We start from the raw sequence: 576,716 nt of genomic DNA, 5'->3' as shown, positions 1-576,716 counted from the left end.
TGGGATAACTTTCCCAAAGACACTGGCAGAGGCCTCTTGGAGTGGCTCCCAGGCCCACTGACATCCTTCTTTTCTGGGATGTCTGCAGGATAGGGTGAAGCCCCCAGGGCCATGTCTGGGCTGTCATCCTATCCTGGTGGGTTCCTCCTGAATTAGACCTCAGAGACAGCTATTAATAGTTTTCTCTCCTGGTCTCAAACTGAGCTTATCAGTCTGTTTCTCAAGAATTTCACATTTGAAACAGGGACTCAGAGGCTGAAGCCTTCTTGAGGTCTAGTCCATAAAGGGCAGCACAGTGGGAAGGCTGTCCATGTTCTCCTGATCTGATGCTGAGAGCTACTCCTGTGCCTTCTCTTCACGTGTCTTGGTTGTCTGATTCTTTCTTTGACTTTGTGAGATACCCCCATGTCCTCCCAGTGAATACTTCCTAAAAAACAAAAGATCATTTAGAGTTGGTTTCTGTTGCTGGCTGCCCAAAAACCCTTAACTAAAAAGCAAAGAATTAGTAAATGGCAATATTGGACCTAGAATCCAGGTCTCGGGATTTCCAATGTAATGTTCCTTCCTGCACAGCATCCTGTCACTCAGAAAAATCTATAAATCTTCTATATAGCTCATGTTTTGAGTGATGCACTAATTATTAGATAATGGAAGTTCTAGGGAGAAAAAGCAATCTTTTTGGAATCTTTATTAAGAGCTCTTTGTCAAAGTATGAGTTAGAGAAAACAAAAATCACGCATATACCTAAATACTCTATTATACGAAACTAGAATAATGAATTCAGTTTACTTTTAAAATGAGATATTATTATTATAACACAATCTCTAGAGTCAATTTACCAAAGCATTAATATACAAAACAGAAAGACAGTCTCTGAGTTTTGAAATCTCTTTCACTGGTGTGTTTAATAATGCCACTTGGTTTTCTATGCACTCCTAGAGGGATGCAAATGAATATGCTTCTACAGACAAATGAATATGCTCCTTTTCAAGGTTGGGAGGGGAAAAATAAGAACTTTCTATTTTACTACTGTTCCTATTTATCAATAGAGAAACCGAGGCAATGAGGCTCATTTAACTGCTTGAGTCCACTGGGAGAAGGAAGTGGGGGTGAAGGGGTGAAGCAGAATTAACACCCATGTGTCTTCTCTTCTGAGTTGGGCTTAGCTTCCAAAGTGTACTTCATATGAAAGGAGAATGCTGGCTTAGTCTGTGTATTACGTATCTTTACAACTGCCCAATGCCTAGCACATACATAGGCACCCCATAAATCCTGAAGGACAGAAGAATGGAGGGAGGGAGGGGGAAGAGGAAGGAGAAGGAAGAAAAGAAGGACATAGGGAGGGAAGAAAGACAAAGCTACTGAACTAGAGAGCGTTAAAGGTGAGCTTGTTTGAAACTGTTCTTTGAAGTCCTTGGGACACATGTCCAGGTTAATTTACGAGGCAGACAAGTTGGGAAACCCGTAGCCATCCTGGCTGGAATGGAGATTACTCCATGGGGGAAGGGAAAGGCGAAGAGCAGGAGAGGTGAGGAGGAAAGAGAAGAAATCAAAACCAAGCAAAGGTGCAGAGGTTGAGGTCGACCCTCGAGGAGTCACAGCACGGCGTGTGCTGAGATGGCAGCCCTGCCACCACGGGGCTCTCTCCACCTGGTTATCACCCCTCCTGTTCAGGGTGCCCCCGCCTCTCCTGTTCTAGACCAGAAGCAGCCTCCAGGAAGCGGAGATATTTTCACAGCTGAATAAAACACTGACCTCTTTAAAAAGTGTTAACAAGACATTTGTGTTGTAGCGGATTTAAACCTTGGGCTGCATGACTGATTTTATAATGATGCAATGTGGATCACCAGCTGGGGGCCTGCCAAATTTTGCTTGGTGCCCTGAAATGAATCTCACCGGATGACTCTCCCTGGTCAAGTCCTGCTTCTTCCCAAAACACTCCTCTTCCTACTTCCTAATTCAACCGCCCTCCAGACAACTGGGCATGACTGGCCTTCCATCTGCTCAGTTTCTTCCATGCCAGCCGATGGAGGACCAGAAAGCCTAGCATTAGGAGTTCTAGTCCCAAGCACACACCCGGGGAAGGAACTGTGTGTGCCATTCGAAAGGGCGTGTGCTATTCCTGCAGAATGTGAGGTGTTCCTTCTCTCAAAGCCAACTGGGCCTGCCCTTGGGATACAGGGGTTGTGCTCTGGGCCCAGGGTGTTGTGTCCCCACTCATTGAGATGTCATTAGTGCTCAGCAGAGTCACAGGTGACTCAAGCCATGGCAGGAATGTTTGGGTTAAAAGGGTTAAGGAGAGAAATATGGGCATGGATTACGACAGATGGGTATAAGAAGAAAGACAAATTGATGGGATGAAAATGGGATGAAGTTGGGTCTCTATGACCACAGTGCTTAGATGCGGCTCTCTGAGATGTTCCTAGAGGGCTCCTGTCTTGGTGATCTGGGAGCAGGGCTCTCTGGACCCAGTGGGAGTGGTTGAATTCCACAGAGTGGGATGAGTGGAAGGCTTTAATGGCAAGCAGTGCAGTGTAAAGGTATGAATAAACTGCGTGCGTATATGCATGTGTGTGCGTGTGTGTGTGTGTATGTCTGTGTGTTTCCCAAATTGTTGGGAGACTAGCAATTGAGACTTTGTTGAAATGACCACTATATCAAGAAACTGTGATATTTTAATAAATCCAGACCAGCTTCTGTTCCAACTATGCCAAATGCTCCTGTATGTGTCTGAAATCAGACCCTTTAATGGTACATTGGACCAATACCTTCCTCTCTTGGTGCCTCAGTTTCCCTTTCACATGAGCATTTCATTGTTGTAACATCCTCAAGTTTTATTTGACCTTATCAACCAGGCGGCATAAACAATTTAAATTCATGACTCAATAAAATTGCAAATTACTTTGGGTGATGGACCTCCTGGGTCAAAGTAACAAATGCTAAACCTGTAAATGCCGCAGTTCTATCTACGAATGAAACTGGGCTCCAGAGTGACCCCTGGGTTGATGGGGTTCCCACTCAACTCGGATCCACTTAAAGCTCTGAGCTCCTCTGTTTTGTGATGAAGGGAATGCAGTTCTTTACTGAGATGGGAATCTCTTCGAGAGTTCTCCTTTCTTAAGTTAAGGCTCCGGGGTGCACCACTGAGGCTGTTGAACCAGCTGCTATGGGTTTCTGTCCTCCCAGGACAGTGGAGTGCAGCTGTGGTCTGAGCCTTGGTGGGGTTTTGGGTGAGATGCTGGTGTTGGGATCTTAGCAGAAGAGGAAGCAGACGGGAGGAGCCCAGCACGGATGCTTGCGAGCCGCAAGAGGCAATAGCGTCTGCCAAGTTGATGGAGAGGAATGCCTCAGATCTCGAAATTGCTGAAAGTGCAGAGGGAGGGGGCGGCTGAGAGGGGAGGGAGCACAATGTCCCACCAGGGAAGCCGCAGTGCTTCCTTTCTGGTTTGATTCCCGTTATGCATGTCAGACAGAATCATTCAGAGAAAGAAAGGGGTGGAGGGCAGAAGAAAATCAATTGTTTTTCATATTTATTGATCTCCTCCTATGAATCGCTGTGGTAATGGAGTGGGAGGGGACAGAGGGTGATGACTAGCCATCTCCTGTGGCACTGGGGATGCCAGGACCCTACTGAGGTCACCCGGCAGAAACCTGCCACTGTGTCCCCAAGAGAACATGGGCAGGGACAAAGCACAAGTCTGTCCAAGGTTGGGGGAAGGGTCTGAAGACTCTTGTTTAAATATTTTGGGTTGGTATCTCATTCAGATGGATTAGATTTTTTTCACTGCTTTTAGAAAATAATACACATCTAATTGCAGAAAAGATGGCTGTGGAAAAGAGTAATACAGTAGAAGGTATATAATTTCATCAGAGTGTTGCAACCATTCCAATATTTTCTCTGTGATCGTTTATGTCATTATGGTAGAACTTACATGTATGATGTCATATCTTGCTTTTTTTGGCTTATCAATAAAGTGCATTTTCCATATTGTTAAAAGCACTTTAGAGCAGTCTTTATACAAGACTTTTTTTGCATAAAATAACAAATGTCCATTATAGAAAATTTTGCAAAATACAAAAAGCATAAAAAAGAAAGTAGAAATACTCAAAATTTCACCATCCAGAAATGACTCCTGTTAATATGTTAATATATTTCATTCTAAGCTTTTTTTCTATGCATATGCACAAAGGATATTTACTGCCATGAAATTTTGAACATGAAGTATATGTAGTTTTTTTGCATTCTGCTTTTTCATTTATATGATTAAATAATTTTAAAAACATGATTTTTAATGTTTGTGTAATATTCCATCATATGTGCACACCAGTCTTTGTTTGATCGATCCACTATTATTTCCAATGTTTGGGTTGTTATAAACAATGCAGTGATGGCTTTCTTTACATCTAGCTTTAATCTTTCCTCTTGATACCTGGAAAAGATTATTTTTTTGGAGGTGGATCTGAGTTTTCACCTCAGCTTCAGGTAAAAACTCTGCTTCTCACGGCCCACTGAAGCTCTGCCCATACAAAGTCCCTGAACTTGGCTCAGAACCTGCTGAACACCTCCCGTGGTGTTTGACCCCCATCTGGCGACCCTCAGTGTTTTTTCAGTTTAGTTCAGTGTTTTTCTAGAGCTCTGCTAGAAGCACATTAATGCATTAGCCACCAGCTCTGCATGACTCTATAATTCAAATCAACTCAAATTAGAAACACAGTTTCTTGGCCACACTAGCTACCTTTCAAGTGCTCCAGAGACACGTGTGGCTTACAGCTACCATACTGGACTGTGAAGACACGGAATGTTTCCAGTGTTGCAGGAAGTTCTATGGGACAGCACTCAGTAAAGATTCCCCCAGACACTTCTGATTGACTTGTCCTGGGACTCCCTGAGCTTTTGGGGCTTTCTGTTTCCACTTATAATCCTCTCACACTGTATTCTTGGGAAGACCCATATTTCAGTCTTCTCTTAGTCTGATTAATAACTAATTTTTGCATCCAAAGGTGGAGCTTAGAGCAGGTTCTTTTTCTCTCTAGATGAGTGGGAATTTACCCAAAGACCTGAAGGACAGAAACACAAGCAAACTTTTCTAGTGCTACATCTTGGGACTCAGTGCGGAAGAAAATGGCTATTCCCAGACAAAGAGGAAGTTAATGGAGGTGGTGTCTCCCCTCTCCAGGCTGGGATGGCCCAGCTGACAGAAGGAAGGAGAATTGTTCCTACAACACTCTTTAAAGAGCTGGATCCTTTCTCCTCAGCACAGGTAGAACTTCCATCACAGTACCCCAGGCAGGTTTCACAGCAGCAGCTGAGGCAGAGTGAAGCCATCAGTCACCACTTCCCCTTGACACAGGACTAGCGAGGTGTGGTCAGTCTCTGACAGCAAGTGGCAGGCAAGCAGGGACCCAGGCAGGTGCATGGGGCAGGTGCCAGATGTTCAGAGGTGAGCTGTGTAAACACACCAGGATATCAAGGACAGTGGGGCCTGGGATGAAAGCCACACACCAAAGCTCATGAAAACATTCACGTCGACATTTCAACCATGGCGCCAGCGTCCTAATTCAAGCTGCTGCATTTGAACAGATGGCATCAGCCAGCTGTATACAAAGGCTTATGGACTGTAATCACATGGGGGAACAGTCTGATGGCCAAGGAAAGTGTCATTACAAAGTGATATTTGTTTGGGAGGCAGATTCTAGACCCCAGAGGAGATCGTGTTAAAGACTCCTCCTGCCTTACCCACTGCCTCTTCCCAGCAGACATTGCACAGTTGGGGGAGAAATGGAGACCTCTCTCCAGGAGAAAGCTAATGGAGGGGGCATCTCACCTCTCCAGGGCCCAGGTTAGCCCTAAACTCTCAGTTCTGCAAGAGCAAGAGCAAGGACCAAGTCTGTCCTGCTCAGTGATCAGTCCTCAGGGCAGGCACAGGGTAGCACTCCCTAATTTTTGTTGAATGAATGAATAACAATGATTTTACAACTCTAATTCATCTGGCCTTAATCAGCCTTAATGTGCCCCACAGGGCAAATGTATTTTAGTGAGGATAATGAGATTTGGTACTAGAGATGGTTTTCCCTCATATTCTTTCTTAATATTTTTATTTTCATTATATAATAATACATACAAAATTATGTATCATGTGTACAGTCTGTAGAATGAAGTAATAAATAAAGCATGCTAATGAAATAACATACTGGTGAAGTCACCACCCAAATCTAAGAACCAGAGTTTCACCAATAAAGTAGATGCTACCTGCATTCTCCCCCCCCACCCATTCCACAGCCCAGCTGTCCTATAAAAATAACCACTATTTTGAATTTTATGTTTATCATTCCCTGAACTTTAAAAATACAGTTTCACCTCATCCGTGTGAATCATTAAACAATATGTTGTCTCATTCCGCTTGCTTTTGAGTTTAAAAAAGACACATTGATTATAGTTCTTTGAGATATGCTTTTTATTCTTTTTAAATTTTTTTATTTTTATTTTACTTTTTATTTGTATATATTCATGGGGTACAAGTGCAATTTTGCTACATTGATATATTGCACTGTGGTGAAGTCAGAGCCTTCAATGCATCCATCACTGGAGCAACACACATTGTACCCACCGAGCACCCTTTCATAATCTGCTTCCGTGTGTACACATCATTTATTAATAGTTCCCACTTCTAAGTGGAAACGTGTGGTATTTGTTCTTCTGTATCTGAGTTGGTTCACTTAAGATAATGGCCTTCAGTTCTATCCATGTGGCTGCAAAAGACATGATTTCATTCCTTTTTATGGTTGTATAGTATTCCATTATGTATACCCAACACATTTTCTTTTTCTTTTTATTTTTATTTTTATTTTTTTTTTATTTCATCTTGTTATGGGGGATACAGAATTGCAGGTTACATACGTTGCTCCTGTACCGCCTTTCCCCCCAAGTCAGAGCTCCAGGCGCCAACACATTTTCTTTATCCAATCCTCTATTGGTAGATATTTAAGTTGATTCCATATCTTTGCCATTGTTAATAGTTTTGTAATAACCATACAAGTGCAGGTGTCTTTTTTATATGATGATTTTTTTCCCTTTGGGTAGATACCCAGTAATGGGATTGCTAGATCTTACGGTAGTTCTATTTTTAGTTCCTTGAGAAATCTTCATACTGTTTTCCATAGAGTTTGCATTAGTTTACACTCCTAATAACAGTGTCTAGGAGTTCCCTTTTCTCCACATCCTCACTAACATCTATTATTTTTTGTCTTTTTAATAATGGCCATTCTGATTGGTGTAAGATGGTATCTCATTGTGGTTTTAATATGCTTTCTTCTGATGATTAGTGATGTTAACATTTTTTCATATCTTCTTGGCCATTTGTTTGTCTTCTTTTGAAAAATATCTATTCATGTCCCTAGTCCACTTTTTAAAGGGGCTATTTGGTTTTGTTGCTGTTGAGTTCCTTGTAAATTTTGGATATTAGTTTCCTGTTGGATGTATAGTTTGCAAATATTTTCTCCCATTCTGCAGATTGTCTGTTCACTCCATTGGTATTTCTTTTGCTGTTCAGAAACTTTGTGGTTTAATTAAGTCCCATTTTTCTGTTTTTGTTTTTGTTGCCTATGTTTTTAAGATCTTAGTCATAAACTTTTTTGCCTGGACCAATGTCCAGAAGAGTTTTCGCTAGGTTTTCTTCTAGTGTTTTTATAGATTCTAGTCTTACATTCAGTCTTTAATCCATCTTGAGTTGATTTTTTTATATAGTGAGAGACAGGGGTCCAGTTTCATTCTTCTGCATGTGGCAATCCAATTTTCCCAGGACCATTTATTGAAAAGAGTATCTTCTCCCCAGTGTATGTTCTTGTTGACTTTGTCAAAGATCAGTTGGCTATAAGCATGTAGCTTTATTTCTGGATTCTCTATTCTGTTCCATTGATCTATGTGCCTACTTTTATACCAGTAACATGCTGATTTGGTTACTATAGCCTTGTAGTATAATTTGAAGTCAGGCAATGTGATGCCTCCAGCCTGCTTGCTTGCTTGCTTGCTTTTCTTTCTTTCTATTTTGCTCAAGATTCCTTTGGCTACTTGGGCTCTTTTTTGGTTCCGTATGAACTTTAGAAGTGTTTCTAATTCTGTGAAAAATGATACTGGTATTTTGATAGGGGTTGCATTGACCCATTATAGATTGCTTTGGGCAGTATGGTCATTTTAAATATATTAATTCTTCTAATCCATGAGTATGGGATGTTTTTTCCATTTGTTTGTGTCATCTACAGTTTCTTTCATTAGTGTTTTATAGTTTTTCTTGTAGAGATCTTTCACCTCCTTGGTTAAACATATTCCTAGGTATTTTTTTTGTAAGACTTGCTTTTTATTCAACAGTATGTTTCTAAGATTATCCTTGTGGCTGTATCTGTACTACATTAATTTTTAACTTCTATCCAATATTCCATTGTGTGAATGTGCCAGAATTTATGTATTCACTCTCCTACTGATGGGCATCTGGTTGTTTCAGACTTTTGATTAGAACATTATGGTTGTGGACATCTTGCATATGTCTCTCAGTACACATGTATAAGAAGTTCTCTAGGATGTATATTTGGAGTAGAATCACTCATCCTATGGTAGGTGCAGTTTTAACTTTCAAAATGTTTCCATATTTTTTTGGAAAATTACTGAATTAATTTATATTGAAAGAGTTCCCATTACTCCATATCTTCACCACTACTTGTTATCCTTAAGTTTTTTAATTTTTGCAAATCTGGTGAGTATTATATTGTGCTTCTTATTTATATTCTCCTGATTCTAATGAGGTTGATCATCTTTTCATATATGTTTTGTTTTTCAGATTTCTTCTTTAGTGACATTTCTATTCATATCCTCTGCTCTTTTTCTATTGGGCTTTATCTTTTTGTAAATTGACTTGCAAGAATTATTTGGGTGTCCTAGATACTAATCGTTTGCTGATTAAATATCTTTCCAGTGTTTTCTCCCAGTTGCTATTTATTTACTTAATGGTATCTTTTGAAAACTCAAAATTCTTCTTTCTTTTTGAACAGAAGTTCTTGATTTTAGAGTAGTCAACATTTCTCAACCTTTTCTTTTTGTGTTTTAAGAATATTTTTCTTATTTTGAGTTTATAAAAATACTTTCTTATATTATCTTCTAAATGTTTTAAAGTTTTGCCTTTAAGTCCACCTGGAATTGATTTTTATGTGAGATAAGAGTAGGAATTCACCCATTTCCCTCCTTCTTCCCTTCCTTGTCATGGACAGTCAATTGTCTAGGCACCATTTATTGTAAATTCACCCTTTTCCCAGTGACCTTGTAACTTCTGTAACAAAGATATGGGGGTCTTTGAAATAAGTAAATCTTGAAATCTGGTAAGGAAAGTCCCCTACTTCATTATTCTTTTTGAGGAGTATCTTTTTTTCATTCTTAATCTGGAGGAGAGAGAGTGGTATCAGTGCCCTAGTGTTAGGTTGGGACAAGGAGGAAGGGAACAGATGCTTTGTCTAGGCGGTTTCCATTGAGAAACAGATGGCACTAGGAGATGCTTTGTCTACTAGGAGGAACATATTGACCAGAGGGGGCTTCCAAAAAGGAACAGATGACATGTCAAGGGGGCCTCCAAGGACTAAACAGATGTTTGGTCTATATAGGGGGTCTTCAAGGACTGACCAATTAAGAAGAGGTAGAAAGGCCACAAAGTGGAGATATGATCAAAGCCACTAAGGAGGCTCTTTCGAGCACGCGTACAAGGTAACAATGCCCTTAAGTGAACTACCCCCATTAACATAGTAAAAATCACACCCACCAGCGCCATGACAGTTTACAAATACCATGGCAGCCCCCAGAAATTGCCTTATAAGGAGAGAAAAGGGGAAGATTCACCATTTCAGGAATAGGAATTCTCCACCTTTTCCAAGAAAAACCATGAATATTCCACCCCTCCTCCTACTTAGCATAGAATTAGGGGATCAGCATAAAGGGGATAAATCTTGTTAAACTCCACTCATGGGGTTGACCCATTCCTTCTCCAGAACGTTCTATGCTTTAATAAACTTTGGCACTTTGCTTGCATCTGCTTGGTCTGCTCATTTGCTCCGTCGACTCGGTACCAGTAACCGGTCTTCAGTACTGGGAACCAAGAACCAGGGAACACAGACCTGACATCTGGTCCCCACACCTGACACCAGGCCATAAATACCAGGGACTTGGAAGTCTGACAATTTGTGTGTGATGCTTGTTTATGAGGGGTGCACCAGATAGACTATGCCGGAAACATCTGTCTGTGATGCTGAAGTCCTCGACTCAATGTAGGAAATTCTGAATCTCTTTTAGCCTTGGGCTACACTTTCAGTATCCTTCTAAGCTCTGAATTCCTAAAACAGAGAAACCATCTGACAGGCATGTTAGTGTTTACCCAAGGACAAGAATAATATCAGCGTTTGGCTTGTAAACCAGATGCAGTGGCTGTGACGGTCCCGGGAGGGAGGCAGCATGGTCTCAGGATGGCTTGCAGACCGTGGTGCTGTGCTGTCACACATTAGGAGAAGAAAATGAAGCAGAAGAACTCCCCCCACAACCCCTGAGATACTCTCAGCAAAGTGCTTTTTCATCAAAGCCTCCGCTTCTTGACAAACACACTCTGAGATGCATCTAGGGAATGCCTCTGATGTAGAAAAATCCAAGGTCAGAGACACATCGGGTGTGGGAAGAATCCATTCATGCATCCATACAATGGCTATTTAGTGAGCACCTACTATGTGCCAGGTACTGACCTAGGGATTTGGGATACAGCCCTGGACAAGACAGACAAGGTGCTGACATTTGAATGCAGAGAGACAGACACTAAACAGCTAAACAAATGAGCCAAATCTTCTTAGCTACGAATAATGCTTATCTAGAAATGAAAACTGTGTGATGCTCAGGGCAGGGAAGGTCTCTCTGAGGAAGTGTGCGTGGCAGGCAGGGGCAGCCATGGGGATAGCTGCCGTTTAACTTAGTCCTTCAACAAGGGCCCGTCAGTAGAGCAGCAGGGCCCAGCTGTCGCACCTCTGCTCCCCTCTCCTACGGAGGCCTGGAGCTTCCGTCCATGCTCTTGCAGGTGGTCCTTCACTCACACCCTGTCCCCCATCCAGTCCCTCCTGTGGACTGTGGTGGCCTCCTGAGGGAGGTGCTGCCCAGCCCTCCCTCTTCAGAGCTGCCACTGTGTCCTTCCAGACCAGCCCCAGCTGCATGAGCTGCGGGACCGCATGCTCTCGGCCGCCCCCGCCAGCCTGGCCTACCCTGTTTTGCTGTCATACACCAAGCTGTCCGTGGTTCAGGGCTCCACTGCTGGGGCTACTCTTGACCCGTCTGTGGTGCAAAAAGCCCAGGACCGGAAGCCAGGAGACCTAGGTTCTCATTCCAGATTTCCATGTGACCTTAGTTAAGCCTGTCTGGAGTTGCACTTGTGAAATCAAAGGATGGCACCAGTGATTCTCAAACTGTTCTGTAGGACCCAGGTCTTTTCTCTGTGTAGAAGTGCTTTGAATTTTATTCAAAACTATTTTTATGGTTGTAACAGGAAAACAAAACTCCAATGGGTTATATGCCAAATATCAACATATTAAACCCAATATGTTAATTTGTTTTTTGAGGCAAACTCATTTTTTGCACAGACCTTAGAATAAAGCTCTTTCTGCCATCTGTGTGTGTGTGTGTGTGTGTGTGTGTACAGATATAAACTAATAAAATGTCACTGATTTGAAGGTCGTAACTCTGCTCTTACTTGGCACGTCTGCACCCAGTGACCAGCGGGAGCAGGTGCATTACTGTAGCACCCACCCTCCGTGAACAGCTCTCCACCAGCCCAGGCTCTGACGTGTGTGCTCTTGGCTTGTTCTCAGTATGTTCTTGTCATATACAATCATCAGTTTCACAGGGCCGAGTGAACATTGTAATACAGACAGAGACTGCCTTTTTTAGATACATGTTTTAATTGGAAATAACTTTAGATTTGCAGAAAAGTTGCCAAGATAATACAGAGTTCCCATATATTCTTCCCCTGTCTTCCCTTAACATTAACCTCTTGCACGTCCCTCAACCACTGTCAGGGCAGGGAAATTAAAACTGGACACCTCTGCTACCCAAATCACAGACCTTATTCAGATGGCACCAGCTCTTCTACTGCCGTTCTGGGATCCCATCCGGGGTCCCACATGGCATGAGTTGTCACGTCTGCTTAGTCTCCTGCAGTCTGGGATGGTTTATCATGACCTTGACACTTTAGAAGAGTACCGGACATGTATTTGGTAGACTCTCCCTCAATTTGGGTCTGTCTGATGTTTTCTCGTGGTTAGACCGGAGTTATGGGATTTGGGGACACAGTCCACGTGGACCAACCATTTTAATGCACAGAGATCTTGCCCTCTAGCAGCTGGGCCCAGCTGGCATTCAGGAATATGACCCAATCAGATTAGTATTTCCTGCTCTTGAGCAGCATTGAGGAGGAACGAGAACAGGGGCCCAAACCTTGAACGCTTCTGCTTTAATTCCTCAAAAAGGTAGGGAGAGGACTGGGTGGAGGGGCCTCTCGTCAGGAATACTGGGGGTGCTGAGCAGTGTCACTGTGGCGGGAGGGAAGGTGAGGAAAGCTTGGGCAACGGCTGGGTCCCCGTGGGGAATGGCCAACTCTTCTGTCTTATGTCACTGGAAAATTGATGAGAGTTAGAGAAGGGGAAGGATCTGTGAGTCATTCGTCTCAAAAATTAGGAATTATTTGATACTGTTGCAAACGGAAAGCAAATCTGTGATCAGAAAGACAGTTGTGGCATGTGTGAGAGTGTGTATGTATGTGTATGACAGTGAGTGTGAGGGTGCACCTGAGTGTATGTGCAAGTGTATGCATGTGTGTGTATGTGAGTGTATGTGTGAATGACACAGTGTGTGTATGTGAGTGTACCTGTGAGCATGTGAGAGCGTGTCTGTGTGAGTGTGCTTGTGGGTGTATGTCTGAGTGTATGTATGTGAGCGTGTGAGTAGGTGTGCGTGCTTAACACTGTGTGTACAAATGTATGACAGTGTGTGTGCTTGTGAGCATATACGTATGTGTGTGTTTATGTGAATGTATGAGTGTGGAAGTGTGTGTGAGTGTGTACCTGAGTGTACATGTGAGTGTGAATGTATGCATGAGTGTATGCGTGAGTGACACAGTGTGAGTGTGCATGTGAAGCTATGTATGAATGTGTATGAGTGTATGACTGTGTATTTGTGAATGTATGTGTGTGTATGTGAGTCTATGTATGAGTGTGTAAGAGTGTGTATAGCACTGTGTGAGTGTGCTTGTATGTATGTGTGTGAGTATATGTATGAGTGTGTGAGAGTGTGTATGAGTGTATGACAGTGTGTGTGTTTGTGAATGTGTGAGTGTGTATGTGAGTCTATATATGAATGTATAAGAGTGTGTATAACACTGTGTGAGTGTGCTTGTATGTGTGTGTGGGTGTATGTGTGAGGTGTCTATGTGTGTGTGTGACACCATGCGAGTGTGTGCGAGTGCATGGCAGTGTGTGTGTGGGTATATGTGTGAGTGTGTGAGGTGTGTATGTGTGTGTGTGACACCGTGCGAGCGTGTGCGAGTGCATGGCAGTGTGTGTGTGGGTATATGTGTGAGTGTGTGAGGTGTGTATGTGTGTGTGACACTGTGCGAGCGTGTGTGAGTGCATGGCAGTGTGTGTGTGGGTGTATGTGTGAGTGTGTGAGGTGTGTATGTGTGTGTGTGACACTGTGCAAGCGTGTGCGAGAGTAGGGCAGTGTGTGTGTGAGCGTCTGCACAAGTGAGTGTGTGTGAGTCTGTGGGACAGGCAGTGGGCTGGGAACCAGGCCGTAGTTCCAGCCCAGTTCCACATATTCCACACTCTGCATCTCAGTTTCCTCTGGGCACAAGGTGAGCCCCTGGCAGCCCCACAGTCACTGCCAGGAGGAAATAAGCAAAACCACGCTTGGGGAAATGTGAAGTGATACGCACATGCAGGGAGCTGCTACCACCAAGGAGAGTGAAAAAATAGGAGCTGGCAATTATTGGTCAGAGAGGTGAGCAAGAGAACAGGACTGAGAAGGGAGTGAGGCTCTAGGTGCATAGGCTTGAGTAGAAACCCACGTCTAAATTTTGTGCTTCAGTGTGTCGAATTCCAAGGTCAGACAAGCCTTCTGTGCAGAGCTGAGGGCATGGACTCTGCATTCCTACTGCCTGTCTTCCCAGTTGCAAGCCTGATTTCCATGTCTAATCCCAGCACTGGCTGTGGCGGTACAGTATATTATAGGCTAATTAGGGCTGTTAATGATAACGGCAACCCAGTAAGTAATCTACGGCATTATCCTGATCCATGTCTGTTACTGCTTTTCATCTGGCCGTTAAGGTGACAAGCTTCATAGAACACAGTAATCTGTCAGCTCTGTCGGCTCCTTGGTGTTTTTCTCCCTGGAAGAGCTATGAACCCTCTGGGAGTGAGTCATAGCAGGATAGAGCTGAAGGGCCAGACTAACCAAGCTCCTCCTGCAACCAGAGTTTGTTCCGCTCTTAAGACCTGGGCACATGGGAAGTCTCCTTTTTATTCCCTCCGTGTTAATAACTGAATATTTTTGTCCCTTGGCCTGAATTCATATGCTGAAGCCCTAACCTCCAATGTGATGGTATTTGGAGGTGGGGCCTTTGGGATGTGATTAGGTTTAGATGAGGTCATGTGGGTGTGGGCCCCATGATGATATTCTTGTCCTTGTAAGAAGAGGAAGAGAGACCAGAGCTCTCTCTGCCATGTGAGAACATAGTGAGAAGGTGGCCGTCTGCAAGCCAGGAAGAGGGCCCTCACCAGGAACCAAATCTACTGATTCCTTGCTCTTGGCCTTCCCAGACTCTAGAATGTGAGAAATCAATGTGTCTGCTGTTTAGGCTGCTCTGTGGTATTTTGTTATAGCAGCCCAAACTTCCCAAGATACTCCCCTAGTATTACAGAGACTGGGACCATGAGATGAGGGCAAAGGAAGCGGCAGCCTAAGACCTGGTACCTGGTCATGGTGCAGGTCCTTAATGGGCACACTTAGCAACAGATGGGTCACCTTGGGGCCATGCTCAGCTCTACAATCTAAGCCACACATACTGAGAAGGCATTCCAGTACTTCCTGGCCCGGTGGCATTGGGTATGGTCCTAACACAACAGGAAACATCTAGTGGTCTTCCCAGTACCCTCAGGCTCTCAGCTGCTATGCCCACCTCTCCTTACCTGTGCCTCAGGTGGGTGCACAGGGTTGGCAGCTGCTTTAGGAAGTGAGAGAGGGAGGGAGGTGGGCTTTGGGATTTTTATAAGAAGAGGAGACTCAGAACAAACCCTCACCAAATTCTGAAACTGGGAGCCAGCAGGGAACTCATCATCGAAGGCCCACGTATAAGCACTTTCTCCATTTCTTAGACATTGAGTCATCGTCTTTAATTTTGGAAAGGACATGCATATTGTATATTCTTTCCAACCACAAATCAACTGCCATCTTTTTCTTCATCATCTTCCTCTTTAAGACCATCGTGAAAGAATGATAGTGGCTAGGGACCATCCGTTTCCCTGGCACTGATTCTGAAAGGGGCCTGGGGTAACAAATGTCCTATTAGAGAAAAGTAGTGTTCTCCACTGAATTGAGATGTGTTTTTGGTCATCCAGCCCCTTTGGTGGGGAAGACACTGGGGAGAAGCTACAGGTCAGGAGGGGCATGAGGCCCCTGGGAACACAGGCTGCACAGGGCTCTCATCTCGGCCCAGACCACGGCCACAACTGGGGTCTGTGTCTGTGCTAGGGAGGCTTGAACAAGGCGGAGGGGGTGTTTCCTGGTTATGATAGTAATAGTGAACGTTTCTTGAGTGCTGACCATTTATCAAGTTTTAAGCTTGCCTTATGAGCTAAGCCGAAATGCCTTGCAATCACCCCATGGAAAGCATTGCTCCTGTCTCTACCATGAGGGGAGGTTAAGTCACTTGCCAGGGAGACAAAGTCATAGAGGTGGGGTTTGAACCAAGATTTGCTTGACTCCAGAGCCCTCTGCTCTCCTGGTCCTCTGGACCACTGCTTTTCAAACACTGTTGGCTGCAACCCAAGTGATGAAAACATTTTACCTTATGACCTGCTATCCACACATACAGTCGAAATTAACATTTTCACAAAATAATACTTACCTTTATTAGTGTCTGATGGATTCTGATTTTTAGAAAGATTCCATTCTTATTTTTAAAGGCTAGTTGGGTCCACTAAATCAATTTCACAACTCACCAGTGGACTGTGGACCGTCAGCTTGTAGACTTCTCCCTTTGGGCCTGAGAGAGTCATTTTAACCACAATGAGCAATTCTAATAAGAGCGCATTTCTCTGACCCTGAGACTGGGCTGGCATAACTAGGTGAAGAGAAGTTCCTCAGCTGGTTTATGCTGCATTTGGATTTGGGGCAGACTCCAGAGGCCACTTTTGGGGGGAAGGAGGTCAACCAGCCAATCTGGCAGCCAGAATTAAGACACCCTTGGCGTGTCTAGCATGTGTTAGGCACCATGGGGTCCGGACTTGTATGTTAGGGTTCCTGCTGTCATGATCTTTCTCAAAGAGCACCCCCACATGAAACAACAGAGGAACAATACCAGACGGACAGAAGCCTGAAGGGACCTGGAGGAATATGGGGGACCTTCATTCACCATTATTTGTCTGCACACAAGCCTTTCCAAAAACGGAGCCACAGTCCTGAATGAGCTGCCCTTGCACTTGAAACATCTTTCTTCTCCCTTCTCCTCCTCGCCTTGCCCTCCCCCTCCTCATTAATAGACACTATATTTGCAAGATACAAGACTTAAAAGATTCCAGAGGGCAGACCATGGAAACTCTCCCTCCACGCCTGTCCCCAGCCACCTAATGCCCAAATGCCCACCTCTGAAGGTGACCAGCTCGTCCAGTTTCTTGTATATCCTCCCAGAAATAGTCTAGCACATACAAACAAGTGTAAATTAATTTTTCTTTCTTTTTTGTTTTTAACACAAATTATATTGTATCATACTCACTGTTTTGTATTTAGCACTTAATATATCTCAGAGATCACAGCATATCAATAAAGAGTTCTACGTTCTTTTTTTTTTGGAACTTTCTAGAAATTCTTGTTTGAGTGGACCATAGTTTATTTAACCAGTCCTTTATTGATGAAATATTTAGATTATTTGAAATCTTTTGCTATTATAAAAAATGAAGCAACAGATGACCTTCCTTCACTCTGCGCTGTGTCTAAACATGGCCTGCGGTGCCCCCCCAGGCCTCTGCCTGCATCTCCACCCTGTGGTCCGCCATGCCCACCCTCCCTCGCCCTCAGCTTCGAGTCTGGCTGCCCCTCATCAGTTTCTCTGTCCTCCCTCTGCACGTCTGTGTGTGCTGTTCCTTCTCCTCAGAATACCCCTGCCCTGGCTGATTCCTGACTCACCTTCTGGTCTCAGCTTGAGAAATCCTTTCTGGAGGCAGCTCTGTTCGTCCTTGCGGCATTCTACAGACCTGTAATCCATCACTTAGTACTACACAGGGTGGCCCTAAAGTCCTTATGCAGTTGGGAATTTTAATAAATTTACTTCTATGATATAAACAATCTGTAAGATGGAAAAGAGAAGGAAGTTAATCATAATTTACCAAATTTAATTACAGAAATGTTGGCTTTTGACATACCCAACATCATTTTAGATACATTTGGATATAACCATTCCATCTAGCGAAGGGTTTATTACCTAGAAAATTAAAGAAAGAAATTAGAATAAATGAATCATTAAAAGTTTCATTGAAATCTTGAGTAAATTTGTTCTCTGTTGCATTTTGCAAATTATTTATATACATTATATAGAAGTGAATTTATTAAAAACTCAGACTGCACAAGAACTACATGGATATTCTAATTTCATTTCTTTTATTGTACTTCCCCTAACACGTACACACTTTTCTTCACATTTAACATTTCTGAAAGTGGGGTGCATCTTCCTGTCAATGCTGTTCTATGACGGCGTGGGCCTGGCAGCTGTTGTGACTGCCGTCTTCCCTGTCTGAGCCAGCACACACTTGGCCATGGCTGTCCACATCGTCATCCCTTCAACTGAGTTAGGTACATGATTGGCAGTGCATGTTTGAGGTTTAATTTATATTTAAAATACCTTCAAAATGATGTCACTCTGATTTAGTACTGAAACAAAAAGTTTACGTAGAAAGAAAGTAGGAGAGCAGGATGTCAATTTGATGTTAGCAAGCAAGACAAATTTTTATTATTTGAGAGATAATATTAGTTCAATGTTTTCTTGCACAGTAACAACACATGCTTCATAGGACTGTTAGAGACTGAATTGTGTCACCCACCCCACCTCCTGGTCAATTCATATGTTGAAGCCCTAACCCCCAAAGTGACTGTATTCGGAGACAGGGCCTTTGGGGAGGTGATTAAGGTTAAAGGAGGTCATATGGATGGGGCCCTAATCCAACATGATCAGTGTCCTTAGAAGAAGACACCAGGGATGTGTGTGCACACAGAGGAAAGGCCAGATGAGGACACAGCAAGAAGGGGGCCATCCGCCAGCCAAGGACATAGGCCTCAGGAGACACCAAACTACCTGCACCTTGATCTTGGACTTCCAGTCTCTAGAATTTTGAGATAACAAAATTCTGTTGTTTAAGCCACCCAGTCTGTGGTATTTTGTTATGGCAGCCCGAGGGAACTTGGACATGAAAAAGAAAGACTCTCACAGGGAGACGAAGCCACGTTACAGTTTGCTGCTGACATGCGTGTGAAAGAATTGTATATCACAGGCCGGCATGACAGCACCAACATATGTTTTGCATGATGGGTGTCAGGACTTGGAAGAAAGTCTTGGAGACAATAGTGGAACACACTTTTGAGAAACGCCGCCTCATTCGTCCTCCGTCCATGGTGCCATTTTCAAGTCTGAGTTGTAAAGAGATTCGGAAGAGTTGGACTCTGAATAAGAAGTTTTTAGAATATTGTAATTAATTTATTTTGCTTTTATTTCCCTTTTTGCCTGCATAAGAGCAACAAAAAAAATCTAAATGATTCTAAAAGAGTCTTTCAAAAAGTTCTAAGTGATAAGAAATATTATGTCTAACTGGCAGTCTCTCTCTCTCTCTCTCTCTCTGTCTTTTTTAGTGGACACAGAATAATGGTGTGTCACAAGTCAGTGGTGTCCTGGATTTGATGGAATATGGTATATTAGTCAGCTTAGGCTGCCATAACAAAATACTGCAGGATGGGTTACTTAGAAAACATTTATTTTCTCACACTTTGGGAAGCTATATGTCCATGATAAAGGTGCCAGCAAATTTCTGGTGAGGCTCTTCCTGGCTTGCAGATGGCCACCTTCTGTTTGTGTCTTCACATGATGCCTTCTCTTTGCACATGCAGAGAGCGAGCTCTGGTCTTTCTTCCCCTTTTTATAATAACACCAACTGTGTCAGATTAGGGCCCCACCCACGTGGCCTCATTTAACCTTAATTACTTCCCCAAAGGCTTTATCTCCAAATACAGTCACATTGGGGATTAGGGCTTCAACACAGGAATTTTGTGGGGACACAATCTAGTCCATAACCTATGGTGATATGTATTTAGTGTAAGTCTCTCCTACCAATTGAAAGATTCCAAGAGACCATAACTGCTCTGATTCAATGATGACCGTTTCTTCCCTGGTCACCATGGACCCCAGCAGCTGGCATGTGGTCTGGCACACAGGAGGTGCTCTGTGAATGTCTGTTGGCTCAATATCTTTTCATGATCCTCCCTGAGAACTGAGCACAGTTTCTGCTTTGGAAAGAATGCCAGAGGACTCCCTTGTATGCTGCAGACACTGATGTCAAGGCCAAATCCTGTCTTGGTTGTCATTACTACTCATGAATGACAGTGCAATGCTGGAACACAGGAGCTCGCCATCCTGAGAAATCCAGCCAGATCTTCTCAACGTACAGGGTAGGAAGGCAGACAAAGTCCTCACCCAAAGTTAGAGGCAGGGGTGGGCTGGACACGGGTCTCCTCTGCAAGGCCCTTTCTACCCATGAGGCTGATCAGTTGGCTGAAAATTTACGAATGTCACAGGGAACTGGGTGCCCTGGCCATAAGACTTTTGCAATTTGTGTGTAGAAGCCAAGAAATTTGTCATTGGGGAAATTTGAGTGCATTTTGTTTTCTAGCTAGAGATGAAAATTTTAATATTATTTTGGCGAAGATTAGTTCTCAGTTCTGCAGGACCCCCTGAAAGGCCCCTTTGGTTCTGTGGGGCAGCAGCCACCCGTGCTGGGGAACCAAGGAGGGCAGTGTTGACTTGACGGAGAGGTAATGCCTGGAACATGTTGGTCATGGGGGCTGGTTCTTAGGGGGGACTTCTGGGGGTGAGGGAGAAATTGAATGGCAAACATCGTATTTTACTTTGCCTGAATTCTTGCTGCTTCTTACACAAGCAATGATATTGGTATATATGTGGTCATGGTGGTAAGGAGGTTGGGGAGGTTGGCAGTTGTTTTCAGGAAAATGGAAGCAAAGGAGAAGACACAAGAGCATGAGGTTTGATCTTCCCCTTGGTCCAGAAGTGGAAACTGAGGCACAGGCCAGCCTGCTATAGAAAATTAGCACAAACGGCCTAAGGATCAGCAGAATTGTCACTGCCCATTCAGAAAAGGGAAGCCCTGGATCCTGGGTGCCCAGGATTTGGAGGATGGGTCAGAATTGAATCGCAAACAGAGGTGCTATTCTGATTTCACTGACCTGGGATATGGTCTGGGGTCCCCAGGCTTGGCACCACATAGACTGCACTCAGCTCATCCTCAGTGGTGAGCTTTGACGAGGACCCAGGTGCAGCAAGGTCACTGCTCTGGGACACCAACCCCATAAAGCACGATGTGAGGGGTGCCCACTGGAACCGGGAAGTACAGGAAACCTGCGTGCAATTCCTGAGCACTTCAGGAATATCTAGAGACTTGGAAAGGATGAGATGTCCTGTAGTTAAACAGGCTGGGGCTCAGAGTCACTGCTATTTGTACACTGAATGTCAATGAGCATTTGTCCCCGTGGGCTAAGACATCCCAGTTAGACACACACCAGAGCACCTCTTACTCCTTCTTAGCTCAAAATGCTTCCCTACTGCCATTCTTCTCTTTTCTTTTTTCTTTCATGTGATCAGGGTAAAACGGGTAAAAGAGAGCAGAGCTGTGATGGCCCAGTAACCATGGGTACTAATGCCTGGCATTTTCTTTTGTAGGAGTTTTACCCAGATCGTCTCATTTTGTCTCACAACTGTCCCAGGTTGAGACTGGCCACCAGGAGGGTTGACGTTCTCAGGACATCTTGGGGCAGGCAGGGAGGGGCAGGGCTTCCTGTCTCAGTTGGGATTGGTTCAGGGTCTGGGAAGGGGGGTGGAGCACTCACTCCATCAGAGATAGGAAGGCAGAGGCAGGGGAGATGCAGGAAGGCCTATAACGCTTCTGGCTTTGGGAAGTTCTTCCCTTACTTCTGGCTATTTGCTTGTTTGTTCATTTGCTGCTAGAGTAACTGCAACACAGGGGAGAAACTGAGGTATAGGACAGGCTGACGCTGAGGCTGCTCAGGGTTTCTCCCAGATGGACAAGCCTGGCTTCTGTTTGTCGGCCTTCCAGGATCTTCTTAGGCAGGAGCAGGGGTGAGGGGCAGCTGGCGGCAAGTCTGGGGGCATCTTTCCTAATTTTTTACTCCCAGCGGAAGGGCACTTTCAGTGACTAAGAACACCATGTGGCCTTCCGCTTGTGCAGGGTGTGGAAAATTGCATTCTCATGTGCTCATGGTGACCAGGGAGACCAGGAGCCCTGCTCAGGTCTCTCTGTCAATTCCTTCGTGACAGCTGCAGATTCAGAGACCACACTTCAATTACGCGCCCAGCAGGTGAGGGGGTGCTTGGACAGGGCCGTCACGTGGAGATCAAGGAGGTAATTTATCCTTTTTACAGCCATAGAACCGAGAGCTGGGATGGGGATGGAGGTTTGGGGGTGGGGGGAGAGAGAGGTGAGGGAGAGCTGAGAGGATGATCAAAAGGCTCTTTGGGAATGGACGTGTAGAACCATCCATCTCTGCATTCTCTCTCACTCATCCCTGTCATGCCAGGCATTTCTACAAAGCACTATTTCTGCATCAAACAATACCAAGAAGGCTGGAGGCAATCGCTTCCTGGGAGGGAGGACATGCGTGCGTGCTGGGGGTGCCAGATGGAGCAGAATTCTTCCCACCTTCCCACCTCCTGCACCCTGTGCATTCAGCTAGCTGTGGTCTCTGCAACCTTATTCAAATACTGAAGGCAAGGGCTGGCTTGGGTGTTCCCAAGGGAGACCCGAATGATTCAATGCCTGAGGCCAGTTGCATTCTGGGAAGAGAATGAATCTCAGGGAGCTGCTAGACTGAAAAGTCCTTTCTCTGCTCAAAAATGGCCGCCTCATTGGGGTGCAGTGGGGAAAGCATGTGGGGTGGCATCACGTCAGATCTGACCCTCTAAAGCTTTAACTGAGTCTGGAAGGACAGCAGCTGGAGCAGGGTTTTGGCAGGTGACTTGCTGCTGCTCCCTGCGCCTTGTGTGGCCTCACTTTGAAGCCCAGCTGCATCAGGGCATTTGGGCATTTGCACAGCAACAGTGAGGTGGAGGTGAGGGTGTGGGACAACAGCCGATCTATCACCCCTGGGGTGCGATTCCTTGGTGTGGCCTCTGTAGCTCACACATTCCTGGGAAACCCATCCGCCAGAAGCCCCACATCTAGAACCTCAGACTCTAAGGGGGCTCCCAACCATGTGGCTTGGCATCAGGCTGCCACTCCTCAGCTACCCTCCCTGACTTCTCTCCTCTGCCCCAGCCTGGTTTCTCATGGTTCCCAATACCCAGCACCCCCCAAACTCTCAGAAGCCTCTCTGCTCACAGCTGTAGGAGAACCTTCCTGAAGAGCTCCCCAGCTTTCTGGCTAAGGGGCCTTCAGATTGCTTAGAGTTCTAGTGCAGAGCTGAGCTGACCTGGGTCTTAGATCTGAGGCTTTGAGCTAGAAGAATTTATTGCCTTCATTTCTCATCCTTATTGCATGATATGAACATTTTTCCTCATGCCTCCATCTGCACATCTGAGCTCTTTCCAGGGGATGCCAACTCCTGAAGCTCTCCACCCTCAAAGGGGCTTCTCCTAAGAGAACCTTGTAGCCACCTCCTCCTTCCCTGGGCCTTGTGGCAGACCCATCTCATCCTCGCTGCCTGCAGATACATACATGCCATTCATTTACCTATTTCAAGTTCAATAACCCGGCCCTCAGAAAAGTCCTATGCTATTAAATGTAAGCATGGAACTTTCTGATGTCGTTGCTGTTGTGCGGTTTCACATCCTCCTGAGCTGGTTGAGGATGTGAGGCCAGCCCGACAGAGGCGCGGGGCAAGGCTCAGGCCAGTGGAGTCAGAAAGAGCCAGTCCTGGGGGCTGAGGAATTATCTAGGCATGTCTTCCTCCTCAGTCCTCCAGGAAACCTCTTAGCAATGTCAATTTACATTGTTTTCTTCTTTTTATAATTGCTGGGAGCATACTAAGCTATATGTTCTAGCTCTTGGTTATCTGGAATCTAATAATAGTCTAATAACGCTTAATACCTGTAGGTGTATCATTTTTCCAGCTAATTTATGAGCTCCTAAGGATGGGGGAGGGGGATGGGAGCCATGTCTCATCCGGCTCTCTCCAAGTATACTGTTCAAAAAACCTATTTGAAGTTCCTACTCTGTGCCATGTGCTGTGCTGGTACTGAGAATGCAAAGATAAGGATGATGTGACCTTCATCCCCAAGGGGGAAGCAAGGAAACCTGATTTCAGCATAGCGCAGTGCCTGCCATGATGAGGCATGCACACACATTCTAGTGTGAGGTGGGTGGCCAGGGGAGAATCTCAGGGTGGTGGTTTGAGAAGCTGAGACCTCAGCAAGGTCTGAAAAGGTGAATAGGGAGGAGGTGGAAAAGGGGAGGGCAATATTTACAGAGCAAAGGCCCAGAGGCACCTGTCTGGCAATCTAGGGAGTGGTCTATGTTCTTGGAGTGTTGAGTTTAAGGCAGGGAGTGGTGTAGGGTGGACTAGCATGATTTTCTGTATGTGTTTGTGCATGTGTCTGTTGGGGCAGTGTTGCTGTGTGTGCCTGCATGTTAGGGCTGTGTGTGTGTGTGTGTGTGTGTGTACGCACATGTATATGTGAGATGGGGTTGCCATGCATGCGGCACTGGAGGGCTCCAGCTTGATTCTGTCAGTGATGAGTGAGGAGACATTGGAACATGGAGGTGAATCACATGGAATGCCATGGTCAGGTTTGCATTTCGGAAAGCGTAGTCCGGAGGAAGATGGATGGGCTGTGGGGACCCAGGGCAAAGCTATTTCAGTGGTCCACCAAAGAGATGATGAGGATTGGAGTCAGGGCAGCAGCTCAGGGAAAACTGTGAAAAATAATTAGAAGAAAGAACAGCCAGGACCAGAGCCTCACCTTTAACTCTGCAGTTACCGAATGAATCCTTGTTGATGGCGGTAGAACTAAGGAAGAGTGAGAGCATCGAGCCCCACTGCTTTCGCAATCACCTTGAGCAAATTGTGTTTGTCCGCCTCTGTCTTGGGCAATTTTAGATCCCTGCTCTGTGCAGCCCACTCAGAACACTGGCTTCATTGATTTGGTTTCTCTCTCCCCATCTCCTTGCCACCTGCCCCCACATTCTGCCTGCTCTCTGCCCAGGAATGTTTCGAGTTGGAGGAAGCATGGGAAGTCCGGAGGGTGCCTTGGAGAGGGGCGGATGCAGGCTTTCTCTCTTGTAGTGTTCCCAGGATTGAAGCTGAGGGTCTGTCTCCCCAAACTACCCCTCCAAGTGGCCTAGAGACTCGGCTCTGGTCCTGAAAACACAGACATCAGGCGAGCTGCTCTGTGGCTCCAAACGCTTTGAAAGGACCAGAGTAGGTCCCAGGTAGTTTCTACTGGTCTTCTGCAAAATGGGGAAAATAAGAGGGCTGTACCATTTTTCATAAGTCTAAATTTATTCTGTTAAAGTTTCTGCTTTTATCCTGAGATTATCTTCTTCCCATCTTGTGGTGTTAACAAGTCATTAAAAAAAAAGAAACGATGGTGATAATAGGATTTATTTTTAATGTGCTTGTTTGGCAAAATATAAACTTGGCAATTTTGTGTTGATCTGCCCTCCCCCAAATTATTTTGAAATTTTCTTGGCACGTGAAATCTTAGAGTCTGGGAGCTGTTGAGATAGATGCTACATTGCTACTCCAGGAGGTAGATGATGGGTAAGATCCTGACTCTGCAACCAGGCACAGTCTAGGTCCACACTCGACTCCAGAATTTACCAGCCATGTGACTTCCAGGCTTGAGGATAATACAGCACCTACCTTATAGGAGTGTGGGGATCGGATGAGTTAATGTGTCTTCTCTATTTTTGTTACTTCTAAAGATTTCCATTACGGATATCATTTCCTTGTCTACCATGAGCTGAAACTCCAGAAATTCTAGCCAAGAAATTTGTAATGTCTATGCCCACTGATTAACCCAATCTCTCTCATATTTCTTTGGCATTTGGGGTTTTGATGAAATAAGGGGCAGAAAGAAAAAATGGGGATTGAAAGGAGAAAAAGGTGGGAGAATGCTCTAGAGCTATTTGCATGTACTGCAATTTTGGGGCCAACACAGAAGACCAAGAATGGAGAACTAAACAGACTCTCAAATAGCTGCCTTTGCTCCTTGTTTAGCACCATTTCTTTTGTGCCATTAGATCTGGCTCTTAGCTATGTTGGAAAGTTGAAAAAGTCTGTGTTAACCCCAGTAGAAATGTCTCCCCCTTAGTGGCCTCTAACCTGTCACTCCTAGAAGACAAGCAGCTGTTTTTGTATCTGTTCACTCTGGGTTCGTAACAATTTCCTGTGGCACCGTCCCAGGGCCCTTTGCCCAGGGAAAGAACAGTGATTCAGAGGAAGGGTTTCTGAGTCCACTGGGAGATTGCTGTTAGGTTATCTCCCAGTGAAGCATCTGTCCATGCCCCTTGGTGTAAGACCAGCCCTTCTTTTAAGTATGGAGCTTCTAGTACTGGTTTGGACATGCAGCATACATAGATTTAATCTTCCCAGGAGCAATGAAGAGGGGTGAGTGAGGAGCAGATATGAACATTGGGGGGTGGGAGAAGGTTCAATGGAGTTGTATGTCAGGGTGAAGGCATTTCGATGACAAGTCTCATCCAGGGACACAGCTACCCTGGGATCTCAGGGCAACAGATCAGATGTGAGAGCATTTGGCAAAGCTCCCAGCCCGGGGTCCCATCTGGAGCATACACTCACCAGACAACGTGTTCAGTCCTTCCTCTGGAACTTGGCTTAGCTAAATGGTCTACCTGACCTGCCATATCCCCCTACTCCCCATCAAATAATGCCCTTCCTTCAAGATTATTCAGTTCAGTTCATTCATCAAGCACTTGTTAAGTCTTTCCTAAGAGCCAGATATTGTGCTCAGTTTTAGGGGCACAATAAGACAGAGGCACCTTGAGATTAAGGGCTGGATGTCTTAAATCGAGGTATGTGTCTCATGGGTACACAGAGCAATGAGATAAACCTCACCAGTCTTTCAAAGTATCAATTTTACTTGAAGATTGAGGAAAGCAAAGCAATTTTAACACTAAGTAATTTAAAATAATATTCTTATATTAAAACAAACAGATCTATTATGGAATAGGGGCAAAATTTGCATATATTTAAAAAATAAAACTTGAGACTGCAAAGAAATTTTATGCGAGTGGTTGACTCTTTTGGATTCCATCCCAGAAATTTGGAAATACACATGTTAGTTCTCTTCTGCCACTGTGGGTGCATTGGTTAAAAAGTTTGAAAGTTCTTTCTTTGTGTCACGGGGAGAAATGGAAAGGTTTCAGTGAGGGAAGAGTCATAATAAAGGCTGCAGTTTAGAAATGTCACTCTCGAATCCCAGGTAAACTTCCAGATCAAACACTTGCATTTATTTCTATTCCCTCCCATAACTCCACTGAAATGGCTATAAAGAGTTTTGTTTTTTTGTTTGTTTGTTTGTTTTTTTTTTTTTTTTAAGGCAAACAATGTCCACAAAATTATGGAAGCTGGAAAAGCAATGGGCACATGACAAATGACTTAGTAGTATAGAGAAAACTCAAACTGTGTTGGGGAGAAACCAAGAAGCAGCAAATTGAATTGCAGAAAGAACCAGAAATCAGTGGTAATGGCTTCCTCTGAAGTCTTTTGTTATAGTCTGTGTGCAGTGGGCTGAATTGTCTTTCCCAAGCCATATGTTGATGCCCTATCCCCAAAGTGACTGTATTCAAAGATAGGGCCTTTAGGAGATCAAGTTAAATAAGGTCATACAGGTGTGGTCCTAATCTGATAGGATTAGTTTCCCTCTAACTGGGGACATCAGAGAACTCTCTGCACAGAACATGCACAGAAGAAAGGCCACGTGCAGACATAGCGAGAAGGCAGCCAACTGCAAGCCAAGAAAAGAGCCCTCACCAGAAACCAAATCAGTCAGAACCTTGATCATAGACTTCCAGCCTCCAGAGCTGTGAGGAAATATGTTTCTGTAGTTTAAACCACCCAGTCTATGGTATTGTGCTACAGCAGCCCAAGCTAAGACACAGTGGCTGGTCACAGGAGAGATGGTTGAAAGTCTTTATAAGGCACAGTTAGATCCATGGTTTTAAATCCTCAGTGTGCATCAGTTACATTGGGAAGAGTTGAAAATAGACAGGTCAGTACTGCACCCCCAGAGACTCAGATTGAATTGGTTCAGGAGAGGATCTAGGCATCAGTTTTTAAAAACTTTCCCAGGTGATGCTAATGTGCACTCAGCATTGGAATAACATCTAAGGTCTACTAGATGCCCTTTCCAAGTCTGCGCTCCCGGGTTTCTGTCTACGACTTTGGTACAGGAACGAAGCTGTGCTCTCTGGAGAAGTTGTACCAGAGTGTCTCTAGACTTCGTGTCTCTAAGTAAAATTGGTGGTGGGGTTGCATTCAAATCAATGTACTGAGACCTCTCTTCCCTGTTCCCCCATTCAGCTTCCTAGAATGCTGGTAGCCAGGTTGATTTGCCTGAGGCAGGAGGAGCCCAAGTATTCTCTGAGTACAGAAATGCACACAAGAGGCGGGTTGAAGGGGCAAATGATGCGTCTTCACGTGCTGGAAGGGAGGGAGGGCCAAAGGACACAGCTGGTTCCCGGACCCTTTTTATAAGGGCACGAATCCCATTCATGAGGGTGGAACCCTCACAACCTAATCACCTCCGACAGACCCCACCTCTTAAAGCTATCACATTGGGTCTTAATTCCAACATGTGAATTTGGGTGGAGGGGCATATACATTCAAACCAGAGCATTGAGGGCTACCAAAAAACTAAGCAAATAAGACCACCAGGCAAAACAAACAAACAAAACTGTACAGGAAAAGAAATATGATCATAGTATACAACATAGCTCAACTGTGAATATTATAGCATTAAAACAATAAAAACAATTAAAATTGTGATATAACAATCTCAGGATAATGAAGATAGGAGAAGTGTGTGTGTGTTTGCTTGTAAAAGATCTAAATCCTCATCTTCCATAGTAGGAAGTCAACAGATATCTAAAACTAAAAAGCATCCACAAACATAAGCATAAGCATGTTATTTAGAAATGTGAAAATAAATGCCAGAAGGGATGATATGGGTGGAGAAATGAAGGCCATTCTTCATTTTAAGCCTTGAGTTATACTTGATTTCATGAATTCTGTAGTACTTCAATAAAAGTAAAGGTTAAAATAAACAAATTAGAAATGCCATTATTGCAGCTGTTCAGAGTTGGGCCTGGAGAAGGGTTGCGCAGAGGTGGAGCAGGTGGTCAGGAGCCATCGCATGTCCTGGACACCCCTGGCTGGATTCCAGCGTGCAGGCTGTTTATTAAGGAGGACCCTTGGGGCCAGCACCTGTGAAAGGGAGTGGGCAGAGGCGCATGCTGTGCTGTGACAGAGGCGTCCCAGCTGTCTCAGATGACCCCACGGGAAGCTCTGCAGCTAGAATAGCCCTTCAGAGTTGTCCTGGGTTTGGCTGAGATGCCTGTGCCTTGGACAGGACAGTTTTCTGCAGCTGAAGCAATCCCCGAAGGGGCTGACCGCTGAAGGCTGGGCGCCAGCACACTGCCAGAGCTCAGGCAACACGTCCTTCCTTGAAGGGGACTCTGGGCTGTGCATGACAGTGTCCACTACAGTAGGTACGAAGTGACGATGGCTTGAACTAGGTTGTGGCAGTGGGAACATGGAGGAGGGAACAGATTTCAGAGACATCTGGGAGGTAAAATCCATGTGACATGCTGATTGGTGGTGGTGAGTGAGGCGAAGGAGTGAATTAGGATCATCTGGTATAACCACCCCCCTCCCCCCAACCCCGAGGGTTTCTTGCTTATAGGCTGGGTGGAGGGTGGTGGTGACTGGCTTCATAGGGACAGGGCATGCGAGAGGAAAAGTGATGAATTCAGCTTGGGCTGAGCTGAATAGAGAGGCCTGTAGGGGAGAAGAGCTGCTTGAAGCTTCTACTGCAGCTCACCAAGATCTTTTCTCTTAACCAATGATGACTTTTATTTTCTGAACTCCACAATAAAACCTTGAAATATATTTCCTACTGGAATCTAACCTCCATTAAAGCAGGAATTTTTGTTTTTGTTGGTCTTTGCTGTATCCCAGTACCTAGAGCAGACCCTGGTGTTAAGTATGTAGCAAACGTGGGCATTCGTCGTTTGTCCAGTGTCCTGTTGCCAGCATCTTCTCTTCGTATTTGACCTCTTCAATGGAAGTGCAAGCCTTTTGCTGCTGCTATTACAAATTATTTTATTTCTTTACATCCCACAGCACCCAGCACGGAGCTGAGCACCAAGTATGCACATGCCAAGTGCTTGTGGATTCACCGATTGGTGAATGGCCAGGGGAGCCTGGGCCCCCACACACCCCACTCTGCCTCCCAAACTGGCCTCTGTGATGTTCTCTCTGGTGCTCAATGTGACAGAGGCTCTGCAGGGTGTGTGTGAATGGTGTGAAAAGACGGTGCCCAGAGGGAGGGGAAACTCCACTTAAAATATTGTAGAATTAGCCAGTTTTGTTGAAGATGAGCTCAGATTATGTACATTATTAGCAGGGCAGGGAGGTAGTTGAATTTTAGGGCCACAAAAGTCAGAGAGGCGGAGTTAGGGATCCCCTGACTGCTGTAACTCTGCTCCTGCAAGCTCCAGCGTTGTTCCGGGCTGGAGGGTCTTTGATCATGCGATAGTGTAGCCCGCGAGTGACTCAGCACTCCCCACCGCTCCTGGGCTTAAGTTATTGGCCTGCGCCCCATCAGGAAGTTCAGGTTCTTTCAAAGATGAAAAAAGTAAGTAGAGGAGAAATATGAAGAATGAAGAGGGAAAAACCTTGAAGGCCAAATACATTGCTTTATTGTTAAGGCTCAGTTTCCTGTGGGTGAAAACGCACTCACGGCACTGGCCATTTGTGGGGAAAAAGCTATTTTATCTACTTTATACAAGGAGAATAAATTGGGCAATCTTGAAATAGAAGAAAGGCTGGTGACTTGGGCTGTTTGTTCTCTTACAGGGCTCTGTACTCATGCTTCCTGCTCATGCTTGAGGACTGACTCAGAGGTAGGTGAACTTTTGAGGCTTTATGGTAAAGTTGATTCTAAGAGTGGTGGACAGGTTGTAGGGAGCCTAAATAGATCGACCTTTGCAGACTTTGCTGGTGGGACTGGTGTTTAATCTTTAAATTGCTAGACACGCAATCAGCAACCTGTGAGTTACATGGACCAAGTTCATGCCTTATACCAGGACCCAGGAATTGCAGTTTCCAGATTCATGCTTCCTTTTCCAAGATTGAGTAGCTTTCAGATGTGACTTCACCTGTGAAGCAGGACTTTGGTTTTGAGTCAGTTTCTAGGTCATGAGGATGAGTTTGCACAGATCTGCCCATGCTCTCTGTCCCCTGCAGTGACCTCTGGTATAAACATTTGGACTATTTGGCATGGGGTCTGTGATCTGTGCTCATGGAGCCAGGATCACCTTTGTCAGTGTTAAGAGGCAGAGCTGGCAGACATGTGAGCTAACCCACCAGGCATGTGCTTATGGCCAGGGGCTGGAGTCCATACATGTTTTGCATATTGCTATGATCTTAATGAACATTATGCCACTGTCACTACTGGTGCTACCGTTATCATGAGAGCATCAGAGGATCTCAGCGGTGAAACAGCATTGGTACTTGGACCCTGAAAATGTTCCAGGCCTGCAACTGCCTTGGACTAGCTGTGCAGCCTTGATCATGCTACCTAACCTCTCTGAAATCCTGTTTCTATTAAAGGATGATGATCTTTGTCTTGATTGCATCACAGTGGGTTCTGAGGATTGAACGAGACAGTATAAGGGAAAGAAAGTGCTGTGTGTGTAAACTGTACTGTGTGGCCAATATGCTCATTGCAATATAAAGACTTAGCTCCCTTATTCTTGCATTCCCTGGATATTTAGTGCCTGACGTGTGTTGGATGCTAAGCCAGGTACCAGGAGTACAATAGGCAAAACAACTAAACAGCATGTCTTTATTGTCCAATGTTAAGATTTCCACATTCAGATCTGTTGACCTGCCACCTTTGGGCGAAGAGCTGCAAACACTGGAGATTGCTTCTTGCTAGACCTTTGGATGGGCCTCCTGGAAGGGCCTTTGGAAAGGCGTTTTTCCCACTGTGCTCTGTAGAGCCCAAAGGTCCCAGAGGAAACTCACACGGGCGAGGGGAGAGCAAACAGGAGGGCCTCTGGGCCTTCCTCCCTGCCTCAGCCAGGCTTGCTTCCCTTTGTCTGCTTTATTCGATTGTTTGATAACTGCTGCTTTGGGGAAGGAGCTGGACAGCCTGGCTCCTTGATCTTTTCAAACTTTTGCATTTGACTCATGGGTGACCCTCCCCCCCCAAAAAAAAGTCCCTTTCCTCCTCTCCTTTCCTAGTGGCAGCCGGAGGCATAGGCTTCTCGTTGCCATTTTTGAAAGTAACCATGGTATGAAGATGTAAATCCCAGTTCTTATATACAACAGGGACGGGGCTGGATGGGCCTCCTGGAGGGGTGGGTTGGTGTCCTTTCATAGCCATAGGACAATAGCCTGTGCAAAGAGCTTTGACAGCCACCTGTCTATGCAGCTGTGTTTCATGAGAAATGCCGGGCATAACTGTACCTAAGGCAATTTCTCCCCTCCACAGAAAGTTAACCTCCACAGGTAACCTGGTTACCATGTGGTAGCTTCACCCCTGGCCCTGAGCTTGTGGGCAGCATTCTAATAGCAAATGACATTTTGGATAGTTTTTGACCTTGGATGAAACAATTCTGCAGCATCTAGACTCTCTGCAGTAATTGACCCTGACGGCTGTCAGAACATTTCCAAGGGAATAGAGTCCCCCAAGCCTGAAGCACTGACCCCCAACTGGAGTCACCCAGGAAGTGGTCCTTCTCAGGCCACAGCACGGACCAGAAAAGGGATGAAAGGCCTTTCTTAGCCAAACTGTGAAACATTCAGAGGTTTTTTGTTTGTTTCTTTACTTTTTCTTTTTTTGTTTGTTTGTTTTGTTTTGCCTTCTGATAGTTCCTAAGTATTTAGACAATTTCTAAGGAGGAGTATTCTGTCCTAGCGGATATACCTAAATGCCCAGGACTGTTCCTTGATTAATTTTGCAATGTTTTTTATAGCACCCACAACCATTTTAATGAGTTAATCCTCACTACAATGCTGATGGCTGCTGTAATAAATAAACCCCCAAATGCTCGAACATGATAGAAGTTTGTTTCTTGTTCACATTAAATCCCAAACAGGTGTTCTGGATTGGCAAATATCTCTTTTCTAAGTGGTTATTCAAGGACCAGGCATCTTTCCTCTGTATTTCTACCATCTCCAACGTGTGGCTTCTAGGCTCATCATGCTGATTTGCACCAGGCAGGTGGGGAGGGAAGGAGAGCATGGGAGATCACATGTGGAAGGTGTTCACAGGCCAGCCCTGGAAAGGGGTGCACATCACTCCACTTACATTTCCATGGCTAGAGCCCAGTAACAAGGCTCAACCCAACTGCAAAGAAGTCTGGGAAATGTAGTCTAGCTGCATGCCCAAGGAGAAGAGAGTACCGTCTTCTTAGGTTATCTCCCCATTTATTGGGGGGTGGTAGGAGGCAAGAAATACAGTAGAGTGAGGAAAACTGTCTTAAATAGCTGCAATGCAGTTGACCTTTTACATTCAGAAAACTACAGTACAAAATAAAACAACAGTGGGAAACTGTTTTTACTCATCTGATTTGTAATTGTTTTGAAGTTTGGTAGTGATGGCAAAGGTTTAGGGAAACTGGTTCTCTCCTACCTTGTTTGTGGGCAAGTAAATTGGTGCAGCCACTTTGGAATGCTATTTGTCAGTGTTTATGAAAATTTTAAGTGTTCATGTCCTTTGACCCAGCAATTCTATTTTCTCACTATGTCTCCTAGAGTAACACTTAAGATGCTTGTTGCAACAATGTAAATAAACCAAAAGATTAAAAGCCCCCTAAATGTCCAGCAGTAATAATAATGCTTACTTAAATACTTAAAAATAATACCTACTTTTTTAGGTTGGTATACTATGGTTCACTTGTATGATAGAATACCATGGAATGGTGCTATGGACTGAATGTTTGTGTCCCCCCAAAATTCATATGTGGAAGCCCCAATCCCCAATGTGATGGTGTCTGGAGGTGGGGCCTTTGGGAAGTAGTGCTCTCATGAATGGAATTCATGCCCTTGTAAGAAAAGACATGAGCGAAATGATCTCTCTCTACCATGTAAGGATATAGCAAAAGGGAGGCCACCTGCACACCAGCGAGCGGGCCCTCCCCAGAAACTAAACCAGCCAGTGCCTTGACCTTGGCCTTCCAGCCTCCAGAACTGTGAGAAATAAATGTCTGCTGTTTAAGACACCCAGCTGATGGGATTCTGTGAGAGCAGCCTGGACTGACTAAGACCAATGGTTAAAAATATAAGGTACATTTAGATGAGCAGACGTGGAAAGGGCTTTACGTCATATTCCAAATTCCAAAAGTAGTAGCAGAGCAAAAGGTACCATTTTATACCATTTGTAGAAATAAGAACAAGACAAAACTATACGTTCTCTAGGTCCATACACATTTATGTAAGTAAAAGCATAAGGAAAGGTCTGGAAGGACACAAACCAAGGAAAAATTGTTACCTTTGGAGGATAGGATTGGGTTTGAGCGAGTAATAAAGGGACTTTAGTTTTCCTTGTTTATATTTTAATAATCCTAAAGCACCATCAATGTATCACTCATGTAATTAAAAAATAAATGAATAATAACAAAGAAATTGAGGAAATAAAATAAAAAGCAAACAAAGACCTAAGTATGTTGGACTTTGCAGATATATATAACAATGTTATTGATTATGTTTTATTATTATCTTAATGTTTTGAGATCTTCAAAAAAGAAACACAAACTAAACCAAATCTCAGAAATCTTACTCAGAAGCAGGCTACTTATCCAAGGTCACCCTGGAAATCACAGGAGCGGGTGGAATTATCACCTTATGCATGCTGAGTGTGTCATTCCCCCTTTCAAGACCAATAGGTGACAAAGTGGCCTTGTAGCCTCAAACATGCTTAGCATTAACAAAGAGCTTATCAAGAAGAAGCGATGAGGAATGTTTTTGTTGCCCAGTAGTTCTCAAATTATGCTCCAGTAACCCAACAACTGCAATGAGGTTCCATCTCTAGAATCAGATAGTTGGTCACACATATTTGTTTAGTTTCTAGAATATACCAGACACTCTGCTAGGAACTGAAACAGAGCGATGGATCAGTCATTGCCACTTTGCTTGCGGAGCCTGCAGTCTAGAGATATTTTCCTAATTGACAGAAAAAATTTAGTTAATTCATAGAATTCAGTTTTTCTCACATAAACTTTTCCTTTGACTTTTGAGATTGCATACATCTCAGTAAGCACAGACAACAGCAATAAACTTGGTCAACCTGTAGCAAATGAGTACTAATACGAAAATTCAGAAATAGTTTTTTATGTTTAATTTGACAACTAATCTTTTTGGACAGATATGCATGGTTATGAAGTTCTATTTCATACATATGATGTAATCATATTGTCCCCAACTAAAATTGTTGATTTGTAAATGGAATTATAATTATCTCATGGGGCAATAGAGAGAAGTCATGATTTACCGGCTTGATACCACCTGGAAAAGTTTGAGAACCACAGACGTGTACTTTGACCCTTTGTATAGTTGTTTATTTTTCTTAAGGATTCAAAAAAGGCAGAAATCTTTGTTAAGAAGGTTTTTTTTGGATTTACACTTCGCTGACATTTTCCCAGTGTTCTGAGTCATTTCCTTCTGAGCCACAGCTTGTGTAGCTACCAGGCAGTGTCTGGGTCATAGAAATGTGGTCTAATGAATTTTAAAATTTTCCAAATAATTCCTGTCCTCTCCTTGCATTTTTTTAATGCCATGATGTCTGTAGTGATACTTCTTTTTTTTAATTTTAATTTTAATTTTTTTTTGAGATAGGGTCTCGCTCTGTTGCCCAGCTATAGTACTGTGGTGTCAGCCTAGCTCACAGCAACCTCAAACTCCTGGGCTCAGGCAATCCTCCTGCCTCAACCTCCCGAGTAGCTGGGACTACAGGCATGCGCCATGACACCTGGCTAGTTTTTTCTATTTTTAGTAGAGACAGGGGTCTCGCTCTTAGTCAGGCTGGTCTCATTCCTGACCTCAAGCAATCCTCCTGCCTTGGCCTCCCAGAGTGCTAGGATTACAGATGTGAGCCACCGCGCCCGGCCTGTAGTGATACTTCTTAAATCCACTTTTCTTTCCTATCCACTCCTCTCTCTCAGCCCAGTTACTCAAAAGTGTCTTTCAGTGTTAACTCTCTCCTACTTTTCTCTCTCCTCCTCCTGGCCTCATGCTCGTGTGTCACAGAATCTCAAAGCACCGGTCTGGCCAGAATAAGGCTGGCCACGAAGGGGAGGGAAAGACGGAGAGGCGGGCACAGTTGGGCAGAACTAGAGGGAAGTGGGAGAACGGCAAAGAACAGCCATGGGTTAATAATGATTATCCCTTCACGTAATCATTTGTGAAAGGATTCATGTAGTCAGCACATATTTATTAAGCACCTGTAAAGTGCCAGGCTTGGGGATAGCATAGTGAACAGAATGAACACAGCCGCTGCCTTCGAGAAGCTTCCCCCAGAGGGATGTAGAGCAGGCATTCATGGTGCAGCATCAGAGTGCTGTGGACCAGCGGTGTAGGGGAACGAGCTTCCTGAAGAAGGCCACGTAGCACACCAGGAAGCCAGACGCTGCTAGTTGTCCACTAATATCCCTTTTCCTCTTCTTCCTGTAATAATAGCACACCCAAAAGTTAGCTGGCCAATGGCTGCCCAGCTAGAAACTATATTTCCCAGGCTTCCTCACGGCCAAGTTTGGCCTCATGACTAAATTCTGGTCAATGAGGCCTGAGCAGAAGGGATGTGTGCAACTTCTGGTTTACATCCATAAGGTGAAGCACATGCCTTCCTTCCCCCTATTCCTATCATTTGGAAAGTGCGCCTGCAGGTGGGAACTGGGGCAGCCATCTTAAACTATGAGATGGAAGCCCAATGGTAAAGGTGGCAGAGGAGAAAGATAGAATGATCCAGAAACAATATTGTGCAGCAGAGTTGCCCTACCAGCCCAAGACCTGCAGACAACTATGTGAGAAAGAAAAAAATTCTATCTGATGTAAGCTACTGTCATTTAGTTTCTGTTCAGGTAGCTGGACCGATGTATTAAGTCATATATCATTTTAAAAAGAGAATTCCAAACTTCTAATCTCCTCTTCTTATCCACCTGGGATCCCATGGTATAATTCAGTCGCAGTCCTTGGATCAACCAATCTGGGAGGCAGTTGGGCAATGGGCTGTCAGTGTTTTAGATTCCATAGAGAGGCTGCCTCTGTGATCTAAGTACTGTTCCAACTTAATTCCCCTGAACATTTTGAAAAGGCAGAGATCACTGCTTTAGTTGCTGAAAGAATAGCCTTGAAAGGAAAGGATTTATGTATTTGGCCTGAAATCAAACTTCTTTCCATTAGGAAGATGTAGCACATGCAGAAAGTGGGAATACAGCATCATTTTTCACTCTCGGGCTTGGAGCTCTTCAGCCCAGTGTTCTAGGATGGCCTTTGGGTTACAGTGAAAACCACCCATCAGTCCCTGGGGCAAGTCCACCCAGATGGCGCCTTCCTGGTCTCTAGGTTTGGGCTTCAGACTCTGGGCCATTTCTTATGTCTTGAGCCCATCCCTCACCCTGCTCCCCGCTCTTCCTCCATGGTGCTGTGACTTACTGTCACTACCAAGGAGCACCCTCTGGGCATGAGAGCTAGGAGAGACCAGGCCCCAGAGAACAAAACCATGCCCGTGATGGCACCTGGGTTCCTCACAACTAGGACCAGTCAAGAGAAGCTAGGTTGTGCTGCAGTAATGAAAACTTTCAAACCTCAGATCCAATGTGGCTTGCAATGCCTGCTCATTCAGCCACTCAAGGGAACCCAGATGACCGTCTTATGGCACCAAACCCAATGTGATTCAGGCTTTGCTGTGGTGAGAAGAGAGAGGGCATGGGGAGTTCTTGATGCTCCTAACCAGAAGTGACCATTTGCTGGACAGATCAAGTCATGCAGCCACTCCTAACTTCAAGGAGAGCAGCAGTAACAGAGATGACCTGTGAAAGGGTCATGAGCAAACACAGCGAGTCTTCAAAGCAGGTGTGTGTCCCAGGAGGTGCACGAGATGATCCACTGGGTGCAAAAAGAACATAATGGAACATCTAGTTATATTTACCCTTTATCTTCTCCTTTTACAATTTCTATTTTTGAGTATGTCTTGTATATCCATTATAATGAGTATGTCTATTTATAATGTACATAATGTTGGACATGTACGTGATTATCATTTATAAACAAATAAATACATATACATTGGGGGTGGATGCTCAAAAAAGTTTTATGGACAGCGTAAGCAATCAAAAATGTTCGGAGACCACTGCGCTGGAGAATGGGATCCAGGGACCCTCAGGTTGTGAGTGCTGAGGGCTCTTTGAAAACAAGGCTCTTGCCACCCTTGACCCCACAGTGACTCAGTTTCTTTGGCTATGAAATTACCATCATGATTCCCTTTCAGAAACCTCTAGGATCAGTACCCAGAAGGTCCTTAGAGAACAGAGGCTGAGATAGGGTAGGCAGGTAGGGTAGAAAGATTAGGTTGAATACTTTTTCTCCTCTCTTGCTGTAGCCAGCGCGTGCAGAAGCACTGCAGCGCCTTGCAGAGCAGTGCTAGAGGTGACGCGCTTTCATAACCACGTGTGGTGCGTGGAGTGGGGATGTGGAGTGGAGTGGCCTTCCCAGGGTCAGGTAGAGAATGCTGCCGCAGTCTGCAGAGCCAGGGGAAAACATAATCAGGGAGCCTAGGTTATCTGCTCTTGCTTTTCCTGGAGTGGCTGAAAATCTTTGTAAGATTCACTCCAAGGGAAGAGTGTTGCTATATAAGTCTGGCTGATGGAGCTGGGGTGAGGAAGAGAGAGGGAGGGAGGAAGAGGAAGAATGGGGGAGAGAGAGAGGGAGGAAGGGAGAAAGAAAGAAAGGGAGGGAGGAAAGGAGAGAGGGAGAGAGAGGGAATGGGAGAGGGAGGAAGATGTCTTTTATCTGTCAAATAGCTTATTAGATTCCCCTGAAGGAAGCGGATAGAGGGGGGGAGGGGGGAGAGAGAGAGAGAAATGAATGCATGTGCATGTGTGTGTGCATGTGTGTGTGCCTGTGTGTGGATGTGTGTGTATACCCCACATTGCTAGAAGCCGATGTGGACAGAGTCTGTTAGTTTTTCTTCCTCTGGTTCAAATGGGGTCTCCCAGCTTCGGGACCTGAAAAGAGTCACTTCCCTGCCATTCCAATGGCCTGCTGAAGGGAAGGAAGGCCAGGGAAGGGAGGAGGTGCTGGGAACAGGGGCCGGTGCCCTTGGCAGCAGTGTGGAGAGACAGTGTCGGAATGCAGATCCGCAAGTAAACAGCAGAAAGCACTATTTGTTGCATCCAAAACCATCAGCTGACCAGGAGATGGAATCCTGTAACCTTGGGCCTGGGGCCTTGGGGCCTGTGCTGTGGACGGCCGGTGCCAGGAGCATCTCCGTGTCTCCACGGGCTGCAGTGTGCCCTGGGTCACGGCCGGGCAGAGGGCAAGTGTCCAGTGTCCGGCAGCAACAGCCTCCTTTTCCCTCCTTTTCCTGCTTTCTTGCCCGCCCTCCCCTCCCTGTGGAGGACACCACCAGTGTCCAGCCACTCAGGCGCAAAGCCTCAGCCATCTCCAGGACCTCCCCGACCCCATTCCATCAGTTGTCAGGAGGGGTAAACACGTGTGTCTTAAATCCCTGTGCTAAGGAGTATTTCTTAGGAGTTTCTAAATCTTTAGTTTTATGGGATAGAAGCCAGTGTTCTAAAAGAGGGGGGCAGAGAGAGAGAGAGACAGACAAGAGGAGAGGAAGGAGAGAAAGAGATTTTAGTTTGAGTAAGGAACAGCTCAAGGAGCCCCAGGGCAGGATTTCAGGGGAGGTTCAGAAGGGTCTGGAAGGTAGAACTTGGAGGCCGGGGTCACAGGTGACCTGCTGGTAGCCACCCATCCATCTCGGCCTCTCTGCACACCTGCTTCCTTGTCCTTTCTCTGCAGCTTGCTTTCCATGCTGCCAATTCCCTGGTGGGAGATGCTTCCTGTACCTCTCTGCTATTTACATCCCCTCCATTTGAGAAACCTGCATAAACACAGCTAGTCCCAGATCTCTTGGAAATTTCTCATTAGCCAAATTGGGCCAGGTGACTCTGTCTCCTCAGCCACGGCCAGGAAGTCAGATCATCACATATAGCTGTGGGTGCTGGGAGCCCCATCTATGACCAGGCTGGCCGCTGCGCCCTCCCTGTGGGTCTTGCATTTATAAGCCTCTGTTCCTTACAATGCTCCCTATATCCTCTGTGCCTCCTCACCTTTGAGCTTTGTTCCCGGTGACTTACATTATGAAAACAGGGTTACATATGTTTGCTCCAGTTTCACCCTTTGTCTGCCATATTCTGTTGTCTTCCCAGGGTGGGCCAGCCCAAGCCCACCCCACCTAAGTGGACTACACCTGCCAAATACCATGGCCTCTGGCCACACCTGGCTCCCGAGCACTTAAATTGTGGCTGGTCTGAACTGATATGTGCAGGAAGTGTCAATTACACACTGTAGTTTTAGAACTTGAAAAAACAAGTGTAAAATATGTCACTAATAGTTTATATTGTTGATATGTTGCCATGATATTTTGGATATCCAAAATATTGCATATTAATAGTGGGTTAAATCAAATATAATATTAAAGCTAATTTATCCTGTTTCTTTTTACTTTTTTAATGTGGCTACTAGAATATGTGACTCACATTACATTTTTGCCAGACAGCACTGGGCTAAACCACATTGTCAGCAAAGGCCCAGGCTTTCTCACTTATTGGTTTTATTCAAGCTGTTCCTCCCTCCAGAAGGTCTTTCCATCTTCCACCTATCCAACTCCTACTCATCCTGCAAAACCTCCCTCTAATGCTGCTCTTCAAAGCTCCATGCCCACAGGCAGAAGTAACCTATCCACCTTCAGAACTGTCACACTGCTTTTTATTTTTCATGTATTTTAAAATATACTTTTAGTGTACTTTAGATTTATTATAATTATTAAAATGCATGTGTTTGTCTTCTGTATTATATTGTAGGTCCTTGTGGCCATATTTTGTTTGTTTTTCTACTCTAGGTATAGATACCCAACAAGTGCCTATAACTGACTGAGAAATATTAAGTCTGTGAAAGGACATCACACTTGTTACTGGTTGGTTATTGTGAGCTCAGGCGAGGCCCCTGTCCTGGTGTGTGTTCCAGTTCTCTCCATCAGCCCCTTGCCCATGCCACACAACACACACCACGTACGCCCTCTCTCATCCCCATTACCATAGTCATTTAGTCATCAAATGCTCAATACAAATACTTTACTGTGCCAGGTGCTGGTGGACACAGGTGGATACAGGTAGATACAGGTGAACACAGGTGAATAAAGAGACTTAGCCCCTGCCTTACCACAAGTCACAGTCCCATGGGGAGAGTGGTAACTAAAAACTGAACAGATCAATCTGTACTTAAGAACTGTGATATGGAAGATTCAGAAGGGGAATCAGTGGAGATTCGTGGTCAGTTTGAGGCAATGACCTCTAAGTAGAGATGGGTAGGATGAGGAGTCAGCTACGTACAGAGCAGAGAGGAGGCCCCGGCAGAAGGATCTGATGTGGGAAGATCCTGAGATGAGAGAGCACAAGGTGTGCTGGAGCCCAGGGCGGGAGGGGGAGAGTTGCGTGAAGCTCAAGGTCATTTTCTCCGCAGTCCAACCTCTGATGTGTGAGAGGAATCACTGGTAGGTCAGTTTCCTCTCTGTCTTCCGAGTTTACCCTTTGGAACTTCAGGACCATCATAGAATACGCTTGACTCTTAACATCTCTCAACGTGCTTTTGAACAAAGGGTATGAATTAAATCTATTTTTTTCTCATAGTGTTACGTCTAGGTGACCAGTTATAATATAGTGTATATATTAAAACTGAGTCACCTTGGGGTCAAGGGTTGCAAGAGCTTTGTTTTCAAAGAGCCCTCAGCACTCACATATTTTATATATATATATTCTTTCCTAGGAATATTATGTCTGCAATCTGATTTTAATGCCCTTTTGATATAAATCAGTGGTTCTCCCCCAGGGGTGATTTTGTCCCCTTGGGACATCAGGCAATGCCTAGAGACAGTTTTGGTTGTCCCAGCTGCTGGGGGGGTGGTGCTGCTACTGGCACCCGGAGGTAGTGGTCAGGATGCTGCAGAACATCTTGTGATACACAAGACAGCGCCCCCTCGACCACCACAATAAAGAATTCTCTGGCCCAAAATGTCAATAGGGCCAAGGTTGAGAAAGAGTCAGGATGAACATGTCCTTTTGATAGATGGAAAGCTGAGTCTGTGACAGCCTGCCAGGTGCCACCCCATAGCCATTGCTCGCCCATCCGTAGTAGAAGAAGCCCAATGTTTTCAAGGTTGCGATGCACCCAGCTAAAGGTGCTGTTTTCCCGTGTTCCCTGCAGTTAGATTTGCCACATGACTGGCCAGGGAGCTGGAAGCAGAAACGTGCCATCCTTTGGGGAAGCTGCTAAAACGGACCTGACTTGACTTGCAGTGATGTCCAGGGGACATTTTGCTCTTATTTTCTTCTTTTCTACTCCCTAGAAGGTGGTGTGATAGTAGGAGCTCAAAACAGCCTTCTTGGCATACTGGTGACCTTGAGGATGGAAGCCATGAAGTGGCCTTGAGGTGACCTTGAAGATGACAGAGCACAAAGTCAGGAGCAGCCTTGGTCTCCAAAGGCATCATGCAGGCCCTGGACTTCCTCCCTCCCTCCAAACTTCTTTTACATGAAAGAGCACGCTCTGTGTGTTAAAACTTCTGTTGCTTTAGTAGCTGACAATATGCAGCTGAATCTATTTTTAGCCGAGCATGTCACTGAGGAGGTTGGAGGTCCAGGGCCTTTGCTACCGCCTCCTCCCTCCTCTCAGGGGCTCCCTTCTCACTACAGGTGTGTGCACTTCTTCTTTGGTCCTGGTCTCCCTTGCATGCTAAATTGTCAGCCTCAGATGTCCTTTTCACAATTTTTCAAGTTCTAAGCCAGACGCTACCTATGGAGAGATTTGTGTGTACCCATCTTCCACGACCGCACCCTGGGCTGTTTAATGAACTCCCCACCTTTGGGTGCACATTACGGTGTGGGCACAGTGCAGCAGCCTCCTTGCCCTCTGATCCCTCACAGAGACACTCAGAAGCTATAAAGGACTTGAGCACTGAGGAATGTGCACAGGGCCGGCCCCGCCACTGTCACTTTTGAAGTCTGAGGTTCTGTGTCGGAGCTTGGATTTGGAAGTGTTAAGATGTGTTTGCCAAAGGCTGGAGTTTTGATGTGGAGTGGAGAAAGAGCTGTTACTTTGAGGGGGAGAAAAACACCTTCCATTTCTTTAGGGGAAGATAAGTAATGCAACTTTGCGGTTTCTCACTTCTGATCTTCTGGAGAGCAGATGTTCCTTAAGGAATGGCGGGTCCAGCGGCGACATATTTAAGTTCGCAAACACCACACATTTAGATGTTAGACATTTCGGTGTTGCTAAAGAAAACCATCAAATGAAACAGCCAACTTTCCCTCTTAGTTTGTCAAAGAGAGACTCCTTAAAATTAACTTGGCTGCTGGCAGAGGGGCTGGCTCATTTGCCAGTCTCAGAGATGAGGGAATGGTGGCTGCGTGGCTGGGATGGGGGAGACCGGTGACTGGTGCAGCAGTACCTGGGTGCACAGAGAAGCCCCTCCCTGGTGGGCACAGGCAGGGAACTGCTCCGCGGGCCATGCACCCTGTGGCTCACCCACCTCACAAGCAGGGACCCTCCTTTGAGAGGCAGTATTATCATGCTGGGGGGAGGTCCACCCCTGCGCCATAGGGGCAGTTATCCCCTAAAAGATGCACCCTCCGGGGAGGCGGAAACTGGTAGAAGAGGAGCCTTAGGTAAATGAATGGAAAGTGTTCCTTCGGATAAGAATGAATGACGCGGAGTGGGGTGGGGGTTTAAATGATGTGCTTTGGGTTGGCTAAATAGCTCCCCGTAGGCGTATGACCCTGTTATCACGTATGCATGATTTATTTTTTAAAACCTCGTGGGGGCTGAATGTTGGGGAGGGTGCTGCAGAGAGCAGGGAGGTGGAGCTTCAACAGCTGCATCCTGGCTGTGGTCTGAATAAGGCGAAATTCAGCCTTTGATTTTTAGCAGGGGTGAGGGAAGCAGGGAGAACCTTCAAGAAGGGTTTGAAGAGCTTCTTTTGGAGGATGAGGAGGTGAAGGTTAGGGATGGCCCCTCCAAACACCTGTCCGAGGAGCCACAGCAGGAGCTGCCCCACCGCACAGATGGCACAGTCCCACTTCCTAGTCTCGGGGACTCCCACCGTCAGTGCTCGGGTGCAGAAACTGAGGCCCAGAGAGTTGTAGTGACTGGTTTCCCATCCCCCAGAAATTCCCTGGGAGGAGCAGGGCCAGCCCGGGGCTCCTGGCATCTCATTTAAGGGTTTTGTCTGCATGATTGCTTTGCCCTCATAATATCACTCTCTGCTCTGGTTCTTGGAAGCATTCCATAAATGCCCTGCTATGTGAAGCTCTTTCTTAAAATAGGAAGAGGATAAACTCATCTGAAGGAATGGAAGGACCTTGTGAAGAGAACTGGGCATAATTACAACTCACCCTGGTTTCACTGGTTCAAGCAGGCAGATGGTGGATAGAACTGAAGCCAGATAATTTGCACTTACCAAATTAGCACCCGTCTGTTAGAGTCTGCAGAAACGGGAAAAAAATGGGCACCTCTCTTTTCACCATATAAGGTAAATAAAAGCCACTGCTCACAGAGTGTTGGCCCTAGAGGATGCAGAGGCTGTGCTGGCCAAGCCACCACTCTGCAGGCTGTGTGTTCCCCCTCTCCCTGCCAGTGGGAGGCAGCCCAGAGTGGTGGGAGGATCTCAGACGTGGGAGTCAGTCACAGGTTCAAATCCCAGCTCTGGGACTCACTAGGTGTACTGTCTTGGGCAGCTGAACCCCAGAGAGGCTGTTTATTCACCTGTAAAGTGAGGATAAAAATATCTATTAATCTAATGAAGTAAATAAAGTAAATGAGCAGCATGTAGTGGGCTTCTACAGTGACAGCTCGTTAGTAATGGCACTGACCCCAATCCAGCTTTCACCTACCTATGACAATGGCTATGAGAGGAGTGGCAGAGGGGACAGGGGTGTGGCTGGCCCAGGGCAAGCGGCCCCTCACCCCAGGACAGTTCCCACAGGCCGCCGCTCTTGGAGTCAGCGTATGTGAAGGAAGGACAGGAAGTTATTCTGCAGGACTCACAGTCATGTGACACAGCAGCTCACACTCTTCCAGGGGCGCCATGGGAACATTTGGAAACAAACGCGTTTGTCATCGGCCATTCCTGCCACCACCTGTTACTGAGTCGCCCTATTCTATGTCAGCCACTGACCTGCCACTGGCGCTGCCCCCAAGGAATTTGAAGTCTAGGAGGGAAAATAGAGTTTCAAATAAATAATGATGACAAAACTTTTAAAGTGCTATAATCAAGGTGCGAAGAATCCCACTTGGAATGGGAAGGAGGAGACCGTGGGTGTCACTCATGTGGACACTGAGCTGAGCCATAGGGATGGGGGGATCGCGGCAGGCAGTGAAGGGGGGGAGGGACAACAGTGCGCAAGGCCTGGGGCGTGGCGGTGCCTGCTCTGCCCGGGAGCACAGCAGGGTACAAGTGTCAGGAGAGTTTTTATATGGCGAAGTGAGTGACTCCTGCAGATTTGTATTCTGGTTAGATCCACCTGCTGTAGCCAGGTGAATGGACCGTGAGAGGTGAGAGGGGAGGTGAGGAGACTGGGTTTAAGGCTATTGCAAGATCTGGGAGCGGGGAGCCAAATCAAAGCAGTGGCAGAGGCGACGGATTTAAGTCTCAGTGAGAGGAGAGGCCAGGCAACCTTGGTGATGAATTGGACACAGGGGACGAGTGTCAGCAGGCCGAGGGGGAATCTTCGACCAACTTTCTTAGGGCACTGACGCTGTGATGCTTGCGGTGTATTTCTCCCCTGCCATTAGACTGGGTGTTCCTCAGGTTCTGGGACTACGTCTTACTCATTCCACCCGCACCGCTCCTGCTAATATAGAATAGGGGCCCAGTAACCATAGGATTAATACACTGATAAGTGAACGGATGGGTGAATGGACGAACTGTTTGTTCTGCCTTGCACTGCACACTCCTGGGGGAGAGTGTGTGTCCGGCTGGCATGTTACAGCTCCCAGCATGGGATCTTGTGGGTGCCTGCCGAACCCCATGGGATGATGATGATGGTGATGATGGTGATGATGGCGACGCTGTGATGGTAATGATAATGGTGATGGTGATGATGGGAAGCTGCTCACCTTTCTCTTTCCAGAAAATAATGCTTCTGAGCTTCCCTGGGGGATGCAAGAGGTCTAATTAATTAATGCGAGTAAAGTGCTCTGATTGGAACGTCTAGGCTGCAAGAAGCCCTGGGCTCCGGGAACATTCCCATTACACAGTGATCATCGCTCTCACAGCTCGTGAGGGGCCCTGTTAAGGCTCTTCTATCAAAGGTAGATAAAACTCCAATCCCCTTAGCCTGGTTATTACATTTCAGAACTATCCATCTCTCCATCTATAAAATTTTCCCTGATTCCTCATCTGCTCGGTGCAGATTTGCAGCTGCTATTCTGTAGTGCTCTCCCTGCTCTGGCTAGGTGGGAAGCCCTGTCTGCCCTCAGGGAAGCAGGAAGAGATGGGGGGTGGGAGATGGGAGAGGAGGGGGAGGGGAGAAGGGAGAATTTGAACCATGCTGGCAGTTTCTCCAGAATTTTAAGCTGTGATACATTTCATATGCTCAGAAGGCATGCCTCCCAGGGGGCTGTGCAGACCGGCCTTTGGGAACCGGAATGTTCCAGGCGCGGGTTTTCTGGCTAACTATGGATTATTGAAAAATCCTTGTTTTGGTTAATCTCGTTAAACTTTTCAAAGGCTTCAGTTTATTTTTCTTCTTCAGCTATTTGAACGTTGAACACTGTTTACTCTAGATTTGGTGATTTAGAAAGCACTCAGTTTCGGGATTTAGAAACCCCGTTCCAAATGCCACTTTTAATTACATGTGACCATAGGTGTGGAAGGCTCAGGGGCCGGGGGAATCTCATTCCAGGATACGTTCTTGAACTTACGTGGCGAAATTCCAGATATCAGCTTTGCTTCTACTGAAGTGGGAGGCAGAGAATTCTAACTATATGAGGGCTGGAGTTGCTTCCTGATTAATGAAAGTTTCACCACGTGTCAGGTGCTCCCTCTTCCCTGAGTTTCTCAGGCTAAAAGCCAGGGATGGCCTCGCAGGTCAGCAGAGTTTTGTGTAAACTGCTCCCAGCACTCTTGCTAACTCCCCATGTGAGTTTGGAGGTTCAGCCATCTCTGCTAGAATGCGTGTTTTGGAAACACAAATCTATTCCAACACAATTGATGGATTTGAGCACAACATGGATTTCACATTTACTTACATTCCACTCAGCCCGTGAGACATGCTAGGTGAAGACAGCAAACTGCACACGGCTGAAGGGAGTGGCATGAGAATACAGAGCACGCACATGTGCACGTGTACATATGTGTCCAAGCCACAGCCGACAGGGGTGTTACAACCCCTGTCTGATTTCGGACGACCCTCCTTCGCTACCTCACAGTAACTTACCAACTGCAACCTTTCCCGTACCCATTTCCACAAGCAAACTTTGAGACTTTTTCATGGGAAAGTGTATTACATATGGTGGAAGTTATGGCTTTCTTAACCATTGTGCATGTGTAAAATTGTGCTACCATTTTACTTAGTTTCCTCTTCTTTTTTTTTTTTTTAACATGTCATTGATGAAGATTTTGAGTGTTGTGCCCTTAACTCCATTTCCCCATAAGCTCTGTGGTTTTTATTGTGTGATTTTGCACATCGTGGTGATTTTTAGAAGCACATATGTTGCCTTATAGCAAAACTGTAACTGGGGGGCTCTGAGTCTCATACTAACCAGCTGGGGAAGGAAGATAGTATTCATCTCGGAGAGAAGGGACTGTCCTAGGTGTGCAAGTAACATTTGATATCCTTGTAACAGGCAAGTTTGATTACTCACCAAACATACATAACTAATAAAGAACATTTCCAAAAGGCTGAATATATCTTCCAGTTTAAAGAAATGGAAAACTGAACAATGTTTTAGAATAGTTATATAAGGTGATATCACTTCAACTTATATGGTATCCAAAGCACAGAACACCTGTCCTCTCACTTTCTTTGTGAAATATCAGAAATGTTCAGGGCCACACAAGGCGAGTATTAAGTCCTTACTATGCACCAGGTGCGCGATACACACCATCTCGTTTAATCTTCATGTCCCGGTGCTCCCACATCCTCCAAGTGTTTATTGAGCCCTGCCGGGCCTCGATCGGGTGCTGATCTGGGCCTGGAGTGGCACCTGGAGCAGAACTCATGGCTGCCCTCCAGGACCTGAACTTCCGGTGGGGCGAAACAGACGCAGGCAGACAAAGCACATGCTCTCTGCCGTGGGGTAGTGAGTGCTGCAGAGAAACAGTGCAGGAAGGAGCATGGAGGGCAGAGAGAACCGAAGGGACAGTTGAGGGGGCGCCGAGGGGACAGGCAGCATTGCCATCTCCATTTCTATAGGTGAAGAAAGAAAGAAGGGCAGAGTTGCTCAGAGCCTTCAGTAGGCCAGTCAGAAAGTGGCAGGAGGGGAGGGAGGGGGAGGATCTGTTCCCTGGTCTGTTGGGAAAGGTCGACAGTACAGAGAGGACTGGGCTGAATCCAACGTTCCTTCAGAGTTCGTTTTCTTGCTATGCCTCCGTGCAGTTTCCACCATCTAAGCTTGAACTTCCTAAAGCATCGCTTCCCTCTCGTTACCCTGACCTGCTAAGGACTCAGGGGGTTTCTCTAACGATGACTGTGTTAGTTTTCTAGGGCTCACATAACAAAGTACCACAAACTGGGTGGCTTAAAACAACAGAAATTTATGTCTCACAGCTCTGGAGGCCAGGAGTCTGAAATCAAGGTGCCGGTGGGGCCAGGTTCCATCTGAGACTCTGGGTGGAGTCCTTCCTTTTGCCGCTTCCTGCTTCTGGAGGCAGCTGGCAGTCCTTGGTGTTGCTCAGCTTGTGTCTGCCCTGCTCTGATCTCAGCCTCTGTCTTCACATGGTGCTCTTCCTGTGCGTCTCTCTGTTTATGTCCACATTTCCCTCTTTGTATAAGGACATCAGTCATATTGGGTTAGGACCCATCATAATCCAGTTTGACCTCATCTCAACTGGACTACACCTGCAAAGACCTTATTTTCAAATAAGTTTACATTCATAAGTACTAGAGGTTAGGACTTCAACATATCTTTTTTAGGGGGAGGCATGACTAAATTCAACCTATTAACAATAACCAAAACAGTTCCAACTCTCTGCCTGGCCTCCTGTGTCTACAAAACTGGCCCAAATCTACCAACGTCACCTGCCTACTTCCTAAGAAGCTTTCCATGCATGGTCATCCCTTCAGGCCTTTGACCTTTCCACCATTTATCATGCCACCTGCCTGTTCTCCGGGGCCAAAGTCCAGTTCTGCCTTGTTCCCAGATCCTCTCTGATGACTCCATCACTGGAGCCTTTCTCTGAATTCTTACAGCCATTGTTTAGTCATAGCCTCATCTGTACCGTAAATAAAATCAAAGCCTACTCTGAAGGGTCTAGCCTGGTTGGACTAAGAGGCAAAGTGCATGGCTTTGGCATGGCACAGCATGGATTTGGATCTCAGCTCTGCCATTTCCTAACTGTGTGACCTTAAATAAATGACTTATCGTCTCTGTGCTTCATCTTCTTCATCAATAAAATGAGGATAAGAACAGTGCCAATCTCACAAGTTGTGAGAATTAAAAGAGATGGTGCCTGCAGAGTGCTTGACATGGGCCTGCACATGTGCTATTTCTATTCTGAGTACCAAGCACACTTGCCTTTTGGAAGTGCCCCTTTCTAGCATGGTGCTGAGGCTGGGCTGTGCACTGCCAGGACTGGAGTCTGCAAGGTGAGGGCCATCACGGGCTGACACAGCAGGAAGGTGCAGGAGCACCGGGGCTGTGGCCAGGGGCAGAGTCTGCTGCAAGCAGTCATATCCAAGGGACAGGGCCAAGGGGTGTCACCATCTGCACATGGAAATAGAGGTATGTTGGGGCACCTGCCCAAATGCAGAGAAGCGGCTTATCAGATGAACCGATTGTTGAAAGATGATAAATGGAGTCTCAGTAGTTGTGGAAGGAGAGGGAAAGCTCCCAGTAAGTAACTGCATCAGGGCAGGGGGGAAGGGCGGGGCGGGGTGGGGGGAGAAACTTCTCATCCCTTGGCCAATTCTCTCATTTTACATAAGTCGCTGTTCACTGCTTATTGAGTGATGACTGTTTACCAGATTATTCAGAATCATTTCTATGGCACTTACAAGAACCAGCATAAGCTAATTTTAAAAGAAAGGGAAAATTACTATGAGGATGCAGGGGTGTGAATTTCATGGAACTGGAGGGCAGAGGTGAGTTGGAAGCAGGGGTGTTATCTACACTCCGTCTCTTGCTCCTCTCTGGCTATCTGTGTTCCTCTGCTCTGTCTTCATTTGAAGACTTGCTTCTCCTGCTGCTCCAAGCTGCTTGGCAGAGCATAGGGTCTCTGTCAGCTCCTGAGCTAATGGGAGTTCACAGTCCACTCTCCAGAGGGAGACTGATCTCACTCAGCACCCACCCAGTGCTGAACCTGGGGGGAAGGTGCTCACATTGGCCTGGTTTGCGTTAGATGTCCCCCTGGGCCACAGAGTGGTAGTGGAGTCAGCTACTGCGGCACCCACCCCTGCAACCATGCAGACTGGAGACACAGGGGAGACGTCTCAGAAGAGTGTGGTGGGCCATGGTGGACACTGCTTGGTACATAATCCAATTGGATAGTCTTCTATGCAGGTTAGATACGTTATTTTTTAAATCCTCACCATAACCTTGCAAAACATGCATTAACATTCCCAGTGTGCTGGTGTAGAAACTGAGGCTTAGAGTGATCATGGTATCTGCTCAAAGTCACCAAGGATAGGTGGGTACAGGGTTTTCATTTAGATCGTTTGAAACTGAGCCCATCCACCCCCAAATTAAGTGATGTGTCCAAGGCTGTAATATTGGTAGCTAAATATGGACTAATCAATGTGATATATTTTTTAAAATACAAAAACACACCCAAGGAAGACATACAAATACACACCAACCTCCTAGGAGTCTAGTAGATTAAAGTCAGCTACCCTATCCCCCAAGTCCTAAGGCAGACCCTGCCCTCCTGCATGCTCTATGAGCCGGCCCCTGGGGTGTGGGGACCCTTTCCTATAGCAGAATCTGTACTATCAGTGGCTTCTCTACCCAGTATGTTTACCGGTGAGACTGAATCCTGGCCCACAGGAGGTCAAAAGAGCTGGTGTATATCAGGGATGGACTTGCCCACTTCTTCCTGCAGCCAAAGCTGGTACCAGAATCCTCTTAGGGGAGGTCAGTGAAGCTTTTGCTTAGAGACCAGACACAATCACTGTCTGGATTATCTATAACTCAGGGCTGCGGAGTAGCTGGGCAGAAGTGATTTACGGAGGAATAGCTCCCGACAAGGGATTCTGGTGACCTTATAAACCAAGAGACTGAAGCAGCTCGACTCCTCTCTTCCCAGGGTGGAATTAATTCTACCTAACTCTCTGCAGTCCATTTGATATTTTTTTTTCAATAAAGAGAATACAGATCCCAGCAGTCTATGCTGTTTCTCAGAGACATTTAAACTACCAATGTCATTAGTGTGGGAGCTACTTCAAGGAAAATTGAAATCAGCAAACTGGCTATGAGAAGAATAGAAACATGGCATGGAAAGGGAGGAAAATTGGGAACATATTTTTAACACTTTTATTTCCAGGCTAACAGCTCTTTTCTGGGTCCTTTTGAGATTTCTTTCTTTTTTTTTTTTTTTTTTAAATAGATTGATCAATCATTGATTATAAGTGGTTGATAAGCATATGTATTGGGAATTTTCGGTTATGGTAGGGGAGAGATTCTCTTTCTTTCTCCATGTTTCTTCTGGTTCATAGAATTGTACCAACATTTCCTGATAGAATCAGGAAGAACTTTCTACCTCTCGCTGACTCTTCCACAGGCAGAGGAGGATTCCACTGGTAGGTGAGATGGTGAGGGTCTGACATCCCTTTGTCTGTATCTCTCCCCAGTGCAGGATCTGCATCGAAGGCAGATTCTCATGTCTCTGGTCCCTCCTGCACTCTCTTCCCTGGCTAAGATGGGAGGCAGGCCCTTGCTGTCTCTGGTACCTATCCTGGTGGCTGGGTGGCCTGAATGTTCTGCAGACCCAAACATCCCCTGTGTGTGATGACCAGAGTTGAGGCTTTGGAAGAGAGAGTAGGAAGCTTGTTTTGGTCTTGAGTCTAAGCTTGTCTCCTAGTTGAAAAAGCCAATGTTTTTATTTCTATTTAACTTCTGTGTAACTGTACACCACAGGTGATTTTGAAGTTGATTTTCAGAGGGACACTCTGAGAGGCCCCTGGGAACAGACAGGAAACCATAGGGACATAAAGCAGCTGGCAGAGAGACAGGGCAACCTGGCCTTTTGATTATACAGGGTGTAGAGCATGCAGATGTCACCCGGGAAGCTTGGTCTGGGTGGAGATCGTGAAGCAGTGGAGTGGCCCTCGGAGAGTCAGGCTCCTTAACCGCAAAGGGTAGACAAGGTTCTCGTATTTTTATTCAATTGTCTTCAACCTTCTTGGAAAGAACTGGGAGCCTCATCACCTAGCTGGCTAGAGAGTCAGACTTGAGAAAAATCACACCCGAGTCTGAAAAATTGAGGTTTACTTGGACTTGGCTTAGACAATCATCAGGGCTGAAAATGATCAGGAGTTTACAGGAGAAAACCTAGATTCTTGTATAGTGAGAAACTTTGGGACCAGCTGTCTTCTCACTGATTTCATTCAGAAGAGGCAAATTTGTCCAAAAACTTGAGATCTGAGTAAGAACGAGAGGCACGTCTGAGTCTGAGCTCCCGTGTTGCTTTTCCCCTGTGTGAAATGGGGGTTTTAACATCAGCTTCTATTGGTCTTTGTCGGATGACGAAGGACGTCTTTCAGGAAGGATCAGCATGTCCCCCTTGCATCAGTTACTAATTGAATTCTATTCGAATCAGTTGATAGGCTCGGCTACATATGACAAAAGCCTCCTCCCCATCCTCCTGCCACAAAAAAATACCCCAAATGGTGTCTTAAACAGGACAGGAGGTCCTTCATAAAAAAGTACAATACCAATCACCTGGGGCTTCCGTGAGACCTTCCTGGCTCAAGAAACTCAGGCACTTTGACTTGTTCCTCTGTCATGTGGGGCTTTATCCCCAAGGTCATCTCCTGATCCATCGTAAGTACTGGAACCCCAACCATGATACACAGATCCCAGAAGGCAAGACAAAGCAAAGGAAGAAAGATGTGTCTCTTCTCTTTACACTTTCCCACATTGTACCCACCATTTCAACTAGGAAAATCACTTGGTCTTTATACCATATTGCATGTGGTTGTGCTAAAATGAGGGGTTCTGTCACCAGGGAAGAAGAAAACAGTGGGGAAGCCCTAGTGGTTTCTGCCACACTATCAGAAATGTCTGTCTGAGTTTTTTTGGCTTATTGTTTACTTTTGACTCAGAAGGCTCAATTAGATTATCTCTGGAGTATATTAATATTTCTTTATAGTAAATATTCCTTCAGTAAATATTCTCTCAATATTTACTGAGTCCTCCCATGTGCTAAGTGTGTAGTGGGCGCTTTGAGGACTATGAAGATGGGTAAGACATATTATCTGATCTCAAGGTGTTTAAAATTCATTTATTCAGTAAATATTTGATAAAAAGCTTCTATGTGCTAAGTATGTGCTAAGCTCTGGAAATATTAAGTCAAAAAATAAATATGGAGTTAAATAAAAGAAATAAGAATAAATGAAATAATAAATACAAGGGCAGAAATCAATAAATTGAGAACAAAAGAAAAATAATAGAAAAGATTAACAAAACCAAAAGCTAATTTTATTGATATTGTTAGTAAAATAAGTAGGCCTCTGAAAAGACTAATCAAGAAAAAAGAGAGAAGATACAAAATAAAACAAAATATGGAATGAAAAAAATAACTGTAGATGAAGCAGGAATTAAAATAATAAGAATATTGTTATATCTATAGGTTAGATAAAATAGATGCATTGGTATAAGAAAAACTTGGTACAAGAAAAAAAAGTAAAGAACATAATTAGACCAATAAATATTAAAGAAATTGAAATGATAACCAAAGACCTCTTATTCCCCCCAAATCTAGGCTCAGATCATTTTAAGGTTCATTCTATCAAACTTGAAAGGAACAGTGAATTCCTATCTCATATATATTCTTTTCTAGGAAGGAGAAAAATAATAAAAGCTGTCCAGCCTGGTTCCTGAGGTTAGTGTAACCTTTATTTCAAAATGATATAAGGACAATGTAAATAAAGAAAATTATAGGTACATTTCACTTATAAATGTATGTACACAAATTCTAACTAAAATATTAGCTAATCAAATTAAATAATATATTAAAATATGTCATTATCAAGTAGGATTTATTCCAGATGAGCAAGGATGGTTCAACACTAGAAAAATCTATCAATGTAACTTACCATATTAATAAACTGAAGGAGAAAATTCATACAATTGTCTCAATTGATACAGAAAAAGTATGTGATAATGTTCAACAGCTGTTTATGATAAAACTCTTAGCAAACTAGGAATAGAATGGAAATAACTTAAATTGGTAAAAGTTATATACCAAAAAAAAAATAGTAAACATTATCTTTATTGGGAAAACTTTGGATGTATTTCCTTTAAGACTGAGACTATAATAGAATAAGAGGGTCATTATCACTGCTACCGGTAGACAATATAGCAGGGTTTAACTATAAAAAATGAAAAGGAAATTAGAGGTCTGGGGCTGGAAGGGAGGAGATAAAAATGTTATTGTTGGTAGATTATATATCATTTACCTAGAAAAATAGAAGATAAACTATTAGAATAAATAAAAGATTTCTGGGTATCAGATCTACCTAAAATGAAATAGCATATTTCTAGAACAATAACAATAATTTATTATTTTAAATAAATAGTATTTAAAAGTAGGATATTATTCTCATTAGGAATAAAAATTAACCAGGAATTAACTTAATAATACCCTGAGGTCTTGTCAGAGACAAAGTTAATACCAGAACAAAGTACACAGAAGTTGATCTGAGTAAATGGAGACAAACGCAGTGCTTAGGTGTGGAATTTCAATATTTTAAAGATGTCAATTAATCTCCAATTAACAAAAAAATTTATTGCAACTTTGAATCAAAATTCCAATTGATTTAAGGAACTCAATACATCTACTCTAAAATGTATATGAAAAGATAAAGACCCACCAACAAAGCAAGATCAATTTTGGAAAGAAGGACTAAGTAGGGCTACCTGCATTATCAGACGTGAAGACATGTTAGAAAGACATGCTAACGGAGGTGGGCTGCACTGTGTCGGGAAGGACACGCCTGTGGCCCTGGCTTGAGCGAGGCAAATGCATTTCATGTAACCAAAATGTTTGTACCCCCATAATATCCTGAATTAAAAAAAGTAAAAAAAAAAAAAAAAAAGGAAAGACGTAGCAGTAAAAACAGCAGCATGGTTGGGTAAGAATGGACAAAAAAATCAATGGAGCAGAATGGATAGGTCAGAGAGAATCCAGTGTCAATATGGGAACCAAATATACAGTTAAGGTGGATCACAAATCAGGGGGGAAAAAATAGGTTATTTAATTAATAGATTTGAGTAAATCTGCTTACCAGACAGGAAACATTAAACTAGTTTCCTACCTAATACCACAAATCAAAGTGAACTAGAGATGGATTAAAGACCTAAATAGAAAAGATTAAACTATAAGGTTCATAGAAGATTACCTATGAGACCTAGGATAAGGAGGAACTAACTCCTAAAGAAAATTTAAAAAACATAAAATATAAGGAAAAAAGTATTATATTTAACCATATTCATATCAAAATTCAGAATTTCTATTGATGGATACCATGGATGGTTAATAAGCAGATGACAATTGGGAGAAGATATTTTGTTTTGTCTAAAATTGACAAAGAACTATTATCTAGAATTCATAGGAAACTCTTGCAAATCAACAAGCAAAAGATGAAAACTCCAAATGAAATATATACAAAGGTTATGAACAATAAACTTACAGAAGATAAAACTTGAACAGCTAACATGTATATGTAGAAATAAGCCAATCTCCTTTTAAAATGTGAATTAAAATACCACTTTAACCTATTAGACTGATAGAAATTTGAAAGTTAGATAATGTTCATTGGGGTTGCAAGATTGTGGAAAATCTTACGTCCTGCCAGTAAGAATGTATATTTTGAGACATTCTGAAGGGCAACATAGCACAACTTAGTTATAAATATTTGTTAACCTTATGACCCAGAAATATATACCCTGGGTATATATTCCACAGGTCCCTAAGGAGGGTTAGAAGCAGCCTAGGTGCCTATCAATGGGGAATAGAAAATGTAAAATGTGGCAAAAGCACACTATGGAGTGCTACAGAGTAGCTAAAAGTTACAGATTGGATATGTATGTCACAACATGGATGGATCTTCAAAACGTAATACTGAGTGAAAATGTACACGCATTTTGTAAGAATGTGTAGAAACAAAAAGAACCTCAGTGACCTCATGAGAATGGTAGTCAACGATCAAAGTAACAGGATTGGCAGAGGGGAATAAAAGGCAATAAATAAACACATGACTGAATGAATGAAAGGAGAGAGACCATGCATGATTGTATGTGCCATGAATTAGATGTACAGTTGACTCAATTCTCTGGCCTAAGGAATAGAAAAGAAAAAAGAGATGATCAAATATGGCCACTGAGGCGTACAACTTAGAGGAGGTAGACATATTTCATTTTAAATGTGGAATAGAGTGATTTAGATATTTTGGAACAATTCTGCTCCTCATACATAAAACAGTGACACAAATGATGGGGTAGTAACTTCTACCTGGGTGGGGCCATGTAGAGGAGACAACAGCACACTAGGGGGAGAGATGGGCATAAATAATATCATTTAAAGAATGGGGAAAATTAAAAGTGAATTATAAAAATAAATCTAGTGCGAGTGCAGAGGAAGGAAATGGTAATCCTGCATGGGGAATTGAGGAAGGCATATTGACCCCGAGCTGAGCCCACAACACTGGACAGGTGACTCGGCCAGGCAGCCACACCCGGGTCACATCCAAGTTGAGAAGTGGATGCTTACCTTGGCAGACTGTGTGCAGAAGCCCAGGTTAAAGCTCTGCACAATCATACGCCAAACATAGTTAGTGTAACCTGAGAACGAATCCATGCGTAATAACATATGAACTTTTGTTCTGCTTCCTCAGCGAGGAGAATCCCTTTAAATCCAGGTCCCAATGCTGTTTTTGTTTTTGTTTTTTTTTCCAGAACCATGGCATTTAGATTCTACCTCCAAGTTTGTAGATGTAATGAGATGATTTATCATAGAAAATTACTGCATGATCACCAAAAAATAATGAAAGTTGTCACAGCCTCCCTTCTTAATGGTATTTTTCTTTGACCTCCTTCCCCTTATCCTGAAAATGAGCTCTAAGACTCAAGTATGGAGCCAACCCAGGGGTCCGATGTTATTTAATTCACTCAAGCAGTCAAGCATAAACACATTTTTCAGAAGTAAAGACAACTTCTGTAACTTTTTAATTAAGGCATAAAAGCCCCTAATTAAAGAGACATAAATCACCAAGAAACCTTTAAATCTTCGAATCCTTGTATGTTTCCAGCTGCATTCACTCCAACCTCAAAGGCAACAGGGTCTAGAGGGGGACAGCACTGCTTTGCAATGTCCTGGAGCAGTGGCTCCGAGGGACCAGGCATTTGTTTGGTGGCTGTGTCGTGGTGGAGTTGCTGGTGCGGAGCCTGTGCTACGTGGAGCAAGAGGCCCAGAGGACCTTGAAATGGGAACACTCAGCCCTGTTTCTCTCTTAACCTCAGTCCACACTCAAGGGTTTTTGGTAGGTCAAGATGGTAGCCACCTCCACAGGAGAGGGGAAAAGCCGAACAACACCAGGAGGAAACAATCAGACAAGTCAAGAATATAAAACATCTCACAAGCCCATCAGCCCCGGTTTCTCAAAAAGTCAGTGTCATGAAAGAGATAAGTTGGAAGACTATACTGGGTTAAAGGAGACTCAAGGGGCTCTACAATGTGTGAATTTTGATTGGATCTTAGTTATTAAAAACAACTATAAAATTATTGCTTGGAATGATGGAAACATTGAATATGGACTTGATGTTAGAGGATATTATGGAATTATTATTAATTTTATTATGCATAATATGGTATTGCAGGTATGTAGGGTAATGTTTTATTCTCAAGAGAGGTTTGCCGAAGTGTTTAAAAGTGCAATTTCATGATGTCCACATATGTGACAAAATGATAACAATTATTGAGTATAGGTGGAGGACATCCACATGTTCATTGTATTAATTTTAGACTGTTTATGTATGTATGAAGCAATTTTGTAGCATCTTGGGGAAAAAAAGAATGGCAGCTTCTTTTTCTTTGTCTCTTGGAGATCTTGCTCTATATGTGATTCACCAATCTACTAATGTAGTGCCAGAATCAAGTTGGGCAAGAATATCTGGACAAATTTTCCTTGCTTAATATCTGGATGTCACGAATGCACCCCTTTCCAGGTTTTAAAATGATAGGAGCTTTAAGAACAAAGTAGCTATTTGTGTCTTCCCTCTGTAGCACTCATGTATCCACGTGTCTGAGGATTCAAACCTGATGAACACAGTAGTCCTTTTTCTCTTGGAGCTCCCAGCCTAGTACAGGAGACAGACGAGGAACCAGTCAATCAGTCCCACAGGGCGCTCATCCCACGTGGAGGCTCTGACACATATGTAATGAAGTCTCCCATGATGCCTGGTACTCCCCAAATATTTGTGATATCATGATCCTTCTTCCTCTGTTTAAAGATGGTCATCAAGGACATCATGGACATCTCAAAGTACTGTTCCGTGAGGCATTGCACATCGCCACTGGATGCTGGGGGTTGCTGCAGGAAGGCAAGGAGAGGTAGGTCACAGAGCCTTTCAACTGGCTGGATCCACTGTGGAACTTGAGATGATGACTAGGATCTGGAAAGGGACCAAGTCTCCAAGATCCAAGTCCACCAGCAAAGACGTATATATCTATATGCGTGCGTGTGTGTGTGTGTGTGTGTGTGTGTGGAAATCTAGATAAATTTTCTGGACTAGACCAAGAAATCTCCAAACTTTCTAGCTCCTGGGTGCAGTCGCCCCCTCCCACGGCTCTGTGCATGAGGAAGCAGAGTGGAATTGTGTGGGATGGAGGCCTGCATGGGGCCAGTCAAGACACTGGCCTGTGCACACAGCTAGAGAAGGAAATGCCCCTGGTACAGCCTTCCCTCCACGTAAGTTTTGAACAGCTCTTTGTTAAAATTGAAAAAGACTTTAATTTAGAGAGTTAGAGCTGTAGGGACTTTGAAGATCACTGGGTCCCATGGCTTTCAAAAGGTGCAGTTGTAGGACTTCGAGAAAGTTCAAATTCAAGTCAAGACTCAGTTTGAAAGCCACAAATCTAGACCAACCCACTGACCTTGCAGAAGATGGGTAAGTGTGTTAGTTTCCTAAGGCTGCCGTAACAAAGTACCGCAAACTGAGCAGCTTAACAGGAATTTACCTTCTCACAGTTCGGGAGGCTGGAAGTCCAAGATCAAGATGTCGGCAGGGTTCTGCTCCCTCTGAAGGCACTAGGGAAGGATCTGTTTCAAGCCTCTCTCTTAGCGTCTGTTAATTCCTTGCCTTGTGGCAGAATAACTACAATTATGAGAGATGCAGCATTCTCCTAGTGTGCCTGTCTATGTCTAAATGTCCTCTTTTTATAAAGACATAGTCATATTTGATTAGGGGCCCACCCTACTCCAGGATGACCTCATTTTAACCAATTGTATCTACAATGACCGTATTTGCAACAAAACCGCATTCTGAGGTACTGGTGGTTAGGACTTTAGCATATGAATTTGGCGGGGAGGGACACCATTTAACCCATAACAATGAGCTAAAGGGACATGGACTTGGCTGGCCATGGTCCCCAAGCCTGGGTCTGGGTGTCCTCGTTCATCATCTAGAACTCTCTTCATTATGGCAAGCCACCTCCCAGCTGATGCTCAGACTAGACAAGGGATTCCCGCGCATGCTTCTCTTAGCCCCAGCATAGGAGTCATTCGTCGGTTTTGGGGTGCTCCTCAACCTCTTTTTCTGAGCACCTAATCTCCCTTTTGGGGAATCCCTACTGTGTGGCACTTGTTCCCCCTTCTCCAGTGGGCTGGGGTGGGCACTGCCTTAGACTCAGCCAGTTGGACCCACTCTCCTGGACTTTGTACTCTGAGTGAGTGACGGACAACTTGGAGGCCACATTTGGGCTGCAGTGTGGCAGCAGCGCCTGCACCAGCCTGTCCTGTAGGGTGGCCTCACAGGGCCTCCTCCTGGGTCATCCTCCAGACCTCTCTGGCTTCCTACTTTTGTGAGCCCCTGATGTTCTTTTAGTAACTTTCATTTTTGCTTACAAGAGGCAGACGGAATCCATTTCTGTTACTTAAACAAGCTCTGATGGATACACCCAGAGTGTCACTGGTTCCCTGGGGAGGTGTCACTAAATACATTTTAATTTTAGGATGAGCCAGGACACATCATGAGACCCAAAAGATGACAAACTACCATTATGTAGATTTTGTTTTTCCTGAGTGAGACCTCAGACCTGTTCTTTGAGGGCGTGACTGACCCGGCCAGGGGCGAGTGGGGAGAGGAGCTGACCTGTATTCCACAGCAGCCCGCATTGCGCGTCGGTTGTGCAGGTCAACAACTTTACCCCTGGCACGTCACAGGGCCCCATGATTTGATCTTGTTAAACTTGAGCCTAAACAAAACAGATAAGCGCTGTATCATCTCCACGAATTAATCCACGTATGTTTATCTTCTGAAAGGTTTGCTGCGGCGTCATTGTGTCACTGTAAACAGGCTGGGTAGGTCACTCTTAAGTAATTTAATTTGCTTTCAGATATATATGTGTGTCGGGGGCGGACCTCCCCTACACCAAATTATTTGGAAAAACAGCATTAAGGCAAGTGAAGTAATATACGCGGCAAATCAAGGTCTTGGGTTTTCTGTTTTTTTTTTTTTTTTTCCTTCAGGAATAAAAAAGACATGTAGGGGGTTTATTTTTGATTAAACGCCTTAGCCTTGCTTTGGTATTTATCTTCCTGTGGCAGCCCCTGATCTAGTCACAATGTGTAATTCCATTAGCATTATCTCTCAATTCATTTGAGAGGGGCTCCAGCCTGGACAGCCGAGGTATAAAAGGCTACAGTGTTCTAGAGGCGTATTTCTTATTTCTTCAGCAAGTTTATTCCTTTATCGGCAGCTCATTTAAAGGGAGCTAAAGGGGAGCCAGTCAAATCGTTAAGAGAGAATTTAACGCAGGTTTTTAAAGGCAAACCCAAAAGCTTTTCAGAAAAATAAAAAGGTTAAATTAAATAAATGAACGCTGGCCCACAGCAAGCATAACTGATGACAGAGGATAATATGTAAGGGCCTCAGATTTATGAAGGAGGTTTTATCTTTGTGCTTTTAATGAGAAAAGTGATTTTGATCGGGCGTCAGGACTCCTGGGTGTTTCTAGCTGAGCCCCTCAGGGGCCCCGTGACACTTTCTCTCCCTGCAGCCCACTCCCATCTTTGACTCCTGCCCACCCCAGAGGTGACGCTGGGAGGAAGAAGGAGGTGATCTTTCTAAAGAGCCCGGAATGCCTGCACAGAAAGACGAGGGCAGATGGGAGGCAGAGGTGGGCAATTCTCACGTGCCCATGCTTATGGGAGGCAGGTGCCCAGGGGGAAAGGGACTGCATAGGTAAATGACCGGACCTGTTTTGACCCTCCCCTCCCAGAGGGGCCTGTTCACCTCATGGTCACCGTCCTGGCTGGCTTTGCTGTCCCCTTCCTCCTTGCCCTTGTTCACCCCTTCATGGAAGTGTCCACCAGCCAAGAGACATTCAGAAGATGGACAGCAGGTGGACAGAGGAAAAGATACTGAGGTCTGGGAAGCTCCGTGATGATGGCTCCCAGGAGCTGTGAGTACAGGGAAGCATCTGTAATCCTGTGTCCTGGGAGAGGGATTTGAGGTGTCAAAGGAGAACACGATATGCATCATTTTGAGAGTGAAGTTGGGCGGGAAGGTGATGGACGCCTGCCCTTGCCCTTCAAAATTGCAACACTAATACATCTGAAAGGGAGGCCAGGACAGCCTTTTCTGAGGGCCCAATATGCCCCCAGTCCCGTGCTAACTACTTTATATGCATTATGTTCTTTAAAAAGCACTACCAAGCTTAAAGAAAAAAACCTAGACCCTCATCAGTAAATTTTGTGAGCACTCCCAACATACGCACATGTATTTATTTACAAGTTATATATACGCTATTGTAGCAATGCACGATTTATACTATAATATATGCCCAACTGTATATATTTTAAAAGGATGAGAAAAATAAATAGAAACAGAAGTTACAATACTTTCTCCCCGCATCCCCATGGAGTTGTGGGCAGACGCTAGATGCTCACAGTCCACTCTGGCAATTTCCACTCCTCACGACCTGCTTGAGAGGTGGGTGCTGTCACTTCTGTTGTGTGGATGGAGAACTGTGGTGGAGATTGTCTTAGTGATTTTCTCCGAGCTGGGATTGTGACCCCTGCCTTCCTTCTCCCCTCCTACCCCTCCACACGGGCCCTGTGTCCCCCTGCCCACATTCCCTCCTCCTTCTGTTCCAAGGGGCCCCATGTTGATTGCATCTGCAGGCGTGGCTCTCTGAATCTCGTTTAGTTCAAATCAAAGTTAATGATCCCATTCCTCTCTTCCGAACACTCTCTCCCCAGCCTCCCTTGCAGCTTGGAGCCACCAGTTCTGGCCAGTCTGACACGCAGGAGTGCTCTAAGCGGTTTCACTCGCTGTTCCCCGCACCAACGCTGTGCTCTCTTAATGTTTTAAATATGGATGTGGAGGGCTATGGTCCCCAACCCCTGGGCCGCAGACCAGTACCAGTCTGTGGCCTGTTAGGAACTGGTCACACAGCAGGAGATGAGCAGCTGACCAATGAGCAAAGCTTCATCTGTATTTACAGCTGTTCCCCATCACTCGCGTCACCACATAAGCTCCGCCTCCTGTCAGATCAGGGGCAGCATTAGATTCTTATAGGAGCGTGAACCCTACTGTAAACTGCACAGGCGAGGGATCTAGGTTGGTGCTCCTTATGAGAATCTAATGCCTGATGATCTGAGGTGAAGCTGAGGCAGTGATGTTAGTGCTGGGAGTGGTTGCAAATACAGATTATCATTAACAGAGAGGTTTGACTACACAATAATGTAATGTGCTCGAATCATCCCAAAGCCATCCCTCCCACCTTCGTCCATGGAAAAATTGTCTTCCATGAAACTGGTCCTTGGTGCCAAAAAGGTTGGGGACTGCTGGTGGAGGGGATGCTTGGAGCTGAGGCCAGCCCTCCTGTGGCCACAGGAAATAAGTCTAAGGGCAAAAAGACAACTTGGTAGGGGCAAGACTCAGAAAGAGCAGGGAGAGACTGGGTCCTTGGTAAGCTCGTTGAGTCTCCACCCTAACCCAGGAACCACCTACCCGCAGGCAACTCACCGGAGATATTAACAAATGTCTTGCTGCTTCAGCAGCTGGATGGACATTTTGCTACTTGCGGACAAAAGCCTTCCTAACAGACACAGTCTCTGTTTCCAATCAGCACCTTCCATCCTCAGTTCATTGCCTCAGCTTCCTTCTGTGCCTAAGTTCTCAGTCTTCATATTAACTTTCATGGAACCAGACTTGGTCCATGTGGCATAGGAAGTCATAGGACCCAAAGATCTTTTTGGAGCTATTATGGTTGATTTTCCTAACTCTTTACTGTTTTCTCTTTCCCAGTTGTGTTACTATACGTGTGTCGTGTATTTACAATGGCTTACTTCATTTCTTCCCCATGTGTAGTCCTGCCTACCCTTTCAGAGTTTCCCAAACGTGGCGTCTTTGGAACCGAGTGTTTTTCCTCTATGCATTCCTCTGTCCACTATTCTCTCACCTGGCTGGCTCCTTCTTCACTTTCAAGTCTCAGCCCAGATGCTACCACCCCAGGGAAGTTGTTTCTAACCTGTGTACCTCCACTGTTCACAACACTGTTTTCATTTTCTTCATAGAAATTATCACTACCAGAAATTATCTTGTTAGTTCATTTAATATGTTAATTCTCACCTCCATGCAGAATGTACGTTGCACAAGAGCAGGGACCTTGTCTGTTTTGAGCTCTACTTTACCCACAGCACCTAGAACAGGCTTGGCACATAGTAGGAACTCAGAATATATTTATAGAACAAATGAATAAGAGAAAGAAAGAATGGATGTGAGGTACTTGCTCATCTGAGTCCTTGGTTTTGTTCCCCAAGGGGATATTTCAGTATTTACAAAAGGTGAAGCAATCAGAGCTTCCTATGCAAGGTGCTAAAGAATGTACTATCATCAAATTTCTATAATTTAAAATCCTAACTTAGAAGAACATATTTTAACATTGTTATTTCTTATTGAGATGAGCCTGATTTTTTAAATATTGTAACAGAAGAGATACTATTAATAAACAAAAAAATAGTTATAATTTGAATGTGGTGATATGATCGGAATCAAGAAGAATCGCATTCTGAATCAACACTCTCTTCTTTATGATTCCACACTGCGGGGCGAATTCTTAAATCTTAGCATCAACAACATACTACTGCACTTATTTGTTTACTGTTTTGTCTCCCACTCACCTGCAAACCCCCAAGGGTAGTGACTGTGGCTGAAACAGCTTTGATGTGCAGTGCAGTGACATATGGTAGGCATTCCATAAATGTTTTTTTGAATGGGTGATTCTAAACATGTTATGAATTACACAAAATATCCCATTGACATATTTTGCTCTACAATTACAATGAAACTAAAAACAACACATAAAAAAAATCCCACAAAAAACCTTTATATTCCCATGACAATCTGTAATAGCTGTTTTGGTATTTGGAAGATACTTTTATCATTGTCATCATCCATCCCTTCCTTTCTTCTTCCCTTTTTTTTTTTCTTTCTTTCCCATTCAAGATATGTTCTTTCTTCCTGTAGTTTTTATGCCTGAATAAGCATGAAGAATCAGGAAAGAAATTATGACCATGCCTGAAAGATGTTGATAAAGTCACTGGGGAGGAAAAGATGGGATGCTTTAGTTTTATTTGCAGGAGAAGAAAATGACTAAGGTGTTGATAATACTGATCGCCGTAGGGGAGGAAGCATAATTAAGAATGGCAAAGGGACACTTAGACTGAAAATTTGGAACTCCTGCAGAAGAAGTGAATACACATTCTTTCACAGAGAGTTGCATTTGATGATGGAATAATTTCCCCCAGGGAAGAAATGAGAATGCCATTGTTCAGGGGAGGAAAGAGCAGTCATTACGTGTAGTTTGTTGAATGTCCACAGTGTAGTTAGGCATGGGGCAAAGTCATGTCCAGCCCCCAGGTTTTAGTCCATGGATTGAGATGACACAACCTGACATCAAGCCCATTTCCTAAGACTTCTCTGTGATATTAAGATCTTTGGCCTAGATTTCAGGACCCTATTAGCTGTAGAAAACTTCTGAGGCTAAAAGTAGAAATGCAGGAATGGAAAGTGAGAGACCACCTAGTGAAAAAGCAGACAAAAGGAATTCAGACACCCAACCAAGAAAGATGGGGGACTCTCGGGAATGTGAAATGGAAGAAAGGTTTGAAAACTAAGGAGAAACAATGAAAATTCAGAACCCTGGATTATACGAGCATCCTAGCAGGCAAATGGTAAATGGCAAATGGCTCCACACAGGCCAGCATGGGTTGGAGCATGGTGTATTTGATGGATAGATGTGCAGTACAGAGTGAAGAAGCAGGGTTTAATTTAGCTCTGCCTACGCATTCTCTTCATCGCACTTCTGACCCTGTGTTCCGACTTCATCCTTGGCTGCCCTCCTTAGTGATGGTCTCGGGTGGTGCTATGGTTCAAATATGGTTTGTTTGGCCTCACCAAGTCTCATGTTGAAATCTGATCCCCAATGTCAGAGGTGGGACCTGGTAGGAGGTGTACAGGTCATGGGGGCAGATCTTTCATGAACGGCTTGGAGCTGTCCTTGCTCTGTGAGTTCCCATGAAGACTGGTTGTTCAAAAGAGACTGGCACCTCCTCCTCTCTCTTGCTTCCCCTCTCACCCTGTGGTCTGCACATACTGGCTCCCTTCATTTTCCTCCATGAGTGGAAGCAGCCTGAGTCCCTCGCCAGAAGCAGATGGTGGCACCATGCTTCTTGTACAGCCTACAGAACCGTGAGCCAAACAAATCTCTTTTCTTTATAAATTACCCAGCCTCAGGTATTCCTTTACAGAAACACAAATAGACTAAGACAGGCAGGATATTGGTTACCTTCCCTAGATATCACCTCAAAACGTTCCCATTCAACTCAATAAACATCTGCTGAGGCAATGCAAAGCCCATGGCACTATGGGGCTACAACCATAAACACAAATCTCAGACCCTTAGAGATGTCAGAGGTCATTTAATCGCATTCTAGTCTTCACTGGAACATCATCCAGTTCCTGCCTGAACACATGAAGTGATGAAGAGCTCACTGCCACCCAAGGAAATCTATTCTTTAGAGAGCACTATTAGAAAGATATTCCTCATATGGAGACAAAATATCTCTACATAAGATGAATTTCGTTCATTGTTCCCACTTTTGTCTTGAAGTTATATAGAACTAATGCAGCAACCCTTCCCCTTGACAGACCTGCAAACATTTGAAGGGGTCATGTTGCCTTGAGTCTTACTTTCTAGAAGCTGAACATCATCAGTTCCTTTGGTTGTTTCAAATATAACAGGATTTTAATTCATTCCCTTTTGGGCTTGGCCACTCTCCCCTGAATGTGCTCAAATTTATCTTACAGTGTGGTGCCTTGAACTATACACAATTATCCAGGTATGGTCTACCTATCTCAGAGCACAGTGGGGCCATCATTGCCTCCTTTGGGACACCATTCTCTGTTAATAGAACTTAGGAGTCCATTGACTTTGGCATCTCACTGTTGACATTCATATTGAGCTTATTGTCAACTTGGCGTGTGCTTTTTTTTTTAAGCATGGTTACATCTCTTTGATACTGTATTTGAAAAGTTGTTTTCTATACCCAGATATAGGACCTTGGTTGTATCCATATAATACTTCATTTTCTTAAAATTTTGCCATAGTTTCAGTATGCAAAATTACCATTGAATACAGATATTAGGTCATTAAGTATGAAATGTCCGATTTCCTTAAGTACTAAGTTTGACAGTTGATATCTCTGACATTTTCACTTTGACACTTCTTGTTTTATTTTTGTCCTGAAGGTACATCCTTAGTCTTTCAAAAGCATGGTTTTTGGCTTGTGATTATCTTTCAAAAATTTTTTAGAGCAATTTTTGTGGAACCATAGATAAGTCAAAAATTCAGGTTATTTTTGAATATGCGTTCCATGGTGGAACCAATGCTGTGCAGATAGCTTAAAATATCAGCAAAGTGGTTGGGCAGGATGTCACTAATGAACACATAGTACGTCAATGGTTCCAGAAGTTCTGTTCTGTTGATTTTAATCTTGAAAATGAGCCACGTGGACCACTTGACACCAAGGTGGATAATGATGAGCTGAAAGCTGTAGTGGAAGCAAATCCATCTCAACCCCTGCATGAATTAGCAGCAAGGTTTGATGTTACTATTCCAACAACATTGGACCATTCAAAACAAATCAACAAGGTAAAGAAGCTGGATAGATGGGTTCTGCATGAATTAAATGAGCGTCAGAAGGGAAATCATCTCGAAGCTTGCCTTTCTTTGCTGTTACGACATAAAGGTGAACCATTTCTATACTGTATTGTTACATGTGATGAAAAATGGATTCTTTTTGACAATTGCAAGTGTTTGGAATAATGGTTGGATAAAGATGAAGTGCTGAAACATAGTCCAAAACTGAACAGTCATCCAAAAAAGCTAATGGTGTCTGTGGTGGTCTAGCGCTGGTTTTATCCACTACAGCTTCATGAAACCTGATCAGTCGATTACAGTGATGTCTACTGCAACCAACTGGATGAAATGATGAGGGTGCTTGCGATTAAGCAGCTGAGATTGGTTAATAGAGACAGGTCAATATTCTTGTAAGACAGCACTTGACCTCATGTTGCACAAACAATGCGACTCAAACTACAGAGGCTGGCCTTGGAAACTCTCTGTCATCCACCATATTCACCAGACCTTGCACCAACTGACTAGCACTTTTTCCAGGCTTTGGACCACTTCTTGTAAGGAAAAATATTCCATTCTTAACAAGCTGTGGAAAATGCCTTTCACGATTTCATCACCACTGGCTCTCCAGGCTTCTCTGTTGGCATAAACAAGCTACTGTTAAGATGGCAAAACTGTGTCAATAGTTTAAATGCATGCTTTGATTGTACTGCTTCTTGTTTGAGATATAATAAACTACACTTTTGATTAGGAATCAGACATTTCATATTTAATGACCTAATAGTATATTCTATGTTGTTAGCTTTGATCATACACTTGTAGCCTGAATAAAACAGAGTCTTCTTGCTGCTGCCATAAGATCCACCACAACTTGATGATGCAACCAAAAGAAACACAAAATTAACCTCTTCAAAGCCTTGAAAAATTATGAGGTTCTTTACAGATGGTCTCTTAAAGAGGCACCAAAAGGAGGAATTACGTCATACACCCTGGAAGACTTCTTAAAACCCCTCTTCTCGTGACTGCTGCTCAGTCTCCTGCCTGTCCTCTCCTGGGCAGCTCTCATTCTTCCCCTCTGGCTGCTGCTCCACACTTCTCCACATTACCAAATCCTTCTTTCTGGACAGCTCCACATATTTTCAAATGTAGATCCATTAAGCTTTCTCATCTTTTTCACCCCTCAGCATGGTGCCCACGTCAAAGCCAAAATGCCCTATTAACACCAAAATGCCTAATATTAGGCAAAGGTTTTTTTGTCCTTAGGAGGGAGCAGGATTGCTAATACCTATATTTAACATTTTTCTTCTATTGCAGGCATGGACAAATCTGATGACCATGTCTCCTCTATCTTTATCCAAGTCATTAGTAAATGTATTGAATAGGATTAGTTTTGAGAACAGAGCTTTGACACATACCCTAAGAAAACCTTCCTTCATGTTGGCTTTGATGCATTAATGAACATCTTTGGGGTTTAACTGTTGAGTCAATTAATTCATCAGCTCACATTGCCCATGTTCTACAAGGATTTTATTAAAGAGTCTATTAAATGCCTTGATGCAATTCAGATGTTCTCGCTTACATTTCCTTGATCTAAAATCCTCACTGCTTTGTTGAGTTAGGGAACAAGACCAAGCTAACGAACTTTGTTCTTCATGACTGCTGTGGACTGAACATTTGTATCACCACCACCCCTGCCCAAATTCATATGTGGAAACCCTAACCCCCAAGGTGGGGCCTTTGAGTGGTAGTTAGGTTTAGATGAGGTCATGAGAGTGGAGCTCCCACCCATGTTGGATTAATGTCCTTCTAAAAAAAGGAAGAGGTACTTGAGATCTCTCTCTGCTTGTAGGAACCAAAGAAAATCCATGTGAGAGCACATCCAGGTAGAGGACCTTCACCAGGAACCCACCCATGCTGGCACCTTGATCCATAAGAAATGTCCAGAACCACAGAAATAAACATTTGTTGTTTAAGCCACTCAGTGTGCTATTTCATTATAGCAGCCCAAAACAATTAGACAGTGGTTCCAGGCTTAGTCCTGGATCAACCAAATTGCTTTCTAAATAATCATACACCTACTTTTTACTGACCCAGTGCTCAATTTCTGGGTCATGCTCATTCGTTTGTATTTTTCAGAACTTACATTATTTTTCTTGTTTGCAAAACTGGAATGACATTTGTCTGTCTCTAGTCTTTCTTTATCTCTCCCTACACAGTTCCTGATACAATTAACAACAATATGGTGCTTTCGCCCATTAGTGTCTAAACGTTTCCTGGCATCATCATGCTTTTGCTCTGGACCATCTCTGGGTGTCAGTTTCCATGAGTTTCCTGACCCCGGTGTAGGAGAATATTTCCTTTGACTTGATCTAAAGTTGCTTGCTTTAAGATGAAAAGGATGTTCTGGATCATTCCTGGAATCTCCCTCTAATCAATTTAGTGCCAAGCAAGTCCTCAGGCCAAGTAGGATGCTGGCTGGTCTTTAGGAAATGAGAGATGAGGACTCATTCTCTGGGATGCTTACCCCACCACTCCTGGGCAGACAGGCTGCTGTGTGACCTCCACGGCAGCCCACAAAGGAGGAGCAACGTGGTGCGCAGAGTAGGAAACTAGAACAAAGGCACGCTCGAATACAATACAGATGGGGTGGAGGAGTGGTTGGCTGGATTTGAGAGGAGAGAGAGCAGGGGACTGAGGTGTGATAAAGATGCTTTTAGCAGCAGTATTTTTTTGTTGTTGTTCATTTTTAACTAGCTTTTTAAAAAATGGCGAATGTAGTGCTTGCACATGGTAAAATGTCAAGAAGAACGAAGGATATACACTCAAACAAGAAATACACATCACCTTGTCTCTTACTCTGAGGTTTCTGCCATTAAGTTTTTTCATGCAACCTTCCAAAATGTTCTATGTATATACAAGCCTGTATAAATATGAACACACTATTCTCTATATTAAAAAATATGCAAATATATATACATGAATACACTGCTCTGCACTTTGTTGTTGCTTTTCAGAGCAGTATACGTGGATTTACTTCACTTTGTTTAACATCTGCACCGTGTTCTATTGCAGGGGTGTACCATATTTTAACAGTAGTGCTTTGAGGGAATGGAAACAGAATTGTTGCCAAACCCAGGGTATTAGTCCTAAGTTTGAAGTGGAGGGAGTAAACCACAGGTGTGAGCAGACTTACATTTCGAGCTTCCTGTGTAACCTGAGATGGGTCACATCAACATCCCTTGCCTCAGTTTGCCTAGCAGGAAAAGAAAACACTTTCCCTTTTGATTTTCATCTCAAAAAATATGTGTCAAGGTTCTTACATACAGGGTTGGGAAAAACAGCAAATAGAAAGAGTATATATTAAGTTTTTTTATAACCTAGGTGTGGGCAGAAGGGAACTCTCACTCTGGCTATAGCCACACTGAGTGGGGCTGATGCTGTTGGCGTGTCTGACGGGTCCCCATGAACAGTCGGCCGAGTAGCTGGGCAGGCAGCGCTGACCCACCTTATCCGGGCCCACTGTCAGCCTTGGCCCCAGGGTGGTGCTGGTAGGTGTTTAGCAACCAGCTCTCCATAAGAAAATCAAAGTCCTGATTTGTAGTGTGCACTGATTCCCATGGTGTAAATACTTCCACAGTGGCTGGTTTCCAGCTACCAGCATGGCATGGCCGAATGCAGAGCTGGGGGGAAGATGGCACGATTGGCTCTGCCCAACCCTCATGTGCTACTGCACACCACTGTAGCCTTCGACAGAGGGGTACCCGCTCCCTCTGGACTCCACAAGGGCCACTTCCAGGGGTGCTTTAGGGGAAACCCTTTAAAAGCAGAGGAAGGTGAATGGGTCTAGGCCACAGGGTCCTAGAGGGAGAGTTAAAGTGTGAAGGGGTTGCCTTGGGCCCAGGCACAGTCCTGTCCCTGGAATCCCTGCAGCAATGGTCTGCTCTACCTGCCCTAGTCCAGGCACCTGCCTCTGTTGCTGCTTCTCCTTCTGCTTGGCTCCCTCCCCCCTCCTCCTCTGTCCTCACCCTGGTGTCACCCTGTTGACAACCTGTGGGCTCCACTTTGCTCTCCCAGAGCTGCTGAGGGCTGAGGAGAGAGGCGGATGCAGCAAGTCGTCGTGGGGAGCGGCATGGAGGAAGAGCTTCCAGTCCCTTCCTGGTCCTGGCCTCTCTTTACTGCACTTTCTAGCAACAAGATGTGTCCTTGGACCTCTGTCCTGCCCTGTGGTGCAGTGCATGTTGGAATCAGGAGTAGGGAACATTTTTAGCACCATGGGTCCTGTTGCTCTGCAGGTGTAAGTCCTCACACTTGAGTCCCACTCACCTAGACCTCTGAAAGGCTTTGTCACAGGCAGGTGCCAGATAGCTCCTGAAAATGGACAGGACCCAGCACCACTTTCTGCTTCCCTATTGGATGTCTCTGATCACTGACACTCTGGAACTGACGACAGCCCACTTCCAGGGAGTGCTGGACGTCAGCATTCTGCGTGCTGATGCCTCCCAGCCCCTCAGCTGGGTTTTCTCATTTCCGTGTGACACATTGAGATGTGCTAAGAGGCTGAACTCAGGAGCTCCTTAGGGGGTTCCTGGCAGGACGTGTACTGGTGCCCTGTCCTGCCCAGCATGGGAATTTCATGCATCAAGCATGTTTTTCTTTTTCCTTCTTATTCTAAAGCCCAGTGGGCTCAAACAATAAGAGCAAGAGATTAATGAGGCCAAGGTCAGGGGAATGATTTACTCTGTGTGAATTACTATTTAATATATTCGTTACCCATTGCTGCAGAACGAGTCATCTCCAAATCACTGGCACAAATAGTATCTTCTCTCTGCTCCATGATGTCCAGGGCCTCAGCTGGACCATTCTGAAGGCTGGAATCGCCTGAACACCTGGCTGCGGCTGCGGGATCTACTTCCAAGGCGGCCTACTCATGCGGCTGCTGAGTGGGGGCCGGCTTGCTGGTGTGTGGCCTCAGTTCCTTGCCATGTGGCCACTCTAAGGAATCCAGGAGACTAGGTTGGAAGCTGAAATGTCTTTTTTGACCTAACCTAGGACTCACTGTCACTTCTGTAGTAATTTCTTGGTCACTGGAGGCAGCTCTGATTCAGGGTGGGAGGGGACTGCATGAAGGCACGAATACCCGTGGGTGAGGCTCACTGGGGACCATGTGGGGGCTGGCACCACAGCTGCTTAGGGCAGGTTGTGCTCAGACACCTGGCAACCAGCTCGTAAATGTGTTACCAGGCAAGAGCCTTCAACCCATCAGCATAAATCCATTTTCAATACAAGGGAAACAACTTGAGGCCTGTTTGCTATTTGTACCGCAGACAGAGGGGCCAAGAGACTCAAGCTACTTGGCCAGTGAACTAGGCAGTGCCAAGAGGGAGGCCTCCTTGGGAGCTGTGAACTGCGTCCCGTCCTCGGAACTCAGGCGTGCTTTGGGGCTGTGTGCCTCCTGGGATTGAACCCCAAGAAGGATCACACTGAAGTGTTTTTACTTTCTTATTGTAGCAATACTGGGATCTGGCCAGATTTGGGACTTGGCTGTTTCTGGACAATGGAGTTAGGTCACACCCCCTCCCTCCCCTGTCTTCCCTCACCACACTGCATCCTCTAATTCCTGGTTCTGCAGTTGAAAAGACAAGTTTTTGTTTTGTTTTTTTTTAGCCGGAAGAGGAGGAAGAATTCTGGAGAGGGGGTAGTGGATTAGAGGGTCTGGGGAGGAAGGAGAGGAAGACTTTGGCCACCACTGACAACCGCCTCCCTGTCACCTCCCATTAGTCAGAGCCCCCCACTGGTGGTTGCGTCTAGGAACAGGTCTGATCATGGCATTCTCCATGAGTGTCCTCATAGAATGCTACTGCCCACAAGCCACTTGGTGGAAGGACAGCTGTGTATCACCCGCACTGTGGAACCTGCCCTAAGGACACCTCCCCTGCTGACAATGTGTCACCCACTCCACCCCTAGCCTGCTGGACATGGCAAGCTCTGCTGCTGTGCTGTGGCTTCCCAGGCTACACCGGGGGTTGATGTCAAGGTGGGGAGGACCCCCCCCCACACACACACACACTGTAGATCTTGGTCCTCGAGGCCCTATAACATCTCCCCTGCTACCCATGGCCCAAGTCCTCTCTGAACAGAAGAGGCTGGGAGTTGAGATTCAGATGTTAATAACTCTAGGGAAGAATGGGCCAGTCTGAATCTACTAGGAATACCCAGCCACAGTTCAAGCTACAATTAGGCAGCATGGTGACATGGGGACGTTCCTCCCCCCACCCTCCTCTAAGGGCAGTCACATCTCTATTTTATTGTTCTATGGCCCAGAGTCTCAAAGATAGAGCCTGTAGGTTACAGGCCTACTTAACCCCTTAGGAAGAGGAAAGAGTAAGTTTGAATGCACCCAGAATCTCAAGTGCTGCTGTTGATCCTTTGAAATGGCAGATTTCGAGAAGGATGCAGATTAAAGGCTTCTGGAATGCATGGTGGACATAATCTGGTGACACATCCAGAAAGCAAGGGCCAGAGGGGAGTTGGGATCTGCAGCCCTGGCCTCACCTCTGTCGCTGGGAAAGCCTCCTCTGCCCTCCTGTTCTCTGCTGAGCTTTGGGATAATGTTGATATTTCTGCTCTCCTGCAGGTGGCGCCACAACGTAGGTTTTTAAGCTGCTGACTGACTGTGGTTTCTATCCAGTGCATTGTACAGGATCCAGCCATGGGGGCAGCTCTTGGGGGAAAGAACATTTCTCTATAGCACCACCAGGCTCTGGTGATTTATTTAACGAGCAAATCTGGCTTTTATCAACTTAAATAGCAGCTCTGTTCCTAGGCTAATAAAATGGTGGCAGCTAAGTAAAGGAAAACTTAAGGATTTCTTCTCCTCTTTCCTATTAAATCTGGCCCTTTTATTCAGCCATGAGAGATGAGCCAATACTTTTCTTCCCCAACCCTGTAATAAACCACAACCCAAATCCCACAAACAGCCTCTTTAGAAAAGAGAACTCTATGGAGCAATATGCCTTGGAGCTTCTCCCTCTTGTGGCCATGGGTCCAGGTGATGACCTCCCCACCTTCAGCGCCAGGCTAGGGGTAGAGTGGATGACACATTGCCAGCAGGGGACAGCTCTCTGGCCCCTCACCAGGTGGCAGGAGGTGGGGGAAGCATGAGAGCCAGAAGGACTTGTACTTAATGCAGAAACATGTTTTGAACCATTATATGATGTTGCCTTTGCCAGAGTGTTTATTCACAGAGAGCAGGCAAGACCTACCCTCATTGTATTGTTCCATTTGAAAAAAGATACGCCTGTCTTGAAAGCAATACTAATTCCTTATGCATGTATTGCACTTACCTTAGAGTTTCAAAATGCATTAATAGATGGTGTCTCCTTTGAATGTCATTGCAATTCTAAGGAGTAAATGTGGCAGGTGAGAGATGGAATCTCATTGAGAGGACATGACCTGCTCCAAATTATAAAGCTGGTCAGTGGCAGAACCAGGAGTGGGACACAGGTCTTCTAACTTGCAGTGTGGGGTTCTGTTCATCCCACCAATCCCGTTATCCAGACACAAGGAAGTCAGTCCGATGGGTCACCATCACAAAAAGAAAACCAAGTCCCACACTGTCATTAGTTTGATCCTTCCTGCTCTTCCTTACGATGATATTATAACCGCCCCCTTCAGTATGCCTTTCACATTGTTATTTGATGGGAGGAAAGCGTGGACAAGGCAGTTTGAGATATGGCCTCATTAACAACAGGAGAACTGGCCGGGCCCTCACGTCCCCACGGTTGGTCCAGCTTTTCGCTGTCCTTCTTCCCTATCATTCAGCTCTGTTATTACTCTTCAGGCACCACATGGCATTCATTTCTCTGAATGAAAATAAATGACACCACACACTAGGCAGGAGATAAAGAATAATAAACACATTTTATTTGCCACCTCTGAAAAAAAAAAGGTCTTTGACTTCCTGTCCATCCATCAGGAAATGGGCTTGGAACTCACAGCCATAGTCTCTCTCTCTCTCTCTCTCTCTCTCTCACACACACACACACACACACACACACGCAACAATGGGGAAAGAAGACAATCAGATTGTATTAAAAATACATGCTAGAACGACTGGCTGAGAATGGAGACAGAGATGTTTTCTCACCTCCCCCCTCTGTTTCAGCATTTTTACAGCATACCCTGAAAGCTGAGTGGCAAACATACATTTGAAAGGATTCTCCCCCTGCTTTTATTGAACCATATTCCTTAAGTAACCCATTAGGGGTTTTCATGGGGCTATGTGGGCTGTCACCTCTGGGAATTGCCTGTGGTGGTCCTGTGTAGCAATTTTAGAGTAGACACCTAGAAGCAGTGCCAGGACCAGGTGAGGCCAGCCTTCTGCAGACCTGAGGGTGAGGCAGCCTTCGATTTTGCGTCCTGGGTACATGGTTGTCCTCATGCTTGTCCTGGTCCTGCAGACAAAGACATTTGGCCCTGGGCTTCCTCCGTCATAGAAGGATGTCCAAAACGCAGTGGCTTTGAGTGATTTTGTTATGTATTTCTCTGGACTTCTGAAACTAACCTGATATTGTGTGCTTTATCTAGAGTCTGGGATTCAGGGTTTCTGAGAAGAGGAGCCAGATCGATGTATTAACATAGGCTTAATAAGATAACTCTGTGCTGCTTTCTGGGCCATGCAACACTCAGCAGAGACCCAGAGACTAACAGGGCTCCAGGCTGTCTCCTGGAATATCCTTTAACCAAGGAATCAAACGTCTGCTTTCCTCCTTGCTCTGGCTTGGTCTGTCTCCTTCTCATCGGTCAGAGCATGGTTTCAGCAGGGTCCTCTCTGGGTGAGCTCAGCCTCACCTGCACGTGCTGTCCACCTTGGGTCCTGTATAAGCTGTCGTCTCAGCTTGTTTCAAAGTCTCCCCAGTTTACAACTTTGATTTCTCTGAAAATATAACCTCCATCGGAAGGTACAGGAATTTATGCTGTTGTCAATCATTTCTACCCAATAAGGTGTTTGGATGGGAGATATTTGGGTGAGAGTGACAGTAACCAGCAGGAAGTTGCTGGGTGGGGGACAGGGAAAGTTGAAGAAGGGACATGAGGGAGAACTCAGAGAACCATGGGCTCCTTTAGAGAGTCATCCCTGATAGTTGTCCATCAGGGAGGAGCTTAGCGGACACTGCCGCTGGGGCCACTTCCCTGGGACTGCGGTGGGAGTGGGGATGCAGGAGGTCTGCACAGAGCTGAGTAAGTGTGGGAACCCCCTGGGTTTCTCTTGGTGGGTGGGAACATCCCCTGGGGATGTGTACAGAGGTCTCAGAGGTGGTGCTGCCCACTTCCCATCTCCACGCATTTCCTCCTTGCAGGATGGCTGTAAACCAGAGCGCATCATGGTTTCTTTCTTTGGACTTCAGACACCACCCTGATGTTGGCATCGTCTGTTTTGGATGTAGTCTAGGATCTAGGGTTTCAGAGAAGAGAGCAGCCGGGTCAGCCTCTTAATATAAACATGACTGGATAAGTCAGGTTACCAAGCCCGCTCTGGGGCACTCGGCCATTCATGCTCTCTCGCCCAGGCCTCTGTCCTAGGTGTCCTCGGCCTTCTCTCGTGCCCCGTGGGGGTGCCTTGATGGGGTGCTGGGGCGGGGTTCTGATTGGGAATGGGTGTTTGCTTTGGCAACAGTGTGCACTTGTGTCACCTCTGAACACCCCAGGGTCCCTCCGACCATTAGCGCCCACATCTGTATCTTCCTAGGCGTCTGAGTGTGCCTCACTCCGAGTGCGCGCCATGCACCCGGGTCACCACGTACGCGCCCCTCTCTGCCCGGCATCACCACTGCCAGGGTGACTCCATATGGGCCGAGAGGACCAAGGGGGTAGTTGGCAAAAGTCCGTGCTGGGGAGAGCCAGCGAGCCGGGCGGCGGCGAGTGCGAGCGTGTGGGGAGGTGCCCCCTGCCCCCTCTGCCGGCCGCTCTCCCTCGGTCTAGATGTCAGCCGCGAGCTCCGAGCCAGCCTGAGCGAGCCAGAGAGGGAGCGGCGGCGGGCGGCGGGGAGGGGAGGAGGCGAGGCGAGGGAGGGAGGAAGGGAAGCAGGGAGGGCGGGAGGGAGGAGAGGAGGACCCAGAGAGCGCCAGGCAGCTGGAGTTTTTGCAGCGCTTGGCCGGGCTTCAATGCACAGCAGCAGCGAGCCGCGGCGGCAGCAGGCAGCCCGGGAGCTCCGGCGGCGGCCGAGCCAGCGGCGGCCCCGCTCCCTGCCCCCTGCAAACTTTGCTAGCAGCCTGCCCGGGGGGCCGGGGGCGCGTCCGGGAGGCCCGGCTCGGCCCGCGGCCGCGCTCTCCGCCGACGCAGCGCCAGCCACCGCCGCCACCACCGCCGCAGCCCCGCGCCTCCCCGGGGAGCAGCCCGCGGTTCTCGCGGCCCCCCAGCCCCGGTCCCTGGGCACTGCCCGGCGAGTCCCCCAGCAGGGGCGGAGGCACCAGCGGCGCGGCTGGCCGCGGGCTGCCGGGGGGCGGCCGCCGCTGCCCAGTGAGGCGCGTAGAGGCGCGGAGAGCGCTCCCCGGCGGGTCCCCCGCGCACTCGCCGCGCCCGGGCAGCGGCCCGACCCGGCGAGCATGGGCGGCGCGGAGTGACGCCGCCGTGCCCGCTTGGCATCAAGGACATTCAGCCCGCGGGGGTGGGGACGAAGGGGGGCAGCCCCGCGTCGCCACCGCAGCCCCCGAGAGCCGCTGCTGCTGCTCGGGCTCCGGGGCTGGCTGGAGGAAAGGGGTGCTTGGGATCGATCCACATTTTCCGACCTTTTTGTTGGACATTACGCCCACCTTGGACGCTGCAAGAGGAGCTGTCAAGCCCCGCAGGCTCTGAGCGGGCCCCCTCCGCTTTCCTTTGCTGCTCCCGGCTTCCCTGTGCCTCCGTGGAGTATTTGCGTTCGGGGCTGGGGCTGGAGGAGGCAGCCACACGCGCGCACACGCACACGTTCAGAGGAGGGCTAGAGGCAGCGGCACAGGCACCATCTGCAGTGTCAATGCGGCGCTCCCGCTGAAGGAGGGAAACGCGGCGCATCCAGGTAAAGAGCCGGCCGGCCGGGGCGCGGGGCCGGGCGGGCGGTGAGGGCAGCGCGGGCGGAGATGCCCGGGCCGGGCCGGGAGTCCTCGGCTGCCCCGGAGCCAGCCCGCTGCACACATACACGCACACACACAAATACAATCGGGCACACACGGCGTTCGCGCACCTGCCCACGTCCCACCTGGACACCCGCGTAGGTGCAGCGGCCGGAGCAGGGATTTCCCGGGGTTCTTTCTTCTCTCACGCTCCGAGACTCAGACTCCTCTTCCCCAGGACTTTCGGGGGGGCGGGTGGGATTCTGTGTATTCTTGGCTCTCCCTCCCGCCGGGGTAGGCTGAGGGAGCGATTTTTCAGTTCTCAGCCCCTGTCATCCCTTGCTGGTTTTTAAAACAGGGAGAAGTCATGGGAGGTCTCCGGAGACCCGCCCAGTGTAATCGCTGCTCCGTGGCCTTTGGACACCCTGGGATTTTAATACGAGACAGACCGACAGATATTCGGACAGATATTTGGAGAGCGTGGTGGCCGAGCGCGGGGGAGGAGGCCACATAGGCGGATGGGGCTGCAGTTCTGTAGGGCGGTGCATGTGGAACAGACACTGCGTTTCCCCAGTAAGAGGCAGCACAGACGCCTTTCTGGAGCGTGGCACTGGTTGCCCGGGAATGCGCCGGGATTTCAGGCAGGAAGGGGTTTAAGCATCGCCGCGTGTGTGTTGCTTGTCTGGGGCGGGGGCATGAGGGTCAGATCCTCCTTAAAAAAGATGACCTTATTGGCATCCCTGGTCTCTGCTTAACAGCAAGCAGACAGCGCTTGGAGACACAGGACTTGGGTCTTGCTCTCACCTTCCCACCTGCCCTCCACACGTGGGGCTGTTTCCCCCTGTGCCTCGCGGGCCAACACCTGTCATATGCCTTCAGAGGTGTGTGTTGAGAAAAAGAACTAGGGGAGGGAAGAGCGAGAGGGTTGTAGTCCTCCAAAAGAGGAAGGTCCCCTCTCTCATGACCACGCAGGCAGTGGCCCACCCTGTGAGGCGGCAAGGCATTCTTGGGTCTGCCAGGGTTCCCCAGAGCCCAGCTGCCCCCGAGTGTAGAGTCGCTCTCCGGAAGCCCATGGTTCAAGGTGCTATTCCCCTAAAGCTCTTCCTTTCCTTTTCTCCCTGGCTGGAGTTTCACAGGCTGCCCATGTTCAAACTTTTTCTGGAGGAATTAGGAGTGGTTGGGGTTCCAAAAGGGCTTTTTCATAGTTCCTGTCTTTGAGTCTAAGAGCTACTCATTTGGGGCCTCAGTTGTTGTAGGGAGAAGAATGTGAGATCCAAATCAAACATGATTTTGGAATTGACGTACATGTATAGCAAGCTCCTATATTGCTATAGCTGTCCCCTTGAGGTAGCTTTTTGGGCAAGCTGATTAAAAATGGAATAATCTTTTACCCTCTATACAAGATCATGTGTTCAGAGTGTCCCACAAACCCACCAGTGGAAAACATATTTTGGGAGTCTTCAGAACATGAGGGGAGAGGAGCAAACATTCTTCTGAACAAGGAGGCCTGAGTGCCGGGCACAGTATTTGGGGTTTTTTGGTAAATACTGAAGATGGGTGCTGAAATAAAGGGCCTTTCAGCACCCTCGCCTCTGCTATTTTCAAACTTTTTTCAGCTCCTGCAAAGGTCTCTGACTAGGCTGGGGAGAAGAGCAGACGCCCCGGGAGGGAGATTGTGTTCCGGCTGTGTGCTGTGCGAGCTGCCCTTTGATTGATTGAAAGGGGTAGACGGAATAAAGCAAATCTCTCACAATGGGGAGAACCCAGTAGGGGGAAGAAACATTATTTTCTTTTTAAGAATGGTGGGTGCGTGTACACACTTACCCATATATGAGCATGTGTGCACACACACACTAAAACACACACGTGTGTGCACATTCTTAGAGCCTGGCTAAATGTGGTCAGCTTGTCCAACCGTGTGTGACAATGGGGTCCGCCTCAGTCTTCTGGGCGGGCAGAACTGGAACATTTCCACACTCATGCCCTTCGAGGGCATGGACAGGGAGGTTCCGCCTATGCATCCTGCAGCACATGGTTTGCAACAGAAATAGTGAGTGCCTCCCAGGTAAACATTCTCTCATGGGACCTTAAAGAGGCAAAAGGTTGGGGTACAGATCTTCCTGAAATGCCTGCATTTTTCCGGTGTACCTCTGCTCCTTTCTAAGCTTCCCTCCCTCCTCTCTTTCCTTTCTCATGCATTTGCAGACTCAGGGTCCGTCATTTTAATGCAAAGCTAACAGTCGTTATGCCGGTTATCAGCTAAACGTCCCTGCACTTTCTGCATTTAGCATTAGCTACCAATTTGGTTTCTAGAACAAGGCGGGCATTAATTAACATCTGCGTAAAGCTGAGTGTACATCATCTGTTTTCCTGGCTCCCTTGCCCAGCCCTGGAGCATGCCATGCTGTCATTCTCCCTCTATGCTCTTCTGTGGCTTTCCTGGTGTCTTCCTCGCTGGGAAGGGATTCACACTAGAAAACCCCCAGCCATGAATGCTTTTCTTCGCCAGCCCCTCACTGCCTGCTAGACTGTGCTCCAGGCAGCTCTCCAGTGAGCACTAGGCGTGGGTCGCCACACACTGTTCCTTCTTGCCCAATCATGTACTTCCCGGGCTCTCTCCGGTCCTTCCAGGACTTCATCCTGGATGTCCACTGAGGCTCTGCAAACATTTCCGGAGGAATCTGAGGTAGTAACTTGTTTCCTTTCTGCTTCTCCGTGCCTCTCCCTCGCCTGTGCTGCTGCTCAATGCAGACAGGGAGATCTGCAGAGCGGAGTCTGCCTACACTTGGCCTCTGGATCCTTTTCATCACAATGAGGGCTGCTGGGAATTCCGCGGGGGCTTTCCGGGCGGCAGCAGTCCTGAAGAGCTAAGGGGGGTGGGTCTTTAACTGCTTTTGGCTTACTGCTATCGCCAAGCTTTGATGCAAAGAAATCACAGCAAATCTCTCTCCTCCTAGCCAGCTAGGGGGCATTTCTTAGCTGCGTCTCTCTGTCCTCACCTAGAGAAGGCATACGCACACAATGCACATCGGAGACCTGTTGGAATGGCTCTGTGATGGGCCTTGATGGGGCGGCAGCAGTGATCTTGGCTGTGATTAGTCTGTGCAACAGATGTGCCAGCCTCTCCTCTTTTCTTATTTGTGTCCGGTGCTACCTAACGTGAAACTGGTTCGGACCCTGGGCTGTTGAACGGGTTCATTTCCGTCCTTTGACACCCCCCCCCTCCTCTTTCTCCACCCCTTCCCCCCTCCCCCACTTGCTAATCTACCTCTTGGCTTTGTACGCACATCCGCTAGCCCATTTGCCCTCAAATCTGCGGCACTCCAAGAAATCAATATAACATGAATTTAACGACAGCTGGATGATTAAGTGTTATTTATATTTAAGAGCGGCATTTTAAAAAGACATCGTGCTAATAAATCAAACGGCTGTTTGGGAGATGCACATGATTAGGGTAATTGCCCGAAAGGCTCTATTGAGCCATGCTGGGTCCACACAGAGCTGCGGACACTGTCTCTTTAAAAGCTGCCAGCCCCCTCCGCCCCACCCTGAACTCCTGATCCCCTCTCACTGTCCCGACTTTCTCTTCCTTCTGCAGTCTGTCCCTGGCGCCCAGGCTGTAGCATTCAAGTTGTGGCAAGAAGGTGGAGCCAGCAGAGAGACTGAAGTGGGCTCTGCTGCTAAGTGGTAGGAGATAGATCTTAAAAGGAAAGGCAGGCGGGGGTCCTAATTCCCAGAGCCCAGCCTCGTTCCAGAAGGAGGAGGCTGCTTCCCTGCTTGGTAGAAAGCAGCTGAGAAGAAAAGCTTCCTGAGTCCCTGTGTGACTCTGTCCTATGGGCATGTGGCACCGGCCCCCCAAAGGAAGAGGCTGTGAGGACATTAGTATTGGTTTCAGTCCTTGTGAAACAATGGAACGGAAGATAGTAAGAAGGAGTGATGACGATGGTGGCCAATATTTGTTGAGTACTCACTTGGGTTAGGCACCATTTACGCAGTTTGCCCAGGTTGGCCCATTTACTCCTCATAACAAGCGAGAGAGACAGTTGCTATTCCTATCCTGGACTCCTCCTTGAGGACACCGAGAAGCAGGAGGTTAAGGACCGTGTCCCAGATCCCACAGCCGCTAAGTGACGGAGCCAAGTCTCAGCCCGAGCAATCTGACTCACTCCTGTCGCTGCGCTGCTTGCTCCGTAGAATACACGCACTCCGCATGCTGCTGGCCCCTTGGGAGGTTTAGACTGTCTGGCCCTGGTCTCTCCCTCGGACTACCTCTGTGACTCCAGGCAAACTTATTTATTCATTGAGCCTTGACGTTCCCATTCATCAAGTCTTATCCTTGGCTGTTGGTGTGGATCATTCTAGCAGAGTGCTCAGTTCCTTAGGGTGACTGTTACCACCTTTGGCAACTCCAATTTTTTCCTGGGAAAAACTAAGGAGGAATGAATGAGTGAATGAGTGATTACGTGATGTCCCCATCTCTGCTTTTGATTCTGTGAGGCTCCAAGTCTGGTAGGAGTCTAATTCTCCCCCTGGTGACTGCTGCAAATGGCTGGTATTGCAAAAACAACACTTTCTTGTTTAATCCTTAGAGTATCTGTGCAAGGCAGGTGTCGTTTATTCCCATCTTGCTGGTGTAGAAACTAAGGCTGAGGAGAGAGTTTAAGTGAGATGTCCAAGGCTCCAGGTTGCTAAGTGATGGATCCTCTTGGGCAAGGATTCTTACTATCACACTGCTTACAGTAGGAGCCTCATACTTGTTCACTCATTCATTTATTGGCCCCAGAGTTCCACATTTGGGATCCAGAGGCAGGGGAGAACTCTTTGCCTGTGGATGTCATGCCATGCTGGGTGGACCCTCTGGTGGTTGGAGCAGAAACTCACTGGAAGCTGGTGCCAATGGACCGTGTGGAGGGATAGTTGTCCTGTAGCACTTAGTAGAACAATGGTAGGTCCCCGAGGAAATAATTGGTACTTGAGAAGGCATAGGGTGAGGTGAGGTGTCAGGAATTACATCCCAGTGCTGAGAGGTGTGGGTGTGAAGGCCTGAGGGAGCCCGTGGAGCTGGTCCGGGTGCTGTTCCACCCCAAAGCAGAGGCTGAGCTGTTAGACTCGGTCACTCTGGTCTCAACGGTTTAGGGAATAGCCACAAACAAGGCTCTTTGCTTAGTTGTTTTTTGCATGCTTTTATTTCCTCCAAAAGGCAAACGTTTATTCCATGTGTTGTTTATTTGTGAGGTGAGTGAAGTTTTCTGCCAAACTTGAGATGGTAGAAGGGGTGCACGTGGGATTCGCCACCTCCCCTCTGGGGCAACGGTAGCAGTGGCTGCTGCAGTGGGAGGTAGAGTCCTGTGCGGACTTAGCCAACAGGTGTTTGCGAGGGCTGGGCGTCCTCTCTGTGCCTTCTGAGCTTGGCTCTCCCCCTCCCCCTCCACGGTACCTTCTCCATGACTCGGGATTCGCAACAGCAAATTGGATTTTGGGATGTTTTGTCACTCCAACACAAAACAGATCACTAGCTAAGAGGATATAGTCCCCGCAGTCAATGCGCTGAACGCATTCAGCCTAGCTGAATCAATTCCCGAGGTCTTACAGGGAAGAGTATTTTCATTATGAAGTGTGAGGAGAGAAGCAATTGAGGAAGAGGTCACTGGAAATTTAGGAAAGAAAAACCACAGCAGTTCAAAGGCTTGCCTGGTCTTCACTCAAGATCAGTTTCTTATCTGACGTACTCTGAACTCCTCTCATACGAGCCCAGCTGGAGTCCCCTTTCGGTAGCATGGAGTCTAGAACTAGAAGACGAACCAGTCATTCCTTGGCTTTGGCCCAGAGGTCAAGAGGAGAGACAGTAAGCAGAGCATGGTTGGCAGATCATTCCTCTTCTTGTGGAGGGAGTAGAGAGTGAGAGGAGGACACGTCAGGGCAGCAGACATCGGGGTGTACAGTTGAACCAGCCCGCGTGGAATGTCAACTAATGTGGCAGAAACAGTTGGAGTTCATTTTTTTCCTCCCCATCTCAGACCTGCTTCCTGAAGGTAATACCTAAAACAGAGCAGAATTTCCCAAAGTGTATTCTGTGGGGGAGTGAATATGTATTACACACAAAAGTTTCCATCATCAAGTAAGTTTGCAAACCCCTGGGTGTAAAGCAAAGCTAAAGATGTTTCTTGCTGTAGGACTTCTCAGAGCCTTTGTACACCAACATGGATTGTGAAACCACAGACGTAGATATACTATGCAGTGGATCTGGAATCCACTTAGAAACACTGTACTAGACAATCACTTTCCTACATCTACTGTCAACTGTGAATAAAGGCGTGGATTCTACAATGAAAATTTCAGGCCGGGCGTGGTGGCTCACGCCTGTAATCCTAGCACTCTGGGAGGCCGAGGTGGGCGGATCGTTTGCACTCAGGAGTTCGAGACCAGCCTGAGCAAGAGCGAGACCCCATCTCTACTAAAAATAGAAAGAAATTATATGGACAGCTAAAAATATATATAGAAAAAATTAGCCGGGCATGGTGGTGCATGCCTGTAGTCCCAGCTACTCGGGAGGCTGAGGCAGGAGGATCCCTTGAGCTCAGGAGTTTGAGGTTGCTGTGAGCTAGGCTGACGCCACGGCACTCACTCTAGCCTGGGCAACAGAGTGAGACTCTGTCTCAAAAAAAAAAAAGAAAATTTCACATTATACAAACAAAGTACTGGGTTCTGGTGATTGTGTAAGCACTAGGTCCTCCAGCAGAACTGTGCCAGGTGGGCAGACAGTCCATCCCCTGCCTCAACATTTGCTCTGCCATCTCTGCAACCTATCCCGACCTTTGTCCTTCCAAGGCAGGGGAGAGTTTCTCAGGCATGTGTGCATTTTCTTATGTTCCTACAGGGTTCCAATATGTTCCCTTGCTTAAGATCCACCGGTGTTGTGGATAAAGCCCAGCTTTGGCTACAGATAGACGCAGATAATTCCAGCTCTGTCACTTACCAGCTCAGGGGCTTAGGAAAGATCATCTTATGTTTAGTATTACCACTTATGAAATCAGGAGTTTGGTCTTGGTCAGCGATTTAAAAATATTTTAATATGTCTGCAATGAAAGTCTTTATTCAAATGAAATTGTACACGGAATTCCAATGCACAGAAGAGATGTAAGCAGACTGTTCTGGTGGAAGCCGTGGAGGAGCCTGGGCCTTGCGCCCCTGGCCTGTCCCTCAACCCTGATCATAGCCGGGGCTGCCCAGCAAGTGGACCCCGAGGCGGAAGCTGTGTGTTAGCACTTTGTTGAGGGGTGGGATCCCAGGGAAGCTCGAATGAAGGAAAGGGGAAGGAGCAGTGGGGAAGGAAGGGAAACCAATAGTGGATTACCAAGCTGGCCACTGCTTCCCAAGCCACACAGCTGGTGGCTCAGTGACTCAGGATATATCCAGAGAAGACTGATAGGAACACAGTGTCTCAGAATAGTCTGTGGAGACTAGGCACAGACAGCGGTTTATCTGCTGCGTCCTTCCTGTCTGCTGTAGCCCACTGGCCACAGGCTTCCGTGGCCCCCTGACAGTGGGCCTGGTAGTGTTACCCCTGCAGGAGCCCGGCCTTTGCCCTTGAAGGAGGAAGGGCAGCGAGAGCATTAGGAGCAGAGGAATTGCCTGGGGTGACTCTGGGGCCCCTCAGGCTGGAAGCAGGGCAGACGGCCGCAGCTCAGAATTGGGGTGGGCTGGGAGAGGTCAGGGCCAACCAAGCAGAGCTGGGCAGGTACATCAACTGAGAGTCTGCAATGACGGTTTCCATGCAAGGGACACGAGGCTCTTCAGAACAGAGTCAGACCGAGACAGGGCAGCATGCTGCAGTAAGAAGCCCCCACAACTCATGAGTCCATGGCAGCACTGGCCACCCACACTGTGGGCCGCCCAATGTGAACCCCAGATAGAAACCACACTAAGAATGGGCGCCTGTCAGATTTCGAAAGGCTTTCCTAACTTGCCAGGGCTCCTTCCACTAGTGGCGTGTGACTATCTCGGCTGCTCCTGTTTGTGGAGCTGAGGAAGGGATGTAAATGACCTCACCACTCTCCTGGTTCTCAGAAATGTAAGCATTGGAATGTAAAGCCACAGGAGACGTTTCTGCATAAAATATTTTCCATAGGTCATTGCCTCTAGCCAATCCAGCCCTCCCCTTTATTTTTTTACAACTCTTGTGCTTCGAAGAGTTGTAAAATATAGGGTCAGGCTGGGTAATGGACTGACAGTCACACTGTGCTTGTGACCTCTTTCCCAGCTCTGGTGTCCATTAGATACCGACACCTGTCTTCCTCCCTAAATGCACTTGCCCTTAACTGCTGATGACGTTAGCAGCTTCCCGACATAGAGACACGGGTCTGTGTTAGGGTGTCTGCCTGGGAGTTCTGGCTCCCAGAGGGCAGGGCCAGCCCCTGCGTGGGGCAGTCTCTTGTGCAATCAAGAACTCAATTCATACTTTTTAACAATGGTAAGAAGCTGCTGCTGGCAGTGGCAATGATGACAGCTGGAATTATGTATTTCCTTTTGTCTCAGACCGAGAGGGACCATTTCTTACTTCTCCTTGTATACTCAGTGCCCAACCCAGGTCCTATCCTACCAGAAGCAATTGATAACTATTTGCTGAATTCATAGAATGAATAAACAGAACAGGATAAAGTGAAGAAGAATGACCTAAAAAGGGCAACACTAGGGAAGTGGGAACCACACTGATGTGATGGGGTCCTGTTCCGCAGCAGGGGCAGAGGGGGGACCACATCAGGGCAGGCCACAGCCGACTGGCTATTTCAGAGTATTACGATGCACCAAGACTAGTGCAGCTGAGCCCATCAGTCACCTGCAGCATCCTGGGTGATGGTGGGTAGGGGCAGGTAGCTTACAGGTAGGTGCGTCTTTTCACATTGACGCACATGGGATTGAAGTCTTGCTCGCCATGTAAAACTCACTGTGGGTGCAGGTACCAATAGATTGGGAGGGATGACCAAGCTGCATTTACCAAAGCATTGCAAAAACTGGTCCACAAGATCCTCCATGGAAAAAGCATTCTGTGGCCAAGTAAATTTTGCAAACACCCTATCTTGTGTCTTCCTCTTGGAGATTCAAGGTGCACATCAGCCTATTAAAAGCGAAGGAGACCTGCTACTGAGAAACCTGTTTATTCGTAGCCAACTGCTTTTTAGTTCATTGGACCGTGGGATCCCTTTGTGTTTGTGTATTTAAGCCTGTTGGCATCTCCTGGAAAGAATGTTCAACAGAGAGGTATTTGGGGAGATGGTGCCTTCAACTGGAAGCTTTTTAAGTTTCAGTTGAGTTCAGAGTTGAAAAAAACAGGAGAATGACTTGTAACCCCAACTTTTAGAGGTACCGCCTGCCTCTTGGCCTTGTCATTTGCTTTTGAAGATCCTAGAAATGACTGTGAATTCTCGCAAAACTTTTGCGACTGTGGCCACATGATCTGCCTTCAGGTGTGTATTTCATAAAGGAACCATTTCAAGAGGTGTGAATGCAGCGCTGACAGATGTGTGGACACGTTTCCAACAAGTAGCACTTTTTGGTTGCACGTAATAGATCAAGATGGGTGTTTGCAAAATATGTGAGTAATGACATTCACTTTCTCAATTTTTTTTTCTAGCTACATTTATTGAGTAAGATGCTTCACTCTAACTGACAAAGACAAATGGTCTTGGTCAAATTAACAAAGGAGGCTTGAGTTATTAAGACACATCTCCCTAAATTTTGGATGGTTAAAACAAATTTTCTTTTGGGAAAAAAACTTTGTCACCCTAGAGAGGGCTGAAGGTTTCTAATTAGACTATAAATGCATCATTGGGTTAGAGACCTGGTTTCCATCATTGGGTTAGAGATCTGGAGAGTGAAGTTATGCATTTCTCATGGGAAGCATTTTCATTGCCTGGCATGCATCTCACACGAGTAATGGTGTGTGTGTGTGTGTGTGTGCGCGCGTGTGTGTGTTCGGGTGAATGGGATACACCTCAGTGCTGTCTGGGTTTGGGTCATCACCCTGAGGACACCAGGTGGTAACACAAGTGCCCAATTTTAGGGCCTCCGCCATGCTTTGCCGAGCACCGCACTCCTTTGCAGAGTGAATAACAGTTGCTAACACACACTTACTAACCAAATTCCCCTGGCGCCCATTCATAAAGCATTGCACTGGTGATTCTATCAGCATTAAACTGTTTGGTGACTGAGTTTAGAATTATAGGAATCGGAGAAATGAATTAGCAGTAAATCAAGTCCCAGCTGAGTTCGAACCCAACTGCAGCGAGTTCTAAATTAAAAATACCTTGCCATGATGAAGCAGTTGTAAGTCAAGCACTGGAGCTCTGTCGCTCTTGAGTTTGGAGAAGTGTGACAGCCACCCTTTGAAAGGAAAACCCTGACAACAGCTTGTATTGATTCCCAGCCATCCTGGGAAATTGCCACTTCATTTCTTCTTCATAAACGGTTGGCTTTCATTTTTTTTTTTTTTTTAGAAAAGGAATCCTATTTGCAGGGCTGCAGCAGGGCTTTGGGAAGAAGGCAGGTGGGAGTTGCATCTCCCTGGTCCTCCTCGGGAAGAGTCACGCGGAAGAGGAATCCAGGCCTGTGGGTGTCGTGTGGTTTGTTTTCCTGCTCGGACCGTATTTGATTCTTCATTCTGGGGGATCTGTGCAGAAAAACAACAAAGAGAACACTTCAAGGAAGCTGCAAGACTGTCATGTTGCAGTGACAATTGCGGTGTAATAGGAAATCATTTATGTAAGTTACTGTGCCCTCTGAATGGAGCTTGTCGGAAATGTGGCTACGGCTTCTCCAGGCCTATTTTTTTTTCCTCCTGTAAAATAATCCTGAGGTTTTCATTTTCAGAGCAACTGAAGAAGTATTATGTGCTGGCCAGGGAATAGAGAGACCTAGCTTCTAATCCTGGGTCTGCTGACTATCTTTTAGCCAGTTCCCTCTCTGGGCCAGGCCTCAATTTCTCTTCTATAAAGCCAGGAATAAGCCCTTGCTGTCCCCACCTGCAGCCCAGGAGGTGAGGATGAATGTGGCCATGCATATTAAAGGGCTGGGTAAGCATCAGAAGAAAGATTCTATTTACACACGAGGTCAGAAAAAATCAAGAAAAAGAGAATGAAAACTGAGCTTTGGCCTCCTGTCATCACACCTTTGCCGGCTCCCATGTGTTTGCTGATCTGGTGAGGAGCTGTAAGTGATAAAAGCCACTTGTAGAGGGTCAGAGAGGGGAATGCAGTTGGGAGGGCGGGAGACAGTGGGAGCTGGTGGTTAGTGCAAGAGTCCAGAGGCCTTGGTCCCAGGGGAGCCCGTATCCAGGCAGCAGTGGGTTAAGTCGTGGACTGCAGGGAGAAAAGGGATTGTAACTTCCCTCAATGCCTACCTTCCACCACGCTCCAAATACAACATGTTTACATGTTTTAGATGGAGAGGTAGATGTGATGTTATGGAATACTTTGCCAATGAACCCATCCATCAATTAGCGGACTCACCCAATATTTATTGAGTGCCCTATGCAAGAGTTTGGTTGTGCAGAGATGAAAGATCTAGTTTCTGCCACTGGGGAGCTCACAGCTTCATGTGGCCACAGCACACATGTGAATAGAGAATTTAAATGCAATGCGGCAAGAAGTGAGGTCGGGGCATGGGCAGGGTGCCCCGGGGATAGAGAGAGGGGGAGATAGGAGGAGCAGGACATGGAGAAGGCCTCCTGGGGGAGGGTGTCAAACTGAGTTTTGAAGGGTGTTTGAAAGGGTCAGTCAGATTGGCTTTGTGAATGCACGAGGGGAGGTTCTGGTGCAGGAAGCAGCAAGGCCAAGCATGGAGAGGTGAGCGCAGCCCTTGGGGGCCTGCCGAGTTCAAGGCAGACCTGGGAGTGGGGCGAGGTGCAAACCTGGGCGGGGGCTGGGCCAGGACCGGTGTCGGTGTCCAGCTGAGGGGTTTATCTGGCAGGCAGTGGTCAGGCCTTGGGGATTTCCAGCGAAGAGAATCAAAGCCAGGTTGGCATTGTAGAGAGGTTGCGACGTGGAGAACAACGGCAAGTGAGGCTATTGTAGTAAATCGGGGGGTCCTAAGGGGGGCTGACCAAAAGCGGCGGTGAAGGAGAGAAAGGGGCTGATGTGAGAGGTGCATGGGAGCTGGAGTTGAGGATGGTGGATATGGGGGTGCAGGTGGTGGGAGCAAAGTGTGTGCATTGGCCGTCTTACAGGTGTCCTGCTGGGCTGCTGGTGGGAGGTGATGCCATTCACAGAGCTGGGCATTTCTAGACTGAGACTGGGTTGTGGGGGGAGTGGCGGGGGAGCAGTGATGCATTCTTCCCTGGAATTGAGGTACATATGAGATTTGCTGGGAGAGGTGGCCTGGAGGCCAGCAGATGCAGGGCCCTTGTGTTCCTGGCAGTTTCTTCTCTGTGTTTACTTCTGCTGTTTACTTCCCGTCCCAGCTGGAGACTTAGGAGCTCACTTTGGGATCTGGCAGAAGCTTGATAAAGAAGCAACAAGACCCAGATTCTTAATTTTTCAAGTGGTTCATGATTTGGCTTAAACATACTATCTTGAAGTATTTGCTTGTGATTGTTCTGAAAGCATCCCAGGCATTCAGCTTGCCTTAGGAGAGCCCACTACTTCCCAGTGAAGAAAGACTGGCCCCAGGAGGTTGAGGAGCACCCAGCCTGTAGAGCAGGCTGGATGGAGAACGGCCGGGCCTTTGTCCTGGGCATTATTAGCTTGTTCCCTGTCTTGGTGCGTGCCCTCGTTTTCAGTGAACACACATTCTAAAAACCATGGTCTCGTGAAATGAGCTCCACAGTGAGCTAAGAGACGGTGATTAAAGTGTTGACCTTGTCTTTTAGGAATAATGTCTTATCTAATCCTACCTCCTGGGCGGTAGGAGCCAGTCTGCACAATCAAGGCCTGCAGCTGGGATCTGGCCCCTAGGTAGGTTTGGCTTGGCCTAAGGAGTGTTAAAGGAAAAGTTTTTATTATTTGAATGCTTTTAGGTGGGACAGTCCCTCTCCAGGGGGACACAGGAGCAACAGATTCTACTCCCTGTTGTCCTGTACCTTTGCTTCACACATCTATGGTGAAGATGTTTGAATTAAAATACCAAACACAGCCTATTACCTGGTCGATACTCAAGCCGTGTGTATTCCCTTTCCAATATGTGGGAAAAAACTAAATGAGTTAACATGTTAGTCTCAATCGCTTTGCATTTTGCAGGAAGCTTTGTAATCTAGTGGTCCCCATTCCTTGCGGGAGGTGTAGCTGTGGCTGGTGGCAACTCTTTTAGGTTCTCTGTGCTCTATTAGAGCTGTAGGAAACAGGCGATTTGGTTTGAGCGGGGTTCTGAAGAGAGAGATACCCAACTCCTTCAAGTCCACCTGGATCCTTTCCACCCTCTGTGCTGCTGTGGAAAGGGATCAGGCTTGGGGGTCGGGGAGGCCTCAGACAGTGCTGGGCGTCCACCTGACACAGGCACATTGAGACCAGTCCTCCAGACTGAGGGACTCTGGGAGTTCAGCCCCGACGAGTGTCTTTAGCTGCAGAATTGCAGTACAATTTCAAATGAAACGATGGATCTCTTCTCTGGATTGCTTCTGGGCATCTCAGAGTTGCTAATAAAAGTGGCTTGTACTGTGGGCTCTCTGCTGGAGAGAAACGGGGCTCTAACCTTTCGGGAGCCCCACAGAGTTGGCAGGATTTCTGTTTGTCCCTCCTCACGCCTCTTTACCCAGCCCTTGTACATTTTATCAGCTGCTCTCAGTACATGATATATATATGTAGCTGCACTTTTGGTCCCAGGGAACTCAGCAGTTTTTGCAAGTTTATCTGGTGGCACATTGTTTCCCTACCAGGAAGCAGAGGGCAGGGCCTGGGACCCTAAGAAGGAAATAGTCTAATCACAGTGCTCTATGGTCGGGACTGGAATAGAGTAGTCACCGCCACCCTGGGGCGTCCTTGTTGCATCCTTGTATATGCCTCTGCCCGCTACACGAGGGGGCTCTGGAATTGCTCAGCTGAGTCCTCTCAAAGGCTGTCTCAGAGCCTGCAACAGAGGTAGGGTGTCCCCACTGTCTCCCCCTTTTCTTGCACGGCCTTCTTCTGTTTCCTTTTGAAGACTGCCCACTGGCCAGTGGGTTATCAGATGTCCTCAGAGGGGCTACTAGTTTTATGCTCAGATGAGAAGATCCAAAAAGGAGACAGATGCCTGAGATGCAGAATACTGACCATGTGCACAGTGTCACATCAGACAGAGGGCCTTGGCTGTGGGTGGGCCCCGGGCTGGGTGTCAGGGCAGTAGAAGAGACCAAGCTTTGCTAAACTCAGGCCTAATTGCATAAAGAAGTTGCTACGACCCATCTCACTCTCCTTCATTCCTTCTTCCATGACTTAGTATTAGCAAGACCGAACCCATCTTGGCAAACACTTAAAAATAAACTAATTAAATAATTTTTATGAACTGTATTTATACTTCTGGCAATCATTATTGAGTGAAATGGTATTTTATTTGCATCTAGGATTTGCAGCAATGTAATAGAAGTTCTCTCATTCTAATTTGTTGATGTGCCTTTTTGGAATGTTCAAGAGCACCCGTGTAAAAAGCTTAAGGAATATCACTTGGCCAAATATAGAAAATTAACTTCGAGAAAACATCAAATTACATTTCCCCAGCACATATTGTTTTGAAAGAATGGCATTTTCACCTAAAACTTATATTTGAAAACTTAAAAATACTGCTAGGCATGGGAGTATTTTTAACCAACTAACAAATTTTGCAAGCAGCCTTATTCACATCCCAGGTGTTAGCCAGGTCCGGACATTTTTGTGTGAAGACAGTGTACTTAGAGACTCTTCGAAAATTCAGGCTGCCAAGAACTTCCTGGAAATGTATGATTTATTGACTTGTATATTTAGTATTTACGTCTCATATTCCCACTTAATTGCAAGCTTCTTGAAAGCAGGGATTGTCTTAGACACATATGCAGTTCCCTTTGGACCCAACATAAGGTTGTTTGATTTTCTCTGTCTCTCTTTCCACTTTAAACTTGATTTTCTGAGCTTGCAAAGAGGAGTATTTGAGTGGTAGGACAGCAGAGGGCATCACACATCCTGAAACAACTGAGTCGACAGGAAGTGGGAAGTAGCTTCACGAGGAAGTCTGCACGCAGTGATGGCTGTGTCTTGGTGTTTGTTCTTCCCTAGAATTGCCCTGGCTCCCCACTGATGGTGAATAGAGCGCCTAACGAGCTGGGCTCTTAGCCACAGACTTACCATCTTGCCTGGTGGGCACGGAGGAGCTGCCAGTACTTCCTTTCCAAAATGAAAACTCCATTCAACTTGGCTGATTTCCGGTTGTGTTTGGCCAAAAGGTTCTGAGGTTTTGCAAAGGTGAAAAAATAAAAAGATGACATCAAAGTGAAATTCAAGGAAATGAAGTGATTTTTATATAAGGGCCCAAATTGTTGCCCCTTGGTGGCTGATGGCTTACATTTATGTCCTCCCTCCCCCATTTCTTCCATCTTATGTGAAGAAAATCTTAAATTTCAGGCTTCTATCAACTCTCCTTTTACTTCTTTCCTCTGAGCCAAACATCCTGGCTGTGCCGGCAAGTTGGGAGCCTTTGCAGGGGACAGGGACAACCCAACTTTGATAGCACATGACTGAGCGGTCTTTCTCTTTTAATTACTTTCTGCACTGACTGAGAGCTCATTGCTGCCTGTGGTGCAGTTGGCCCCGACTCTGCATCTGACTCTGTGGCTGCTCACAGGAGCAGGTTACAGTCTGTAGGAGGTGGGGACGGCAATGCCCGATGTCAGAATTCGTCTGTGTGTCAGGGTTGTTGGTCAGAGGCTTCTTTCCTTAAGAGCTCAGAGTAGCCCCATCCCACTGCTGGCTCAGAACCAGGGGTCCCTAAACTTCTCCCACCCTCATTTTGTGCATGTTTTACAGACACTTCTGCTGTCTGGTACTTTATCCATTAATATTTTTTCGAAGCCTAAATTTTGAACTTATGTTTACCACATTAAATTTATTTTTCTGAGGTCCAGTTTTGACCCTGTTCTGGGCTGCTAAGATAATTTAAAACTTCGTGTCATCACCATCAATGGATTGAGCCATAATACCAAATGATTTCTCTCATATTATCTCACTTGACCTTCACAAGTCCTGGAATTTTTCATTTGCAAATTTGATAAATGTGACTCTCAGTCTTCATTCAAATTACTGATGAAAATATGAAACAGCATAGCACCAAGGACAGAACCCTTGACATGGCATTTCCCGGAGAGCTTCCCGTCTGGGTTTGACAAATAGCCATTGATTCACCTTCTCTGGGCCCAAGAAGCAGTGGAACACCCGGGACCCAGCATGGACTTTTGGAGGCAGACAGACCTGGCAGTGCAACCCAGCCTAGGCCAACTTGGTCATGCCCAGTGGTCAGATTATGAGGACTCAGTTTCCAATGATTATAGGAAGGTGAGAGCTATAGTCCTCCTCCTCCACAACCCTCCAAGGAAAGCAAGTTGCAGACTCAATTCTACCCCACGTATCAATCTTTGTTGGTGACCAGGCACAAAAACAGCCACAGAACCTGTTTTTGAAGCTCAGTGAGGGCCCTGCTCTCTGTCCTAGCTAGTATGCCAGGGAACAGTTTGAAGACTTGCTGAGATAGCGAATCCCCTAAACTCTGTGGGAGGACAGGAAGAAGGCACGTGGGCATGCAGCAGGCAGAGGCCCCTCTCTGGTCCCAGGGTGTAGTAAAAATATTCTCATTTTCTGCATGTGCCAGGAAGTGAGAAAGTTCCGGAAGCACTGACTTAGTGGCTGTGACAAGTTTATTTGAAGGAAGGTTTATTTGAGGCAGATATAGCAATACTTTGATTGCAGGTTTCAGCTTACCTTCTAGTGGGATCAGAGGACAGAATCCTTTGAGAGAGAAAACACAAAGCCCTAATGGGGCTCCAGGCCAAGAGTGGAGCCACAAAGGGCTCTGGACTTGCCAGGTTCTTGTGCCCATGGGGCAGAGATGCCTGGATGGTATTTTTAACTAATCTTCTAACTTTGACACCACTTAATTTCCCACTGACAAATTATTAATACTTCTAACATCTCCTATGCTGTTTAACAAACCCAGTAGTGCCTCTCGGGACAGTATAGTTGAAATACTCAGAGTAGACTCTGATATGAGGCTTTCAAAAGCTAACTTACCAACCCTGGAGTATGCATTTTTGTTAACTAACCATCCTTTAGTGTAGATTAGAACTAACTTACACAATTATACCACTCTGTGTAAGCTGAATTATTGTAAAGTAATTTAAAGATGTCATCAAACCCTGGCTTCTTAGCTGTGTGGCCTTGGTCATGTTACCTACCTTCTCTGATGTTCAGTTTCCTTAACATTAGAAGAGTACAGTAATACATGAGGGACTACTGTGACAATTAAGTGACATAATACCTGGGAAATAGTTTGCACACTGCTTGGCACATACCAAGTGCTCAATAAATGATGGCATATTATTATTGAAAATTATTGCCTGCGCTTTAGATATGTAAAACTTGTTAGTTTCACTTCTTGCCACCCTGTGTTGGATGAATACATTTCAGTTTTCTTGGTTTATAAATAGTCACAACTGTTTCAACAAGCCTACTGTCTTGAGGTTGTATAAGCCAATAAGAAGAGGGGAAGAGCAGGTGGCTGGTCCCCTTGCATTAATTCTGGCTCTCCCTCTGAGTATGACCGCTTAAAACAGATTTAAAAATATTTGTAGGGATTCCTTTATTTTGGAAGACCTAGAATTTTCCCAGAGTCTACATTTAACAGCCACATTTATATATCCAATCTGTGCTCAATTTGGCCATCCATTTTGCCCATTCACACATGTAAACATACATTATTTTTATAGGACCTGCAGTGCTGTCTTAGATAATAATGTGTTTTTCTTGCCAGGCCATGGTGATGGTTGCTGGATTTTTTTCAGGTTTACCACCCAAGACTTCTAAATTTGGTTTAGAGAGGAGCAGATAGGAAACTCTTGGCTCAAAGCAGTGGCTAACCATTAGTGGCTAATTATTGCCTGGAGCCTACCTGATAATTATGCCAAGCATTGCGGGATGGGGCATCTGCTAATGTTTGCCTGCAACAAAGTCATAAAGTTGAAGTGGTCCACTGGAGATCAGAGGGGTGTGTTCAGTGTGCACAGCATTTACATATTTGGATATGTTCACCTGCATCCAACAGGGGCTATTTATGAAAGCAGCCCATCTCAGCTGTCTTCAGCCCCAGGCCCTGATTTCCTGGCAAGGTAGCCTTAAACTAGGGACATTCCTGTGAGGTTTTCACTGCACATAGCCAGCTATCCAATCAGAAGCCTCTGTCCCGAGGCACCCTAGTTGTCAGAGCATGCTCGGTGCTTCTAGGCACCTTAGCATTGAAACCAGTGAAATCACCACATGAGGACAAACTATTAAGCTTGAAACGTTGCATTATTCCCAGCAGCACTCCGGCTGAGAGAGGAAGGAACCACGGGTTGACCGTGGGGAAAGGTGATTAGCCACTGTGCAGAGGAAACAAAAGCTTGGAGACTCCGGACACTTTGAGTGTGTCAATGCATTTGGAAGATGATGGGGCCCCTGTGAACAGAGAGTTCGGGCCAGCTCTGAATGAGAGGTTCTTTCCACTGCAGAGCATACCATGGGGACAGTTGTCATGTCTTCTCTGTCCCTCAAAGGAAAGACGGTACCTCACTGGCACACTGTTTCCCCAGGATCCTTGTCACAGACCATCTAGAGTGACCACAGGCCCTGTATTCACTAGAATAGCTTGTTTCTCAGATATTCTATGCCATTGCTGGAGCACCGTGTCCTGATATTTTGGGTTTGATAGTAGTCACTTTATATTTATATATAAATTGTATCTATCTTTCTATCAATCATCTCCAAATGAGGGTCCTTGGACAAAATTTGGAAATAATTAAATATTTCCCCAAGTACTTCATTAGATGTCTCCTTTCTTCCTCGCTTTTTCTCTCTTTAGACAGGGTCTTTGGTACTATATGCTGTAGTCTGTGTACCTGTGACCCAGGGGTGACTAAGAGCTGACATTCTGCCTGTGTTTCCTTGGCCCAGGCTTGCTCAGGAAAGGGCTGCCTTTTTCTTTCACCAAGATGCCTTCTGGCCACCAAGCTCTGGCCAACCAGAGAGGACAGCATCCTCTAATTCTCACTAAGTGGCCACGCAGACCAGTGGGGACCTGCTGTGTGCACCCTCTCCACTCTCTTCCATTTAGGGCTCTCCTCAGGGTCCCTAGGGCCACAGGGAGACAGAGGTGATGCAGAAGGTCACTAAGGTGTAGTTCGTTGAGAGAGCAAGCATGATCTTGATCCACAGAAACAGTGTCCCAGTGGTGGCCTTTCAGCATTGCGGCGGAGGGGATGAGATGTGCCTTGGTGCAGGGGGACTTTGCTAGGACCTCCCCAGCCAAGCAGGGAGGCCCTATGTGACCCTGCTGCTCTATGTGCCTGTGTTTTATTAATAGACTGGGCTTGGGGACCGCTGTCTCTGGCCCCTCCTTCTGCATTTCATTTTCACGGGCCCTGTCGGGAAGCTCTGCTCCTGAGCTGACGGCCATCACCCCTGGGCTTTTCTGGTGGGTCCAGGGAGGTCTGGGGCACCTGGAGATCTTTCCGGGCAGCAGCATTATGAGCCTCCTGGGGAAAAGTGCCATTAGCACTGATGTGGGAAATAGCTCAAGGGCTGCTGAGAGCTGCCTCCCCCATGCCCCACATTTCCTTTATTGTGTGTCCTCACTATCTTTCCGGGAAACCCTGACCTCAGGGTGAGCAGGTCACAGGCCAAGCCTGGGGCTGGCAGAAACAGACCTCAGGACGCATCTGCTGAGGCTTCTAGATCACCGTGTGGATGCGGGTGCCAGAGATGGGCGTTCAGAGCAGCAGGCTTTCTGCCTGTGAGGTCCACCCAGAGAGACTGGCTTCTCCAGGAGCAGAATTAGGAGGTTTTCATGGCATGGAGGCCCCATAGCACCCCAGAATCCTGGGCTGAGCTCTCTCATGAGGGCTAAGGAGCCAATCCTATGCCTCCTGGCAGAACCACCTCTAAGAGGGCCCAGTGCTGGGCCTAAGGCAAGATTTCTGTTTTGAGTCTCTTTCATTCTAACACAACTTCCACTTCAGCTAGTATCATTTAGCCAGCTTTGCGGGAGGGGCTCAGGCACCTCATTGATTTTTGTACAGAAGGGTGTTCCTCCTGATATTAATCTCCAGGGAAATGAAAGCCCAGGTTTCTTCTGTTCGGCGTTTTGGGGCCCAGGGGCTGTGTCTCCAGATGGAGGAAATGGAGTGTCAGTGCTAACCTTAGGTCCAGCAAGCAGGGTCGCAGGTGATCAGATCACCACTTCAGCTGGAAACCTCATACCTGCAAAGGAATTTCCTCTTCTCACCTTCCAGGGCCTCCCAGCTTTGAGGTGTGCTACAGGAAATTGGGTGCTGATGAAGGACTGGCCACCACGTCCCCACCCCCAGGACTGCCTGTAGCAGGTCCAGGCCCTTCTGCTCCTAATGCCCTGCATCTTGGGGCAAAGGAACTTCCAGCTACTCCTTGTGAACCAGGATTTTTGAAGTGGAGTAAGACAAACAAAGAGCTCCAAACCAATAACTCCCATCGTGGCTTCTTTTCCAGAGCCACTGTTTGCTGAGAACTAAATCAACTCTCCTAAGCATGTTATTTTTCAGTATCTTAAATCAAGGTCTAGGAGTCAGATCTCCCGCACTGAGGTGCTGGGTAACTCTGCCAGCTGTGATCTTGGCCACCATCTCCCAATGGCTTTTCCAGCCCCAATTAATGTCTTCCTTGCTAGTCACATTAACTCTCACCAGGAGCTTTCTTGTCAAAGGGAGGGAGGTGACATGAGCACTTAGCTTGCCACATACTGTCAACTTGGGCTGCATCTCGGCTGCATGTGGGGCATTGATTTCACGTGTCTGTCCACAGCAAACCTGCTAATACGATTCTTTCCCCTCTTCTCCTTCCCCCACCCCTTTCAACCTGGCCCCGACTCCTGGTCAGACCTTGATTACATGTCTCATTGATTCCATTCAGCTATTTATTAATACACTAATTAGTATGTTCATTTAAAGGAGAGTGACATTGCTTTTTAAAAATAAATGTACAGAGGTGCAGGTTAATGGAAATCTCTGTTTATTTAACATTGATGTCTGGTGTGAAGAGGATTAGTTTTGGATGTTAAAAGGACACAGGGGTTTTTCTGGGGCTTAAATTACTTTAGCTGACAGTCACTAACACCCCTTGAAAGGTGACACCTAGAATCATATTTCATTTTCCTTCAGTGATCATTGACACTCCACTATTCGGGTGGGGAAAACTAGAGAGTGGCCACAAGGGTGCAGGGTGGCTGTCATCTTCCGTACACAGCTCTGATTGGGTGTGGGGACTGGCTGGCTCTGGGGCGGCGATCAGTGAGGCATACTCACTGCTCCGGTTATCAGACTGGCTGGCATTTTGTAATGAAAGTCTTGGGAATGGATAAGCATTGTTTTTCTATTACAGGCTTGTTTTATTTGTTCTTGAGTTGCTCAGTAGTAATCACGGCAGGCTAATTCTGTGACAAACCACCACCAAATGTCAGTAGGTTAATACACCACAGTCCAATATGGGTTATATATGGAGGAATTCTGCTCCATGCAGTCATTCAGGAACCCAGGTTCCTTCCGTCTTGTGGCTCCACAGGTCCTAGGACTTCTTCATTCCCCACTGGCATGTCTGCATCTGGTCAGGGGATGGGGGAAGAGAAAGTGTGTGAAGGAAGCTACTGAGCTGGCATGGGGACCTGGATGTGCATCCAGGCTCCTGGTCTCTGAGCCCAGCAGTCTGAGCTGGGACTGCACGCTGAGTATCAGGGAGCTGGTCAAGAAGCTGCTACTGCAGTCCAGGGCGGAGGTGGTGAGGGCTGGGGTTGAGGGGCTCATGGGAGGAGAGGGAGAGGTGGTCCAGAATTGGGCCTGGGTGGTGACTCAATGAGGCAGCTGAGGGGCATGAAGGACTGAGTGGGTGGCTGTGCTCCAACAAAGGAGGGACGCAAGAGCAGGAGCAGGTGTGGAAGAACCCACAGGGCCTGCTGTGAGAGCTGAGTTTGAGGTGCCTGAGGGATGCCGAGTGGAGACCTACAGGGCTGGTTGTGCGAGGGGCCAGCAGATCACAGGGAGAAGGACAGAAGTCAGGGCTGTGGCTGGGAGGAGGGGCTGGAGGCCTACTGGGGTGGGTGATTGGGGCCCTGGGCTGAGGTGGGTTACTGGGGCCACTGGCAGGCAGGGGAGCTGTTTGTCCCTTTCCTCCTACCAGCTATTCTCTCAGACAGAAACCCTGTGAGGGAGGGGGGGGGAGGTAATTGTGTATAGCAGACCTCAATACAAAATAAAGTCGTGTTTTGGTTAAAACTCAAATTGTGATGATTTTTTTAACCAGCTGAGCTGCACTCAGATCCCCTTTAGGTGTCCATTAATTGCCTCCTGCAGCTCAAGAAGTGCTGCCCCCACCCACCACTGTTCTCCCTACTAATCCAAGCCTGGGAGAGGCCTTCCCCCGTCCCTTCCAACACAAGACGTCAGGCTGCAAGTTTGAACAAAACTTTCCCAAAGGGTCATGGATGTTAAAGGGAACACAGAGAGTGACTTGCATTCTTCAAAGTGTGGCCATCATTGCATCCCCAGGCTCAGGCCCGTCCTCGAGGGTGGTCCCTTGCTTATGGAGCCCTACTCCTGGGCACCCCACTCCTAGAGGAAGGCAGGCTCGCCATCATGCTGTGAGGTGGGGGACTCTGAGCGGCAGTGGAAGACCCACATTCCAGCCGTCATTTGCTTCCTGGGGAATGTCCACTGCCTTTGGGGGAAACCTCACCCTCGGGTACAGGGTAGAGTGTCGCCTTGAGGCACCAAGAGGGTGACAACAGCAGAACAAGGTTGTCCAACATGGTCCAAAGTCTGGGCAGTGCCCCAGGCTGCACCCGGATCCTGGGCTCAGCCTCCCCTTCCTTGGAAAGGGAGGGCCCCACCCTCGTGTTCCGCCTTCTCCTGCTCCTCTGCTCTCTAGCGCTCCACCTGTAACTCACATGCCCTTCCACGAAATGAGGGGAGCATTCTAAAGTCATTTTAAGAAAAAAAAAATCCTAATCCCCATGCTGTTTCCCAAAGAACAAACAAATCCCATGGGAATTGCAGATGTAGCTGTAACTTAACCCAAATACTGACTTACATGCTGCTGGGAATCCTCTTGGTGTTCCATGCACTGCACCATTTTCCAGAGCACCAGAGGAGGTCCTCCCAGAGTCAAGGACGTCTACTCGCAGGGTATTCTAGTGTCCACTCACTCTTAAGGTTTTTCCAGCATCTGTGGTTCCAGGTTTCAAAGATCTCAGGAGGGACCCAATGTGTGAGAGTTGCCAGGGTTGGGGCCACAGCTGCCCAGGTTCCCTGGGGATTCTCACATGCAGCCAAGTTCACAGCCAGTCCCAGTGTCTGCCCTAAGCACTGCAGTTCCTATTGAGGCACCTGCAAGGGTGGGTAGTTAACAAATATCTGGGGCATGAGGAAATTAGGTTCCCTGGGATTCCAGTTTTACAGGGTGGGGTGATGATGGGGGTGCATTTTACTCATGCAAATTAGGAAAGAACAGATAAAGGTTTTGCTTCCCACTTCTAGCTTTCCAGAAATCTATGTTGGTCATTTATGGGAAAGTACAATAGAATTCTTGGTCTTGGTCTCCGGCAAGGACGTGCCCAACTTTGTGTCAGACCACGTTTCTTTGGTAGGGGGTGGTAGGAACAGAGAACTCAGCTGCCTTCCTCATTGTGGTCAGTGTTGTCTGCTTCCATGTCTGTGTCCTCCCAGCCTCTTCCCAAAAAGCAAAACCCCTGAATGCATACAAAATGGTAGGACATTTTAAAAAATCAAAACAAATAAGGAAGAACCTCACTTGCACTTGAAATTGCCCTAGGCTCATCTGCTTATTGTAAAAATCCTTTCTCAGCCATCTTGCAATTAGAATTAAATTCCACTCTGAATTAATTTTGCATTAGGATTTAATTTTGATTTGAGGTGAGGGCTAGGCAAGTCTAAAACTCCACTTGCTACTAGGACAACTAAGTGCTGTTCAGCAACCAGCACTCTCAAACCCCACTGGATTTGGGACGTGGCATTCCTAGAAACTCTTTTGAGACTTTCCAAAGCGAGGCTTTGTCTCTCTTCGCTCTCTCCCCACTCGGGGTCCTGGAGTGAAGCCACCAATTCAAAGGGCTCTGTGTGGCTGGGTGTTTTCTTGGGTTTCACGTTTTGTTTGACAGCATTAGATCTGCTCACGCTCAGACTCCCAGGGGCCCGTGTGTGCGTCAGTGAAGACTTTCTCTCTTAATTTGGTCATAGTGATCTTGGGATCTATAGTTGTGGCTACAAAGAGAGGTGCTCTCTCCTTTCTTGTCGTCCCCAGGGCTCTTTAGCTAGCTGCTGCCTAGGCTGAAATGCAGAGCCTTCCAAAGAATACAAATCTAGGCCACCAACAAACTCCTCACTGCTTCCACGGCCCCTGATTTGATTCTCCTGGTGGGTATGTTTGTGGGGTCCTGATGGCTTTACCCTTTCCCTGTCTCCTCTGTGGTTTTGGTTTGCCTGGCTGTTGGAACATTTGTGTCCCCCAGTTCTTCTGCACGGGAGACAAGAGTCAGAATCCCTGGGACAGTTCCACCCTCATCAGGATATCCCTGTACGACAGCTCCCAGCCTTTCCTCTGACTTCTGCCACCCGCTGCATCCTTGGCCGTGCCTGCTGCATTCAGGAGCACCTGGGCAAAGGGACTGAAGCAACTATGTTGGCACGAAGGGGATATTTGATAAGTGACTTCAAAGACCTAGAGACTTAAGCAGAGATGTAGGTGTGGGAAGGTTTAAGAAAGCAACATACTGTGGGCTTAAAGGGGAAGGCTCCAGAGCCAGATTTAGATTCAATTCATGTCCGGCCACTTCCTAGCTTGGGCAAGTTACTTACACCTCCCTGAAGCTACTTTTTCATCTGCAAAATGGGGGCGACCATACCTTCCTTGTAGGTGACGTGAGCTGATGTAGCAAAGTGGTGAGCACCAATACTTGGCCCAGAGTGAGCATAGCATGGCTCAGTGTATTTCCTTTTGAAACGGATTTTTAACATTCAATTCTCTCTGTGAACTGGAAGCAGGGAAAATATCACCATGGAGCTAGCTTGCTGTAATTCAGTTTACTATTTCAAGAGAGGAAGTATTTAAAGAATAGATGTATTTTTCAGGCCACTTGTAACAAGTTAGCATCCTTTTGGGCTCCCTTTCTTTGAATAGTGAGACCAGATGGGGCCGTTTGGCATTTGACTTGCGTATTTTCATTTTGTGAATCTCATGGGTTGGACCAATGATTTCCAAGCTCTGCTTATCCTAGGATTCACCTGGAGAACTTTAGAAAAATTATAGATTCCCTTCCCTCATCCCAGCCCCGCTGAATCAAAATCTCCAAGGGTGTTGGTATTAGGGGGTGGGCATGGAGAACCTTCTCGAAAGGGGTTTAAGGTGGATCTGATGCCCAGCCAGTTTCAGACTGCTGGCAAGATCGCTGTTCACTGGTGGGGAGTTTGTTTCAATCCTGTCTCTTACTGGTGTTTCTCCTCCCCTCTGCTCTCCCGTGTTTCATTAAAAAAAGCTCAAGGGATTGTCAGCATCTGCCCCCTTCTGCTCCTGAATCCAAATGAGTGTCTGGCTGTGAGTTAACAGTGGCCTTTATTGGCCACACTGATCCTACATTTTGGACATATTCTTACACATGGCTTCCACCAGAATCCTACTTTCTCTGGACTTTTAAAATTTGACCTGTGCATTGGTTTTTTTTTTTTTTTTTTTCTGTCTCTGTTCCCACGTCCCAGCAGTGAAGCATGCAGAACCCACTAGGACTGGCCAAGGGGGAGGGAAGATCAAGAGCCCATGAAGGGGATCTCTATAATATTTGTCCCTTCTTGGATGCTGTACTTTTTGTGGTTCTGGAAGGAACTATTTCTACACATCCACATTCCAGCCTTCGCTCTGCAGTGCCGCCATGGCTCGTCATTCTGAAGATTAGCTCTGGGAGTAGGGGAGGTACCATTCCTGGAGCTGTAGCTAGAACAAAGGACCCCAAGTCCTTGGTGGTGGCCAGAACATCACAGAGGGAAACTGGACATAGATCTGGGGAGCCAGGTGTACCCTCTGGAGCTCCCTGTCCATCCAGGGTTGGTGTTAACGCCAGTCCCCTGTTGGACTAGCTAGTGATGACTGTAGTTATCAAAGGTGACTGGCCACTCAACACTAGTCAACTTCCAGGGTTTGCCGGTTACCCCTGGTCCCCTTCTCTTGTCCCAGCCTTAGCCTTGAATGTGCCAAGTTATCCCATCAGTCAGCAGGAATACACCCAGCCATCTCCCCCAGGGTCCACAGGTGCCCAATGGCTTCTTTTGGTGGATGGTGTCAACCAGTCAGCCAAACCCTTCCCTACCTCAGCAACACTCCGACCCGCCTTGGCCCTCTACCCTGTTATGTTTCTTAACACCTTAATCCCAATTTATCCTAGTCTTACTTTCTTCCTTTCCTGCAAAAAACAAATGAAAGTCACGAAGCCCTTCCTTTCTCGGTAGTATGGAAATCTGCTTGCTGTTTCGCTTTCTTGTGGATTGAAGGCTTTGAGAGGCACAAAGTCAGAGTTTACAGGGACAGCCCTCCTTGGGGCTGTGGATGGGAAGAAACACTTTGGGGCAACCCATTGCTCTGCTCTCAGGTGGCAAATGTTTAAGGATTATTTGGTGAGACAAGGATGTCTGGCTTGTTTTCCCCATGCCAGCTCTCTCAGCTTAACAATTCAACAAGCATTTCTTGAGTGTCTCCCTCTGAGCCGGGTACTGTGCCAGGGGCCGGGGCTTCAGTGGTCAGTGGCAGACATGGCCCTACCCACAGGGAGCTGACAGTCTATCCCTGGGACACTGCTGCTCCAGTCTCACTCTGCCTTGACAGTTTCCCAGCCCTCTACTCACACCTAATCCTAACTCCTGTTGGGTTAAATTAAGGCCGCCCACAGGAGCATAGGAAGTGACTGCAGGGTCCCTTTGAGAGAATTAGTAGGAATTTTGGGGGACAGACAATATGAGCCCAGGTGATATTGGAAGAGGGGTTGCCATCCTCTTAAATTCCCGGTCTGAAGAGGGAGAGGAGTCCTGGGATAGAATAGGAAGAGGAAAGTACATTTTATTTTTGCAGGTCTTATTGATTTGGTACAGACGATTAATTAAAAAGGCAGAAGCAGACAGGATGTGTGGTGAGTTCTGCCCGGTGTGGCTGTGCCAGCCTCCTCTGTCTGTAGCACAGGTTCAGCTCAGGTCGATGTCAAGCTCAGTCATTTATTTATTAAATTATATAGCCCTTCCTCAAGTAACATTTTACTTTTATTTTATTTCATCTCCCAGATCCCCACAGTGAAAGCAAAAGTTATTTTCTTACAGGTAGCTACCTTTTGACACTCATTCGTATAAATGGAAGAAAGGATGGGGAGAAATATCTGTAGTACGTGGTGGACGTCTCGGCCAAGAAAGGCATGATTATCGTTTAAAGGGTTACATCGCCATTGAATTCAGACTCTACCTGGAAACCTGGGACGTTAACTGTTTTGTCACTCCATGGAACCAGTAAGGACAATCCTAGGAGCCCCCAAGGATCACTTATCACATAATGAGGGGATGTACCCCCCTCCCCTGTGCACGTTTAAGTCTATTTCTTTGTGCTCCTTATTGCTATGGAACCTTCTAGCTTGTGTTTTGATGCCCCAGGATCTCTGCTTATTAACAAGGGACCTGAGAAATTTCTCCTTGCTCCCAAAAAGAATTGTCCTGTCAGCCAATTTCACTTGGAGAATCTCTAACATCACAAAATAAGGTGGCCTCACTCTCTCCAAGAGGTTGTCCCACCTTCCTGATTGTAGTGACATGGTGTCTGGATGTATTCCGGTGGCAGGTTCTTTATTCTTACATGAAATCGTCTCTCTTCTGGGAGTTTTTGGGTTGGAGAGTGGCCACTGTCACTCACTTCAAACTGCGATCTTTTCTGGGAGCTGTCTCATGACTGAAAGGAGGCTAGGTGAGATGTGGCTTAGACTTTGTAATCTCTTTCCCCTGCCTTTGAGCTACCCATGTTCACAACCTCAGTGTTATCTTTGACTCTTTCTTCTCTTTCAATCAACCCCACTCTCAGCTGATTGGCAAATCATATCGTTCCACTTTTCTCCTCAAGTCCTTCATTTGATTTTCTCTCCATATTCTAGTTCCTGCCTCAGTCTCCCAGTTGGTGAACCCCACTCACATAGGAACCCTGGACTTCCCATCTACCCGTGTCTTCCTAGCCTTGCCACCACAACCTAGCTCAGATAGGTTTATCTCTTCTCTATAAATTTGATAAAACCTGTTCACTCTCCTTTCTGATTTTGGTCTCATTCCCCTTCAATTAGTTTGGCACCCAAGTGCCCACCCAATTCATCTTCCTCAAGTATCCCTCGTAGGGATAACTCCTCTGCTCGAGAATCTTCAGTGGCTTCCCATAGCTTATGGACTATCTTTCCTGTTTAGCCTAGCATCCATGTTCTAGAATCAGCCTATAGTTTGGCTTTATCTTTTATTTCATCCCTAAGGTGAATCCAATGTTCCAGTCAAATCATGTACTGATTGGCAAATTTTGCTTCCAGTAATGGCAGACTAGATAATTCAGACTGATTTGCCTACTGACAAAAATTCAGAAAGTGGGAAAAATATTTTCAAAAGTGTGCTCGAAGACGTATAAAAGCTAGCCAGGTGGTGAATATTTATAGGGTCAAATTTTAGAAGAAGATGGAAATCAAGACGTAAATAATCAAATGAATGAGACTTTTGCTGGTTTCTAAAGAGGCAGCGGAGGGTCTAAGCATTGCATTTGAAAATATCAGGGAAGCAAAAGCTGTAGTCCAGGGCCTATCAAGCATGGGAACATTTTGAGTTGGGACTATATATGAACCGGCTTTTGTAGGTCTTGAATTCAGGCTTCAAATCACTTGAGTGGCTGAGAAAATATCAATTCCTGAAATGGGATTATGTTGTATTGTACTCAAAGTGAGTTATCTGGCAGAAGCAAACAGAATACTATCTGGGGGAAGATACATTATCCTTGTCATCAAGTTATTTCTACAAAGAAATCTTTGAATACAATGTCCAGTATACAATCAAAGATAAGTTGGCACACAAGGAAATAAGTCAACATAAACAAGAGCCAGCAAAAACGACAGACTCACAGGTTTTCTGGATAATTTCCAATGCAATTATCAGGCACTGGATTTAAAATAACCGTGCTTACTATTTTCAAGTAGAAATAAGTCAAGATTACAAATTTTGGCAGCAAACTATAAACTATAAAAATGATATAGTAGATTTAAAACAAGAACCAAACAGAAATCTAAGGACTGAAAAAATACAGCAATTGAAATTAAGAATTGAAGCTCTGACTCGGCGGGGGTAGAGGGGCAGCAAGGGCAATATATGTAACCTAAACTTTTGTACCCCCATAATATGCTGAAATACAAATAAGGAATTGAATAGATGGATTTTAAAAGAATTTAGAAACACCTGAAGAGATAATTAATGAAGTAGGGTATAGGGCAAAAGAAGTAATCCAAAATGAAGTATAATAAATACAGAAAAGGAGATAAGAGATATAGAGGATATAGTGAGAAGGTCTTACTTATTTAATTGGATTTCTAATATACAAAGAAAGAGAGAGAATGAAGAAGTATTATATGAAGAGTCAATGGCTATGAATTTTTTGAAACTAAGGGAAAATATAAATACACAGATTCAAGAAAGCCTACAAACTCCAAGCAAATAAGTCCCTTGTAAATAAAAAGAAATCTACATCTAGACACATCATAATACAAACCTAGCAAATTGACATGTTGCACTATTTGTTATTTCCTGAGCAAGTTGTCAATTTTCTTGCATCTGTACCTTGGCATATATTACACTGTTCCCCCACCCTGATCTTCATCTGTCTAAGTGTTCGCCATTATTTACCAAGCTTCATCTGATAATCCTCCTGTTTTTAACCCCAACTAGATTTATTAAGCAAATTATTAATAACTTAAGGTCAACAATATTAATCCTACTACCTTGACTACTACTATGGTTATCGTGTACTTATCTAGTTCCAGGCATTGTCCTTGGCACCAGGACAATGGCACCACGACGGACAGCCATGTCTCTTCCATCTAGCTTTGTTCTGAACTTATATGGCATTTTACGTATAACATTTTCCCTAGAACTATTACAATTTGTATGCAAAGCCCATCTCATCTAGGGGAAGTGCCTAGCGCCCAGCTTTACTTGTGCGTTAGTGTGCTCATGCTCATTAATTTATTGGGTGAGTCTTGCACGTGTTTACCTGGCTTGGCTCTGAGACGCCTTAAGTGCCTGTGGATATGTTGAAAGTCTGAGCAGATGCACCAGTGGAAACTGTGAGCCCATCTGCACACCTTATCATCTCTGCCTGCCTTAGCAGCACCCGTTCACACGTTAAATTGAAAGCAGTGACCGATGCTCTATTTAAAGTGTCCTCGAAAATGGTACTCAAGTGTGTAACGCAGCTATTTCACTGACGTAGGCCAGGTATTTATGGAGAGGTTGTTTTTCCTTTGGATGGGGGCTTTACAACCAGAAGCTATTATATGACACTTGTGTGGACGTCAAAAGGAAAACAACCAAAAAAAAAAAAAAAACTCTACTAGTTACTTCCGTCTCTATCAAGACATAATCTCTCTGGTTATTTTCTACATCAAGCCGTATCTCTTCTGTCAGCATCCAAAGATCACAAAATATGACCTGGGGCCAGTGAAGTCGAAGCAGGAATTGTCGAGAGCAGGAAGAATAATTGCGGTTTTCACCATTAGCATTCTGGCACTGGCTCTCTCTGGGTTTGTTCACCACCTCAGCCTGACAGCTTAATGGTTTGTGGGGCAAGGAACATTTTAGCAAGTCAGTTGCTACTCTTGCGGGGAGGGGGAAGACTGGTGAAAGCACTAGGTAGAAGTCTCTAGAGAAATGGGGCTGTGTGTAGGAAAAGAGGTGTTAAGTTAGGGGAAATGGCCAACTTCATCAGAGCCAGACTGTCAGAGCTGCAGGAAAACCGGTGATTTGTGCAAGCTTTTGTGTGCTGCTGTGTTTTTTTCCCCTCTGGCTTTCTGTCTGGCACTTTTTCCTTGGGCACCCTTTGAAATAAATCTCTATTGATTCTACTGATTAACTCCACTCCTTGCATTTTTGACAGCCAGGATTTTTTAACTTTCTGAACAGTACCAGTACTCTATTCTGGTTCCCACCTCCCTCTCCTTCTGTGAGTAAAAACAATAAAAAGCACAAAGTTTTTGAGACAGGTCCACACTACACCCTCTACTCTCTTGGTCTAATGTCCATTTCCTGTGTGAGCTTTGGAGAATTTGGGGAATCCCTGCTACCTCCGTGTTGGAAAATGCTTGCCTGGGCCCGTGGGGCAGGACAGCTGGCACGGGTTTGGGAGGGGGCGATTGGAGCTAGGGCAAGTGAGGCCATTGCATGTTAAAGCGAGACAACAAAATGTCTAGAGTGAAAGCCAGCCCCCACAACATTCAAAGTAGGAGAGCTCTGGGGACTTCAGCAATAAACATGTCCCATGAGACTTCCAGTCCTTCACTGCAATTGTTGTGACTTGTGTGATGGATTCTCCAGGCAACCTCTGACATGGTGCTCTGCTCTGTGTCTCTCTGAAACTCTGGGATGGTCAACATTTCTCTATAGAAGTTGGCATTGTGGGTGGGATAGTTCTTCATGATGCAGAGCCGTCTTGCGCAATGCAAGAGGAGCATCCCTGAATCTCCAGGTCCCAAAAGCCAGGAGCACTCAGTCAACCACAAAGCCTCTATACATTTCTAGATGTCCATGGAAAAGGGAAATGGCACCAGATTGAGAACTTTGGCAAGTCGAGAGGAGGAGGAGCATGATTGACACCTTGCCTGCATTTAACATCTATGCCTATTCCTGCAGAGATGGGATATCTTTGACAGTCAAGTGACCTTGAACAATTCTTTTCAAAAACTCTCTAAGCCTTCGCTGAGCTCCTTGGTGGTTAAATGGTGATAGTAGGACCCATCTCTTAGGTTTGTTAGGAAGATTAATATTAGCAAATAGTCACATGTGCTTATAATATGCTAAGCACATTATATGCATGATCTCATCTATCTCTGTAACCAGTCACTCAGGGAAGTAGGTTCTATCATTATTCCCATTTTAGAGATGAAACTTTTTATTCCCACCTTACAGATGGAAAGACTTAAGTGTATTACTCCAGGGTATGCAGCTAGCTGGACTATAACTTAGGTTCTCAAGCTGCAGTATGCTTCAGAGTTTCCTGGAGGGCTCGTAAGAATCACAGACTGCTGGAAACGGGCCGCAGAGTTTCTGGCTCAGTAGGTCTGGGGTGGGCCTGAGGATTTGCGTTTCTGACAAGTTGCCAGGTGCTGCCACTCGGGGGACCGATTACACATCAGAACCACTGACTTGAGTCTTCTGATCATAATTCCTAATAATTTGCGATGTAGTGTAAGCTCAGGGAAGGTGGGTAGCGAGTATGTCCCTCTCCCCATTACACAAACCATGCACACACCCAAGGACTTTGACCGTATGTGGCCTTGGACAGGGCACAGTAGCTGTGGCAGGGAAAGAGTCTCGGGTTGAACTTTACTGTCAATCTACTGAGACTCCCTGTGTCCCTCTGCCCTTGGATGGAGAGGCAGGGTCCTAAGCAGGCACTAAAGAGTCCTTGAGCCTTGTGGTAGGAGAGAGGAGGGCAAGGTGGGTGACGGGGTGGCAGGGCCACAGGGAGACAGGCAGGGCCTGGGAGGTTGGGAAGTCATGGTAGCTGTGAGTTAGTACAGGATCAGAGCCCTGCATTCAGGAAATTTAATTATTCATCGTTGTCAATTGCTTCCTATGAGTAGGGGCTTAAGCCGGGCACCTGGTAACAGTTGTGGGGGATGGGTCATGGGTCGGATTTTCCAAATTCATTCCATAGATAAAGAAAGTAAGTTCAAGAAATTCAGAAATGTGCTGCGCTTCACACAATATGCAAGTGAGAGAGCCAGGGCTGGAGCCCAGGGCAGCCGTGGGTAAAGCCCTTGCCCTTAATGCTTTCATAGTGACGCTCGCTTACAATCCTGGTGCTTGCTTTGTGTGGATCAGGGAAAACTCTTTGCATACTGTGGGGACACTTTAGTTCCATTCACCTTGCTGAGAAGCAGGTCAGGTATTCCCTAAACCTTGTGAAGCTGGTGATGTCCCAGGCTTCAGACTGGCTCTGCCTGAGACCTTGCCCGTGAACCTGAGCTGGTCATATAACCTCATGAGGCCTGAGGATCTCCCCTTGGGGAGCACCAGGACCCCTTTCCTCTCTTGCTGGGCCACCTTGTGGACACTGACTTGTCTCCGGGATCATGGGAGGGGAAGGCAGTGCCTTCTCCAGCCCCAGTACGCTGGTGCAGGGGCTCCCAAAGGCAGGCAAGGGCTCCACTGTCACCCGGTGTCTGCAAGCCTGGCGCACATCCCTCCTCCTCTGGAAGCAAGCGAGGTCAGGGATTGTCTGATGTCTTTCCTTGCAGGAATTGACATGCTAGCAGGTGCAGGGGCAGGGCAGGGGCAGTGATGCTCTGCATCCTGCAGAGGAGTTGCTCTGTGCTGGGGATTTTCCCCTCTGCTGGTTTGACAAATGACCCCAGGCGGGGTGTCCAGGCCAAGCATGTGGGTCGTGGTACACTCCGCCCCCACCCCCCCGCCCCGCACTTCCCCGTGAAACTGACAACAGAAACTCATGGCTTGAAGAAGGGCTTGATCCAGATAAAGACTTTAAAAAAATTTTCCTGGTTCCTATTCATACCTGAGGTTTTCCTGTCATTGTGGATCTGACACCTCTCTCTTAGAGGGCCTTTAGCCTCCACTTTGCTCTTCCTCCCTGGACTTTCCCCCCTTCATTTCTGCCCAGCGCAAGCTTTAGAGGATGCTGAGTGAATGCCTCCAGCCCTCCGCTGGGTGTGGGTGGGGCTCTGATCAGGCTCACGTTCCTCGGTCCTGAGACACCCACAGTCCTGCTTCTGGACACTTGTCCCAGACTAGGGAATCCAAGCTAATGCCCTTACAAAAGGTCTTAACTTTTTGAAGTAGTACTTTGGATGCTGAAAATGACCCTTCAGGACAATGAATGGACTCAAAGGATTAAGGCTCCTTTCCGAAAGGCTACTTTCATTGTTTCTGGCCAAAAAAGAGCCACCAAATCTTATCATCAGATTACTAATTCCTCAAAAAGCTCTCATATGTTGAGGACTTGGTAGGTGCCAGAGGCCACTAAGTGCTCGTTTTAGGTATCACCTGGCCCAGCCTCCTTCCCTAGGAGGGAATCTTGGGCACAGCCTCCTTGCCAAGTGATTTGGCAGCCGCCTGGGTACGTCTGGGGCAGGCTGACCCATGGCTGGGCTGGCCCAGTGGCCTGCGAGTTCTCAGAGTGGATCAAGATCTCTGCCTTCTCACCCCCACGCACAGACCCTGTTTCTGCTCTCCCAGAAGTCCAGAAAGTTCACGTTCCCCTCCTGGTGGCAGCCCCCAGAGCAGTTTAAACATACCCGGTCCCTTCAAGACTTCCTGGACATCTCCAGTGGCTTGTTTCCTTGTCATCTTTTTAACCAGCCTAATGCCCCTGAGAGTAAGGTCAGCTTAGCAACCCTCCTTGGCAAGAAGCGGCGTCTGGCACATGGAATGGGGGGCCCAGCTGTTCATTCCCCCAAAACCTGCTTTTCTGCAGAAATGCTCCCCATATACCTTCCTGCCCTGACTTTTTGGAGCTAGGACCTTCAACTTGGCAAAGTCAGCCATCCCTTTAAGGCATACAGGTTGCTGCTGTGCCGTAGCTGCTGGGCGAGGTGACTCCTTGGATGGGCTCTGGGATTACAGCCAGCCTCTCCCCACAGCTCCCCGTGGCTGGGTCCTCGGGGCTGATTTGCCCAAGGACTAGCACCTAATTAGTCTCCAAGTGCCTGGAGCCCCAGTAGAGCAGCCTATATCTGACAGGTTTGCTCAGAGGAGAAGCATGTGGAGGCCTTGCGGGGGCTGAAGGGAGCCTTGTCCAGAGGGTCTTTTCTCCTTCCTTCTGCTCCATTCACATCTTGGTCCCGTTTGCTGGGACCTGGATGTACCAGTGGGGTGTGTGCTGAGCTGGAGGCAGGAGTGGGGTGGGGGGGGCGGTCAGCGTTACTCTTTCCTCTCTATAATGTACAGCTTCTCCTTAGGTCTGGTGCAAGGGTCAAGACAGGGATAAAAGTATAAAGATAGTCACTCACAGGGAACAACAAGAAAAATAACCTGAGCTTACTGGGGAGGGCAATGTACCACAGCCAGGAGGACAGTAATAACTGCAGACACTAGTACAGCAGCTCCTACGTGTGCAGCACGGTTTGAAACATTTCCACTTATTAGCTCCTTTAATCCTCCCAATAGCCATGTGCAGGACATGCTATTCTAACCCCATTTTACACACGAGGAGCCTGAGGTTCAGAGGGGACCTTGTTCAAGGTCACGAGAAGGAGGTAAGTTTTTCTCCAAGCGTTGCACTCCTAATTGCTGTGAGAAGCAGAAGAGGTAGGAGCAGAGATTCTGGAGCCTGGGTTTGAGCCTGGGCTGTGAACCCAGGTTCTTCCTGTCTAATGGTAACAATGAAGCCTGTCTCGTGGGGTGGTGGCGAGGGTTAACCGAGGTGATGGGGTCAGGGGTCCAGCCCAGTGCCCGGCACATGGCAGGTTCTTGGTAATTAGCTCCTGCTGTGAAGGGGAAGATGCCTTGATTTTCAATCACAGGGAAAATGTCCTGTCTGTGGGGCCCGAGGAGAGGACCTCAGCCAAGGAATAAAGCAGGAGTCTGGGAACAGAGGAACCTGGGTCCTCATTCTCTCAGTGTCACACTCTCCCTTGGCTCCCTCAGATGAATGGGTGGCACTGTGGGGTGTGGGGTATGGGGTGGCTGCCATTGAGGTGAATGAGGTGAAGGAAGTGCCTGAATACCAAAGAACCTCTGCAGCCCTAACCCCGCAGCTGCTGCGAGGAGGCAGGTAGGACGTGAGTCAGGTGGACGGTCTCCACCACAAAGGGCCATCCCCAGGAACAGGACGATTCATGAGTGTGACCCCCTCTTGCTATTCTTTCCTGGATCCCACCGCCCGGGTCACAGTCCCTCCTCTGCCCCTGCAGGCCAGTACAAGCCTCGGCACCGTGGAAAGCGGCGTAGGGTCTGCGATGTTTTCGGCACGTGTCTTCGTCCACTGTGCAACGTCTTAAAGTCAGGCAGCGCTCACGGGAGGCTCAGCACCAATCACGGTGAACAGAAATCCAGATGTCAAAATGGTCTTCCTAATAATTTTGATTTTTTTTTCTTGGAGAGGGTGGTGATTTCTGGTCTGATTAGTTGATCTTGTGGCCCGTAATGTGGATGAGAAAGAGCTTGTACTAGGAATTGAAGGATCACTTCATTTCCTTACTGATTACTGGTGCCTGCATTATTTATTTTTTTTCTATCCACACTCTCCTTATAGAAATCTCTTAAAGCCACTTGTCCATTTTAAAAACTACAGGATTGTTTAAATGAAATAATGCAATAAATCACAAATCCCCTTAATTGGCACAGATATACTGCAAAGGCTTGCAAAACGCTGATGGCAGACTAAGGACTGAGGGCCGTGTGCCGGCCCCTTGGCATCCTGGTGTCCTCTGCCCTCAAGGCACCTGCAGGACACACCAAACCTGTGAGGGTGACATGCTGTGCATTGAATATTAGTAGAGCCATTATCTTTCACTCTTTTGAGACATAAATATATTTAAATAGAAGTTCCAGTATTTTCTTTCCATATCTCTTACTTTGGAGACCACTAAGTTAAAAGACTTCAGGGGCCAGCGCAGTGCCCGTCGATTTGCGCCAGCTCCTGGCGGCTCTGTCTGGAGACTCTGTCCTCACCCGCTGGCACCACCGCGGTCTCGGTGCACATGCACACACTCCTGGGTAAGTCTCCACGGATATGTCCTTTGGAGCCAGGCTCTTAACCGCTGCACTAGGTGTAGACACCAGGGTAGGGAAGGCTGGGGCGGGAGGAACCCCAGGTCCCCCTTCTCTCGCTTGGAAGTCGCTCCTCTTTTACAGGGGCTGCCACAGAGAGGAGTGAGTGTGATGGCGGGGGTAGGAGGGGTGGTGGCCCTGTGGCGGGTTCGCTGGGGGGCTCTGGCTCAGGGTCAGGGAGGACCTGGAACTGCTGCTGGATTTCTCACCAGGTATCCCTGTTCCAGCCAAGAAGTGTTTTATCCCCTCTTCATTTATGCTGGGCAGTTGTCCATTTCAGTATGGGTTCCTGCTCCCCCCTCCTCTTCACCCCTACACACATGTCAGGCCGTGGCTTCCTCTCTGCTGGCCTTTTCGTCTAAGTAGGGTTGGCCCAGGGAGTTGTCACAAAGCAGCCATTTTATTTCCCAGCCTCCCTTTCTTCAGCTCCCAGCCCCTGGAGGACTGTCTCTCAATCTCTGTTGTCTAGTGAGTTGCTAAAAAACAAAATAAATGCTTATTCTGTCCTACACAGCAGCCCCACAGGGGGCTGGTTCTGTGGGAAGCGGGCCCTACCCAGAGTTCTTGGGTCCCAGGATGAGGGGATGAGGTGGCCTGGCTCAAGGAGCCGGGGTGGTGCGGGGCGACAGCTCCAAGGCAGGCGGGGAGCAGAGGAAGGGTAGACGCTGGCCTTCCCCAGCAGGTGGGGAAGGGAGCGTGGGGCATTCTGGGCCTGCCCCGGGTCAGAACTCCCCGAGGTGGGCAGGGCAGCTGCAGCTTCATAGACTCGCAGAGCAGGAGAACAGAGGCCCAGAGCATCAACTAGAGAAAAATGGTTTTCTTGTAGAGCCAAGGTTTTTTGTTTTAAGTAAGCACAAGGGACTCTTGATGTGGAAGGGAATCTTTGAATTATTGGAAGATGCTTTGGGATGGGAAACTGTGCTGAGGCCGGCCTCTGTGGATTTGGGGGAACCCTTTGCACGGGGGGTGTCTGGAGACAAGTGAACTCCTTTCATGTTGGGGGCTTTGCACCCATCCGGAATTTACGTCCAAGGGTGTGGCTGCCTACGGAGGGGGTGGGGGGCTCAGAGAGCTGTAAGGGCTGCTCTCGGATGCAGCTGAAGGTCGCACAATCCTGATCATTTGTTCTTCCGACTCCGAGTGGGTGCTTACTCAGGAATGAGTACTGTGCATGACACGACAAGTAAGAGGCATGTCCTCTCCTCAGTAGGGCCGATTTGGCAGCAGAGGGAATACAGGTGTAAACATTAAGGCAAAAGCAAAGTAGAAAGTGATAAAGACCCATCCTTGTACACAGTATGTTGTTTTAGAAATTAAGGGAAGGAGAGAAATCCCTTTGGCTTGGAAGTTAGAATGTGTTTGTGGTGGTGGTGACCAGTTCTGTAGATTGCCCTGTTTATTCCTTACCACCTAGAAGGCAGATCTGACTGTCTCCCCATTTTATGGCTGAAGAAACTGAGGCCTGGAGGGAATAAATAATTTGTCCAAGGTCAAATTTATAAGTGTAGAGCTAGGGAAGAAAGGAGGAGGAGAGGGAGAGGGAGCAGCTGGTGAAGGCATGAAAGCAGGACAGCACAGGGTGCATATGGACAGTGGAGATAGTTTTGTTGGAGTGGAAATCATGACAGTCAGGCGATGGAGGTCTTAGATTGGAGGTTAAGTCTGTAGGCAATAGGGAGCCATTGAAGATTCTTGAGTAGGAGGGTGTCACAATGGTTTGGAAAGAGGAGAATCTGGAGATGTATAGAACATTGAGAGGTGACTGTAACAGGACATGTGATAGACAATGTAGTATGCACAGAGGACAATATGACATCATATTATTTTGAACAATGCAGGAAAGAAAATTTCCTTTCACTTTGATAAGAGGTAACTGATTTCACAAGAATGAAGAAAAAGTGGCCCATATACTAGTTCCTCCCCACTCTACCCACACGTTTGTACCCATCATCCTGACCCCTGGACTGGGCTCTAGTCATCACCATTCCATCCCTTTTCCATCTTTTTACCAGATTTCTTGGGCGGAAATGTGTTATTTTTTCAGATCACTCCACTGCCAGTTCGTTGGAATGTGCAAAAATGTCTTTTATGCCTTCAGACATTTCTCGGCTTTGAGGGAGGTGCCACGAAGTTGGCACATGGAAACATCGCGATCCCTGGGGGGAGGGGTTTATTCTGCAGTGGGAAGGGCAGTGGACTCAGGCCCTAGGCCCAGCGGGTAACTCCTTCTGTGGTTCTAGCATTCGTGACCTCTGATTTTGAGTTTCGGCATGTGTAAAATGGACATAATAATGAGATTCTGCATGTCAGTGGTTTTCAAAGTGTGGTCCCCGGGCCAGCAGTGTCACCTGGGAGCTCGTGAGGAATGCGAATTACTGAGCCCTGCCCGAGCCCTGCCTCATCAGCCCACTCACGGTGGGCTCCAGGTGCAAACCACTCAGGTGGTTCCAACGCACAGTCAGATTGGGGAACCACTGCTGCTTGTCTCGGCACTGAAAGTTCAGGCCCTCATCTGAACTCCGTCTTGGCTCTGTCACGGCGGAATGTGCTTCACAGTCCCCTGGTGGCCTTGGCTAAACACAGGGTTCACAAGTCTGGGGTGGGGTCTAAGAATTTACATTTCTAGCAAGTTCCCAGGTGAGAAACATTGCTCTGTTAGGTACTAGTTTTGTGGCCTTACACAGGTTTCTTCTCTCTTGACTCAGTTTCCTCATCTGTAAAATAAGGCTCTAATATTATAGTAGCTTCCTTGTAGACTGTTATGAGAAATAAAGTAATTCATGTAGAGTGCTTAGCACATTCTACCCTCACGAACATTCTCCTTGTTATTAATGAATCTGTAACATGCTTACAAATACAGAGGGTTATTGTGAAAGTCGGATGGCAGAGAACTACAGTGTGTCTAATTTAAAAAATTTTTTATGTGTTAAAATATAAAAAAAATTTGCCACTTTAAGTGTACAATGCCGTGGCATTAATTACATTCACGGTGCTGTACAAGCATCACTGCCAGCCATCTCCAGGACTTTGTGGGCTTCCCCAACTGAAACTTTGTAGCCGTTAATAAAAACTCCCCAATCTCTCCTCCTCCCAGCTCCTGGTAACCGCTGATCCACTTTCTATGCCTGAATTTGCCTATTCTAGATATTTCAGATAAGTGGAATCATACAATGTTTGTCCTTTTATGTCTGGCTTATTTCACTTTGCATAATGTTCTTAAGATTCATCCGTGTTGTAGCATGTACCAAAACGTTATTCCTTTTTATGGCAGAATAATTTTCCATTGTAAGGATAGCCACCTTTTTTCTGTTCATTCATCTGTTGATGGACACTTGGGTTATTTCTGCCTTGTGGCTCCTAAACGTTGGCTGCAATGAACACTGGTGTATGAATATCTGAGTTCCTGTTTTAAATCTTTAAATCTTGGTCATGTGATTATTCTTTGTTTAGCTTTTCAAGAAACTGACGAATAGTTTTCCACAATGGCTGAACCACTTTACATTCTCATGAGCAATAATCAAGGGTCCCAGTTTCTCCACATCTTCTCTAATACTTGTTATTTTCTTTTTCTAGACTACAGCCATTTGAGTGGATGTTAAATGGCATCTCATTGTGTTTTGATTTGCGTTTCCCCCATGGCTAATCATGGTGAGCATCTTTTCATGTGGGTATTGGCCATTTATATCTCTTCTTTGGAGAAATGTCTGTTCACATCAATTGCTCATTTTTAAATTGGGTTGTTTGAGGTTTTGGTTTTTGTTGAGTTGTAGAAATTCTTTATATATTTTGGATATTATACTCGTATCAGATATTTACTTTGCAGATATGTTTTCCCATTCTGTTGGTTCTTTTAAGGTCTACTTTTAAAATAAAGTTTTATCTGGATATAATTGATATACCATAAACTGCATATTTAAAGTATACAATTTAATGAGTTTTGACATGTGTATACACCTGAAAAACCATAATTATAATCCAGGTAATGAACATATCCATCACCCCTACAAGTTTCCTCATGGCCCTTTGTAATTCCTTCCTCTTGCCCTCCCTCTGTCTGTCTGTCAGTAATGATGCCCCAAATAGCCTGCAGTTGGCACTGAGGCATGATGGGAAGACATCTAGACTGGGACTCAGGAGACCAGGCCCCTGGTGCTCTGGCTCTGTTGCCGGCAGATATGGGACTTTGAACAGTCTCCTCACTTCCCCGCGCTGCTTCCCCGGCTGCACGTGCCGGGACTCGGCTTTCAGGGGTTCTCATCCACTCTGGTTGCATATCAGAATATCCATTTGGGAAGATTTTAAAAAATGCTGATGTCTACCCTGGACCCTTTATACCCGAGCCAGGGGCAGGGTCCTGATGTCTGAGTTTTATAAAAAGCTCTCCTGGGGATTCTTACACACAGGAAGTTGAGATGATTTCCAATACAGCCTTCATATCTCAAACTCTGTGATTTATATGTCACTTTCTATTTTTCATATTGATTTAATTTCATTCTCTCAAAAACATCATGAGGTAGGTAAGAAAGGTATAGCCCATGTGAAGACAAGGAAACAGAGCAGAGAGGTGATTGAGAAGGCGTGAGGTGGCGTGGGCATGGGAAGGGACCATGTGTTTTCTGATATTCCCTTCGACTGCCATCCCACAAGATGACACTAAAGGGCAATGGGAGGCCATCAATGGCTGCCAGGTAGGGCCTCCCAGGGTGGGGTTATCATGGACCAGGGCTGGCTTCACCCCTGTACCCAGAGATGCACAGGGTCTCAGGACTAGCTCACTCTGGTCCCTGGGAGGGTGATATTTAAGGTAAAATCGTATTCACTGTTGGGGTCTGCTCTTACCCAGTGAGTGACACATGGAGGCTGGTCTCCTAGACGCCGCTCATGGTGTTCATGGTGGGCATCTGGCCAGCACGTCTGTAGCTATACTGGGTGAGTCAGTGAGATGCTTTCAGCTGCTGGTAGGACCCGATGACAGTGTGATCTGTAAGTGAGTGGTGGTCTCACACAAGAGGACCCTGGGCTGGGTGGCTGCAGGACTGGCGCAGGACATGCTCCTGGCCCTGTCCTCCTCTCTGCTCAGTTACTGTGGGCACATCAGCGATGTCTCCCTCATGGGCACAAGAAGTCTGCCACAGCTCCAGGCACTGTGAGCGGGTGGACAGGAAAGGAAGGGGATGCTTCTCACATGTGCCTCTTTTAGAGAATAGCAAAAGTATTTTCCTGAAGTCCCCAGCAGGCTTCCCCTTCAGTGCCATTGGCTGGGTTTGGGTGGCCTGGCTGCTCCTAAACGCCAGCAGAGGAAGGAGACCACCAAGACTGGCTTAGCCCACTCACAATTGTGGGTTGAGGCTTCTTCTAATCACAGCTGTCCCCCTTCTGAGGTGTTCTGAGGTGTGGCCGTGTACAGAGGGCCAACTCCTGCATACAGCTGGGAATATTCCAGCAAGAAGCTGCCCTGGGGAGTTGGCTGCCTCACGGGGGGGACCAGGAGGCTGGATGTCCCTGAGAACAAGGTTGTCCACCCGCTGTCCTTCCTCCAAGTTCAGTGCCCTGGTGAGCACAACACCGCAGCTCTCTCCCTGGTGGGCAGGAGATTCAAAACCAAGCCCTTCTTGCTGTTTGCTCTGTTCTCCAGGTTGACTACCCAGAGCTGGCTGACACCTTTATTGAGACTGTTTAGATTACAGCCTTCTTAAGTTATGTTCTCATCTGGAGAAAGAAACCTTGTCACCCTGATTGGGCTGCTCTTCCAGTGGGGATTCGGGAACACCTTGCCCTTGTAAGGTGGTTTCTGCAGATATCTGGTGCTTCCACACGGACGTCTTGATTGTTGCTAAATTAACTTTCAGAAGGTCACCTTATCTCCTTGTTCCAGGGGCTCCTTTCTCAAGCCTCTGTGTGCAGGCTCTGTCAGCTACCTCTTAGGGCTGTTTGAAGATGCTGCTCAGATTGGATCAGGTGGAGGTTGAGTCTGGTACCCGGACATTATGCTGGCAAGTGGGATGGGGAGTGGGTTTGGGCAAATATAAATATGATTATAATGTGGTGGGGTGTCCATTCAGGTGGGAATACAGGTCATTGGTCGGTTGCCTCATTGATTTTCACAGGCTGAGCATTTGCCTCATTGATTTTTCACTGCGGACTGAAGCTTGTTCATCGTTCACTGGAGATGGCTTCATTTCTCTCCTATTTATTTATTTATTTATTTATTTTTGCAGCTGTTTGACACCTTGCCACACTGTCCTTCCCTTACTCACTGTAGATTCCTGGGAAAATCTCTGTGACCTTGGGAAAGGCATTTAACTTCTCTGAGCCTCAGTTGCCTCATCTGCTCAATGGAGGTGGCAATTCCTGCCTGAAGTGTCTAGCAACTGGGGAGGCTGTCGTGTAGCTGGTAGGGTAGCTTCTGAGAGGGGGCTGGCAAGGCTTGCTCAGTAGGGAATTATTGCCTTGCTGAGTAGAATAAAACTCAGACCCTAGGCTTGGTGATGGAGCAAGAACTTCCACTTGAGGAGGGGTGCTGTGATCCTGCACCTCAGCTCTTGTCTAAAGATTTCAGTGTCTCCTGCCAATAACTGAAGCTTTGGCCACGTTGGCTCCAAAAAATGGGATGCAGCTTCCTGATAATCCTCATCCTAAATTTGGATTTACAACTATCCATTAATTTCTAATAGCACAGTTGAGACTAGGCTGGACATTTAACAGGACTTTACCAAGGGCCTGTGGGTAAAAAAAGGAAAATAAACAGAGACAGTGACTATAACAGGTCAATGGGATTTCCAAGGTATGGTTTATTTCACTTCATCAGTGTCACCCTTGAAGAGGCCCCTATTTACCAACCATTGTGCTACCATGACCAATGTCCACCTTGGACTCCTAGCCAATCCTCAAGACCCCTAAAGTTTAGGCATAAAGACTGTGGCCCAGGGAGGGATGGGGGTTCCCTCTGCTCCCTGTGAAGGTGTGCCGTCCGTCCTCGTGACCTGCTTGGGGAGCCACCTCTTACCGGGATGACTGACGCCATGAGTGTTCACCCATGCCCAACCCTCACAAGCACGGCCTCGCCCCACAGGCCAGGACAGAAGAATCTTTATCCCCAGAAAACAGCAGCCCCAACACGGGCGCCAGAAACACCCGCACGACAGGCAGCGAGGACGCGAGACGTCAGTCAGGGCCCTTCAGAGTGGAATCGGCTCTTTGGGCGTGAGGATTGACAGGGCCTTCGAGTCTGAGAGTGAACTAGGATCGGCTGAAACAGAAACCTATGCTTTGTCCAGATAGACTCACTTTATCCTTCTTCCTTTCTCTACGTTTATTTTGTTTCCCTGTCTGACTTCTCACGATCAGCTATGCTAAGAGGACCAGAAGGGGCCGTCCCAGCAGGCAGGCGTCTGCGGGGAGCTTGGGGGGGAAGCTGTGTGTCCATGGTGGCCGTGGCGATGGTGGGCTCAGCGTGTGACATGAATGAGCCTACAGCAGAAAGGGACAATCAAGGACAGAATCTACCCCACTGTTACAGTTGCTTCTCCTCACCTAGAGATTTTCTTTCCAGACCTAAATCTTCAAAGCTTTGGTTTTTGTTTCACTGAGTGAAACAAATTACCTTAAATGTCTCAATCTGCTTGACGGGATTTTTTTATAGAAGAAAGTGAGGAAATAGATGTCAAAGTGCTTTGAAGAGTGGAAAAAAAACAAAACAAAGAAAAAAAAAAACATACCAGTGTTTCCCAAAGTGTGTACTGTGGAATAGTGCTCCTGGACATAATAATAGATGTTAAGGCATAAAAGGGTTCCTCAGTCAAACAAGTTTGAGAAACCCTGGGTTACAAACCTCGAGTGGGTTTCCTTATCAAAGCTCCTCTCAGGACTTCTGACAAGCTAATGTGCATCACGGCTCCCCGGGAGGGTGATGCAGTTTTCCCTAAACTTGCTTGATAGGGTCCGCTTTCAAGGGCAGAGCATGGGGAGGGACCTATGTCCTTCTCAGCACTATATTATTATAACTGTGAGTATGGAGGTGCAGACGGGTGAAAGGGACATGTTTTCACTCAATAAGCTTTGACAGGCATTTATCCACACATTTTCTCTAGTTCTTCGCATTCTCACCTGTACTGACGAAATGACAACTGTGAGCAGGAGTTACTTAAAATTCGGAAGGTTTTAGACACCCCACCCCAGAATGGGTGTTTATTAAAACCCCCCTTGCCCACATGTGACCGGGTGAATGAACCTGGAGGGCATTGTGCCTAGCGAAATAAACCAGGAATAAGGGGATAGATGCCGCGCGAGTCCACTCGTGTGTGGTTCCTAGACCAGTTTGATCCCTAGACGTGGAAAGTGGAGAGCGGTGGCCGGGGCTGGAGGGCTGGGGGGTCGGCGTTTGCTGGGCACGGGGTTCTGCAGTCTGAGAAGATGCACAGAGCCCTGGAGGCGGAGGGCGGTGATGGCCGCACAGCAGCGTGCATGTACTCAATACCGCTCAACTGTGCACTTAAAGATAGTTAGAATGGTGAGTTTTATGGTATATATATTTTACCAAAATTCTTTAAAGTTTAAATATAAAAAAAAAAGTCTTGCCCTTAGTCTGAGTCCTTCGATTTCAGTCTAATTTCCTTCAGACTGGCCTTGGGCCTTCACGAGTTCACATAACAGGGTGCCGAGGATGCTGTCTGTGGCTTCAGTGAAGAGCGGGGTCCTCACTAAGAAGTCTGTGACCAAAGCTGTTTACTCCTTGCCCTTTTCACCGCTATAATATGATTAATTTTGGTTGGAAATTTATGAAGTTTACAAATTGCCCTATGCTTTATAAGCATTTGCCATTTCCCTTTAGTAAAATGGAAGTTTTGCTGTGATAGTCCTTCTTTCACAAAAAGTAAGCACATACAATTCTAGGTTCCCAAGTAATGTATTTTAATTGGTGTCATCTTCTTCCAGCTAAGGGCTCTCCGTGCAAACCCGGCATCTACTGAGGGCCAATCCCAGTGAGGGGGCTCTCATCACCGAGGGGCCTTCCTCACTTCGTATTAGTCACTGAGAATCAGCTCCTCCTCCAGAAAACGAGGACGATGTTAGCATCCCCTTGGGAGCATTTAAATGAGATGCCTTATGTAGAGCACACAGCTTAGTTCTCTGTAAGCCTGCTGGTTTCCGTCCTCTCTTTCCACCGCTGTCACCTGCACCAGGTCACCGCCTCCCTTCACTGATCTCCCTCAGGTCTCCTGTTCCCCCCAAACCCTTCTCCACACAGCAGCCAGGCTGAGCTTGCGGCGCTGAGCCTGACCATGGCATGCCCTTGCTTAAAGCCTTTCATGGCCTCCCCTGCCAGTTGAGATGTGTCCTTTGGCAAGCGCCCCTTCCCTCTCCGAGGCCACCGCCCACACTGCCACGCTCACTGCATGTGCCCAGCCCCTCAGCCCTCTGCCTCTTCCTTTCCGTGTCTGCTCTGTCCTCAGGGACTTTGCACGGCTTCTCCTTTGGCCTAGAATGCTCTCTTCCCCGATCTTTGTGTGACTGGCTCCCCTGGCTGTTCTGTCCCCCTGCAAGCATCATCTCAGAGGTACCTCTGCTGGCTGCTCCCGCTCCAGAACCCACTGCCTACAACAGTTACTCTGTAGCAAACGGCCTTTCTTTTTTTTCATTTTCTTAGCACTATCTGAAAATAGTTATTTTTCTTATTTGTTGTCTTTTTCCTCCCTGTTAAATACAAGCTCCATGAGATCAAAAAGCTTGCTGTCCCTCTTCATTGCCGCACTCCCAGAATGCAGGTTCTAGATGACGTGGCACCTGGGAAGCCTAATGAGTGCTGTTGAACAGACATGCACATGTATGTGGGCCACCTTCCCTGCCTCTGCTTGGCCTTCTCATCCCATCCCGTGGCCACCCAGAACCTACCCAGTTGTGCCACCTCCTTGAGCTCCATCATGTGCAAACTCTCAAGGCCCCTCACGCTGACGCCAGTCCGGAATAGTTTTTATACGCTAACAGGCTAGAGGGCCTTCCTCTCCTCCCAGTGAACCACTGTGCACTTGGCATGCAGCCTTCTAGACCGTTCTCTCCTTCCACTTTTGATGTACACTCTCCAGTGATGACTCTGCTGGGAGGCCTTGGAGTTTAGAGGGAAGTACTGGGTTAACAGCAGACCGAAGCAGGCAGGGGAAGAGCGTGACTTTGAGCAAGGTAATGAAATCCTCTGAGCCTCAGTGTGTCCATCTGGACAATAATCCTAACGGGCTGAGTAGGGACGGTTGTACATGTTTGGAGTCGTGAGTGGCTTGTTGCATAGGAAGGAGTTTATAGAAGGCAAAGAGTTCCAGTCGGAGGTGGAGGGGTCGTTGTGTGGTGGAGCTTTGGGCTGCGTGAGAGCAGGAGGGCAGCAGCGGCTGGCAGCACCTTCCTCTCTGCTTGGAGCATGCTCTGTCCACGGAGCCAACACACAGAGTGGGCTTAATGGCCTCCTGGGTCTCACAGTGGATTTGCGCCTCTACTGCACCTCGGTCCCCCTCCTGGCCTCTCCTGCCCCAGGACACAGCTTCTGAGCAGGTCCCGAAAGGGGTGTCAGCAGCATCCAGCTTTAATCCCTCCTAGGCCTGGCCTGTCCTGGGCCCTCCACCAACATGCTTCCATCTGTCTTCTTGTCACCTGGGAAAGGAAGAGGGCACAGCTGATTCACAGGGGTGCCATGAGGGGGAACCAGTCATGTCAGGAGTGCTGGCAAGAGGGTGTGGCATTGATTTGGGGGCAGAGTCTGACTTGAGGACGCATCTGCTGCTGCTTTGTGGTGATGGGCACCCGGGAGAATGGGCTCCAAGGGGCTTCACACTTCTGTGCCTTCGTGAGATGGTGGCAGGATGGGGACAAGACTCCCTGCTCCTTGCCTCATGTGTTGCTGGCATAAATACAGAAATGGGGGAGGTCTCGTCACAGTGGGATACGCAGGGGAAAGAAGTTGGGAGATGGGGATGTTAGTTAATTTGGAATCATTGTCAGAAACCGCACTTGTCTTTGCGGCCTTTTCACTCACAGCATGTGCCCAGCACGTGGCAGAGGCGGGATGACTTGGTGGCTGGGGACCCAAACCCTTAGGGCACATGTCAGTTCTTGGGAGTAAGGAGGGTTGGGCCGACATAGTATGCTGGCGTGACTTGATTAATACTAAATATTTTTAAAAGCTAGTGTTGTCCTGGTAATGGAGATTATTTCCAAACCTTAAGATATAAAATCCCCAATTCTGCTACACCCTTGTGTATTTCCAGGTAGTAGCGTCTGCCCCTAAAACTTTGTTGCAGTCATTGTGAATTTTTTTTTTTAAGGAGCAAATATAGCTCTGTTTGGCTTCCGGCTGCAGCGGAGATTTCTGCCAAGATTTGCAGCACACAGCTGAAATACGTTTTGTATTTTATGAGCTTTGGCTCATCATGGAATTAAATAGCACTAATTGCATGAATATAGACCAGCAAGGGAGACAACTGTTCACTTCCTGATTTTCCCTGGAATTGGAAAAGAAAGGGAGGGAGTAGCAGGGCGAGGGGGCCCTGGGGTGAGAGCGCTCCCATGGGCGTCGGACGGGGCAGAAGTGCTGTCACTCGGCGGAGTGGGCCCTGAGGAGCCACTGTTTGGTGGGATCACAGGCTTCCTTGGGGGAAGGCTCCGTGGGGCTGGAAGGCTGGTGGCCGGGCTGGAGAGCAGGTCTGGGCCGCTGGGGGCAGCGTTGGCAGGGGCGTGGGGGGCAGCCATGCCTGTCGGGTGTGGTAACTAAAGAGATGCCAAGGCCCAAGGACCTGACAGCTGGACTTTCAGCTTGGTTTTCCCCAAACCCCGCATTTACTATCGTTTCCAAAGCGACTGACTTTTTTTTCAGTTGGAAAAGTCTAGTTGGAGATCTCACCAGCAGTCTGAGGAAGGGAGTTTCCGTGGCTTTTTTTTTCCTTGCTAAGGATAGGGAATGAAGTGGGTCCGATCACACTGGCAGAATCAACTTGTTGAGGGGTGTAAATGAACCCCTAGGGCAGGTGGGGGTGTTTCTCCTGCTGACCCTGCAGCCAGCTGTCCTGCTAGAGTTCCCTAGAGGACACAAGGAGTGAAGGCCCCTTCTCTGTGACCCAAATGTCTACCCAGGTCTTGGGGCAGCAAAAGTGACAGCAAAGGTATCCCTTCATTTCTGCAAACCCAGAGGCCAGTGGGGGTCCTTTGAAGCCTGGGAGCCAGCGCCCTGGACAGACCATGGACAGGGCGTTCCTCATGGGCTGGGGTGGGAGATGACGGCCACCTTGATGCCACACTGTGCCATTTTGCAGAGCAGGTCTCAATGCCAGCTCCAGCTGGGGCATCTGACCCCAAACTCCTGGCCAGCCTGTTTCTTTAAATGAGACTCTGGAAAGAAGTTTAGGACTCTGTTCTCCCTATCCCAGGCTTCTATTGAGAGTGTTGTGTTTTTAAAGCCTCCCAGCCAGGCTTGGAGTAAAGAGAGTCATTGCCTAGCGACTCCCCCGCTCAGAGGCGCAGTGCCTGGAATATCAAGGCTGCCTCCGGGCAATAATAAAGAGTTTCATCTTGGGCTGCCTGGGCTTCAGCTGAAGCTCCTGCTCCGCTCTGCTGGGAGTGCCAGACTTGGCCCGGGAAAGGTAGTCCTGCACCCTGGGAGAGCGCCCTCCAGGGCAGGGACGGGAGGCCTGGGGAAGGGGCAGGAGGGAGGGCGTGGAAACCGTAGATAGGGGCTTCAGAGGTCCAGCTGGGACCTAATCTCTGAATGGAGTGGCTCACAGACTCACCCTCCTGCCAGGCTTCTCCCAGGCCCGGTCCAAAGGCTCTGTCCATGGTAATCGCTTTTCCGCATCCCCTTTAATAAACCGGGAAGTGAGGATTAAGGAAGCCCCATGTAGCTGAGCTTGGTGCTGAATTTCCCTGGGACCGGGGCTGGTTGCCTGGAGGCACCGGGACTCTAAGTCCATTCCTGGCTCCCCAGTGCCCCCCTCCTCCCTGTCCTTTCCACCCTCCTCCGGCCCTTCCCTCACCCCCAATTTCATGCTTCCCATTGTTCAGAAGAAGAGAAGCATGAGTGAGGGAGGCGGCTGGACCGTGGCACCCAGACGCAGGCTGGACTCCGGTTGAGCTGACCCTGCTCAGGCCCCACATGCACCTGTGACTGCCCAGAGCCACTGCGGTGACCTTCTCTTGGGAAGACAGTCGCTTTGACTTGATTTTTCCCCCTAGTGGTAGTGATAGGTTGCGCTGGGACAGCCGTACTCTCTGGCTGTTTTCTTTTCATGAATGTGGCACTCATTTCTGGGACAGCGACACAGGGGAGGGGTGGCAGTGAAGGCCAGGACGTGGCTGGAATGAGGTGGACAAGCACACGGGGATGGCCATCACAGGCACCGGAATGCAGCCAGATGCATCATTGGACCATAGATGTAGCATGTAAATATAATCTCCCAGAAAAAGACATAAAATAACAATTCCTGGCTCCCACTTCTAGAGACCAAGAGTTTAAAAATCAAAAATGCAGACAGGAAAAAATGCCAATTACTTACTGAAGGTGTTATTCTGAATGCATAGATTACAGATTGGAGTAGAAACCTAAAAAAGGCCTGTGTCCATTTTGCTAATTTGGATCAACGAGTGTTTCTTGGCTAAAGTAGTATAAGAAGGCCTGGAGTTGTCCCCAAATCCCCTCACTGCCCTCAGCTGCACACACACTGCCTCCCTGGCCGCTGAGAACCGTGGAAGTTTCTTCTATCCCATAAACGTTAGCGTGGTTGTCTCCTCTCTCTCAGGGCTTGGTGATCTGCAATCCGGCTTTGGGAAAGAGTGGGCCTGGCTGCTGACATCTAGCAAGGGCCTTCCCGGGGGTCAGAAGCCCAATACACTGCAAAGAACAGAGACCTCGAGGCTCAGCCTGAGGTTTGAATCCCAGCTCTGAGATGCAGTGTGCTCACTGTGTACCTGCCTGTCAGGTAGGGTGATGCCACTGGTAACACACACATTGGCAGCTTCAGAGCTTCATCACAGTGATGTTTTCTTTCTGGTCCTATGTGGATATTCCTGGCTGGTGGGTGGATCCTTCTATCCCAAGGCTCCACCATCCCATAGGGCCTCAGAGTCCTTGTTATCCAGCTGGGTGGCGAAAGGAAGAGAAGACACACTTATTTCTTCCCCACTTTGGCACGGAAAGGTCGCCATGACACTCTCACCATCCACATGGTCACACTGGATACCAGGCAGAAATGCAGAGGCTGGGAAATGTCGTCCGTAGCTGGTGGCCACCTCTCACCAACAACCTCACTCCAATAGCCTCATGCATGGGGAAGCAATTATTTTTGATGGAGAGTTAACTGCCTGCCCCCTGACTTACCTGCCCGATAGAGATGAAGGTACCTATTGCACAACATTGCAGGAAGGACTAAGGGAGATGATGAAGTTACTGTTTCTGGTAGGGTGTGGGAGGTGGTTCTGCAGAGCTTGCTGGTGGGACAGCTAGAGGGTCCTCTGGAGCCCCTCAGCCACTGGAGAGCAAGGACACTGTTTTCTGCTTTGGAGCATCTGCACCCTTTGCACCCAGCTCAGAGCGCCTCACGTGGTGTGTGCTCAGTCTGCAGTGGCTGGTTGAATGAACTTGCAAGCTGACTTCCAGCAACTCGTGTCTCCCGCGTCATCTAAGTTTTCCTTCCCGCAATGTTGTTTTCAGGCTCAGCTCCTTCTGCTCAGCAGGGTCCACGTGGATTGACTTTGCTGAGTGGAGCTGTGAGTCCCCAAGGCCAATTGCAGACACAGGTGACTTGCTATGATATTCCAGTGGGCAGACCCACCGGCCTCACTGTAAATCATGTATGAAAGATGCAGTTTCTCTGATGCATTTAAACTCATGTTTTATAAGGATAAAATTGAGTATGTTAAGTATTTATAAGCCCTGGATTAGAACAGGGCAAAACCAGCTTTTTTAGCGTGGTTCCTGCTTGAGCTGGTTGGCTCAGCACCAAGATTGACTCTGTACTGCAGCCAGGAGCGATCCCAGCTGCCATCTCATGCCCTTTGCTGTGGGGTGCTCATTCATTCACTCCTTCATTCGTGTGCTCCCAAACATCTCCTACATACCCAGTGTGTGCCAGGCTCTGGGCTTGCAACTGGAGAGCAGAGTGGTGAAACGTGATCCTGGTCCTCAAGGAGCTTGTATTCTTAAGGGAGGCAGCAAAAAGGGACAATTATAACAGAGTTTGTAAAATGTGAGACTAGGTGGCACTGGTTCCTCCTCTGAAGAGTGGGTCTAACTCAGACACAGGCATAAACAGGTGGAGGCTACCCAAGAGGCCGACGCAGCTCTCACGGCAAATGCTGGGCAGATAGGGGAGCACTGTATTTGATCATGAAAGTCGGCGCACACGCGTGCACACACGTGCACACCCCCAAACCCCAGCTGGGAGAATGCCTCACTGTTTGTAAAAGCATAGTTCATCTCTGTGGGCAGCAGGGCACAGAAATCTCTTTAACTTCCCACTTCATCCCACGGAAGAATAGTCTATTAGACAGAATGTGGTGAGAAACACTATTGTACTTTGTTTTTAAAAAAATTATCTCAGAATATTACGGGGGTACAAACGTTTTGGTTACATAAATTGCTTTTGTACCATTTGAGTCAAAGTTATAAGTGTGCGCATCCCCGAGATACACGTGCATCGTCCCCGTTAAGTGTGAATTTACCCGTCCCTTCCCCACCGCTATGGTGCTCTTGGATTTTTCTGTGTATGGTTAGGAATCTCTCATTAACAAGTGCCAGAAAACTAAACCCAAACTGGTTTCCACAAAAGGGGAAATTCTTTTGGCTCTTGTACCTGGAAAGTAAAGGCATAGAGCTGGCTTCAATGCATATGCTTCAGACATTTATATGATGTCACCTGGACCTGGGACCCAGGACCCTCCACCCTTTGGCTTAGTTCTGGTCTCTGCAGTGCTTTGGCTTCGTTCTCCCAGGCTCCTCTCTCCACCTCCCACCCCTGTGGTTACGAGGTGGCACCAGCACTTCTCAGCCCTGTGCCTCTCCAACATCACATCTGGGGGAAGAGCTAGAACTTTCTCCCCCGGCATTCCCGTCCAAAGCCTGCTGCTTCTCTGAGATCTGATTCAACCCGTTACTTGTCCCTGAACCAATTGCAGTGATCTCCCACCCCGGCTCTGTGTGGCTTGATGAAGGCCCGGGTGTTTGAACCAGAGGTGGAGCCAATTCCACTGGAAGGTTTTGGGTTGAGAGGGGGGAAGTGGGAGATCCCCAGAGGATAAATGAACAATAGCAAATACAGCAGATGTGCACTACCTTTAATAGTGTCTTTCAAAAGTTTTTGACCATTAGTGTATTAGCCAGGGTTCTTCAGAGAAAACAGAACCAATAGGGCATACATATATATATATATAAATATGTGTGTGTGTGTGTGTGTGTGTGTGTGTGTGTATGGAGGGAGGGAGAGAGAGAGAGAAAGATTTAAGGAATTGGCTCACATGATTATGGAGGTGCCAAGTCCAAAATCTGTAGGGTAGGCTAGTAGACGGGGAACTCGGAGAAGCGCCAGTGTTGCAGTCCAAGTCTGGAGGCCGTCTGCTAGGGCACTGCCCTCTTGCTCAGGGGAGGTCCATCTTTTGTCCTATCCAGGCCTTCAACTGATTGGACGAGGCCCACCCACATTGTGGAGGGCACTCTGCTTTCCTCAAAGTCCAGTGATTTCATTGTTAACCTTATCCAAAAACACCCTCACAGAAACATCCAGAATAATGTTTGACCACATATCTGGGCATTGTGGCCCAGCCAAGTTGACAAATAAAAACCGTCCCAGTGACCAACAGTAAAGAATGCATTTACATCACTCTCAATACATATATATATCAATATATTGGATGAAACAAAAGTCTCACTAAACTGTGCTTATTTTTTCTACCTGACACACTAATTTTTAAAATATTTTATTTCATTAAAAAAAGCATGTGTGACTCACCTAATTCATGATGGGTTGTGACTTGAATTCTGAAACACCATGCTAGAATACATTTTTTTTGAAAATCGTATTACCCTATACCAAAAGGTCTGAGGACCAGTACTCTGTCCAGAGGGTTAGGAGCCATACTGTGAATAACTAAATGAGACCTGAAGAGCTCTCCAAGTCCCAGTGTGACTGGGTGTGACCTCAGCCAAGACCCATACCCACTCGTGCCTCAGTTTCCCTAGCTGTAAAGGGAGTATACTTACAAACACCTCATCTGCCTAATAGAATTGTTATGAGCAATAAAATCAGAACAAGCTAATATCTGTGAAAATACTTTGTAAACTCTAAAGTAATTTGTGAGGTAATTGCTATTTTAAAATATTCTGTAATAACTTTCTTCTCTACCACTCAGGAATCTAAGAGGATGGTGCTATTTCATGGAAATTAGTTTGAGCTCTTTAAAACTTGCTGCGTAAAACAAAGGCAGCCCCAATTTCTTTAATCAAAATGATGATCAGCTTCTAAAAATGAGTCCCACCTCTCCTGAGAGGACTCGGAATTAAAATCTGATTTCAAAGAAGGAAAAACTGCAGTGTGTTTGGGTTTGGTTCAGGGCCTTTCTGTTCTCCTGCCTTTTGTCCACCCTACAGTGAATCCTTCAGGGTGATCTTGGGGGTGACTTGGTCCCATTCCTTGCCTTTAAGAGTTAGAATTGGGCGGATAGTTACCTCTAGAACTTTATTTTGAAACCAGCTAAATGGTGACTTGAGAGTGAAATGGTTGGTAGGGTCTGCAATTGGGGTGGGGTTTCCTAGGTTGGGGTTCCTGCTTACAAGGGTTGATGTCTTGGGAGGAAAACCCCACGAAGCTCCAGCTTTGGCAGATTGGAGCAGCCTTAGGCAGCCCTGGGCATGGGGGACAGGGGACTGGCAGCTCTGCCTACCTGGGGTCCCAAGCTAGGGGGGAGGGTGGCCACTGGGTCACCCTTGGGGTGGTGCCTGGTGGGGTCTTTGGTGAGGCCAGCTGGAGCCCACACCCTTGTTTTCCCCCTTTTTCTCCCATTTCTCTCTTATTTGTTTTCTAATCAGTCCCTCTCGTGGTGCATAAATGAGAGGCAGGTTATTCCCATCACACGTTATTGTTTCTGTGGGTCCCCGTCCTCTCTGGGCGCAGTAATTTCACCGTCCCCACATGAGGATGATGAGTGTTTGAGATGCATAACTGTGTCTCATTTCAGTGCCTAACAGAAGATGGAGAATGAGCCATGGCACCTTCCTGCTCAGTAAATTCATAATTACAGGCTTCCTCGTCTCCCCTCTTGCAGGCTGAGGCACTGCTGGCTGGCTGTGGGTCTGGCATGTGCACAGGAAGGCGGGCCGTGGGGTAGGCACACTTCCCCAGCGCGTGGCAGGCTCCGACACAGGGACTGCAGACAGTTCCCTCCAGAAGGGTTGGTGGCGGAGCCCCGACCCGCACCTGCCTGTCTGGAATGGGGATTACCAGCCCTGCTGGAATTTGGTTGTTGGCAGAGACATTTCCAGAGCCATGTTAGCCAGCAGAGCATATGGTGCCCAGAGAGCAAACCCTCTCAGACAAAGGCTGCGGACAGATGCTGGTGACTTCAGACAAAGTCAGAACAGAGGCCGGGGTGGTGGAAAGAGTGCGGGCCAGGGAGCAAGAGACCCCAGCGTACCGTCATCGTGTCTTTAATTCACTGTGTGACCTCCTACAATTGCATTCCACCTCTCTGGATTTCAAGTTCCTTGTCTCTAAAATCAGGGATTGGGAATCATTGAGCTGGATTATCTCTTTCAGATCAAAAACTTCCAGATTCTTCTCTGATATTTGGATTTGCACAGGCAATTGCAGATGAACCATCCTGACTTCTCATCACTCCTGTTGACACATACCACTAGGTCCCACCTCATTATCATAATCCGAGTCCTATTTCAATCTTGCCAACAAGGACACCACCGCCAACTATCATTAACAGGCACTTCCTCTGGGCCAGGCAGAGCCCTCGTGCCAGGCACCTTTAGTCATTAACACTTTTAGAGGTAAGTAATAGTACCCACCTGGCAGGTGTTATCTGCCCGCTTATGCCCTGTGGCTGAGAGGGGCTTTGGTTTCCTCCTGATACTGGGAGGTGATGTCTTGAGATTTGTGTGTTTGGGTGAATTCAAAAGGGCTTCCAAGTGTTCTATATTCTGGGCTCTGGAATTTCTGGCTTTGCACAGAGACAAACCTGGGTTTCAATCCCAATTCTGCCACATATTAGCCAGTGTCCTTGAATAGCTGAAGTTTCTTTACCTGAAAACTGGGTGAGACAGTCCTGACTCCAGAGGACAGCTGTGATAGTTGCGTGCGGCAATCTACGTGAAAGTGTTTGCATGGGACCCGGGGTGTAGTAAACGGTCCACAAATATTGCTCTTCACTTCCAGCCCCTCTCTGCCAGTCAGGAAATAGCTGTGGCGCCTCCACTGTATGCTGGGCAGAGTCCTGGCGTGGTGGATGCACAAGAGCAAGACAGACCTGCCCTGCCCTCAAGGAGCTCTCAGACCCCCGCTCCATGCTCCCCTTCGGCAGAGGCGGAGGCTGAGTAGGAAGAAAGCTGGGGGCTCCTCTCTGGGGTCTTTGCACATTTCTTCCCTCAACACGGTGCGTTTTGGTCTCAGCCTCCCAGTGACGTCCTGACGAGCCTCCGCCTCTCTCTTTCCAGTCTTATCTTCCACTGATTCCTTCACGGACTGTGTTCCCAGACACACTCTTCCTGCTTCGATATGCCCGTGCTTTTGCCGTGCGGACCCTCTCCAGGAAGGCCTTTCCCTTCCAGTGGTGCCTGTCCTCTCCAAGTTGACTGCCCAGCCCCAAACCCCCTCCGCACAGCCTCCTGAAGCCTGCTCCTTGCTTCCTTACCGCAAGTCAGACGTCTCTGTTCCTCTATTGTACGGCACCCGACTTTCCACTGTGTGCAATGACTTGGGTTCTGGTGGGATCCACCTGACACTACAAGTTCTTTGAGGACTCAGTCCCTGGGTCCTGCAGCGCCTTGAATGTTTTGTGTGTGTTCTGAGCAAACATTTGTCACAGAGGTGAGTGACTGAAGGCTGTTGGCTTCTAGGACTGCTGTTGGTGGTGAGGTGCTCCATCTGCCACCCTTCCTCTTCTGATATTTATTCCACAAGACCTGTGTTTTTCATCAGGATTTTGGCTGACAATGTAAAGTCTTTATTTTGTTTTCTTCCTTCTGCTCTTGGCTTCTGTCTAACCTAGTAATCTCTCCCTGCTGGGGAGATTTCTATGGCTTTGTGGCCTACCTTTGCTTAGTCCTCATTTCTGAGGGGTTTGGGAGTGAAGGAGAGAGACTCCCCAGAGTGGAGATGCCCCCAAATAAGATGTTGGCAATTCCTACCCCGATTTCTCCCAAACTGGAAAAACTACGAAGCTGTCCACTGGAGGCACACACAGAAAGCATCTTGAATGGAAACCAAGGAGACCCTTAGGACGGGAAGCAATTTTGCACTGGAGGGAGTTATTTATATATTTATTTGCTTGACCATTTTGTAAAGCATTTTTTCTCTCCCCTTAATGAAAATCTCTCAGAGGAGGTCCCACCCACTATGGGAGACAGCCAACATCTGCCTCATTAAAATGACATTAGGGCTCAGAGCCGGGCAGTGTACCCAGGGGACCTGTTTGCTGCCTCAGTGTGAAGGGGTTGAGGACATGGGTTTTTAATTTGGCCTCACCACACCGTCCAGCAGAGGAAAAGCCTCCCCCACAAGAGGAACAGACAGAGGTGGCAGCTGTAATGGCCGGGGGTTCAGCTTTCACTCTTGTGCTGCGTGCAGCAGGAACCAAGGTACGGCCCCATCGCACAAGGCCGGGGGAGATGGAAATGGGTCAGCAGTTAAGGAGGAAACTTATACCTGTCGGGTTTGAAGCCACCTCTACCTCTTTTAGGTGTGCAAGTTACGTATAATAACTTCCCTAAGCCCTCGTTCCTTAGCTGTAAAATGACGATAAAAAATAGTATGTACTTTCAAGGTCTGTGAGTCAGGGTCCTAGCGGGCAATGGGTAGCATACACAAATTTGGTGCATTGAGCAAAGGTTAGTAAAGGGATTCTTCAAAAATGTGTGGTTCCTTAAGAGGCAGTGCAGTTTGGGGGGGCATAACAGCGCGGCCCTGGCTACCACCTCTAGGGCCAGATGGGGGCTGGCAGGAGGTGGTTCACAGGTCCTGGAGCCAGAGAGGCTGTGCGCAGAGGCCTGCTGGAGAGAACTTCGGAGGGAGTCACCCCGCCTCCTGTCCTCCCGCCCTCTCCGCCTCCCTCCAGTCTTCAGCTCCTGCTACCTGCTGGTGGCACCTGACCAGGCTGATGTACGGTCCGTACAGGTCAGCCTCGCAGGCACAGGGAAGGGCGGGTAGGAGTCTGGTGGGCAGGTGAAAGAAGCCCAGCACTGAAAGCTTGGCTAAGAGAACAGGAGATGGTCTCCGGAAGGTGTTGGACAGTGTCGGACACAAATTCAGGCACTCGGACAGTGGCTGTTGATCCTCATTACTATTATTATTAACATTATCATTATTATCATCACTACTATTACTGTTGACATGTCACTCCTGGGGTGGCTGCCTCCCCAGCTCTGACTGTGTCACAAGCCATGGTGAGGGTGGGCTCAGCCGGCCGCCAGCGCCTCCCAGTGTCCCCCGTGCCCCGCCCCCCCAGTGCAGCTCTGTTCAGTGTGTGCAGAGCTCTTTGAGAGTCCAGCCAGACAAGCAGTGGGGCGAAATGGAGACGCTGCCCTTGTTACCCAGTGTCAGTCACAGTCTTTCCTTTCTCCTGCAGGGGAGACCGCACTCCTGAGTCCTGGCCCTCCGAGGGGACAGCCGTGCCCGAGTGCTGCTCTGCCGCCAGGACCCATCTCTGCAATGAAAGCCATGCCTTGGAACTGGACCTGCCTGCTGTCCCACCTCCTCATGGTGGGGATGGGCTCCTCCACGCTGCTGTCCCGGCAGCCGTCCCCACAGTCCCAGAAGCGGTCTTTCGTCACTTTCCGAGGGGAGCCTACCGAGGGCTTCAATCACCTGGTGGTGGACGAGAGGACAGGACACATTTACTTGGGGGCCGTCAACCGGATTTACAAGCTCTCCAGTGACCTGAAGGTCTTGGTGACCCACCAGACAGGGCCAGATGAGGACAACCCCAAGTGTTACCCGCCCCGCCTTGTCCAGACCTGCAGTGAGCCCCTGACCACCACCAATAACGTCAACAAGATGCTCCTCATAGACTACAAGGAGAACAGGCTGATTGCGTGCGGGAGCCTGTACCAGGGCATCTGCAAGCTGCTGCGGCTAGAAGACCTCTTTAAGCTGGGGGAGCCCTTCCACAAGAAGGAGCACTACCTGTCGGGCGTCAATGAGAGCGGCTCAGTCTTTGGAGTGATCGTTTCCTACAGCAACCTGGATGACAAGCTCTTCATTGCCACGGCGGTGGACGGGAAGCCCGAGTACTTTCCTACCATCTCCAGCCGGAAGCTGACCAAGAACTCGGAGGCGGATGGCATGTTCGCTTATGTCTTCCATGACGAGTTTGTGGCCTCGATGATTAAGATCCCTTCGGACACCTTCACCGTCATCCCTGACTTTGATATCTATTACGTCTATGGTTTCAGCAGTGGTAACTTTGTCTACTTTCTAACCCTTCAGCCTGAGATGGTGTCTCCCCCAGGCTCCACCACCAAGGAGCAGGTCTACACGTCCAAGCTCGTGAGGCTGTGCAAAGAGGACACGGCCTTCAATTCCTACGTGGAGGTGCCCATTGGCTGTGAGCGCAGCGGGGTGGAGTACCGCCTGCTGCAGGCCGCCTACCTGTCCAAAGCTGGGGCCGTGCTCGGCCGGACCCTCGGGGTCCGTCCAGACGATGACCTGCTCTTTACTGTCTTCTCCAAGGGCCAGAAGCGTAAGATGAAATCCCTGGACGAGTCGGCCCTGTGCATCTTCATCTTGAAGCAGATCAATGACCGCATTAAGGAGCGGCTGCAGTCCTGCTACCGGGGTGAGGGCACGCTGGACCTAGCCTGGCTCAAGGTCAAGGACATCCCCTGCAGCAGTGCGGTGAGTGGAGGGGGCTGGCGGGCTGGGGTGGTGGGGTGTGGAGGAGGAGGACCCGAGCCTTGCAGCCTCTGTAGAGTGTGTGTCACCCATGCCCTTTTGTACACGAGATGAGTATATCCCACGTCTGAGTCTCATTGCACTCAGAGCACCACAGCTCAGTCTGTGACTGTGACACTGAGCATATAAGAGTCAGAGCTGGAGCTAAAACAGATTCCCTGTTGGACACATTTCTGTATTCTGTCCTGGCTCACTGGTTATGAGAGGCCGTTTTGGGAATAGGCAGGAATTGTGTCGAGCAGATGTCGTGTGCACTGGGCATGGCTGGATGCTAGATTACAATGTGCCACAGTACAAGGTGTGCACCCGTCCCTCTTACCCACCAAGCCTGCGAATCACTTTCCTGGGAGCTTAGAAAAAACCCCAGGGGCAGAGGGGAGAGGAGAGCATGAGGAGTCACTCTACATTTGGGATAGATATGGAGTCTCAGAGAGGTGTGCTTTTAGCCCTTTGGTGTCTTTAGGAAGCGGTAAGTTGAGGTCAGATAAGGTACAGTAAGAGTCCAGTGGACATATAGGGAAGGCAGAACTTGCTTAGAAAAGGGACAGGAGGGGACAAACCATATTTATTGAGCATCTTCTGTACACACAGTGCCATGAAGAGACACATCACAGTCAGGAAGGAGCCAGAGAGCAGCACCGGACGACAGGAGGGCTGTCGGAGCCAGGCAGGGCAGAATGAAGGGTGGGCTTAGGGGGCTGCCCATGGCCTGTGGGGCCAGAAGGTAGGCAGACGTAAGGCTGTGGCCTTGCTGGGGGACCACAGGTGGAACAGGGGACAGGGCTCCTGTCTCTCCCAACCTAACTCGCTTGTGACCATCATGAAAAGCATCTTTTTGTGGCTTGACTTTTGCTCCTTTTTAAAATAACTTTGACTCAAGCAGGGCAAAAGCAATCCATGCAACCAAAACATTTGTACCCCTGTATTGAAATAAAAAAATGAAGTAAAAATAAAATATGAACAAAAACAACAGCAAAAAAAAAATGGCACCTTTTTTCACAATCATTCTTCAGGTGACTTGGAAGGCTCAGCTGTTGGCATCTTCTGGGTTAATCCCTTTTCCTTTCTTTTTAATGGTCCATTTTAAAAAAAATATGAACTTAGTTTGAGAAAAATCTATCTTGTAATCCTAATTGGGCAGAAGAAAGGAAAATTTACCCATCAGATAGAAGTATGCATCTGTACTGATGTGACTCTTGACTCTTGAAATGTTGGTGCAATCAAAATGTATTTTGATTGATTTAAAAAGCGTAAGTTTCCCTTCACAAAGTATAACTGTATGCCATACAGATCTCAGAGAGGACGGGCACCCTCTCCAGCCAGCGTGTGGTGGGGCCATTCCTCCAGTCCCTGGGATTTGGGTGGAGGCAGGGAGAGGGAGGAGGAAGATAGAACTCAGCAGTTTGCCTTTGGTGCCCTGACATTTAGGCTCAGGCTGTTCTCTCATGGCAAGTTTTCTAGGTACTTGGGCTGAAACTAAAACATGTCATCTCTTCTTGGAGGCCCTAAAAAGCCAAGAGACCCCTCATATCACAAAGGCAATTGGAGAGGTGCTAGGGACTGAGCAAGACTGCAACAAATGGACAAATCAGAGCCAGACGGACAAGGGAGGGCATTCAACGGTACCAACTGAGCCCTCCTCACAGGTGACTTAACCTTAGGGAATGCCTCCTGGAGCCTTTTGTTTGGGACAGTAGCTGATCCACTCAAGAAAGTCCATGAGACAGAGTTATGAACTTGGGGGGCCATGGACTGCTCCGAAATGAAGGCAGCCAGTGACAGGCCAGCAGCTGTGCTGTGTGCCAATGTGTGTTCCACACTCAGACATGGGTCCATGGGGAGACTCGTTAGAGTGTGTGTGTTGAGAAGGCACTTAGAGAGCCCCTGGTCTATACCTGCATTTCGTACTCGAGCACCTTAAGGCCCAGCAAGGGGAATGAACTGGCCAAGGTCACAACCCTTGAGTGGCAGAGCCAGCACCTGAGGAGAGTCCCCCGTGCCTGCAGGACATGCACACATGCAATAACTACCCCTGCCCCCCAGCCTACATTAGAAAATAGAAAGTTTATGCCGTGTGCTTACTAAACAACAACTAGTTCTTTTGAGCTCAGAGGGGTTGACAATCTCTGACATTTCTCTATAGAAAACTTGCTCCAAACCCTGTCTTTCTGGGTGGCACTTTTGGGAGCAAAATTGGCAGCAGGGATTGCCTGGCTGCCCGTGGGCAGGTGTCTGTCCTGCCCTTGCTCCTGGCCACAACACAAAGAGCCAAGTTCATCATGGAAGTCTGCAGAGCTGCAGGTCCTAACACGGTGTGGTGGCCTTGGAGAGAACAGAGAGAAAACAGCTTTGCAAAGCAGGCTAATGCCAGGACTGGGAGTAATGGAGCCAGATAACAAGCTTTTGATTTTTCTTTGGCTTTAATTAGCCCTTTCAAGTTAGAGGCAAGTTCAGGGCCGAGAGTAGAAAGGAGGAGGCCAGAAACTGCGCAGGGCTGGGGCTGTCTCCCCAGCCAGTCTCAAAAAGGCCAGGCTGGCTTTTAACGCACAGTATCAGTTTCCTTTGTCTTGGCAGCTCCCGCGTTCCTTTGCTCTGGCCCTCCTGTTGCAATTCATCTGGACTCGGCTCAGACCACATGTGTTTCCCCCACCAGCAGCCAGGCCAGGCTCCTGGGCTGCCCTGGGGCCGCTGCCGGCGGCACCGTTGGCAAACCTAGCTTTCCCTCGCAAGGCTGTTGGGTTGATTTGCTTTTCCCTTCCTGCCCAGAGGCAGAGGGTGGACCAGATGAACTCTGGAGTTCTCTTTCGTCCCTGAGTCTCAGACTCCCCTTAAGGCCTGTGAATTGGGGACGGAGTCCCAGATGGCCTCTGTCCTGTGGGGTGTCTGCTGCGGGAGAACAGCGAGCAGAGGGCGAGGCCCAGGCGCTGACTGCCAGGACTTGTGCTGTGTAGGATGGGGGCGCCCTGTGGGTTTTAGTGTAGTTCTGACTCAAAGAGCTTGACACGGGGATGTGACTGGCATCGATCTTGACTGCTCTCCCCGTGGCACTGACTGTCTAGGTTAGAACGCTCATCCGGGGGCTCTTCAGGCTTTCCTGGCCCCTTCCATTTCCTGAGCCCCACACTCCTTGCCCCGCACTCATGCCTCCTGAGCTCTAGGCAGGCAGCAGCCGTGTAATCCCCGGGCCCCCCGCTTGCCCCCTGGGATCTAGCGTCCCCTGCAGCCATGTCCAGCGGGGGGCTGGGGAGGGGTGGGGAGGAGAATCCCTGTGTGGCTTGGCCACTGGTGCCATGGACACCCATGGAGTCACTTGGAGGGCCGGAGCCTGATGAGCAGGTGGAGAGAGAAGTCTTGGGCCGTGAGGCTGGTGCCTGCTGACTTGCAGGCCCCAGGAAGGCGGCTGCACACACGTCACAGGTAAGGGCTGGCTGGCCGGGAGTGGCTTTTTCCTGGCAGTGTGTTGCCGCGAATGTAAATGCATGTTGCAAACGCAGGTCCCTAGGTGGGTGTTGGGTGCAGAGGCTGGGGGAGCAGCCAGGTGTTTTCTGGTGTTTGTGGGGACAGGGGCAGCTCCGCCTTTCCTTCTGAGCCATTTTTTACCACGTCCCGGTTTTCTCCAACCTGGGTGGAGAGAGGTATCCAAGAACAAATGGGCTGCTGTCTGAAAACTGCTCTAAGGAGCTCATGAAGACATGGACAAAAGGAGGGTTCTAGAGAGTTCTATCAGGGCTTTAGTTTGCCTTGGGACTCAGGGGACCAGAGGCCAACCCAAGGCTGATGTGCTAAGAAGTGCTCGTGTGGGTGAATGACTATTGAATTCTGTTTTTGTCGCTCAGCGCTGGGGTGTCTCTGTCTCTGGTCCCCTTTGAAGGCTGCTCCCCAGGCTCCCTGAAGCCCCCTGTCTGCAGCACACGTGACAGACAGTACAGCCTGTGGCTTCTGTCACAGGCCAAGGTGCTGAGCAGGAGAAGATGACAGCTCCCTGCTCTTCTCCAGGGGAAACGTGGCGTCGGAGTCAGGCGTCCCCAGGTGCGGGCTGACGAGGCTGCATGGAGAAGGTGGCAGGAGAGGGGGCCAAAATCAGCTTCTCCATCTCCCCTCAAGCCTTGACTTCAGAATGACCTTGCAGTAGAAAGTTTGGGTCCTTGGGGCAGAAACCAGGATCGCCACCTCCTACCCGCCAAGCCCCAGTAGTGGGAGCAGAGTGGTGGCCCCCGAGCTGTCTGATGATAGCACGTAGGACCTCCTGTGGTACCTGATGGCTTATGAAGGGCTTTGTCACCCCCCATCCTTCTCTCAACATTGTCCCAGGATAATGGAAGGGCAGATGTCCTCTGCAGTTGAGGGAATGGAGGAGCAGAAAAGTCAAGTGCCACACTGAAGGTCATGTAATTAGCAGACTGAAACCTACTCTGTATCCTAAACTCTCTGCCTGGGCCTTTTCCTGCAGGGTTTTGGCATCTGGGGTGCCAGGGCTGTCTGAGTGTCACAGGGCATTTGCAATCCTGGGCCCTAGAGCACTAAATGCCAGTGGGACTTCCCACCCTGCGAGACGAGAAATCCTCTTGTGTTTCCAGAAGCCCCTGGCTCAGAACCGTGGCTACAGCGAGCTCCATTCTGACCCTAGGGTCTACCCTCCAGCTCCATCCAGTCCCACAGGGCCACCAAGGCACAGGGGACTGAGCTTCTCCTTTAACCAAAGCCTTATTTCCTGCCCCACCGTGTGTATCGCCGGCTGGTAAAGGCACACCTCGTTCATGGCATGTGTGCTGTTTCTTTGACCTTCTGGTTTCCTGGGCATGACAGTCCTGGGGAGGAGACAGGGTCACTCCCTCGGACTCAGGCTGGCCCCGTGGCCTGGCCTGGACGGTCACTCAGGTTTGTCTGGCGCCTGAGATCCGGAAACACCACGAAAGGGAGCATCCGGAATGGCCAGGCAAGCATCCCAGGCTCTGGGGCCCGGTTTCTGCCGATCTTCCAGGGGTGTTTTCTTTTCCCTGTCAGCAGGAAGTGCGGCTCTGACTAGATGGGGTTGTATCCTGTTGTTTGTGGCATTAGACAAGCCTTGCTCTTTGTGCTGGGCTCCTGTCCCTCTCAGACTGGGGACTCCTCCTCTTCCCTGCCTTTCCCTCCTTTCTCATCTCTCCACTGCCTCTGCCACTCACGCTGCAGCCTGCTACATGTGCACGCCGTGTGCCACGCTCACGTCCACGCAGGTGCATGAATGGAAAATCTCCCTGCACGTCAGTCCAAGCGCCCGTCCCTCATGGCTTGCTGGCCCTGCCCCAGATTTCTTATTTAGCGCTGGGTGCCTGCCTTGTCACAGCCCCAGTCTTTCTAGGACCAAGTCTTCCCATTCTCTCCTGGAGATGGCTCCTGTCCCAGGTGCTCAGGTGAAGAGCCGTCCACCGCCCTCATTTTAGCCAGCAGGGTTTGCACGGAAAGTCCCCTCCCAGGAGAGTGCGAGTGGTGCTTTGGGTGATGTGCTGGATCTGCGAGAGCAAAGGGTTTGGGGTTGGCCTCCTGGGCTGGACCTATTCTCCCCGGATGCCCGCCCTGGAGGCCATCAGGTCCGCAGGGAGAGAGGCAGGACCCAGGAATCACACAGACTGAATCCAGCACAGACGGCTGCCAGGGAGCACAGCACAGAGCTCCCCGGGCCAGGAATGAGGGTGTGGGGCCTTGCGGTGCTAAGACACCAACTGCACTTCATGAGCCCCGGCACCTTGGTGTGCACACCTGTAACACACCCACGTGAGCACACACACTTGATCTGTTCCTGACATCCGTCCCCCTCGTTGGCAACTGTCCGCTGCTCTCTCCGCTTTTCCCTCTTGCTGGCTCACTCACGCTCTCTGTGCGGGATCCCCTGTTTCTGTGACTTGTCCTCTCTCTCTCCACTCTCTACACTCAAGAGTTACTATGGCGAGTTTTCTCTCTCATGTGTACACGCCTGCAGGCTGCTACAGCCCGCCCAAATGCGAAGCCCGGCCTCTAGTTCAATCAGCACATAGATCAGCCGTACCAACAATCCACATCTGGATTTCTGGCCCTTTCCTCCAATTCCTGTCACCCTCACAGGGTGGCATCTTGGCTGGGACACTGGCCTGCGAGTCTGGAGATTCTGGTCTCAGCCAGTCCAGGCTTGTGAGATATCACTGGTGGGTAACAGTGTCCCTTTTGCTTTGAAGTATACATTTTATCTTCAAGGAGGTGATAAAATAGTATCCCTTTAATAAAGCGTGTTGAGGCTCGTAAGAGAAGAGAAATACACACACATTAATATTTAGGTTATTAAGTATGAAATGTCCAATTCCCTTCCGTACTAAGTTTGACAGTTGCTATCTCTGACATTTCACTTTGACACTTCTTGTTTTATTTTTACCAAGAAGATACATCCTCACTCTTTCAAACACACATTTTGGCTTGTGATTATCTTTCAAATCTTTTTTAGAGCAATTTTTGGGAAACCATGGGTAAGTCAAAAATTCATGTTATTTTCAACTATGCATTTCGTCGTGGAACCAATGCAGCACAGACAGCTTGAAATATTAACGATGTGTTTGGGAAGGATGTGGCTAATAATGAATGCACAGTACATTGATGGTTTGAGAAGTTCCATTCTGGTGATTTTAATCTTGAAAATGAGCCACGTGGGTGACCTGAGACCACGGTGGGTATTGATGAACTGAAAGCTGTAGTGGAAGCGAATCCATCTCAACCTATGTGTGAATTAGCAGCAAGGTTTGACATTACTATTCCAACAATATCGGACCATTTGAAACAAAAGGGCAAGTAAAGAAGCTGGATAGATGGGTAGCACATGAATTAAATGACCAGAAGAGAAATCATCTGGACCTTGCCTTTCTTTGCTATCACGACATAAAGGCAAACCATTTCTACACCGTATTGTTACATGCAATGAAAAATGGATTCTTTTTGACAATTGCCAAGTGTTTGGCACAATGGTTGGATAAAGATGAAGTGCTGAAACATAGTCCAAAACCAAATACTCATCAAAAAAAAACTAATGGTGGTGCAGTGCTGGTATTATCCACTACAGCTTCATGAAACCCGGCCAGTCGATTACAGTGGATGTCTACTGCAACCAAATGGATGAAATGATGAGGATGCTGGTGATTAAGCAGCCGAGATTGGTCAACAGAGACAGGCCAATCCTCTTGCAAGACAACACTGGACCACATGTTGCACAAACAATGCTGCTCAAACTACAGAGGCTGGACTTGGAAACTCTCTGTCATCCACTGTATTCAGCAGACATTGCATTAACTGACTAGCACTTCTTCCAGGCTGTGGATCACTTCTTGCAAGGAAAAATATTCCATTCTTAACAAGCTGTGGAAAACACCTTTTGCGATTTCATCGCTGCTGGCTCTCCAGGCTTCTTCTCTGCTGGCGTAAACAATCTACTGTTAAGATGGCAAAGCTGTGTCGATAGTTTAGGCACATGCTTTGGTTAATTATACTGCTTCTTGTTTGAAATGTAACAAGCCACACTTTGGATTTGAAATTGGACATTTTTTATTTAATGACCTGCAACTAATGATAGACACAGAGCGCCTTATGTTTGCAGGACACCCAGACATTTTCATGGCACCATCTTGGAAATCCTCCTCCGGTTATAACAACCACCAGATGTGACAGAAAGGACTTAACAATATTGCTGTGATTTCATACTTACATTTCTTTTTTATCCACCAATACCTACTTTTGAGAGATTTGGGCTGTGCCTAACCCAGATGTGATGTTCAATATCTCTGCCCCTGGGCCGTGTTCCTTTCGCCTTCCTGTCTGCCTGGCACCTGCTGTGAATGCTAAGTGAACACGTTTGAAGGAGAGGATATGTTTTGAGCCAGACCCTTCCTGCTGCTACCTTCAGGTGTACCTTGGTTTTTGCGAGGCGGAAGGGAATGACTGCACATCAGCACACTGCGCTTGTTTCTTTTCATCCGCCAAGTTAGTGGAGAGCAGGAAAAAGAGACCAGGAAGAGAGCTCGTCTCCACTCGGCCTCTCAATTTACATTTTTTCCCCCTGGTGGATCTAGCCCCTCTGCCGTCCACGTACGTGAAATGTGATCAGCGGGAGAAAAGAAAGGCCTGTCGTTCCCTGGTCCCGGTGTCATTACTGTGACTCTGTCAGTGTTCCAAAATATAATGGGATTTGTTTGGCTGATTTATCCGGCATGCAAGGCGGCATTACCCAGCCTAACACACACGGGCCTGAGGAGCAAGAGAGGAGGACACGTGGCAACAAGAGTGGGGCCAATAAAATTTATTCCCACTAACAAGGGAATGACCTACCCTCTAATTCAGCCTGGCGAGCGGGGCTGCCGTTTCCCAGTGCCCTCCAGAAACACACAAACTTAATCATTGTGGCGTTCCTCGCTTCAGTTGCAGTTCTGGTGGTGGCCGAGGTTGCCTGCCGTAGACTCTGGGAGGAGAGTGGGAACTTGGGACTGATGGGCTGGCGGCGTGGGATTTACCTGCCCCTGACAGGTGGCCACTGGGGTTCCTTGGAGCTAAGGTATCAAAGGAGAGAGGCAGCGTCCCAGTGGGTTTCAGTTGGTGCCATCACAATGCTGAGAAGCTTCCCTGGGGTCTCCCCCCATCCAGTTTTGGCTACTGGACTCGCCCCCAGTGTGGTTGCCTTCTGCAGAGCCCTGATTCTCTCGCTGGGCTGGTCCATAGCTCTGGCCTATCTGGACTGTCCCTGGGTCATTGTGCATTCTCAGAGGGGGGAACATGCAGCTCCCAGCAGCTCGGCTAATGAGGAGATGGTTGTGAGTCCAGCCCTGGGGTCCTGAGTTGGAGCTGCTCTTTGCCTTCTGTGCCCTGCAACCCTGTAGGAGGGGTACATTGCCACAGCCTGGCCTGCAGAAAGTGTGGTCGGTTCAATGCCTCTCTCCTGGGAAACAGCTCGACTTAGTGACATTAGTTCCTTCCTAGAAGGATAGCCTGTTACCATGATGAGGAAAGGCTACTTAGATATCTGGTGGGATTGAGCCACAGATGGTCCCAAAGCACACACAGAAACTTCCAAATAGTATTAAAAGAAGCATTGCTTTTAGCAAATGGCTTTCATTGTTCCACAGGTAGTTAAGTGCATTAATTCAGTGAATATTTGCATCAGAAGCCACCCCTCAGGCCTCCTAAAGCACAATGACTATCTTGTTTTTTGGTCTACTCCCCTCATTTCTGAGATGCTTTTAGCAAAGCTCTTCACTCTTGGGAACCTGGGCTGTATGGTAGCCCCCCTTATCCTCAGGGGATACATTCCAAGACCCCCACTGGATGCCTGAGACCATGAATAGTACCGAACCCTATATATACTGTGGTTTTTCCTATACATACGAACCTATGATGAAGTTTATACATTAGACACAGTAAGAGGTTCACAACTAATAATAAAATAGAACAATTATGACAATATGCAGTAATAAAAGCCATGTAAATGTTCTCTCTCTCAAAATATCATATTGTACTATACTCATCTATTTTCAGACCGTGGTTGACTTGAAACTGAGACCACAGAGTGCAAAACCAAGGATGGGGGGACTAGTGGGCAGCTTTTCCAACCCTGAGATGCTTTTCCCTAAGCCCCTTTAATGACATGCTTGTCCAGCTAGCTTATTGTGGCTGTGTGGCTTGTTGGTGGTCCCTCTCTTTCTCTATGTGCGTTCATTTTTCCCACCATCTCATTGAAAAAGACACAATAAAGAATCACTGGGATGATGCATTAGGAACTAGGTGGATGGACCTCGTTCCCCCCATTTCTGTCGCCTGTGCTCACAGCTGGGGTGCTGGGGCCAACCTTCTGTCACTGGACTTCTCCGGCTGCTCTCGAGAGAGTTCAGCCTCCTAGGGTCAGCGTGGGCCATGGCAGACGTTCAGGGGAGGGTTAAAAGTCATAAAAGAGAAAGGAAAGTTTATGTAGGAGAGTAAAGCCATGCGGATTAAGTCGTCAGGTTTTTTTGATTTCTTTCTTTGTTACAGAAATGATCACTCAAGCACATGGAAATATCTTGTAGAATAATAGACTTTCTTATTAGCTAAACCGAAGCTTACTAGAGCCTCCCAGAGATGTTTCTACCCCCCTGAGGACCTCTCTGCCTACCTCTGGCCCTGAGGAGGTATCGTGGGGAGCACACTCAGTCACCTCAAGGGCTAGGTGCATTTTGCACATCAGACCCTGGTGTATTTATGAACAACTTAGGGGTCCGCAGTCATGTTTGAGATATGGTTCCCAATAAGTGTGTGATCATTATCTCCCTGTACTGCAAAGCTTTACGACTGGGGTCTGTATGTAGACATGAGCTATTACAGCTTATCTGATCAATATCTCCCGTTACAAAGAAATGCCACACGCATAATTCACCGATTCCCCATTTCCATCGGAGGTCTGCTATGGTCAGCTCCTGGTGTGTGTGTGTGTCTGTGTGTGTGTATGTGTGTGTGTGTGTGTGTGTGTGTGTAAGTGTAATTAATGGGAAGAAATTTAGGGCTGCTGAGCACGGAGAATCTAAAGACTTTGCTTTTCCACATCAGCAAGCAGCTCACAGGCTTTCCTCCTCTTTTTCTCCTAACTTGTATTTCTTTTCAAAACTTTAGCTCTCACTTTCCTGTGGGACAGACAGGCCCCGGGAAGGAGGAAGCCCAGCTTGGATGATCAGCCGCGGGCCTCCTTGAGAGGCAAGAGTGGGTTGCTTGCAGGTTTCTGGGAAGGGCAGAAGGGCAGGGTGCTCCTGCTGGACGGTGGGGACAGGAGTGAGATGGGGGCTCTTCCTTGAGCAGGCTCCTGCTGCCCTCTGACCCGGAAAGAGTTTCCCTTTGAGGTCACCCTCAAGGAACCCCAGAGGAAGCTTCTGCTTAAGATCAGTATTTTTCCTCCAGACTGGGAATTTGGGGTTTGGTACCTATTTTCCCAGCGACTTGATGGGTAACTAGGGGAGGCACTTTACTCTCCCGGCCTCAATGTCCTCTTCTGTAAAATGGGGCTGTCGGATTTCATGACGATGAGTTATTTCCCTCATCTGAAATATGACATGTGAAAGAGGGTGGCACACTGTTCCATAAGACAGAGAACTCAAGCCTTGCCTCTTCCTCAAAGACGCGCCTGCTCTCCCCCAGCCCCGCACAGTCAGTGGCCCGGCCACCTTACTCCCCAGGTACATAACTGAAGCAGGTGTGCATGGCCTTGTCTAGTCATGGCCTGGGGCTGTCCCCCCACCAGGAGAGGGGCAATTCATTGGGACAGAAACTGAGACTTTTTCATCTTTATATTCTTAGGGCCTCACTTAGTGCTTGGTGCTTAGGAACTGGTCCTTCCTAAATGTCCTTAAGCAAATTAATAAGTGAGCAAAAGCAAATAGCATTGTCTTCATTTAGTGCTTCGGTTTCCCCTGCTGAAAGCAAGGCGTTCCAATGGCCCTAAGGAATCAAAAGTTTGATGGAAAAAGGCCAGTCTAAAGGTCTAGTTGACCCCACAATGAGTGAGCTCGGGCAGACCTCTGATGTCTTCTTATCCCATATCATGGACGGGAGGGTGACTTCCCAGCTGTGGAAGAACATGAGGCTGGGTGACAGTTTTCCATTCAGGAGGGCAGGAGAGCTGGTTTGCCCCTGGAGGTGAAAACTCTTCTCCTTGCTGGACCGCAGGCGTTTCCCACAGATCTGACCTTGTCTTCCATCCTGGGGCTCAGAGACGGCTGCTTCCGGCCCAGAGCAGCCGGCAGGTGCATCCACGGTTGGAGGAGTTGGCTGCGCCTGCCCGACTGCACTGGCTTGCTGGGTCTGCCTCTTTGGGGTCAGTTTGGGATATTTGTAAACAGTGGCTGCCCGGGGTAAGAGGGCAGCCTGTGGCTGTGGAAGAGGCTGTGTCCCAGAGCTGGCTAATTGGCCCACCGGGGGCAGGACCTGCCGGCCTTTGCCTCATTAGCACTGCATTTGGGCCACTGAGCTCTGGCTTAGCTCTGACCTTTCCGTAATAAGGACTCAACGTGGGGTGTCTGCAGAGGTGGGGCAGCCGAGGGCTGAGGCTGAAACAGCTTCTCTTGGCAGGGGACGTGCGAATCAGGAATCAGTCCCGGGGCTGCGCCGGCTGGGGTCGGGAGTGATTTCAGGGTCAGGTAGCTCCTACCCCACCTCACCACCTGCGGCCTTCAAGACGGATGGGCACCTGTGTCAGGGTGATAGCTGGTTCCTGAAGAGTCTGTCATCAGTGCCTGGGGTTGGGGGCGATGCCGAGGGGCTCCAGGGGAGACCCCCGACTGTCTCCTAGGTCTGCCCTCCTCTGGCCCTTCCCGGGGGTCCTTGGGTGTCTGCTTTGCAGCTCTGGCCGGAGCAAGGGGACGCCGCTGGAGGAGGGATGCTGGCAGCAGTTAAGATCCCCTTTCCGTGGAGATGATAGAGCTTTTCAGAGTGCCAGTCTTTCTGCAGAGTGGGAGCAATTTCCCTGTAATTGGTAAAGTAACCGTAACTGCTCTGTCATTTGTATGTAGCGACACGTAATTGCACGGTAACCTTTGCCGCTGTGCGCTAGGGAAGCGGTAAGCGATTAGAGTGTAATTCGGAGTGTCAGCTCCGGCTCCCCATGCCACCGCCACCACCGCTGCTCGGCAGGCTCTGGGAGGACGCCACGGGGCCTCTCTGCATCCAGGTCCACTCCAGGGTCCTACTCCAGAGTGGGGACACTTGTCCCGTGCCATCCTCTATAGAGGCCTCCGCTAGGAAGGGTCCTCCGTGGCGCGCTAGGCCAGTGCTTCTCAAACCTCAGCGAGAGTGGCTCAGTCGCCCGGAGGGGTGTGCAGGTGCAGACACGCGAGCCCACCCCACACTTTCTGAGCCAGTAGCTCTGGGGTCGGGGCTCCACAATTTGCATTTCTAATGAACAGCGCTCGATCTTCTGCCCCTTCATTCAGCCTCCTTGGCCAAATGTCTCTGGTTCTGAAGGATCTTTAAGAAGTGCCACCTTTGCTATTTTTTTTTTTTTTTGAGACAGAGTCTCGCTCTGTTGCCCGGGCTAGAGTGAGTGCCGTGGCGTCAGCCTAGCTCACAGCAACCTCAAACTCCTGGGCTCAAGCGATCCTACTGCCTCAGCCTCCCGAGTAGCTGGGACTACAGGCATGCACCACCATGCCCGGCTAATTTTTTCTATATATATTTTTAGTTGGCCAGATAATTTCTTTCTATTTTTAGTAGAGATGGGGTCTCGCTCTTGCTCAGGCTGATCTCGAACTCCTGAGCTCAAGCGATCCGCCCACCTCGGCCTCCCAGAGTGCTAGGATTACAGGCGTGAGCCACCGCGCCCGGCCCACCTTTGCTATTTCATCTTGAAAACGTTAGCCCTTTTAATCTTGATAACACCTCTGGGTAGATACCGTGAATTTCCTCAAAGATGCTAAGATTCACCAATTGTCTGAATTGATAACGATGACAAACAATCGTAAGAGCTGCCATTCCCATAGCATTTACTAAGTGCCAGGTGTTGTTCCATGTGTGTTAAATCACGTAGTCCTCACCACAGCGCTATACAGTAGGTACTGTTGTTATACTCCCCACCCTGCAGGAGACAAACTAAGGCACAGAGAGGTTAAATGAGTTGCCCAAGGTCACACAGCATTATGTGGCAGAGCTGGGATTCAAACCTAGGCATTCTGGCTCTAGTTCAATGCTGTTAGCCACTGTGAAACCCAGGCTTTTAGTTACTCATCCATCCATCCATTTAACGTATATATATATTAACCCGCTGTGCCAGGAACTAAGCTAAGGGTACAGAGATGCATAAAACATGGTCCCCGTCCTTGAGCTCATAGTCTCTGGAATGCAGTGGATCACTCGTTTTAATTCACACCCATGGGTTCTGTGAGGATGTTAGAGGCAGCAGCAAGAGCACGTAGTATCCTCCTGATAGGGGCCCCATCGAGGCTTCTGGGTCTGTGGACAGCGTTGCTGCATGGGCAGCCTCATTCCCTTCCCTCACTCCTCTCCCTTGTAAGAGTGGAGTTGCTCTCTAATAAACAAGCATTGTAATGGTGGCCACAACTCACTCATGGCTATTTGTAGAGTGACGGGAGGCCAGCCCTGGGCCTCGGGCACGGCTGGGCTCCTGATTACAGCACAGTCCGGTCCTGGCTCCTCTGGCTGTGGCTCTAATCTCACTGTTAATGGGGCCTCGGGGGAGGTGCATCTAGAGCCAGAGCAGAAACCGTCCTCCCCCACCGCCCAGGGTGCTCAGGCCTCCACACAACCCTCACCTGTCGAAGGTTTTGCCAATTAGCCTTCCCTTCCAGGGCCCGGAAGCCCTGGCGTCTGCTCCCTGTGCCTCCACCTCCCGGGTCTGCGGGCCCTGGGGACCCTCCCTCCTCCTGCTTCAGGTACCATAATGACCACGTGGCTGCAGCTCAGACCCAGCAATGCACGCTGAACCTGAGTGCCATGCTCTCGTCAGCGGGCACGCTGGGGCCACGCCCTGCAGCCCTTCTGCCCCTCTTCCTGGCAGGATTTCCACTAAAAAAATTCTACATGGATGATCTTCCGCTGGTGAAGTGCTTCCCAGTTCTGCTCACCCCTGCTACCTTTCCCACTCTACAGCCGAGGGATGTCGGGTTCAGAAAACAGCAGGAGCAAGTTGTGCCGCTGGGAAGCAGCTGAGCTGCCATTGGGACCCATGTCTGTGATTTTTTCCCACTGCCCTGACGGTAAGAATGCCTCCCCCAGCTTTGGGGAGACACAGAGTAAGGCCACCTCCTGCCGTGGCTGGGGGATCTCGGCGTCCTCGCACACCTGGGCTGTGCTTGGCAAAGGCCTCAATCTCACCTTCATCACCTGGGGCCCATTCAGAGGGAGAAACAGAGTCTCAGGGAGACTTGGGGAAAGCTGTCATCGTCCCAAATCTCACCTAGGCCTCTTGCTGTGTGAGGTGCCACAGAGGAAGGGACTCACAGGTCCCTGACTTTCTGGTAACTTAATGATGTGGTTGACCAAATCCACACTCTCTTTTCGTAGGTGGCTGTTGATTTGCTTGTGTTTTGCCCAGCCAAGGGAAGGCTCGTGGTCAGTAACCCTGATCGCTCAGAAACGCAGTTCTGGGAGCTAAGAGGCCTGAGGTCTCCCCAGGTTAATGGGGAATGTGTTGGTGGCAGCAGTGGGGGCTGGGAAACCTGGACTGCCTCGCTCCCTGCCTCAGTTTCCTATTGTGCAGTATGGAAGATCATTCAGCCTCATTGACTTGGAAAATGGGTCATAATGGGCAAAATACAAAGTTTGCTGATGGCAGAGGTCCCTGACCACAGCTCAGGACTGAGAATGTCAGGGATGCCTGCTCCTTGTGAGCCAGAAGCAGGACATGCGGGGCCGTGCGGATTCCCAGCACCCCGGGCTGCCCCGGAAGGCCTGGCCAGTTGCCACAGTTACGTCCAGCAGGAAAGGGCATCATCTTCCCTCTGCCTGGATTTTTCCTTCCTCTCTTCTGCCCTCTCACCTGTCTCCTTTTCCTCATTGTAGGGAAGAATGATAAAGATCAGACTGGATCTTAAAAACTCCCTCCGAAATTTGACTCCTATGGTTTTTCTAGGGGGAGGGGAAAGAGCTGTGTTTGGTCTGGGCTGTTGGACCAGACCACGCAGGAGGGGCCTGAGGCTATCAAAGGCGTGGAGGGGACATCTGCTCTGCACGTGGCCTGCTGGGGCTGCCCACGCTCTGCCCCTCTCCACCCCGACTGCTGCCACCCTGGCAGGAAGGCGGGGAGAGGTCAGCGAGGGGATCTGGGTGCTCAGCATGCTGTCTCGCTGGATGGACCTGGGAGGAGCCCCCGAGACCCGGGGGGCTCAGAGCTGGCTGGTTTCGCACGGCCCTGCTGACGAGGGCCTGCCCGCTGTTCTCCAGATGCCTTTTCCTTTGGCTGGTTCCAAGCCTTTAAAAAAATGACACCTTGTATTTTATTTCACTCCCTTCTCTGAAAAGTCCAGTGATGTTTATGGGTGTGAGCTCAACAGGCTTTATGGTAGCCCACAAAAAGCAGGGATTGTTTCGCTTGTCTTTATAGAGTGGAAAGTAAAAGCACAGGAAAATGGCGTACCTCTTCTGAGGCCACGTGGTTCCTCCCAGAAACTAAAAATCCGGTGTAAGTTCCCGGCACCGCGGAGAGGTCGGTGCAAGACCAAAGCTACTTGTGGAGAGGTTGGAGGACTCCTCACTGGCCACTGGCCGCCATCAGGGCTTCACCACTCCCCAGGGCCACAGAACCCGGCTGAGACCCTCTGTCACAGGGGGAATCTGGGGGTCTAGTGCGAAAAAGGGAGAGATTCAGCCAGAAATACAGTGGGGAAAACGGGCCCCAGGGCTTTTCCTACTGGTTTCCGACTCTTGGAACTGTACTCCCTGGAGTCAGGAGCAAGAGCTGGGGCGGAGTGTCTCACAGGCTTCCTAGAGAATATTCTCTTTACGGAATGCTAGTAGCCATCCCCGTCCAAAGTGGCTTAGGGAATAACATGTTTGGGAAAGGCTGGGATAAAATTACACGTATTTCTTCATAAAAAGACTTTGTAGAGCTTTCATGGAACTAATCATCATGACCCTCTTAGATGGTGTTAGCATGTTTCCCAGAACCTTGCCTGAGGAGCCCTTTTGTGTAGAGCATCTCAGGGGGCTGGGGTTCCACAGACGACACTTTGGGAAAGGCTGGTGTAGGCATGACAAGGCCAGAGCTGCCCCTGCTTGCTGTGTTCTAAAAGAAATAGGGAGCCTGAGGTGGGGGTGGTGAAGCCCACCTCGGGGTTCAATCCTGAACCTCCCATTCCTCCTCCCCTACCGATTGTCTGTACACACCCCTGCGTGATAGTGCTATTCATGTGTGAATGCTTCTAGTTCTCCGTTCTACACTTTCCAGTCCTTGTCTGTGTGTCTGCACAACTGTATGTGTGTAGATGTGGAGACCACATCCCTCGCCTGTCTGAGCAACGCTGTCCGGAGCCCCCACCCCGGTGGCAGTGAGGGGCCATCCCAGCTACCAAGATGGCGCCTGGCGGGCTTGGGGCAGGGGCAGGGAGCCAGGAGTGCGGTGAGAAGGGACGGGGGATCCGTGTTTCTGCTGTGGTCCTGCAGCTGCCTGCCCAGATGACTATTTACAGGATACCTAGTCTCCCTGGCGCTGAGTTTTTCACACGATCAAGGAGGGATTTGTACCAGCTGTTCCCTCTCTAAGGATTTTTCTAGTTCTATAGTTCCTGGACTTAATATCTCTACCAATCGCCCTGATGCTCCCTTCTAATTTTTCTGTTTTTACTTTTTCAGCTCTTGACCATTGATGATAATTTCTGTGGCCTCGACATGAACGCCCCCCTGGGAGTGTCCGACATGGTGCGTGGCATTCCCGTCTTCACCGAAGACAGGGACCGCATGACTTCTGTCATTGCCTATGTCTACAAGAATCACTCTCTGGCCTTCGTGGGCACCAAAAGTGGCAAGCTGAAGAAGGTAGGAATGAGTCGCTGTCCTTTTGGTTATCGTGAAGACAGTCTGTCCCCACTGGGATGGATACTATTTCATGCTTTATTCTGACTGTGGGCCTATGGGCCGGTGATCCAGGTTTGAGCTAAGGAGGTATGCAGCTGTTGAGGTCATGATGATCGCCTTGTCCTTTCTCTGCCTCTATGCAGAGGTTTTGGGTGAGAGGATTTGCTTTCTTCCCTAGAGCTGGTGTGCACACGAAAGGTGTCAGCCCAGCCTGCTAGGTTGTTGGAAATGGCTGAGTGGGTTGTTGGAAATAGCTGAATTGGGCTTGTGCCCTAAGGCCAAGGCTTTGTTAGGTCTTGGTGGTCCAGTGGTCCGGGAAGGGGGGCAGAGGGAAGGGGCGTGCCTGTCCCCATTGCTCCAGCCCTTCTGGCTGCTGCGTCATCTGGAATCCATTCGGGGAACAGATGGAGGACAGCACAGGCCTGGTAGAGTCGCTAATGGGGCTTAGAGCCAAGCTGCGGGGTGAGGACACCACGGGGCGGTGGGAGCATAGAACTGCTCACAGTGGGGCAGAGCGCCATGTGCTGGGGACCTGACCCTTCCTCCATACACTGGCTGGCTTTGGGGGCACGGAGTGATCTTGGCTCTGTCTTAGGAGCATTCATCCATCCTGGAGTGTTCTATTCTTGGGTTTCTCATCTCCCTGAGTTGGAGCTGGCCCTAGAGCATGCCCTCCTTGATTGGGTTAAAAGCTTTTCTAAGACAATAGGCAAGAGGTCCTGTTTCCTGCTGGCCAATAATTGCACTTCAGTCCCTTTCCAGGAAACACTGGTGATCCCACGTGGAGCTCCTGTTTGCCCTTAGGCCTCTCCTGGAGTTCTCTGGACCTTGTGTGATTCAGACTGAGTGTGGGGGCACTGTCTGATCCACACCGAGCCTTCCTCCCTCCTTTCCCCTTGGCTGTAGTTCTGGGTGTTAGCTCTGGACGGTCAAGAGGAAATGTTCTGTGCATATTTAGAGGACTGTGCCTATTCCGTCATCCTGCTGTGTAAGGGCCCAGCACGTCATTTCTTTCTGCGATCCGACATCTCCGTGGAGCAGGTTGTGGGTCTGGAATGTGAGGGTGTGGACAGCAAGAGGGGGGAGCACAGCGTGTGTGAGTGGGGGGCGTGTGCGTAGAGCAGTTGTGTGGGTCATGTCTGGGACTGGAGAGCAGGGGCACTGGCGAGACGCCGTGGCACTCTGCAAGGAGGATGCCTGCAACCTGCTGTGTGCCGGGCACTGCCCAGCAAGGGGCAACCGCCTAATTTGAGTGTTCTGCCTTCAGTGTCACAGCTAAAAAATAATTTAACCATCGTATACACATCTTTAAGAATTGTATTTCCTAGTTTCCTGCCTTTCTGTGAAGCACATAGTAAATGTAACGGAACCTTTCCTTGCTGCCTTGACTCTCTGTTGCGATGTTTGCTCACATGCCGAACTGAGCTTGGTGGGCGCCCAGAGAAGACACTGTGAGGTGTGGGCGTGTTGTCCCCACACAGCTGCTGCGTCTGGTCTGCACAGCCTTCCTGGTTCTTCCTCTGTGTACTTGGTCACTCTGAGGAGAGACGTGCGTGCACTTTCGGGCAGGGACCTTGTGGACATTCCGTTGGTTCCTCACATGACACAGTTCTTCACTGGGATTCGATGAGTTTGCTTTGCTGGAACAGTGAATTCTAAATACCAAAGGCCTGGCTGTGTACAAGTCATACAGCGCGACATCTGTGACCTGCTTTACCTGCTCCAGTGGGTGAATGGGCGCTACTGAGGGCGCATAACCACGGCAGTGCGGGCGGCTTTTGCTCTCCGCCAGTGGGCCCAGTCTCAGTGCGATGGAGAAGTAACTTCCTCCACTGCCCTAAAAGACTCCCACGCACGGAATTTCCTGCCAGCTGCCAGGAGATCCTTTACTTGGGGGCAAGACAGCATAGACCCTGGGTGGGGTTCTTTTTTCCCTGTTATTGTCTGAGCTGGTTGGACAGTGAATGATGTCAGCAAAATGAACATTGGGAGTTCAGTGCACGTAACAGAACCGTTATTTTCTCTTGGGAAAAAAAAAGACATGTTTCTTGGCCACAGCTGCATCATAAACCGAGACAGTCAACTTGCAGATGTATGCCGTTGGTCCGAGGGTGGGTTGAGGCAGACGGTGGCTGGCACTCTGTCACCTGTGGAAGGCTGTCCCCAGGGAGGCCAGGTGTGGCACATCTCCACAAGTGTAGGATGAGGACAGCCCAGCAGCCTGGGCACGCAAAGTGCTCAGATGCTCAGAGACAACCCTCCTGGGGCAGAGCCCAGAAGTCAGCCCGGCGGCAGCAACAGGCAACACCCAAGCAGGAGGCCGGGGCCTCATAAATCACTGGCCGGCATTTCCCGTCTTTGCCTTTGGTGCATTTATATATATAAGAACAGTTCTGTTTCAGCCTCCTGGGACAGACCATCTAATTTCCAGAGCAGCGGTGGGGCCAGTGAGGCATAAGCATTTGAAAGGTAAGGGTGGAGGAGCCACGTGGGGCGGAATGAGCCACCTCAGTCCCCCTGGGGAAAGCCAGGCCACTGGGACGGCCAAACTTTCTGCTCCACGGGCTCAGAGTGGCAGCCTTTTAATAGTGTTGCTCCGGCCCAGCCCCCCCGCCTGCAGACTCAGCACAGCCAGCCCAGGGGGACCGTCTGCGTTGGGAAAGGAAGGCTGGGCTGCCCAGTCTGTTGTTTGAAATAATAAAAAGCAAAAGTGGCCTGTTTATTTATTTTTTCTCAACAATAGAATTCCTGAGCATCCCTTGCTCATGAAGCACCACGCCCCTTTCCTTGTAATAACTCTGACTTGCTGTTCCCAGAGGTTATCAGGACCATAGTCACCTTTTGGGCAGAAGCCCGGCCATGACAAGCTGTGGAGCTGCAGGAGGACCGAAAGATTGGGCTGGAAGTTTTGTGAGTGCCCGAGGCCGGGGTGTGAGAATAATGGAAATCATACTGTAGCTGTAATTACAGAGTTGGCTTCTCTGAGCCCTGTAATAATCTCCTGTGTGTATCCAGGACCTTTCAGAGTTCTTTGCAATATGACAAGAGACTTGACGTTGGGGTGAGGGTGGGTGGGAGGGGGCTTGGTGTTTTGCTGAGAGTAAGGGGGTTTGCTGTAGGTTTCAGGGGCCCAGGAGCTAGACTGAGCCACCTGGAGGCTACCCTCAAAATTACTTTCTTTTCGTTTTGTTTGAAAGTTGTGGGTGCCAATCATTTGCAACCTTGCCTTTGATGACCATAATTTCACTCCTTTAGTGCACACATGACATGAGGCAGGGGGAAAGGAGGTGATGAAAGTGCCAATTTGGTTGTCTTTTATGTTTTCTGATGTGTGTGCATTATGGATGGTATTGGCAGCATTTTCCGATGTGAGTGTTAAAGGCGTGTGTGGTTACGAAGCGTGGCATATAAATTCCACAGTCATCAGGAGGTGTATAGGAACTTAGAAATAAAACGTGTAGACTGTTAAAATTTTAACTGTAAGTAAAAATCTTAAGGGAAATACAATCTTGACTTGCTTTAGGGTCAAGCAAGCCTAAAACCTTTGACCCAAGTTGGGGTCACCGGGTCCGTGTTTTCTCAAAAGGACACGATTTCTTTGCTTAAATATTTCTGCTGGGATCCTTTTTCTCGCTCTGTCTGTCTCTGCCTCTTGCTTACCTTTTACTAAATGATCGTTTTTATGGCTGCTTTTCCACAGTGAATTACTGCCTGACATTAGCAGGAGAGACTAATGTTCATTGTGAACCAACACATCATAAACTTCTGCTTGAGATGTGATTGCTTCTTTTGTTTTATGATTGCATCTTTCCTGGGTGTTTTGCTCCTAAGGGGTGGAGCACTCTGCGGATGTTGGTTAAGCAGAACTCTCAGCTATTAGCCTGTTGCAGGACATGCACTCAGGTGTATGTGCACATACCAATCCACACCAGCCTCTCTGCATAGGTATTTGGTATGTGTCTGCCTGGAAAGTTAATAGGAGTAGATAACACAAAAATCCTTCTTATTGGGAATTGTTGTGCAGATTAATTTAATCTTCACAATTTTTTTTCTTGAGCCTGCTTTAAAATTAATTTCCTTGTGTTCCCTAGGCCCTCTGCATGGATCCACAAGGTGTGGTGGGAGACCACTAAGTGCCGTTCTGAGCATTGCTTCTCAGAAAGGGATGCTGCATGTGTGTGTGTGTGTGTGTGTGTGTGTGTCTGCAGTGCTGGAATTGCAAAGCAATATCAGATCAGAGAGTCCAGCCCCTGCTTTGCTACTTCCTAAATGTATCTGGGAATTCTTTCTAAAATTCCTCTGGACATTTGAATCCACTTTAACTAAAAATACATTCATGCCCCATAAAGCTGTCCTGATGTGTGGAAGTATCGGGAAATGGAACAGAGATAACAGTGCTGGAACCCCAAATTGGCTAGGAACCTGTGATGAAGGGAGAGGGTGAGTGTATTTGAGACAGGGTTTGGTCGGGTAGCTCTGTTGTGCTAGTCGTTTTTCAAACCTTAGCTGCCACAGGTTCCCATGTGGTTAAACACAAGCAGAAAGGAACAGAAACGTGGCAGGATCATTGCTGACCAATTTCCATGATAGGAAAAGGCCATCAAAGCATTTTTGTTTCACTGTTTTTGCTGCATTGTTTCTGCATTTTCCACCTCTGGTTTTGCAAATATTGAGTCTGCCTAGATCGCAACCTGTGGGTTACAGGAAGGGGAGGCTGGGGTTGAAGGAGCTCCGGGCAGAAGAGCCACAGATGTACCAGTGGGGCCACCCGCCCTCCCCTGACTTCACGTCTGACCAGGGACAGGGACATGGTGTTCTGTCTTTAGTCCTTGCAGTCTTCAGGCCACTTTTGCCTGGTGCCAACCTGTGCACTTCTCATGGGCCTTCCGTCCACGTCCTCTCAATCTCTTCTGCTGTGTTGAAGCTTTTTTCCCCATGTTGTACCCAGTAGATAAAGAAAGCAACTATGCTAGTCAATGTCCTTTTGGACATATTTTATATTCCGGAACACTATTAAGCCCTTGCCCAACCATCTTTTGACTTAAGTGTGTCCTTGCTGGCTCTATTTTCATACCCCTTCCTATTTCTCACTACTCTGCCGTCGGGCCCGCCCACCTTCCCTGCATGTCCCTGGGGGGATCTCAAGTGGTCACTCAGAGCTGACCTGAACAAGCACGGGGGTGTTATCGCTGAAGTTCCTGCTGCAGCCAACAGCTGGCACTGACACTTTCTCCTCCTGAAACACACATTGAGAGCCCAGCAAATGGCACCTCAAGAACACTTGTCATTCTATTTTCCAAATGATCATTGCTCGTGCACATGATTTAGGGGGATTGTTTTAAATGAGCTTTGCCAATTCAAGATTTATTGATACATGTGCCACTTTTTTGAATCATATGTGTGTGTGTATATATATTATATATATACATTTGTGTAGAAAGATCCTGATCATAAATTAAAATGCAAAGACATTAAAATTGAAGAAAGTGCTGCAGAAACACCCCAAATCATAGAGCGCATTCAGTCAGCTGATACCAAATGTCAGACACACTGGAGGAATTTATCCGGTGACACATGCAATTGAAGTAAAATATTGTGCTTTACGAGAACATATCATTAAAATGAAAACTAGCAGCATATCAGGAGTCTGGCCATGTAACCAAGACAACAAAGATGGCAAAGGAGGAAAGACATGAAGTACAGAGAAGAGGGCGGAGGCAGACACAGAAAAGGAAGTGGCCCCCAGCTGCACACGGTCCCCTTGCTGCTGGGCTCGCACCTGCCGGTCTCTGGATGGGAGGAGAATAGAGTCTCGATGTGAGGACGGAGCCAGGCAAGGTCTTCGTTGCTGCGATTGCTGAGACTTCCTTAGCCGCGCCGATGGGAAGGTCACGGCAGTCGGACTGACTTCTGATTGGGAGTCTGCTTTAGAGTCCCTGCTTGTTCTTAGGGCACTTCCTGTGGATGCGGACACCGGGCTTGCCTCTTGGTGATGTCATGGTGCCTTCTCCAGCAGCTTTGGCTTCTCATAAAAGCCTCCCTGGTGACTTTTAAAAAGAGCTCTGTCAAGTGTTCCACATTCACTCCATACCTTCTGTCCTGGCCCGGAGGACACAGGCGTACTAGTGACCAACTGCTACATAACAAACTCTCCCAAACATAGAGGCGTAGAACGTTTGTTATCATATGGTTTCCGTGGGTCAGGAATCTGGGCATGGCTGAGCTGGGTCCTCTGGCTTAGGATGCTTGCAGGCCACCGTGAAGGTGTGGGCCAGGGCTGCAGTCCTCCCCAGCCTCAGGCCAGAATGTGGCATCCACCTCCAGGGGTCCTCCCCCGGCTGTGGGCAAGCCTCGGTCCTCAGTGGCAGAATCAGCTCTCTGCCACGTGGGCCCCTCCGTGAGGGCCACTGCCACAACAGTACAGCATGGTAGCTGGGTTCTCCGAGAGCTGAGGGGGGAGAGAGACAAGAGGGGGTGAGCAAGATGGAAGCCATCGTCTTTTGGAACCCAATTTCAGAAGTGACGCCCACCCCTTTGCTGTGTTCTGTGTGTTAGGAGGCAGCACTCGGTCCAGCTCTCACTCCGGGGAGGGCTCCACAAGGGCATGAATGCCAGAGCGGGGGGACCTTTGGAGGCCTGTAGAGGCCGCTGGCCACACGAGGGCTTTGTTTCTGGGCCATCGAACCAGGGCTTTTCAACTTCAAGTTCACTTTTAGTGGTGTGGAGAAGGGCACCGCCTTGGTGGGGAACAGCGGCCTAGCACAGTGTCCTGTCTCGGCTTCTGAGGCTCCGACTGTGCATACACGTTAGAGAATCCAGGGGGAGGGGAAGCAGCCGCCACACCCCAGCACCAGGGGGCGGAGCCTTCCTCACCTGGGGGCTGGGAGTCAGGCTGCTTCCTGGAGGTGGAGGGTGGTGCTTGACGTGGTCGAGACAGACTCAGGTGAGGAATCCGTCACCGCTGAGAAGTCTGCAGGGAGAACCTGCGCCTCCTGACTTCGGCCTCTGCGGGAGGCACCTACGGCCTTGGGAAGGGGTCGTTTTCCTAGTGATTGGGGCTGGCAGAAGAGGGGATGTTTTGAACACTTTGTAGAACCAGGCATTGTTCTGGGTGTCGCAGGCACATTATGACGTACACTGATTACCATATGTAATGCTCAACATTTCCTTCTGGGTAAACATTACAGCCTCCATTCCACCGCTGAGGAAGGAGTCGACTCCCCAGAGGTCGCACGACCTAATCTAAGGCTGACTCCTTTACAGTCACATCATGGACTCTACCAGAGGCCTTGCTCTCGGGCTGTGCAGTAAGTCACCTCCACGACTGTGGGAGGAGGTGGCCACCTGGCCTCTGGTGCCTCGCCAGGTGCCTGTGGGCCAGAACCTTCCTTCATCCCCTCTGTCCCCACCCTGGCTCGGGGCCTTGAGGTTCGTGCTGGGGTGGTTGTAACAGATCGTCCTGTCTCTAGTGCTCCCCTCTTTAATGCATCCTATACAGTATGACAGATTCCTCTTCCTAAAGCAGCTCCAATCCGCTCAGCCTTGTAGTCAAGAAAAACAAAACTGAACTTGTCTCACCCACCCTTCCAAGGCCCCATGCCTGCAGCCCTGCCACGTGTTAGTGGCCGCGACACACTGAGGACACGGGTCCCAGCTCAGCCTTTCAGCCCCCCACGCTGCGGCCGTGGCCTTCCGGCCTTCATGTTTGAGTCCTCAAGGGCCCCGGCTAAATTTAAATGCCAAGGAAGAGGCTCCCACCTGAGAAACAATGGGACTCCCACCTCCGCGGCTGCTCGCGCATCACCAGCCTCCCCCAACGGGCAATTTTCCTCTCAAGGAGCAATTATGCCGAGCTCGGATCGCAGCAGAGTGGGAGGTGGCCGTGGGGAGGGCGGAGGTTTTCCACTTACCAGTGACCTGCCACCTAGGACAGGCTGGGGCCTTTCTTTGTCTTTTGGTTTCTCACTAGAATTCTCTCTCCCAGCAGCCTGGGCTCTGGATTATTTTTCATGGTGCAGGTCACCTGGGTCCCTGTCTTTTCTCGTGGGAAGGTGGCTGCTTCCACTCCGTGAGAGGCCACAACTGTGCTGCAGGCCCTCTGGGGCAGAGGCCTAATCCTGCCACCTCCTCCTGACTCCGGTGCTCCCAGCCTTCCTTTTCTCTCTAAATGCCGAACCCTTGGACCCCACGTTCCAGCTCTTCTCTGGATCCTTTACCTATTTTCTTCACTTTTACCCTCTCAGCTCTGGCTCTTCCCTTCCTGCATTGTGCTTTTAACTTCCCACCGTGCTGCTAGGATGACTGTGGGGTCAGGAAGGCCTGGGGCAGCGCTGGCCCCATGGTTTCTTTATAGGTCTGGGGACTTGAGGGAACAGTGTGATTGGATGGGAGGTTAAGGAGACTGCGCGTCAGAGGTGTGCTTGCATAGTCCCTTAGATAGTCAAATGTCCTTTTAAAAGAATCTGGAAGAACTGTAAAGAGCAACACAGTCCCCCCACCAGGCCACCCCTAGATGCCTAGTGCCATGTCCTGTTGCTCAATGTGAGCCTGAGGCTTGCTGAGGCGAAGGGTGGAAGACCACGTTCCTCACAGTCTGTGTACGGCATAGCTGGGTGGGGACCCAGGGCTGTTTTGCCGACCTGCTCTGTCCTGTTGGTGCCTGTATGAGTCGGCTTAGGAAGGACTCGCCAAGGACTGGGTCTATGAGAAGTGTGTTTCCCCCGCCCCCTAGGCTGCCCTCTGGCTACTGAAACTTCTAGCATCCCCAGTGCCTGCCCTGGTCCCAGTTTTTCTGCTGGGACTTCTTTTGAGTCCCTTTCAAGAAGATTCGTCCTCTCCTGCCGAAGGCTCCTGAGGCTTCGGAGGCAAGGAGGTTGGAAGGGAAAGGGATGGGTTGTCTTTCTGCCTAACCACTCACATCTCCCCACCCAGATGTGAGCATGCGGGTGCTGGAGGTGCCCTCGGACAGATGGACTTCAGAGTCCAGAATGATGCTGAAGCCACCTGATGACTCACTTTCATCACTGCATCCAAAACTTAAACCAAATCCTACTGTGTCCCAGGTATTCCCCAAGGGAGTCTTAGATGCAAATTGCTTTCTCAGCCTCCTGGCAGGATTATACCTAAAAATCATATAGGCATCATATGCACATTGTGGTTTTCGATGACAATAAAGATAGCTAGATATCTTCAGTCCACTCTGTAAGTCAATGAATTGTTGGCCTTGGTCTTTCTGCTAACTTACCAGCATTTCCTCCCGTGATAATTCAGCTCTGTTCCTTGAGTTCTTTCTTCCCCTACACAGCGTAGGATTTATTCATGATTTTCTGCCAGAAACAGGATCCTTGTACTACATGTTTTTCTCATGATGGGTAAACAGATTTTTTTGAAAAGTTGTATGTAATTATATAGCCAAAGTTTAAGCGTATCAGTTTAGCATGCATAGAATATTTAGTATTTGTGGGGGATTGGCTGCTTCCCTGCCCCAGCTGGGCTGTGGTTCTCAGTCTAATGAAGGATCATGGGCTTTGAGGTAGGAAATGTGGATTCATTGGAGGAAGCCAATGGATCTTTTTCTAAAATGAAAAATCCTTTTCTCTTAATAAAATTAGTAGCCTCATAATGTATCCATTTTATCAATTTGAGTTTTATTTGGTCACATCTTGATTACCCAGAAATCATAGGCAATAGAAGGTTTCAACATTGTAGTTGGGATCTTTTTCTGAAATGAATTTGTTCATTTTCTTCCCGGAGAAAATACTGTTTATTAATATAGCTGGATCTTTTTTCCCCAGCGTGTCTAAACCTTTTCCCAATTAAACGTCAGGTGCCCCACAGTACTGCCCTGAAGGTAACAAGTGCTTAATAAAAAATGTATTTGAAGAATTGACCACTGGGTTTAGGGTCTTATAGTGCCTGTATGGGTGCGTGTGTTTGTTTGTATGTGTATCAGCTATCTTAGGCTAAGTTAGGTTGCCGTAACAAATAGCCCCAAGTTTAAGTGGCTTGCAACAACAAAGGTTATTTCCAGTCCATGTTCATGTGCACCCTGGGTCAACAGCAGCTCTGCTCCTCATCTGGGTTAATCTGGGTCAGAGGCTGGGACATGCCCCTCTCATGGCTGAAGGAAAAGAGACATGGCAGAGCTGTGTCGTGGCTGTGAGCCCTGTGGCTTGGTGATGGCACATGGTACTGCCACTCCCATTTCACTGGCCCAGCCAGAGTGAATGGTGTGGGAAGTGCAGCCCCACCTGTGAGTGTGTGGTGGGGGGGAAGTGGGAGAGAAGGGAAAGGAATATTTTTCCATAATTTGTCAATACAGTTTTCCATAAGGATGATTATTGTGAACATCAGCATCCCGTCAAGAAACATGTTCCCAGTCATCTGTAATGTGCTAGGTGTTCTAGGTGTTTCTTGACTTAAGAGCTCATGGTCTCTTCTTGTTTAATGTTAGGGAAAATGTGCAAAAAAGATAGGATGTGGCTGATTTTATATCATCAACCTTAGACACAATGTTGGAGATTATTTTTTTAAACTAAATCCTCTCTCAGAGGTTTTTCTTTTTTTTTTTTTCTTTTGTGATTTACATTTTTCTCCTAAAACTGAAATCGGAGTTGTTCATTATCTTCCATTAGTCAGGCTCTGGGTGTTTTGTATCTCCCTGAATTTAGTTTTCCTTAAGAGTGAGGGCACTTTCCTACTAAATGCAATGATTAGATTGTGCTCAGCAGATGTCTCTTGGATAATTTAATTATCCAAATTTATTGAATCATTTCTTTTACCTACAATTAAATAGAGCTTTCCAAACTAATTTTCCTTAAGCAATTTAACCTCCAAAGATTCCCCCACTTTTCCTCTGAACCCACTATGCTGACCATGAGTTCCAAAAGTTCACTCTGGACACGGGCAGAACATCGCCCTTTGAACTCCATTCCTCTGGGCAAGGAACCCCAGGCTGGCTGCTGACTCAAGCCTAGCTCCAGACCTCCTCACTGGGTTCCCAGCTAGCCTGCTCCCCTCTAGAAAAGGCAAGAAAATGGCAGAGTTAGAATCCTCTGTGGAGGAAGCCATCCTGCAGATCGGTTTGAAGAAAAATTGATTTTTAGCTCTCAAAGTCATTTTGTAGATGGCCAAGTTTTTGGCCAACATGTCTTAAACTTGTGTGGCATCGATGGTGCGTGAGGAAACATCAATCATCCATAACTGGGCAACATGATGCGTATTTTCATGGCTGAGCTAGCGGCAGTGATTGGGAGGGCCTTGGCAGTCACAGAAAGCTGGTAAGGAGTTGCCTGGTTGCAGTTATGCTAGGAGGGCTCTTTGGTCTTCTCCAAGCTCTTCACCTTCTATTTTCAGGTAGATAAGGCATATACCCATGCGTGCATGGCTGTGTGCTCCCTCCCCACACACATTCGTAGTCATAAACATGCACACGTACCTGATTCACACACATACCTAGGCATGTGCCTGGGTTTTCACCCAGGCATGGTGACGTGCACCCATATGTGCTCACTTAGGGGCCAGCACACCCTTCTCTGTGCTCTAAGCCCAGAGCTGGTCACCCTCTTGGTTGGAGAATCTGCCTCCCTCATGTTCTATCTGGGAAATTAGCAGCACACCCTCTAATCAGTTTACCTCTGACTCGCCCACTTTGGCTTCCAGATGATGACAGAGTGGAGCTATTTAGCTGTCAAATGCTCTGCCTAACGCCCAGATGGACAGGGCCTCAGCCACCAGAGTGGTTTCCTTCTCCTCCGGCTGTGGGGGTAATGAGTCTCCCAGTTGCTTTTTTAAGTGCTTCTTGCATCTGCCTTTAATTTTAATTTTAATGCCTCTTGCTTGGTGACCTCGCTTCCTGGCAGCCAGCCTGAGTGTGATTCCCATAATTAGCTTAGTGATAATTTAATCTCTCTGCTTTAAATTTGATTCTTTTTGAGGGACTTGGGTCTGAGGACAGTGGAAAGGGGACCTTTGCTCCTTCCTCGACCTTTGCTTTTGTCTGGATTCTTGGTCTGTCCAGGGGTAGGAGCAGAAGGAAGCAGTGGGGTTGGGGGCTGGGGGTCAGGGAGGACACAGTGATAGAGCGGCCCTCCCGTGACAGGAAACTGAAATGAAGTTCACTTCTCTCTCTGACATTCCTTCTCCTCTAGTGGGTCCCCTTCCTTTGTCCTCATTTCCCCCAAAGGGATGAAGGCATTTAAATGTGGGTATACAAAGAGCTTTCAGATGCTCAGGGGAGGAGCAGCTTGAAAGTGGGAACACAATATGCTTCCTCCAGTGGTCATGGCAACCATCTCACAAGCCCAGGGAAGGCGAGGAGGAGCCAGGGGAGTCACTGAGTGCCACCCTGCTGCCTCCCACGTCTGCTCGTGGCACCCTGGCCATCTTCATGCCCAAGTGTCTGCCTGGGACTGTGTCTCTACCTGGGGCTGTCCAGGCCTCTCAGCTGTTAAGAGCCAGACATGGGTGTTGCCTAAAATGTTGGCACCGACAGCAGGGAAACCTCAGCCTTGTTGATGGCTGCACTCCTGACTTTGGACAAAGTGTTTATCCACAAGTATCCACCCACTGAGCGATGAATGTATTAACGTAGGCACCCTCCACCTCTCTTAGGAATGAGCCGAAGGCAATAGGATTTCACATCTGTAGAGCATTCTTTGAGACACCGGGAGGAAAAAAACTATTAAAAATTAAGAAGATGGTGAGGATCTGTATGACTTTCTGTGTTTACTAAACTTCTAAAAAGAACCATCAGACTTCATGGGTGTGAATAGCTGTGTGAACCCAGGCAGGGTAAAATACAGAGGGTAGAGAGTCCCCAGGGGGGGGGTCTCCAGGGGAAGCATCAGATGCTCCTAATAGATGCACTAACCAGTCCTAGTGGGATTTAATTGTGTGTGCGCGCGCACATGTGTGTGCGTGTGCACTCAAGATCTCTTTGGAAGAACTTCAGGGAGCCCAGTGAAGATGGTGAGATATAATTCATCAGAGCCTCCCTCGGCCGCTCACTGAGCCCCTGCTGCGTGTGAGGCGCTGTAACTGGGGTGAGCCACCTGGGTGAGGGAAGCGGGACAGGCAGGGCACACTCAGCTCTGCAAAGCTCAGGTTCCCTCCTACCACCTCCTGCAGCCTGGAAACAAGGTCTTTGATTTATGAGCTCACTTTTAATTAAAAGAACAGCAGAAAAAAAAAATCATGTTGTCTCTGCAGGATAAATGGTTCACAATCTGAACTAATTTTGTTTCTTCCCAAAATGCCCCAGTGCTGCAGGTGGTGTGTGTGCACACGTGTGTGTGATCTGACCTTGGCCCAGGCCTGTGGGCCCGACCCCTGTACGGATTCCTCACTCCCACAGATAACCCTGCCTCTACCCTTTGGGCCCTGCTGTGCAGCCCTAATGCCCGCTTCTAGGTGTCCATCCTGTCCTGTCTCTTGCCATTTCTCCTTGCAGCTCTCTCTAAAGTCTTCACTTGAAGAGATGCTGTCAGTTCTGCTCTAAGTTGTTTGCAGAACTTTCCTTTCTTTAAATATAATAATGTTCGTGCTGTCTTTGGAGGGACAGATTTTATTTTGGTGGTCACCCCAAATTCTCAGTACATTTTGATTTCTCTGACAGTCTCTCATTATGCTTCCTTGACACTTCCCAGTACGGAATTTATCAGCCTCCCAGCCTTTGTTCTCGGGGAGCAGATCTTCTCTAATATGACTGAAACTGACATGGGGGTGGCCGGGTGTGCTTGGATATAAACCTGGCCTTTTTTATATGACAGCATTTATTCACCGTCACCATCCATCAACTTTAGCAATGTGATACGGACCACTGTCTTCTGTGGGTCCTGCCTGCTGGAAGTACCTATGTTTATTTGACATTTAGAAGTGTATTTCTTTCTTCTCGAGAGGAGTCAAGTTCATTTTTCTTAGTTATTTTCATGCCTTCCTCGGTCAGGAAGGCTCGTGGGGCACTGTCCATTGGCTACAGAAACAGGAGGGTGGGGTCTTCACCCAGTGGAGGACCCGCCCACCACCGCCCTCCTGGGACTGCTTTTGGGCAGCATTGGAAGAGCCCTCGTGGCCTCTGTGCTCCAGGAGCATGAGAGGGAATCTGACCAGGAAACACACTGAAAGCCCTCAGGGGAACTGCCCAGCAAAAGTCTCCAGCTAAGAAAGCCAGAAAACCAAGGTCAGAGCCTCGGAGAGACAGCTTGAGCGAGTGGCGAGATAGGGGGTGTGTGCTCGGTGACGAGTTCTCATCCTTTCCTGCCACCAATTCACTGCCAGGAAGGAGGGACCCTGACTCCCCTTTGTAGGGCCTCGGTCTTATTGGAAGTCAACAGCGGAGGGAATGCGCCGCCTCCCTCCCCCCCTTCTGCCTGCTGCTGCATTTGTAGATACTCTGTCATGTCATGTCCTGATGTGGGCATGGGGGGGGATTCACAGGGACAGAAGCCACAGCTCCACCGTGAGAATGCCTGGTGTGGCTGGCCGTTCATCTCAAACTAGGCATGTCGGGATCTGTAGACCTGCCTTGAAGCTTCAGCTGTCTGTGGCCTGGGGTCTTGGGGACCCTGGGGAAAGCCATCTGGCAATGCCCCTGACCTGGCCATCACCTGCACCTGCACCTCATGGTCCTGGGGCTCCTCTTTGGTGCGCTGAAGGAGGGTCCCCTGTGCCTTCCACCTACGTTATGGGGCCAACTGGTCACAGTGAGTGATGTTTCCCTGAGCCCTGGGGCTGTTCTGCAAGATGAGATCACCGGTGCTAAATATGTCTCTGCTGACAGCCCAGAACTGGGCTCCAGGGCCCCCGCAGGCTGGGGAGGGAGCGAGCTGGGCACGTGTCCGGTGTGCTGCCCTCGCCCCGGCTGCTGTCTGTGGAGGGGCCCCCTCCTTCCTCCCGCAGTTCTCGCCTCTCTCCTTTCGGCCCCCAGGTTCCCTGTTCTGAAGATTGGCTTTTGTGCCCCAAGACAGAGTTAGGATGATCGTGATCAGTGCGGCAGTCGTGGGGGAGCTGGCAAATGCGATGGTTCGACCAGGGCACACCGGGAGACAAGCAAGATCCGGCAACGGAAACATTTCTGAGCAGGGCAAGGTCTGGATTTGCTGCCGAAAGACCTGTCCAGGCCCCGAGAAAAATACACAAGGATATGGAAAAAAGTGTCAGAGCAAAACTTTTTATTTTCATAATCAAAAAGCAGCATGCAGGAAAATGCAGTGAACTTGAAGAGGAAGAAAGGGCAGGGTGGCCTCAGATGTCTCAGCCTCTGACACTTATAGAAGGTGATGGAGCAATGTGTCCACAGTATTTTCTGCCGAACCCAAGTTCCAAGAAATTCTCTATCAGAAGAGTGTCCAGAGGTTCATCCCTTTCTGGAGGTTCTAGGGGAGAATCTATTTCCTGTCCTTTCCAGCTTTTAGAGCCCACCCCTATTTCATGACTATGGTTCTCTTCCTCCATCTTCAAAGCTAGCAACATTGCATCTCTCAGACCTTTCTGCCGGAGTCACGTCTCCCTCTGACCACAGCTGGAAAAGAGCCTCTGCTTTTAAGGATTCATGTGATGAGAGTGGGCCCCTCTGGGTAATCTGGGATTCTCTCCCCATCTCCAGGTTCTTAACTCACGACACCTGCTAAGTCCCTTTTGCCATGTTAGGTAATATATTCCTAGGTTCTGAGGATGAGGGCAGGGACAGCTTGGAGCGGGGCATGATTCTGCCTGCCACAAACAGAGGTTCCTCTAAAACATCTGCAGAATTGCTGGGGGTTAGAATTTCGGGGGTAGGTGGCATTTTAGGACCAGATAGAGCCAATGGGAGGTCCACATCCAAAGAGAAAATGAGGAAGTTTTACAAAGGCTAGAAATCCCACCACACTTTGCCATGTTCCCAACTGGAGTTTTTCAGGTCTTTCAATCCAAGCCAGGCGGGATGAGGACAGTCCCCCATATGGCTGAGCCCAGTGGGCTGCGCTGGTCAAGATAATGTTAGTTCTCCTTCTTGGACATTGATGGATAGGGGCCCCTCTGTAAACTTCTCAGTGTCCTTGACCACATTTGGAGTTTCATTATATACAGGGCTGGCTGCTTTCCCTTGGTTTTGGAAGAGCTTTTGATATAAAAACTTTTGGAAAGTTCATCTGTGTCTTAATTTGACAAGGCCAAAAGTCTTGGTAGCTCTGGCCTGTGGAACAACTACTGAAACCCAGTGAGAAGATCTGGGCAGAACCCGGCAGCACACAGGGCCAGGTGTGACGGCTGTAAACGATGTCCCCTCCCCTAATGGGAGTCACCACTGACCTTGGTTATTTACTGGTCAAGGGAAACCGTGATTGGCCAGGCTCGTGTTTGTGTGTATTGTTTTCTTCCTGTGATTTCCTGACACCACTGCCATCCTCTCTTAACATGTACCGTGGAGCAAGATATGATTTTAGGCATGTGAGATGACCAAATGACGGAAAAAAGGGTCTTTCTATTCTTGGAGATTTTAGGTAGAAAAAGCAAGTTAGAATGGACTAACATGTTGAGAAACCACCCAAGGTGTGTTGGAACGAGGACCACATCTGGTCGGAAATCACTTTTAACTGGTCAGGGCCAGGAGGGGAAGAAAATGGACGGAAAATAAGGAAGCAGTGAGCAACTGCTCCATGCTGAGCATGGTGCTGCCGGTACCTTACACGGGCACAGTCCAGGGCCCGCACAGCAACCCTGCAAGGAGGGTCTTTTTGCTCTAATTTTACCCATAAATGACTTAGATCCTGCGAGGCAAGGCACGTCTCCACGCACAGACTTCAAAACCTGAGTCCTTGCGTTACATTGTGCTGCCGCTCCCTTTATGGACCTAAAATAGTTTCTATGTTTTTTGGGTTTTTTTGGGTTTTTTTGGTCTGTGTGCATTTCAGAGCTTAATTTGGTTTTCCCATGAAATATGCAATTCTGCAGGGGTTATAGTGTGGGGCGTATGTGGAGATTGAGGCTCCAGAGAGGAGGTACTTGGTACTCACATCTTGGCTAGGCCCCCAAGCTGGAAGCTTCTAAGTGTTGCCCGGCCCATGCTCCCAGCTTCAGAGGGAGGGGGCCTTTCCCCCCGTCCTGCTGACGTCCTTGGACTCTCACCCTGGGCTTCTGTACTCACAGGACTGATCTCCACTTCAGCTGGGCCTGCGAAAATGAACAGCTGAGGTGTTACATAATCCTTTTCTCTTCAGATGTGTGTGTAGCAGCATGTGCATAAATATTGTGTGCATGTGCGTGTGTAGGGGCTGTGCCTGGGAAAGCTGAGGAGGACCTGTGTGCTGTGTTTGGTGACTTACTCCAAAGCATTGATCTCTTTTCTTCTCATCTCATCCTACTCCCGTTTCTGCAGGAGCAGGGAGAGAAGTCACAGAGCCACAGAGCCATAGTCTGGAAAGGGACATTAGAAGCGTTGCTTGCACTTTTGCCTTTTTCACTGTAAGGCCAAGACTTCCCCCTTTGACCTCAGCTCTTAGGATTGCTGAGATGATGTTTTTTCCTTCAGAGCTGACTGGGATTGAGTGTGTAAGCTAATAACACTATTAGGAAAAATTATTTGTGTAGTATATGTGTGGCATACGTATAAACATCAATTACAAAATGATAAATGGAGACAATTTCTAAATTATGTATTCTAAATATGAATTATATTTTTTCAATAATACTTGTGTGTGTGTGTGTGTGTGTGTGTGTATGCATGTGTCTCAGTCACTTAAAGCCTTGACAGTTTGAACATAAACATTTTTCTATCACTGTTGTAATTAGTTGAGGCTTATCTTAGGCCTGGTGGATACAGACTGCCGAGTTTTGTGCCACTTTTTCCAGAGACATAAGGACCAGGAGGGCCTCTTCTTACTCAGCCACACGGGACTGGCCGGGGAGCGCACCCGTTGGAGCTGTGTGCGCATGTGTGTACGAGTGTGTTGAGCGATGTGCTCTTACCTCTGATGGTGTCGGAAGGGACAGTTGTTTCATCAAATTTGAGAGATTTGGAGCACGTTGGCATTCCAAAGAGAGCCAGCCAGGATCAAGAAGCTGGATTTCTCAGCAGTGCTGTCACCCAGGGATGGCATATTCCTCCACTTGGACGTCGCCGTCCTGAGTGGTGAGGTTGTTTGAAGTACTGGAGCGACTCTGAAACAACTTACTCCCACACGACCAATGGGAATGTTCTCTTGGGCCATGATGGGAATGGGTGGGGGGGTTGGGTCCCTGGGTTCACCATTTTTGACTTTTGTGATCTTGGGCAGTGACTTTGCGCTGTCTGTGTGCCAATTTCCCCACTGTATACAGGAGACCAGAAAAGCAAACTTTCCAGGAAGTCCGTGGCGAGTGCACTAGTTTTTGGAGCCTAGGCTGGGTGGGCCAAGTTGTCTGAAACAGGATAGTAACAAGGCCAGGGTCTTTCACATGTCCCCTGTAGGGGGACAGCAAATACCTCTGGCCCGTGGCCTCAGGCAGATCCCTGAGCTCTTGCCTATGGTCACCTCGAGGACAAGAGTCCCTGACTGATTCAGCTCTGAAAAATCAAGGCAACCCCATGCCCTCCCCGGTATTGGTCAATAACCCTTACTCCTCTTGTGGCCTCACGACCAGCTGCTCTGCAGAGCAGTGGGGTGACCCCAGGGCGGTGGGCCAAGGAGCTCCTTCTCTTGTTTTAGGACGTGATGTATCAGGAGACAGCAGCACCAGGGCACATGGCTCTCGGTCCCCTTCCTGCCCATGGAGTCTCAGGCTGTCCTGTGACTTTTCCACAGGGGTGATTTCCCTGACAGGGGCGTTTAGGGAGCGGCCAATGATCACAAGGGCAAGAGGTGGTGACATTGGGAGTGTCTCCAGGAGGCTAGAAAACATTCCAGACAAGTGACTTCCCCAACAGGAGTCTCCTGCTGCCTCCCCCCCACCCCCAGGAAGCCCAGGCACCTGTGAACAGGCAACTGTGTTTATGGGCATGCATTATTTAGGCTTCCTGATAAATGGTTCTATAAATTTAAAAGAGCACAGAGGGAGAACCTAGAAAATGTTTAAAGAACTTAAAAAGGAGGAAAATGGAGAGATAAGAGAAAGGAAAAGATGAAGAGATGGAAGTGGAGAGGATGCCCCAGGGAGGGGGTTACATACAGAGAAGGTGCTGTTCACATACATCCCTGTGCCACTGTGGGAGCTCCACCCGCCCACCCCATGCCGCTCCCCTGCTAGCAGGGCTGACCCTGGCGGGGCTCACGCTGGGTGGATTCATCCAGGACTGCTCCAGCCAACGCTTACTGCTTGCTGAGTGTGGGTGCTGCTCTGGGGGGTTTGCACCTATTAATTCACTCCATCCTCAGAACGGCCCTACAAAGTAGACACGCTTACTATTGCTAAGGACGCTTAGGAAACCCAGGTCCAGAGAGTGAAACAGCTAATCCAAAGCCACATGATTAAGGCTGTAGAGGCGGGACTTGAATGCAGGGTCTGGCTCCAGAGCGCCTGCTTGTCCCCATCGAGCCCTGCTGGACTCTGGCTGAGCAGAGTGTAGTCACCCATGACGCCTGCCCGAGACCCGCAGCCTTCCAGAAACGTCAGGCATTACCTCCCTTTCATATTCGTCCCTTTGACTGAAGCTGGCCCACTCTCTTGCTCTCTTTTTGCCCTAAGGTATTTTGTCGCCAAGCAATGATGGAGGACCCCTCCCTGCCTGGCTGGTTGGTGGCTTCCAGCTTCTCCTTCTCCAGGGTGGAGAAGCTGAGCCGAGTGGTTCCAACTTGCTGGCCTCCTGATGTTTGCCCGAGCTGAGACCAGGCCCCTGACCCACATGGGCACCTGGCACAGTGGCTGTGGTTGCCCATGTGCTTTCTAATCCTTTAAAGCCGGTGCTCTCTGGCTCTAAGCTGGCATCTCTGTTTCCCTAGCCTCCTCTTATTCCAAAAATGTGCATTTCAGAAGAAGCAGATGGGTCTCTGTGTGCTCTTCCAGTCCCTCTCTCCTTCAGCTCTGCGGGAAGACTTGTCTGCTCTGGGTCTTTCTGCTTTCTTTCCTCCTCACGAAACCTTCTGCCTACCTCCCCTTCCAAGTCTGCGATAACACATTGCTCATTTGTACTCAGCTGGCCCTGAAAATCCTGGGCCCCGTGATCCTGGGACCACAGCACATGGGAGGGGAAGAAGGGATTTTTCTATGAACCAGGAAATTCCTTGTACTCAGGTGTGATGGCCACATGCCCAGAGACATTCTGGGTGGTGTTAAGGTTGGACTACATTTCCCAATAAGAAAAAAACACGGTCATCACTTGGCTGGGTTATGAGGCCCTTAAGTGACTTTGCTTCAGTCTAGGGACCAAGGTCCTCTTTCCTAAGACCTCAGTCATGATTCTTACAAACCTCAAGAACAAAGATTGTGAAACTTTTCAGAGAGAGAACTTTTTCTTCATATAAAACTTCACATGGAAGCCAAACATTAAACTGATAAAAATCATTTCAGGTTGGGGGGTGTGCAGGGGTTTCAGAGCTTTCCTCTCTGTCTTCTCAGTGTCCCCCCAAGACTCCTAGGACACCTCCTGGCCCTCGGGGGCCCTATGCAACACAACAGGAAGTCCCACCCTGTGCACTTGCCTTGTGGGTGGTCTACACTGAATCATGAAACCATCCTGTATGCGGGCTGTGTGTGTCTGTGTTGTTGGGGTGAGGCCTAGGGAATGGGGGGATGCGTGTGTGTAAGGGAAGGAAAGGAGGAAGGGGGACCTGCCAGCGAGTTGCCATTACAGCCTTGCTGTGGTTGGCATCTGGATTTTCTGGGGCTGGGTCGGGCTTTGAATCATGGCTGTTAGAGAGAAGCCAGGAAATTTCTTAAATGTGATGGAGCATCCTGTCTCCTACCCGAATGAATATCTCAGAGGTTCGAGGAAAACAGGCTTCTGGCCAGGCCACCTTTAGCCTTAGGAAGAGCCATTTCCATCTGAGGAACATCCTTGAAGACAGGTGCTGGCCCTTGAAGATAGATCCCCTGAGCTTGCACCGTAGAATACCTGGGCTATTTGTGGCCCTTTAATCCCGCTGAGGGTGGGGCTAGCTCATGGCTTTTTTGATTTAGAGATCCATAACGGTTGTGCTGACAAATGCCACCTGCATCACTACTGCCACCAGATACTTAGAGACCTGCTCTCACATCTGAATCACAGGTGACAGTCTGCAAAGCCCTTTCACATATTGCTGAGTTTCAGTGACATGCCCACCTGGTGCTGTGAGTCTCACTTTACAGGTGAGGAGTTCAGCTGAGAGAGGTTACCTGGCTCAAGCAAGGTCACAGAACTAGTTAGTGCCAGGGTGGGAACTCAATCAACTAAGATAAGATAATGAAAGGCCCTTAACTTCCAGGAGGCCCCCTGCAGACCCCGCCTAATGTCTCCTCGCATGCCGGCTCAACCCGCCATCCCTCCCAGGTAGGACGGAGCAGGACTCTTCCAGAGCAGGTTCCCATTGTTATTTTCCACATCTCAGCACCACGTGTATTGCTATTTTTATCCTGTACTAGAAACTATTAAGTGGGGAGAAATGTTAATTGGTATTATTACAGCAAACTGTGTCCTAGTAACATTGCAATTCAGAGGTAAGCTCCCCACTCCGCTCCCCACCTTTTAGGCAAAGAGAGGGAGTTTATTCATTTCACTGACAGCCGGCGCAGGTTTCTTTGCCCGGCCCCGGGCCTGTGGGGAGAAGCATTCAAGACTCCGACACACATCGGACAGGCTACGGGGCCTCCGCTCCGCAGTTGGTTTATGAGGGAGGGCAGCGGGGGTGGGCGGTTCTGTTTTATCCGCTGACGCTGGGTGGCAGGCAGGGGTGCCTGCTCGGGAAGCGCCGTGGGGTGCGGCTTACAGGGTCTTTGTGAAAGAATCTGGGCCACATGTGCTCCCGGCCAGCTGAAAGCAAGAGATAGCAGCCCTCATGGTGTGTCCCCCTAAGCCAGAGCAGAGGATGAACAGATTAAAATATAATGGCGATGAAGGCTAAAATGTTCTGTCCAACTTGCAGAAGGAAGAGAAGAAAGGGGACATACTATGCAAGGACTCAGCCTACGGGCTGTCTACAGACGGCCTGGGTTCAAACTCCGGCAGCTCTCCTCCCCAGCTGTGTGACCTCGAGCGAGTCTCCCGAGCTCTCTGGCCTCAGTTTCCTCATCTGTAAAATGGGGCTAGGAATACCCCTCTGGGTTGTTGCGAGGGCAAAGGACATTGCACACAGCACAGAGTGAGGACTCTGGAAATGAATGTTTCATAGTGATTTTTTTCTCGTGTGCTCTGAGAAGCCCGAGGGCCAAGAGGGTGCTGAAAGCATTGGGACATAGAAAGTCCAGGTTCCAATCCAGCGCTGTCCAGGGACTGCCTGAACCCGACCCGCAGCGGGTGACACCTTCCAGATCCCCTCCCGCCCTCCTCTACCATGGGAAGAATCGTCAGCTTATCTCATGGTACCCTACAACTTTCGTTTTTTATAATATTGATTGCTTTTAAAAAATTATTTTAGCAATATATACTGTTTGTGAGAAATGTAGAAAAAGAATAAACAAGAAAAAAATCACTTGAAAACCTGCTATCTTTAGAAAATTATTATTGATACTTGACTGTATGCCTGTGTCTTTTTTCCTATAAACATATATCGTAAATATATACAAAGTTGAGATTATATATAAATGTACATGTCATGCTTTTGTCCCCACTTTTCATTGTGAACATTTCCCCGTGTGATTAAATATACTTCAAATGGATGGTTTTTAACGGCAGTGTAATGTTTCACGGTGCAATCCTTGCTCTTCTCTGCTTTGCCTATAAGCTTTCTGCTTTTCTTTTTGGTGTATTTATGTCCTATTTCCTTTTGAGCCCCTATTAATTTTTGCTGTATGGATTGGATTTTCTCTCCTTTCCCTCCTCCTGGTGATTTGGAAAGTATTCATCCTATTTTAACATAATAATGGTTACCCTTAAGTTTTTGAAATCATATTTAAACTCATATTACCTAAGCATCAAAATTAAGAATTAAACAGTCTGCTTTTATGTCCTTCTCCTCCTCCTCCTTTCCAATTTTTGTTAATGTGTTCTAGATTTTAAGACCTATATCAATATTTTTACATTATGATAATTTCCATATTCATTGATCCCTTTCAAACATTGTTTTTGACATTTCTACCATTTTATAATCAAAATTATTCTAAGTATTTAGACAATTCTACCAGCTTATCATAGCTCACAGAGCTGTAACATCGCAAATTCCCCACCTGTAGGGGAATTTTGATTTGTCTCCTGGTAGATCAGCCTTCACTGAGACTTTTTTTTTTTTCCTGTGCAGAGAATACTGCTAATGTAATATTTAAGCCCTTGGATATCTGAGACTGTCATTCTGTTGACCTTAAATGTAAATGAAAACTTGGCTGACTATTTTTCTTTCCTCAAAGTTGTTGAAATGACTCCATTGTCTCTGAGCAGTGAATATGGGAGAGGAGCCCGAGGCCACTTGGATTTGGATTCCTTTGTAGGTAATCTTTCCCTTTTCTCTGTTTGAAGGTTTATAGAATTTTCTCTAGCTATCAGATACATTTATCAGGATATGTGTGTGTGTTGACTTAATTTCTTTTGCCTTGCCTTTAAATACGTTCTTTCAATCTGCAGCCTCAAGTTTTCAATACAGGAAAGCTTTTTATTATGACGATTATTATCATTCTCATCATTATTTCCGTGCCATGCTGTTCTCTCCTTGGAGGATTCGTTGTATGTACACACGGGCTGGCCCGGTTTTGTGGTCCAGGTCTCATATTTTTTTTCCCTCACTATCATCTGATAGCTGAGGAAGCTTTTCGAGTGTGTCTGTGACTTTATTTTTTGCAGTGTACTTTCTACTACTTGGCAGTTTTCGGTGAGGTTGTCACTCCAGCCATGCGTGTGACCTTACCTGACTGCAGTCCTTCCCTGGGGATCGGATGTGGCTGTCGAATCGTACCGTTACTGCTCTGGGGAGGCTTGTCCCGAAAGAGACCAGGGGCCCCCACAGTCAGTAATATTTCCTAGCTGGCCTTTCAGGGGGAAGTTGGCTGACCCCTGCTCTAGAGGCTATTTGCTTTGATTTTTCAGACAAAAGTCCTCTTGAATCTCACTGAAGAATAAATAAGAAAGTTTCACAAGCATTCTCTCTCTCTTGTTTTCCTTGTAGTCAATTTACCTTGTAGAAGAGTATTTCTTGTGGTACGCCTTGTCTTTTTTATTTTTGGGGACCTGTGATATCTTTCTACTTATTTGGTAGCTTTGTTCTGTTTGCTCAGCCTTACAGAGAGAGGTGGTACGGAGAGCTACCATGGGCCTAGGAGAGAATGGTGCGGGTTACTTCCTGAAATGGTTAGATCTCTCTCTCTCTCTCTCCCCCAAGCCCCCATTTATTTTACCGAAAAACCAAACTCACCTTTGTAATGAGTGACATGTGAGATCAGCAGAGGTAGGGTTCCTTCTCTCCATGTTATTCAGTGAAGGAAGGAGAGGGAGAAACTGAGGCACAGAGTGCCTGTGACAACAGACACACCACTTTGAGTTCCAACACAGCCTGCTTGTTTTGAGGCCCCCACGGACACTTCTCAGCTGGCAGCCCCACCTCCAGTGGTCCTGACTCGATTTGGTTTCCTGCTAGTGACACCTCACCTGGGTCCTTTGGCGCCTGAAACTCTGGCGATGCTGTGACTCTGTCACTCGAGAGGTGGACTCCATAGAGCCCCAGGAGGGAAGGGGGGAAATGCAGGTAATTTTTTCCATGCAGCTATTTTTGAAAATATTTGGAGAAATTACGATTTTAATTATTTTTCTGTTGTACCTGAACCATACACGGCCATACATATTCCTGCTATTGGTTGCCGTCATGTAATTCCCACATCTGGACAAAATAGTGCATGAAAATGGGACCCCTTCACAAATGTGCATCATTACTGGCTAGGAGGGTGACTATATCGCGTGCTGGCGTGTAAGCTGATTGTAGGAGGGGGACCAGGGGAAGGGAAGGGGCAGGGGGTGGACACACTTCTTTGTATAAATGTGAATTCGAAAATCAGCTACTTTTGCAATTTAGTCAACACCAATTATACGTACTTCTTTAATGATATAGATCATTAAAACCAGCAGATGATTTAAAAATTATGTCCACATTGTTTTAGGGTACTTTATATTAAATGCGGAGGAGCCATTTCACTTTGGATCAGGCCCCCCACCCCCTGTTAGATTTCCCGTCTGGTCTGTGCTTACTTGGGCTGGCATTAAAACGAGTCCAGATTTGCTGACACTCTTCCCACCAGCCTGAGTGTTCGGGGAAGCAGGACCAGGAGCTGAAAATGGCCATGGGGAATAAACCCCACCCAAACCCTCAGGACTAGACCCCGCCCATCCTGTTCCAGGGGCTTCCCTAACCCCCAAAGCGCTTCACTTGGAAAGAAACTACAAAAATCAAACTGACTCGAGCGCGAGCCCGCTTGCTGCTCTCTGGTCCTTCCTGGGTATTCCTCTCGTACTGCCAAGGAAATAGGATTGTTCCAGTTCACATTTGCTGCCTTTCAGTTTGTATCCAGCCTCTCTTGAATGATAGATGAAAAAGCAAGGAGGTTGAATTTCAAATAAGAAAAGGAGTGGCAGATCTTTTCCCCAAACCTAAAATCTTGTTGGTGTTAAAAACTTCAACAGCAATAACATGTACTACTTAAGTTCTTCCCTTATGCTGCTTCATGCAACTCTTAAATTAGAGGCTGTGTCGCAGAAAACGGCCTGCTCAGGGGATTTCACCCCCAGAGTGAGTGCCTTTGTTCCGACGGCAGCCCAGAGGGTCAGAAGGTCCCTGGCTGGGCGGCAGGAGGCAGCATGTGGGCTGTGCCGACTCTGGCTTGGTCGCGCCGTGTAAATGCCCGTGCTGCACCTAGGCCCATGTAGATGTATGTATTTATGCCTCCTAAGCCGCATACTTCAGGGCTGTAATTGTATCCTGTGTCCCCACAATATTACAGACGTGAAGGGAAAATGAGGGCTTTGCACGTTCCCGGAGATGTAATTATGGTAATAGGCAGACCTTGTTTGCAGTGCTTGTCCCGCTAGGCACGTCGCCCAGCTCCCACCGCACACGGCTCGGCAGTGTATGGGCTAGGCTAGGGACTGCTTCCAAACTTGGATTTCTTGGGTAACTTTTTATTGCACTATCATATTCATACAGGAAAGCACATATATCCTAAGCCTTGGTGAGTTTTCATAGGCTAAACTCCTCCATGCCACCTGTACCCAAAGCAAGAAATAGAATATTCCCATTCCCCGGAAGTCCCCTCTGACCCCTTCCCTCCCAGGGGCAGCCACCTGAAGCCATCCTGACTTCTCCCAGCACAGATTTGCCCCCTCTGCCTTGTGCTCGATGTGCTGAGCTTCTGTGGTGCACGCTCTCTGTGTCACCTGTCTTTAGCACTGCCTTGTGTTTGTAAGCATGACCCATATTGTCACATGCAGTTGTCGTTCATTCTTTCTTTTTGTGGAGCATTCTGTTGTGTGTCTATACCAACGTTTATTTTTCCATGTTATCGTTGATGAGCATTTGAATGGTTTTCAATTTTGCCTTATACGAGCAGTGCTGCCCTTGGTCCTCTCGTGCAGGTCTTCTGGGGACCATATATATTCCTATTTCTACTGGAAATAGACCTAGGAATGAAATTGTTGGGTCATTGCATGTACTCAGCTTTAGTAGATCCTGCCAAGTATAGACTAGGTATTTTCTAAAGTTTATTATTTTTTAAAATGTGTTTGTTTTAGATTAGATATTTTTAAAGGGTTTTTTAGTTTTGGGAGCCTAGTGAATTAACATCCTCGCCAGAAAATAGCATAAAGGGGGTGCCTTGTTATTCTTAGACTGCGTGGTGTGGTGGGTTTTGGAGGGAGGTAGACCTGGGTGTGTTAGTTCAACCAGTGTTTATGGGGTGCCCACCGTTCTACATGGTAGGACATGTTGGTTTCCCAAGGCTGCTGCAACAAAGGACCACAAACTTGGTGGCTTCAAACAACACTAATCTATTCTGTTACAGCTCTGGAGGCCCAGGGGTTCTGCTTCTGCCTGTGATTCCCATTGCGTCATGGGAGAAGGTTGCTGGATGGGACGGGGAAGTGTGCTCAAAGGACAGATACCTTGGGATTTGTTTCACAACTATAATTGACTTTCAGCAGCAACCAAGACTCTAGACAGATAGAAAGAAAAAGATCAAAATACAAGACAGTGTCAGTGCCATGTGAGATGTTGGATTGGATCCTGGAACAGCAAATGGATATTAGTGGAAAACTAGTGAAATCCACACATAAGCCTATAGTTTAGTTAACAGTATAATGTTGATTTTGTTTTAATAATTGTACCATGGGTATATAAGATGTTAACATAAGGGGAAAGGAGGTGTACTTATACAGGAACTCTCTGTACTATCTTTGCAAGTCTTCCATAAATAGGAAATTATTTCAAAATATAATAGAATATTAAAAATAATACAAAGTATCCACTTAGGCATCAGAGAAAAACTCCGCATTCCGTATGTGTATGTGACATGGAGACAGGGTCTGGCATTGGCAAAACGGGTTTGGGAGATCTGAAAGGTGATGATGAGGTTTAGAAAAGAACCATTAAGGCATAAATGGAGATTGGGGTTGTGATACGAACAAGATGATGTTTGTTGTCGTGACAGGGATGTTTGAGTCACCACCAGGGCCTCCCAGGGCCTCCGGGTGGTCTCTGGCAGCCTCTCCGCCTGGTCTGTCAGCCTCCTGCCCCCGCCTCCCTCCTGGCCTTCCCCGGGCTCGGTCTGCCAAGGCTCCCTGGTGGTCTGCCTGCTCACAGCTCAGTCGTTATCTTCTGTCACACACTTATCTGGGCACGGTTAGAGCTCTGTAATAAAATTTGTCACCGACTTTAATCCCATCACTGTCCAGACCCGGTTGATTAGTCCCTCTGGTGGCTGTGACTTAGTTCCTCACCTCGAGCCTCTTCAGAGGAAATCGGTCCAGATAGGAGTTCAGGGAGCGCTCCTGGCCTTATGAAAAGAGAACAGAGAAGATGTAAACCAGGACCTCCAAACACTCCCACCATAATAATCCAAATGGCATCGTCTCCTCTTGCCCTCCTGGCAGCCCCGCATCCAGCCCCTCAGGGCCAGGGGCGGGGAGGCGGCATCTTCTCCCTTCCTGGCCATGAGCTGCAGGAGCTGGCCTCGCCTCCACTCTCCCAGCGACTTCGCCAGCCCTGCATTTCCAGAGGGGTCCTGAGATGGGCAGAGGGGACGCTGGACAGGTCTGGGCAGGGGGCCTGAGGGACGGAGGCTGTGGACCATGTGGGCCACAGTCCCTTTCCCTCCGCCAGGCAACACGGATGTCCTGGCAGGCGTCTCTGGTTGTGTAAGTCTTCACGGCTGCATGCTTGCTGCACACTTTCAAAGCCCAGAAAGAGAGAGTGTATGTGTGGAGAATGCAAAGGGTGGATTCTCCAGGGAGTATCTGCACTCAGCAAACATACTATGGGGGCTCCCGACAGGCATGAAGACTGTGATTGTTTGTGTCACCCAGGGTGTGCATGCAGGTGTGTCTCCAAGTGTAAGTGGGAGCAGCCCTCAGTGTGTGTGTGTGAGTGAGAGAGAGACATGCTCGGGAACACCTCCACGTGGGCTGGCCCCGCCACCCTTCTCTTCCTGTTCCGCTCTGCTACACACCTGCCGCCTGTCTCCTTCCCTCCGCAGCCTCTGAGAGCCAGACGCCCCTCCCAGCCCTGAAGGTAAACCTGTTCTCTGTAAATACACGTTTTGTCTCGGCTCTGCAGTTCTCCTTCCTCCAGGCCGTCAGGGAGGGCTTCACACTCTCTCTGCACCTGCCAGCAAGGGGGCAAACACCCGAACAGTCAGAGCACCGGCTGTGGCTACCTGCGGGGCCTACCTGTGCAGGCAGAGCCCAGGTGAGGCTGCAGGCAGACGGCGGGGACTGCCTCTCAGAGCTGCCGGTCTCCCTGCAGTGTCGCCACCTCTGCGGGCAGGGCAGCACCCCTGCAGCCTCTGGCCCCACCTGGGGCAGGGATGCACGGCACCTGGCGTGGGCCCCCTTGAGGGTGCTGCAGGAGCTGTGGGAGGTGGATAGCCCACAGTGGGGCAGGAAGAGGTCTGTGCTAGTTTGCTAGGGCTGCCATAGCAAAACACCACAGACTGAGTGGCTTAAACCGCAGACATTTATTCCCTCACTGTTCAGGAGGCTGGAAGTCCAAGATCAAGGTGTGGGCAGGGTGGGTTTCTCCAAAGGCCTCTCTCCTTGGCTTATCAATGGCTGTCTTCCCCCCGTGTCTTCACAGGGTGCTCCCTGTGTACCTGTGTGTATCCTAATCTCCTCTTCTTGTACGGATAACAGTCATATTGGATTAGGGTCCACCTAGTGCTCTAATGATCTCATTTTAACTTAATTACCTCTTAGAGACCCATCTCCAAACACAGTGGTATTCTGAGGGTTAGGACTTTAACATGTGAATTTTCGGGGTTGGGGCACTATTCGGTTTATAACAAAGTCCTTCCTGTGCGTCTCTTCTGCCTCCTTTCTGGGGGCCGTCTCCCAGCCGGCTTCCGCCTGCAGCCAGGCATGCCCCTCCCAGAACCTCACTTCCTCTCCTGCACGGGTGAGGCAGCTTTTTGCAAATTAACCACAAAGACAATGGATAGTTTTGTGGTTGCTGTTGTTCTGATATTTATAGGATAAGGAGAAGGCAATGCGACATAGCAGCAAGAACAAGAACTTTGGGATGAGACTTAACAGTCATGTGGCCTTAATAAATGTCTTCACCTGTCTGAACATGTTTTCTGTCTATACTGTGGGGCTGCTGGGAGGACAGAGTGAGCTAACGTGCATGCGATGCCTTGACAGTGCCCAGCACGTAGTAGGTGCTCAAAACTGACTTGCTTCCCTTATTCCCAGTGACAGTGCTGATGCTGCTGCCTCCCTGCACGGGAACGTGTGGCGACGGCAAATGCACTGAACCCGAGGGGCTCCTGGGACAGATCTGCGTCCACTCCCGGCTCTGGACCGGGGGTGTGCTCGGCACTGGGTGAGAACCTAATTCTGCTGTTTCAAAATAAACCTGCTCAGATGCCATCTGTGCTGACAGTGGGTCAAAGACAACCTCTCTGGATACAAATGCTTATATGTGCATTGAAAGTGGGCCAAGTCTCAAAGGGGAACTTTGACAGAAAGTTTGAAAACACTCATTGTGGGCAAAGGATGACATGGGAAGCGACTCCCTCTTCCCTACAGGGATTTTTCTCAAACTTGAATGTGAATGGGAATCACCTCAGGGTCTTGTTATAACACACCTTGCTGGGCCTGGGCCCAGAGTTTCTGATTCAGTAGAGCTAGGGTGGGACCAGAAAAGCTGCATTTCCAGTAAGTTCTGAGTGTCGCTGCCACTGCTGACCCAGGGGCCACAGCTGGATCAGCACTGTCCCACGGTCTGAGACCCTGGGTGGGGTTCACGTCTCCTCTTCCTCCAGCCTGTCCTGACTTCGCCGCTGTATTGCCTGCCCGACCTGACGTCTTGCGGGAAGAGCAGCTTTGTTGAACCGTCTTGTCTTCCTGGTTTACATAGGATTTGCATCTGTTCGTGGGCACCTGTTTCCTTGGCTCTTATCCTTATCTCTTCTTTTTTCTCCTTATTTTCTCTTGTCATTTTTGGGCCTCCACATATTTCACCATGACCAAAAAGTAGAACTCAGTGCAAAATTCCCTGACTGTTGCCTGCGGCGACCCCAGTTAGAAAATGGCAGATGCAAAAGGAGCATCTCTCTCGTTGCCATCCTCATCTTCCGAACCCCTGTGTGCCTCTACCCCAACACATATCAATTCCTGGGTCCCAATTCCCTGATCACTTTGCTAGAGTAAATAATTGCTGGTGTGTGGTGACCCTAGGTCACAGCCAATGGAGGAATGTAATTAGGACCTTCATTTCCGCCCATCTTGGGAGCTGTCTTGCAGCTGATACTTGTTTCTCTGGCCCCTTGTGGGGCGCTCACATCTTACCCCTGAGACCAGGGGGCTTGGGGTGGAGTGCAGGTGCCCATGCCCGGATGCCCAGGTGGCCTTTCTTTGCATCTTTCCCCACGGCAGCAAGAGGGCAGAGCACCATCCTGCAGGGAGTGGCAGCGTGGCCCTCACACCCTTCCTGCCATACCTGGAGGTGTGGATGTGCTCAGTGGTGGCCACACTGGGGAGAGATCTGAGACTAAGAACTCACCCCGTGCCATGTCTTTGTGAACTCCCTAACCCCTCATGGCCACCATTGCTTCTCCTGTGTTAGGCTGTCTTACTCTCCTTCCTCCTGGCCTTGGACCCTGCTAACACGTACTTGGTAGAGATGGGCCTGCCACAAGCTCCCCTGGGCTGAGAAGGCCTGAAGCGACTTGGAACGTGTCCTAGTGGGCAGGACATGAATGTGGGAGGCAGAAGCCTGGCCTTTTGCTCCTACCTTTTCCATCTCTCCCTGCTGGACTGATTTCTCTATTGAATGCCTGGTGCTGAATGCCTTGCTGGGGGAGATGACGGCAGATAAATCCTTCCGAGTTCTTTTGGAAAAATCCCCCCATTCAAAGCAGGGGAGGAAAACCTCTTCTTGCTTTCACTCCAACCCCCGTGGCTAAGCCAGACTTGAGACAAAAATAAAACCAAGAGAAAAGGCCAAGAACCTCTTGTGTGTCCCCTTTGGAGCAGGAGGGGACTGTCAGGAAAGGAAAAGGGCAGTGGGTGTGATGTAATATTTGGGTGTCTGATACCTTGAGCCTCCTTTGGGGAAGAAAGCCTGAAGAAAGCAGAAGTTGTACAGATTTAAGAAGGGAGGAGTCATTGGCTGTCATCCCTAGGAAGGTCCTTCCTACCAACAGACTTGCACTGCCCACATCCCCCAGTGCCGGCGTCATTGGCCCCATCAGTTCTGGGCCACTGAGGCAGCTTAGGCCTCTGAGCCTGGTATCTCTCAGAGGGCCTGGCACTGCCTTCTCCTCTTGGGATCCCACTGGGTTCACAGACCAAGCTCTTGCCTCCTTCTTCTCCCAGATAGACTCCAGGGCAGAGATGTTTCCTGGACTGCTCACCCCTCTGTCCTTTCCCCATGGGGCCCACCAGGCACAGCCAACAGCAAAACACTAGAGACTCCACAAAAGAACAATCCTTTTCTTGCTGGACATAAGCACAAGAGAGCCCTTTCTAAAATTTCGACTTGGAGCCAGGCTTCTGCCTATTGCTATATATTGGTATATTTCCCCAACTTCCTGAGGACCAGATCTGTCTGCCATTCCAACTTCTCCCCCCCCCCCCCAATTTCTGGTGGTAACCTTGAGAAGGCCTAGGGCAGGGATGCAGCGAGGAGGACACCGGATGCTAGGACCTCAGCCAGGAGGACTTGGAGGAAGAATCCGGCTGACCCCGCCATGCCATCCAGTGAGGACGTCTGGGCCTGTGCAGATGGGGCCTTGAGGCCCTTGTCATCTGGGTTTACTGCACCTGGTCTCACTTGCCTTCCTTAGACATGGTCTCCTGTGAGCTGTTAAAAGTCAAGCATCGTTTTTAAAAAAGTGGGTGGAGATTGGTGAGTAGCTAGGACCTTTGGGTTTGTGTGACCCATACCTTGAGGGTGTGGCTACAGAAAAGAGTGTAACCTGGGATTTTCCTCAGGCTCGAATCATCTTCTTTCTAGGCTCCTAAGCCTTGGGTGGTTGAGCTTTCAAAGATTCAGCCCCTCCCTAGGATCCTGAGCCATGAAGCTAGGGGTTTAGGAACTGACTTGCCCACCTGGGCCTCTCTGGGCCACCAGCTTGCCCCGGGGGCTCCAGGCCACAGTGGAACGGAGCCCTCACTCAGGAACATGTAGGGGTTACTCTGGGGTCTCGGGGAGAGGGCTGCAGACGCCCACCACGGGGGTTAAGAGTCTCTGGGGACACTCCGGCTGCCTCCTTGGCCACTGGCTCTCGGCAGGTGGAACATGTTCCTCTGTTCCGGGGGTGCTGGAGTGCTGCTGCCCTTGGCTTTATTGGAGGGCAGAGTCCTGGTCTTTCTGGCCTCCCCACCCCTCTTTCCTCCACAGCCGAGTGACCCAGAAGTTGTGGGGGAGGCGTGATGTGACCGTGAGCACTTGCTGCTGATAGAACTGTAATGAAATTAATGAGCCCTTCAAGCTCCCTCATTAACAGCGTGTGGGGGTATCAGAGGCATGTGTGACGTTGGTCCTCTAGACGTCAGCCCAGACAGACTCAGCTGCACGCTTGTCCTGCTACCCCTGCGGGGAGACCACCCTACTTTCCAGGAGGAGCACCCCCTTCCCTTTTGGAACTTTTGGTGTGAACTCTTAGGTGAGGAGAAGGAGAGGGCAGGGCTTTGGTGTGGTTGTTCTGAGATCTATGAACACAGCACAATCTGGCCATATTACGGCCCAGAAAGAGCCACAGCCTCCTGGACCATAACTTACTGTGTGAGCACCTTAGCCTCTGTGAGCCTCACTTTGCTCATCTGTATGTGGGGGGTCCCCTGGAACAGTCATCTTCCTTCTTGGAGGAGAGAGGGGATTCGAGAGGTACAAAACAGGAGCTGTGTCCAGGAAGGACACGGACACTGTGACAGAGAGACATTGCATCATACATCCTTACTCCACCGGCCCAGGGCTCTCGGCTGGGCTTTTGGAGTCTCTGAACTGTGTAAAGTTGTTAAACAATGGGTGAGTGAGCATTTTCAAAAATCTTTGACAATATTCTCAGAGAGTTCTTGGTCCTCCCAGGGCTAACATCCACTGGCAACTTTGGATGGAAGTAACTCGGACTTCAGCCAGCTGGGGAGGATGGGCCTCTCCTTGGAGGCAGGACCCCTGTCACCAATGTGGCCTCCTGTGCGGGGCACGGAAGGAGCCTTGCTTCTGGTGCTGGGGAAGCTGTTAGGCGAGAGAGAAGCATGATAAATGGAGGTGGCCACATGTGACAGAGGATCCCAGAGAAGGACAGGGTCCCAATGAGGTGGATCCGCCTCCTCACCCCTTTGTGGGAGCAGAGCTGGTGCTGTAAGACCAGGATTTCCTGAAGTGGATTCTCTGCCGTGGGAAGCACTGATCATGGTGGCGGTTTTGAGGGGACGGTTCCTCCTGGCTTCTGAGCCCTCTGACTGTGGACACAGTGACACCTGCCTCATTGTCTTGACCTGACTGGACCTTGGATTTTCCTTATTATGGGCTGTTTCAAAGTGCGCAGTTGAACATTGTCAGGGGCCAGATTGCCAGCTTACTAAGAACAAAAGTCCCAAACCACATGGGTCTGAACAAGAGGCCAGGAGCCCAGGACACCGAGAAGAAGGAAGCCAGTCAACTGGGCAAATGGGAATGAGTCGAGCCATGGGTTAGATCAGTCATAAGGTCAAACTCAGCCTAACCCAGTGTCCAGCAGTGTCTAGCCAGCCAGCCAGCTGGTGGTTACCTCTTAGAAAAGGGATTTGAAAAGGCTTCACCTCTGATAATAAGCCAGTGGTTTGCCACCAATTCAATCCAATTCAATTAATAAACCAAACATTTATTAATTACCTGTTGTAACTTCAGTACCTTACCAGGCATTACCAGGGATATGTAAGAAATAAAAGGCACAGTTTCATCAGTTAGCTGTGGAGAACAAACATCTGTACGAGAAACAGCTAGAGGGAACCAGGGCTGGGCCACGTATAAATATGCATGTAAAATTCTGTCTGTGGTCAAGAACTCTTTGCTGGTTCCTCTCTCTTCAATTCATAGTTTCTGAGAAATGACAGGGTTCAAAGTTCTATCTGTCCCTTCAGTTTTCCCCATTTTAGGTCTGAGAACACAAAACAATAATTGTTTTCCTCAAGGAAGAAATAACATGTAGATGCAGAGGGAAAGAGGTTGTACCTGGTTAGGAGAGAAGGAGAGTGATTACTAGATTAGAGTTTGCTCCTTCCACGATACTGAAGAATAGGGATTCCCTGGCTTGCCTCCATCTCCCCCACCTTTCTTTGCCCTCCACCTCTACCTATACTGACCATATGACTGGGCACACTCTCTACTAAACCTTTGGCTCTATGGGAAAAAAAATAAGCCCTGATTTATAGCATATGCCAATTTCTGTGGTGTAAACACTTCTACCATGGTGAGCTCAAGCTACCAATGATTTAACAACCAAATCACAAAATTCCTAAACATTTAACAATCAGCTATTCTGAGTTGGCAATGGCTATTCCCTACCCGTTGAGCTGGTCATCACTGACCACTTCACAGGGCACCAGGCCTAGCCCTTACTGACAAAGGGGTAGCTTCCGTAAAAGACCAACTCAGGCACCCACTGGTTAGCATCCACTGGGAAAGGGAGGTTCAGGGAGGAAAATGTAGCTCTTTCTGGCACCCCAGTACTCCAATATACCTATCAGAGACAGAAGCTACAAGTTGAGAGAAAAGGTATATGTGTTTAGGTTCTTAAGCTTAGGAGAGAAGTTCATCTTCCTGAGATGTACTGTGTGGCGTGGACAGAAGACTGACATCAGTGACCTCTGGGGATAATTAAGTCCCCTTTTAGAAAATTTATAGTTCTATGATTCCTTCTGATGGCTTAAGAGATTAGGGTCCTCTAAACAGAGGTAGCCTACCCCTCCCACAACACGGTGTCCTGGTCACCTTGCTTCCCTTATTGCTGAGCCCATCTCATCTTCCTTATACCTTCAAACCGTTTTGCTCCAGGGTAACGCCTTTCCCTATCCCCAGGAAGTCAAATTACTCCAGGTGTGGTCGAAAACATCAGTACTTAGGAGGTCAGAACTCACCTGATCTCACCTGCCAGGGCCTCCATTTCCTACAGTTTTCCCCTCTTCCCGTCCCTGTCGAGAGCCTGGTAGGACTGAGGAGGATGTGTCCATCCATTGGATAATGGGGACAGAGTCTAGGGGGCACTGAGTCTTGACACCTGAGAGCAGGGAAGGAGGGACGAGGTCCAGTTCAGCACATCCAGGTGAGGTGCTATTCCATTCTGGGCTCTAGCGAGAGCCTCGAGAGCCAGCGGAAGTCTCCAAGGGGAAATCAACCAGCAGTGTCAGTCAGGCAGTAGAGCGGGGCCCGAAAAATCAATGCTGACTTCTAGATGCCAGGAGGGCAGGAAGGGGAGAGGAGGATGAAACGAGAGCATTTGTTTGCAATTCGAATATAACAAATCAACAGATCACTGTGCAAAGACACCCAATGAAACTGTGCATTCTGGATGTGGTGGGTGGGGAAGAAGGGAGGGTGGAAAGTACAGTCAGGGCCTGCTGAGAAAGGCAGAGGTGTTTGTGTCCGCTGAGGCCCCCTGCAGAGGCCAATGGTGCCGAGGCCAGCTAGCCTTGGGTCAGAATCCCAAATCTGCCACTTACTAGTCGTGTGGCCTTGGACCAGTCACCTCACCTGGTTGACCCTCTGTTTCCTCTTCTGTAAAATGGAGCCATTAGGAACACAGATAGGGTAGAGTTTGTGTGAGGATGCAGTGAGGTGTCATTGGCACCTGGGTAGTAGATGCTTGGTACATGGAAACAGCTATTATTTTCTTATTCAAAATACATACCATAGTGTCTGGTGCATTAAGTTAGTTTCCTTTCCCTTCCCTTCTAGAGGGCAGTTCAGAGGCTAATGGAGGTAGAGAATTAAAACTCGGATTTCATGCACTATCTGGGTGGCTGGGCCATTTACTAGGTTTCCTCACTGGGCCCCTGAGGTGGAATCCTCAAGTTCCACCCTTTTCTAATTCTCCTTTCAGCTCTTCTTCTAGCGGTGAGACTTGGCCACATGTTTAATGGCACAGGGGCTGGATTTCCTCCTGTGTAATGGGATGGTGACGGGGCTTCGCTTATTGGGCTTGTGAGGTTGCAGTGAGAGGTATACTGGGGATGTACATTCCTGTTGCTCTGTCATTACCCAACCTTTACCGATGTGTGTGAAGTGCAGCCTCTGGTCTGAGTGTGCTACATGCAGTATCTCACTTGACCATCAACAAGGAAAGAATATTAACGAAGGCTGAAATTTAGCAAGATACGGTTCTTCAGTTCATCTACATGTACTCACCCTGGCTCAGTTTGTAAGCAGGGCACTTGGGGAGAAAGAACAAAGTAAGTGATCCCACAGAGTTCACCAAGAGGGGGTGCATCCTGGCTGGTGCCCGTTTTAGTATGTCGAACAATACCTAAGGAGCAGAACGAGTCCCTGGCCCTCCTCTCCTCATTGATGGGATCCGTCTATTATTGTGCTTCTTGGAATGGAAGCACACATCTTTGAAAAGAAGCTATGCCAGAAATGTTTTAATTTGAGAGAAGTACCAATTTAGAAAATGAAGGGGAACCCTGGAGATGCCACATGTTGGTCTTTGGAAATTTTCTCTGCTGAATCCTTCAATGACAATATTTTCCCTTCTATGTAATAAAGAAAGGATGCAGACATGAGGTTAATTAAGAGGGATGTATCTAAAGGAAGGCCGAGTCCAGAGCAACCCAGAGAGAACACAGTCACAACCACCGGCAGAATCTCCGCCATCGTCCTCCTTTCATATCGACTGAGCACACGCAGGGAGACAGAACACAGGCCCACTGGCAGCTGGAAATCGACTCCAGAAACATCCAAGAGGAGGGGGCGTAGAGATCACAGTCATGACATCATCAGTGTCTTGTATGTGCTGAGCAAAGGACGAACATACAGAGTGTTGGCAGAATTGGGATTTGGGAAGAAAATTGCCCAGTGGATTTAAACTTCAGGTGGCATGCCCGCTGTCTCTGAAGGCTTGGGACTTTAGAACCCAATCTCGAGCAGCCCAGAAGACATCAGGACTCCCCGAAAGATAATGGGGTATTAACAAAGATGGTACTTCTCATTGGATTAGCTGTTGCTGTAGGAACATGGCTGCAAAGGAAGCTCGGAGCATCAGCAAAGGAGAATCGTTCAGGTTGGGCAAAACTTGTACCTCCAGGAAGTTGAGGGAGCTGGGTCCCAGGAGACACCAGAAGCGCGAAAGGCAGTGTGGAGGCCTAGCCATGCACAGGCCCCAGTTGCTTGGTCTCCTTCGTGTTAAAGCCAGGAGTGGCACTCAGATGGACGCTGGTGCAGCATAGTCCAGGCTGGCAGATCCAAACTGCTTGTCAACAGCTGATAGGGCCATACTGATGATAGGGCCCTGCTGGCCAGTCCTGGGGACAGCGCAGGGGTTTGACCTCACAGGCCCTGCCAGTCCCAACAACCTAGAACTTTAAGTCTGTTAGATGAAGGCAAAATAAAGCCCAGGGACTTCAAGAAGAAGCCACACAGAAAATCAGGGGGCAGAGGTGTTGCTGACGGGGGCAGCGCAGCGTGCTTTCTTGTTTAATGCCTGTCTTTCATCCTAGATTGTGAGCTGGGGGGGCCTGGGACTGCTTTTGTCTTGGTGACTGTTCCACATCTGGTGCTTAGCCCAGGGCCTGGGGCACAAAGCACTTAATAATTACTTACTAAATGCCTGAGCAGGGGGGACTTCTCTGAGTGACAGCATTTGGGAGGACAGAGGTCAGCCTCTAAAACAAAAAAGAAAATAGAAAAAGAACAGGAAGAATCCCATGGAGAAGCAGCAGATTGCGCTCCAGAGAGAAGACGTAGGTGGCGGGGAAAGTTGCCCATGCGAGGAAAGTAAGATCTTGAGGCATTCCCAAGAAGCAAGGGGGTGGAAGGACATCTGTTAAAACTTCTGAAGACGGGCTGGGGGCTGGGGGGTGCTGCATGGCCACCTTCCCAGGCTTCCCCCTTTCTGTCCTGTTTCTCTGCTTGCTGACACTGTGGCTTGTACATGTCCTTCGGGCTCACCCCAGCTGCTGTCATCAGGGACCGCCAAGGACCCAGCACTAAACTCCAGGCTGGTGACACTAAGCATGTTCCTATAATCTCCAACTCCTTGCTCCTTTCCTGACGGAGACCTTTTTCTCTGCCCCTTCAGGCTGGGGTTTGTCCTCTCTTTTTGTCTCTGGAGCCCCAGGCAGCCCTGAAGGCCAAGTGTGATCATTACAGGATTGGGGCTCCCCGCAGATAGGATGTGCGGGTGCCCCCCCAGCCTCAGAAGAGCTGAGCCCTCATCTCACCTCTGACTCTGATGTGAGGTTGGAAGTGTCACTCTTGCATGCAGTTTCCACCGAGACCGTTGGTGACGTGCCACTTCACGAAGCACTGACACTCCTCACCCTGAAGGGCCTCTCCAAAGCGAAGCCCAGACAGACCTCTGGCCTCATTAAGTGGGGTCTACCTTTGGGACCATCCTTCTCTAATATTTAGCCTTTGCTGGCCTTGGGCAAATCATTCTTTGAGAGACCTTCGTTTCCCTGACTGGCAGCCAAGCAAGAGGATTATTATATGACTGAATAGATTTTTAAAAATGTGGTAGAGTCAGAATTTTTTGTAATATATAAATATAATATGAAATGTGAAAAGGCATGAAATAAACTCCAAAAGCAGAGCTTAAAAAAGAATTCCATTCATGACTACCTAAAAAAGCTGAGCCTAGTGGAATGAGCGCATGTAAATGCTATGTTCTATGGCCTTGGGATCCGTGGGCAATATCCTGTGTCCCCGAGCACAGTGTGTGCCTAGCTAGGGGTTGTCAGTGGGAGTTTAGAGAAATTTGTTGTTGTTCTCAATTCAAGGAGCGTTTATGGAGGACATGTTATAGTCCAGGCACTGCTGGGCACTGCCAACCCAGAAAGAACTAACCACTATCTGAGGAGCCCCCAGACCCCCTTACAGATCAGTCTTTCAAAATACTAAAAAGAGAAGCATCTTGTCCAGGATCTTGTAGCAAGTTTTGTGACAAAGGCAAGTTCAGAAATCACCTATTGAATTTGCCTTGTGTTGCAACACAGGTGAAATATAGTCACTTAGGGCAAAAGCTAGCTGGTAGGGGCTGAGAGTTAGGAGACTTAGATTTTCCCTCTGTCCCTGATGGGAAGTCACCATAAAGCTGTGATTTGCCACTGGAAGGAACTCAGGGTCCACTATTCCCATGTCATGTTTGAGAAGGCTGAGTCTTCAATATATCAAGCCCCGTCCTCTTTCATATGTAAAATAGAAATAATAATGGAATACTTACCCTAATTATATTGCATGCATTTTAGCAAATAAACTGTGAGAATAGCTGTCAGAATATTTTGGAAAAATAAGTGCACAGCAATCTTGACTCTGCTTCTAGAAGCAAGTGCCGTGTTTATCATCCTTCTTTGCTTGGTTCACTTCTCTACCAGGTGTCCAGGCGAAGCCCTGTAGATCCCAGAAGGACTGCTGCAAAGAGAGTCAGATCCAGTTTTTAAAAACATTTTACTTACGGGCAAAAGTCCTATCGCAGCAGCTATGCTCTGATTCCCATCTGATTGGCTCTTTTCACAAATAAGTGCTTGATAACCACCCTTCATGGGGAAATATTTGATTTATTCTATGGTGGTTCTTTGGAAAGCCTTTAAAAAAAAAAACCATGTAAAAACATTTGCTAGCAGCTTTGGGGACAGGGAGGAATGAGCAGAAAGAATTACGACCACACACTCTTGGAATCGTTATCATATTAAACCTGTGTTCCTTGAGTGTACGGATTTTCTGATGCAGTTGGGTCTCTTGGCTCTGGACAGTGAAATTGCTATCCTCTGCCACAGAATAAATTACCTGTCAGGCTCTTTTAAGCAGTTTCAGGATGGTTAGTTTGAAGACAGCAGCCCACGCAGGAGAAGGCAGACTGGGCTCGGGGTGGGGAGAGTGCACTTTCAAAAGTTGCCGGGTGCGTGTCATAGTGTTATTTGCTGTGTCGTGTTGATCTGGGGCGATTTGACAGCTGCATGTGAGAGGCAGCAGCTCAAAGGATTGAGAACCACCTTCCAGGTGTTTGTCTGTGCAAGGCAGTGGGACAGGTAAACCAAGGCTCTGTTTCTAAGCACAAGGATCCTGGCATTTTCCTGCAGGTTGAAGCTCAATGTTGTTGTTTTTTTGCTGCCTCACTTGTGGGAAAATGGGAGGATGTAACTGACCCCATTATGAAGATAAATTTGTGTTCTATGGCAGCATGGCGCATGCCCACACAGACACACACACACAGTAAGGTTTTCCAATTAGCCAGCCCGAAGCATTTATCTAATCCCATAAAGCTTCAGAAAGTGCCACACTGCTCATTCGCCTTTAGGACATTTTCTGGGGTCAGGAACCAGATGCGTCTCACCCTGGTAATGCCCTAGTCATCAGCAGGATATAGAGGTCCCATGGGTAAAAAAGAAATAGTGTAAAAATATGTACTAGGAGCTTCAGGGAAAGGGAGGAGAGAACGGAAAGAATTAGGACCACAAACTTTGGTTGGTCACCTAATCCATGAACCTCTGAGTTCAGGGCTTACCCTTAACCAGTGGTTTGCAAATCTTTTGGTTCCAGAAGCTGTTTGAGTGGCAGAAAATGCCCCTCCTTCCCCTACAAAGAGCCCTGTTAAATGTGTCACCTAAGGTGAAAGGAAGGGAGCCATGCACAGACATACACATGTGTGCGGGTGTGTATGTATAATATGCATGTGTACATGTGCATGTGCATGTATGTATATGTGTATACATGTATAGCTCTGTGTTTATATATATATCTCATATGAATAACCAAGTAAATTGCTTCTTCATGTATTCTAAAGTGTGGATGGTCACACATTCTGAGAGACAGATTGAGGTAACCTGGAGGATCTTCAGGGGCCCCTGGGTGACTTCTTTGGCCAGGGCTGGCCTCTGTGACTGTGGAGCCCCAGCGAGGTGGGCCTGCCACACCTGTGGGCCACGTGTCGTGTCTGAAGCTCCAGCACCTGCCAGCTGAGCTGCGAGTGTCAGGGCAGCTGGATCCGGCTGAGATTATTTCTGCTTCTCAAATCCCCCTGGGCCAAAGATAAAATGAGAACTGCAGTTCATGAATGATACCAGGGATGCTGAATGAACCGGGGACAGGTAGCGCTCTTGCTGATAGCAAGGCACGTTACACACGGCAATAATTGCAGGTGTACTTGCTGCCTGGGCTAAAGAGTTTAAAAGGGACGTAATAGTTCCTCTCAGTGCTGGTTGAAGAATTAATATGTCCACATGTTTCATATAAACCTGAAGTCCATCAGTGACTTACTGTGTAGTTGAGCCAAGTCGATTTGGAACAAATCTTTTTATTTTGATTTGCTGACAATCAGTTATAAGGACTGTTGAAAAGAACCCATTAGACCAAGAGCAGAATTGTCAATAGTAAGCACATCTAAAACTCTCCAGAACTGTAAACTCTCCAGAACTGTAATTTTTGAGAATATATATTGAGGTGTTAGTATGTGCTGGGCATTGGACTAAGCCAGTCTAATTGCTAGCAAGTGGCAAAAATAGGATACTACTTGTCTAATATCAGAGCCCTTGTTTTAGCATTATACTATCTGATATTTTAAACTATATGTTGGAATAATATTGAGATTGTCTGCTAGAATTATCATCCTATGCTGATATTCAGTGTGTGGTTGAGAAGTTAGCAGTTCCATGGTTAGCTGTGTAGATGATGTTACATATCTACCCCTGCCTCACTTTTGCTATGTCATTTTAGACGTCGGATGAGGGGTGCTGGAAAATAATAATAAAACAAATGAATATTTCTTGAGCACTTTCTACATTCCAGGCACCGTGCCCAGTGCCTTCCCATGGACTATGTCGTAAAAGCAACGCTGTGACAGTCGCTTAATGTTATCTACATCTCATAGGTGAAGAAACTGAAGCTCCAAGTGGTCACGTGGTCTGTGGTCCTAACTATCCTTTAACCCCAGTTTACAAACATATGCTTTTGGCATGTTGTGTGCAAAGCAACACATGCACTTGTACTCCTGTAAGTTGGGCTGAGATTTTCCTGCGTAGGGTGTACCAAAGACACGCTTCTCAAAAGCCGTGGCCAGGTTCCCTCACCGAGGGCCCTCAGGTCAGGATCAGCATCTTCAGGCCTGAGCTCCAGCATCCTGGAACCACGACCCCACGCTGGACATGCTCCCGCCCTGCCCTGTGGCTTTCCTCCCAGCCCTGCCGCCCCGGAGCCCTGGGGTAATCTTGGCTCTTGTTCATTCCACCTTCACTCCTGTCTCCTCACCTCCCTTCCTCAGTGGGGACAGCGGTTTCCACCTAATGTGTGGTGACCCACCTGGGCTGGTCAGGCTGCCCTCTCCGATGGCACGGCCCTCCCGCTGCCGCCAGTCTGCACGGAGCAGCTCCAACTGTGGGTGTGCCCATGTCGCTGTGGTCGCCACCTCTGGGCTTTTCTGGGGAGGGAGAAACGAGAGAGCTCTATTGAACACGGGAGAAGTTGAAGAGACCAGTTAGGGCACAACAGGCGAAGGATCTCTTGGCGTGGAGATACAGAGCCGGTGGCTTTATTTTTTTTTCTGCCTCAGATGCAGCTCTCCTTCCATTTGTGATCCTGAGCCTCACTCACGTTGTCACGTGCACACCCCCGCTCTCACACGTACACCCACACATCACCAGCTACTGCAGTTTCATTTGTGAGAACATGTGTGTCTGTGCACGTGCACGTGTGCTTGCGAGTGCCCACACACACACACACACACACACACGGTGTGGTCACATCCCACACTCCCTGCTAGATCTCTCAGGTGCTTTAATGAGTTGAGCTCAGGACCATGAGGAGGAGAGGCAGCAGGCACAGATATGACTTTCTGAGCTCCATGTCCTGACTGTCGCACTCTGGAGAGTCTCCCTAAAGAGCAAAATAGATGCCCCGTGTCACTTGGTGGATCACCTGGGTTGGATCTCTCCTCCACAGGGTCAGCTCGTAGCCATTTTCATCTAAGGACTGGGGGGCAAAGGAAAGGAGACTTGGAAGGATGCTCCCTGGGCATGCTCTTCCCCATCCATGTTGTCGGTTTCAAGGTCAAGGTGGGCATTATCCCTGAGCAAGTCGTGCTTGTGTGGAGATGGGGCACCTGTGGGGCATTGCAGCCAGGGAGCCCTGTGACACCCAAGTCAGAGGGCTGCACACAGCTCCAAGTGTCCTCAGCCCTGAAATAGTCTACATCGGGCAGGTGGCTGCATCCCAGCTAGAGAGAAGGGCTGGGAAATTTCATAGGTCATTCCTAGCTTGTGGCAAACATCTTTCAGCCTCTCCCTTCCCCTCTCCCATCCACTGACCTTTTCACTGTTTCTGTCCTATGCTGATTCTAGGTCTTTCTTGTCTCTTGGCTCATCAGCCATCAACTGAAATTCAGAGCCCTAATTCTCCATGTAGCAACTTGGAGGAGGGGTTTGCATGGGGCTTTTCTGTGGGTTTCTCTGAGGGTTGGAAATTGAGGGAAAAGTCACCTTGCTTTGATGGGGACCTTCCACCCCTTGGCTCCTTCTGCTGTGTTTCCAGCAGTGGCAGTGACACTTGCAGCTAAGGTGCAGGTGGAGGAAGGGAATTCCTAAGTTGACTGGCTCTGTCCCATTGCTCACAATCTATGGGGCAAGCCTTCCCCGTGCTGCACCGCCCGGCTCCAGCGTGGCTGGGCAGAGTAATTATCCTGGACAGCTGCACGGTGTTTGCTGCTGTGGCCTTACCTCATCACCCACCCCTGCCCCCCGTTTTTTACTCTAGCTGCTTAAAATATAAACCAGACCCCTTGTCTCCATAGACGGACTCCCTTTGGAGCGGGACATAGTGTGACGTGTCATATGTCATCTGATTAGCAGCATGTCTGGGCGACTGCCACATGAGCACAGGAGGAAGGAGAGGGTAGCTCTGAGCTTGCAGGGAAAAGGGGGTTTGTTTTTCTAGGGACAGAGTCTCCAGGCTGACACCCGACCCAGCAGGTGACTTTGACAAGTTATTGCCTCTGAGCCCCATCTGTGGATTGGAGGAAAACCGTTAAGTCACCCATCATTTTCTGGGAACTTGAGAAGTCTGCAGGGCGAGTCCCTAAGCCACAAACACTCCACCTTGGCAGCGACTCTAGACAATATTAGTGCAATTGTTCTCTCCATCCCGAAGATGAGCTGAGAAATGGTTGGAAGCTGCCGGGACCTATTTCTTGCTGGACGCTCATCCTGGCCTTTGCCTCACAGGGTGGTCCTTGCACTTCTGCTCAGAGCTCTGCGGGAGAGGAGGGAGGAGAAGAGGTGTGTGCTCCAGGGTGGAGGAGGGGGAAGGGAGACAGGGTTAGGGGACTTGGCCACACTCACACAGCAGCCCACAGACTGTTACGAGTCATGTGGGTGCTCAGGGGCTCACCAGCACAAAGACAAGTGTCCCCAGATACAGGTGCTCCCTGCAGACAACACAGGCAACTCCTCTAATGCCAGACTGTGCCCCTTACTCCTTCCTTTCACTTTCCACTTTCTTCAACTCTCCTTTCCTTCCTTGCCCCTCCCCAACAACACCTCCCCCTATCTAAACTCAGACCCCTTCTGTACACTGTCTTCTCTTCAGGGAGACTGGGGCGACTGGAGGGTGGCCGTGGGGGCGATCAGAGGGTGGAAGTGGTCCTCCAGGCTGCTCGGGGCCCCGGGGGGAGGCCGTCGCTGGGTCTGGCTGAAGGCTCCGTCCACAGGGCTGATTAGAACAGGCTGCGGTTTGAGCAACTGTAATAAGGCGTGGTTGTCATGGAAACAGGCTCTTGATGTTGTCCAGATTTTAGAATCCCTCCCTTCTCCCCATCTTAGTTATTTTCCTTCCTTCCCTGTTTTTTCCCCTGGGGCTATGGGTACATGTTCAGCAGGGGTTTGTGGACCGGCAGCCGAGAGCGAGGGCTGCAGATCTCAGCCGGCCTCCGCAACACGGCCGCCCTTCTAAATGAGGACGTGGGGCTGGGCAGCCAGGAAGCCTGCGGCAAGGCACGCATTCTTCCTGCTCGGGTCCCAAAGATACGGGCTGCTGCGTCCAGGTGCTAGAAGCGCCGACTAACACCTGACGAGTGCCCGTTGTGCATGGAGAAGGACTTGGAGACGCAGAGTCTGGGGAACTCTTCCCAGGGGTGACCCCAGAGCCGTGGGTGGGAGGAGGACGTTGGTGCCTCTGGACTTGGGTTCCTCATCCTGGGGGAAGATCAGTAATCACCACCCACAAGGCCGGTGCTTCGTGCGCACAAGAGATTAATCCCCCAACCCCTCACAGCTGCACCCAGGCAAGGCCATGCCAGCCCACGCAGCAGCCAAGGGTGGCCGGAGCAAACCAGAGCTTGTCACTCTGCTCTCAGGACAGCATCATTCAGGGGCCATCTGCCTCAGTGTCCCCAACTGTGGCAAAATGGGGATCATGTGCCTTGATCTGACTGCATCCATCCCAAGAAGTTGAGAGGCTAAAAGGAGATGGCAGATGGCAAGCTCTTTGGGAAGAAGCTAGTGTCATACAAAGGAAAGAAGTAACTGTCAGGGACTACTTCAAGACAGACACAGACATGGAACAGCATCACTTGCGACGAGCTGCAAACTGATTTGTCTCAGAGAATCTGAACTTCTAAGTTTGCATGTTGCTAAATTTCAGGGAGAGAAACTGTGTAGTGCCTGCAGTGCCTACAACGTGTTCACCCATCTCTCCTTCCTCCTTGTCTCCCACCAGGGGCGGCTGGGACAGGCATTCAGAGATGCCAACTGGGCTGGCTGATGTGGGCTGGGCCCCAGGGACAGCGATGCAGGCACTGAAGTGGCCAGGAAACTATGAAACTGGGGAATGGGTGAAAACTGTGGCCACAAAAGAGAGCGTTGAAGGCCAATCCTGGGAGTGCCCAGTCTGATGCCAGTGAGGGGGCTGGGGCGAGGGAATGGGAGACAAAGGCACAATGCCTGGAACTAAGGAAATACAGGAACAGAAGGGGAGAAGCCACAGGTGGAAAGTGCCCTGGAGTCTGGCAAGGCCGTGGGGGTGGGCAGGCCAGCCTGGATTCAAGCCCAGGTTGGAGCAGTTACACTGGAGTTGCACCTAGTAGGTGCACTTATTGGTTGATGCTGGCTGTCAATGCTGGGTCACCAGCTTTTCCTTCTGTGTATCCTTAGCCTGGTGTCTTAGTTCATTTTGCTTTGCTATAAAGGAATACTCGAGACTGGGTAATTTTTAGAGAAAAGAGGTTTATTTGGCTCACAGTTCTACAGGCTATACAAGAACCATGACACCAACATCTGCTTCTAGTGAGGGCCTTAGGAAGCTTTTACCTGTGGCAGAAGGCAGAGGGGAGCAGGTGTGTCACATGGCAGGAGAGGGAGCGAGAGGGGTGGGTGCCAGGCTCTTTTAAACAACCAGTTCTTGCAGGTACTAATAGAGTGAGAACTCGCTCGTCACCTCATCACCAAGGGGAGGGCAGCAAGCCATTGTGGGGGATCTGCCCCCATGACCCAAACACCACCCATCAGACCCCACCTCCAACACCGGGGATCAGTTTCAACATGCGATTTTGTGGGGACAAGCATCCAAACTGTATTACCTGGGTTTTAGCATGTTGGGCATTTTTGTTTCCAATTTTCCTCCTCTGCCTACTCAACTGAGTAGAATTAGGGTGCGAGGGAATTTCCCAGGATGGTGGTTCTTTCTAGAACTCTGGGAGGTGAGGTGTCAGGAAGTCAGAGCTGGCCGGGGTCCTTTCCTTTCATGGCTCAGGAGGCTGGGGTATCACAGGCCAGGTCTTCTGTTTGGGGGCCTCTACCTCGTAAGTGTTAACATGTGCATCTAAGTGAGATGAGAAAAGATAAGGCGATACGATAAGATGTCCAGCTGATCTCTGCTCCGAGCACACAGAGGAGGCTTCAGACACAAGCCAGCCGCTCTCTTCTTTCAGCGCTGTTTGCACTGTCTCCAAAGGGAAATGAACACTGGGCATAAAACTCAGAAAAACATCCTATTTTAGAACCGTTCTGCCTGTGGTCACATGTTTTCCCTTTCAGTTGTGTTTTATTTGTTGTCCATTTACCTCCAGCTGCCTGTGTTTAGCACTAACCAGCTGGCCGGGCACCGAAGCCCCTGCTGGGCACTGTGGACGGAAGCCTTCACGTGCCTTGTCCATGCTGGGGACCCCAAAGGCATGCTTTTTTGCTATCACTTTTGTTGCTATGACAAAAGGGTGACATCAAACCAGTTCCTGTAGTAACAGGTAACATCACAGAATTGTCAAAAGTGGTGAATGATTTCACAGTCCAAAAGACTGATTTTTTTTTTTTCCAAAATTTTTACTCTAGTAAAGGAACCTTCATAGAATTTGGGAAATTAAATACAGCTCCTCAGTTCTTCAACCCCGTCAAGTGCTTTAATCTAGTCATTTTTGTTGTCCTCGTGGGACGTGTGTGTGGGTGGCGACCAGAACGAGGGAGAAGAGTCACCGTGTGAGAGCAACGATAGTGCATCGTGTGAGCACAGTGGGAACCTTTGCAGCGGTGGGAATGCAGACGGGAGCCGTGACAACTGCAACAGTGTATTGTCGTTCTTTGCCAAGCTGCCTTGGGGAAAATATACTGGAAGGGACTCCCAAGGCCCAGGTTGGAGTTTAGGCAATGCCATTTCTATCTGTGTGACTTTGGGCAAGTCATTTACTTTTATGGGCTTTATCTGAAAGGTAAATGAAATGAACCCACTTCAGATGGATGTTGTGAAAATTAACTGAGAGAACAGAGGTGAAAGCGTAAACCAGACGCTAATTGCTGTCAACAATACTCTCTTCTTGTGAGACGTTCCCGCGGCTCCCTTCTCCCGATTCCCTCAGTTTCTCCGTCTCTGAAATACCCTTCCCCACCCCCACCAACACACAGACCTTCTCTCCCTCTCTCCGCCACGTAAGTGGGGAAAGAATAATAGATGCGAAAAGCTTTGAGTTCCTTGAAACCAAGGAGTGGGATAAATACCCTATATTGATTATGATGATTATGTCTGGGAGTAGAAAAATATGATTGCCTGGTTGCCAATAGCAACCAGATGGAAATGCAAGGGTAGGAAGTTGTGCTGTGTTGTGTGGAGATCTTCGCTGGGAGCAGAAACACGTTTCTTTTCTTCTTCTTCTTTTGTTTTTTCCAAATCTCCATTCCTGCTCCCTTGGTCTGGCTTAATTGCTCGTAGGAGACTGGTCACTTGTAAAGTCATTTGAAGGGAGTTGCAAAGAGGACGACCCAGGCGTCTTTGGGACTGCCGTGAGCAGCTGGTTTGTTCCATGCCTCCTCCAGATTCAGGGATGGGCTGTCCGGCTGATTGGATGAGGCGTGAACTGTAGTTGGACCAGGGAAGAGAAGAGACAACTTTTGTGGATAAACACAGAACCCCCCAGGAGGACAGGAGAGCCATCTGGGAGTGGGTGGGGGAGATCCCAGCTTGGAGGCCATGGGCAGGGAGAGTCTGAGGCAGGTGTTGCTCCTGAGAGGTGAGGAGGCCCCGCCCTTATCTCAGACGGTGGGCAGAACCTCAGTCACGTCTCTGAATTCCAGATTCCTCTGTCTCTGCTCCAGAGTTCCAGACACTGGGCTACATACAGTCTGTGCGAACACACATTATCTCATGTATCTCGTTTAGCAGTTGTTCTTGTTTTCATTGTCACATGGCCAGAGAGCAGCGAGGCCAGGACCGGAGCTCGTGGCTGGCTGCATCCGAAGCCTGTGCTCTTTGTGCCGGGATGCTGACGGTGTCCCCAGCAGGCAGAGGCCCAATGAGCACCCCATCACCAAATCTTGAGCGTGAGGGTTCCCGAAAGAGAGGCTTTGGGTATTAGCCCCCTGGACCTCCCTGTAGGACACAGGCCTTGGCTTGAGTCCCTTTGCCACACTCCTGTGTTCCAGGAAAGAAAGCATTCAGCCTGCGGGCCAAGCCTTCCCCTCTCATCCCTCCCTCTCACAGTGTCAGGGCTGCGAGTTTTCTACAGAGCATGTTGATGTTCCCAGCAAAGGCCCCAGGTGGAACTGTACATTTCCGGTTGCTGGCTGCCCCCAGCTGACTGGGGAGTGACTGGGAGGGTGTACGGCAGCTTCCTGAGGATGTGGAGAAGGCCCCGCCACCCCGGAGAGGGAGGGCTGGCAGGGAGGTGGGTGGGGACTGTCTGCTGCTGAAGCTGCCCTTCCATCTCGCTGCCCCAAACAAGCTGCTCCAGCCCAAACAGGACTCCTGGCAAACGGGCGGAATTTGAGCAGTGATGACAAGTGTCTGCTGAGCACTTGCTCTGTGCCAGGCAGTCCAGTGAGCACCGCCCGTGTATAACCTCATCTGAACGTCACAAGGACCCTGCGAGACGATGACTCCATTTCATTGCCCCCATTTTCCAGATGGGGAAACAGGCCCGGAGAGGATGGACCATTCACAGCGAGCAAGTGCGGGAGCTGGGCTCCAGCCCAGCGCATCTGAGTCCAGGGTCTGTGTTCACAACCAATGATCACTTTACAAGCCGCACTTCATCCCAGCGCTCTCAGCCACTCTTGTGCTCCACCCCGTGGTGTGGCCCAACCTGCCTGCCTGTCCTGGTTTAGGGTTTCTTTAAAGGGCTTCTTCGCCTCTTCCAGTCCTAGGTACTCTTGCCGCCAGCTCGACTTTCCTAATCTCATTGCATCCAACCGCCTCTGTTCAGAAGACTCAACACCTCCGACTGCCCACAGAGGTGTGAGCTCCTTTGCTGGCCCTCGGTGATGTAGACGCAGCTCCTCTCTGGGCTCCCCGCACGCACAGGGGCATTCCTCATGCTGCATCCCAACTCAGCAAGCTGAACTGTCTGCATCCCGGTGGGCTCCGACATGCTGCTCTTTCCTTCCAGCTGGAATTTTCCTCTTCTCACCTCATGTGCCCCAGCTGGACATGCCCAGATCCCACTTGTCCTTCCAGGCTTAGCTCAACAGCCCGCACTGTCCCGGACCTTTCTTGGCTTCCTCTGCCGGGCACTAATTCTCCTTCCTCCCAGCTTGCATGGGGTGTGATCTGTCTTATGCTACCGGCCATGTCCATCTGGCACACACATTCGTTTGCTCATTCATTCAACATGTCCCGAGCCTCTTCCACGTGTCCACGCAGTGCCAAGTGCTGGGGATGGAAGAGGGATAATAGGTTCCCGCTGTCAAGGTGCTAACTGCAGGGAGACTTGGTATCAGTGTGTGTCTGATGTCCTGTGCCTGATTTTCATCTGGTGTGGTGTCACAGAAGGCATTCAGCTCAACACATTGGTTTTGAATGAATGAAGCTGCTCGATACTTTCTGTTGCTGAAAGGACAGGCAGTGGGGGAAGACAGTGGTAAGCTGGGTTGTGCTGCGGGGATGTCAGTTCCTTATTACCTTATATGCCAGAGAGACCCTCTACCTAGACAAGGGCAAGTTGGAACACAATCTCTCTTCCATTCTCCTCTGGGGAGGGGCCACTTGCCCAGCTGGAGGAAGCTGTCATCCAGCTTCCCAGCCTGCCCCTGGAGGCTAGGTGCTTGCAGACGGCAGGGATGTCTTGAGCAAACCTTGTAGGGTGAGTTCCGGAGGGCTGATGTGGCTGGTATAGCCTGGATTCACATGCCAGTGTGACCTAGCAAAGGGTGCCATCGAGACTCCTTCCAAATGCCACGCTGGGTTCGTGGAGTCAAGCAATGGTTAAACTCTGGGTGGGGAATAATCAGAGAAACACAGAGCCCTCTAGCATCATGCTAGAGCAGGGATCAGCAGACTCCAACCCAGGGGCCGGACCGCGTGTGCCACCTGTGTATAGAGCCCACAAGTGAAGAATGGTTTTCATGTTTCTAAATGGTTGCAACAAAATCAAAACAGGAATGATATTTCATGACATGTGAAAATGATATGAGATTCAAATTTCAGTGTCCACAAATGAAGTTTTGCTAGGACACAGCCATGCTCATTTGCTTACATACCGTGGCTGCTTTCATGCTATCATGACAAAGCTGAGTTGTTGCGACAGAGATTGGATGGCCCCCAGCACCTAAACTATTTAGTATCTGGCCTTTTATAGGAAAAGTTTGCCAACCCTTGTGCTAGAGGACGAAGTTCTTCCTAGATCGTCTGTTTGGCTCAAGAAGAAAGACCCTCCCAGTTGTCCCAGGGGTGGGACCAGGCAGTGGCCGGCCTGGGCATGGAAGGCAGGTGTCAAGGAGCCTGCAGGTGGACCCAGCCTGGGGTGTGCAGTCTTGAGTTCTGTGAGGTTTGGGGCGAGACCTTTTCTCTTTCGGTCTTTATTCCTCATCTTAAGAATGAAGCTGCGTGATCTCTAAGGCCCTTTCTTTGCTGCAGGTGGACACGGTTCTCTAGCCTATGGCCCGTCCCACAGGGCGATCTGCATCACATGCGGATCTCTAAGTCACCCTCTGAGGCCCCCACCTCGGCCACTGCGTAGATGCAAGAGCTCCTTCGTCCTGCCCACGTCCCACCAGGGTCCCAGCTCTTGCACCCCCAATGCTCCCGGGGAATGCCATCTTTTCTTCACAGTGGTCCCTGTTTGGACTCAGTTCAGCCTCTTTATTTGAAGCGCCTGATATCTAGGCGGACTGTAATTATGTAATTCTTCCTTGTTTTCTCTTCTAATTGTTCTCAGAGCTGTTTCCTAAACTGATTGGGAACAATTACAGACAGGGAATGGAGTGGGAGGTAGGCGAGGACCTGGTGGCAGGGCTAGAGTCAGCCTGTCTGCTGGAGGCAGCGTCTCCGCCGGGTGGGCACAGGGGTGGGGACAGAGGGGACCACCTGGATCCAGGCCGCCCTGCACAGTTCCTTGTGTCTGAGCAGCAGGGGTGGCAGGAAGGAAACACTCACGGAGGTGTTGGGAGCTTCGGTTTAATCATTCTGAAATAATAAATCTCCCTCCTGCTCCCAGGCCCCAGAGACATGGCTGTTTTCCCTTTCTCTGCTGCCTCCGTGACGTCGGCAGAGCCGCCAGGGGACTCTGCCAGGGGCCAGCAGGGAGCAAGGCCCTTCCCTCTTGGCATCGAATTGTTTGTGATTTCTTGACAGAACAAAAATTGCAACTCTTGAGCCATCCGTCACCCCCAGAAGGCCAGGGAGGGCCAGTGGAGGGAGAGCATGGGGACCTCCCATTGAGTTAAGCTGGAGTGGGTGAGGCGGGGTCCCTGCTAGGACATCCTTGGGAGAGCAGCAAAGGTGCTGCCGCCGTTGGGGCAGAACTCTAGGAAAGGGACCCAAATCAGTGCTCCCTGGCACGTCCCTGCTTAGGAACATGTGCCCTGGCTGCAGGGCTCTGTGTCCTCCCAGGGGCCAGGCAGAGTGCAGCTCTTGCAGGGCACTCGGGGGGCACGCGGGGTCTGCATGTCACCTGGAGACCTGCAGTGCCCCTCAGTTTCTCTGTGACGATGTCCTCCCCTCTCCCATGACTCTTCTCACCTACTTTGCAGAAACAAGCAGCTTCCTAGCAAGGGGAGATGAGGTGGGCAGGGGCTGGGGGTGGACCCACCTTGTCTGTTGCACATGAGGTTCCCTCCCTGCGTGTCACCTGCACCAGCCCTTTTAACGTCCACAGCAACCCTCTGAGGCAGGCGAGATTATCATTCCCACCTTCCTTTTGAGAAAACATTTGAGAAGGGAGGCTAGCATTCCATTCCACAAACACGTATGAAGCATCCAGTGTGTGACGGGCCCTAGAGAAGGCACTGAGCACCGAAACGGAGCAGGACAGAGCCCCTCCCTGCCGGCCTCGACTGTCCAAGCTCACGGGGACGGCCACACTGTGAGGAGCCGGTGTGCACAGCCAAGCGTGTCCCACCACAAGGCTCTTTCACCAGACCCCGACGCTGCCTGTTGAGGCTGAGACGTGGCAGGTGGAAGCTGCACCGCTGGCTTGGAGGAGCTGGCCTAGTCTCAGTTGTTTTGGGGGCAAGGGTGGGGCCCAAGGAATTGTCACCCATGAGTGTGTGACAGGGCGGGGTAGGGGAGTTCTGTCCGCTCTGCTGTGTAGCTGTTTCTCCTCCCTCTTTCTCTGCCTCTGGAGCCAGAGAGGCGAGAAGAGCAGAAGAGTGTGAGGGGTGCCAGTGGGCGCTGGGGACCCTAAGGTCACCCCTGCCTAGTCCTCCTCACGCAGCACCCAAGCTCTCCTGGCTGCTTTTAAGGCCGTGAATCTTCCCAGCCCCACACTCTGCTCCTGACTCAGCAGGCCGCCTGGAGCATGAACATCTGGAATCCCATTTCCCTTAGGGCTTAAAGTCTGGGGTGAGGGGTAGGAAGAGGCCTCTGGGGTCTTTTGTGTTCTGGAAGATCTTTCCTCTGACCCGGCAGAGCAGACAGCATTGCGGCCTCTCACCCAGCTGCCCTGATAGGTCGCTTGACTCTCCCACCACTCGCAAAGCTCGAGAGTGGCTTCGGTAGCCCACCTAGGGGTCGCTGACTGGTTTGGGGCAGAGCCCGTCCTGTGTCCATTGCTCGTCCAGTCCGCTGGGGTCGGTCCCAAGGACGGACGTGTGAGGGGATCCCGCCCTGGCCTGTGTGGCGATGGAGGGGAACCTCGGGGGCCACTGCCCCAGGCCAGCACGTCTCAATTTGTTTTCATTATCACCCTTGCCCCCTTGGAGAAACATTAAATTAAATTTAAATTCTTTCTAATGAGAGGATATGTGAATTTTGGGGGTAGTGTTGAGCTTTGGAGGACCATAAACCATTATATCAAAAGATCTTTTTGTTGCCCTCCAGTTTTCTCCCTCTTGGGGACGCTGTCACCCCCGTTGAGAAGGTAATGTCTTCAAAACATGTTTTGAAACTGTGTAATTTCTCAAGATCTCCCTTAACATATAGAAACGAGAGACTTAATGAGTGAGGAGTGTGGTTTACAGCATGGTCCGTCGCACGGATCTGGTACTCAATCTGCTACTGGAGCAACTTTGCTTCCTGTCTCTGGGCCTCAGTCTTTCCCTTTGTAAAACTCAAGCCTGCTTTTGCTCCTTCAGCCACCGGGGAGGTCACACCTAGGGTCAAGCAAGCTCACTGGTGGCCACACTTGCGAGCCTCACGGTGGGGCCGGTGGGGAGAGACGACAGTCCTGTATGGTTCCTCCCTTAGCTTCCACCGGGCAACCCGGCCCGAGGAGAGGAGTCCTAGGGGAAGGGAGCCCCGCCCGCAGCCTCGGTGGCTCTCATGGGGCCACTGAGGGCTGTGAAGCATGGCGGGGGCTGCAGGATGACCGGACCCTGTGCAGTCACTCAGCATCTTCTCCCCCTTGGCCCCCCTTCGTAACACACCCCCAGGTGTCACTGGCTTCCCTCTAGGGGGGAGGCCTTCTGGCCCCCTTCCCCAGGCAGGAATAAGTCCCCAGCAGTGGGGAGGAACCAGAGACTGCACCCCTCCTAAATGACGCCCCCAGAGCCTGCTCTGCACTTTATGAAGTGTTTCCTCAGTTTCAGGGCCAGGGACTTCGGGCCGCGGAGCAGGGCGGAGGGCCTGAGCGGGAAGCCCGAGGGCTGCAGAAGCCCCCGTCTGCCTCCGCGGAACCCTCTGAAGAGTCACCACGTTCCAGAGCAGACCAGGGCCCCACCCCTGTCACCCTGAAGTGGAGTTTAATGGGAAGCGCAAATGAGAAACAGGCTTCTGAAACTCGGCTTTGGCTCCTTTCTTGCAGTTTCCTCACATTTCTTTCTTCTCTGCTTCTCCTTCTCCTCTCTCTTTGTTCTCTGCCCTTTTCTTCCTCCTCGAATGCTTGTCTGGCCTGTGTGTCCCCCTCCTCTGGTGAGGCAGGTGCCCTGACCTGGGCAGGACCAGAGATGGGGACAGGGGAAGGTGGAGAGGGGCCGAGGTTCCTGTACACAGACATTAACCCTTCCCTGGCCCACGGAGGTCACCCGGCCATCCCCTCCCCTTCCCACCAAGGCCATAAAATCCGTTTCTAACTTTTATCAATTCCCCTGGTAGTGCCAGAAACACACAATTAGCTTTAAAAGTGTCTCCAAGCTCTGGCCAGTTAGAAATTTATGACTTTTTTTTTTTTAAAAAAGCTTTCCTTTAAAGTGGCTAATTAGGTGTATTTCTCCAATGGTAATTTAAAAAATGCTAATTGGTCTGTACTCTGGAAGGAGGAGAAAAAACTTTGTCCTCTTATTATCTTGGCACCAGGGAGATGCAGAAGAGATTGACAGGGCCTGAGCAGTCAGTGCAGCCTCCGAGGAGAGGGCCGGGCGCCTGCCCTGTTATGGACTCGGCAGCGAGAGCGCGAGGGGACGGCTCTCTGTGTTCCAGACAGTGGCCTCGGGAAGGGGACACTGTGCAGCGTGTCTGCAGAGGACGGGTGGGCCTGGGGGGTGGGGTGGCAAGGAGTCCACCCGCTGAGTGCCGTGGTGCCCAGACACTCAGCCCGGGGGTGGCCTTCCGAGGAGGACGGGTGAGGGGGGGACACGTGGGGCACACCCCCGTCAAGACTCAGCCCCAGCGCAAATCTGACAGCTGCCAAACGACATGCTAGCAGAACATGCCATTTTTTCCTCTTTTATTTATTTATTAAAAATTGGTTTCTTACTGATATATAATAGCTGTGTGTATTTGGGGGGTGCATGTGATGTTTCAGTACATGTATATGATGTGTAATGATCAAATCAGGGTAATGGGAATATCTCTGACCTCAGACATTTATGTTAGAACGTGCCATTTGGGGGGCTGTTTATGCCGTGGACAATCACAAGTTGGACCCGCAGGGGCAGAGTCCACAGTGTGTGGCGGCTGCTCTCATGCCGGGGGACGGGCATGGCACAGGGAGACCTGAGGCAGGAACGACGCGGGGAGAGCAGCTCGGGCCTGGGGGCCTCCACCCACCTCCTGACTTGCCAGTGAGGTGGGGGCTCCATCAGGACTTTGGTCCCCGTGGAGGGATGGAGAAGACCTCGGCTTGACGGGCTGTCCTAGGGGTGGCGCTTTCTCAGCTCTCCCCTAGATGGGCCCTGGCCTGCTGGGCTCCCTGTCAGCCCCTCCACCTGCAGTGTGTCTGGGACTTGGCTTGCCTTCTTGGAGCTGCCTCTTTTCCCAAAGTCACTCAGAGATGGAGCAAAACCGGGGCCAAGGAGCCAGCACAGCCCAGTGGCACCCACATGTGACTCCACAGCCCCTGCATTTGCAAGGCGTGGGGCTGATGCTGGGTAGGGGCCTCGCCGTTCCCCCTCGTGGAGCTGGGGAGTCCACTGAGGCACTGCACAGGGGAGGCGTGGGCTTGCTGCTCTCGGTTGAGCGAGGGGAGGGCAGCCCTGGGGCATTGCCCTCAGTGCCGCGCCCCCTGGGGCAGGGCTGGGGCTGGTGCAGCAGCCCTGGGGCATTGCCCTCAGTGCCGCGCCCCCTGGGGCAGGGCTGGGGCTGGTGCACAGTGGTGTGTTCTCCTGGAGAGCTGTCACATCTGCCTTTTGGCCCCAATGTTGGAGGCACTGGTCCTCCCCTCCCATGCGTTGCCATGTAAGTAACACAGTGATGAAGACATGGCACAGGGACAGAGAGAAAACATTCCCCAGGGAGCTGGGGGAGGATTGTCACAATCAGCTGTGTTGTCATCCAGTCGTTTCAGGAAGGAGTAGGATTCCAGAGAGGGGGCTCAGGTCAGTCGGGACCCCGTGCTGCGTAGACCGCAGGAGCGATGAATAATTAACAGAGTCCTCAGTCTGTGCACATTCGCTTTTATGGAGGCCCTCACCTCCTCTCTTTGGCTGCATTCCCTGCTCGAGGAAGGCCATGTGGAGGTGTCGCTGGGATTCCAGCCCGGGGTCTCTGCAGGCAGCTGCAGCAGCTCCCCTGCTCTGCTCGCAGACCCCGTTTATCCCTCAGCAACAACGGGAAGAGGGAAGCGCCACATTCTCTGCTGGCGTGGCAGTTCTTTGGAGGCCTGAGGGAGCACAGAGCAGGGCCTGGATCCCGGCCCCACACTTGCCAGCTGGGGGAGCTTGGGACAGTCACTTCACCTCGGGGGCTTTGGTCTGTTGGGAAAAATGAAATGAAATATTAAATAATACACAAATTGTGCAAAAAATAAATATTGACTCAATAGGATTGTTGTGAAAATGAAAGGAGATGGCCAATGTGAAGTGTCTAGCACAGTGCTTGGAACGTGGGACACTCCACAGAGCAGACTTCATCTTATCACAGTCCTCTCTTGGCCAATTCCAACGCTGTCCATGAAGAAGGAGGCCAGAGAGGATGAACACAGCTCAGGAGTCAGGTCACAGATTCGGAGCCACCCCAGGAGGCTAAAGGGGGAGGGATGATAAATGTTCTCAATCAGAACCCACCGCAAGGTCCATTCTACTCTCCCCACCGCTCTGCGTCTGCTGAGGTGGGAAGCCTGTCTCCCTGCGGGGTGGCAGGGCGTGCCTGGCAAGTGTCACCTTCAGAGCTTTCCCGAGGTGCTGGGCCAGCTTGTGTGTCCATCTTCTGGGGTATCCAGAGTTACTTAATCTTTATGATCCTCTGTCCAATGGGGTAATAATACCCACTTTACAGGGCTATTATGAGGATTAAGAGAGATTATGTATGGCCAGGAGCTCCTGGAACAGGGCCTGGGTCTTGGAAAGTGCTCAATGAATGTAACTTCCCTTCCCTCTGTGAGCCTAATAGCCAGTAAACCGCCAACGGGACGTCTGACTAAGCACATCGCTAATTAGCGTGAGTCATAGAGGAGACAGAATGGAACGAGAGCCAGGCCATTAGATATGACCGACGTGAATCTGTCTCTGGATGATTACTGAGGGACCATTAGGGCGGGTCCCTATTAGAATGGCTTCTTGGAGGAGTAGGAAGTTCATAGATTTGGGAGGTAGCCAAACCTGCCTGGGATCTCAGCTTTAATGATATACCGGCTGTATGACTTTGGGTGACACACATGTCCTGTGCTTCTTTATATGTGGCCTGGCATGGGGAGGACTAAATGTCATTGTGGGTGTGGGTGTAGAAAACCTGGTGTCACACAGTAGATCCCCAATAGCTGTCAGTGCTGTCCCTCCTGCCCTCTGAGGCGGGCCATCAGTGTGGTCTGCGTGAGGCGCCCACTGTGCTGCAGTACGTCGGGGTCTTTGGATCCCCACACGCAGGGCCATACCTGGCAGTGGGCACCACAGCTCACAAGCTCATTCTTTTTTCCCAGCCCCTGGGATGGGGCTTGGCATATGGCACAGACTCAAAGCCCTCGGCGACCAACCAAGTGAATCATTCTCAAACTATTAGCATTTGTCTGTGACCGCAGGTGTATATTTGACAATGACTTCCCCGCAAAAGGCTCAGGGCACTTTGAAGACATTACCTCATTGTTGGGAGGATTTTAGAGGCATCATTTGATCTACTTCACAGACAAGGAGGGCGAGAGATAGAGAAAGACACCGGCTTGCCCAGGGTTACGGGGAGGCAGTGATGTGTTTGACATCTGAGTTCCAAGCAGGGCTCCAACTGCAGCACTTTTGGTCGTAACTCAATTGGTGTCCCAAGAAATAGGTTCTGGGATTCTCTTGGAGACCTCTGGGGTTCATTTGGGATACTAGGACCAGACTGTAACCCTGGAAAACATTATGAATTGGGCTAACAATAATAATTACCATTTCAGCATTGATTTCAAAGCTTGATGTAAGATATTTTGCATGTTTCATCTCATTTCAATTTTACAATCATTCTGTGTAACATATAGATATTTCCACTTTATAGATGAAGCTCTGGTAAAAAAAACTTTAGGTAATAAAGTGGAGAAGCAGCTAATATTTAAATTCTAGGACATTGGCCCTAAATAAAGCCTGCTTTCTCTCCTTGAGACCACACTAGATAAGAGGGAGACAGTGAGCAGGACCGGGGAATGTTCTGGGGCAGAGTGACCAGGAGGAGATGGAGTGGAATCCAACCTCAGTATCGCTGGGGAGATTGAGGCGAGTTTTTCTTGAATCTTGTCCTATGTCAAAACTGGGAAAGGCACACTCATGCTCTTACTTTCTAGGAAAATTGGGGACCCACCTTTAAAAGGGAGTGCTCTTTTATTTAGCCTTAAAAAGAAGGAAATTCTGACACATGCTACAACATAGATGAACCTTGAAAATGTTATGCTAAGTGAAATAAATCAGACAAAAAAGGATACATACTGTATGATTCCACTTATATAAAGTACCTAGAGTAGTCCAATTCATAGAGACAGAAAGTAGAATGCTGGTTGCCAGAGGCTGGGGGGAGAGGGAATGGGGCCTTAGTGTTTAGTGGGTACAGTTTTAGTTTGGAAGGATGGAAAAGTTCTGGAGATGGATGGTGGTGATGGTTGCACAACAATGGAATGTTCTTAACGCCACTGAACTGCACACTTAAAAATGGTTAAAATGGTAAACTTTCTGCTATGTATATTTTATCACAATTTTTTAAAAAATGAATGTTCTCCTTTCTATTCAAGTGCTTGAAGGGGAAGAGCTTTTTGTTGTGCTCTGGCACCTGTGGGCCATCTGTGGGCCCTGTGGCTTTAGGTTAGATGAGGTGGTGGAGGCTGGAACCTGCCACTAGGTACTAAAGAGCAGCCCAGGATGTACTCGGGGTATTATAGATTCCATACACGGGCCAAGAAAAGTCTTGGAAAGGGCAAAGGCTCTCCCACCTTCTCCAGACCAGCAGCGTCAGGAGTCTACTGGATCACAGTCTCAAGAAGAAGACAAGAAATCAAGGAGATATTTCAAGGCAGCATGAGAAACCTGTGACACAAGAAAGCATGTTCTCACAGAGGACACAGTTTTCCAAGGGAACAGAGACCACTGATTAAAGATGTTAGAAGTCACACTCTAATACAGAGGCACAAGATCAGCGTGGACTTGCCCTTGACTTACGGGCAGCTGTGCCAGAGGCTGTCAGGGCTCCCTGTGCTCCCACCTATTTGCAGATGCTGGAAGCCTTGAAGAGAAGGACTGGCGACACACCACAGCATTGGCTGATATTGTGTGGTCTAGGGTTGACAAACTATAGCCCACAGGCCAAATCCACCTGGTCCCTGGTTTTGCACAGCCCACGAGCTAAGAATGGCTTTTATATTATTTATCAATTTAAAAAAATCAAAAGAAAAGACTATTTCATTACACATGAAAATGATAAGAAATTTGAATTTTAGTGTACCTAAGTAAAGTTTTGTTGAAACACAGCCACACTCATTTGTTTATGTATCGTATGTGGCTGCTTTTGCGCTACAATGACAATGTTGAGTGGTTATGACAGAGACCATATGGCCTGCAGAGCTGAAAATAGTTCTTATCTGACCTTTACGGAAAAGTTTGCTGACCCCTGGTGTAGTCTAGTATTTTTTCAAACTGTGGGTCACAACAGATGGTCATGAATCAACTTAGTGGAACATGACCAGCATTAAAAAAAGAAAAATGGAAGAATGGACAAAAAACATCAGTGTATCACTTGTTGTAAGGCTATTTTTGTCCTTAAACATTTTCTTCTTTCCTTTAACTTTTATTTCAATCAAATATGCATGGGTATACTCAGCCATGATGTGAATCGTTTTTCTTACTTGTGAGTCTTGGTCAAAAAAGTTGGAAAGCTACTTGTCTAGGTGAACATAGGAAATGTCCTGTTGTTCACCAGGTGACTTGGGTGAAATTTGGATGCATGCTGCTCAGCTACCTGTGCTCAGGGGGGGCGGTTCTCTGTTCCTGCAGCCCAGGCCTGAGCTAAGCTGACAGACACAGGACCCTCTGCTACATTTCTCTCCCCCAGAGCATGGTGGCCAACTCTGCCCATGACACAGTGCCTGGCCCCAGGGAAAGTTTCCATTTTCCCAGTGGGGATGAATGAGGACTGTTCCACCTTAGCAGAAAGAGAAAAGAAGTCCCAGGACCAAGGACACAGAGCTGCCTTCCCGACCGTTCGATTGACAGCTGATAGGCAGGGACGAGAGCTGTCACCAAGCAAGGTGACAAGAAGGGAGATCTGAGAAGGCTTTGTGTTGACAAACATATTGTCAAAAGTGTCACGGATATAATTGAAAAACATCAATAGCAATCAATGGGAACAAATTGCTGGCCCCAGCCATTAAAGAAGAAAATAAATCCAGGCCTGGAGGAGGTGAAGGGGAAGGATCTTCAGAAGATGGAAACATGTTCACACTCGGGTCCTTCTCTTCCCTGCCCCCTACTCCGTGTCCCTCTGCCTGTCTCCCCTGCTCTGTCTCCCACGTCTCACTGCCAGCTTCCCTTTGTGCCATGGAAGGAAAACCAGTGATTCGTACAAGAGTCTTTGCCTTGGCCTTACGGGCGAATGTGTACAGGGCTTCCTGCTCTCTTCTCCCTTTCTCAGGCTGTGTCCAGGGTGTCCGCTGAATTTCCAACAGCGAGTTAGCGAGCACGTACTTCGCCAAGCTTCACGTTCCCGCAGACGCTCACCACAGGCATCCCCCACAAAGATTGTCTCCATGCAGTGTGCTTTGAGCAGGCTGTTCTAGGACTTGACGCTAAGCTGGGTTGGGTCCATCTTGGTTCAGGAGCTTTTAGAAAGCACAGGAGCTGCGTTTGGCAGGAGGCTTTTGACCTTCAAGTTATGGTGGAGGACAGAGTGTGCCGTCCCGTAAATCAGGAGCGATCAACAGATACGACTCCGAGAGTATGAGGGGAATGTGCCTCTGGGGTCTGAGGGATGGTGTAGACATCACGGTTGAAGAAACTGTGGAGCAGGAGGAGGGAACCTCAATGAACAGGAAGGAGAACCTTTCCTGGTTCAGGTCACTTTAGAGCCGGGGGAAAAAGGTGTGATCATTCTTTTAAAAAATAAAATAAAACCTGCAGCAGCAGCAAGGTCCAGGGCGAGAGCTGTCTAGGAGCTTGGCTATAGGTGACCACTAAAGACTCTTCCAGCACCCAGAACCTCTATTCTAAATCAGCTCAGAAACCTTAGATGTGAACAATGGATTGGGGGAATTTTGTCCAAATAATCCAAAGTGACCCAGGAGGAAAGACGTTAGAGAAAGATCATCAGGTGGTTCACAGAGAAAGCAGTTTCACTACAAAACTGCAGGAGATAGACATGGGACCCAGCTAGAACAAGAACAGGGACCCAAGGACCAGGAAGTAAGCCAGTGTCCTGGGATAAAACAACACACAAACACACACACACACACACACACACTCATTCTTATTCATTCGTCTATCGTATTGATTGTGTCTTCGATGCTAGGCAATTTTCTGCATATTGAGAATTCAGATTTAAAAGATACAGAAATAAAATCTCTGCCCTCAAGGAATTTGTGAACTAAATTACTACCTCATCTCTTGTCTACTGGATGAAGTCTACATTCTGAGATTTTTAATTTTATCTCAAAACAATTGCCTCATTGAAATGGCTAAACATGTAGTTTGAGGGAACACCGTGGAGCAGGAGTCTGAGGAGAGGGAGAGGAGGCAGCCCCCATCCCGAGTGCAGGCTCTCTGTGGCAGGGAGCGGACCTGGCTCTTTGCACCTTCCAGGTGGGCAATGCCCAGGAGCCTTCAGACAAGGGGCACCTTCTGCCATTTCATCTCAGGCTGTCAGAGCCTTCCCGGCAGCCTGGTTGGTAAGTAAGTGAGATGTCAGAAGGATGGATTGGGCTCTCGCAATGAAGTTGGTGATGATCTTTGAGGCCAGAAGGGAAGTGGGGGCCCTTGTAGAAGAGGTGAGAACTTAGCCTAAGAGAGTGCCTGTGGATTTCTAAGGCAGACAAGAAGGCATCCCGCGACATTCCTTTGCAGGACTTAAACCCCTTCTTTGTCCTGGGATCACCAGTAGGATACAGTCACTTTTTTCCTACTGGGGTCTGAAATACAGTTGAATTTGTTCTACATATTGAAATGTTTTTCCTCTCCAGTAGCTTGTGGAGAAGCAATTGTATGTGATTAACGGGGCAGGGGGCAGAGAATAGGGCACCAGTCCATTAAGTGGTTAGGGGACTCTTAGGTGAGTACCATCCATCTATCCATCCTTCCAACCATCTATCCGTCCATCTCTCCATCCATCCATCCATTGATTTACCTGAGAAGTACTTACTGACTGCTGCCAGTATGCCCTCATCCGTATTCCAGGGACAGAGGGGGAAGCGGGTCCTACGTGGCTGCTTTCCAAATGCTAGGAGAGCCATTTATCCTTCCCGTCACTGCTGTTTTGCAAATGCCCAACTTCTCATTCTCAGACAAGCCTGTGCCATTGTGAGAAAGGAAGAAGCTGCAATAGGGCTAATGACAATTATTGCTCCCTAGCAAAGCTTACCTGTTAGGAGTTGTAGTGTGAAGTCATGATGAAAATCACCTCTGGGTACTCTGATATTTTCTGTACATATCTCAAGAGGGATCCAGAGTGGGGATGATGGGGAGAACCCAGAGTGACAGACTGGGTGGAATGGGAAGAGCCTTGGACTTAGCTGACCATATGACCTGGGCAAGTGGCCTTTGCAGTGGTCACTGGCCTCATTGTCATGGGAAGGGGTTGAACACCCTTCTCCCTTCTGTGACATTGAGAGCAGTCTCACTTGTTAATGACACCCACCCGTTAATCTGTGTCTTGCTGCCCTCTGTTCTCTTATTTCCTCCTCATCCTTTTCTTGTCCTTTCTAGATCTGAGCAGCTCACATGTTAGTGCAATCCGCCCTCCTGCTGGTTCTCCCGAAGAGCATTTCCATTTGCAGCATCCAGCCTTGTCCTCTGCCAGTGCTGCCCAGAGGAGCTGTCAGCGATGATGGCGACACTCACATCATCATTAGCACTGCTCATTTTTGTAGCGGCCAGCTGTGTGTGACTACTGAGCACCTGAAATGTGGCCACTGTGACTGAGGAACCGGATTTTAAATTTTACCTACTTTTCAATTAACTTTAAAGAACCACATGTAGTTAGCATCTACTTTATTGGACAGCACAGCTCTAATCCATTCTTTTCCCAATGCTCTTTGTTCAATATTGAATTTATCTGTTTATTTCTTCTTAAGTCGTTGGTTAAGAGTTTGGGAGCTGTAGTCAAACTTCCTTGGCTCCAGTTCTCCTTTGAGCACTTACTAGCTGTGGAACCTTGGACAATTTACCTAAGCTGTCCAAGCCTCAGTTTCCAGTCCTTAACATGGGGGTACTAATAGTCCTATAATCCTACCTTCTAGGATTGTTGCATTGACTAAGATGATGAATAGAGAGCATTTAGCATTGTCCCCAGCACTTTGTGTTTATGAATGTTAGCTGAGAGCGAGGAGGAGGAGGAGGAGGAAAAGGAGGAGAAGGAGAAGGGGGGGGAAAGGGGAAGAAGAAGAAGAATGGGGGGGGGATATATTTTCAGCTTCTTTCTTTTTCTTTTTTTTTAAGAGATGGTGTTTTGCTCTGTCACCCAGGCTAGAGTGCAGTAGCCCATAGCTCACTGCAGCTTCAAACTCCTGGGTTCAAGTGATCCTCCTGCCTCAGCCTCCCAAGTACCTGGGACTACAGGTGTATGCCACCATGCCTGGCTTCTTTCTTCTATTGGAGTTAAGTCTTGAGGACTAAGACTATCTAACCTGTAGTATTACTTACTATTCGTAGCACACGGAGATAATACAGTGTCTCCTAGCGCTCTCAGGGGTATCTTTTTCATTTGCGCCTGTTCTCTTTGCTCAGCTCTCCTGATACCACTGTGCCCTGAAGCAGGGCAGATAACAGTCTCTTAGCAGCTCCCTTCGTGAGCTGAGAGGCCACAACCCCACGCTCGCACACATATACGTGTGCACATACATACTTCCTGCAAAGCAGACGGCCCTGTGATTTCATTCCTTCAGACGCATCTGTGTCTTCTGGCTATGGCTCCTCCTTTGGATGACAGGGGCAGGGTGATGACCCCATTAATTCCAGGCAGGCCCCTGTTGCTCTGCAGGTCTCCAGCTCCCTTCGGACCCTCCCTCTGGCCAACTTGATCTCCCAAGTGACATCTCTCAATCCTACCCCAGGAATCAGATGTCTAAATAGCAAATGAAAGATTAATGCCAGTGGCCAAGATTGGGGTGTGAATAATTTAAAGGGTAGAATAAGAGCCAGCTCAGCTTACCAGCAGGGCTGCCTGGGCAGAGGTCAGGGAGAGGGTAGGGGCCAATGTAGGGCCAAGGATAGGAGGTGGTGGACTCGAATGAATTGATCGCTAGAGGATTTGTTGTCACTGGTGTTGGGAAGCATTTGTAGTTACAACCAGAAGATGGGTTCTTAGGCATTCTTGTTAATACCAAGATGGTGGGTTTCATGAGGCATGTGGGTAGTTTTCCACATGGGCACCATGATTCCATGGACATCGTGGTGCACCTTGTGCCTCTTGTGATGAGGACACCCCTCACCAGTGTCTCTGTTCTAGTTGCCACTGTGAACCTGTAGGGCCATCGGGGTCCACATGACTAGGGAGTGGGGGCAATTATCCACCCCCCATAATTGGTGGAATGCTTCCTGGGGATACGGGATTTGAGGTGAAGAGGGAACAGTGGCCTGATATTTGTGAAAGGAGCAGATATTTTACAGAGAGTATGGCTCTCGTCCAGGCAGAAAACCTCTGTGTGAACATTTCCATCTCCTCTCCCTACCGTCTTGGTCACCTTCCTGCCACCCCAGCCTCCTGTTAGGTTTACCGCAGGCTCTCCTCTGATGGTTTGGGGTTTGATAAATATTTTCCCCTTCGGAAGTCTTTAGCAGTGCAGCAGAAAGGTTACATGATGGATTCTCCCCATCACTTAATTGAAGCCATAAAAAATGAAAAGAGAGTTTCCAATAAACCAAACCATTACTCACTGGTGGATACAGAGGGGATCCCAGAACTGGGCCCTGGGAGGCACAGCTGGGAAGCCCTCCAGCAGACTGTCTGTGATGACTATTAATCACAACAGCAACAGGGTTCATCTGCACCGAGCTTCTTAATGAACTTGGACTCACGTCCTTACAAGGTTGTAGCCATTATAGCAACCAAGGCCTCTCCATTTAAAAATCCCTGAAGGCTTAGTTGACTGGGATGGATGTCCAAGTGGGTGTGTATATGCCAGTGCACCCCCAAATTGTGAGATATGTATAGTCTTCTCTAGGCCTGAACAGTGGCAAAGGGAAAGCTATACCTGTTGTGACGGGGAGGTTTGGGCAGTGATTAGAGGTGAAGGGGCATGGCTGATGGCTCGGTGCATACCTTTTGTGTGAGGGCAGATGAATGGTTTCATGTTCTGCATGGGGCAGAGAGAGCTTTGTTTGCTGGGTGGTTGATATGAGAGTAGGTATATAATAGTGGTGGGTGTATGCACTCTAAAAGAGCATCATCTCTGTGGAGATTCCGTAACATTAGGGTTTCCAGGTGCATTATAAGTAGGAAGAGCCTAGAGTGTATTGTCCAAACTGGAAGAATTTTAAAAGTAAAGAAGAACATTATTAATATTTTGCTTGGGCCATGCACATAAACCAGCACTGTTCCTGGCAGTCGGGAACAGGGGGTAACTCCATTTATAAGGCACCACTGAACAGCTTAGGTGTGTTTTCCAATGTGTTTTTCCCTGAGTTGAGTTGAAGTTGAGGGTGAGTCTCTTGGGGTTGGTGCTTAGAGGAGTGGGCAGGGGGTTGCCTCTTTGGTGGGCAAGGTACTCACAGCATCTGCACATAGTGAGAAAAGCAGCCTCATGGAACGTTCCCCAGGCTCATAGCTAGCTCCAGGGTCAGAAATGTCCTGGTTGTATGCTCATGTCTTGATCCTGGGGGACTTTGGTGACCACTCCGGCAACGCTGAGCTCCTAAAGATGGGAAGCCCAGTGAGCGAGCTGGAGGGAGGAGCTGACCCTGTCCAGGGAATCTTCAGGGTCACTCTAGGAGGCTTTGCTGTGTGTGCCCTGGGGCCACAGATCAGTGAATTGGAAGCTCGACTCTGCCCTAGTGTGGTTGGGTCTGTCTCTGACTTGCCCCGGGGCTCAGTTTACCTGTGTGTGAAACTGAGGGAGGAATATTATCTACTAATAAGAGTGTTAACACAAGAGACGGCACTGGGCTGAGCTGTAGGAGAGAATTGTGCCTTCTCTTTCTGTTTCCTCCCTCCTTCTCTCCCCACCCTTACCCCTGCAATCTTTTCATTTATTTATCAAGTGACTTTGCTTCTAAAGTCCTTTCCAGCCTTTGTTTCCTGGTGTCACCATTTCCTCCGCATCAGGAATAGCTTACCTACCTGAGGCATCCCTGAGGTTTGGGAGGGAAGAAGAGGGGACCCTGGCCCAAGGCTCGGCCAGTGTTTCCTGCATGGAGGCCCCTCCCTAGGCCCCCAGGCCCTGGGGTCAAGGTCAGCAGGCAGTGGGCCCCCTGGGATACCACCTACAAGAATTCTGCAGGGGCTGCTTGCTCCAGAGGTCCTCTCTGCCACCTTCTGAGAACCAAGAACTCCCCCATGCTGCCAGCAACCGACTGTAAACAGAAATTAATCTATCTGCGAGAAAACCTCAACATGTCACCTGATCCTTATCACTGCCTCAAGATCGCCTCCAAGGAAGATCTTATTATATTAAAAAGCAATTGCTCCCTATGCCGGTAACACTAATAGATTTTTGTGTGATATTTATACAGGGTTCCGTGGTCGGCTCATGAGATGCTGTTCCCTTTGTCTTGCCTCTTTCCAAGCCCCTCTGTCTTTGCGAGAGGCTGCTACGGTGTCAGTTTCTCGCAGGCCCCATCTGCAAGGTGATCAGCTCCATGAGGGCGATGCATCTGTCTGGTTGAATGCGGCATCACCAGTACAGGAGGGGTGCCCTGCTCGGCAGGATGCGATTTCATCCATCCGTTCTATTCATTCATTCATTTACTCCTTCAACAGATGGAGGTCTAAAGGGGAGACAGACCAAAAATACCCAAATAAAACAATAAAGAGTTATCAGGGCTTTGAATGAAACAAATAGTGTGTTGAAATAGAGGATACTATTAGAACAAAAGGCAAGAATGTTCACCCTGAGGCCTGAAGGACGGCAGGGAGCCCAGGTGGAGGGTAGAGCATTCTAAGGTGAAGGCAGAGCCCTTCCTGGAGGGCGTGAGGTGGGGAACAAGCTCAGCCCCTCCGAGGGCCTGGGAGAGGCTCCCATGGATAAGTCTTGGAGAAGGAAGGCAAAAGGACATTGGTTGGGTTCAGAGAGGTCGCAGGGGCTAGACCATTTCAGAAATGTCAGGGGAGGTCAGAGCATTCAGGGATGAGAGCATGTGATCAGGGGTAGAGTTTGGGGTCCCTCTCTCTCCAAGCATAAAGGTTCACCTGATCCAGAGACAAAGCCCCCGGGAAGTGTGTGGCGTGGAAATGCAAGGTGAAGGTGTGGGCGCGATTTGAACCAGGGATGCCAGAATTTCTGGGTCTCCTCTTCTGGTCGGACTTTGACACTCATTTCCTCCTGTCTTTACTCCTCTAACTCTGTCTATAGAGGTGATATAAACAGGGCATTTGGATTCAGGCGACTCCTGCTCAGATGGGGACAGAAATTGAAGGCAGGGCCTACCTGAAGCCTTGTGATAAGTTGAAAAGACTCAAGTTTTAAGAACAACCACAAATGTTAAAATCGCCATAACAGCCCGGTCTTGCCTCCTGGGCCCTTTGGTGGCAGTAAATTGAAAGCACTTTCAATTGAAGACAGATTTGGTGGCGAGAGCCAAGCCCATAACGTGTCCTTTGTTGCTGTGGTCTTGTCAATTATGCGTCAGAAGTGGCTGCTACTGAGGGATTCCGGGCCCAGGCACGGCAGGGTGGAGAGGTGCTAGAGCACGACCCGACTGTTGGGAGTTGCCCCATCAGAGACTGGGGAAAATGTCACCTGCGTGGAGAATCCCCCAGCTCTAGGAGAACTGGGGCCTTCCTCTGTAGTGAGAAGAGAGAAGGGAGAGTTGTTTGGACAAACGAGCAACTCATTAAGTAGAAGTTAAATGTTCCCCTTTGTCTGCCAGCTCTGAATGTATTAAAGTAGAAACATACGAGATCAAGTGCGTTCCTTGCATTCTCTGTTTCTAAATATTTCCTTGCATTAAAATCCCCGTGTTTCTTTATTCCATGACAGCCAGATCATGTCATAGGCAAACATAATTGGGACAATGACCAAAGCACCAGAACTTTTGCTAAAAGACACCTCTGAGGACCAGGGCTTGCATCATGGAGGGTGTTATCTCCTGGGGCTCAGGCCTGAAGTTCTGGCTTTTGGTGGGGTCCCCACCTAGCAAGGCTTCTGGCCTGCAGTGGGGGAAGGACAGGTGTGTGGATGGATGGTCATAAGGGGAGTGACCTCGTGTGCAGGCAGGTCTCAGCATTTTCTGCCACTTCCTGATGGAGATCAGTAAAGGCATAAACCATGGTGGCCTTGCCCACCAGGGCCTCAGGGAGGGGAGTGAGTGCCTGCCCGTTTCTGGCGAAGTTCTTGGAGAAAGACAGCCCTTCATAACCTCCTTCCTCCATGACACCAGCCTCTCTGGGTGTCGGCTCACCCACTGGTCTCCCACTTGCAGAGAACACAATGTAATCCTGTCAAAGCTCCCTGCTCCCAACTGGAACGGAGGCGGCCATCCTAATGATTATCCCTATGGGGGGCAGGGAGGCTGGGCTGGGTCCCTTCCCAGCTGTGCATCTCTGCGCTTTGTTCTCCTCTTGGACAAATCCAGGGAAAGTGTCTCTGCTTCCTCTACCTTCTGAAGATACCATTTGGGAAATGTGGTTACTGCTCAGAGGTGCTCTGAGAGCTCAGAAGAGCGGCACTGTGCTGTTTCTGGGATGCCATGGTGCCGACTCAGAAGGATTTCAACTCGGTCTGTAAAGATGAAATGTGAACGCTGCAAATAACACAGGGGCAGGGGTGTTGGGATTGTCACCTGCCACCCCCTCTCCCACCTGTTTGACATCCCCGGCCTTCACCCCACCAAGCAGTAGAGGCAGCTTGAGAATCCAAACCTAAACTTGTCCTTATCGAACTTACACCACCCCGGTGATCCTACATCCCATTTCCCCTCAAGGATCTGCAGGCAGCTTCTCCCAGCCCAACAGACTGGGTTCAGGAAGAGGAACAGGCAGAGCTGAGATTCAAAACACTTAACCTTCAAGGGCATAAAACCTAATGCTGGGCAAAGCTCCTGGAGGGCCCCTGCCGGCCCAGGCAGTAACCCTTTAGGTGGTGCATCTTAGGGGGCTCTTTAGGGGATCTCCTAGAGGGAGAGCCAGGGCCGCGGGGCTATGAGCCGGTCTCAGAAGGCAGCAGCCATTTACCAACCAGTGCGGAAATGTTTCAGTATTTTATCTTCCATCCATCCTGGTGCATGCTGGCTGAACATTGGGTCTAAGAGCAAGTTGTATTTTCTCTGCACTTTGGGAAAGATGGCCAAGGGCCAGAGGAGAGCTACAGTCCCATGTAATTATCAGATTGCGGAATTCCACCATGAAAGAATGAAAGATCCACTTTAACCTCTCATCCAGGGTGGGAAGCCAGTTCAGTGTGTGGACTCTCATTTCCCTGTTCCTGTGAACTGTTCACCTGCTCTGGAATTATCAAGGGAGGGACAGACTTCAAGGGGTGACAGACAGTCTCACTGGGGAAATGAGACTTAAAAACATGAGACAATCAGACAATTATATGAGGAGCTCCATGCTCAGAACAAAAATTCCCGTGGAGTTTGGTCAAGGTGAGATGTGTGGGGGCTACAGCTGCCGGGGGGGTGTTGTAGGACATGGGATCTGCCCTGCTGTCCCAGCGCAGGTCACCAAGCCTTCTAGCCCAGCGCCCTGAAAAATCAGCTCCACTCGGGACGTGTGGATGAAGACAGAGAGCTGAGCCCCCACGTCCCACAGTCGCAAGTCCTGGCTTTACGAGGCAGCTGCCAGCAGCCCCCTTCTTAATCTGGATGTTTGGCTCCAGATGTCCAAACTGAAGGACATCAAGTCAGCATGTTTCTCCGCTGACTGTAAAAGAACAGCTGCATCTTCTAGAAGACCGTCCAAGTCCACCGCTTGTTAGGATGATTATAGTATTTTACTCGTACGATGGTGACGCCTCTTGGACCCCTTTTGGAGATCCTATTCTCAAACACAGGGGGATATTTGGAGACATAGAATGTCGGGCAGAGTGGGTTTTAGAGATCGTGTGATCCAATACGTTCATTATAGAGACAGGGAGGCTGGAGGGGTGTGGGCGGGGCTGGGGAGGGAGGCAGGCAGAAAGGTCGCAAAACCTCCCTGAGGTCACCTGCAGAGGTGGTGGCAGACATGTGACTGGGCCTTCACCTAAATAATGCGTTTTTTTGTTCAAAGTTAAAAAATTAAATACATTTTTTAAAAAGTACTTATTTATTTGAAAAATGTGGAAATGCATAAGAAAAAGAAAATGTACACCCATCCCACAATTTTTGTTAATATTTCCTTTCCATTTTTTATGTTAATTATTTTCCATAGATAAGATTATAACTATGACTTTTTTTCCTACCTATTCAGTGAACTTTGTAACTCATCTAATTTCCCCACTTGTTGTAAACTCTTCATAAACATAATTTTAAACATCTGCTTAATATTCTATTATGTGAATGTATCATAGTTTACTTACCCACCCCCTACTGTTTTATATTTAAGTTACTTCTCATTTTCAAATTATAAATAAGGTAATGTGAGAATTATTGTGCATAAAGATTTTTTTTTTCTTTAAGCCCCATATTTCAGACTATTTCCTTTGGCTAGCGTCCCAGAAGTGGTATTTCTAGGCCAGAGGCTATAAGCACATTAAAGATAGGCTATCTATTACTAAATTGTTTTCCAAAAGTATTGTTCCAATTTATGTTCCCACTAGAAAGCGATGGAATTTTATTAAATCTTTGCTAATGTGGTAGACATTCCTCATTTCCGACGCGCAAACTCTGGGTGTTCTAAGTTCAAATGTGGCTGTGATGTAGCAGAGATTGTGATATCAATAAGAAGCTTCATTTAACATTCTTGGAAATCTAACAAAGCCCTGGATCCACCCTAGAAACCAAAGAATTGGCCCACTTAGCCCAACTGACTAGGACTGATCCCCCAAACTGACACCTGCAGGACAGATGTATTGACATAGCCTTGGGAATAAAAATAAAACAAAGTGGATTGGTTCTCAGGGGGCGTGCTGGGATGTAGACCTCAACAGTCCATGTGCATGTGCACAGGCCTGTGTTGTATGTGTGTGCATGAGTGTGAGTGTGTGTATGCACATGTGAAGCGTCTCCGTCCCTGGAAGAAGTCCAGAGTGCTGGGTCGATGGACTCATAAACACAGCTGTCACACTGGAAAGTGGGCTTGAGGCTCCACTCTGTGAAAATCACCATGGTGGCTCATTTGACTGCTCTGACCATCCATGTCCGCCCATCTCAGCCCTGCTGCTCAGAGCACCTCCCAGCCCCCCGAGGGGGTGGTGTCCTAGCAAGGGTGGGGCCATTTCAGCCTGGCTTAGGGAGAAGGCCAGCAGAGATAATGAGCTCCTGCTCATTGCAGGGAGGTCTGGCAGGCAGGGACCTTATGGGACAAAGGAGAGTGTCAATATCTGTCTTTGCAGATGCATCATGCAGGGCCATCAGTGCAGCTATTTCTAAAGTCCCCCTCTCCCCCAACCTCCGTGAGATAGATGAAGACATCTGGGATGAATGAAAGTGGAAATCCCACTGGGGCTTGTTTTCCTTATCTTTAGGAAAGGGGGAAATGAGGTCTAGATGGTTGATTTTCCCATCAAAATCATCACCTCCCCCATGTTGATTCTCGTGGTACCCACTCAACCTTCCCTGTAAGCAGAGAGTTGGGTAAACTCAAGGGTGCTGGAGACTTGGCCTTTCTTACTTTCATTTATGGAGAGTCTTGGGGGACACTGGTGCCTGGGAGACAGGTCACCCGAATTCTAGCCCTCATTCCAACAATCTGTGTGACTCCAGGTGAGTTGCAAACTTCCCTGGGTCATGTTCTTCTAACCTGTGAAGGTTGGATTAGGTGAACTCTGGGCTTTTTTGTTTTGTTTTGTTTTTAGTTTTATGAATTTACAATATGTTAAAAATCAAGCTTGCCTAAATAAGTGATATTTTGGTCCAAAGGGAGAAAATGCTCTGAAATCAAGAAGAAAAGCAAACATCTTCCTCTAGCTCAAGTGGTCGGGAGGCTCCTGGGTCTCCGTAGCATCCAGGCTGAGATAAGAGTTCAAGGTGAATCTTGAGTGAGTTAGAAAGGGCTTTAGTTTGCTGAACTCCTAAAAATGTCAGAAGTGAGGAAGAAAACCTCTAGCGGAGTAGCTGAGTGACTCCAATTTTGAAGAAGTTCTTAGAGTACGTTGAGTGACTTATCTAAAGTCAGCTTCCTTCGTGTGCCACAGAGAAAACACTCAGACCCTTGAGTGGCAGGAAGGTTGTGCTGTCCCTTCCAAATGAGCCAGCTTATGTCTGTGCTGAGAATTAGTCCTTGGAGGGTACAGAAGTTGTTCTCTGTGATCTGGGGATCTGGAAGGTCCTTGGAAACTTTCAGTTACGCCTGGGGACATTCAGTCTCTGCCCTTGTTGGGCAGTCTGTCTGTCCCTCTGCAGAATGGGGTCTCTGCCTGCATGGAGGCCACCCAGGGTCCTTGTCACTGCCCTGCCTCTCAAGCAGGGCTTTTCAGATCAGTGGCCACAACCTCTTAGTGTGTCATCAAGTCGATTTACTGGCCTGTGACCAGTATTTAAAAAAAATGGAATAAGAAAGGAAAATGTCAGAATGCATTGCAGGCAACGAGGGTAAGACATGCTTTACTGAACTATTTTGCTTTCTCCTGAGTTGCAATATTAGATCTCCTGGGTAGGTCTCAGTCACAACAGTGTTAAAAACTGCTCTGAAGGGTGGGGAACCTGAGGCCTAAGGAATTCAGAGGCTCTCTACAGCTGCACAGTGTGCATTTTGTTCCGCATGGGGATGTGTCATGAAAACTAGCAATACCTCCTGGGCTGTGCTCGTGGTGGGCTTTGGGGCCTGCAGAGTGTCCCCTCAGCCACCTGTCCCTGGCCGTGAGGCCTGAGTTGCTGACCCAGCTGACCTGCTGAGCCAATGCCTCCTCCCCTGGGAGGACCAATAGCTGTCACCAATCTTCCCAAGGCTGGAACTAACTGGGACTCTCCATTCCCCCTTGTCTCTGTTCCTCTGGCTGGTTTTTTTGTTTGTTTTTGTTTTTGTTTTTGTACCAATGAAGCTGAGTCAAGGAAGGGTGAAATCAGGGAGAAAAAGGAGTGACCTGCTCAGCATCTCCCGGTGAGTCCAACGTGGCAGGCAAGGAACCACAGCTCCTAGATTTCCTAGGTAGGAGGAGCTGTAGGAACATCCTAGTCCCTCCCTATCAACTTGAAACTCCGTGTCACTGTGGCCACTTTACAACCCAGGCTTTTAATCACCGAAGCCCAGGCCTACCGCCCTACTGCTGTCAGCCCAGCCTGGAGCACCACGTTTCAGCAAACGGCGTCTGCGGGCCGTGGGGTGACAACATACATCCCTTGGAGGGGAAGTGTACAGCACACACACGCGTGCGCACACGCACACACCTGCACCCTCAGCTGCCGTCTCTTATCTCTCCTGGAATGACTGGTCCCCCTGGTGTCCTCACAGTGTCAGAGTCAGGTGCCCTCGCATCCAGCAGGACCAGCCCTGGGGAAGCCGGGGGGACAGTGTGGGGGACAGGACGTGCACTGGCACCCTTCCCTCTGCACTGCTCCTCACGGGCAGCCCCTGCAGCGCCGTGCCTCCTGGTCCCCTCTGCCACCAGAGTAGTCACAATAACAATAATAATAATAGCAGTAGGAATCTGAATGGTAACCACTGTCTTAGCAGGCTGGGCCCTGCTCTAAGGACTTTACACGAATCATCTCAGTCTCTATACCCCTACGAGACAGTGCTGCTACCACCACCCCCTTTAACAGGGGATACAGCGAGGCGCGGGAAAGTTACCTCATTATCACACTGCTCGTTGGGGTGCCAATTAAGCAGTTGGACTTGGAGCCCCATTCTTAACCAGCGTCCCATAGCGCGTGGCCTCCGTGCAGCCGAGTTTGTTGCCAGGTCCGTGTAACAGGGGCACTGTGACACCAGCAAGCCGCGTTGGCCATGTGGCTGTCCTAATTCTGCCATTCAGTGGGATGACGCCCCCCGCTGCCTCCCTGGCTCTGGGCCTGTAAGGGCAGGTTTGTGACAAATGGTGGAGGCTGCAGGTCCTGCTGCTTTGCTCCCAGCCTCCGCCCGGCGAAGGCCAAGGGGGCAAGCACCTGGGCCTGGCTGGGGTTCAAGTGAGGAAGTCACTGGGCTTAGTCTCCCATAGCTCTAGGAAGAGGAGTCTTTGCAAGGCCTGTAGGGTGTGTTTCCTGAAGTTGTACCAGATGGGACCCATTAGAGATGGTGGCGTCACGTGCAGCCTCATGTCCGCCTCCTGGAGGGTTGGGTGAGGTGCAGCCTTCTCACGGAGCTTTCTAGGGTCAGGCCACCAGGCTCATTCTCCGAGGGGATCTGACCCATACTGTGCCGTGGAGGCTCTTGGGGGCCCGTGGAAACAAAAGAAGTGAAAGAAGCCCTTGTCTCCCAGCCGCCCATGGAGCCTGGGCGAATCCCTGCTCCTCAGAATGACCGCGCCAACACAGACCCCTCATCTCACTGAGCTGCCCAAGCTCAGCCCCTCGGGAAATGGAGCACCTCTGGTGCCAACTCTCTTGGCCACCCTGGGAGCCCAGGACGGGCTTGCCTGGAAGGGGGACTGAACACGGGAAGTCTGTGTGGGTCCCAGTGGCCACTTTCTCCATCCTGGTCACCTCTTCTCCCCCGCCCCCGCCAAGTGAAGCCACAAACCTGCATTTTGGAGTTTGCAGGCAGATTCCTCTGTCATCACTCTCAGTGGCGTGGGAGGGGGTCGGCGAGAGAGGAGGGAAAGCCAGGCGGGAACAGAAGTCCCCATTTAAACCCTGGCCAGTTCAGAATTCGGCTGACACAGCAAGAAAACAGATCGGGAAGAAGTGAGAGGGAGATGATTTATGTTTTGTGCCTGAGGATGCACGGAAGACTTTCAGGTGTCACCGGGCCGCCCCGTGATCTTTAGCAGCAATTAGGGCCCCTCCCCTTGCCTGCCTGCCTGGTTTGAGGCTAATGCTTCCGTCTCCTCCCATGAGAATGGGAATTCTTAAAAGCCTCTCTTCCCTGCCCAAATTCTCTTTCCCAACTTTCATATTTGGATGAAAATAGGACACTGGCATCACTAAGAGAGGACGTTATTGGGTGCTGGGCTCCTGAGGGGACAGTGGGCCAGACAGCAGGACACTTGGATTTGGAGCCTCTGTCCTCCCCCTGGCCACCCTTGGTGGGGGCGGTGGACTGTGCACAGCAGGCGTCCAGGCCTCTGAGTCTGGGCCAGGGACCTGGGCGCTGTGTAGCAGGAGCGGCCAGTCTCCTCTTGTCTTTGTTCTCAGCACTGCCCCCTGGGGTGCTGGCAGGGAGGGGACTGCCCACCCTGCCCTCTCTGGCCTTGAACCACACAGAAAGCCAAGGCCATGCAGCTGTCCAGGAGGAGATGCGGAGGGTCAGCTGCGGGGGAAGCGAGTTCCATTTATCACACATTTGCATGGTGGCCTCAGGTCTGCTGAGCATTTTGTGTTTTGTTAATGAGCTCTTCGACACCCGCTCCCGGATGGTGGGTCAACGAGTGGGAGTGTTCAGCACCAGAAATGAAGCAACTGGGTCAAGGACACACGGTGTCTGACCACGCTGGAGGTGGCGTTCACAGCCAGGCCCATCGCATACAAAGCCATGGTGCCGCAGTAATAACGTGGGAGGGGCTTCTCCTGGCCTTTGGATGCTTTCCTGATAAGCCTGATTGAGCCACTAGACCGAGCAGTTGGAGAGCAGCCTGCCCTTTGCTCCGCATACCCTGGGATGGCAGTGGCCAGTGCTATGAGGAGAGAAAACAGGCTCTGAGAGAGGCGCCGTGTTTCTGGCAGAGGGCACTCCCTGGAATCGGATGGCTAGCCAGCTGCCCTCCCCGTGGCAGCCTGCAGCAGGACACTGCTCTCACCACTGTGCGTACACTGGGCGATTTAATAACAGGCGCAAGGAAAACGCAAGGAGAGACTCTGCTCTTAGAACTTGGACTTGAGCATCTTAGAGCTCTCTCTCCACCTTTACAAGGGAGCCCCTCAGTCTTGCTAGGGTGGCTTCCTTGTGTCAGATGAGTGCCCCGAGTTACTTTTTATAGATTTCTGTCTACCCGCTATCCCCCACCATTGAAGTGTCTGTCACTTGTCACTTGTCACTGTTATCAGTGATCCTGTCTGGTGCAGCTCTCCTGCTGCCATTTAATTTGTTCTTTTTAATTTTCTATGGGTTTGGAAACAGATACGCAAGCTTATTAGACTTGTGTATAAAATAAGAATAAAAAGACATTGAGCGATTCCTCAAGGGACCCACTGAGTCAAGTGCATAAGCTTTGGTATGTGGGCGCCGAGATTTCTGTTTGAGCTGGGTTCTCAGCTGGGGAATCTAAGGTCAGCTGAAAGACAGATAGGCGAGGGAAAGGGTCATGACGGGAACTGCTTACTTTTTATACCCGTCGATACTATATTCTGAGGCCTCTCCAAGTTCTCTACGTTTTGGTTACCTGAGAGGTGCCAAGTGTCTTCTGGGGAATAGGCTTTTTGCTGACAGTTGCTCTTGGCAGTTTGCAAGGACCTAAAGCTGGTTCATGCGGTTGAGGGACCCACCTGTCTAAGCACAGTGCTAGAGCCAGTTTATCATTGGAAGTTTTATCTACCCTCATTCCTCGACTGTCTCCAAGTTCTCCTTGTCCCCAGGAGAGCCACACCACCTCCAAGCCCCTTTTTACTGGCCTTCGGTGCCCCTTTCTCCTCCCCATCTGAATTCTCCACCTCCGCCCAGTCCCACTTCCACCATGAAGCCCTCCCTTATACTACATCTCGCCCTTTCTGTGCTTCCTCCAACCTTATGTATCTGTTCAGTGGTTCATTGATTTATTCAACAGGTATCAACTATGCCCACGGTGCTGAAGCACATGCTGTTTCCTGATTTCACGTGTTTGTCTTACTTTGTCTGCCTCTATGAGCGGCACATTAGCTATTAAATCTCTGATACTGAGGTTGCCCCCTAGATCTGTTAAATAAGATTCTGGCAGCATACTTTTTAACTTTATATTTTGAAATAATTGTGGATGTGCGTGTGATTGCAGTCAATTGTACAGAGAGGTCCCTTGTGCCCTTCTCTCAGTTCCCCGCCCCCAGTTCCCAACATTTTGCCTAACTCTAGTGCGATACCACAAGCACAAAATTGACATTGGTCCAACCCACCAAACTTATCCATTCAGATTTCACCAGCTTTTGCACTGGTGGGTGTTTGCGTTTAGTTCTATGCAATTTTATCACATGTGTAGATTTGTGCCACCCAAAGGTGTCTCCCTGTATCACAGGCCTAATACCTGAGTTGGGATGGGATCGCGCATGCCGGGTTGCTGGAGTCCTCCTCTGGCCTGCTTGCACGGATAGCTATTTGCAGGGCTGGGGAATGAAATTGAAAATAGACCAAACAATGTGACAGTTTTCTGCTGCTATTTTTTCTTCCATGAACAGAATGTTCAGCATTATTTTTTTTTCTCTTTGTGCAATACTGCAAGTGAGAAATAATCTGATTGGAATGCTGGCTTATGCTGTTTATAAGCCTGCAGTCTCCAGCAAGCTGTGCGAAGGGAGCTTTCCCGAGGAGGATGTCCAGGGACTTGGAGGGTGGAAGGGTTGGCAGTTAGCTACAGCCACGCCCACGTGCTGCTTCGGCTGGGAAGTAAATGCATCGTGTGCATATATGGCTGGCGCTCCTGGAAGCTTCTTTTCCCTGGAAGTCTTCTAATGCTTTTTGCCTAAAAGCTGTCAAGGAGTGGCCTGGCCCATTAGCACAGGGTCTGGGGAGGAAGGTTGAGGATGTCTGAGGCTGGGGCACAGTTTGTCTCAGATTTTGTCTGCTAAACAGCTTCGGGGAGAGATGGGCACCTTGGGCCACCTGCTTGCTTTTGTCAAACCCCTGGACTTTGAGGCCTGAGATGGAATCGCTGTAGGAAATACGACAGAGCTTGGGTTTGGGGTGGGCGGCCGGATGGATCCTTTCGCGTCCTACTGAGGTCTCCTTTCTAATCTCAAGAGAGGGGACATGAAGGCTTCATGAGTGGCAGTGTCACATGGGAGCTTAGAGAAAGTGGAGTCCTTTACTTCCTGGGAGACTCTAATCTGAGGATATTAATTCTTCCCTTTACTTAGGAAACATATATGGATCATACACTCTGTGCCTGGTATGGAGTTTGGTTCCGGGGACAGAAAGATGAGTAACACAAAAACTGACCAGGCATTTGTCTTTCTAGATGTGGCTTAATTTTATTTTATCTTTTCTCCCCGGTGGGAGGTGGATTTGGGTTGGACAACGGAGGAAGTTGATCATTTTGGTTTATTCCAACTTACAAATGCCCAGAAAATGTAGATATAAAACAATCAGATTTTAAAGGTCACATTCCTTATTCTTCATGCCCTATGGAAGTATTCTAGATCTTGATTGGGGTGTTACACAGGTGAATACATTTGTCAAAAACTCATCAAAGTGTACACTTAAGATCTGTACATTTCACTGTGTGTAAGTTTTTTATCTTTGAAAAAAAAAATCACATAGCAAGCAGAAATGGAAAAGAAGTAGTGAAGACCCAGTTAAGAGGAGACCACTTTAGTCAGAGATAAAACCCTGATTTTCAATGTTTATCCTAACAACAATTTCAGATACTGGCATCCACCGAACTGAATACACCTGTGGCCCAAAACCGCCGGCCTCCCAAGCGTAGACGTGTGTCCTTTAGCACATTTGCTCCAGCCCTGGCCTGGGTATGCCTGCTCCTATTCCTATTTCTAGAACATTCTTCCCACACTCCACTAGGACCAGTGAGGTCCTGCCTCCACAGCGAAGCCTTTCATGATATCACCAGTCTATCGAAGCAATCTTTTCCTTTTCTTCTTCACCTGTGTTGACTGCTTTGACCGTTTATTATTCAGGGTCTTTCAATTGTATTTACTAAACAAGCTCATGCATGTGCAGAGCTTAGGACAGTGGATGGCACAAAATAAGTGCTCAGCAAATGATCACTATTGCTTTTGTTGCTGCTGTATTTTATGCTCATGATCAGTCTCCCTGTGGCCTATGTCCTTGACTGGCATAAAGTCCAGCAGGGGCTGTGTTGTGTCCCTTTGGTGCCCAGCATCATACATCATGCTGGGCACTTGTGCTCATTTCAGTCCACTGAAATCTGCACGGCTGTGTGCAAACTCCAGGCAAACTCAAAGCCCATGATGTGGGGAGTCTGACCACGCCAGAGACATGACTGAGGGAAATTCTAGCACAGACCTCTGCACTTAGATGCAGCACCAAGCGGGTGGCATGGGACAGGAGGGTGTGCCCAGGATTCTAAAACCCTTCTCCAGCCATGCCGCTGAGAAGCCTTGAGTAAAGTCTGGTCCCCAACGCAGCCGAGGAGCGGAGGTTGCAGCTTCAGAGCACATGATCTTTGTGGATGGTCTTTTGAGTCTCCTGTTGGCATCCTGGGGTGGGGTAATAAGATGTCACTCGAACTCGATGACAACAGCCTTGCCTTTCAAAGTGACACTTGGCAAAGGGCCTTTGTGACCATGACACCTGCTCATCATCCCTGCCCACCTCGAGCGGGCAAGGGCTGGGCCACCCTGCTCATTAGGTCGGCATCTGTCCCCACCAGCCTGCCAGCAGCTGATGCTCATAAATCCTGGTGCCCCGAGCCTGCTGGGCTGAAAGGGGCTGAGCTTTTAGAGCCATTTATGGCAACGGGCTCGGCAAGAGCTGCTAGATTGATTTATAATTGGGATGAGGGGGCCTCCCTGCGTCCCTGGAGCCCAGGTTGCTAAACTGGGCCAGCACGGGAGGGTGGTTCTGGCTCACTGGTTTCATGAAAAGGACAAATGCAGAGATGGGGTTCCCACCAGACCAGCACGGGTGGCTTTCCACAGAGCTGACTCCAGCACACCCGGGGCATCCTAGCTTGGCCACCTTGGACAATGTGGTTCCTTGTTTGGGAGAACAAGTAGAACTTGTGCCTTCAGGAGGACAGGACACTCAGCAGGGTCTTCTAGGCCAACTCTGTGTTTATGAGTCCAACTTTTCCTCTAAAATCCCAACAGTTTCACAGGAGAATAATAATAATGAAAGTGGCAGATAATATTCATTGTCTGCCTAATATCTACTTGGCATTGAGCTAAAGATGTCAAATGGATCATCTCATTCAACAAGGTGTAAGAACTATTGTCAGGCCTATTTGGCAGATGAGGAAACTGAGGCTCAGAGGGTAAAATAGCCTGCTCAGGGACACATGTTAGCAGAGGCAGAGCTTGGCTTTGGACTAGATGGCTTGGCTTGGGGTTTTGGTGCCTTTGCTTTCTACTGCTTCAGGCACAGGACTTGGCATTACCAGCCTGAGCAATGGGGCTGATGGGTCATCAGAGATGCTGGGAGCCTCCACAGTAAGATGGCAAAGCCTGGGATGATGGAAGACCAGGTGTCTGGGAATCAAGAAACAGGGCTTCCAATGTCATTGCAGCCACGAAGCACCTGTGTGACTTTAGGTCTGTCACCTCCCTGCTCTGTGCCCTCTGTCAAATGGGCACACTGTCCTTAATTGTTATTGTTGGTTTTTAAATAAAGATATCCGCTTGCAATAAATGTGAAAACACAGAGAAAAAAATTAATAATGATGGCAGTAACTGCCTTGTCCCAGTAGGAAGGCCCCACCATAGGGAACCCCGACTTGGATGAGAGCATCACAGTTCAGGTGGTGGAGAGGTGGGCATTTCACAGGCCAGGTGCTGTTTCATCTCTCCCTTCCTCCTCCCACCGTGCACTTGGACTCCCTGGACTTCAGGGAAGCCGGCGTCTGCTCACCTTCTCTTAGAGTCTTTTCTTCCCCCCAGCGTGGGGCTTTCCCTGGTGTGCTTGGTAAATACAGTGGCTAGTCCCACTCCCGTGTCTCCAATCCTTCCCGCCAGCTCCTCTCTGCTCCCCTTGCCTCGCGTTCTCTCTTTCTGCTGGTTCTCTATCATCAAAGGCGAATCTCAGAATCCAAACTGCGAACCCAACTGTCTCCACCGCTGCAGGTTTCAGATCAGCCCGCATGGCGGTGGCGCTTTTTACGGCAGCAGAAGCTGCTGCTGCATAATTCAACAAACAATCCAGAATTGCATCAGAATCCAAATTACTCACATCAGAAGGATCTTGATGTTAAACACTGTCTCTTAAAAACCCACTTCATTCATGCCGATTTCTTTTCTTTTATGTTCCAGCATTTGTAAAATGTTCGGGAAGGCCGTGCTACGGAGAAGAGTTTTAGCCTTTTCCTGGATGGTTGGGTATCCCTGCAGAGAATGTGGGTGGTGTGAGGCCCCCACCCCTCACCCGTGGGCCAGCTGTTGGGGTGGCAGGTGGCTGGGGCTGGGTCTTGGGGCTGAGCTCCCCTAGGCCCCAGGCAGGCATGGGGCAGGGCCAGCCTTGGCAGCCGCAGTTCCCCGACCATGGCAGGGTCCTTCCCTAAAGAGGTCAGCATCCTAGTCCACCCTGGACAGGCTTGCTGCTTAGTGGTTAAGAGCACACAGGCTTTGGGAGGAGCCTCCTGAGGTTCCAAGACTGGCCCTGCCAACTCACTAATTAGGTGTTTGACCTTGGTCATGGTACTTAACCTCTCTGTGCCTTAGTTTCCTCATCTCTCAAGTGTGGATGAAAACAGTGCTTATCTTACAGTGCTGTTGTAAAAATTAGAGTTAATAGATGTGAGTGCTACATAAGTGTTGGCTATTACTACTCAAGAAACTTCCATGGATATCTAGGGAACCCCTGGATCTCTCCATTCCCTTCATGGGCTCCCCAATTTTCAAAGCATGAGACTGCCATGGTGCCTCTTCAGTATCTGGTTTGAGTCTCTGAAGTCCTCTGCTGCCCATCTGTGGAGGGGACATCCTGGGAGGCAGGCTGAAGGTCCTCTCTTGATGGGATCACTCGGCCACCTGGCTTTGCATTTCTAGGACGCAGCTGACCTAAGCCTACCCTGGTTCAGCTGTGTGTCCCAGGAAGCCCCAGACAGCGTCGCTGTCTGTCTCTAGGAAGGCTCAAAGGATCAGAAATTTATATCCCGTCAAGCTATGGCAGCTCTTGGGATACTAGTATCCCATAATTTGGAAGAAAACAAAACAAAACATCCCCAGATAATCTTTCTGTGCCTTGAACTTGTGTGCAGGCAGAGGGTGCAATGGAAGAAACTCTTAACTTGGAATTGGGCTGCTAACTGGCTTCACCATTTATCCTCTGGCCATTGGAGACCTTCCATTTACTGCGTCCTTCCTTCTGGGCCAAGTGGTTGTGGGTTGCACTTGCACCTGGGCTTCCTGCTTTCTCTGGGAGACACAGAACCAAGTGACATTCCCTCTCCTCACAAGAGGCTCATTGAGACCCCCAGTGTGCAGGCTGTGTCCATCGGAGGCCCCCCGTGCAGTCTGCGTGGGCGCCAGGGCTCAACTGGTGGATGCTGCTTCCCCCGCTCCACCCAGCAGCACCCCGGGGGCCGCGTGACCAGACACAAGGTCCACGATGGGACGAGCTGGGCTGCCAGCAATAGCAGGAACAGGGCTCTGAGACCCCAGCTCAGTGCTGTGTCACCAAACGTGTCTGGCTGGCACCCTTCATCAGCAGGAGTCTCTCTGGGGTCCCTCCCAAGGTTTTTGTTTCTTTCTTCTTCTCATAGGGCCTCAGAGTCTAAAGAAACTTCTTATCCATCTTCTGTCTGCTCTCCATCTTCTTTTCTACCTGAATGGCCACTGGCCAGCCCCGTGTCCTCAGCCATGCCACCTGGCCCCTGTAAAGCCCCCAGGGTCCTGTCACCCTGCAGCAGATGCAAATCTGAGTGTTTTCTAGGAGGCTGGAGGGCTGGCTGTGGCCTCCACTCAAGTCCAGGCCTGAATGCCTAGTGGGTGTTTCCCCCGCTGTTTTCAGGAGTGAAAGTTGGTTATCCGATCAGCGGCCCTGCCGACAGCGTCTCAGCCACTGTGGTTGTCGCGCACTTGCTGTGGGGCTGCAGGCAGAGGCAGCCTCGCGCTGCTGGAGTGTGCAGCCCACCCCATCCCCTCTGAAAGGCAGGGCTACATGTGCACATGACAAGGACCCAAGTCCCTGAAGGCTGAGAATTCCCAGAGCTGGTCCCAGAGCCACACGTGGCCACAGAGCATTGCGGCTAAGCAGAGGGAGGTTGGAAGTGCGGAGGGAGGGAGGAAGCTCAGGACAGGATTGAAAACACAGTGGGTGGGCCAGCGGCTTCCGGCTGGAATCCCAGGGCAGGAACAGTGGGAGAAAGTGGGGAAAAGTGCTCCACGGGTTCTCATGATCTCTTCCTGGGCTCAGCTGTGGCCCTGGCTTCACACTCACTCAGTTTTACTCTCATGTCATGTGCAATGTGACTGCTAAAAGACGGCTGACTGACTTTAGCAGAGAGAGATGAGGGATTTACCCAATATTACACGGTAGGGTAATGGTGGGGTAGAAATGAAGACCTAGTTCTCTTTCCTTCCAAAGCACTGTATGCACTTCTGACAGCTACAGTCAGACTCAGATGCCTGGACCCCCCAGGCTCAGAGAGGTGAAGCAACTTGCCCCAAGTCACACAGCCCATGAGTGGCAGAGTTGGGACTAGAACCTAACTCTTAATCTAGTGTTTGTTCCACTTCCCACCCTGATCATATTCGCTAGTCCCTTCGGCTGCTCCCCTCATTAGCTAGGGAGGCAGGACCCTCCTAGGGACTGGCATCTGCTGATGCCATCTGCACCAAATCGGCCTGGGCGTCTCCAGGGGGTAGGACAGAGGCAGCCCCGCCGGCTGGGCACCACTTCAGAGGAAAATCAGCCGCATCCCGGCCCAGCAGCTGAATGCAAGAGCAGGCTTTGCATAAGCACAAACTGCTCCCTTCCCCGCTCCTGCCCCCTCCCATGTGTCCTGGGTCTTGGCCAGGGCTTGGGAAAAACAATCTGGATGGCTGCTAGCCAGGCAGACCCCCAGGTTGTCAGAGGATTGGGGAGGGTCAGGGAGGGATGCCAGTTAGCATGAAAAAAAAGAGGGTGGGGTGTAAATTAGCGGCCTGCGTCTCAACAGCACTGCGCCTGGAATCTGTAATGGGTCTCATCAGAAACTGGCCGGGGCCTCTGGATTGTTACACGGCCCTCCCCTGAGTCAGGCCTGGGCTTTACTGCCATGCCTGGAAGATGGCTGTGTCCTGGTCCCACCTCACTCTCCAGTTTCATCCAGACTGAACTTCAGACCTCTAAATGTCCAGGCTCTCTCTGCTCCTGCATGGAGCCAGGCGCCTCTGTCTGTGGGTTCCCACCGCCCTCTCCGCTTCCCCTGCCATGACCATTCGCTCTTGGTCTCTCCTCCTGGTCTAGAGGTTTCTAGAGAGCTGGGACTGCCTCTGGCTGCACTCTGTATTTTCAGTGCTTAGCACAGTGACGTATGTAGTAGGTGCTCAGTAAATATTTCTTGGATGAATGAATGAATGAATAATGGCTAACAAAATTAGGACCTGAGAAATGAGTTTGCCAGGGCTCCTAGCGATCATGAACCCTGCCCCAGCCTAGCTGCTGTGTGGTGCTGTGCGCTCTCCACTCCGGGCTTTGACACCCGCATTAGAGCCATTCACCACCTCCGGTCTGCAGGCCCTCAAGGCTAAGTGTCATTCACTGTCATAGGTGCCAGCAGACAATCAGATGACAGAGACAGTCTCCCTGACACCAAGTCCTCACCATCTGGTGGGGGAGCCTAGAGTGGGGAATGGGGTGGGCAGGTGGGCTGGGGGGGCACTGGGGGCAGGGGCACTGACGGTAGGGTGTGCGGGCACTGTGCGGGGGGATAGTGGGCCTTTCCCATGACAAGGGTGGGGAAGAGTGAGGAACAGCATGAGAAACTCGGAGGAGGAATTGACATTACAGGTGTGGGGAACTGCAGGGGTCTCGTTTGGCTGGGGTGGGGGGCGAGGCCTAGCTGGAGAGGGGGCTGTGAGTCCCCTCATACCATCCCGAGCAGAGCACTTTCTGTGGGTCCCGACCACGGGCCTGAGTGCGCAGACACAGAGAGCCGCACGTCCTAGGGCTGCGGGGTTTTTGTGAGTGATCACGTCGGTTTAATCTGCAGGCTCAGCGGGTCTCTCGGGTCTGTGTCCATTCCTTGGTTTGAGGTGCCTGGACCTGCACAGTGACCAGGAAGGCTATGGTTTGCCGGATCTTCCACAGTGGGGCCCCCGGGACAGTCTAGGGGAGGCTGGCTGTTGCCACAGTAACTGCCGAGCGGTCTTCCCACCACAGCACTGAGGCCACACAGCAACTGCCAGGGCCTTGCGTCACCCGGCTGCCTGTCCAGAGGCTCGCCCCCAGGTGAGCCTCCTGCCAGCGTGGAGGACGCAGAGGACAGGCTGGGAGAAACGCTGCCTCTCCTCAGGGGTGACTCTGGAAGACAGGCGGCCGCCTGCGATGGCCAGGTTCACATTTACACACCGTGTGAGCACTGTTAGCTCTGTCCCCTCCCTCGATGCCGCTCCGTTCCTTCCTTCGAGCACACGTGCACTTGTTCATGGAATAAATATTTACCGAGTGTCCGCTGGGCCCCAGGCACAAGGACCCTGCCCTCAAGCACTGTGCGGTCTAGAGGGACAGCGATGTAGATAAGCAAGTCCCAGGTGCCTTTTGTTTGTGCCCAGACCGCCCACCCCCCCCCACCCCCCCCCCCCGCCATCCCTCGCTGGGCAGCTGCCTCCGTGGGCTCCCTGCCTCTGGCCGCCGCTGAGCTGGGCCATGAGGAGCCTTGCGGGAGACTGAGGGGGGGAAAGGAGGGAGGTGGGGGGTTTATTTCCCCAGTTCCTCTCCGTTAACCCCCACTTCCTCCCTGGGTGGCCATGGGCTGGCTGCATGCTTTCCCTGAGGTCACTTCCTCAGGTGGCCTGTCCTCCGGGCCGCCTTCTCCTTTCACCTCCCCACGGCCACCCTCCTCCTTCTCCTTCGGGTCAGAGGGTTGCGAGGGTCCTTCACTCTCACTGGCCCCGGGACCTACGCTCCCCTCGAGGTTTCCCTGTAGTTCCCTCAGGGGAGCCAGCGAAGTGACTGGAATCCATCAGCACGAATCATCCCCCCCACAGAAGACAGACGCGGGCAGGCCCCACTGTCCCGTTCCACGGGGGCTGCTGGTCTCCACCCTCCTCCGTACCAGGAAGGGAACACGCGTGGGCAGCTCAGGTGAGAGAAGCGAAGGGGACCCCCAGTCCCCCGTCTCTGCCCTGGTCCTGATGCTGGACATTACCCCTCTCATTTCCACATGTCATCCACACCCCCCCCACACACACACATGCACACACACACGGACACCACACCCTGCTCCTGCCCGCCTGTGTTCCTCCTGCAGGGCACAGAATCACCTTCCCCAGGATGCTAACTGGTTTTTGGAGGGGCGCAGACAAGATTCCGTCATCCCTCTGCTTTGTTCGGCAGGACAAGGAAGGGGTGAAGGGAGACGGCACTGTGTGGGGATTGGGGAGAGGCCTGAGCTCACCCTCACGCTCCCTCTGACTCCATGGTCTTATCTGCGCCCTGGCCTTTGAGTCACCAGCAAAGAATTTCCTTTCTTATTACAGACATCGTCTTCCAAGATTAAAAGCACAAAAGGAGAAAAGAAAAGCCTTTGCCCAGCTCATGCCTGAACAGGGGGAGGAAATACAAGCTAAACTGAACTTTCAAGGAGCCCAAGTGCACGCCAGAATGCTGGGTGTGACAGGCGTCCCTCAGGAAACACCGCGGGCGGGGGCACTGTTGGGGAGAGGGGCTGAGTCCCACAGGGGCGGGCGTGTGTGAGGCTCGCTTGGTCAGCGATAGCTGTATTTGCGGCTGGGCCTTTTCTTTGGAGAATGTTGTCACTTCCAGCCAGAGCTCTGAGCTGCTTATCACTGCTTGTGTGATTCAGGCTCCCCTCATATGTTACAGGACTTGACGGAAAGAAGCCCCACTTTGCAGCATAGAATAATGAAGGCTGATGCACCCTAGACAATCCCAGAATTGAGAGGGAGGACCGACGTCATGAGGGGTCCTGGGCCTCAGGCTTGATCTGGTCCCATCCTGAATCCCACAACCCCAAGGTCAAAGTGGTTCCCATCTTAGCCTCCCTTGAGCCAATGCAGCCCCAATGGGGGGGACAGGCCTCTTGGGACTCCTCAGAGAAGTAGCTGGGCAAGGCTCTTCATACACACCTGTTCTCCAGAGAGGTGGATGGCTGGCCCCCTTAGGTGGATAGGTAGCAATGCATGGTCAGGACCAGAGTAACTATGTTAACAAATGGACCATTTTTTCTGAATCAAAATTGAGAGTTGGGGTGGACTATTATGATATAATACTGACTACAGAAATTGTCACTGTGATGGACTATCTGGTGACTGGGATGAATATGAGCGATTGACTCACAAATCATCATTTTTCACGTGTTAATCTCAGGTGGGGACACACACCAGCTGGGTGACTTTGTGCAAAACACTTAACCACTCAGGACCTCAGTTTTGAGGGCCTCTCCTGCTCCATGACTTGGTGATTTTAGGTGGGAAAGGAGAGCAGGGCAGTCGGACTGAGGTGAGAGTTATGGTGCAGATGTGGGCGCCCAGGACGGGGAACCCAGAAACGGCTGTACACACTCCGCACCCAGAGACAGGAGTCTCTCATGAACCTGGCACAGTCCTGTGACTCCCTTCGGCCAGACTACTGGGGCTGTGCCTTCTCTCCCCGGCCATGTGCAGGTTGAATGTTTTAATTAAGATCTGGGCTCCCCATCAGTGGGAATTGATCGAAGCAGGTCTGCAGCCCCGGCAGAAGCAGAGACACACTGGAGGAGGGCGTTGCAGAAAGAGGCCCCCGGGAGCGTCCAGCCTCTCTGGCTCTGTGCTGGAGACAGAGCAGGGCGCAGGGAGCCCTTAATGGCCGAGCAGATTAGGAACATGGTTCCAGCTGAGGGCACAGAGCCCTGGTGCATGATAATCAAACTTGCAGCCAGTCAACCAGCTAAGCAGACAAGATCTAAATAAACACGCTGCTGTCTCCAGCCGGGCCGGCCCCGCTCTCTGCTACAGAATCAAGTTGCTCCGGCGCCCTGACCTTGGACTGCCCGCTTCACCCTGGGGCAGTGCCCATTTCCCAATATCAGATTCATAAACGTCCCCCACCCTTGGTGTTCACGCTTCTGGGCTCATTTCAGATCTGGCAAGCAAGTGCTGTCATTCTCTGGTGGCTTCTGAACCGTAGAGTTATCTGGCCACAGATGGACTGTCCCGTCCTCTCAGCTCCGCTCCTTCACTCGTGCCAGTTACCCAACTCCCGTAAAGCATTTCAGCCTGAAGACTGCCAATTTTTCCACCCATCTCCCACTCTCCAACGTAGTCCAGATCTTTCAATGTTAAGTATCTCCTTTACTCAAAGACATTGTGAGGGTTGGATGTGAAGAAAACATTTGTAACCTATTAGCTGGGGAGCCTGGTCTATTCCAGCACATCTCAGACTTGCACAGGCAAATATCACCTGGGGATTTTAGGCAAATGTGTGCTCTGATTCAAGAGGTCTGGGTGGGGCTTGAGATTCTGAGATTTCTAACGCGCTACCAGGTGATGCCGATACTCTTGGTCCCCGGACAACACATTGGGTTGCAAAAGTCTAGACCAGTGCTCTTGAAAATGTAGTCTGTGAACTCTTTGTTAGTGGTTTGTGCTGAGATAGGTACAGGCACTGAGAGTGAGCATTTAGAAATTTATATATCAATTTAATATGGATGCCACCTCCCAGAGCGTGGTCAGTGGGTTTGTATTTTGTGGTTTTAGCCAGGTCCTTAGCATATCCTCATCTCACCTATTTTCCAGCTTCAGCTCAGTGTTTTCTTTCCAAGGCAGAGCTCTGGGTGTTTCAGACAAAGGTTGAACGTATCAGGGGGATATGCCAGGAAATGCCAGCTAATGAGAGAGAGGCAGCCGGAGCGCGTCTGAGCACACAGCCTCGCAGGCGCCCGCACCAAGGCTGGGAAGCACACTCCCTTCATCCCTAAGCAGGATTTTACTCCACTGTGGCAACCACCTGCCCCACTCCTGAGGAAGAAAAAGCCAGGCTAAAACGCAGACCGGGGAGGAGGCTTCCTGCCCCGCGTGCACGCAGGGGAGGGCTGGGTGTTAATGAACCCAAGTGCAGTCATAACAGGAATGAGACCAGCTGGGGCCGCCCATGTTTGACCAGCGGTCATTTGGCAGGGCCCAGACTGCTGGGGGAGTGGTCAGAGATGAAATCACAGCCCTGTTTTCTCCCTGCAAAGGCTGTCTTTGTTGTTCTTGGACCACTGTGGGCTGCCATGCGTGCCGGCCAGGACTGGCGGGGGTGACCCTGGGGACGCAGGGCTGGCAGGGCTCCTTTCACATTCATCCTCTTTTTCCCACCCCCCACCCTTGGTACCTGCTCCCGTGCAGGGCAGCTTGTGGGCCCCTGCATCAATGCCTTTGCACTGATTGGTTTTAGGTGCCCCCCTCTTCTGAGCCGGAGGTAATCCCTCAAATATATCTGCTCTATGGAACATCTTGCCATCTTTACTAAATGCTCATTAAGTTTAAAAATCACAGAGAAAAGAGATTGATATTGAATAACTATGTGTTGAATGGTCTTCTTATATCCTTTGGAAATCAGCCACTCCAGTGTTCAAAAAGGCTGTGATTTTAGGTAACCTCAGATGTAAAGGAGTGGTTAGATTTTGATTTGTGCTTATGATTTATTTTGGGTGACCCTAAGCGGCTTGATCTTCTAATTTGTTCAATTCGTTAGCGAGGTGCCAGGTTGGTCACAGGACTTGTCATTGAGACTGTATGTGTGTGTGTACACTCACCTCTGTATAAAAGGGGATACTTGCAGAGGCTTTTAAGTTGTTCTTTCAGGGCTGCAGATGAGTCATCCTACCCTGGTTGTTCCGCCTTGCTGCCTAAGACACATGCCACCACACAGCTTACTGAGACTGGTGTCTGGGGCTGGGTGTGATGTCCGTGGCCAGCGAACAAAAGCAAAGCTGTTTGGTTGATCCAGGATTTCAAGCTCTGGCTGTGGCCTCAGTAGTCCTGTCCCATAGCCCTTGAACCTCTTAATACATTTTGTGTAACTGAACTTTAATATACATATTTACTGAAAATGGAAAGGATAAGGGGAAGAATGGGTTGGTGGCCACATCTCGTGTGCCATGGTCCAAGTCTGTTAAGGCACTCAGAGGCTTCACCTGGTTCAGATGCCTGGTCCCAGCCTCTGCCCCACCCTTCAGCTACAGATGGGCCCCCAGATTCCCAGAGTAACAGAGTAGCAGTTACTCTGGAAGGCCTGTTCTCCAGCTGTTCAGCAAACAGAAAAACTCCAGAGCTGTGTGCACTTATTTAGCGTGCTGTTAGCCTTGGATATTGGAAGATGGAAACAGATGAGCCAGCATCCTCCTCGGTGTGACCCTGGCCATACATCATGGCTCATACCCTGCCACCCCAAGTCCTTAGGGAGAAAAGACTTCTGAGAATGTCTCTCTGCTTAGCTTGGTTAGGTAGCTGGTCTCTTTTCCCTGCCCCAGCTACCCCATGGGTACTCTTATACATTAGAGTGTAGGGATATTAAACTCTTGTGGTGTTATCACTTGTATACTTCAGCAAAACTGACTGACTGCCCCATCGGAATACAGTTGTCTCTTGGACCTGGTTTATTTCTTTCCTGATTGATGATGGTATAATGTTATGCTCATTTGTCCATTTCTGCAGCCAAGTCAACGGGATACTGTGTGTGTGTATGTATGTATGTGTGCTCACCTTTGTATAAAGGTGTGTCTGTGTGTGCACAGGACAAAGAGGGTGGAACCCACCTTACCGTTGCATTATTAACTCACTGCTCAGAACCATCCCAGCCCCTGCAGGAAAAAGGAAAGGGAGCCGGAAGTGCATGCTGAGCTGATCATACATACAAAAGCTCTGTTGGCATCTGGTGCAGGAAAGCACCAAAAAAAAGTTAGTCAGCGTTGTCCAGTCTCCTTCCTTTAAGGCTATGGTTACAACCAGGCATGAGCTGTGTCTCCTGCATGGCCAGTATGCAGCACGATTCCATAATTCTCCACAGGACAAGTGGAGGAGGAGGAGGTGAGTGGCAAAGGAAGTGAGAGCACTTGGTGTCATGTGCTCCCATAATTTCTACTAGCTCACTGGGAAATAAAGTGTAGTAAAGAATGCATGAAGGCAAAATGTCAAACTAGAGACTGATGCACTAATCTGATTATTTGGATACAAGTGAAAGTGCTGCAGATTTAGTCTATTAAGAACCACCATACTAACCCCCAGATAGTTCCTGTGAGATGCACAGCATTCTAATTCTTGTTAGGGTGTTCCGTAGGTTCCTGGCCTGTGGGAGGCGATGGACCAGGAAGGTTCTTAAGAGCCTGCCTGGGTGGGTGCTCTAGAAATGAGTTCCAAAGCTGGATGTTTAGTGAGAGTGGGCACCTCCTGTGTCTGACTGTCCGTATTCTGGAGGTGGAGGTTCCTAACAGGCCGTCTGCACCTGCGCAGGTAAGGCAGGACTTTGAAGAGCTGAAAAGCATTATAAACAGTTGTTCAGAAAAGAGTCCCAGGAGTGTGATGTGCAACTGGCTGTTTGCATTGAAGCACGGCTGTTGGGAATTCTAACTAGTACAACACTCTTGGAAAACAATGTGTAAATATTTAGCAAGAAACTTGAAAATCGTCAAATCCTTTGGATTAGTATTAATTTTTATACGAATCAATACCAAATTTTTAAAGAGGGCTAATCACCGAGATACATATTTCAGCATTATTTAGCAAATGAAAAACTGGAATTGATCTATATACCCATTGATAGGAGAATGGTTAGGAAGATTTGGTATGTTACTGCAGCTACTGAAAATGTAGTTTATAAAGGCGATCTTATAACCAATCCTTGTAATAATATTCCGTGAAAAAGCATGATACAATTAAAACTTTTTACAATGCATAAAATGAAAACTAGAAAGAAATCCACCAAAATGCTAAAAGTTATTGTGCTTGGAAAATGGGACAAAATGGTTTTTTTTCCTATTTATCTAGATTTTTCTAAATTTTCTTTAATGAGCATTTATTACTTTTATAATAGAAAAAATAAAATATAAAAAACCAGAAAGAATCCCAGAGAATGTTTTAGTTAGCATTTAAGTCTGAGAGCAAAGATGCTTTAAAAATATCAATGTTCAACCCCAGGATGTGCAGCCAGCCAGCTAATTAACTCAGGAGCGAGGGGGGCTTTTCTGAGTGGGTTGTTGGGTTTGCTCCATGGCTTGGCCATCACACAACACATGCCAGGAGTGGGCCTCAGAGAGATGGAGCATGGATGCGGGGATCAGCATGGGCCCTCCCCCACTGCTGGGATAAATCCGACTGCCAACAAGAATTTATTAAGGCTTCCTATAAAGGATATACCCTGTTTTGAAGTAAGGATGATACAGAAATGCAAAGGAAAATCATTGCCCATAAGAACTTGCATTCCTATTTAGAAATAAGATACTAAGACATATATACCCCAAAAAGTTCATGAACATGATAGTATATAACTACCTTTGTGTGTGCATATATAATATTAAGATATGTTTATGTATGTATACATAAATACAAACATATGCACACACACAGATACGTGCACTCAGACACACACATACCACAAATGCTCTGTCAAATATATTGGTAGCTTGGACAATATATGATAATTGTGCAATGGAAAATAAGCACTTATTATACTATGTTAGTAGCATTGTCTTTGAACACAAAGGACAGCATATCATTTTGATAGTGATAACAATGATTGCAGACCGTTCCCAATACCCTCTGTTATTAATGAGCTAACGCTGTAGCAATCTCCATTTGCAAAGTGCCATACATAGCAATTTTAAAATCTTGATCCTTTTGCCAAAATTGACTACGCATGATTAGGGTGAAAGGCTCATGGAGGCTTGGGGGCTCCTGCCATAGGGACCTCGTGTTTGGCTCCCACCTGGTTCTCCTCCAGGTGAGTTTGAACAGCCGTCCTCATTTTACAGAGGAAAGAAACTGAGCCTAGAGTGAGTTGCATGACAGACTAAAGCCAGCAGCAGCTAGAGCTGTGATTCTTGTGACTACACTGGACTCCTCAGCTGGTCAAATATTACCCAGGCAGGCAAAGCAAACAACCATAAGAAGCTCATGTTTGAGCTTTGGGCGTTATTCTGACCCCCCGTGCTCTTAACTCTCTTCCCACCTCCTCTTCTGGGGGCTTCAGGGAAAGAAGGAGAGCTCCTGAGCCTGTTTGCTTTGTCCAAGAGGACAAGTGCAGGTGACCTATCAGAAAGCGTGTCTGGTGGTCTACCATTGCACCCAGCTCAACGAGTCCTCTGGCTTCCTCTTCTCCCCATCCCTTGTATCTTATCATCCCCTGTGACTTTTTCTCTCAAAACAAGCAAAGAGATAGAAGTGTGAATAATTGATTGAGGGAAACTGGAATGAGTAACAGTTCTGTTTGGAATCGTCTCTCATGTCAGGGAGCCTGGGGAGGTGAGTGGATGACAGCCAGGCCCCTCCGACTACCATCCCGGAGGGGTTGTAGGCTGCAGGGGCCCCCTCGAGCCCAGTGACACCTGGCCATGTCCCGGCCCTGCACAGGGCTCCTGGCACACTCCGCTAAAGCCTCCGCACTGGGCAAATGGTGCAGGATCTTGAAAGGTTCTTGTCTGTTCCAATTCAATTTGAATCACACCAGACATGGGTTTCATGTTTACCCCAAATGTGTGAGCGTGTGTGAAGCAGAACACGGGCTGGTGGCGTAAATCCTGTGCCTTATCAACATCCATGCCAGATGTTACCGGATTGCATTCCTCACAACTGTAATGTGGCTGGAAATTTAAATAATTGGTTTTGAATAAAGATTCTCTGGTCAAATTTGGGAAATGCTGCATGTCCTCCTCTTGGATATTCACCGTACTCTCGAGTATATTAAAACTCCTGTGATATCTAGCAAATTCTTTATTTGCGTTTGTTTTCTAACTTACTTGACCGTGAGACCACATTTTGGATCACCCCTTTTTCTTTTTTTTTTTTTTTTACATCTTATAGGGTCACTCTCCCAAGTATACAATTTAGGAAAATAGTGGTATGTGCAGCTCTGCCCCCCACCTCACATCTCAAAGAGACACGATGAGGGTAGAGATGTGGGTTCGAGTCCTGCCTCTGCCTCATGCCAGCTGTGAGATCTTGCAGGAATCTCTGAGCCTCAGTTTCCTCATCTATAATAAAGTTAAAACCAAGCAAACCAACCCTCGATTTGTACGTGCTATGTAACAGTGCCCAGCATGTTGCTTGGAATACAGGAGATGCCCTGTCTTGTATTAAAACTGATTAGAAATATAATTCCTGGTAGATGAAACTAACTTGTAGCTACACAGAACTGGTTCAGATCCATTTCAGAAACATGAGTCAGATTTCTGCAGCTGTCCTCAGTAACCTGATCTCGTGCCTCATCCTTAACCTTGGCAGTGGGAAGTTCTTCCTGGTGTCTTCCTAGTTCACTGCAGTTGGAATCAATGCCATCTCCCCCTGAGGCATGGTCGGCCAGCAGCATGAGCATCGCCTGGGAACTTGGTTGACATGCACATCCCTGACCTAGACTGACTGAAGCAAGTGCTCTGGAACTGGGGACCAGCCGTCAGTGTTTGAGCAAGTTCTCCGGCCACACTGATATTTGCGAAGGTCTGGAAGCCACTGCTCCAAAGCATTGTCTGTGTTGACTTTGCCAGGCACAGTCAGAGCTCACTCCCACCAGGCCCCTCTCCTGATACTTCACGTCTGTCCTGTTTCTTTTTCATCCTCCCCATGGAGAACTGCTGTCCATTTTCTGAGTTCTGGGAATGTTGGTAGGTTTCTTGAAATCAGGGTTATGAGATTGTTTAGGGCTGGCAGCCCTCCCTGCGTAAGCAAGAGCCCAGGAGATCAAGGGCCGTACCGTATCGTCTGCCCCTCCCATGCCTCGGTCCTCATCCCTGGGCAGGTTCTCAGATCCCACCCATCTGCTTCCAGAGCCACATTCTTGCCAGCGGCCAGGCAGGTTGAGCCAAGAGGGCCACGGGATTGCAGAGGAGAAAAAGCACGCCTCTCGGGGGAGAGGTGTTGGCTAAATGTGCTCCTTGTTATCACCACTGGGGCCTGGTGCTGCCCTGTACACATGACCACACACTGCAGATTCCACAGGCTGCTCTCTGCAGGGAGTTGGGCAATGGATAACAACTGTCGGGAAGGTTATTGCTTTGGTATTTTGGTTCATTAAAAAGTTATCTGTAGTTCCCAGAAGCCCCAAAGGGAGGGGCTGCTTCTACTCCTGGAATTCCTTATGGAGCAGTCTCAGCAACTCTCAACCAGTCCTCAAGCCACAAGTAAGGCAACACCATTGCAGTATGTGGCGCGCCCCACCTTCCTTGTTGTGCCACTATTATATTATGGGGTGTAGGGCAGGGAGAGATGTTGGTGGTGGCTGGACCCAAGAACATGTCTTAGACTAGGAAAGGTAGGGCAAGAATTAAATAACTGGCCCCTACCCCAAAGGCCTTGAAATCTAGAGATAGTGCATAGACTAAGAAGGGTGATCGTTTGGATGTTATCTTTCATTGTCTGTGAAATTTGAAGAGTTACTGTGAGGAGCTAAGTCTGAGGATTCTGGAAGCCTGGGTTCTAAGACTGGCTTTGCCACTGGTGGTTTGCATCCTTGGGCAAGCTTGTATCTTCATCACTCTTTTATTCTTCCCTTCAACATCTGACTGATGCCAATTGTGCTCTCGGCACTACGCTGGCTGCTGGGAGTGCATCAAAGGGCAGAAGCCCAGCCGCTGCTCTTCAGTAGCCCACAGTCTCAGGAGGGAGGTATTTGTGAGTGGATCACAGTACCGAGAGGGGGCTTCCGGGGAAGTATGCATAAAGTCCACCGGGACGCACAAGACGGAGCCACGGATGCTTTGGAGAAAGGAGCGCTTCTCAGACAAGGCTTTGAGCTTCTGCCTTCATTTCTCCCTCCCCTCCAGGGGTTTTGTAAAAGCCAGGTCCTATCATCCTGGTTCTAGTTCTCTCACATGCATCACAGGCTCCCACAATAAGAAGGTCATAAAATGCTGCCTGGTTTCATCACCCCCTGGGGGCTTACGTCCCCCTCCCACAATACACACCCAGCCTTGCCCTTGCACAGTAACCCAGCCGAGTTTCTGTCCAGCCTACACTTGAACATGGGGAATGGGGAACTTTTGCACCAAGTGTTACGGGCATCTGTTATAAATAAAAGAACTAATGCCCATTTCAGGATTGTGTTGGCTGCCATTGGTATACATTAGACTAAACCTCCACTAGCAGAATATCCTGATATCCTTGAGTGGAATTTCAAATTTCAGTGGCTTGAAGGATATCAAAGGTGGAAGGGACTTTTCAATAATCTAAATCATTCTCATTCTCTTTCCTTAAACCCCACTTTGCACAGGAGAGATCTGAGACCCAGATGAAGTGGCTGGCCCAAGTTGGTAATCTGCCTTGGCTGCTACCCTTGGAACTTCTTAGAATGTCTAGTAGTTTTTCAGGGAATGGGGAGCTTGGAAGAGCACTGCTCATGTAGTCAGGGATGGGCACAGTCCTCAGAAATATGACATGCTAGGCGACTGGGGACAGCATGCCTCGTGCCTCCTCCCCAAGCCTCTCTCATCTCTAGGGCTGTTGCATGCTCGAGAGGTTTGGCATCAACCAGTAACTCAAGGAATAATCACCCAGAGCCCACCGCGTACCAGCCGTGTGCCAGCAATGGTAAGAAGCTGGAGCTCCGAGTTAAATACTCCTACTCCTTGCTCTCAAGCACAGCTCCAGGGCTAAATGGGAAGAATAACTATTTGCATGACTTGAGAACACCAGACCTCTGGCACACGGGAGAAAAGTCACTTCTGCAATGTGAGACACCAAGCCAAAATAGTACCCACTTCCAGCCACCGTCACGACTCTGGAGAATAACCTAGGTGTTTCTGATAGAAACAAGCTGATTGGGGAACAGCACAGGTGGTTTCACCTGGAGTGTGTGACCACAGCGGTGGAGATGGAGCCTCCCAGTGTGCAGGGGACAGCACGGTGTCAGCAGAAGTTGATAGATTGCTCCAAAAGGCCCCAGGCATCGCCTCTCTCACACCACAGTGCCTGGGTGTGGTTTCCCATTCTTTTCTCTGGTGCAAGGCTGTGCTGGGAGAAACAGAGCACGGCCCCACCATCCACCTCGGCTCTGTCCCCTATCTAGCCCCAGGTCTCAGCGTGCCCACCATTACCGCCAGCCACATCTTCCTGCTCACAGACGTCTCCGGGAAAGCAAAGTGGCTTGCAAGTAGCAGGCAGAACCTCCTCCGCTGAGTGTGTGCTGGTGCTGCTGAGTGTGTGCTGGTGCCACTAGTGTGTGCTGGTGCCACTGAGACCAACGAGGAGATCAGGTGGTCTCTCTAAGCAGCGGGCACGGAGGTGGGGAGGGGCTGCTCCTGCTCCTATGGACACCTTGAGGCGCATGGCAGGGGCAAGCAGGGACCCCAGGCAGAAAGCTTTGGCGCCCTGTCCTCTGTGCCGCCAATCAGGTATGTAGGTACCCCAGAGACGGGGAGGATGCCGCATCGCGCACTTCAGTTTTCCTACTTGTGCAGAAGAAGTGATCATTCCAGCTCTCACTTTGCTTTTTCTTCTGAGCTGTTAGAAAGCTGCATGTGGAAAAGCTCTGGGCTTATCGGAGAAACACATTCTGTACGTGCCATCCTAGGGGAGGCTGTGAGAAGGAGGCAAAGGGCATCTGGCTTGGAAAAATGAGCTTTAGGATTGAAATGGTTGGAAACAGTTTGGTAGGAAGAGGAGAAAACTTATTTATTTGGGGATCTGGTTTTGTTCCAACTAGGTCTCAGTAAACAAAGCTACCAGGCTGCTATTTTATGACATAAACATCTCATATGCACTAGCTTTTCCTAAGTAGCCTTTCCCAGCAGAGAGGGAGGGAGAGAGAGAGAGAGAGGGAGAGAGAGGGGCTGACTCTCCAATCATCTCATAGACAACACTTGGAGAATCTAGTATAGGATTTTTTTTTTTTTCTGTGTTTTGTTTTTTACACAATTCATGAGGCTGGGAGAGGAGTATTTGCTGGCATTCATGTTTGATAAAGAGAGAGCAATACAGGAAGATAAGTTTCTTCCATAAGCAAACATTGCTGAAGACGGGATTCGTTGCTTCCCCCCAAAGCAGAGAGGTGATTAACCCTGCCGGGAATGGAGGGTTGACCCAGGAGACAGAGAGGCTCAAGGGAGCCAGGTGGGGCGGGGCAGGAGTGATGGTCAGCATGTGCCTTTTCTAGTACAGTCACAGGACAATTTCTTCTGATTCCAAATCCAGCCCGAAGTCTCTGGCGGAGCCTGCTGGGTGGAATTAAAGGTGATGAGGGCTGCGGCCCCCGCAGGATGGAGAGATTAGGAGGCCTGGGGGGGACTCTCCTGCCTTAACTGTGATGATCAGGGCTCCTGAGAAATGGTTATCACTGAGAAAAGCACTTCCTGGGAGTAGGGATTTAACAGCAGCAATTTCATTTCCTTATGGCCGTTTCTTGCTGGAAGTGCCTTGCCTAACATCACTGTTTATAGTTGCAGAGTTTGAAGAGCCTTTAGAGAAAAAATTTAAAGGGAGGTATTTGGGAGGGCTGAGTCAAGCGTAAATGAGGAGAAGCGGCCACTTACCTGGGCTGCAGGGGCACAGGGACTGCAGCATGGTGCTCCGGCGCGGGCGGCAGAGACACGAATGTCTTCCTCCCTGCCCCGCGTCCTTGGCTGTTGCGCTCTGCCTCGTGGAGCAATGGACAGGTTCCCCTTAGCATGTAAACTCCCAGGACTTCTGGCAAATCTGTGGGGTCCCTGGGTTAGTGCTGGCTGACCTGGTGGTGATTGGTGAGGCCTCTTCACACCTCCGTGCCTCTCAGTCTTCAAAGCAGCGATGCTTTTAGAATATCACCTAGCCAAGGTTCTCACCGCAACCCAGTCGGGCGGGCACTGCAGGTGTGGCTGTGCCTGTTCTGCAGATGAGGACACCGGGGCTCCCGAGGTTAAGGCATTTGTCTGAGGTCACGCTGACGGAATTAGGACTCGAACCCTACTCTCTGCTCTCTGCTATCACAGAGGGGCCGCTGGACTAGAAGGAGCTACTGCTCCCTGCTGCCCTGCGTTCCTCTCTCAGCTCCACGTAAGGGCGCCCTCACTCCGTCCTTACCCTCCAGCTATTCTAACCTGCATTTCCCGCCCCCGTCACCGAACACATGTTGCTTTCTCTGTCTACAGCCTCCTCTCCACGCATTTGACGGTTCTAGGATCCCCTTTCCAGCTCAGATGTCACTTCCTTGGGACGCCCTCTCTGACCTGTCCTTCCCTTCCTCCTCACCCCCAAGCTGATGGAATCACCCCTTTTCCTACACTGCTGCTGGGCCTCCGATATATGCATGTGGGCATAGATCACGCTGTGTGGTGATTTCATCAACTGTCTGCTTTGCTTCCTGGGTTCTGCATGAGACCCTTCAGGGCAAGGACACGGATGTACACATTTGCCTTTGGGTCCCCAGTGCCACACACTGAACTTGTGCATAGTATCTGCTTTGGATGAATGGAATTGGACTGAGAAGCCCAGTCCACCTGGCATCGTGTCTGAACCTCCAGACACTTTTCCACCTCTTGAGGGACAACCAGACTTTGGGACCCTAGGGAAGATTTCTCTGTGAGTTTAATGATGTCCTAAATCTCCTGAGGCTGGGTCAGGATGGAGTTAGGGGGTGGTTGAAGTCTCTGGAGAATTCTCAAAGGCAGGGACCAAGATGACGTGGAAGATGAGTAAGTACTGGTCACAGGGCCCTGAGAAGCCCCACCAGTGTCTGTCTGACCAGCCACCTTTCCTACTGTGGCCCTACTCAGCCCTCTACTAGAACTTGAAATCCCAGCTAAAGTATCTGCTTTGGGTCAAGGCACACGGATGGGTGAGGGCGTGACCTTCGGAGCCTTGCTAATGGGAGCTTGTGATATCCAGCCCTGGAACAGGGAGGGCGGAGACAGCCTTGCCTTTGTCTGTCTTCCCCCATGCACCCCTTAGCACGTTGTCTATCGGAACCTCTCTCTGACACCTTGAAAAGGACAAAAGGCTTGTCCCAGGGCAGGCAGGACAGCTGTGACTGACTCTGGGTGGCTTACCTCCTCCCGTGCTCTTTCCCCACAGAAAGCTGGAACATTTTTGTAGATGTAAGAGTGTGTCTGTTTGAGCTGATAATAAAACTGCTGGATACAAATTATATGCTCTCTGCTGGTGTGAGCGTGTCACACAGATTTGTTTTGCTAGTCATGGTGTTTCCATTTGTCCGGGGGGCAAAGTTGGCAAAACAGGAGTTTGGTATATCTAGAAACGATGGTTAGGATTCCATGGTTTAACAAGCGGTGGTCCTTTGGCAATGGTGGAAGAAGAGCCCAGAACCAACACCAACTCCCGTAACCCACGAAGACTGGGTGTGCTGGTCTCTGCAGATCGCTGACGGATGCATTCTGATACCCACCAGTAGCTTCTAATTACGAGCTGCTCACCCTCAGCCTCCCTCCAGCCTTGACTGGCTCTAGCCTGGCGTCCCCCAGCAGCTAGCCTTTGACATCTTGCTTGTTTTGTGAAGGAGCCTGTCGTGTGGCATTAAGGAACAGTGGATCAGCCCCTCAGAACTGAGAGTGAGACCCCTGGATAGAATTGCATGTGACAGGGGAGATGAATTCATCAAAATCAGCAGGTCCTAATGAACACAATTGCCCGGTGCTAATGGGAACCGTAAGGAGTTAGGCACGGATTAAAGCCACGGAGGCTTTCAAATGCAGATGCCTGTAACCATCACACATTGTAACTCATCCCTCACTCCTCGTGTCCACTTCTAATAGAGACCAGGAAGACCTTCTTTCTCCAGGCAGGAAGGAACAGGAGCTAAGCTGCCATCTTCATTTGGCCCCGGTCAGCATCAAATGGCTCGTGATTGTTCTCCGATGTGCGGCGGCTCCGCAATCAATCCCAGCTGCTGGGCGGGAGGGTGGGGAGCCCCCGCCACCTGAGCCTCAGGTTGGAATCCTCTCTTACATCCCCGTTAAAAGCGGGGCCCCTACCATGTGGGAGAGTTTAAAGGGAAAATGCAATTTTATTAAGGCCAGGGGACCTCCCTGGCAGAACAGAAAGGCTAATGAGAGCAGGAAGGGTTGCTTATCTTGCAGGAAAGTTTCCCATTTTCCCAGATTCCGCCCTTTCGTTGCCACTGTATCCCCCTCCTCCACCCTCCACTTCCATGGGTGCCTCATTATTTAAAACCGCTGCCAAGAAGCCAAAAAGCAGGAGTAGCCGAACCACCTGACAGCTGCCTTCCCCCCTCCTGAAGCCCAGTGGTTTTAAAGTTTGAGCACAGCGACTTCAGAGGGCTCCTGAGCTTCCGTGCAGTAACATGGTCAGGATTTCCCATGGAAAATAAGACAAGCCAGAAAAATGTGTGTGTCTGTGTCTCTCGCTCCAGAGGTGCTGATGGCCACACGCACCAAATGCAGCCCCTCTGGGTGGTCTCAGGACTTGTTCCATGCACAGCTTGAGCTCAGAGGCCTGGCAGCCTCTTCCTTGCCTTCCCTTCCTCTTGAGTCCTACAGACCGTGGAGAGAACATTCTAAGCCCGGGTCCTGTGGAGAAGGCTTTACTGGAGTCCCCGGTTGCCGGGGCTGAGAATAAACTCAGCACCAAAGCTCAGCTAGAGACTTGGGGGCAGCTGGGGCTTGTCCCCCCTGCTCTACCCACTTTCTCCTTCCTTCTACTACCAGGCCTCATCATGTACTGGCCACTTTCAAACCTTGAAATTGTCACCCATGCAAAATGAGGCTAATGATGTTTACTGACCACATCATATTTTGAAGATTAAAAGGGATAATGAAGGCTAAGCCCTTAGAAAAGTGCCCGGCACATTGTGAGAACTCAATGTTTAGTATTATATAATCGGCATTGCATTAAAGACTTTTATGGTTTTGTTCATAGAGGCTTAAGAAGCGCAGTTTCTGTAGCGCTTCCCTGCTCTCCACGCCAGCCCTCTGCTGAGCCCACAGTCAAAGGTTACCCTCTTTAAGACTCCCGACTTGCCCTGTGTCCAGATGAGAAAGTTGAGACTTCCAGATGTTACACAAGATCCTACCACTGGTGAGAGACAGAACCAGAATATCATCATCAGATGTTTGTCCAGTGCCTCCCGTGTGTCGGGCACTGCTAGGTGCTGGGGATTGGAATCTTTGTGGGTTTGATTCTAAGGCCTTCAGCTTTCCAGCTCATCGTGCTGGTTTCCAGTGTGTGGGATATGGGGGAGAGTGAGCACCGTCTCCTGGCCTGAGGGGTATTTAAAGACAGAGAAGACACACTGGTTGGCGTGGGAGCTTCCATGCCTGCCGGGGGCCTGGGGCACAGCTGATGCTGTCAGGAGGTGGGACCTGCAGTGGGTCCATGTCCCCTCTTTCAGGACCATTACCCACAAGTCCTAAGGGAAAAGGAGCCACTCAGGTGTGGAGAGACACCATCAATAGCGGAAACTGCTGGAGTAAACAGGGCACAGACCACACCATGTGTGTGATCCATGTGATATCCGATGCTACGCAGTTTGTTCTGGGGAAATTTAAAAATCAAAACATCAGAGCCAGTCAAGGTTATCACCTCTGACTTGGCTCCAGCCATTCCTTTCTGCTTCTTTTGCACTGGAAAATTTCAGCGCGTTGCTGGCAGAGACTGTGTCTTTGCTGCACACCTCGCCCTGCAGCCCTGACACGGCGCGGCGTGGCGTGGCAAGAATGTCTTTCCCAGAGCGTCCCATGTGCCCGGTGGCAGTCAGCGTGTGGATGGCGAGCGGGAGCATGGGCGATGAGTTGATTGATGGGAGATAAGTCAGGCTGGGACAGAAATAATACAGGTGTCAATCTAGAGGCGATGGTCACCTACATTAATCAGAGTAGTGACACAGATAATCAAAAGATCGTGTCTTTTTGGCTTTGGAATGCACCATGGCAGCTTTTCACAGCAGGCTAAACTCACCTTCGCAATCGGGTTTTCCAGGGTCCTTTCTCAGTGTGCTTCTATGAACTGGAGCACTCTTCAATGGCAGGTTGTGTCCCAGACTGTGCGTGTGTGTGCGCGCGCGAGCGAGAGAGAGAGAGAGAGAGAGAGAGAGAGGGAGAGGGAGGGAGAGACAGGAAGGGGATGCATCAGAGGAGCCCCAAGCAGAGACTGTGATAAGGGAGTTACTGTCTCTGGTGACTTTTCTTTAATTTCTCCCTTCCAAGAACCCCAGTTAAGGCTCCTTTTGGCATGGACGGCACCCTCACAGGCTCACTGCAACCTTGGTCTTAGCCATCAGGGCCCTCAGTGCCTCAGTTTTATGAATTCCTAGGAGGAGAACTAAGTCTCCCCCCCAGGCTTCACGCACAGACCTGTGTCCAGAAGTGTGCTTCCATGTCGGAAAGGCGCTGGGGTCATTGGCAAGGAACTCTCCCAAGAAGTGGTTTAAGATTTGGGAGATACAGGAAGGGCTGTGAGACCCTAAAGGTTGGAGAAGAGGTAGCTGAAGAGGGTGGGCCCCTTTCTTTGGGGGTCCCAGGCCATCCCAGGGACAGTCTTTGTGAGCTTCTTTCCCACCCACTCAAATGGCCCTTGCCCTAACTTCCCCCGTGCTTTCTTTCCGTCTCTGTGTCTTCCATAGACACAGCTCGGAGCCAAAGGACCTGAGAGCTGTTCGTCATCACTCCCACCTTGCTCCTGCTCCTCCCCTACCCCACGTCTCCCACTCCAGCTGCATGAGCTTCTATCCTGGGGTTTCCTTTACCCTTCTAGTCCCCTCCCTGCCCCTGCCCCTCAGTGTGGCCATCCACGTGTGGTCAGCACTCATTCAGGTGCCCGAACAAACCAGGCACCAGCCCTCGCTGTCTGCCAAGGGCAGAGTGTATCCTCCCGAGGACCCCTGGGGCAACAGTGGGTTGTCAACTCCTGGGACCTGGTGTGCCCTGCCGAGAATCCGGTTCAGCCTGAAGGCAGGGAGTGGCCCGGTTCAGCCATACCCATCACCGTCCATGGGCTGGAGCAGGGCGGGAGGAAGGGTGGTAAGAATGAGCCAACATCCCAAGAAAAGAATCTGCTCGCTGCTCCCCGAGTGAGTCCGTCACACACAGGCATTTACTAGTGATCTGAGAGGAGCAGAAATGGGTGAAACACACACAGAGTCCGGGAGAGTTGGCACCACTAAGTGTAGGCAGAGTAAGGCAAGGTTTATTAACAAATACAGATTTTCTTTAACTAATGTATGATTTTATAAAAGTTATTTGCAAGGGTTAAGAATTCTAAATAAGGCCAGGGGAGTATCACGGAAGGCCTTAGATGTGCTTTGCCATGTCCCAGCTAAGAGCCCACGGAGCCCCTGGCTTTGGAGGCCGGTGGGTTACCCAGCAGTCCCATCCCCAGCTGGCTGCCTTCAGCTGCCCTCGAGCCTCGTGCCAGGCCAGCATCTGTGATAACATCGTCACGTCCGATCTCCCTGAATCCACCCACCAGAACAGCACTTTGGGAGGAACGTGCTTGGATTTTCTACTCTCGAGTTCCCACACGGAGTTAAGGCTGGGAAGGACGGACCCTCAAGTTGATTCTTGTCTCTTCGGCATTAAACGCTTGGGTTCCCCTGCAAGGGAACGGGGCCTCAAACCTGTGTTCCGGGGCCCCACTGCACACCACCTCTTTGTGCCTGCTTCCCAGGGGGCTGTAATGGACAGATTAGGTATCAAAATCATTCCTCTGCAGAGTGTCTGCAAAAATTCCGTCTTTGATGAGCTCGCTGTTCAAAGTGATGGTTTCAGGGCAGACATGAAGTGCTGCTTTTGGCTGAGGCTGCGGAGGATGTTTTTCTCCACCAACACCGTTGGTAGGCGCCCTCTCTTTGGCATATGCTACTCGCACGGGGGGCTCTTCCATTCTTCCCACACAGCCCTCTGGCTTCTCCCGTTAGCGGAGCCTGTGCCATCATTAGCCTGCCCCCCTTGGAAGACTCCTTGGGGTGGTGGCAGAGAAACAGGAGCCATCGACTGGCACCCCCTCTGTTCTCACCAGGCCCGGGGAGCTCTCCGCTCACCTCCTCTCTGGGAAGCCACGTCCTATCAGTTGTGCTGAGAAGGGAAAAAATGCTTATGATATCAGCAAGGGGGCTGGCGATGCGTCTTAGCAGGTTGCTGGCGCCTGGGTGACTCTGGGGGCCTGGGAATCAAAGGAGGGGCTTAGGCCACTTGGCTTAGCGCTGTCTTTGCAGCTGCTTTTGCCCGAGGGGAAGACAGGAGTTGAAAGGAGCTATCTTGGTCAAATGGCAGAGGCGCTAGGGACACGCTCATCTCCTGCAAAAGGGCTGGGGGAGGCTCTGGGCTCCCAGCAGAGCAGCCAGGCTCATCCCACCAGGCAGAGCCGAGCGGGAAAACCCAGATGAGGAGCTGGATGTGTCTGGATGAGGAAGCGGAATGATTTGAACTTGGGTGGGGGATGGAAACTAGGACTGCAGGGCAGCCCCCTCAGGTGGCAGGAACATGGCAAAGGTTTTCAGAGCGCTATGTGAGGCGAATGCAGACACCCACTACAGATGGCGTGTACAGGTTCCCAAGGTCAGCGCTTGAAACCCAAGGTCACCGCGTGGCTTGCTGCTGGCGACTGCAAATTTCACTCTGGCAGCCTTGCTGTTGGAGGGGGGCTGCCTTCCTTCCACAGGGGCTGGGCCTTGCTCCTGAGCAGAGGAGGATGCGTGTCAATCTCCTCAGCCCCAGCCTCGCCTGCAACTGTTGACTGAGACAGCACGGTGCCCAGAGCAGGCTCAGGCGTCCTGGAGCCAGGCACAATGGGCCACACCTGTGCACCGGGTGCTCTGGGCCCACTGTGCCGGCTGCTGGGGGCCCCACCCTGTACCCTGCACATGTCGGTGGGAGCCGGTGACAGGAGAGACCAGGGCCCTGCCTCCTCTTCCAGGCCCCGGGTCAGCGGGCAGACTGCCAGCTGGGCTTGGGCTCCGTCCGACAGCTGCTCCTCTGGACGCCTGGCAGGCCCAGGAGCTGCTGGCAGGAAGGAGAGTGACAGGGAGCCAGGGACTGTGTGGATGCAGCCGCTCCCCTCCTCCCCCCACTCCACGCCGTCTTCCCCACCACGTTGTGTCCGCTTGGTGCGTTTCTTTCTCTCACACCTTAATAGTCGGTCAAATAATTCTTGCATGTTAACTTAAAAAAAATTAACCAGGATACTGAAATATGGCCCTGCTCCACTCCATTCTAGATAGTTCCCTTGGTTCTCTCTCCTTATCCAGGCAACACACTCCCTCCTCCCCCTTGATCATGTCACACTCTGCTGATAGCCCACTTCCAAGGAATCCCCCTCTCTTGCCCTCTCCTCTCGTAGAGCACGGGTGTGCTCTACGCCATCACAGAGGACTCCTTGCTACACCCCTCGTCACCTCTGCCCTCCGTCGGGCCTGGAGCATTAAGAGAAAAGTGTCGCAGTAGGAAGAAAGAGGGCTTTGACGGGCAGGAACCACAGTCCCACTGATCACACCTGGGGGAACATGGGCCACTCTTTGGCCTTCCTGGTCCTCAGCTCTCACGTGTGACATGTTCCTGCTCCCCGTGTCCGTTGTGAGCGCTCAGCTCAAGTTGGTTCAGTAACAGGCCTGGCTCCCGGTGGGCCGTCCATCCTCGCTGGTGCCCATGCTTGCTCCTTCCTTCTCTCTCCCTGTTGGACCTCGTGGACATTCTCCAGGGACACGCCGCCTCCACCATGTGTCGTCTGTCTCGGCCAGAGGTGTCCTTCCTCTGGACCACATCATCTCCGACGTCCCCTGCACCAGAGGGGGGCTTCTTACTGCTTTTATTCTGCACTTGGTATTCTTCCCTGTTTCTCCATCTTCTCATTTGTTCCCTTCATCCCCCCCAAGCCCCACTGCCTCCCCCCCCACCCCGCAGGCTCCACACCTCACCTGTCCACCCACTGCCCTTTCCTCCTGAGACCTCCGCCGCTCTTTCTTCTTCCGGACCCCAGGCCCCGGTCCTGCCTCCGCCTCCTGCCCCGCCGTCTTGCCCACATGTGTGTTTCTTTCTTGAGGGTGGCACGGCTCCCGCTTGCTGTCACACCTGAAGCAGTCAATATGTGGGGGTCTTTCAGAAATATCCCTTTGATCACTGTCCCTGGCCAAGCTGCCAGCCCGCTGTCCTTAGCAGTGTCTGGTCCCACAGCCCAGCCCAAGGCCACTCATCCCACCAACCCACCAACCATTTGCATTCCTTAAACGTAATAGCAACACATTTAATGATTTGCAACATCCCCATTGCTCTATATCCTCATGTATGGTCCCATATTTAGCATGGGTTTCATTGCTAGATTATTGTAAATGTCTCTTTCTTGGCTTATTTAAAGCTCTCATCATCATCTCCCCATCAGCAGATGTCAATTATTCTTCCAATTGATTTTGCCAAGGTGAATTACAAATGGCCCTTTGCTGGAATTTCTTTTCTGGAACATCAGCCACTCCTCTTCTTCCCGATCGTTGCCCTTGATCTCTTGGAGAGCCCCTACCTTTGAGGTAGACCAGAGAAAGAAATATTTCTTATTTAATTTTCCCTCTTTTTCTTAAGGCAGAAAAACCAAGAGCTGAAAGGCACAGTGTCTATTACCCTAAAAGACAGGTCTTCTTGGCCCTGGAAGTAGGGACAGAACTGAGGCCTCTTTTCTGGATCCTGAACCCTGCCTTTCAGAGCTCTGAGCATGAGTGTGCTTAAGAGGGTCATTTGCCATCGTCACCGGCTTAGTTATTGGATTACAGATTTCTTTCAGTTTTGCTCAATGTGGAGCTCCCTGTGACCAGTGTGTTGCGATGGGTTCATGACTTCTAACTCATCTCACTGTTTCTCTGTAGGAGTCCCCAAGGTCCTGAGAGGCAGGGACACCCGGGGGACTACCAGGGTGAAGGAATCCCAACTCACAAGGTCAGAAACATGAGAGGAGAGGCAGGGCCACCCAGCTGTCCCCTTTGCAATGTGCTTTTGAAGTTCTCAAGGGAATTGAGTTTTAACAATTTCTTAGGGATGTGGGCTTCTGTCTGAGGGGACTTGGCAGTGGGAATATTTCTTTGCTGATGCTGCTTCTCTCTGAATGTCCTTCTCCTCTGTGGCCTGGGTATCAAGAGTCTTGGGTTTGGGCTCCACTTTTACCCTCTGCCTTGTATTGAATAGCCTTTCTTTCCTTTCCTGGTGTTCCTATCCATCAGCCAGAGTTCCAGAATTGTAGATCCATTGAACTACAGGGCATTCTAGAACTGGATCTGTGCAACCTTTTATTTAAGAGATGAGGAATGGAGCCCCCAAAGTGGGAGTGACTTCCTTATGACAGAAGTGAGCCTGGGATCCAGTTTTCTGACTTCCAGCCCAACCCCACTCACCATCACCCCCGTCCCCAAGGGCCACTGGAAAGACCAGGGGAGCAGGGCAAGGAGACTCCTGGAGAGAAACTTCCCCAGGCTCCTCGAGGGACCATTATTCGCTCATGCTTTTTATTGACTCACCCTGAGCTCTCTCAGCTTATTGATGGAACAGTTAAATGAACCAGATATAGACTTCAGTGAGATGAAGCTTCTAGTCTGTTTCCTAAATCCTCACACTTGGCAAGAAGCCATTGCCATCCAAGACATGCCCAATCCAGCTCTCAGGAGCACCGGCAGGAAGAGCATCCACGAGGGTGGACATCCATCAACGAGGCTTTTGGTGCAACCTTCCCCGAGGAGGACACCATCATGGGTGGACAATAACCCCAGCAGCTCACCTTGAGCGCTTATGCACCAGCCACCATATATCAATGCTTGAGACACGGCAGGCATTCTTGCTTATCTCCAGTTAACAGATGAAGAACATGAAGATTAAGCAATGTAGTGATTGTAGTAACTTTCCTCAATTTACAGACTAGCAAATGTCAGCCCTGCGGGTCAAACCTAGTTTGTCTGATCCAAGAGCCCACTGGCTTAACCACAGCATTAAACTATGAAGATGGTGAGCAAAGGGAACTGTCATTCCCCACCCCAGAGCCCTACCCGCCGGCCCCCGAGCAAGGCCACGGAATGGGAATTTTTGGTAGTAAGGAAAATTCCTGCTGGTTTGGGATCGTGTTGCTAAGTGTCCACTCTAGGCAGGAAAGTGAGCTACGTGACCCTAGTGGGCCCTTTTAAGTCCAGCAACTTCTAAACAATTTTACAGAGAAAGAAAAAGCCTGTCAAGCGGGTGCCACTCCCAGATGCCAGTAGGGCCGTGGGCTGGGATGCATCCAGGCGGCTCAGCCTCCTAACAGCTGTAAGCTGGCATTAAACCCCTGCCCCATCACAGAGAGGACAAGGACTCTGAAGCTTTGTACTCTGGCAGGCCAGCTCTGATCTCGCCAGCTGCCAGGCCTTTGTGGAACAAAGAATGGCAGTGCGTTTCTTTCTTTTTAGCCCATTATTGGAAAGCTGAGTCTATCAGAATATCCTGTCATTTGCTCCACATGGCGAGGTCCAGGCATAAATGTATCATAACCCAAATGCTGGTGGCTTCCTCCCACCGTGACTGCCCATCCCTCTCCACCTTTCCTTCCCCCGCCTTCCACAAACGGGTCTCGCATCTGAGCCATCCCCTGGCCAAGGACAACATTGCTGCTGATGAGTAAGAATGTTCTTTCCTCCTAGAGCAGTGGTCCCCATCCTTTTTGACACCAGGGACTGGTTTCATGGAAGGCAATCTTTCCACAGACCAGGGTGGCGGGGAGATGAGTTCAGGATGATTCAAGTGCATTCCATTTATTGTGCAGCCAAACTTCTCTGCGAATGATACTCTGTATTTGCAGCCACTCCCCAGTGCTAGCATCACCACCTCAGCTCCACTTCAGATCAGGCACTAGATTCTCAGGCATTAGATTCTCATAAGGAGCATGCAACCTAGATCCCTCGCATGCACAGTTTACAGCAGGGTTCACACTCCTATGAAAATCTAATGCCACTGCTGATCTGATAGGAGGCAGAGCTTATGCGGTGATGTGAGCAGTGGGGAGCAGCTATAAATACAGACGAAGCTTTGCTAGCTTGCCCGCCCCGCCGCTCACCTCCTGCTGTGTGGCCCAGTTCCTAACAGGCCATGGATGGGTACTGGTCTGCTGCCCTGGGGGATTGAGGGCTGCAGCCCTAGAGCTCTGGTTCTGGCCCAGGGACCACATGCTGTCCATGCACCAGGTGAGTGGCACAGCAGATGGGCTCAAGCTGTTGCTCCTCCATCCTAGTGTGGCCTGCCCTGTCCAGCCTGGGTGGCAGTAAGGGAGGGGAATGTGCTGCATGAAACAAACTCTGACTATATGCCAGGCCCAGGTCATACCTGGCTGACTTCAACTTGAGTTTCTTCAACCTTTATATCTTTGTGATCCTTTAACTTCTCCATGAAGTATTCCAAACAGGCATTATTAATTGAAATTTAAAAGGAGATGGTGGTGGTATGGTGGTTCTTCAAAAAATTAAACATAGAATTACTATATGATCCAGTAATTCCACTTCTGCATAATACCCAAAATACTTGAAAGCAGGATCTTGAACAGGTATTTGTAGATTCATGTTCATAGCAGCACTATTCACAATAGCCAAAAATATGAGCACCCCAAGTGCCCACTGATAAATGAATGGATAAAAAAATGTGATATATTCTTACAGTAGAATATTATTCAGCCCTAAAAAGGGAAGAAAATTCTGACACATGGAAGACATATGCTAAGTGAAATAAGGCAGTCGCCAAAGGACAAGTACTGTAGGATTCCACTCATATGAGGTACCTAGAATAGTCAAACTCATAGAGACAGGAAGTAGAAAGATGGTTGCCAGGGACTGGGGGAGAGAAGAATGGGGAATTGTTTAATGGGTACGAGTTGCAGTTTGGGAAGGTAAGCATTCCGGAAGTAGATGAAGGTGATGGGTACACAGCAGTGTGGATGTACTTAATGACACTGAACTCTACACTTAACAATGGCTAAAATGGTAAATTTTATGTATATTTTACTGCAATAGAAAAGAGATAGCATACATACATGTTTCACAAATTGCAAAATCCATATACATTTATCAATTTTCCTGTCATCATTATTTCTAATATAGGGCACTTCAGAAAGGTTTTTGTGTCTTTCCTAAGGTCATGGAGCATGGTCTTTTCACTCCAAGTCCAGTGTTCTTTTAAATGTACCAGGGATGGCATATCCATAGCACGTGGTACCAGCGTTTTCTTCTACCCCTGTGGCACACATCAGTTAATTGGTCACTATACTTTCTAACTAAATGCAAACTCAACTCAGAATCATTCTTAACACAGGACTGTAGGCAGTCACTATCAATTAGTCAGAGTTAGCATGCGAGTTGCAGCTCACTCCCATCTCTGCACTCCTAGCACTTGCATCAGTGTATTAGTCCAGAGCCCCCTGATTTGTCTCTGCTTCCTTGGGAAGTTTTGAAGATGCATGACATTGGTGTAGAAAGGATGTGATCTTCTCTGGAGAGCAATGGGGGGCTGGTTACATCAGTTCGCAACCCAGAAATGAGTTGAGTGCTTGTGACCTTGTCTCATTTGAATACTGCTGCCTTGAGCTGCCTCTTCTAGCTTGGGGTAGCCCTACCTCACTGGGGGTGCTCCTCCCTGCAGGTGGCTGCACAGCAAACCCATTTAAGATGGAACCATGAGCTGTAGGCCTCCTGATCTCACTCCTTTCACCTTGGTCCAATTTGACCATGTACCAAGGCCTCTAAGTTGTCTCATGCCTTAAGTTGGGTCCAGGGGAGCAGAGACGACCTATGATTGAGAGAGGATCTTTGGTGACCCTAGTGGCCTTGTAAACCACCTCTTCTTACATGCTGCTGGTTTTTATTTGTGAACAGCCTTGGCTTAATAGCTGTTCATACCTTCCTTCAGATCCAGTTGAGTTATTAATGCAAGTGAAGGAAAGAAAAGGAACAAGAATGGTGTCAATTTCTCTTCTTTTCTTTTTAAAATTTTTTTTCTTTTCTTTGAAAGATCAAAGGAGGGACAAATAGAACTTTCTTTCTCTCTCTCTCTCTCTCTCACACACACACATGCAACACACACACACACCACACACCAACCCCCATAATAGAACACAGGAGGCAAAATTCCAGCAAACGAAATTGTTCTCAGACATCTTTTTATTTTTCCTTTCAGTGGCTTTGATTTAAGTCCCATGGCTTTAATCAAAGTGCTCAAGGAGGCACAGAAATGATTCAGTTAAACAAATTCCTGGCCACATTCACTTTTCCTGCTCCAACCCTTCCTCCTTCCTCCCTGCTCTCCACATTTTTTATTATTTTTTTTTATTAATATGGGTTGGAAAAAAGATTCCCCCAGCAGAGGAGAAAGTGAGGACTGGAGAGAAATTTTATTTTCTGAGCTAATAACTGGATGCTGGCTCAGCCTCTCTGCAGCTGACAGACCGTTCTCCAAACTCAATTGTCCCTTCCCTCCTTCCCTCTTTACTAAATTCATCCATCACTCTGAGTGCAATAAATAAAAGCCCCAATAAACAAATCAATCAATCCATCATCTTCTATGAACTTGAGAGGCACCTACCACTCGACACAGGTGGGTTCTGTTCTCAGAGCAGTGAGTACCCACACCAGGCATCAGGGGGCCTGCAGGGGCCTTTCAAGGTGCTGGCCCTGTCACTGGACTGGCACAGGGGGTGGCCCCCATGACTGTCATCTCTGCTATATGCCCGCCTGGGACACTTATTCTCTCCCAGCCCCTCCCAATTTTCCCTGGAAGGTACCCCATGAGTTCACATCTGGAGGGTAACAGCAACCCACCCCCTGGGGCTCATTATGGCTATGTCCCTGGGGAAGGGGATGGCATGGAGAACCATCCATATTAAGGCCAGTGTCTTGAAACAGACTGCCAGGCAGCTTTGATAATATTAATACAATAGATTGTACCCATCTCTTTGCTCCATTTACCACACATTCGGCAAACAATTAGTGAGCTCCTATGCAGGGTTGAGAACAGGGCCAGCCACAAGGGGTAGAAGATGTATACAGCAGGTGTGACTTCTATCTTCAAGCTGGATGCATTCAGTAGACTTGCATAGGAACAGGAGCTAGATGAGGGTGGTGTACAGGACTGTCATCCTCTGAGCTCCAGTGTGGACAGAGGCATTGCAATGACACTATGAAGGGTTTGGGACATCTTCTTCCAAATCTGCCTTTTTTTTTTTTTTTTTTTTTTTTTTTTTGGTTAAGAGAAGCATCGTTCAACTCTGAGGTCATTGCAAGGACTGTCCTGGGTCCCTTACTTTTTGGTAACTGCATACTCTCAAAGAGGAACCAAGTCTCTTCAGTCTATATTTTTTGGTGAGCCCACCTATGTGCTGACCCTCACAGTCTCCTGTCTTGGTGCTACGGGATATGCAGAGATGACACCTGGGACCTGGGAGGGGGGTGTGAATCACTGATGGAGCATATTCTCCCAAGCTTTCCTAGAGTTCATTAGACAGGCCTGAGGGACAGCAGAGGCTCTCATGGCAGCTGTATATGCATTAGGGTCAGGCCTACCTGAAGGTCCTGACCTCACTGTCCCTGCCATACTCTAAGACCACAGCTCTGAGCGCTGCCCTGGCAGAAAGACAAGCTTAGGAAGAGAAAGTGCCTGTACTTCTAGGATATGTAGCAGTGGTCCTGAGAGCTGTGTAATTTGGTAGGATGAGAAAAGGGATGTTGTGTCTTTAACATCAGGTCCCTAAAGGGAATATATTTGTTAAACATTATAATTACCCTTCAGCGGCTGAACTCCATGGCAAATGAGAACTCAATAGCAATTGAGAACTATATAGCAATTGAAACCACACTGAGGCCCATTACTGTTTCTCAAATGATGCTTTCATTTAGATAAGGCAGGCAATTATACATCTTGATTAGGTCACCGCTCCCAAGGGGATAAGGTATTTCTCAGGATTGCCCCCCTCCCCGTAAATAATACCCTAGAACTGCAGCCGTCCCTCAAATCTCATTTTTCTCCTTTCTCTCTAGATATAGATAATGAGATAAATATATAGACACAGACATACACATACATAAACATATAAACACAGACATAGCTGCATTTGTATCTGTCTTGTCCTAACACTTAGGGACATTGAGATGTGTGAGTTTATGTGGCCAGAGTAGAAGAGATCAGAAATAATAATAATAATAATTTAAAACCATAATTTTATATTTTCTTTTATCTTACAAAATACATTTACACGAATTATTTCTTTTGATCACTGCCACAGTCAAATGAAGTAGACACAACAGGTATTAGAAGCCTTGATTTTTTTTCTTCCTGAAATAGGAAGGAAATGGAATTTTTTTAAAAAAAAAAAAAACCTCTCAGGTGCCTTCCAGACCTAAATTTGAGTCTATTTGTATTACCCTTTCACAGAAAACTGAGATGGGGAGGCCAAATGGCTTTCCCAGGCCACTTGACTGGTCAGGCCCTTGAGCTGGGTCTAGACCCCTTCTTTTTTTTTTTTTTTGAGACAGAGTCTCACTCTGTTGCCCAGGCTAGAATGAGTGTCGTGGCGTCAGCCTAGCTCACAGCAACCTCAAACTCCTGGGCTCAAGGGATCCTCCTGTCTCAGCCTCCCGAGTAGCTGGGACTACAGGCATGTGCCACCATGCCCGGCTAATTTTTTCTATATATATTTTTAGCTATCTATATAATTTCTTTCTATTTTTAGTAGAGATGGGGTCTCGCTCTTGCTCAGGCTGGTCTCGAACTCCTGAGCTCAAACGATCCGCCCACCTCGGCCTCCCAGAGTGCTAGGATTACAGGCGTGAGCCACCGCGCCCGGCCTAGACTCCTTCTGATTAGGTTTTTTCCTCTCTATGATTCTAAACCCTTCAGTGGATTCTTCTCGAATTCATGCTAAAATCAAATCCCCTTATGTGGCCTAAGAAACCCTGATTTTTTCCAGGCCCTGTCTTTCTTCAACCTTTATGTGTCAGCTGCCCTGCTCCGTCCCGAGGAAGCCCACCCCAGCCCTGCCCGTGAGGACGCACCCCCAATATTTGGTCATAACTCCTTTTACTGTTTCTTCACAGAACTTGCCACAGTTGTAATTAAATACTCACTTGGAAAAGTTAAAAAAAAAAAAAAAAAAAAAAGCTTGTTTTTAATCTCTTTATTCCTAGCACCTACCAGAGTTCCTGTCGTATAGTAGGCATCAAATTAATATTTGTTGAATGAACGCATGCATTAAGGAATTAACTGTGAGTAAATAATGGCCTGGAACCTCAACATTGCCGTACCTGAAGATCCTGCATGGCTAATTATTTCCAGAAATTTAATAAAACCCAGTCATATCCTCATTCTGTTTTCCTCTTCACCAACACTCTCCTCCAGATTATTTGGCCAATTGCTACTATATTTAGAGAGCCTGCTGCTATCTAGTTACACTGGCAATACATATTCTTAAAATTTTGCTCTTCCCAAATAGCATGGATACATGGCTTCAGAATCACTTGTTAATAGAAAGAGCATCCTTCAGAGACAGCTGACACCACCCTCTGCCCCTGGTTTTCAGAAGAGAAACCTGAGTCACACTCACTCCAGATGACAAACATCTGGTTTGAATTGGAAGTGGAGAACAAAAAGGATTTGTATACTTCAAAATATCTGGATAATTAAATAAGCTTCTCAATTCCCCTCCAGATGGTCGATGCCCCATAGATGCAGCCATAAAAAGACTTTGTTTTGGACTCTAAAAAACAAGTTAGTGGTGACAGTGGAATTTGAATCTTGTTCACAAATCCTCATCTCCATTGAGACGTGCTGGCTGGGAAAAAATATATATGCACTGTTGTCCTTGCCCCTGAATGGAGTGCTCTATGTCCAGCGACCTCCTGCTTTCCGGCATGGGTTTCTCTGTCATTCCTTTCTCTGACTTTGGCCTAACAAAATCCTCTACTTTAACTCAGGCTCAGCGCAGCACTGTTATTTATTTACTAGAGTGGCCTGCAGAGTTCTAAGACCACCGGGCGTACGCATAAATCTATACAAACACACAATGTAATTTCCAAACACTGCAGTAAACTCCCCCTGAAGAGTCCGCTGTCATCGGGGATGTTACACTGAAAAGGTTTGTGTTGGTGGCAAAGAGAAGGCTGGATGGCTTTCTACAGATTGAAGGAGGAGGAAAAGGGACAGTTCTTAATCCTTCCTGGGAGAAGTTCTGAGCACCCCGCCCCGTGCCCCCTCCTCCCCCGCATGCCTGAGATGGAACGTCAGAGGCACCAGCCATCAGTCTCTGTGGCAACCTGGTGGAGGGACAGCACACAGAAGTGCAGGTATTTGGGGATCTTGGTGTCTTAGGATTCCAAACTGGACGTGGATTCAGGGCCAACCTATTGCACAACTTCCGGCGCACTATTTATAAAGAGCTATGAATTGATACTCCCATTTGGCTAGGATCCTGGACAAGAGCAGTTTTCTTTGCTTCATGTACTCGTGAACACCAGAAGAAGGCAAAAGAAGCCCTTAGCTGAGGCAAATTAGAAAGGTGAGAAGGATGTGACAAAGCGGGGGTGGGGGGGTAGGGAAATGCAGGGCACAGAGGCCGCACTCAGCGTAGTAGGGATGGGTCAGGGGCATGGGCAGTGCTCTCAGCAGAGCGGGCGCGCTCTCCAGCAGCCTCTGTTTACCCCACGTGCTCCACAGAGATGACATTTCCTACGGCTGCCATGAAAACGGCGGGAAAGTTCTGCTGTTTGGAGATGGAGGTGGCGTTTGTGGACTTGTACAAGTACATTCTCACTGGCTCATGACAGGTTCTCTGACCTTTAAAAATCCCCTTTGTTTTCCTCTGGACTTCTCAGAACTTGCTTAAAATATGGAACCAATATTGCCTGGGCCAGAGTAATTATCCAACCATATCCTTGTTCCAGGGTGATTATGTCTATAAAGCCCCTGCCCTGGGCTTACTTCTGTTATGGTGGCCAACAGGGGTGGCCATAGATCTGTCCTTGGGCAATGACCAAAGCGGTGAGAGCGGCATGGGACTAAGCCCTTTCAAGGGTTTGTCCTCATGTGGTGCTTTTCGTTCAGAGCAGGAGTGAGAATATGGGAATCTTCCAAACCTAAACCCTCTGCTTTTGTTTCTTAACAACCACATTGACCAAGTGCAGGAAGTCCATCTTTAACATCACTGCTTGTAAACTGCTGGGTGATGTTTACCATGGTTATAATTGGTGTCATTAAGCTTAGGTGACATTATTAATGCTGCTGATTAAATTGCTATAAACCTAACTTCACCGTTTGCACAAACAGCCGTGTCTAAGTTTCTGGCTTTCATGTTTGGATGCCTGGGTAGAAAGACAGGCCCTTTGGGAGGCACAATTGGGAAGGAAAGTGGAACCCCAGTTTCTCTCCTGTCTGTTACATAGAGCTAAGATCTGGCTCAAAATATCTTCACCCACTGTTAGTAAAGTGTTTTCGCTTTCTAAAGCGGTTCTTTTGAACAGTGGCATCCCAAATCCATTAGCATACATTGAAAAGGAGCATCAAATATCTCTCCCCTCGCTTTCCTATCCCGGAATCTCTCCACCCTCTTCCCTTGAAAGCCTGCATCGACTGTCTGCTGCTGTGGCCATCTCTCAGTCCTCGTGCTACTCTATGAATCTGCTCTCTGCCACTTAATAAAATGGTACCTTCCACCTGCTCGTCTACTTAACAAAATGATGACTCCCTCCTTCTCTCTTGGCCTCAGGCGATCTCCATTTCTCTCTCTCCTCTCTCTCTCCCTCTCCTTCCACTCTCCTCTCATCCCCTCCTTCTCCGCCTAGGTGTGGGCACAGGTGTTTACATGCCTATTTGTAATTTCTTGTGACCCCACCACCAGGATACAAGCTACATGAGAACAGGGATTTTCTCTTTTTCGTGGCTGTACCCCTTGTATCTAGGACAGTACCAGGCATATGGTGAGTACTAGACAAGTATTAACTGAATGAATGAAAGAGTCTGCCAAACACTCGGTGGTCTCGTTTGTCCGGACATTTGATGGAAGTGGGGATTGCTATGAATGCCTTCCCTGCTCACAGCCAGTAGGTTCACCCCTTGTAGATAATGAAATCTGATGTCAGCTGTCTTGGGGATTTATCAGTTAGAATGTTTCAATTGCAACTAACCGAGACTGACTCTGGTTATCTTAATCAAAAAGAAAATTTACGAGGAAGGCTATCGGATCCTCCCAGAATTGATGTGTCGCTGGAGAAACAGACTTGGGTGAGGTATTGGCAGCTGGCAGGGCGATAGCCATCTTGCAGCAGGACGTCCTGTCCCTGTGGCGACTCACCACTGATGTCCTGAACGGTTTCTAACCCTCCTTCCTGCGAGTCACCTACTGGAGATCCAACGTCTTAGGGCAAGACTACATGGACCAACCCCAAAAGTAGTCCACGAGAGGGAGGCCTGATCTTTTACCCACCATGTTTCAAGGCCACTCGAAGACTCATTTATGCGGGCGCTGAAGAGCGGCTTGGGCACCTTCCCCACGTCCTCCTGGGGCTGTCAGCAAGTTGCCTCCCAGAGGGCCCTCATGGAACTTCCCACCGCTTCTCTAATTCTCTGTCTTCACTGCGCCTGTATGTGCTGGTTGCTAAGCAGAGGGAGGAGCTAGAACATCTTCCTTTTTGAAGACAGAGAATCCCTCTCCAAGAGCTTTCCCTGCCCTGATTAATTAGAGCCATCTGCAGAGCAGGGTACATTAGGACACACACACATGTATAGACCAGCACATCCGTGGAGACACTCACCAAGCAGCCTGCCCTGACTTCAGTAACCTACACATGTTAGTGCTAAACAGCACTGATGCTAATGATGCTGTGTTGTGATAAGAAGTTATTTTTATTAAAGGCTCCAGCCTACCACCCTCTGCCATCGGAATAGTCTATTCCCTGACAGGGAAGGAAGAGCTGGAGTGGAATAGCAGTAGAACTGTGAACATAAAGCGCTTCGACTCCAGATAGCCGGGCCCTAAAAAGATTTTAGACCCAGTGGATTTCAAATAACAACTCCCCCTGGCTAAATTGTGATTATCACAAGTTCACAAGGATACATGTTTGTGGATTCAAGCTCATTCTTGATTTAAACCCTCTAATATGCACATACTCAATGCGTGCACAGACACACACACACACACACACACACACACATTCTCTCTCTCTCACTCTGCCGGAGCCCCAGGCTCACAGGCATGCACAATTCTGGCTGTAACGATTCAGATGCCATTAATCCAAACCCACCAGGACAGTTGCTCCTTTGATGTCCCCTTGGGGTAGCATTCCAGGAGGTCCCACTCCTACTGATGTGGAACTCTCTGGGGGTCAGTGAGCCATGAGGACATGTGTTGGGGGTGGGAGAGAGGAAAAAAACCCTGGGCTCAGGCTTCATGAGGAAAACAGATCTGACATGAAAAGAACACAGATTTTTCAGGCGTTGCAAAGCCTTCAAGATGCCCAATAGACTTGGTTAATATGAAACTAAGAGGGCCTTCCATACAGAATACGGGACGACTGGTACCTCATTGCTAGGCAAGATACTCCCTGTCCTTCTGCCTTGGTGTCTCACCTTGAAAAATGGGGAGAATACATTCTTTCTGTGCCCCTCAACAATAGAACCAAGTCATTCACAGACTTAGCGGGTAAAATAAGAACAGTAGAGGAAGCTACAAATTGCAGGGATGAGATCATGCTTGTCTGTTTTTCTTCGTTTTGTAAATAAGGTTTCCCTCTAGTTTCAGGAAATTCAATATCCTAAATAAGTCGAACTTGCCAAACAGATATTTTAAGTTGTGATAATATGTACTGGGGGAAAAACTTCCTATTGGATACATAAGGAGGTTCAGTTTGTAAATATTAGCTTTACAAGCAACGTTTCCTACATGCATCCATTGCACAGAACCAAGTATGCAAACCTGTGATTAAGTAATGATGATAAGATTATAGCAATTGGCACCAAACTGATGCTAAGTTTATACCATAACAATTAGCCCTCAAATGTGATTTAATAAAGGCATAAGCACATATTTAAGAATGGATCTAAGAACAACTTATAAAGTAGTCACAAAAAGTGTTCTGGGATGGAGCCATAAAGACTGGGCCAATAAATCTCAGCCAGCCAACCAACCATTCTGTTATTTGATAAAACTAATAATGCAAAACTTATTGCTATAGCAGAAACGTCATAAAAATGTAGTAAAAATAAACAAGCACATGGCTCTGGCAGAAGAGCTAAAAACAAGTGTGGAAACTGAAGACATCAAAGTATAGCCAAGAAGCATCTTGGCAAGTGGGAACAGGCGATGTTCACATATATTACTGGAAAATCTTAAGGAATTTGGGATTTTTTTTTTCCTGTTTGAACAATATTTTGGGAAGTGATATTTCATACATGCTTGTCTCTGTACCAAGATATTTCTCTTCCCAAGATTATTTTGTAACGTACTTAACTGGTGAGGTCTGTTAGTCTTAAGACGCCTTTTGGTAGAAATATTTGAAATCTTTAAAGCGAGGGAAAGGAGAGAAGGCAGTGAATGTTATTAAGCTTCATACCCCTTTACCTGTATTATCCCAATTAATTCTCAAAACAATCCCGAGTAGAAGGAAACATATTCCCATTTTGCATAAGAGGAAAGTGCAGCTCGGAGGACTTGCTCTCATGGCCGGCGTGTGGCAGAGCTGGGATTCAGACCGGGTCTGTCTGCCTCCAGAAGCCTTGGGCAAGGCATTGCGCTGACTGCCTCCTGTGCCTCCACTGCTCCAGAGACGTGCCCAGGACAAAGTAAGGTGATTCACATAGACCCCCAGGTGTCTGGAACCTGCCACCAGCCCTGTAAACACCAGCTTCCCCATGATGTGTGAGCCCTTTCCCACATTCCTTCGCTGTTCAGACTCTACCACCTGCCGCTGAGGGTCGTTCAAGGGTTGACCAGGCAGGGGATGGGAGGACCACAAAAAACCCCAGCACCTCCCACTGCCAGCCAGCCTGGCATCCACAGCTACCTGGAGTCGGGAGTGGCAAGGCCAGCCACACTCCCCGGGGCTCTACTCACAGCATCTGAAGTCTGCTGCCCTGCCTCAGTGGCACCCCCAGCTCCGTGCCTCCTGCAGCTATGGAGAACCGGAGAACCAGAGAACCGGAAGCTGTCCAGGCCATCATGGGCACGTGCAGATGAGAGAGGGGCCTGCTTCGGCCTCCGGGCACTTACCAGAGGAGGAGGAGGAGGAAGACAGCTGTGTTTTGGGTGTGAATGGGTTACAGGGCCTCCTCGGCCCCTGGGATGGCGGCCAGCAGGGGAAGTGGGGAAGCTGTGAGGAGAATGGCAAGTTTCTCCTCGCAGGGGCCGTATTCCAGCTGAATGCAGCCTCCTCGCCCTTAAATCCAATTAAAGGCCAATATTATGTCAGTGGAAATGTATGCCAATCCTAATATAGTCTAATAAGCCTTAAAATAGCACTCTGTAAGTGGAAAGCCCTGTGGTTTAATTTGATTCGCAGCCTAATAACAGGCTTAATAAGAGGGAATTGGCCCCCTTTTATTTTCCAACTGGTCTCTGCATGCTCTTTTCTTCCCTTCCGTCTTTGCCTCCTCGTTCTCTTTCTCTGGAGCTCTGAGGAGTGACCGAGAGAGGCGGGAGGGAGCGGGAGGTGGGCACTTCCTGCTGAGAGGCTCGGCACCTGCCACCTGAAGGAATGTGGCTCTGGCACACGGCAGCGACTCCAGGTCCTTGGCTCTGTCCTACACTTGGCTCGTGTCGTGTCTGGACAAGGGGCTTCATTTTGGCTTTGCTGCCTTGCGTGGAAATGGGGATGACGGATGCAAGATACCTCGAGGCATATATCTTGGATACGGACCTTTGGATGAGAGGGACCTCACCACTTCTTTGTTCATGGGACTTGGTCCCCACTCCCGGGGTAGTGGAACCAATGGCCATGCTCCCATGCTGCCCACTAGAAATGGCAGGATGGCCAAGCCTGGGCAAGTATTAAGAACACGGTCCGGAAACTGATTCAAGGACCTGCTTTAAGCAACTTCGTCCAATTTTGGGGAGGGCAAAAGATTCCCAAACATTTAAAAAGCAGAGTTTTGGGATTGAATGTACTCTTTCAAAAAGCAAGTTTAATGAAATATAATTCACATTCCATGTAATTCAGCCATTTAAAAGAGTACACGTCAATGGCTTTTACAATTCAATAGTTTTTAGTATATTTACCAAGTTGTGTAATCATCACCATAATCTTAGAACATTTTTATTGTCCAAAAAGAAACCCCACACCCCTTAGCCCTCATGCCCCCCAGCCCTAGGCAGCCACTAATCTACTTTCTCTATGTATAGATGTCCGTATTCCTGACATTACATATAAATGGAATCATATAACATGTAGCTGTTTTTGTCTGGCTTCTTTTCCACTCAGCATAATTTTTTCACGGTTCATGCATGTCATATCAATGTTTCATTTCTTTTTATTGCCAAACGATATTCCACTGTATAGATATACCACATTTTATTTTTCCATTCCTCATTTGATGGACTTTTGGGTTGTTTCCACTTTGGGGCTATTATGAATACTGCTGCTATCAATGTCTGTGTGCAAGTTTTTCCCTGGACATATGTTTTCATTTCTCTTGCCTATATTTCTAGGAATGGAATTATTTCAGGATCATGTTAAATCTATGTCTAACCATTTGGAGGAAGTGCCAGACTGTTTTTCAAAGCGGCTCCTTCGTTTACATTCCCACCCACAATGCGTGAGGGTTCCGATTGCTCCACCCTTGCCAACACTTGTTGTTGCCTGTCTTTTATTCTAGCCATCCCAGTGGGTGGGGAATGGTATCCCCTGCTCATTGGGGCTCTGATTTGCATTTCCCTGAAGGGAGTTAATGCACTCTTGATTTAAACTGGCCTGTGAGTTAATCAACAGTGAGACCTGAATTCAAACCTCAGCTATGGTGATTCTTAACTAGATCATCTTGAACCTGTTACTGAATTTCTCGGAATCTCCATTTCCAGACCTGTGAATTTGAGGCTGAGGTTGTGACGATTTACTGAGAGAGTGTTAGGGAAGCAGTAGCTTAGGCGACACAACGTCTGTTCATCTTCTTCCCTTCACCCGATGCCCAGGCTTATGACCGCACTCTCATGATGGGACAGTGGGAATGATATTTATGTGTGCCCCATCAATTTTACAACAGGGCAGAAGAAAGAATATCATTTTAAAAAGAAAAGGAGGGTGATGATGGATTGAGTCGGGACAAAAGAAAAGGGCGTTTGATGCCAAGATAAAGGAATGAGAGTTGCTTTGTTATTAACAAGGAGAAGCAAAGGGTGAAGAGTGACATAATGACCATCCTCCATGGAAGAGGGGTTATTATGGGGAGGATGGTGACCAGCTGTTCCCCATCTCCACTAAGGACATCAGAAGGAAAAATGCATTTACACTGTGGGAAGCCGCCGTAGCTTAGTTATTAGGAAGAGCTCCTTTGCTGTCAGGGTCATGAAATATTGGAATGGGAATTTATCAAGTTTCCTGTCCCTGAAGGCCTTTCCAAATGTGATAAACTGCATCCAGGAGTGTGAATGAGATGCCCCGAGGCAGCCCCTTCCGTCACAAAAATGCTGCGATGCCCGGCGGTGCCATCCTAGGTAGCCCTCCCTGTGCAAACCCTCCCCTGCCAGCCACCCCCCCCCGTCCCCCCACCCCACGCCCTGTTTCGGCTGGATCCAGTTGCTCTGTCTCCTCTCCCTAAACGGTGTGGGGGAGTTGCCGCTTTTCTCTATTTCAGGAGTGAGTGATGTGGTTTCTATACATAGCCGCGGCTTATAACTTCTTTGGCAGCTCCTGGGTTGAAAGGTGCTGTTAAGAGAAAGGCAGGGGAAAAAAGAGCTAAATAACCCTTTTATTTATTTATTTTTAAAGGCTTTTAAGAAAAGTTCAAACGTCTGGTCCTTTAATTCAATGGCTCACTGCGGCCATTATGGTCCTTGGCAGATCTTCCGGGACTGGGAGCTTGGCGGGCCGCTGCGGCTTCACAGATGGGCAAACCCAAGAGCCTGTGGGGAAAGCGTGTCATGGGGGTCGCAGAGGGAAAGGCTCAGACTTGGGACACTGCCCCGTGGGGAATTTTGTCCCTGTCCATTCGGTTTGTGGATGGGGACAGTGGTGGCTTCCTTAACAAAAAGTCATGCCACCTTTCTCCCAAAATATGGGAACTGGGACATTTCAGAGCACCTCTGCCCCAGGACCAGGGTGGGCTCCCCTTGGCCTGAGCTACCCAGGGTAACTCTACCCACCTTGTCTCCAGGGTTTGGTCCAGATAATCCTAAAGCAGTTAGTATCCAGAATTCCCCAGCCCCAGCGACGAGGACCTTCCCCACCCTGTTTTTGGAAAATACTTGCTTTGCCTTCTCTTGGTTACAGTGCACCTAAATATTGATGCCCATAGCCCCGGGTGCCACCAGCAGGGGCCATTTGCCTGCAGCTGTGAACAGCTTCCCCAGTTTACCTTGGCGTGTTGCACAAATATTATCTTTCTGTGTGTGTCATGATGCAGAAAAGGCTGGGAAACACAGAGCCCAAGAGAACAGGTTTGGAGTGAGAAGGATAGACCAAACCTCCTTCCTTTATTTACTTGTGTACTGTTGGATTTGTCAGCTGCGTCCTCAGACTGGGCTTCTCTTAAAGGTGCAGGAGAAGTGCTAGTGACATCTTAGGTCTACGAGTCCCTCCCAAGGCAAGCCCTAGGAGGTATGTAGCATGATGGGCCCCGTATTGAAGGTAAGGAAACTGAGGCAAAGAAGTTAAGGGCTCTGGGCAAGGATATGCAGGTAGTGAGCAGTAGGGCCGGAGTTTTAACCCAGAACATCTGTTTCTGTCACCCTAATTTTTCCAACTGAGTGATAGGCAGATGGGGAGAAGGGCAGGCTGATGTCTGACCCCTCCTACCCCATAAGCCACTCCTCCAGCACCAACCTAAGGAACAGCTGGGAGGCAAAAGAAACATCTCCCTCCCTCCCTTCCATCCTTTCTCCCACAGCTGTCCCAGGAGAGCCACCCCTGGGAAGGCACCCAAATCATAGTGCCCATGCTTCTCTGTAGGGAAAATCTGGTTACAGTGAACAAACCGCTGGCATCAAAGTGCCTCAGAAGAGCAAATGCTGCTGGAAAGACTGTGCAAAAGGGGAGAAAGAGCAAGTGAAGCCAATTGAAGAAACAGAGATAGCCCTGGACTGAGTTAGAAAGCGTGGGATTACTCTGGACTCGCCACTACCTGTGATCGTGGGCAACTGCCTTCCCTCCCCAGACCTCCAATGTGGTTTGCAGGCTCTGCTAGGAGCACATACCCCCTTGTCCCCACGGGTGACCCACTCAGCCCTAGACTCTCAGGCTGCCTCTCCTTCTGTGACCCCCTAACATTTCTGGCCTGGCCATCTTGGATGGCTCTTTGGGCAGCAAAGACTCTTTTCTAGAAACCTCTTCACTGAGCTGCCATTGATTTGGTCAGTTTCGTCTCTGCCAGATTCTTTTGCTCACCTTCTCCCATCCCACGTCAGCCGCAACGTGCACCTGCGTTCAGAGGGGCTCATGCTTTCTCGAATCCAAACTTCCCGACAGATACACCCTCCTTTCAGTCTTGCTTAGTTTCCAGGTGATGAAACCGGCCTTGGGCCTGGGTGGTTGTCATGGAGACGCATCCCAGCTTCCCGTCTCACATCGGCCCTTGAGCATTTCCCGGCAAACTCTCTGGGCTAGAAAAGGAAGAAAGGTCTGGCTTTGCCCTCTGTGTCTCCTTTTTGGGGGGGAAGGGATTCAGCCAAGTGTGCTTTGATGCTATTTAATCCAAGTTATTCCAGCGGGGTGTGGGGGATAGGCTGGTAAAAAAAATACAGGCGGTTTTCTATTTGCCTTGTTGTATTAGCTAATTATCTCAAGTGGTAATCAGAGAAAAAAGAAAAAATGGAATCAGAATAACATTCATGTTATTTATATTTTATCATCTTGCCAAGCTCAGCAAAGGGATGTAGTTTTATTTCTTTCTCTGACCCTTCATTTAATGCCATCTTCTTACTATTGATCAAATCTCACTGCCTGTTGATATCACCTTTTCATTCAAGGCCCTGAATAGACAGCTCATCAATAACATCCACCTGAACCTCTGCACCTGCACTTTTTCTAGGTCCTTAGATGCATCTGAATTTCCAGTAAAGTGTGTGTGTGTATAAATTATCCAAAACTGATTTCTAAGCATCTCAAAAGACTTTAGACAGTACCTTCCATAATCCTGACCATTTTCAGTAGGAGGGGGCCTCCTGCTCCTGCTGCAGTGGGCAGAGGAGGGGAAACTGAGGCACTAAGTCTAAATGGAGGATGAAATGTTATTTTGTAGCATCCAAGAAATTCAACTAGTGGCCAAAAAGGGAAAACAATCTAGGGTTCCAGATTGCTCTGTGGCCTTTCCAGCATGTTTGGAAAGCAGAGTTACCACAAAAATCATAGCCAAAGATTTGCTTCATAAGGAGAAGGGTACAATCAGCAGCAGATAAGGAACCTGCTAAGCTGAGTTTTATTCCTGCCTTCTCCATTCCTGGCTTGGGTAAGTCACTTGATATTTTATTTCCTAAAAAACTGAGTTAGAAGATTTACCTACCTCTCTCAACGTGAGCCAATAATGTGAAGATCCTTTGTAACCTGAAAGGCATGCTAGAAATGCTAAGTTTAATTAAAACTACGAGATATTTCATTTCGTCTTTGTACCCATCCTCTGATGTTAGCATTATCTTATGAGGCTCAGAGACATCAGACAACTTGCCCAAAGTCACACAGGAACCAAGTCGTAGTATCTGGACCAGGATCTGCTGACTTTAACTTGGGTACTTCTCATTAGCCCACAGCTGTCTGTGGGAACAAGGTTAAACCAGTGCTGAGAAAGACCCTATGAGAAGGTCATTTCAAGGTCATCCCAACAAACAGCCTGCTGTACCAGCTCTGGAATGATATGCAGTTCTGGTGACCAGGAATTATAGGAGCCTTATAGCTCATGCGGCAGATGGGAAAGGAGAGAAAGGGGTAGCGGGGGAGAGGACAGAAAGTGGAGGAGAAAGCAAAGCCATGTGAACGGCCATGCTGGCCCGGCGGAGGGGAGGGTGATGTGCCATGCTGAGGTCCTTTGAGCCCAGAGAAAATGCGTGTCTTTATCTTTGTCTGTACAATTTATGGTCCAGCTGGGCTCTTTCGTGAGGCTGGGGCTGTTCTGGCACTGCCAGAAGAGTCACTCTTGGGGGTGAGACATTGGAACTTTGGGGCCCTGCCAGGAGCATAATGTAGCCATGGTTATTGGAGGGAAGTTCCCAACTGGCAGTGGCTGGCACAGCCCAGAGGTTTAAGGGGCAGAACTCTGTGATGTTCCCAGAGCAACTGAGTGACCTGAGCTTGTGTGTGTTAGGGCCATGGATTGTATCATTTCCTTCCCCACTGGTTCTGACAGATCCTCTTCTTGACTCACTCATTCGTTCATTCATTCATTCAAGAGAGATTCGCCAAACAATAACGTAGCAGCTAGGTAGTTGTCATAATTGTAGGTAAGATATAACATGTCCTTCTGCAGGAGAGATCAACATACCAGGTAAATTCGAGCTTTCTTGCACTTAAAAAATAAGCAGGAACAAAGTGTTAATGTTTAATGCATATATAACAAGCACCCATGGATGTGCAAATTATTATAGTTCACCATTACCCAGATCATTTGTTGGAGTTATTCATTTCCTGAGATTAATGATTTTGGAGTATAGATTTAACAGAGAAGTTTGTTTACCAATGCTGAATAGTTGTGTGTGCTTTGGAGGTTCTAATATTAGCCAAAGTAGTCAGTCTTAATGTGTTAAGAGTCTGGACTTTAATGCCTGTATTTTATTGGTTACTAAACACTCTGCTCATTAATGGGATTTCCCACTTTCACACCTACGCCCATCCCCAAAAGGAACTATTTTAAAGATGTAGGACCTAGGCACGTGTATGTATGCATTCATTCATTCATTCATCCATTTCACTAACATCTACAAATTGCTGGCACCTATTCTGTTGGGGGAAATATTTATTATCTGCAAATTCCCAGTGAGGAAGCTGAGGTCAGATGCTTCAAAGGGCACAGCTGTCCTGGCGTCTCTTACTCCAGGAGGGGGTCTCCCAGCTAAGACATGGATTGCTGCAGGGTTGGACACAGGATGCCTTGGAGATATTGTTAGACCCCAGGCCCACTGAGAAGCAAGAGCTTCTCAACTCATCTCTTCCATGACACGTAATTAAACTGCAGTACAGAGAAGCGACATGGCAACACTTCGAGGACAGAAGTAGAAATAGATGTTTTGATGAACAGCTGTTGGGAATCTGCATCAAACCACTCATATAGGTAATGGAACAACTTAAGAAAAGGGAGAGGGGACAGCTAAAGACTGCCACTGAGAGGAGGCGGTGGGATCTGCACGCTGGCCTTCAGTGGAGAGGGCCGTGTTGGCTGTTTCTGGGTGCGGAGGTGGGTGAGGTGCATCCGAATGCTCTGGGAGACGCGGTGTTTGCTCTACAGCGGTCGAGACCCTAGGGCAGCCCTTCATTGCCCTGGTCCCCCCTTGCCTCCAGAGAGCTCATAGTTCTTCTGAAATTTCTGTCCTGTGGAAAGGGAAGACCCATCCTTCAACAGTCCTTTCTTACATCAAGACACATGCAGAAAATGAAAATATCTGGGGGGTATGCAAGGCTGCATGCAGTGGCAGGCAGCTGCTTCCCCACGGGCTGGGGGGTGGGTAGAAATTCATGTCTTGACACACCTGTGGTGCACGCATGACATCCCTTCTGTGCTGTGGACCTAGCTGGGATGTGCACATTTAAGGTAACTTGTCGCTCCTGGGAAAGAACAGGTGTTTTCAAGAAAGCGTTTAACCTGTTCTCTTACCAGCAGGCAACCATTGCACTTGCATCATTCTGGTAACACACAGTATTAAGTCGGGCGCAGTGGCTCATGCCTACAGTCCCAGCATTTGGGAGGCCAAGGTGGGAGGATCGCTTGAGCATAGGAGTTCAAGACCAGCCTGGGCAACATAGCAAGACCCCTGTCTACAAAAAATTTAAAAAAAAAAAATTAGCCGGGCATGGTGGCTCCTGCCTGTCGTCCAAGCTACTCAGGAGACTGAAGTGGGAGGAACACTTGAGCCCAGGAGTTCAAGGCAGCAGTGAGCTATGATGGACAGAGTGAGACCCTGTCTAAAGAAAGACACAGTATTCAAGTTGACTTGAGTGTGAGTGTTATGGGTGGGGGTGAATGTGGGTGGCAACTGTCTATCTAAACCGAGTGTTTGTTATCAGGGAGATAGCACCTGTTTGTGTACTTAACCTTTTAACATTGTGTGTTCTGAGGCAAGCCATGTCCTACTCTCTTCCAAGCCTCAGTTTCCTACTTGTTCCTCTTACCAGTGACTCTCTAAGCCTGAGGACTCTGGAAGGATGGGTCTTCCCTTTTCAAAGGACAAAAGTTTCAGAAGGCTTCCTGAAAGGACAGTGAAATACTGATTGTGAAATGGTTGACTTAAAAAGGATTTTCCAGACAGAAAGTAGAATAATGTTTGCCATGGGCTGGGGTGGGGGGGAGTGGGAAACAGTTGTTTAATAGGTATAGAGTTTCAGTAATGCAAGATGAAAGGAGTCCTGTGGATGGACGGTGGTGATAGTTGCACAACAATGTGGATACTTAATGCTACTGAACTTTACACGTCAAAATGGTTTAGATGGTAAATTTCATGCTATGAATATTTTACCACAATTAAAAATTGCTAAAAGACTTTCCATTGAAAACCTTTCCCCATCTAATCTTTATCCCTTCAAAGTAGCTTCCCTTCTTCCTTTTGTAGTGTCTTTTCCTAACCTTAAGAAAAATATCTAATTCTGCTGAATCAATCCTCAATACCAGAACTTCACTGGTCTCCTTACTTCTCCCAGGGCTTGGTCTTTGACAAGGACTCCTGCTGGCATCCCTCAATCCTCTCATAAACATCTTCTGAGGGCAAACAGTACCTGTCCAGGGAGTTCAGGCAGCTGCCTTCTCCTTCAGCCAGCTTGCAAAGGCCAGAGGTCCGCTGCACTCCAGCCCTCTGGGGTGACCAGCAGGGTGGCCGGCCCTCTCGCCTGTCCCCAGGAACATCTCCGAGCTAGAGAAACAGGCAGCACTCTTGCTTTGGGGTGTGCTTTCAAGTTTATTAAAACACACTTGTCTACAGCATGATATTTTAAAGTCCAGCTTAATTTATACCAACAACAACAACAATCACAGAAGCTTCTTATTTTACAGCCAAGATGACTCTGTTTGGAACTCATTACATTCACAGAACCTTTATTAGACAAAGGATATTACTGTGGCTCCAGAATTCTCCTGTTATCAGCATTGTTATTCATGCTCTTATCCAACGTTATTATTTTTATCTAGTTGCCTTTTTCTTTAGTTTCAGTAATGTCTTAAAAGCTGTGTTTTATTTATAACATAAATTCCCTAACAGCAGGAATAATTTTTCTGATGTTACGAGGAGAAGGAATGGTAAGAGACAGAGTCGGACCAGACGATCTCAAAGCCATGTGGCTGCCCAAGGAAAATCCACGATGGATTAGTTTAGGCGTGTCACTCCCTGCCTGGCCTGATGCCCGTGCTTAGGCCACTAAGATCCATTTTAAATGGTTAAAAATGCAGTGATGGTGTCACCTAGATGTATGTTTGGAGCCCATTTCGATGAAGTATTATAATACACTTAGTCAGTGGCTGGTATGAATTTGCCACAGTTACTATCTCTATCTTATTTTCCTTACTAGATTACAATGGCACCCACTACATACATACAAATGAAACGTATGCAGTGTACACTTACGTTATCTGGCACCTTGTACACACTCAACAAATGTTAACTATTGTTGTTTCATCTTTCTCAAGGAACTTATAATCTAGAGAAAGAACTAAACCCTGAAATGCCCAGAACTATGCTGTAAGGGAGAGGTAAGAGCCATGATGACAATGACAAAACTCTGACAACTGCCCAGGCAGGAAGGCGGGCTGGGCCCAAGCTTCTGCCTTCCTCAGCCCAGGCCCAGAATCGAGAAGTTGTGAGCGTGTTGATGGAGGAGAATCAGGTCTGGCTGGAGCACTGGTCCGTGCAGGGAGGCAGGCTATGAGGCTGGACATGTTGATCGGGGCCATTCTGGGAAGGGCTTGGATGCCATGGTAAGGGAATTAGATTTTACTATATATTAGCAATCCTAAAACACACATTTTTCCTCACAATCTAGCATCTCTGAAACTGAATGCTTTTTACAATCAATGCATTGTCATAGTTAATTGCCAGCATTTTTTTTCTTTCTTAGTAGTACATAAAATTATAGAGTACCATACAATTGGTGCCTTAGATTAGATGAAATATGGTGTGCTAAAGCCTGCAAGACCCAAGGGCTGGAGACAGCTTCATGTCGCTATTGTTTCCTTGCGATTCCAGGAACTTGTTCAGTGCAAGTAAATAAATGCCCCGTTGTCTTCAGCTGTAACTCAGTTCTGACAGAGGATGTGAGTCTCCCTAACTTAACAGTCATTGTCTCCGTGGAGGGGCCATGACTAGGGTTGAGTCCTCACCCTCAGGCCCCTTGAAATGTCCTGCTGCTTCCTCCAAAGCTGGTTCTCACTGTCTGTGCGTAGCCGCTGTGGGTTCCGCTGAATGAGTTGAGAACCTAGGCAGAAAACTGGGCTTGAGGGAGGATGCTGCAGAGAGATCTTTTACTGTATTCAATTTCCTGATTCTCTTGTGTTCTCTTCCATCTCCCTTTCCCATCTCTTCTGTCCCCTCCCCGGGGCACCCTCCTGTATGCCCCTCTTTTCTGCTTCTCTCCGTGAGCAAAGCTGTCGGAGTACACTAAATCCATGCTGTCTGTTGTGGGGACAGGGATGGGGAGGCAGAAGGTACAGGAGAACCTGAATGTTCCACCAGTTGATGCTCAGAAATACCTGGGTCTCTGCATCCGGGCGACACAGAAGCCCCGCCCTCCTTGGTGGACACCCCCCCGCCTGGTTGCCTAGCAACAGTGCCCTCTGCTCTTTCCACACGTCCTCTTCAGCATCTTCTTTATCTTGTTTCCCTTCAGAACAGTCCATGAAATTGATTTTTATTCAGTTTTAAACTTGAATAAATAATACAGTGAGGAGGGTTGGCAGAAGTGTTTAGGGTGGTTTTTCCTTGGACCCTCAACCCTTTAAGTTCAACCAGGCCACGAAGGACTCGGGATAAAATCCACTGAGTTCTTGGTCTCAGCTGTGCCCCAGATGCACATGGGACTGGTCAGAAGCAGAGAGCGTGGACAACACCCAGAGAGGAAGGAAGCCATGTGAGATCTGTGGGGCCAGCACTGCCGCCATATTAATACAACGATTTCCTGCCGTGGCAAGCCAGGGAAGCCGAGCGAATGTTTTCAGTCTTGCTCTGTGTTATTTATCTCAAATGATGTGTGTGTATGTTACAGTGTCTTTGGTTTAAAAGCAAAAGTTTCCATTATTTGGTTCAGCTTCTGTGCTAGGTCCTTTTAGATAAGAACCATTGGAGGTGCTTTGTCATACTTTCAAAGAAGCTTCCAGTTAAAATCCAGTCTTCTGTAATATAGTCACGATAAGTCCTGGCTGCAGAAAGGGTAGGTCATTCAGCATCTAAACCAAGTGTTGGGGGGATGCTTGAGTATTCCATCCTACCGTAAAAAGATGGAAGACTCAGGTCTAAACATTTACAATTGTTGTTGGGTGGGATGGACAAAAGAAGAGATTATGTTAAGGTTTATTTCTTATATGTGAGAAAATACATTCATAATTGCTACTCTTCACAAAATGGGAACACTTTTTCCTTTTATATTGATGCCTTGCTTATGATATGTACACAATAAATATTTGTGAAAGGGAGAATGGAAGGAATCTCTAATTCAATGGTTTTATTAAAACAAATCTTTTCATGTGATAAAATATGGAGTATATGACTTAGAACTGGTATGAAATTTAAGTCGAAAGATTTATTTCCTGCAATAAACTTTGACATGGTCTTTGCTGACATGGTATGGTAGGAAACATTAGATTGGTGATTGGGCAATACAGGTCACATCTCTGGCATCACAATTTTCACTTAACAAAGTGTGGGCTGAGTAGAAGATCGCTACTGTGTAGGGCAGCGCTAACAGTCTGTGACTCCAGTTGTGAATCATTTTCTTTCATCGGGTCTCGGTTTGTCTGGTCTGTAAAATGGCAAGAATGCCACTTACCCTCTATTTACTAGCTGAATAATCATCTGAGCCAGGATAGAGACCGTGTGGGGGGCTTCTCTTTCCTGGGCTTCTCAACATTCTGGAAGAAGCTGTGTCTCATCCTGGAAGTGTCGGTGGGCTTCCATTTCTCCCCATCAGCAGTGACAGTTCCCTGAGAGGAACCGGCATGGAAGACAGTGATGAGTGGTCTAGGTCATCCTCTTAGCTGAGATGTGGGCCATCCTTCCTCCCTGGCGTGGCAGGTAGAGAGAGCCCAACATCCAAGTGTCTCTTTAGGAAGCTGCTGGAGCCCAGAAATTTGTCTTCTTGAAGAAGAAAAGGACAGTTTTCCTGTTCAGGGGATGGGAGCTAGGTGCCCGATGAGGGGAGCGGTGGTTGGGGCCATTAGTTTCCCCAGTTATTATTTGAGGCCAGGTCCCACGTCTTGTTCAGTGTTGTTGTGGCCCTAGAGCCAGATCACCTTCCACCCCCTGATATTTGCAATGTGGTCTCTACATAATCATTTATTGAATGTTGAGCATTGTGGCTCTCTTACAAGACATTCCAGGCTAGAGTAGTAGGAGATCTGCTTAGCTATAGAACATCCTCATATGATTTGGAGGGTGAGAATGTTAATCACTGTGTAAATATCTGAGTAATTACTGCACTGGCAGCATTCTAAAGACAATTTGTCCTGAAAGCGTGGAGCAACTCATTCTTACCGACACTACATTTCATCCAGACTTAATAGTTGGCTGGCTTTGACCACATCAGAGGTACTCTTTCTGTGTGTGCTTGTTTTCCACAAAAGCAAGATTGGAATTTGCTTTTCATCAGTGGGTTTCAAAACATCTTGGAGTCACAGGGTTTGGAGGGGGTCTCACTGACCCACAAAAGTGTCACTGTCTCATTTAGAGGCCAGGAGGAATTTGTGTCTGTTCACAGCTCCTGTGCCCGTGGCAGAACTGACATGGACCCAGCTCTTCTGACTCTTGATCCAGTGCTCTTTACAAAGCACACCAGCCACAGCCTTCCATCCTGCAGTCCTTTCAGGAATGGGAAATTTTAAGAGCATACCCTCACCACAGTATGCAGCTGGGAATATGAGATTCATGGAGGGTGAAAGTCGTAGTGAATTTCAGAGAAGACTTCGCCCAATTTGAGAAGACCTTGCCCAATTAAATAACACGTTTCTACAACATATACATGGAGAGTGTGATGAACACCTGCTTTCCCCTACCACAAGAGGAAATGGACTTAAATTGCACTAGGAAGAACTTAGGGCAGACAGTCAGAAGAATATCCTTGCTCTTTGGGCTGGGCAGTTATGGGATGGGCAAAGGCAGATCCTATCAGCCTGAGACTGACTTAGGTACTGGGAGTGGTTTTCTGTCCTCATACAGCAGTTTCCTTCCTAAGTGCAAGAGAAGGCCCACTAGTGAGCAAGACATGATTTATCCAGCCTAGAAATATGAGGAGAGCCTCATACCCTCTCAAGCTCATTGTTCCTGCTTTATTTTTTTTCCTTTTGAATATCAGTTGGTTGTATCATTTTGGATAAAGCTAAGCCTGCCAAAAACATTGAAGCTACCTTGGCTCTCTTTTCTTAGCAGTAGGTTAGGAAGAGAATGTTCCAACATTTAACATCCAGGTTTTAAACATTGTGACTCAGAAATGGGCTTAACTTGCTACAACAGAGATGTAGTTGATTGCAGAATTCCAGGAGGTCGTTACTGGTGGCATTTATATGAAAGAAAATAAAACACATCCTTCTTCATAGGACTGCCCATTTACACACCTGTGTCAAGCAAGTATGAGAGTGTGCAACACAGGCAAATGTGCACTGTTTCAGACATCTATTTCTGTACATGCATCTGAGTATTCGTGTCTGCAATTTTATATGCTTCCATGCCAGGGGACATGTTTGGACACGCAGCGTGTGTATGAACATGCACGTGCGTGTGACCCTTGCCCAGTTTATTTACACATCACCCATTGCTGCACGTATGTACAGGTATCTGCAGCGCATTTGCAAGTGTCCATTCGGATTTTGCTCATGCTATCCTCCCTGCCTTTACGGGGGAGAAATTGTTAAATGTTGGCAATGCAATAAAGAGAAACTGGTTTCAATGGAATGTTCCTTTGCCCTGCAGACACATTGCCACCGCTTTTATGCGGCACATTACACCGTGGTGAAATTTAGTTAATTTTATGGTTTGTTATTACAACAGCAGAGTGGATTGAGAGACGCAGCTTTCGTTGGCTCCAAGTTCCAGATTTCCTGGGTGTGATGGGAGTGAGTAAGAGCAGGAAGCCAGCAGTGGCAGGAAACAAAGTCCACGCGGAAGCAAGATGGCTGTTCAAATTGGCTTCTAACTTTTTAACTATAGGAATCAGTTAATTAGTCAGCAGAGGCTTGGCTGCTACCCTCATGAAGTGTATATTTTGGTCAGGGAAATGAGAGGAACATTCAAAGGACAATGAGAGAACAACAAGGTACTCAGCTGTTTTTGCTGAAAAGTGACATGTTTTGGTGAAGAGAGCTTTGCAGTCTGAATGTTCCGTGTTCAAATCCTGGATTTTCCAGCAATTAGTGCCTTTATCTCCGACCTTAGTTTCTTCATCTGTAGAGTGGGAGGTGGTCCTGTCCACCCTCTGAGGTTCCTGGGAGACAAGTACCTGGCACACAGTAGGTGCTTAGTAAGTCTCCTGTGTCGTTTCTCTTCTTGCCTAGGAAATCTCTTCTATTCCAGGATATTTCTGGAGGTAGGAGAGAACCAGGGCAGCTGGGGTTCTGGGATCAGGCTGAGTACCAAATGGGAAGAGGTTATGGGTACACAGGTGCTGGTGACCATAATTCCTGAACCCCCAAATCAGGACATACAATATGAGAACTTTGGAAAGACTCTTCTGGAAAACCCAGGACAAAAATGTGTGCTGCCTGGATCAGATGCTCACCACCTTGACTCTGAACATGACTAAGCCCCATTAGCTCATTGGGAGTTATGCCATCCGTCACTCTGAATGAAGCAAAGCTATTAACATTCTTATTTATACTACTAATGAAGCTAATTAAATCTTCAATCCAGAAACAGAGTTGGTGTGGACTAGAACACTTAGAGAGCAGAAGCTATTTCCCCAAGAACATGGCTTTCCTTGTTATTCTTCTCAGCTGGGTCCTTGGATCCTGCCATCAATGGTAGGGCAGGCAGATGACAAAGAATATGTCAACCCCACTCTCATTCCCCCAAGGTCTGGCAACTTCTTCCCCAGGCTGGGGGCTGTTTATCTCTCTACTGGTGCTTCCTTCACTCTGAGCAGACAGCAGCACAGCAACTCTGTTGGTCTTGCCAAATGGCAGGCGCTGGCTGGGGCAGACCACCAGCAGGCGCCACTTCACTCCTAGAACAGGAAAAATGTGTTGAGAGAAGGTGGCAAAGCAGACAGATTACAGACCTACAAACCCAGGCACTTGGGTCAGCGCTATTCCTTCACTGGCTCTCATCTTTGGAAACTTGTTTTCTGGAAGTCTCTGCCCTCTCCTGTCTTAGAGCTCTGGGAGCATTGAGATGCCATAAATTTGTGTTTGCTGATGGTTTGAATCAGAGAAGAACAATGATATCTTTGTTTCCTGAGTTGAAATGCATCATTTCATGGATAATGTCAGAACTCATCAATTTAATATAGAATGACCTTGAGCTCTAAAGCTAAAAAAAAAAAAAAAAAAAAGTTTCTATTTTGGCCCAGGGAGCCCCAGAATGAAAGTACTTGAAAACCACTAAACGAGGCTGACTCATTGAAGGGGAATTAACTCTTGTGATTTGGGGCACTGGGGAGAGGAGGGTAGGAATTAGGAGTGAACAACCCCTGGCGGAGAACACAGGCCTCTGAGTCACAGTGTCATAGAATAGTTAGATTTAGCGATCACTAAGCCAACCCCTTATTATAGGGAAGGGACACTGTTGATTCAGTGCCCTCCCTCCATACTCACAATATTCATAGTGTTCATCATCCCGCTGGTCCTGACTTCTGAAATAGCTCGTGGGCGCCCTGGAGGCTGCCGCGTGGAACTGCTCAGCTATGAAGACCGTCCTTATGCAATAACGTGTTGTGAGTCACTGAACAATAGATTGGGGGGTATACTTTCTGCAAGGGCGATGAACTGGTAAAAGGTTAAAAAGCAACAAGTGTGTCTTTACAATACTATTATGCCAAATATAAATAAAATTATTTGGAAGCAGTAAGTATTTTCACAGTGCATAGAGTGATCATCCCAAACATTAACCTGCCAATGTGGATGTGCAGACATTCTGGTTAATAGAAAGATCTGGTAAATAGAACCACAAAAACAGCTTACAGTACTGCATTTTTCATTAAAGTGTTTTGTAATCTTATCTGAAAATTAGACCCTGTAGAGCACCCGCTGTTACAGTGCCATTCGGTACTGGTGTTCCAGGCCCTGGGCAGGCGTGCCTGAGGGTGGGTCTGAAGAACCAGCAGGGAGAGTGTTTCTGCTCTACCAACCGCCTACACATAAGTGGGAGAAGGGCTTTAGGGTCTCTCCATTCCCCGTTTTTGTTTAACCCACAAAACCCAGTCCTGATGCTCCTCTTACTCTCACGTTCGGGGCCCTGAATTTTGACTTACTCATTGTTTGCAATCAGGCCACGGAATCGGAGGTGTCTTTTTCTAGAATAAGCAAAACATCTCATAAAGCCCCAGGGGACAATTCTTAGCAAAAGGTCTACCTCTTTTTGAATATAATCATGAGACTTTCTCTGTGCAAAAATATAGCCATTTTCCCCTCCCTGACACTTCAGTATTTTGCAGTGGGTCACAGAATTCCAGTAAGGAGATAATATGGAGTATAAAAAAAGTTGCAGATGTTATAAAATCATCACAATTATTAAATGCATTTAATGAGCATAACAAGAATAGCTAAATATGTGTACAAAACACTGCTTTGTTCAAAGGACCTAATAAACAGGGAGAATTAGGTCTTACAGGACCCTAGAGAGGGAGGTAAGTTCTCTCTGCATAGAAAGAAGAGAGAGAGAAATCAGAGGGGCTGTCGGCTGTGATGAGTCCTGCACTGTGCCAGGGGCAGCCCTCACCCCCCAGAGTGCTGCTGGCAGCGCTTTGTAAGATGAGGCTGTGGCGAAGTCTTGGACAGGACCCTGGGAAGGGGGACCCAGAGTTGATTCTCCCACTGAGGGGAAGATGCCTCTTCCTCGGGACTTCTTCCCAGGGCACCCCCCAACAAAACCTTAACTTTCATGTTTTGGCAGCCCCTCACTCAGGGAGAGGCACCCTCCACACCCTGACACCTCCTTGAAGACACCCCACAGTGGCCACGTCCCTCTGGCAGCTGAGGATCAGACACAATTAGGCAGCCACTGCTGCTCCCCGACACACCTGCTCCCCCTGGGGCTGTTACCGCAGAAGCCGGCAAGGAGTGGGGCTGAGAGGCCCAGATGCCTCCCCTTTGCATCTCCCCTGGTGCTCGGGTTACCCCACGGTTGCTTGGTGCTTGGTGCTTGTTGCTACCTTCCCACCACCCGCTTCCCTCTTCTTCCTCCGTGCTGAAGGTCCGGGGAGCTCCCGCTCAGGGCAGGGAGCAGGTGCAGCGCGGTGAGGAGCTGGGGAGAGCCCATTATCACTCCGCACACACGTGGGCAAATTGGCTTCTGGCAGGGATCCCCTAACAAGCCTGGATTCTGGAGACCCCTTCTCACGAACCCCACCAGCCACACCCAGGGAAGGCTGCTGCAGGGCAACAAGTGACGGGAAAGGTCAGAGATCTGCCATCTGGTTTCCAGCCACAACACTGGAAACCGGAATGTCCTTTTGAGATGGTCTCATGCAATCACTTTTAAATTGTGGAATGAGAACCATTAATGTGCTATGAAAGCAATGTAGTGGGTTGTAACCAGCATTTTATTTAAAGAAAGAGAGAGGGAGAGAGAGAGAGAGGAAAATATCAGGATGCATGTCACATAGAAGTGGAACTTTTACCTCCATGTGCAGAAGCATGGATGTCCTGGGTGGCAATGTGCTTGTGACTATAAGTATCAAACAAAAGGCTGGAGAAAGGCTATGGTGGTACAGCCTCAGGCCGTCAGCTCAGACTCCCCTAGAAGCTCCCTGCGCCCAGGAGAACCACCGCTCTGAACGGACTCCAGGAGGAGGAAATGCCTCGCCCTGCTGACCAACCTGTCCTCGTTCCATGAACATTCCTCCCACCAGTGAGAGCTTCTCGCCCGTCTCAGTCTGAGTACAAGCCGACTCCATTTTTCTTACTGGGTTATAGAAACCCAACCACTCTTCATGGAATAATTCTTGATTCAATTCTCCCAGCTCCTCGGATAAGAGCTCGGCAGACGTTCCAAGGATGGTCCCCTTGCCACAGGCGTCCCTTGCTCACGTCATTGCAGCCAGCCTGGAGGAGACTCGGAGCGCACACGACCTCCATGGAGCTGTTCTTGCTTCCAAACACAGCCTTGAAGAAGCCTCCTGGTTCCAGGGATGTAAGGGGAGTAGGAAAAGTCTGTGACCCCAACAGTGCATCACCCAGAATTTCAACTGAAATGACAAGAAGGCCCGTCCCTGGCCTGCACGGCTCAGTTACTACGTGCAAATGTCGTGTTCTTTCCACCCCCAAGCTGGACGCAGTGGGTTCCTCCCACTCCCTTCACAGGTGCAGGAAGGCAGAGGGAAGAGTCAGGACTCCAGAGGACTTTGGAATGTTCCCTTAATTAACAATGACCTTACTGCTAATAAAATGTGAGTGCTTGAAGGGAATTTGGAAATCCTCCACCCGGAGCCCTGCATTTTCCAGGGAAGATGTACATATGACCCGTGGAAGTTCATGCCTTGTCCAAGGTGGCCCAGAGTCCTGTGGCTGAACAGGGTCGAGAACCCAGACCTCAAGCCCCACATGCCCCTTCTACTCTCTCACGGAACCTGGGATGTCCCTAGCCACTGCTGTGGCACTGCTCCTCCTCCTGTAGGATGGGGAGGGCAGGACCACAGGTCCCCATCCCTTGGAACCCTCCCTGCAGCTCACGCAACACGCCTGATTCTGCCCATCACCTCTTCTGACCATGCTGCTTGAGGCAGGTGCTTTGGGCCCTCGGAAGGGGTGGCCTGGAAGGAAAGCCCGAGAGCAACAGCCACCGTTATGATTATGGGAGAAATGCTGTCAAGTTGAGGTTATTAGATGTAATGGCCAAGTGAGCCATTCGCCTGGGCCTAATAGACAATTGCTCCTGACAACTCGCCATAACCACAGGATCTGAGGAGGGCAATGGAGAGAAATGCTCTCACTTCGCCAGGGGAGTGGAGAGGGACAAGTGTAAGACTCAGACCCAATAGCCAAGAGCTGGGCATCTTGCAGCTTCCTGGGCCCCAGCCTGAGCGGGAGGAGCGAGGCCAGGGCGCAGGACAGGCTGCAGGCCCCGATTACCCTTGGCAGAGGCAAGCCCCCATCCTTGGCAAAGGTGAGGCCGTGTGCAGCTGGCAAGGTTCAGGGGCCAGGGCCGGGAGAGGCTCCCATATCCATCTTCTTTCTGCTCTCAGCTGAGCCCATTAGGAATGTATCTCTGCCTCCCAATTGCTCTTCTGTGCTATTAATTTGTGGTTGTATTAATTCCCGCTGTTATTATACAGCTAGGTGATGCAGAACAAAGCTTCTCACGAACATGGCCAGGGAGTTGTTGCCAGGGTTGATCTGCCCCTCCCCGCTGTCCCCTCCTAGCCTCAGTCTCCACTCAGACGTAACATGAATGAAGCTTTGAACCTTGGACAGTGACTGGTGGACCCTGAGACCCAGGCAGCAATTTGGAAGTCAGAGGTGACGGGGGTTTGCAGCAAATGGAGCAGCTTTGCTCTGCCAGTGCCCTTGGTTGGCCTTCCCTTTTATTTAGAAAAACACATGTATCAATATTATGCTCCTCAGCACCAATGGAAGCCCCTGATGCCAGGTGTCTTGGGCTGCTTTTGTGATGTGGGGACAGACACGTGGTCACCGGGTGCCTGCCATGGTTAGTGGTGCTGTCTGCGACCTCGGGCACACCCATCCTGTAAGCCCAGTCGACTCACCACCCAGACCAAACCCACAGCCCAGCTCGGGCACTCGGCCATTCCCCTAAGCGTTTCCCAGTGGTCCGCTGCCTCCTCACGGCCAGACACGGGCACAGTTTGGAGCTGGGAAGGGTCCCCAGTGGACTCTCTGGCTTAGCCAACTTCTTTACATGTTTACGTTTTAAAGGTGATGTAAAGACTTGGGGAATGGGCGGTACATGGGCAATATATATAACCTGAACTTTTGTACCCCCATAATAAGCTGAAATTAAAAAAAAAAAAAAGAAATATTCAGGATTCCTACAGGGCAGAAGAAGCCCTGAGGACCCTTTCTGCCCTTTCTCTGTTCCTGTCCTCTCTGGATCACACACTGGTGAGTGGGTTACATCTCCCTCTGCGTGGTGATTACTGGACAGGCTGGAAAGCTTCATTCTGATGGTTACTCTGCCACTGCAAGCCATGGATTAAGTCACTGCTGGTGTCCCCAAGGGCCCCTGATGGGAGGTGGCCCACACTGTGGAGGGCTCTCCCTTCCCCGCTAAGCTCCCAAAGTGTCCTCGGCTGCAGCCACACTGAACACCTCGCTGCCCCCCGAATGCCTCGGTCCTTCCCACCTCTGGCTCTGCACATGCTATTCCTTAAACTAGACTGTTCTCTCTTCCATCTGCAGAATCCCGTTCATTCCCTGAGAACCAGCTCAGAGAAATCTGCTCTGTGATCCCTCCCCTCGCCTCCCCATGTGTGCACAGCACTTTTTGGATTTCGGTTAGCCCTCAGCACACAATGCAAAGCACCCCTGAAGGGAGTTAGGTTCATATGCTTTGTACCCGGTGTCCAGCCTAGCACCACGCTTCCTCTGAGCTCAGAAATACCTCCTTGAACGGTGGCATCCTCCTTATTTTGTAAACAGAGGGCTCAGAATGATTGGGCCAAGGCCACCGGATAAGGACTAGAACCTGGGAGCAGCAGAGGCAGCAGGGCTAGAACTTGGGAGCCCAGGTTCCTGGGTGGGGCCCCACCGGCCCATCAGTGTCACTGTATTTCCAGAGGGCAGCCAGAGGCCAGAAGTCAACTCATTTTTTTCTCCTTGTCCTTCGATCCCTTGGATCTCTTGAGAATGGCTGATGCAAAGGACTGTGAATTATTATTATTTTGGTAATTAAAAACAATCTGATGGAACTGGAGGCTCGTGATGCAAACAAGGAAAAGCAGCTGGAATTGGCTCCCGGCTCCCGGGCAGTGCTGCCACAGTTAAGGCTTGTGCTTAATCAATTCTCTCTGGTCTCTGTGAAGGCAGTGTGTGACAACGCTGGGTCCCTGGGCGGGGGGCAACAGCAGGGTCCAGGCAGGCTCAGGACTGAGTACCTTGGGCAGAGTCCTGTGGGACACAAACAGGAGGCGCACACCCTCTTCTTGTAAAAAGGAGAACATACACACACATACACACACACACACACACACACACACACAACGATACCAAGAGTCAAAGTGAGGCAGGGAGCAAGGAAGTGATGACAGTGCTATTCCAAAGGTCACGGGGAGGCTGCAGAATGGGTTGGGTGAGTGACAGACGGTAAGGTTGGAGCTGATTTAAGAGACAGAGTCCACCTTCAGGAAGGGGCCAAGTGAGGCATTTAGACTTTGCTTAGAGGTTTCCTGTATGACTGGCAAAAAGGTATCCTTTGAGCAGCGGTCCCCAACTTGAGTGTGTGCACATCACCTGGAAAGCAGCTTAAATCACAGACTGTGGGCTCCACCTCCAGAGTTTCTGATTCAGGAGGTCTGGAGTGGCCAGAGAATTTGCATTTTGAACAAATCAAGTGACGCTGTTGCGTCTCGCCCCATGCCCACACTTCGAGAACCACTGCCTTGGAGCATCCGAACCCAGCTTGCCCCAGAGACCTGACCATGTGGGTCTGAGCCCAGACGAAGCATCCTCAGTAGCTGAATCTGGAAAAAAGACCACCTCTCCTCATCTACAGTGGTCTTTCCCCCTCAGAGCTGCCATGAGTGTGGCATGAAATGTTTGCGGAGCGCCTGACCATGCCTGACGCCTAGTTAGTGATCCGTAAAAGTCGGTGGATTTGGTCTTTAGCATCACTGCCATCTGTGTCAGCCTTCACAGCTGGTTTGAGACGGTCAGGTGCAGTTCTAAATGCAGGCTCCTCTCCCCGCCTCGAGCCAACCGTCTCATGAGAAGGGACAGTTGGTGGCCCAGCAGAGAATGTGAGTGTCTCTAAGCAGCGCGTCCGCGGGGGGGACTAAGCCTGGAGGACAGCAGCACCCTCTCCTTGAAATGCCCGTTCCCACGGGGACTGTGCCATCCACAGGTGGTCTCCAGATAACAGGATTCCCCCCACCTCAGCAGGATACAAGGTGAAGGGGGTGATTCCTCAGAAAGTGGGAGCACGCCCACCCCTGTCCCACAGTGGCTCCTCCGTTCATCTCATGCGTCAGGTGGTCTTCTGGGCGCACGCTCAGGCTGATGCCCAGTGACACACCCTGTGGTGCAGACATCAACTGTCATGTTTTAGTGCCTGCTCTGTGCACCCCCATGCATGGCTCCTTGGCCCCAGCGCCCCCACCCAGCCCAGCCTCAGGGGCTCCACTCTCGCCCCCAGCTTGCCCACAGCATGCATGGAGTGGAGTGTGAGGTGCCTCTAAGGGGCCTGCTGGTTCGTGCTGGGGGACTGCAGAGGCTCGGCCTGGGGTGTATGACCAGGGTGAGTCTGTGGGAAACGGGCTTGTGAGGCAGGCGTGGCAGATCCCAGGGGACGTAAAGACCATCTCCTAGAGGCTGGGGTTTCCCCACAGTGCCTCCCCTCAGGCCAAAGGTGGGGAGTGCTTTTCTGGAGGTGCTCTTCCAGCTAGGGTGGCGCTGGGGACCCCTGGACTGTGCACCGGTCTCTCTGGACACCGCCTGGCTCTCCCCAGTCCTGGAATGTGCCGGACAGCTCCCGGGTGAGAACACACCCACCCTCTCTGAGGAATGACTGCCCCGATGTCCTGCGAGGCCAGGTCCTGTGGAACCTCCTGGCTCTGGCGAGAATCGCACCCTCTGGTCCTCGCGTCCTGGCCCACTGGACCAGAGGTGGGGCGGGGAGGGGCAGGTGGCCACCCCATCCTGCGGGCCTCTGGCATCCTGCACAAAATGCTCCCTTTGTCCAGCCCGCCCCCAGACCCTCAAGCCTCAGTGATGTCATGACGAAGACTTGGTGGGAGGAAAACTGGGTGGGGGAGGGGACAGGCCAAGAGGCTCAGAGACGCAGCTGAGAAGGTGGCTCAAAATAGCTCATGGAGAACAGGCTTCTGCTTGACAGGCTGACAGGGCTGTGCCTGGAGCCAGCGCTCCTCTTTGAATGCTCTGTCCCTCCTCACTGTGGATCTGTCAGGAGGAAGAGAAGCCAGCCCCGCCCGACCCGGTGACCCTTCACTCAGCGTGGAAACCGGGAAGCGGAGCTCGGCCCCCGTGAGCGGGTCAGACACCTGAAGAAAAACAGGCTGCCAGAGCCCGAATTGGGAAGACAATTCCAAGGCGCCCCTGTGTCCATCTGCCCACCCCGCCCTTCCCAGGGACTAGACATTCTCTCTGCCCCGTTGCCGGCTTCCTTCCCGATGGATCACAGAGTTCACCTGTGTCCCCAAGCAGGGCAGATCTCCCTGTTCTCGGGACACAACAGGAAGAGCTGGCACCTCCTCCTCACCCAGCGGTGGGGGAGGGGGCTGGTAGAGGGAGGACTTGCCGGAAATTTCTGTGCCAGCAGGGACTGGCTTCTTGTCTCTTCTTCATACACAGGGAAAAGGGGACCACGTGATTTGATCTTTTTAAAAGACTTTTTAACCTATATGTGAAAATTTCTATAAAAGGATTTAAATTTAGTAGAATTTGATGAATAAATCATACAGGATTCAAATTTTACCTTCCTCCCAGACAGCGCTCACTCCTGTGCCCAAGGACCTGGAGCACGGCAGAGCCTGAGGCACATTTGGGACTCGTGGGCACTGTCGCTGCTGTGGAGGTTATAACACCCGCCCAGAGAGGGCCTCACTGAGGGCACAGGACGGAAGGCAAGAGGGGTTGAGACGCGCAGGGGTGGGTGGGGCTGGCCAGGTGGAGGTGAGCAGAGCCTCAGCCGTGGGAGCCCCTGGGGCCCGTCACTGGGGGTCATCTGACTCTATGTGGATTCATCAGGGTTCTACTAAGGAGCAGAAACAATAGGATATAAAAATACGTTCTGTTTCTTTACGTGTATTACAAAGAGCTGTATTATAAGGAATTGGCTTACACAACTAAGGAGCCAGAGAAGTCCCCAGGTCTGCAGTTGGCGAGCTGGGGAACCAAGGAAGCCACTGGTGTGAGTTCCAGGCTGAGTCCAAGTTCAAGGGCAGAGGAAGCCTGCGTCCCTGCTCAAAGACAGGCAGAGAGAGGGATTCTCCCTTCCTCTACCTCTTTGTCCTCAGGCCCTCAGTGGACTGGCCGAGGCCCACCCTCCCCGGGCAGGGCCCTCTGCTGGACTCAGTCCAGCCATTCAAATGCCAGTCTCTTCCAGAAACACCTTCACAGGCACACCCCGGCAGTGTTGAACCAAACAGCTGGGCACCCTGTGACCCAGTCATGTTGACACATAAAATTAACCGTCACACAAGGTGATTGAGTTCAAGGTCAGTAGGAGAGAAGAGAGACTAGGCAGTGGTAGGAAGGGCTGCTGTGTCCTCCCCGGCCGGGGGCTCTGCTGGGCCCATGTCCACCCCGCCTTTCACACAGCCATCCTTAGCCCCCAAGGACGATCTCCCGGCTTACTTGTGTTTGTTCCCTGGGGCTGCTGTGACAGAGTACCATGAACTGGGTGGCCAGAAACAGTAGGAATTGATTTCTCCCACAGCTCTGGAAGCAAGAAGTCTAAAATCAAGGGGTCGGCATGGCCAGCCTCCCTCTGAGCCTCTGGCTGGAGACTCCCCCCGCTCTCCCTAGCCTCTGCTGGTGGCTGGCTGTCCTCGGCGTTCCTGGGCTTGTAGCTGCATCACGCCAGTCTCTGCCTCCACCTTCACGTGGTGTTTCCTCTTCTTGTAAGGACACCAGGATACTAGATCGGCCCACCCTAATAACCTCGTCTTATCTTCGTTCCGTCTGCAAAGATTCTATTTCCAAATAAAGCCATATTCACAGGTACTGGGGTTAGGCCTTCAGTATATCTATTTGGGGGGCACAATTCAGCCCGTAACGCTTGTCTTCCTGAGATTGCCTTGGATGGTAGAGATACGTTCGGAGGGGCCCTTACAATGGCAAGAATTCCACGGCTGTCTTTGGTTATCAACAAACCCGCTAACTGGAGATGGCCAGGCACTGAGACGCTTCTCCCAAGCTCCAAAGCATCCTTGTTCACACCCCAGATCTAGGGGGAGTTTTAGGCCCCCTGGAAGCCACTCTGAGCAGTTGGGTGGCTGAATTTGAGCCACAGAAGTGAGGGTTTCTTCCTTCTCCTGAGCAGAGCTAAAAGTTGCCCAGAAGAATGAACCAGTTTGAGGAGCCCTAGACATGAAGGCAGGTGGCGGCAGACGTGCGACCAGCGGGGGGGAGTGTTGTGGCAGTTTGCCGGGCAGAGAACCCCCCGAAACTCCAGCCGGGGGAGAGGAGGCTGCTGTCCTCTGTTTTGTGCTCTACTGGGGCGCACACGTGTGTGTGTGTGTGTGTGTGTGTGTGTGTGTTTTCTCGGTTCTAATCTTTGTGGATTTTGCTTCCTGTAAACCGTCACCCAACACTCAGACACCTTCTCAGAAACCTGCAATGTTTATACTGCATTTTGGCAAAATTCAGTTCTCCTTCCTTTTCTGATGTCCCTACCACCCTGCAGCAGCCAGAGAACCCTTCCAGAATAAACTCTGGCTTCAAGCATTTCTCCCACTCACCCTGGGGAAAGGTCGTTTAATCTGCAAAATTACTTTAAACTTATCTGAAGGGGCTCTCCAATTCTCAGCGTTTTTAATAGCTAACTCTCATTCCTTTCCCCATGCAAAACAAAGGGAGATTTATTCTGGCCAGTTTATCCCAAGTAAATCTTGCATATCTCAGTTTTAGATTTTAACGAGAAACAAGCACTTTATAATAACTGCTCAGATTAAACTCCAACATACTCTCAAACCATTAACCTGAAGGAATTGTAACGATAAATTAAACATATTAATGAAGCTGTACTACAAGCTCAAAATTTGTTAAGTAAATTGTAGCATTATTAACAACCAACTTGACTTATCACAATCTATCATTGGGGGGAAATGAACTAAAACAGTGATTATGTGACATGCAAACCCTGCCAGAATAAATAAAAACAGAAATGATTATTACCAGGAAATGCAAATGTTCTGGGACATTTTCATGTGAGTGTCAAACCCGGCAGTTCTTTTACATTTTTCTTTTTTTTTCTTTCCATTCTCCCTTCACTCCTTTCTTCTTTCTCCCTCTCCTCTCTTCCCATCTGTTCCCTCCACTCTTTTCCTGGAAGGATCTTAGCATCCGGTTTGGAGTTTACTGGTTGACATCCTTGTCTGTAGTTCTCCACTAACTTTTTAGGTAGATCCTAATTTTTCTACACAGTGTGACTGTCTCCAGGGCCCTCCTCACCCCTTGTTTGCTGGCTCCGATTATCCCTGCGGGCTCTGCATGGTCCAGCTCCCGCTCCTTCCTTTGGGTGCGCATATTGAGATGATTGGCAGGGGAATCAGTTTGCACCTCCTGTAGAATCGCATAGTCTGTGCTTGGAGGAGCCACAGAGACATGAGGCCCTCACTGCCATGAGAGGAAGCTGAGGCACAGAGGGTGGTGTGTCTTTCACACAGCCACCCAGATATCGAAGTGGCAAGAAAAAAACACAAAACTTGCAAGTCTTCCCAACATGACAGATCTGTACCACATATTACAGATTTCCCAGTCTCGTGTTCGGATCTTTTTGTAGAACTTGGAAGCGTGATCACAGCCTAAGAATGGTCCATGCTGTGGTGGCCTGGCAGGGGCACAGCCACCTATGGCCCAGGAGCATCATGCCAGAGGAGCCCCGGTGCAGGGACAGCCTGCACAGCAGAGCCCCTGAACAGCAGGAGGACGTGGCAGGCCTGTTTTGGAGGGAGACTGCCTAGAATTATACTGAAAGATTCCAGGTGTCCCCAAGTCAGGCCCTGGGCTGGCGATTTAGTGTGGAAGGCTGTGCCTTACTGCTTCCTCCTAGGCCTTGGAGGTGATGACGCCTAACTCCTCAGATCATTGTAAGGATGAGATGCGATGATACAAGTACAGCCCACTTTGTAAAACTAAAATCTAATGGACCATATAGTACCATGGTGGTTGTTACTAGCGCATCAGCACACCCACATCTTTACATTTTCTGAAAAAAAACTAAGTAAAAATTAGTTATTTCTACTATCCAGCCCTCCCCGCTCTCCTCCACAATAGACAAAGGCAGGCAAATCCCCAATATAGAGGCAGGGTGGTAAGATAGGAGAAAACACTAGGACGGCAGAAAGAAGAAGAGATGAGAGGTCTGGCTGGGGGAGGAAAGCAACTGTGAGAGGGAGACACTGGATTGCTTTCTTCTGGAGTAGGGGTCTTAGCATTTGTGGTTGGCCCATTTCCCCCAGCTGGCAGGAGCAGGGAAAGCCAAGGGTTAGAGAAGACAGTCCCTAGGTTCCTGGGGGCAAACCAGCACCACAGAGGCACGCTAAGACGCTACGGGCTCGGAGCCCTGGAATCTCTCCTCTTCATCCTCCTCAACCGCTCGGTTTCCTGTGCCCACCAGGGCATCTGTCTGTTGGGGTCCATGAATCATCTGCTGGCTCCTGGCCGTGCACACGGGCAGGTGATTTAAGGCCAGGTTGCAGGTGCAGGGAGGGCAGGAGGGAAGACAGGCCAGACAAGGTGAACTCGAGGGGATCACAGCTCAGTGGTCACCTGAGTTATGCATCTCTCCTCCCACAGATCTCTTCCCTCCATGAATTTCCATTATGTCACCCCGTGTATTTCATCCGTGCCAAAGGAGAACATACTGATATAGTTGTGCCCCCTTCCCGACCCTTGCAATTTTGATCTTATGGCCTCTCTGGCTTACATTGTCTGGAAGGGACCCCAGACAGATAGTACATCAGCTGTCCTGTTTACAGCCTGAATAGGTCTCTAAGTCACAGGAAACTGAACCCTAGGACAGTGGTGTCCAGACCTGGTTTTGTGACACCCCTTTCTTCCTGAGCATCTCTGATTGTTTCAGAGAGTGACCCAATGTTCTAAATTTCCAAAGCAAAATAAGTCACAATGGTTTAAAAGTACATATGGCATATAAGGTGCTAAAAAAGGGACGAGTGTTTCCAACTAAATGAGCAACAGTGACAGAGTGACTCACCTCCGTATGGCCAGCCACTGTTTGGAGTTGGAGCTGCAGAGTGGCCCCGAGAGGTTGGGATTGCATCCGGGCACTCAGCCGTGCTACCCTCTTGCTGTGTGATGGAGAGAATGGGGGCCACAGCTGCTGGCATGCTGATGTCACATCTAGGAGAGTGGAGATGGAAAGGCAGTCCTGCTAGTGAGGTTGAATTCAAGCCTTTGTCTGTCTGGTTTCCAGATTCAATGCAAATTGTGTCTCAGACGGGAGTGCCTGAATGAAAGATTTCCAGATTTCTCTGGCACGTTCCTTCTGCAAACCCTTTTCCGCATCATATTCGTCCTGATTGTATTTTTTTTCTCACTACTATCCTACAATAATTGTGTCTAGAAAAAGGCATGGAGACTGGGTGGTAACGTGCCCACATCCTCTGCTTGTTGCCACCTTCTTCAGGGGGTGGAGTTCTAGGTTTTCCTATGCCTCTTCCTCCCCACATGGGCTTACCCGCCTCTCCCACACCTTGCACAGGCTGGGCAGTCTCTCCAAGGACTTGGGACTGTCCCGGGAGGTCGGCCACCTGTACACAGGCCTCCCCCAGTACTTGCACTTCAGCTCCTCCCCACCCCCAACCGCAGAAATATCTCTGAAATCTGCCTTGAACATCCCAGCCTCTACCACATGTCCCCCAGGGCTCCCTCCTGCCTTTCTGTATGCGTCCTGCAGGTCTGTCTGCTCGTGCGTACCGACTCAGCGAACACACGGTGCACCAGCATCTCAGCTCCGCTCGCTCTGAGCAAGCCCTTCCAGGGGATGAGAACTGTGGAGAGCAGATGTCAGAGGTGACCCACCGTCTGCTGTTTATGGGAGTTGCTCATTCCCCAGGTCAGGGAACGTGTATGGAGATGGTCACGGCCAGCATGATGAGCATCCAAGAGGCTGTCACTGGCAAATCCCTGGGAATTAGACCATGATTTAAAAAAAAAGCTTGCCTGGAACACAGACACGCTAGGGTGGCTGTAGATCTTACGTTCACGCACACCCTGAGCTTGACATCCTTGCCTTCAGCAGCTTGGCACATCGAAAAATAACAGTTTGTTTTGTGTGTGATCAGAGTTAACTTAACCAACCCCTGCCAAGCGCTTCTCTTTGTCAAGAGAAAGAGTCAGAGGGAGGTAAGGGCATTGCAAGTAAGCGTGTGGGCGGCAGGAGAGCCAGGTGAGGAGAGGTGGCTGGTGAACGTGGGGTAGGGTGACGCGCTGGCATCCAGCGGCCCCAGGGAGGGCCTTGGGGAGGGCTGCTGGCAGGGAGTTGCTGCTGGGAACGGATGGGTGGAAGGGCAGGGAGATTTTTGGCAACAAGTGATACAGTCAGTTTCTGGCACTTGCTGGGGACACGTTTGTGTCCCTTGCTGCTGGGACAGTCATTCTCAAACTTTAGAACGCACGTGGTCACCTGGAAAGCTTATTAAATACAGATTGCTGGCTTTGCCCATGATTCTGATTCAGTAGGTCTGAGTAAGGCTGGAGAATTTGCATTTCCAACAAGCTCTTAGACGCTGCTGGTCAGACGCCCACACCCTGGAACTGCAGCACCAGGGAAGCCCAAAGCTGACTTGTTCTGGACTCTTGTAATCCAGGAAGCCGCGAGGGGCTACATACAAACTGGGCTTTCATACCGTGTCCACCAAGAGAAATGATTTCATTCCTGTCAAAGGTAGGTCAGTGCTTGGGGAGGCTGAGACGCCGCTGTCCCTCCCCAATCAGAAGGCATGAAGTGAGTGGAGCATCTTTGGTTTATGGCTGTTGCGGGTTGAATTACATTCCCCAAAAAGAAATGTGCAAGTCCTAACCTCTGTGCCTGTATACATGACTTTATTTGGAAACAGGGTCTTTGAAAATGTAATCAAGTTGGGATGAAGTCATGCTGGCAGAGGGTGGGCCTTAATCCAGTGACTGGTGTCCCCATAAGAGAAAGGAAATTAGCCAGAGAGACACAGGCCATGTGAAGGAGAGTTATGCTCAGCCACAAGCCAAGGAACACCAAGGGCGGCCAGCAACCACGAGCACCAGGAAGAGGCAATGAAGGGTTCTTCCCTGGCACCCTCAGAGAGAATACGGCCCGGCCAACACCCTGGTCTCAGACTTCTAGCTTCCAGAACTGTGAGAGAGTAAATTCATGTTGTTTAAAGGCACAAAACTTGTGGCCATCTGTGATGGCAGCCCTAGCAAACAAATACACAGGGTCTGAAGGGTTTGATTGTGTTGTCGCCCCAGAAGCATGCAGTATGACCGCTTTAGGTGTTCTTATGTCATGCTGGCTTTCAAAGGAGATGCCCTGTCCTGCAAGCATGTCTGTGGGTGCAGCTTAAGTGGCTTGACTGTGGAGCCTTTCACAGGGCAGTCTGATTCAGGCGGCTGGGAAGGCCGGGGCGGAGAGTGTGGGACAGGCACGGAAGTGTCGTGTCAGCCTGCGCAACCCCAGCAGAGCCCCTCAGCCAGGAAGGCAGGGGGAGGCTCCAGGCATTTCAAGAGCCAACACTGAATGAAAGAAAGGTTAGGATGACAGCTAGGCAGTGTGAAGAAACCTGCTTACAAGGCAGGAAGTCCGATGACCTCAGAACACCAGGAAATCAGCACAAGGAAAAGTTAAAGTGGTCCCTTAAGAATGCAGAGCTTAAAACTTCCTGGCAGAAGAGTAGCAGTGGTGATGTGTTTGAATGAGGAAATAGGTGGAGAGAATTATAGATTGAACAAGGCCTAAGAATAAATCTAGGAGGATGCCCTCCTCACAGTACCTGGGATATGCTAGTGTTCTATTTCTCAGTTGGGGTTCCCTGGCACTGCTTATGCAAAATACAAGTTCCTGGGCCCGACCTCAGCCATGCTGACCAGGAGTCTGAGTGGACCAGGAGTCTGAGTGGACCAGGCCTGAGAAACTACATTTTCACAAACTCTGCGGGTAGCTTTTATGCCCACCTGAAAACCATACTGCAGGTGCTTCGTAAATATTAGTAGGCTTTACCCTTTCTAGAGAAAATTAGGGGGAATAGACGGGAATGGAAGAGAGATGGAGAGGAGGAGAGGGGGTTTCAGAAGAGTTTTGGGATAGCTCTCTTCCAGATGGTCCTGCCTGGAGCCTGCGTGTGGGCCACCTGGGATGCGTGTGGACACACCTTCCCTCCCACAGGTGGACCAGTCCTGGCAGGTGCTGCCGGGCCAGCACCGCCGGACTGGAGTCACCGGCTGTTGCAGCTCTGCCACCTACTGGCTGGAAGAGGAGATGCAGAATTCAACGTAGCGTCCACACATGCTAAAGAACAGCGTCAGAAAACACACACACACACACACACACACACGCATCCATACACACACCCACCACTGACCAGGGCCCCGGGGAGCCCACAGCAGCTTCAGTGATTACCTGTGTAACAAGTGCAGATGTCTTAAATTTCTCCCTTCAGGGACAGATGACATTGGAGTGGGTAAGGAGAAAAAAAGCCAAGTGCGTGATGATCACCAGAGGCTCTGAAAAGATTTCCTCTTCCCTCCTTCCTTCCTGTTTTCCGGTAAAGAACACAGGAGGTAAAGATGTTAGTGCAGTCATGGAAAGGCTGGCTCTGCAGGAAGTAGGGAGGGGAAGGCAGGCAGCTGAGGGTTCCCTGGCTCCCAGCCCCAGGCGAGGAGGAGGCAGGAAGGAGGCAGGGGGCAGAGGCTGCAGCTCCGACCCCCTCAGCTTGGCTCTCCCCGTGTTCAGAGCAACTGACACAGACCAACATCACCCCTTCCCCTGAGGCTCTGGTTTCCGGGCAGTACTGATCCCTTTTCTGCCTTAATTTCCCCCTTAGTGAGCATATGGGGCTGCCAGAAGTGTGACCTCTGGTGTTCAGAAGGGTGGGAATGTCACCGGTCTCTCCTCTGGCTAGGAAGGGCTGGGACCCCCAGGTCTGCTGAGAAGGGTGCTGCCCGCTCCCTGACCTCCAGCCCGCCTGCCTGCAGGACCACTCGTGTGTGGGAGGCACTGCTGAGATTGCCTTCTCTCCACTCTGCATAGAGTTTCATAGACCGGGTTACCTCAGGTCTTTGGGGAGAACGGACCACAGCCTTCCCTGGGACTCAGATTCCTGTGCTCTGAGAATGCTCTCTGGCCTGCAAACTGTGCCCGCTGGCCTCCCTTTGTTCTGCTTGGCTCTTTCTTGCTCTCCCCTCCCTGCTCTTGGATTTCTTCCCTACCCTGTTCTGGAGCTGCCTGGCCAGGTGTAACCTGAGTCAGCTGAGGGAGGACACAGGCTGGGAGACTCCCCAAAACTGGGATTCTGGCAATGTGGTGCTGTCCTATGGTTTGGAGCACCATGAACATTTGCTTGTGGTGCCCCACTTTGCTCTTGCTGCATGCAACTTGGTCACTATGCAACCACATTGGCTCAGCAAGAACAAGTCAACAGACACAGAAAGCCACAAAGTGAAAGCAAACAGGGAAGACTGCTGCTCCAGCTCTTCTGAATCACAGACCAGTAAATCCAACCCATCCAACCCAACCCAATCCAACACAACATAATCCAATCCAACCCAACCCAATCCAATTCAATACAACACAACCCAAACCAACCCAATACCAACACAACATAACCCAATCCAATCCAACCCAATCCAATTCAACACAACCACAACACAATTCAATCCAATCCAGTCCACAATCCATCCAACCCAATCCAATCCAACACAACACAACCCACTCAAATCCACTCCAACCCAACCCAATCCAATTCAATATAGCACAACCCAAACTAATCCAATTTAACACAGCACAGCCCAATCCAATCCAATCCAATCCAATTCAATACAGCACAACACAACCCAATTCAATCTGGCCCAACCTAATCCAACCCAATCCAACACAACCCAACACAATCCAATCCAATCTAACACAACACAACCCAATTCAATCTGACCCAACATTTGATCCAACACAACAAAACCCAATCCAATCCAACCCAACCCAACCCAAACCAACCCAATCCAACCCAACACAATCCAATTCAATACAACACAACCTAACCCAACTCAACCCAAATCAACCCAACTTAACACAACACAACCCAATCCATTCCAATCCAACCCAACTAAACCCAACCCAACCCAACCCAATCCAACACAACACATCTAAACTCAAGCCACAGGTAGTTTTATAGCACCCTATTTACTCATTCCACTCTTCATTGATGGAACTAGGGAGGTGGAGAACTAAGTAGTGTACTTTCCTGATCAGGCACAAACCCCTTACATACAGGGCTGTTAAAAGGAACTAAATGCCAAGGCCATGTGGTAAGGACAACAAGCTTAGGGGCAAGGAGACCTGATGGAGTTACTGTGGTGTCATGAACTTGACGAGTCATTTCACATCCAGGCTTTGTTCTTCATCTGCTAGAGAGCTGGGACAAGGACACTTCCCAAACCTGGCCTACCACACTGTTGGGAGGACACACTGAAATAATGTACATTAAAATACCTTCCAAAGTTTGAAGCACTAAGCTATTGTTAAATAAGTAAATGCTATATAGACAAGTGGCATATCTGTATTTTAAAATCTTGTCCTGGAAGCTTGTGAGAGTTGAGGTTCTCTACCCCATAGTGACTCAATCAGGAAAGTGCTACAGTGAAATGCTGTTGCTAAGTCCACCATTTTCCATGAGTCTAAATTGGTTGATTGAGTTAATATTAAGAACGTCAATGTTTCCCAAATTTCCAGTTAGAGAGCTTGCTGCAAAGAGATGTGTTGTTCCCTTAAGCCAAGCACAAAAAGCTGACTACAAAAGAACTGAGAGAACATAGACAATTTAATATAATTCATCTCCCAACACAAAGCAGGGAGGCTCATGGTGGTACAGTAGTATTTTGTATTTTAGTTGTTTGAGACAATAACTGGGTGCTCACCTTTGTTAAAGGAATGAAAATGTTCTTCTTCAAGGGTCTCATGGCAAGGTCTCCAAGTTGGAAAATCAGGGTAAGGATTGCTTATATCCCCATTTTACAAGTCAGATCATATCAGTTCTCACCTCCAAAACATACAGCACTTCCTACATATTAAAGCCGAGGGCTTTGAAGAACATCCAGGCGTCTCTTGTACATGAATCCAACCTACTATCCTGGGCTTCCCCCTCACTGTGTCCCTCTAAGTCACATGCCCTGACCACAGCAGACCACCCTCTCCTGCACACATATGGCACTTCCCATCTCCGCCTGTGCTCATGCCAGCCCACTCCAGGGCATGTTCTTCCTCACAGCTCCTGCCATTTGAGTCATAATCCTAAAAGGCAGCTCAACTTGCCACTCTTCTGTGAAGTGCCCTCCTCACAATTAACCATTGCTTCCTTTTTGTGGTCACACATAGTCTGTTGTTTGAATGTGCTTCACTTAGGGGGAGCTTGGGGTGTAGGGCAGGGTATGTTGGGTTTCCACGAGAAGACCTGGTTGAAAATTCTGAATCCACTGCTTGTAGCTATATCTGACTTTGGGCACGTTATTTAGCCTCTCTGAGTCTTAGTTTATGTACATATACATATGTATATAAAATATGAATAAAAATAACTGTCCTCCTTATCTCACTGAAATTGTGGCTCATTTATTAATTCAACAAATGTTTATTGTGTACCTACTATGTGTGGTATGAATTAAATTAGAAAATAAATATGAAACTGCTTTCTGAGTTGTGCTATGAATCTTAATTCTCTTACCAAAGAGCCATGGAGGGTGGGAACCAGCCCAACTCTCTTTGGCTCTCCTGCATCTCTGAGTGGGATTTTACCCCGCAGATGATCGGTTAGTGCTCAGTGATGGAATGCACTGGAGAAAACGAGACTCCCAGAGGTCACACACAGCAGACCAGCGTGGGAGTCCCTCTGGTCCTCAGTGTCCCAGATCTCAGTGGCAGAAATGTCTCCCCTGCTCCAAGATCCTCCCCTTGGCTCACTTAGGTGCCGGATGGAAAAGTGGAGGAAGAGAATGCTTGGGGGGAGAGCACAGTGCTCTACTGGATAAACAACTTGCTTAGGAGGGTGGAGGATAAGATTATCCTTAATTATCTGACACCTTTATTTATGGAGTGTCTGTAACAAAAACTCTCCAAAGTACTTGCAGTCCATTGGAGGATGAGAAAATAATTACCTGCTTAGAAATCCGAGAAGTTAAGTGACGCAAGACGATTTTGTTGCTGGCTTCTTTTTTCTCTGCTTTTTTAATTTATTTATTTATTATTTTTTGCAGCATGGCAAGCCGGCATGATCCAAGTTCTGCTGGGCTGGGGAGGAACAGAGAAGTGTTTCCATCATGCCTTTCCTGGCCCACCTTGAGGGCTGGGAAATAGAGGGGCTGGAGATCCCGGGTGCAGACACAGGGAGCTTCTGGTGCAGGACCCAGGGTCTGGTGATGCAGAGGCTCTGTGGGGACCCGTTTTGGAGCCCAAGAGTAACAACCTATAAAATCTGTTTTTCTTGAGGTTCCTCAACACTCAGCTCCCCACCTCCCTTCCCTGTTCTCGTCATCTCCCCTTCCCCTCCCTCCTGACTCAGAGGAACCTCAGAAGGCCCCAGGAAGCCAAAGGGAGCCAGCGACCCCCGGCAGTGGGCATTGGCACGAGGCTGACCAAAAGCTCTGACCCAATGCCAAGGTCTCTGGGGAGAAAAGGCCAAACCACACTTAACCATGAGTGTGATCCATGTTGTTTTAAGTCTTAGGTCAGGGTGGGAAATAAACCTTGAGATTTTTTTTTTTTGTAATGGTAGCTATTTTTGGATTTTGAAATCAGCACAGACTTTGGAAAAAAGACCCTGAACCAGCCCTAAGCAAAATTGTGAAAATTGTGGTGCAAAATGAGACTTTTCTTTAATTCCTTGAAAATGTTTAACCCAAAGAAAGATTTCTCAAATATTGAAGTTCAAGGATGATGGTGAAGGTATAGAGAAGGCAGTTGACTAGGTGTGTCTTTCCTGTGCTCCCCAAAGTGGCTGCCTGGTTATCTGTAAGTTCATGTAGGTTAAGGCACGGACCTATTTAGGCTGCTGGGATGGGAAATGGAAGAATGTTCTGTCTCGCAACTGAGTGAGCCCCTTGTTGTTGTCTGGGGCAACATGAAGGGAAGTGGGAAAATGTGACTTTGTGTTCTTCCCTTTTACCGGCACCTGCCAATGTGTGTTCTGTAATCTGTGAAATGTGTCCAGCATGACCTTCAGGGAGAGGGTTGGAGGGGCAGCCCAGCATTGCGGTGGTCTCAATTCTGGCTCTTGGAAGTGTCTTTGTGTCATAATTTCACAGTCCACCTCTAGAATAGCAGTGACAAAATTGTCCTAAGCAATGACCTTCTATCCAAGCACCAGTCCTGAATTTCCAAAGGTGACCAGACAGTCGATTGGCCACCACCACTGACACTCCACAGGTCTCAGACTCACTTCTTCTTCCCACTCACACCAGTTTTCCCTTCCACCCTGCTCCTTGGGCCCCCCATTCCCTTGGTCATGCAGGTCTGACGATCCAGAGCTGTCCCTGGTTCTTCGCACTTCATGGCCTTTTCCGTCCATTCTTCTGCTCTGTCCCCACTGCCTTCTGGCTGGACCAACGCGAGCATCAGTCCCTTCTATCACCCTGTTTCCCCTCCACACCGTGCGGCTGAAGAGACTGTGCCCAGGAGCATGCAACTTCCTATAGCAAAAAGGTTTATGGAGGGGAATTATTTCCATGAAGTTCCAGACTCCTACCATTCAGTACATTTTAACCCTTAATGTGTCCTCAAAAACACATAAAATCATACTTTAAATGCATTTTATAAATAAGACTTTGTGTAAGTTTTATTAGCTTAATATTGACTGTAAGCTTGAGGAGAAATGGTGGGGCACTGGGACGTGTCCCTTGAGGTGCAGTGTGGCGGGCAGAGAAGGGGGCTGAGGCACACTCAAGGGACCGGCTGCAAGAGAGGTCCAAGTCCAGCTCCTGCCTCAAGACCATCAGGAAAGAATGAAGTGTCCCTCAGATCTCAGTGTGGGGATGCCCAGGAGCTCGAGCCTTCCCTCTCCGGCTTGCCAATGATGTAGCTGTGCAACGTGCGGTATAGACGGCGTGTCCCCGGTCAGTGAGTAGCCACGGACCCCTGTGATAATAACCACTGACTTAGGCTTAGCTCTGATCATGTGAGAGTGGTGTGCTAGATGCTTTTCATCTGCTAACTCATTAAATCTTCACGTCAGCTGAATGTGGTAGGTACAGCTATGATTTGCATTTTTTGAGAGAGGAAAGCAGGGGTTAGAGAAGTTGACTCACTTCCCAAGGTCATGCAGCTAGTTTCTGGCAAAGCTGGGTTTGCAGCCCTTGTTAATGCCCTCTGGAACCCCTGCTTTTAGTCACTGCACTATTTGATCTGGGGGGCAAGCCTAGAAACTAACACTGAGACAGAGTAAGTGCTGGCCAAACGGACAAATGCACATATTACTATAATATGTTAATATACCATTAGCATATCACATTAACATAGTGATTATGAATATTAATATCCCAACCACTGACTCTCCTGTCCTTGGTGACTTCCTGCCTGGGCTCAGTTTCCTCACCTGAAGCATGGGGAGAGACAACTCCCAAAGGACAAGGACCAGTGGCTGTGGGTTTCGCCTCACAGCTGGGAGATCAATAGTTTAATTGCTGTGAAACACACGAGCCTTGGTGATGCCGCATAAATAATTGTAATAACTGTAGCCAGTGACGGAGAGGAAGGTTTTCCAATATCTTATTTTAAAATGCATTTCTCTACAATTAACTCCACAGGCTCTGGCAGAATAAGTATCCCACACAGGCACTCATTATTATTGTGTTTTCCTTCAAGGCACTTGGGCTCTGGAGCCTCCCTCACTGGGATCAGAGGTCACCATCTCATTTGAGGAGGGTGTCTTTAGACCCCTCAAGTGGAGGCGGGGGAGACTTAAAGCCGGGGCTCTGTGGTTTTCCCGGGACGAAGGGTGGTCAAAAGACCCTTTGTGATCTCACAGCCATGCTCCCTCCTGGCCCCCGGGGCCCCCAGCCCTCCGCATCTGTGCATTCCAGCTCCGTCTGGTGATGTCATCCCCAGACAGGGACGCCCTTCTCAGCTACAGTATTCTAAGCCTGGGGAAGGCTGTCCCCCACCGTGTCTTTGGGAGCAGATTTTCTGACTGCAAACCATTCACATGCTTCACCCCAGGCCTCGTGAATTCCTGGGTGCTCATTTGTGATAGCTGCAAGTGTTTCTTTCCCAGAGTGGCTGCTGTTGAAAAAGTCAGATGCAGGCGATGGCTGTGCCGGGGAGCTGCGCGGGGACAGGGAGGTGAAGGACTCGGGGAGGCATGGTAATCTGTGTGATAGCCCCGGCTCCGGCTTGCTCTTCAAAGAATTTTTCGCAGTCATTGTTTTCCTGGATGACACTGAACATTATCACGATGGCCAGCGACAATGCGGGCTTTTATGTGAATTGTTGCTGAATCCAGATTTGGAGCTAGAAAACGTAGACTCCAGTCTGGGGCTCCACTTCCTGGCTCGTGAGCTTGGGTCAGAGAAATAGGAGTGGCCCCTGCACTCCGGAAGCACGCAGGCCAGCGGAAGGGACGGGGGAGCACTGAGGACCCCGTGCCTCGATGCACAAGTGCCCTAATGAGGTGTGCACAATGTGTCACCGGAGCCCCCGGGAGACTGCAGGGAGAGCTCTGAGACTCTCAGTGCTGCCTGAGCTGGGTCTTGGGTAACAAACGTCACATGCATCTCACACTTCCTCCTCACTTTGTTTTGACCACACACACAAAATTATCCTAGGAAGCCCAGGAGCTGGCTACTTTCAAATCCTGGTATCCATCCCAGCTAAGCAAAACTTGAATCCCTGCTTGTTTCAGGGCTTGGCAAGTCCACTGACATTTCAGAGCAACCTCCGCCATTCAGCCAGAGGCCGGGGGCGCCACCCTGACCGGTGCGCTTCTGTTGCTGAGCGAGGGTGGGTGTGTCCGAGGCGTCCACAAGGATGAGGAGTGGATGGGGGCGACCCCAGCCTCTGTGGAGAAGTTGTGTTCTCCGCCTTCTGGGAAACTGCACCTTGGTCCTTTGCGCGAGGTGAGGCAAACGTGGGCTGTTCTTAGCCTCAGAAAGACACACGCAGCTGTCTTCGGATGGCAGCCTGGGGCCTTTGACAAGGCTGACCCCCCAGCCACTATATGAGGCTGCAAGGAATGATCCTAGAGCCCAGCTCGTCAGAGAGAGCAGATTGTTGAGGTTATACGCACTTGTCTAACACTCCCTGGGTTATTTGTCAAGGAAATTGCAGAACAGCCTTGGGGCTGGGAAGGGACCCATGAGGAACCAGCCAGGGCTGGCTGCTGCCGACGCCTCAGCATGGTTGGTCCTCTAAAAAGAGGACATCAAAGAGTTGTAAGCTTGGGACAGAGTCTCTGAGGATGCTGGGACCCTTTGGATCCTTCTCCATTGTTAATGGGACTCATGTGTTCATCCATTAATTTACTAAGCATCTATTAAGCAACTGGTGTTTATAGAGCTGTCCTGGGAGAGCTGTGCTCTGCTACGTTATCCTCATCATCATAGCATCTCATGTTCTTCTTCGTCCTAACTGACCGTACCTACTTATTAACTAGCTGTGACTCACAGGCACATGCGTGCAGCACTAGGATGTGCCAGGCAGGCGACCAAGAGTGTTTCATCACCCACCTGATGATATTCTCACAGCAACTCCGAGCTTGAAAATCTGAGCCCCATATTTCAGCCACGGATACCAACAACTCTGAAAAGTCCTGCCCGAGGTTGCACACGTTGGTAACAGGCAGATTCAGGAGTTAAGCTTAGACAGCCTCGGGTCTAAGCTCTCTGCCCAGACCTGCCCGCAAGACGTTGAGTCTCTCCTGGCTGAACAAAACACGCAGGAAGCGCATGAGGAGAAAGAACAATAGGCTTCCAAGAGAGCACAAGCAGGTGGCAGTTCTGAGGGACTGCACGGGCAGGTGTTATGGAGAAAGACTTTGGAGGAGGGGCCTGGGCCAGATCAGGGGGACTGGTGGGCATGGACTGGTTGAAAGGAAGCAGCGAGGAAATGGGAGGAAAGAGGGGAGGGAAATGGCATGGGCAGGATGGAGAGTGAGGACCAGAGCTGAGTCCTGGGGAAACAGGAAAGCACCTGGCGTGTCAAAGAAGGGTGAGACCATGCGCAGGGATGACCAGGGGCTGTGCCTGCAGGTCCCTGGGTGGTCAGGGGCTGCAGCTGTTGGGCTAATGAGGAGGAAGGCGAGGGGCCGGGAGGAGGCCTTGGCTTATGGGGGAGCCGCTGTAGGGTGGTGGTGATAACGGGTAAAATCTGAGGTGTGAAACGGGGTGGGGGGAGGCGAAGCTGCTCTGAGCCTGGGAGGAAGGCCCGCTCTCTAGGAACAGGTCATCCTCCCTCATTCATTCAACACTTAATCATTGCGCTTCTTCTCTGCACCAAGCTCTGTGCTGAAGCTGCCCCCTTCTGGTTAGGACCTGCTGTCTCTGACTCCCGAAGGTGCTGTAGCAGCTCACACCGAGGTCTGCGTGTTTCCAGGCTCCTCCCTACCTCTGTTTCCCTCAGGCCTCCAGCTGGACAGTGGTTTCTCCTCGTTCTGGTCCAGCTGCGTCAGGCACCTGCGGGATCCCACTCCAGGGGAGGCCCGATTCCAGCAGAAGAGAACTGCTGCCTGCGTGGCAGCCCCATGCATCTTTGCTCACCTCAGTTCCAGGTGCCCAGAGTGTCTTCAGGCATTAACCCCTTCGTGCCTGCAGCCGTTGGTGGAGCAGGGAGGAGAGGAGATAGGCTCCCATGCGTGGGAGGGCAGGAGCAAGAGTGGCCTATCTAAGTTGTAGGGTGACGTGACAGGGGTGTGTGGATGGGGAATGGGCTCCTGCCTGTCGCTCAGGTCCCCGTGCCTGGCACCATGTGGAGCCACTGCCTCCACTTTAGGAAGCTGGGCCTGCTTCCCCTCAGCATGCTGCCAGCCCTGCCTTTGCTCTCGGCCCTCGCTGGGTCCTCAGGGACGCTGCGCTCTCGGTGAAGCCGGGCCGTGGCGCTCCACTGCCCCACCTGCGGCTGGGTCAAGCCGAAGGCACAGAGCTGCTCTTATCTTCCTCCGAGAAGTTGCCGGCTTTCTGAGTCACTTGTGACTTACACCAGACTTGAAGTTTCCTGGACAATTCCCGCAGCTTCAGGGCAGCTGTGAAACGTTCTGGTGGTGGAATGCCAATCTGCACAGTCCATGCACGGCCCAGACTCTTCTGTGCCTGCTCCCCTGCCCTCTGTCTGCTTCCGACAGCCCGGAGCTGGGCTGCGGGTCTTCTCCTTTCTCTCCAGCCCTCAGGTGACCTCAGCGGGCACTGGGAGCCCCGTGTGTGGGCCACATCATCTAACCTCTCCTCCTGTAACACACGGGGTTGTGTTCCCAGTGGGCATGGATGAGAATTGCAGAGATCCATTGCTTTGGGTAGTCATAGTTGCTGATATTTATTGAACCTTAACTATTGCCCTCTCAGCTAAGTATTTGGACACACTTTGGACGTTCTCATATTCACACAATAACAATGAAGTATTGTCATTATTATTTCTGGTTTTTGTGTGAGGAAAGTGACTCTCAGACAAGTTTAGTGGATCATCTTAGGCCACGCAGTTCCTGAGGGTCAGAGTTGGGATTCATGCTGTTTGCCCGTGGGCTTAGCTGCTTGCTCGCTGCCCACGCCCCAGCTCAGGACTCTGGTATGTGTAACGCGGAGGAGCGGGGTCCATCTGCCAGGCATCAGGAGCAGCTGATGCGTGTAAAGTCCATGGCATGGTCCCTGGCGCATGGCAGGTGGTGAATTAACTATCTCTTCATGGGAACCTGCTTTTTTCTAGGAGTGGGAGCAGTCTGCCCTTTCTGCCAATGGACACAGGAAATGGCCAACTGAGGTTTGGGGGTGCAAGCTATTCAAATAAATAGTGACTCTGGGGGCACAAGGTGGCTGACCTACCGAGATTTCAAACCTGGAATTTCAGCACACCATGCTCTCTGATGAATCTCTTAGAAAGGTGCAACAAAAGTTGTTTTAAAATATTCTGCATTTGAAATATGCTGGTTTGGACCTTTTTCTGGCACTTCCTTTATATCAACCACATTGGCCTTCCTTTTTATTTCTTCAGCATCTTTTTCTTCTAGAGTTATAGCTTGTTCTTTGTGTCACCACCTATGGGGGCGGGGGGGGCGGTATTCAGAGGCCATTGTCCCTGACACCTTTGGTTTGGACATGGCAGGGCAAGAAGTCCTAATGGCAGCCTAGAAATCATTATTTGGCTTTGTGAACGTGTGTAATGGGCGGCCCAAAAGGGCCGATTGTCCCGGCGGTGTTTGGTAACACTGCGCAGGATTCGTACACACACAGTGCCTAATTAATTACTGTTTATACTCCTACAGCTCCCTCTGCATCCTCCTTCTCCTGGCTGGAGTCAGGAAACCACAGCAAAGTCCTTCACTGTGCTATTCTGGGGCAGCTTAAGCAGCGTGAACACAGAAGTAGGATCCATGCTCACCATCCACGCCCGGGAACTCGAAGCAGGGAGGCGTGGATATGACGTGGCCTGAAGTAGAGTCCACCGTGCTGGTGGGACAGGGCACCGCGGGCCACTTGGTCCCTACCCCTGCCGCCGGGTCTCCCGGTTAGAACATCCCCAACTGTTTGCCCCTCGCTGTAAGATATGGAAGTTCTACATCCTGAGCACAAACAAAGAGGAAACGAGAATTGTGGGTGTTCTCGGTCACTTTCATTCATTCTTTTATTCAAGAAAGATTTATCAAGTACATATTCTGTGGCCTGATTCCAGGGTTTGGGATGCATCCTTTGATAAAGATTTCTGCTCTTATGGAGTTTATGTTCTTTTTTTTTTATTTCAGAATATTAATGGGGTACAACTGTTTTTGTTCCACGGATCACTTTTGTAATGCTTGCGTCACAGCTATAAGTGTGCCCATCACCCGAATAGTGTTCATTGTACCCATTAAGTAGGTTTTTGTTCTAGCAAGAGGGGCAAACAATAGCCATAACAAATGGATACCTGACATAGCATGTGAGAGGGTGACAAGTGCTACGGAAACGCACAAAGGTGGAGCAGGGAAAGGGGATTGGAAGTCCAGGGGAGATGGAGTGGAATGAGTTTAAAAACACAAGGCCCAGGGACAATGCAAGTCGCCATTATGAGTGAAGTTTTATTTGTGGATTCTTTGGTTTGGGGCTGCAGGAATGTTGGCAGGAAGTGAGAGATGGACCTGCAGCCCCTCAGAGACTGATGGGAACTTAGAGGTCGTCCAGGGCACCACGGACAGATGAGGCAGCTCCCTATAGGGTTGTGGACAAGGAAGGACCCCCTTTCTCAAGACCTTTAACCCACAGCCAGCAGGTTGCCAAGACAATCAGGCCTCATGCCGTGATTGTGTCTATCTTCCTGCCAGCTTGCCACACCCTTCCCAGTTCCTATTGTCCCAGCCGGGGTTGAATTGCCTGCACTCCCTCACTTTCCGTAGAATTAGAAAGGGAAAGTCCTAGAGACTGTGTTTGGCCCCATCTTCAGGGCCAGAGAGAGAGCATGTGGATACACGTGTGTGTGCATGTGTCTGTGAGTGTACATATGTGTCTCATGGCTCCAACTAGGGCGACTGGGACCCAGAGTTAGGTTCTCAGATCATTCATTCATTCATCAAACGTGCACCTACTATGTGCCTGACTGGCACTCTGTGGCATACTAATTCTTCCTTTCACCTGCTTCTTCAGCCTGTGTGGCAAGATGCTGAGTGACAGTGACCAGAACTCCATTATTTAGAGCCTTTGGGGGCCAACTGAATAGACGGCTCACCTTGGATCCCAAGGCCAGGACAGAGAACAGAACAGCTAGGAGAACTGACGTCACATGCTCGAAGCTTCTGACAGGAGGCAAGCCTGGATCCCTGGCCTCCCTCTGGGGTCACATCAACTGTCCCCACCTGCCCCTACAAGGTCTCCATTTCACAAATGGGCCCCCTTCAGATCCTGGACACTTAAAGGCCCGTCTCCAGCTCTGGCACAGCTCGAATGTGGGGTGGGGTGGTCTCTCCACAAGCCCCAGCATCCCCAGCCCCGTGCGGGAGGCCTGACCATATTCCCATCCCGGCCACCAGCTGGTTTGCCACATGCCACTGTACTTGAGGTCTGAGAGCCCAGGTGGAGAATTCAGAGTGGCCCTGGGACATTTGCCTCCAGATTTAATCTGCTCCCCCCTCCATCTCCAGCTCCTTTTCCCCGCCTGCCAGATCAGACACCAGCCCCACCTCCTTATACCTGGGCCCAGCCCAGAGAAGTCTCACAAGAGTAGACCTTGACCCGGAAGTTTGAGGAGGATGTGGAGGGAGAGGGAGGGCGGAGTGCGGGGTGGCCTGCATCTTCAGAGATGAATAGCACTGTTTGCTCATTAGGGAGATTAGTCCAAGCAAGACGGCAGCCAGAACGCTCTAGTGCAAGCATCTGCCTGCTACTGGGAGACGATATTTATTGTTCAATCCTTCAATGGATGTAAATAAACAGCCCGGCCCAGATAATGTTCCAATAAACAAACAAGCAGCTGCCAGGAGCTCCCCGGATGGCTGACCTTTGCGGAGGCCACGCTGCTGATGTTTTAATAGCAGTCTGCCTGGCAGTGCAGAGACTCACCGTGCCAGGGATGGAGACAGGAGGCAGTGCTCACTGGTGGACGGGCAGGGGCTGGGGGCTGCAGGAAGGGGGCCTGCTGCCTCGAGAGATCCCAAGCTGGACGCTAAGTGGCTGGGGACAGCAGGCAGGTAGGGACACCTGGACACCCAGGGTAGTGGCAGGCCACATGTGGGCAGTAGTCAGCGCACACTGCTGCCTTAATGGAGGTTCCTGCGCGGCACAGGCAGGGATGCCGCTAGGTCCTTAAGTCCTCCTGGGGCCTCGCCACTTGTTAATATTGAAATGCATCCCAGTGATTGGTACTTAGCTGCCACCCCCAGCCCCCGAGTGCCCACCCCCATCTAGCTGCTGCCCCCCCCCCCACTGCTTTCTCCCCTAGCAGTATTACCTGGCACAGGTGGGAGCCTCCAAGAACCTGCTCCCATAGCAACTATTCTGACTGGTTGGTCCCCCGCTGCGAGCAGTTGTTGAATATTTTGACCGTCGCCCAGGGTACCCCAGGGTACCGGGGTCCTGCTGTGTAGGAGGGGAGCCCAGAGTGTGGAAGGACAAGACATAGGTACATCACATGAGCCTGCCGAGCGCTAGCCTGGCTCAGAGCCAGCCCGTGCCACCGAGCATCCTGACTCGGTTGGGCTGAGGAGGACCAGGCAATGGTCGGAGCTTATAGCCTTTGACCTCCAAAACCGTGAGGCTGATGGGCACACTGCACCGTGCTGTAGGCTGAAGGTGCCTGGGGGACACGATTGTGCTGTGGCAGGGGAGGGACGTGGGAAAAATCTCAACTGAGGGTGCCCCAGGAGGATAGTCACCAAGCCAAATTATTAGCAAGGTTGCTTGGTAATGCAGCATTGAAACACTGGGGAGAGAATAGTCTAGAACTGGGCCACATACCAGCTCCTGAAATGCGGCTGGTCCAAATTGAGATGTGCTGCACGTATAAAATACACTGCGGGGTTCAAAGATTTAGGATGAGAGAAAAAATGTAAAATAGCTCATTAATAATTTTTATATTTGTGTACATGTTAACGTGATCATATTTCAGGCATGTTGGGTTAGATAAAATACATTATGAAAATTAATTTTACCTGTCTTTTTTCTAATGTGGTCACTATTAGAAGATTTTAAATGACATACGTGGCCCATACTTGTGGCTTGCATTCTATTTCTTTTGTCTGGGGCTGTTCTAGAAAATTCCACTGGGCCAAGGTGAGGCCTGCAGAACACATTGGCACTCTGGTCTGCTCTGTTCACTCCTGTCTCCGCAGGACCCAGCGTTTCCCCTCGGACACCCTTCTTCCTATTTTTACCTTACCCTCCTGTCAGTGTGTTACGTCTTTACGAAATCCGTTAGCACTGCTAATGTTGCTACTTCAGACCAGTCATTATACTGCCCTAAGGGATTTTGTCTCCTAAGGTGGCTTTTGGGCGGACCTGATGTTACCCGCTATGTGTTTTTTTAGTCAAACTTTTGTGGTCAGGGGCGCCATGTTGAAAGCCCTTTGTTGTGAGGCTGATCAGCCTTTCCTGGGCTGGGCTGGTCGTCCTGGTTAGGCCCCAGTGAGCCAGACCTCTTGGGAAGGACAAATAGAGGCCTTTGAACACCCCTCTGCTCTGGCATTGCCAGTTGGCCTTAGTTGTGTGAAATCTGAGCCCTTCAGGAGACGGGCCTCCTGGAAGGCAGGGCTGCCACTGACCACCTTCTCTCCAGAAGCCAGCTCTGAGCCCGGGAACAAGGGGACATAAACAAATGCACGGCGGTTGCTGGGCGGTGTGTGGTGTGTCACTCCATTAAGGGACACATGGGGTTGGGATGTGGCTTCCTTCTTGGTGTCAGCCTCAGAGATGAACATCTTTCAAACACCCAAGTTTCCATTCATGACCCACCATTGGTCTCTTTCCATTTTCTACCTTAAAAAAAAAATCAATTCCTGTTTTCATCCTTTCTCGCTGCTTAGGTGATTTACACGTATTGTCTACATTGCGTAAAATAAAAATCTTATTTGTTTAGGCTGTCACCTCACAAGTTTTGGGGTGGCCTCTGCATTGGTGACTGAGCCATAGCCACAGGTCAGCGTGTCTCCTTGCATCTCCACTATTTCTTGGTGGCCTGGAGTGTCTTTTCTAGAACGTTCTCGAGTTGCAGGCATGTGGGTTATGTTTCCACCTTATGAGGGGTGGACTAAATGTGACATTCTATGTTCAAGTGAACTCAGCCAGGCTGATGGCTTCTGTTTGCCTGTCTTTCCCTGGAATCCCATTTGAATGCTGCCTGATATTTTGTTGACCTTTGCGGCTGCCTTACATATTGGGAGAACCAAATGGTGGTGCTGAGACCCCTCCTGATGCTGCCTGTTACCTTGATAATATCTAGCAGCTCAGACATGGCAGACTGGGGGTGCTTTTCATTTATTTGTGACTGACTTACTGAGCACCAGCCACGTGTGGGGTGTTGTATGAACATGACAGGCATGACCTGGCCCCAAGACACTCACTGTCTCAGGGCCATGTGCCCGTGTGGCAACTTGTTCTGCACTCTCAGCCCCTGCAAAAGGCTGACTGTCTTTTTGTAGTTCACGTTCATGGTCGGGCTTCCTGCTGTCCCATAGAGCTCAGAATCATCTGCACATTCTCCTGCTCCCTCTGCCAGACTATTTATAAAAAATATTAAATAAGACTAGTCATAACACTAGTGTTCAGGGAGTCCCCCGTTCCACGTCTCCACACAGAAATGTGCCTTTTCCCGCCTCTAAGTCAGTTCTCTCCTCATGGTCAGACTGCCCAAAGTCCCATGGAGACTCATTATTTTTAAATACCTTTTCATGTGGAGCCTTGTCAAAGGTTTCTGGAAAATTTAAATAGTTAAGAGACAAGCGCTGAGCTGGGAACCGGGAGACCTGGGTTCCAGTCCTACCTGTCACTGGTTTGTCATTGAACTCTGGAAAAGGCAGAGAAGAGCCCCAATCTGAACTGCTTCGTCAGTAAGATGAGAATGATTATGCTGGCAGTCAACACCATAAAAAATTCACAGCCAGCAGATGAGACAGTGTTATTTAAGAATGCTTTGCAAGATACAAAACAAAAATATAAGGGATCATTATTTAGAAAATTTACAACAGCATCTTCATTCATATGCATGGTTTTCTCCCAAAAGAACTGCAGTAGGTAAAACCATGTTTCCTCCCACCCCACGGTGATTTTTGTTTAAAATCAACTCCTTTGACTCCTGGAAGGGATGTGAGTTTACACAACCTATAGATCCTGGTTCAATGTGAGCATTTGGTGCAACGTGGATGCCGGAATCAATCAGACCTTGGTGTGTGTCCAGTCTGTGCCCTCCTTGAACACATTATATAACCTTTCTTGTGCCTCCTCTGCAAATGGGGACACTATTAATGCTTCCTTTACTGAGTTATGAGATTTAAATGAGAAAATAAATATATGTAAAATGCCTAGCGTTGTGCCTGACACATAGTGGCTGCTCCATAAATAGCAGCGCTTGTTGCCGTTTGTCTGTGTACAGGCCCAAGAGCCAGCAGCTGGTCCATCCTACCTCAATTTTAGGATTGTCCATCAGACATTCAGCAAATTCCATCATGAGCTCCTTTATTCATGTCTTGTGTGAGACACTTTCAGCAGATGGATAAATGAATGTTTTCCTTTCTCTTTCCTGAGAAGTTGCAGGAGGGCGTGGGTGGGGAGGAGACGAGGATGCCTCTCCTGTCACTTACCTCCACCTGGCTAAGTGCAGAGGGTAGGGGACCTAACTCCATCCAGCCTCCCTGCAGAAGGCCAGGCCTGTGACAACTTGCCCAATTGGTGCTTCCTGCTCGGTGCCTTGTCCACGCCTCTGTCCCTGCCCCAGGCCAGCTGGTGTCCTCTGATGTCCACCTGTGTCTAGCACACCCCTTGTCCTGAGGAGCAGGGAAGTTGGGGCCTGATGATAAAGAAGACCACTCAGGCACTGAATCCAATTTCCTGTGGGGATCAGACCAAGGGACTCTGGATGGGACTTAGTTCCGCCAGCATTCCCTACGGGAGCCTGCTCTGGCCGACAGCGGCCCGAGAGGGCTGGAGACCAGCCAGGGCGCTCGGTGTCACTCTCTGCTCCCACTCCAGGGGCGCTCCCAGGTGGGGATGAAGCCCGGCTGGGCCGGGGGCCAAGGCCATCACTACACTGTCAGACTTGGGTGGTAATCCCAATTGGTTTTGCATGAACTCCTGTTTCATTCGGATTAAGAAGAGACCTGGCTGGCATGGACATCTGGTGGCTTGGGGATGGGCAACAGAAGGAGGGCTCCGGGAATCTGAGTCATTTTGAGTTTCGGCGCTAACCATGTCTCTTTAATTCCTTTAACTGTTGTTGTTGTTGTTTTCGTGAGCTTAATGGGAAATCAGCAAAGAGGAGTCTCAACTTCATTCATTTATTTCTTCATTTTTAAAATGAATATTTGTCCAGCTCAAGTGCTTTAGCATGAAACTCAGGCATGACTAGAGAAAGTCTCTGGAATTGTAGAGACCAGAGCCAGATCCTGACCTCAGCCCCCGGCCTTTAGGTAGCCCCCACCAGGAAATGAACGTGAAACCCCTCTAGGAAAAAGGTCTCTCATGTGCTGGGTGGTGGGAAAAGCACGGACTTCGGAGTCAGACTGGATTCTAATTTCTGTCCCCAGATTTCATAGCTCAGGCCAGTTGTTCAATGCACCTGGGTCTCATATTCCTCATCTATTATCAATATTATATCAGTTAGAACTTTTGATGTTGCCGAAAAATCTTTGTATTGCTTTGACAAAAAGGAAATATCTTGAGTAACTGGGAAGCTCCAACATCAGGCAGACTTTAGGGTTACTTTGATTCGGTGGCTCAGTGATGTCACCAAAGACCAATTTTTTCCCATCTCTGTGGTTGACCTGCCCTGGTTCCAGTTCCCCTCCTTATTACAAGAGGGCTGCCAATAGATCTTTGAGCTGCATGTCTCTTTGACCCTATTATGGGTGAGGAGATGTCATCTCGTTCCTCGTCATTAGCACCTGCTTTGCTCTGATGGGACACGTTGGTTGGCTTGACTCTTCTCTCTCCATCACTGTGGCAAGACAGTGAGATTAAGCTGATTTGTTTATGTTCATCAGGGACTTCCCCAGGAAGCAGGGAGTGGGTTCAACCCACCCAAAGGTTGAGAGAGGGTGGGATGGACGCTGGGGGGCCTGTGAGCCATGACAAGTGAGCACTAAACGCACAGGATTGAGAGGATTGTACCAGTAAGAATTATGCCCCAAACCATCTCCCAGTACCTGATGTCTAGAAAGCTTAAAAATAATGCTTAAAAGGAAAAAAAATCAGAATCTGGAACAAACCTAAACTCAAACACATAAACCGCAAAATAACCTGATGTCAGAGTTCTGTGAACTCCAGAGAAATGAGAGGCAGCAGATTTCCTGGTAACCGGATGTGACCAGTGTACATTTGTGTGGTGGCCCTTCTGTAATTTAGTTCCTCGGAATAACTCTTTTATTCCCTTTGCTCTCATGAGAGGTTAACCATTACATATTACAAATTAACAATAAGAGTCCATAATGGGAATATTTGGAATATGATTTTTTTCATCAGTTTTGTTATTGAAATCTCTAGAATGACACTGTGTGTACCTTACAGAGTCTTGCACTGATGGCATCTAATCAAGTGCGGTGACGCTTAGCTCTCGCTGACCACATCCCCAGTCATATCTGGTCCCGACTCCAGTGAGTGGTGGTGCTAGCTCGGGGCAGCGCCCGTGTTGGATCGCTGCACTCAGACTCGTGAGGATTCTAGAGACCTGAGCCAACACCCAGGGGCCAGACAAGCATCTGTAGGGCTGGAAAGCCATGTGTGTTATAGGTTTGTTCTCAGCCATGAGGCACGTAGGCTAAAGTCTTCTTCCGGCTATCTCCACGTTGTCCCAGCATTTCTAGGAAGGACTCGTGGATGGCCAAGAGGACCTACGCTGCTAAGTGTTCTGGGAAGACTGAGGATGACTCACACCTGAAGCACATTTCCTGTCATGCCCACACCCCCTTCTCTGGGGACACGAACAGAGCTTCCAAGAGGTTCCAGGACCCAGTGACATAACCACCAGCCACTGGCTTCAGTGGCCAAAAAGAGACCACTTAGTGTGAAACCTCTGGGGTTGGTCCCCTGCCTGGTTCCCCTTGAAGGTACAGCAATGATATCTACGTAGCAGTTTCAAATAATTCTCCCCCATCCTCATAGCAAAATTCTCTCTGCTAATACATGTGGCAGATAATGTTGCCTTCCCAATGTTAGACGACACTCGGATGTGAGGCAGCCTCAATTATCCGCTGTTCCCCATCCCCACAGCCCTACCCTCTTCTCCGGGGACCAGCAAGGCCTCAGATGCTCGCGCCTGAGGCGCAGGGAACAAGACTGGATTCCCGGTGAAGCCGGCCGCGGCCTCTCCCCACCATCTCTCTGCCGTTCCCGTCACGAGGCCTGTGGCGGGCCTGTGTCACTTGGCCCCATGGTCCCAGCCTCTGAGCAGTGCAGGGACAGAGCTCGCTTACTCTCCCGCGGCTGCCAGGAGGGTCTCTGGGCTGAAGTTCTGCTGTGGGCAGTGCAGGATCTGACCTCTCATCCTGCCTCTCCTCTTCCTCCCTCCACAGATCCGGGTGGACGGGCCCAGGGGCAGCGCCCTCCAGTACGAGACCGTGCAGGTGGTGGACCCCGGCCCCGTGCTCCGGGATATGGCCTTCTCCAAGGACCACGAGCAGCTCTACATCATGTCGGAAAGGCAGGTAAGGTTCTCTGGGCTCTGCCAGACATTTGTTTTGCAGCTAAATACTAGCCTGTGGCTCAGTAGAAGCCTGGAGGAGGCCGGCTGCAGAGAGCTGATTTGATTTTTTCAGCTCAGTGTGTCTTTTCACTTACGCTGCCTGGGCACTGAGGTGCAGGGTGCTGAAACAGGGAGTGGACCATTTATTATAAAATGTCAAAGTATCAGTGAGTCTAGAACAAATCCCCTGTCTTCAAAATCATGGTGCGTATAAGTTCAGGACCAACATTTTCTCTCTTTTGAAGAAATGTGGTATAGATGCCCAAGTTTTGGGTCCAGATTTCCCTACACAAAGTATAATCTCCTACCAAAGTCATGTTCCTGTATCTGAGAGGCTGGTGGTAGGCAAGGGTTTGTTACTGAAAGAGCCTAGCTAAGGGAGCATCATGGGAAAGCCAGACAGGTGAAGGTTTAGAAAAGACAGTCTGTGTGGTGAGATGAGATGAGAGAGCGCGTGCCCAGAGCCTTCCTGTGTACCTACAACTCTGTGGAACCTCCAGAAAATTCCATGCAGTCAACCCAGGAAGGACAGATATGTTGTTAGCTGATACCGAGTAGGAAGCCACCAAGTTGGGCTTGGTTCTGGAACTCAGTGGAGAACTGAGTAAGTTCTTCAGGGTTCCCTGAGCTCAGACCAGGAGTCCTATGTCTGTGGCAGGCAAAGGAGCAGGTTTCACCTTGGACATTCCATATATTTAAGGGCATTTCCTGGAGTCCCTAATTCCACCCCACAATACTCAGCCCACCCCAAGTGCTGCTATACCTCTGTCCCGCCACCTCTGTGGGAAGCTCACTCCTGGGAGCCGTCCTTCCGGCCCGCGGATGTGTGTGTTAGCTCTGAGTGGCAGCGGCCTTGGGCGGCTGATCTCCCCTCTCGTTCGACTTCATTAGTATGGACTGAACTCTCTGGAGGACCTTGCTGACAGTGTCCGGATTGTTCCGCCTGTCCCCTCTCCACATAGTGGGGGAGATGAATACCACATTATGCCACCCACAGGGCTTGTGCATTGTGCCTTGGCAGCCCACAACAGCTCCATCCTCCCCACGGGCTCGATGACATCTTCTCATGGTGTGGGACTCCCCGTTTTTGGGCTTCAGCCACACTGGGATGAATTGCGGTGCCCTTGCTGAGGCTGCCGTGGCTTGGAAATGGCCGGGTGTGAGGCTGAGGGTGGAGTGTTTTTCCCTGGGCGTGTGGACTCCTGAGATGGAGGCAGCAGCTGGGCGTGAGGCTTCCCCCCGTCTACACTCCTTACTTTTGTACAGGGGTCCCCACACTTCACTCCCTGCCCACCTCCCAGGCCCTGGAAGCTGAGGGGAAGCAGTTTTCCTGGGTGGAATGAATCATTTGGAGAAGATCTGCACGAGGCATAGAGTATTCCTTGCCTGACCCATAAGCCAGAATTTCTGACCCTGGGACTTAAAACACCAAAGGGCTTTCAAAGATGGGAAATATAAGTTGATAATCTATCATCCCCCTCTGAAAACTGAGTCAGAATTCTGAGCATCTGAATCCTTGCCTGCCCCTGTGTCCCCAGCTGGTTCCCGTTTCCTGGTGGCGCAGTCCTTACCCATGGACCGTGGTGGGGAGGCGGACTGGGAGCTCTGGATCATGGGCACGATGGAAAGGAGCGTGGGTAGAGTCAGGGTGTTCATCCACTCTGGGGCTGCGCCTCAGAGGTGGGATGGCCTGCCACACAAGTCACAATCCCAAGGGCCCCGACACCTGGGCTAACACCAGTATCCACTGGGTTTGTGGATTCTTTGCGGGAAGTGTTGGTCTTGCACATTGGTTACGTGTGCTGGCCTTGGCGTCAGAATATCTGTGCGTGAATCTTGGCTCTGCCATTTACCAAGTGTGCTCTCAGGTACATTCCTCGCCTCTTTAAGAGCCAGCATTCTCTACTGTCATCTGGAGGCAATGATAATATCGGGGGCTGGTGTTTCAAGAATTGAATGAGATAACGTACATGGGGAGCTTAGAGCCAAGGCTGGCGCAGAGTAAGTGCTTGATAAATGGAGGGGCTCTGCAACAGGAGTTTCCCAACACTGGCCGTGTCCAGAGTCAGGCAGGGACGGCCACCAGGATTCCAGAGGAGCCATCTGGTTGCAGCACAAGAGTCCAGGCCAAGGCCCAGACGGGCAGGGGGCAGAGACTCAGTCCCAGGAGAGAGCACACCAAGAACCCCCAGCCTGCTGTACCTACTGGGCATGCAGAGTAGAGCTCAGGGCCAGAGCAGTGTGGCGAATACACCTGGAAGCCCACCAGCCCCAGGGCATGGGGACCAGTTCCCTGTGCCAGCCGGCGGGCCTGCCTTCCCATGCTGTGTCTCAACACTTTGCGGCACTCAGACTGCAGGCTGAGGGTGTGTGCTGGGCAGTGGGGTCAGCTCTGCCTGGAGAGCACTTTCCTTTCTCAGTTGGCAAATTTTTCCTTGTCCTTTGAAACTTAGCTCGGCTGTCACACTCTTCAGTGGGCTGTTCCTGACCTGTAGTTAAACGCCCCATGGCAGCTCTTCTCAGACCCAGCTGTGATGACGACTTCCTCATCTCTCTCCCCCGGCAGCAGCAAGGGGCAGCCCTTCGTCTCGTCTGCCTAAGCCTCACTTAATAGGCCCGTGGTAATTTTTCAATGAATGAATCCTCCATGTCTTCATTGAACCAGAATTGAAAAAGAGAGGGACTAACACAAATTATCTATTGCTTATGTTAATTATTAGTTGAATGAGTGAATGAATTAATGTATGAATGAACTAATCTGGGTTCAAGAGGGCTGTGGTTTCAATTCTGCTGCTCTGGCTGCTCCTATAAGTAAAGACTAAAATCCACCATAAAACACATCTGCAACTGTATTTCCAAATCTCCATGGAAGGGCAGTCTCTCCAATCCTAAACACAGCACAGAGGCAATCTTAATTATAACCCAAGAGACCTATGTTGATTGAAGGACACATTTCCCAACAGGGAGTGTTGTATAAGAGAACTGGTGGTAGAAAATGCTCTTCCAAGCTCAGATTACACACTCTCTCCTCTTTGATCTTTTGGGAGCTGCAGCAGGGCAGTGTAGCCTAAAGGACCTTTAGGTCCTGGTGCATCTAATGGGGAACCCAAGGAGAAACAATACAATGACAAGTGGAGAGAGAGACGGAATGAGCAACAGAATCCGGTGGTTCCCAAGCAAACAGAGTGGGTCTGCACGGACCCCTGCTACCATCAGTGGCTTCTCATCACTCCCTTTCGGCTTGAGACCCAAGCTCCTGGCAGGGCCCCTCAGCCCCGTGCTGTGATTCCTCCCCTCCTTTGCAAGTTTATTTTGTAGCCCTGTCCCCTGGCTCCTGGGACACCTGCACACAGGCCTCTATTCTGTCCCTGAACTTGCTAAGCTCCTTCCTGCCACAGAACCTTTGCACTTACTGTTTCCTCTGCTGGGCAGACTCTCCCCAGCTCTTTCCATGGCTGGTTCCTTCTCATGCCTATGGTTTTTGCTCAATTATCATGTCCTGGGAGAGGCACCCTCTGACCACCCTGTGTAAAGTGTCCCCTACAGTGACATCTTGGTTCCTTCCTCTGACATCTTTCTGTTTATTCTCTTCTGCTACCCACCACAGTATGAAAGTTACCTGTTTATTTCCCATGTTTGTGCTCTAGCATCTGAGTTTCTGGAGGGCAGGGATCTTGTCTATCTTAGTCATTACCTTGTGTCCAGCACCTAGAAGATGACCTTGCCCAGAGGAGGGGCTCGATATTTTCTTGTGGGGTTAATGAGAGGGAAAGAGCTTTGGACCTCACCTGCTGGTGATGAAGGGCAGCCCTTCCCTGAGAGCCTTCTGATTCCCAATCAGGCTGAGATGACGCCCGAAGACTTTGAAAAGAATGCATGACTCTGAGTTTTGTTAGGAACCAGGTAACTTGGATTTACTCAGCATCTCTGCAGGCTCCAGGCTCTGGATCTGAGGCCTGTTTCTCTTCACCATTTTCTGGGCAGGCAGGGAAAGCAAGGGCTGCTCTCTCTCCTAAAGCTCATCTGTCCCTGCTTACTCCCAGGTGCTTTATGAGTGGTGGTACTGTCTCTGCCACCCCCACCCTCCCTCCATTCACCTGATTCCACACTGGAGGACACCAAGTGCAGGAAGGAGATGTGGACGGCCAGGGAAATAAATTGCATCATAGTTGAGTACTTGTGAAGTAGTTAATGAATCCATAGTTAAAGAAGATTCTAGAGAGATCAACTGACTTTGTCTCCCTACGTCTGTTTGAAAGTTCTCTTGGGTTTCAGCGTTCCTTATTCCATCCACTGGAACAGGCCAGGGCTCAGCATGAGGAAAGATGGGTGGGTGGTGGAGAGGAAGGGGTCGGATGATTGTCTGACTAATAGAGGTAGAGAATAGAGTGTGTGTGTGTGTGTGTGTGTGTGTACACATGTGCATGTCTATGCACACAAATGCTGTATATCTTTTGGCTCTGTGATCCCAGATAAGGTATAGACTCCCTCAACACCTCATTCATTCAATACTCCACAAATATTTACTGAGCGCTTGCTCTGAGGCATCCTTCTAGGTACTTGGGATTCCATGGGGACCGGAGAGACAACATCCCTGTCCTCACACACAGAGCTTACGTTCTGGGAAGAGAAACAGGCAATGAATGGAGAACGAGTGAATGAGTGAGTGACTCATGTTGGATCGTGGCAAATGCAATGAGAGATTGAGCCAACTCAGGAGGAATAAAGCAATGGCCATGAAAGTGGTGGGGAATGCTCTTTTCAGGATGCTTGTCCTCCCAAGAGGGGAACTTTTGAGCAAAGAGCAGAATAGAGTGAAGTGGTGGGGGACAGTGGTCTAGGCAGGAGGCACAGCAAGCACAGAGGCTGAGATGGACACATGATGCAGAGTGTCTGAGGACACCGAAGGGCTGCCATGGAAGGAGAAAGGGGGAAGGGGTGGGAGAGGCAGTGGAGACAGAGGCCAGCTCAGATGGCCCCGGCCCCGTGTGCACCTGTGAAACAGGGCCACAGTAAGCAGTATGGACGGTCTGCAGTGGCGGTGAGGATTCAGTGGGACGCCGCACATGAAAAGTGCTTAGCTCAGTGTCTGGTAGTGAGAAAACATTCAGCAAATGTTACCTATTAGCTCGATTATTTGCAAATTACATAATTCTATGGCTGGGACATCGTTTCTATTATTAAGATGTGTGAGTCCCTCTCTGAGCCCACTCAGCAAGCGCTGCATCCCATGCCCACTTCTTGGGGCGTGTGAGTGTGCACCGCCAGGTGTCAACATCATTTTGTCATGACACACCTGTCTCTTTCAGTACCGTGCTTTTCTCTCTCTTCTGCAGAATTCTGGATATCTCTCTGGTGCGCGTGTACATGTGTGTAGGAGTGTGTACACATGCACATGTGTACACATCTCCCCCCTTGTCCCTGTCTGTCTTTGTTAGCCTCCTTCTTGCTTTGTGCATGTGTGCGTGTACACGTGAGGCGTGTATTTACTAAACTCTAGACCCCCAAGGGAATGTCTATACACACTGAAACCAGTGTGATAAAAACCTGTCATGCTGACGGGAGGGAAGTGAGAGGAGACGTCAGCGACGCAGATAAATGAGGAGATGAGGTGGCAGTGCCGGGGCTGCAGCTGGGTGCCCTGGAACACCCTCCGTAGGGAGAGAAGCAGTTGTCCCCCAGACAAGGCGAGTCTCTTCTTCGGTAGGCCCCAGAGAAAGTGGCAGATTTCTTAGTATATTTCAACATCTCTGCTGTCCCATACACCAGCCCTTCCCTGCCTGAAAGCCACGGGCCTCAAACACATGTTTCTGCTTTGGCGACATGGTCTTAGTGTCTGGGCCAAAGCCATCTTTCATGGCAGCCTTTGTTTTACTGACTCTTGATGGTGGGTCTGCCTCCAGGTGCCTGGGGACACTTACAGCCTGTCCCCCTCACGAGCTGCTGGCACTCAAGTCCCAGATCTGGGACACAGAGGCCTGTGAGGGCTGAGGAGGTGGGCCTAGAGGTGGATCACCTGCAGTCAGAGTTACCTGGGAAGGCAGCTCTGCCTGGCTCCTTCCAGTAGGGAAGCAGCGAGGGCCCCCTTGCTTTATAACGTATTATGGGGACCGATTCATTCATTCATTCATTCATTCAAGAAACTCCCTAAGCTCCCTTCTACTGTGGGCCAACACCTGGAAGGCATTGGGAATGCAACAGGGAAGAATCAGACAGATATCCCACAATTTTAGCAAGAGAATGCAGCAAAGAAAGAAGCAACACAAGAAATAAATCAGAGAGCAGGTTAGCAGGTGCTAAGTGCTGCGGAAAAAGGAAATCAGGCAGGTTACATGGAATCGGGTGACAGGGTTGCATTTTGAATAGAGCGGTGGGTGGGGGCCCGGAGGGGCAAAGGCATGCGAGAGGTGGAGACGGGACCTGTGGATGTTCTCCAATCTCTTTCCCTCTTCTCTGTATTTCCTTTCACGTTCTTTCCTTGGGGCTGAGAAATTGAGAGATGGTTAAGCCTGCCCCTTGGGAGGGAGGAGGGGAGAGGACGCTTTCATGATTGTGATTTTGACCACGCCGAGAGTGTCAGAGGGAAGCACAGTTCAAGGGGAAGATGGTATTTTGGTCCAAGAAAAGCTTGTGCCACTAGGGGCTCAGGATCCCTAAGTGGATGGTGCCCCTGGCGGGAGTTCCCGTGTGATTAGGCGGCAATTACCTTCCTTGTGCCTCGGCGTCCCTCCCAGGGTGTTCTGAGGGCAGCTGGAGTGCGTCTGGCAAGCTGGGGGTCTGCAGACACTGGTTTCACGCAAGTTGCTGTTACGGAGACGGTGTCTGTAGCCAAAGCTGATGGGCGTCTGCTGGAACGATTCCCACCACCTCGGCCCTGGGTCCCCAGGCACGTCTCACGAGAGGTGCGTTTGGTGGTGACACGGCCGTCCCTCTCCGCGTCCTTTCTGCCCCTGCGGGGGACCGAGCTGTACATTCCAGTTTGTGTTTGGATGGTTGACACTGTGACAAGCCCATGTGGACGTTCACTTCTGGCGCCCAGGCTGGGCTGTGTCTGAGAGCTCCTGGGAGGGCGAGCTTGAAGCGCAGGCCTGAGAAGTGAGTGACAGGACACGGAGCCACCTCAGGCATTCGCAAAAAGGGAAAGGCTGTTGCAGCGTCTCACCCAGTTTCACTCAGGGGGAAGCTTCCCGTCTGTCCGGAGTGGACCCCAAAGGCTCCAGCCCATCGTTACTGAGATGTTCTCGCTTCTCACCTCCTTCTCGGTCAAGACGGAACATCTCCACTTTACCATCGCAGAACCGCAGGGACCCAGAAAGGGGAGATGCTTCCCTCCCTCGTCTCCTGCAGTCGATGCTGACAGCCTGGATTCCCTGTTGCATCCTAAAACCTGAGGCCCGGAAAGCCCTCCAGGCTTACCGGGTGCAACACTCTCCTCCTGCCCTCCCCCTCCTAAGACTGGCATGCAGGCTGAAGCCCAGAGAAGCGCTCAGTTTGCCCAGAGTCACACAGCAAGTTGGGAACAGGCTCAGCTCCTTCTGCAATGCCTTCTTCAGCCCCCTCTTGTAATAGGGAACGTGAGGTTCTCTGTGGGAGCAAGAGATGCTATCCATCTTTTTGTCTTCACAGCGGGAAAATTATGCACCCTACTCTCAGACTCTGCAGCAGCCTTAGGAGGCAGAGGCTTCCCTGGAGAGGAACGGAACAGTGCAGGTGTGGTCCAAACTCAGAACTCCCCTCGGCCCCGGGAAGGAGGTCCTTTGGTTTATTCCTCCTTGGGTCCAGCCTGATGCAAGCTAGGACAAGAGCCCCTTACAATATCTAGGGCATCTCGGGGCACACAGAGCCCCAGGCAGCACCAGTCCTGCCTCACAGAGGCAGTAGGCAGGGAAGAAGCCACCACTCCTCGTCCTTTCCCAACCGATGTGCTTCTGCATGGTGACTCCTGTAGGCAGAAAAGCCTCTGACATCGGAATGTGATCGTTATAGCAGCCTGACATCTCTCAGACAGACCGTGGGGCCGACTAGAGGCAGAAGGGTGTGCAGGATGGAGACCAAGGGGTGGGCATGAACAGACCACGAACTTGGCTTTTCATCCTGGCCCTCGGTACTAACTAGCTCTGCCACCCGGAGCAACTCATGCAAGTAGCTTGTGCTTCAGTTTCTTCATGTATAAAATGCAAATGATAATAACTACCTTTCAGAGCTTTTAAAATTAAAGTTAATATATGTAAAGTGCCTGGCATGTAGTAGGCTCTTAGTGAGCTGTGGATGGTGTCATCACCATCATTATCATTACTCTTATTACTACTAGAAAATGTATTGTTGCTTGGGGCAGGGGTGCCTGGACAAACCATTGCTTGGTGGCTAACAGCCAATTCAGCTCCAGGCACCGAGTACACGGGACTCCCTGCCTACCCCGTCTGCCCTCGGAAAATACTAAGGCAGAGACTCCCTTCACACTGATGAGCCCTGCCTTCCAAGGTGGGAGGGGCCAGGGCCCGTGCTCTGCCACCCGATCAAAGAGAGCTGTGTCACCTTGATGGGGCTCCGTGGGTTTTCTTTGTAACTCCACTTCGGCTCTGGGGAAGGAACTTGAATTGAGTCTAGCCCCGTCGGATACGTGAAGTTATCAGAGACTGAACAGCTGAAAAAGCTTCTGGCACCTCATGTTTCAGGACTTCTAGGGCAGAGAGGGAAATGACAATGGAGTGTTCCCTTCTCTCAGCCCCAGAAGGAGAAGAGCCAGTACTCGAAGGCAGAGCAGGGGTGGGCGAGGGAGGGGCTGGAGCGGGAGCAAAGACGGAAATCCAAGGGCAGCTGAGTAGGGAAAGCTTTGGCTGTGCTCTAATCTGTCTCCAGCAACGGCCCGACAGTCACACTGGCTTCTCTTATCTTCGCACCAGTGTTCTGGTACTTTCGTGGCTCTAAGTGCCATTTTTAAAGACAACCACCTGTAATATTCCACTTAGCAGCACAGGAGGAGACGCCACAGGGTGGACAGACAGGGCCAGGGGCTGCTCCTCTGTCCCCTTTCAGCTCCTTCCTGCCCATGCCATGTCTATTTATTAAGTGCCCACTGTATGCCCAGCACAGGGCTAGGCATTGTACAGATTAAGAGAAGGGCAGAAGGAAGGCCCTGTTCTGGAAGCTCTGTAGAGGTAAAGGTAGAGCAAACTCTAGCTTGATGGGCATTGAAGTGAGTGTGGTCCTACTGTGGGAATTACTCCGGAAACTCTTCTTACGGAGTTAGGGCTCAGGGAAGAAAAAGATGTCAGCTCGAAAGACACATTCTCCCCATGCCTCTGGGAGGGTTATTACAAGGACTCTGGGCTGGAGGCTGGAGCTTTTGGGATGCTCCCCAAGACTACCACTGATCCTCAGTTCTGGGGGGCCTTTGGCTGCCTCACCCCTCTCACACAGGGCAGGTGTTGGTGGAGGCTGACTCTCAAACCCAGCCCTCTCTCCTGTCCTCTCAGGATGGCATCTGAAAGGAAGTTGTTAAATTCCATGAGGACTGCTTGACTTGCACTTGAGTTCTGTAGAAAAGAGATTGGAAATATCAATACTTAAGTAAATTGTGTACTCAGTTTGAATGTTAATGGAACTTTTCAAAAGTAAATAGATGCACATTAATGTATGCCATTGTTCAAGATGACTCGTTGGCATCAGTGATGTCACATGACTTTCCCAAATGCAATATAAGTATAAAAGGAGAAATTACAAATGGCATTTATTTATCCCTCTCGTAGGAGTCAAATGCATTTCAAATGTTACACGAAGACAATGGAGACAGGAATTTGAAACTGGCTCAGAGATGTACACCATGGTTTCAGGGGACGCGTAATGGTAGAGGGAGACTGTCTGGACACTTATTTGGGGAAGGTTCAGCAAAACAGTGGAGGGTGAAGAAACAGGTACAAGGTATGGAGTGCATCCTCCTCCAGAAGGATTCAGGCTGGTGCTGGAGGCTACCCAGTTACTGCTGGATGGCCTGGAGATGGGTCAGAGCTGGAACCACGGGTCCTGCTTTCTGGTTCTGGCTCTGCCACTTGCCCTTGGGCAAGTTATTCAACCTCTGGGTACTTCAGTTTCCTCACTGGCAAAATGGGGATGTGCTAATGCCCATTGGCTGAGTGGTGACAATGAATAAATGAAAAAACATATATAGAATTCTCAATACAGCGCCTGGCACATGAGGACCCAGTGAGTCTTAGCTTTCATCTCTAGTATTTTCTGTATGCTCATGGCTATTATAAGGGCATCTATATTTTATTGAAAAAAAAACCACCCGCAATATTTTTCTTCCATCATTCATAAACTCACGCCCATAGCCTCTGGGGCATATTAGGCCACTGGTGTTTTCATTCCAAGAGTGAGAAAGAGCAGACCAGGTGGCCTCCGTCAGCTACACAGGTACTGAGGCCCCTCGGGTGCTCCTGTGGACTCACGATGTCTTCACTTCCTGGAGACACCGCCCTTCCCAAATTTTATTTCTCAGAGCCAAAGTTCTGCAAGATATCAAATTTTTCAAAAGCCTCCTTTGGCCAAACACAGTTGAGGAAATTTGAGTTGAGTAGATACCTTGCCCAGCATTCCACAGAGCATTTAGTATGCTAATGGATGTTTTGAATCTCCAAGCTACAGGTGGGGTGACAAATTTAGGAGCAAGTGTCTCCTAAACTCATTTGGCCAAAGACCATGCTTTACCAGGAGGACCTGGAGCAATTGGTGGATTGTGGAGCCTTCGTTGGGAAAGCCTTGATTCTCTTTTCTCAGCTCTTCTGGTTTCCACTCCCTTTCCACTGGCTGGCTCCCTGGCTGCAGGCCTGGCTCTGGTCACTCTCCTTCTGTGCTGTCTGTCTGTGAGGACAGGCTGAGTCCGAGATCTTCACTCTTGTGATCTCAGAAAAGGATTTCAGTGAGATCCTCAGGCTGCCCCTCGAGGTCGGGGCAGCTGGCGTCTTTCTGGCTTGCTGACGTCTGGCTCTCGCACACGCACTCACACTCCCAGGACCAGATCTCTGTCCTGGGGAGCCCTCTTCAGCTCTGAGCGTAGCCCCCAACCTTAACCTATGCTTCACTGTTCTTCTCTCAAAGCCAACACATTTTATTAAAATTATTAAGATTCTACCTCTTCACTATTGTCGTCATTCAGAGTGACACAGGTCTCACCTGGAATTAATGCACTATATCACTCTGCATCTTCTCAGATGGTTCTTAATTTAGGGCCATTGTTTATTCTCAAATACTGATTCTTCTGTCTTCAACGATTAAAGTTGGATGCTAATAACCTAATATCCTCAAATTCACAATGATCTAGAGGAGGCATTTATTTACTGTTTTGCTCTAGAATAGCAGACTGAACCCTAAAACTCTGAGCCCCCTTTCTGATTCCCCGGTGTTACACACTTTGATGCCAACTGGTGCTATTTAAAACAAGAAATTTGGCTTTACTCATATTTCATGTACAGTTGATACTGGCTACTGTGTCCCGTCCGCCGGCTATGTGTCTGCTGTCCCAAGCATCAGCAGGGCATGTAGGTACACAGGGTCCACATCTCAGAGGCTTGACGCTGACATTCTTACTGGCTGATTCAGTTTCAGTGTACTACAACAGATTTGCAATTTATGTGTGACAGTTATTATCAATTTGTAAAAACAATCTTTTAAATAGAATCTGTATGATACTTTGCAATGATATGGAAGTGACCACGAAAATCTTTTGTACAATACAGAGGTTTGCTGCTTACGGAAACGTAATTAAACATTTTTCTTTTAAAACACCTCAAATGTTCCACATTTGCTGACCTTTTCAGTTCTGACAAGCGGCTGTCAGAGTATGCCACTTTGCTGATAACTCTAAAAAAATAAACACTTGATCTTTCCCTTCACTATAAAGGGAATATATTCACAATGGGTAAGAAAGTAAGTACTTTCAGAAAGGATTTATGGCATGGAGCGATCATTTTGGAGGAAAAAGGATGTTTGGAAATATTTCCATCATTATGTGATTTTGTTGCTGATAATGAGTGTGACACTTAAAATTATATCTAAAAACTTTTAAAACTTAGAATCTTCTACCTGCTTAAAAATCTTCCAAATGAAGTGTTTCAGAGAATTTTGACCCATTTGTTAAAAGATATAAAAATTCAGCACCTTCCGATTAGTTGCAAGAGCTGATTGACATCAGAGAAGATGGAAATCTACTAGCTGAATTTCAACAACAGTCTTCGCATAATTGGTGCATGAGACTGAAAAAAAAAAGCTATCCTGATTTATTCAGCATAGCCAACAATGCACTTTTTTGCATCTTTCTCTCTCTGTGGGGTGTCCTTTTCAGTATGACAGCCATTAATGCAAAGTACTGAAATAAATTGAACTTAGACCTTAGAACCTTGTATCACTAAGTGCTAAATAAATATTTTAAAAAATAATGAAGCCAATTCTAACTCATCACTCTTACTGTTATAATTTTCTTGGTGATTGTAAAATGTTTTGTATCACTCATTATTAAAACAAAAATTAAGATGCTATTTTATCTTTATTTCACTTCTTTATTTCCTAATTTTCTGTATGTTTGATAATGCAATGATGCTAAGAAGAAGAAGGTGTATATTATTTATAAATAAATATATGTGCATTGTAGGTGCATGCTTAAAAGAATTTTTTCTATGAGGTGTATAATCAAAACTGGTTAGAAACCTCTGGCTATTGGAGTATGTAGCTTGCAGCTTCTCTATAAATTAATTTTATCTCAATCTCTGATTTTCACTTCTCTGTTACCTTCTAAAAATGTCTCCTTTGCACTAAGAGTTTGTTGTTTAGACTCAGCTCAGAAGTCCATACAGTCCACCATACACTGGGGTGGATGGAGCTAGTGTGGTCAGTTTTATTCCTGGGTAATTTGCCCAGTGCCTTCTAGGTCTCAGATCTTTGAGGAACAGTTGGAAGATTCTCTCTCAGAGTAGCCACAGGAATTTGAGATGGTGCTGACAGATAAGAAATCCCCAGACCAGCAGACGTTATCGTGGCTATGGCCGTAACACTGGCAGGGGAGATTCTTGTACAAATACAGCCAGAATGTCTTTAGAGCCTGAGAGCAGTTTTCGTAGATGTAAATCTGTCAGCCCAGGATTCATCTTTTCTTGTTATGTCTCCATTTCCCATTCATTTCTCTTTTCTTCTGATTTCATTCCCATTCTTTCCTTTACCCATTCTTTTTTTCTTCTTCTTCTTTTTGGTATTCTTCCCACCTTCCTCCTTATTTTTATCTCAATCTCTCCTCTCACCCTTTTCTGCATTCACTTTCCACTCTCCCAGTCTTCGAGGAGGGAAGGGGAGCTGAAATAGGGTCAGGCCAGTGTTTTTCAAACTGCCGGTCATGACACATTAGTGGGTCGAGAAATCAATTTAGTGGGTCACAAAATCAATTTAAAGGGTCGCGACCAGAATTTTTTTTAAATGGAATAGAATAAAATCGAATAGAATGGTGTCCATCAAACACAGTAAGGATAAGTACTATTTGTGAGACTACATATGTGCATCTGTGTGTGCCCTGGGTTGCAATGTAAAACATATTCCTTGCCATGAGTTGTGGTCACAATGAAAGCTACCAGTCTAGGGAAGAATGCCATGCGTACACCGGCAATACATTGACTTCTGCTTTGGGCATCCAACTCACATTTCAAGCTGTGCTAATGTCATCATTTGCCCCTCTGCAGTTTTTATTTAAGTGATTTCTCAGTTTCAACAATTTGGCTTCAACAGTTATTTGAAGTTCTTGACTTGTGAGATTTTGACTTCTGAGTCTCAGTTTTCTCATTGTGGACCAGATCAACACTTTCCAACTTGTCACTCTGTTAAGGCATACGTGGAAAATGAATGTATTTGTGCAGCTCACTGGGGCAATGGAGGGCCGAGGGGACCAAGCTCTGGGGGTGCTGTCTTCTCCAGGCATTTTCTAGCTGCCCAGTGGCTGAAAGGATCACTCTCGTAGCACATTGATGTCCCATCACAGCGTGGCACCCCTTACCAGGTGGGAAGTACAGTTCTGATGACCACAATGTACTCTGTAGGCCTAGGAATCTTTGTTCCTGTATCTCTGTGCATAGGACCCTGTGCATGGGCCATATGCAAAGATGCACAAGACAAGCTCTGTGCCCTCTAGGAGTTTGCTATCCAGAGGTTGTGATCACTACGTGCAGTTTGTAAGAGACACTGTGTGGCGAGGGCCAGCTGAGTCATGATCAACCTTCCTTTGCAGTGGCCTCTCCTTGCCTGAAGCTCTGACACTTGAAAGTTTCTTTTCTCTCTGTGGGAGAGGAACATGACCCCTGAACTGCCTTGCAATCTTGATATTTCTTAGTTACAGACCTAAACCTGAGGCAAGTCAAGATGAGAGGGACAAACTCCAGTGGTTCCCCAAATGCCAAATTCTGCTTCATTCACTGTGTGCACCCAAGGGAAAAAAACTAATTACTACCTTTCTAAAGAGCTGAGCATGGGTGGATATGCCCTTGATGGTGGCCAGCAGAAATGCTTCTTGCAAACCATTTTCCCCAGGCAGCTGCAGGCCAGTGCGTCTCTCCTAGAGCCATTGCTGCCCCGAGGACCCCTGCCTCGGGCCATTAGCAAAGAGGCTGGTCATTATTAACTAGTTGGCATTGACTGATGACACAAAGGGGTTTTTTTGGCCATGCATGGGCTGATGGAAGGCACTTAGTTGACCTCTGGAATTTGAAGTTTATTCTGCCATGAAAACAAAGAAATAAATGAACAGAAGCCCCCCATGGTTAGACGCACTGGTTAGAGGCAGCTCAATAGCCCACCCCTCTACCCCAGGCTGCCCCCACCAGAAGAATCCCACCTCCCAGTGCCTTGGTTATGTCTCCCAGACTCTGGCACAATTCATTCCCAGGCCTGTGAAATGAGAAGAGGGATCCCTTCCTTTTACTTCCCCCTTAAGCCTGTGCACCGTCTTGCATACTGCAGAACACTCCGAAATTCTGGTTGTGTGCAAGGGAGCCATTCCTCAAAATGTGTTCATATAACACAGTGTATGTTATGTGTACCACAGGAATCTTTCTGCATAGAAAATAACTCTTTTAACATGTTCTGCATTTATTTACTTTCTCAGGTCATATCTGGTATTTTTTAGAAGTGAGATACACTTGTTATTAAGTGATAGCCTTTCAACTCAGCAAGCACTTCTTGCTCACCTGTTAGAAGTGATTGGCAATTTACAATATAAATCTGATCGGCCACCTGCTTTTGGAAATACAGTTTTGCTGAAAGCCGCTGATGCCCACTCTCTTATGTACGGTCCCTGGCTGCTTTTACCACAACGGCAGAGTGGTGTGGTTGAGACAGAGACCGTTTGGCCTCTGCAGAGTCTGAAATATAACCTACGTGGCCTTTTGCAGAAAACAGTGTGGTTCCTCCTGACATGCTGTGTGTTAAACTCCAAGGCCAGGGAGGAAAAGGGTAGGAACAAAGCAAGTCTACGGCAGGGTTCTTGTCCTCAGAGAGGTTACAAATTTACTGGGGAAAAGGATCTTAAATGCAAGGCATAAACTGCCAAGAGTTTCCCATTTTTTAGGGAGCCACGTGCTGTGTGTCCTCCCTCCTGAGCCTCTGCTTTTGTCCTGCCGTCTGTCCAGGACGCCCTGTGCCTCATCTCCCCAGGGAAATCCCACATGGGGTTCAAAGCCTGAGTTCTGTGCGGAGTCACCTCACAGGCCTCCCCCAGACGGGGCACCCTCCTGCAGGGTGGAGGACCCACAGGTCTCCTGTTGGTCTCGTAGCTCCTATGGGACCTGAATGGAGATTTGCACTCAATAAACATTTGGTGCATTTAAATGAATCTTCACCCTGATTTGAGCGAGACGGGAGGAATTTATATGAAATGATGTTCTCTTCACTAGGTTAAAAAAAAAATTCCAAACAGAGCCTGGGTCAAACTCATGAGATTAAACTTCCTCCATCTCCCCTCGGTCAAGACCTTGGCTTTGGCTTTGAGCCAAAGTGCCAAGGATCTCCCAAATAATTAAACCATCCTGGTAATTGAGTTCTAAGCGCATCACCATTTCTGGAAAATATCTATACAAAAGTGTTTTCCTTAGAGGAAAAAGGGGTCAAGTGACTCCTTCTCTCCTGCTTTCTCACTAAAATCTCCTAAATCCCGCCAGCACACAAAAGACAATTTTTAAAAAATCAAAATGAGAGCAATAATTTTATGTGACAGGAGTATTTATATGGCTGTTGTCCCCGTGATGAATCCATCCATGGCTCAGCACCTCCCCCACGTGCCAATCCATAAATCAGAAAACGCTATTACCCACCGGCCATAAAGGCAGAGCCCACCCCCCGCACAGAGGGCGCGTTCTGTGGCAGCGGCCCCATTTCCAAGGCAGAAATGAGTTCAGAAAATCCACCTGGCTGTCTAGAGAGAGGAGAAATGCCTCTTCCTTGATAAATAATCAGTCTTTTCTTTCTCGCAATCCCTTTTCCCCTGGAAATATGAGGAATTCTGGGCACAGATATACGCCGTTCCACAGAAATAATCATAACAGGGCCAACTAGATAGAAGCGCAGCAGAGGGCAGGATGATTTCCTGGGAAACCTTTCCTATTAGCTGAAAGGCAGTTGGATAAACAGCTTAGAGACAATTTAGGGAGAGTCCTCCTTTCTGGGCATTCCTCCTGCAAGCACCCACTAGGACAGGCAGGGAGCCAAGGGAAAGGGTGGGGAAGGAGGGACTGATCGCAGAAAGGCTGGGGAGAGTGGGAGGGAGTCGCTGGATTTGCTTGTGATGCCGCCAATGCCCTTGCATCCTTCATTTTTCATCTCAACGGATGTGTGTTGGAATGGGGAGGGGACAGAGAGAGATGAGAGAGAAGAAAGGAGGAGAGAGAATGAGAAGGAAGATGGCAGGAAAGCTCTTCTGGGGGTATGGTCAGTTTTAGAAATTGTCCACTGATATCCACTGGTCAGATAACAGGGACACAGCAGTGGGCAAAGCAGGCTTTGTGCTCTCATTTTAGGTAGCTTACTTTCTGGAGGGGACCCAGGGTAGGCAATAAACACGTCAGGGAATGAATGACCAAGACCAAGACCAAGATAGCTCCTCCTAGTGATAAGTGCTGCAATGGAAATAAAACAGAGTCACATGAGAGAGAGAAAGTGGAGCTAAGGGTTGGGGGGAGGAGCAGGTGGAGACTGGATGGCCCCGGAAGCCTTTTCTGAACAGATAACATGTGAGCTGACCACCTGATATCTGAGAGGAGAACATTCTAGACAGAGGGAACTGCAACTGCAAAGACCTGGAAGCAGGATGCACTTGGTGTCCTCAAATAACAGAACAACAGTCACTACCGAGAGGGAAAACAGGAGCAACAGGCAGCCCACACTGGTGTGCAGGATACCACTTGGGCATCACTCCAGTAGAGCAAGAGGAGAGCTAGGCCTGCTCTTGGGGACTCATTTTCAGTCTATCCATCCAGGACAGCAACAGTCAGGGAGTCACACAGAAGGAGGGGCCCTTTGCCCACTCTGTGTATTTCCTGGACTGGCCCTTCCCGAGCACCTGAACTCACTAGCACCCCTAATACAGGGGACAGATGCTCCATGATAAATTGGCAACACTAATGAGAACTAACAGCTACATAGTGCTTAATTTTATCCTGACAGAGTTTGGGTGGTTTTCGTTTTTTGCCAGCTTTATTGAAATATCATTTGCATACAATCACCAATTTTAAGTATATGATTCTGTGGTGGTGACTGAATAGTCCTTCTGTATCTTGACTGCAGTGACGATCTCATGAATCTGTGCATGTGATAAAATGACATAGAACTAAACCCACACTTCACATCAATGTCAATTTCTTGGTTTGCTAATATACTGTACTCTTGTAAGACATAACCATTGCGGGAAGCTGGGTATGAAGTACACAGAACATCTCTGTGCTATCCTTGTAACTTCCTGTGGCTCTGTAATCATTTCAAAATAAAAATATTTTTTAAAAGTTAAAAGATAAAATGTAGAAAAGGAAATTTAAAAATGACCCCACAATAATAATTGCAGAGAAGATGCATCACTGGATACAAAAAATTAGTGGGAAACACTTAAAGAGAAACAGTATATTTGCAAAGCCTCACTGTATTTAGCCAGGATATTTAAGTACAAAGGGAAAAATAATAACTTGATAGTGGAGAAACCTGGTGGAAACGTTAGCCAAGTGACCAAGGTTATCCTCATCGGTAACAAGACCTATCAATAACACTCTTGATAGGATGCACTAAGAAGGACACAGTATCACTTTGTTGGGATTTTTGCTGAAAATATATAACCTCAGTTCTAATCATGTGAAAATCTCAGACAAATGCAAATTGACGGACATTCTATAAAATAACTGATGAGTAATTATCAAAAACCTCAAAGTCATGACCTAGTAAAAATTAGAGGTGATGAAGGAGGTGTAACAACTAAATGGAATGTGGGAAAGAATAGGAAATTAAGTAGAAGAACTGGTGAAATTAGAATAAGGCCTAGAGTTTAGTTAATGGTATTGTACCAATGCTAATTTCCTGGTTGTGATCATAGAACGTGGTTATGTACACTCTTAACATTAGTGAAAACTGGGTGAAGGGAATATGTATATTATTCATGCAACTTTTTCGTAAGTCCAAAATTGGCTCAAAATAAATTGGTCTTAAAATTGAAAAAATAATGTCTATAATAGTGCAATTATGATAAAAATCTTTCCATCACTCCAAAAAGCTCTTTCATGCCCCTTGCAGTCGGTCTTCTCCCCTTATCTCCCGCCCCTGGAAATCATTGACCTGCATTCTGTCACCATGGTTTTGCCTTTTCTAGAATTTCATGGAGATGGAATCATGCAATGCATAGTCTGTTGTGTTTGGCTTCTTTTATTCAACACAGTGCTTTTCAGAGACATAATGTTGCTCCTTTTGAATGCTGATATGATACGGACCTACCTCTGTTCACCCCTTCACCAGCTAAATGATATTTGGGCTGGTTCCACTTTGGACAATTGTAAATACACCTCCTATAAACACTCTCACGTGAGTTTTTCCATGAGCATAAATTTCCATTTCCTCAGGTGGGACTTCTGGACTCTAATTGCTGCTTTAAGTCTCTTCTGTCCTTTAAGATCTGGAGCCTGTCTCTTCCCATTTTGGATCTTTGTGGGTAGGTGAGAGCTGGAGTTACAGAGCTCTCCCATTTTACAGATGGGGAAGGCAAGCCAGAGTCTCGCAGCAGGTCCTGGCTATGGAGAGGAAACACATCCAGGAGGTCGTAGGTTCTCAGTGGGCACCACAGCCACCAGCTTCCCTGATCACACCTTCTCTCTCCTGTTTGCCTCTAAGCCTGAATTTCCATGCAGCGTGGAACTACCCCAACAGATAACTAAGTATTACCCATCAATACAGCTTTCTTTATACCCTAGAACCGAGGTAAGAAGAAAAATTCAGAAGTGCATATTTGAATTAAGTTAGCAAAGCTGAGTGCAATTCTCAAGGCTGAAATAGCCTCTAATGTTATGATCCTGGAGACACAGTGGCAAGAGGGGTGTGTGTGTGTGTGTGTGTGTGTGAATATGTGTATTCAAAACCAATGAGGCATTAAGTGAAGAGTTTCAGCTGTGAGCTTAGTGTACTATATTTTCCCCTAATTTTAGGTTCCAATGCTTCCCCTTTCAACAATTCCAGAAACACAGACATCACTTAGAGCAGATAACATCTGCCCCATGAAGGTGTAGACTGTGAAGGGTTGATCTTACTCCCTTCTGCCCTTTACACAGCTTCATTATCACTTCATGTGGAAAAATGCATTCATTCAGTCATTCATTTACCAAACATTTGATGAGTACCTACCAAGTACTAGATACTACCCTTGGCAAGAGAGTTACAGAATTCAATAAAACACAGCTCATCCTTCAAAGCATTCATGATTATTAAAATACAGCATGTAAAGACATAAATGACAATATAATGAATTGAGTGTGACAGCAGAAGTGAATACATTATGGAGATGTAACACAGAGAAGTGATGAAGATAGTTCTGAAGGAAGCCACATATGAGCTGGGTTTCAAGGATGAATAGGAGTTTGCTGAGGGAACCAGGAAGAAAAAAGGCCTTCCAGGCAGAAGGAACAGCATTGCAAAGTCATGGAAGACTTTGAAACATTACGATGACTTAAGGGAAGCTATTAAGGAGTTGAATGTTGCTGGATATAAATTAAGATGGGAGACTGGTGAAGGCTGAAGAGTTGGGCAAGGCTTGTGTCATGCTGTGTCCTAAGCACCATTCTAAAAAAACAAACCCTGGACTTTACTCCACAGACAATGAGATCTGTGGACTTATTAAAGCAAGGGTGAATCAGTGAAAGACTTGAGTGTCCAACAGATCCTTCTGGTGGCAATAGAGTGAACAGATATTAATAAAAATGGGAAACCCAGAGCTAGGGAGACCAAGCAAGAAGTTTTTGTGATCACTGCACCAGGGACTTATTTGGTCTTCACAACAGTGCTAAAAAGTAGTGATTTTTATTTCCATTTTACAGGTGAGAAACTGAGAGGTTTGTAATTCACCTGAGGTCACCCAGCTGGTAAAGGAAGAAGCTGTGGTTTTGATAGCTCCATCGGGGGAGACAGAAAGAAGTAAAGGAGTTCAAGGTGATTCCTGGAGTTCTTGGCCGTTAGAATTAGTTGTATGATGATGACGCTGACTCAAATATGAAATGTAGAAGGAAAGCCTTTCTAAATCCTCAGGTGTTCCCCCTGTTTATAACAAGTATCTTTCACCCACACCCCAAATCCTACCTACCCCCTTCCAAGAGACAAGGCATTTCTGTTCATGTTTTTTAAATCTTCTATTTCTCTCTGTCATGTGGTTTTCTCATCTCCGTCTTCAATCACATTCAATTTTTATTTTTCTCTTAAACTACAGCCCTGTTTCTTCCATTTGCCACCAAATACTTTGAGTCTGTGGTTTAGACTTTCTACTTTCATTTCTTCACCTCTAACTTTTCCCTCAACCCTCTGCAATCTGGTTTCTCCAGTGAAACTACTCTCTTAGAAAGGTAACTTGTGACCTCCTCTTGACCAAATTCCATGGTCTGTGTTCACTTCTCATCCTCTTTGGCCTCTGCTTGATGGTTGCTTCCATCATTTCGTGGCAGTGATGTTGACCTTGGCTTCTTCATACATAGAACTCTGATTATCAGAAATTCAACATGGAATCTTTGACCATTGTAAATGGGAGTACAAAAATAGATGTCTATAGGCACTTCAGTCTCTGGAAACATTTCTTTCCTAGCTTTCCCGAGTAAACTAATGAACAAGTCATCACTGCAAGCAACATTGTCAAATATGTTTCTTTTTTTTTTTCCAAGTGACTAAAATTTCCTTGTTCCCTATATATTTATTTGATGTCTTTGGCAGAAGCACAAGGTTTTAATGTGATGGTCTTGTTTCTTAGATATCAAAATGATAAACCTAGTATATCAATTAAGATGGGGCAGTATAGAATAGGATAAGCTTCAAAATTTCAGGAACTTTAACACATAATATTTTATTTCTCATTCATTCACATTTTACTATAGGTTCAGCAGATCTTCAGGGAGGATCCTTTCCAAGTGGGAACTTGGGGATTTAGGCTGACTCCCTTTTGTGCCTCTGTTATCTCGAACAGGGGAAAGAGAAAGCTACGTAGTCACACACTGACTCTCAAGTCCTTTGGCTCAGCAGTTATACATATCACTTCTGCTCACATTCCATTGGCCAGACTAGTAATATGGCTTCACATAACTGCAAAGTGGTGGGAAGGTTCAGTTTCTACATGCCTAGGAAGAATAGAAGAACTAGATATGAGTGAGCACTACTCATCTCTGCTGCATTGAAAAGGTTCACAAAACATTTTTCTATTATTCCCTAGTGATGGGACAAGAACCCTTTCAGCTTTACATTGGCCACAGATGGTTGAGCAGTGACTCTACTTAAAGCCAGGAGAAAACATTAGTTCATACTGTGGAGGCATTATAAATGATAAAACTCTTTGGTTCTGTATTTCAGCACCAGAACTTGAGGACAGCTCCCCCACATTGTAAACACTTCTGCCTGGACATCAGGTTTATTAGCAGTACTGATTTCCTGAATTTTCATGCAGGTATAGACATATATACAGTATCAAATATTACAATTAAAATGCTTCTTACTCCCATTTATCTATCCCACAGATTTGAGCAACTTCTTTCACAGGCAGGCACAAAATGTCAAAATGCCATCCTCTCTAGGTATTTGGTTGACAAGTCCATCTAAATTTTAAGCAACAACCTCTACTTTCTGCACTCATGAGACTACACTGCCTTTCGCCCTAATGAAACTAGGGATTTGGAATCACAGGAGAAAGTCTGGCTCTTGCTAACCTCAATCGGTCCATAATTTTTAGACTTTTTAAGCTATCATCTGCCAATCTGTCCCTCTCGCCAGGTCCTCATTTGGAAACCATTCCCATGGCATATATAACTTAGGGAGTCACAGGCACAGAAATTACTGATAAAAAGAAATTCACATGTGGCAGCTCCTTTCATGTGTTTTATGGAAATTAATAAGCATTTATTTTTGTGTCAAGGTAAAATAAAACTGTAGGTAGGGATATGGTTTTGTTTCTCTGTGTATACAGATCTCTTTACCTGTAGTGTTTTCTCTCCAAATAAGCATTTAGGAAGATGAGTTCGGCTCTCAGAACCCTGAGGGTGAACAGAATGGATTCTGAGCATGCTGGTATTCTCGATTATTCCTGCCAACCCCTCAAGCACGTTTCTTTGTGACTTCCCATGAACAGTGGGGGCCCAGCACTGACTCTCCATAATGTGCTAAAGACAGCTCCCCCCACCCTCTGCGGGACTCCCCATTTGCCTCCTTCCTTTCTCTCCTCTCCGGCAATAGAAATATCAGGCATCCCAGCAGTGTATCCCTGCTCACACAAACCTGGCAGCCTCTCAGGGAAAAGAACAACAAAATACAGCCACTCTCTTAGGAAAAAAAAAATAAACTAAAACCGCATGTTTTTGGAAGGGCAACAGTTGGCAGAGAAAAAATGTCATTTTCTGGCAGAAAAAAATAAATGTGTCAGAGCTACATCACTGGGTCAGCTTTTTGTTATTTCTACAGTAGAACTGCATCTGCACCTTCAGATCTTACTGGCTCTTTCAGACACGCGTAACCTGTCATCAAAACACTCCCCACTTCTGAAGCGGAGCTGATGTGGCGTTTCATTCTGCTCGAGGCATGATGAGCGGAATCCTTCAACTCTCTTCTGAGCTGTAGTGTTTGCTCACCAGCACCAGTCAGCACATCTGGACACATTTCAAAAATTAAGAACACAAGCTAATAGAATAATGATACCTAGTATTTATATAGCCCCTTCCTTGGAGGTGCTCCAAGTGCTTGACCGACAGAGACTCCCACCAGCCCTAAATGAAGGGCTACCCCCCGCCCCTTGCTATAAGCAGGACAGCTGAGACATCAATAAAATGGCTTCAGGAAAGGTAACACGATATTCCTTTCCCCTTGACTACACAGTCACTGGGAAGAGCAGCAGTGGACATGCCAAAAGCACGGCTCAGTTGACTGAGGAAGCAACAGATGACATCCAAAGGAAGAGGGCTGGAGACCTGTCCTCCGTGGAGCCTGTCATCCTGCCTCCTTCTGAGGCACTGGCTGTCTGAGATCTCGAGTGGGAGTGGACTGCTCCGTAGGCACCTGTGTTGTGCATTGGGGACCAAAGCATGAGACATTTAGCTCTTTCTCTTAGCAGCCATTAGGTGATTCCCTCAGCCCCTAAGTCAGCCCCATGTCCCTCCCACAAGCCACACTTCAACTAGCCTTGCTTTAAGTAATTTTTCATAAGTATTTCATGATCAGATCAGTGATCCAAGCATAGTTTCAAACTCATGATGAAGGTGGGTGAGGATAAAGGATGACAGAGAGTCGGCTGGGAGCCCACGTCATATTTGGGACTGAGGGAGGTGAGGCAGAGGGGGAAACACATGGTGGGTCCGTGGTGCTGTATGTTTCTCCTCCCAGTACTTTACCTAGCAGCTAGGGGCAAGCATAAAGTAGCTTCACCTGCAAAGAGAGACCACCCCATGTATTTCCCTGCATAATAAATTCCCTTCCCAAGAGACCAAAGCAATCATGACAGGTTAGGGAGCCCCATGCCAGCTTCATTGTATCTCAAGGTCTCAAGGTCCTGCAAGCCATGGAGTGGCACTAGAGGCTGGCAAGTTCATAAATTATCCACCCAGTCGATTGCATTTTTAATCAGGGTGTGCACTATGATCACTAACGGCACTTCCTTACAGGACAAAGCCCCAGTATTTATCTTGTTTTAATTATATTACAAAGCAGTGATATTCAATTAACCAACTAATCAAGCAAGCCAGTCAATACTGGTCCTGGCAGGATCCTCCATTGCCTGGTTCTTGTTCTGGGTGGCAGTCTGCACGTCAGAGTCAGACGGAGTTAACTCTCGATGGCGAGGCCACTGTCAGGAGTGAGCAGGAGCAGAGAAGCTGGAATTCAGCTTTCAGCCCTGGGCAGAAGCCTCCCAAGTTCTTTCCTTTGCCTTATGACGGTGAAGATTTGTAGCAGCCTCCTTTTGGGTTAAGGTGTTATTTATTCGACAACGTATATTTGTTTTCCGCATATGTGTAAAGAGCCATTTTCTGCATTCTGAGGACTGGAGAGCTGAGATCCCATATCATATAACAAGGCAATGGCAGAGCTCTAAATATCGAGCAGACCTGACCATGAGATGATGGCATGATGTTCCCAAGGACTGTCAGGTGGTTCCTAGCTCCAGCAAGTAGCTTAATAAAAGGCAGACCGTCAGGAAAGCCTCTACCGGGAACATTTGGGACATGTGTGTCTAGGCTTGTAAACAGCTGGGACACAAACTGAATCCACAGCTGCCCTTGGACTGAGAGCTCCGTGAGCCAGGCACACCCCTCACCCCATTCACATGTGTCCAGGGACACCTGCCTTTGAGACTGTGTTGTTGGTTGCCCAAGGTGAGGAGTGGTTGGCGGCCAGAGAGGAAAGCGTTCCCCTTGGACTATGCTCACTATCCCCTCGTCTTCATCAGGCTCCTCCCACAGACACCCCAGGACATAAACACTCACGTAGCAACCCCGTTTCCCAAGGCGAACTGATGACTGAAATTTACTCAGGGTTGCCCAGTTATCCGGTTATTTTTCCTGACTCGTGAGGCAAGAGCCAGCGTGGAATTTGCTCCGGGGTCCTCCTTGCTTGGGTAGTTCCATTATTCACCAGACCCCAAGCCCTGTGATGCTTTCAGAAATTTCCACCCTTCACAAAGCTGAAGATCTCAACTGGAACCTCTGTAGATGGTCTTCTCCTAGATGAGGATGGCATTGGAAAGGAGAAAATATCCAGAAAAGATGAGATTCCAGGAAGCCAACCCCCTTAGCTCACAATTGCCCAGTAGGCAGCATGGCCCCTGTGCCAGTTTAATCCTCCTGAAGCCCGGTCAGGTTGTTCCAAAGGGGAAGTGAGTCTATTTGGTGACCACCAACTGCACCTGAGTAATGTCTTTTCAAATGCATCAAAGATCTCCAGGCATCCCTGGAAGGAAAGTAGAAATCACTTGGTTGATGCTTATGCAGAAGGACGGCACCTGGCTGGTTGGAGGAACCACAAGTTCTCCGGTCCTTACCCCTCTGTGGGCAGCGGACTCTCTGCTACTTCAGATGGGCTGAGAATCAAAGCCTCATTCCTGAAGTGTCACCATCTGCCCCCAAGCGACTATATGGAAAAGTGAGACATTTCACACAGAGATAGATGAAAAGGAAAAGGATAGTAAGACTGCTATCGTTTCCAAACGTTTGATGAGTTTCAATTCATTAAGAGTTTTGTAGGCTTGTTAACTTAATAAGAGCGAATGGGACTCTAATGTCAGACAACAATCAGTAATGTGAAGGGGGCAAAAAAGAATAAGAAGTAAAACAGTCATTACCTGGCACAACGTTTAATCAAAAGACACCAGAAACCTTCAACCTCATGGTACTGTTTTAAAAGGTTAGAGATTTCAAATGTACACAGTCTTTGACTCTGGCTGGCAGGCTGGAAAAATGGACATAGTCATGATAATTGATTGTGATGGATTTTAAAAGTCTAACTCCTCACCACCCCCACCCACAACACACACACAGAACAGACACACACAGAGACACACACGCATGCACAGACACACACATACACATACACGTACTCACTCCAAACCTTCTCTCTTTCCCTATAGCTGGACTCAGCTTGGGTCCAGCCCAGTGCATGCAGGAAAGCAAAGCTTTCTCATGGCATCTGATGTCTGCTGAGCCCCACATTGACATTGAGCCATATGAGACCTCCTCTTTTCTAATAATTGTTCCTTATTCTCACCTCATCTCCTTTCACGTTACAGTTAGAGCCTTTGTGTAGCTCCATTTATCCTGCTCTGCAGCACTGTCTGGGTTTCTCAAGCCCTTTGGGTCCCCAGTCCTGCTCTGGCTGCTGCTTCTAGATGACTACCCGGTGTGTCAGTGCCCAGGTGTGGGCTGGCAGGGGCAGGGTGCACAGCACCTGCAACTGTGCCCTGTCCTTGTTTTGCAGGGACCACTCAGGCTCACATTTCTACATGCCAGTGCTGTGTACATTTGCCTCTGCTACAAAGGATGTTCAGGTTGGGAGTCAAAGACCTACAAATGCCTGGGAAGAACCCCACTGATCTCATCCTCTCTATTCCTGGCTCAGATCTTTGCCCAGGACTGAACTTGACCCCAATCCTGGTTTCTTGTTCTTCTCCTGCCACCTGATCCTTCCTACATAACACCCTGCACACTGCTACCCAAGTTTTAATTGTTCGATTCATGATGCCAATTGGCCATTTAAGAATAGATAATGGTTCCAAAGGCCTCTCTTGGACTTTTAAGCTGCTCTGTTTCCTGACCTGACCAATATAGCACAGTACTTGGCCTAGGAAAGGCACCCAACAAATGCTTGACAACTGATAAGCAAAACATTATTTTTTAAAAGCGTGGAATCAGCCTGTTGGTGTTGATCCAGATGCTTTAGAATGGTTTTGAACCTTGGACAGTCAGGCCAGAATGAATCAGGCAGTACCCAGCTGACCCAAGGCACAATTCAGAGTCAATATCCAGAGCTTCCTGAAGTGAGGAACCTGGTATATGGTGTGGCTGGGACTCAAATCCAAGTCTCTCCAGAGCTCGTTCCACTCTACCCAGCTGCCCCATTGCTGCCTGCCATTGCTTATTGCAATTGTGGTGGTTTAAAAGCTTGATGTTTTATCTCCTTCTAGGATCTAGTTGCTCTTTTGGCATAAAAAAAAAAAAAAAAGGCAGCCAGGTATTTTTTATAGCCAAATGGTGCCCAAAAGCAGGTGGGGTAGCTCAGGGACATGAGGACCCCAGCATGGCCTGTGGTTTAGGTGGTGTTACAAACCCAGCCTCCTTTTGCATAGCAGAAGTAGTGGAGGGGCCACAAAAACAAGTGCTGACTATTTTAAGAGTCCCTGAGAACCAGCCCTAGCAGAGGGTATACGTCGCCTCCTTGGCAGAAGGGATGAGTGAGGTCCAAGTCAGGAAAGTTCAAGGACAAAGGCAGGTTTGCACTGAATTGTTTGCTACTGCTACCCGAGCCCCACACCAGCCAGTCACCCTGCTATATAACCTTTGGGCTCTGCAGACTGCATCTCCCTAAAGATAAAAGTATTTTAGTACCTGCCGCAGAGAAGGAACAGGGAGAAAACTCCAGGGGAGAGGGCTCTGATGGGATATGGATTCCTTAATAACAGTTACCACAAGCACCAGAGCTTTCAATTTAATTAAACCAATTCTTCAGCTTTGAGATCTATCTCTGCACTTAGTTGCTTTTTCTTCTTTCTTTTCATTCTTTCTTTTTTGTAATGTTCTTGCTTCCTCAGTCTTGTATCTCAGTATAGCAGGATATCTGAAATGATGACGAGTAGATGAAAAAAAAAAAGAAAAATGATTTCTCCTCTTGTGACTTAATGGAAGGTAGAGAAAGAACTGAATCAGGCAGCTAATAGTTGCTATCATTTATGCTCCCTAGAAAGCTTGATACAGGTGGACCCTAAATTATCGTTGCTAATGGGACAGTGGGAGCAAATGAAATGGTGCCGAGGATCTGTTTAGCACTTGCTATTTCCCAAGTGATTTTCCACACAATATCTCATTGAAGCTGCCCAGCAACTCCTTGAAGTTGGCACCGTTATCGTATGTGACAGATGAGAAAGGTTAAATGACTTCTCAAAAGTCACACCGCTGATACGTGGCGGTCAGCTCTCAAATCCAGGTCTTTGATTTGGAGTCCAGTGCCTCTGCAATGATTCCATCAACAGCCCTAAATTCATTCTCATTTGAGGTGCTACTTTTAATCTCCCCTCCCACAAAATCAATGCGCATGGATCGGGGGCCAATTTGGGGGGCTTTGAGTGTTACTTCCTTCCCATCTTCTAGCGAGTGGTGAAGTTTCCCAAACCAGACCTACTGTGTGAAATACTCTCATTACAGCCAAAATAGGGATTCCCATCCCCATTTTATAGGGAAGAGGCTGAGGCTTGGCCATGCTAAGGAACTCGCCCCGGCCCATCTCTAGTAAATAGTAGGTGGAGCTGCCCCCGCCTGCGCTGACGGGGTGCCCTGAGGCTGCCAGCCTGGCCAGTTGACAATGCTGAACATGCCAGCTTCCTAGAAACCCTGTGCCAAGGGGGCAGTGAATTTAGATGACCAGAACACATTTGGCATGGCCACTTCTGCAGTCCTATTACAAAAACCACTGGTGGGCCCTGCTCCGCTGATGGTGGGGGAGCTACACGCTTCTGCAGAAGCTTCCCTGTTTTGCATGTCTGCCAAGTGGACTGATGTGAGGAGAGAACAGGAAAGCTCGGGGCACCCAAGGGAGAAGCTCAGCCTCCCTCTCCCATCTGACTTGTGCTTTCATCAGTGGTCCTGTGCAGACTGCAGGGACGTAAGTCTCAGGGGTCCAGGCTCAACTGAAGACACTGGGGCCTTGCAGTGAGCCACACGCCATGAAGGAAGTGAGGCTCCGGTGCCACTGGTGAAAGGCCTGGGTTCCACTGAGCACCACTGTTTGTTGCCTGCCTTCCGCTTCTCCATCTGAGCCTCAGGTTGCAGTGCCATGCAGCGTTGTGTGAACTCCAACCCTTGACCCTAGTCACCGAGTCATGAATGACAAGTGGCCTCTAGGGTCCAGCAGCCCCCTGATGCTTCCAACCCTTGGACGCAGCAGCACCTCTGCCTCCTTCTCCAGCTACATCACCGAGCTCAAGCGGGCAGAGGGTCTCTCCCTTGCCCCCAAATAGCCATCTCAAGCAGATGGTGCCTCTCTCCTTAGTGCACATAAGGAATAACCCTAACAACAATATTAATTGATCAGTTAATTAATTTAAAAGACTCATTGCCATGGAAACCTGAAATGTACACAGTACTGTGCTGTCTCCTGCTATGCGGCCTGGGAAAGGCGGCTCTTCCCATTCATTTGTGCCACTGGCTCTTTCAGACCTGCAGCCATGGAACCACCTGGAAAGCAGTCCCATTCCCCTGTTAGGCACCCACCATGGAATGGGGGGAAAAGCCCATCAGGGTCTCTGGTCACGGGCACGCTGGAATGAAGTTGTAAGCAGCATGATGTGTTTCAGAGCATCTGGGCTCCTATCCGTCAGTCAGCCTGGAGCATCATTAATAATCCATAGCCTAATGACAGAGACGAATATTGGAGCAGGGAGCAGGGAGGTGGCAGCCCCCGAGCAGTGAGGCGGAGGGAGCAAGTGACTTATTAGCTCTGCTCCAGGTGTAACTTTCTCCCCACAACCAACTCAGGCCAGAATGATTTATTGATACAGTAAACAGATTTTTATAATTAAAATTGATTTTTGGTTTTAGCCTGGTGTGGAAGGGCTGGGTCAAGTTCAAGAGGGGAAAGTGGGGGAAGTCCATGGGAAGGAGGGGAAAGACACTCTCAATTTCCCATATATCTTAGATTGTTAGAGCAGGAAGCAGCCTCTCATTTTACAGGTGAGAAAACAGCAGCCCCAAGAGGTTGACCCATTTGGCTGGTCTCAGATGGTGAGGTAAGGCAGAGCTGGGGTTGGATTTGAGTCTCCTGGATCCCTGAGATATACTCATTTCCCTGGGACAGAGTGTGCAGGTACTCACAGAGCCTCAGTATACTGTTGTGTAGGTTGCTCACTGCACAAGGACTCCTCACCAAGGGGAATAATAGGGGCTGGGATCCAGCCATGGATTGTGTGCTAGGGCAGGGCTGCTACTACCCAGGGGATGTGTTCAGAGGCACTAGCTGAGACTGTTTCTTTTAGGGGCCAGCTCTTGGCTGGCTGGTAGCTTCCGGGGTCCTGAGGGGCTGTGCACATCTGACCTTTAGCCCACAATCCAGTGCCTGGAGGCTATGCTGGAGCTATTTATTGACAGTCCCTGGCGGGCTGTGCTGCAGACAGTGGAGATACACTGTGTCCAGCCCAGTGGAATTCATGGGGCAGGGAATTGGTGACACTGGCAGTGGCAGACACTAATTTCTACATGGTGCAAGTGTGTCTGCATGTTCTTGAGCACACGAGCCTGGGCACGTCTAGATCAGACTGGTGGTGTTGGCATCACCACAGGTGCACACACTGTTCTTGCTCACTCCCTCCAGGGCAGACCCAGCTGATGGAGAGAAGCGGAGTTCATGTCCATTGCCGAAGTTCACTGAGCAGCCTCCTTCTGTTCCAGCCCATCCCAGGCTTCAAAGCCACAAGACCCTGCGTCCTGCCATGGCTCTCCACACCACGCCCCGCAGCCCGGGCAGCTGCCCGTGTCCCTTGGGCGTATGATATTTGGTTATATAAGAGAGCAAGGAAGGATACAGGAATGTGGGCATATTCATTAAAGAAATGAAAGAGGAGTAGTACTATATACATATCGCCTCTTTTCCTAATCTACTACTTTTTAATAGACCATTTTTTAGAGCAGTTTTAGGTTCACAGCAAATTTGAGCAGAAAAAATTCCCATAGACCCCCTACCTCCCCACCTTCCACACTCAGAGCCTCCCCTACTATCAACATCCCCCACCAGAGTGGTACCTTTGTTACGATCGATGAACCTACATCGACACATTGTCATCACCCAGAGTCCATAGTTTACATTAGGGTTCACGCTGGGATTGAGCATCCTGTGGGTTTGGACAAATGTGTAATGATGTATATCCACCATTATACTGTCAAACAGAGTGTTCCACTGCCCTAAAGTCCTCTGCCTGTTCGTCCCTCCCTCCCCCAACCCCTGGCAACCACTGATCTTTTTACTGTCTCCACAGTTTTGCTTTTTCCAGGATGTCATATGCTGGAATCTTATAGGATGTAGCCTTTTGAGATTGGCTTCTTTCACTTAGTAATATGCATTTAAGTTTCCTCCATGTCTTTTCACAGCTTAATAGCTCATTTCTTTCTAGTGCTGAATAATATTCCATTGTCTGCATGTACCACAGTTTAGTGATGCAACTACTAAAGGGCGTCTTGGTTGCTTCTAAGTGTTGACAATTATGAATCAAGCTGTGTAAACATGTGTGCAGGTCTAGTTTGGTGGGTATTAGTCCAAACTTGGGAGAAGACCCAAGACACACAAAGGCTTTAGTGAGTCTAGACTGGCTGAAAGGCCTTGGAGTGCACACCTTATCCTGCAAGTGACCAGCCCATGTCCTGAAACCCTAGAGGAATCAATGTCTGACTTCTAGCTCTTTAGAGGCTAAGTAGCCAAGAGACGTAGAAAATTCTCCCAATTCTTTGTGCAATAATGAGTAGATTACCATAGTACATGAGCAATAAATTAGGGCAACAGTACAGATAAACAGTTAATGCTCATCAAACTCTTTCGTAAGTCATATCTGATTACATTTAATGATGTTATTCATATTGTTTTCTTGCAAATTGGGTGTAGCTGGCAAACACATTGCATAAATGGCTTCAGTGAGCAGTCATATCCTATAAAAGGTTGGCTGAGGGGGCCCCGAGTTCCCATCCAACTGTGGGATACTTTGGTCCTAGGCTTAGGCTTGCTGTACCCAGCCATGCTTTCGTGGTTATTTTTCTCTTCCTCTCGTGTGTTTTATTGGATCTGTGGTCTGGATGGGTGTGAGTAGTTTTTCCAAGCGTCACAAAAGGCCGAAGTGTCAGCACATGCAGAGTCATGTCTGTGAGGGTTGCCAGGAGGCCAGTCACAGGGGACAGGGCAAAGGACATGGAAGAAAGGAGAAAAGGCCAGCTCCAAAGGCAGAGACTGTGTTCAGGCAGGGTCCCCTGCTCCTGGGGTCGTGGGAGCACAGGACTTTCACTCTTGCCTCCCGACACTCTGCTCCCAAAAATGAGCCTTCCAGCAGCTGCCAGCAGCACTTCTTGCTGAAGTACGGCTGAGTGAGAGCCACCAGGCATGTCCTGGAAGAGAGTGAAAGCAGGAAGAAGAGGGAAAACCAAATGGGGGTGCCGAGGCGGGGGGAGCTTGCCTTCCTATGCTGTGGTGTCACCAGCGCCACCCTTGGCCCAGCCCAGTCCTCCTTTCAGTGACAACGGCAGCCGTTTGGTGGCAGCGCTTTCATATTCCCTCCACTCCCCGAAGGGGCAGTGGCCAGAGAGCCTGTGGGCTGGGGCGACCTCTCCAGGCCCTGCTGAGTCGCAGCGAACTGACGACGAACTGACGTGAGCACAGCCCGCTCTGCCCTCCAGGCCAGGCTCCTGCAGAGACGAGATGGGACCTCCATGGTGGAACTTTCTCACTCACTTTGCTGCCTTAAATGCCCCCTTTTCCAACTGCACCCTCCACCCCAAAGAGCTGGTTTGATTGCGGCCTCTGCTGGCTAAAGATGCCTTTGGGTGTCAGTGGCTTTGCTGGGTTCTCCCTAAGTTTAGGAAGCTGAGTTGGCAGGGCCAAGGTGAACGGCACGGAAAGCTGGACGGACCCGCACAATTCCTCTATCCACAGAGTCTGCAGGACCAGACCCAGTCCTCAGCACAGCTGGAAAGATCTCTCGGAGTACGTGGCCCACAAAAACCAGCCCACGGTTTTCCCTTCAAATCTTTAGGACCACAGCTGAACGACTGAGATGGCCTCTGTATCAGAACTAACTGGCCACTCAGTTCTATCACGCTGGTGTGAAGTTCAGGTTGTCCTGAAGAGCTGGCTGCTCTGTGTCCCCAGACCATACCCCTGACCCCAGAAAAGGAAGTGGATTTGCTACTGAGCTCCGGGGTAGCAGCTGCCGCAGGACGTAGGCCAGCTCTGAATTCTGCAGCCCCTGGAGCCAGGGAAACAATCCCATAATTGGTAAAGTCTCACAAAGTCAGAGACACCAGCCCCTCCTGGCTTTTGCCAGGGTGACATCGTACCACACTGAGCGATTGCCTAGAATCCTGCCTAGCCCCAGAAATAGAGGGCCTTATTTGGAGAAGTGTCATGTGTATGGAGACAGACCTTGCCAGGGAATCACACTGCCCAAAGAGTGATTAAAAGATATATTTGAATGGGAACTTTCCAACCCAAACTCTGTCTCCATCAACGTCCATAATGTTTGGAGGGACTTGCGTCCACACGCAATTCAGGCAGCTGCCACTCAGGGGAGTGATGGCACTTGGCCCCTGCAGGAGAGGGGACCGGGGTGGAGAAGAGAGTTTTCACCATGCCCTGGAGCGATCATTGGTCATGGACACAGATGCTCTGGGTTAGAGTCCTGGCTTTGCCACTCCCTGGCTGCATGACCTTGAGCAAGTCACTTAACCTCTCCCAACCTGCATCCTCGTCTGCAAAATGGAGGCTGTCACCCCTGCCCTGACTGCCTCGCCAGGTTGTGGTGGGGTCACATGCAATCATGGCTGTGAAACTGCTTTATGGATTGGGAAGCCACGTACAGCCATCGGTGTTGTCGCTGTGCCCACCCCCGCCCTGTCTCTGCACTCCAGCAGCTTTCTGCACTGTGTCTCTCAGGCTCCAGGGCCAAGAGACATCCTCCTGAGACCTGTAGTTCCCCTGCTCCCTACGGCCAAGGTCCCAAACTCAGCCCATCATAGGGCTATGGGCGGGGGGCGAGGGGAGGAATATAGCTCTAGGGAAACGCTGATGTCCAGCTCCTGGGAATTCCGATGTTGCTGTCATTGCTTGGCCCGGGCATCAGCATTTTACCAGCTCTACAGTTGCTTCTGATGCTCACTTGAGTTTGGAGCCTACTGGCCTACACCCCAAACCCCTGCCTTTCCTTCCTCCTAGCACCTGAGAAATGCCTGATGCTGCCCTTGAATGTGGGGCTCCCGGAGGAGTGGCCCATTACACAGCAAGCAGTGGCACGGTGAGCTCGCCAGGGGAGTCGCACAACCAAAACCACCCCCCGGGCGCCCAACTCTGGTCCAGGGCCAGCTATCTTCCCGGCATCATCCCGAGCAGGCCTAATGGAGGAGAAAAGTGTTTGACATGAACGCCACTGGTGGCATGCTACCTGCTCGAAATTGTCACATTCGCTTCCTTGCTGCTGCCTCAGCCCTGCATCCTGCAGGTTTGTTTGCAAACTCAGCAAACACCCTGTGTTTAATCGTGTCTGGAGGCTGCATTCTCATGTCCCTGTCACAGCAGGGCTTGCTGGACTCTGTGCCAGCACCACCACGCTGGGCCTCGCTGCCTGACCCGGCCTGCCAGACGTGCTGTGCCAACTCGAGTCCCCACATGCCGGCACGCAGCACGGGCCCTTGTGCTTGGCCGGGAGCCAGCACGATTGCCTGTCCCAGAGCCGCAGCCTGCTTTTGGTTATGGCCGTTCACAGAGGCCGGGGGACCCTGAGTACAGGAAGAGTGCAGGTATCCCGGCCTTGTTTCATCCAAGAGCCAGAACTGCTCCCCATCTCTGCCTAACTTTCCCAGGTGCTATGGGCAGTGCAATGAACTCACCCGGCTTCCCTTTTCTTCCTGTACTAGGAAACCCAAAAGCAGAGGAAAGACTCTCAGAAAGGTGGAGGAGGGGAGAGAAAGAGACAGGGGACTGGTTGGAAAGTTCTAGGGCTGGCTGTGCCGCAAACGCCCTATTTATAGGGAGGCGTCTTCAGGCCTCAGAACTGCAGGGCGTCACTCAGTGGTGGTGGGTGGGTCAGGAACATGATCGTGAGGTCCCGTCACAGCTCTCTCTAGTTCTAAGTCCTTTTCCAGCACTTACTTACCAGGTACCCCACGGGCAGAAGTATTCGGCTATCACAGGGACACATCTGGAAACCTTCAAAGTTGAACTTTGCATTTAGGGGAACATCGTCTGTCCCAGGAAAAGCAAATCAGAAAGATGAGTTAGCCATAGTTCTAATGACTGAGGAGGCAGCTGCCGTGTACTCGGTGTGGCTGCTCTAGGAACTCTCTCGAGTCTTTTACATGTATTATATGATTTAATCTGCATAACCTGTTGGAGGCTTGAGAGTATTAAATGTCTGACCAAGCTATCGGGTGTCAGAGGCAGGATCTGAGCACCAACCCCTCAGATTATGACAGCCCAAGTCCCAACAGCTGCACTTGCCTGGCTCCCCCGTGCCCCAAGGACTCCTGCCCAACATGTGGTTCCTGAGAGCTGCACCTGCCCACACCCCGTGGGCTTTACATTTCTAGAACCTTCTCCCGGGTTCTACATCCACTGAGCTCGTCCATCACAGGCAACAACGTGTTGATATTGAGGGTTGTTTGTTGCTATAACAGGGGCCCGAGTGGACACAGAGAGGGTGGCCAAGGCTCCAGGCCTTCTCTCAGGGCCAGCCCACACATGTCCCCTGAGAATGGGCCCGTGTTAGCCAGGATGAAGTGCCTCGTCCCTACCCACCCCCACCCAGGGCTAGCAATTATTTCTGACCTCACTGGATCCCTATTCTAAATATAGCTCCAGTAGCCACTTCTCATTTCAGAAGAGGGAATCTATTCCAAGCTTTAGTCTGATGTAGATCACATTTCCCAGCTGCACAAAATGTGACATAGATGCGTTACCCCACCCCCACCCCCCTCTTACCCCTTAGACATGAACCTCCTGGTGGAAAGTAACTGCCCCACGGCTACAGCCCAGTGGGGCCAGCTCCCGGCAGACGGAAGGGGAAGCTCCGCCTCATCCCTAGAAAACACGAAGGCTGGCACAGCACAGTTGGGTCCCCTGCCTGTACGCCCTGTCCCACTCAGAGAAAGGCAAGGATGGACATTGTTGAGCACTTACAATGGGATGAAATTGTCACCTAATAGGGGGGTGTCTTCACTACTCCCACGGCGCACACAAGGAGGCTCAGGCTCAAGGTTATTAGCCCAAAGACACGCTTTAGACCAGTGGCTGAGCCAGGATTTGAACTTGAGAGTGGGTTCCAAGGCTGTGCTGCCTTAATCTCTCAGGCTGGGCTCCGAGGAGCCCTCCGTGCTATGCGCACAGACCCCTTCCTCACCCACACAACTGTTTATATTAGTGACAGACAGAAATGGTAACAGTTAACACTGGTGGTTTCGTAGTTGACCACCACAAGTTGTAGTAATTTCCTGTCTTAGAATCCAAAGTATATTTCAGTTGCTATCATCCTGCTTTTTCAGGATGGCAAGAACTAGAGAAGGGACAGAGCTGAAGGCCCCCGTTATACACACAGCTTGTGTTACCAAGGTGGAAATAGGTGGGGAGATCCTAGAGTGAGACTCCTGGAAGCTTTTCTAGCCTTAACATAGCGAATTATGATGGAATCTTCCAGCTAGAAAGGACAATAGAGATCAATGTATGTCTGAAAACTGAGAGCCTGAGAGGTGGGGACACCTGTCCAAGGTCCTGCAACAAGTGAGGGACTGGTCCAGAACTGGGGCCCAGGTCTCAGGACCCCCAGCCTGGAGATGTTCCAGCTCACCAGACTCCTCTGCACAGAAACCAAACCGTCCCCAACGTAAGTGCAGGAGGGAGTCTGTACAGGTGGGAGGCGTAGGCAGAGGCGCCCTGCTCCTTGCCCAGTAACCCCCGTAGAGAGATGGGGTCCTCTCTATGCTGGGTGGAGCGACTGGTTTTCCTGTGGGAGGCTTCTGGGTGGGCAGGTAAGCTCACTTACAAATCACATTGTCAAACAATAAGCCCCCCTCCCCATATGGGCTAGTTAATTTTGCAAAGAGAAAACCTTCCTATGGCCCAGGGCATACTTCCATAGGTGGACCAAGAAAGAGAGACCAGCAATGTTCTAGAATGTTAGAAATTGTATAAGTATAAATAAAAACTGAAGCTCTGACTTTAAAATAAATTGTGGGCTGCCTAGTTAATTCATGTGGCTTAAAAGGCTAAAGGTTAAAGCATCTTTTAAAATTATTTTAATTTCCCACATCAAATTTTTTTAAATTATATCCTGTCTGAAAAAATCAAACTCCCCAGCATTAACCACTGTTAGCAGTTTTATTCCATCTCCACAAGTTATTCTTTGCACAAAAATGTCTGTGTATATGTGAATACATAGCTACACAGTTGTCCTTTAACAATAAAAATTGAGTCTTAATGAATGTTTTCTGAAACTTGCTTTTTTTAACTCAAAGATGGATCATGGGCATTCATTTATGTCCATATATGCCAAATGTATTATCTTAAGAGTAAGGGCATGCCACAATTTATTTAGCCAGCTCCCTATGGATGGATATTTAGGTTGTTTCCAAATAGTCATTACCACATACAAAGCCACAGTGAATATCCATAGCCTTGCATCTGTGCCCAGGTGCTAGCATTTCTGCAGGAAAGATTCCAAGAGGAAGACATGCTGGGTCATTTTAGGTTGTAGTAATAACCGCCAAATTACTCCTCAAAAAGGCTGTGCCAATCTAAACCCCCACCGACAGTGTATGAGGCATAAAAACCTCTTACAATGCTGTCATTTTAACTATTGTCCTTTCATATTTGAAGAATTACTGGAAAATGCCCTCAAAGCAGCATCTCTTAAGAAGATACATCTTGCCTGTGTGGGCAGAGATGACCCGTGTCAAAGATGACCCAGACACTAGAGGGCCCCACTCATCTTCCCCCAGCAGCAGTCTGGGTCCCGATCCCACAGCAGGAGCTCAAGTAGGGTTAGGAGAGTTAGGTGGGTACCCTGAGGTAGGGGATGAGGGGAGACAAAGAGGATGGAAGCTTTTTCAGATCATTCGTGGTCTCCTTGCCTCCTTCATAAGCCAATAGCATCTGGTTTCCTGAGGATGGGGCCTATGTTGAACCTAGAAGGCTCCCACTGAGGGACATCACTTTCCATTCATTTGGACACCATGACTTTTCCCAGAGTCAAACTCCTTTTTGAAGGAAGACGTTTGTCTGCTATCCAAAGGAGCCACATATCCAGACAGGGGTGTCTACAAGGAAAGATGTGTTTATTTGCAACATGTTCCTCTGGCCCAGAGCTCCTCTGCCCATAGTGCATGCAAATGCCACTCCTGCGACCAGACACGCATGTCTGGGCACACCCCCTGGGGCCACTGTGCACTCATTCACATGGATGTGCCATTTGCATACATTATTCTTTGGTTTGGACAGCAGAGCATTGCTGGGGACACTGGCCAGCAGTGCCCTTGATAGAAGGAAGTCAGAGATTGGGGGCTGGGTGGAGAAGGGTGTGCCCACCTGGCCTGCCCAGCCACTTCCCACAAAGAGCCAATGCCCGCAGCCAGGGGCTGTCCACATGTCTCCAGCTTGCTCTGATGCTGGAGGCTGGAGTTGGGTGTCACCGTGCCAGCCCCTCCCCCTCCCTCTTCTTCCTGCAACAAAGGCTCCCGTTGAGCAGGCTGAGCTTGGAAAACTCACAACAGCAGGTCCTCAGTCCCAGCTCAGAGGGGGCCCTAGTCTTTGTCAGTGTCATTGCTGAAAGATGGCTGGAACAGGAGCAGCACTTTGATCCCCGGGACAAAGGCTCCTTCCCACCTGCTGGGCTTGGGGGTGGGGAGGGAGGCTCACATCCCCCACTGTGGATGGGGCCCCGGAGGCTCTGCCTGTGCCTTCAGCCCTGACCTTAAGACTGGGTCAAGAACCGGCATCTTGGCCAGGAGTTGGTATCTAGGCACTGGGTGGTAAAAGAATAGTGTTGGTAGCCATGTGGCCTTGGACAAATCCCTGCAGCACCTGCGCTTCACCTGAAAAATGAGGAGATTGGCAACTGGATTGTTTCCAAGGTCCCGCTGAGCTTGTTAACTCTGTAAATGCCAGAACACTCCTCCCATTCTGGCTTCCTGTTCCTCTGCATGTCGGCAGGGCTGCTCTTGGGGCAGGATGTGAGTGAATCTCCTCAGTCAGAGGCATCAGATGAGCCTACCTAGGAACACGCCCACCTTACAACCCTGCAGCCCGGGAGGTCAGGCCTCCTGGGCCTGTGTGAATGTGAGCATGACAACCCAGAGAGGGGAGAGGACTTGACCTTTGCACTAAGAGGGGACCTTGTGCCAACGATCTAGAAATGATACGCTTTAGGGGGGAACCAAGATTGCCAAATCAGTTATCTCCAAAGAATTCGTGGAATATGTAGGAGCTTAGCAGGGGCCAAATTCATTCATGCATGCACGTGAGCAAACGTTCACTCACTCGCCTGCTAGTTCTCATTTAGTGTGCGTGATCTGAGTACTGGGTGTGGTGGGGTGAAGACAGGTGACCTCACACCACCCATCTCGGGGTCGTGTTACCTGAGGAAGATGTGGGACAACATATAAAGAATTTATTGGCAATGCACTAACACATTCATCTGTGTCATCCCAATTAATCCTCAGAACAAGCCCTCAGTGTGTTCAGATGAGACAAAGGAGGCTCAATGAAGTTAAGTAAGTTGTCCACATCACACAGAAGCGGCAGATGCAGGATTCAAACCCAGGTCTATTTTCCCCCAAAATCTCTGCTTCTCACTTCTCACTTGTCATAAAGCTACTGCAAACTCCATTTTTCTCCCCAGCCACATTTGAAAGTGTCAGGAAGTCTCCCTAGAGGAGGAGGGCTGCACGGAGACCGACTATCAGTGTCTCTTTTGGGCTCTGCTTGGTGATTTGCCCACAGCAGGGGCCCCTGAACTCAGCCAAACCTTCCTGGTTTTACAGTAAATAGCCTGCAATGCTGTGAAATTTTCAACCCAAGAACGTGGGTTCATGGGTGGGACCACAGGTTTCTCAATCCCCTGGGCTGCAGGTAGGGAGCCAGTGGTGTCTGGCAGGCCCGACAGTGGCCTCCAGCCTCGGCTGCATTTCAATTTCCACCTTTGCCACCACCCTGCTGTGTGACCTTGGACAAGCTGCTCAGCCTCTCTGGGCTGTGGCTTTTCCATCTGTGCAGCAAGGAAGGGGATTACTTTTTCACTTGGTGAGGGGTCTGGCTAATAAAGTGCATGTGCTACTGCAGCGCAGCCCACACCGGGCAGCCCGAGGATGGGGTGATTTCTCGAGGCTCTGCAGAAAGTGCGCTGAGAGCTCTTGCCCAGCTTCCCAGCTACTGCCGCTTGCTAATGAGGAGCAGCATATGTTGATGATTCCGGCGTCGGCACTCGCTCCTTGGCTGTCCGAGTTCCCGGAGCAAACTGGCTTCCTATTAGGCATTTATACTTATTAATAGCAGCAAATTGCAGCCCTCCGCAACATCTGCTACTTTTCATTTGCAAAAAGCTTCCCAGACCATTTGTATAGTGGTAGTTTGTCACCAATTCTCTAAGGCAGAACAGGACTGGGTCCCCCCCCCTCTGAAAATGAATCAACTGAGGCATAATGAGGGGGAGGGGTTTGTTCAAGGTCACCCAGACACACAGAATAAATTAGAGCTCGGGACCTCAGCTCCCCAAGCCTCACGCTCTGGGGCTCTTGTCCTTGCTGTTCTAAATCTCAATGACCTTGACCTCAGAACCCCTGCCTAAAAGCAGATGGGGACTGTGGGGGCAGCCAGGGCTGCTGCTCTTGGACGTGCACATGAGTCTGCTCTGAAGTGAGGCCCTGCTGGGTTAGCCCCATGGCCCAGCACAGGCAGGAGGAATTGCAAAGCTCCAGGCAGACCATTCCCAAGGAGCTTTATTGCTGTCAAGTAGAAAAAATCACTTCCCGACACTGGGGCAGCGAGGAGGTCAGTACAGAGGGTCCTGTGGGCATCTGAGAGCTGCATTCTCTCTCTGGGGTCTTTTCTGGTATTATGCTTTGCTCAGGGGCTGGGCCTTCCTGAGATCTATGGATCTATAGTCCTAGAATGAAGAGAGCATGGCCGGCACGGAAGGTACAGGGAAGGTTCATTTGTCACGTTAGATCCAGCTTTTGATAATCTCTGAATACACACCAGGTACATATGACCTCGGTGTTAGTATGACCTACTTGGTGCTCGGGGTGGACGGAAGTGACCACATTGCCACCGTCCTCTCTGTTTGACTTCCTCCCTTCTACCTCTCGCAGGGCCTTTGCACCCTAGTGTGACTTTCTGCCCACCACCTGGGTATCAGCTAGCTATTGCCACCACAGAGCTGTGTACCAAGCCAATCCCCAAGCGCAGCAGCATACAATAGACATGAATGCTCATACCCATGGCTCTGCAGAGGACTTGCAGATCCAGCTGCCTCAAGCTGCTGCACCAGCTGGGCCTGTCTGCTGGCCGGGGGTTGGGCTCGGGCAGGTCTTCCTCCATGTGGGTTCATTTGGGGCCCGGGTGGATGGGGAGGCAGCTACCTGGGGAAGCTCTTTCCGTGGCAATGACAGAAGCCAGAGGCCAAAGGCAAGCACATAAGTACATCTCAAGCATGTGTGTGCCCTGTGCTTGTTGCCATCCCATTGGACAATCAAGTCCTAAGTCCACACCCAAAGTCAAGGGTAGGGAGGGGCACCCCACCTCTCCCTTCACCACGAGGCCATAGAGGCCACAGTAGGGGATAGAAAGGTCTTCTTTCTGGGAGTGAAGTCTTGGGATTCATAGTACAACCTGCCACAGCCTGGGGCCAGCCCCTGGGCCTCCACCCCTCTCACCAGTCGGCCAAGTTCAGAAGTACTTGCCAGCCCTGAGAAAAGACAATGTGAGTGACAGGGTTCTAGGCACCTGGAGTGACTTGAAAGAAGCACAGCTTCCCGAGCCACTGCTCAGCCTTCAGTCCCAGCCCAGGCAGTGGGGGCCATCAGGCCGTCACAGGGAGACAAGGGACTCTACAGGACCCTTGCATGGCACCCAGTCAGCAGAATCGAAGCCTGAGAGGGCAGCCAGTGGCCCCCAAAGGAAAGAAAGGCCCATGGAGAGGCTCTGAGGGACCCCCCACGACCGTGCCACTGAGACCCGTGTGTATCACAGACTTAATAATTTCCTAGAGAAGGACTAACTTTTCCCGACTCCACTTCCCTCAGTCGGGGACAGGCGCTGGGAAGGACGGCAGTGAGGGACAGAGCCAAGTGCGGCGTCCATACAGCCTGGCAGTTCCCCCGCAGCCTCTTGGAGTTTCCTAATGGGTCGTCTTGCCTCTTTTTTTCTTCTTTCTTTTTTGACAACTTTGAAGGAAATTAGATACTTAAGAAGCCTTTTGGACATTTAAATTAACTCCAGCCATCAGGCTCTGTGTAGCCACTGCAGCATTAGCATCCAATTATAAGAGTAGAGATGGAGTAATAACTCACATTTCGACCAGAATGTCAACTGCTTAAACAAATTAGAGATACACACGGAGCCTGGGTGTTGTGTCTCTGGAACATTTCTGGACGCCATCAGCAGAGCAGCAGGCACCCTCCGCAACGTGAACAGCAACGGGCGGAGTGGGACCCAACTGCCAGAGGACGGCATCTTTCAGAATATCGGGGAATCAGGCAGGGGCTGGGCAGTGGGGGCTGGGACTCATGAGATCTGCTAAACTTCGTCCAGCTGCCACGAGTACCTGTAGGATCCCAGGCCCTCCAGACGGTGGGCTCAGCTCATCAGGTGCAGAAGCTTGCCAAGACCAAGGCCACGACTTAAAATCCTGTGTGGGCCCCTTTACTCTATTCTCAGCTGCTCATTGTCTGCCTACGGTAGGCCAATGTTTTGTAAATTCTGGCCTTTGGTCCTGGGGCTGGACAGGTTAGGAAGAGGATGATGATGATGATGATGATGATGATTCTTTTTGTAACAGTTTAAAACCAGACCAAACGACACTATGTTATTTAAGGAAATTTGCCTTGGTGGCAAAAAAATCAAAGCAAGGTGACTCCCAGAGAGACAGTCTAGGGGGAATGAGAAGGGGGGCTTGCGGAAGGGCACACAGGTGCTTCCTGGTCATGGCAGAATGGAAAACCCCAGAGCAGACAGAGACTAAGCAATCACAGGAGAATTTTCTAAAATTGGGGGTCTTTGACCTCACATCAATTATCTGAATTCCACGCCCCTCCTGTGTGCCTCTTGGAGCGGGTGGGAGGTAAGGAAAAGTTCTAGGTGGAACAAGGCTGTGGCGTTATTTTTCCAAACCAGGAAACGGGTATGTAGAGCTTGAGAATGACAGAGCCAGTTACATAATGACACATGATAGGGGACATTCATCCCAAACCCTGTGTCCATTTGAGATTAAATTGAAAAGAGTAGCGATGCCTATCTTTTCACTGAAGGAGCTCAGAATATTTCACAAACATGAATTTATTAGTCTATCGGCAGAAGGCTGCACCGTTTGACCCAGGGAGCCGAGCAGAGAGAACAGGTGTTTTTGTGTCCATACTGCCACACTGAAGATGAAATCATTTGCTGCAGGTGCAGAGGGACTTTTTTTATTGTGGTAAAATATACATAACATAAAATTTGCCATTCTAACCTTTTCTAAGTGTTCAGTGGCATTAAGTACATTCCCGTTGTGGTACAACCATCACCACCCTCCAGCTGCTCAACTTTCTCTGCCCAACGGGAACTCTGTCCCCATTAAACAATAACTCCCCATTCCTTCCTCCCTCCAGCCCTTGGCAAGCACCACCCTCTTTCTGGCTCTATGAATTTGACCTTGTACCTAGTACAGGTGAAATGATACAGTATTTGTCCTTTGGTGTCATACTTATTTCGTTTAGCATCACATCCTCAGGGTTACCCATGTTGTAGCATGTGCCAGAATTTCCTTCCCTCCTAAGGCTGAATAATATTCCGTTGTGTGGTGTGGCTAAGACCACAGTTTGTTTATCCATTCATCTGTTGATAGACATTTGGGTTGCTTCTACCTTTTGGCTATCGTGAGTAATTCTACTATGAGCATGGATGTGCAAATACCTCTTTGGAACCCTGCTTTAAGTTCTTTTGAGTATGTACCAGAAGTGAAGGTGCTGGGTCATATGGAAATTATGGCTATGTTTAGCTTTTGAGGAACTGCCCTACCGCTCAATAGGTTTTTGCACAAAAGCCAGGACAATGTGCCAAGACCCCACCCCGAACCCTGCGCCCAAGGAGCCTCATTCTCCCTGAGCACAGTGTTGGCACAAGCAGAGGTCCTGAGAGGTAGGGGGGCTCCCTTCTCTAGAAGCAGCGAAGGTGATATGACAACCACGTCACTCAACACCTCTCCAGGAGTCCAGTGGCCAGGGGACAGACCTCAATATTTTGTGGTCTCTGAGACCATCTATCATTATGATAGCTTAGGTCACGTCAACATCTGATCTGTTTTTCAAACAGAAGTCCCTCCCAGCTTTCCCAACCTATGACTTTCTTTCTTCACCTCTTCCTGTGGTCTGAATTCCCTCACTCAGTTAATTAGCATGCCTGGCACTGTAGCCCAAGACTTTAATCAGCGTGGGGTGGTTTTAATTAATCGTGTGGCTCTGCATCTGGAGTGGTTTGTGTTCCAGGGTCAGGAGAGGAGCTGGAGCTGGGGGATGGGAGGGGCGGCTTTGTCTGGTGTAAGGTGAGAGTCTGGCCATTTGAGGAGAGAGTGTCTCAGGGGCAGGCGGCTGAGAGGCCATCTGGCCACCTGTGCAATGCACTAGCAAGGCGTGCAAGGTAACCAGGGACATTAGAGTACACATTTGTACTGAGATAAATGGTTGGCTTAAGTCCAGTTTTCAAAAGTGATTGAAAGTGTCAGGGAACCTTCTGATACTTTCCGGAATTACCTGGGGGGTGGGGAGAGAGGCGAAGTGACGGTATAGACTGGGAGATGTGGGGCCAGTCTGGGAGGCCATGGAGGTGCTGGAGAGTGTTGCCTGGTAGTGGGACTCGGGAGACCTCCCTGGTCCTGGCCTTCCTGGAGAAGGCCCTGGAAAGGTCAGGAAGGTGGTAATGTTTCTACCTGGACTGTCAGAGTCCCACTGACTCCCCAGGTTGAGCATCCACACATTACAAAGAGCAGAGGAAACCTAGATCAAGTTCAGAGGAAGTAATAAAAATGATTAAAGACATAGAAGGATTCTGTAAGACAAGTGTAAAGACAGGTGGGTTGTTTGCCTTCGAGAAGAGAAAGCTCTAGATGCCTGGATGATTGTCCTCAAGAGTATGTTTCCTTGAAGGTGGCTGATGCCATTTTTTAACCTGTCCACAAAAACCAAACAACTGGGATGGGGTAGACATGGGGAAATTTCATCTGGGCATTAACAAGGAGCCTAGAATATTAGAACGGAAAGGAAGTTTGAAACTAACCTGCCCAGTCCCTCCTTTTACAGTTGCTCAGGGAGAGGCCAAGAGAGACTAACCCAAGGTCACCCTGGAACCCGGGTCTCATAACAACTGCCCAGGACTTGTGCTGTGTCTCACATGGGCCCACCTAGAGGAAGAGCAAAGAAAAACAGATAGCTGTTCCAGGAGCTAGAAAAGGTACTAAGTCCAGGAAGCTGGGGTAACTCCAGGTTTCATCCGAAGGGTGAAGCAATGGAAGGTTTAGAGGCAGATGTCATAGTTCAGGGAGGAAATAACATGACCAAGGTACTAAAGTTCTCCCAGGTTTATTGAACTCCCAGTGGAGTCCATGAGGCCCAGGAAGTCTGTCAGGGCAGTTTTCTGGGATGTAGGAAAGAGGTAAGTGACGGTGCAAGGAGGAATGGGATATTAATGACAAGGATAGCAGTGATCATAGCCATCACTTGTGAGGTGCCAGACTATTTACAAAACTATCGAGTCATCCATGCTTTGAGAAACTGTGAATTGAGGGAGGATTTTTATCTCCATGCTAAGCCAGAATTTGAACCTATCTCTGTGGGCCCTTACATACACTCTTTCCAACCAAACAAAAAGTGACTCATGTTTAAAATTTAGAGGAAGGACTTTACCATACCAGGATATTGACATTATTAAATACCAGTTACAAGGTAATTTTAGGGATTTGAATGCAAAGGTTTTTGGGAACCTCAGATACACTAAGCAGCTGTCTCTGGAAGCCCCGGGCACATGCCACCCCAGGCAGATGATAGAACATGTCAATGAGAGAAAGTAGAGAGAATGTTAATTAAGTTTAGACCAAGAAAATGCTTTTGATTGAACAAGCCATGATTTTCTCTTTAAGCCCATGCAAAATATGGAGTGCTAGACAAGCAGCTGGAACATATGAAAACATTATTATGTACTTATGGTTCCCAACTTTCACCATTTATGGCCCCTTTTATTATTTTTTTCCTCTGTGCATTATGTTTTGAAAGATTCTGTCTACTAAACAAACTGCATTTATTAAGTAATAATATATTTCCTATTTTTAATATGGAACATACATCATTGAGTATGCATAAAAACATAAAACGGCAACAATCCAATTTCCATTAGGCTTTTGGAAATATTGAAAATAGCTTATGGACCTCATTAGCACTCATGAATTCCTAGGAGTCCGGGTACTTTGGGTTGGGAACCATTATTTGAATGCTTACATGACTAGCATGTCTATGCTCACTTAAGGAGTGGGGAGAGAAATTAAAAATGCAACAGGAATAGGGTAAATTCCTGGCTGTGTGTGGAGCCAGTGGGGTAATTTGTGAGAAACTGATTGTCAAGGTTAATTAGGAAAACAGGAAAGTCATCTGTAGGCAGAGATCAGGCATGGCCCATGCAGATTATATAAGCAGTGGAAAAAAAAAAAAAAAAAGAATTCCAAATGTACAAAAAGACATCTGAGAAAGTGGACAAAGAGTCACCAAAGCCAAGGGCAAAACTGTAACAATGGGAGCGTCTCACTCCCATTGTTACAGTTTTGCCCTTGGCTCTAAAAGGTCACTTGAGAGAAGTAAAACTCGGTGTGGTCATTAATAACGCTCAATGTGTACATTGGAGAATAAAAAGATATATAAAGGGAATGAGAAAGTGAAGGGGAAAGAGATCATGTGGGATTTGGAATTAATTATTAATTAATTCCAAAGGAGAGTTTGGAGACTAATTGAGCAGGCCGTGGTGCCAGGCTGCCTGGGTGTGAGTTACAAGTAGCCCCTGCCAGGTGGACACCATTTGACGGAGGCAGATGCCCATAAAACAGCAGGGAAGATGCAGCCTCTGCACTGGCTCGGGAGGCAGAGAGGGCTCGGCCAGGTCAGCTGGTTTATCGTTTTCTGTGCCTGTCGCGTGATGGCCAGAAATTAAAAAGGACGACCACGTCAAATTCTCTTAGCTCAAGCTGAAAGATTCGGTAGGAAGATCTCCATTGAGATAAAAGAGTATCCCAAATGGAAAAGGATGATTAAAAAAAAAAACCAACTTTTGTAAAGAAGAAACTGGCAAGATGGAGAATAAAGACCAAGCCTCTAATGAGAAAATAAAAACTCCATTTGATCCAGTGTATCATTATTAAGTACCTAGAATGTAGCAGGTCCTGGGAAGTTGCATAAAGAGACATCAAGACAAAGCTACATCGAAGAACAAAGAAATTCGAAAGATATTTAAGAGCACACAGGAAATGGGAGCATTTGGGCTAAGCAAAAATGTCATGTGGAACATTTTACATTAACAAGCGGCTGGTGAGAGCTAATATAAAGTTTTGGGTTGTAGAGGAAGCCTCCAGTCATGAAAAGAGTGTGAGTAGGAGGAGAAATAGCAACAGCTGCTCTTTGAAAGCACCATAGTGAAAGCTTTTAGAGCCAGTTGGCCAACATTACGGGAAAGAAAGCGCCGGCAAGAAACAGCTACAAAGTGAGCTTATGATATCTCGGTAAAAGGCCAGGGGAAGGAGAAAGAGTAGGGGCTGGGTCTGGGGTTAAGGCTCTCTGGCCCCCCGAGGGAGGACTGGAAAGGAGGTAAAACGCTCTATGGCAAAAAAGAAACGCATGGGAGTAAGAATGAGTGTTTGTGTTTATTGCATTGCTGGGAAACAACTACATGACACACTGGCTATTTGTGGAGATATTTTGGGGTTTTGGAGGTGGGAAATTTTAAATGTATGCTATATAAAATTTTTTTTCTAACAATTTGGTATGAGCTCTATGGGGTCTGCATTCCTGGAGACTTCTAGGAAAATCATATGGATGCTTGTCTTCCCTGCATGCTTGTGTGGTCACCTGCTCCAACATGATCACTCAAGGTCCCTGTCCCTGCGGGGCTCTCAGCTGCTTAGTGCTCCTGCAGTGTTTCAGGGGATACATGTGATACCGAGAACAGCATCTCTTCTGCCAGACTGCTGGGTGTTCTGCAAAATCTTGACCACTTTCTCCCTGTCCTGCTGTCCTAGCTCACCAGAGTCCCTGTGGAGTCCTGTGGTCAGTATCGGAGCTGTGGCGAGTGCCTTGGCTCAGGCGACCCGCACTGTGGCTGGTGTGTGCTCCACAACACGTGAGTACCGCGGGCAGCATCCTCCTGCCTCCCACCTTCTCCCAGCCATTCCCTTCCTCATCTTCCCCGTCATGGCTCTCCTTCCCTCTGCTCTCTTCTCTCCTTGTCTTTTCTTACTCCGCCTTCCTTGCATCCTCTACAAACGTTATCTCCCTTCCTTTGTTCTTTCTGACTTCACTTTAAATTGCCAAATTTCCATAAGAAATGTATGGAAATGGCAGCCTGGGAATGATGACAGGTCCAGATATAGTTGTCACAGTGGGTAATTAAGCACCGGAGGGCTGGAGGAAGAGGGTCCTGGACTTTCCTGACTGTGACTTGGCTGTAGACTGACTTTGCAGGCCTGAACACCAGGAAAAGGGCATTGGGCTTTTTGCGCAAGGTGCACGTGGGCCAATCATGTGCAAGACACGTGCTGTCCATTTAGTGATTCAGCATCCGCTTAACATCCCCACAGACCTTTCTGGTTTGGGTTTTGGGTCTGCAGTTCAAATGTGTGGCACCTGAGGACCCTCCTGCTGCTGTCATAGCACCCACCAACTGGCTGTCAGTGCACCTGGGCTGGAGTCCCAGGGCCAGCAAAGCCAGGCCTACGTGCCAGGCACTCACCCCACATGCCTCCTTGTGCCCTGGCTCCATTTTATTCTCTAGAGTGGGAAGAAGGCAATGGCATTGTTTATAGTGGAGGCAAATGATAGTCTGACAAATGAACTGAGTGTGGGGACATAGGGCACAGACAACCAGCCCAGATGTGTAGGGAGAGCTGAAGGCCTTTCCTTGGGTATCTGAAGACCTTTGGCATCGATACCTGGAGAAGCCAACGATAGCTGGACCCCACTCTAACAGAATTTGATCCCAGTCCAGCAATTGTTGCTTCTGGTCAACACCAGAAACTTGACACTCTTGTGAGTTGGACATAAACATTATAAATTAAGGAGAAGGACTTTAGTCTTCCTACTACGAACCTGAACTGTGTGTGACCAATGACATTTACCAGTAATTTTCAACTGTAAGAAAGTGGGGTTAGGATCTTGTCTCTCCCCCCACTCACCACCCTCAGGAAGTGCCTCTGAAGTTAGGAACACACTCTTAAATTCTAATACATCCTTGCTAAGGGAACAGGCACTGTCCCCATCTCTGGGTGACAGTCCCAGGCATAATGAGACCTTGAGTTTCAGAAGGAAAGGTCTGAGATCTCGCTGGTATGTTATGGAGGAAAAAAATGAAGAACCACTGAATCACCCTGAAATATGTGTAACTCGGGGACAGATGAGAAAGTGTGCGCTCACCTGTACACAAAGGTTGTGTTGTAACAGAGCAGCGGGGCCTAACAGTGGCCAGGAAGAAAAGAGGATGGAAGAGATTGCATTCAGAATGCAGATCGGCTGTGGTCGACCCAGAGCGATCCCTAGGTGATACTTTGCAAGGCAGAGGGGGGACGTTTGCTTTGTCCCACACAATCAGGCCTCTCAGAAAGGTACTGTGTTCCAGATGCACTGCCTTGCTTGGGGGCCTTGAGGCCACCTGGGTGTCTGCATGGCTGAGAGTGGCCCAGCTGATCCTGGTGTGGGCCTCTCCCACCTGGCATCACTCAAGGGCCATCAGAAAAGCTGGCCCCTGACACTCCGTGCCTGCGGGACCCATGTCAGTTTCCATCTCTGCCCGCAGTGCCGCCCCAGCCCCACAGAACTATCCCTGTGAGCAATAGGGCTCTCAGGCTCACTGAAGACTGAGGAGGGGCTGCCAACACTCCGCCTCCCGCCCCAGGGCTAGGTATGCAGCAATGAGAGGAGGAGTTGCTGGACACTACTTCCTGTGTGGCCTCAGTTTCCCCTTCTGTAACATAATACCTGCCTCCTGTCAAGTGGCAGAAGCCAGGGCTAGACCAAGGCCAAGGTGAAGTCTGAGTGGGTCCTGAAGGAGGCTGTGACCCTGCGTGGGAAAGCCGGCAGTGCCAGTCTCAGTGTGGCACAGAGAGAACAGCCCTGGACATGAGCTTTGGGCATCTGCCACCCTGTCCAAATTCCACATTCCCCCAGCATCCCAGTTCCGCATCTGTGACTCAGACGTGGTGGCGCCCGTCTGCCCACCTCCCCGAGTCACTGGAGAGTCGAATGAGTCCATGTGGATGCCAGTTCCTGTGACTGTGGCGCTGGGGCATGTAAAGTGCAGGGAGGGGCAGGAATCTTGACCAGGTTGGGGAAAGACTGAGAGCTCGTGGGTGCCCTGCCTCTTGTGACTTTGGGTGACTCCCAGTGACATTCCAGGTGGCTCTGCTTTAATTTCATGCTTCTCTTCCTGCGGGCATCCTGGCCTCAAAGTGCCGCCGTCTAACTGGTGGAGGCTGCTGCTGTGTTCCCCTCACCGCCGTTAGCCTGGAGTCTGTCCTGTTCTGAGTCTGCCTGTCAGTGCCAGCCCCCAGTAAGCACAGGCTCGCGGAAGGCAGGGCGGTGCAGGTGTGGTTCTGTGTGGCTGCTGCTGCCCCTGCGGGCCCCTTTGTGTCCCCTCCATGTCCCCTCCGTGCCCAAGGAGCCACAGTGGAGCCAGTGTGTGGAAGCAATGGGGGACGCTGGAAGGATTCCTGGGGTGGAAACCAGTGGAGTCTAGTTCTCGTGCCTTGCAAACTCATCGTGGGGCTTTAAGCAAGTATTCTCATTATGCAAGGTAGTTATGTTCTATAAAGTCACTGAAACACTGAATTAGCGAATACCAAACCACTGCTCCTAGGAGAAATACAGGGTCAGGTTCCTGGGAGCCTCTGGTCACCATGTTTTCACGAACGAATCATTCCACAGCCTTGTTATATGTGTATTTAATGGCACCTTACTTAATATATATTGTTGATTCATTAACCTTGAACTCATGTCCAACAGCAGTGTAACTCAAACCTGTACAAAGCTCACCTAACACACACATTTTCTCTGTAAGGCACACCACGGCCTCCTGTGCTCAGGAGCACTAGACAGGATTTCAGCATTACACTGGGGAACTATTTTAAACAGAGAAATCGCCAAGAAAAAGCACCAAATGTGAAAAATGTGGCCCTCAATAGACCTCGAAAAGGATACTTGTGTATAGTGTGAGCGCTAAGACAAGAAGGCAGAGCGACGCCTGTTCAGCCTCAGCTGGGAACGTGTGTGTCAGGTGACCCAAATCCTTGGCTGCTCTGTGCATGTCCATGAGTACCAATCTGGGGGCCACAAATACGAGTTAGGGACTAGCTGACTTCACAAATATGGACTCCACACATAACGAGGACCCACTGTAACTCGGTATGTCAGAGACTTGGCATCCTCATTTTTAAAGAGGGAGCGCAATGACTTTGCAGGGTGGTGCATAAGGGTACAACGAGGTGACAAAGGATGTTATAAAAGTGCAAAGTGCTCTGCCAGGTCAAGGCATTGTTGTCTGTAACCTTGAGCCTCCTGGGTATGTGAATCACCTGAGGAAGGCAGACATCAGCATACGGGCTGTGCCCATGCAGCTGATGAAGCCCAGACCCCCCAGGAGGACAAAGTTCAAGGGCACCCATAGCCAAGGCCATCTGCTCACCGTGACCCCCCTCCAAATCCATGCTCCCTCCCTCCCAGGGCTAATGACCAAGGAAATCCCCCTGACACACATGGGCAGGTGAAGGAGAATAGGTTCCTGAATTGCTCAGATGTTTCTTAATAAAGATATAATTTTAAATTTATATAGAATGAGATGCACAGGTCCTAAGTGTACAGTTTGAAAGGCTTTGACAAGTGCAAACACTTAGGTAATCCTAACACCTATCAAGATATAGAATACTTCCTTCATCTTCCTCCTTCTCAGGGGTAACCAGTGGGCTGTGCTTCTCCTGATATGACCTCCCTGTCATTTTCGGTGGGTGCCAACTGGATCTCCATGGCTTGGAGAGACACGTGAGGAGAGGGCCAAGCAGGAGAGGAGGTAGAAGGCTGGGGGCCAGCAGCTTCAGTGAAGGGGTGTGGATGGCCAGAGAGCCCGCAGAGGCTTGCCCCGGGGCGCCTCTGTGTGCTAGGAGGGAGTCAGGTAGCAGGTGTGGGAGGTTGACTTGCTTCCGGGAAGTGCTACGTCCACAAACTTGTCCTGAGATCTCCCAGACCTGCCCTGCTCCCTTCACGCCAGGGGCTGTGCTGGGCTCAAGGTTACCAAGGTAACTACGTCAAGTCCTCTCTGCCCTAAAGCTTCCTGGGTACCAGGCCTCTGACCCAGGGTAGGGGGTTGCAGTCTGTACTGGAATCAATTCACTTGTTAGCCCTCACCCTGGGCAAGACCCTGTGCTAAGGTGCTCTGTGGGTTGCTAAGTGACCCCAGGAAGCCTGACCCTCAGGAAGACCAGGGCAGCAGGAAATGTGTTCCTTGAGGTGTCAAGAAAAGTCTGTTTTCTCAGTCACTTTTGCCAACTTTGCCCAGGGTTGTAGGGAGGAAGGTGGTGGTAGCATTGTGGGAGAGAAGGACACAGGTGTGTGTGGGGGCCGGGGGGGAACACAGAGAGAGAGAGAGACTGAACAAGCAAGAGAGGAAGAGAAAGAAGGAGAGGAAGAGAGAAAGAGGGAAGGAGGATGAGTGAGCAGTTCAAGGTCAGGGCCTCTGTAAACAGGTGGCTCATGTGGCTGAATGGGCTGTTTGTACCAGCAAGGTCACAGGTGGGTTGCAGACAACATGCTTAAGAAATGTTCATGTAATTTAAATCCTCCTTCCTGCTACTCTCAATTGTCACGAAGCACTTACCTGCCAACCCAGGAGCACAGAGGGTCGCCCTGTTGCTGTCCTTTGTAGCCCCTGGCCCCGGCCCCCGGGCCTGCCCATTTCTCATGGCAACGGCAGCTTCAACAACGCTGGGCATTGATTTGACCATGAGTTTTGAGCCTTGTGCTCAAAAACAGGGCCTCACCTTACACCTGGGCTGACCTGTTTCTGACTTGGGTGAAGATAAAGGGAAGCTGCAAGCCCAGTCTGCCTCTGCCCGACAGCTGTCTCCTGTCCTGGTCATGTTGCCTCTGACGACCAGGCTTGGCAGGTCCCCAGCCTCTCTGTGCCCAGGACCACCCCGCTCCCAGGACCCACAAAGGCTCCGTGCCCGGGCAAAGGAGCCTGTCTCGTCCTCAGCAGGTAACAGGATCCCGCCCGGCAGACTGAGCCACATCGATTGGCCCAGACTTTACCTTTCTTGAGAAAAGTCATCAGCGTCACTCCTGGGAGGCGCATGTAACCCAAGACATCACAGGGGAAGGATAAGATCAGCTTTATGAAGTGTCCCTCTTGTCCCTGACAACCCTGCCTCTTTCCAGATTTCTCCCATTGGAAGAACGCCCTCCTCTGGGTGGGAGGCACGGGTTACTTGTCAGGGTTCACTGCTGGCCTTCAGTGCGTAGGATCTGCCGAGATGGCGGGAGGAAAAAGCAAGGTCCTGCTTCCCTGAGCAGGACGGGCTGCGACTGAGAACCTGCATGGCCAGACCAGTCACAGCTCTGAATGAAAACAAAAAGAGTCACCTACAGCCACGCTGTGAGAATTGAAGGAGGAGATGTGCGAGCCCCTTGCTGGGCCTGGAACGGGACAGGTGCTCGTGCCGGAAGCAGCCCAGAGGACCGTGACTGTGGGAGCAGACACTGGGGTTGGACCCCAGGGCCTCCTCTGGGCTTCCCACCCCTTCGGTTCCTCTCCTTCCTGGGACTGCAGGGCTGTGGCTGGGAGGCTGGGACGAGCCCCCTGTTGGGAAGTCTGCCTCCCCTTGCACGGCTTCAACCAGTGTCCTCTTAACGACGTGCAGATTCTAAAGTGCAAGTCCTCCCTGTGTCTCCTTAGCATACCCCGTAGCCTTGTTTTACTTCTTTTTAGCCTATATCCAAGGGCTGCTTAATACTAACCTGATAAGTCAATGATCTCTCCCAGGGCTGCTTGCACAAGGTGTACAGTCATGAGGAATTGCTATGTCCACTTCTGCCGGCAAACTCTCTGTGGTCTACACTGTGGTCATCCTTGACTCTTTGCCAAAATGTCACCAGCCTCTTGTCCAAAGGGAAGAGTCACAGACCAGACACTAGTATATCTGAATCTTTCTCTCCGTGGCCCAGCAGATACACAGTATGACTTAAGGGACCTTCCTTCTCTCTCAGCCCCTGCCTCGCTCGTCCCCGAACACACACACATATAACACCTGCTTCATAACCGAAGGATGTAAGCCAAAGTGCCATCTTCCCATACGAATTAGAAAAGCCCTGTGGCCCACACAGGCTCTCAGCACCCCTCCCAGTCTGATGACTTGGCTCCCTGGGGACACCCCGAGGAGCCAGGCTCCCTCTGAGGCTTCAGTCCAGATGTACACACCCATATTCTAGCAGTCACAAATTTCATCTGATCCTTCCATGCTGCTCCACATGGCTTGGAGTGACCCAGCTTGCACAGAGCAAAGTGCTTCCCTGCACCAGGCCTGCTGGACCTGGTGACATTAACAGACATGAAAACACCGGGTTGTTGGATAAAGTGTAGTATGACATAGATCAGGAACGATTGGGATGATTGTTGGAATGTGTCTCAGTTAATAAGCAGCATCCTCCTTGTCACCGCCTAGATAGAGAATGGAGTAGCCTGCCGAGATGCGCCTTTGCTCTTTCCTCCTCTCTTCCCATCTCCTCCTGCCATCCTCTCCCTCCCTCTGCCTCCACTCCTGCTCTGCTCCACTCCCCTCTTTCCTAGCCTTTCCTCAACCTTAGCAGAAATAAATGGGTCCAAACAGTGCTACCTACCGATGCAGACAGGAGAGACACGAGTCCACTTCACCGTCTCTTTTGGCAACTGCTAAATGTAATTTGGTTTCTTGGAAAAAAGGAACCTCTCTAGGTCCCTTTTCCCTACCACCTCTAAGGTTTGTGTTCAAGAGACTGTTCATTCACAGTGTGGCTGAAAGGAAGGTAAGGCAAGAATCCAACCTGCAACCCAGGTTGGCTTCTCAGTGCAGACAGCAGCCCAGTGTGTGAGCCAGTCATGGTGGGACAGGACCCCTCATTGCTGCACAAGCCCAGAAAGTTCCTGGGCCTCCACTAGAGCCCTGCACCTGCTGGGTCCTGCTAAGTCCTGTCCCCTCCTCTTGCAGGAGGCATGGATGAATCCAATACCAGGTGCTGCTCAGGTTGACCTTGGATCTTTCAGGATGATAAAGGGGGGTGGTGTGTTCAGTTGCAGCAGCTGGTGGCAGAGGGAAACTCATACTATAACCTCAGGCTTCCTATCTTGGGATTTATCGTAACCATTTAGCTAGAGCAACCTAAACACTTAGACTTCCGTGAGACCAGAATGTCAGTCCCTGGCTCCTAGAATCATGACATTGAAGGGACTCACCTGGTCTATCTTTTCCTGAAAGAAACCTCTTACACACCCACCTGCCTAGAAGGGTTCCCTGTGCTATCTAGTTCACCTTCCTCCCAGCCACACATGCATCTGCCCATTTCTGTGGTCATTCCCAAGGAGGGCAAGGATAACGAATTAGGAAATCCAGTGTCTTCGCTTTTTGGGGACACCAGATGTGACAACAATGACCGAAGAGTCGGCATGATCTCCTAGTGGAGCGGGCACCCTAAATTCTCCTAACTTTTCTATCAGGCATATTTGAAAAGGCCCCCACCCCCCTTCCTTTTCAGTCTCCTCACGTTCTAAATGTGGATTCCCCGAATAGGCGTGCACTCCAAGCACAGCCACGGCCAGTGTGAAATGTGAAGGGTTGGGGGGAAGTAAGAAGTAAGTTCTGACATCCGAGCCTGCCGCTCACTTGCCGGAGGGCCTGGGGAGACAGACCAGCGATGACCTCTGCAGCTGGGAGGCTCGTCCAGGCCAGACTCCCGGCCCTGTTTCCAAATTGAAATCTGTTTTCCCGGCCAGCAGCACTGGGAGTTAATTTTTCTATCACTGTATTTAGGAATTAATTTCTAGAGAACTTAATCACCACCCCTCTCCCTTCTCCCTCTCCCTCTCCCTCTCCCCCTTCCTTTCTCCATTCCTTTCCCTTCTAATTTTCCACTTGGCTGGGAATTCTCCAGCAGTGAAAGTTCAGGCTTAGGGGAGGGCAGAGGTAGCTGCTTCATTAGAGAGGATAATCTCATTGGAACCACTGACTTGAATAATAACCCTTTGCAGGGGCCCAGGGCCTTTCTCCCGAAGGACTTTTAGCACCTCTGATCTGGGGCTGGAGGAGCCAAACTGCAGGGGAAGTGGGATGAGGGGAGGTATGAGGACGTTAGCAGGGCAGACTCCAGCCCTGGGGTCGGGTGTGTCTTCGTGGGGCCTGCTTCCTGCTGGCCGTCTGCAGGTCTATGTTTGGGGCAGGGGTGACAATGGTGGTGGCGAAGACAAATGTCTGAAAACTCAAAGTCACATAGCAGGCACTTTCGGAATCCATATATGCTCCAGTTTTCCTACCTGGGAAATGGATGAAACAAGAACTTCCTGCCACTTCAAGGGCACCCCTAGAGTTGAGGGACATCCTTTAGGAAGTACTGGGATCCCCTTGGAAGGAAACATGTAAGCCCCCTTCCCCCCTCACCCCCCGCCCCCAGAAGCCAGGAAGGAACCCTGTGCACAGTTCCCAGCTCTCGCCTGGGCTGCCGGGAAATCGCAGTCCTAGAAAAGCAGGAGGCCAGTCCCTGGACAGCCCCCGTAGGAAATCAGAAAGAATTCATTCTTCCCCTTCCATTATCCTATCACATTTAAGGTCAATTGTCTGTGCTTTTGGACATTTGCAGCCTCCACCCTCACAGACCCTGAAGGATAGTAGAAATGTCAGAACATCTCTGGCTCTGACCTTAAACTTGACTTTCCACTAAGATAACTGAGTTCTCAATACCCTTTGACAGCTGTTAAGAAAACAGAGCTACAGCCCGGACCACCCTCTCCCTCTTGTCTCCCTCCTGGCCTCGGGGCTGTCCTTGTTCATTAAGAGGAAAACTGCTGCAGCCGTGCCTTTCTTTTATCTTTGATTTGTCCCGTGGACCAATCCGGGAAAAGATCTGTATTTCTACATCAGCTCCTGTTTCGAGGGGTCGAATGAGGATGTCAGAGAAGGGGTGACAATACTAGCTAACATTTATTGAGGGCTTACCATGAGCTATGCCCTGTTCTAAATGCTTTACTGACATCATCTCCTTTAAGCCTCATAACCCTATTAGATAGGTGCTATTTTGTACCCATATTACAGATAAGAAAACTGAGGCACCAAAAGGGGTTAGGTAATCTGCCCAAGATTATACAGTTAGACAGGATGTTTAAAATTGTAAACTATAGGTGGCTTCCCTTTGAGACCTAACTTTGGGAGAAGGAGATGAGCAGTTACTTTGCAGCTCCCGGGAGCAGTGGTGAGATGCAGCCACATGAACTTTGGAAGCAGCAAACAATACAGGTAGAACGTGTTGTGCATTGATCCCTCAACCAAACACCTTGTATCGGCCCCTTCCCCAGAAGAGAGAGAGAGTTCTCTCTTTGCTATCTGAATCTCTATTTGGTAACCCCAGGTGATGTTTAGCCTGGAAACAGCTCCATTTTTCCCCCTCTTTTCATAATTTAATCAAAGACATTTTTCAGACCCACTGATTGCTCTTGGAAATAGGAACTTCAAAGTTTGGGCGCCAGTGAATAATTTAAGCCTGTACTAGCTCTCTGGATCTGCTGTTAATGGGAGTAATAACACTATTAATAGCGATGTCAGTGCAGACACTCTGGAAAAGTCCATAACATTAGCTTAATGGCTGAAGGTAATGGAGTCCTCGCAGAGAATCTGGCCTGGTAAATTAACTTCCAAGTCTTTTAGGCAGACGCTCCTGTAGCCATCGGTCAGCTAGGGCAGCCAGGGAGTGCCACGGGAGTGACCAGACTCGTGTCCAACCCTTCACTCCTGGGACGGGGTTTCCTAGAAACACTCTAGAGAATTCATCTTTGTCCAACAAGTCACAATATCATTCAAAGTGCTTCCTAGTGGAAAGCAGAAATAGTGGTAGCCTAGAGGAAAAGATGGAGGGGAAATGTTTAAGTTGTCCAAAAGACACAGAGGGGGCATCAGGAAGGCAAGAAAAAGGGATTTAGTCCTGCATTTAGGCCCAGCACTGACTCTCTCTGGCTAGCTGGTGACGTCAGGTGACTGACCTACTCATCCTCTTCTGCAGTTTCCTGACCTGTAAGGCGGGGCTTGTCAGGGCATCGTTGTGAGATTTAAGTGACGTGAAATCTGAACCCCATATCACAGTGTCTGCCAAGCACTTGTGACTCATAGCCGTGGTTGCATTGCTCAGGACTGCGTTTCGCTTTCACATTGCACATACTCTCTACTCAGAGGTCCCCCGCTTTGTCCCCTTGTGTCCCCTCGTCCTTGGAGGGGCAGCTTTAGTCTGTGGCCTTCAGTGATTTCTCCTTCTTTGCTGAATTCTTGTCTCAGACTCTCAGACTACCCCTCCTGCTGTGACTGAGCACGTGAGGAAAGACACCCACAGCTTTCTCCCAAGCCTGAGAGTGACCCCAAGAGCAGCTCAGGGTGTCCAAGTGCCTCCCTTCCCTCATGTCCTTGCCCCACGCCACACCTGTCTGCTTCCTGAGACAGATGTTCCCTCCCCACATCTCCCTCCCCAGGTGGAGTCCACATCCCTGCTTCCTACTAAAGTGCAGCAGCTCCTGGCATCTTCCTTCCTCTGCAACATCTTTTCTCTTCAACCCAAAGAGATCAGCAACTGAGGACAGGTGTCACTGCATTTTAGCTTGTCCCTCCCAGGACCCAGATTGCCCCCACCCCACAGCAGAACCAGCCACCCAGAGTTTCCGAATCAGGGCTACTCCGTGAAGCTCTGTGGTCACAAGGTTCATCTGATTTAGATTAAGTACTGTTCCCCGAAACTCAGGTACACCCCTGCAGTGACCTCACGTGATGTGTGCTTCTGGGTGAGGTCCACGTTCTTTATGTGCAACTTTCACAAGCCCTTCTCCACGAAGACTGCACGATCCCAGGTCACACTGGATGTGGTCCACCTGTGACACGGACACTCTGTACAGCACAGGACATTAAACAATAACAGCAAACCTCAGATAGCAGTTGCACTGTGCCAGAGAGCAGGGATTCTGATCCAGAGTGTGCTTTTAACCTCTGCACTCTGCTCCTCTGATCCTTCCTTCCCTCCCTCCCGCCCGCCTGCCTGAGGGATTCCAAAATAAATCAGCTGCTGCTTTTGAGAAGCTTACACTTAGAAGGAGAGGGCTGTACTTAGCCCGATAAATGTCATACAATCTAAGAAGTTCCAGACTGTAGGAAACTCCAGAGTGCAATGGGCCATGCTTTGCCCGGGGTGGGCAGGAGGGACTACAGGTGCCTGGTGGCAGAGCATGTCTGGAAGGGAAGGTAGGACAGGTGGAGAAGTGGGGGAGGGGAGTCCAGGGAGAAGAACCAGCCTGTTTGAGGGCCAGGAAGTCTGAAATAGTGTGTTCTATATGGATGGAGAGAACGCGTCTCAGGCGGCCTAAGCGCAGAGGAGCGGCGGGGAGGAATAGGCAGGACTGTGCGATGTGGGATTCCGGGGGCGAGGGGAGTTAGGATGCCTCCTGAGTTTCCGTGTTTGGCAAGAGGTGGTTGGAGCTGTTGTACCATCTTTCCAAGCGTGGCCAGGATGGAGAGGAGCAGGCTTGAGGAAGGAAACCAAAAGGCCAGCTCTGGGCACGCTGAGTTTGGCCGTGCCCTGTGAGCTGCCGGAAATGCCTGACTTCAGTGTCGGCCCCGCCCTGGACCACATGGCCATCCCCTGGGTAACCCCCGCTGTGTCCTTCCCAGGTGCACACGGAAGGAACGCTGCGAGCGGTCCAGGGAGCCCCGCAGGTTTGCCTCGGAGATGAAGCAGTGTGTGCGGCTGACGGTCCACCCCAGCAACATCTCCGTCTCTCAGTACAACGTGCTGGTAAGGGGCAGGGGATGGGCAGGGTTGCAGGGAGCGCTCTCTCCTCACCAGAAGGCACCTGAGCCCCAGGTGAGGGCCAGGTGAGCCTGGCCTGCAAGAGCAGCTCTAGAGCAGGGCAGGGTGTTAAACAGTAAGCATCCCTGGGGATGCAAGCAGGGGACAGGGACAGGGACAGGAATACTGGGGAAGAGGCTCTACTCATAATGAGTAGAAAGACAGGGAACACTGTCACCTACAATGATCAAAAATGTAAAACGCGTGTTGGGAACAGCATCGTGGTCTATGAAATGAGAAAGACGTATGTGCAGAGGGAGAGAAGGGCAAGGATGGCGCCCAAGTCCTGGCACCGGGCACTTGGTGGTGGGTGTTGCCACTTTTCTGGAACCGGGGATAATGGAAGAGGAACTCGGCCAGGAAGACCTGAGCCCTGCCCGTGTTCTCTCACCACAGAAACCCCCTAAACGTTCCTGCTTCCTGGGGCCAAACGTGCTCAGATTCTAATGCGGTGGCCTTTACATCTCACCCGACCTCTGCAGGCTCCTGTGATAAACGGGGCCTCTTCTCCGCGCTAATGCTACCTCGTGCTTGTCTGTCTCTTCTTTCCCTGTGATCTCTCTTGCTCTCCCTCTTTCTCTCTGTACTCTGCACCCTTCCTTTCCCCGTTCACCCTCCTCCTCCTCTCCCCCTGCCCTGCTGTTCCCAGCTGGTCCTGGAGACATACAATGTCCCGGAACTGTCGGCTGGCGTCAACTGCACCTTTGAGGACCTGTCAGAGATGGATGGTCTGGTGGTGGGCAATCAGATCCAGTGCTACTCCCCCGCAGCCACGGAGATGCCCCGGATCCTCACAGAGAACGGTGAGCGGGCCCAGCAGGCAAAGCGGGGTGGCACGTCCTTCCCCTGCCTGAATGAGAATTCAGGACAGACGCAGGGGATAGAGGGGGCCTAAGGACAGGGGGTGCCGAGGAAGGTGTGTGGGTTGCTGGGTGTGTTACAGGAGAAGGGGGTGCGTTCTCCCTCCACTGCCCTTGGAACTGACCGTCGCAGCCTGTCACAGCCTCAGGCCGGCATCCAAGACTCCACCTCCTCCTGGGTGAGAAGCAGCTGCAGAGAGGGTGGGATGGGGCAGGCCAGGCCAGCGGCAGAGCACACAGTCAAGTTCAGCCCACTGGGGTTGGCCTTGCAGGCAGTGGAGGAGGGAGGTTCATCAGGACAGGGAGACCACACAGCCGGGTCTCTGACGGACCCCTGTCTCCCCCACCCCACGCTCACCTGTCTCCCCGGAGCTGCCTGTTGTTGGTGGCCATCTGCACTGGGGAGGACGGGAGTGGACAGAGGCTTGACACTGGCCAGGGACAGCCCGGCCTGGGCAGATTGATCACATGTTGTCCCTCCCATGTGGGCTTGTCACATTTGTTCAGAGCTGATTGATTAATGAGGCTCTCAGGGATGGCAGAGAACAAGGCTGGAAGTGGGGGCCTGGGGTCAGCGCTGTGAATTAAACATGGGCTCCAGCTCCTCCCTGGCGCCAGCTGGGGGTCCCAGGGTCTCCTGCCTCAGTGGAGCCCTGAGCCCCCGGAGGAGCAGTGGCAGAACAGGGTCTGCCTTTACAGAAAGGGGGAATGAGCTCCTATGTACACACACATACATATACACGCAAAACCGCGTGCGTAGTTTGTGGCAGCATTACTAAGCGTCTACATATCTGTGTCTCCCTGGTTGTGAACCAGTGTGTGTGTGTGAGTCTGCGAGTCTGGCAAGGACATTAAGTTATGAATGCACATTTGAGTACCTGTCAGAATGAGCGTGTGTGTGTGCATGTGTGTGTGCGCCTATGCATGCGTGGGGGAGATGAGCAATTGGGGGTGACAAGTGATACAGTGTGGTGGGGGAGAGGCTAGAACCGCCCTCTGCAGCTGCTCTCGGAGTTGTCCTGGGACGGGGCCCAGCTGTATCAGAGCCCTGGTGCGGCCGAGAGCCTCCCGGGAGCGGGCTCCCTTTCCCAGGTGCATCACTGTCGAGGGCCCCCTGGCACGGGCCGGGGCCTCCCCCGACCTCTCGCCGCCTCTGCCTTGCAGGCGATCACCACGTCGTGCAGCTGCAGCTCAAATCCAAGGAGACGGGCATGACCTTCGCCAGCACCAGCTTTGTATTCTACAACTGCAGCGTTCACAATTCGTAAGTGTCCCGGCCTCGCTCGGCTCCCTGCTCCTGGGGTCTGGGTTCGTCCAGAGATAAGACCCCACTGCTGTCCCCAAGAGCCACCATGTAGAGGAAGGACACAGGCCCTCTCCTCTGGTGCCCCCCAGTTAACGGAAAGAGAATAGAAAGAACAGAGAAGAGAACCCAGGTGGTGGGTGCTGCGCGTCCCTAGCCCCTTCCTCCTCTCTGGGATACACATTCCTAACCTGAATCCATTTCCGCTCTCTGTCGGAGGTGGCACATCTCACCTGAAGAGCAGAGCGGCCAGCACCATGGTCAGAGGAGAAGAGTGGTCTGAGTGGGGAGAGAAGCCCCCAAGTGTGTCCAGGGGAGGGCGGGTGGTCTGACAACGCCCCCGGTGCTCTGCTCTTCACAGCCGCAGGCTGGGCCAGGACGCAGGCTGGTGGGGCCACGGGAGGCAGAAGGGTGCCGGGTGGGCGGGCTCTGGCCGGGGGTCAGGAACCTGGCTCCAGCTCCAGCTTCGTGTGACCCAAGCATCCACCTTCCAACGGCAGCCGTGGAGGGCAGAGGCTCAGGCTCTGGAGTCAGGCTAGCCGGGAACCTTGTCCGTCCTGCGCCCAGCGTCCTCTGTCAGCAGGGAAACGGTGGCGCTTCTTCCAAGGCTGTCACACAAATGTTCAACAGCTGGCGTGGCAGGAGCAGTCACTGGCTGGGACACTGTGCTGGCTGCCAGCCCTGAATATCATCAGCTCTGCCCACTGCCCAGGATGGCCATGAGGGTTAAAAGGGCCGTTCTGAGGACGGCAGCATTCAGAGCCGCGTCTGGCCTGTTGCCTCGGCACTGCTGTGACCTCATCTCCGAAGCCCGCTTGCTTTAGCACGCAGCTCTGCTCTCCTGTCGTGCAGGATGGGTAGCTCATGTGACCACAGACATGTTGGGGCTCTGGGTTGGTGAAATTTTAGGGTTCGTAGATCTGGCGATGGCAGCTGTGAGTCCAGAGCTTAGCTCTCTTTGGGCCCCGAGTAAGGAGCCATCCCGCCCTCCCAGCCAAAAATAAGTGGCTTCAACAGCAGGATTGTCTTCCTGCCTCTGGCCACGCAGCGGCCCCTGGCTCTGCCACGTGGTGACCTAACCTCTCCCTCCCCGCCTGCCCCTCTGAGGAGGCAGAGTAGGTAGGTGAAATCATGCGTGAAGCATCCATTCAATCCATAAAATGACTTTAAGCATCCGCTGTGTGCAAGGCAGTGTGTTACTCATAGATGCGGAGGAGTCAAACGTGAATACAACTCAGAGACTCCATCCCCGCCCCCAGGGGTTTACGGCCCAGTGGAGGGGCCGGACAGTTAGTAATGAGGTTAATGCCACAAGGCCAGTGCTGTCCCAGAGCCATCAGCAAGAGATGCGTGGGAGAAGGGCCAGGGTGCGCAGCTCTGCCTTGGTCAGGGAGGTGGCAGGTGGAGGAAGGGAGGAGTCGTGCTCCAGGTGGAGGGACAGTGTGTGGGAGAGCGTGGCCTGTTCATGGCCAAAGCACCAAACCCATGTGGGAACAGTGGACCTGGACACCCTGAAGGGCTTAACCTGTGTAGAGAGACATTTGAATTTTGGGGAAAAGGGAACCAAGCTGGGTTGCTAAGCAATGCGGAGCTCTTATAAAGGAGCCTTTGTTTCCTGGGGGTCAAGGGCAGTGGCGGGGTTGCCCGCTGTGGAGGAGCCCATTGTCCTGAGAGCGCAGCCTCAGTGCCTTCCTCTGCCAGGTGGGTCCACATGGGCCCGTGACAGCTGAGACCCAGAGTCAATTTGAATTAAAACCTGATTTTTTGTTTGCCCCAATGCTAGCGGGCTCTCCAGCAAGCCCCTCTATTTCAGACCTTATCGTCCCCCCTTCAGCAAGGAGGATGTCATCCTGTGGCGGTGGGGAGGGGCTCGCTAGGCCCTGGAGGACCAGAGTTGTCCGCTACATATGGGGAAGGGAGGTGGCCAGAGACTCTCAGCTTCCTGAGAACTTGGGAGTATAGGGATGGATTTGTATAAGATCTGCTCTTCCTGAGCATTTGAGGTGGTTTCTCTGAATGTTAAAAATGTTTTGCTAGACCCTAGAGGCTTAGATCCTCCACTTTGAGCTCACCCAGGTTCCTCCCCTGTGCCCAGGTGCCTGTCCTGCGTGGAGAGCCCATACCGCTGCCACTGGTGTAAATACAGGCACGTCTGCACCCACGACCCCAAGACCTGCTCCTTCCAGGAGGGCCGAGTGAAGCTGCCTGAGGTAGGTCCCCGGCAGCCAGTGGTGAGTGCCACTTACTGTGGGCATGGGGTGTACACAGGAGGCCTTTCCTTAGGAGGAGAAACCAAAGGAAAACCCTGTAGAACCACACCCTTCCTCCCCAGCCCTGGCTCTTAAGGGACCACTCATGAAAGCAGCAAACAAGCCAAGCTCTGTGCTGGGACCAGGGGTTCAGGTCAGCCCCGGAAGTTCAGTTACAGACACAGATGTATGTCAGGTCCCTCCAGCCCAGGAGGATCCTGCACACGCCAGCTGAGTTCTGGAATAATTCCAGAGAGTGGGTGTGTTGGTGTGTCCTGGAAATAACTGTGAGTGCCCAGCAGGACTGCGTGCCGGCTCCTCAGCTCTTCCTCAAGCACTGTTTACAGAGAAGGTCTGGGACCAAGGAGGGGAAACTGAGTAAAAGAGAGAGAGAGAAATAGAGTGAAAGGATGGTCAACTTAGGAACCAGAGTAGTGGTTCTCAAAGCGTAGTTCCCAGGCCAGCAGCGTCCGCATCAGCTGAGAACTTGCTAGAAAGGCAGTCTTCTGCTCCACCCAAGACCAATTGGATGGGAAACTCTGCGGGTGGGCCCAGCAGTTTGGGCTTTAACAAGCCTTCCAGACGATTCTGAGGCTTGGTCCAGTTTGGTAAATCACTGAGATAGAGTTTGGCTCCAAGGTTAAGATGTCTTTCTATTCCTTCCTAATTTTTATTCTTCTTCTTGAAAACTCTTTATCACCGTAGTAAAAATACGTTCTGCCATTGCTGTGACCGCTCCTAGCATGCAAGGTTGTACGTGAGGTTATCTTCAAAGATAACAGGCATGAAAACACTTCGGGAAAAGTCTGCTGTTGTCCAAACATCAGTGTTTCTTGCACTCTCAGGCAACGTTGAACACAAGAGGCTCCAGCACCTCCCCCCGGCTCCAGGCCTGGGTGTACCTTCCAGCCCCCTTCACACACCCACACGGGTCCTGTGACCCTGTGGCAAGCCCCACAGCTGTGAGAGCAGGGGCTGTGCAGGTGCAGGAAGCAAGGGGCATGGAGATACAGACAGGCCCATCCAGGGCCTTCACTCCCTCCCCACCCTCGTCCCCCACTAGGAAGCCTACCCCTGGCCAAACCCTCACGGCAGGAGGGACGCTGCCTAATACCTGAGGCTGAAAGGGAAGATGGGTGCACACCCCATGCTGACCCCTGCTGCACTGGGCTCCTCCGGCGCAGGGGGAGATGACGGCTCTGTACTTAGCCATCAGAAAACCCAGCCCCAGATCCCATTTAGCCCGGGCCTGGATGGCTGGGCAGGAGTTCCATAGGTGGAGAGTAAGTGGGCAGAGCAATTCAGCTTAGAGGTGAAGGCCAGGAGTGGGGAAGTCGTCAGGGGAGAGAACAATCCGGCTTGAGTGGAGGGCCAGGGAGCGAACAGGAAAGCAGAAATGGGAACGCACCCCTCAGGCTGAGGAAGTGGTTGGGGACCTTTGAAATACTTCAGATAGTGCAACTGTTTGGATTTCATTTTATTCTGGGGACTCTCCACACTTAAACATTTGCCACACATACTAGTCGGGAAAGCCGGAGAAAGGCCAAAGACCTGTCTCGACTCCCATCGAGTTCCCTGCCGGAAACGGGAAGAGCCTGAGAAAGCCTCAGACGTGGACCCTCTCCCTCTACAGCAGGGTCTGCCCTGGCTGGAAATGGCTACTCTAGATTCACAGCCAGGAAAAGAGACCCAGCCCTAGACTGTCCCTTTATAGGGAAAGGGGGAGAGGGGTTCCATCTTGGTTTTCAAGTAGGAGTGTGAATCTCATGTTTATGAATCAAAGACAACATGGACCTAAAGGTAATAAGAGAGATGTGAGTCAGACAGCTGAGGGCACCCCCTTGGCATGCAAATGCTGATAAAGCCCACACCATCTCATCAACCCAGCCAGGACTTTGTCTTGGGCAGGTTGACCCACCAGGTCCGGGAGCCAGGGTTCCAGGAAGAATCCTCTTCTTGTTTTGGTCTGAAACCTGCAAATAACTTGCTGGGAGTTCAGACAAATGGTTTTCAGCTTCTCTCCAGCTCTCCAGACTGATGTATCTGGCAGAGATTTTATGTGCAGAGAGGCCCGAGAATAAAATGAAAGCAAACACAATTGAGCTATCTGGTGGATTTCAAAGGCCTCTAATCATTTAATCACCTTGAAGGAGGTTTTTAAATTTCTACTTTTTCTTTCTTATTTGCTCCTCTTGTACTAAATTTCTTTTAAATATACAAAAGGAGCTTGCATCTTCTGCTCAGGAGGGAAAGAAGAGCTAGGGGAGAATACAATAGGAGCCCACCCTGGTTCCCAGGGCAATGCAGGGACCCCTGTGGAAGAACGATGCCTTCAGGTACCCAGACTGCAAGCCAGGCACAGCACCCCGCTGTACCTGACCCTGGCTAAGGCTGCGGGGGAGTCGCAGCATCTCAGGGCCCCCATGAAAGGAACTGGCCTAGAAAATCGTGGCCCATGGAGGGGCACAGAGCTGGACTAACCCACTGCCTCTGCCCTTTAATCCTTTGCATCGTGTGTGGGCCGTGCTGTGTGAGCCTGGCCGGCTGTGGCCATGACAGACTCCAGTAACGTGGAACCGCCCAAGCCTTCCTATCACACTGTCACATGGCATACACTTCAGCTCCTCTGCACCTGGGGCGTTTGTCTATTCTGAGTGAAGGAAGCTCTCAGGCTGTGCTTCTGGTGCAGGAGTGGAGGTCGAGTTCTACCCGGCTCCATACCGGGGCCACTTTGAATGTGAGCGTGGAGGAGAAGCTGGAATTGACCACTCATGGGGGTGGTTAGTGAAGGTGGCAGAGAGGAAATAAGTGAATAAATACTTGTGGACTGTGGACTGACTTAGCCATTTTGAGTAGAGGGAGGTCATTGTCCTCAGAACTCAAAACATAGTCCCCAGCTGCTAATGGAAGTATGATTTTTTTAATGTTGTTGTTTTGTCTTTTATATTTTTACGTTATATGTGTACATATATTTTAGTGTTATACAGTCATGTGTTGCTCAACAACAGGGATATGTTCTTTGAAATGCATCGTTAGACAATTTTGTCTTGCAAACATCATAGACTGTATATACACAAACCTACACGGCACAGCCTACCACACACCTAGGCCATACAGTGTAGCCTATTGCTCCTGGGCTACACACCTGTACAGCATGTTGCTGTACTGAATACTGTGGACAGCCGTAACACATGGTAAGTATTTGTGTATCTAAACATATTAATAGAACAGGTAGGGTAAAAATATGGTATTATAATCTTATGGGACCACCATCATATATACAACCCGTCGTTGACCCAAACATCGTTATGTGGAGCAAGATTGTATATATCTCTAGGAAGAGATAGCAGCAGGATTAAGGGGTGAAAAAGAAAACTACACAATTGGGAGGTGATTTTGTGGAAGCCCTTAGTCACTGCTGTCCTCTCGCCACTCCAGGAGAAGGGCTTATTCACAGCACGACACTCTGAAGTTTGGCTGTGATGTAGCTGTTCATTCTTCACTCCCCGAGCATTGCCCATGCTCAAGGCATTGTGAGAGGTTTAAAGGTGAACAAGATCTCTGCAGATCTGCAGTTAGAGGTTTGTAAAATGGAGCCGTTGGTCTACATGCTTGCTAAAGTTCTGTAATTGTAAGTAGAAACAAGCTGGAAAGCACCTAGGAGCAATCCACGCCCAAGAAATGTCCTTACAGGGTCAGTGTCAAGGCTTGGGTCTACTGGTTACACCTAACAGGGTGACCCATACCCTCCAGGCCTGCAGCTCCCCTGGACAGCCAGGCCAAGACCCACCCTCTTGCAATGAAGGTATGGCAGGCCCCAGAGATTCTTCTGGAAGTGGCTGGAGTTTCATTTCCTTTCTCCCTTTGAGTGGGGGGATACAGACAATGTCCTTTTATTAGCTACGCGTGAGGCTGCCAGGTGGCTTTCATCTGTGCAGCACCATCTTCCATGCCCAGGAATGCTTTCATCTGGGCGTCTTCCATTTCAGCACTGGCTTTGTTGGCTGCTGCCGGGGATGTTGAATGACCTCCTTTTTTTTCCTGAACAAAGAGGGTGTTCAGGTGAGGTTATTGGTCTGGAACAGAGAACTGGTCGATCGTTGTTATTATTATATTAATGGCAATTATTCCAGCATAATTACAATTATTAGAAATAGAATTCCAATAACATATGTCGTTTATAGTAACTATATTCCAGTTACAAGGACTGATTTTGTTTCAGTTGATGATGGCATTGTGGTAAGAGCCCTGGGTCTTCAGATCAGCTACCAGAGCCTGGGTACCAGTTAGAAGAGGGGGACGAGAGGGGAGGTGAGACTGAAACAGGGTGACAGTGTCTCCCTGCCCTCGGTCCCACTCTCCCAGTATCATTTGAGGCTGCTGCTTGCTCCCCACCAGAGTGGCCTTTCACTGGGGCAGCCATGAACAGCCACGCCCACATCTCTGCCCAGCTGGAGAAGCCACTGGTCCTCAAGTGGCTTTGGAATCCCCTGCTCCTCCGCAGACTGACCTGAACTCTCCATGAGGCCCATCCACTTAATAACAGTGATTCTTGGGGAACAAAGACGCACTTCTATGGAAAAGAAAATCCATTGGCAAAAATGTGTCCTCAATGGACTATTTTGCTTTTTGTCTAAACTGAAAAACAAAGTAGAAGCTGCTGTATTCTGTTCTCTAGGCACCAGACTGGACGGGCTTTGCTAGGAAGGCGAAGCACATCTGGCCCACAGGTGTACAGGCTCGCAGAGACTCCCAGCAATGCCTCTCCTCTTGAAGTTCAACCAGCGAGCTTACTCCAGAGCATAGTTGTAAGATCAGAGGGAGGCAAAATGAATTCTATTTGATTTACAAAGCTGTGTTTGAAAGCTTCTCCCAACATTTTCTCCTACCCCAAGTCCCCTGAAAAGAAATCTGGAGCCAGGACTCCTATCATGAAATCTGCTGTCCTAAGGGTCAAGTCCTCTCCAGGGCTGAAGCCCTGGCAAGGCTGGGAAAGTCCTAGCTCCTGGACCACAGCTTGTCCCTGGCGCTGAAATAAGCCCTGTGCTGGGAAACAGGGGCAGACCACGGGCATTTGTCCCCAGCTGGACTCCGGAGGGAAATCGCCAGCCTGCCCGCTCAGCGATGCCACGTCCCTTCTTGCAGGGGAGGCATTCCTGGGATCCCACCTAAGGGAACAAAACCACCCTGCCATGCCTTTCACCCTCCTGTGGGAAAACAAAGCCAGATCCAGCTAAAGAGCTTGCTTCCCACCCATGCACCACTCCCCACTCCAGGTATTCAATTACTGGGCTGCCATTTCTCCAGACAACCGCACTTTCCATCAATCTCGTCTGCCCCTCCCCCCCTTAAGGTTATGGGCATTTCCTTTTTGTATTATTACTTTGCTCTCTATAAACCAGCCCATCGTAGATCATGCTAATGGCATTATAAACTTGAGAAACAGCAAGAAAATATATGGCGCGTTACATTTTCGTATTGGGCACCGTGGTTCTGAGCAGGGGAGTGTAAATTTTGAGGGTGGTTGGGGCTAGGGCTGGCTTGTCTTTGGAATTGATGAGGGCTGAGGTGACTTAGGGGGGGAGGGGTGACCTGTAAATCACTTCTTCCTTAGCTGCCCCCAGGTCCTGCTCTCCCCTGGAGCTCCAGTTCCCCCAATCTTGCTGTAGCAATAGGAGAATTAGAGCCCTCATCTTGTAAGCACACTGGGGACGGTAAATTCATGGGCCTTGCACCCCCTTCCCCAGGCAGCACCAGCCCCAAAGGCAGCCTTTTCTCTCTCAGCTATGCCACATTCTTTATGTCCTTGTTCAATTATTTAAATATGCAATGAAACCTCTGTATAAAGCAGTCACTGACATCCTAGACATGCTGGATAGAAAGGCATCTTTCTCACGCCCATACTTCGGCGTTGTGTTCCTGCTCTCTGCAATTAGCAGTGCGATCTTTATTTTGTGTGCATGTAAGTGGAGACCAAACGTGTGCTGGTCAGTTGACCTGGAGTGCGCTGGAGCCACCTCCTGAGTGACAAGCCACCACCACTGCTAATCCAGACCCCCAGTCCATCCTCACAGCTGCAGAATGCAGCCCCAGGCAAAACAGCCTCCAGGGGAGCCCAGTTTTTATGATACACGTTTGTCTCCAAATAATCTTGTTAAATACAGGTGTTTCCATTGTCCACGAGCTGGTCCCTTCAAATGAGAGTTCAGAGAAACAGCCTTCTTGAAAAGAACAGGGCAGTACTACTGGAGGAGCTTTGCATGGAGGCTAGATAATCATTCATGGAGAAAAGTCAGGAAGATGATTGGGCGAAATATGTGCTCATCTTTACTGTGGGTACCGAGTGAGGTCTCTGATGTCCTTAGTTCCTCCATCTGGAACATATACACGTGTGGTGCTATGAAACAACATAGCACAAGGGAAAATACATGTAAGGTGACGGAGGTGGTGGGATGTGCCCTGGATTGAATCCCTGTACGGAGTTACCCGTGTTAACTAGAACCATAATCCCATGCTGCCTCCCAGAGCTATGCCCAAACGGATGTCCATACCAGGTTGCACCAATCGGTTGTACTGATCATTAAAATATTAAAATATGTCCCTACTGGCAGGTAAATAGCCACATCCAGGAGGCCCACCTCCCCCATGAAACCCCCACTCCCCTAACCCCTCAGTTGGTTGGTGTTTTAAATGCCACCTTTTGGACTACTTGGACAGCTATTGTTATCCCCATTTGACAGATGGGAAAACTGAGCTTCAAAAAGATTATATAATGGTGTATCCCAGGTTATCACTTGGGTTGATAATGGAGCTGGGACTAAAAGAAAACAAACTGTTCTTCCCTATACTTTATACTTACAACACCACGTGTGTGGGCTTTTCCACATGGAGCGATTTCCAATCCTTTGCAGACCCCACCTGGGTAGCCTACAGTGCAATTCAATTCTGATGCTTTCTCTCCGTGGAGTTAGCATCGGATCCCACAAGTTAAAGGGCTCAGACCCCCAAGGCTGCCCCCACTTCAGACACTAATCTCCACTCTGGGGTTGTCATTTGCACTTCTGACCAACCAGCTATAAATTTACTCACATTTACTGGTTTATTACAAAGGAGGCAGATGAACAGGGAGAGAAAGGGGTGCTCGGGGCCAGGTTTGGTGGAGGAGCACAGAGCTCCCATGCCCTCTCCAGGCAGGACACCAACCTGGGAGCTCTCATCCCCCTTCATTTAGGGTTTTATGGAGGTTCCTTTGAGTGATTAAATCATTGGCCATTGGTGGTTTAACTCAATCTCCAGCCCCTCTCCCTTGGCGGGGTGAGGGGCTGCTGAAGTGCCAGCCCTCCAATCACAGGGTGGTTCCTCTGGCAACACGCGCTCCTTTTCCAAGAGTCACCTCATCAGCATAAACTGGTGTGGTTGGAATGGGCTTATTATGAATAACAAAAGGTGCTCTTCTCACCTCAATTACTCAGAAAATTCCATGGGTTTTAGAAGCATTGTGCCAGCTGCCAGGGACAAAGACCAAATGTATATTTCTTACATCACACTAGTCACACTATCCCAGGGACCATAAAAGTCATCTAGTCTAAACCAGCCGCATCATTTCATGGGTGCAGAGGGTTCCAGGTGCTTGCCCAAGTCCACGTGGTTGGCTGGTGGATCTGTCTCCCAGCATACAGCTTGGGGATGGACACATAGCTTCAGGATGTGTGAACTAAAATAAAATCTTAAGCCCCCCAGGTGACTGAATGGATCCCCTCTTGGCCAAGGGGATCCCAGAAATACCCTAAAGCTGAGATGCTGGCCATGAGGAGGGAGGTCGGACACTTCACATCATGCTCCCTTCCCTTCTTGGAGATGTCCCCTGTAACTCCTTAACAGGCCTAGGGCTGCACAGGGCAGGGCTTGAACCACACTGCAGTTTACTTAACAGATCACTTGAATCTGGGTATGTGTCCAGTGTTGTCTCTGATTAGCAGACTTCCTGATCTTAACTTAAAACATTCCAAGCCTTTAAACAAAGCCTCATTTCTTTACCCAATTATACATCAAAGAATCTTTAAACCCGCCTATAACCCATAATGCTACCTTTTGAGATGTCCTGCCTTTTTGGGCCAAACCAATGTACACCTTTCATGTATTGATTTATGACTTTACATGTAATTTATTCTCCCTAAAATGTGCAAAACCAAACTGTAACCCAACCTCGGTGAATCCACTTGCTCAAGGCTTCTCGGGCATGGTTCTGGGCCATGGTCCTCATACTTGGAATAAACCTCTTTGTTTTATGGAGTTTGGGTTCTTTCCCGTTGGCAGATGTCACCTCCCAGAAGAGGAGGCTGCCATTACGGGAGCAGTGGCCGGAACTGGGACCTCTCTTCCCTTCCTGTGCCCCCTGTGTTTGGGGCACGTGGAGCTGTTGAGGTTAGGCAGGCTCGACGCAGGATGTGGAAGAGGCTGGACGGTGGGAAAGCAGGAACTGCTGCGTGTTTACGGAAAAGCGCACGAAAGGGCTGAGGGAGATGGGTCCTTTGCAAATGGGGTGGGAAAGGGGGCCGATGAGGGCGATGCAGTCTGGACTGGGGGGAAGATGAGGGGAAAACGTCTGTTGAACGCGCGCTCACTCTGTCCCGATGCTTCACATATGTTAGTTCATGGAATTGCCCAAAATGGACATTCGCGGGGAGTTTTTAATTCCCGTGCGTAGTTAAGCCAAGCGATGGTTTCAAGACTCTGAAGCGAGCAGGATGCCAGACTTGCCCTCGGTCACACGGCGCCTCAGCCGGACTCTGTTGTCCAGACAGGTCTGGGTGACCTGGACGGTGGACAGGACCCAGGCTCCAGGCGGGAAGGAGTGTGGGAGTGTCTCTAAAGTGTCCCACCAGTGTCAGATCTGTAGGCAATTTTGCATCTGGAATCTCAGCAAGGAGCAGGTCAGAGTCCAGGGCGCTGGAGCCAGGAAGGGGCAGGGTGGTGGAATGATCTCTCTAAGCCTTGTTGCCTGGGGAAAAATTGCCATTTTACATTTCAATTAGGAGGGACTCTGGGGTCAGTCAACAGCCACTAGAGGAAAATGTGCCCAGCCCAGCCCTGGGTCTCTCCAATTATTATTAATGAACTTACTCTCGGTGCTGCCAACCTTTTTATATGCAAACTAGGCCTTTATGGGGCCACCGGTAATCAGGACTCATTAGAGAGCTCAGCACAAGCCTCAGTGAGAATCGTGCAGGGGACAGAGAGGCTTTCGCTTCTGCCCATGTCCTGGACGGAGCAGTCCAGCCCCCAGGCAGGGTCCCAGCCCAGCAACCGAGTCCCGATGGACTCAGGAGATCCTTGCCAACCCACCAACCTGTCCGGCGGCATCCTGCCCACGTGGGAGCTCATCCAGGCAGGAAGCGTGGCCACCCAGGTAGCTGGCATCTGGGTTCTTCAGCTCATCTGCTGATACTGAGCCATTGTTTTCCTCTCCCTGCCTCAGTTTCTCCTTTGCAAAGTAGATGGAGTCCCTCAGGTTGGTCAGAGGACCCTGGGATTCCTGGCACCCTTGGCATACCATCGGTTGGCAGCAATGTGTTGATATGGGAACAGGAGACAAAAGGCACCAGTGCTGCCTGGCTGTCAGGCCCAGTGCGACCACAGACCTGGGTCCCTGCTGGGATGTGTCCGGAGGGCAGGGCAGGCTTGTTCCTGCTTCTGAGGAAGGAAAGGCGCCGGGGCTCAAGCAGAGGCAGGCAGAGTCAGGGCTCTTCCAGGGTCTGCTCTCCTCCACCTCCGACTCCCGGCTTCAGCCCTTTCCCAAAGTCACTCTCTCATCCTCAGGTCCCACATTCCCGTCTTGCCATAGCAGGGGTGTGAGGTCACAGCTGAGGCTGGGCCACAGGTGGTGCTGCTGGGACTCTTCCTGTGTGGCTATCTGAGGTCTCCAGAGACCCACACACCTGAGAGCCTCAGGGCCACGTTGCATGGTCAAGGCCCGGCCCCTCACAACACCACTCTGCTTCCAGTCTCTGAACTTGGCTACCCTAGGGACCCCCTGAGAGTGGAATCCCACTGTGTTGCCCTCCTTGTGACGGGCTCGTTTCATTTAGCATGGTCCCCAGGTCCATCCGTGTTGTAGCAAGCGTCAGAGTTGCCTTCCTTTTTAGAGCTGGGTGATACTCCACCGCACGCGGAGACTAGAGCTGGGTGACACGCCACCGTGCACGGAGACTGGAGCTGGGTGACACTCCACTGCATTTTGTTTATCCATTGATGGATCCATGGACGCTTGGGTGGCTCCGGCTTTTGGCTACCGTGGTCAATGCCGCTGTGGACATGGGTGTACCGGCATCTGTCTGAGTCTCTGCCTCAGTTCTTTTGGGCATATACCCAGGAGTGGAATTGCTGGGTCGCTGCCCCTTCTAGCTGCCCTCCAGGACAAAGGTGTCAGTACCTGCAGCAGGCAGGTGGAGGGACTGCTCTGATGGGCCCCGGCCCCACCGCTGGCCCATCTGAGGGCCAGTCCTGTGGCTCCCTCTCTTTCTCCTCGCTTCCCCTACAGCCTCCTCTGTCCCTCTCTCCTTTTCCCACTTCCATCCCCCCTGCCTCGCTCTCCCTCCTCTGCTCCTGTTGGGTGATCAGAGGAGACGACCACCCCAAATCACGGAATCATGACTGATGAAGATGGACAGGGCCTTGGAGTCCACCCAATCTCCAGATAAGGAAGTTGAGTCCCAGATGGGGAGGTGATGTGCTCAGAATTCCATAGCTTGTCAGAAGCTCAGCCGGCTCTAGAGCTGGCTCAGGTCTTCTCTCTCCAGGCCTCAGCCTTGTGATGGCACAGCTTTCAGTGACAGAGCAAGCTATTGGACTCAGTTTGCTTTGGGACTGGGGAGGGACAGCTGCCAGTGGCCTGGTTGCCTGGGACCCCTCCCCTCGGCCATTCCCCCCTGGCTTCCTTTCTGCCTTACTCTGCTGGGGACGAGAGCTGGGGCAGGGGGAGAGCAGCCCCTGCCAGTCACTGGCAGAGCACCCCGCTGCTTTCCTCTGGCCCCATTCCCCCCTCCCCCCCCCCCCCGCTCCAGCCCTCCCTGGACAGAGCAGATAGCCCTCAGAGAAAGGCCAGTGATTCACTGTCTCCATCCCCAAAGGCGTCTGGGCCCCTGAGGCTCCAGGGCTAAGCGCGCCGTTGCTAGCGTCCAGAGGAGCTCAGCGTGTGTCTGATGTGAGAGACATTTCTCTGGGTCAGAACATCCCCAGAGCTCAATCAGAAGCTTCAGGATTTAAACTGTCTCTAGGACCCATTCCAGAGCATTCCCAAATGCCAGACTCAGCCCACATATGGAAACGCCTCTATACGCCCTCGCCCCTGCCCCGCTGTGGTCCAGACTTGCATTCCTGAGGCAGAGCGAGGCCCATGGCTTTGCCTCACCATGGAGCTCCTTGGAGGCCTGTCTGTCCCAACTCTTGGCAGCCTGGAACTTGGCAGGCAAAGCGGCATCGGTCCACAGTGGGACAGGACACCAGCCACCAGCTGGCAGCGCTGGTCTCTGCTGGGTAGTAGAGTGCCAGAGGAGACCAGCAGTGTCAGGCCCTGGCGTGCACAGGGAAGGCATGAAAATGGAAGTGGAAGAGGGAAGGGATGGCCCTGCAAGGAGTGGCCTCAAGACGGGACACCAGGACCTGGGACTTCTCAGTCCCATTCCTTCCCACCAGGGCTGGGGGGCGGGGCGGGGGGTGAGAGCCTGGGGGCCTCCTGTGGGCGTGTCTGAGGAGAGTGGCTCTGGGGGAACATCCGGGTTACGTCTGCAGGGCCCTTCTTGCCCCTTTGGCTTCCGGGCTGCCCAACCTGAGCCTGCCCTCTGTCCCCAGGACTGCCCCCAGCTGCTGCGAGTGGATAAGATCCTGGTGCCCGTGGAGGTGATCAAGCCCATCACTCTGAAGGCCAAGAATCTCCCCCAGCCGCAGTCCGGGCAGCGCGGCTACGAGTGCGTCCTGAACATCCAGGGCAGCGAGGAGAGGGTGCCGGCCCTGCGCTTCAACAGCTCCAGCGTGCAGTGCCAGAACACCTCTGTGAGTGGCCGCCCCACCCTGTCACTTTCACTGCCCTCGCCTAGGAGTCCCCCTCCACTCTGCAGGGGCTTCCCCCAACTCCCGCTGGCCCCACCACGCCCCTTAGCACCTACCCCAGCAACACGCCGGGGTCTGAGCCACCGTGTCTGGCCCCACATGTAGCCATGGTAAACGAGGGTCCTCTGCCCAAGACGGAGTAAAAGGGACTCCTGGACCAGCCAGGGGGCTGCCGAGCCCTGTTTGTGGGCAGATGTTGGGTGCCAGGAACATTCGTGTCCATCCACTTCCCTGAGAGAAGCTCTGGAAGCCCTAGGTCCTGCCTCCCCCCAGGTCTGACCTGAGTACCCCATTTGGGCCTACAAGGCCCCCACTGCCTTCACCCCTACACGGAGGCTGCTTCGCAGCTGAGCAGGCTTCCAAGACAGACTGAGCACCTACCAAAGGGAACTGTCGGATGGGAGGGGGCCGGCCGGGAGCGTGCTGCCCACAGAACCCACCCAGTTCAGAGATCCACATTCAACCCCAGCGCGGCCCCCCAGACTGCCGGCAGCTGTTCCCCACGAGAGCCCTACCGGCCATCACCCTTCCTGCCACCTCCCTCCTCTCCGGCCTTGTCGCCTTTCCAGCCACCGCTCTGGTCTCTCATTCTCTTTCTGGGCTCCTTTCTTTGTACCCAGAGGCTCAGAGACAAATATTAGACTTACAGACTTATAATATTTTCAAGCTTTAAGACACTTTAAAGATCTTCATTGTACAAAAGAGAAAACAGAGGCCCAGAAGCAGGGGCAGATCTAGGTGTGTGGGGCTGGACTTACACAGTGGGGGACCTTCTTTAAGACTGAAATAGAATAAGTACAAGACTAGATACTCAGGCAGGCCTTAGAAGGGGCCACGGACGCAAGTGCAGGCCTCGAAGCTGGAGCACCACTTGCTTTGGGGAGACAAGCCCCAAATGCATCAGAAGGTGAGGAACTTGCCCAAGGTTACACAGCTAGTGAGTGGCAGGGCTGGCCTGGACTTAGAGTCCCTTCAGGTGTCACATTGCTTCCCATTCATCCTTCTCCTTGCTACTGGGAACTTACATGCAGTGCCTGTATTTGGGGTTGTGACATGGGACCAGGAGAGTCTCAGACAAAGGACTTTATGGGAACAGCCCACTCTTCCTGCAGGAAGCAGTCTAGGGCATAAACAGAGCTCAGAGAGGCCCACACACTTGCCCAAGGTCACTCAGCATTCCAGGCACTGAACTTGTCACTGATGTTACCACCTCTGAAAACTCAGATGTGTCCCCACAGCTTCCCAAGTGCATGTCCCCCTCTTCCCCTGGCAGCAGGCTATTGTTCAGGTTTCTGCAGCACTCCAGATTAAATCTGCAAGCAAAGGGACGTTAAACACCTCCTATTTCCTCATAAATCCTGAGGCCAAGCAGACCAGCTCCAAGGGTTTTGCTCAAGTATTAATAGTTCTCCCTAAAACCACCTCCCTATGGAAAGAGACCCACATTTGGCCCCACATTTGACACTGCAGAAGGCCCGTGGGGATCTCAAACCATGGGGAAAACAGCCTTGTTTCCTTGGAGAAGCCGCCCTGGGATCCAGGAGGCAGCGGGAGGGAGGACAGAGCCTGTGGCCTCGGACGATGACCATGCCCTCAGTTCCCCGAGAGGAGGATGCAAATGTCCCCAGACTTAGGCCGACCCAGTTAAATAGACGAAGGTACCCGGGGTAACAGCGTCAGTTGGTCCTATAAACCCCTTGATCAGAACTCCCTCTGTACCCTGAGGACTAACTTCAGCTTCCAAGAAGCTCCCTGGGACCCTGTGCCATTTTAATTACCGCCAGACTTGGAAGCAGATTGTGTTGAAATGTCCTCAGCATTTCCTAGGCCAAGAGCTGCCTGAATGAGTCCTTAGCTGTCACGGGAACTCCCCAAGTGTGGGAGCGAAATCAGAGCCTCCTGGGAACAAGGGCACAGACAGGATCTCAGTGGTCCCAGGCAAGTGAGAGCCGTCTGTTCCTCTGTGGTGTCCCCACAAGGTGCCTGGTGCTGGCGCCCCGGTTGGCACTTGTGGGAGGAAGAAGGGAACCGCGGGCTCCAGTGTGGGCATCTGTTGCGTTCTTGGGATTCTAGAAATCAGCAGGTCACACAGCTCCTCACGTGGGAGTTTCACATCTGGAAGCCTGATGCCCCAGGGCGCAATGGTCAGTTCTGCTTCCAGCCCCTGGCAACGTTGGGGCTGGAGGCCTGGAGCCCGAGGCCCTACCATGAAGGACAGGGCCTGACTCCGGGAGGAGTCCCCTCTACCTACCAGGACCCACTGGAATCCCACAGTTTGGGAGGGCTTGGCTCTGACTTTTCCCAGAAGCCTCTCCTTATGCAGGAGACAGTGGGGTCCCAGTTTAAACACTGCTCTGGGCCAGGATGTGGCTTGTCACTAAGTGACTTCCTTAAAAAATCTCTGGGCATTATCAGGGCAAGCCTCCCCCTACCATAGTTATAGGAAACAAGATACCGTCAGGCAGAAATAGACCTGAGAGAATATCGACTTGATCCTGTTACAGATGGGGTCTCCAAGGCCCAGAGAGGGCAAGTGACCATCCCCGGGTCACACAGAAAGTAAGGTACAAATTTGGAACAAAACCCACTTTCACAGCCCGCCCCTAATCAGTGATAAGGTCTGCTCAGCCCCAGAGAGGGGTGTGTAGTAGAGGAGATGGATTCACGTCCTAAATCCATGAGCAATGTGGAATGGTGGGAGTGGAGGGGTCTAACAGAGAAACCCCTGGGTTTATGACGGCAGAAGGAGGATGACAAGGAGGTCTCCGAGGACAGCAGAGACAGAGGGGGAGACACAGGAAGCTCAGTGTGGGTGAGATGCTGGGCTGCGTGGGCGGTGGAGGGACTCCCAGCCCCACTGTGTGGCCCAGGCCCTGGCAGCAGCCTTTAGGGGCCGGTGGGAGGAGGGCAGGGCGGGCCCACAGGCAGCGGCTGATGGGGAGGAACTGTGGGCCCCCATGGCCTACTTTAGACCAAGGCTCCAGGAAAATGTCAAGTGCTGCTAATAATAGTGCTCGCCCCCACCTCTCAGGCGCCGCAGTCACGAGAGCGAGTGGGCTGCAAAGGGCATCTGGCTGGCCAGAGTGCCCGTCCTGAGGGCCTGGGGCCTCCGCGGACCCGCACTGGTCTCTCGTTTTCTCTTGGCACTTTAGTCTACCACGTTCAACACAGCAGTGGGGAGAGCGATGGGAAGAGAGCTCATCCCCTCCCTACTTTCCTGGAGCACAGCTGGGGAGGGGTCTGTTGAGCCCTCTGGAGTCCCAGAGATGGACACGGTGCGCGTGCCAACTTCCTGCGTCACGTTGTTGTTCCAATTTAATTGCCCAAATGGTAGTATTTTCCAGCAAAATATCTCAGAGCTCAGGACAAGGTAATGATTAGAGGAAAGAATGTCTCAATTACATAGAGGTCTCCTCTCTGCTTTAGAAGGAGTACAAGCTGGGGGCTCGCGCTTTCCCAAGGTAATGGGGAAAGTCCATTAGCCTGGCCATGGTTGCCAGACCCTGATTGAGACACTTAACCTCCTGGCCTCTGGGAGCCTGTAACTTGTCCTCCCTCAGCGCTGAGCTTTGTGCGGATTAACTGCCCCTGATTACAGAGAGCTATATAAATGCCAAGTGGAGCAGGGCTTGGGGGGATGGAGCCAGTGGTCCAGGCTCCCCAGCTGTCTGAAGAGGCAGAGAGCCCCCCCAATCCCCGGGAACAACAGAGACTTCCCTAGAGACCTGGGGAAAGGGGGCACCTGGGGTTAATGATTCTATAATATTTCATAGTTGTGATCCCAGGATTGGGAGAAAGAAAGAGAAAGCAATGGCCAGCACATTTGATCCATAAAATCTTTTTTTATTTTCAATTTCCTCCAAAAGGCCAGTACGTGCGTGCACACACATGCACATCAGAACACATAAGCGATCTCATATGCACACATCCCCGCGTGTATCCAGTGTCTGGCACATAAACACTGGGTGCATGGCTGCTATTATTACCGCACGCAAGCAACACGGGGAGGGCAAATGTAGTTTTGCACAGCATCTCCAACTGTATGCACACAGATTGAAACACGCAACACTGTTCAAGTGTTTAGACAGGCACCGTGCTAAGAGCATTCTATGCCTGATCTCAAATCCTTACAACAATCCTATGTTGTAACCTGTGAATGGTGTGTACTGTTTCTAATTCCTGTTTTACCAACAGGGAAACTGAGCTTTGTGTCATTTGCTCACATTCACATAGCTGGTCACTGGCAGAACCATTTCGTGGCACTGTGTGTGTGTGTGTGTGTGTGTGTGCATTCATGGACATAGATGTAACATGAAAATGTTCACTAACCTCTTCTCAAGTCAACATGCATATAAATACCTTTGTACACTCGGACACTCACACACACGTGCAGATTTTTTTGCCTTTTTTTCTGGGAATTTTAGATCCTTCCTGAGAGAGGGATTGAAGATCTGTTGATCTTCAGCCAACATACCCCTAGTCACCACCTGCTGGGTCCTGGCCAGACCCAGTCCTGGGAGCAGAGGCCAGATCCGATCCTGACCCAGCCACTGGCAGCTCTTCCCGTCCCCGCACAGCCTCCAGGGGATCAGATGGTGCCCGGCCAGGATTAGAACAACCAGCCCTGCCCAGAGCACTCTAGCTGGCAGCCTGAACTAGCCCTGACCACCTTTCCCCACTGGGACCTTTGAGGAAGGAGATTGGAAGGCTGGGATAAGGAGTGTGGCTGGAGGAGGGAACGGGAGGCTTGGAAGTGTGTGTGCTTGCTCTTCCTCCCTCCTCCCCCCTCACACACGGGAGAGCACCCCTCTTTTACCCTCTTCTCCCTCCACTGGGGCAGTCATCTGCCTCCCTGCTTCTAGCAGATTCTCTAACTTTGGCCAACACCAGAGTCATAAGGAAGCCCTTTCCAAAGGCTGCCCATCTCCAAAGGGTCCAACTCGGCAGGTATTGGGGGGCCCAGGAATCTGCATTTTCATAGGCCCCCTAGGTGATTCTAATAGAGGGGTCCACAGACCACTGAGAACGACCAGTGTAGAGTGGAAGAGGTTTCTTAACAAAACTTGGGACAACTCAGTACGACTCAGCCTGACCCAGACACAGAGACTGCATCTCTGGGTTGTAGCCTCAGAGCTGCACAGTGTCTGTTCAAAGTCTCCCCTGCTGATTCTGAGGGGCCAGGAAGCTTTGCTTTGCTCTGTGAGCCCAGCCCCTGTCCCAGGCCCAGGGGGCACCAGTCATAAGACAGAGCCTGAGCGTGAGTGGGTGGCGCAGGGCAGACCACCTCCATAACGCAGCTCCCTGCCCTGAGCGCGTCGCAGGGGAGTGAGTTAAAACTCGACGCCAGAGCAGATCCTGGAGAAGCCTGGAGGCACAGCCCGCCTCTGTTGCTGTTTGAGGGCAGCGGCTCAGCATGTTCACGTGGGAGAACATTCTGCAATTTAGGAATTGAGGGCGAGTTCCTGGACTGAGGATTCTAACATCTCCTTTAAAGTAGGCTACAGACCTATTCCTGCCCAGAGGCAGAGGCGTGGATGCCAGGCCCCTGAGCGGCTCCCGGGCAGGCGTCCCCACTGCCCTCCCCGCGGGGAAGGCGCTGCAGCCAGCTTGGAGGAGCCAGCTTCGGTGTCCCCAGAATGTTCATCAACGACGCCTCCTCAACTCAGCACCCCCAAACTTTAACTCTGAGTTAAACGAGCCCTTGGGCTCTGCAAACCCAACTTCAAACCCAGCCCCCTGGACTAGCACCTTCCAGCAAATCGCCAGCCCCTCCTTTATAGAAACTCTGTCTCAATCCCTCCCGTACTCCCACCCCCCTATGCTGGGCGGAATCTGGTGGAATAAGGAGAAAATCACCAGGTGGGGACTGAAAATGCTGCCCAGGGTAGGCCCCGGGTTCCCTCCACCCACCCTTCTCTGAGGATGGGGAAGGGTCTGTTACCTGAAGGCAGATCAAGGGTGGGCATGCCTGGGGAGACAGCCCCTCCACCTGGCACCCCCAAGACAGCACCTCCCCTTCTGCCCAGCCTCCACCCCACCTCTTAGCGAGGACCAGGGGTGACAGACTCCTGAGGAGGGCCAGGCAGGGGAGCAGGACACAAGGGAACGTATGCAGGTCTCAGGGCAGCTCCTGAGGGCAGTGGCACAGCAGGAATCCGGGCGTGCCCTGGCTTCAAGCCAGGAGTGCCTCCAGCATCCAGCCCCAGACCCCCAGGTCTGTCCTTGGGTCCCCTCAGGCTCTCCCACCTCCCTTCCTCCTTCATGTCTCACTCTCTGAAGCCTGGGAATTGATCACCCCTCACTAGGTCTTCGGTAGAGCATCCACCTACACTGGACATTTCCTAGATATTAGTTTCCCAATCTAATTGCTCGTCTGGCCAGGCCTGGTGGCCAGGGCTCCCCTGGGCAACCAGGGAGGAAGTGGGCTCCTCCCCCGGTTAATGTCCCGGGAAAGCCCGCTGTGTGGGAACAGGCCTCCTGCCTGCAGCCTCCTTGCTGAGACCCACAGGAGGTGGCCGAGTGGCTCGCTCCATCTCCTCCTTGAGTGCCACCCGCATGGGCTTGGAGGCCTCGCACCACCCAGCTCCTCTGCTACGTGCTGCCCCACCTGCCCACACAGGTGCGTGTGCGTGCTCATGTGCACACACGTGCACAGTCTCGGCCCGTCCTTAGCCCTGTGAGCTCCTGAGGGCGGGCCCCAGGCTGAACTGTCGGACCCTCCCTGAAATCTCCGTGACGGGCTTTCTTCTCCCTCCCGCCCCACCGGGCTGCAGTATTCCTACGAAGGCATGGAGATCAACAACCTGCCCGTGGAGCTGACGGTCGTGTGGAACGGGCACTTCAACATCGACAACCCGGCTCAGAACAAAGGTGGGGAAGGGCTGGGCCTGGTGGGGGAGGGGTGGGGGAGGGAACAGCCCCGTGGTCCCGGCAGGTGCATTCCGCCCCCACCTCCCAGTGGCTGTCGCTCTGAGTCCCCCTCTCAGCTTCTCCACCATCCACGGTTCTCAGTCACCTCTTGGGCAGGGGCTCCACACAGCTGGTGGCTTCGGGGAGGGACGTGGCGTGAGCAGGACCTGGGCAAGGGCTGCTGAGTGCTGAGAGCAGACATAGGGCCACGGCTGCCCCATGCAGCTCCTCTGCTCGGGCCTGGACTTCCTTTCTGGTTCTTGTTCACCTCAGAATGGCTAAGGGGGCGGAGCTGCCCTGGTGTCCCACCACCCCAGGCTGGGCCTGTGCTCCTTGTCCCTCCCTGCCCCTCCTGGCTCCACAGCGCCCCTTGCCCTCTGCCCCCTGCAGTTCACCTCTACAAGTGCGGAGCCATGCGCGAGAGCTGCGGGCTGTGCCTCAAGGCCGACCCAGACTTTGCATGCGGCTGGTGCCAGGGCCCAGGCCAGTGCACCCTGCGCCAGCACTGCCCCGCCCAGGAGAGCCGCTGGCTGGAGCTGTCGGGCGCCAACAGCAAGTGCACGAACCCCCGCATCACGGAGGTAAGCTGGGGTGGGCCTGCAGCCCGACTGGGCACGCTCCAGGCTGCTGCACCACGGCCTGCTGGGGGCCGGGCCCGGAAACTGTCCAGCCGTGGCATCGGTCACCCCAGTGGTCGCTGGGTGGACTCAGTAGCCCCACCTGGTCAGGCAGCATGCTAGTTTCCCTCCTAGCTTTCCCAGAAGCTTAGGCTTGGATCAGAGACCCTTCCCTTGTCAAAGGAGGTCGACTGTTCTGTTGGAGGCTCCGCCTGAGCTGTGTCCAGGACTCGGTCCTCGCCAGCCCTTCCCTTTGAGAGTCGCAGAGGCAAAACCGTGAAGCTCTGCCAGTGGTGGCCTCACCAGGCATTGGCCAGTGAGAGGCAGCTGCCTGGGGTCCAGGGGGCAGAGCCCAGCCTGGGGAGGCGGAGAAGGTCACCATGGAGAGGCCTCAGGACTCTCCCAAAGCAAGCCCTACGCTGCAAGACGGAGCTAGTTCAGGAGCACCACGGGGACCCAGACTGTGGAGCAAAGGCCCAGTGAGGGGCATGGGGAAGGGGTAAACATGCAGAGACGTGGGTCACGGAGAACTGGGTTTAAAGCCAGCCTCCACCAGCTAACTGCTGGGTAGCTCAGGGCTAAGTCACCACTGTCTCTGTGTCTCACCTTCCTCATCTCCGTGGTGGGCCTGAGCACAGGAGGATTACGTGAGTGTACACATGATGGGACTCTCCCCAGCCCTCTCCCCATTCATCATCATTAAAATCATTGCCAGGGATGTCCAAGCCAAGGGAATCACTGCCCCTGCGGTGGATTTAGGTAGCCCCATCTCTTCACCTCCTAAGGCCACCTAAGCTACCCCCTTCCAGGGTGGCTGGGGTCCCCCTCTCAATATAAAGAAGTGCATTGGTATACCCACATGTTCCTCCATAGCTACAGCTGTGCTTCTAGCACAGCACTTAGCACATAGTAGGTGCTCAAAACCTTTTTGCCAGGGTGGATGCTGATGCTCGTGGTGAAGCAGCTGGGGTCGGGGAGAGGGAGGAGAAGAGGAAGAAGGGAGCTCAGGCTCTGCCTCAGTAAACAGTGAGGACACACGGGTCGCCAGCTTTGTATGCAGTTTTGCAAATGCACACATCGTCCAATAATCTAACAAGACAGGCGCAAGCACATGCCTTATCCGTGTGTAGTGCGTGACAGTTTGCACGGCACCTTCGTACCCACTACCTTACCTGTCCTCACAACACCCTGTTTTGTCAGGTTGCTGGGCTGCCCTCACAAAGCATCACAAACTGGGCGGCTTAAGCAGCAGCCTCACAGTTCTGGAGGCAGATGTCCAAGATCAAGGCGTCAGCGGGGTGGGTTCCCTCAAGGGCTGGGAGGGAGAATCTGCACCAGGTCCCTTCCCCTGCCCTGTGGATAGTGGTCTTCTCCACGTGGGACTCCCACCGTCTCTATGCACGTCTCTGTGTGTCCAAAAGTCCCTTTTCATGAGGTCGTATTGTGCTAAAGCCCACCCTGCTGACCTCACTCAAACCTGGTGGGCTCTGTGAAGATTCTGTCCTCAAATAAGGTCACATTCTCAAGTACTAAGGGTCAGGACTTCAACATGTGAGTTTGGGGTGGGGACACAATTCCAGCCCATAATTCCTGCCATGGCCAGGGTTATTATCACCTTGTCCCAGACAGAGAGATCAGTGCTCAGAGAGGAGTATTTACTCTAACCAAGTGCAAACAAAATGGGCCCGAGTCCCAGGTCTCTTGAGCCCTAGACGAATGTCCCCTACACCGCAGGGGTGAGACTTGGCACCCCACTCCCCACGTGTCCACGTGTCCATGTACACCAGGGATGTGTAGAAGCAGGAAGGATCTGGGCTTTTGTGAGTGAACAGCCTCACCCAGCAAAGTGGCCCCTTGGGGTGGCCCTCAAAATGTGCCCACGTTTCAGCCCTCTACCCTCCACGTCCCTGCTTGTCTAGACTCTCAGCTCCCACTTCAGTCTCCTGCACAGGTAGGAATCTACGCAGTGATTCTCAAACTGGGAGAACATATTTGCGCATTTAACCCATAGAATGACCCAGAAGAGGAGGCAGGTGCACATCTCCTCTCCCCACTGCCCCGGCCCCACAGCCCGGCCAGGACTCCCTTCCCACCCCCACTCTCTCCCCTGCACCTCTGCCAGGACCCGCTGCTCCCAGCGCCTGTAATGAGGAACCACCCCTGGGGCCGCCGCACGTGGCAGCTGATGGTGTGTCTGGTGCAGTTGGTGGGACTTGCTTTTTTCTTGGCTAGGGTCCAAGAAAATCACAGGGAGGAGATGGCAAATTAAACAAACCTCCCTGCGACAGAGGCTGTTTACTGCCTCCTTGCTGGCATTGGCCCTGGGGGAACCTGGGAAACCAAGGACTGGGCCAGAGATAAAACTTCTTTTTCAGGATGACAGACTAGGGTTAGAATATCATGGGGATGCGCTGCCAGGTGCCAGTGGCGCTTTGGGCACCAGCTGGGCAGGCATTTGGGAAGAACATACACTCCCACTCCCTGCCGCCTTCACATCTGTCCATCTCCGTCACACAGAAATGCGCCCGTGTCTCCAGGGAAGCTGCCTTTCCCCTATGATGGGACTCGCTTGTGCAAATGCTCACACCTGTGCGCGTGTTCACCACACACACCCACCTGCACACAGGGGATGCGTGGGAGGCAGCAGGCAGCCTCACCTGGCAGAGCTGCCACTGGGGGCAGCCCCGCCTCGTTCCTTTCACTTCCCTCACCTGTCACCCTCACCCCAGGATGCTGTCCCCAGCTGTGACCACCGCTGTGACCCTGCAGGATGAGGAGAGGAGGACATGCTGGAAAGGGCTAGAGACGGGCTCTCTGGGCTCCTTGCGTTGCAATCCCGCTGACATTGCCCACGATCCAGGCTGGTGCTCAGGTCACCAGCAATGGGAGCCGGCCCTTCTCTGGTCTATAGAGTACAGCACGTCATGATGACACTGTGTCAACTGCACACCTCAAGGCAGGCCCTCCTGACATGTCAATCATGGGTTTTGAATACCAATGGTGACCTCCTAGGAGGGAAAGCCACTCATTTTGACCACTGTATGAGGGTAAAGTTTAAATTTAACCCAAATCCATGGGGCACCAAGCCTAAAACGGAAGGCCAAGGGATGGTAAGAAATGCTCATACAATCCCAGAAAGATGTTTGGATAGTTGTGGGTTCCAGCACGGTTACAACTCAAGATGTAAAGCTGGTGCTGTCACTGCAAAGGCCACAGGGAGAGGTGGGACACGGTCCCGGCCCACAGATTCAGGATGGCAAGGGAGGGGGCTGCGGGTGGGAAGGACGAGGAACCAGGCACCAATAATTGTGACTATGCGAGTGACACAAAGAAAGTGCGTTGGAATTTCAGTGGAGAGAAAGAAAATGGGGTTCTGGGAAGTGACATTTGAGAAGCGTCTCAAAAGGTGGGTAGGATTACCATGGGGTGGAGGGCTCTGGGCTGGCAGCAGGGGTTTTAGTTTTCCCTGAGAGTGGACAGACACAAGCAAACACCAGAAGGTTTTGATCCCAGTTTCCTATGAATCACCTGGTAGCAATGCTGATCACATTGCATCCTATCTCTTCTCCTGTGAAATGGGAAGATGTTCCACGGGCTTCGAACCCTGCTCCTAAGACCACAAACAGACACAGGCTGCTTTGCCCAGAGCTACCGCCCACTGATCATCCCAGGCTTTGGGTGCCCCCACGGACTGGAGCACGCAGGGTCGTGGGCACAAAGGAGAGCAGAGCCAGCAGCCTCTCCCGGCCCCATCAGCAAGTGAGTGAGGGCTGCATCTTGGTGCTTGTCCAGTCATCTCTCTTCCCCTCTCCAGATAATCCCAGTGACAGGCCCCCGGGAAGGGGGCACCAAGGTCACCATCCGAGGGGAGAACCTGGGCCTGGAATTCCGCGACATCGCCTCGCACGTCAAGGTGGCCGGTGTGGAGTGCAGCCCTTTGGTGGATGGCTACGTCCCTGCAGAGCAGTAAGTGAAGCCACCCAAGACACGGGGAGGGAAGATAAGTCAGTATCCGGGACTCTCTGGTCACCAACAGATGGTGGGGGAAAGAGGAGAATGCCCTAACATTCTAGGAGTTCAGCTCCTCACCTGCTGAACCAGCCAGCTACCGTGTCGGGGAGCATAGAGAGGGAGAGAAGAGAAGCGTGGCTGTTACCAACTTTGAGTACGTGGGGTGGAGGTGACAAAATTAAAATGTGCAAGAGAAGCGTGAGTTCAATTCCCTTTGCTGTCCCTGGCTCCCCCCGCAGCATCCCCCCACCACGAGGCTGATCCTGGGCCACTCTCTTCGGAGACTGAAAATGAGATTCCACACCCATTCTCAGGCCCATGGGTACTTCGGATTGTTTTTCTCTTTGCAAAGTCTGCTGCCCACTGAGAGGGTTGTTCAACGGCGACCTTGGCCTGGAACCCAGCCAGTGCAGGAGGTTTGCAAATCATGTATTGCCTTGTAAATAAGTGAGCACCATTTTCCAGCCCAGGAAACACAACTATGGAATGTGTACCAGCACAATAGCATCTATATTCCACACCAGCTTTCTTGTCCCTCCTGGAGCAAAACCTTGTCACTTGTCCTGTGTGTATAAGTTATTGACTCTTCACAAGGCCTCCCTTAGGTATGCCAGTGCAGTTTCCATTTCTGCTTGCTGGGTCTTACCCAGATTTAGTGATTCTAAACCATCAGTACTGCCATCCTCAGTCCTCCCTCATTTGCATCGGATCCTCCCAAGGCACCCAGAGGATGTCGGGTGATTTAAGGATCTAGGCCTGGTAGGACTCACCTTCCTGGTCCATCATCCCTTACTTACAAAAGATCTTTCTTTGGCTCCTTCAACTTGTTGAGGCATTTCTAGAACAAGACCAAAGCAGGCTGCTGATGATATATTATGATTTGGGGAATTTTAAAATATCCTACTTTAAACCTACATAGCCACATATCAAAAGTTTTGTTACAAAGCCTCATGATTAAAATATTGTGATACTAACTCCATCAGTAGAATAAGATAGAACACCCAGGAAAAGAATCCCCATATGTAAAAATGTAGTTAGTATATGATAGAGGTTGCATTTCAAATCAGCAAGGAAAGGTGAGATCATTCAATAATTGGTACTGGTTAACTCCCCGGAAAAAGTACAGTATCAGATCCGTGTTTCACATTATGCACCAAAATAAATCCCAGGCGGATTAAAGAGTTAAGTTTAAAAAATGAAACTGAAAGGATTAGGAGAAAATACAGGTGAAAATTTATTTGATCTCCGGAAGAGGAAGGTTTCTAACAGCAAAAGAAGAAATTATAAAGAAAAAGATGAGGGGATTTGAGTACATAAATCTTTAAAACGTGTGCATCAGATATCATTGTGAGCAAAATACAAATGTGAATGATAAACCTGGAATCTGGTTATACCCTATCACAGATAATAGATACTTTTTCTTAACATATAAAGAGGTTTTACAAACAAAAGGCAAAGATCACAGAAAAACAAGCAAAGAGCCTAAATGTATAATTCACAAGATATACAAAGAACCAAAAGCCATATGAAAAAAATGTTTAACAGCAGTAGTAATCAATGAAATGAAAATGAAAACAATGGGGAATAATGTTAAAAAGTGAATGCCCAGTGCAGATGAGAAGCAAGCTATGGGAAGTTGCTGACTTCTTTGCTCACAGTGGGAGGGTAAACTGGGACAAACTTTCTGGCAGGCAATTTGGAAATACGTGTCAAAATTCTTTAGCCTGGCCGTCACACTTCTAGAACATTCCCTAAATAACAAGACTGCATGAACATTTATTTGCAAGAATGCTTATTTCAGCCTTATTTGTAATAGTAAACATTCAGAAGCAATTTGCATGTCTAAAAATAGGGAATTTAATCAATTATTGTGTATGCATAGGATAGTAAACTACACAGCCATTAAATCTGATATTAGAGAAGAATCATGGCCAAGCATATACTCGAGGCTTATTAAGCAAGAATACAGGTTATCAAGTAGAATGCAGAGTTTCTAATTAATTTTGTAAAAGAAAAGCAAGACTGAACACATATACACCCAAATGTTGACAATGGGTATTTCTGAGTGGTGCCGTTGGTTGGGAGGGTGTATGTATGACAAATGCTTTTACATACTTTCCATATTTTTTTACATTGAACATGTATTAATTATGTTATTTGGCCAGAAATATATGTATTTGTGCAGGACGCTTACTCAGAAGTTTCTCCCAAGAGAAACACAAAACCTAGAAACCATAAAGTAAAAGAACAACCAATTTAACCACACAGATACTTTTAAGCTTTAGTGCAGCAAAAGACATTGGAAACACAGTTGAAAGAAGACTAACAAAGAGAAAATAATTGCAATATTTATAACACATGAAAATTAATACTCCCAATTCAGAAGTTTCTACAAAAAGACAATCCATCAGCAAAATAGAGAGGACATCAGCAGAGAAGTCAAAGGAAAGGCTATGCAAGATTAGAAAAAAAAAAACCCACATGAAAATATGTGCTACCTCACTAGTAATCATGGAAATTAAAAGTAAAATGAGATCTCTTTCCCCTATTATATTGGAAAACCTTTCAAAGGATTGCGAATATCTAGTTTTGGCCAAAGAGTGGACCATTGATAGAAGTGGAAATTGGCACAGCCTTTTTGGAGCATTATTTGGCTTTACCTATCAAATGTTATTAAATCCACAAACCATTTAACCCAGTAAGTTCCCTCCTTAGGAATCTATTCCAGTACATATGCAACACTTAAGGATGTGTGCATAAGTTGGTTCATTTTGCAGAATTATTTGGAGTAAGTGAAAAAACAGAATAATTACATGCTTATCTGTAGGAGGATGGTAATTATGTAAATGATGGTGCAGTCATGTTATGAAATACTATGAAGTTGTTAAAAAGAATAAACTAGAACTGTGTTCTGAGTGCCATGAAGGAAAGTCTATGCTATAGTGTTGAGTAAAAACAGGTGTTTACAACAGTAGGTATGGTATGTTTTGCTTTTATCTTAAGAAAAGTACATATATCTTTCTCTACATATATATGTATGTTTGTATACAAGGGCTGTCGGGAAAGTATCCAGCCATGGATGCAATGGATACGTGAATACAATGGCTGGATGCTTTCCAGACAGTCCTCGTATAATTGTATGTGTGTGTATGTATGATATATTTATGTTTATGTGCATGCATGCATATAAAACATAAATATATATGCATACGTGTATATATGTGTGTATGTATGCAAATATATGTATTTGTGCAAGTTGCCTAACTTGACTGTGCCTTGGATTCTTCATTTGTAAAATGCGGAGTATATATATCTATGTCTGCAAGAATATATATAGCAAATTTTTGAGTGGTTAGGAGTGAAGAAGGAAGCACTCACTCCTTATTGCAACACTTCTGTACTGTTTGCTTTTAAAGGGTATGAACAAATTTTGTAATTAAAGCAATAAAAATTTTTAAAAAGAGAAAATTTTAAACACAAGTACTCCTCGCCCAGTACTCCAGGAAGCAGGGCTGGCTGGGGGCAGACAGCTCTGCACCGAGGCAGCCTGAGCACTGAGAGCACGAAGCTCCTAGGTCAGGGCCTGGAAGACAGGGCAGCTCCAAGTTCTGGGCTTGACTTGCTTGGGGCCTTGGGTAGGTCACTTCCCCTCTCTGGGCTCTGCCAGCTCTATTCCCTGAGCCATGGCTGGCACGTTCCCTCTCATTTAGCTAACAGAAGAAGGGACAAGCATGCATTGGGGACTGAGCGTCTGGGGTCAGAACACAGGGACCCTCTCCTAGGCTCCCTCAACATTTCCCAACAGCCAAGAAGGAGCCCCTGCAGGGAGCAATCCGGGTGTCATTTACCCCCTTCTCCCTGCCAATCCCTGAGACCCTACTGCAGAGAAAGGGGCCAGGGTCAGTGCTATGGGGCCCAGGGTCATGGCTGGGAGTCCTGTAACCCACGGGGTCTCCTCTGTTCCCTGCAGGATTGTGTGCGAGATGGGGGAGGCCAAGCCCAGCCAGCACGCGGGCTTCGTGGAGATCTGCGTGGCTGTGTGTCGACCCGAGTTCATGGCCCGGTCCTCACAGCTCTACTACTTCATGGTGAGTCCTGGCCACCAGCGGCCTGGCAGGAGCAGGCCACAGACCTCATTACCGTGATTGCTGGGTCCCTCAAGACCTCAGTGGGCAAACCCAGGGCAAGAAGCCCCTATGCAAGTCCCTCTGAATTCATGGGAGTCCTGTCCTACAGTGAGGGAGAGCACAGGCTTTGAAGTCTGGAGGACCTGGATTCAAATCCAGACTTCGCTGTGCCTGGCTGTGTGGCTACAAGTGTGGTGCTTTAGCTCTCGGGGCCCAGTGTCCCCATGTGGCTGGGTGGCACGGGAGGTAGGCGACAGTAGGGACTTTGCATGGAGACTCCTAGGATTTGAGACTGGGCTGTGCCACTTACTACCTGGGTGAACTTGGGCAAATTGATTAATATTTTTGTGCTTCAGTTTCTTCATTTTTAAAATGGGGATAATAAGAGCATCTACCCCATGATCTTGTGAAAATAACATAAAATGTGTTTATTACTTCTAGTATCATTTATTTTATTATTTCTGCAACCACCACCTGTGTGCTCACGGCCCATCATCCCATCGCCCCCATTCTCCCCACCACCCCAACGTCTTAGTCCCTTTTCTGCTTCTATGGAGAATGCCTGAGGCTGAGTAATTTATAAAGAACAGACATTTGTTTGGCTCACGGTCCTGGAGACTGGGAAGTCCAGGACTGAGGGTCTGCATCTGGAGAGGGCCCTCTGGCCTCGTCGTCCCCTGGCGGAAGGTGGAAGGGCAGGAGAGCACTTGCAAAAGGGTAGGAGAGGGCCAGACTCGCCTTTTTAACAAACCCACTCTCACAATAATGAACCCACTCCTGCCATAGTGACATTAATCTCCTCTTAAAGTCCCACATCTCAGCAATGTTGCACTGGCCATTAAGCTTCCAACACATGACTGTGGGGGACACATTCAAACCAACAGCCACTCACCATCATCCCATCCTGCGGCCCCCTTACCCCTGCCCCACATCTCGTTCCCACCGCCCACCTGCCATCTCCCTCCACCCGCCTCTCCCCCACCACCCTGTCCCCATCCCGTGGCCCCTCTGGGATCTCACCCCAATCCTTGAATTCCCTCCAGCCTGCACCTTCCCATCCCTGCAAACACTGCCTGGCAGGTGGTTCGGGGGGGCAGGGGCTCTGGGAACCCCTCAGCCTTGTGATTACGGAGATGGCGGAGACACACGCACATTCTCTGCCACTCGTGATCCTGAGCTGCTCTTAGAAGCCAAAAGCCTGAAGTGATGGATTTTATGCCTGGTCATCAAATACCTGAACTATGTCATGGAAGTCTGGCTTTCACCCTTTCCCCCTCCCTCCTCCCCTCCTCCCCTCCTCCCTCCCTTCCTCCCTTCATCCTCCTTTCTCTCCCCTGCCCTCTTCCTTCTTCTTCCTTCTCCTTCAGCTGGCGGCCATTTATCCCCTGCACAATACCTCTCACCAGATTATTGGATAAATACTTGTTTGGGCTGAATTTTGTAATGCGATGGCTCTGGCCACAGTGATGACTGAGACCCGCCCCAGCCCTCCCTCAGGCGGCCCACAGTCTGGGAGGGGAGCGACGACCCCCCCAGGCAAGAGGACAAGCACAGACATGCATGAGCTCAGGGCCTCATGAGAGCTGAACCTCAGAGAGCTGCTCCCGCCTGGGCCTGCGGCTGCCCCACCCCTGCTGCCCAGAAGCCAGCCAGCCTCTGGACACGGTGGCTGTCACTGAACACACATGGGGACACGGTGGCTGCCACTGAACACACACGGGGACTCATATAACGAGAACATGTACATAGGGTAGGGTTCACGGAGATGTCATTTAAACAAATAAACTTATTTGTTTAGGATTTAAACCCCCACTTTCTTGTGAAATGAGGGAATTTCTAGGTTAAACCTGGTACACGTTAAGACAGCCAGTGATAAATGTATACACATTTCTATGTAAAGCATGTACTTATATATTGTATATTATATATACACAGAAAGACAAAGAGAGAGAGATTGAGACAGAGAGATGATACTCGCCAGGTATTTGCTAAAATCGGCCGTGAGATCTGGCTCTGACGTCACCTGGCTGCTGAGGTGAAGAGGGAGGGGCCTGCCGCATGGCCACACAAGCACTGGCGCCCTTGGCCCGTCCACTGCCCAGAGGAGTTTTCCATCTGTGGCCGTGGCAGTGGCCCTGATGACAGCACTAGAGCCACCTGACTCCATTAAGCTGAGGGCTCCTTTGAGCCTCAGCTGCCTCCACCTGGGGTCTCCAGCCAGGCCTCCACCTCCGTGACCAGATCACAGGCCACAGCCACACAGGTGTCCCGCCATCGTCACCACATGGCCCATAAGGGCTGTCGGCTCCCACAGACAGTGCATCCTCCTCTCTTGGCCGTCCCATTGGTGGCCTGTCCCCAGGCCTGCAGTGCTGGTGGGCTGGGCTCAGCTTCCCTTAACTCCTAATACCAACCTGTCACCCTGTCCCGAGTCTTCCTTTTCCTATTCTCTTTGCCACCACAATGGCCTCCTTAGATCTTTCCCTTGCCTTTCTCTCTGCACCCCTTATAATCCACCCACCGCAGAAATGCCACTGTCGACAGGACAGCCCCACCTCCAGAAGAGCCTGTGAGCTGTTGTCCAGGCTCCTGGCCCGGCCACCCACACGCCCAGTCCCACTTCTCCGGCCTTTGTGTTCCCAGCTGCCCGCCCATCCCCATCTCCTTCCCTGGCTGCACCGAGCCGGGACCCCTAATTCCTCAGAGCCCGGAACATGCAGACCTGAGCTGTGGGTGCCCATGGGCCCTGCGGCCCACCCCTCACAGGGACTCCCTCTGTGGGTCCTCTCTGTGCCCTGCTCCTCTTGTCAGAGAGGACCCCCTCCCACCCCTGCAGAGACTAATTAATCAGTCTCCACAGCTGCCCAGGTAATTCTAACGTGCATCCTGGGCGAGGACCCCTGGCCCCCACACGGGAGTGAGAGCCCTGTGCCCGGTGCTCTCCACTCTGTCCTAATTCCCATAGCGAGCCTGTGTGTTGGACACTGGAAAGTCCCCGCTGCTCTCAGGAAAGGTGTCGTCTTGCCTGCATGGTCGTTTCTACCCTGGAGCAGGCTGTGTTGAGTTTGGGGCATTAAGGGAGAACATGATTTTCCACGTAGTGGGAGGCAGTTCCCAGCAACTGCACCAAAAGATGGGAACAAAGGGAGGGAGGGGGAAGGGTGGGTGGGGAGGAGGAGAGGCAGGTCAGGGAAGGTGACAGTGGATGCCACAAGGCAGATAGACAGGCTTTGGTCCCAGGGGCCCTGGGGCTCAGGCTCGCATCACTTCTCTGCATGAGGGGAGTCTCTGAGGACCAGCCCTGGGCCACGTCTGCTGGACGGTCTTTCAGGGAGGAGGAAGGGTGCGAGGGTCCCCCACAGAGCTCCTAGGGGTTCCGGGTGGAAATGAGGGACAGACATCCCTGTGAGTCTCCTCAGGGAGTCGGGAAGGGACACAGTCCCTGTCTGTCATGCTCCCGGCGTCTCAGAGCCCTCACTGCTGGCCCTCCCACCCAGCAAGGCAGCTCAGGGGTGGCACTCTTTGGACTCCCCCCTCTCCCCCTACACACACACACACATGGAAGCCCCCGGGGCCCCTGGAGTCCTGGTACCCCTGGAGAGCCCCCTTCCCCAGGGTCATCTGGGGACTTGGGGCACGAGGGGGAGCCCCTCCCCAGTGCCGAGGCTGCATGCAAAGTTTGAGTCTTCCTCAGTTTCCCTCCACAGTCAGGCCAGACTCTGATTGTAGGTTTATTCACCCAAAACCCAAAACCAAACGCCAAGCCCAAGGCCCCCGAATGAGCACTCAGAGCTGTCACAGCTGTCGCCAGAGGTCTCCGTGCAAGGAATGCTTCTCCCGTTCTCTGTACCCCCGTTGTGGAGACAAGCGAAGAAGTGGCAAGGAACGCGGAATCTGATTCCCCCGTGCCAGCCCACCGTGAAATATTTATGAAGCATGACTTGAATAATTAATAGTTTCTCACAACTCTAAAACACGTCTCCATAACATCCTCTCCCCACCCCCGGAATAATTCCCGGCCAGCCGGCCCCTTGACAGCGCCACCGCGGGGCTTGCTGGGATTTCCTCACTCTGCCTCTGCTAGGACCCCTCACCTGCAGGCCCCCAGGGAGCGCCCACCCCCATCCCCCATCTACTGTAACTTCCTTGTGGTTTTTTTCCCCTTTTTTAAAATTTCAAAATATTAAGGGGGTACAAATGTTTTTGTTAGAGGGATGCCTTATGTAATGCTTCGTTTTGACTGTATCTCTCTAGGACAATCCCTGCCTCAAAGCCGGTGTGCACAGACTGTCTCCCTCTTTCTCTCACGTTCCCTGCCCTCTCTGGGGAGGTCAGCAGTGCCCCTTTACAATGGGGCAAAGGGACCATTTGGAGAGGTACATGCTACAGAACAAGAAAACTCTCAGGGACCTTAGAGATAACCACTTTTTTGCCTAGACCCCTGATTTTGTGACCAGAGAGGTTAAATGTCTTGTCTAGAGTCACACAGCATGACCCCGGCAGAGCTGAAAAGGGAGGCCTCTTTCCACAGCCTCATCCCACCCTCTTCCTGGTTGAGCCAGGAACAGAGCCTCGCTTACAAGCTGTTCCCTGGCTTGGTCCACGCTGTGGGGATGCCAGACCTGGGGTCCAGAGACAGGACACTGGGAGCTGGGGAGGCGGCTGGGGCTGCAGTCGGGGTGTGTCCCCAGACCTGGATGTGCACGTGCCAGGTGGTGGGTGTGCAGACGGCCGGGGCCTTCCTTCTCCAGAGGTATCACTAAGGATACCAGCCACTCCCAGGAGCCCAGTGGGCCAGACTTTCTGTGCTGAATTCTTTACGGGGGAGGTAGCTGGGGTAGGGAGAGAGAAATCTTCATTTAAATGCAGATACAGGCTTCTCACCTGGGACTGAAGAAAGTTTTTCCATTAAAATGCTAATGAAAGAACAAACTGCAACTCCAAATCCCCAGCTGTCAAGGGCTTTTTCTGCCCTGCCCCCACTGAGAACCCCACTCCTCAGCAGTCCCATCCCGGCCCAGGGCTACCGCAGCCCTTGACAGCAACCGACCCTTCTTTCATCTCTCCTGGAGTTTCCCTGGGGCCCTCCCATCCCATTGCTCCGCCCCTGGGTGCTGTGGGCAGCTCTCCGGAGAGGCCTGCGGTAGGGGCAAGTCACCTTCCCAAGAACAGAGACTGTAGATTGGAGGGCGGTTGAGAATGTGAGCTCTGGAGTTAGATCTCAGTTGTGCCACTTTTTAGCTCTGTGACCTTGGAACCTCTCTGAATCTCATCTGTAAAATAGGTAGTAATACCTACTTTATAGAACTGATTGGTGATTAAATTATGTCTGTATGTATCTATTGCTACAGATGGAAAACATACAGCCTACCACTGAAAAAATCAGTACATGGCAGCCATTATTATTACTGTTATTAGTACAGAAATGCAATTCTCAGGGTCTAGAACATTGCCTATCTACACTACTAATAGAAAAAAAAAACACAAACTCTGTAAAAAATGTAAACATGGCTATCTGAGTCAAATATGTGTGATCATGGCCAAGGGAGCCACGCCCAACAAGTCTCGAGCAAGGGTCCCAAGGTGGTGAGGTTACAGTTGGGCTTTACACATGTTAGGGAGACAGGAAGTGCAGGTAAAATCAGAAATCAATACACAGAAGGTGTGCATTGGTTTGGCCCAAAAAGGCAGGACATCTTCAAGAAGGGTAGAAACTTACAGTTTATAGGTGGGTTCAAAGATTCTTTGATTTGTAATAGTTAAAGAAATAAAGCTTTTGTCTAAAGCCTTGGAATATTTTAAGTTAAGGAGTTAATCAGAGACAAGCCACAATACTTGAGGGATCTGTTAAGCAAATTGGTGGCCTGTAGTGATTTAACCTTTGCCCTGCGTGGCCTTGGGTCTTGTTAATAATTTAGTGTCTTATTGTCACAAAGAGTGTGTTGTGTCAGTCTTATGATCTCTGTTTTGATATTATGCTAGTCAATTGTCCTACCTAAACTCTAGAAGGGAGGGGTATGTCATGGCCAGGTTTTCTGGGGTCCCCTTGGCCAAGAGGGGGGTCCGTTCAGATAGCAGGAGGGCTTGGGATTTTATTTTAGTTCACAACACAAGCCTAACAAAAGTGCCGTGGCTCTCTGGGAGGTCACCATTACTAAATATTCCAGAAGGCAGCTGGGGAGTGGGGTAGGGCCTCAGGCCTGCCCAGAAGCCCCCTCCATCCTGTCCTGGTGGTGTCTCAGGCCACATCCTTTCTGCACAGACGCTGACTCTCTCGGACCTGAAGCCCAGCCGGGGGCCCATGTCTGGGGGCACCCAAGTGACCATCACCGGCACCAACCTGAACGCGGGCAGCAACGTGGTGGTGATGTTCGGGACGCAGCCCTGCCTCTTCCACAGGTAACTCCCTCTCCGCAGCCCCAGGAGGGGCAGGGCTAGACAGGAAAATCACCGCAGGGCAGCTTGGGTGCCCTGCAGAGCGGGGACAGGCTGCCAAATGCAGGGACTTCCCAGGCGAACTCCTTGGAAGTCCTTCCTCCTCCCTGAGGCAGTGGGCGTTCTCTTGGGAGAGGACCTTGGCTTGGTCTGGAGACCTGCCAGGCTGCCCCTCCTGGGAAGGCCCATCATGATGCGGCCCCTGCATTTGGTGCCCCCACGGCACCCCCTCTGCAGAACCCTGGGGTGCCCCAGAACACGGTTTGGACTCCACAACTGGAGCCCATTTACTGGGGTCCGGTCCTCTCCAGGTGCTGCAGAGCCAGCTGGGCCTGCCAGGAGCGGATGGGAGCAGCGACCCCAGACAGGCGCACCTGCTGTGGCTGGGGTAGGGGGCAGGAGGGAGGCAGGAGGTGCGTCCAGTGAGGACTCGAGGAGATGTGGCCAGGGACACACCCTCAGCTGACCTGGGGGTCTCTAGAGAGAAGTTTTCTGCAGGGAGCTGTGTTGAGGGCCGTGACAGACCTGAAGTCAGACCAGGCCAGGCCGCGCAGCGCTGGTGTTCAAGAAGCGATTATTCTGACACTTGTTAAAGTGGTAAGGAAGACTTTGTCCAGGACTGTTGCAATTGACGTCACGATTGCAGCGGTAGGGGAGAGAGATCTGGCTCAACTCCAAATATGACAGAGATAGCTGGGGGTGGGGATTTACAGCCAACGGGCAGAGTGAGGGGTCCGGGGCAGAATCACTAGAGGAGCCGTCGGGGGCAGGGGAGCTCTTGCCAACCCGACTTGGGATACTGGCTGGAGGCAGGCCAGGGTGAGCAGGCACCAAGGCACGAGGAATTTGATCAGTTGTCAAGGTGATCACATACCAGGTGTGGGAGCTTCTCGCCAAACAGACCTAGCAGGATCCAGAAAGAATGGGGCTGTGCAGACCAAAGACAGACCCGAGGATGGGAGTCAGAGGAGCCTGCCCAAAGTTGGGTCAAAGACAGCACCTTGTCACAGGCCCTCGAGCTGTGTATCTAGGGCAGCGCTCACCCACCGCCTCTGAGGACCCCTGACCAGGGTCACTGTCCTTCTTTCACCCAGGCACCCAGCGCTGTCTCTCTCCCCTCCCTCCAGGCGATCTCCGTCCTACATCATCTGCAACACCACGTCCTCAGACGAGGTGCTGGAGATGAAGGTGATGGTGCAGGTGGACAGGGCCAAGATCCACCAGGACCTGGTCTTCCAGTACGTGGAGGACCCCACCATCGTGCGGATCGAGCCAGAGTGGAGCATCGTCAGGTAGGAGCTGCCCCAAGTGGATCTTAATGCCTACACACCTCCATTTCCCTTCCTGGCTCTCAAAAGCTGAGGAGAGTTCCGGGGGCCCAGTCCTGCTTGGGGTACTAATGAACTGGGGTTGGTTCCAAGCACCCCCAAATCAGACCTTTGTACTGTGGCTCCCTCCCTCTGCTGGCAGCCTCTTTGAGCAGGACCCGGCCTGGAGGCCAAGTTCTGACCAGCAAGAGCCCATCTCTCCCAGTTGGAGGACTGGCTCTGTGCTGGGGGCCCTGTCGCCGTCCCACAGTGACTGTCAGGGTGCCAGTCCACTCCACTCACTTCTGGCAAACGTGGGCAATAACTCTGGTCCTGAGGGGTGTGGGAGAAGGAGTCAGATCAGGCTTGACTTCTTGGCCGGCCCTTTGCTCCCAGAGCCTCCCGGCGGCCAGTCCTTGTCTCAGCGTGACCTCTAGCTGGCTCCTTATGTTTGTCGTTCCCTCTGCAGCAACATCCTCAAGGGCAGAGTTTGGGTCTTGTTCCCTGCTCTTTCTCGGTGCCCAACAGTGATCCACTGAATCCATCCCGGAGGGAGGGGATGAGGCATTTGGTGCTGTTAGAGAAAGACCCTGGGGCAGGGGCTGGGGACCTTCAGTGCCGGTTCTCACCTAGCCACTCACCTTGGGCACGTTGCGTACTCTTCCTGGGCCTCCCCCGCTGGGGATCTGGGAACTCCAGGGTCTCTAGGGTGTCTTGGGTGGTGAGCCTCACACTGGGGGAGGAGCTGTGGGCACACAGCAGGGGTCTGCCTTTGCAGGCCCTGGAGGACAGGGAGTGAGCAGGTGCTGCAGAGGGCACCCTCTCGGCAAGGCTGGTGAGATCACTGGGGCCGCGTGGGGTGGAATGAGGGCTTGGGCTCAGCCCTGCCCCACTGCTTACCAGCCTGGTGACCTTAAGGGTTATCTAACCTCCCTGAGGCCAGAGCTCCTCACCTGTCACCCCCTCACAGGCTCTGAGGGAACCAGTGAGAGGCGAAGGCGCAGTGCACTGCCCAGCCCTGGGGGTGCAGCCCTCCCACTGTCTGCTTCTGGGGGAGCAGGCGGGCAGCGCACACAGACGTGGCCTCCCAAGCCGAGGCGGGCAGGGATGCCTCCTAGCCTTTTAAACTAGCGGTCAGCAAACTCCATCCATGGCCAAATCTGGCTGGCCACTTGTTCTTGTAAATAAAGTTTTATTGGCGCACAGCCGTGCTCATTCGTGTATGTTCTGTCCATAGCTGCTTTCTCACCACCGCAGCAGAGTTGAGTAATTGCAACAGGGACCATATGGCCGTAAAGCCTAAAATATTTACTATCCGGCCCTTTATAGAAAGAGTTTGCCACCCCCTGCCTTGGACCCAAAGGAAAGGCAGCCTTTGCCTGCTGAGCTGAGACGGGTTGTCCCCAGCAGCTGCTCTGTGAGGCCCAAACCTACGCTTTAGCCACGATCTGAAAGCAGGTGCGGAAGACGAGGCGTGGAGAGGAGGCGGCCCGGGAAAGCTCTGCGGGCTCTGACCCTCAGCACACTCTGCCTCTCTCTGAGGAACTCACAGCCCGGTCCAGTTCAGTTCTTCCTTGTGCCGTTGTTGCAGAGACAGAAGTGCTGTCCTCCCTGGTGCTCGGCCGCTGTCCCCGAATCGTGCTCAGAGCACGAGGGAGGTCGGAGCACGTTCTGGGGCTGCCAGCCAGCTGCGGGATCTGCTTGGGTTAACGAGCCCGAGCTGGGGTGGGGCCCTGCGTCTGCCGAGGCTTGGCCTGGGTTGCTCGTGAACAGTGCGGGTGGGCATTTGGGAGCTGTGTGCTGAACTGGTGACTGAGAAGGTTGGGAGATGGCTGCAGGGCTGGACACCAGAAGCTCAACTCCAGCACTGCCCTGGGTGGAAGAACCTCTCTGGGTCTCACAGGAATCTTCCTGCGTGTGTGTGTGTGTGTGTGTGCGCGCACGCGCATGTGCATGTGTGCAAGGAGAGGGGGGCAAGTAACCGGCAGTATAAAGATGGGCAGGTGGATAGATGGGTAGGAACGAATGTGGATGTGGCTGTCATGGATTCTTTACCTACCAAGCATACAACTAACTTGCTAAAGCAGGATTCTTCTCAAAGAGGCTCCCTTGACTGGGGATCAGGTTATTCCTCGCTTCTCTTTAAGGAGCCCCCAAGGAAGGTTCAGTCCAGTAGGGTACTGCCCACCCATCCATGCCCGCATCTCGGCCACCCTAAGGATGGACACCGGAGTCCAGGTTTCCTTTGTAAAAGGCTACACAAGACGAACCTCCTGAGCCCTCCCCATCGGCAGTCCCGTGCCAGCCAGGGTGCAGGAGGCCGAGTTTCAGAGCATTTGCTTTAGATCTCAGCTGGACCGAAGCCTCCAGGGTGGAAGTTTGTAGTGCCATTGCCCTGGGGGAGCAGACTGAGCGCCCAGAGGGTGTGGTAGGGATGGTCTGGAGCGAGGCTTACATTAGGTCACAGCCCATGTGAAAAGAGTGCCCAGACTGGTGAGGACCTGGGGTGGGGGTTGCAGAGAAGAAGTTGGCTCAGATCAGGGGGCCTGGGAGAGCCAAGGGGGCTGTGCCGTAGACCAAGCCTCCGCGGGGCGGCCACGCTGCGAACGTACTCGGTGAAGGGCGGCCACGGACATCTGGTCATCGCTGTCTTCCCCTTGGCTGCTGAGACGCTCATCCTTATTATTACGCAGTCAGCTTGTCATCGTGGTCCCCGTGAACATTATTATGCTGCCTGGTTATCATGGTCCTTACTGTCATAGCTCAACTCCGTTACCGTCATCGTCGAGTGCCATTGCTTTTCCTGTGCTTGTGATTCACACGCCTCCTTCTTTCTTCCCGGTCAGTGGCAACACACCCATCGCCGTGTGGGGGACGCACCTGGACCTCATACAGAACCCCCAGATCCGCGCCAAGCACGGAGGGAAGGAGCACATCAACGTGAGTCCCGGGCTGGCGGGGCTCGCTGGGCTGCCACTCCGCGGGCTGCTTCCCCAAAGGGTGGGGGCTTCAAGGACTCTCTGCCCATACTCGGATGACCCACAGCCTCGGACACCCTTTAGCACTGGGACAGTGGGTTGGGGGCAGACACAAGGGCAATTTCACTTCTTGGCGTGCAGGCATGGAGGAGCAAGGACTCTGGGAGTTTCTGGGCTTTCATACCCTTACTCCGTCCTTCCAACTAGTCCCTGCCACATGCATTGTGGGCAAAACCAGAGCTGGGTGCCACCTGGGTGCCACCTGCAGTGCTTATTCCTGAGTGCCCGAGTGTGTGATCTGGCTCCAGAGGAGCTGTGACCAGTCCATAATCCTCCCGCATTGACCCCATGGTATACCAACAGCACCCGGGAGGCCCGGTGTGTGCACTGGGGCGGTGGGTGTGTGGGGATATACTACATAGACCCCCCACTCTGACTTGCCCTGCAGATCTGCGAGGTCCTGAATGCCACTGAGATGACCTGCCAGGCTCCAGCCCTCGCTCTGGGTCCCGACCACCAGTCTGACCTGACCGAGAGGCCTGAGGAGTTTGGCTTCATCCTGGACAATGTCCAGTCCCTGCTCATCCTCAACAAGACCAATTTCACCTACTACCCAAACCCTGTGTTTGAGGCCTTTGGCCCCTCGGGGATCCTGGAGCTCAAGCCCGGCACGCCCATCATCCTAAAGGTGCGGGAGGGCGGTGGGCAGGTGGGGAGGAGGGTGGACGCCACTACACGTCACAGACACAGCCAGGAGTCACAGGCTCCTGCCACATTCCATGGCCAGCATCCCTTGCAGAAGTTTCAGCATAGCCCAGAGTCTGATAAATGTTCTCTCTGCATTTGTGTTGGGGAAAAAACTTGCTTTACAGGCAGTTTCATGAAGGGCAGGCAGCTGCACCCTGGCTATTCAACTCCCAAGCTTTGTTTGTCTTAAGAGTCCAAGAACTGGGAGGTCAGAGGCTCACACTGCTTCCTCCTAGTTGGACTTTCACGAACCACAGCGTAGGGTTTCTTCGGAGCATGGATTGCAAATTATTTTAACTCATATGACAATTTGAATCAACCAATGGTGACTAACTCCAACTCTGTGTTAAGAAAGATTCTGAGGCTGCATTTGGGATAAGCTGAAAAGAGTACTTTGACTATTGATTTCCTGTGGGGAGGAAGGAGCAATGGTGGTATATGCACCATCGGTATTATTGCCAAAGGTGGCCTCCTCGCCTCACCAGCAGGATGGGACCACTGGGTGTGAGGACCTGGCAGTTAGCTGGCAGCGGTGGTCCTGACTCTGGGCTGGGAACTGGGGCTTTCCTGTCCATGCAGGGCAAGAACCTGATCCCACCCGTGGCCGGGGGCAACGTGAAGCTGAACTACACCGTGCTGGTCGGGGAGAAGCCATGCACTGTGACCGTGTCTGATGTGCAGCTGCTCTGCGAGTCCCCAAACCTCATCGGCAAGCACAAAGTGATGGTGAGGCTGGCGGGACCCACCCCCGGATGGAGTGGGCACCATGGGTGGGATGTGAGGGGTCCAGCTCCATCCCGGGCCACCGGGGCTTTCCAGGAGGGGATTCTAGCCCACCGTGAACTTTCCTTGTACCTACCTCACATCCCAAGTTCCTTCCTCCTGTCCCACTTTCGAGCCTCTCTCTTCCGTACTGTCATCCTTTCCCTACTGGCTGGAGCAACGGTAAGGGAGTGCGGAGCAGCACTCAGTGCTGTGCTAGGTCACCTGCTGTAGGAGAGGGAGCTTTCAAGGGCAAGGCTGTGTTGGCCCGGGGAGGTGCACAATACCATGTTCTGTGCCTCAGTTGTCCACCCGTCCAGTCGGGGTGAAGCTTACAGGAGCCCATCACTGGCGCCAGGGCACATTGTGCTGAGGTCCCAGCTGAGGGCTCTTTCCTTATGAAGACGACAATGCTGAATAAGAGGACCTACGGGTTTTCAGCTGGGGGTGGCCTCACCCGCCCCTTCCCCCAGCCCCCACGTGCCCTACCGTAGGTGGCAGTGACGAGACTCCTCCCGGGCAGTGGTTTCCCTCATCCCGCCCTGGGTGACCTGGGACTCTTCGCCAGGCTGCTCTGCCCTCACACCCAGCTCCCCTCGCCCGGTGTGCCTGCAGGCCCGTGTTGGCGGCATGGAGTACTCCCCAGGCATGGTGTATATCGCCCCGGACAGCCCGCTCAGCCTGCCCGCCATCGTCAGCATCGCGGTGGCCGGTGGCCTCCTCATCATCTTCATCGTGGCCGTGCTCATCGCCTACAAACGCAAGTCCCGTGAGAGCGACCTCACGCTGAAGCGGCTGCAGATGCAGATGGACAACCTGGAGTCCCGCGTAGCCCTGGAGTGCAAGGAAGGTACTGAGTGACCAGGTGGCCGCGGCCCATGCCGGAGGCTGTGTGTGGGTGTGTGTGTGTGTGCATGTGTGCATGTGTGTATACGCATATGTGTGTGCGTCTCACATACAAGCAAGCAGGCGGGCAGCAGGCAGCAGTGCTGAAGGCCGTGTGTCCTACCTGCAGAGCCCTGAGCCTGGGTCCAGAGCAAACCCACGCCCAGCAGGCCCCACCCTGGCAGCACCAGGTGAGCTGAGGCCTCTCTGCCCTCTCCTTCCAGGTGTCAGGTTGGGATCATCTCAAACCCCCCTAGAGCGGCCTCCAGACCTGGAATCCTGGCTGGGTGGGCTTTACACTACCCTAGGAGATGCCTGGGGGTGTCCTGATGTGACCCATTCCAGCAATCTCCAGCTCTCTTCCGTGAGCAGGAAAGTAAGCTGTAGGGCTGATCTGTGATTTAGAAGGAAGAGTGTTTCACAGATTGTATGTAAAAAAAAATTACAAACACCACCATAAAGTGAAATCAGCTGCACTAAATCCAAGAAGGAAATTCAGGCATCAGACTCTTGTAACCCCCAGGATATCATTTTGTGAGCCACCCCGGGGGGATCAGAGCCGGTTCTTTGCCGTAGATTTATACGTGGCGCAAACGCGCCCTGTACCTGGGGCTCTCACATCACGCCGCGTCCCACCAGGGCGGCCACGGCTCTTTTTGATGAGGAAGTGGATCCATTCCGTCCCCTCTCCACATCCTTCAGCTGTCAACACAGCATCCGCCTTGTGGGACTGTTAATTACTGCCTTTTATTATATTTACGCTGCTTAATTTTTTTCTCCGCAATGTACTCTTTCCTCTAATTAGGTGTAGTGATTAGAATCTCTTTTATGTGTGGCGGGCACGAGGCTTTGAATGTTGGAAGAGCTTGGTGACTTCAAGGAAAGCTGCAGACCGATAAAAAGCCAACCCCCTCCTTCTCCTCCCCACAGGCTGAGCACCCCGCCTGGAAGGGGACAGCCGCGGGGAGTGTGAACGTCCCCAGAAAGGGAGGACTCAGCAGTCAGACAGGCGTCCAGCCCCCGAGTGTCAGTGGAGGCCCCAAGAGGGAGCCTTGGCTGGGGGAGGGCTGGCTGCAGGGTGGGAAGGGGGTCCTACAGCAAAGGACTGTGGATCAGCCATGGCGGCACTTCCCAGGGTTCCCAGAGCTGGCTGCTGGACCTTTGCAGGGCGGCGCTGGCACAGCAAAGGTGTCTTCCTGGGGACTTTACAGTCGGCCAGGATGTCACGCACTCACAAACCCATGAGGCGCCCAGCCTGGCCCTTGCAGGCCCGAACTTCTGATATATAAACACACAAGTGTGTGTGTACACACTCCCACCCCACACATGCCCACACACTCGTAGACATGCTCACACGCTCACACACTCATGCAGCCACACAAACTCATACACATCGATGTACACACTCAGGCACTCGTGTACTCACACACTGACATACTCATGCACTCACACTCATACACACTGACATATACACACACGCCCATGTGCTCACATGCATACACACTGACACACACACCCCCACACACTCATACACACTGACATACACACTCACGCACCCACACACATTCATACACACCAATATACACGCTCATGAACTGATGTACTCACACTCATACACTGACATACGCACTCATGCACTCACACTCACACACCGACGTACACACTCATGCACTCACACTAACACATTCACACACACTCACTGACAGACTCACACTCAGGAGCACTTGTGCAGCACACTCATGCCCGTGCACACATTCCCACACACTCCTATAAGCATACACACACGTGTTCCTCACTTGGGACATACGCCAGTGTTTGTTGGGACTTTGGTGGCAGCACATGCTGAAAGGCCTGTTACACCCCTTTTACACACACACATACACACATCAGTGCAGGTTCCACTTGGATGCCTTTGGGGTATCTGCTGTCAGGGCCACCCTACATGGCAAGAACCCCTCTGTCCGTGTGACCAGAGCAGAGGGGGAGGGGTGCAGGGAAAGAGGAGCAACAAGAGCATCTCCGGTGGCCTTTCCAGGTGTCTGGCTGGTGTCCCCTTTGTCCTTGCAAAGGAGCAGCCTTGGTATTCTCCTGGCACCGACAGCCAAACCCGTGGGCCTCAAGTCTGCTGTGCAGGCTGGAGCTGCGCCAAATGCTGCGGGAAGGGCGGGTGGGGCTCCTGTCTCGGTTCCTGGGGTGGCAGTGTTGTTTATGTGACCACCACAGCCCACTGCTCGCTTCTGGGGGCTCCAGACCCATGTTGGGCTTGTGAACCCCATCTGAGCTCACTCACAAAGTATTTTCCCCTATTCTTGAGTTCATATAAATAGAAATATTGGGGAGCAGGGGATGGGTAAATTCACACCTAACGGGTGTCTGTCGTTCGTGCTGTCTGGGGATGGGCTCGCTTGTAGCTCTGACTCGAGCGATGCAAAGGCAATTTATGTGACCAAAGTGTTTGTACCCCCATAATATTCTGAAATTTAAAAAATAAAAAAATAGAAATATTGGTTAGTCAATGTCCACTGGCTGTTCTTCTTTGCTGATATGTGTTACTCCATCCCAGCTGTGCATGTGCACATGTGCATGTGTGTGCATGTGCATGTGTGTGCATGTCTGTGTGTGTGCATGCACCAAGGAGAAGGGCAGAGCCAGGAAGGCTGGTGTCTCACCTTTGAGGACCTGCTGTGGTGGAGGGTGGCCCTAGAGGAGGACGTGCCCAGGTTGGAATGTGATGACCACTGCGGGGCTGCGTAGCGTGGACTTTCCCAGCTGGGGCTCTGTGACTCTGTCCATCTGGAGGCCTGAGCTGCCTCCACCCACAGCAGTGCCCACATGCTGATCATAATTCACCATCAAGTAGCATCACTTTGAGGAAGGAAGGACAAAGATATCTCCTGTGTATTCATACAGAAGGAATATATTATCGTGGCCGAGCCTCTGTTCCAGCCCCATTTGGAGGTTCAGTGGCTCCAATGAGCTTCGTGGTCCAGAACTGGGCCTTCAGACATTTTTCTTTTATCAGAAGAAATTGTTCTGAAATCCTCAAGGAAACCTCCTATAAAACACAGCATCAGAAACAGATCCTTCACCACTGGAACCTCTCCCTTCTCTCACCCATCCCTCTGCATGCCTCCCCCCCCAGCACATTTTGCAAACCGGAGCCCTTCATCTTTGGATGGGTGGTCCCTCCTGGCCCCAGCAATAGCATGGATCTGTGGACAGCCTCCCTAGCCCCCACACTTTGGAAGGGATTTGTCCCCAAGACAAGTGTCCTTGCACTGTCTTTCTCCCACGCTAATGCCATTCATCCCAGCTACTTAAACACCCCCTCCCCCGTTGTTCCCACACATCTGTGGTCCACTGCGCAGGTCTCCTAGGGGCCTGAGTGAGGGTTCAGCACACTCGGAGATGGGGGCAGCTCTTGGGCCCACCCCACCCAGCCGCCGTCTCACAGGCTTCTCTTCCTGCCAGCCTTTGCCGAGCTGCAGACAGACATCCACGAGTTGACCAGTGACCTGGATGGAGCTGGGATTCCCTTCCTGGACTACAGGACTTACACCATGCGGGTGCTGTTCCCAGGAATCGAAGACCACCCTGTCCTCCGGGACCTCGAGGTGAGAAGCGGTACCCCATCCTGGCGTTAGAGCAGGGAGCGTGTTGGCGATCTTCAAGTCCATCCTCATCCAGAGGTGAGAAAGCTGAAGCCAGGCAGGGACACAACTTGCCCAAGGTCCCTCAGCTTGTTGGCACCAGCCTGTCCCCCAGATGGAGATGGGGCCAAGCCCCCTCAGAACAGAGGTGTGAGGAGGGCTTCAGGCCGTAGGGGGTCATGGAGCCCTTTGAAAATTAGATGGACATTGAAGAACTTCTCCCCAGTAAAACTACATATATGCAGAAAAAAAAAATATGGCAGCTAAACTGAGAAAGTTCATGGACCATTGTTTAAGAAGCCAGGCTATGGGGGATTTTATTCACACAGTTGGTGCTCAACATATAAGGGATTTTACCACTTGGTGCTTAGTTGGAAAAGATAAATGTTGTATTTGGAAAGGAGGGGGAAATGTGAATGATAAAATCTTACCGTCTCTTCTACCAGCAGGGACCTCATCTCCTAAACATTTTATCCCACTTCCTGTCCACATGGTATCTGGCTTATGTACATATTTACATTACTCTTTATTCCAAAGGGGCTTTGGAATGGCTTGCAGAGATAAATACCAGAGAAAAGAGAAATATATAAATGAGGGAACCAGGACAAAATAGTAATCGTAAGGAATAATCACTGTTAGTTGACTGTTGCTAATATCCTGGCACAGGTTAAGCACTTTGCACGCACTTAACCTCCCAGGAACCCTGTGGAGTAGGAAGCCCATTTTATAGGTGACAAGACCAAGGGGATGACTGAGTTCAGTGGTTGCCTGGGGCCACAGAGCTGGTAGGGGGCGGAGTGAGGGTTTGAGCCCAGGCAGTTAGACTTGAGCCCTCAGTCCCAATGACAACCTGTGCGCTCGACTTCCAGGTGCCATGTCCATGGCCTTATGGCTCTGGGTACTTATCAGGATGGATCCAAAGTCTATAGCCAAGGCAACAACAGAAATAAGATCGATTCCAAGATTTACATTGTCCATAAAATAAAAATAGACCCATCCCTCAGGAGGTGCATGGTTTTTCAGGTACTGACACCTGAGGGTCTGTCTGCGTGGGCTTTCCAAAGGGGATGCAGCAGACTGTCACCTCTGCAGCAAACCCAGCAAGTCCTCAGTGACATTCACAGCACACACATTTCTCCAAACTAGCTTGTTGAATGAAGTGTGTTTGTGTGTGCATGTCCGTAGCGAGGGCAGGGGCGTTTCTGTCTGGGGGAGGCTCCCCTTGGCCGATAGACACCAAGAGACACTTTCTGAGACTGGAGACAGTGGTCTCTGTGTCCTCACTGATAATTCATCTTCTCTGTCTGCCTACATACATGTGTATGTGTGTGCATGTGTGGATGCGTGTACCCATGCACAGAGCGCTATGTGTGTCATGATACTTTTCTCTACCCGTTTCCTGGGTCATGCTCCCTGACTCTGTCCCTCCCCCATTCCCACTCACGTTTCTCTCTTTTTCTCTCTCCTCCAGCCTCACCTTTTGTTTGCTTCAGAATGCCAGGGTTCTTAGGGCGCTGGACAGTATGCAAGTTCCTGGTTAAAGGGAGACACGGGAGTGATGCAAAGATAGGACATGTATGAATGTGTGAGAGTGTGTGTGTGTGTGTGTGAGAGAGAGAGAGAGAGAGAGATCTGGTGTGTAGACTGTGCCCATACCTTATTTATCTTTGCAATCCTAACTTCCAGCAGAGTGGGGTGCTTGGCACAGGGCAGGCGTGCGGGAACTGGTGAATGACTGAATAAATGAATATCTGTGTGTCTGTCCAAATCAGGGTGGAAAGGGCCGTCCTGCGGGGAAATTATGTTTGAACATCCCGTGTCTCCTGTGCACAGGGTGGAGAACAATCTAAATAAGAATCCAACCAGGTTGAGTATATAAAGTCATTCTCCTTTCTTCACTAGCTCAAAATTCCAAGTCTAAGTAAGTTTCTTTTAGGGATATAACTTTTTAATCATATTTTCTAAGAACTTTTACCACCCACTTTAGCATGGGGCTATGTGAGATCCAGCTCCTCTGTGAAATCCAGGGATCACTTGTGCGTCACTGTTTTCTTATTCATTTACTTCCAGTCCCTTCTTGCCCCAGAATCGTTTCTCCCTCTTGGTGCTTGGGGCTCTGAGTACAGGAACAAGCTGTTGATGAACCTAAAGCAGTGTTTCCCGACCCTTTCAGCCACTGAGATGCCTGCCCGCTGTTTGGGAGTGGGAAGAAGGAGGTGTCCTCTTGCTCCAGGCTGTCCTGGAGGGCAGGCCACCAGGTCCCCTCATCCGGGGCCCTCTGGGTACAGTCCAGGCATTCAGGGAAGGGGCTTCCCAGGCACTAGTCATGCCCCAAGCCTTTAAAACCGCAGAGCAGTCAATCACCCACTCCCAATTTCAACCTATCATTGGCTCCTAAACTCTAACCTATTGGGTTACAATTAAAATTTACTATCCAGTTTTATACTCGCAGACTTCAACTCAATTAGAGAACCGTCTGGTGTATAAAGAAAGTCTTGTTTCAGAGTGGCATTTACTTTGGGGGAGGGTGGCAGGCTACAGAGGGGAATTGTTCTGGGTACTCCTCACCAAGACACTTTACTTCCATCTCCTCCCTTCATAAAACGGGGAGAAAAGTCCTGCCATCTGTACCCCAAAACACCGTGCGGATGCATGAGCTATCTGGGAAACTCTGGACGAAGGGATGTGTGAAAGGCAGTCCACAGCGCTGGGAAGGCAGGTAATAAACCGGCTGTGTAAGTGAGCACGGTGCGTGCCGAGCATTCTGCATACATTATCTTATTTAATGTCCATAAAACATTACGGCGCAGGCACTCATAGCCTCACTCTGCAGATGAGGCGGTGGAGCCCAGAGGTGGTTGAGTTTCCCTGCACACGAGTCACTGTGGTCTCTCTGGTTCCAAAACCCATGCTGCCGAACAGGATGCTATTTCATTTTAGATGGCTTTGCTAGAACCTTCCTTTGCTGGGCCCCAGATTTGCTGCCCAGGAGGCATGTGCATTTTGCACACAGAGAAAGTACAGCTGCAGCAAGAAGTCCGGAGTGCATCCTTACACCAAGCTGCCATCTGGCTGGTCCATGTCCCCTTCCACCTCTCCAAATGCCATAGTGCCACACCCGCATGTGGCTCTCTCCCTTCGACAGCCAGCCTGAGTGGGTGGGAAGCCCTGCAGGGAAGGCCGCAGGAAGCCGTCAGAGTCGGCTTTCAGACTGCTCCCATGCCCAGGGGTACGGCTGGACATGGTGAGGGACGGAGAGGATGGAGGGGCCCTTAGGAGCCAAACAAACTTAGGTCTGGAAATCCAGCACTGCCTGTCACCAGCTGCATGGCCTTGGGACAACATCAATAGCTTCTCTGAAAGATTGTTACAAGATCATAACCCACTCTTGCAAGGTCATTACCAGACTTACTTGAGACAATGCATGTAATGTGCCCAGCACTATGCATTGCATGTGGTGGGTGCCCAAGAAATGGCATTATCTGTGATTATTAGGACAAGTCACAGAGACGCTGTTTGAGTGGTTTGAAGCACAGAGTGTGGCATGTGTGCACACAGTTGGGAGACAGACAGATGCACAGATTGAGGCCTGAGATGATGGCAGGCCTGAGATAATGGCCTGCCCTTCCCTCTTCAGCCCCCAGTGCAGTGGGGGACTGGGGGAGCCAGGCATGAGGCCAGCAGAGGATGGGCCCTCTGCGGGGAGTGAGGGCTTCACCAGGAGGGGTCGTGCTGAGAGCTCCATGAGCCTGCTTAGCTCTCTCTCCTAGAGCTGCGTAGAGTCCCAGCTCCAAGTCCCAGCAGCACAGCAAGAGAAACGAAAATGGACCTGCTCTGGCGATGCGCGTGTTTGCTACATCTCCCAGCCCCGTGGCAGCTGCCGAGGGTGGGCAGCTCGGGGAGTGCAGTGAGAGCTCCTCTCTGCAGAGCAAAGGACCGGCCCCAGGGTTCCCACTACGGAGGGGGTCGGGGGACCTGGGAGCTGGCCTCCTGGTCGACCTTCTGAGGGCAGGGCCTGGGTCTGCCTGATCCCTGCCCCCTGCCAGCACCTCGCCCCGAGCGAGCCTAGAACACAGGGTGCTCAGTAATGAGTGACACGAATGTTCTGCCACCTTCTGTGACTTTGGGCAAACAAGGCTTTCTCAGGCCGCCTCCGTCTTTCCCAGTTTAAAACCTCCAGAGCAGAGCAGGATAAAATAGCTGCTGTTTTGGAACTCAGCTGTGCCTCCGGCTTTTCATACATTTTCTTCTCCTTCGTCCGCATGACCCCAGGGGATGGTAGAACGAGGTGCCGAGGTGCCGACTTCCCAGGTTCATGGCCGGGCGTGGCCCTTCTCTGTCTTGGGACTTTGGGACAGCTCCTTAGCCTCACGGGGTCCCTAGAGTAATCATGGGACCTACCTTCCCAGTGCTGGGTATGTGAAATGGGTCAGTATTCCCAGAGCACACAGGACAGCCCTCTGCATGGGGTAAGGTCTACACACACGTTAGTTAGCTGAACCCGAGTCCACCAAGGCCCTGCCACTCGTACGTGACTGTGACAGAATTAAACTCAAGTTTAACTGGCTCTGAAACCACGTCTGTCACTGCTACACACGTGGTACTCCTGCTGAAAGCCCCGAAGTGTCTACCCCACTGGGACCCAGTCCTTGACATGTGGCTCCGAGGGCACCTCTATGGCTGTCTCCCTCCTTCTGTGAGTCTCCCCCGGCACCCACCCCAGGAGACGCTCCCTGCTGTGTTCGCAGGGGGCTCTCCTTCGAGGGCAGAGCCTGTCGTTGACTTTTTAAGTAGACTTTGTGTTTTAGCAGAAGTGTTCATGCAGAAAGATGTGCACATGGCCAGTGCTCAGCCGGTGAATTTTCCCCCAGGGTGACACACCCATCAAGCCAGTGTCCAGACCAGGAAGCAGGGGATCACCAGCCTTCCAGGAGTCCCTTATTCCCCTTCGGTCCCCGGACTAGCTATGCTCCTACCACCATTGATTTTACCTGTTTTTAAAATCTTTATTTAAATGGTGTTAAAGAGTATGCTCTCTTTAGAGTCTAACTCTTTTCATTCCCTGTGTTTGCAAGATCCATCCCTGTTATTGCGAGTAGCAATGGGCCACTCACTGTCATTGCTGTGTAATGTTCCATCGGGTAGACTATGCCACAGCTCCTCCATCCCTTCTCTTGTTGCTGGACACCTGGGCAGTGACGGTTTGAGGCTGTGACCAACAGCACTGCTACGTATGTCCTTGCAGATCTCAGAGACGTATCCTCACATCCAGCTCCATTGTGGACTCGTGTTTGCTGGGTGGCTGGTACACCCTTGCAGGGCTCTCCCAGGGAACAGACGATGCAGAAAGGAAGATAAGATTGTCTTCCTTCCCTTCCTCTGGATACAGCAGAGTCTCAGCAAGAGTCCCTACGAAAACATCAGTGCTAGAGTTAGGGAGCTCATTAGAGACCGTTGGGCTTCATCTTCCCCCATTTTAGGTGGATAAACTTGGCCCCCCGAGAAGTAAAGTGACTTACCCCATGTTACACAGCATGGTGGTATCAGAATCCACCTGGAAGCCAGAAGTCCTGACTCTGAGGCCACTAGTCTGCCAAAAAGACGCAGGGGGTGGGGGGCGGGGCATTCAGTTAGTTGGAGGCTCAGGCCTGTTGATGCCTTGGCCAGGGTGGAAACCACAGCAGCCCCGACCGCCGGGAGCTCCCCACAGGGGCTGTGAGGGTGTTCTGCCATGGCATAGGGCCTGTCATCAACTCTGCATCACCATCAGGGAAGAGCTCAAGCCCTGGAGTCTGGCAGAAGGGAGCCCAATCCAGTGTCGCCGTCTACTGACTAGGGGAAGTTCTTTCTATGCCTCGGCCAGCTCATCTCTAAGCCGGAGGCCCTGTCCCAGCCCCTGGGCTGTGATGAGCTTCAGTAGATACGGCTGGTGCTGAGGACTCAGTAGCACTGGCCAGGTGGGCTCTGGCTTGAGGAGCAGGTGCTATGTGGCATGGGAGGGTCCAGGGTGCAGGCACAGGCCACCCCTCGGGCAGTCGCCGGAGCCCCCGGCAGATGGCATCAGGACCCCCTGGGTCTCCCCACAGGTCCCAGGCTACCGGCAGGAGCGCGTGGAGAAGGGCCTGAAGCTCTTCGCCCAGCTCATCAACAACAAGGTGTTCCTGCTGTCCTTTATCCGCACGCTCGAGTCCCAGCGCAGCTTCTCCATGCGCGACCGTGGCAACGTGGCCTCGCTCATCATGACGGTGCTGCAGAGCAAGCTCGAGTACGCCACCGACGTGCTGAAGCAGCTGCTGGCCGACCTCATCGACAAGAACCTGGAGAGCAAGAACCACCCCAAGCTGCTGCTCAGGAGGTGAGGGTGTGGCCACGGGTGCCAGGTGCTCCCTGCCCGGCCTGGCCTGTGCCGGCTCACCAGCCTTCTGGGGAGACCAGGGCTGAGCCCCCAGGAGAGCAGCCATGTTCCCTAAGGTCTGGGCTGCAGCACAGGCCCTCTTAGAAGAGCCTGCCCGTTGTCCCCAGGAGGCAATGGTGCCACTGCCACCCTCTATTGGTTCATCCTACTGTTCTCTGACCCATATCTGCTCTTCATTGTTCCCTCTCTGCCCTTCCACTCCCTTCCTACTGCAGTTCTCTCAGGGAATCTTTGGAGGTGATTCAGACCACCCCCCAGCCTTATCTAAACCAGAACTAGGATTAGGAGAGAGACCCCCTGGCCTCGTGCCGCCTGGGGAGCCTGGCAGAAATGCAGAATCTCAGGTCCCAGCCAGACCCACCAAATCCGAATCTGCATTTTAACGAGGAGCCCAGGTGACTTGAATACGTATTACTGTTTGAGAAGCACTGAGTGAGAACCGTTTAGGTACGACTTACCCAGTACGGCCAGCTCGACCCTGCTGGAGGCCTCCAGCTCGACACTGTTGAAATGTAAAAGGTCACATGAACACATAACCATAGCCTATGGCTGTGGCCTTACAGGAAATAGAGACGCTCTCACTCTACCGTGCTCCAATTTGAGCTTTCCATGTACTCAAAGGCCATTCTCTTCTAGGCTGTTATCCCAATGTCTTTAACCTTGGCAAACTCCCAAGTTCAGTCATTATAGCTAGTCCCCGGCCCAGACCACCCGTGTGCTGTGCGCCTCTGTCTGCCTGTCCCCCTGACTTCCACCCTTGGTTCTGGGTCTCAGGCAGGGCCTCAGTGGCTCCCTCTTGGTCCAGGGGATAGCTTTGGCTTTCAGAAGCATTTCCTCCGGGCTTTTCCCTGGTGCAGTGGGCATCCGCCTGCACAGCTGCAAAGGCTGCTACAAGTAGGAGCCGTCAGACAGCTTTGCAAACAGCAAGGTAGATCGTTTTGATTTTTGTTTTATTTTCACCACGCAGCCACCTGCCAGCATAATTCTAGGGTTGCCGCTGCCTGCCAGAGTTCCCACCGACAACTTCCCTGCATGGTCTAGCTCTGCCTCTGTGTCCCCTCCTCTCGCTGTCTGTCCCTGCCCTCCCCCATGCTCTTGCTTCCTTTGCTTTTCCTTGTCTTCCCTGGCTGCCCCCTCCTCCCAACATTCCTCCCCCTTCTCTCTTCCCAGTTTCACTTTGCACTGGCAGCTGCCCAACTGCCTTGGGGTTGTAGTTATTAGTATTTTCTGGCAACTGCAGTCTTTAACTCTTTCCACACATACCTGGATGGGCTAGTTCCTCTCTGGAGCTAGCCGCATGCTTAGTGCAAGTTTGAATATAATTCATTTTCTCTAAATGGATGCATGAGAAGTGTCCTTGGGCCACCGACACTGCTGCTGTATCTTCACGTCCCAAGTGAAAGAATAGGCGGGCTTGGGTTGTAGCATGAAAGATGCAAGTTAGACTGAAGAAGGACTTTCCTGTCATTGCAAATGAAACACTAGAAGGGGTCCTAGGGGAAGTTCCAAAGTATGTGGAAGCCTTTGCAATAGGACAATTTTAGCATCTCTTGGAGCGAGCTAGGAATATTGCTCCATGCCGCTGCCAGTGTTGGGGGTCTGTAGGTTGTGGGCTCGGTCTGACCTTCTGGCCCTTTGACTATGACTCTCTTCTCCTGCCACCTTTCTTCCTAACCCCTGCCAAATTGGTATCTCCCCAGGGCTTTTTTTTTTTTTTTTGGTCTTTCTTTTCCCACCCAAAGGAACACATCTAGCCTATAAAGTTCTCTAAGGCTGTGCTACCCAATAGGATAGCTACAAACCACATATGACTATTTAAGTCTAAATTAATTAAAAATAAATAAAATGAAAAACTTCAGTTCCTCAGACATACTAGTCACATCTCAGGTGCTCAGTAGCCACGTGTGGCTGGTCGCTACCGCACTGGAAGCACAGAGAACATTCTCATCACCGCAGAACGTGCTGTTGGACAGCAGGGCTCTAAAGCACGCCCACAAAAACCCGCCCACGAGCCTCATGCCCAAAATGTCATCCTCCAGCTTCGTACGAAAAGCTTGTCTCATCATTACAGGGTGTCTGGGAGTCCCTGAAACTCTTGTATTCATTAGGATCTCAAGATTTGGCCTAAAAGCCCTGAGCAGCGAGGCCAATGTGCACTTCCTCCCTGCCCCCCCCAGCCCATGGCTCTGACCCGCTGCTTCTTTCTTTGTCTTGTCCTGCCGGTGCCCGTGGTGACTGGCGGCAGGACCGAGTCGGTGGCTGAGAAGATGCTGACCAATTGGTTCACTTTCCTCCTCTACAAGTTCCTCAAGGTAGGACTGGATGTGAGCATGTGTCTGCCTCTGCCTCGGGTACCCCACCCTCCTGGGCATGAACTTCTTCCTCCCCAGCCTGGATCGGGGTCCCTACACGCCCCCTAAGTCCTCCTTCACCCCCTAGTCCACCTCACCTGGCTCTTGTAACCCCACAAGAAGTGGCGTTCACCCTCACCATGGACTGTCTCAGGACCCAGAACCCCAGGGTCAGTCCCAGCTTCAGAGACGAAGTCCCCTCGAGGCCAGTTTCCTCCCAGGAGGGGAGAGATGAGTCTCTGAGTGGCTGTGTGGTCCCTACAGCTAAATTCCCGTTTGGGGCTAAAAACAATTCGCCTGTTATTTCCTTGCTTTCTCCCTTCCCCTCCCAGCCCCAGACTGACTGAGGCTGACAAGGGTCTCAGGCAGGTGCAGAGCCGCATGTTGCAGCAGATAAGCCACCCAGGTGCCTGGGAGGGGGAGGAGCGGCCCGGCTCCCACTTATTAACTTGGTTGCTAAGGAGTTCACACCACAGGGGACCCACCTCTGCCTTGGGATGGGCCCCTGAGAGCAGGGTGGGGCAGGGTGGGGTGGGCGACAAGCAGAGAACGGGACAGGAGATGGAGAGAGGGAAGAGAAAGCTCTGGAAGGGTGGCAGGAAAGGGCTGAATGGGGGAAGATTCTGTGGTCCAAAGAGGCAGGAGGAACCTGAAAGGCAAAGAGGTGGAGACGAGGGGATTAAAGAGCTGAGTGAGAGCAGGTGGAGCGGGAGGGAGGACGGCAGGGGGAGGAAGCAGCCCTTTGGAGAGGCAGGGGCTGGGCGGTGGGCTCTGCACACCAGCGGTCCAGGAGCTCTGCCCAGCGTGGTTCTTCTCGTCCAGGAATGCGCTGGGGAGCCCCTCTTCTCCCTGTTCTGTGCCATCAAGCAGCAGATGGAGAAAGGCCCCATAGATGCCATCACGGGCGAGGCCCGCTACTCCCTGAGTGAGGACAAGCTCATCCGCCAGCAGATCGACTACAAAACCCTGGTAAGGAACCTCGCTGCTTCCCCCGCGGCTCTGGCAGGCAGGCTTGGTCGTGGGCAGCCTGACCAGCAGAGGGGACACCTTTCCAGGTGTGTCTGCTGCCTGGGCCCAGCCAGGTGTTCCCCCGTGCCTGGCACCCCAGACTTCCTCTGTTCCCCTGCACCAGGACATCTGGGTTTGGGGACCAGTGGCCCAGATGCGTCTGAGCAACATTGGTGTTGTTGCAGAAAACAGCGGTTGTGGGGGTGCAGCCTTTGCCAGCAGTGGGCTAGCTGACCCAGGTGAACGCCTCCTCTGTTCCCGCAGCCTGGAGAATTAACACCTTACAGAACAGCTCCATGCGCCGGGGTGGGGGCAGGATGGAAAGGAAACTGGAATGAGTTCCTGGTGGTTCTGAAGCCCACTTGTGCCCTCCAGTCTAAGTTCAAATACGACTGTGACCCAAGCTGTATAAGGCGAGGCCAGGCGGTTGGCCAGGGAACTTGGGGATCCCCTCGGTCAAGGTCCTGTTGGAAACGGCTGCCCCAGGAGGCAGCACAGCTTGGCATTTTAGAGCACGGAGCCCTGACGCTGCCTCTGACCAGCTGGGTGAATCGGCTCAGGCTCCTAATCTCTGAGTTTGGGTTTCCTGACCTGAAAGAAAAATGGAGATAATGACAGAACCTACTAAAACGGGGATCATAGTCGCTGTCCAGAGTGAGGCTGTCCTGAGGATGGAACGGGACGAGGCGCACAGGAGCGAGCCCGCGTAAGCTCACACTGGCGCTTGCCCGCCTCTTCCTGCCGTGACCGTGGGACCTCTGGCTGCTGCTGTCTCTAAGCCCAGGAGCTCACCCTCAGGCTTTTTAGGAGAGTGTTGTGATCTTCCACCAGGCATTTTTCTACAAGAAAGGGGAGAGGAAGTGGAAGGAGAAAGAAAGAAAAGAAAAGAAAAGCTGATGTTGGGGGTGATATGCAGGTGGCCAGGGACACAGACAGCAAGGGAATGGAGAGGACACGGGAGAGATGGAAGGTACAGTGCCATGGTCAGGAGACGAAGCCACAGCAGGCCGGGGCATGGGGGGCTGGGAGGGAGTGTGACACCCAGACAGCCCCTCCAGGGGGGCACATCCCAGCCCCCGCGGCCAGCTGGGAAGGCCTCCTGTCCCCTGAACAAAGCCATCCCTGCAGGCCGGGAAGGCACCAGTGATCCACCTGCCCCACTCTCATTTTCCAAGAGTCCTGGGAATCCCGGGAGACGTCTGAATGGATTTGCCGGGATTGGCTGAGGGTCCAGGGGAGCTCTGTGACGAGGCCCTGCTTCTTGGCACGTAACTTCGGCTCTGGAGAAGAGTTAGAGGCTCTGATTAAAACGAAGAAGGGGGAAGAAACTTCTTCCCGAAATAGAGACCTGGATGGATTTCTTAATGAGACGAACCACCGTTTCCACGTCTCCTGCCCACCTCTCCCCAGCTCCCTTTCTTTCCTGCCTCCCCAGCGGCTTCCCAATATCGAGTCCAGCACAATGAGTTGTGACAGCGCTCTGTGCCCAGATTGCAGCATTCTCTGTCCCAGAGACCAAAGTGCCGTTAGTGCACCAAACTGGTTTAGGTGAGGAAGCTGCAGTGGCTCAGGGCCAACCACCCACCGAAGCCGGGACACCTGGGATGCAGGAGCCAGCCGTGGGGAAAGGGCCAGAAGCCGCCCTGCCGCCGCTTCGCCTGGAGAAGAAATGGCTGCAGAGGACTTGGCAGCCATCTTTGGGCCTGGGGAGGACAGTCTCACACAGGCGGGGAGCAGCCCCCTGGGAGGGAGGAGGGCAGGCGAGAAAGGGAGCTGGGCAGCAGCAGATAGGCTGGCACAGACCCCGGGTGAGCCGGCCACGTACAGGGACAGGCAGTGGTGGGATTTGCAGTGGCTGGAGGAGCCCAGAGCACGCTGGTCAGCTGAGAGAGATCTTGTCCTGAGCAGGAGGGACAACCACAGGGAGGCTCTGAGAGGCTCAGGGGGAAGGCGAAGGCCCCCCTTGCCAGTCAGAAACTGCCAAGGAGCATGGGGGAAGGGGGCTTCCGGGTGGAGCTGTGGCTTGGCCAGTGGCCTGGAAGCCCTGTCCTTGTGTGGGCCACTGCTTCCTCTCTAGAAGGCCTGAAGCATGCCATGGAGGTGTTCTCATGAGGCCACCCTGAACCCCTGGGGCAACTACAAGTGCCAGGAGATTGCATTCAAATGGCAGCCTCTGCCTCCTGCTCCCTCGGAGGAAGAGGCCCAGCATGAGCTGCGTTGCTTTCTGGGGGAGGCTGAGCTGTCGCACCACGGCCCAGAGGACAGGACAGCAGGGGCGGCCAGAGCAGCTGAGGGACAGGCTGTGCTTGGCTGCTGAGTGCAGGGAGGGCCGGGGGCTCTCAGAAGGAGGCAGCGCCGGGAGAAGGGACACATGGCACACGTGGTCCAGAGGGCCTTGCACCATCATGTGCAGTTTAGGGCATTTTGAGGGTGAGCGTTTGGTTTTATAGATCCAGGGCATTTTTTTCTTCTCCTTCTTAATGGAATAAGCATGTTCCCATTTGAGCTCTAGCAGTCTAGCTGCTAATGAAACGCAGGCGCCCAGGGGCTAGGCTCTGATTGGCACCACATGGAGCCGGAGGGGGGCGGCTGGGAGGGAGGCTGGTGTCTGGCTCTGCAAACCAGACGGGGCCATCGGGAAGTGGCCATGGGGGCGAGGGAGGAGTGAAAGTTCGAGAAGGAGGGAGACACACGGAGGGCTGGGGGAGAGTCCGGGAGCACCGAGGTGCAGGCCGCTGGGCAGCTGTGCTCCGGGGGCGCAGACCCTCTGCCGGCTCTCGTGCCCTCACTGGCTCCCACAGCACCCACGCCGTGCGCTGCGGCCCGTCCACCCGGGAGCCCACTGCGAGAACAGCAAGAGAAGAGAGGCTTGAACTTGTTAAAGGCAAGGCCCAGAACTTTTTATAGGAAAAAATATAGTTTGGTGAAGCGGAGTTTTAACTTTTCCACTAGTCCCATAAAGAGAAACAGAGGCCCCGAGCCAGACAGTGACCTCTTCCCGTAACACAGGGGTTCAAGTTCAGAGCCAGGAAGGAATCTCAGTTGGCCTGAACCTGTAATTTTTAAAGGGCGCCTTTTTATTTTTTAAAGAACACACTAAGCTTCTTATAAATTATCTAACCTGTGATCAACCTGAAACCCTCAAAAAAAATCGAAGGGTATGAAATCTTTGAGAAAGGAGGCAGGTTCCCATTAGTTCTCAGTGTGAGCGTGTGTATGGGAGGGAGTGACAAGAAAGAGACCGGCACCCACAGAGGGGCAGGGGGTTCAGAGGTGGGTGGAGGCCTGGGTGCGCTGCCGTGACAGTGCCCTCTGCGTGCGCGTGTGACCGTGCGTGTGCCTGCGTGCATTCGCGCCCATTCTGCTGCAGGTTGCCCCTCACTGCCTCCACACGCTTGGACGTCGTTCCCTTTGAAAAATTCGGATTCTAATGAAGTTTTTTCTGACGGGGAGTGAAGTGCACAGCTCATACTCCTGCACGGACATTGAAGCTGGGGCGTCGCTCTGCTGGCCAGGACAGGAAAGGGCAGTGGGCTTGGTGGGAACACAGTGGGCTGCAGTCGCCCTACCCGTCTCCAGCCCATCCTGGAAGGAAGAGCCATTCATGAGCTGATCCCCAGACGCTTCTAGGAATAGGGGAGCTTTTCCTGCTGTCCTGTTCCACGTGCCTCCTCTCCCCGCCTCCCCCCAGGTCCTGAGCTGTGTCAGCCCAGACAATGCCAACAGCCCCGAGGTCCCAGTGAAGATCCTCAACTGCGACACCATCACTCAGGTCAAGGAGAAGATTCTGGATGCCATCTTCAAGAACGTGCCCTGCTCCCACCGGCCCAAGGCTGCAGATATGGACCTGGGTGAGTAGGCCGCCCACCCAGGGGGCTGTCCCTGTGGCTGGTCCTGAGCGCCAGGAGGTGGAGCTGGGATGCAGGGAGCAGAGGGAGAGAATCGCTGGCGGGAGAGAGTCAGGCGTGCCCGGCCCCCCCGGAGCCCATGGGTTTGCCTTCGTGGACGGTGTGGAATTGGCCAGAGCTGGTCAGTGAGCAAAGCACAGAGAGGGGCCACAGGTCACCTGGCAGTCTGTGGGCAATCTGGCCTGGCAGGTAGTGCCCCTGAGGTCCTTTGAAAAGCTGAGGAGATTTAAAGGCAAAGTCTGCTCATCTGAGTCCCTGTGGCTCAAGGTCTTGCCACCACCTTTGTTGTGCCCCCCAGGCTGTTCCCTTCCTCTCTGTTGTGTGCCTGTAACTTTTGTGGAATACCTATGGTTTGAGGGATCTGGGTCAGCAACAGAGAATGGAGGGAAAGAACAGAGAAAAATGAGCTAGGACAGCCTGCTAGGGAGCGAGAGGACATTTCATCTGAATGCCCCATGAACAGACTGCGTAGCCGATACTAGCACGAGCACGCCACTGAGGGCAGCTGCACTTAGATCCAGTGTGGCCCAAGCGTTTCCTAGCACGTCATCCTGGGGAAATCCTCGCGGGGAGCCCAGGACGGAAGAGAGGAAGGTCCAGCATTGTGGGGCAGCGTCAAACACACCTGGATTGGAGTCCTGGTGCCACCAAGTCCTAGCTGTGTGACCTTGGTCAAGTTGCTTCGCCTTTCTGTGCCTTAGTTACCTTGCCTATAAAATGGAGACAATAATAGCACCTGCCTTACAGTAAGAATTCAATGAGATGATGCACGTAAAAGCCTGCTGAATGCAGCGCCTGACCCGTAGTACACACTCGGGAAGGACTGGCCGCCACTGTTATGGTTATGTGGGTAACACTGGGAAGGACACCGAGTGTGCCTGTTTGTTGATGCTGGGCCTGGAGAGAAAGGCGTTTATGTGTGTGTGTGTGCTTGTGTCTGGGGATTCCTGGCGACATAGGGGTGGGAGGACCTTCCAGAAGCCCCTAATCCATCCATCTGGACTCTAAGCTGGCTTCGCCTAAGCCTTCCAAGACAGATGGGCATCTATGCTATTTCCTGAAATCCAGAGGGAATTTTTGTCTTTCCCACTACCTCACCCCACTGCTCCCCAAGTGCTGATGCCTGAAGACTCAGGATCAGGAAGTTCTGCCAACTCCCCTAAATTCTCGTTTCGTCGTTTAACCCCATCTCTTCTCGTTTGTCTCTTGGCTGGATATGTCTGGCCCTGTGCTTAGAGCTTAGGTGCCGAGGGAGAGAGATTGGGGGAGCATGTGTTCTTCTCCACTTTGGGGGTGTCTGTGAGTATGTTGTTTCTGGGACGCGGAGGAAGCCCATGTAGGATGTGGGACGGGGGGTTTGGGGGGGCTGTCCATCTGTCTGTCCCAGGGCATGGTCCCTGGGGCTGGAGTGGGCATGTGTGTCTACATGCATTTCATTCGCTTCTGCTGCCAGGACGATCCCACAGACTCGTGAGGTGAGGGAGCCTCTTATGAACCAGTAGAGAGAAAATGGCCCCTGGAAGACCTTGTGTCCCCCACCTCCAAACAATTGAGTGGGGTGCACCCTAGAGGGTTTTCCAGGGAGAGCTGGGCCTACTAGGGTAACCAGGTAGTACCCAGTGTTGCTTTTGTTTGTTTTATCTGTGGGACCCATACAGGGGCCACCCTCAGCTTCTCAGGGTCCTCACCTGCAAAATGGCTGGGAGGAGAACCCTGCTAGAGTACAGCCAGGGAGACAGCTGTGACACGAACCTGTGTGTTCACACTGGGAGGTGAGTTTACAAAGGTTGTGCTAGAGCATGGAAATAGCTCCTGTGGGTGCAGGGAGCGTCGTGTGCTTCCTCTGTGCTTGGGAATGGGTGGCTTCCCATGGGGGCGAGCAGCAGGGCTCCATGGCCTCCACCTGAGGAATCATGGCTCAGTTCTTGCCCTGGAACAGCTGCTCTTCCTTATTAGAAGAGGACAGATGGGGTGGTGAACTCCAGCAGGGTCCTCTGTGGCTTAAACACTTGATGGGCTCAGGAAGGACGGGAGCCAACGTTCTTCAGCATCAGCTTAACCCCAAACCAAGGAGGGGCATCCTCTGGAAGCCAAATCAGGGGCCAGCCCTCCTACACCTGCTGGGTCTCCTACAGGGAGGCCACCTGTAGCTGCTGCTCAAGATCAGTTCTTCCCACCTGGAAACTTCATGCCCTGAGCATGGGAGGGGAAGAGGCTGCTTGTTAGTTTTAGAAATTGCTCCCTTGAAAGGCCTGAGGATTCGAGCCCAGCAAAGCAAGTCTTTTTTTTTTTTTTTTTTTTTTAAGAGATGGGATCTTGCTCTGTCACCCAAGCCCAGGCTGGAGCACAGTGGTGCAATCGTAGCTCACTGCAACCTTGAATTCCTCAGCTGAAGGCATCCTCCCGCCTCAGCTTCCCAAGTATCTGGAACTGTAGGCATGCACCACCATGTCCGGCTAGTTTTTTAATTTCTTGTAGAGATGGGGTCTTGCTATATTGCCCAGGCTGGTCTCAAACACCTGGCCTCAACCCTCCCAGTAGGGGTTACAGGCGTGTCCACCCCCCCCCACAAAGCGCTGGGGTTATAGGCGTGACCACCCCCCACCCCAGCAAAGCAAGTGTTTAATGAAAAGACGTGAATCCTCCTGCAGCCGTACTCACAAACCACCTAGAGTGGAGGCAGCAGCCACCAAAGCAGCCACAGGTGCTCCTGTCAGCCACCATGAGTGACGAAGCCCGAGAGCTGCTCAGCCACCAGGGCTGCCCAAGGGGGCTTGTCCCAGCTAGAGGCTGCGCCAGCCAGGGAAGGACGGGGGAGCAGGTGTTCAGTGCTCTCCTGACCACTCACGCTTCAGGTGCCCAAGAGAACAGAGGGGCTTCCCCTACTATCACACGTGCTGCTGGGGCCGCCCCTGGAGGAACAAGGCCCCACAGCAGGGCCGGATAAAGGGGACAGGAAAAGAGGAGAGACCTCAGCCGGGCTGAGCCTCCGGCCCCATCCCACTGGGGAAAGGCCTCGTGCTGCACTGCTCAGAAAGGTCTCCCTGCCCCAACGTGATGGGTGCTCTTCTGAGAAATTTCCTTTTTTCCCTACTAAAGCCAGGGTTTGGAGCTGCCCCCAAAGCTGAGCTTCTTCCTACCAAAGTCAGATGGCATAACAAGGAAAATGGGGCCTCCTCGGAGACTCAGATGCTTCTTCCACACTGTTTGACTCGTGGTCCCCAAGGGGAAAGAGAGGCAAGAGAAGGTGTTCCTATCGTGTAGGTGAAAGTGCTTGGAAAGCCTGAGAGCAATTTACAAATGTAAGCTGCGATTATTATCAAAAATTAATCTATGCCAAAGGGGCGCATAGCACAGGGCACAGAGAGTACTCACTCAGCCACGTGCTGGACACAGGCAGCCAGCCAAGTCCCCATCCCTGCCGTCTCCCCTCCCCTGACCCTCCTCCAGGGTTGAGGGCATGGGGCAAAGACAGTAGCCTGCCCTCCCCCAACGCCCAGCCCCTGGCAAGGCAGGCCCACCCGGCCCAGGCCAGCTCAGAAGGCAGCAAAGACATGCTGAGCCACCCCTGTCACTGTCCCAGGTAAATCCAGCCCAGTCCCCTCCCTTGCTGGGCTCTGGGCCCCTGCCCTGGCCCAGCTGCTCTCTGCCAACACCTCTATGTGCTGCTCCTTGGCGCTCTTTGGAGCTCTCCCACTGCTCTCCGTCCACCCCTCTCCAGACTTGTCCAGGCATTAAAGAAGCAAGATGGAAACTGTGTTAGCAAGTGTATTACAAAGAACTAACAGGATGTGTGTACACGCATGTGTGCGCGCACACACACACACACACACACACAGAAAGAGAGAGAGAGATTCATTTTCAGGGACTGACCACATGATTATGGTGGCTGGTAAGTCCATAATCTGCAGGGTGGGCCGAGAGGCTCGAGACCCAGCGGGGAGCTGATGTTGCAGTTCAAGTCCAAAGGCCGTTTGCCGGCAGAATGCCCACTTTCTTGGGGGAGGTCCAGCTTTTGTTCTATGCAGGCCTTCAGCGGATTGGATGCCCCCCCCATCATGGAGAGTGATCTGCTTTACTCAAAACCCACCCTGATTTCAATGTGAGTCTCCTATAATAATGCCCTCACAGAAACAGCTAGAATAATGTGGAACCAAATATTGGGCACTGTGGCCCAGCCAAGTTGACACACAGAATTAACCATCACAGGAGCCAAAGTGAAGGACACAGGTCCCATCCTCACTGCCGGCTCCTGGACTCTGGGGCAGGAAAGCTGTCACAGGGCGGGCATCGGGACTGTGCCAGGGTTCTCAATGCACAGTGCCCAGGTGGCACCTGCTCTGCTACGCATGAGACTGTCCCACCAAGTATATGTTCCTTTCCGCCCACAGGTGTGTGGCAGGGTGGGTTCCTGTTTGCATCACTGAACTCGTCACCAAACATATCACATGAGCCTACTTTGTGGCAAGCTCCGCGCCAGGCCCGGGGGTACCAACATGACTGGGAGAAGTTCCTCATTTCTTAGCATAGTAGCAGAGGCAGGACATTTTTCTATCTGAGCTAAGGGATTCTTTTTGTCTCTTCTTTTCGCTCCCCAGAGGAAACAATTGGTGCCATTCTGTCCCCTGCACAGATGGAGAATCTCTAGCCCAGAGAGGGCCAGTGCCTGGGCCTGGGCCACACAGCAGGGAGGTGGAGAGAGCACCGGCTCCCTGTGCACAGGTGTCTCCTCCGCAGCCTGCAGTCTCTTGTTCCCTCCGCTCCTGCCTGTGACCTCCAGAGATTCCTCTGGTTTAATGCAAATGCTCTATCAATAGCCCTCAGGACTCCACCACCCTCTCCCTGTCTTGCGGCTCAAGTCGAGCTGAAAGGATATATTTTTTCAAATAAGTAATTCCTGTAGGCAATAAAAAGATACACTATCTTCTGAGGGAAATATAAAGAGTTCACAGCAGCTGTCTCCCCGGTTTGCATTTTCCACTGCACCTGATGGGAAGGACAGATAAAGATAATGGGATTTTTCTTTCTTTTTTATTTCACCTCCCTCTCTCCCTGGAAGGTGGGAATGTAACAAATTGGATTGTGAGTGTGTCTATCCTTTGTGCTCGGTGCCTGGAGCAGGGCACGGGGCTGCCGGGCAGAGCTGCTGCGACAGAGGTCAGAGCTGGCAATTTTCTCTTGGTGCCATGCACATGAATGCCAGAGTCACCTTTCCTCCTTCCCGCCAACACCACCTGCCTTTTTAACTCTTCTTTGACCCACCACGCCGCCCGGAGCGATGCCAGAGCCCTGTGTTCCATATTCAAGACCATCTATTAAGCTTCAGCTCGTCTCTCTTAAATCAGAAAGCAGAGCACAGCCTTCCTGTCGCCTGTGCCTCTCCAGACACCCCCAAATAGCAATGACCAATAGTGCAGAGCGCCTTACAGTTTATGGAGACCACATGCCTTAGACGCAAACCACGTACGCCTATTTAGGAAATTCTTCTTTAAAGCATCAGGTGGCATAGTGCAATCATTTTATATTTGAGAATTTGCTGTCACAATAAAATTATTCTTTTTTTTTTCTTAAGAAAACATTTTGAGATGGCCACCTCTTCCACTCCTGGGTCAATTTTCTGACCTTGTTAGCAGTCGTGCTCTGGTCCTCTCGTGGCCTCTCCCCGCTCTTCTCTGGCACCTGCCTGCAGCACTGCAGAGCGGCCAGGTGTTGAGGGTCTCAGGGTTCTCAGCCTGGTGTCCCCCTGAGACCCCCCTGCTGGCAGGTCTGCAGAGCAGGAGAATCATGTCTCCTATAGCCCCCTGCTTGGCCTCTGGTGTGGAGGTGGAGTGGGCCCTGTGCAGGGTTGGTGCGTGCTGCTGGGGAGAGCCCCCACGCTGAGGCAAGGTGGCCTGGGGTGGAAGTACAGGCACCTGACTGTGCCATCAGTCCCACATGTGTCATAGGGAGACTGGACAGGGGGTTGTTGCAAAGCCGACAGGGTCCCCGGCATGGGGTAAAATAAGGTGTGTGCCCACCTGCACTCTGCACCACAAGGGCCATAGCTAGTAAGCAACTGTGCCCTGGGGAGGGTTTGCCCTTTGGCATGGTACTTGCTGGTGGGTAGGGGGCTCTCCAAATGCTGGCCCAGCCATGTCCTCAGTGCCAGGGTCTCCTTCCAGATTGGCCTGCAGAGGGTCCCTTCCCTCCTCTGTGCCCCAGCTTCCCACTGCCAGCCAGGCACCTTCTCACGAGCATGGAGGCACGCCACATCACTCCCACCGCCCCTTCCTGGAAAGGTCTTTCTCTCCAAGCAAGACCTGGCCTGTCTTCTGAACATCCCCGAGACCCACACCCCCACGCTATGCCTTAGCTCAGGCCTTGCTGCCACTCTGCCTTGGACCAAGGCACCGTGTCTGGCAGGGCTCCCTGCCTGCATGTCCCTCTAACCCTGCCCCCTCCTTCTCCACCCTCATCTCTGTGGCCCTCAGCTCAGCCCCAGATGCCTTGGCGTGGCACGCTGGGCCTGTCTTAACCCAGTTGCTGACCTCTGTGCACTTCTCCAGCCTTTCCTCTCAACCTTCTCCCACGAGGACGCATACTCATGGATCCATAGAAGTGCTGCATAAGTGCCACCTCTGAACAGGACACTCGTCCCCCCCAGCCCATCAGCAAACGCCCACCCGTCCTTCACAGCTCAGCCCGGGCAGCCTTTCCCGCCCAGCTCCCACAGCCTCTCCTCTACCTCGTGCCCGCCTAGCCCCAACCACAGGCTCTCGAAAGGGCTCGTGCTTGTCTCTCGTGTGGCTGGAACAGTGGGGACACCATAAATGCCGCTTGATGAGTGAGTGCGTGTGGCGCTCGCAGGCTTTCTGGACCTGGTCTCGAACATGTCACAGGAGATGGCTCTTGTTAGATGGGGCCCTAGGGGTACTGGTGTGTAGAGGAAGGTGTCTGTGAGGAGTCACACTGTCCCAGGATTCATTGCAGCCACACTGGGCGGGGTGCCTTGCAGCATTTGGTGCCCTGGTGCTTTCCAGCCTCTCGCTGTGCCCCAAGGGCAGGCAAAAAGTGTCCGGGAGGCTCAGCATTCACCTGGGGGACGCTGGCCACTGGCTGAGCCGTGACATTGCCCCTGGGCTGTTCTAACATGGTCACCTCGGACGGAGCAATGTGTGGACTCAAGAGGGAGATATTTTTAGGGCTGTTTTATAGGCAAGACAGAAGGAGCCCATCTGGCGAAAAGAATGCTGCACCAGGGATTAGGAGACCTGGGTTCTATTTATTTTCATTACTGTTATTAAAACTAAGCATACATTGAACGTGCAACAAAGCACAAAATTAGACACAGCCCTCACTGCAGGGCGTCGTGGGGCTGATCTCACCAGACACACAACTGTGGAGGGGACCAGAGGCTGTCCTTCATGTCCAAAGGTAGCAGGCCTGCCCCAGCCCAGCTGACCGGCCTGCTCTTGGGGTTCTTCCCTCGTGTGGAGGGGATGAGAGTCTGCGGCCCCCACCGTGCAGTCCGGGAGAGGGCACTGCGCCTGGAACAGGGAGAAGCTACCTACTTTGGCCCTTGACCTTGGCCTTTCCTGGTCCGTGTTTTACTCAGCAGAGCTCATGGCTCATACCTCTGTTGAGCAGAAGTCATGAAGTGTACAAGAACATTCCAGAAAGCTGAGCCCACGTCCACCATTTGATCATCTTACCATATCTCATGATGAGTCTGTGGAAAGCAGAGGCCATAACTGGCCTGGATGAGGGTTTCAGGGAGGAAAGGAAAGTAGGTAGAAATGGAAGTGAAAGTCTGTTCTGGACAACAGGGTAAGTCCCTTGGACAGGGAAGAGTGGGCGCTAGGGGGTGGCCGTGCGTGTTAGCCTACTTCAGTTGCTCTGTGCCAGGGAGTGTGGGGCTCCTTCGGGGTTTTCTCACCCTCTCCCCTCCATTCAGGGTTCAGCTGGTGGTGGGGGTTGCTAATCGTGACCCCCGCTTCTCTCCCGCAGGCCCCGGGGATGGAGCTGCCCCCGCCAGCTGCTCGTCCCTCTGGGCTTTCTTTCGTCAGGGTTGGGGGTGGCACAGAACTTCATGGTTTGTTTTGGTTTTGGTTTTTTTTTTTACCTTTCTTGATTTTTCAGAAAAATGCAAGTAACAATTTTTCTGTATAAGAGGTAACAAACATAACAGGCTTGAGAGATCTAAAAGCAAGGCTAAGTGTTCTTGATTCCTGCTCACTATCCAAATATCAATATGATGTTGGTATTTGGGGAACATTCCTAACTTTTTGAGATAATTGCCAAAAAGACAACAGTTGCTACCTCCTAGCCTCTCACTGTACCCCCATCAGAGGCAGGGGACTGGGCCAGAGGGACTATAGGACCGGCACACCCAGGAAGCCTCTTCTTGCAGCCCTTGAGCCTGTCACCAAGGATTGGTATCAGGGACGAGTGTGTTTCCTGCCTGCTGTGCCCGCCCCCTACCACCCAGTGCACAGACCCCTGTGGGAGTCTCCTGGGAGGGAAGCACGTGGCCACCCCATAAACACAACCGGACTCGGTGGAAAGGGAAGTGCACAGCCCGAAGAAAACTGCCAGTGGCCTGCTGGGACACTTGGAGCTCCAAGAGTGAGGTTGAGTGGAGGCAGCTACCTGCCAGCGTCACGGTCTGGCTACAGTTCAGGGTTTGCATGCAGCCATCACTGTCCCTCCCCCACACTCCCTGACACGAGGCTGTCCCGCAAGTGGCAGGCGCCATACGGCAGTGCCCGAGGTGTGTCTGCATCTGCCTTCCCCACCAAGAACACCCAGAGCACAGGACTTTCCTTATCTATCTCTGCGTCCTGATGACCTAGCCCAGGGCCTGGCCGGAAGGCGGAGCCCAGTAAGTGCCCGTGGAAGGGGATTCATCTGGCTGGCGGGACGGGCAGGGCCTGGAGAGGATGGCCTCTAGTTCCATCTCCCCAACTTGGGCTTTTCATTTTCCCAGTTGTAACATTGAAGGAATGAATGATGCTGATTTAAGAAGGTGCTCCTTTCTGGCAGTGGATGTGCCTGGCTGTTTCTCAGTTCAGATCATCTTTTGTCCTGGTTGCTAACGGAGTAGCTCGCAGTTCACCTCTAACCATAGCCACGATCCATCTGATGGGGCACAAACATACAGGCAGAAGATCCCACTTTAACTGCTTGGAAAATAAGACACCATCACTCACTCACTGCTCCCCTTCACTAATACATTTGTTTATTCTAGTAATTCATTCATTTGGTAAAGACTTATTAAGTGCTTTCTGTGTCCCAGCCCTGCTGGTAGGCATCTAGTGGCATCACTTTCAAGGACAATCTGCCATCCCTTGGCCACCCTGGGGAGACGTGGCCATTGTCTGTACTATTTCTCCAGATGGGGGCGTGGAGGCAGACCGACTCTCAGTTGCTCACATAATCATGGGACGTGACTCGGAGCCAGGGGTGTTGAGCGTGGCTGCACGGGCTGCACATTGCACAACTTTGAGGGGAATTGCACAACATGGAATCCAGAATCAGTCACCCACTGTCATCACCTAGTTGGCCAGGCCATGCGGCTTATTTAGATCCCACTAAGATATGCTACAACTCTGTCAGCAAGGGGTGCTGGTGCAGCTGCTAATCTAGAGGTCTGGTTCTAGGCTGTTCCATCCCCTTCCAGTACTGGCAAGCCCCAGGGCCACATCCACGGAGGAGACTCCCTTGGGGCCCTGCTGGTGGGCTTAAGTGTCCAGAGCTTAGTCCATCTCGTCCTCCTGCCCACCCCAGGATGGGGAATGCTGACTGTTCTCTGTGGCATGTCCTGAAGCTGTCCCTGTGCTGCTGCCCACACCCCCACCTGTCCCCACACAGCCTCTGGCTTAACTGGGTACCATGCACCATGCAAGCAGGGGGCCCACTGCCACATACCTCCACCTAGGCTGGCCTTCCCCAGGATCTGACTGCACAGCTTATCAACTGTATGAGCATCTTGAAAATGTCCCTCTTCCTTTGCTCTTGTCACTGGAAAATACATGCATATATACCTACCTGAAATAAAAAGCAAAACAAAACAGCACAATAGCAAACACACACCTGGCGACCAGGTGCCTCAGTGGAGCGTCTCCCCTTTCCCCATTACCTTAACTGCCCAAGGTCCTAGTCACCATGTGCAATTTCAGCTGCATCAACGGGACTAAGCAATATCCCCAGAGACTTCTCCAGTTCAGCGAGCACGCACATCATCCCTGTGTTTTCATTCCTTAGACTGCCTGCTGCTACACTGAGCTCTAAACCAGGCAGCAGGGAAGCCCCAGGGAGCGGAGGCAAAGGACTTGGATTTTAGGAGCATCTCTGCTACTCCTAAGGGCAAGCTTCTCTCTTTCTGGGTCACTTTGCTATCCATGAAATGGGGACAGCGGCACAGGCCACACCAAATGCACAGTGCAGGGAGGACTCAGTGCTCTCTGTGCCACAAACGTGGCTGGTTATGGACCCACAGCCCAGCCTTGGCAGGAGGGAGACAAGCTAGCAAATCTGAAACGTGTCTCTGTGGGCCACAGGAACGATCCCTGGCAGGTCAGGCAGGGACGGCCGGGCAACTCGTCCCAGCACCTACCCGCGTTCTGAACAGCCCAGCACTCTTTGCATGTTTCAGAAGCATTAATATAATATAAGCATCTGTGAGGCACTGGGCAGGATCCTGGCTGCCTGGAAACCAGATTCTGGCTTCCTGGCTGGAACACATGTTGCATTTGAATTTAAGAGGCTGTTTTTCTTTTCTGGTTTGTGTCCATGAGAATGGTGTGTGTGTGCACGTGCGCGTACATGTGAGTGGACATGCACAAGCACTGATGTGTGTCTGAAGTGCACGTGGGTTTCCATGTGTGTGCATTCCAAGATCGGAATGTGCACTTTCCCCTCTCCACGAGGTTCATACCAAGTGTGGTGGAGGAGATTTGGTTGATGAGAAACAGTCTCCTGTTCCCCATGCATGAGCCGTCAGTGCGCCCACGTGCTGCAGGTGTTTGGGCCCGTGAGAACAACGTGGGATGCAAGCGTATCTCTGCATCAACTAATTAGGTGTTGGATAGACGACAAAGTTTGTGCCATCCACAACTTTGTGGGGATGGGAGTGTTACTGAGTCTGAGAATGGGTTTTGCTGATTTTTCCGTACACCTCCACTTAATCGCCCTGACAAGAGTGACTCACCTGCCAGCTGTAGAGGGCAGTGTCACCCCTGGAACAGGTACAGGGGTGTGCAGCGACTGAACCTGCAGCCTTGGTTTCCCCAGCTCTAAGACCTTACAGTCGAGCAGATGAGCTGTGCCATAGTGACGTGACGATGCCACCTTGTCCTTGCTTAGTGCTTTCTTCACTGCTCAGTGTTTTGTTACACGCCTCATTCATTCAGCCAACATTTGCTGAGCATCTACTTCTCACAGATGTGGCCACTCACAGAAAACAGGCGGGCAGGGGAGGACGGGTGACGCTAGCCCCATTTGGATCATATAGTCTGTGGGGACCAGAGCCAGAAGGGGAAGTCAGGTTCCCTCTGCGGTGAGAGCTTCTGCACCCGCCTTTCCCAGGAGCACGTGCTAGCGCTTGTCTGTCTGTGGGTGCACCCTCGCGAAGGTGCTGTGTAGGCACCCAGGCAGGGGGCCCCAAGGTCCCCCCAGGAGAGTCCAGAGGGCCTCTCTGAGACGCCACCACTGTCCCTGCAGAGTGGCGACAAGGAAGCGGGGCGAGGATGATTCTGCAGGATGAAGACATCACCACCAAGATCGAGAACGACTGGAAGCGGCTGAACACCCTGGCCCACTACCAGGTGAGGTGACTGTGGGAAGGCAGGAGCTGGAAGTCTCCGTCCTGGAATAACAGAGTCGCCCCAAGGCTGGACGCCAAGCCCCAAATCCATTCTTCACCAGCACCTCATGTTGCCTTAGTGACCAGGGGAAATGGACGTCCCCCAGCTAAGAAACCGGGGAGCCCTGACCTCTTAGGAGATATCGTGCTGATGTGCACATGTCCCGCAGGATGTGGGCAGAGTCCCCAGGGAAAAGCCCTTCTTAGAGGTTCCTCCGGGCGGTCCCCCAGGGAAGCACTGGGGTGGAGACTGCTAGAGGAGCTCAGAGTATCATTTAGGATTCAGATCTGTGTCTCGTTCTGCTCAAAGGAAGGCCGACAGCCTCTGAAGTCCCCTAGTTCTCCAGCAAGGCACCGACTGCCCCTTAGAACCAAGTTAATCCTGACTTGTCCTCGTTTCCTGGGGCGGCAGAGTTGCTGTGCCCAGGTCCTTAGAAGCCTTTTCCCTATAGGTGCCAGACGGTTCTGTGGTGGCTTTAGTATCCAAGCAGGTGACAGCCTATAACACAGTGAACAACTCCACAGTCTCAAGGACCTCAGCGAGTAAATATGGTGAGAGCTCATTGAATGTCCTTGGGGGCCGGGATGTCCTGAGCAACTGTCGTCACGGTGGCGGCACAGCCCCAAGGCAGCAACACCCAGGAGGGGAGGAGGGTGGGTCAGGCAGGCTGAGCATCAGAAGGCAGGGCCAGGTGGGGTAAGAGGCTCCTGGTTCCCGCCAGCCACTCTGGTGCACGAGCAGAACCTTCATCCACGAGCAAAAGAAGAAAATCCCACCTTCACGAGTGTCTTAGATTCTATAAGATGCTTTCTCTTGTGTGATAGTTATTATCTTACATCACGCTCATAACAATCCGGTGAATTAAATAATTATTATTTCCCCTGATTATGCAGATTAGTAAATTATAACTCAGATACACAGAGGCTAAATGACTTGTAAAAGTCACACCGTGATCACGCAGTGGAGTGAAGGCACAGGCCCGGGTGTGAGGCCCTGCGGTGGAGAGCAAGGGTGCGGGACACCCGGGAGAGGCCCGGAAGGAGCCCTGTTCTGCCACCGCCCGGGTGCTCTGTGGCCAGTCATCTGACCACCATGAGCCTTGGATTTCTTACCAGCAAAACAGGGATTGAAAAAACTACCAACTTCACAGGATCATTGCGAATACTAAACAGATGAATACATGGAACGGTGCCTGCACACAGTAGGACCGTCATCTTTCGTTCTTGCTCAGTTCTCATTTCGCTACACCTCAAAGACACTGGCAGGAGCTTCAGCAAATAAGTGGGGAGGTTGGCCCAGGCCAGAGGGGAGGACAGAGGTGAGCATCTCCGGCGCTAACTCAGCTGGCTCAGCGTTTTTTAAGGGAGACAGGCCACTGCCCCCACGTGTGTACTGAACTGGCCACGCAGAACACGTCCAGAGACAGGACTTGAGAACATGTACAAGGAAAAGTGTAAAGCAAGTACAAGCTTATATTTTTACAAATTGAATAATAAAGGGCGTACACATCGCAAAGTACAGGAAGGAGGGGAGATCGGAGTGGGTGGATAAAACACAGGTAGTTTCCTGGAGGTGGCCGGAAAGGCAGCCCAGTTTTAGGGACCGTACCAAGGCAAGGGGACAGCGCCAGCAAATGGCAGCCAGGGTCAGACAGGGGTTGTGCTCGGCTGCAGCAAGGGGAGCCTCGTGAGGTAGCGGGCCAAGGCTGTGTGGCCTCACGCGCACGGGGGGCCGTCCTTGTCCTGGCAGAAAACATGATCCGGTACACGGGCAGCCCCGACAGCCTCCGCTCACGAACGCCTATGATCACTCCTGACCTAGAGAGCGGAGTCAAGATGTGGCATCTGGTGAAGAACCACGAGCACGGAGACCAGAAAGAGGGTGACCGGGGGAGCAAGATGGTGTCCGAAATCTATCTGACACGGCTCCTGGCCACTAAGGTATCGGACTTGAGAACAGGGTGCAGGGAGCCCACGGCTGTGGCCTTCGTCAGCCCACAGAAATGCCAGGGCTGGCCAGTGCCTAGCATTTGTGCTGGTGCCTACTCTGCCAACTACCCTGGCAGGCACTGCTCACCAGTCCCAGCACCGAACCTCAGAATCCTTCTCAACCCAGTGCTCCAGGCAAACCCTACCGACACATCGGTATTGGTGTGCAATCTGATCCCCCTCTCTATGCCCTGGCTCAAATACTGAGACACTAACTTTTCACGTTCTTCTGCCATGCCTTACAGAAGAATGTCTTCTTCTCTGGGGCATCATATACGATCTCTAGGGGTGGACGTCGGGGCTCCATCCGTGACTACACAGCCACCATTTCTGATCCTGGTTCTGGGGACGTTTCGTGCCCACAGTTCTAGCCTTTGACTCCTGAGACTGGGCTCAGCTCTGCTCTCTGCAGAGCCAAATGAGTAACTGTTCATTAGCCAGTGTGAGTAATGCCCAAACAAAACCAGCAGATTGTGTTTGTCTGCTCTGACCAAGTGAGTGTTCATTAGCATTTGGGAAAAGTGCTAAAATAACACCGCCAGAGGGTGTTAAACCAAACCGTGTTGTTGGCAGAGGAAGACTTACTCGGGTCCAGTCATGAGTGTTGGATCTATTTTCCATGTGCAGAAGAAATGCAAAGCTGTGAGAGGCAGAGGAAGGGGAAAAGATGTAATACACGGACTTACCCAATGTCACCCACCCAGGGCAGGCTGTACACTGTCCTCCCCGGCCCCGGCCTGTGAGGCAGGTTTTAAGACCCGTTCTCAGGGCCTGGTGGGCCGAGCTGCGTCTGACCGTGTCCTCGCTCCCCAGGGCACGCTGCAGAAGTTTGTGGATGACCTCTTCGAGACCATCTTCAGCACCGCACACCGCGGCTCCGCCCTGCCCCTGGCCATAAAGTACATGTTTGACTTCCTGGACGAGCAGGCGGATAAGCACGGCATTCACGACCCGCACGTGCGCCACACCTGGAAGAGCAACTGGTGAGTGATGGGGGGACCCGGGCGCACCAGCAGGGGCGAGTGACTCTGCCCACCCAGCCCGAGCCAGGGGTGGTAGGACGGCAGGCCGTGGGGAGGAGGGCTGGCGGGAGGCCACCTGGGCAGCAGGGCGTCCAAGCAGGCTCATCCTCTGGCCCTCCCCGCCCTCTCTCGCTCCCCTCTAGTCAAGTCTGTCTTGCAACATTTTTTCTTTTTTTTCCTATCAGTCACTTAGTCGGTTAACAAACATTTACTGAACCCTCTAAATGAGCAAGAAATAATATGCCAACTCTCATGGCTAGGGCAGTCTCCCACCCAGGTACCTCCTGGGTGCTTGACATCATGCCAGACACCGAGGATCGTAGACTGATCACACCTGGCCTCCGCCGTCAGTGAGCGGACAGACAGGAGCAAAAAGCGAGGAAGTCACTGTCTGGGCAGAGAGGCAAAGGCTGGGATAGAAGATGTGTTGTATGCAACTGGATCAGAGAAGGGCAAGGTCTAACAGTGAGCCCCAGGGAGAGTTCTGAAGCACACACAGGAGGCATCTTGGTGAAAAGGGGCATTTCTCCTCTATTCAAGGAACTACTCTCTTCTCTTCCAACACACTTCTTTTCCAAGCTCTGTTTTGAGAATAGATCTGCCCTTAACTTCTTTGTCTTCCTTTGAGATAGCAGGATTCTCCAAGCACTAACTGACACTCTAGGTGTCCCCCTCTAGTCCCCTTTCTCCTTTTAACATATATCATTCTCCCCTTCATCTGCGATTGATTTGTATTTCGGATTGAGATGGCAAGGTCAAACATCAGTATGCAGCACTCGGGGTAGAACCTTGCAAAGCTGGGACTCAGTAAATATTGATGAGAGGCAGGGCCCCGGTGGTCTCTGGCTGAGAGCTCTACCCCGGGCAAAGCTGGCTTGGATGGAGCCCTGGGTTCCAGAATTGCCTCCGTGCAGCTTTTACATGGTGCCGTCCCAGGTTGTTCTTTCCCTGATTGTTCCTCCAAGGCAGCATGGGCCTGCTGCCCAGCACCTCTCACTGCTAGGACTGGCAAGGCGCTAGGGCTCCGCCGGGCACCCCGCCAGCCAACCCCGGGCCTCAAAGCAAAGCACAGGTGAAGGCAGAAGTCGGGCTATGGCAGTAAACTTTATTCAATGTAGCATGCCCTGGCTCCTTACCTGGGGAGGGTGCTGTCTCTGCTGACGCTGGAACATCAGGCAGGAACAGAGGTTTGGACTGCAGAACCAAAGAGTGGGGTTTGCTCCCACATTAACTCTTGATGAGGGAAGATCTTCCATGCTGGGGTTCTTGCAACCTTTCTGGAATAAGACTCAAAATCCGGATTCCCCACTCAGCGCGGTAACACAGGTGAAGCGATGCCCTCCTTGGTCCAGCAGGGTCTGGTCTCTCCCAGCGCCTGCCTCTCGGTAAGATGCACTTAACTCTCCCAGTCGTCTTAGCGTGGCTCTCGGGAGCTCTTCTGAGGGGCGTGTCCCCGGCCTACCCAACCTGCTTCTCTGTGTCAGGGTGTCTGCCACTTACTACCCTGGGTGGGTGTCAGCAGCCCCTGGGATGTAAGCAATGCTCTGCCCAGACCTTCTCTTGGTCCCAGCTGGGGAGAGCTAGGTCCTTCCAAATCATTTCTACATGCTCTTAGTAGCCCGTGCCAGGAATATCACCTCAAATAGTATCCAAACCATTTGTTTTCAGCCCATCCCTCCTGCCAGGGTAAGGCCTCCAAGGATGCCATAATGTCCTGGGGGGAAGCCAGATCCTCCTGTTATGACAGCTCTGGCAGGGACTCGGGTATCGTCATCACAAAGAATCCAGGTCCACATAAGGGAAATCCTGGGAAGCAGACAGCCATCCTATGCTCCGGTCGGTCATCAAAGGACACGTCCCCTGACCCTGACGGGATCCTTGCTACCCTGGGCAAGAGACAGTCTGGGAATCTTGAGATTTGCATATTGACTTGGAATTAATTGTCCCTGATTGAAAAGAGATTGTTTTCTTATTCCTGGCTCAAGGTGTACCCCACCCTCTCCCCACCCCCTTCTTCCAAGCTCCCTACCTTTTCTCTTTTAAATAAACCTCCTGCTCATTTAGCCTGAGTGGCTGCAATCAGCCAGAGATTAGCGCCACCACTAATGTTAATAATATGCTAATGTTTCATTAGGCAGGAGCCTCCAGTGGGTGCGGTGGCTTCCCTGTTCCTGTGCCTGTCATCATCACAAGTGGCTTAAGGAATGGGGAGTGCAGGGGAGAGACAACAGTGGTGGGAATGTGGATCCCAGAGTGTCCCTATTCCAGGTGGGACTTTTGGAAAACAGGAATATGTGGGTGGAGACTTCATTAACTGGGAAGTCGTGGGTCCTTCATCTGGAGCTCTGAGCCCAGCTGTCATGGTCTCCCTTTCTTTTTTTTTTCTTTTTTAATTTTATATTATTATTATTTTTTATTTCAGCATATTATGGGGGTACAAAAGTTTAGGTTACGTATATTGCCCTTCCCCCTGCCCTCCCCCAGAGCATGTCCATTCCCAGACAGTGCACATCGCACTCATTATGTAGGTATACACCCTTCCCCTCCCCGCCCCACACCTGCCCGACACCTGATTAGTGTTATTCCCAAATGTGCTCTTAGGTGATGATCAGTGTGGGCAGCTGGCGTGACCGTGGCTTTCACTCTGTGTTGTGCCTCTCTGAGCTGTCCCTGGATGCCGTCCTATTACGTCCTATTCTGGATTTCCAATGATGAAGCCAGTGCCACTAAACATGGTCGCATCTCAGTGCTGCCTGCCTGAGCCCTGTGCTGCACACTTTGTAGGAACTTAATAAATACTTGTCGATTGATCGGCAATCTTGAATGCTAGGTCTTATTGCATTTATAGCATTTGCTGTTTGTTCATACCGGCTGCTGGGAGATGCAACAAGTATAGAAATATTGTACTCGCTCTATTGAAATAATATAATCCAGAGAGTTTAAGTTCTAAGAGGCAAGCCAAACACATAACGAACATTGTGACTATTACCAACAGCGAGAACGACCACTCAAATGACAATAAAACACCAGGGGAAATGGCGGGAGGCAGAAGCGGGAGCAGAGGGGAGGGAATAGCGATCCCTTGCGTGGCACAGGCCCGTCCCCTGGCTCGGCAGGCTGGACGGAACCACGGATGGGAGAGCAGCAGGGAGAGGTGCAGCCAAAGGAGGCAGGGGGCGGTTTCTCTTGATGCCCCGGACTCTTTCTAGCGACAGACTCCCAACACCAGACAGCACTGCGCAGTCTCCCGCTTTGACTTTGTGTATGCCGAGTGCCTCCTGCCGCGGGCGCACCCCTTCCTCCAGGCCTCCCCCCACTAAGACCACCTCTGCATGTTTGAAAACTCCGACCACCAAACACCCCTCTGGGAAGGCTTTCGGGACCCTGCCCTCTGGATAGACGCGATGCCTCCCTGGGTCCCCCGTTGAAGCCCACACGCTCTCCGGTGCTAGCACCCGTAGTTCTCTGAGCATGCATTGGGTTCCATGTCTGTCTTCCCCAGAAACCCACCACAATGCAGGCTTCCTGAGGGCAGAGGGGGTGTCCTATTCACCGCCACGTCCCCAGTCGCCAGCACCGTTCCTGGCAGGCAGCAGGTGCTCACTGGGAGAAGGGGGCAGGGGGAGGATGCAACACAATGGGGCAGGCAAGGTGGGCGAATGTGGGTTTTTAAGCACACCAGCTCCAAGATGAAAAATCAGTTTGCTACGCGGAAACAGCCCCAGGGCCTCCCCACTCAGGAATAAGCTACGGGACCAGGCAGAGAGGAAGCGTGTAGCTTCCGCCGAGTCACACTGTGGGTGGCAGAGAGTCAGACACGAGGTCTAGAGTCAGGCAATTCCTTAAAGTTTGTCAACTGGATGCTCCTTGTGTCAGGCATGGGAGCAGACAGCAGAACAGAGTCAGAAACTCCCCTTTATAGCACACGTTGTGGCCACCACATCTGCCAGAGGGCAGACTATGAGCCCGTAGTCAGGACTGGGCATCACGCCCTCTCCAGTGCCTGCCAGTGTACGTCTGAGTGAATTATTCAACCTCGCTGATGCTCAGTTTTCTGGAAGGCAGATCGGGGCCCTGCAGACCCACCTTCCCTCCTGTCCCTGGCACAGAGGAGGCTCCTGAGCTCTGCTGGTCCCCCTGACTGCTTGATGCTTCTCTCCACACAGCCTGCCCCTGCGGTTTTGGGTGAACATGATCAAAAACCCACAGTTCGTGTTCGACATCCACAAGAACAGCATCACGGACGCCTGCCTGTCTGTGGTGGCGCAGACCTTCATGGACTCCTGCTCCACGTCGGAGCACCGGCTGGGCAAGGACTCGCCCTCCAACAAGCTGCTCTACGCCAAGGACATCCCCAGCTACAAGAACTGGGTGGAGCGGTGAGTGCTGGGCCAGGGAGCCTGTGAATTAGTCAACTTGCCCTGATGAAAGGTCCCTTCCCCCTGAAAAATGGGCTGGCGCTTCCAGACTGGTCATTCACAAAGCCTGATCCTGCCGCTGCGACTCCCACCCGCCCCATGACCCCGGTGGTGCTGTCTGCTGAAATGAGCACTGGGACATGTGCCAGAGGTTGCCACATGCTCTGCTTCCCCACGTGGCAGACCCCACACCTCAGTGGCTGAGATGCCTTCTAGGCCCAGGAAGGAGATATGGTTCCTGGCTCTAATCCCCACCCTGCAAAAATAAATACATTTTAAGAAACCTGTGATCCTAGGACTTCAAGGGACCAAGCAACGTCTTGCTGCAGAAAGGCTAGAGGTCTCTGCCCCTGTGCTCTGTCTGGCAGTTCCCAGCATTCTGTGGGATGTCATTGTCACTCTCTGAACAGCTTCTCACTGTCCCTGTCCCTGAACTCTCATGCAAGCAGCTCTGAATGCCCTGGGTCTTGCAGCGTTGTCTCTGCCATCCTGCCCATGCTCCAATCACAAGGCCTCGCAGTTCTGCCACCACTAAAGGGCCACCGGCCAGCTCTGGGGCTGGGCTTTTCCCAGAGCAGTGCTCACTCAGTGCTCACTCACGGTAAAGAACACCAGTGGGCCATATCAGCTCCATGTGCCAAGTACCTGAGCTAAGAAACTGGCTCAAACTTTATTTATTCATAACGGTAGCCATATAATGTAAGAGGACAGGAATTATGACCTCTTTTATGTCTGTGAAGGTGAAGAAATGTACCCAGAGAATGACTCGGTAATCAGCCCAAGATGATGTAAGTGGCCAAGATGAAACAAGATCCCAAATCTCCTAGGTGATTCCCAAATCTCTTTTCTACTCTTTGTGATACTTTCAGATAGGGCCTCTCTCTGCCAACCCATAAGGTACCTCTGTGTGAATTAAGGAAGGCGCTCCTTCCTATGGGAGGATATAAGCCCACACCAGGGTGAGTGGTTTGCTAAATGATGAGCTCGCTGCCAGCCCTCGGTCACCCTCTTGTCCAAGTACCTTTGTGCAGTGAACAACCTGCACAACTCTACATGGAAGTTCTGCTTTTAGACTTAGACTCCCTTTCTTTCTTTTTTCCAAGTAGCTCAAGTATGTAGGAAACATTGTTGGAGGCTTAAGTTTGGTGCCTTTTTTGAGAGTAAAGAGACCAGAAATTGTTCTTGACTTGGTGACTGAAGACAAAATGAACTGTATCATTTTGTGCATGGCAGAGAGACAGTCTCCATGTCTATACTTGAAAATTGCCTTCCCTTGTGCGGAGGGAATAACTATGATAGTGGAGTTCTGGCCGCCTGGGTGGAATAGTTTCACTAAAAGGGTTTAATTTTGTTTTCCCTCTCCCCTCTGTTCTTTGGTATTCTCTTCTCCCTTCTACTGATGTATGTGGTGGACATGCCACGTTGGCTGTCAGGGAGAGAGCTAACTCTTTTGTCCTCGTGTCTGATTAAGTCTGAGTCCCTGAGAGAGGCTCTCACCTCCTGCTATGTAGACAGTGGCTCATTCTTCTGACAACAGAGCTGCCAGGAGCAAGCCCTTCTGTGTGGACAGCCACCCCTGCAGCAGAGACAGAGGGGCAGGAGGCAGCAGCTGGGCCGTGGGTTATCCCTGCACTGCCACCGTGTCACTGTGATACAGCCCCAGGCACGGGGGAGGAGCCAGGGACAGGAGGGCTGGGGATGATGTTTCTGAAGCGTCTGTATAGAGGACACTTCCCCGGAACAAGGCTGGTTAGGCGGAGGTGAGACGGATGCATGTGCCAGGCAAATGCTCTCCCTTCCGCTCACTGCTCAAGGAGATCTGTGCCACGCAGCTGCCACAGGTCACAAGTAAACCTCGTCCGTTTGGTTATTTTTAGGAGTGGTCTGATGGCTTCCATTTCTTATCCCACTAGTTTCTTAGCAACCACTGGCACACTCAGGAAAGTCATCTTTCACTTGCTCGAAGTCCAAAATCCTTTCTCCTGTCATTTCGGAATGAGGGTGCCAACACAGAGGGATCGAGAAAACAGCACGGACAGGTGTGGAGGTCAACCCAGAGTGCTTCTTCCCTTGGTGATAAATGGTCACGTTCACTCCCACTCCCCAAGGAGGCGGACTCCAAGCTCGTCTGGCTCCCTGGAGGGGAGAGTGAGTCTGGCAGGGCAGAGCTCACCCAGGACCCACAGCGAGCCTGATCTCCCACCTCCCCTTTCAAGGGCACTGGCTGCCTCCAGTTCAGAAGAATGACGGTGGAGTGCCCTCCTCCTGTGGCCAGGGCTTGCCACTTCTGAATGTGCTGCCTTAAGGCTGTGAGTATGCAGACTGCTTCCCGGGACTCTCAGCTGTGCAGTGTGCCCTGCACACATCTGGGGAAGGCCTTCTGCACCATCACAGCCACGAAACAGGATTTACCCTGGGCCTCTCTTCAGAGTGAGTGCAAAAGGAAAGCAAGTGAATTCAGGAAGACTCACTAACTCTGTCTGTTGAGGAGCATAGATGATTCTATCAGCACCCATGCTAGCTGGGGTCTAGAATTCTTTATCTGCCCATCCTTTCCACTATCCTCCCACCCATCCTCCCACCCATCCTCCCAGCCCATTCCTGCCTCCAGATACCTTGCAAAGCTAGTGGCCTGTGGCCCCACTGTGGACTCTGGATCTTCACTTCCTCCATCCACAAATTTGTACTTTTGCTTGTGGCCAAATCTAGAGAAGGGGAGAAGAGTCTCTTGGTCTCCCATTAACAGTTAACTGCTACACTCATCTCACAGAGCAGAACTCAGTTGTGTTGTCACCATGAATTGGCGTGTCATGGTCAATAGCAGTAAATTTGCATACTCAGTAGTGATTTCCTCTGATTTTAACTCGGAAAAGCTTCAAGGTCATCCCTGTTGCAATGCTGGCCTCAGTCACTTGCCGCCAGTTGGCTTTCCCAGGGAGGACATGAGTGGAGTGACTTGCAGTGGCCACTGGGGCTTGGGCTGGGGGTGTGCCACATGTTTGAATTCCATCTACCATGTGTGCCATGGCACGAGAAAGATTAAGAATTTTAAACATTTAAATATGATTCCTAAGGAAACTGTCCAAATATATAAAACTGTGACATCTGCCCCTGGGAGCAATACTAAAGGTGAGATGTAGACATTTCATTAATGTATTAATTAATCCGTGGGTCAAACATTTATGGTCTCCATCATGGGTGTATGGGGCACTTGGGACATATGGGACTTGGTCCCTTCCCCTCCAGCAGGCACTCATCAAGCACCACGCGCTGCCGTGGTGGGGGCTCGAGGGGAAGGCTCTCATTCTGCTGGGCCTGGAGGGATTCATAGGGGAGAAGACTTTTGTGCAGGGCCTTGGAAGGCGAGTTTTGGGGACATCAGAGAATGAGGTCAGAATATCTTGCACTTTGAGGCGTTTGGAGGGACGCCAACACTTTGTTCTTTGCAAGGAGTTTAGGGCGTTGGAGACCATCTTCTCAATCACTAGAGGGCTATACCCAAGGCAGAGATGAGAGGCTCCCCACCCCACCCTGGGCCCGGGCTTTCTGCTCGCATGTCCCCCTCCCACAGGGGTCCACCAACATGAGACACAGCTGTCTGGGCCCTGCCCTCTATGGCAGCTCCCCGAGGCCTGATGTCGGGGCCCAGAGGTCCTGGCAGCCTACCCGATGTGAGCTAACTCAGCAAGGAGACCTGGGCACGGTCAGTGGGGGGACCCAGCCCCACTTCAGCCCTGGCCAGTTCGAGGGGACTCCTGGGGGACTTTGAGGATTCCAGTCCCTTCTGAACGTGGACTCACCTGCAGGCAGAAATCCCACGGGAGCAAGTTCAAGTACAGGGCCCAGGCTGACCTTCCCCTGCCTCACCCCAGCCAGCTGATGAGAACACTTGTTTGAAGTTCGTTAATGGGGCTGAATTGCATTCTTTGCAATCAATAAGGCCTCTCAGTGGAGGAGCCCAGAGCAGAAGCCAGAAGAGGAAGAGTGAGAAGGAGGCAGGTGTGCACACGGCAGAGGGACTGCCACTCGGGGTCATTATCAGACTCCAGGGTGCTGGCCAGGGGGTGGGGTGGGCAGAGCCCTGGAGGGGAGCAGCAGAGGTCAAGGCAGTGTCAGCAAAGCCCTGCAGAGAGGGTGGGACCACCTAGCACCAGGCAGGGCTGGGGTCAGAAACAGGCTAGAGTGTCGGCACTGGGCTGTCCGTGGCCACTCAGCTCAGCTGACTTAGAACTTGCTGAAGATGAGGTCACGTGGCTGGCCCACCTGTAGGCTGTTGTCTGGCCACAGACTGGCACTGGTCGGCCCCAGCCTCATCAGTGCCAAGGCAACAGGAGAGAGACGGAGCTGCTCCCTGCAGACCTGACCTCACTGTGAGAGGGGGCGATGTGTCCAGGAGAGGCACGTCACCGCTGCCTCTGGATGAGATCAGAACCCCTGCCCTCCCCACCCCACTCTCAGCCCCCCTCGCCAACGTCGCTCTCTGTCTCTCTTTCTTGCACACACACATACTTTCTAAGTATTCTCTTTGGAGAAAAGGACTGGGCTTGTGCACCCTGCCACGAGGCAAGCCATTGTGAAGGGACAGAGTATGGGCATCTGTTGTTCCCAGGGGTGGGTCCCTTCACTGTGGTCCCTACCCTGGTTTCCCATACACCTTGGGGGCCCTAAAGGCAGCAGCAGGAGCCCTGGCACTGACGGCAAAAAGCCCAGCAGAACCATCCGTCTACTGTGAAAGGCCTCACGGGCAGGCAACAGGAACCGCAGGCATCTTTGCTTCTGATGATAGCTGTGTCCTCTCAGTGGGAACCTGGGTTTTTCATCCTGGTCAGAGGCTCTGATTGTCTACAGGTGACAGAGGAAGCTTCGGACCCGGCCGTGTTATCCAAGCTGCGTGGCCAGCTGCTGGCCCGGAGACCAAAAGTGAGCGAGGTCATATGTTCATGTTTGTTGCCAACACGATCTATCTGGGAGGAGAACCCTTCACTTGGCAAACACACCTTGCTTGGCAGACGTGGGATCCCTGCAGGAACGATGGCACAGATCTCCTTGGGAGTGGCAAGGTTGGAAGCCACTGTGGAAGTCTCGGGTCTCCCACTATAAAATAGAACATTGGCATTTATGGCATTCCAGAAATAGTGGCAGTGAATCGAGTCTCTCGCTGGAACTTTTATACCTGGAATGCCACTAAATTGCTCAGAACTCTGTGCATTGAGGTACCTGAGGATGTGTTTGGGGATGAATCACAGGCCTTGAAGAGAGCAGAGATACCAAAATGAAACGGGACAAGGCATGGAGGCCCCAAGGGCTCGGAAGATGAGGCAAGGGTGGAGGAGAGGGAGATGCTGTGGAGGACGCGAGTTCACGTGGGACAGAGGAGGGGACGGCCTCGTCTGAGCCCCCGGCTGCTCTGAGAAAGGCCATGTCATTAGCTCTGTCCTTGTTGCTTGTCACAGCAGTGTGTCATGGGCCGAGACCTCCTGCCTGGCCAAAATGCTACCAGTTCAACAGAGCAGTTGGCACAGTGTCTAGTGTGTGGCTGGGTTCCTGAGGGCCGTGGGAGTCCCCTCAGACCAGCCCCTTCCCTCGCAGGAGACTCCAGGTTTCATCCCCCTCCCTCTGCCTCCCTGTTTTCCAGACGGAACGGCAGGTCTGCAATCCCAGCACAGCCGTGGCCCAGAGCAGGCGGCCAGCCGACCCCTCGCCAGCCCAGCAAAGCTCTGGTGGCAAATTGAGCTGTCATTGTACTGCAGGCCCTTGAGCTGATGCCCAGGCAGCATAGGAGTGCCACCGCTACCAGCCTCTCACCCAACCCCTGGGCGCTGGTGGGGACAGGCAGAGGTTGGGGAAATAGCCTGCGACTGATGGCGTCCTGGTCAGAGCAGTGAGGGGTGCGGCTGGGCAAACACAGGGTCAGGTGCAGAGAAGACTGTCCCAGAGCCTCTGGTTAAGCCCTGAGTGCTGAGAACTCCCAGGTCCGTCACCAGCACAGCCGGAGAGTGAGTGCCTCTCCTTAAGCTGGGTGCCCAGGCGTCTCACTGGCCTTACCGTCGTCCCCACCCTGGAGACTGTCTCCCCACCCACCCTTCCTGATTCTGGGCTCCCAGAAGAGCCTTCCCCAGCATGGCAGCCATGGGGACGCCGTGCCGGCTGGGCCGGGCTGCCGCAAGGGTTTGCCGAGGCCTCTCTGTCTTTGCTGTGACCTGTTCTCTGTCATGTAGTCTGCAAACCCGAAAGAGCCTGGGAGAGGGTGAGAAGTGGCGTCTTTGGGGCACTGAGGCCTTTAGTTTCCTCATTAGGAAACTGCACAACTCCCCTCTGGCGGGGGAGTTGGGGTTTTGTGCATAAAATGTCAAATTGCAGAAATTAAAAATGTAAATGCTGGCATCTAATTAACCAGTTGACAGCAGTGCACAGCTGCAAGTGACAGTGACGGATTGCCTTCTGCCAGTCTCTCTCCCCTAGCGGCCCCAGCTCCGCCCTGTCCCATTTAACCCCAGAGCGCGGAGGACAACAGGGAGAGCAACTGCTTGGAAGGGCCTTCGGGCCCTGCTGGAGGAGACTTCCTGTGTCTGAGCACAGGGAGGGGCGTTAGAGGGAGTCTGCACCACTCGGCGTGGTAGCTGGGAGCAAAGCAGATGTGCGGGGCGGAGCCCCTCTCACTCCTGGTCCCTGTCCTGTCCACCCTCCGACAATGTCATGGCCACTTCCCAAACGCCTGCCCTCTGTGCCTCCTGCATCCAGAGCCACAGAGGGTTCCTCCTCGGCCAGACCCAGAAGCCCAGATCGGGGGGAGATCACCGTGGTCCCCAGGTGGCCACGTTGGGCCAGTGGCCCCAGACCCGGTGCTGGGAGTTTCCATCTCTCCTCTCTGCTCCATGTGCACGACTCCAGCTTCTTCCTCCTCCGTCCCTCGGCAGGTATTACTCAGACATCGGGAAGATGCCGGCCATCAGCGACCAGGACATGAACGCATACCTGGCCGAGCAGTCCCGGATGCACATGAACGAGTTCAACACCATGAGTGCACTCTCGGAGATCTTCTCCTACGTGGGCAAATACAGCGAGGAGGTGAGCGCCGCCCTGCCCGGGGCCTGTGGGGAAGGAAGGGGCAGAGATCAGAGACAACCCTGCATGGCTTCATGTACAAGAACAACCCCCTAGATACCCCCCACCCCACCAAGGAGACTCTGTACCGCCAGGACTCGGGGGCTGCGCTGCAAAGGCCATGATGCTAGAAACTCTCCCATCTGTAAATCCTGCATTTATCCCTGTTCTTCTCAGATGGAGAAATATCTGTTTCTTTCATTTTTTTCTCTTTTTATTCTTATTTTCTCCCCCGCTATTCCTTCTTTTTTATGTCTTCCATTTCTCTCTCTGATCTAATTCTCTTTAAACGAGCACTCCCCACCCCAATGGGCAGGCTCTGTGGGATGGTGTGGTGTGGTGTGTTGTGACACAGGATAGAATGAAACAGACAGAAGAGAACAGCGGCGAAACAATGAGACCGGCTGGCACAGAACAGAACAGAGTAGGATGTTGTCAGCTGTTGTGTTCCCTAGCTGGAAAGCCCCACCGGCAGTAATGGCCACCGTACACTCTGCCTTCTTTCTGGCCAGTACAAAGAAATGGGAGTTTTCTTGGCTGTGGGAGGGTTTTTTTGTTTTTTGGGGGTTTTTTTGGCTGTGCAGTTTAGACCAGTGGCTTCAGAATCCAGATTCCCTACATCTGAGCAGCAGCCAAGCCCCCTTCTCCGCGTGGCAGTAGTAAGAGGAGCTGAGGCCAGTGCCCCGGGCTCTCTACTTTCTCTCAGCCTCGCCACTGGGCGGAGTCTGGGGACCCAGGGGAAAGAAGCAGCCCCAGCAGGCCGACTCCATGACCCTCAAGTCAAGGGGAAGCCCTTGGGGGAGGGACCCCTGACGCGAGTCTGCAACCAGGACTGGTTCTGGGCAAGGTTTCCACCTGCCTGCGGCAAGGCAAGATAGTAAGGATGGTGTAGACGGCAGCAGCCTCTTCTTGGAAAGGGTTGTCCCTTAGTCCACAAAGGACTACACAAGTAGTACACCTGTCTACTCTTGGTGTTAAGATGTCCTGTCTTTATGAAATGACAGTGCCCATTAATGATGGCTCTTGGCCAGCCCAGCTCGAAAGCTGGCCGACTCTATCTTGGTCTCCCCAGTTGAAAATACATTAACTGGGTCATGAAGGCCAAAGCCCTGGGAGCCTCCCTCGAGCCTTCAGCTTTCTCTTCACCTCCTCGCCCTCTTCTCCCTCACCCCCGCCCTCTCAGACCCCTGCTTGGCCAGTGGCTCTCAGGCGCAGGCGTGGTGCTAAAGGTGCCCCCGGCTGTTGTCAGACTCCGTCCTCTGCACTGGAGGCGCACTAGCAGTTCCTCCGTTTACAGGTGAGGAAACAGGGTGCAGAGAGGTTACCTGTTTTGCCCCAGATCACTCAGCTAGAAACGGGCAGAGTCTTTATTCAATCCCACGCTGGCTGCGTTTGAGTCGAATTCCAGCACATTTTCCATCAGGGGCCACAGCTGCTGGCTGTCATTGTCCTCCACCAAGCGTCTGACCTCAGAAAAGGCTTTGGTCGACATCATCTGTCAGGCGTTTATGACCAGTAAAGCTTATGGCCTTACTTTTCTAGGGATGTTTGTATTTTTAATAGGCAAAGTTAAGCCAAATGACTTTCTAAAATGTGGAATTTCAGGCCTCAGGGAGCTGATGGAGAAGGTTTTCTTTTTCTGGAAGAAGGGGTGGGATGTCTTAATATCCACGACATCACGTTCCCGCTAGTCACGGAGCACCACACCTTTACACCAGATATGGAACTCTCTGCTGTTGAACCTGCGGGGAACCGTAGCATTTTGGCACAGGCATCTTCAACAAAGACACCGTTTTTGCAGGCAATAGAATCCACACAGTCACTCAGACATGCTGATGTGTGTGCCGGCATCCTGTGCTCACCGCCGTGTGGGTGCCCCACGCTGCACCCCAAGCCCAAGTGCCTCCCACACCTCCCCACCCGTGTTGCTCAGGCCACCGACTTACCCGGTGGTATCATGGATGCACATGCACACACCCACGTCTTCCTAGACGTGGACCACATCCACGCTGTCTGCATGCCCGCTAAGAACACAGACAGACACACACAGACTAGTAACCTCCCTGTTCTTGGCCCTTCAACAGATCCTTGGACCTCTGGACCACGACGACCAGTGTGGGAAGCAGAAACTGGCCTACAAACTAGAACAAGTCATAACCCTCATGAGCTTCGACAGCTGAGAACCGTCCTTCCAGGGCCATCCTGGAGGGGGGACACACCAAGCCGTGCCTCAGTCTAGATTATCATCTTTACCAAGTGCAAGTTCCGACTGGCATCAGCAGCATCCCCTGAGCAGCGCTGTCTCTTTCTCTCTCTCTCTGCCTCTTTGTTTCTCCCTCCTTCCTGGCTCCCTTCTCTTCCAGTTGCTCTGCCAACGCGACTGGACCAAGCCACTGGCCCCCAGTGAGTCCAGGGATGTCCGGGCCCACGGTGAGGGAGCTGGCCACAGGGTGTCAGAGGGGCTCTGCCCCAGCGTCTCCTGACCCGCACGTCAGCAGCAGGGCCCAAACATGACGGGGAGCCAGGGACAGAGGACGTTTCTGTGCTGCTACTTCACCCTCCACTTCAGGAGCCCCCGCTTTGGCCCGAACCTTGGCCCAGGGAGGAGGCAGTGAGCTCAGTATTATCTGCACTGGGAAGACACCGCCTGGCTCTCCCTCCCCACAATTCGCTCTCCGAGGGGTCGGTCAATGGTCTGGAGCTGTGAGAAGAGAGGCCACACCTCCTGCAGACGGCTGGAGTAGGGCATCTGTGAGGAGTCAGGAGGTGCCCCGAGAGCTGCCTCCCACCTGCCGAGTTGTCATCCAGAGGCCTCCTGCCCCACTCCAGGTGTCCAGGGGGAACTGCCCGCCCAGATGCCTCCCTCGCTTGTGGAAAGCCAGGCAGGCGGAAGCATAGTACTTGCATTCCACCGTGGACATGCTCCCAAGCTTCTAATCTCGCTCATAGCGGCAGAAATGTCACATGGAGGGGGAGAAAAGGAAAGAGTTGCATCTACTCTGGAAGCAGAATAGTAGTGTTCCATTCATCCCCAAATTCAAATGAGTCTCAACCACAGTCATAAGTCTAGTTCATTGCCAGAACCCTGAGTGCTGTCTAGAGAAAGCATCTATCTCCACCCTCCTTTGTCACCCTCATCAAGGGTCAGCGTGAAATGCAGGGTGCATCCAGGAGATTCTACCTCCAGCCGTCTCCATGGCTCCATCCCTACCATCCTTCCCGACAACTCCACAGTGGCTGGGCCAACGGCCCCGTGCCTGTTCCCCCTGCAGGATCTGGTGCCAATGCTATGCAGATGACCTTGTCACTGGACTGTCCAGACCTCCTTGTGAATGAGTTCATCACCGTCTCACTGTCTCTTTCATCATTCCCCTTCCTCATCCCTTCCGCTGTCATCCCTGAAAGAAACGCACTCAAGCACAGCCTCGCAGAGACAGACCAAAATGCCAGCCGACCTCAGCTGCCAGCCCGTCCTGTCTGGGGGGCACTGAAGAGCTGATGGACCTGGCTGGACTGGGAGGAGGGACACATAATTGGCCTTGGCCCTGGCATCCATCTGTGCATCTGTCCTTCCATCTGTGGGTGTACCACGTTGGCCGTGCTGGCGAATGTGTGCTCAGAAATGGATACTAGGTGAGCAGGGGCTGTGGGGAGAGAGTCTAATGGAGGGTCATGGAAACCTGTCATCTTAGAGAGACCGTAGGCGCCACCTGGTCCTGTCTCCCGCCGTAAGCAGGAACTCTCCGGGCAGCTCTGCTCTGGAGCTTTCTGCCGCCGTGGGAGACAAGAAGCATCCTCTAAGGTGAGGTGGAAGCCAAGGTTCCACGCACAGTCTTGCCTTCACTTCCTGAGCAGCAGACATCGTTCCCTGCCATCTGCTCAGAACGAACCCCACTTGGGGGAGGAACCACACCATTTCCAGCAAAGTCCATGGAGCATCCTGTGCTTTGAAGAACACTCGCCCCTTTGGATATGAATACGTGCACATGCGTGTGAGCGCATGTGCGTGCATGTGTGTGCGCGTGTCTGCCCCAGGAGTCGGTGGAGAGCACAAAAAGACCTCTTGTCCTATGTAGGAGGATTTCGAAGTGTTTCTCTTCCCTTGCCCCTTGCTCATCTACTCATCCTGCAGCTTCAGGACATTTCAACACTCGCTCTCTATGCTGAGAGCCGGTGGCTGAAAGGAGAGGTCACCTATCCATAGGAAATCAGGGTGGTCACCTGCCAAGGCCCGACTGCAGTGACCCAGAGCAGGGTGTCACATGGCATTGCAGAGGACAGATGGCGGAAAAGACACAAGAAACCTAACGAACAGGAAGAAGAGAATGGGGAAAAGATGCATTGGAAGGGGGAAAAAATAACCAAAGGTTTTGGCAAATGTAGTACCAGGTGGAGAAGCATGGATTTTTCTAGGCTTGATCATTTTGTTTCCTCCCGATGAGTCACGGGACCTTGCAGACCAGAAAGGGTGCGTGTGGGAGGCAGGCTGAGGGGGCACCTTGGCCACCCAGATATTTTTGCACATGTGAAGGGTTGGGGAGGAGAGGGACATGAACATATTTAACACAGATTTGCTGGATGGGCGCTGTGTGTGTGAGTGTATGTATGAATGAGTGTGTTTTGATTTATTTTTTAAGTTTTGCACAGTTAGAAAAAATGAACAAGCAGAAAAAAAAAAAAAAGACTGTTACCACAGTTCTGCTGAAGCTTTTATTTTTTACCAGATGATTATTATTGTTATTGTTACTTTGGCGGTACAGGACTTCCCCCCCCCCCCCATGTTTTTGTTATAAGAAAAATTTCAAGCACCTCAGAGGAACATAAACGTCAGGAAGGAAGAGGAGACAAGGAAAGACCAGTTCCTGACTTTCCTCATTTCTCCTGGGGAGGGGCTGGGGCAGATTTTACTTTGGCTGCTGGGGTGGGTTGTCTCTGGTGCTTTGCCCGCAGTCCCTGTGGCCTGCCTGGGGACTGAAAAGTCAGAGCAAGTCACCCAGAGCCACAGCCCATCTTGCTCATAAAAATTCTCTTTCTTTTTCCTGTTTGTTTTCCATTTTTTCCGTTTGGATTCTTGGTGCATGTGTGAAATGTTTAAAAGCAAAGACAGGCAATGTTGTCAAAAATCTGTCCTGCCCCCCCCCCCAAATCTTGTCCCCGAACTCCCCTGCGGGTCCTCTGTCTCCCCTCCTGAGAGCTGCCCAGGTGGCCGGCAGGCTCCCAGGGAGAAGGGGAGGGGGCAAGCTCGGTGCTGAGGGTGGGAGGCCTCCTCGCGCCTCCCTCTGTGTCAAAGTCGTTTGCCGTGTCCCAATCCTGTTGAAGGTGAAGCTTCATCTCGCTTGAGGCCTGGGCAGAGGGCAGGGGAGGAAAGGCGGTCTCCCTCTCCACCCCCTAACCCACCCCTTGCACCCCTTCGCAGGTCAGAATGGTACCAGATCCCGGAGCGGACGGTGGGTGTTGGAGGGAGAAGGGCCGCAGGCTGGTAGTGGTGGGGAGGAAGGAGCTATCGGGTAGAGGAAGCCGAGGCAGAGAGCTGCGAGCTGGTGGTTTCTCCCGGGCACAGACTCCCCAGGTATGAGCTCTGCCGGGTTTTTCTTCTTCCCTGTAAGGAGAGACCCTGACATTTCTTGGTAACTGCAATTAGTGCCACTAAGTGAAGTTGGCCACTGTGTCAGTTACTTCCTCAGGAAAATATTTTCTTGCCTTCTTGTTTCAATATGGTTTTAAATTTGAGGACAGAAGATAAACTGAGTGTCCCACGGGCCAAGGTATGTTGCAACCCCAGCGTGACACCCACACCCAGAGCCAGACCCCAGAGCCTCCCTCCCGTGAGCCCGAGGCCGGGGAGCGAGCTCAGGGATGCTTGCGTGGGGCTATGCTCAAAAGAGAAGTGGTGTTCAATAAATTCCAAAGTTTGAGGCAGATTATCAAGAATTGTTCCCGGGGAGAAGCAGGAGTTGCCACCAGGTAAGATCTCTGGCTCCGTCCCCTTGGCCCCAGCTCCTGCTCCCAGCCCAGGTTAATGTTGATGTGCTGTCCGAGCACCCGCCCCCGGCTTTCCTGTCCCTGAAGTCCCTGGTGCCATGTCCCCCGTTGCATGTCTGCTTCCCACTGTGCTCCTTCCCCTGCGGTGACCGTCCTCCTCCTCGTCCCTCCTGCACGTGTAGTCTCCTTCCCAAGGCCATTTGTCCACCTGAGGATAGGAGCTGCTCAGCCCTCTCCGCAGACAGGCCGGCCGCCACAGTCCCGCCCGTCCTGCCCCACCCAAAGCTGCCTCCTTCGTCCAGCCAAGGCTCTAGGGGTCCCCCAGCAGAGGAGCCACAAGCAATGACTTCCAGATGACCTCCCCTGCAGGAGGCAAGCCTCTGCCCCCGTGTGCAGACCTCAGTGATCTGTGATTGGAACGGGTCTCAGTACCACTCGCTTTGACTGCAAAGGGAAGCTCCACTCCCAGCCCCTTCTTCCCCAGGACCAGGGCGCTTGCTCTGACTTCACAGTAGACCAAGCCAAACGCTTAACCAGTGAAGGGCCAGTAGCAGCTGTCATCAAGAACAAACGTCCCCGCCTCACAGCCGGCCAAGAAGGGCAGGAAAGACAGACATAGTGACGTGCTCTGCAGGCAGAAGGCCCAGAGACCCCTCCCCTGGCCCTGGCCCTGGCCCTGGCCCTGGCCCTCGCCCCTTCCAGGAACAGAGAGCCCCAGCAGGCAGTCCCAGCCGGCTCCTAAAGGCCTCTGTGAGGCAGTTCTGCGAAGGAGTAACCTCCAGGCACCCCCTGCCCCAGGGGATACCCCGCCCCAGGCAGCTCACTGCCCTGGCCGCCACCCCGCCATCGCTCTGCTCCCCTCAGTTTCCCCGTCAGCTCTCTGGACAGGCCTCCCTGACCCCTCAGCCCCTCCCTTTTAAAAAAAACTGTGGGCTGTCTATTTAGGGTTCCATAGCCCTTTATTTTTTGTTTATGTATTTTAAGAGTTTGAGAGCAAGAAGGGAGCCCAGGTGTGGCTGTAACGCCGGATTGCTTGGGAGAGGGAGAGGGGTGCACAACTCTTTACCTGTGGCTTCCAGGGAGATGAGGACAGCCTCAGGGGCCAGGCAGAGCCCCCTCCACCGCCCACGCACATTGTCAAGGAAATGGGCTAGGAAAGTCCCCCGGTGTGGACTTGCCCTGTGAGGGGAGGCGTCCTCCCTGGCTCCTGATGTTCTTGGAGCGTCCCCTGCCCTTCCGATGGACGGAGCCCTGGACACTACCCCTCCGCCCCCCTCTGCCACCTCAGCCCACAGGCGTTCTGCACGTAGCACACAGGAGCCTTATTTTACAAAGTAGGAAACTGAGGCCCGGCACAGGTGACATTGAAGAGGCAGCTCCTCAAAGGGGCTGGGACACTCTTTGAGCCTCTTCTCCTCATGGTGCTCTAGGAGAACGACTGGAGAACGACTCTGTAGCAGTTTGGAAAGTAACCCCCTGCAGTAACCGTTTCAGACATTCAAGAGAGAGGTTGTGAGGTTTTTTTTTTTTTAACTATAAATTTTTGCTCCCCCATAAAATTATTTTTTTATTAGGGGGAGTATCCAAGTTTAAAAAATATATAGGATTTTTAAGTTATAAAGGTGATACATACTCATTAGAGTCCCATTTAAATTCCTTCAGTAGACTGGCGACTACCAGAAAGTGAAGCATAGCTAAACGAAACAAAACAAAATCCCTAATGAACAAGAAGGGCTTTCTGTTTGTATTGGCAGAGAGAGTGAGGTGGTCCAGGTGGGCCGGCTGTCCTTGGCGGGGGAGCCTCACCCCTGTGATCTCTCCCCAGTCTTGGCTCTCCCGGCTGCCCCCGGGGTTCCTGAATCTACGCTGTGTTCCTATCAGCTTTCCCCAAACTGCAGGGAGGCCCTGGTAGGGACTGGACATGGGGGGCACCCGAGTGTCCCCTCCCCCAAGAATGCAAAAGCAAGTAGACTTAGTCTATGCTGCTCATCTTCCCCTGGCTCCTCTGTCAGGAATTCGGACTTCTTTCTGTTAGTATCACTGATCCTTTGGCTCAAGCACACTTTGGAAGGGCTCCCTTAGGAGAGAATTCAAAACAGAGGATACAGTTAAAGAACAACCCAAAGGACACTTAAAAGCAGAGACCACCTTGCCAAACAGGACTCCTGAGTGCTCACACGTGCAGGTCTGCAGCAACCCCGGCACGGGCGGAGACGGGACACACACATGTGCTCGTCCGTCCCCCTCCCCCCTCCCTCCCCAACGTTCTTGTCATGTCAGCTTGTTGGCTTGTTAAACCTTCCGTTCTATACACTGAAAAGCTAGTTTACCTCAAAGACTCTTGTTTCCATTTGGAAACTCATGACGTTGTGTTTTAGAGTGCCCTCCGCCACTCCCTGCCTGAGCCTGGCGTCCTTGAGACTCGAGGCCTTTGCTCAGCGGTGTGTTGGCTGCTCTGAGCAAGGTCTCCAGGCCTGGAGAGGGAGGGAAGGATTGGATGCAGCTGCCCTCCTCCCCACTTTAGCGTGTAGGGACCAGCCTATCTCTTCCAGCAGGGTCCTGCCAAGTTACCATAGCAACCAGCAACTCCAGGGTACCACACAGACAATGGCTCGGCGAGCTGAAGTTGGGGGGTGGGCAGGAAGCAGGGGTTCTGGCCTGGCCCGATGACCCAGAGTTTAGCCTCAAATGCTAGAGAGGAAGAGGAGAAGCAGGAATGGATGGAGGGGTGGTTTAAGGAACCAGCAGGGGTCCCAGTCTCAGAGAGAGGCCATTGGAGGACGTAGGGCAGGTCATCTCTGCTCCAGGCCCCCCCTTCCAGCCCCATTCCACTCTGTTTCAAAGTAAAGCCCCCACCTCAAACACTGACCCTTTGTTAGAACAAAGCAAAACCTACCTTTAGACAACAGTGTTACAATGAGCCTCAAATACAGGTGGAGGAGATCGCTAAGAAGAAGAGGGTCTTCTGGTTTTGATTTTAAAGAAGAGTATCCTAGTAAGATTTAAAAAAAGATTTAAAAAAAATTTTTAAAAAAGAAACCTATGCTATTTCAATTGGAGCCCAGCTGTAACTTGGTAAAGGCAAGCTTCTGTACCTTTGTTATAATTAATTGTATACCTGTGTATGTAAATATAAGGCATTCCTATTTTGCAGTTCAGAACAAAAAAAAAAAACTTATTTGTAATATAGAATAAAGTTTATTAAAAAATAATAAAAATGCAGTTTGGGATTCGGGGTCTTTCTTTCTGTGACTGGTGGGGGCCGTGGGGAGGCTGGCCATGAGTCGGTGACAGGCTCCAGTGTGCAGAGATGCGGCACCTTCTCCCGCCAGCTACGTAATGTCTAAACTCAACCACCAGAGACACGTCCTTTTACTTAAGGCCACCTCCCCTGTCCCCTGCTGTCCCCAACCCCCTCCCCAAGGGCCCCTCCAGGAGCATGCGTGGAGAGTGTTCAGTAGGGATGGACCTCTGGGAGCCACCGGGAGAAAGGCAGGAAGTGACTGCATGAGTGTCCACAGGGGCCCCAGCCTGGCCTTGTCCTCAGCATGTCCCACCCACAGCCAGGATCCTTCTGAAGTCTGCAGGGCTGCTGGGCAGGGAGCCCCGCTCCACAACGAGACAGAGCAGTGGCCCCTATGTGAGGAGGGAGCACCTTAGGGCAACCATGGGGACAGACATGGGCACCTGAGAGGGGAAACCAGGCTTCGTGGCCTCAAGACCTAGCATGACCAAGCGGACTGAAATCGACCAGAGTGGTTTGTATTATTTTCTCAGTAGATCAGACTCATGAGGAAAGCGTAGTCCACAAACCAGGAGGAGATGCTCTTCCCTTCTCCTAAACAAAGACACAGGCTGGATGGGGATGGTGATCTCACCCTGAAGGTTCACATTAAGATTCCGCACACGACCAAGTTCCTGCCACGTTGTCAGACTCCTTGCCTGTGTGATACTTTACCAGACCGACCACCATGACCTTGAGCAGACCACGCCTCTGTGCTTTTGTTTCCTTATCCATAAAATGAAGATAGTTCTAACTGCACTACAAAGCCCAGAAGGTTGGGGCAGGCCGAGTTAGACAACTACAGTGAAAAAGACCTGGTGCGCTATGAAGCATTGTACATACATGCAGTGTTATTAGTCATGAAGCCGATACTGCACACACAGGACTGGATTGGTCCTGCAGCCTCAATAGCAAACTTAGCTTAGCACAGTGTCCTGCACAGAGTGCTCAGTTAACCAGGAATGGAGGGAGACGGGACAGACAGTGAAACCAGGTGGAAGCAATCAGCTGCAAAGCTGGCCCCTGGGTCATCTCTACAGGGTGACTATTCTGCCCTCCATTACATTTCAAATTAGGCCACATACTCCGGCACGACTATTTTATCTTTAGAAAACTAACTCCTCAAGGTGCAGCTAGTAGCTATCATTCTCAGATAAAGAGAGTAGCAGTTGTAGTCGAAACCTCTCCCTGCGTTAGCACAGCTGCTCCGAGCCTAGCAGAGTACATGGGGGCAGGGGCAGGTCCCTTCAGCACCAACACTGTCTCTAAACCTGCCCCACTTTTGTCTTAACAAAACTCCCACCTTGAACATGAGCCAGAGGCACAAGGTGCTGAGGATACACTCAAGCTGGAGGCACATGAATGAGGTTGGACAGGGGTGTCTGGTAGGTTGTATGTTCAACAACATCTGTGTCCTCCCTGAATGAGCAGTACAATTTCTCACGCTAATACAGTTCAGCTGGCCCAGCAACTTGCTTTGGGCCAACGAAAGATGAGCACTAGTGATGTGGTCACCTGCAATGCTTCAGAAAGTAGTTGCTCCATCAGCCTGGACCCCAGAGTGGGAACAATGAAGACACAGAGCAGAGCCACCGATGACCCTATGAGTATCTGGTATGAGTAAAAAAACAAACCTTGGCTGTTTAAGCCCATGAGGTGTGAGGGCTGTTTGTTACTGCAGCATAACTGAGACTATCCTGACTGCTACAGGGTACAAGAGCCTCAACCCAGCCAATAGGTAGCCCCTCAGTTGTTAACTGATGGGGTGAAATCTCACCTTTCACCTCCAGAGGACTATTCATTTGACCAAAGTCTTTTTTTTAAATGATATTACTGACGATTTAGGGTCCATGTGACTCATTTTGTGGAAGCCCCTAATTGTCCTGAGCCAGGTTCAGGACAGACTAGGGAAGAAGGGGAAACTAACAAGAAGGAGAGGTAGAAAAATGAAAGAAGGTGCAAACCTACAGAAAACAGGGAAGGAGGAAGTGGAGGGACAGAGGAGTTGGGGGGAGGGAGACTGGGGCAGCATGAGAGGATGAGGACGACCTGCCTTCTGCCAGCTCTGTGTTCGGCCTGGTTCCCGGGCTCCTGCTGTGGCGAAGCGCTTTCGGCCTCAGGTAAAAGTCACGGCAGGAACACCCCACAGCGCCCCGGGGAGAAACCATTCATCCTCTAGGGATGGATCCAGCCAAGGCGGTTTTCAATACCCATCTGTGGTTTCTATATGCTTTGATTTCGATGGCTGATGGATTTGCCAGGAAGGCAGAGAGCGCGTCCTCAGGGAGAGCACAGACCACGCTCTCAGCGCAGGTCCTCGCCATGCGGCCGCCTTTGGGAGCCACAAGCAACAGCGTCTTGTGATGCCTGGAAAGACGCTGGCTGATGCCAATAAGTGCTTGACGATCCTTCTAAGATCCTTCTAGGATGGGAAGAAATCATGTCCCTCCGTAAACACACACACACACACACACACACACACACACAGAAGGGGGCCCTTCCTACCCCTGTACAGCATCAGAGTCCACACCTGGAACCCCACCTGCCGAGTTCCCTGATCATTCCCGTCTAAGCCCCTCCCAACCCTGGGGCTGCAGAGACAGGGCCCCGGGCGGAAAGGAAGCAGAGGCCGGGGAGGAGCAGCTGGCAGTGCCGTGCGCTCCGCCCTGTTCACGAGGAGCACGAACCCCACCGCGGGAAACGCCCGTCTCTTCAGCTGAAAGACCTTGGCGGTGCCTGAGCTGCCCACTGCGCAGCGCCCTGTTCACGCCTCTTCCACTCTGGTTCACCTCCTGCTCTCTGAGTCCCCACGGGCCCAGGCCAGCAATGCCACCGACTCGGAGCCGTGTGAGCCAGCCACCTGCGTGGACAGCTAGGATTTGCAATCAATTCCGGTCCCCCTGTTGTACCCTGGACACACTGTCGATGTAGAGTGATGGCGAAGACCGTGGCCTGGTTCGAACCCTGCCCTTACATAGAGTCAGTTCCTAACCCTCTCACTCTCGGCTTTCTCGTCTGTAAAGACGAGGGTGACGACGCCTTCCTCATGGGGCTGTCGTGAGGGTCGAGCACCGGGAGGATTACAGAGCACCCGGAGCAGGCCCTGACATCCTGTAAGTTCATAGTGGATGGTTCGCTGTTACGAAACAGGCCCCTCCAAGAAAAACCTCACGTATTATCTCTCTAGCCCTTGCTCCTGGGACAGGGCCCAGCACATAACAGTTGCCACACAAATGTTTTTTAAATGAATGAGTAAAGTGGGTGCAGGATTGTCTCTGCTCCCCAAATCCTGAAATACAAGTGTAGACAGAACAGAGCTGCCTGAGAAAGCACAGAAATGGACAACTAAAAAGTATAAGTGCTGAGTTTGCCCCCAAAACAGAGCCTGAGACGATGGCTGTGAGCAGGTGGTTGGTTTGGGGAAGTGGTCCCAAGGGTCAGGTGTGAGAGTGGGGGAGTGAGGACAAGCCAGTTCAAGGGGGTGTTTTCAAGCTGACCCTCTCTGTGGACAGCTGGGACTCGGCCTCCCTTGGGCCCTCTGGGGACTGTGGGGTGCATCTCAGAAGGTGCCACGGGCCCCCTCCCCATGCATCACTCAGAGTTGCCCAGCTTGTTCCCTCACACATCTAAGCTTGCAAGCATGTCATCATGGCTGAGTGGCTGGGGGCCCCCCAGGGCAGGGGCAGAGGGTCCCTGGGCCAGGAGGCGAGGGGACGCAGTGTCCCTGAAGCAGATGCTGTCAGGTGACATGTGCGTGCCACCTGGTTGCTGTGGCAAACAGCTGGGGTAGAAAGGTGGGTCTGGAGGGTATGAGGTGGGGGGGGGCAAGGAAAGGCCACAAGGTAATATGTAATCCTTTAAAACCCTTAATTAAGGGTTAATTAAGTCTAAAACAGAAAGATTAAAGTCACTTCAAAAATATTTTCTTGGTAAGAGTCCCAGTTTCCTTCCACCCCTTCACTTTTCCATTACTTCCATCAGCAGCGACAGCCAGTGCTTTTTCTGCTCTTTCCCATTATTGACAGTGAAACCAAGTTTGTATTCGACCTTGAATTTCTGGCATATGTGACATAAGTAAAGGACGTCACAGTGACACGGAGTCACGGATGTCGGTGAGGGCTGGATGAGCCCACTGGTTCTGTGACACACCAAGCTCACAGGTGGGTTCTCAGGAGGGACCTGTTGCTGTCTAACCTTCCCGCGCCCTCTGGCCTTCTGTTCATCCTGGACACGACAGCAGCCAAGCTAAGGCCAGGGGGAAAGTGGCGCAGTGGCAGCCATCCCCTCGTCCTACCTTGGGCACAGCTTCCCGGACTGGAGGAAGACGGGTGCCAGCTCCCTCCACAGTCTGCCCTGGGGCTCTGAGCTCTTCCGAGGCCGCTCCCTGAGAAGAGGCGCGGTTGCCATTTTGTACAGTGGCAAACTGGAGATGTGGCCCCAACGGAGCAGCAGTGGCAGGAAACAGCAGGGCATCTGCACGCTGCCCCACCCATGCCAAGAGAGGTCCAGCGCGTCCTTGCTACGTGGTTCTGCAGCACTCTGTGCAATGTGACTGCCCACCCGCCCCCCCACCGAGGGCCCTTCCTCCTGGCATGGGGTCCCACAGCCCACCTTGCCTCTGCAGTCTCAGTTCCTCAGAACTCCCCTGACGCAGCCCCACAGACGCCCCAGCACCGAGGCCCAGCTGCCACACCCTCTCACGACAGCACCACCGCCTCCCCTCACACTCCCAGGGAGCCTGTGGGCCCGCCTGAGCCTCCGCCACGCAGGCCTCTCGACGCTGGCACCCAGATTGCCCTTCCCAGGGGGGCCCCAAGTCAGAGCCGAGGCCAGGCTGGAGGAGAAAGCAGGCCCCGGTGAGTTATGGGGCTGTAATTCCATCAAGGGCTTCTGGAGAGATCGTAAACTCCTGTCCCACATCTCCCAGGTCCCCCGGCCCCTTTTCTCCTCGGAGTGATTTACGAGCCTATAATTCTGAGGCGGGACTGCTTCTTATTGCACATAATCCAAATATTTTCATAAAGCAGCCTCGCTCTTTCTCCTGGCTTCCAGGTTCCTCCCTCGGAGCTGGGAAGCAGCAACAGCGTCGTCTAGTGGCCAAGTCCCCAGACAGGCCCCTGGGTGTCGGCCCCGGTCACACCCCTTTCGCTTGGTAAAAGGAGGGACAACCTCTGCCCCCACACGGCAGGTGGAAACCCAAGTCATGCCCCAAACCAAGTGGACACGGAGGGCCTCTCTGGGGTTCTGGGACACACAGATATAGGTCAAAAGGGACTTAGGAAGCTTTGACTTCTGTGGCTCCATGTCTCTCAGTTGACAAGCATTTGCGGGGCCCCCATGATGCGGCGCCATCTGCAGATCCTGTGAGTTACCTTGCCCAGCCTCTTTCTGCCCTTCACTTCCCTTCCCGTGCTAAAGAGCACGCGTGACTGTGTTCACCCTCACCACAGCCCCTCCTGGCCCAACACGCCACCCTGAGGCCAGTGGAACCAACATGATATTCATTACCTGACATGAGAGCTTATATTTACACTCTGACCATCCATCTCTCTCATTAGGGTATAAGCTCCATGAAGGCAGGGACGTTGCCTGGTTGGAATCTGCTGCCTTATCTAGACCCACGCAAAAAGTTTGTTGAGTGAAGAATGAAGGAAGGAAAGAGCACATGAATGACCACATGAAGCAGATTGGTGGTCTACAGCATCGACCCCGCTAGATGACAGAGAAACAGAGGCTTGCCTGGGGGCGTCCAAGCCCCGAGCTTGAGTGGGAATGATGGTGGGAATGATGGTGGGACTGGCACAGGAAGCTTCCTGCCATCTTTCCCGTATCTCCAGCTTTGCTTTGGATGGAGGTTCAGAGTCATGTGGCTGTGTGCAAGGAGAAAGAGGGTGAAATTCTTGGAGCTGGCAGTGGGACAGGGCCAGAGAGAGGAACCCCTGAATGGCAATCCACCCCCCCCCAACCATACTGAAGGCCCCTGGTCAGCCTGCCTGTGCCCTTCATGGGAAGCTAGCATGGTGACATGCCATCACTGGGGCCCGGGGACCCCTGCCCTGGGTTAGAGACGACAACCAGAGCTGCAGCCATGCAGGGTCACAGCCACCTTCTCCAGCCCAGACCCCACCTGGGGCCCAGCCTCCTCCTCCCCTCCCTCCCCACCCTCTGACTTCTGCCTGGCTTCTCTCTTTAAGATCTGCTCGCATTCCCCTCAGTGGTGGCTGGTAACTATGGAAACTACAATTAGGCTGTTTTGCTCAATGTCTCTAAAAATTGCCAAGTGCAGGCGGCAGCAGCCCCTGACTAATCAGAGACCCGGCCGAGCTCTTCTGTGTGTTCTCTTAGGACACACCCTTTGTGGGGCCCAAGACAATGCTCCGGAAACTATTTGTGATAAAGGACGTTTCTCTTCTTTAAAGTTTCCAATTCACTCAAGTCCAATGTTTTTGTAAAATACGATGAAAGCAAATTAGAAACAAAATGTTTAAAAAAGATATACAACATTCAAGCCCTGGTTTTATAGTGGTAAATTTAATAGACATAAGATTACTCATGTAAATAGCTATAAAAGTTTCTCAAACACGTACTCGCAATTTCTGTACTGTATCATCGTAGGTCAGTGTCAGTTTGTAGACAGGCTCCAGTCCGCAGACCACACTTTGAATAGCTCTGGCCCGGAGCGCCACTCGGGGCCTGGCCCCAACCCAGATGCATCTCTGGCCAATCCTGTTGACCTTGTCCAGCTTGGGCCTGTACTCAAAGATGCCTCAGGGTGGAGGGTGGGGCTTCTCTGGGGGCCACTGACAACCCATGGAAATGTCTGCACTTGAACTTGAGCAAATGTGTGTGAGGCCAGCAGCTGCAGAGGCTTTGCTGTGCCTGGAAGTCCTCCCCAACGGCCAGGAGTCTGCATTGGATGTGGTGGCACAGGCTAGGGGTCACTCGGTGTATAGTACAGTTGTGTTAACTACGTGCATATTATTGTGTACTAGATCTCTAGAACTTTTCCATCTTGCATAATGGAAACTCTGTACCCATTGGGCAGTGACTCTCCATTTCTCCTCCCCCGACTTCTGCTGCCTTCTATTTCTGCGGGTTTGACTACTTTAGATACCCCATGTAAGTGGACTCATGCAGTATTTGTCTTCCTGTGACTGGCTCATGTCACTTAACACAAAATGTCTTCAAGGTTCATCCATGCTGTATGAGAGGATTTCCTTATTTTTTAATGCTGGAGAATATTCCATCGTATGTCTATGCCACGTTTTCTTTATCCATTCATCAGTCAGTGGATGTTCAGATTGCTTCCACCTCTTGGCTATTGTGAGCAATGCTGCAATGAACGTGGATGTGCAAATATCTCTTTGAGATACTGTTTTCAATTCTCTTGAATATATACTTTTGAAGTGGGATTCCTGGATCATATGGTAATTCTATTTTCGATTTTTTGAGGAACCTGCCTACTGTTTTCCATAGCAGCCGCATCATTTTATATTTAAGTAGCATTAAAAAAATCTCATTGTCCAATTGTTTGTTGCTAATATCTAGAAATAAAATTGATCTTTTAGTCTATCAAGCTTGTATACACTGATATTTGCTAAATTCAGTTATTAATTTAAAAATTTTGTAGATTCTTTTGGATTGTCTGTGTATACAATCATGACATCTATGAATGAAGATGGTTTTACTTGTTCATTTCCAATATTTACACGTATTATTTCTTTTTCTTGACTTATTGAAATGGTGAGGGCTTCCAGCACATACTAAACGGAAGTGGGGATACTGTACATCTTTATCCCTTTTCTTTGTTTAAGAAAGGCTCCTGCCTCCTGAGCCTTATTGGGAAGCAGAGCCTGCCTCCTGCCTAGAAGCTGAAATGCCAGACGCTTACTTTCCCAGCTTTCTTCGCAGCTGGGGCATAAACTCGGTCAATATCCCCCTGGGAAGCAGAAGGCACACTCAGATGGGATTCTGCAGAGAACTTAGTGAAGGGCAATCTACAGAGATGTGGGCAGGTTAAGGGAACCAATAAAGGATGCCAAGGCATTCAGAGACTAACAGCAGTTGGAACCTACGTCCATGCCCAGGCCTGGAAGGGCAAGGGGAGGAAACAGTGTGACTCGAGCCTGGCGAGTTTGGAGCCTGGAAGAGGACCACCCAGGGCAGCTGACATCTTGAGAGGACGCGGGAACTGCCTGAACTGCTGCATTGCAGTGAGAGGGAGTAAGAACGGGTAGAAATACACGGGCTTCTCTCTCCTCTCGCCCTCCAGTCTCCTACTGGTACCTCTCATTGGTCCGACCAAATGGAAAGCAGAGGGCAAGGCAGCCTGGGAGGAGCAGTCCACGGGGACAGGGACCTGGGGCACAGAAGGCTGGAAAAGGGTGGGGCACGGGCAGTGAGACGGGCGTGAAAGTAACTGGCTTAGGCATGAGCATGTGACCTAGGCTTGGCCAATCCGAGGCAGCCTCCCACCCCCGGACCACACACCAGAAGCCAGCGATACAAAGGAGCAGCAGTGAGGAGAATTTGTCCAGGTCATAGCTATGGGGACAGCACCGAGTCCAGGATCAGGGCCGGCAGTGTCACCCGGGCAAGTGAGGCATCATCTGGTGTGGCAATTCTACGAGCTACCTAAGATCTGTTCAACAACGTCCTCTTCTGTTTAAATTAGCCAGAGGTAAATTAGCTCGGGCGAGACTAAGAACCTGATGGAAGCATGCCCCAGTGGTGGGCAACTTATCTCAATGCCGGCAATACCTTAACAGCATAACACTCTCCCACCCAATTCATTCCGCACTCATTGACTGATCATCCCACGTGACCCCAGCCTGGGCCAAATACGCACAAAGACGTCACCATCGTGCCTCACTCTGTGCCCCGAAAGAGGTGGAGGAGGCTACGTTTTAGGGATAGATAAGGCCACGGGATAAATACGGAATATCTTCCTTAGCATAAATTGTACTTAAAGATGTTTTTGGACAAAAATTAAGGAAATTTACAAATAAATAAAATAAATCATTTTTTATATTGGAACAATCACATATGTTGCAGAGTTAAATGCAAAATTTGTCAGACTTCTCAAAGTAAAACTTAGGCCTTCAGAGAAATTCCAGGCTTATAGCTGTCCCTAACTTGACCCAAAATGTTAAGGAAAATCATGGCGGAGTCACTGACGCCTATGCCTGTGCTGTGGAAGATCTCTCCAGAACAGCAGCCTGCTCGGGAGGCCTAGGCTCCCCTTCAAAGTGCTGCCGATAGAAAGAACTGCTGGTTGTAATCTAACCATTAGGATTTAACCGCAAGTGCTGCTTTGAAATGAAAGAGCATGATTGACTTTTGTCAATATTTTTATTAATGTATTTTAAAAGGCTCAGTGAGAGTCTTGCGTGAGCAGCCTGGCCCTTGAGTACTGGGCTTCCACCACGATGGCAGTAACCTTTGGCTGCCACCCATGGGCAACACCCACCTGGCCCCTGTGTTAGTCAGGGCTCTCTAGAGAAACAGAACCAAGAGGTTTATTGTAAGGAATTGGCTCACACTACGGTGGAGACCGAGACGTCCCAACTCTGCAGTCAGGAAGCTGGAGACCCAGGAGCACCGATGTGTGGTTCCAAAAAGCCTGCAAGCTTGGGATCCAAGAAAGGCAGATGTTTCAGTCTGAGTTCCAAGGCAGGGAAAGATCAGTGTCCCAGCTCAAGGCAGTCAGGCAAGCATTGGAGTTCCTTCTCGCTCAGCCTTTTTGTTCTATTTAGGTCTTCAACAGGAGGGTGGGCAATCCGCTTTAGCCTACAGACACACATGTTACTCTCAGCCAGAAGCACCCTCGCAGACACACCCAGAATAACACTTGGCCAAACGTCTGGCACCCCATGGCCCGGCCACGCTGATACACAAAGTGAACCATTACAGCTCCATGAGTACAAAAGTCCCAGTCGTGTCCCCTCCCATGCAGCCTAGAAAAGCAAAAAGACACACAGCTAGTCTGGGCTGCCTTTGAGGCACCTGCCAAGATGCCTGGTGGAACTGCTGTTTCTCCCCTGATCCCTTGAGGTCACAGCATCCACGAGGACTGTAGGCTGCCAAACAGTCTCATCTCTGCCTCTCCCCCACCAAGGCGGTGCCTACGGTGAACAACCCACATGGTTTGCCCATTACTTTCCTGGCTTGAGCACCAAAAGTCCTGTGTCGAGGCAATCCCAGGCAAACCAGACTGTTTGGCCACCCTAATGCAGTCTAACCTCGGAGGTGAGAGGCTGCCAACCTTTATACCTCTCTGGGGTAGGAATCCTTTCCTTTCTTCCTCCTTGATCTAGGGAAGAGGGATGGGAATATTCAAGTTTGCTTTCTTTTACTCATACCATCTCAGTCTATGTTGTATCTGTAAGGCCCACTCACAGGAAAAAGGAGACGCTTTTGGTCCCACCTTTAGACCTAAAAAGTTGGTTCTTAATCAAAGGACCATAGTCAATGAGGGAGGTCTCTCCAGCTCCCTGCCCAGCCCCCTCAAGGACAAAACTGGGGCATGCTTTCCTGGTACATGGTTAGAGAGGACATGGCCATTGTTCCACAGGATCCTCCTGAGAGCTACGGATTCTTGAGATCATTTTCGGGTTTCTCAAAATGCTCTCACATTGGTGTCTGCTTTATGGGTTCCTTCCAACCAAACACGGCTCTAAACAGGAGTTTTAATCCTATTCTAAAGGAGCTTCAGAGCCTTGCAGTGTTAATCAGAAAAGATTTGGTCCTGGCCTCCCTGGAGCCCCCACACAGCCCCACCCCAAGGCAAGAACACCACCAGAAACCCGCTGAACCGGGCTCTGAGCAAAGAAGGGGAGAGGGGGCCGGAGAGGGAGACAGAGCAAGATGGAGAGGGTTTTTCCCCTTTCTTTCTTTCCCAGGGAATTGGCTATATTACTGCTATTGGTTTGCATGTTTTCCCACATGGGATGTTGCCTGCTTACACACAGAGGCTCTCTCCACAAAGGGAAAACAGAAACCTGTGAATATACAACCAAGGAAGAAACGGACCTGCTTTGCACATGTCTTACAGGACCACTGGGATGGAGAGGACCCTGGGCCCTGAGGGAGCCACGGTTGGCCTGGCCTTCCTGCTGTGACAGTGCTACCTCTCCCTCCTGTCCCCGACCTGTGCCACATTTTGGGGGTGATGTAATTATTAATCATTGCTGTTGTTGCTGCTAACAGGAAAACATGTACATGGTGCCCAATTCAAGAGGCACAAAAAGGTCCATCCTACCACATCCCCAGCTCTCATTTCCCTTCCCAAGAAGTGGCCACGCCATTGCCTGCCTTTTCTCTTTCCAGAGACAGACTGGGAGTATCCTGTGATGTAATTATCCAGTTTGATGTTTGCAGGAGACACTGGCTCGAATTCAATAAACAATAGCTTTAGGACCCAAAGACTGTCTGGCTTCATGACAAAGCCCCAGAAGCAGGGTTTGCGTGTGTGTGTTTTGCGGGATGGCAGAAGGCAGGGAAAGTCTATTGTCTGAAAGGAAAGAATAACATAGGGAAAGAGAGAGAGCTCAGACGAGAGAGTGGCAAGGAGAGGAGGAGACGACTGCTGTGTGTTGAAGTGAGCCGTCCTCCCAGCGCTCTCCCCAGGCAGGGGTGCAGACCGCGAGTGAGCGCTCCGTGCCTCTGGGGGCTGAGCTGGGCTTGGTGAGCCTTGGGTGCAGGACATCCTGCCGGGGTTCAGGCCTGGAGCTCCTCTGCTCCCCCAGTGGCTTTCCACCTCTGTGCTGGGCTTGCTAATTCACACTGAGCTCCTGGAAAACTTGGAATTGTCTGAAAGTTCCTTCTCCTATTTTTTAAAAATGTAATCATTGTATTAACTGGCATCTCTTTCCACACAATTTTATTGAAAGGCAAATGCTGCCTTCTAGAACCAAGATAACAGCCTGCACGGGCAGGTGGTGGGTGGAAGGGAGGTACAAAACAAAGCCAACTTTCTAACCATGGATATGTGACAGCAAGGGGACATCTGGGGGCAGAGCCACTAGGAGAGAGCCCACCCCACCACCCTCGCCAAGGGGAAGTGTGGGGATCTGGGACCAGGCGCAAGAGGTGCACATGGTGGTGCGTTCAGGCCAGCCCTGCCCCTGCTGCCAGCCCGGGGCCACCTCCTAGCAGAGGATGTGACCTTAGAGACAGCCATGAAAGACAATCTTGCGTCTTTCAGCGCTACTTCCCATGAGCTCAGTGAGCAGGAAGCTTGTCTGCAGCCATCCCCACCCAGATGAGGTTTTCCAAGAAGGCCGTGGCGCAGAATCATCATTGGCTCTGCTATCCCGTTAAATGTGAAGTCTTCACTGTTCCAGGCCATAGAAGGCCTGGTCTCTGCCCTTCAGAAATATCGTAGGATTAAATAGACCATAAACAAAGCAAAAGTTAAACAGATGACTCAGCCACACCTTGACGGTGGCAGAGGGAAATGCTACAAGACAGTTCAGGATGAATCGCTAAGTGAACAGGAAACATACAGCTCCAACAGGAGCTCCACCGGAGGAGCAGACAGCGACGGCTTTTGGAGGAGCTGAGATTTGAGCTGCACTGTGCAGGGAGGATACGTCGCGCATAGAAGACAGAAGGTGATTGAACTGCATCAGAGGGAATCAGCGTCACCCAGAGGTCAGAGAACCGGTCCCCTGCCCAGCCACGACACTCAGGCCCCGACATGTGGGGGGATCGACACCGCCCCGCGTCAGCGGTCGGGGCAGACCCGCTAGCAGCACCTCTGATTCTTGTGCCACCCAGTTACGCCCCGAGGTCCTTCTCTCTCCTGTCACCTGCCCCTGCTGTAACCTGGTGGTGGTTGGACAGGAGGAGTCACCAGGCCTCAGTGTGGGTCTCCCCTTCTCACCGCCCGCGGCTAAGCAGCATAAGCTGTCACTCAGAAATACTTCTGAAGAGCGGAGCACGCCATGCGCCATGCCGGGCAGTCCTGTTGCCGCGGTGCTGCTCACGCCCCTCCCCGTCTCCCAGGGCGACCCCTTCCTGGCTGTGAGGGGGGCACCCTGCTCCGGGGGAGCCTGGGCCACGTGGGTCACAGTGGGGGCGAGAGGGCCTCCCGCTCTGGTAGCCGGGAGCTCAGAGAGGAGTGAGGGAAAGAGGCCGCACCCCCACACAGGGCCAGGTGTCAGGGCGGCGGACGACAGGCCCAGAGACCCTGACACGGAGCTCAGACTCTTGGAGCACATTGTGGGAAACAAGTTACTAAAATCAAAGGGACCCAATATCAAGAAAAACAAAACTAGCCCACACCTATCCCCCGCCCCCCCACTGAGTCACAGTGAGGTCCTGGGCTGAAGGGCCCTGCTGCCCCGAATCCCAGCGGAAGGACACCTCAATCCCCGGGGCTGCGCGTGTCTAGCCACTGTCACCCAGGCCTCCTTGACTCACAGACCCAAACAGAAGAGGGGCCAGAGCAAGAGGGGGGGCCCGCCTGGTGGCCATGGGCCACACCCGCCCACACGTAGAAGGAGACCAGACCAGGGCAGCCCCACGCTGGCCTCCCCGGCTCACCTGGCTCTCCAGCCCTTCCCCTCACGCAGTTTTGGGATTTTCTGTCCCCGAATTCCATGCCCTCACAGGCCTCCGCAGGGGTGTCCCCATGCCGGCGCTGGGCCCTCCCGACTGTACCACATCCCTTTGCGGGTAGGTGTGGCGCTGTCAGGGCACGTTCTGTGCACCAGTCAATCGGTGACCTGGCCCCAGCTTGTGCCCGTGTCAGCTTGGCGTGGATCACCATGTAAATTGGATGTCCAGTTTCCCCTTCCTAATTGACCTGTTCTACTTCCATCTGCCTTGGTGATCCTTTCTCCCAAAACTCTTCTACTTCTGGGGAAGAGAAATCCTTTCTGCGTGGACTCCAGGTCTGCCCCACCAAGCCATCAGTTTTCTTTTCTCACCCATATGATGCAACATACTGACACCTCTGGACTGGGCCCACAGAGTGTGTCTGAGCTGGCCTGGCCTGTCATTCTTGATGCCTTTGGATTTTCTTAATAGCCCCTCCACGGCACGCTGGTAGGTGCTGGTTGCTGTGGTTGTTTAATACCTGCAGTCTGTTCTGGCCAGTGTCTCTCTTCTCAGCTTGGACGGTCTTCTTGATGCAAACCACCGCATGGGGGACATGCAGCAAACCCGTGACAGTTTGGGTACTTTCCCCCATACAGACTCAGGTTCCCTCAAAGTAGGAACAATCAGTGGACAGAAGGATTTTGGCCACCCCCGGTACCCTCACCTCTCCAGCACCAAGCCACCACCTCTGCTGGAAGGAAAGAAACATGGCTGGGAGTTGCAAAGGGGTGACGGAAGCTGGCACGACAGGAAGTGAGCAAGAAGCTCGGCGTAATGAACACAGGGCTCCGACGATTCCCTTTCAGTTCCTTGTCTTTTCTCGGCTGCCAAAGGCTTTCGTTTTCTCACCAAAAGATTGAAAACTGTCACTGAGATCAAGCCCCTTGGCTGGACTCAGGACACACAAGACAAGGCCTTCCCATCACCCCCCACCGACCCCTCCCCCGCCCCGTCAGCTGGGAGGCCCTGATCACTGAGTTTGGGAGGAGGCGTCCATGGAGGGAATTTCAGCCCTGAGCAAAGAATGCCGGGCTCTTGAGCCAGTGGCTTTTTATCTTGCTCACTATTTGACAGGCAAATCAATTCTTTCTTTTCGGCAATAACTTCCACTCTCACTCTGGTCAGCTCACGACTGGTGGAGAGGGATGCTTTTCTCTTAAGGCCACCTCCATGCTTTGATTGGGGTTTCTGAGAAAAAGGAGGAGAGGACCCCAAGTGCTTGTGCTCACGTTGGCTTCGGGAGCTCTCATGGTACCATACGAATGGTATGGTCCTGGAGAGGCCCCCAGACAGAAAGATCTCTAGAAACTGAGCAATTAATATATAATAATTCACCTTAAAATAAGAGAGGGCAAAGGAAGTAGCTGGGAAGAAGGGACAGACATTGAGTGCCTGCCATGTGTTGGGAAAGGCAACTTGTTACACACTATAAAAATAAAATGTGTTAACCTAGCAGTTTACCACCTCTCTCACCCCCTCATTCAGACCTGCCTCTGTTTACACCCCATCTCTCCATCCCTCCCAGCCACCCCTACCCGACTCCTGCACACAACAACTCTAAAGGAGAACTTTCCAGCCAGGTTCTCAGATCTCTGTGACGGAATCAGGAGAGCGGTGGGTAGAATCAGAGAGGCTAGAGGCAGAGGGGAGCAGGGCGGGTAACAGAAAGGCTAAGATCCTATACATAATTTAAAAAATTAGAAAAGAGGGAAAAAGTCAGAGAAAGTGAGAAAAATCAAAAGGAGAGACTTTGAGAGGTTTGTTTATAGGTTCTGGAGAGGTGCAGGATAGAAGAGAATTAATTGGACATTAAGAAGAGCTCTCCGTGGTTGCTGTGGGTTTGGGACTGTATTCTCTTTACTTTTCTTCAAGAAATGCAAGCAAAGGTTGAAATCCCTCTATATTGCATTTGGCCGGCGTCTGTCTGTACCTCTTTAAGTGCAATTCCATACAAAGACTGAGCTGTGAGGGTCCACAACTATCCAGGTTACATAGTGAGACTCATTTTGAACCTAGGATGCAAATTGCATGTAAAATTTCAAACTTCATCCTAGGCTTGAGTCAGGAGCAAAGAGTGAAACTTCTCCGTGACTACCCAGCTGCTAGGGTCACATCTGTCAGGGGATATCGGTGGGTCAGGTACTAGCCAGAGGGGCAGAGCATTTACCTTGAATGCATCTGAGCAGGCCACATATTGGCATTCTCTCGCTGTCTAGGAAGGATTCCAGTTTCTTAGTAGAGTGAATTTTATGGAGATTGGGATGAAAATGAATTTTTCATCCCAATAAGGATTTTTTTTTTTTTTTTTTTTTTAGTATCTTGATTCAGTGATCTCATATAATGCCACCTGGACCATCCTGGTCCAAGCCCAGCGCTCTCCTGCAAACTGTAAGGCTGGCTTCATAGCAGCGCCCTGATTTCTTTGACTTTGAGGTTTCACTGAATGAGCCACATGGGGCCTCAAAATTTATTTTCGTCATAGGTACATTTATCCTTTAATGAGATGAAAAGGCAGTTTTGTTTTTGGGGTCTATTGTTGGTACTTGATGTTTTAAAATAAAATTGTGGCATCTGACCCGTTTGAATCCAGTGAAGCTGGGATAATTATGAATTTAAAAACATATTCAGCAGTGCTGTACAAAAATGAAAAAAGTTAGAAAAGGACTTCTCTCTTTTTCTTAAGTTGCCCCTATACTATTTTGCTCCAACATTTTATTATGAAAAAAGTAACGCATAATGCAAAGTTGACAGAGTTTTGCAGGGAGCATGCATACACTCACCAACTAAATTCTTCTATTCACATTTTACTAGGCATGCACTATCATGCTTCTGTCCATCCACGCACCCCTCTATCCATCTATCAACCCAACCTATTTTTGATGCATTTCAGAGTAAATGCAAACATCAGCACAATCCTCCCTACATACTTCAGCATGGGTGTCATTAACTAGATCTCAAGATTTGTTACAGATTTCCTTTATCTTGAAGCAAAATTCCCATGAGATGCACACATCTTCAGTGCGCATTTGCTAAATGTTGACAAGTGCATACACCTGTTGTAACCAAATCCATATCAAGGTATAGAACTTTGCCATTACCCCAGAAAATTCCCTAATACTCCTTCCTCATCAATTCCCTCACTCCCACACCTCAAGGCAACCACCTTCCTGATTTTTTTTTCTGCAATAGATGGTCTTAGTCTGTTCTAGAACTTCATATAAATAGAACCATACAGTATATTCCATTCTATTTTAATTGAAAAATAAACTAGCCTTTAGCCTCTTTCAGTGTAGGCTACACTTGGATGTTTCTCCTTGCATGGATCTAGAAAATGGGAAGTTTGCTTTCTCCCCATAAAGATCAAGGTTCTTAGGTCATCGGTCCTTATGCTGAAGGGATGCTCCCCATAGGCTGAAGTGGTTTAGTGGATCTGTCCAGCATGGGAGAGACCTGGGAAAACACTGGGAGTGTATAGGTAGGATGAGCCTTGTGGTGGGTTCCCACAGCCCCTCCCTTATTCATCAGCACCTGGGTCTTCCAGAGCTTCCAGGGTCCGCTTAGGGTGCAGTAGTGGTCAAGGTTGGGAAGCAGGATGCACGAGCCAGTTGGCCTCATAAAACCACAGCCTGGATTCCCATTGGCTTCATCTGTTTGGCCTGGAGAATTGTGGGCATCTCATCTTGGGTTCTCTATCCTGAAATCAGAGCTGAAATGTGAGGGCTCTGCAGAATTTGTGACTAGGATGGTTGCCTCATTTTCCTTGTGCACGCTGCAGGAGGGAGGCACCCAGGGTCTGCCTTGCTGCAGTGTAAGACCACCCACCAGCACAAAACAGGAAGCAGAGGAAAGTAAACAGACCGAACTCTGAAACGCGCTCATCAACGCAATCTGTCCTCTGAACGTTTATGCAGCAAGAGAGCTCCGGGATGCAACTGAGCGGAAGGAACTAATCAGCTATCTCCAAAGACAGCATTAAGGAGGGGAGAAGAGGCGACCAGGCGGCAGTGTCAGCCTCGGCTGATGAGTCGGGGCAGGATGCAGAGGGCTGTCAGCTCCAGACAGTCAAGTCACCTCCCCGCACACGGCTCTTTCCCATCAGTCACTACTGCCATGAGTTCTGGCACCATGGAATCTTGTGATGATGATGACAGTGGTGGGACAGTGGTGGCAGTGATGATAGTGATGATGGTGATCATCACATGGGGATTTGAGAGAAGATGCTAAAGAACAGAGTTCTTCCAACCGAGAACACGTTCCAAGTATTTCCAGTACGGCCAAATGCGTATCGAGCACCTACTGTGCTGTAAATAGTATTTGGTACTATGGATGCTAAGATTTGAAGATCTGGAGAGCTCAGTGAATAGAGGTACACCGTCCATGTGAGCCCGGCCAGCCCATGCCGAATCCAAATCACACTGGCTGTAAAGTGAGAACACTGGACACTCCTAGGCCTGTATCTTAGGGGTGGGTGAAACTGGGTCTTCACAACCGAAGCTAACCTAGAGGAGCGTGAATGTTAACCCATGTGGGTCAAAGAGGAAGAGGCGGAGGAGGGGGAGAAGGAGGAGGAGGAGGAGGAGGAGGAGAGAGCCCCTCTCCCTGGCATGGCTAATTGAAATTAGCTTAATGTTCACAAATATTAAGGCCCAGATCCTGCCTTGAGAGGGCCGCAGGTGCAGAGATCACTAAAGGGAAGAGTCCACAGGTTCAAGGTTTCTGATTCGGAGCTAATAAGAATGCTAATGGAGGTAATTAGAGACCAATTGATTAACAAGGATGAATTGAGGAGAGTCGTGGGATGGTATACATTAAAGCTCGAGGACCATGTGTCCTACAGGCAAGAACCAAACTGTGAAATCTCCAGCTTGGAAAGACAGAGTGGTGAGGCCCAGAGCATGCGCCTCGAGCTAGCGCGTGCGGCAAACCCACAGCCTCGGGCAGCGCCGGCGACTTGGAGGCCAAGGGCCAGCCGATGGGCGGGCATAACAGATACACTTTTTCTATGTCCGTTTGACTGTAAAACCCCAGTCTTGACCCTAGTTCTCCTTGGATGCTTCATTCAACAAATACACAACAATTCTGAACCCTGTCCCAGGATAGACCCGGTCCTAATCTAACTGAAGGACAGTAATTTACTTTCTCTCTACTTCTCCACCTGCTTCATTTTCCCTTCTCAGTAGACACCAAAACAGCAAAGAGAAGAGAGATGAGTGTTTAAAAACTAAAGCAAGAGGAAGAGAAGAGCAGAGTGAGCGTTACGTGCCCCTGTGCTCCAGCTGTATAATAAAAGCACACATGATCACCATCCTCAAGGAACTTACTGTCAAGGGCCAGGCTGGGAAACAAACTGGAAGGACCCAAGTGCCTCAGATGGGGCACATGAGATAGCGGGATAATGGGCTGCTCCAAGCTGCAAGGGGAAATGTCAAAGCCCAGAGCTGCTCCCAGCCTTCCACGGCACAAATCTAAATCCAAAGCCCTCCAGGAAAAGCCTTCTTGAGGACTGACCCACTCCTCCCCCACCTACTTCCACCTTTCCTCACCCAAGTCCCAGTCTCAAGCTGCCTCTGCTGCTGGCTCCATCTGTTCACTGTCACACTTTCCCCAGCTCTGTCCAGGACTCTCCTCCCCTGGGGGAGAGCCTGGAGAGGTCCCCACACGTGTGCCTCCAGGCAGCCCTTTTTCTACAGGCCACCTCCTGGCTTCCTACCATCCCAGCCCTGAGACAGCTTTCCAGCTATCCAGGGGGAGCCCCGAATCATCCATGCTTGGGACACCAGGTGACACAATCACATGCCTCTAAGGGCAGTGCCATGGGGAAACAGCCCAAAGGGGGCTCAGCCCCAGCTGTGCCCACAGAGGGTCAGCTGCACTCGGCTCACCAAGTCCTGGCCCCGGGTGTACCCTCCCCGGGCTCCTCGTGGCCTGACCATAAAATGGCTTGTTGAGCTTTTGTCGATCATCTTGCCCCATCTGCCTGTTTGTCTCTCTGTCGCTATTTCATGCTCCCTGAACATTTACGGAGGCAGAGGTAACTCTGAGCAGGGACCCCCTGCACTCCCAGCAGCTGCGGTTCAAAGCACCTTGCCTTCCTTGACAATTTAAAGAGCAAGAACTGTCATATTTCTGTGCTCAGTGAAGCATTGCCAATTAAGTCTCTCTGGAGACACTGCCTCTTTGGAGAGGCACCCACAGGAGGGCTGAGTCTCCAGGGCTGAAAACCAGGAATCCCTATAGACGCCAGAGCTAATGTAAAAATGCACCTTCTTCCAGGCATTTGAACCCTTAACCAGCATGTCCTGGTTAGAACCGCATAACCACACATGCACATGCACACACACATGCACACGTACACACACCCACGGACACACACGCCAGGCCCCACTGTCCTGGCAGATGCCATAACCCCCAATCACACCTCTCCACCTGAGAGAGTTCGCAACACGACCATTGCCCAATAAGAAGCTACGAAGTGAAATTTGTAATTTCCCAGTGAGTTATACTGTGCTCATCCACATCAATGTCATCCATCTCATGGAGGACACTCCTAAAGGGCCTGACAGCTCTTTACCTTGGGGAATCCACGCCTGTTCAAGTCGGCTCACAATTATTCTAATGCAGCAGACGGGGATCCAGGCCCCAAAAAGAACATTCCTCCAAATCACCCCTCACGGAATTTTAAAGGTGCGGTGGGATTTTGTGGCAGATGCCTTACATATAACAATATGAACGTGGGTTTCAGTCCCCTGACTCACGGTGGCTCCTGGGATGCGGTCGGGGGCAGGTGAGCGTGTGCACGGCGTGTGGGGGCAGGGAAGGAAGTGTGCTGGGGCGAGGAGAAGCAGCGCGGGGCCATTGCCTAGGGGACAGGTAAGGGTTGATGGTGTTGCTTCCTTCCCATGGGAGCCCAAGGAGGGACCCTCCCACCTAGAAGGGGGAGCTAGAGGCTCCAGGGGAGGCTGGAGGCGGAGGCCTTTCCTCTTGTGGGGGAAGTTGGCAGTTCATGGGAGTGAGCAGAGTTTGGGGAGCCCCAGCAGCAAATCCAGAGGGGACCTCAGAAATGGTCTCTTCCACCCAAGCCAGAGGGGCCAGGACGTGAGAAAGCCCACACAGTCGGCGGGTGCCAGGGCTGGGGTTGGGCCTCACCACTCCCCGTTGTAGCTCCTTCCCCCACAGCCCACAGACATGCCAGTGCGCCATCTTGCCCCCATGACACCCCTGTGGCAAAAGCCTCCCTCATTGTGACAAGTGGAAAAGGAAGATACTAGCCATGTCTCCAACCTCAGGACAATGAATGAGTTTCTCTTTTCTCCTTTGGATGGAGGGTCCTATGTGGTCACACCTGCACATCCTCCAGGTACACGGAAAAATCCATCTCTGTGGCCAGCACAACCAGCAGGAGTGTACCCCACGAGAATTTCAGTAGAGAGAGTCCCTGACTGCCTAGCATTAAAGGTGCTGGGGCGGTTTGCCTCACTCCTTCCCCCCCACCCACTGTCACTGTCCGATCCTCACCAGACTCAAGCCCCTCAAGGACAGGGACCGTGTGCAACTCTCTCTGATGACTCTGGGCCTAATGCAGTGAACTCCCGGGCAGGTGCCAGGTGTGTGTTGATTCAAGCTGGGTTGGATCAGCCAGTCAACAGCAGCTGGCTCTGTGATGACTTGGATACGTCAACAATGACACCTGGGAGAGACAATGCTTTGGCCGGGCTGCAAGGACAGAGAAAACAGATTAGAGGGCTGGATCAACAGGGGACGTGGTCTCATTTGAGGGCCAATGACAATTCAAAGGAAATAAAATTTCAAACATTCGTAGGAATTTTAGGACACCTATTTTCCTGTGTGTACTCTAGAGAGGCTGCCGGTTAAGTCACGGAAACATGGCAGTAGCTTGGGAGAGTCACGTGGCCAAAATCACATAAATGCAAAGGCTGTGACGTAGATCTTGAGGAAGTTCAGAAATCAGAAATGTCAGGGTTGGGAGAGGCCTCAGGGGTCATCTGAAGAACGCTCCTCCGACAGATGAGAAAGCGTTGGCTGGAGAAGAGAAGCAGAGATCAAGCGAATCCCTCCTGGGCTGGAGCCCAGGTCCCCCGCACCTGCCCCCGAAGCTGACCCCTGCTCCATCCTGCCCCTCAGGGATGAGGCACAGCCGCCACTGAACTACTCTTGAGATCCTGAGGCCTCAGGGCTGGGACCTGTGCAGACTTCCCCCGGCTGAAACAAAGTGGCCACCTACCCACTCCACAGAACTCGGGTAGTTAAACAAAATCCAAGCCGGGCTTCAGAGGAGAGCAGAGAGTTGGAGAGAACCAGGTCCCTCTTTGCTCCCCAACGCCCATTCCTGGATTCCTCTAACTCATTGCCACGCCCCCACAAATCTGCTACACAACAGAAAAAGCAGAGGAAACAAACTAGGTTTGGGGACAGGCTGAGCAAGAGGGGGAAGAGGGTGAATTGAGGAGTCCTTCAGAAAAGGCCTATTCAGCCAACAAGAATTCCCCAAGGCTGTGCCCAGGATGGGGGTCTAATGGGGAGCAAAGAGTGTCCTTCTGCACTGGAGGCCTTCAGCTTCAGGGCTCTTTACTCCCTTCCTCCTTTCCCCCCTGGAGCCAGAAACCCAATGTGCCCCCGTGGTACAGCTCATGGGGGCAGGGTGGTAGGTCGGGGGACCATGCAGCGGGTAAGGGATGAGCGGGTTCCTACAGGCTGGTGTCAGGAAGCCTCTCTGCTCTGGAGTTGCACTATCCACAGGGCCAGGTGTGGCTGCTGCCACCTCGTCCTTCCACCTGTGTCCCCTCCCGCCCTCAGGGATGCAGCAACATGCAGTCAAGAGAGCGATGGACATGGAACTCTGGGGGTGAGCTCCCATCCCAGCTCTGGCTCCTACCAGCTATGTGCTCTTGAGCAAGACTTCCAAACACTCAAGCCTCCATATCTTCATCTGGAAAGGGAAGATAATACCTTCGCTCTCAGGTTCCTCGTGAGGACCAAGGGAAACACTGAAACAGATGTGGCGGTGATCCCTGGTGCCTGCAAGGTGCTCCCCGAGTGCTTCATTTCCTTGGTCCTCCTTTGATGGCCTCAAAGTCCTAGCATTGCCTTTGGGAGTCCCTTCCCCAACCTGTGACTCAATGAGGAAAGAGGGGAGGGGACGAATAGTAACCCTTCCTGAGAGTTTGCGACAAGCCAGACACCGCGATCAAGGTTTCTAAGGATCTCCTGTAACTCTCTCGACGCAGTTTGTAGGTGGAGAAGCTACGATTCTGCTTTCAAGCATTAGTCAGAGGAAGAGGGAGACAAGTGCTCAGGGGAAGAAAGTACACAGGAACAGAGGAGACCAGCACCTTGGGGCTGTTGCGCAGACCCAGTCCTGGGCCTGGACCCTCTGTGTGAGCAGAGGGCATGGGACCCCTGGGCACACTGGCCATCTCTGTACCTCCACAGGCAGGGCTATGAAGCATGTTTGATGACAGATATCTGTTATGGAAATTACCTAATGAGCTACAAGATGATTATCTAGCACAAAACAGTATTATCATAAATATTACAAATTAAATTAGGCCACGTTTGCTAAATCAAACAAATCATAATGATTGAAATTCTGTTAAACCAAAGGATTCCAGACCACTTCGGTTCCTCAAGATGTTCTTGTTGATTTCTGTGTTTGTTTTGGACCATGTACGCTGGAGATGGAGAAATTGATCTGGTCATCTGTCAGTCCAAGTGTTTTAATGAATTTTTCCCCAGGAGTGAAGCGAATCTACGCAGAGAACATGGGATACAATCATCTGCATTAGAGAAGTTTCTCTGCAGTTCCACATTTCAAAGTGACTCCAGGCTTGGTTCTTCAGCAAAATTACATCATCCTCTACTTTTAATGTGCAGATGGAGATGGATTTTCACTTTTGACATTTTTACCCATAGCTTGAGAGAAGAACATTTGCTTTTGGGATTGGCAGGAGTGAATGAGATGGTTTTCTTTATCATCATTAAAATGTTGAAGCCCTACTTCAAATAATTCATTATAGAAGAAACTGGTCTTCTCTCTTTCAATTACTGGGAAATCACCCTCTCTCCTCTTAGTCTTTCAATTCAGCTACTATTTGAAATAATCAATATTTTATTTTCAAACAAAAGTACTTAGTTTCATTTTCACCAGCACGGAACTGAATTGAAAAAAATCATTTTGGAAGCTGCAGACTTTTGTGTGGATGTTGTGTGGAGACTGCGCTCTGTGCCTACTATACTGTGTCCTGTTTCTAAGCACGGAGAAAAACTCTGTTTCCCAGGCTCCCTTGACCAGGCCCGGGCCACCTGAGTGAGCTCTACCAATAGGATGTGCATGTGACACAAGCCATTCCTAGGCCGTGACCTTAGCAGTCGTGTGTCTCAGATGCTGTATCTGCAAGATGAAGCCCTTGGTGAAGATCTCCGTTGCATGAACACTAACAACTCACTACCACAATTATGCAACAGTACTTCAGATGCAGCTATTTGTAGAGCTTCTTCTATGTTGTAGGTAATAATATATCTGAAGATGAAAAGCTCCGTCTGTCCTCATCACTAAATAACCTGACCTCCCTTCCGATTCTGGTCACGCTTCTCGGTCAAGAAAGTGATCGCCTCTTGTTTGTTTTTATTAAACCTCAAGAATTGGTTCCCTTGGCAGATCTCTTGGCAATAAAGAAATAAAGCTTTTACCTTATATAATAGTGAGATAGCTACTGTTGGTTTAGTACATCTCTTGTTCTAATCCTGACAACAACCTGATGAATATTAGTATCCCCATTTTACGGATGAGAATATTGAGACTCAAAGAAGTTAAGTAACTTGTCTGAGGTGACATAACTGGGTATAAAGAGAAGCCAGGATATAAACTCAGACCTTCTAATTTCACATTCCCTTTTTCTCAAACTTCATTGCCTCTTCTTGACTCTGTCATGTTGAAATAAAATAGAACTCATGACATGATGTGACGAAGGGTCTCCTTCAGGTGCCTTCAAGCCAGACAAGGCTCATGTTGAAGGTAAGAAAATGAGCAAAACATAATCCTGCTTCGAAGGAGCTCACTTGGAGACAAGTCAGATCTTTGTTTTCAATTAATAGATTTTAATTTTTAGAGCAGTTTTAGGTTTATAGAAAAACTGAGTGAAAAGTACAGAGGTTTCTGTATACCCTCTCTTATCCATCCCATTTCTAACATCCATTAACGTCTTACACTGCTGTGGTGCATTTGCTACAATTGATGAGCTGATGTAATACATTTTTTTTCTTTTACATGAATTTATTTCCATACAAATTTCTAAAAACACCCTTGGTTTATATGTAATTCTTTTTCTTCATTTTAAAATTGCTTTTTAACTACAATTGTTTTCCTGATGGTTTTTTATTTTTATTTTATTTTATATTTTCTCTGAAATCTGCTGATTATAAGACAAAAAAAGGACAAAGGGAAATAAAAATGCTGTGGCCAGAGGACAGGGTGGAGAGAAAAAAGACAAAAATAAATAAAACATCAAATATGAAAATTCTCAGAGATAATGCGTTTGTAAATACAGAAATGGTTACAACAAAGACGGCCGTGATGAGTGGGTCTATGTATACACACATGTGCATATAGACATAAACAGGTATATATTCCCGGGCCCAGCAACTGACCATGGCACCTGGGAGCGATTCCAGCCTGTGCTTGGCCTGAACGTGTCACTCCTTGTCTGGGGGTTTCACAGAGCACACGAAGCTCCCACAGGCAAACAGCAAGCAAGCTCCTGGGAGAGCCTGGAGCTGAATCCATGAGCCCAGGGCTCTGTCCATTTCTTTCGTCACAGTTCCCTTTGCTTGTGTAGGCCTTGCCGTCTAATGGTCAGCCTCCCCCTCGGGGGAGGGGACGGGGGCTCGTTCTTCTCAGGCAGCCCTGATTCCAGCATCTGCTGCTTCTTTGGTCCCCTGGAGGTGGGGAGGAAGCATATTGTCACCTTCATCACCCCCCTGCCTCCCTCCTCTGCTAGGTTGGTGCTACCTTCTTGAGAGGCCAGGAATCCCCTTCGGGGCTTGTGAGGCTGGGGGAGGAACAGACACGGTCACCATCATGGGAGGCTAAATGGGGCAAGTCTGAGTCAGTGAGGCTGTGGCCCCAAGAGAGGACACGGAGCAACAGTGGTCAGTCCTGTAGACAGCACAGGGACCACCGTGATGTGTGGACTCAGCTGGTCTGACTTGGACTGGGTGTCCACACCCATCCTGAGGGCAGGGCCCAGGGGCAGGCGTGGCCGGCAAGGCAGGAAAGTGAGGTGCAATGGCTCCTCCTCCATCCTGTGGATGAACGTCGTGTTCTCGATCAGTCTTGATCCCATGGGGATAGAAGGCCAGAAGCACCAGTTAGAATCGCAGTGGGATTCTTCCATTCTACCCTCTCTCTTCTTCCAGTCATCTTATTCCTTCTCCTTTCTGGGACTCCAGAACTTTCCTGTGGTGACAGCTGCAGAGGTGCCAGAGCCAGAGTGCAGGCGGGGTGGCATTTGCCAGCAGTGGTGTTGCAGCCTGTGCTCCCAAGAGCCCCAATTCCTCCACCCCCTCCTGCCCTGGGAGAGCCGGAACATGAAGGTGGGGAGGAGCTCGCTACACTGCCATGGACTAATGCCCGTAGTTACACCAGGGCTCACTCTGTGTCATGCATCCTCTGGGTTTGGACAAATGTGTAATGACATATTCACCATTACAGTGTCACACAGTGTAGCTCCACTGCAGTGAGCATCAGGAAAAGGTTCCATGGAAGGAGTTTAGACATTAAAAATGGATAGGATTATGCCAGGCTCTGTGGCTCGTGCCTGTAATCCTAGCACCCTGGGAGGCCAGGCAGGAGGATTGGTTGAGGTCAGGAGTTCAAGACCAGCCTGAGCAAGAGTGAGACCCCCATCTCTACTGCAAATAGAAAAAGAGTTAGCCAGGTGTGGTGGCGTGAGCCTGTAGTCCAGCTACTCAGGAGGCTGAGGCAGGAGGATCACTTGAGCCCAGGAGTTTCAGGTTGCAGTGAGCTATGATGAAGCCCCTGCACTCTACCCAGGGCGACAGAGGGAAACTCTGTCTTAAAAAAAAAAAAATGGATAGGATATTTTCAGATGGACCAAAACCCCAGAACAAAACCAAAAATGAAGGAATGCACAAGGCATTATTCAAGAGATAGTGGGTCAGTCGGTTTGTCTTAAGCAGAGGCTCACATTTGGGAAGAAAAGGATGAAAATGAGCTTTATTTGGCACTATTAATGCCAGGCAATTGCAAGCGTTTTACATGGATTATTTCATTTAATCCACAGAACAATTTATAATACAGGTGCATTATTACCATCTTTAATTAATAGGTGTTCAAATTAAAGCTTGAAAGGGATTTTAAAAACTTTTGCAAAGTGACACAGAAAGTATTTGGAAGATCTGAGATGCAAATTTAGGCAGAATGAGTTCAGGGCCCTTTGTCTCAGACACTACACTCTAATGCCTGCACAGTAAACCCAAAAACAGATGGCAGATGTGTGGAAAAGGTAAATTGGGGCCCTTTGAGATTGACTTGGATGTCATGCTAAAAAATTGTTTTCCTTCAGCAGTGTCATTTTTAAGAAAAGCATATACTAGCATTTCCTTTCGGTAGTTGAGACCAAGAGAAAAGAATAGGTGTGGATCTATAGAAGCTTGCCTGTTTCATAACAGCTGCCATCAAGGTTACAAAAACCCAAGCTCTGTTTAGGGGAGGGGCCTGATAAAATCCTATTTGGGGATGTTTTCTTGAAGATGATATGTCAGGCAGACTGGGGAGGAAGGCAGACGGCTGGAGGAGAACTGGTAAGAGGTTCGCTGACATCATTTACGTGCTGGCCCCAGGGGGTTGCACATGAAACAGAGGCTGTAGGAATTGGAATAAAAGGGAGGTTTTGGCGGAGGACGTGAAGGAAGAATTTCAGCAGCCTTGGGGATGAGGAGGATGCATGGTGGAGTTAGGGAGACTAGAAGAATGATGAAACTATGCTTAGGAATACTAAAGGTCAGAGGAAGAACACAAGCTTAGACTTCAGCCCCTGGGTTCTAGCTGACCAGGGACAACATGGAGGAACTGTGCAGAAGAGCTGGACATAAAGTCTGGAGTTCAGCAAAAGGGTCGAGTGTGGAGTTCTGGATCTGAGAGTCACCTTCATGATAGAGGTAAGAGTGAATGATCAAGAGCAGCAAGGGAAAAAAAAATGATTAAAGCACATGTGGAGGAAGGAGGCAGCTCAGCAGAGAAGGGAAGGGACACTTCGAGAGGTAGCAGAAGAGTCACGCGGGCAGAGCTGTCGGAGCCTGGTAGTGAGGGTGTCAGAGGGAAGATTGAGAAAAACTTGTCAGACTCCACTCCCGTGAGACCAGAGGGGATGACGGCCAGGACAAAACCACCAGAGCCATGAATCAGAGAAGACAGAGGAGAGAAGAATGGAGAAGTGGTGGCTTGGAGTGGAGAGTGGCGTCGGGGACACTTGAAGCAGAGAAGAACGTGCCTTTGCCCAAGCACTGATGGCCCAAGAGGATAGGTTTGCTGAGAGCTGTTGTTCAGACACCGAGGGAGCGAGCAACACCAGAGCTCAAGTGACAGTGGGGACCAAACTGGAGCAGCCGGCTCTAAGGGGAGCAGGAGGAGCTGACACGCCCGGAACGTGCCACAAAAAGTGCCGCGGTGGTGACAGCAGTCACCTCTACAGTGGGGACTGCGGGGGTGGGGACCCAATTCCACTGTGTTGTATATCTTGAATTTCATACCATGTACAATTATTATCCATTTGAACAAGGTAAGTATTAAAAATAATAAAAGATGGCACAAAATACTGATTAGGACCAAAAACCAGAGCTAAAGGATTCATGAGCTCCAGGGGAAACAAGTCAGAACGTCTACAGCATCCTTACCTGCTAAGCTGCATCCGGCTGGACCCAGCGACTCTGCTGTACACACACACACACACACACACACACACACGTATGCACAAGTTAGAGATGGGAAAGGAGTTCTTTCCTCTGAGCAGAAAATATGCAGGAGACTCAGGTCCTGAGATCTGACTCTACTTTTAATTCCTTCATGAGTTTGGTGAGAAAAATCAATCAGAAGCCAAGGTGAGGCTCCTCCTCCTCCCTTTTCCTCTCTTATCTTTTGGTCTTTTTCCCCCTCCTGTTTTTTTTTGAGGTCTTGATATCCTGTGCAGTGGATCTAACAATGTATTAAGAGCCAATTTCATTTTTTATTGGAAAGAAATGTTTATTCTCGCATTAGTCCAAGGAGAACATGATTAGGAAGGCAAATCAGCTCCCAGGAATAATCAAATGGTACATTTCCAAACCAGATGGTAATGATTTAGGGATTATCCATTGGCTCTGGGTCACTCGTGCCACAGCGCACCTCCCTCGGCACTGCTAGCCATGAAGTGACTGTGGAATCCATAAAATCCTCTAAAGCAAATCCAAAACTCCCAGAAGTCACCCGAAGCCCAGCTCTTCCCCATGGGTGTGAATTTAGACTGTTATCAACTGTTTATGTACTCAGAGGGGAGGAATGTTAGCCTAGTGCTCGCCAACAGGTAGTCTGAATCCAGGGATATTTTACTTTGAAACTCATTTTGTGTCGCCATACACACATGGGTGCATGCATAAACACACATGCACAGCAAGTGTGGAAGATTATAATATCCCCGGGTAATCGCAGTGCCAAGTACTGGTGTCAATGACTCAATTACTCTCTTCAAACCCAAGTCTATGTCCTAACAGCATCCCTGGGCCCTAGGCCCACGTGTAGGGGAAGCCACTCTGCTTGGGAATGATTGGATAATGTTTTTTGCTCCTTTAGGTATTTCTATTTTAAGTCCCAGGAGTCTTTTGAGTTCTAGAATCAAGGCCTTAAAACAGGAGAAAAGGCGAGTGACAGAAAAGGCAACCCATGCGTCAGATTCTGCCAGAAACTCAGAGCTTGGCATAGGAGATTGACTGGAGATGGGATCTCACCCACAGGCTAAATCTTCTGATGCCTCCTGGCAGCTTCACAGAGCAAGGGGAGGGAGCTGGCCCAAGTGCGGGGCAGGCTGGGGCTCCAGGAGGAGAGGGCGGGGACTGAGGCCAGGCTGCACAGTGCCCAGTGCCCTGCCAAGGCCACCAGGACCACGGACTGCGAGTGAAGTCTGAGGCATGTGGTCAGGCAAAGGTTTTGCACATTCTGAGTCTGAGAGGTAGTCTTGCAGATGTAGCTTGTGGCCAGAAATGTCAGCATTGGAGGGACATTCTGAAGGTTTCTAGAAACCATCCAGCAGCCTGTGTGATGGCACAGACCTTGTCCTGAACACGTCAGGATGTTCGTTTGTTCTCTGCACCAAATTCACTTCTCATCACCAGATTCGACCTCATAGTTCCTGGAGGAGTTCCTGGCAGCAGGGACCAGTGTCTGCCAATTACCTTCAGAACCGTGCTCTGAAGCCCAGAAAGAAGACTTCCTCTTGAGAATTAAGCCTTATTTGGGCATCATTAGGCTGCTGTGTTTGGACTTGCAGGGCTGGGTGTAGGACAATCTGCTCCTTTGGATGATTCCACCAACTGGAGGGGGACCAAGTCCCCTTCCTGCCCCAGGAAGCAGGATAGGGATGTGGGATGTTTTGCACATTCCGGGAGCCCTTCTGGCATAAGAACATGGAGAGAGAATGACTAGTATTAATGTTAAAGACTCTGACATCCAGACAGGCTATTGCACTCAGAAAGCTCTGGCCCACCATGAAAGTAGGCAGCAATTGGAAATGGGGCAGAGGAAGAGATTTCTCTTCCTCCCAAACAGCCCGCAAAGCATCACAATGCTTGTCTCTTCTAGTGGTCCTGACGCACTGAAATTTCCAGATACCAGGATGGCCCCATGCATCTGGCCCAGGAGAAAGGAGCTGCACCAGGCTGCTAAACCTTGCTTGCTGTGGACTCCCCAGAGGATCATTTCCCACTCTGCAAAGGGAAGGAATCAAAGACTCTCCTTCTAGTAAAAGGATCACAGCAGCCTTTAGCATGCACTTGTGCCCTGGCAGCCTGTGCCACTAAGGCAAAACTCCCCTCCTGCCGGATCCAGGTGTGGACAAGGTATAGAGCCCAGAAGACCAGGAAAGCAATCCAAGGGGGCAGGAAGCATCTAGAAGGTTCATGCCTCCCTCGAGGGCTTTTGGGGATGGGAGTTGTCCTGTCTGGCGTCCGGCAGCAGAGCCCCAGCCACAAGCTCCAAGAATTTGCAGAACTGTCAGCTTCAGACACTCTGAGAGTAACAAGACAGGATGTCAGTGACTAAGGGCAGAGGAACAGGCCCGGGGAAAAAAGATCCTGGAACCCTAGTCCAGGAACGGGGTCCAAGTCTAGGACTTGCAGGAACCAGTAACTGGAGCTGGGGAATAAAGTCACAGTGGGGGCAGCAGGGGTGACGACACTGAGAACTGTGGGCACGGGACCGAGATTACAACTTGGCAGTCTACAAGCCGATGCTAAAAATTCTTCTAACATTCCACAACCTTGCTATGCTCTGGGGATACAGATAAATAAGACTATTCGCTTGTGGCAGGGAGTTTATAGCAAGTTGGAAGAAAACAGCGCTGTAAACTCATCATTTTAGCAGAGTAGCTGGAGCGCTTTAACAGGAAGAGGCACGAAGCGCCATGGAAGCTTCAAGGACGGAGCCAGTGACTCTGCCTGGGAAGGCTGGGGAAGGCATCGCAGAGGCGGTGACTGTGCTTTGAGTGATGGATACAAGTTTCCTAAGTTGGAAAGAGGGAATGGCCCTCTGAACAGAGGGCACGCCCCGGGCAGAGGCGTGTGGCGCATTTCCAGAACAGGGAGCGCTGGTGTGGGTGGAACCTGGGGGAGAGGCGGAGGGGCTGGAAGGGAGCAGGGGAGGCTCTCAGGGGAGCCAGGACCAGGGCAGGGAGGGTCAGCACAGCTGCTCTGGGTCTGGGTTTGGCCCACATGTGGCCAGGGGCCACTGACAGGCTGTTGACATGAATCAGGCTTCTTCGGCCACAGGCAACAAGAAGCCAGCTCTCCCTGACTTAAGGAAAAGCACGTAATGGCAGGATAGTGGGTGGCGCCCAGCCCTGCAGCGTAACCAGGAGCCTAGGACAGGGACTCGGGTCAGGGCTGCCCTGACAGCAGACAGCAGGACAGGCGACCGACTCTTCAGGGAGCCGCTGCCCAGGCCAAGCCCACTCCACCCACTCCCCTGGTCGGTCACAGTCCTGGGGCCATGTGCCTACCTCTTGGGTGGCAGTCCCACCAAGACTATACAATGTGGGTGGCACTTCCTGAACAGGAAATTAAGATTCTGGAACCAAAAGAAAGGGATTGACTTGTGGGCTGCCAAAACTTGCTACGTGTGCCTCAAGTGCTCCAGCCGGGGAGGAACATAAACACGTAAAGTGCGGATCAGCTAAACTTTGTCTGTGAAGCGCCAGGGAGTAAATGTTGTCAGCCTCGCGGGCCATGGGGCTCTGAGGCAACTGCTCCACTCTGCTGCCGTGGCACAGAAGCAGATAGGGACACACATCTCCCGGCGGGCAGAGCTGTGTTAATAAAAACACGCAGTGGGCCCGACTGACCCCTGCTTTAGACCCAAGTCAGGGCAAAAGAGAGATGCAGAAGGGTAGAGACTGAGAGGAAAGAGGCCTAACAATAAACTGTTTTCTCTATGAAAACGCCCCCTGCGGATCGTCTAGCCAAGTGCAGGCCATTGGGAAAATTTCCTACTTCTTTCTCCTTGGGATAAAAATACCCCTAGATAAAGAGTCCCTTTTACAAACTTCCTTTTCATGAGAATTAAGTTCTGTTTCTTCTTGCATTTAACCGGTTTCTTAATTGTTTGTTTCCTTGGGGGGTTCTATTTGTTTGGCATCTTTTGTAAGCTTTTCTTTCTGGCAAAGGTGGCAGCAATCCTTCTCAGCGGGGTACCAGGAATGTATTGGCTTTTTTTTTCCTTTAACTTGGACTGTAACCATGGGTTTCCCAGTGTGGTGCACCTGTATTTATTGGAGGCAATTTTCAAAACTACAACAACACAACCGCATCTGCACCTTCTGGGTTGCCGTCTTGCTCCCTGCTTGCAAGCAACGCTCGGAGCCTCGCTCAGCACTGCCTGTGGGTCGCGGCAGCTCCGGCAAGAAGGGGCTGGGAACCCGGAGACGGTGTGCCCCACCATGGCCAGGCAAAAACCTAGTCCTCTTTTGTGATCACCTCTTCGGTGTGAGGCAATATGCTGTGAATTAGTGTGTTCCAGGCCCCGAGTGGTAACATATGGTGTATCTCTGCTCATTCTACATTAAATCCTGACATTTTGCAGCTGTCAAGATAAAGCTGTTTATATGAGTAACATTGTAGTTTGTTTATAGGGAAATAATGTGTAGCAAGTTATGATTAATCAAGGTGTCTAAAATCTGCTGGAGGCTTCTAAATAGCTTTGTTTTCACTGCCGAGTTTTTTGTCTCCTAAATCAGGGGTTTAGTTGCCCCCTCACTCCTTTGTCCCTTGCTGGCTCTGTGGTCCCGTCCCCTGTGACATGGGTGGAGAGTGAGGCCAGGCCATAGAGAGGCAAGAACAGTCAGGATCCTGCTTGGGCAAGGTGACAGGAGGGACCCACCGAACTCCTCCAAACCCCAGAAAGCTCCGCAGACAGCCATTGTCGTCTTCACGCGGGGTGTCTGTCTTTGGACCCTCCAGTGGCTCCTCATCCTAAGGAGCTGTGAGGAGCCATCTGAGCCTCCAGGGACATCACACAGTGCATTTAGCTTTGGTTTTCTGGGGTCCAAGAGGTCATGGGGACTCAGAGCAGTACAGATTTGAGGGGCCTCAAGTTCTAGAGGCCCGTGTCTATGGTTCTGGGTTTGAATGTCCTCTTTGGAGGATAACTGGTTAGAACTCAAGGCCCCTGAAAGGAAGAAAGACCCTCACATGTCATCTCGCTGGGCCTTCCTCCTGCAGCAAGGAGCCCTTGGCGTTGCTGACAGCCGGTCTGAGGCCACCGTCTGCTTCCTCTCCGCAGGAGGAGCAAGGTGACTCATAAGATCTTGGGGAGGGGCGAAGCTGGGAGAGAATCCACCTCTGCCCTGTGCTATGCCCATCCTAGTTGTTGCCCCCGGAGCAACCCGGAGCTGGCTGGCTGCTTTCCTGCGTGCAAATCCTTCAGCTCTTATTTTTTATTTATTTTACTTATTTATTTATTTATTTATTTAGAGACAGAGTCTCACTCTGTTGCCCAGGCTAGAGTGAGTGCTGTGGCGTCAGCCTAGCTCACAGCGACCTCAAACTCCTGGGCTCGAGTGATCCTCCTGCCTCAGCCTCCCGAGTAGCTAGAACTACAGGCATGCGCCACCATGCCCAGCTAATTTTTTCTATATATATTTTTAGCTGTCCATATAATTTCTTTCTATTTTTAGTAGAGATGGGGGTCTCGCTCTTGCTCAGGCTGGTCTCGAACTCCTGAGCTCAAACAATCCACCCGCCTCGGCCTCCCAGAGTGCTAGGATTTCAGGTGTGAGCCACCTCGCCCAGCCCAAATCCTTCAGCTCTTGGTCCACAGCCACCGCCTCCTCTGCAGGCCAAATCTCGCAGCTCTCGTTAGCAATCCTAGCAGAGCCGGCCCCTCCCCACCCTGGCCACACCCAGCACTGCTGTTTGTCTTGGTTCAGCCAGAATCACGGGCTCAGAAGGGACCCATCTCAAGCAGCCAAGCTGGCTGGAAGCACCAGCCCGTCTTTCTTCCCCATTTCAGTCCTTTCTGAGGCTCACTGTGGGGGTGTGGTCTGATGCCACTGTGAGTAATAGGGGTCTTGGAAGAATAATCATCATTACCAGCCCTGACATTTCTACAGAACTTCTTAACATTTTCAAAAGACTTTCCCTTTGTTCAGGTATAATTATTCTCCCAAATGAGCATCTCGACACCAGAGTATCTCTTAAGTGCTAGGTATACTTGCTCTGTGCCTGTGAGCCAAATGTGCAGATATTGCTCCAAAATGCACATCTGCACACGTGGATCCACACATATTTGCATCCCTCTGTGCTGGGCAAGTGGGGATCCCTGTCTTCTGCTGGCCACATGGTGAAGTGGGCACCCAGCTCCTACCAGAGGGGCACCTAGCAGCCCAGGCCACTATAGAGGAGCTTGATCCATGGACTGGAAGACGCACACACAGACGTGTCCTCCCAGTTCTGCTGGTGCAGAGAGAGGACCAGCTGCCTCTCTGGCCATGGAGGCAGAGCCAGCAGTAGCGGGAAGAAGGGGTTGGAAGCTGCTGCAGCATCACAGCCCGGCTGCCTCCCCTGCCTTCCGGGGCACACAGGACGCAGCTGGTGGGCAGGCGGGCAGGAGGAGGGGCAGGGAAGGTAGGAATTTGCCTCCTGAGAGAACAGGTTGTGGAAGGGATGTCTAGTCGTCACCCAACTCCTTTTCAGCAAATCACCTGCCCTCCTCTAAAGCACTTGCTCCTTGGTTGTGCTTCTAGAAGCATCTACTGTGAATGCTTACAGGAAAGAACAGATGGCCCAGGCTGGAGTCCTGGGAGATGCCCTCAGGTCTGCATGGAGAAGAGGAAAAGAAGCCATTGGAGGATCCTGGGCAGGACAGGGTGGCAGGGCAGAAGGAGACCATGGGGACAGTTTTGAGGAGTAGTCAGCCCAGAGATGTGGGTTAACCCACCTTCCCAGGGTCCAGGGGTTGACCTTGGACTGGAGCATACTGGTTTCAGCATCACTGAGCTCTCCCTCCCGAGGTCTAAAGACTCCCCTAGTCAGTGCAGATGTTATTTTGTCTCCTTAACCAAAGAGCTCAGAGATCGCCTCCAGTCTGGCCATGCAGCAAAGTAGAAGAAGCATTGAGCCTCCCCTTACTTGGGCGAGAGAACACGGCAAAGACTGAGTGAAGGGCTGAGGACACCTAGCAAGGGGCGAGGGATGCAGGAAGAAAGGGTTACTGCCGAGGGCAGTGCCTTCTGGAAACAAATGGACAAACAGGCAAAGAATCGAATCCACTCAGGAAACTTCACTCTCCTCCCAACCCCCCCACCACCCCACCTCCCTCTTCCTGCAGAGACAGCAGAGCGAGCCTCTTGTTGGAAATTAATATCGCACGGGACAGTTAATCAAAGCTGAACCGCCCCCACCCCGGTGAGTGAGAGGTGTTTGGAGCCCTCCCCTGCCGGAGTCCACCTGCAGGGGGAGGGGCTGCGGGAGACGCACACAGCCAATTTCTTCCCATAAAAAATGATATGAGGTGAAAAACCGTTTACTGCACATTAGGATCCACAGTTGGACCATTTGTATGTTTTACTGGGATGGTTATGTCACCAAATGAAGCCTGAAAAATCCATCACCGGCAGGGAGACTGACAGTGGCCCGGTCAGAGAAAGGGAGCGGGGACTGGTGGCCCGGCAGGAAAGGTGGAACAGGAAGGGGCAGATGTTGGTGTCACGGCAGGGGGGCGGGGGATCCACATCCAGGAACTGTCCCTCAGGTCACTCGGCTTCACATTGGAAGGTTCTGTGAACCCCGTCACCTCGACAGTGAGTTGTCTTCTCAATTGGAAAGCCCGAGGTTCCCTCTACCCTGGTCTTCCCTTGCTTTTTCTGGGGACGCACTAATTGCCACCCTTAATCCAATGAGTGACTTTTAATTAAATGCCTATGTGATGGGTGCTAGGGTAGGGGACTCAGAGGTGACAATAGTCCTGTCCTGCCCATCACCACTCAGGACCTTCCCCTGAGCCTCCATCAAGCCACACTTGTGGGTAGAGACAGACGTGACTGAGAAGCACCTTGAAAGTCAGGGGGCAGGTAGCAGAGGGAGAGCATCGAGGCAGGAGGGAAGTGTGGAAATGTCATTCGAGTGGATGCTGTTAATCAGGAGCCTCGTTAATGAATGCCGGAGCTGGCCACCTGAAATGCCAGCGCCAGCTGTGATCGCCCGCCGCCATCTCTCCCCTGCCTCTGAGCACAGTGCCTGGCTTTAGCAAACTGATCGGCCCCGTGTGGAGTGATCTCAGGGCTGGGGTGCCTTCCTGGCCACCCCATCATACCACTGACCCCTGCCATGTACAGTCCTCCGAGCCCAGAGCCCAGAGCGCCAAGCCTGAATGTCTGGCCCCAGATCTTTGTTACACAGACAAGGAAACTGAGGCCGGGTACTGGAACTATGGTCTCCTGATCCCGCCTACCCTACGCCCTGCTGCTGCTTCCGACCCAAGCTTTGCAAGGACAAGGGTGCCCTGAATCCCTCACAGGCATCTTCCCTGACCACCAAGGTGTCACCCTGTCACGTGGTAGTCACAGGCAGCCGGCTCTGGGCTCTGGACAATTGCCAGCACACAGAGTATTCTTATCACAGCCTTCTGCTCCACCACCTCGTGTTCCTTTTTCAAATTACGTGGTCCCTTTGGTAACACCAAGCTGAGAAATCAGGACAAAAACGGTGGGGACCAGTTAATACAAGCAATTCCCGGTGCCTAACTGGGAGGGGCAGGACTGTTACTCCATGTCAGGGGAGTAGATGGATGCATGAGATCACTGCCTAGATTCCCAGAAACACCAACTGCAATGAGGTGGCTCGAGGACAAGATGAATAGACAATCGATGAAGGTCTTTGACCAGAACTGGAAACAATGTGTGGCGGCCAAGCGGACTGGCACGATGCTGGTTTTTGTTACAAGTTCATCTGAGGACAAAACAGATGCTGCATTGACACAGAATTGACTCAGCTGTTCCATTCATCCTTCCAGGTGAAGGAAATGGCTGCCAGGAGGGAAAATCCCATGTGGTGGGCAGCAAAGACGGGGGTCCAGTCCCGACTCGTGCAATATCTCGTGGAGTAAGAGTGATGTGAGACCCTCCCAAGGGCCTGAGTCCAGGAGCAGAGTGTCCACAGTACAGGAAGCAGCCCCGAGTCTGGGAGGCGGCCCCGGGGCGCAGGCATGCGGGCTCTGGCACCAGGAGGCCCGGTTTTAATCTCAGCTCTGCTGCTTACTGCATGTGTGACCTTGAGCAAGTTCGTTAACATCTCTCTCCCCCTTGGTTCCCCATCTGTAAAATGGAGAGACTAGAAGCACTCCCCTTGTAGGGCTGTCTAAGGATTTAAAGTGTTTAGAACAGTGTCTGGCATATGGTAAATGCTATAGAAGTATTCAATGCAATAAATAAATATGATTTGAACCGAGAAAATGAAGCCCTGAAACAAAAGACAGAAATGATTTTTAATCTGTAGGTAAACCTGGGAGGGAGTGAAGGGGACACCCAGCCTCACAGACAGTGACAGACACGGGTGTCCTCATGCTCGATGCCTGCCATGTGTGCACAGGTGCACTGTGCAACCTATGGCTGGTGCCTGTGAAATACGCTCTATGGCATGCACCTGATTCTCTTATTAGATTTCATGATAAAATTAGAGTTGTGTCCCTTAGGGGGGAAATCTGCCCCCAAATACAAGAAACTCCCTAGAGAAAGCCTGTTAAAATCAAATATTTAAAGGGACATCAATATTTTTCTGACAGCATATTAGTGACAATAAATAAATTGCCAAATAGGACTGCAGACTAGCAAGACTGCTGAGTATTTGAATGACAGTTAAAGGTCTCATGGGAAATAGTGACAGCGGAATGTGTCACCAGTGACATGGCCTCTGTTGCACAATATATGAGGGCTCCTGCTGGGAGAGGGGGGCAGGCCAGGCCCAGACAGCCAGGCAGGAAGGTCAAGGCTGGGAGGGGGAGGCCAGGTGAGGCACAGGGCCAGCCCAGGGGCATGGTGGCAGGAGTAGGTCCAGGTCTCTCCACCCCAGTGACAGTGAGCCAGACGCTGACCCAAGTAGAGAGCCAGGACACCATGATGACTTCTAGGGACTGATGGCATCTGCATCAGGTGGGCTTTGATGGGGGAGGGGGAATTCTGGAAGTTGAATCTAGCTCTGGGAAAGAAACTAGGCGAGGGGGTCAGGAGACTGGGACTCAGGGCAGAGCCCCCGCCTTGCCACGGAGAGAGACCGGGGAGAGGGCACAGGAGAGAGTACGGGAGACCCACGGGGAGGCCAAACAGTGGGGCTTGGGTAAGAGAGCTGCCATCCTCATTCTCAGGGGACTGCATCCAGCCCAAGGGAGGGGTGGCAGGATGACTCCACACCCTCCCAGGCAGTGGGGCTAGGGCCGTCATCCACTCCTCAGTCTGAACTCAAGGCAGCAGAATGAACAGGACGGGAACAGATGGGGAGAGAGTGCATTGGTTGAACCCTCGAGCCACGGAGCTTTTTGGAGGTTCATAGAGGGCTAACACGCACATTGTCAGAGCTTAAATTCTGCCTGGTAGGAAGCCCTAGAAGTAGCTGTCCTTTAGAAACACTTCGGTCACCTTGGACATGCAGAAATGCAGCCCAAGCCAAATATCCCTGACGCTGCAGGAGAGAACTTGGTGGGGGAGCACCAACACTGGGACTCCCTGTGGACGCCACAGGGGTGTGACTTCCCCTAGAAAAGGAGCTTTTCTATATCCCACTGACTTGGGAGAATGTGAGTTATAATTAGCTTACCATTTGATCCACAAACCTGGCTTATGTAAATTGCTTCAAAATGTTCCGTGGGCACGAAAGTATTAAGGGACTTCCGGTGAGGAGAGAGGTGGAGGACACTGCAGAGTGCAGGAGACCTTCGCCGCATGTATTACGTATTTCTTTAACGTTTCAATTTTTCACAACAATCAGATTACTTTCATAATAAAAAAGATATGTTAAAATAAAATGTTTTATGGGAAGACATATAGGACTTTTGGAAACTAACTTCTGGAAGCTTCTGTAGGAGTCAGTTCATAAGAGTTTCTGGTGCCAAGCACCGGAGCAATTGCTACGTGCAGAAACGAGATTTTGTAGTGGGAACTGCCCCCCCCTCACACCTTCCTATCTCACCCCAGGAATTAGGAACTTCCACCCTCAGTGAGCTATTGGGAAGAAACCTTCTGCCCCTTTTTGTTCTGCTCCTGGAGTGAGTCCCTCCTACTCTGAAGGAGGTGACTAGTGATTGCTTCAAATCGTCTCCGCCCTGCAGAGTTAAGGTGAGTAAGACGGCTCACCCCTCGGGCCCTCTCCCCACCTGAGCGCTGCGGTCTCTGCTCTTACCATCCAGCCCTCCTCCAGTGCAACTGCAGCCCTAGAATTGGGGGAAAGCATTTGGAAGAGGGGTCCTTGGTTCCGATTTTCTTTTCCTAATCCAGCTTTGCCAGAGATGAAGCTGATTTTTTTTTTTTTTTTTTTAATCTCTATCTGATGTCTGGTCTATTTCTGAAAAAATTCAGAACTCCTGGAGGGAGGAATGTGATTATTTTTTTTCCATGGACATAACTTTTATTATGGAAGGGGAGGCATGTGATTAAATACCATTTTTCTAGTCCCTCAAAAAGAAAAAAAAACAATACCATTAAAGGAGGTTGGCAAAGAAAGCTTCTGATTGGAGAAAAAGAGTCATAAGGATTTGTCACAAATAGCAACATCATCGCAATGACAACTAACACTGAGTGTTTACCAGAGGCCAGGCATGGTGCTAAGTACTTTACACAGTTTTTTTGTTTTTTTTTTTTCTTTTTTCATCTAATCGTCACAGTGACTTTCCAGATAAGGAAACTGACGTGGAGATATCGGGATGAAGGCTGATGACAGCACAGCTGGGAGTCACACCCACACTCTTCAGCACCACCCACTGGGGTGCACGATTTCCTTCTTTGTCCTGCTTGGTGGGGGGGCACATCAGTCTGCCCCCTGGGAATGGCTGGGGCAGAAGTCAGTGTAGGTGGAGCTCACCAGAGGGCAATGTCAGGTCAGCAGCAGAGGCGGGAGGGACAAGGGCAGCATGAACGAAAACCAGGACAGGTGCCCAGGTGGCCAAGGCACCAGAGGGGAGGTTTGCAGCAGGCTGGGGAGGGGGCAGACCTGGGCGATTATTGCCAAGAGCATCACACAGAGTCAGCCCTTTGAGAGGCAGTTCGCAGAAGCCCCTCAGGGACCCCTCAGGCTTAGAGCTCAGCCTCATTCTGTTGACGGGGCCTACAGAGGTAAATGACTTGCCTAAGGTCACAACACTAAGGAGTGGCAGAATCTGACTGGGAACCCAAGAATCCAGGCTCCCCTTCCCCAGGCCTCTTTCTATGATGCTGCCGTGAGGCTTGGGGTTCTGCTCCATTTCTGGTCCTACCCACATTGATAGTACATCTGCTTTGGATTGGGGATTGTGATAAACCTGAATGAGCGAAAAACCCAGAGTTGATTTCCAATCTCAGCTACAGATTTACAACGTGGTTCAAGAGATTGAAACTATGTTGCCGGAAACCCAAAATGCACATTCCGTTCTTCACAGTGGTAAACACATCTCTTAAAACTTGCAAGTTATAAACAGATGACAGTAAATGTGACAGAGGAATATAGGATTGATTTTCTATGTCAAGAGCTACTCCTAATTCATACACTCTCTAATAGCCAATATTCCCTATCTTGAGAGGCATCTATTCTAGCCGTTCAAAATATGACTTGCCTCCCTCTCCTCCTCCTCTACCCCAGTGCACAGCCCTTAGACTGCAGAGGGGCCGTGAAGAGCTCAATAATCATTCCAAGGTCATGGAGCAAGCCAAGGGCAGGACAGACGTAGAATGCCGTGCTCCCTGGAAGCACAGGAGAAGACCAACTCCCCAGGTCTCCAGGGCTCAGCCCCTCTCACGTTAGCTCAGCCTGCATGGATTTCTGTCCCCCCACTAGAAAAGCTCACTCAATCAGGAGTCCCCAGAATAAGGAAATGTCCCCAGAATAAGGAGATGACATGGGGCTCAGCCCTGAGGAGGCCAATGCAGGCAGGCAGCGGTGCAAGGAGAAATAGCGGTTCAAGTGTCCTCAGACCAGGTGGCACCCATTTCACCAAGACTCTACTTGCAGGGACAAAAGAAGACCCCAAACTCTGCCCCTCCCATCATCTGAGCCTCCCTGCTGTTCTTTTAATAGATGCGTTTTCCTGCCTCCCTCCCCTCCCTCCAAAAAACCTCACAAATATGTTGTGTGAAATATCAGAACTAATTGGACCAAATGGTGTTCATATCTGTCACTGGTTTTTCTGAGGGAGAGCAGCCTGTGTCGTGGAGGGAAATGTTATTAACTAATTAAGGGCAGCGTTTAGGGGAGAATGCCCTGTTCCCGTAGGAAAGAGAGTTGGGAGGACTGGAAATCGTTCTTGGATAGGCCGATTAGGGACAACCAGGACTAGAGATAAAAGACACAGCCATAGCGGGTGACCCAGAAGCTGGCGTGGGGGACATGGAAAGCCAGGATGGAGTTATCGTGGTCGGTAGTGAGTCCCATAGTTCTTCCTAGAGTCAAAAAAAGGACAACATTTGCATACACGCGTAAGTGCATTTACCACACCAATATAAAATCCCACAGGAAGGAGGAAGCAGTCTGTCCGCAGCTGGTACTCAGCAGTTGTTAATGCTACTATTGTACAACCAAGAGCAGAGACCACCTCTTACTTTCTGGGTCTTCTCCAGTTCTCAGCACAATATATGGTATATATTTTGTGCTGAGTCAAAACTTTGACTAGAACATGGTAATAGAAGCAGAGTAAACATTTACATGAGCCTAGTTTATGCTGGAGACAATCTAAGACCTTCTGATATATATATATATATATATATATATATATTTTTTTTTTCCTCTTTGAGGAATATCTGAATAGAAGTAACAGAAAAAGAACCTAAGGATGTTGAATCTGAGAAAATTTGGGAGGAATTTCCAGCGGCCTTCAGAAATTCAAAATAATATCATGTGGAAAGGGAATGGATGAATTCCAGAAAGCAAAGTAGGACTCACTGGTGCAAGTTATCAGGAGGAAGTCATTGATCCAAACTAAGGAAGAACTTTTTCATGATTAGAACTGTTCAAGGAATGAAAATGGGCTGTCTGGGGGATGGAGGGGGTGGGGGTGGCGCCCACCCTCCTGCGTGCTAGACCCGGGGCTACGGGGCATCAGAGCTGCCTGGAAGGAATTCCTGCGCTGGGAGGAATGTGTGAGGTCCCTTAAACAGCGAGATTCCCTGAGTCTGGATTTCGAGCTGCAACAGGCTGTCCTTCTGTAGCATGCAATGGAGACCATTTTCCCCAGGAAGCAAGGGGGCAAGGCGCTGAGAAAGTCTCTGAAACCCTCTTCATGCTGAAGTCTTTAAAAACGGGAAGAATATAAACAGGACTCCACCTGGGAACATCTGGGTGTTGCACTGCCCAGGCACAAGGTGGGGCATTGGGTGCGTAGGACACTGAGGGTTCTTCCTGACTCTCACTTCCTTGGCAGCACCCACAGTCACATGGCAACTGAGGAGCCTCGAGACACATTTTGTTCAATGGCTGTAAGCGTCGCCCTTACTCACACCTCAGCCTCGGGCCCTCCCATGTGGCTGCCCAGACTTGTGTGCTCTGGGCCCGAGAGCAACTTCTCATCCTTCCACTGATCTGCCACTGAGGTCTGAAGCAACAGAGGCTGATGACGCTTGAGGGTGGGCGAGGAGGGAGGCAGCCGGGGACAGAGCTTGAAATGTGGGCCCACCCCTGGGGGCCTGGGCTCCACCCGGGCTCTGCTGGGTATATCCGCCACTCAGCTTTCTCGCCTCAGTCTGCTCATCTAGAAAGGGGATGATACTGTCCCTTAGTGCATAGGACTGTCGTGAGGATGATGTGACTTCCCACACCAGATACCAGCTACTAGGAGAAGGTAGCACATAGTAGGCACTCTGCTGTGGCCTGGGCCGGGACAGCCGTTGGCACTCCACCCTCCAAAGTGACACCTACTTTGAAGGAGAAACAGCAGAGGCCACAGTGGTCCAGGGTAGAGGGAAGGCCTTCATCCAGGGGCAGAAATGTTGTGTGTAAAGGGCTGTTCAGAGTGGTCACGGTTCAAACAAACCAAATTTTAAAGAAGAAACCAGAACAGAGAGTGCTGGAAGGAAGACCAAAGCAAAATTTTCCCTGGGAGTCGGGGGTGTCTGCATGACATTAGCTGATGACTGTCCTTGCCTGGAGGTGGCCTGGCTGTCCTGTGGGCTGCCAGGAGGCCACCCCTAGCAGCAGGCTCCTCTTCGGTTCTACTCTGGTTGCCCCCCGGGCTCTTGGCCAGCAATGATTTTTCACCTAAGAACTTTTAAGCACCTCCAAGACAGACTTTGTAACTCAAATAATAGATGAGAGAGCGGAGACAGGCAGCTTCAACTTGCTCAAAGTCGCAGCGTGAGTCTGAGTTGGGCCTGGGGCCAGAAGCTCCACTTCCCCTGCTGTCCCGAGGTCCCCAGCCTCGCTCCCCTCCTGCCTGCCCTCCGGCTCCTCCCCACCCCCAGTCTCACTCCCAACACTCGTTTTCTGGTCTAATAAGGCTGCCCCTGCTCTTTGGCTCTGCTTACCTTAGTACACACATAGATTACAGCTACATTAAAGGAGCCTGAAAATACCAAAGCAGAACTAAAGCAATTATTATAATGCAGCCTTAACAGCAGCTGTAATGAGACAGAATTAAAAATGTGCCAGCATAATCACAGCTCACTGTTCCCAACGACCTTCCAGAACTGCTTTCATTTGGAAAGTAACATCCAGTCCTGAACTGTTAGATGGAAGGGAAAAATTCAATTGTGCCTCCCAGTGCGGCCCAGTCCCTAGCCACCAGACCAGGCCCTTCTGTACAAAGGCATCTGTCCCCCTGGCTGCTGCCACATGGTACTCGCCATTTGCTCGCTGGGGCGGGGGGAAGGGGTATGGGGCTGGGGCCCCTCCCATGGCACCAAGGTGGGCTCATTCATCTTCCCTTCCTTTGTCACTGGGCCTGCCTGTTCCACCCTGGAGTGAATTCCAGTCTGCCCAACACCGTGCCTGGCTCGTGGCATGTGCTACATGTTGCAGACAATCCCAGCTCACACCTCATGTTATTTCAGCTTATTCCCACAATAACCTGAGAGGTAGGTTCTACTATTTACCCATTTTACTACCAAAGAAACAGAGACTTAGTGAAGTTCAGTGACCACTCAAAGCTGCACCCAGCGGACACCAGAGCCAGGACTCAAATCCTTGTCTTCAGACTCCAGAACATGAATTCGTACCCTCATTTGCTGGGGCTGATATTCTAATAGAAGAAAAAGAGAAGTCAGTTTGGACTGGTCTTACATTGCGTCCTTCCGAGGCCAGAGCAGGCAGGGGAGGGGACAGCTGAGGGTGCAGGGAGGGAAGGAGATGAAGAGCACCCAGCCTGGAAAGGCCACTCCTACTGATGAGGCCCGGGCACTGGTGCAACAGAGTGATCACTCACCTCTCTATCCCCAGCTCTGGAGGAGAAAACAGAAATAAGAAGGCAAAGTGCCCGAAGACAGAGGAGCAGGTGGGGGGATGCAGACAAGGTGGGCTGCCCTTCTGTGGGACGCGCAGCTCTGTGATTCCCTGCAACCTGCCCCAAACCAAAGACAAACTTGACCGTGTGCCTCAGAGCATGCCCAGTGCACTCAACAGGCAGAGGTGGGAAGTCACTTGGTGCTTTGTTTGCATTTGGTTTTGCAGAGTTGCCTCAACATCTCCCAGTGTGACATGGCTTCCATCTTGTCCAGCTGGACCAGGAGCAGGCCCAGGCAAGACGAGTGAGGATGAGGGGCCAGCTCCTTCATCTTCCTCCCAGCTCAGCCTGGGCAGTCAGCCTTTCTGCTCCCCCCAGCTCAATAGCTCTGGTGCCGAGGACCACAGCCTGAGGACTCTGCCTGCAGACGCCACAGAGCCTCAGATGCCTTCCAGTGTGTCACACGGATGTTGGGAGGTCAGAATGTCTTTATGCAGTTGGCCTGGGCTTCCAGAGAGGGTCTCGAGCCCCAGGCTGCAACCACCTCCATGTACCTGGTCACCACTTCCACTGCATGACCTTTGTGAACTATGGTTTCCCCGCCTGGGGTGAGCTACGGCAATGGAGCACTTTAGAGTTGGACAACAGTGGCATGTAGGTTCATTGCCATTCCCAGGAACCTCGCTCTAAAAGGTCATTACAAAACTCAACGGCCTGCCATAGCAACACTGCTGCCTCAGCCGGCCCTGTAGCCCGGGTGGGCTGGGGCTCAGAACCCAGCTGTAGGTGATGGCATCACCGCTTGTCTTGCTGGTAATGAGTCATCCAGAGACGCCACCTCTAGTTTGTCCCTGCAGGCTGTCATCCCCTCTCTCTCTAAAGGTCCTTCCTCTATCCCATTCTCAATTTTATGGAACGAGAAATGTCATGTAGTCATTCCAAACAGAATAGGATCATGTGCAATAGTTAGTGCGAGTGTAAAACTAGCTGGGAGGGAAAACCTGGGGGAACTTAGCAGGGCACAGTGTCCCCAGTACTGGGAGCCCCAGCTCCTCCCCAGTGAGGGGACAGATAGGACCTTGGCCATGGCTTGTCTCACTCCCAACTTCTAGGCCAAGACGAGCTTTCTTAGAAGGCTGGGAACTTAGAAATACAAGCAGGAAAGAATGAAGAATGAGTGAAGAAAATGGGGAATCGCTTGGCGGCTTTCCAACGTGGGCAGTGGGGTTTGCCCTCTGGGGGTGAGCGGGGTCTTCTTTGCGGTGGTGAGTGGCGGTGTCTGCGGAGAGCGCCCAACCTCGGACCAGCAGCTCCGACTGCGGCAAGTCCGAGATAGGAGGTCAACGTCAGCCACGCACAGGACTCAGGGGGACTCACCTTCCATCGTGGAAAGCATATTCAAAATCCAAGTTTCAAAGATATGGATGAGATCTTAGAGCACTGAATGGTTTGGGGAACAAAGACCCAAAAGAAGTGTTCTACAGAAAGGGATTTAGGAATCCGATGCCTTTTGTAAAAATTCGCGCACAAAGGAACAAATAAACAAGTGCAGCATCTGACAGACCTTCCCCGAGCTACGGGCCGCTGGGCGCTTCCCACCCACCCACCTCTGCGGCCTGCATCCATCGGTTTCCAGGACACATAGGTGTAGGCAGTGCCTGCCAGCCCCCTCTCCTCCCACCCCAGGTGCTAATGAGATGCAGGAGGGCCCTGCAGCCCTGATGGAGTGGCTTGCAATTTTTGTTGCTGTTGTTTTTGAAAATGTCTTTCTCTCCTCCTCTGCCAACAGCTTGTTAGCACATGGCTTTCGTGAGTGAAAGGCATCGGGCTCCCAAGACTGCGTGATGCCCTGCCTCAGCCCCCGAGGGGGTGCTCCCAGGACGTGTGTCCACAATGTCCCCAGACAGATGCTCTGGAGCCTCTCCAACAGGCACAGTCACATGGGCACCAGAGCCCCCAGGCCCCTGTCCAGAGAGCCAGGTTTTAAAGCATATCCTCCACCCTAAGTTTCTTTTCCCATCTGTCTTGCAAAGGTGTGAATGCATTTGACAGAGGATGAGGAAGGAGGGGAAAAGGAAAGAAATTAACTACACTCCCCACTACCACATCACCAATATCCTCCCTCCCCCCTAAACACACACACACACACACACACACACACGCACACACATGTACACTCACAGGCGGCCAAGCTCTAAGGCCAAAAGAGCCAGCAGGGCCAAGCACTCCCACCATGCCCCGTGGTGTGAGGGTACATGTCCCTGTAAGAGTCAGGAGATTTGCGCTCTGGGCCCAGCCCTGTCCTGAGCTAGCCAGCCTTAGGCTGGGCTCTTCACTTCTCTGAACTTGAGAGTCCTTCTCCCCCTACTGTTAATCGTCCACACTCTTCCAGAAAAGCACAATAACTATAACTTAACACTCAGCCCACCCGCAGCATTGCCTCCCAGGAGGCTCAATAGAGTGGGAATTTATTACAGATTTGAGAGCGGAGCAAACACACAGGCCTTTATAGGGATGGGGGTCCTGACCTTAGCCCCCCCGGCACCAAGAGCATGAGCTGCCCAACCACTGGGGTCTATGCTGCATTTTTTTCCTCCCTTTGTTTATAACATCCCCAAATTCATATGTCAGTGTCTCAAACTGCAATTTACTTGTCACAGACTTCACAGGCCACCTTCATGTGACATCTACCTAAAGCAGTGCGCTCTCATTTCTGGGTGGCTTCAGGTCAGATCCATGTCCCCCTCCCTTGAATTCACAGCACTGGCTGTTTAAGCACGCATTAACACTCATCTCACACTGCCTTGTATTGGTATTTGATTTTTTTTATATTTCCCTTCAGCTAGATGGTTCTGTTAGTGACAAAGTAACAATGTGCTTCATTCTGAATTAATGGGGAGGTTGGGTTTTTTTGGGGGGGTTGCCTTTAATATATTTTTTCTGATATTTATTTCAATGCATCAGTTTTGTTCTGGTAGCATTTGCACAGTCTGCCTTTTTTCATTCTTCTTCCAAACTTTTTATGTCTGTCTTGCAAAGGCATGAATGGGTTTGACAGAGGACGGGGAAGGAGAGAAAAAGGAGGGAGATTAACTGCACCCTCTCACTGCCACATCACCATCGACACACACACACACACACACACACACACACTCTCACATCGTACAGGCAGCCAGACATCTGCCAAAATACAATATGGCCAAAGCACTAAGGCCAAAACAACAAGCTATGTTTTAGGTGTTTCTTATAAATTGCATATTTTTGAGATCTAAATTTGGAGTTTCTATCTTTAAAAAGGGCAAGTCCAATCTCTATTTATTATGGTTGCTGATGTGTTTTAATTCATTTCTATCACCTTGTTTTCTGTTTTATAATTGTTTGGAGGGAAACTCCTCAGTGGGTCTCTCATGCTGCTTCATCTCTTGCTGGGCACGCCAAGAAGGCAAGAGACTCTGACTGCTCACTACTCGGGTCATTTCTCAGGGTTGCATTTGCACCAGGAATCCTTGAAGAATGAGGTGGTGCCTCCCTTTGGGACCTAGAGCAGTTTCGCTGCCTGCTATAAAAGGAGTGGATTCCTCCAGCTCAGTGATCCTCGGCTGCAACACAAGCCCATTGCACATGCAGGACCCTCTGTGTCACCACCCCCCACCATGGGACTTGGGGGCAAGGGGAACTGGAGCACACATGATGCCCATGGTGGCTTCTGTGTGCATTAAGGTCCTTTGTCTTTGACTCAGGAGTCTCATGCCTTCTGACAGCACCCATGAAACAGTAACAGGCTAACTTAGCTTGTAAGGGTAAAATCAAATCTCGGACCCTTCACAGACTGACAATAATCACCCTGGGTATTTCTCCTTATTCCTTCATATCATGCCTCCCATTGGAGTGATTCTGCTTTCTTTATTTCATTTTTGGCCTCTACTGTTGTAAAAGTTATGCACTGTGTTTCTCTTCTTTTAGTGGTTAATCCTAAATTAAGTACATTTGACTTAACAAAATTTAAAGTTAATCAATATCTCTATCCCCCTTCTGGACAGGAAAGCTGCTTCCCCATGCCCCATCCCCACTCTCGGCTTCTACGTTCCTTATTGTTACCCAACATTATATTTTCATCTTGTTTTTAATCTTCTTTTGTTGTTGTTGCTACAGTCACTGCATATTTAGGTTCATCTTTTCACTGTGTTATTTTTCTCACCATTGCTTCTGGCATTCTACTTCTTCCATCTGGTTCAGTTTCCATCTCACCAACACATATTCTGTAGTTGGTCTTTCACCCCGTAGGATCTGCGAGTAATAAATTCTCTTGGGCTTTGTTTGTATCAAAAACACTTTTTCCCTCATTTTTGAATGAGTATTTATTTAATTAGAATTTAAATTTTAAGGTGTTGGCTGTTGTCCTGCAGCAATCTGAAGGTATATTTCCTATTGTTGTCTATTTTTGCAGACAGTAAATCTACTTTTAGTTGAGTTGTTATTCCTTTACGGTAATCTGAATTTTATCTCTGGACACTTTTTACGATTTTTTTCTTTTTTTTTTTTTCTGTAATGTATCTACAAAGTGTCAAGATGTGCATTTTTTAAAATTCTTCATAGAAACTGATATTTTTCAATTTAAGAATTTAAATGTTTAATTCTGGAAAATTCTCAGCCAATATCATTTCAAATATTGCCCCCTTCACATACTCTCTGTTGTCTTCTCCTGGTACTTGATAGACAACATATTTTGACCTCAGTATTTTAACTACATATCTCTCAACCTCTCTTTCATATTTTCCATTTCAATTCTGGGTGATAGTCTCAATATGTCTTTCAGGTCACTAATTCTCTCTTTGGCTGTGTCTAATATACTACTTTACACATCCAATAATTTTTTTTGTAATGATACAGTTTTTATTTCTAGAAGCAATATTTGTCTACTTTTCAAACCCATTTTGTATTGCTCTACCCTGTTATAATTTTTATTCTTCCTTTTACATATTTAAACACTTTAAATATACTTTATAATGTATCTACAATTGCTTTATTTCCTCTGGATCTTGGACTGTTAATGATCCTACTTGTTGCTTCTGCTAAGTGTCCCTCATCATAGCTTGTGCTTGTCATAGTTTCCAATGTTTACTGGGAGTTCTTCAGTAGGGTAGTTTCCTTTGGAAACCCCATGTCTCGGTATTAATAGTGGCAGCATCTCTCTACATAAGACTGTGCTTGCCCCTGCTAACACCCTGCTGGTTTTACCAGTTCTGGACCAGTGTTTGTGTGAGTTTCTAGGCATCGCTTCTGTAGTGTAAACTTGTGCAGGTAGTGCAGGCTTAGATTTCCAATTTCTGGTATGTGACTCTCTTGCACCCAAGACCTAAGTTGATAGCATACTTTTTATTGAAACTTCCCCAACACATCTGCTGAGTTTTTCTAATCTCAGAGGTTCCTAACTATGCCAGGGAGCCTCTATCCCTGTCTCTCAACTCATCTAGATTTGAGGCCTTAACTTCTGTCCTTTAAAATCCCAATTGGAGCATTGGGCATTTAAAATCTCAATCTGACATTAAAATCCCAATCTGAGACATTGGGTTCATATCTGGGTATGATACCCCCTTGGGCTATTGTGGTCTCAGCTCCTGCCCAACACCCTGGCTTTGAGTTCCCTCCTCGTCACTGATACTAGGAAGATCCCTCTCTTTCTTCAGAGCCCTGTGTGTATCTGAATTTATTTTTGTTATATTGCATGGATGTTTGTGTCTATTTGGATGGAAGGAACACCTGTCCATATCCATGTAGTCTGCCATATTGATGAGAAGCCCTCCAATTGTAAACTAAGGGAAGGAGCCATGTCTCATCCTTCTGTGTATGTTTGCACAAAGCAGCCTGGCCCAGAATCACACACAAAGTCAAAGCTCAAAGAGTTTGTAACAATCTCAGGGTCTCCTGGTAGGGGCTTTGTTAACTAGACCATGGTACAACAATGCAATGGAATGTGGTGTAGCCATTTCAAAAGATATTATGGAAAATCTGTGAGAGGAGAAATGTTGTCAAAGTCATTTTTAAGTGTAAAAGGTAGGTTAGAAATAGTCTGCACTATCCTATTACATCAAAAACAGATTGGAAGAAAACACATGAAAATGTTAGCCTCATTAGGTCCCTGGATAATGGGAGTATGGGCCATTTTTATTTTCCTCTTTTTATTTGTGTTTTCTAGAGTTAACATTTATTTTTCATGTAATATGTGTAACAAATATGAATTTCTCCACAACACTCAGGATGCAAGTCCTATATATCAAGTGTCCTCCAACACTCAGGGTGACACATCTCTTTTGATATTCCAAGTGAGTAAAAACCCAGTAAAACCCCAAGTGCCAAATAAGTAGAAAATCTTTAATGCTCTCTTGATTTCCTCCCTTCTCAGAACTTTTGTGGCTCACACCATCTCAAAGGAGCATCCAGTTGACACCCAGATGGCAGGGTGCTGCTTTCTGAGCAGTCTACAGCTGCTGCACTTCTCCCTGACTTGCAAGGATGCTCCTGCACACTGGGACTGCCCCAGCTGGCAGCTGCCCATTGGTCCCTGGTCAGGATGCCTGCTTGGCCCATGTTTCCATGATAGCCATCAAGGGAGGATGGCAAGGGCACTCCACGCCTACAGTCCCTCTTCTGTTTCCACCTCCACCTAGTTACAGCCCTGCATGTTCTTGAGGCACAAGTGCTGTGCCAGGCTGCTAGGTCTAGCAGAGCTTCTGAGGTCAGCCACACACTGTACACAGACCTCCCAGACCACCATCTGGGGCTCTTCCTTATTAGGTTATGTTCGTTCTTTCCTCAAATCTATTCCTGGATTCCTCATTGCCCTTCCCTACAATGGGCCCTATGGGAAGCTCTCTATTCTATCCTTATCTCCCTGGCTTTGAATTTCTGTACATAGGGATTGGGATTTTGGTCCTCCCTACCCAGGAGGTCCCCTACGCTTCTTTGGAAAACTAAGTCAAGTTCTTCAGTGATCAGTTTTCCAATTCCAACAGAGGCATCTTCACTTGGGTCATAGGACTATAGAAAAGTGGCTTTCTACCATCTATAAAATTGCCCAAACTAGAAGGTAACTCAGGTAGCCCTATGCTGGGCTAAGAAAGAGAGCATTTCTCATATATATAATAAGTTATTAACATACTAAAAGATTGCAAACTGGCCAATAAAACAATTAAGGATTTGTAGTGTCCTACAGACGAGAGTGGGGTTGCAGAACACAAGACCCACAACCCAAGAGAGGAGCAGGGTTGGCCTGAGCTCCCGCCTGAGACCTCATCCTCAGCCCAGCCTCCCTCATCACCCGCCTGTGCAGTAGAGGCTAGAGAGCCAGGTGGAAATTGATAGTTTAGATTCTCCCTGTGACAACTTCCTTCTTTGCCTAGCTACATTTTTGGATATTTTTGTTCCCTGAAGCATCCTCCAAGCAGAGATCAATTAAAATTCGGGGTGAAGCGCACATAAAGCAGGTCCATGGAAGGCTCCAGAGCCCTTATGTCTAAGAAGTCATCTTCTTCCCCAACCTCTTTTGACTTCAGTCCCCTCCCACCCCCGACTCTTGCCTCTGGACTCAGGGAGGGGCAGACTCTGAGCAGGTGGCCCTGGCTGGTGCCTGGGCTGGTGGCAGGTTGAGTGGGAAGAGGCTTGTCAGCATATGGGCCAATGGAACACATGGCCCCAAGTTCCTGGGGACAGGAGGGGAACAGGCGGGAGCAGATGAACTGCTAAGCAACAGGGTTGGTGATTTCAGCCAGAGAACTTTCCAGCGATAAGAAATAAGGGAAAGCAGCCAGTAGGGGGGCAGGGAAAGGGAGGCTGAGAGACTCGTCACCCATCTCTGCACAATATCTGTGTTTATTTTCTTTAAAAAGTAAAATGGTATTCTCCTAGGTAGCTTTTGCTTTTCCCAGCGTGCAGAGCTGAAAACAATAGGAAACATCAACACAAGTCTTCCCTCTCCCTGGAGGATGCGCTCACGCTCACATTTAAATTACTCCTGAGCTACGGGAGGCACAATGGCTGAACTTCAACATGGGATCAACATACTGGAATGGAGCCGTTGCAGAGTTTTAAAAATAGTACAGTAAGAAATATGTATACCAAAGGGCCAACAGCGGTTGCCTCTGGGTGATGGGATCATGGATGATTTTTTTTCCTTCTTCTTCATGCTTTTTTGTACTTTTCATGTTTTTGTCATGTGTATATATTGTTTTATAAAAGTCTAGTTAGAAACATAGACAAAGGCAACACTGATTAATAAAAGAAGAAAACATAGAGAAGAAAACGTACCATGCAGCAGAATCTAGGGTAGATCTTTATGTCCATTATCTGATTTAACCATCCTGTAATACTGCTTGTACCCTTTGTACAGATGAGGAAACTGAGTCTTGGGGAAGTTAATGAACTTATCCAGGGTGACACAAATGGTAACTGGCAAAGGGAGATTTCAACCCAGGTGTGTCTGCCACTGGGCTGTGTATTGGAGTGGTAGATATGGTGTCCACGTACGCCTGATTTCTGGGGTGCTTCTTTGTGTACAGGGAAAAGCTCACTTCTTAACATCAATAAGACTATGCCAGTGACAGCCAGGCATCTTTTGCGGCTATTCATCACTCAAACACAACACTGAATTCTTCACCCACACACTGGTGAATTAATTAGTTGGTAACTAATGTTCCATTAGTTCGGGAACTCAATTTATAGTCAAAATTGTGATACAGTGTACATTTTAGCTTTTTCTAATACAGAAAGATAAGGATAACAGGTATAACAGTGATTGGCTCTTGAACGAAGGATATTACAGGAACAGACTAGCTCATTGCCATGTTGGAGCCAGCCCTCACGAATCCTCATCTCTGCAGCATGAACCGGGAGGAAGCAGTTGGCAAGGAGTCAGACTCTAGGATTTCTTCTCCTTTTAGATTCCTTCATCTTAGCTCTAATACTCTTCACCATTCCATACAATCTGCCCCATTAATTTGGGAGTCTTTAACCTGGGTTCCCTGGTCCATAGACGTATGTCAGGGATTCCAGGAACCCACTGAAATATATGCACCATCACATCTGAGCGTGTGGGTGTGATAAGTGTGTGGGGAGAGTATGCACAGCTTTCATCAGACTCAGACACGGGGAGATCCCTGCTGTAGTACCTATCCTGTCTCCTCACCCTGTCTGCACTCTTCCCCACCTCTCCTGCCTGCCTACCTTGCTTTTCCTTCAACACTCTTCTTCCCCCCAACTGAATGCTGCCTTCCTGCCCTGCCTCCCTCCCTCCCTGTGCCCCTCCTGGTGCTGGCATCCTCTGCCGTGGGCCACCCCTGTCTGTGGTCTCCAGCAGCCTGACCTTCACCTCCACCCCCAGCAAGAGCCAGGCCCAGCTGAGGACCAGCTGCAGGGACCACAAGCTCCATCATCAAACAGTCTGCTACTTTCCTTGTTTACTCCCAGGAAGGCAATTTGGGTGCAGCCGGGCTGCAGAGGCCCTAGAGCCTGGTCACAGCCTCACATGTCAGCAGAAAGAAGGAAGAAGTTGCCAAGGAAAAAGGCAGGAGCCTGTTGCACTCTCTCTGCCACCAGCTCCCTGCCCTGCTGCGCGCCCCACCCGCAGTCCACTGTTGCAAGCCTCACTCGCGCTCCCACACATGGAAGAGATGGGCTCACACTAGAAAGCTTTCAGGGTCTGCATAACCTAGAACTCTATTTTAGAGACTCCTAAAATAGACAAGGCAGGAGAGGCTCTAGGTCTCTTTTCACGGGGTACAACAATTAGACAATGATTTCACATTGTCATTTCAAACTGCTCTAGCAACTTCGTGGCTAGAAACACACCTAGGGACTGATCCATCCCACTCCCCCCTACCTGGGTCATAGCCCAAACTAGAAGAAACAAAAAGGAGAGGAGGCAATGGTGGCTGACATTTGTTCAGATGCTTTCACCAGCACCCACTGGGTGCCTACTGGGTGTCAGGGGCTGGGGCAATCCAGCGATGAATGAACAAACATATGTGTTGAACACATTTCCTCTCTAGCAGGAAGGAGTGGCTAACGCTCACATGGTTAAAGAGGAGTCAGGAGACAAGGGCAGCTGAAGTAGAGGGAGCAAGAGATGGATGGTGGGAAGTGAAACCAGGAGGCGATGGGGCTGGACCCCCCCCACACCATGGGCCTTGGGAAGGTCTTTGGGCAGACGCAGTGTGTGTTCCTGCCAACACGCCCATGGATCAGCAGGGTACCTCAACCCTGGACTGTCATGATCTGTCAACACAAACACACTGCAGCTAGAAGTTCTGCAGCTCTTAGTCAAATTCCCAAGAGAGGGAGCCTAGCCAGCCAAGTGCGGCCCGGCGGGGGGCTTTGCTGAGTCAGGCTCAGGTCCCTTGAGCCAGGGGTCGGGGTGAGCTGGCTGCCCCGTCCCTGTCTCGGACTCTGACTGGGCAGGCAGAACCTGGATGACCATGGGATCCAGGCAGTCCATTCAGAGACAGAAGGAGAGAATCAGGTCAATGGGAGACCCGCTGTTCTCCGTTCTGCTGTTGTCCCTTGGTATGGCTGGAGAGGGGCAGAAAGGCCTTTGTACACTGTTCGTGGGCAGTTGGCTCCTAATGAAGGAACACAGTAGGCAGGGGGGATGTCTGCAGCTGTCAATCTGCTTGAAATTACAAGGGTGAAAACACCCGAGAGGGAAGTGAGAGATTCAGAATCTAGATTTACTGAATCTCACAAAAAACAAAAAACTAAAACCAAAAACAAAAACCCTTTTTCTGCTTCTGATCACCTGATCGCTAGAAAACCTCACCTCTTAGTTTCCTTATGTGGCACACGATGATTTTCCAAGCATCAGGGAAAGGCTGGTATTGAGTTCTCATCCTAATTTTCTTGGCTGGGAAATGGCACAGCCTCCTGCCACTCATACTCTGCCCTCTGATCCTTGGAGGCCTTTACAGGCTAAACATGAGACACAACCTCCCAGCTCAGAGCAATGGGCTTGCGAAGGTCGTGCACCAGGCTAAGTCGCTCCTGCCCTGCCTGGTCCCCAGCCCTGGGCAGGGCATCCTTACCCTGGGCCCCCGCAGAGACCACAGAGAGAAGGTCCGAGCAGATCAGCAGCTGGGCAGTTGCCTGGTCTGTCCTCCTCCCACCCTGGAGCCCCCCTCAGCCACGCTGCCCTTCACCTCTCTGCAGCAGTCCGTGCCCTTGTGTCCTACCCCAGAAAACCCGTCACTTGCCACTCTGGTCTTTACCGAATCTTAATTTCCAAGTGTCAGGAAGTTTCATTTTCTCTGTGATCAAGTTCATGTCTCCTTCTGTGAAGGGAGCTGGACTCAAATGTCAGAAACAGTATTCCTCTTTTTCATGCCACAGCCAGGGGCTCTTTCTAGGTCTGCCTTTCCCCAAGAACAGAGCATGGATGAAAAATTGCGAAAATGAGGAGCCATAGGCAAAGCCTGGCTAAGTCCTGCTGTCGGATACAAGTCCTGGCTGTAGCGCTCGCTTAGGCAGCACATATGCCAAGTCCTGGCTGTACTGCCCGGCTCCTCCCCACCCACCTGGGCCTGGACCCCCCGCTGCTCTCTCCTCATTTACTTCTTTTACTTCTTACAGTCAGGTGAGCGATCAGAGCCCCAGAAGCCGAAGAGGAGCAGAGGTGCAGAAGCAGGAGCTGGAGTGCGCAGCTGCTCACAGGACAGGACGGGCCTCTGGGTGCAGTTCCCTGGGTGGGGCAGGCCCAGCCCACGTCAAACAGAAAGATGTTTGCCCCAAGTCTCTGGCCTTCCTCTCTTGCGCCCTTCCTGGCTGTACCCCCAGGACAAAGATCTCAATCTCTTCTGTGACATCCAACCCATATCAACGCATTCTTACAGAGCATACAACTCCCCTGGCCGTCTGCGTTTAAAGACATTATCAGTGGGTATTGAAAGACCTTCTTTGTCTCTTACTAAAGGAACTGCAAGAGAAGTCGGTGGGAGGGGGGCGGGGGGGAGAGAAAACTCCTTTCCCCGCAGTGAAGTATTAAGTGGCCCACACAGGGCCACAGAGAGAGAGTGGAGGGGGTTGGCAGGAGAAGGTAGCACACAGGGAACCCTGCCCTGGGGAGCAGCGGGAGGTGGGGGTGCCAAGCCATTGGGGGTAGGCTCTAATTTCTTATTTTTAGCAATCCTTTGGGGTTTTGATAATAATGAGGAGATGGTTGTCAAGAATTGTGACGAGTATGAGGTTTTACCCCACTCCCAGGCGAATAAGTTAGCCTGCCACAGTTTCACAGGTACTGGAGAAGCCACAGGGCTCCTGGATGAAGGACAAAGGACTCTGTTATTCACAGTAATGAGCAGAATGTCAGCATTCACACTAGGTCCCCAAGCCCCAATTTTCACAGGGCAATGTTGCTCCATAGATTAATATTGCTCTATAGAATTGTTGCCCTCTAGAGACTGAAATGATTTCAGGAGTTTTGCAGGGCTTTGCCCTGAAGGAATATGTGAGCGTGTTAGTTCACATATCAAAAGCTGCCTCTCCTCAGGAGGACATCTCACTGGTCAGTCAGTGCTGTGTCTCAGACCTGTCAGCTTATTGCGCCTGCTTCTATATGACAAAGCTTGGCATGGAGCCACAGGGTGAGAACTGATGAAAGAGTGCCCCCCCGACAGACAGACACCTGCAGCTAAAAGCAGTTAGCCTAAGGGACAGTTCCTGCTTCACTCCTCACTACTTGTCTCAATCCACAAAAACTAGATAAAGAAATACAGAGCCACTATATCTCTGTTTAGCCTTTCTGCTAAGTAATAGTGTTATCTTAGAAGTTTGTCTTAGAAACATTTTGTAACTGTTTGCTCACATAGATAGAGTTAATTAAGGGATCCCTAGAAGCTTTTTGGGAGATTTTTAACCTAAAACAAACTACCTAGTATTATGTGAAACTGTTACCCCTGGCAACCGATCACTGTACCAATAAATACTGACCCAAAACTCCAATCGGGGCCTCACAGCTCACGGGAATGCTGGAGGTCTCCTGATCCCCCAACTTTTATAAAATCTATACTTTATAAAACTGTACTTTCATCTCTGTGTATTCTTTTATTTCTCTGTTCTATTATTTTCCTTATCCTTTGTGACGACCCCTGCCCAAAGGGACCCAATCTTTGCTGGGAGCGTAGCTAACTCCCCACAGGACAACATAAAAAGGACTGCCTGATACCTGCACAATCAGTGGGTTGAGTCACAGAAGAAAACCCTGACACCTGGGAGGCCCAAATCAATTATAATGGGCTATTATAATCTATTATAAGCCTTTCTGACCTTTGACCTGGAGGGAGACATTATCTTCATTATACCGGACGGTAAATCAACCTTCCCCTTTGCTCTGCAAAGAAAAACTATCTCTATTCCCCAAAGAAGTTTGTGATACAAAGATGATTCAAAAGATTATCCAGAACAAAGTAGTCAGTGCCTCTGCTCACAAGATGTGCAGGACACAAGAGATCCTATAAGAACTGTCTCCCAATAATGGGTACACAGCACATGGTTTCAGGGAAAATTACTACTACTAGTAGTAATTGACTAGAGATGTCAATAAATAATATTAGGGAACTGACAGTATGAGACTAGAAGCTAAAATGTTATCTGGGTATATAAATATAAAACCAAACGTGGACCCATAGGCGCAGTGTTTCCCACTGGTGCCTGTACCAGTACAGACACAATTACGAACATCAGGAAAGGTGGGTCAGATAAACTTTGCAAGGGTTGCATTTGATCACAGAGTGTATACACTAGATCACTTGGTATGGCCCCACAAATCACTAAGTTCTATTTGTTTTTTTTCCAATCTCTTTTCTATTTTTCACATTAAATCATTTCTGTTGATTTTTCTTCAAGTTCAATAACATTTTCTTCTTTCATTCCAGTCTACTGCTTAAGCCCATACGGTGAATTTTCTAAATCAGATCTACTTTTTAGTTCCAGCATTTTCTATTTAGTCTTTTTTCTTTTTTCCTTTTTCATTTCTCTGCTGAGATTTACCATCTGTTCATTACAATCATATTTTACTTCAAATTCGTACACGTATTTGCAATCGCGGTGGTAAAATCCTTGTGGCTAATTCCAACATTTGAGCCATCTTGTGTTATTTTTCTATGGACTGCATTTTCTCCTGGGTGATAGTTTCCTGTTTCTTCCGTGTCTAATAGTTTTTTTATTCTATACTGAGTGTGGTGAATGATACATCGCAGAGCCTCTGGATTCATCTTTCTTTCTCTGGAAAGTGTTGGTTTTCTTTCTAGCAGGCACTTCAATTGGAGCAAACTCCACATTTTCTCTCTCCTGCAGGGGCAGCACTAAAACACCTCTTCTCAGTTCTTTCAACCTTCCAGCTTTGTTTTTATGCTGGGCTCCTTGGGTGACCGATTCAGGGAACTCTAAGAATTTGGTAAATGTTTATATGTGGATTTTGGAGGTCTTTCTTCTCTGGCTCAATTTTCTGAGATCTTTACCCTCACTTTCTAGTTGTTCTGGCTACTTCTGCAGCAGTGGTTCTGCCTGAGTTCCAGCTGGCCCGGATAGAGGGCTTGGGAGTGGCCTGGAGACGAAATGATAAATGTGAATCTCACCCAGCACTGTTCTTTACTTTCAAAGATCAACTCCCCTCTAGGCATGACTAGTGGCCTTTGGTCACTTGCTAGCACCTTCAAATTGTTGGGGTTTTTTTATATTTTGTCCTAAATTTGTAATAGTAATCCCTGGAGGTTTAGTCCACTACAGGCTGCTTTATCATTATAGGGAAGTAGAACCGCTACGTAGTGTTTTATAATCTGCTTTTTATTACACTGTACTGCGAAAATGCTATACCATTGTATTAAGCAAAATTTAAATAACACTGAACTATTGGTAGACATTTAAGATACCTCCAGCTTTTGATACAAGAACATCTGTGGTCTTCAAAGTCAGAAGTTCCTACTGCGGGAATTGCAGAAGATAATTCATTTCATTTGCAGGGAGACATATATATTAGTATTTTTTTTTTATTTAACTCAACCTGTAACATATCTTTATGTTATTTAATATATATATAATATCATTATGATGCTTCAAGTAGATAATTTATAAAAATATATAGATGTATTGGGGTATATGCTCAATTTTACATATGTAGTTATTTTTTACAGATAGGGATATATAATTTTTAAAATTTGGGAGGTACTATTATGAATAATGCTTTAATGAGTATATATAATACTGATTACTTAAGAGATTTACTCAGAAGTGGAATTGCTGGATCAACTGGCATAGTTTTTTTTTTTTATAAGTTTTTGATTCATTTTGCCAATATTGTCAAATAACCCTCCAGAAGGGCTGTAGCAATTCCTGCTCCAAGCAGCAGAGTATGAGAGCATACCCTTACCTCCCCAACACGCAAGGACTGATGATAGTTGGTGGAGTTTTTATTTCATCTTTAAACGTTTTATTGATGAATAACAATATTTTGGTTTAATGAGAATATCTTCCTTTACTCATGGAGTTGAAAATTTTTCATATACTTACTATATTAAATTTCTTTTTAAATTGCCTATTTATTTCCTTTGCTTTTCTATTAAGATGATTCATCTTTTATTTAAAAATTAATTTAAGATCTCTTTTTATAGTAAGCATATTCATCTTTTGTTTAATATGAATGTTACAAAAATGTTTTTCCAGTTTGTCATTTGCTTCTTTATTTGTTCATGATATTTTCATACACACAATACGTTAACATCATCAAATTCATCAGTCATTTTCTTCATGGTTGATGCCTTTTGAATTATACTTAGAAAGTCATTCCACATTCTAAGATTATATAACCACATCAATTTTTCTGTTAGGGCATTTATTTAACACTGAAATCTTTAATTCATCTAGCATTTATTATGATAAATTATGTAAGATAAAAATCTTATTATATAGTAGAATCTTATATATATATATGTGAGACTATTTCTGAGTTTTTATTGAAATCCATTGATCTATTTAACTACTATGTTACTGCTGCAATCTTCTAATTTTTATAATTGAATTAATACATTTTAACATGAGGCATTACATTTCAAGAACGACATTGACAAACCAGAGAACACTCCAAAGTGGAGCTAGAAAACCACCATATAATAATTATTTTAAAAACTAGTAATGTTTAACTTTAAGAAGTGAGGATTCAATACCTTTCAAAAGTAGAAATTCAATAAGTAACCTAAAGGGATACATCATAGCTATTTTTCAAATAGTTAAAGATCCGTCATATGGATTGGAACAGATCTGAGTGGCTCTGGAGGAAAGAACTGGGGGAAACGAGTAGAAATTACTGGAGGAAAATTGTGGCTCATCAAAGAACTTTCCTAACAACCACAGTTGTTCAGCAAGAGAACAGGCTATCTTGAAGGAGGGCGGGGTAGGAGCAGGCTTCTCCTTCACTAGAAAAGTTAAAAAATGGGTAACTAATTTTTCAAAGATGCAAAAAAGAGGACATGTGCAGTGAAAAATGGGCTAGGCTATTTGAGGTACATTCAAACTCTAAAATCCTGGTATCTATGATCTTGCTATCTTAAAAAAATCAATGCCATGACTTCATTAATATCAAGCCTTAACCATTGAGGAATCAGCATTGAGGGTTCCCTAAGGCAATAGAGCCCAGCCCCTGGTTTCTGAAACCTTAGAAGCTGTGGTTCACTCTTTCTTTGTCTAAGAGGCAGTGGGTGCAGGGCTGGGGCTGGCATACAGGATAGAAAACAAATAGAAATTTAATAGGTCCGCACACAGCCCTCATTTTTGTTTAAACTTTTAGGTATGACTCAGGGAACCCTGGGGCAAAAAAAGGATATTTCCTCAAATAACAAGAAAAAAGTGGCCCAGGATCCTGGAGTCTCATTTTCATCCTGCTTCTGCAGACACCAAGGCACTGAGCAAAGGTGTGCTCTGTCCCCTATTCACCTCCAAAGGGTACAGAGAAGAGAACTTTCCTTTTATGCCTCAGTAAAATATTCTGAGGTCCTGAGAGCCATCCTATTTAAATGCAATGATTTCATCTATTATTTATCCCATGGCTTTGGGAGAGAAGGTGTTTCAGTCTGGCTAAGAAGAGAGGCAGAGCTTTGAAGCATCCTCCGTGGGCTGGTTTCCCTTGGGAATCAGCAGTAGCCAAGAGCAGGACAGCAGAGGTGTTGTCCTCTGCGGCTGAGGGACGTTGAGTCTGAGGACGTCGGCTCCCTGACTGTCTAGTGGCCGGAGCTCTCTGGCTATTGTTCTCCGAAGACCCACAGTTCTCACTGCATTGCAGGCATGGATAGATGGAGAAAGTACCAGAGTCGGTCATAATCCCCATAACCCACCAGCTGTCTAGCCTTGTGGGCACAAAACATGGGGCAGAAAGTGGACGGTACAAGATGCTACAGACTACTAAGATGGATATAACTGAGCATTAAAATATAAAGGGAAAAGTATAAGGGCCTTATAAACATAGTGTTGAATAAAAAGAGCCAGATACAAAAGAGCTCTGTATGAATCCATTTATATAAAACTTTAAGACAAGCAAACTAATTTACGGTGTTCAATGTCAAGATAATGGCTGTCCTTCTGGGAGAGCCGGTGGGAGTGCCTGGAAGGGGTGCTGGTAATGCTCGGTTTCTTAATCTAAGTGCTGGTACCTTGGGTGAACTCAATTTGTGAAAATTTATTGAATTGTGCATTTATGATTTATGCCCTCATCTGTACCTGTTATATTTTTAAAAAATTCAGAACAAGAAAGGTGGTAACTTGGCACTTCTTAGCACCGTTCCAAGTGCTCTCACGTGTTTATGCCATTTAATTCTCCTAACAACCGTGGGAAGTAAGTGATACTTTCTTTACCCAGTGGAGGGGATGGAAGTACTGAGAGACAGCAGGACAGGGTGGTAGCACACGGCTGGCAAGTCTGATCAAATCCAGGTTTCCCAGACTCGAGTTTTCACTAAATATTTACAATAGATGGAGCAAAGTTATACCCCCAAAACCAAGAAGAAGAGCAGAGCTAGTACTCAGGTTCTTTCCACGCTTGAAAACTGGAATCCATGACCCATGGAGGCCTTGTGAGTCAGGGAAGAATCCATAGTATTCCCGGGACCTGGTGCATCCTAAGTTACTCAGGGACCCTTTGCGGGCTCTGTGCAGCACTAGAAACTCATTTGGGATCTTCTGTTATCAGCCTATAGGGATCCCTCTAGCTAGAGCCACAGCTGAGTCAACCCTGCTTCATAGACTCCTCCCAAGGCCAGAGTAAGGGAAGGGAGTGTGACCTGTTCCAATTCAGACACGTAATCAGATCAGTTAGGCAGAAACATAGGCCCAGACACAACTAAATTATGGCTTCCTCATCCCCCAGTGGAAAGTTCATTGCCTCAGGCTTTAGAAAATTGTTCCAGCTGCAGGCTTTGCCATTAAGTATCTGTTCTAACCTCACTGGCTTCATTTTCTTTATCTGTACAATGAGAAATTTGAAAGAGGTTTTTCTCTAAACCCTGTCCAGCCCAGGCTTATGACCTAAAATAACATGGTTTAAATTTCTGGATGGGAAAGTATTCTAACCCCAGATTTGAGCACAGGTCTCAAGAGTCAGGAAACCTGAGTATAAGTCTTGATTCAAAATGCGGTGCTTTGTAATTTTTTTGAGCCTCAGTTTCCTATTCTGTAACACGGGGCGAATACTCTTGGAGGATTGTTACCAAGATCCAATGAGCTAATGAGTAGTCCTCAAACTCGAGCTTGCGTCAGAATCACATCGGGAGGGGGAGCTTATTAAAATGCAGGTAGCTGAGCCCTCTCAATCTGCCTGGAATAGGGCCCATTTGCATTTCTATTAATATCAAGTTCCCAGGTGACGCTGATGCTGCTGGTCCCAGGATCACACTCTGAGAAGCACTGAGTTAATGTACATAACAGTTCACAGTAGGCGGGCGTGGTGGCTCACACCTATAATCCTAGCACTTTTGGGAGGCCGTGGCAGGAGGACTGCTTGAGCTCAGGAGTTCAAGACCAGCCTGAGCAAGAGTGAGACCTCATCTCTACTAAAAATTGAAAAATTAGCCAGGTTTTGTGGCGTGCACCTGTAGTCCTAGGTACTCGGGAGGCTGAGGCAGGAGAATCGCTTGAGCCCAGGAGTTTGAGGTTGCAGTGAGCTATGATGACGCCACTGCACTATACCCAGGGAAACAGAGCAAGGCTCTGTCTCAACAACAAAAACAAAAAAGGAAACTAAACACCCCTTCTCACTCCTCCTTACAAAAAAAAAGTTCATAATAGAGTATGGATCTAAGATGTTTTGACTCAATCTAAATGGGAAATGGTTCCTCCGTGCTGAGACACATCCATATAGATGATTGTGTTGTTCTCTGGCAAGCAGTTCAGGTGTAAACCAAAACTACCAGCCTGTGGATCCTGGTGGGGCAGTATTACCTAATGTGCTGTCTCACAGCCCGCAGCTTACAAGTTCACGAGCGGATATTCGGGAGACTCTTCACACACCTATACATAGGCCTCCTGTTCTTCTACAAGGTTCTTTTCTTATTGATGTTGCTCCTTGATGTTGCACCCTAAGCCACTCAGGGATGGTCCCTGGGCAGGGTTACTGTTGCCGGTATCTTGGGGCAGACGTTGCTTCTTCTCCAGCGGGGCTCTATTCCCTCCGCCTCACAGAGACATCATTTCTGCACAGAAAAGCAGGAATGGCCCTCTTTGCCCTTGCTGCATTTATCACCTGGGCCTGATGTGGCACCCTTTGTGTCCTGTGGAAATAAGTCACAGTAGAGACCCCTTTCTGGGTCACCAAGTTCCCCTCCACTGTCCTGGGAACTGGGGAAGATCGCACTTCCAAGCTTCCCTTGCCATTAAGCTGGGGCCATGAGACTAGTTCTGGCCATTGGTCTTTAAAGGACATCAGGTGTGTGTCGCCCCTGGGCCAAATCACCAAGGAGAGGCCGTGAGTCCACCACGCCCTCTGTTCATTTCCACAAGGATGTGAATGACACACGCTCCAGAGGCAGAGCCAGCTCCAGGTGAGCTGCATTCTCAAGCCACCTTACAGAGGGGACTGCCTTGGACACAGGCAGTCAACATTGACTTAGAGAAATAAATCTTTATGTATAAACCACTCAGATTTTTCTACCCACAGCATAACTTAGCCCAACTGTGTTAGTCCATTTTGTGTTGCTATAAAGGAATACCTGAGGCTGGGTAATTTATAAAGAAAAGAGGCTTATTTGGTGCACGTTCCACAGACTGTACAAGCGTGGCTCCAACATCTGCATCTAGTAGGGGTGTCAGGGAGCTTCCATTCAAGGCGGCAGGTGGAAGGGGAGCAGGCGGGTCACATGGTGAGAGGAGCATAAGAGGGAGGAGGTGGTGCCAGCCTCCTTTAAACAATCAGCTCTGGCATGAACCAATAAAGTGAGAACTCACTCATCACCGTGGGGAGGGCACCAAGCCATTCATGAGGGATCCACCCTCGTAACCCAAACACCTCCCACCAGGCCCAGCCTCCAGCACTGAGGATTGAATTTCGACATGAGATTTGGAGGGGCCAAACATCCAGACCATACCACCAACCTAACATAAAGTTCCTTCAGCTTTGCGTATACCTTCTCTAGGGCCCAGCGAAAACCTGAGAGAGTAGGCACTCTGAAGTCCTTCCTCTCTCCTCATCTTTCCCATCTTTTCCTCTCAATACATTTCCCCCCCTACTCTACATAAACACCGTCTGCAAATACTCCCCAGAACAGTATCACAAATCCACATGTGCAGGAGACCAGTCAGATTTAAGTCTCAGCTGGAGCTTGTCTTCGTTGCTGTTGGTGATGGTGGTGTTGGTAGGGGTGGCAGCAGCGGTGGTGTATGTGTGTGACAGAGAGTTCTGTCTGTTATTGGGGCCATGGGGTGGTAACAGCACAGCGCTGACCCACACACTGCTCCTAGGAATGCGATGTGGCCAGGTGAGCCTGAGAGTGATCTATGTTGGAAGGCATCACCTTTCCCACGGGGGCTGACTGGTCGTATGGCTTTCCTTGGGGGATAACCATACCGCAGAGATAAAAAACATGTTGGTTCCCCAACCTGCAGTCATGAGACAAAAAGGAGCATGGGTATGTCTCCTAAGCCTGGTTTGAACGTCCTCCAGCCAAAGTCCTCTCAGCGCCCCACTGGATTCTGGCGAACATGCCTGGATCCCATCCTGGCTCTCCTAGTTGCTGACAAATGATATACCAAATCTGCCAAATCTCTGGCTGGGCGGTCGACCAGCCGTGAGTGGGTTTCAAGGTAAAGAGAGAAAGAACGCCTGGCCCAACAGGTGCTGTGGGCCGGACAGACGGAATGCAGGGGAGCGTGGGCTCTCCAGACCCACATGTCAGCCCGACTCCGGGTGAGCAAGTGGAGAGTTTCTGGAAGAGGGTGACAGACAGGCCCTGGGTCTTTTCTGCTCAGTTGTTCCGGAGCTGAAGGAAGAAGGCAGCATCCAGAAAACAAATAACTCAAGTTACTGACAAGAGTTGCCTTAGAAGCAGAAACTATTTATCATAATAACAATGCTTCACATTTTAAAATAGTTCTCTGCTTTCCTTTCAACAATTTCTTGCATGTCCTTATTATCGTACCCCTACAATGATGCCGTCTGGTGGGCATAGGAGACATGAGGGCAAAGCAGGAGCTGGCGGTGACCTGCTCTCCCATACTCTCCACACTGTGCACAGGACAAGCGAACTCATCCACTCCTCATGTGCTTTTGTGACAAATATTATCTCTGGATGTAAGTTAAGGTTCTAGGATTCGGAAAGGATAACTTGTCCACAGTCACACAGGTCGTAATGGTGACATCCAGATTCCAACTGCTGTGGCCTGCATGTGTCCCCCAGATTCATCCAAATTCATGTGTTAGAAACTCAATCCCCAAAGGCAACAGTGTGGGGAGTTGGGAACCTAATAAGAGATGATCTGGCCATAAGGGCTCTGCCCTCACGATGGATTAATGCCATTACTGTGGAAGTGAGTTCAAGGATTCCTTATGAAAGAACAAGTCTGGCAACCTTGTCAGATGCCAACCCCTTGATCTTGGACTTCCCAGCCTCCAAATATATGAGCCAATAAATTTCTGTTCATTGTAATCACCCAGTCTGTGCTATTCTGCTTTAGCAACACAAAAGGGAGTAAGACAGAAAACTGGTACCTAGAAGTGAGGCCGTTGTTATAAGGAATACCTGAAAATGCAGAGGGGGCTTTGGAGCTGAGCGGTGGGTAGAAGCTGGAAGAAATTTGAGGAGTGAGCTAGGAAAAAACCTAGATTGCTGTGAATGGAGTATCAGGGGTGATTCTGCAAGGGCTCAGAAGAAGAAAAAAACTGTAAGGAAAGTCTGAATGTTGGTAGAAGTATGGACAGTGAAGGCCATGCCGATGAGGTCTCAGGTGGAAACGAGAAATAAGGTATTGGAAACTGGAGCAGGGGCCATCCTTGTTACAGAGTGGCAGAGAACCTTGCTGAATTGTGTCCAATAAATTCATGTTCATTATAAATCGCCCAGTCTGTGGTATTGTTATTGCAGCTGAAAACACACTAAGAGACCAAGCCAAGTATATGCAACCTCAAAGCCCATCATTTTTCATGGACATTATTATGTTCATTGACCAAGGCCATAGAGCAAATCAACGATGGAATCAGGCCCAGGAGCAGGTTCTGCTAATAGCCTTGACACTAGTTCTGAGCTCTATTTGGGAAGTATCGCACATAGTAGTGTTGTACTATAAACAAAACACACCCATTCACTGCCCCCCAACCAGCCCCTGCCTGCCTCCCTCACTTCCCCACCCCTTCCCACTCCCAGCACCCAAGCAAGCTCTAAGGCACAACGCAAAGACATTTTAAGAACAGTTATGTCAGACTTTGTGCCAGAACCCAGTTTTTAAGAATATACCAATGATTCCCTCCTATTATGCTATTCAAGTATAATAGGAAATGTTAGAGAGTAAAGTTGTTATTTTTCTTTTTTTTTTTAAATTAAGGATCCGTTCCTTGATTATTTCTCAAGTGCGTTTGGGATGGCTTGTGAAATGAGACTGTGTATGAAACAGGATAATGGAGGAAAAAAAAAAAGACATTCAAAAGAATCAGATAAATAGAGATTATCAAGCATTTGAAATAAGTTAATTATCACTGCTGAGCCTGAAATTTAGCTGCATTTCCTAGCAAGTAATGCATAAAAAGGAAACATAGTTCTCATTATCTAACAATAATAATTTTTTAAATAATTAATTAGCTTTTAAAAGCCATGTGTGTGTGCATGTGGGGGTGTGTGCGTGCGTGTTTGTGTCACTGATTTCAAGGAGAAATGTACCTTGTGCTTATTTATCTGAAGGGATTATAGGAACCATCGGTACTATTCTTTTTTCCCTCCCTCGCTCCGTTCTTTCTTTAATTTTTCTTTCTTTCTTTCTATTTCTTTCTTTTCCTCCTTCCTTCTTTCTTTTCTTTTTTTTCCTCCTTCTCCCCCTCCTCCTTCTCTTCTTTCTTTGGTTTAAGCAATATAGAAAAGTACAAAGAATAACAAATTTCATGGACTCAAAACCCAGCGGAAAACATTGTAAAATAAGATAAACGGAATGATTATATGTAGATAAAATAGAAGCTTCTCTTATTATCTTCAATTCCATTCCCAGCCTCCCTTTGCAGATCCTATCACTATCATTAATTTGCTGTGCATTTTTCCAATGCTGTCTTATATTATATGTACATACATATGTGTACATATGTATAATAGTATTGAGTTGTATGTTTTTTATATAAATGGTATAATGTTGAACACAGCATTCTGCAACTTAATTTTTCACTCAGTATTATGCATCTGATACCTATCCATGTTGATACATGCAGATCTAGTTAACCCATTTTACTTGCTGAATAATATTCCATCATGAGTATATTATAATTTATCTCTTCATCTGCTAGACGTGTGTGTTTCCAGCCTTCAGTGTTACAATCAAATTTACTATAGAATCTTATCTATGACAGCTTGAACACATGTTGTAGGGTACTCCTTGGCATATATACATGGACATGGAATCATCTGTCTACTTTTCAAATTTTCCTAGATTGCAAACAGCAGAATTCATTATCACTTTTTTTTTTTTTTTGGCAAAAAAATGGCTTAATTAAATGATCTTAGATGGCCTATAAAAATTCTGGGAAGGCCAAAGAAGTAGGCTAGAGCAATATTGTCAGGGATGGCCCAATTGAAAAATATTTTAATACACCACAGGACTGTACTCATGGAAACACCAAAGTTGCTACTTAGAACCCAAGACACTTGGACCAGAACACCAGAAATTTGAGTTCTGCTGCCACAGAAGAACTGGACAGCTTTCTTCCCTACCATTTTGTAGTGTCTCCTTTATCACATATTGAAGACCCATACACACTCGGGTCTGTGTTCAGACTCTCTATTATGTTCTATTGAACATTGCTGTTCCTACAGCAATGCTATAATGATTTATTAATAATTTTTATGGCTTCATAATGTCTTTATATTTAATAAGGCAAATCCCCTCTTCTTTTTCCAAATCATTTTGACTATTTTATATAAATTTTAGAAGCAATTTTTTAAGTCTGAAGATAAATCATGTTACAATTTTTAATATATGTAGATTGAATTTATAACCTAATTCTGGGCGAATTGAGATCATGTTGAAATTTTTAATATATGTTCGTTGAGTTTATAACCTGATTTTGGGAGAACCAATGTATTTTTAATAACACCTTTCCATCCGCAAACTTGGTCTATCCCTCTAGTTATTCAATTCTTCTTACATTATTAGAATTCTTATAATACTTATTTTATTCTAATTATTTATTAGTAATTTTTAGGTTTTTTTTCCATTGTGTATTGCATCTCTTCCAAGTTAAATTTTCTAATTTTGTTAATACTGATGTGTAGAATGCTATAAGTTTAGATATGTTGATCTTCTGTCTAACAAAACTGAACTTAAAAATATTGATAGCTTTTCCATAAATCACTGGGTTTTTTTTTCTTTTGAAAATCAAGTAATGTGTAAACAACAATTACATCTTTAACTCTCCAGTCCTTATTCTCTTATTTTATTTTTGTGTTCCATTGTATTCTTTAGAACCTTAAGCACAGTATTGACATTTGGAGTCATTGATAGTGGCATTCTTGTCTTCTTCCTTCCTTTAATGGGAATGTTTCTATTCTCTTATAATTAATTGTAATATTTGCTGTAAGTTCTATATGGCCATTATTAGGTTAAGAGACTGCTCTTAGTTTGCTAAAAGATCTTTTTTCAATCATGGGCGACACTGAGTTTTATCAAATCATTTTTTTGCATCTATTGAGATGATCAAATTTTTTTCTCACTTCATCTTTGAAGAAAACAGAGTGACCGTCAAAGCCAGGACAGAATAATAGACTATTAGACTATTAGCACTGGAAGAATACTGAGATATCCAGAGGTCTTAATGGGGCACCATTGGCATTTGGGGCAGGGCAGAGTCTTTACTGTGTAATATTAGCCCACAGGAACCCGGCCTCCACTTGCTAGAAGCCAGATGCACCCTGCAAGGCACCTGGAAATCATGAACAGCCCCCACATATTCACAAAGAGCTCCTGCAGGTGCCACCATGGCACTTCCACACCACAGGGATCCAGAGACAGCCCAGAAACCTGCAGGGGCTTGTCCTAACCCTGAGAGTTACCCACTTCTTCCTTCAGACTCTCACATCTCCTGCCTTTGCTAAAGAATTGTTAAGTTATTCTGATTCCTTCCAATTTTCTTTTGTTCCTGCCCTAAGCAACCCTGCTGGGGAGGACTATTTCATCACCATAAACAACTCTGAGGATCCATCCCTTACCCCATCGCTGCTTGCTATTCTCTGGAGAATCGTGCCCGGCATGACACCAGCCAGCCCACCAGAAGCCTTCCTGGATCCAGTGGATCCCAGTAGGAAGAGGGGGTGTGCACACTTGGCTGGCTGGGAAAGTGGACCCAGTCAACCTCTCAGCAGTGCAGACTGGCTGGACATAGAGCCGGAGTCCAACAGGGGCTTCTTTTGGTTCTTAAAGGATAATCATTTGAATCACAGAAGGAAGCAACTGAAACACATTTTAGAAATCCTTATTCCAATACTTCCTCGACATAAAATCTGGTGTGACAATTTCCGAAGTTTCAACTGTGTAATTTTATGATAGTCATGAAATAAATAAGGATTGTCAATGAAGAAGAGAGGAAAAAAATAGAATTCCTAACCCCCTTAATAATTTACCTTGATGGACATCATGACACAAAGGACACTCCTCTTCTGCCGCTTACTAGCTGTGTGACCTGGTACAAGTCACCTACCCTCCCTGAGCCTCATTTTAAGGATGCATGCCATGCAAGATTGGGTGAGGACAAAAACGACCTGCATTTAGCAGCTGCTCGATAAATCATAGTTAATGTTATTATTCCTAGAAACTCAGGATCGTGTAGAAAGCTCCTGTGTCTGCCATTTCTAAGGATGATTTCCAAGCCAGAGCCTTAGAACAGACCAATCCTAGCAAAGACTACGTTCCAGAAAAAAATAAAAATAAAAATGGAGCTCCAGTTAACGCAAGTCTTCCCTGGTCAGTAATGCAGAGTTCAGGAAAGCTACCATCAGTTTCCTTGTTAGAGATCTCTCAGTGGAGACTCCAGGAAATGCAACCCATCCTTCCTTCATTCATTCCAGGAAGGGATGGGAGCAAGAACACACAAATGCCAAAGGAGCTCTTGAATGTCAAAATCATGCTCTATCCCAAAGGACACGGATAGGAAAGTCGGAGAAGAAATACAGATGGCCTGTTAACAAATTTAAAATGTTTACTTGGTCTTATCCACAATTTAAACTTTGCAAATAAAAACAGTACCATTTTCCACCTAAGAATGTGGCAATGGTTTTTAAAGTGAGAATTCTCAGTGTTTGTAAGGGCACAGGAGATAGACACTCTCAAAATTGGAGGTAGGGATCCAAACCGATGCAAGCTTGCAGGTGGGCAGGAAAAGTGGGTGCAGGGGCAGAGGGAGTGGAGCCACAGGGGCCGCCTCACCCATGCGCCTCTGGACTGGCTGTGCCAGCATCTGTCTGCTCCTGCCCCCAACAAATCCTCTCAACTCAGGAAAACGTGTAGCTGCTTTGACCTCACTGCTTCCTGTCTAAGGACTTACCCTTGAAAGTAACAACGGGGTGTGCAAAATAGATAGCTGTAAAGAAGCTCTTTACAGCTCTGTTTGTAATATATATAAACTGGAAACCACCTAAATAACAGCAATGGCTACTTGGCCGGGGTGGGTATCCTGCATGGCACCACAGAGACTCTGGAACCAGAAACAGTGGAGTTGGGTTCAAATTCCAGCTCCTCTGCTTGCTGCCTATGTGCCCTTGAGCAAAATATTGCCTCCAAACCTGTTGTTTTCTTCCCTATAAACAGTAGATAATGACAGTATTTACCTCATAGAAATATGGTGAGGAATAAATTAGATGATGCGTGTAAAGCGTAGCCCATAGGAAGTATTTTATAAGTATTTGCTGTTATTAAATAAATTATGCTATAATAATATGATGAAATTCATTGCAAACATAAAAAGGATGCTGTAGAAAGCTATCTAATGACACTGGGGAATGTTTATGGATATTGTTAAGTGCAAGAAGCAGGCTATATTACTGTAAGATATCCATTTTTGCTAAAAATATATATTTTCAGAGGGCACAAGAGTGAGACAATTTGCATCAAAATGCTAACCATAGTTATCTCCAACTGATGGGATTGTGAAAGATTTTTGTGTTCTTATTTGGGCTTTTCTATATTTGCCAATTTTTCCTTAAAAGAAGGGAGGCAGAAGGAAGGTGTCATCAGTAATGTGGCTTTCTTTGCAGTCTAGGGTATTTATAATTTCTATGATAAGGAGGGAGCAATAATTGTTTTTGTCTATAAAGACATTATATAAAATGGGGGTGGATAATAGGGTCCCACAAAATTCCCAGCAAAGTGTCCCTGCCCTGTCCCCTTCATGGAAGGAAACCCCCTCCCCAAACCAGCAGATTCCCCAGCCTAAGAGCCCATCCTGAGGGGCCTCACCTGAGTCTGTGGGGACAATGACCACACTCCCCGCCTATCCACTTGTGTTTTTCTTGACCATTTGCTCTCCCAGGGTAGAGCAAAGAGCCCAGAATTCCCCCTATTGCCACTCAGCCCCAGTTTGCCATCAGGGAAGGTCCCAGGCAGGACTGGCCGCTTGCTAGCCAGGCCTCTTCTGAGTCAGGCCAGACCAGGGCTAGAGAGGAGAAAAGAAAAAAAGGCAAGATATGAAGTCGAGTGGCCTCCTCTCCTCTCCCCAAATCCACACTCCCATCCCTCAAGGAAATGATGACTCCCAAGAGTGCAGAGAGGCGGTGGGCACCCAGCCACAGATGGCGCACACAAGTAGTTCTCGGGATTTGTCTTAGTTGTCTTAGGCCAGAAGCCATGGGCAGGCGAAGGGCTCCGCTTATTTCCACGGCCTCCGTCGTCGTTACTTAGCATTTATATTGCATGGCTAAACCACAGAGTGCCTTCCAATTACATTTAAAAGTTATTTGTGGAGCCAGCTACCTGCAATTACTCTCCAGCTTGCTCCTGGGTATTTGCACACCTCGGGATGGCTTTCTGAGGAAGTTTTCTTAGATGGTTAACCCTTGAATTGATGATGTATCTAAATAACTGTGATTTGGGGTGATGCTAATAGGGTATGAGAAAGCCTTTCTCCCCGTCTATAAAACAGAAAAATGATAGCGATATTTGCTGACTTGCTAAAACCACAAGACTACTGGTGAGGAATAAGTGGGATTGTTTGAGAAAGACTTGAAAGCCTCCTGGAAGAGAGGTATTTTAGCGCATGGAGCAGTTCGAGGCCCAGTTCTGTCTGACTGCAAGGCTGTGCTCTGGCAGGGGCACTGTACCACCCTGGAGGAAGGTGGTTTGCAGGTGGAGCCAGCTGCCAGGCCCCAGTGACTCCAGCTGGAATGACCGCATTATGGCCGTAGCCTTGACTGTTTCAGCTTTGAATACTTTGAAAAACCAAAATATCCCTTCCTGTTCCATCCCTACTCAAGGCCATTGACTCCCACCTGCCTGAACCTTGTCATGTCTTGATTGCAGGGCAAAGAGTCACGAGGAATATTGTTTGGGGATGAAAGTGGGAAAGAGGAAAGACGGTCAGAGCAGAGCTACATGGGGCTGGCGCGAGGAGCCTGTGCCCTTCCCTCCTGGCCCCACCTGCCTTCCAGCGTGGGCTGGAAAGCAAAGCAGGCACCATCGCATCCTGCCCTTGACTTGGAAAGACTCCTTCCTCTCAGCGGGAACCTAAGGCATTTTGGAACGCCCAACGGTAATGACAGGACTCTGAATGGCCCTACCCTGCCCTACCAGGAGCCAGGTATAAGCTGCATTTGACTAATTGAGCTAGGACCTGTCAGTCATCAGTTATTCTAGGAATACACTGAGAGCTGGAAGAAGCTTCCCAGCAAAATAATGGGCTGTGCAATACGGACCCGTGGTTTTGAGACAGAGAGATAAAGGTAGATGCAGGCAGAGTGGCAGGTGCCTGTGTGGCCTCCAGGGAGGCAGACACACCCACCCACTGCAACGAGGCCCTCTCTCTCCTTGCACCAGATGCTTCAGAAATGAGGCTAGAGCTATTTGAAACACTACCACTATGATTCAGGTAGGAGCATGCAGGCGGGCAGACATGGCCGGGACTGAGTGCAGGATGGGTGGAGGGGTGGGGACCTGATCTTGGGCAAGTTTGGTTCAGGATGTTGGCGGACAGGACTCTAGAGCAAGCTGTCCTCCCTGAGTCCCCATAACAGATTCCTTGTTGCCAGGAGAGGATTCTCCCATCCTCCTCCCTCACTCTTGTCAATGGCTGGCACCATCGGAGCTGGAAGGCAGGCTGACAAGGTTAAGGGGAGAGAGGATCTGATATGCTATCATGCTTCCCGGTCTGTGACAGGCAGGCTGTGTGGAGTGGGCCCGTGGCTTCCCCCTACTTCCCTCTCCAAGTAACCCCCCAGATTACCTCGCACGGTCTTGCCAATCAGAGACGAAGATAAGAAGCTGGCGCTGAGCCCTCCTCCCAGAGCCTAAGCCTCAAAGGCAATTATTTGTGGGAGCTCTTGGGTGTCTATCAACCTCAAGCCTGAGGCTTGCAGCAGAAGCGCATGGAAGCTGCTCTCTGCAGGGGCAGGAGGGTAGCTCGTACACATACCCTTCGCATCTTCCCCACCACTGACCATGCACCGCCACCAAAGGGCCATGCCCATCACTGAAACTGCTGGCTGTGACGCAGGCCTGCCATCTGCAGATGGGGGGCCCTTAAACCCTTCAAGCTGAAGGGTCCACACTCTCACCCAGGGTCATCCAGACCAGGGCTACTCAAAGCGTGCATCAGGGCCACCTGCAAATTGCTTGTTACTGGTCTACGGCAAGGTAAGTGCAGAACTTGAGAGAAAGCATTTTGAAACCTTCGTAGCAATCCAACAGAGTAATTGAATGTGTTTATTCTGATAATAAAAAAGGGATTTGTATTTTCATATTTTGGTTTTATTTTCCCATAAATGTACTCTAAAGAATACATTTTAATAAAAATACACATTTTATTAAAAGATTCTGTAATACATCAACAGATACTTATAAAAAATATCATTCAGCAACAAATTGTAAAAGCAAAACCCTATTGCTTCACCTCAGGTAGTTTGAGAAGCTGGAATCTACTTGCAGTCCACTGCTCCAAGAATATGGTATCAAAGCCACGAGGCTGCTGTCTAATTGTCTTTGTCATACCCATTCTGCAAGAAGGCAGGAGTGAGAGCTGAGAGCGGGGAACAGGACGGGCAGGCCAGTGGACAGAGAGAAAGTGCATCCTGCCAGTGTAGCCTGCTCCCCCTGAAACCGGAAACGCCACATTCCAACACAGTGACACAGTAAGTCCAGTCCTTTCTGACACCCTCTCCTAAGATCATGGGCATGGAGCAAGTCCATGTGAAGGCAATACACCAACGACATGTCCTCTCCGGGGGGACACATGCCCTCAGCGCAGCCACTCTCGTGTGCGAGCTGGCTGCCCCGACACCCTCTCTCCTTTACGCATCTAGTCCAGAGGGCCCTGCTACTTAAAGAACACGGAGAGACCAGAACCCAGGCAGCTCCTACCACTCCGGCTGAGCAAGCCGCAAGCCTTCCCGAGGAAGCTTTCCAGCCCTGGCCGGATGCCCAGTGGCTAACAGCAAAGGTGTCTAGTCAAACATCTGGAGTTTGCATTCCGCCTCCCGAGCTCCCTGCCTAGGTGACTTTGGGTGCAACACTTGACCTACAGTGTCTGCGCTACAAAACGGGGGTAACAATACCTAATGTTTACTGTAATGCCACGTGCTTGATATTGGCTAGTTGCCTTCTCTGGAAGTCTCGAAGAAATAGCCCTATGAGATAGATACATTTACTCCCATTTTCAGGTGAGGAAACTGAGGCTTAGAGAGGCTAAGAACTTGTCAAGCTTACGCAGTGAATAAAAGTCAGGACTCAATCTTATGGACTCCCCTTCCCAGGGTTGCCGAGTTGAATCATTATGGGATACCATCATAACACCTAACGCACAGGATGGCTGTGAAGATAAGATAATGCCCTTATCGCAGTGCCTTGCGAAATATTACTTGCTATTGCTTTTGACATTATTTTCCTAGGGCTGTCTTGGGGCCTCTGAATGCCTCTTGGCTTCAAGGCTACAACCTAGGGCAGCGAAAGCTTGGCAAGCTCCGGCAGGAACCAAGCCAGGGCTTCCTTGGCAGGCGGCCCAGCCTTCACGTCCTTCAATCGTCCAGGGCCTCCTATAAATATGCCAATGGCAAATCAAAGGCTCAGAAGCAAATCTCAACAGTTACTCAATTTCAGGCTCTAAAGCGTTTTCAGTTTTGCACTTTTGACATCAGCTAAAAAGTTCTCCCAGGTTCCCTGCTTCTGCGTCCCTTCATCTAGTCCTTTCAAATGCTGAGCCCCTCTCTGCAGAGTACCGCAGGTGTCAACTATGAAAAGCGGGGAGCAGGGCCAAAGAGTAGGGAATAAATCTGGTGAGGCTGCCTGACTCTCAGTAAGTACATATTCCCACTTGGCGAGTCAGTGCTTGAGCCAGAACTGCCCCCGGGGCTTCCCATGGAGCATCTTCAATGCTGGGTGACGGGAAAGCCGAACGCTACCTTCTTCCCAGCCATGCCCTTGACAACCCTTGATCACCTCCGACCATGCTAATAGGCACCTTCTGTTCAGGATCAGCTTTGTGTTGGGCACAGTGTCCTTGCTGTCTCTAATCTATACAATGCACTGCAGGGTAGGGATAATTATTCCCATTTTACGGGTTAGGAAACCAAGGCTAGAGGGGTTTTGTAGCTGGCCTGCAGTGTTACAGCCAATAAACGGAGGATACAAGATTTGAGCCAGGTCTGTGCAGCACTAGTGTCTGAGCTTTTTCATTCCAAAAGGCCCTGTGTTTTCTCCCCATGGCATGGGACCTCCACTAGGAGTTAGATGCCTTTTTTCCATCCCTGTTCCCTGGTCACCAGCAGGGCTTTACGCTACCACCAGCATCCCAACATCCCAAGGGGTTCCTCATCAATCTGAGCCTCCCTTAGGGGGTAAATATGGGCCCCCTTTACCGGTTCCTCTGTTGGTCTCATTTATTGTATTTCTAAGGCAGTGACACGGAGAGGGAAAGATAATCTCATTTACTGAGCTGCTGCAGAGTGATCGGAGCCCTTGTCTGTCAGACTCTTAGCAGTTGCCAATTTATCAGGGGGACTCATGCCAACAGCTGCTGGAGGTACCTTCAGCACCACTTTGTTCCAGGTTTATAGGTTTCGAGAGACAAAGAGTGGGAAAATGTCATATCCCTTGTCCCCCGAGGGTCAGTGAAAGATATATAGCCATGAGACACAGTCAGTCTAAGTCTCTGGGCAGCTGTTGAACACGTCAATGATGGCGCAGTAGCCCTTCCCCTTGGGGGCTGCTGAAACATAGACTCTGGGGCCCTACCCCACTTCTAAAGCACAATATCATCTGCAAGGGAGTCCAGGAACAGTGCCGGGGTCCCAGTGATTCTGATAGTCACTGACGTTATAAAATCTCTGCCGCAGAGCATGGGCTTCACAGTCAGAACTATCTGGATTTCAATCCCAACTTTGGGCAGGTTACTCAACTCCTTGCGCTTTCATCCTCCTGTATTGTAGAATAAGAATAGTCATAGTGCCTGCCTCCAAGGACACTGGAGAGAGACAGAAAAGAAGTGCTTAGTTGTGAGAGCAAAAAGGTTCGTAGTTTCCCTGTTTCAGAGCTCTCCCCTCCAAAATTTGAATATAGTGCCTAGAAGTAGTAAGATTCAAGAAATGACTTACATTGGTTGTGGTAAACAGAGAAAATGGAGAAAATTCACCAGTGATGTCATTACAGGTGAAGGAGAGCAAGTAGAAGCATGAAGTCTTTCCAAGTCTAATCAATCGATCCACAGCTATGTCATGAGCACCCACCGTGAGCCCAGCCTCATGGGGCAACCAAAGTTCTTAACTACAGCAACTTTTGCTTTACAGCTGAGGAGATGAGGCAAAAACACACAAGGTCAAATAAAGCAAGAATTAACTAAAGGACAAGATAATCATTCAAAGATGCCTGTGTTCATTTATTTATTCAGCATATATTAATGTATATATTCATTAACTGCCTGTTGTGTGCCACGGACTTTACCAGAAACTGAAGATACAGGTTGGATAAATGGTCTCCCCTTCAAGACATTTAAAGTCTACAGAAGGAGACAGACGAGCAAATCAATGTTCGTGATTAATTTACTTTCTTCTGGCTATGAGCATTGACAAAGGATACATTTCACAGTATTTGAAATACTTCACTCAGGGCCTAAGGGATCGGCTCTGATACTTTAAGCAGGAAGGTGCTCAAGGTCTGGTTCCTGGTCTCAGAGAATTCAGAGCTTCAGATTCAAAGTCTGGACACGAATAGACTAAGTTGATCACTGTCAAAATACTAACGGCAGATAGTTCTGAGATTCTTGTCTAAAGTTAGCTGTGAAGTCTGAAAACACAAGTAAATCTGTTCTAAATTGTTAACCAAGGGAAGGGGAAATATAGAGCAGCCCCAACCCACCTTTAATAACCCCAACAGCGTGAGGAGGTGGAGACGAGAAAGTCAAATTACGTCCACACTCTCTGCAACGCTCACTGCCTTGGTGCCTTGGTAGGAAGGGCGGCCTGTGTGTTCATCACTATACAGGCAGCACCTAGCAGAGTGCCGACGCAGTCCTTGGTGTCTAACAAATATTTGTTCAGATCAGAGAATACAAAGTGCCCCGTAGGCAGCCAACCACCAGAACAGTGGATTGGCAACAGACAGCTGCTTTTAGGGAGTCCAGACTTCTCTGAGCTCCAGAGCTGTGTGTGTCTCCAACTGTCCATTTGTCAACTCCTCCTGGCTGTCTCAAAGTCACCTCAAACTCAGACAGGATGAATCTGTGATCTTTCCTTGCGCGTGCTTTCCTGTGGCTGCGTATCTCAGTGAATGCCACCACTCTGTCCAGGGACATTGCCAGAAACCATGCACACATCACTTCGCAGCCCTGTCCTCACTCCTTCTCACCAACCCATCCCTCAGTGCTATTCATTTACTTCCTAAAATTCCCTCAAATCCATCTCCTGCCATCCCGCTAACCCCAGCTGGCATCTTTCTCCTGGGCTAATACCGCTGTCTCCCACTTGCCTATTGGTGTCGTCTCACTACCTTGCTCCTGCCTGTACCTGCAACAGGCTTTCTTCCCATCTTCACATGGTTAACACTTTCTCACCCATCAGATCGCAGGAGAAAGTGCCCTCATCTTCTCAATTGGAGCAAAGCTGTCTACCCTGAGCTCTAGCAAACGGTTTCATGATGTTAGTCACAGTTGCAATTTCATAGCACAATGCACAGAGGCCAGTGGTGCTTCCCAGCCCAGAATGGCCAACTACGTTCACGCACCTGGGAGCAGGCAGAATGGAAGCAGGGAGACAGCCACTCAGGCTTAACAAAAGTCTCTGGGGCAGGAAAGGGAGAGAGGAAACAATCATTTTGTGCCTCAAATGTGTGCAGGGTTAAGAAAGGAGTGAGCCCCTGGCCCTGTTCTGCTTGACTCCCGGGAGGTGCCTTTGACCTGGAAGCTGCAAGTTCAAGTGCTCCAGCCCCCCAGTAAGGGCCACCCCTGAGCAAAGCAGGCCCAGGGGCAACAAGAGGCGTGTACAGGGCAGCTGGCAGTCGCTGAAAGGCTCCCACAGACTTGCCTAGGGGAACACAGGCCCTGGTGGTCAGGACTTGTTTTATTTTTTCAAGAGAAGACTGAAATCAAAATTATTTGTAATACCTCTTGATTTTTTAATGCTGGCAAGTAATTCAAAAATTATTTTAAAAAAACAATATGAGAATCAAATAAAACTTATCTGCGGTTCTGGTTTCTGCATGCAGACTGCAGTTGGCCATCTCTGCATTAAATTACTCCTCCATTTTCCCCAGCCCTGCACAGCCTGTGATTCATCCCTCCTCCGCCCTCTGAGGACTTCACATAAACCAGACGTCTCTGGCTGCTGGTAGCACTGCATTAAGCTCCTTAATTCGTTCCTCGGTGGATTCATCCCAACTTGTCTCTTCCTTCCCGGCCTCCTGCCCCAGGATTTCATGCTGGCCTCCTTACTAGGTCATCCATTTGTCCACAAATGTCCTTTTCTTTAAAATAACTTTGTCAAAGAGCCTTGGCAAGGGGGTGCTCTGAAGGGCCAGAACCACCCGCGACATCCACTTTGCCTGTCCCTCTGCCCTCCTCTCCCTACCTTTCTCCCTGCTCACCGAGCCCTCTTGAGTCCAGAACACAGCCTGAAACTGCTGTCCCATCCACCCCGCAAGGACCGGCCCTTGAAAATAGCTGTGAAAGGCCAGGAGAAACAAGAGTCCTTACTGCATGAAATCAGATCTTAGCACCAACCCGGCAGGCGGGGCCCTGCTGCTCAGGATGGGGGTGGGTAGAGCCCTGGGGATGGCAGGACCCAGACGGCGCCCACTTACGGAGATGGGGGTTCACAGCAAAAGAGAAAAGGAGAGGCTCCAACCTGCCTGGTGTCTGCACGTCCTACAGGCACCTTGAACCCCACAGGTCTCAGTTTTTTCCCTCTGTGCATCCTAAACCCTCCCTTCTCCCCAGCTCCCAGGATGGCACCACCTGGTCACCCAGTGTGACTCTTCTGACACACACGTGACATTGAAATAGTCACCGAGGCTATGGATTCCATCACTTGATGTCCTTCAAATCCTTCTCCTTTCCTCCATCCTCACTGACGGCCCCAGTGCAGGTGTGCCCCATGCTGCAGCCATCCAGGACTGCTGGCACTTCCTCCCGGCACGCGCAAGCTCCCTCGCACTCCCTCCCGTCACAGCCTCCGAGGTCCCTTTCCTCCTCTGTCCACAAGCTTGATGACCCCCACTGGTCCTTTAAGGTTAGTGAAGGGGTCTGGTCCTGCAGAAAGTCTTTCCCAACTTCCCACCCCCACTCCACTCTTCCCTGCTTCCCTCGTTACCCTCTTTGGACACTGTCATCAGATCACTTATCCCACGATCCTGCGACAGTCTCTTCTGTGCGTCTTTCGTGGTACACGGTGAGCAGCCCTAAGGTCCCCTAAGGTGGGGACCACGTCTCTGGCTCAGACTGAAAGCCAGTGCCTAGCACAGAGCAGCGCTTGCTGCAAGTGTTGACAGAATGTGTTTGTTGAATGAATGATTGCAACACTCTAACCTTCGCATGGCACCTGCGGTCCGCCGATTTCAAACAGCCCCTTCCTCAGCACACACAGCTTATTTTTAGCCTTAGTGGTTTATCTCCCAGTGAAATTTTGTGCCAGCTGTGGTCACCTGTTTGATTGCTCTCTGAGCTCTGCCTTAACTAGAAATTAATTTGGATTACTCAAGCTTTCCTTGCCCAGCAGACAAACTCCGGCAGGTAAGTCCAAAGCCGCTGGTGATTTTTCTTTCTCTGTTTAATCCCCTTCTCTCACGCACCAGCTCTAATTTCGTGCTTTCTGGCTTCCCCGCGCGCTCAGCACCCACTTTTAATCTGCCACATCTGACCCTTCACAGACGTTGACTCACCTTGAATCTTCACCTTCCCATCTGTTCATTCGTTGCAGGGAAACTGAGGCCAGTCTTGCCAAGGGACCCAGCGGCATCACTCGGGAAGTCCGGGCAGTTCTGACGGTGGAAAGCAGAAGTGAGAAATCCTAAATCCCGGCCTGCCGCCCTCTCAGCCTTTCCATGCCTCGGTGCTCAGGAAGGTCAGGGATTTCAGAGGCTGACTCTTCAGCCAGAAGTTCTGACATCGGCAGCGGGGCTCAGGGCAGGGCAGCGAGGGATGGGCACAGACCCAGGCACCTACCAAGTTCTCTTTTTGGTAAGACGGTGTCTGTCCCTACCTGTGGTCCCCTAACAGCCTCAGCCTAATCAGGGGCTGCCCCGGCTCCCCAGCTGACCTGAGGACCCTCTTATGCCAGCTGTCTGACAGCTGACATGGAATTCATTCTGATCAGTGATGCCTGCTCCTGTCCCACCTCCCATCCCATCAGCACTCTTCCTGCTCTCTGGGCAAGAGTCTGTCCACACCCCACAGCGGCTCCAGGTGCAAGCCTGGCGGTCTCTGTTGAGAACGTGTGCCAACACCTGAAGGTCGGCTGGAGAGGGGGCCCCGCTACCCCACACAGGACTGAGAACCTCACAGGAACTTTAGGGAAACCAAGGACAAATCATCTGGGGAGCTGCCAGGACACTGGAAAGGGCAACTGGGTTGGTGAGCAACCCACTGCTTTTTCTAAAGAAGGTCTTTAAATATCAGCATTTTTTTTTTATCATTGTGAACCAGAATCTGCTAGATTTTGAATTTCTACCCATTGGCTTTAATTTGGTAGAACGTTAACCCGCCTTAGTTTGGACACTATAATTCTTCAATGCACCTAAGAAAGCATTTTTTTAAAAGCATTTTCTTTACACAGCTGACTCATGCTGGACTTGCGGAGCCGCCCAGCTCTTCTGTGTGCCATATGTTCCTTTGAATTGGATAAAACTTTGCATTTTTCACTTTGGATTTCTTCTTCTTGGTTTGTGTTCTTTGTTCTAAACTTTTGGAAATTTTAGGCAACTTTCTTCTTCTTTTATAATGAAAACAATATGTGTTTGCTATAGAAACTTGGCAAATATGTTAGAGTATGCATTGAAAAATGAAAATCACCATTAACCAAACATACCCTATTAACATATCTTCATTTCTGTCCCACTCCCAGTCTTTTATGTATTTTAGATGGATTCCTGGATGGATCTATCTATCTAATAAGTGGTGCTCTGTGGAATATACAATTTAAGTTCCTTATTTTTATCTCTTAACATTTTATTATGAACATTTCCTCAAGTCATTGTGCATTCTCCTATATTTCTTTAAGGTTTCATCATAGTCCACGAATTGGCTGCACCATAACTCTTTTAACGAAGGTTTTTCGGTTTTTTTTTAATTTGCAGGAGGGTGTTTCTCTTTTTATTTTTAGTTGATGCATAATAATCATACATATTTACAGGCTATAGAGTGATATCTCACTATGTATCTGCAAGGTATAATAATCAAATCAGGTAATTAGCATATCCATCACCTCAAACACATATCATTTCTTTGTGTTGTGAACATTCAAAATCCTCTCCTCCAGCTTTTTGAAAATATACAATAAATTGTAGTTTACCGTATTCACCCCACAGTGCTGCAGAACTGATTCCTCCCATCCAGCTGTAATTTTGTGTCTATTAACCACCCTCCCCATCCTCTCCTCCCCCAGCCTCCCCAGCCTCTAATGCCCACCATTCTGCTCTCTACTTCCATGAGCTCAATTTTTTTTTAGCCCCACATATGAGAGAGAACATGCCAACCAAGCTTTTACTTTTTTTTTTTTTTTTTTTTTTAATGCTCTCAGTTCCTAAGAGTTGAGTCTAAGCAATGGAACATTCCCATCTCAGCTACAGTCCAAAGGAGAGTTGGGAGAAACTCTCCAGGAATGATCTGGGGTTTAGCAAGGGACACTAAAGCTGAGAGGATGGCCCAAAAGCTGAACTTACCCAGACATATACTGAGTCTGGGAGCCAAGTGATTCATTTAGTTTAGGAGGTGCGTTATCAGAGTAAAGAGGGGGCCCAGCAGAGACTGATTTCCAACAAGCACGGGCAGAAAGGTTGGAGCAACACAGACCCTCACAGTCCACTGAAGGTCTGACCAGGAGGGGACTGGGAGAGATCTGGAGAAAACTCCAAAACATTGGACAGGACGATGAAAAGTGATTATATCTTAAATTCATTTTTTGTTGTTTCTTTGGTTAATGTTGAGGCAAAAAATTACATATTGCAGAGGTACTTGTTTTCCATTTGTACTTCTTCTTTTCTGAGTTGTCCACTAAGTTATCTGCCCATTTTTCTACTGGAGGGTTCATCATTTTCTTATTGATTTGTGGAAACTTTCTATATATGAATTACATTAATTCTTTGTCCTCTATTTTGCAAAAATTTCTCTAGATTTTCTAGCTTTTGTTTTTTTAAGTTAGTTTTCACATACAAAACTTAAAATGTATATCTAGTTGATTCTATGTGTTTTCTCCTTCCAGGCTTCTTTTTCTGTTACCTTCTGGCCAGCTCCCCTCCTGGCTGGTGCTGTGACCCTTTCGGGTCTGCCCATAAAGAGGGCTGAGCAGGGCGTCTTCCCTAACCCACCATCCTACTCTATTCTCCTGCCTTATAAGGTAAGTTCCAGGTGGGCAGAAACTTTTATTTTGTTCTCAGCTGTACGTATCCCCAGTGCCTAGAACAAATAAATACTTATTGAATGCATGAGTCGGTGGATAGAAGAGAATCTCTCAGAACTCTCCTGCCTCAGTTCTAGGGGGTCCTTTTCTCAACCATCCCTGCCCCCAGGTACCTGGGCCCCTTGAAGTCCCCACTATTGTTTTCTCCTGCCTGGCCCGTAGCCAGGAGTCTTTGCCCACTGCCATTTATGAGCTCAAAGCTACCAAATGTATAGAATATTGTCTTACCTGGA

The 576,716-nt window shown here is 49.7% G+C and overlaps 1 protein-coding gene across 2 annotated transcripts; it reads left to right on the top strand.

The window, feature by feature from the left end:
- The first annotated feature begins 138,060 nt into the window (after window positions 1-138,060).
- PLXNA4 (plexin A4) lies at window positions 138,061-484,402 on the top strand. Of its 2 annotated transcripts, XM_069461825.1 has the most exons (33): window positions 138,061-139,330; window positions 156,698-156,880; window positions 202,606-202,636; window positions 202,959-202,962; window positions 332,304-332,409; window positions 381,136-381,236; window positions 393,040-393,163; window positions 393,867-394,020; window positions 395,242-395,341; window positions 397,476-397,590; window positions 409,480-409,680; window positions 416,511-416,607; window positions 417,037-417,227; window positions 421,078-421,229; window positions 425,245-425,362; window positions 431,664-431,800; window positions 432,964-433,128; window positions 435,990-436,083; window positions 436,570-436,809; window positions 437,448-437,594; window positions 438,246-438,480; window positions 441,987-442,129; window positions 448,252-448,520; window positions 450,826-450,892; window positions 451,754-451,900; window positions 455,631-455,790; window positions 467,548-467,651; window positions 468,142-468,241; window positions 469,440-469,630; window positions 470,492-470,661; window positions 474,867-475,079; window positions 482,036-482,186; window positions 484,307-484,402. In XM_069461825.1, exons 1-33 carry the CDS (start codon window positions 138,146-138,148, stop codon window positions 484,400-484,402), a joined length of 5,691 nt encoding a protein of 1,896 aa, XP_069317926.1. In that variant the 5' UTR covers window positions 138,061-138,145. The 2 variants fall into 2 exon arrangements, with proteins under 2 accessions (XP_069317926.1, XP_069317925.1); XM_069461824.1 differs by lacking the exons at window positions 202,606-202,636; window positions 202,959-202,962 and having other exon boundaries at window positions 332,278-332,409.
- Window positions 484,403-576,716: the final 92,314 nt, after the last annotated feature.

The sequence above is a fragment of the Eulemur rufifrons genome, chromosome 29 (assembly GCF_041146395.1).
Source record: "Eulemur rufifrons isolate Redbay chromosome 29, OSU_ERuf_1, whole genome shotgun sequence".
In the NCBI taxonomy this organism is placed as follows: Eukaryota; Metazoa; Chordata; class Mammalia; order Primates; family Lemuridae; genus Eulemur; species Eulemur rufifrons.
This window is presented reverse-complemented; position numbering and strand designations above follow the sequence as displayed.

What these genes read in the sequence shown, in the direction of transcription:
- PLXNA4 (XM_069461825.1), top strand. Translation starts at nt 138,146, where the DNA reads ATGAAAGCCATGCCTTGGAACTGGACCTGCCTGCTGTCCCACCTCCTC. An exon ending in GCCGAGTGAAGCTGCCTGAG is followed by an intron (nt 397,591 to 409,479) that starts GTAGGTCCCCGG and finishes CTCTGTCCCCAG; the next exon opens with GACTGCCCCCAGCTGCTGCG. An exon ending in TCGGCAAGCACAAAGTGATG is followed by an intron (nt 437,595 to 438,245) that starts GTGAGGCTGGCG and finishes GTGTGCCTGCAG; the next exon opens with GCCCGTGTTGGCGGCATGGA.